Genomic DNA, 512,929 nt, shown 5'->3' with positions numbered 1-512,929 from the left:
ATAAAAAAAATATATATATATATATATATATATATATATATATATATATATATATATATATATATATATATATATATATATATATATATATATATATATATATATATATATATATATATATATATATATATATATATATATATATATATACCCACCCGGGCACCCGATATATAAGGAAAAAAATAAAAAAATCGTTTTTATCCTTTTCATCGATTATAAAGATAAAAGCGTTTCTTTATAGAAAACAACATAAAAGTACCAAATAACTAAAATTTCCTTTATATCACGTCGACCGAAATTCTACGAAAATATTGTGTTAAGAACAATCGGGAATACAATTTATTTCGAAAGTTTCCATCTCGCGCGAAGCGGTAATGGGTATTTCAATTTTATTCTATAATAAATATTTTCTTTCGATATAAAATTTAAATCGGGTTCAATATTAAAGGCGGGTGGTTGGTCAGGGCTAAATCTGGTTTCTCATACCAAATGGATTCAGCGACGCGGCGGAAAAATTTATTTCACTCGGATTCTGGTCTATCGAAAACAGAACTTCGCCTATTAGCAAATGAACAAAATTGGTTTGAAAGCATTTGAAGCGAATTATGACTCCAATTAGTTCGTAAACAACAGTGATGAGCATTTTTCATATAGAATAATTTACTGACATTCGTAATTGTTATAATTGACCAGAAACAGTTTTGATGCGGTTACATGGACATGTTTACATTAAATTGCATCATTATGAAAGCAGGAAATTTTTCATTTAGGCACTACAAATTGGTATGCATATTTTCCAGCGTTCTTTTACATGTTGCTTTTGTGGAGTTTACATCGATAACAAGTAAATTTGGTTATTTTTTTTTTCATTGTGTGTCTGTGGAAATTTTAATAACAAAGATTGTTTTTGTTAATTACGTTGGTTGCTACCACAATGGCTAGGTTTTTGCTGCTTTAGTTTTTTTTTGGAAAGCCAGAATTTGAAAACGTTCGTGGCTTTAAGTTCGAACTTTTAAGCAGCTCTTGCTTTATACGGTTATTCGCAAGTCATAAGGACTGGACTAATGGAAGGTATTTTACATGCGTTTTTTTAGACACTACACACACTGCGTAAAACAAGCTGGTGGGGAATATTCATTAGTAACACCTCGGGAGGTCAAATTATTAGTCGATATTTTTACATAATATTCATGCTCGATAAGAAAATTCCACACCAGTAGTTTTTAAACAACCACAACTGATTTTGTTGACAGAATTCTATGTTTCTATAGAAATTTCCATTATAATTCGTTGTTAGGTATCCACAAGGAAAAAAATTTCACTAAAATTCATCCGTGGCCGATTGTGGAATTTTGCCATAAATTTCCTCTATATTTCTAAGTTTATACGCCTGTCAAATTTCGTGTAATTCTTGGCAACTTCAAATTAAACTAAAAACCTCCGGTGACATTCAGGATGAGGAGAAATTCCTGCTTGCTACAAAAACTACAAATTTTGGAAAAAAACAATGTTATACCGCTCTGTAATGTGCAGATTAAAACTATTTTCTATTTGTTTTCAATTTGACAATTTTTAGCGTTCCTCGAAATGAAACATTTCCTGACCTAATTTGATTTATTTATATTATATTTACATTTATAATATATTTATAGATTCATCGACTACCAAAGTGTTGATGCGATTCAAGCCGCATTGTACAAGAAAGGTCTACTATTGTTCCTAGTTCTTGGTATTACCTTCTGGATTGATATTCGCAGTTACATTGGCAGAACTAAAAAATGATAATTATAAGGAATTTTACTACTTCGCAGTTCGATAACCCTTTGAAACTTTCTTGATAATTATCGGAAGCAGTAAGCCCCATTCTAATATATTACGACTATCATGCGATGGCTGAAACTAACCCAAAAACCTGTTGCGCAAACTAATTTGCGGTCCTTTTTATAGCTTGAAATAGTTAGCAAATGAGGGCACAAATGTGTATTCACTCCGGCTAGAAAATGAACGTTCAAACGTGCCCCACGAACGACTGATAAATTATCAAAGAGAAAAGAAGCTCGGCCAACGTATAGTTTAGCCCAGTCTCAAATTTCCCGCAGCCTTTTTTCTCGAAATTTACTAATTATCGGTGTAATTCATCTTGTAGTTGTAGCGTCCATACTTTAGAGACGTTAAGGGCATTGACGTCAGCAAAATTTGCAAGTCACGTGATGTTCGGAAGAAGCGCTATTCAAATTTATTGTTTTGTAAATTAATAAATATACGAAGATCGGTATTCGTGTAACCAATACAAAAAATATTACAATTTTTATTCAAAGGTAATTAATGGAAAGGCGAACACCTAATTATTTAAAAATATTTTTTGAGATATAAATATATTTCAATTTGCAAAAAGAATATTTTAAATTATATTTAAATAAAACATTTTATGAAGAAGAATAAGAAGAGCTACTTTTCATTTAAGTTTCTATAACAATAAAATCGTAAAAATGAGAGTATTGTTTCTTTGCTGAGAAGTAGAGAGATCTTTTAAAGCCATTTTTCATATTGTCATGGCAATAATTGGGACTCTAACACACCAATACTATCGATAAATAATACCCACTTTAACTGTTTAATATTTAACACATAACAATGCCATTAATAAAACTACATATTTGAACAGTATTAAAATTATACTCAAAAAGAAAATTAAGTGACTGTTAAGTTAAAAATGACCCAAAAAGATCTAGCCAGAAGGACTGACACAACAGTTATCTCTGAAATAACTTACATCGGTCGGAGAAAGAACTTTTATCATAGTTGACAAGTACGTGTTTCGTGGGTGTTAGGCACTCAAAGGCGCCATACACGGTGATTTTTCAAGCCCGATTACGCTTATTAAAAATGGAGCGGACACGACCAGGGAATGTTACCGCTTTTGTCATTTTCTTCTAAGACTCTTTGTAACGGTTGCATATTATGGCAACATTTTCTTGTAGCATTTTTGATGAATATGGACTCGCACCTAATTTTGCTGTAAGCTTATTTTCACATTCTCGTTAATTTAAAAGTGGTTACTCGGTCTATACCAGGGATTCGTAAAATGATATTCTCGATAAAATTGTACTTTGTCTTTAAAGCCCAGTAAGGGAATTAATAAACGGTCCTTTGTCGCGTTAAAGCTGAAGAGAATCTTTTCTAAAAGTTTAAATTTCACTTTTTGGAATATTCCCCCTTATGGCTTCAATTTGTTGCTTCAAATCGGTGGACCCTGAAAATCAATCATTGAAGTGGAAAATAGAGAATTTGCTAACTTTATGCTACGTTAAATTCCTATGAATTCAAAATAAATAAGAACTAAAAGTTCAGATTTTCACGAAATTATATATTTTTACATGACAATTGTTTCGACAACACCGTGACTTTATCAAAATTTGATAAAGACATGGTGTTGTCGAAACAATTATCATGTCATAATATATAATTTCGTGAAAATCTAAACTTTTAGTTCTTATTTATTTTGATAAATGGATTTTCATCAAGTAAAAGTCACCTCAGTTCAATTCCTATGAATTGTCTAGTAGTACTTCTACACATCAGAGAACCTGAATCTGAACCGTTTTTTTTTCAGAGCTTGCAAAATTTGCAAAATTTTGTTAAATTTTTTAAATCATTACATTCGGAATTATTTTGAAGTCGTTGGAGGCCACCCTACTAAGATAATAATCATATTGCGACACTACTATTCCAGACATATTTTATGCATTATGTCCTATGTTTACTAGTGTTTCCTACACTAAATGATCTTTAATTTAGTTAAATAACTTTGTGCAAAGTTGTTTGAAATATTTAAACTTTGCTAAATATTGCCATTTCAACATTTTCAATTAGGCGTTACTGTTTCACGTTCATTCACTCTGAGTCAACCATGATGACGCGATGTTGAAAAGTGTCCGTAAGAAATGTATTAGATTATACGCACGAAGCTTATTTGAATTTGTTTATTATTTGTGGAAGATTTAAAGGAATGCAAAAAACAGAAATCACGTGTATTATTAAAAAATTTTAAACAACCTGCATTGGATAAAAAATTCGTTTTACGATTTCAATGTTGATTTTTAGGCTTTATTTTCATTTGGTGCAATAAAATACACTTTTAAAGCACTTTTCAAAAACCAGATTGACTACTTTAGCGATTGTTAAAATTTGTCAATTAAATTAGTAATGGAAAATATTTTCCAAAGTACGTTTCCTTTACCGAAGAGTAAAAGGCTTGCAAAAATTAACATCACAATTAAAACATGTTCTATATTCCGCATTCAATTGCTTGAAAGCTAAACTTCAAAGCTTGTATATTGCTTTAGTTTACACAATAAATTAGACGTTTCATGTACGTCTACACCCACCCTTCCTCATTATCCCGTTGCCATCGAGATATAACAGAGTTTGGAGAAATATATCAAAAAAGATCGAGCGAGAATACTGAAACGATAGTCAATATTTTATGAACATTAAGTGACTTTTTTAAAGAAATTTAATACTTATATTGAAGTGAATTAATTCGACGAATTGAAATACATTGTTCTCTTGTTATATAAAAAAGACTGCTGGAAATCTTTGTCCATCGCATATGATGTGAAATAATTTTTAAGCACTCTTAAACAGCTTTTCAAAAAAATTTCCTCGTCAATATGAGGTTTTGGCATTTATCATAGCAGTAATCTATAATAGATGATAATTAGTATTGTAGAACATATTTTTGGAAATATTGCGTTGATGAGTAAGATTTTTTCACATTTTGAAACGAGATATTAATTATTAGTATCGAAAAATGGTGTTAACCACGTATGGGATTATTGTACTTAATTTATTGATCATTTGTTATCATTGATCTCAGATATGCAATTGGCAGTTACTTAGATCTTTCAACCACCCAAATTAATTTAATTGAATTTGTGTGTAGTCACGTTTTTAATACTAAAATACTTATACTTCGTGTGAATGAAACTTACCGAAGTTAAGTCGTTACCTCTTATTTTTAATTGCTAAGTAGTTTCGTATCAGCCCCAGGAGCATTGATTTTCAAAGTTTGTCGCCTGTTAATGAATGGATAGGTTCACCAAAACTTCGCTCGAGATACAAGAGGTTATCGGAGTTTATTACCTATTATACATGCTCCACTTGGGCAATTGTCATTAATTATTCAACAAGCTGACAGTAAGTTCAAAGAGTGGTCGGGTCTTCTGGCCGCGGTTGTTTAAGCTAACTTCCGACAGAAGTTCAGCCCTCAGCATCGCTTCTGTTTCGAAAATCAACGCTTTGTGCGATCATGGAGTTTCTTGCTGCTTCCGTAATTGCAACACTTTTCATAACAATGTTATGTATATATTTATTTGTATATGTATGTATGTATATATATATATATATATATATATATATATATATATATATATATATATATATATATATATATATATATATATATATATATATATATATATATATATATATATATATATATATATATATATATGTGATGACACTATATTCCGGGATATCATCCGTTCGCTCGTTGAACTCCGACTGGAATCCTGCATCCGACTGGAATCCTGCAGACGTTTCGCCAAAATCTCACTTGGCATCTTCAATGCTCGCGCTCCGAAAACACTCCGAACACTGTTTGAAGTGTTTTCGGAGCGCGAGCATTGAAGATGCCAAGTGAGATTTTGGCGAAACGTCTGCAGGATTCCAGTCGGATGCAGGATTTGCAGGATTCCAGTCGGATGCAGGATTCCAGTCGGAGTTCAACGAGCGAACGGATGATATCCCGGAATATAGTGTCATCACATTTTTCCATCCGTGAATCAATACGTGAGAATATATATATATATATATATATATATATATATATATATATATATATATATATATATATATATATATATATATATATATATATATATATATATATATATATATATTCTCACGTATTGATTCACGGATGGAAAAATGTGATGACACTATATTCCGGGATATCATCCGTTCGCTCGTTGAACTCCGACTGGAATCCTGCATCCGACTGGAATCCTGCAAATCTTGCATCCGACTGGAATCCTGCAGACGTTTCGCCAAAATCTCACTTGGCATCTTCAATGCTCGCGCTCCGAAAACACTTCGAACACTCAGTGTTCGAAGTGTTTTCGGAGCGCGAGCATTGAAGATGCCAAGTGAGATTTTGGCGAAACGTCTGCAGGATTCCAGTCGGATGCAAGATTTGCAGGATTCCAGTCGGATGCAGGATTCCAGTCGGAGTTCAACGAGCGAACGGATGATATCCCGGAATATAGTGTCATCATATATATATATATATATATATATATATATATATATATATATATATATATATATATATATATATATATATATATATAATGTTCAAAATCCTGAATCATCGAAGAAAATTCAGCTTTTCTTTGCTAATTTAGACTTCGCGTTTTTCAAAATACGATTCGCTTCTTCTGGGTTTCTTCTGCGTAAGAGCTCAATCTGCAGTAAAATAAATAAAATAAATTCAGATGAAAGTATACCCACATTTTTCAATATTGGACTTACACCCACTAATTACGCTCAGTTTTGACAAATAATGAAGAAAAAAAATCGATGAGAAAACGCTATTCATACAGGGCCTAAATTTTATAAAGCTTCTTATTGCTTTCTTCTAATCTGAAAATTGGCAGCTCTCAATGAAACTCTCGTGACAATTTTGTCAGCAGTATAAACTAAAAAGGGCACTGGCCCTAAAATGGAGCCTTGTGGGACTTCAGATAGCAAAGCAACCTGATCGGAATATGTATTATTATATTCTTTGAAACCTGTTTGATAGATATGATCTAATTAAACTGCCCGATACTGATGAGAAACTATAAAACTTTAACTTACTTGTAATCAAACTGTGATTAACGGTGCCGCGCTGCACAGTCGGATGATATTATTATTTATAAAATAATTGTACATTGGAGCATACAAAATTTTCTCAATTATTTTTGAAACTGCTAGCAGAATACTGGTAATTCGTAGATCGTTGAGACAGTTGGGATTACTTATCTTTGCCTATTGATATTTTCCATAGATCAAGAATGTAAATCTCATCTATATCATCATATATATCTATATATTTATCTATGGAACTAACATATTTTAACATTAGTGGTGAAACTTGGTCGACTGCATTGTATATCATTGAAAAAGGAGAAGTTTATGTGATTGTTAAATTAAAAATAACAAAATTGTCACGAGAGTTTTATAGAGCGCTGCCAATTTCCAGATTTAAAGAAAAGAGTGAGAAGCTTTATAAAATTTAGGCCATGGATCAATAGCCTTTTCTCATCGATTTTTTTTCGTGAACATTTCTAAAAACTGATGAAGCCCCACGGGCGTAATTAGTGGGTGTAAATCCAATATTGACAAATGTGGGTATACTCTCAACATTTATTATATTTATTTTACTGCAGATTGAGTTCTGACGCAGAAGAAAAACCTGAATTTTCTGTTTTTTTTTTTGTGAAAAATAGACCGCGAACGCATGATCTTTATTTTCTGGCACATACATTTGAGAATATGCAGGCGCCGTAAATATGGAAATAACCCTATGGATCCTCCGGGGATAGTCCCATCTCTTCATGAATAGGTTGGTTCTGATCTTTGCTCTCATTTGTTCCGCCGCTTGCGTGTCGATAACTACGTATCCAAAAAAATAAGGAATATTATTAACAAATTATATAAAATGTATGTATGTATGTATTAGCATATTCAATTAATTTCCCAGTTCTCATTGCTGCGAAAAAATCTTTAATTTAATTAACAATTCCATCACAGCGCCATGATAAAAGTACATAAGAACGGCTTTGATAATTTTAGTCCACACATTAAAATATTTAATTGGGATTCAAACAATTTAACGCTGAAATAAAGAAGCAAGTCATTAAAATTTCATTTCATTTCATAAAACTAAACGAAATGTTAACAGTTCGGTAATTTTTTGCGCGGTAATTGAAAATTTTAATTTAAATCGCTTTGCTGTTGCAAGTTTGCCTTTTTATCATAAACCCGAATGAGTTTTTAGTAAACCTAAAACGATTTTCCGTTTTATTCATTATTCGTGAGAGATTGAAATTTTTTTGATCGAATATATTTTTAGTAAAAAAGTCGCTCCGGAAGGACTAGGAAAATGTTTGGACTATAATTCCTTTTATGGTTTAAATTCTTATCACTTTACAATGTGCATCATAATTCCTTCCAGCTTGCACCCACAAAAAGATGAATGTTGTACAAAATTTGGTTCTGAAACTAAAATGTGGTAATTCAACTTAATAATATTTCTAAATGGACTTGCCCCGGAATTAGTAATCTAACTTATCAATTGACGGTTCTTACAAACCTACCCAATAATAAAATTTTAGGTTGGAATTTTTGCCCGTGCAACAAATTATTTTCGTTTGTAATATGTTCAGGATCACCCTCATCGATAAAGCATAGTTCGTTGATCAGACATTTTAGCAACTCATGGGCGTATGTTTCAATGGGTGCTGAATTGTACTTTTTAACGCATGAAGTGCTTTATTTCAAATCCGATAAACGATACTTAAGTTGCTGAAAAACATTCAAACAGAAAGAGAACTAAAAAACGAAGTAAACAACTTAAGGATAAAACTAAAAAAGGGTATGTGGAAAAAAACTCAACGTAGCTGACACAAACTCAAAAAAAAATTTGGGAAGATTTAAACGGGTTTAAACTGAGATAAATAAAAAGCATGTCTATTAAAGATGAACCTTAAAAATGACAGAAGAGTTTCGCACATACTTCTCAGAAAATGGAAAAAACTTAGATTGAAAACAACCCTCATATAAATAAATAGTTAAGAGAAGAAGAATGTAAGTATTCAATCTACCTTGAGCACACAGACCCAATAGAAATACAGGACACCTTAAAGGGACCTAAAGAACAACAGCTCACACGGAGAGGACAGCATAACAAAAACAGTTTTGTTACTAGTTTTTTATGTCATCGGAGTATATACTTTATAATAGTGCATAATATCTGCAAAATAAATTACAGAAAACTCAATACAAAGCAGTAAAAACCATACTTAAAATAATCCGTCTCACTTCAACAGAAATATTGTATGAAACAACAAAACCATTCGACATAAAAAAAGTGACCATTGAACAAGCAAAATATATATATTCCATAAAAAATAAACGTTTAAAAACTAACTTAGACATAAAGCAAGTGAAACAAATATAACACACGTAGTGCAAATGACTTTAGAACTAATTTGTCAAAAACTCTTAAAGTGCAAAGATCGCCAATATATAGCTAAATTCAGTCTTATAACTCTGTACTATAAGTGATTGGTGCAGCAAAAACAATAAAACAATTTTGTCAGAAATAAAAAGTATATTTGCAGTGACTATTTAGACTTCCTGCTTAAACTTCAGATACAAAGCTTATTATGGAATTGTTTTATTTTGATTGTAATGTAAGGCTCCGGTACCAGTTTTTAACACTGTATAAATAAATAAATAATCAATTAAAATCAATTCATTGTTATTTAAAAAAATTTTTTTCAAAGAAGCTTCCACATTCTGAAAGTTTCAGTCAAGCTCTGAAGAAGCCAAAAGGATGATTGGCGAAACGTTAGCAAGTTCGACTCAGCAAAAACTGACGCAGGAGGAATCCAGAAGTTTGGTAAAAAGTACATAAATAAAATGTTATACTCCCCCTGTTTACATAATTCAATCATTTCTGTACATATTTCATGATAACTAACATAAAACTGAACATCGAGCTACGTCCGAAACTCATTTTTACTCTATGGGGTTTTTCACGGTATTTAGGTTCATTAGAAGTTTGCGTGATTAAAAGAAGCTAAGAACTTGTGGACATTAATTTTCTATGCATTAAATTGGGATACCATATACTTATTAAAACGTAGACTAAACAAAAAAATTATAATCACTAACAGCTGAAACTATATTTGTACACACTACTATTCACTATGCATACACTAGTTTCGCGAGCTACTAGTTGGCTTCTGTGGTAAGTATATCCAACAATATTTTTCGTGTGTTGCAAGTATTCAATGAACAATATTTTTACTGTTTTGAACAAACAAGCCATTTTTACTTGTCCATTTTTACTTAAATCCTTTCGACCCGAAATTAATGTTTGTCTGGGACCCGGTGATAGCTCACATACTTAAGATGAAACTCACATTTGTCACGACTAAGGCGCTTTTCTCTATTTATTTCCTAATAAATTGATTCAATTTCGAAAATCACCAAAGTTTAACGATTAATTGCTTTCCAAACTATACGCTCCGTTAAGGTGTTGAATTAAGTAGATTGATATTGCACGTAGCTTAGATTTTTATTGATAATGCCCTAAAAGGATTTTCGAAAATTTATCTATTTTTAAAATCGCTCTCAGGTTTAGTACTAACTGCCCATAATTAAGGAGATAAAAATATATTAATTTGAAAGTCGTATTATAAGGTGCAAAAAGAAAGAAAGAAAGTGCCTCACCGAAAATTATTTATAACTTATTATTATTAGTTTTAAAAAATCATTTTAATTTTGAAATCTTTGGCGGTCGTCTCATTCCAATTAAATTCATTTTTCGTGAATAACAAGAAAGTAAAATTTTCAATTTTTGAGCTATGTAATTGAATATTTGAATCATTCACTATGAGGTATGAGCATTGGGCATTATTTAAATATTCAATATTTTAGTCCAAATAAGTAAAAAAGTTCACGGTGTTTTCATTCTTTATTGCACTGAACAGAGCTAATTGTCATATAGTCCGGATTTTTTTGGAACAATTTTTAGGGTTTTTGTTTAAAGCAGTGTCGATTACATTTCCTTTTATTGCGATTTAACTTAGAGAAGGTATACCAATATTTTTGATAGTATCCTCTTTCCTAATTTTGCTCATATTTTTTGCTTGCTCTTCTGGACCTTCTATAACAGGACAAACTGCACGCTCAATCATTTGGGACTTTAAATGTGTTGAATTTTTTGCTGTATAAAGTAAACCTTAATAATCTGGCTCAACTGTTCAACAATGGAATCGATCATCATCAGAAGTTGCTTTAAATGTATGTGTGTGTATTTAAAATGTGAATGTGATTGTATTGTCTATTTTCGACTTCGATTTAACTTTTGGAATTTGTTTTGTTTTATTATCTGTTTGTTGTATTAAGCAGTAAAGTTCGCCGTGTGATATACCGTTTTTACAACCTTTTATGGTTTTGAGTTCGGAATGAGTTTAAGACCAGCCTGTTGCAAAGCGGAAGGGACCATTCTTTTCAGCACTTGTACCACAAGCCGGGGCCGTATTTAAGATGTTAGCCGACAAGAACTGTGCTTAGCGGACTGCTGTGTTTTAAGAGTGGGAAATTTTCTTGGATTAAACTGTTAACTTAATTCAAATTAGCGTGCTCTTTATAAAACTTATTAAAAAATTAAATATTTGAGGTAGCTCGATTTCTAGTTGAATTTCTCATTAGATAGGTTGATCTCCTATATAAAAAAACACATTAGAAAGCTTAAACTTAAGGGCTTAACATAATGACACTAAAACATTTTCTTACGAAAGCAATACAAAATCTTATGTAGATAATTGATTTTTATTGAAAGTTTTCCCAGTTTGCTATTGGTTGATTTGTGGGGGGTGTGTTGGTTATTTCTATTCGGTATTGTATTTGTAATTAGTAATTACTGTTATTCAATTGTTTTTCAAAACTCAGTGTGCTATTTTTATTGAGGTACCAAATACATTTTATTACAATTTATTTCTTACCGAATACTAAAGAAAGAAAGAACAATGGGGAAAGATCATGGGGTTCCAAAAATTCTTGACATGCACCATGCCGGAATAGTGAGACCGTTGATATATGATGCGTATCAGAAGAATTTTGATCTAACAATAAAAACTTTACATGAAGAGTTACTACTTATTGAGGGTTACAAAGAGAAACACAAGCGAGGTAGGCCTACAGTTTTTAAAAAATATCAAAGTTAAATACCGGATTATGTCGTAAAAACGGTATATCATTCGGCGAACTCTACATGTATTTGTATTTGCGATTGGATGGAAACACAAAAATAAATACATTTTCTGCTGTTATGGTACCAATTTACCTGTTCGCCACCGTTCTCACTTATGAGAATTTTTTTTAATAACAAACTTAATGACTCTTTGTTTTGAAGATTTTCCCAGACCAGCGGACAATGCAAATGTCAAAGCATTAAAATCTGCGCAATTCGCATAAATTCATCAAACTTCTATACGTTTTACTTAAATGAAAAGATTTTGCTTTGCTATTGGATATATGGCGAGGCGACCTATCATCAAACAAATTAATTTCAATACCTTGCGAATTCTCTCCGGTACAGTCGCTTCGCAGCAAACGAATAAATACTGTACTTAACGTTCGTAATCAAGGGCCTTTGTATCGCGCCATTAAAGGGATCAAACCTCTTTGTAGTGTCCCCGATATGTCGCACTGTACACGAACCGGCGACCCATTCACAGTATACACGGTAAATTCTCGACACGTTCTCCTCTAAATCTTATTTAGGTCTCGGAGAGCCACATGTGTAATAAACAAAATGAACATTGAGTCGGCAAATACGAAATACTCCTCCATTTTGCAAACACATACGCAATCTCTCCATATTAATTCGTCATTTAAATCGCGCCGCGATAATTCAACAGTTTCAAAAATATTTGTTGGTTTCTTGGTACTTAGTAAGGAAGGCAACTCAGAAAATGGTCGATTTTCAAAAAAAAGCTATGCTACAAATTAGTGTCAAAGAAAGTTCCCTCATGTAAAAAGCTATGCACAAAATTAAACCTTTTGATTTTTCTTTATTCTCTCTTTTCTTAATACAGACATAGATACAAGGCTGCCCAAGATTGAACGGATAATGTTAGGTACCACTCTTGAACAAATCTATCAAATAAATAAAATTACTAAAAAAAGCAAACAATATGAAATGATTATAAATAAGAAGGAAAGAAAATTTATCCAAAGAAAGATAACTGTTGACAATTCATCAAGTAGTAATTGCTGATACATAGAGAATGAGTAGGAAGGAGAGAGATAAGGAGGGAAAGAAATATTTAAATGCTTAGAAATGAGCAAGTTGGAAGTAATGATCAATTAGAATAACATATTTATTTATTACAGTTATATGGCGAAGAGTTGAAGATGATTCAAGCTTGAAAAAAGATTATGAAGAAATTATATATTATATATTATTATAAAGAAGATATGGATTCAAATATACTATAAACGAATTTGAACAGAAAGAGAGTCCGACATATCTAGTCCCTAATTGAGAAGGATAGAAAATCTAGGGGAAGAAAGGGAGCCTGGAGAGAAAAGAAGGAGACGAGATAGGTTATAATAAAAAAGTTTAGAGATTGGGTGCGAAGAAGTGTAGATCGCCGTAGAAGTCCATGTGTATAGAGGATGTCCCATCTGTTAATGTACAAGCTTCATATCAGAAAGAGCACTGCATGATGTTTTGTAATAGGCGATATTTATTTTCATTTCTCATGATGTACCCAAAGTATTCAAGTTTACGTTTTTTAATAGTGAGTAAGAGTTCTGTCTGGCATCTCATTCTGTTCAGGACTTCATTATTTGTTGTGTGATCACTCCACTTCAGCATTCTACTGTAGATATAACTAGGCATCAATTCGTTTCTCCATAGCACTCGATATTGTTCATCTCCCCACTCCATACAGAAGCATCTGATAGATGTAGTAGTTTACTTTTCGTTTTTTCAGCTCCAAACGAAGTAAGTATTTCGTTGTAGTAAAAGTGCTTCTAGCTTTTTCTATGCAACATTTGATCTCCACAGAATGATCCCATGCTTCAGACAGAGAGAACTCACTGGTTGTTCTTGTAGCTTCTGCAGGCTGTTAACTATCAAAACAGCGTCGTCTGCGTAACGGATGTTGCATATATTTTCTTCCATTTATGTTTATTCCACTAGGAATAATATCCAAAGGTCTCCTAAACATGTCCTCAGAGTCGAGGTTGAATAGCAAAGGCTACGGTACACGTCCTTGTCTTACTCCCCGACGAATTTCTATAGGTTCGGAGTATTTTTCCTCTATAAGCACGACTGCCTCTGCCCCCAGTACAGGTTGCTGATAATTCGCACGTCCGTGGTATCAATTCTTATTGGCTCCAGAGATGTTACCGTGTTGACACCTATCGAACGTCCACAAAACATGTATATACGTGGCAGTTAACGTCGCTGCATTGTTGAAAGAGGACTTGTACAGCAAAGAGTGCCTCACGTGTTCCGAGGCCGTTACGAAACCCATATTGAGTATCACTCATGTTCGACTCGCATTTTTTGTAGATTCCGTTGTGAATAATTTTGCAAAATGTATCAATGAGTTGATTAGGAAGTACGACAAATAAGTGTTTTGTTTACTAATTCAAATTTGGAATGATCATGCTATTGTTTGACAGTGTAAAATTTTTTTTGCCCTTCTTCCTTTATATGAGTTCCCCGTTATAAGTTTTTATAAATATACCATCAAAAAATATTCTCCTTCACAGTTAGAATTCATTCTATCTAAATTAAATACACCAAGATAATAGCATTCTAATTAATACATACCGCAAGTTATAAAACAGACCGTCAGATCGTATTTCCTTACAAAGAAAATTCTGGTTTCCATCTCAATTAATAACTGCACTCGATCATAATCAAATAGTGTTCTATTTTCAACAGTTCTCATGTGTTTTTAATTATATCATTTTCCCTTTATAGTTGAAATGCGATTATTGGTAAAAGTTTTTATTCTATTTTCGAGAGTTTATGAATTTCCTTTTCGTCTCGCTTAAATCCTGTTCTTTGTTTTACATGACGAAGTTACAGGGAATCACTTTCCTGTATAAGACGGACTTTAAGAAAGAAAATTAGGAGTCTGGAACTTTTTTCAGACAAAATAAAGGGAAAAGTTTTGCTCCGGTCTCGTACGTTTTATAAAAGTTGCTTACTTATCTTTTAATTCCGCAGTGCAATTCTTTAGGGAAAACAAACAGATGATGCTGAATAGAACAAAAAGTATTTAAAAGCATTCCGAGATTAAGCAATTAAGATAAAGCATGACCCGTGGCTCGAATGTTTTCATTCAACTGCCAAGCCTCATACCCGTGATTTTGTAAAGCGAAATCGAATTTTCAGACAAAGTCGAGACTGTACGTTGGAGTGGGTAAACAGATTGAGAATGCCATTTCATATTTTGAACGCTATTACTGATATTGTATGAATTGATTTTCTAAAGTTAATTGTAATACAGACTGCGACTTGATAGTCACTTTAGCCATTAGTTACTACCACACTTTTTCTACAACCATAAGTTTAGCAAAACATGACGAATGTATTCACTTAGTGACGTGTAACCATCATAACTGACAAACGTCAAAATCCCATCAACGTTTAAAATCTACCAAAAGCATCCGGTCTTTCCCAAAACAGGTGACCACAAAGTACTGGAAACGCAAGAACAGGCTTAAAATGACACTTTGAGCATGTCTCATCAGAGCATAATTTTAAAGCAGGGAGTGGAATTTTTTTTTTCAAAAATTGGTAGTTATTTCAAGAACAGGGATAGTAAATTACTTCAAATTATTGGTCTGGACTTAAATCCGATGAAAAGCTAAGTTAAAGTTAGCAATTGGTTAATGATAACATTTGGTAAAATTCTTCTTCATCTTGCTCTCCTAATAAAATTAATATTAGCGAATCGTCCTAATCCATATTTTTTAATAAACCCCGCGAAATTTAAAATGAAAAAAGTGCCGCAGTCCGCAGTCTGCGCGGCTACAGCACCATGGAAATCGCACCTTAAAGATTTCGTTTTCCAGCTTCGCGCGGTTCCTTGATTTTAAAATGTTTACAGTTTACGTAAATATCAATATTTTGCGCTAAATTTTTTTATATTGTTTTTCAATAACAGACTCTCTTGATTTTAGTTAAAATAAAAGTCATATGAAAAATGTCGAACCGATCCGTTGGACTGGTCAGTTGCATTGAAAAAAATTAAATACGAACATCAGTATGCAAATACTGAAGATATTTCACGATTCAAGGAAAACAAAACGTGATCCACGAACCTATGGCTTAAAGAAAAAATCTTACTTCGCAATTGCATCTCAAGCTGAGGCTAATGAAGCAATTCGTGAAAGCTTGAATTGGGGATGGAAATTGCCTTGGGTATTTATCACTAAAACTTTCTGGGATTAGCACGGAAAAACTAAAAGTGATATATTTGATGGTCTTCAAATAAAACTACTAATTAAAGAGCGTCAATTCATCAGTCAACGAGAGTGAATCTAAAGTTTGATGTTTACTTGTTGAAACAGTATAAAATTTCGTTGGATATTGTAAACCAAAGATTTATTCAGAATTAGTGGAAACTATGCTTTACTGACTTACTGCTAGAGTGAGTAAGTAAGTACTAATGCATATAAATCTAGTTTTTGTAATAAATATTTAAATCTTCGTCTTTTTGTGTTTTCCAACTAACAGTTATAAAGTATATGTGTTAAAAATATAAAATGATAAATATCTCAAAACTTAGATCTAATAGATAAAATCTGAGGGCTGTTTTGTATTCTGCAATGATTAAATTATGGAAGCAGACAATAGTTTTGTGTTAGTTTGCGTTTAGTTTGTTAAGTTTTTCATTAGTCCGATGTGGCCAGCAGTTTTATTTCGCCATGGCTAACTTTTCAATGGTTTGAGGTGACTTGCAATGGCTAATGTTTCTTGAGAATCTTTTCTCGTTCCTTAAATAAAATTAAGATAACTGCCTGACTCAAATAAAAAATTCTCGATCAAAATTGCTTTGACAAAAAGCAAATTCAGGCTTTTACAATATAACGCCTTGTTTTCAAAACTAAAAGCGATTCGCTAATTAATAATCACGCCAGTTTATTAACTGCCAACAAAAGGTTTTAATTGGGTTTAAGCGACGTCAGCTGTTTGCAATTAAATACTCGAAAAGTCCGAAAATAAACAAGCATTTAACATTAACGGAGACGAACTAATTAGGGGACATATTCACATTTATTCGAAAAGAAAAAAGTTTATTATTAGAATGTCAGAGCGGTTTTGCAATTTTTTTTCCATTTTAATTAGTTAACTATTATATATGGGTAAATTAACTGTTATTTATATATGGGTAAAACTCGTTTTGTCGCAAAATTTTCGAAGACGTTTAGAATTATATTTCAATAGGTAAATAAGTGTACATACACCACTAATCATCTGTTAGACGTAGGTTTACGTAGGATTGATTTCTAGATTTTTTAATGACATTTTTAGGTGTCAAACCATGCGAAGAACATGCTGTCATCTAAAGAAATGATATTCGATTAGGAAATAATCGAATATCTGAGTGGCAAAATCAGAACATAGTTTTCCTAGTACAACTTTTGCAAAATTAATAACTAGGTTTGCATTTAGAGTTCTACTTAGTGTAAACCAGAAGAATTTTCTTTGAACAGCACAATTTTCGAATACAATTTTTACGACGTTAGGTATATATGGCAGCGCTTGTTCAAAATTGTCACATCTTATTTAGAACTACGTGACTCTCATAGCTGCCAAACGGTATCACTTATTAAATTGAAAATGTCAGCCTTTTATTACGGCAATATCAGTTCGCCAGTTCTGAAGTTCCGGCATGGTTACCTGCGAGGTAATAAATCCGGGGTCCGGGGAGACCGATTGAAAGCTCAGACTATAGAGACGAGATGCCTGCTGCATACTGGAAAGACCAGCTAAACCTTTGCATACAGATCGAGATTTAAGCCGTTGGAGTCCGCTAACGTTGCTAATACGCCCTAAATTTACGAGTTGCAGTTAATTTCGAGGTTGCTATTTTAACGCGTTTCAAATATACGGTATGTCGGAAAAGTATACGTAGGAGCGTATTATTCTTTTACCACAAAGGTGTGGAAATCAGAAGCTTTCAGCAATCAGGAACTACGGTCTAAGTGGCGTTTTTATTGTAACTGAAATGATAACATATATATATATATATATATATATATATATATATATATATATATATATATATATATATATATATATATATATATATATATATATATATATATATATATATATATATATATATATATATATATATATATATATATACATATAACGATGAACACCCGGATTACCACCAATACACATAGTTCCATCCGTGAAGGACTAAAACAAAACATGTGCACCTCTACGGGGAGAGGACTTTCAACGATTTTCGACGCTACGAAAAACTCGCGTCCAAAAAGCGACATATTTGTGCGATTTAATTTTTCTTATCAAGTGTCGCGACAGCAATGTACTACCAAAATTTACGAAACTATCCCACCACACTAATACGAGGAGAACGAAAACCATTCTCACCCGAGCCAGCCAAGCCATACTGAGGGAGACTATTCATAACACCAGAAAGAATATCGCGAGCTTAGAAAGCAATTTACTCAAGCTACACTTACAGCTAAGCAATACAATAATACCAGTCCTATGGGATATAGCAAATAACTTGGCTTTCTGGCGTTCCGAAACGGACAAACAACTGAAGAGCCAAAAACTAGAACATAAGTATCAAGCTCTTCTTAGGAAAGATAATGACCAAATGATGACAAGAGGGCTAAACGTGGAAAAAACCGTTCACAACATATCGAGGTACAACATGTCCCAGTCTGAAATAGCCGTTCTGCACAAGGGGTTCAACTTCGCAGTAGCACCCAAAACGATTCCAAAAGAAGAAATTATATCCGAGATAGAAACAGTCATCGACCACCTGGAATCGAGCACTGCTGAAGAAGTGAGACAAGATGTGGCCTGCATTCTTAGAAAAGCAAAAACACCAGCTTCAAATATCACCAAGGAGGAAGAACGAGCGCTAATCTGCCTTAGAAAGAACAAGGAAATAATGATTCTACCAGCAGACAAATGGAACGCCACCGTAGTCATGAATACAGAGGACTACAAAAGGAAAGTGCAACAGATACTGGAAGACGACTGCTACAAAAAGGTATCAAGGGACCCAACAACTTATCTGAAAAAAACCACCAAAGCAAAGATCAAGGAAGTTATCCAGGATGAGCAGCTGCAAAAGAAACTTATACCTCGAGAAAAGTCAAGCAGATGTCCCAAACATTACGGTTTACCAAAAATCCACAAGAACGACGTACCACTGAGACCAATCGTAAGCGCATTCAATTCCCCAACACAGAAGCTGGAGAAGTATCTAGCTAACATACCAACCTATCGTGGAAGCTAAGGCATCTTATGTAAAGAACTCCGAACACTTTTTACAACTGATAAAGGAAATCAACATCGATCAACAAGATGTCTTGGCTAGCTTCGATGTGAAATCTCTGTACCCGAGTATACCTATTGACGAGGCTTTGGACCTGATTGCAATGAACGAAGATATCCCATCACACGTCATACAGCTAGCGGAGCACTGCCTAAAGACCACGTATTTTAGATACGATGGTCAGCTCTATAGACAGACAGATGGCGCCCCAATGGGGTCATCACTTTCGCCAGCGATAGGAAACCTGTTCATGACCTATTTCGAAGCTCAAGCGATCCGAGAAAGTCAACTGAAGCCGAAGCTCTGGATCCGATACGTCGACAACATTTTTATCATATGGTCCCATGGGGAGGTTAAGCTAGATCATTTTCTAACTTACTTGAATTCTTTACACGATAGAATCGAGTTCACCATAGAAAAGGAGAAGGACAAACAACTACCATTTCTGGACGTCCTTTTAACACGATCAGACGGGAGAAAACTGCAACATCAATTATATCGCAAACCTACTCACACCGACAAGTACCTGAATGCACAGTCGCACCATCACCCTAGTCAAATCCAGGCCGTTGCCAATACTCTGATCTGCAGATCGGTGAGACTCACAGACGAAATCCATAACAAGCAAGAAATGGAAAAAATCACACGAACACTCCGAGACAATAACTATACGGAGTCTACTATAAGAAATGCCAAAAGAACGAACACAAGGACACGGCGAGACTCAACTAAAGAACAGGAAAGGGAAGACATACAAACCACACAAAACAGTGGGTCAACTAATAGGAAATCCAAAGGACCCTTCTCACCTAGAAAATCAAGGAGTCTATCTAATCCCGTGTAGAGACTGTCCAAAATATTACATAGGACAAACTAACAGAAAAATGTCAGCCAAAATCGAAGAACACAAACTGGCTGTAAGCAACAAACAAATGACATCAGCAATCTACCGGTACCACCTGCAGACGGGTCACAGAATGAATTTTGGAGAAAGCAAGGAGATCGCAAACATTACAAAATTCAAACAGAGAACAATAAGGGAAGCGATTGAAATTCAAAAACATGATAACATAAACAACAGAGATGATGCCTCAACCCTCCCTGCAGTTTGGAAAGTGGTACTTAACCGCACTAATAGCGTGATTGCACAGCCTATTGTTTCCACCAATAGCGAGGAAGCGTCAACCACCGCGGCGCAATCAAGTCGAACCGAGGTAGCACCGCTAGTCGCGGCAACCGTGTCCCCCACCCCGCCGCGATACAATTTACGGCGGGGGGGACCGCGATTATAAAAAGCGCCGCACCGCACATTTTCACCTCAGTTTAAGTGCGGACACGTACGAGTGACATGGACGCGCGGCCTATGAAGATGCCAAGTGATATTTTGGCGAAACGTCAGGCGAATGATCCTACTCCAGGGTCTGCCAGGTAGGATCTTGTCGAAACGTATCCAGGATTCCAGTCGGAGTTCAAGAGACGGACGGATGATATCTCGGAATATATTGTCATCACATTTTTCCATCCATGAATCAATACGTGGAATTAAAAAGATTCATTCTTGTTCATACAGACCAGACGTAGCATTTTATAAATCTAATCCTTAGGCTGGAATCGAGATCGGTATTGGTGAGCACTTTTTTGAATTTCATAAACGCACTGCGAGCATTTTCATTTCGACATCTGATCTGATGATGACAGCCACGTTTCTAAATATTTAAATTTACCTACTCGTTCTATTGATTCATTGTCATAGGTTAGGGTTGCGTTTTTAAATTCTTACGAGTAATTATCATGAATTTAGTTTTCCTGGTGTTAAGATTAAGACCCATGTTCTTACTGCAGTCACCGACAATCCCGAGCATACTTTGTAAATCTTCAATTCTATCTGCAATTCCATTCACACCATTCAACTTAACGCCCATGTTGCGTTCTTTTAGGGGTTCCTGAAATATGTTTTCAGAATTCAAATTGAAAAGGAGCGGGGTAAGAACACATCCTTGCCTGACGCCTCTATGGATAGGTTTTGCTTCCGTGAAATCGTTACAAATTTTGACTTAAGCCTTTTGATTCCAGTATAAGTTTTGAATGAAACGGATGTCTTTTTGGTCTATATCGAGTCTATTCAAAAATTTGAATGAGTTTATGATGTTGGACTCTGTCGAACGCTTTTTCGTAATCGATGAAGCACAGCATTATGTCCTTTCTCTGATCATTGCCGTTCTGAACTAGCACTTGAGTCGCAATAAAAGCTTCTCTCGTGCCTAGCCCAAGTCTGAATCTGAATTGTGTGGATCCGATATCCCTTTACTGATATTCTATACTGGATAATATTAAGTGTGTGACTCATGAAGCTCTTTGGCAAAGGGATAAAATCTGATGTTAGCGATTTATCAGGGAACTCGCCTGTATTATAGATGAGGGACATATCGCGCTAGAAATATGGTGGAAAAATTATGATTATTTTTTTTTTTTGCTAAAAACTGAAATAGGTAGAAATATAACTTATTACGGGCGTACGTGATGTACTCTCTGTATATTAGACGACCTGTGTTATTATTCTGAACTAAATGTAAAGAAAATTTATGCAATTGCATAAAAAACATATTTTTTGTATTTTATGTTTTATTTTGAAACTTTATTGTTCTGTAATTTTTCTATAATTAATTACCTCTTCCACATAAAATAATGAAATCGAAAATACGGCATAACGCCAAAATAAAAATAAAAAAATCTAGTAGGCTACTATCACAGAGAGCAAGGCAAGGATTTTCAACACTTAAAACATTGTATTTGCTTATTTGTTCTGTTTTTTTTTTTAAGTTGCATCGTTTAAATAATTTTTTTTTATAGAAATTGTTTGTTCATAGTTCACGCATAAATAAGTCAATTTGTTTCAGAAATGTTTATTAATAAATTATGTTTAAAATGTAATTGTTTAGAAGATAATTAATAAATGTTGGTACAAAATAAAATGGTTTTGATAACACCCTGGCAAAATATTTTTTTCGACCTGCAATTGTTCTACATTTTATTTTGTTATTTGAAAACTGTAAGTTTTATAAAAAAAATAAGAAAATAAAAAAGTGATGATGCCTAGAAAACAACTTAAAAAAGTACCCCACTTTCTTACAAGCATCATAATTTAGAGGGAAATTAAAGGATTGAAGGAGATTTCTTTCTGACCACAGGTTCTTATGAGACATAACTAGTGTTTTTAAGATATTGGGTGTTCAAGGTTACCTGTTACTTGCATATGTATAAAGTAATCATAACAAATTATTTCTCTCTTATCTCCAACTTGTGGGAGATTCCCGGAGGGAAGAATATGACGAGATGGCCGATCATAAACGAACCCAATAGAATAAATTAAATACAAACTTCCCAGTTGTGCCAAATACTATATCATCCACACCGATGCCGCTGGCAAATAAAGCTTAAACTATTTTGCATGCCATTAAATTCAGTTTGGAATATAAAATAAATTTCTAGTTGGAATTTCAATTCCTGACCAAAAATTGTGTGGTAGCGCTCCGAATTTAGCTAATGCCCTAGGTCCAACGTGTTAAATTCTAAAAGAGTTAAGAAAGTTTTGCGGGCAAAAAGTTCAACGAACCAGTGTCTGGATGTTTTTGGAAAGCGGGATGGATAATAACGGACGAACCAATTGTTTTGTTGTGATTGTGTGTTGTAGTCACTTTAATTTGAAGACGAAAAGTTTAACGAAATATATATTGTGAAAGTTGTTTTGCCTTAATTGAGAATTTCGAGGAAAATTTCATATTTCGAGTTAAGATAAATTGAAATAACACAACTAAATTTTAAAAAATTCGTCGAAATTTGTATATATTGCAATTCTCATTTAAGACTTTTGCTTGTAAATATATATCAACATTCAATTAAACAATAAACAAACAAACAATAAATTGAACCATATCAAGATTAAAAAAAAACATTTTATACGGTCCCAGAAACTTATTCACAATCTATTTTACATCCACAAGGTTTCTTATGCAGACGACAACTTATATTTAAATGTAACCGATTCTTAGTTTAACGTGTCTATAATTTGTAAAATTGTATATGTACATACAATACAACTTTACTTCAACAATGATATTTAATTAAATTTCTGTAGCATATTTATGTTGCTGTACAAAACAAAACTAATGTTTACTTTATATTTTATTATATATCAAATAGTTTCTTTTTCAATTTCTGTTCCTGGTGTTCTTTATACCAATATTTTCGTCATTTTACATTACTAATAAATTTTTTCTACTCCCGTCTATAAAATACCTAATTACACAGTTTCATTTCCCACAGGTCCGATCCACTTCGGACATTTCCGAGATTTTACCGCACGGGTTTGGGAACAATCGGATGTTTTCGGAGATATTTCCCACGCTTTGAATTTTGACGTTTGTCAATTCTGACGACTATGTCAGTGAATGTATGCGTGCTCTTTTGCGAAAATGTACCCAAAAACTAACGGTCGTAAAAAAAGTATATTATGCAACACGTTCGCTGAACTTTCTATATCACTCTTTTATTAAACACTCGCTCCGCTCGTATCAAATAAAACCCGTGAGTCAAATGCCGTTTACCGCACTTCTTGCATAATATACTATTACATTGCGAGTCTCAAAATTGAAAATGTTTACTGTTTTATCAATTAAGAATTTCCGAATTAAAATACTATTAAAAATACGATTTGTTATCGATCGAACCGTAACTTTATAGTGAGTAGAGCATGACGTTATAGCTCATATAGCTCAGTGCTGTGACTGCAACCTCAGACCAAAATGGGGGCACGATGCTTAGCGCATGCCGCATGGATCGGTCTGGGTATTGCATACAGATCGCGATTTCGGCTTGGGGAATCCACTTGCAGTGTTAATTTGCCTTAAATTTATGCGTTACGGTTACAGGTAATCTAGTGTTTTGACCTGAGCGAAGTCGTCGCCTGATGTGTTTACCATTAAGCGATAATTAATTTATCTTGCTGGAATAACTCGCAAGTTCCTGTAGTCAGGAATTGATTGCGATGCCTGCTGGGTTACGCTCGTAAGCAGGGGTAATGTGGCCCGTTTGCCCCATTTCGGTTAATGGGATTTGAAACCGAAATGGCGTTTATTTTTTTCCATAAGTTGGACCATGAATGTTTAGCAGTGAATGCGGTTTCGATTCGGTTTATATAGAAACGTTCAGCATTAATAAATGCGGGATACGTTATACAATGTTGACGACATCAAGTTCGCTCAGTTTCTTACTGCAAGAAAGTAATAAAACGTAAATTTGCAATGACAGGGATCATTAAACGGAGTTGACAATTTAAGAGTTATATCGTAAAGTTCAGAAAAATTGCAACAATAAATATTAGATAAATAAATAATAGTTTCGGATAAAAATAGTTTTTAAGAACAACACACCCCAAATCCCTTCCCCACTGTAATTTCCATAGAATCGAAAGACGGGCAGTTTGATAAAAAAAGTAATACGACAGCGACATAACTACAGGTAGTTTAATAGAATAATAAATATACATGATTATATTTATTCAGATATGGGTAGATAGAAGTAAATAAAATGTTATCTAGAAGTCAGAATAATATGAAAAAGATAAATTGGTGACGCGTTTATCGTCGTGCACAAGTCCATAGTGTCCAACTATAGTCATATTTGAATAAATTTAAATAAAAAACTCCCAATGTTGAGTTTTTGGTGGAAAAGAGCTGTGAGTAAAAGTACAAAGCGCAGTTTTACAAATGCATTTTAATAACTCCACCAATCATAACCAACTATAATTCTAATTTTCAATACTAAGGCGTAGGTAGGTCAACTACCGGTCCACCCACCTAATACTCTCGGGACCCTTGGCAGTCATCATAGGTAAAGTGCTGCCTATTGAGTACGACTAAGACCACTGAGCTATACATACTTCCACAATTAAAATCACTTTAAGTGGGTCAAATTACGTTTCTATTTATTTAGTTATTTATTTATCAACCCTTACATTATTTTTACAACTATTATCAAAGAAATCAATATGAGCTGTTGGATGTAATGATGAAATGCGAAGTGGATGCCTTTGTTATCAAAGTCTCATTTGTATGAGAAATATGGTTTAAATGTATGCCGAGAAGGAAAAGAGTATGAAACTTTAACTTTGGATTGACTTCTTTTTACAAGTAGATTATTAGTTACAGCACTCGGAAGTAATAGTCTATATGATAGACATAATAACTTGCTGTTGCACATGCTAGTTGAAGATCAATTCAAACTTAAGAAAACTTAAAATTGTACTGTCTACTTATTGGCCAGTGTACCTATTCAAATCGCTGTTAAAGTGATGAGACCCCTAGGTTTATAATGCCAAGCTATTTCGGGTTAGATAACTAGCTTATTAACAATCTCAAAAAGGAAACCAATGTCCATTATCCTTTTCTGCGATGTGACCAAGGTGTGTATGGGGATCTAAATGCCAAATCTCTTAGAGAAGCCTTGAATGGATGACGCTTTTTCTGAATCGCCTATATGCACTTCATAGTTAAGACTTCAGATAATAAAACAATATTCCAAAACTGAAGAAAATACAAAACATAAAGTAAAACAAAATATTGTGAAGCAATTCGTGCCTCAGGATTGAGTATCTAAGGCATAATGGTTACTGATATAACAAACCTGCAAAAACAACTTTAGTATCACAAGAGAGATGTAGACAACAAAGGCACGGGAGAAATATGTTCCTAAAAATTATTTAATAGCAATGCAAATTACGATGGCGGATTCTGAGGCAATGCTAGCTAATTCGACCACACCACAATCCTGTTGTCCAATGGAACTGTTTACAAGGTGAAAATAATGATAATTAACAAATTAACTTGGGTCAGTATAACAGAACATAACAGAAGTTAAATTTGACTGTAACATATACTACGCTAGCCCAGACTCCGTACTCTATCTCAGTTACGTTTAGGGCTTGCCTTTAGTCTCGTGCAATCTCATTCATCGATTACAGGGATGAAGACAATCCACCCATGCCTTTGTACATGCTGTGTCTCCACTTCTTTCTTTCTCCACATTTTTCTGATGGGCATTATGTTCAGCAAGTTTCAAATGCCGACTAAGAAAACTTCCAAGTCGTATAACACACTGTAACTCAATCTAGACGAGCGGAATCTGGGTTGCAAATTTGAGACCTTTTGGAATCAAATTACGTCGTTTGCAAAAATCAATCTAATTATATCAAAATTAATTTCATCATTTCAAACACCCACTATCTCTAGTGTCTCAAAGTTGGCCCTTTATAAATTCATTAAATTCTTTTGAGAACTGTTTCGTACGTAATTGGCAATTACACTTTTGAGAAAGTCTGGCGCGTCGTCGTTAAATCGAAATTAGTGTGAGTATGGCAGTAGAATTTCTTTATTAACACGTCGCATTAATTAAGGATGTGATTACGCGTCTAAAATTCTTGCGTTAATTAATCAAGGTTTGCAGATGACGGTTAAATTTTCCTCCCAGTTGACTGTATTTAATTCACTAAATAGGTTTTTGTCTCTTTGAGACCGACAACAGTCCGTCTTTGCATTGTTCTGTGTATCACATTTTATAATTTTTTTATTATTTAATTTTATAGACATTTGCTTTTAGGAACAGTAGTTGAAATTAGCAAAGGTCACCAAGAGGAGCAAATGAGCAATTTTATTGGCAAATTGATTAGAGTGATTACTCTTCAACATCATTTCGATTTCATTTATGTTGTTATCTTATTTTGAAAGTTTTGATTTAATTGCCTTTGATGGGATCATTGATCAAACTGACCAAATCTAGCTTTGGAATTACACTGCTTTTCATTTTGGTAGTCACAACCAAGTTCATTGTTACAGTTCTTATAAGTAATAGAGAAATAAGACACTGGAAAAAATTGTAGCGTAATGTAAATAACTGAAAGTTTTATTCAAGCTCCGAAAAAGTCAACAGGATGATTGGCGAAACGTTAGCTCGAGTCAAGTCAACAAAAACCGACGCCGGAGGAATTCAGAAGTTTTATTATAAAAAGTTTCTTTGAAAAATGAACAATAGTAGTTACTGACTTTTTGACAGGTAGAATTCTATTATGATATTTTAAGCTTATTTTTTCGGACTTCTACTATTTTCTATTTATTTTATTAAGTTGCATTTTTGTTAAGTCTATTGAGTATATTAAGGTAGAGGCGATTGCCAGGAAAAAAAAATTAGCCAAAATATACCAGCAGTTTCAAACAAATGGCAGTGTTTTAGTGCGAAAAAGTAGGAACCGAACGGTTTTGGTTGAAAATATGCAGCTAGATGTTCTCGCCTTCCCGCTTCAGATGTAAACGTAAGATGAACCAAACTTCAAACATGTTTAAAAATTAACAGTTACAAGCAATTTAAATTCACACCAGTACAAAAACTACAAGGAGCAAATTTTAACTTAATACTCGAATTTTGCAATATAATGATGGATGGATACCATTTAGAAATAGCATATACTACTTGTGTTCTTCAGAACGGTGGACATATTTAAAAAACTAATTAAATTAATTTTACTTGTAAGTAACATGTATTTCCAAAGAAACTTCCACAGGCTACTGTAATACTTTTAACAAAACTTCTGGATTCCCGTTGCGTCGGTGTTTGCTGAGTCGAACTTGCTGACGTTTCGCCAATCATGCTGTTGGCTTCTTCAGAGCTTGACTGAAACTTTCAGAATGTGGAAGCTTCTTTGAATTTTTTTTTTTAAATAACAATGAATTGATTTTAATTGATTATTTATTTATAGCTGATTCCAATACAGTGTTAAAAACTGGTACCGAAGCCTTAAATTACAATTAAAATAAAACAATTACATAATAAGCTTTGTATCTGAAGTTTAAGCAGGAAGTCTAGTAAAATACGAGTCAGGAGGAATCCAGAAGCTTTGTAAAAAGTAGAAATAAGTTATTTGCGAAATTTTTCAACATTATGCAAAGCTTAATATTCTGTTTTTAATTTGACGATGCTCTAAAACGGTTGTGAACTACTTGATAAGCGGCTAATTCCCAGTATCATATCTTAATAATTTAAATCTTGGACCCAGTTTTTAATTTTATCTATCATTTAAGCGAACAGGTAAGTCAGAGACCCGTACTATGTTATATAAATGAAATTGCGATTAAAGTGGCTATTCGAAAATGCAATAGTATACAGGGTGTTTCATTTAAGAAAAACAGAGCGTATTTAAATTTATTTTTGTAAAAACTAATAGATGGAAGAAAAAGTTAATAAGCAACCCAAAAGTGATGGTTTAAACATTACCCAAATTCTGAAGATGATCGCTAATAAGTTCGAAATGGTGCATCACAGATCCATACTTATATATATCGTTGAATTTGTCTTTGAAGGACTATTCAAAAATGCAATAAAATGTAGGATATTCTATTTACAAAAATAGAAATTTTGTTTTATCACCGTTTATGTAAAAAAGTGACCATTAGGAAAATTAAAAAAAAAGGTCATTTTAATAGAAACAACTTTTGAATTTATTTAGTTTTATGTATCCCCGAAGGTTTCGGGCCACCCTGTACATAAATTAAACAAATATCTCCGAACTAATTGAAAGGACTCAAAAATATACAGGCTATGACGAAACATAACATTTGCTATTATTCCTTTAAAAATATCATGCATAATTTTGCATAACTGGGTTGTGAGACATTTTTGTGTATTTGTCAAAGTAAGATAGGGGAAGGCATTCTACAAAATTCATATTTTAATACCCCTTGAAACGTCCATTATTTTTTGTATTCTTTAGTTTCAAAGAAATAAATTAGAGCGCGGTATCTGCTGCGGCCATTTTCGTGATTTTTTCGAAAAAGGTAAATGAAGCGGTACTATTTTCTGGCAGAATCATATGCATTGTAGAAACACCAAAAATTTTACGTTATTAGGGTAACTCTATCCATTTCAGATGTTATAAGTTCTAAAAGATTACTAGATAGGGCATACCGTTTGAATAATAAATTATTTCATTTGAAAATTTAAGGTCGACAAATTTATGTTTTTCTAACACGCGTCGTTCACGCACTAATATAGTATTATCGTTTTCAGTTTTTAACGTTTAAGATCCGAAAATTCTTATTAATTTGAGCCTTATGAGGTGTTGCACAACAGGACGCATTCACTAGGTGTACGAATCGTTTGCCTACAACAATTCAGATTAAATTCTTGGGGTTTTAAACAGGATCCCTGAAAATTATAGCCTCTGGCGAGCTTAACATAAACCCACAGTCAGTTTAATGCCGCACTACTAAATCAAAGCAAAGCAGATTTGTTCTTCCCCATAAATAAATATACCACGGCCGCACCCGGTTGGCTTAATTTACAAAGAGAAAACTAAAATTTCCCTTCATTATTAAAGTACTTTGTTTGGAATGTGAATAATAAATATGCAGCAGTATTATATTATTATTTTAATTAAAACTTTGTTCGTCCTCAAAGTTTTGAATGGGACGTTCATGGCGTAATTAAGGATCGTGAGGGCCTATCGTAACAGAAATGTTTTGAAAAAATTGTTGTATAACGGAAAAGGATTCAACACAGGTTATATAAAACTCATTACAGCAAAATAATGGTCCCTTAAAAATTGATTCTCACGAAATAATCCAAAACTGATTTTACCACTTATTCTTGATGGAAAATTTGACAATTAACAAATTATAATATTTGCAGTCTGCATTAAATTTTTGTTTTCTTCATTTCGCATTTTAAAATAATGATACAACATTTTTTAAAACAAATTATCAAAAAAGAAATAAATTTACATGAGAGGAAAAAAACAAGCGGATTGTGGCAAAGCTTAAGAGACACTATTTTTATGGCATAGCTTGCACGAAAAACTCCACTAAAAAATATCGGTGTTTTTGTGAGACACCAAATCAGTTCTTCTTTCAAAAAAACTTAGGTCTTTCTAAACATTTCTTGAAGGTTAACTTTAATATGTTGCCATTCACCAACTTATGTACATTAGGGTTTCGACTTCATCGGCTGTAAAGAGCAGTTTTGAAAAATGTCAATGAGAAATTCAAATGCTATTAAAAAGTCCGAAGTAAAATCAACATAGTCCCAATCGATTATTAACAATTTTATTTAATTAATTAAGTAATTAATGTCTTACTATATATTTACTAAATTTTGAAAAAAATAATATTTACCATGGGGTTAAAATAAACAGACAACTATTAAAATTTACGTTATGTTTACGAATCGTTTATTTTAAAATATGCCATTACCGTCTCGGCTGAAATTGAGATACTTATATACCAGAAAATCTCAATTACAAATATACCAGTCGTCATGATGTAATCTGGAAAATGATAAGTAGAAAATGAAAGTCCGTCTGGGCGTGAAATTATTTTTCCCACTGTCGTATAAAAGCTAAAACGGATTTCCACATTCGGTTTATCAATAAATTGCTTATACTTTTGTTGCTTAATGTTGTTATCATCTCTAGTTTATAAATTTCTGCAATAGTGACCGGCTTCTCGTAGAGTTATACTCTCTGAGAATATGTGTCCATCAAACAAAGCTGCCGTGTGTAGACCGTTGGTAGTAAAATATTGTTTCATCTTGGAGATGAAACAAGACTTTTCTTTTTTTTTCTTGGACGCCAGTTATTATTGACATACAAATTACAAATTGCAAAATAGGTACAAATCATAGTGCTCTGTAATACTGGAAACGTGATGGTCAATTTTCTTCTTGATCTGCTACTTTCACCCACTGAAATTGAACATTTATAGATGAAATCTGCCGAAAAATGCTGCATCCGAAAGAAAAAAAATTATCAGTTGCATTTTTCAATGTCAGCTCTCTAATAGTCCACTTTATAGAAATCAAACAAATCTTGTTAACAGAACAGTTTAATGTATTTTTTTTGTCAGAGACTCTACTGAGTTACAGAGTAAACAATTTGTCTGTCCAAATACCAGACTACACACTAACACGAAAAGATCGACAGTTGATTGGTGACATAAAGTTTATGGGGAGAGATGTGGGAATTTACATAAGGAGCTCGTTGAGCTTTGACATTTTAGACACTATTTCAAATGACAGCATCGAACAAATTTGAATTCAAATAATAATTAATAAAAAAATTACTGCATAGGGTCATTCTATAGACTGCATAGGGGAGAGACATTCTTGGAAACTTCGGAGGATACTATGTGACAACACATTCATTCATGGATTGGATTCTTCCTAAAAAGTTTAATGAGTTTTTTCCCAAGTGGGAACAATTGATGGAGTCTCAGACCATTCCATGGTCACATGCCAAATTAATGAAAATATACAAATTGCTCCGACCCATGTTACCTTTAGAAAGTTAAAACGTGTCGAGCAAACCGTTTTCCAAAATCTTCTTCAAAAATGTTTCAGAAATTCTGTACTGTCGAAATATTGGAACTAAAATCCAGCTTGTTAACTGGACCATATTGCATATTTTTGATTTGGCTAGTTATGAAACTTTGCTGATTAAAAACAATGACAATCTGTTTAAGGTAATGAGAATCAGTAGGAGAAGAGATATTACCTAGAATTCTGGATCCCAAACTTCTATGGAACCGGCTAAAGCATCTAGAAATTTTTCAGAGTTCTAAACAAAGCAGCGCTCTTCTAGAGAAAGTAGATAATCCATTTGAAATTAATCATTTATTTTTAAAATACTCTGGGAAAGTTGGCTAAGCTGACTCAAACCTTTTGAATTATTATAGGCATAACAGGAAAACCACTTTTTAAGAGTCTTTTAGATTGATCATTACTGTTCAGGAAACGAAAAGACACCTCTATAGCGTATCTTGCCATTTTGATCTGCTGCCCTTTAGTTCTGATGCATTCCGAATATTTTGCACTCCTGTATATTGGAAAATGCTTTTCCCTCAGAATGGAAAGTTGCAAAGGTCATGCCACTGCCGACGAACAGCAACGCAGAATAATACAATGATCTGCGACCTGTCAGTATGCATCTTTGTTTATCTAAAAAAAAAACAAATGCGCGAATATCTAGAGAGGTACCAGATTCTACCAGGACATAGACAATATGTTTCAAGCAACTGATTCTGGGAAGAACACCGCACTGATTTTTTCCTACAGTTTTCAATTATATAGGATTTTCGACGGAATCAGTTGCTTTCATGAAGAGTTACTTGGAAGGTAGATTTCAGTTTGTCGAAACAGCGCAGGGTCAGCGTCAGCGGAAACAAATTATGAATGGAATTCCTCAATTTTAGGGCCGCTGATTTTCTCCGTATATATTTGCAATATGACATGTTTACGCCATTGCGAGAGTCATCAATACACGGATGACAGCCAAATTTCGCATTCTTTTTATTTTAACCAGTGGATAGAGGCTAAATATATAATTGAAGGCGATCTGCAGCGACTGGTGTCATTATCAGAAAAATATAGATAAATCCCTCCAAATCCACTGTTCTTTTTACACTTGGGGGCAAGCACACTCTCAATAATACAATGAATCTGACTTGTATGTGTTTCGTTACCTTTGAAGATGCAAGTAAGTGTATTATTATTATTATTATTATTAATATTATTATGATTATGATTACTGTAAAGAGATTCTAAAGAACTTACTTTAAATTAGCCATTTTTTGTTCAAATCCATTTTTCAAACATTCATCGTAGTGGATTATACTAAGCAAAAATTAAGATATCTTTTTTGTGTAGCTATTTTTGAATATTTTTCATGAAATGGAAAATATGTTTTCATCCAATACTAGACAATATTGAAGGTTTCTGTGTATAGAGACGGCAAAGTGGGCGATTTTAGCTCTCCAAATTACTAGTGTTTTTTTTTGTTAATTTACGGGAACACAATTTGTAACGAGGCTTTTCCATAAGTTAACCAACAGAAAATTAAGCAAAAAAGAAAAGGCAAGTACTTGGAATTTTCGATTATCCATTATCGGAATTAATAAATCCATAATTCAACTGCCGATTTTATAAAAATCGGGAACATGCCGGGTCTGATCGCAACCTCTCCCCTCCGTGGGGGTTGACCTTTTTTCGGCCGCGCAACCCTAGCGATTCATTTAACAAAGTACTAAAATATTTGAGTTGGCCGACAAAACTTTAACTGCTAAGAAGTAACGCTGCAGAAAATTCAAAGGGAAGTTTTGAATGCCACTTGGAGAAAAAGTTATCGCATTGAACTGAGAGATGGGGATAATCGTTACTCCATTAGCGTGAGCAAAGCTTTTACATTGTTTGCGAGTTACGTTCTGGTTGAAGGGTATGATTCAATTTTAAGGGGATTATTTTGCACCACCGAGCATTAATGCGCTGACGCGGAAACCCTCTACAAACCGGCACGAAATTGTTTAAGCAAGATTCGATGGAATTTATATTTTCGACTACGTATTGCGTCTAAGGCAATTTCGTACTCAAATCTTGATTCGAAATTTGAATATAGAAAGGGACATTTTTCAGCAACAAACAAAATATAGATGAAAACTTAAACTGGTGCAAACACGTAAACATTATTTCTAACAAAAGTTTTGTTCAAATTATGTTTCAGACAAAAGTAAATTTAATATTTATCCTTCTCTCTGTGCGAGGTAAGTCTAAATGTGCTAAACGTGCTGTATAATTATAGATTCTAGATTGAACATAGAAATGAATTATTCAATTTGCAAAGCATCAAAAGTATGAAAGTATACAGCTACATTCTATTTGTTAAACATGTGCATATATACTTATATTCACTATTCTCAAAAACAGTTGAGTATGTATTTTTATGCTCTGGATTTGAGAGTTTTTCTATTATATTACTTTGTATACTTTATCTAAGTGAAATGTTTATAGCATTTCTTTGATACAATCTAATTTGACAATATGGTTCCAATTTATGAAAAATTGAGAAAAGTATATGAAAAAATTATGAGACATTTCAAAATCTGAGACATTTCAAAAGCTATACCTTCATGCGATTTAGAGTGATTTCATTTTATGACTAATTTATGGGAAAATTTAAACCACATATTTCTGGTTAGTGTAAACCAGCTACGAGAGATATAGAGGCCCTGCCTTTATGCAGTTAAACATTCAGGAAAATAGGAGTTATGTGTGTTTATGTAGCTGCTTAAAAAGCAAATGGCGCAAAGTACAGGTTAGTGGATAAAATGTAGAGACATGTGCAAAAGATCTTTTCTTCGAAAATATTATAGCCACCTGAAGCGCATCAATTTTTATCGTTATCTAATAGCTATGTGCTGTAAACTCTGAATTGCAAATTAGCACTTCTTAAAGTTCTTTATAGAAAGTTTTCCAACAAATTATTCTGTTTATGTGATCGGTATTTTAATCAATCACATTTAGGATTTGGAAAGAAATTAACTAACCAAAACTAACTTTAATGAAGCTCCTTCATGAGAATTGAATTTTTTTCTGTATAGTCTTCACTTGACGTTTTATACGTTTCTACAATTCTACATTTATAATTTCGAAAATATTGACATCCCATCATTTCCATCTTTTCCATTATTTTCTTTCCATAGACCATAATTTCATTGAACAGAAATGATAAAAGTATCTAAAAGTATCCATGTTATATGTGAAACATAAGCAGTTGGTGTACTAATTAATAAGTTTTTGATATTCTACTCATTGCGTAAAAATAATGTCGCTTCAGCCTTAACATCCTACTAAACTAATTAATAGGTTTAAACGGACCCTCCAGTGGGCTTATGAAATTACAAACCATCGTGTCATCTTACACTACTGATTGATAGTAAATAAATATTGACAGATAGTAGAGTATATCGTTGAGTCTGGAACAATAAATAAATTTTTATTGCGAGTTCCCGGAAAGTGTTGAAGTTCTCAAGCGAGTGCTAAGATAAAGTGTACATAAAAAATATATTTTTAAACTTCAATTAAAATGGAATTTGCAATTACAATGCACAAACACGCGATTCCTTTGTACCTGTAACTTCGGCTAAAAAATGTCGGCAATAAAAATTCTTTTATTTCATCTCTTTTGGGGACCGCGTTGTCATGGGTTATAGAAAATGCTTTTTTAATATTAATTTTTTTGGTTCATATTATGCTACCATCAAATATTTTTAGGAAAGAATTTTTAGAAAAGATTTTGTACAGAATGTTTGTTCTACACATGACGTATTTGCCACATATTGTTCTTCGTTTTCCTTTCGAAAATAACTAATGAAGGGAGCAATCCCAAACATATGTTTCAATTTTTATTAACGTCTCTCCAGTCTTCCTTAGGGGAATAATTAATAATCTATATTACATAAAATCTACAACTAAATTAGTTTCATGCAAGTCCAAATTAGCTCTTTTGTTCATCGCCAACAATTTGAGAATTTTAGAATATTATAATTATTTAATCGTTCACAAATTCCAAGTTAAGTGAATGTCAAGCTTAAAAAATTAGGAAATGAGATTCTTGCGACAATTAGCTTTACTCAAAGATAAACTAATAAAAGGATAAATTAATATAATCGGGAAGCAGCGAATCAATCCAGAACTATATCGCAATATTCTTATTATGTTGAGTCTTTGGCCAATGTGCTTCCTCTCTTCTTCGTGCACCCATCTATACTTTTCGAGCAGATGCTAGTTATACTTAGACCAAAATTATAGTACTTTTACAACCGACCCCATCATTAACTTTGCCTACTGTTTATTACTCCAAAACAGCAGCCCCTTATAGAACACCCTGCCGAGCAGACCCTCACCCGTAACCATTCCAGGACCGTCCTAGGAATTTATTTATACTAACTAGCGGGGTATAAGGATGTCTTCAATCTTTTTCGCAGAGCAATTCTTGAAACATGTACATAAAAAAATTAGTACAAGGTAACAATTTATTACGTTCTATGACACTTGTTTTTATTGCCGCTCCTACTTCCCCTTTTGAATTTCTTATAAAATTGTAAACATTCAAAACAATTTGTTTAGCCTCCGAAGACAAATGGATCCGTTTTTTTTATTTGCTGAGGTCGTTCGGCTTCTAAATTGTCATTAAGTTGGACTACCATCTCCACTTCGTCTTCATTCCACGGTATCCACATTTTAAAGTGTTAAAAAACGGGAACCTTCAAAAAATGTTTAATTGTAAGATTCTAATAAATATTTGTCTGAATTCTTATGACGTACTTTTTATCTACCTCGACTGTTATTGCTAACAAAACGAAGAACTATGCAGAAAACACCAAAAATACAAGAAGAAGAATGTTGTTAATCCACAGGCACACGAAACAAAAATGATTAATTTCAAACTTACCTGTAAATTAAATAGAGTACAGTATTCTTACTCTTTGAATTATCCAGAAGCTTGAGAATCAGGTACATAAATACGTACTTACTTGAAAGATCACAGTCAAATACTTCCGTAATATATACGAACATATTGCAATTTAAATTAAACTCTTAAGAATGATACCTATTACCTGATGTTAAAATAAATACTTCTACTTATTTAAAGCTGTCCATTTACGTTTCAATTAAATATTTCTAGCTTCTGCAAATATTCTTTACGGTTCATCTTACGAACCTACTTAATGCAGAATAAACATCTTTTGGGATGGGTTTTAACACGGTCCTGCGATGGTCTGCAATTAAGATGCTGTAAAATGCTTAAAACGTCAAAGCAATAAATGCACTATATTTTTGGTCGTAAAATACAATTGTAGAGTGTTACCATAGTCTGTACTAGTACTCAATATTTCAGCAATGCTGCAATGGTGCGAATGCAGCTCAAAATTTAATTTTACCCCAAAAGTTTCATCATTCTGTTTCGGTGTACCTACTTTCCTATTTACTTCCGTAGTGTTATAGTAACTAAAAACGTTAACGTTTTTAGAAATAATATTAATTGAATCAGGCGAACCACAGCTAAATGAGTTGCGATCAATTTTCTTCGTTATATCGAAAAATAAATCTGAGCGCTGTACGCTGTCAGGAATATATCTTATAGGTAGTAATGTAACACCAATCTTGTTGGCAAGCATTTTCCACACAACAATATAGAAACTTCTGATACTTTTGTTTGTCTACACGCCTTTCTCAAAAACATTGTTGATAAAAAATCTCCCCTCGCTTAAATACCTTCCAAGGCTACCCAAATATGACAATCAGAAAAAACGATTTTATTAGACTTTCGGTTATTAATACAAAAGCGAACCCACTGAAAAAATCATCTCACTTAATCGCTCCCTGGAAATGCTTTTTAAAGTAATTTTCCAATGCATGATTTGTCTAAGTTATTTTAGGGTAGTTAAATAAGAACATAGGTTGTTCAGATTTTCACATAAATATATTTAAATGACAGCTGTTTCGGCAACACGGTGCCTTTATCAAATGCGATTTAAATATATTTATGAGAAAATCTGAACAACGTTTGTTCTTATTTAACTATTTTAAATGGATTTTCATCAAGTAAAAGCCACGTCAGTACAATTATTTTAGGTTGTTTTTACACTGATAAATTGTCGATTCTAATTGTCTTCAAAAACGCGCTTTATTTGCTTGTATAAGAAACATCTGAAATGAAGTTTTTTTTGACAATATTAACTTTCTGATTGTACCCATAGTCCCCATAGCTCTTTCCATATCGACTACCGAATGAAACTGGGAGTTTTAGCTTCGAACACAATAAGACTATTTCCGCGGATACCTAAAGAAAATTGATCGCATTCCTCACAAATCCCCTTTACCCATTGATTAAATTTAAAACTTTTAGTTCCATCTATCTATTTTGTGGGCACCAAGCTGAAAGTTACATTGTCCATTGTTATCTAGTAATCTTTTTTACCATAAAGTGTCTCTCAATTAGGATTTACTTTTCCGACACAAGAAGTATTTCTCGCTGGCTTATATGGAGTAATCCAAAAATAAAACTTCAATCAAATTTGAATCTCAAAGCGATATTATTCACAGATTCTATTTTGCTCCTCCCTTGAAAAGCGACATGGAAAAGCACTTTTATTTTTCAACCCTGTGTTTATTTATTCTATGAATACCAAATAAATTATGTCCATTCGGAGACATCTGTGCGACGCTATCGGAGGATCCACTTTGCTGTAAAATACCCCGACTTATGATGTGGTTGACGAAACAAAAGAAAATATTTATTTGAGAATGCGAATATCGAAAATAGCGCCGGCAATAACCATTATCGATAAAAATGTTCTGGTCTTGAGAATTAATAAAGCGGGACAGAGTGCTTTTAAAAATTAACAAATTAGTTTTTTCAAAACTTTTTTTCTTTTGTTTATAGTTTTTTATATCATTTCATTTCATTGTAATATTCCAATATTCTTTAAAGAAGACAAGGAGTGAAAATTTTATTATATATAACAGTGCGAAAAACGACTTAAGAAAGCAAATGTGAATTGGAAAGAGGTTTGGAAAAACTGCTACTTGTGGTAGAACACTTTTACAATCCGAGTTTTCTGTCCCATTATAAGAAACAAATATCATCTTTATGGTTTTTTTCCAGATTATAGCACAACAGCATGAACAAATTAATGTGTATGCAGGAAAATAACCAGGAATAAAAGAAATCGATTACATCCTGAAATTATGTAAACAAAATTTACAGTGTTCTTTAAAAGGAGTTTCTAAGAAAACCGTGTGTTTATCTGCAAAGTAATTTTAAGAGCTACAAAAAACAATATGAAGTTGTGTAACGACTACGAAAGAAATGTATTGTGTAAAAACTGATAGCAACTTATTTCGTAGATATTCTAAGGTAACTAATACAATTCTTCTCGATTCCAAATCTCTATCATAATAATAATAAGAAGAATAATGGGTTAAAACCGTAACAAAAGCTGTTGCAAAGGTTTAGTGTAAATGTACGTGTTTGCTTTCTTACCAAATTTATATTCGCTACGTGAGCCATTAAAATTACTTTAGTTATCTACTTTTCGGGAGTTGGCTATAAATTTTATCAAAGTTTAACAATTAAATAGCACATTTAATTTGGAGGTAATAGTTTTCTTAGACAGTAGGGCGTCCCGGTGGATGTCTTTTAACGAGTTATCGTCTGAACTGTATTTTTAACGCGACAGAAAAATGAAAGTCCCTTTTAAAAACAAAACTTTACTTTTCCAATCTACAAAAAGTAATAGTTTATGGCAAGAGCCTATTCATCTGACGGACTAACAAATAATCGAAACAACACTTTTATGCGGTTAAAAGTTGACGCGGCAAAATATAGCTGAGCATTTTTTTTTATAGGCATTTTTGTCAATCGTTTCTTCTCGAATTCCGTAGAGATTTGAAAATAAAACTTCAATAAAATTTCTAGAGAGCTTAGCAAAAAAATGTACTCAAAATACTGAAGTCGAGAAAAGTAAATATTGAGGAAAAATACGCATGCAAGTGTGTAAATGGTGGCATACCGCCCATCGCATTTTCACTAGCTTATAGGGTTTATGGGGCTATACGCAAATCGACTTGGGTCGACCGGGGGGTCTAAACCCCATCTGCGATAGCAAAGCACTTAAAATAAACAGTGTATGATATAACAACAACAACAATCTTCAGCGATGATACGTAAAATAGAAAATATTGTTTAAATATCTAGATTATGGTGTTGAATCCCGATCTGCTATGTCGTGATGTGAGTTTTGTTGAGTTGAAAAATAAAATATTTTTTCTACTCCTGTCTGTAAAATGCCTAATTACACACCGATCTAGCGTGCGGAAAGCGTCACTTTACCACGTCATTTTCGTTTCCGCAAGGGTTTCAGAGTAGTCGGATATTTTGCGAGATTTTACGCCACGGCTTGAATGTTGACGTTTGTCAGTTCTGATGGTCTTGTCAGTAAATGTATTCGTGGGAAAATGTACCCAAACACTTAACGGTCGTAGAAAATGTATAGTATGCAACACGTTCGGTAAACTAACCAAAACTCGCTAATACTATTATATATTATTATTATATTATATTAATGTAAACTCTCTCTATTTTGCCAATTATATTTTTATCGACATTACCGATATAACCTTTCACTGACATGCTAAGTTGTGTATGTATCATCGAATCAGGCAGTTTTATGCGTTTGCGAATATGGCATAATGTTTAGGGTATTTTGCTAACGTAGATGGCGCTTAGAGACCACAGTCTGCCCGAGCCGATTTGCGATCACGTATGGCGGATAGAAAATTGCAACCCGGCCCACTGATTTTTGAAATGTAATATTTATACTACACGCTTCGTGTGACCAGTTGAAATAGGTCGCTACCGCAATGCCCGCAGCTCAACCCACTAGACCAATCAAAATTATTCTTCCAATGAGCACTTCTTTGCGTACATTTTAAATCATAGCAGAATTGAATTTTCCAAAGTTCGCGAGTTATCAGGTGCTTGAGCTGTCTGTATTTAGAAACGCGCAAAGTTGTTAAACAGTTTCTGATACTTCCAGTGATCAAAAGACTCATCAAGAAGTCGTCAAATAAGGGGACGCACTGGTTTGTTCAATGCAATAAATGACGAAGAATTCTGAAACTGATTTAAATGCTGTAATCCTGAGTTTCTAAATAGTTTCTAATATGATACAAATAATTGAAAACTGGATAATTGCAGTTACGTCTTGCAGACAGTTTGTTATTGTATCCAATATAACTACAATAGATAAATTGCTGCATTAACTCACTTCATTTAAATGCTTAGAAACGAAAAAAAGACTGACATAGAAAAAGAGGTAAATATAATTCCACTCTTACTTAAACAGCTTTAACTTTACCAAATAGTTTGCAAATCTTAAAAACACAGGTTTTTCAAATCCGTGGTAAATTTTAGCAGTGAAAGTACATCGCATGCGTTTGTCGTAATTGCTTGCCAAATCTTAACAAAATTACTTGTGAAGCTTAGCTTAGTTTAGTTTTCGTTGTCTTCTAACTTCTCTTTCGAACCGTGAAATATTCGAGAACATTTTAAAATTATATTATTAAATACTGTAACTCATCTATTTCTGAAACCTCATCTACCAAATATAAATTGAGATTAAGTTAAGTTTCTACGAATAACTAAGTTTGTAACAGGTTGTTTCCGCGCAGTCGCACCAAGCAGTTGAACTACTGGTTGCTGTAACCAATAATAATAGTATGGTATGCAACAAGTGCATACTATACTTTTCTACTACCACTAGTTTCTGGGTACATTTTTGCAAAAACAACTAGAATACATCTCATCTAGGTAACGAAACTGACGTCGTTCGATCGGTGAATAATTTGGTATTTTAAAGTAATGTAATAGTTTCAAAGCATTAAGCTATAAAACTTTTTGTTAAATTTTAAAATTGAACTTTAAACACAATTAAAAATCAAGGAATGAATGCTTTGAAGTTGAGCGACAACGCGCAATGGTTTCATTAATTGTGGTACGAATTCATAAATTACAAAAACACATATTCAGAAAAATATGCTGTACATTTTACCAAAGGAACGTAATAGCTTTATATTTCCAAGTTACCTTGTTTTTATATTTTCAAAATATAGAGAAATGACGCTTATGCACTTGACAGAACAGAAACTTCGTCAAAAGTTTTAATCTAGACAAAAGGCTCTTGCGCTATTTACGCTTAAAACTTATTACCATAGTTTCAAAGAGAAACACCTTCATTAATTAATATACTTGGGAATTAAGAGGCTGCAAATGGTTCCACTGGATATAAGTTTTCGCAAGAAGCGCAATAAAATTGCTTTATGAATTTTTGCTCTGTTCAATTCGGGATTATTAAATTTAGCGAGATATTATTACGCTAGCGGGAGTAGAATAACCTTTGAAGATGTACAGGGATTATACATATTTGATTTGATAGTTTTCTCTGCAAAATCCGCACAAGTAATATCAAAGCACAGACCTATAACTTCAACGCATAGTTGCAATAATAGAAACGTGCAGCACAGCAAAAGACTGTTGATGAAAAGAAATTTAATTTTGCTATACTTTGGTATGATTTTAAGTCTGTTAAATTCTTTTCAGCGACAGCGACTCGTTGTAGTAAAACGTATGTTCGGTATACATCATTTTAACAGCGGCTTCTCCCCCGCTATATAGATCAGTCCAATTTAATTCACTTTATTTCACTTTTAAATGTCACAAAATTCAAAAATTCAGTTTCAGTAACAATATAACAAAACGTCAGGTTATTCCAAAGTTTAAATTGCGCTGTGCAGTCCAAATAATTATCTTGTAACTAATATTAATACTGTTGTATTAACACAACTTATCAATGTATCTTGCGATAGTGTGGTCTGTAGGGCGTACTGTTGCTTAAGTGTAGCTATAATCAGTATTTCAGTTTTTTCAATTTTTTTAAAAATGTTTATTGTTTTAAGGTACGTATAGAATCAAATTGCTAAAACTAAAAACTGCGACATCATGTCCATTGAAACTCAATTAAAATGGACCTTTTACTTGTGGCTGAATTTCAATTAATTTTCTTAAGTCAGACAGAAATTTTTCAACCAAACTAACGTCAATGTTTTTTATTCTATTTATTCTATCCTATTCTATTCCAAACACCCTATATATCAATCAGCATATCAGAAAATACCTAACGTTTGCGCACTGTAAAGTGTACGTTGCAGAAGAAGCCCGCAAAGTTTCTGTTGAAAAACTTGAAAAAAGCAAATGAAATTTTCCTTCTCTGTAATATTGTTTGCCTGCCAAAGAAGACCGCTTTCAGAAAATAGCAAAACCCTATGCTTTCGCATGTTTTGTCCGTGTTTCATTATGTAGACGTTTAACCCGATTTTCTAGCAGTGGCATCGGTACGTGCCGAATAGACATAAAGAGGTTGAAACTCTCGGGACACCTGTCACAGCCGGGGATTCAAATACCGACAGCGTTGATTCGAGAATTGAAAATATCGAAATCACGCGAGCCAGTGCTACAATGGGAATGCGTAGTTTTGAAAAGTATGTTTTATTCATTATGCCTAAATTCGATGGCCTGAGAGGCAGATTTACTGGTTCCAGTTTTTGGTGGCTGCGATTTGAATTTTTAAATGATTTGTAATCGTAGCGTCACCAGATCAGTTCACATACTTCGTCTATAATTCCAGATTGATTTCACAATGTTATCTAATAATTAGTAGTAAACTTATGCCATTCATTAGTTGTAAGGCAGGAAAGTACTGTCCCAGTTAATTGGTTTTAACATGCACCAAGTTTTATTTTTGTTGTTATTTTTAAGAGCTTGGAGCTGTTATTCCACAGTTTGGCAATGCTAATTTTTAGCATATTATTATTTTTCTTACCATAACCTACAACTTTAATTAGGTATGTCATATCTATGATTAATACTTTGCGATTTATTTGAAAATTTCCAGTATCTAAACTAATGAGTGGATTTCACTAAAGCTGAATTAATTGATATGATTTATATACTGGGCGAGGCGGATACAAAATAAAAAAGGTTTACAAGTATTTAATAGAACGGTTTGATGCTAACGGTTGTATTGAATATGAAAAACGGAAAGTGGTAAACCGGAATGCCAGCAATGAGGAAAAAGAAATTGAAAAAAGAATTGGAAGTTTCCCTTACATATAAATCTAAACTAAGAGCTTCTAGACCGTGATTTTGAGCAAAGGGTAAACTTCTGTGCCATTATAGATAAAGCAATAGAGGCAGACCCATTTTTTTTTAAATGATATTTTCCGATGAAAGTACTTTTTGCAGTAATGGTCTAATAAATCGTCATAAGGTGCATTATTATTCAATAGTTAATCCATTCTGTGGAAGGGAAGGGCAAAACCAAAACCAATGGTCAGTTAATATGTATCGTGGAATAAAATACATTAAAGTTATTGTACCTTTTTTTTTTGTGGACCACTTAACAATCCTAGACATTTGAATGCTGAATGATTGACCCCAATGTCCAATTTGGTCAAGAAGTTGATAACATTGAAATCCAACAAATGTTCGAGATGTTCGAGAATTTTTTAATAATCATTACCTACGGAAATAGATAGGTAGAGGTGGAGCTCCTTCCATCATGACTTCACACCACAAGATTTTTTGTGGCGATTTGTTAAAGATCGTGTTTATGTGAATAACACCGTATATGCTAAGGAACGTCTAAGAAAATATACGAAAATGACTAACCATGAGTATCCAAATAGAAGAGCATATTTTTGAACAAAATAAGTTAATTTGTAGTAACAGGTATTTAATATCATTTACTTTGCAAATTGCTAAAAACTCTGTGTTGCTTTATCTCTTGCTCCTCTTCATTTTTTAATCCTGCTGGCTAATAGTTTTATCGTGGCCAACTAATATTATAGCAATAGTTTTAGACAAAAAGAAGGATAAACATTGGATAAGTTAAAATAAATAAACATTGGATAAATAAAATAAATAAATAGGTATACGACATATTTAATAATAGTTGTAGGTTTTTTTTAATATCTTTTATAAAAAATAGTAATATATATGGCGTACCATTTAAGAAAATAGATAATTTTCATTTTAAAATTATATACATATATTCTTATGTTTTGAACACTCTGTGGCATCTAATTCAAATTTCGTGGCATATCGTCAAATATCTACCTAGCAAAATAATGGAAAAATTGTAATTTTTTTCAAGCGTGCAAAGTAGCATTTTTTTTAGAAAAATTAAAATATTGAAAAAACTATTAGATTTAGGTATTTATTAACGTTCATAAAAAAGTTGAAGACTTTCAAAACGAATTGAAATTAAAATTTAATAATAATGATAATAATAATAGAGTATTCCATTTAAAAAAATGTATGTTTTATTCGTCACGCTTTTTTGAGCCACTTTGTATATTTTCAAACAATTTTAAATTATGCATCCTAATAATCTTTATAGCTTTTGTATTTACTATTTTCTCTAACTATTTAAATCAATATTATGAACTCTATTCCGTTGTTGATGCACCTTATACATAAGTCCCTATTAATTGTTGTAAATGTTAAATTTTCTAAAAAAGAATAATAACAAATTAGTTTTTCTTATACACTAGAACTGTTCGACTTTATGAAACACCAAATGTAATCTTACAACTTGCAGGCAAATTTTTTTTAACACTGCTATTGTATGTTGATATGCACTTAGATTTTTTATTTTTATTTGCTGTGTGAATTTTGTTTGTTTTTTTTTAATTCGTAGAACTAGCCAATATTTTTTTGAATATTCTTATGCTTATTCACAGACTTTTATATATTAAAAATCGTGCAATCGTTAAAATAGCTTTTTCATTCTTACTTTCTGCCGATAATTCAGATATGGAGAAATTTTGCATTAAATTCATATCCTGTATACCCATCTAGTTTGCCACATCAAAAGTTATAATGAGATTTTTTGCTTCTAAAGTAAGCTGGGTCATTTAGAGACAGTATCAAATATTTAAAAAAGGCAGTCGCGCACCAGTTTCTCCTTTAAAACGCAAGTTGATTACAAATATCATTCGTTTTGTTTTCGGAAGCAAATATTTTATACCAAGAACTGATTCAAAATAGAAATGGTCAGTCAAATTTAAGACATGCAAACCTTTGTTGGGATCTTGTGCCGCAAGGCGCGAGATCTCCTGGAACTTGAATGTAATTTGTTCCCGTCGGAACATAATCCAATCTACTACGAAATCATTGTAGCGTAATTTATCAATGCTTGCTTATTTACGCCCGATATGTAGACATGCAGACAAGTAAATCTACCAGTTTATAACAATACCAGAGTGATTTTCCTGCAACGATCGCCCTTCCGGCGACGCGCACATTATTGTCATTAGCGAAGAGATTAGCCCAAAATTGCACCATGTCAAACATGCTTGTACTGGCATAATACCGTAGGTGTTTTGTTATCCAGCGCACGGCTTGCTAATGTCATTAATCTGATTTAGGACTTTGAGTTGTTTACTTTTCCGTAATATACCTGCTTGTCTGCTACGATGCCCTGCAGTGGTCGAGCCGACCTGCATCGTGGGTGCCATGGTAAGGGAGATGTTCGGCAATAGCTCTGATGAATAATTCTAGGGGAAAAAGAAATTATCTTTTTGGAATTATACTTTTGTTCCCGTCGATATTTCAGAGTATTACAGCCATATCTTTTTTCTACTCCCTTCTAATTAAATACCTATCTAGCGTGCGGACAGCGTCGCATTACCACGTGAGTTTCAGGTCAAAGAGATTCGATCCATATCAAACATTTCCGGGATATTACTGCACGGCTTGAATTCTGACGGTCATGTCATTGAATGTATTCGTGTTGTTTTACAAAAATATACCCAAAAACTAACCATCTTAGAACAAGTACAGTATGCAACATGTTCGGTTAGTTCACCGCACGTGTATAAAATACTATTGAAACAGTGTACTCATATTGGAAAACAACTCAATTAATGTGGTATTTGGGGTTTTTATTAAATAAGTTTCTCTCGATATATATCGATTTTATATTCCTGTTCCTATTCCCGGTATACTGTGTGTAATTTTTTTATTTTTATAATATTTAAAAATGCAATTATATATCTGTGAAGCAGAGAAACAGTAATCTATGTTATTCTATATTTGTTAAAGAAATGCAGATGTTGAACAATGTCGCTTAAAAATTGATTGATTGATTGGATCCCAAAAGTTACCATTGTCAATATTTAAGTTCCACACAATCTACAATATTTTTGATTGATTATTGTTTCAGGAAGCCATTATTGTCTGAAACAATTCTTTCAAGCGTCATAAGTGAGATCTCGGCGAAACGTCTGCAGGATTGCAGTATTGCAGTTTTGTAAACGGTGTCGAGGGAGAGTTTCATTTTTCGTCTATAATACAGGGTGGGCGAGATATTTGAAAAAAAATATTTTAAATCGCAATTACTAGCACAGATTTTAACATTTAACAAAGTTTGAAGTAACTTTGAAGTTCGACGAGATGCGAAAGACACTTTATACAGGGTTCGTGTACAATTCAATTACATAGATATTGGGAAATTTTCATAGTGGTCCGCAGGAGCACGATACAAAAACATTGCGTCCCTCAAGGACAAAAACCCCGAATTGGATTCTTTTTTAAATAAAGATCTGGTCCGCGCTACGAACTTGCCCCGCCCAATCTTGTTTGGTTGGTACCGTTATATTCCAGAAGATCAATAAATCTGACTAGCATATTTGGTTTCAGATACAAGTAAATGCTACCAGTTTGAATTATGGGTCAGCTAAACGTATATATGACATGGATCAAAGGTTTTTGTCAGGTAGGCACGAAGGATGCTGGATCAACTATACGGTAATCGTGTTCAGTCTCATGAAACCTTAACATCCAGCTGGTTTTTGAACTTTAAACAATGTATCTATTTGCAACGTCCGTCGGCTAATAGAGATGTGAATTCCGCTAACAATACACTTCCCTAAAGTATGGAATTTAATACATTTACCACATAAAAGGAAAATCTACGTTGTATCCCATTCGCGTGTCGTGATTAATAAACTCGACGTTGGCGGAAGGAAAAACTATTTTCGTAAAAATAAACGAGATAGTCGTTTTGGGCCCATTGTTTTTGTCTAGATAGAAAATCGATAAAACGGGAATAAAAATATTACCATATAAATAGGCAGTTTTGAATAAAACAAACGCGGCAAAATTCGTCTAAATCCCGCTATGCGGACCAGCGGGGTCCGCATAGTATATAACTGGCGGCTAAATTATTATATTAAGTTCAAATGTGTATCGATACAGACGTAAAACTACCACAAAGAGGAATGCGTAGCTATAAAAAAATGTCATGCTTATGAGAAGCAAAAATAAATTTCCATAATCCGGTTGGCTATGCTTCTAGAGTGTACCTGCCCAATGCGTTCAATGAAAGCTGAGGTCTTGCGCAGAGCTCTCCTCATTTTGGTTACCAGATGCAAAAGCGATAAAATTTCTATACGTATTGACCAAAGTTTTGGCCATACAACATTGTCAAACGCTCTTCCGTGGTCAATAAATCAGAAGTACATAGGTAGGTAGGGTTCTCTAGCCTTTTCAATAACTATGGGAGCATTTAATATTTGTTTTTTATTAGTATTTTTGATTAATACTGCTTGATCCTGTGCGGATGATATACAGCATGATTTTGCTGGAATGTGATATTAGTGCAATAAGTCTATAGTTGCTACAAGATGTACTTCATTTTGCATGAGTTAGACCAGTCGTTTTGGCATTAACGAGTTTGCCATATTGTTTGCCAAAGTTGGTGAATAACAGACAGGAAATTTCCATAAAAACCAAGAAGTCAAAGTCTTATTGGAATGGTGTCTTGTCCTGTAGATTTGTTGTTATTTAAACTTAGATTTATTTTGATCACCTCACTATGAACTTGACTGAAAATTAATTTTGCCAAAAATAACAAAGTGACCAACTATTTACTATTCACTGCTAGACTTATAGAACGTATCGCCTTATCACGGGTCGAATGTTCCAGTCGTCTTCTCAACTGACGACATCTGTAATTATACTCAGATTCTCGAGTATCCTAGTGTCCTAAAACGCAGTCAGCCCATTCGACTCACTCGTCACACAATAAAGATATTCTTTTCTGTTCCTTTCTTATTCTGTTGTAATTTTTGCTTCTTTTTTATTTTTTGAAGCTTCACTGTATTGTATGTTGTTTTTGCCCTCTTTTCCTTTATCTATATCTATATCTCAATTGTAAGTGTAGTTTTATGGAACGTTTAATGTGTGCTTGAGCACGTAAAATTTTAGTCAAGTCACCGCGTGTCTTATAAGTTTTTTTGCTTTTGTTTGCGGCGTCATGAAAGTTCCTCATGTTGCTGCTAGTTAAACGATTCAACGTCAGCAAGTTTATCTTTCTATTGTACTATTGTCAACAACAATTAAGTTATTCGTAGACAAGCAGTGCGCCTTTTTTTAATATCTTAAGCGTTATCAATTAAAAGGAACGTTAATTTTAACGTAATTCCAAGTGCAGCTTCGTAAACCCTAAAGTGAAGGAAATGATAGGACATCCGCGGCGACGTCTACACCGCCGCTTTCGGCGTCGTCTTAATCAACATAACGCGGATTCTGCACACGTAGCAGTCGCTGCTCAATTTTGTAGGATATGATGTTGAGCTGTTTTATTATCGAGCATTCGAATCCAATATCGGGACGTAAAGTTAAAGATGATCCACCAATTTGTTCACCAATTACGTTTTCTTAGAAATCCTTTTAAGAAATATAAGGAGTATTGTGTATCTCCGGGCTATCGATTTTGTCTTTTATCCGGAGGCGATTCGCATTTTAGTCATATCTTCGCTTGCACCAGCGATAACCAAATTACACGGTAAAATTCTTTTAGCATTGTGCACTGCCGTTTTAGGAGAATTTTGCAAGAAAATGAGTTTAATGGTAATAGAAATTCTAGTGCATTGCGCCCTGCATAATTAATAATTTTAGTTTCTATATTATTTAGTGTTATCAAACAAGATTTTGATTGTTTATACATACATAGATACCATACATATATTTATATTTTTTATGTATAGCAAAATTATTGTCCCAAATTAAATTCTTGGTCTTCTTTGTTTTGTTTAGAAAAATTTTTGTTTTTACGAGCTTTGGTTAGTTTAACAAATACAACTACTGAATTTTTTTCAAAGAAACTCCCAAAGGCTACTGTAACACTATTTACAAATCTTGTGGATTCCTCCTGTCAGTTGTTGATGAATCGAACTTGCTGACGCTTCGCTGTTGGCTTCTTCTGAGCTAATCTGAATCTGACTCTCGTGTTACTCTGCACCAGCTTATATATTGTTTGAGGTGAGCAGAACTAAAGGAGGGGCATATACATAACATAGGGCATGAATAAGATTTGATGTCCCTTTTCTTTATTGTGTTCGGCAACTGCTGATGAGTCTTTTTGTCGTAGTCTTAAGGCTCTTTCATGTTCTTAGAGCCTAGTTGCTATTTTTCGTTCGGTGTTTCCAATGTATTCTTTGTCGCATGTGAGGTAATTTGCGTAATGTGTATGCGTATATGTGTGGTATGTGTGGTATGTATGTAAGAACTTTTGACATGTGGTCTGTGATGTTTTGAATATAACCGAGGACAGTGACAAGTGTGGGATTGCTTTATGATGGAGCGCTTAATATCTGTGATGTGGAAATTATTAGAGAGAGGCGTTTTAATTATAGGTGACTCGAGTTAAGATGGTTTCACAGCTCTGTAAACAAGAGAGTTGATAGCCGATATTTTTTGGACCGGATGGTGATGTGTCAATGCATTAAGGTAACTGTCTCTGTGCGTAGGATGTCTGTAAACAGAATGACCCAATGAAAGGTCTGATTTTCTATTGATTGAATATTTTAGAATGATATGTTACTATTTTAATTCATTGGTAAATCGTAGGGATTCTGAGGTCAAAAGCTTCCCAAAGGCTTCCCTATATATGAAATTTGAATAAAATTTGAAGTAAAAAAAAGGGATATCCTGCATAGTCAATGTATGTACACCCTGTAGATACATTAAGAACCCCTACACCTAATTTGTTTAATATAATATCCAAATTGTTAGCCGTCCCGGGTGGCCCAGTAGGGCAACGGAGTACGGAATATATTAATATAAACATATTCGCAATGACTGGTGATAATGGAGAACCCATAGCTGTTCCCAACATTTATTTAAACACTTGACCTTTATAAGAAGCAAGCATTTTTCAATTAAGATGAAAAGGTTTGATTCCAGATTCGTGTAGATCTAATTCTTCAATGAAATAAAAGGAATTAAGTACGAAACTATCCGTTTTCTGTGTAGGAGAATATATTGAAGAACTAATGGTGCTGAAGTAGGTAGAGTCATGAGAGGTGAATACTGATAGAGAAGAAGTCTTAATGACACTTTTAAGGATTGCGTTCCATAGAATCTTTTTTAAGTTAACGATACGATCCGTGTACGAGAGTATTTTGAATTTTTTCCTAATATTTGCTTGTGTTGATGACCACCATAGCATTTTCTGCTGTTAAAATTGCGATGTCGGGATCAAATCTTATTCGATAAAACTGGAATTCTTGCATGTAATCAATTCTCCTACCAACGGAAGCAACCAAACCATCTTAACCGCGACTCAGGTATTTACTTTTCACCAATACGGGAATTAGTTATCAGACACAATGAAGAAGTCAACAGGATCATTGGCGAAACGTCAGCAAGTGCGACCGACGCAGGAAGAATCCAGAACATTTGTAAATAGTATACCTACTGAGAATTTGATCTTACTATTTTTAAGGTAACATTTTAATACATTTTTAGCATTCTAACAACTTCAATTTTCCTGTCTCCACATTTTCCAATGGATCGTTTCTATTGTTTCTCTAAACACGAATTTATAATAGCATAATGGCACTTTTGTGGTAAGTCTTTGTGTCAGGAATACGTGCCTTAAATCAGCAGTAAAATGGGACTCAATTTAAATATGGATTTTTCAATAAACACTCCTGTATTCAAACCCATTCTTCAATAAATCTAATTTTGACTAATCCTGGATTAAACGGCAGCTCACCAAGGTTGTTGAGTGAATATTCATGGCTTGTTACACTTATTCATTGAACGGTATACAATTGACATTATCATTCACACTTTCGCAAATTTAGTTAAGTTAAACAACAAAAATTTATACTCAAAAATCTTCTTGAGGCAAAGCGACGGCAGCACCCTATACTAAAATAGTTGCACAAAAACCCGAAAAAAACTTATAAGCCTAGCCCATTACGTTATCATAAATCAGATGTAGAATTCTCCCTTTTATGTTGTAATTTAATAAATGCCTATAGAAAAGTTTTCCTGAAAGGAACCGAATTGTTCATTTTCAATTTGTCAACAAGATTTATCTGTTTCAAGTTTTTGCTGCAGAAAGGTTTCTTGTCGCTGCGCCCGTGTTATTTTTCAAATAATTTATCTTTCTCCTTCCGGAGGCTGCACATCCAATTTAGAGAAAGCTTATTATGTCGATGGCTCAACCCCGACCAATTTAAGCCTTAAGCATATGAAAACGCAGGTGCGAAATGTTGAGACTTTATTTTGTATGCCGCTCGCAGCCGTTAGATACAATAGAGCTAATAACTTTAAGAGCGTTTTTGGCCTTGCTTTTCTTGAGGGTTTTCTAAAAAGATGCGATATGAAAATTGATTACTTTTACCTAACAATTTCAAACTCTGCAAAATGCCAAAAAAAAAATTCTGGTAGTGGTAAATTTTATTTTACTATATAAGTCATTCACTTGGTTGACTGTGCAATTTTTAGGGATAATTATAAGCAAGCAATAAATAAGATAACATGTTCAGCATTTTTTAGTTTTGAAAATTAGACTTCATCACAAACTCGTCTACGTATAATACGCTATCTTCAAAATCCTTAATCTTTTTTAATTTAAGATGCTTCAGGGTAATTCCAAGTTAAATACAGTTTTAAGGATAGGCATAATTCGATGGTCCATTGTGAAATTAAATACACGAAACCAGCTATTGAGTAATTTTTAGTTTACTGTTTTTAGGTTATAACTACAACATATATTTTTAATAGAATATATTTTTTTGTTTTATCTTCTTGAATATCAAAAGACCACACAAAACACATGCAACGGTAAATGCGATAGTAAATTAAAAAAATGTTGCCACATTCCAATCAATTCCATATGAATTCTATCTTGCACGTGCAACTTGTGGGAAAATATTGAAATACAGAGTTGGGCCATTAAATGTCTCAGAAAAAAGTAGTCGAAGACTACAATAGTGGACAGCAGTGGGATACACTGTACATTGTGTCGTGAATTTGTTCGTTGTTGCTGAAGATAGGCCCTTGCGTTTTTGCACACCTTTGGTACATTTTTTTGAAACGAAAGATGGCGTTAACAAGATTTTCATGACTTGCTTAGTTTTTAAAATACAGGGAGATTTTGTAAATTTGAAGTTTTGGGCCACCCTTCGTATCTCTGGTATCCTATGAAATGTCGAAGAGGTGAAAAGCGCGCATCCGATATAGATTTTTACATAAAATTCAGTAAGTAGTCAGTTTCATCTAAATGATTTCTTGAAAAAAAAAAAGGTTTGTTTTCTTTTAATGGAACAGACTATATCTTAGAGGCCAGTTTTATTGACCTCCATTTTTTTTTATTTTCATGAAGGTATTTGCTATAGGCCCTGGAAAAGGGATTTATTAACTATCTAAAATAGTTACTACATTTATTCCTAACAATATTTACACAATAACTTTTATAATTTGCAATAAGCCAACTTAATTTAACATTAACATTATTATTATATTATTGTATATTATTAAAAAATATAAACCGAAACGAGAGCTAGACATTACAACAATAATTAAAAATGATAATTAACATAAAAATTATTAAATGTTAGTTCCTTTTGCAGATCCGAACATTTTTTTTTAATTTTTATTTTATTATTTTTTATTTTAGTATTTTAATTTTTAAAGCTCCGTTTTGGTTTTAGTGTGGCCAGTTTCATACTAGGCACTAAAATCGATGGTATTTTGACCGCCGTTGGCGCACATAAATTCCATGTTTTTTAAACAATATGGGGCACTCGCCCATAATTCTAGACGAGTAAGGCACTGTTTAGAGGACAGTTTTGGATATAATTGGATACGTACTAATGTGCCTAACCGGTGTCCCGCGAGGAAGTAAAATAAATTATCAATCGCCAAAATAATATCGGAGAGCTCCGAGCAGAAACCGAAGCATCTTTTTAAAAGCTTTGGAGGGAATTGCAATTGCGTGTAGCTCATGCGTTACAAGAAATGGTTGACATTTTGAACAGTTTTTTAGGTTTATAGATTAACCTAATTATCTTCAGATTTGTAAAACATGCTTAAATTTAATAATTTTTATGTTCCTTTTAATTTGAATTTAATTCTTATATCTAGGATCTCATTTTCATAACATATAATTTAATATAGTTTAATATTATATATACATTATACATTTTTGTTTATTTTTTCCAAAAAGACGAAACCATTAATAAAAAAACTGATTAAACCACTGAATCCTACATAAAAATCTATATCGGACGCGTTTTTCACTTTTCGGACATTTCATAGGATACCTGAGATACGAGGTGTGCCCCAAAACTGTAAATTTTCAATTTCAGCCTGCATTTTAAAAACTAAGCAAGTCATTAAAATTTTGTCTATGTCATCAGTCACGACCAAAATGGGACGCAGTGTATATATGCACGCCTAATACAAAAATTTAAATAATTCAAAACAGTTTTAGGCCATTAAAAATAATGATAAGGCAAAGTCGCTAATATTAAATTTGCAATATAAATTGAGTTGCAATATAAATTACTTTAGTAATTAATTGCTGGACGTTAATGACGTTTAGCAGGAAAAAATGTTACTCTCATAATACGAAGGGTGGCGGCAACCAGACTCTCCTTAATTAGGTAAAGTGGAAATACAATTAAATTAAAAAGGAAAATGTGCAGAATAATGTTTTTTAAATGCTGCAGCAGAACCCACATTTTTTTTTAAATGTTTATATTTACGGTGGTATTGTGATGATGAAAATATGGATTTATTTTACCTAGTTATTTATTTATATAATTTATTTAGGTATATATTTATTCATTCATTGGCGGTATTACCCATTATTTTAAGGATGCTTAAAATGTATAACAAATTAGAATTTTTGATTAAACTAGTAAAAATGATTTAAGTTCCCAAGGACACAAAAGTTGTTAATTATTTATACACGATTTCAGTCCCAAATTCAGTGCTATGGAAATCATTAAAAAATAAATTATTAATTCTTAGATTATTGTTTGGAATGGGAATTTATATTGGCTCTAGTAGTTGTGGAGAGTATATACAAATGCCAATAAATTCCAAAAATATTACTGGCACTAATTATAAATGATTTTTTTCTTCAATAAATTAGTTTTTATCGAATAAGCCTCTTGGTGTACTCCAAAGTACAATTGAAAACTAATATCCGTAAGCCGATTGACTTGAAAAATAATAATCAGCTTACTCCGGCTTGTATTGGCAAAATATCTGAAAATAATTTGCTCATTCATTTAATTCCTACAATTCTCAAAATTAAATACTGATCGGAATCTTAAAAGTTGGCCAAGCAAAAACTTTTTCGCGTAAGTTCAGAATGCAACTTTTTATTTTTAAAATTGGAAAGTCGTTTTAAACAACACGCCGACATACATTTACTACTAAGGAACTGCGTAAAGTTTTTAAATTTTGAACAAGAACGACGGTTTTGTACTCACTAGAAAATTTTTTTTTACATCTGATAACTACAATTTAGAATTATAATTTAGTAGATGTTTTTTTCTCTGTTGCCATTATATTGATAATAACATTATCACATTTATATTAATTTAATTATAGAAACATAACAAATACTAGCTAACCAAGTTAAGGCTCATTTTAAAATTGCGAATGCATGTATTTGCAAACCTATCCCATATGAAAGGACGAATCAAGTGGAAATGAACAGAAATGTAGGATATTGAATTTCTAAGCGAAGAACTCGACACTGTTTCCTATTTTGCGATATTAAAACCGTTATCAGATCAATATATCAAACTATAACATCCCTATATGAAGGAGGTTCGTAGTAATACTTGCTGACATCTCAAATTTGATATACCGGGTATTTCCATATCGACTCTCAAAACCGAAATCTCGAAAACGGAATGTGGTAGTTTATTAAGAGTCTATTATAAAATTAAATATTTATTAACAGTCTATTATAAAATAAAAAAAAATAATTGCGGGTAAATAATACAACATGGTTCAATATACATTTAAATGACCTTTCAAATTGTGTAACAAGGAGCGGTCATATAGATGATCCTTTAAAGCTTTTTGTTGGAAAGGATGGCGGCATTCAGCATAAATAGAAATGTTCAACTAGTAAAGGTTATACTAAAAGTAGTTCCTTCAATCGACATTATTAACTAGCTATATCTTCCGTAGCTAGCAAAAATGCAAGAGGAAATATTAAACTTAGATGTTTTAAGTTTTATTAAAAATTATATTAAATACTGCTTTTACTTATTGGTATTATGAATTCTTCCTTGTTTGATGGGAAAATAGGCACAGATTTTCCCCAAAATAAGTTATTGTATTTAAATTACTAATTTGATATGGAAAAATGGAAATATGTACATTGGACTGTTTATTGACGAGTAGGCTCATTTTTCTTGTAATTAATAAAAAATCAATTAAGAACGTCCAAATTATATCTTAAGAAGGTTAATATATTAAAACCTGATTACATTATCGAAACTGTAGTTGAATATGTGTTCAATTTTAGATAGCCAATTTTCCAACTGCATCTTATAAAAATCCCTTAGCGAAAACCCGAAAATTAGGTCTCGGGTTTGGCTTGCAAATATTTTATGATGGATGAGGCTATTACTGACTTTGTAATGGATATTTTAGTGCAATAAAAATAATCATTATCTTCTCGTTTATCCCAGTCATTCGGTCCATAAATCACGAGCATTGACGTTTATGAAGATACGCCACTATTCGCAAATCTTTGTTTGTAAAGTCAAGTAACTTATCATTATTCTTTCGGAAACACTTCCGAGAGCAGAATAGAAAATGGAATTATGCTGACTAACAGTGCTTCAAATACTACGTAAATATATTTTTATGGCACAGCAAAATTTCTTAAAAAAAATTTTTCGTTTTAAAAAATAGATAAACCAATGGCAGAATTTTTTTTTTATTTTGAAACTGATGTACTTGAAATTTGTAACTGTAATCGCAATGATCTAGTCATAATGCTTCGAAAAATTGTTGTGTTTCGGTCCAAATCCGCAATCGTTCACCCAAATTCAAAATAATACGCTTATTATAGGGTCAAACTATTAAGTATATTATCGTATAGATTTAAAATATCATAAAAGTTTTTAGAAACAAGAAGTAATATACACAAAATAAAAAACAAGAACAAAAAAATTGATTTTAATGTCAAATGAAAATTTTAAAAAAGGTTAAAACATAATAATTAGAATTATTGTCCCATAAAACCAAGCACCAAGCAGAGGCAGATATGTCAGCACCGCTAGGGAAAACACACCAACAGAAAACGATCAAAATACTACAAATTAACGTGGGAAGGGCATACGCAGCCCAGGACATGGCCTACGCCACCGCTATACAACTAAACATCGACATCCTAATAGTGTGTGAACCAAACAAAAAGCGTGTGAAGGGAAATGATTGGCTCAAGGATGAAAGGACTAACGTGGCGGTTCTATGTTTGTCAAAAAATATTGAAGTTCTGGACTACACAGCAGGAAAAGGATATATTATCTTGAATTTAAAGAAATGCCGCATTATATGTTACTACATCTCGCCAAATATTCCAATCAAAGAATACAAGTACGAAGTAGACAGCATAATAAACAGCATTAGCCAAATCGGAACCATTGTAGCGGGCGATATAAATGCCAAATCATCTCATTGGGGATCACCGAAAATTGATCAAAAGGGTGAGTACTGGGAAGAGTGGATGGGTACAAGAAATCTGGTGGTGCACAATACGGGGTTCAAACCTACCTTCGTCAGAGGACAGACAGAGTCTTACATTGATGTAACCTTGTCAACGGAGGAAATAGTTGACAAAATAGACTGCTGGGATGTACTTGAACTAGAAACGCTGGCAGAGCATAGATACATCTCCTTTCAATTAAAGATCACAAGTACCGGAAAAAGAAAGCAAAATAAAAAAGCCGAAGTGAACTGGGAAACTTTCAGAGACACGTTTGATATCAGCAGCCGAGGTAGATCTGAGGACAGCCACGAAGACTGTACAAAATTGATACAGCAGGCGTATAGGAATAGCATAAACACCGTTAAATCAAGCCCCAGCGTCCCATACTGGTGGAACGACACCATTGCTAAAAAAAGAGCGGAATGTAATAAGCTGAGGCGAATATTCCAGAGAAGCGCAAAAAGTACAAATCAAAAGGTCGACAGCTCTAGGGAAGAATATAAAGCATGCAAAAGGCAACTTTGTAAACTTATTAGAGACGCCAAAAAGACACACTGGACTGACTTTTGTGAAGAGCTCGATAATAATGTGTGGGGAGACGCGTACAAAATTGTAGCCAAAAGATTAAACCAGTTAACTCCTTACGAGCTTCCTGTTGAAAAGAAAAGGCAGATTGTGAGTGATCTTTTCCCACCATCAGACAACGACTGGGAGACGATAACTGCTGTGGCAAATGTCGACTTGATCACTGAAGACGAGGTGAAGGAAGCTGCCCAGAGCATGAAAAGCGGCAGGTCTCTGGGTCTGGACGGTATTCCTCCGGAAGCGATTAAGATAGTGGCAAAAACTTCTTCTGAATGGATGATAGCGATTCTAAATAAACTGTTGAGGCTCCAAGAATTCCCAGAACTGTGGAAAGTGGCTAAAATAGCTCTGATCCTAAAGGCGGGCAAAGCACCAGAACTAACAAGCTCAGACAGACCCCTCTCTATGTTAAATACGCTAAGCAAACTGTTAGAAACAATCATCAGAAATCGGCTCCCCGACAATACGGATTTACAAAAGGCAAGTCCACGCTGCAGGCGCTGGAAGACATCATCGGGACAGCGAAGGAGTATGAGAACATATGGTGCGTTCTCCTAACAATTGATGTTAAGAATGCTTTCAATTCGGCCAACCACGGACTAATTATCTAGGGAATAAAGAAAAAGAAAATATCAAAATACCTTGTGAACATCATATCAAGCTATCTGAAAGACAGAAAAATACTTGTTGATAAAAATGAAACCATGAATGCTGAGGCCGGGGTTCCACAGGGTTCTGTCTTGGGGCCGACATTGTGGAACGTCCTATATGACGGCGTATTAAACTTAGAACTCACTAGGGATGCCGTGACCATCGGATTTGCCGATGACCTGGCGCTTGTTGTCGGCGCGGACTCTGACCAGGTGCTCATGAGCAACACAAATGAGTGTCTGGAGAGAATAAGCTCTTGGATGAAAAAGCACAAACTCATTTTAGCACCAGACAAGATAGAGGCAGTCATTTTGAGGGGAAGACGTAAGCGAGATCACATAGCCTTCAACTTGGAAGGAGCGAGGGTGATCCCTTCTAAAACAGTGAAATACTTAGGCATAACCATAGACAGCAGAGGAAGTTTCAGAAAACATATTGACTGCGTAACTGTGAAAGCAGAAGCAAAAATATCCAGCTTAGCCAGAATTATGCCTAATGTAAGAGGACCCAAGAGGGGCAAAAGAGCAGTACTGTGCAGCGCTATGCATAACATTATTCTGTATGGTGCTCCCGTCTGGAGTGAAGTGCTAACAATCAAGAAATACAAATGTCAGGTAGAAAGAACACAAAGAAAAATGCTTTTGCGTGTGACATCATCTTAAAAAATTGTATCCCTAAAAGCACTGCAGGTTGTTGCAGGAGTACTACCAATTGACTTGATGGTCAATGAACGAAGGCACATCTATAAACACAAAGGCGGAGACCAACAAAACAAAAAGGCTACTGCACGCGAAAATGCACTAGACGTCTGGCAACAAAGGTGGCAAAACGAGACTCTAAAAGCCTAATGGAACTAAAAGCTCATACCGAACCTGAAAATGTGGCTAGATTGCAAACATCGTAGTACAGGTTACTACTTAACACAGGCCCTAAGCACGCACGGCTGTTTCAGAGTTTACGCTAAGAGATTTGGCAAGGACCACAAGGACCGCTGCATATACTGCTCCGAGGTTGATACCGCCTAACACACCCTGTTCGAGTGTTCGAAATGGAGAGAGCTAAGGGAGGAAACATATGGCGCAATAGGCTGTGCGCTAGATCTAGATTCCTTTGTACCGAAGATGGTGGAAAGCGCAGAAAATTGGCGGGTTGTGAAAGATATGGTAAGAAGAATTTTGAGCGACAAAGCGAGAGATGAACTTGAAAGACAAAAACAAACAAGGCAGGAACAAGGATAAACAATCACTGCTGGTTGCACCTGAAGATATGTCGACGACTGTTCCGGGTGTAACGATTGGAGCAACAGGGGGTTTTAGTGGGTAGTCCGAAACCACGGAGAGTCCCACACTACCACGACGCAAACCACCAAGCGCGTGGTATCCATAAAGCATTTCCTCCTAAAAAAAAAAAAAAACAGCACCATAAACAAGATTCATGCACAGTGGACATAATCCTATATACAAAGTTTCAGAATGAATAAGATATCTGAGAAAATATTAAAAAGAGAATATCTTGTAATTCTCGCTGGAGTTAAAAATGTTATGACCTTGACACTATTTTAAATTTTAAGCCTTTCGTGACCTTTTTAGAAGAAAAATCGAACTAAAAAACAATATGATGTGAAAAATACAGAGCGATTGGAGACAACTTTAAAGAAAGTCGATGTCCAGCACTAGTAGATTTTGATTCATTTAATTTATTTAAAAGAACTATCATGTCAATCAGTGCTGGAAGTTATTTTGTTGGCTAAATAAATGATATAATAGTAAAATTCTCTTCTTTGATCCATAGTAAACCATTTTGCGACATCCCACTTATAAAATATAGGTTGCTATTGCTGTCCTTTCTGCATATGCAGTCGACCAATACATGGCCAGTATATAACATCACAATTGTTGCAATTGCTAAGAAGCAAATAATTTGAAAGAAGGTTTTGTTTTGTAGAGATGTGACTAAGCGGATAAAGCAAATTTAGTGCTGCGTATGCTTTTCGTATGTATCAATTAATACACCTTTCGAATCACAAAAATTAAATTCGCCATAAAACCATATTGCAAGATTTATCTTTAGTTTGTGCTTGATAACTAAATTGTTTAAATCTTTTTCGACAATAAGGAAAAAATTGATCCCTTTGGGACCCCTTGCTTTATTTGTATTTGACCTTAAAATGACTTATCTAATTCTACGAGTTGCCAACGTTGGTTATGGTTGGAATAGAAGAGTCAGAAAAACTTTCATGCTGTTGAAAAATCCAATAAAGTAAAATATTGTATTCACATCCTGAATTGTTCTCTCTGAATTTTGTTTTTCCTTTTTTATCATATCAATATTAAACAAATGCGGTTCTGGAAGAGTGTTCAATTTAGTAAACATATTTAATTCCTTGACAATAAATACTCAAGAACGGAGTAACACTTAAAGGATGTAACACTATCCTTCGGGACTTCGCAACTCCTTCATTAATTCTCCAAAAAACAGGCCCTGTATCAAGGAGATTAAAATAAACACTTCATAAAACTACCCACTTTGTTAATGGAAACGAAATCGCCTGAGCACTAACCGGATTAAAATTTCGTGCAAATGACCCCGGCTTGGAGCGCCAACACAATGATAAATTGAATGGCTTTAATAAAGTAGAAACTCAGTTACAAATTATAATGTAATAACTAAATTACAATTTAAACTTTAATATGCTGATTACGTTTAATGCATCGTAGATTCAGATGAAAATTTTGTTTTGTTAGATGGCTAACGCCAGCAGGAGGAACTTTAACAACATTTCAGGCGATAAATACTCGCACTTGTCCGAATAACATGTTTACTTTGAACACAGAAAATACTTGTGATAAACGACACATGATGGCGAATGCTATTGTTACATCATCGCGAACTCAATTTGCTTGAAAAAATTCACTGCTGGCTTTTAAAGCAAATCTACAAAATCAAAAAGAAATTACTGCAATTTCACTTTGTTTACTGGTTAGTGTGTAATAATGTTTAAATAGCACTTTATTCTTACATTTATTCAAATATATTTGTTCATTCTACCAATACCTAAGTAATACTGCCAACTCCATAAAGTTGTCCTATGTAATATACTTCACAAGAACGGGAAAAATATTCCATTCTAATCTGGTACGGAAGTCACTAGAAAATATAAAAAAAAACATTTTGCATCAACAAATTTGAAAGCAATGTTCTCAATTACAAGGAGGCAGTAGTATGCAAATTATTATAACGAAAATAGTTTTTTCTTAGATATTTAACACCGGGTATCTTAGAAGAGAAGCGGTTCCGATCATATATTCATATAGGAAATTTATTTTCAATGCAAAATATACAACAAACATTTGATGCAATGATTTAGAAACACCCTGTATATGCCAACAAGGAACTAGACCACCCCACAATGTAGACAAACTAAAACTTCGCTGATGGAAACAAACAAAGCTATTTGAATGAGTTTGATTAAGAGTTTGAAGATGTTATTAGAGGTCATCAAAATGATGACGCTGCTAAAAAGGATAAAAGGCAAAGCAAAAAAATGCAAAAATAAGTATTTTGCCAGAAATAAACAAGAGTATATAAGCTTTTTAGAAAGAAAAAATGATTGACGTATTTTATATAATATGTATTTATTGGTGGTGATTATATAAATTTCTAACATGTTAAATATAATATTCCTAAACTTAAATATATAAATCGACAATGTGAACGAGGACGTTGTTACATGGTAGCGTAATACAAAAATTGAATATAAGTAAATAAATGTAAACGAGATTTTGATTTTCACTAATAATCATGACATTTTAAGGAAGCAGCGCAAATATTTGTGTTTATAGATAAATAATGTTAATAATGTTATTGTTCGACTGTTCAAGCGTAAGCTGGCAGTGAAATAATAAGCGACACAAATTATAACCACAGTGAAACTCTTAAGATTTGACACAAACCGTTTTACGACGTCATGTCTGGTGATAAATTTTATATAAGCTCGAGTTAAAATCGCCTTCTTTATTTTAAGTTTATTTAACGAGTTGTTTCGGCGTAGGCAAATAATAAGAAAATGCTTGAGAGTGTTAATTACTTTCGAGAAGTTTCATGTTACTCGTACAATTTATCAAGCTCCTCAGAAATCAGAATAATCGTGGTAATCGTTGCCTCCATTTGCGGTCGCCCTAGTGAATCTGAAATTCGCTTTAAATTATTTCATGGCAGCGTGAAGTGAACATGAATTCGCAAATCAAAAAACACCAGCGGATATTCTAAAAATGCAAACTTGAAAATTAAAAATTACTTATGAGATGTTGTCAATATGGTGTTTACACAAGATTGTTCACCAGTGTTACGCTTTCCATGGAGGCAAATAAATTTTATTTATAAGGATACTCGTCAATCATATGTACAGATTCCTCGTTTCATTTTTTCTTCATTATCAGTATACGCTACGTATGCTGAGTTCTCAATATATCAGGACAGCGTAATTTTTCTTTTCCTGTTAAATTACCTTTTGCATGAATTTTTCGCTGACTGCAAACATTTTTTTCTGTCAGACGGGGAAACAAAAAGCGGTTTAAATTTAAGCCCTCGAGTTGTTTAGTGGATATTTTATTCATGGGAATTCTACTATATTTCAAAAGGAGGAACACACCGTATACACTTTTAATAATGTAGAATTTGCATGGAGTGCATTTTGATGTTTTTCGACTATTATATTTAGAAATATTTTCCAACTGAGAGAATAAATTCAAATCACTATACTTTTAAAAAGATTTAAAAACATAATTTTTTAGTGACTCTTCATTGTATTTAATTTGTGCTTCAGTGGAAAACTAAATATCATAAGTATATTTAAATTTAGTGCCCAAGAGTGTTATAAAATGTTTGCCTTTTCAGTTTTTAAAAATTCGAATTGTACTTTGAAATTTATGATTATTTTTTCAGAAAACTGGGAAAATTTAGGTTACAGCGCAAATAGCAAGTACGCCCATCTTTCTTGGCGAAATCATTCGCTTGATGACAAAGTAGAACGTAGGACGGCAACGGCAGGACGAAAACCGTAATCTCCCATCTCTAATAATTACCGGGAGAGATAACCTGGAAAAGGTGTTGCAAAATGGAAATCTATGCTTGAAGTGCTTCGGAAATTTCAACAAAATGAAATTAAGTTGAGTTTGTTCTTTACATATTCATGTTTCAAAATGCCTTCCTCTAATTCCCGGGGAAAATAAAATATTTAAATATAACGACAATTTGGTTAGTTTAAGCGGCTTCAACAAATCTTTCTGTTTGAAATTATGGCTGAAGTGAAATTAGAACTATTTTTTTCTAAATTTTATTGCTTTTAAAATTTACAGCTTAAAAAATTTATATTTGCTCTCGATCCTAGGAATAGCTATTTATTATTTAAATTCAGCGATATTTACTCATACCCGAAGTGATCCTCGAAGCACAGATTTTTTGCTTTAGACAAGTGCCCTCTTTAGCATATTATTTTTGTCTAATAAATTAAAACATCCCCTTAAAAAAGTATTGTGGCAAGGTAAGTGTCTGATGTCATCAAGGTATCTTAAATCGTTTCAGAAACAATTAAAAATAAACAATTTTTGGTTGTTAACAAGAGGGGGACACATATTTATTTATTAATCACTAAACTAAAATTAGAGTTTATCAAATTTCTGGATTCCTGCTGTTTCTGTTATTGTTGAGTAGATCTTACTAATGTTTCGCCAATTATCCTGTTGGCTTCTTCAGAACTTAATCGAAACAGTTTCAGTTCAGAAAGATTAAAATTGAAACAATTTCAGTTAAGCTCTGAAGAAGCCAACAGGATGATTGGCGAAAGGTTAGCAAGTTCGACTCAACAACCGACCCGGAAGGAGGAATCCAGAAGTTTTGTAAATAGTATAATAGTAGATTGTGGAAGTTTCATTGAAAAATTAACAAAATAAAACTATTTCTTATTTGTCTATATACCGTAGAAATTAGAGGAAATTTTTATGCCATGCAATTTAATACGCTAGTGTAAATTTGGATCAACGCTTTTTTTTTATTTACCATAATTTCCTATATATCCACAATTAAATTTCAAAAACATCCTGAGCGGAATATTTTAATTTAATCATCGAAAAATATTAAAGTAAATAGAAGTTGTGCTACTCTCAAGCGCAAATTTAATTTTGATCCTTCTGGGTATTGCGCAACGTATGTTTTTCACAAAATTGTACCAACCCAAAAGTTTTAGACACGCGTTGTACATAATAATATGCACGTGCTCGGAAAGAATCGAATGCCGAATTAAGAAACCTCGAGACCACTCACCGTTCATTCACAGTTCATCAAGTCTCTTTTCAAAAGGGCGCAGATAGCTTACAGCCACTGATCACAGTATTCATTTTCGAACAGCGGGAATTGTCGAAACTACTTCGGCTGAAGCGAACCCTAATGACTGATTGGGCTCCTAGGGAAAACTACAAAAAACTCCAATAAAACTTTTACTATGAGGGGAAACATTTTTGCTCATGATGCCCGATATATAACTTCCAGGAAAGTTAAAAATTGTTTTAGCTAGGAGCTGGGGAGTTTTACATTGATAAGTTGCGCGGAAAAATTTGCACTTAGTAACGGAAATATCCGAAGTTCGGAATAGTTGCGCATTTATTTTAGACAGGTATTGAACCCGGAAGTGGAGAATATTCTACGTCAGAAAGTTAATGTTTTTGTTTCATGATTGAAAATCTGTCCAATATGGTTATAGTGTGATTCTTATCCTCCAAAAATTCAGCTTACTATACAGATACTTTGATCCTTGCTCTTCTGTTCCATACAAATTGCGATGCTAATGTATACACTCTGTCTAATTTTTTTTAAAAATCCTTTTGAAATAAAGGGTCCGGAGATTTTTAAAAACTGCAAACGCAACAAATACAATGCCGCTTCATGCATATAATATAGAAGTAAAATGCAATTCAGGTGCGAGAAAGAGAGTGTAAGACTTTATGGCGTTGTATTTACGACTATTGATATGGCAACTAATGTGCAGGATGGGACACTAGTTGGGATATACGTTAAATACAAAAGTTAATTACAAAACTTTATTTTATTTTAATTTGGTATATACAGGGTGTTTCATTTTCAGTAGGCAAGTATTAGTTTCTTATTTTAAATCGAATACCTGGTATATTACTTCATTTTTGAATTCTATATAAAATTCTAGACATATTTTGCGCATAATGTCAAATACCTAAGTCTAACCGTTTTTGACAATTTTAATTTGTTACGCGAAAAATGACGTTTGCAAGACGTAAAATATCTGCCAACTTCTTCATTCGGAAGCACTTATTGTTTCACTTAAGTAAGTTTTGTTAGATACAAAAGACTCGAATAATGGATATCATAAGAAATTTCGATACATACATACACACAGCGAATTTTCAATATTGCATATAAGTTCCGGAATTGGCATATCATTACTATTTTTTGTAGGTGGAGCGACATTCGGCCCGAGACTATGGCATATTTTGGAATTGTGATCGATCCACTGTTCGTTAGTTGGTTGATTGTTAATGTTTGTATTAGAAAGTAAAGAGTTGATTTTATTTTAATTTTTTTCGTTTGTTTTGAGAAAATGACTTTCGTATTTCCGCTTCTCTTGCCTTACAAAATCTGCAAAAATTTCGCCTGGTAACATGTTATTTAATAAGTTTAAAGTATTAGATATGTTCTTATAAAGCGTATTTATACTTTTAACTGTGTCTGTGATGAGTAATTGTAGAATGGATGTGATAAATCTTCTTAAAACAAGGTTTTGGAATTTTGTTTTGAGATTTCCACACGTGAACGTGATATGGTCTGTTTTGATGTTCATAAATTTTGGTTTAAATGGATCATCCTTTATATTACTTCATTTTTGGCTCTGCCCTCGTATATATAGCTGTCCATAGTTATTGATTAGTATCAGCCGAGGATGGCATGAGGGCAGGCCATAAGTTCCACACCTTCGCCACTTCACCCTGCCCAAATTCGCAACACTTAATGCACAAGGACAATGGAGTGAACATAACCTGTTTATTTTTTTGAGAAATTTGGTGATTTGTAAACAGACTGCTAAAAAAATATTAGTGTATTTTACTGGGTATGGCGATGGCTATGTCTGTGTTTATTAAACAGTGTATAAAAATTCTGAATAGATCTAGCATCCCATATTCAATTTAGTGGGAAAAGAACGAAAATTGTTGTAGCTAGGAGCTTAACATTGATTCATTAAGCGCTATAAAGTTGCTCTTGGAAACGCAAATATTCAATCACAGTGAGAACGGATCTTCAGACCTACGGTCAAGGTTTGAGTTCAAAATAAACTCAATTCCCCAATGAACATGTTTCTTCGTTTGATGCAAATTAAGCTCGTCCGAATTGATCATGAGTTCCGTTTAACAAGTTAATTGATATTTACACTTTGCTCCCGCTTGGGTTCGCTTTTAACGGGACTTAATTCGCTGCCCGATTCAATATTTTAGGACAAGTGTTTATGTTGTTTATTTAACTCGAACATCAATTATGTTTAATTTAGCGTGACTTCGTCAGCTTTACGTATTAAGATGTTCAAGTTTAATCTGAAACATCCGACTGCATCCCCAAAGCAATTGTAAAGTTAGAATGTGCGATGTATTTGATGCCTCTTCCGGGCCTTCAAAATGACGATTGCCAAAGTGTTTTATGCGGTTTTTCCACGCACAACCGCTTCCTTTCAAAATGTGCCACCGATAAATTTTCATATGAATGCTTCATCGATCATACTTCCCCATGACTTTCCCCATTGACGACTTTTCAAACTTAGCCTTGTGTGAATTTTGCAATCTACAGCTTTCCCATTACGGGTCATAATAAAGGAATATAATCACGAGTGCATGGTATGTGTTTTTACTAATTCGAAGCACCCATACGATTTTTTTTTCATTACCATAAAAGCGAGGGGGTCGTAACACATTCTCAGTTTATTTAATTAGTTACTCGTCTATTATTTCTTGGTTTAAATGGCAAGCGTACCAGAAGTGAATGTTGTGAATCACAATACTATGGCACAAATAGTTTTTTTCTACCTTATGCAATATAACGGTCCAGCTAATTTCGAGAAGTAGGAAAAATAAGTCTGATATCTGTGGATTAGGAAATGAGGTTCATAAACGTTTATTGGAGGTTAGGTTAAGAGATTTCCTTTGCAGTTATTTTAGCTAAACATGACTAATATCAACCTACACGGTGTGCCAAATAAAAGGATTCACTATACGATCTGGAAACCCGAAAATTTCTTTAAAAAATTTCTTTTACTCTTCTGAAGATTTAAAATATTATAATTCTGTTGATACAGGGTGGCCCAAAATTGTTCCCCCAACATCAACTTTGTTATTTTAAAAAGAACATTGGTTAAAATAAGTAAAGAAATTCCTATTCGAATTTGGCATAGTTTAGGCAGAAATTGACGTCATGTATTTTTTTTTTCATATTTTGATTGCTCCATATAAAATTGTGTTGTGTCGCTAATGATCTAGGTATTGCAATGAAATTTAACCACGTAAAAAGGAAATAATGCACTACTCAATCAGTTGAAGAGATGCGCCTCAACTTCTACAGTATGTCCCACATAAGTGGTGCCGTTTTGATGAATTCAATTAACAAAATCTGAAGATTTTCAAATGAAACACACTATATTTTAATTCAGTTAAGTTTGAAATTTACCTTATATTTAAATTTTTCTTACTTTTTGGGATATTCGAGGTTTAAGATTACACCCGCATAAATTCTTGTTGAATTTAAAGCTGTCCGCATTCGGCGAAGGGGGGGGGACACTTTTGAGACACCTTGTATCAACAAAATTATAATATTTTAAATCTTCAGGAGAGTCCAAGAAACTTTTGTAAGAATTTTTTTTTGTGTCTCCAATGGGTTTCCAGATCGAATAGTGGATCGTGTTATTTGGCACACGGTGTACGTGCGAACGTACAAGTTGTGACAGGTTCATAAACGTTTATTGGAGGATAGGTTAAGGAATGTCCTTTGTTAATGTACGTGCGAATGTAAAAGTTTCTTTTTAAAAACAGAGTTTTTTGGTTTTGTAATTTTATAAGATCCTAGTTTCTGACACATAATTTGTAATGATGAATATTTTCCAATACCTTATTACCGATTTCTAAGAAAACATAAAAATTAGAACCTCGAATTATATATCGCATCACATTAGTATACGGCATTTTGGGCTAAAACCACTTCAAATGGCCTATATTGACATGTCCTGTAAAATTTACGGTGAAGATCCAGTCGCCTTGTATTAATTTGAAACATCCACTCGTAGGTGCACGTCTTCTGGATTTCTCCTGCGTCGGGCGTTGGTTCTGTCTCTTTGGAGAGCAATCACCAAATGAGCTTCAGACAGCGCTCTGACGTAACCAGCAGCATATTTAGCAAAACGTCAGCGAGACAGATTTAAAACCCGACGCAGGAGAATCCAGAAGTGCTTAAAACTTATTTGCAGTTTTCGTAAGATATGTTAATATTTAATTGCATTGCAGCCTAAAGAATAAGAGGAACTTGTTTGCTTTTAAGTACCTATATTTTAATCAGTTGTGGATAAACTAAATGAAGAAATGTATCATTGATATAAAAAAAAGATATGAGAGCCAGGTGTGAGACATATTTGCGAGTGTGTTCTAATGTTCTTTGCAGATATTACCTAAACTGACGTCCTATGCTGCCAAGTAAATTCTTTCGATTTTTATTCAAAGGCTCCATATGTATGTCTTACAAAGGAACAGCAAAATAGGCTGTTCATAACAACCTGGAGGCGACAAACTTGATATTTCTGTGGAAGGATAATTATTCTTCAACGAATAAGGCCGATGCCGCCAACTCAGAGAGATCACGAAAACCCAAATTGCTGCCTGAAAAACATTTATCAAAAAATCAAATATGCAGAGAAATATTTTCTTTCATTTTAACGCGAAAATAGCTCCGCTTTTCATGGCGGCTTATATATATCGAAAGAACGAGCTACCCACAAAAATATAGCTTTCGATAGGATAGGGGCGTATTTCGGAAGTCGTTCTTGGGATGGCGTTATTAACTTGCGCCCCGGCGCCATCAAAAAGAGGCAGCGAGACGCCACTTTGGTATTTGTATTCCGTTCATTCGTAAAACCCACAAGAAACTTTGTATCTAATTCCGCATTGTTTAGTATTTTCTCTAGCGGTTTATCATTTTTCTTTTGAACTTAAATTCCGCAGGATGTTATATAAATTTTTAAGTCGCCTTCTTGGATTGAAATTATTATTATTATTATTATTATTATTATCATTATTATTATCATTATTATTGTGTGCGCCGTGCCTAACCTCTATTGTGCATTTCTATCGTCTCTAAAAACAATCTCTGTTTGTCTATTTGAAGTCAAATTAATTTATTAAAAACGGTTCATCGTGCGATTTAGTGTGTGTAGTACGTAATAAACTGTTATCAGCATCTTTCGTTTCGTATAAAGTGTAATCTCACGTGCAACACGTGTTCACGTTAGAATTTAGACAATATTTTTTTTGCTTCACGTAGTGACACTGTGCGACCGGGAAGCGACGGCGTGCACGGTCGGTTAATAGTAGTCAATTTTTATTGAGATGAATATCGTTTTACAAAGTAAAAATCTAGCCGACTGTGCGGTTGAAGGCTCTTTTGGTATAGTTAAAATTATGGCTGATCAAAGCAATGCTAAACCTTGTAAAAGGTGTAAGAGCGTGGCAGGTACTGGTCTATTGTGTATCAAGTGCGGCACGATATCGCATAGATCGTGCGTGAAAATCATGAAAAACACGAAAATTTTAGGAGGCGACAAGATTGATTGCTGTTCCTACGGAGGCGAATCCTTGGAATCAGGTCCAATTCTTGATGATTCGGGAGAGCAAATCATGTATTTAAAAGAACTTTTGAAGCAAAAAGATCTTATTATCGAGAATCAAGCCATAGCCATTACCGCTCTAAAAGAACAGTGAGCCTACTAAAAAGCAGCAGACTCCTTGAAGGGCAAACTCTGGATTCTGCAAATAGGGCTAAATCATCACAGACAGGTCCAATTAAGCAAAACGCCCCCAAGTCGGAGCACCTGAATAAAATTACAAATAAAGAACTATCTAGTGCAGTCAGTGAGGCTGTGTCACGTCAGATATGCTCTGAAATAATAGAACTGGATGGTGGGTCCAAACGCAAAAGTTCCAGAGTCCTAAACGATAGGGTCAAACCGCTTAAAGGATCTCTTAGCGATAACTCTAAATGTGCACTTCGAGTTGCTGAACGTAAAATCAGTTTTCATATTACTAAACTGCATCCGAATACCAAAGCTGAGGAGGTCCGACAATATCTAGCACCGATAGTTAGTGGAGTAGAAGTGTTCCAGGTCCCATCAATGTATCCTGAGAGTTACTCCTCATTTAGGGTATCGGCCATGGATCACGAAGCGCAAAAAATTCTGGATACTTCCATCTGGCCCACGGGTGTGTTGATAAATCATTTTTTCCCCAGGCGTCTGACAAGAGAAAAAACCGATCCAATTCCAGTATCAACAGAGAGACGTCTAGTGAGGGAGAATCCCGACCCAAGACTACCGATGGAGGTAGGAACAGCATTAATATCTTGAGCTACAATGTGCAGGGTCTCCTAAGTAAACTCGATGTGGTTACTGAATATCTAAATTCTATTGGTTTTGACATTGTATGTTTCTGTGAACATTTTGTAAATGGTGAGGAGTTGCTTAATATTATTAAGGTTCACAATTATAAATTAGTTGGATATTATTGTCGTCTCAGTACCTCCAGAGGAGGAACTGCTATATATGTTAAAAATAATATTGCCTGTAGCAGTCTTAATCTGAGTAAATATTGTCTGGATCTTCACGCAGAGTTTTGTGGTGTGGAGATACCAGTGCTTAATCTTATTTTAATCAATGTTTATCGCTCTGGCTCTAGAGGCATTTTTTCTATATTTGTAGAAAAACTTGAACTCTTGCTCGCTGAAATTTATTCAACTAAGAAACGCATTATTATTGCTGGCGATTTTAATGTTAAGTTTAATTTGAGTGATGACGTTGATCGAAATGACTTATTGAACATGTTATCCTCTTTTGGAATGCATGGGACCATTTCAGAAAACACTAGAATTACTTACCATTCAGCAAATTGCATTGATAACATTATGGTAAATTTTTGTGATACCTTTTACAGCGCTGGTAATGTTGAGCCTGGTTTTTCCGACCATGAAGGTGTTTTCATTAATGTGAAAACTGATTTTACGTTGAAAGAAGATAGATTTTCAATTAAAACCGTGTCAGCGCGGGGTCTCAATCAGTTTTCTCAGACTCTTGAGGTAACAGTTTGGGATAATTACTATTTCTTGACAGTAAGCCCATCTGATATGGTGGAATATCTGTTAAATTTTCTAACAAGCAATGTCAATTATCACCAGTTTATTAAAACGAAACAAGTTAACTCTACAAGTTCGAGACTAATTCACTGGTACAATAGAGATCTAAGTTGCCTGCATGATAAGCTCTTACATGTAAAGGCCATGGCCAAAGCGTCTGGCAGTCTGGATCATTGGCAGGAGTATAGAAATTTAAATAAACGCTATAAAAAAGAAGTTCAGTCGACAAAAGCTTCAGCTTATGGTCAGTTTGTAAACAACTCTGACAATCTTGGTCGGAGCTGCTGGAAACTTATTAACAGTGAGAAAAACCATAATCGCGGTTATAGCAATTGTAGTATTACTCCCAATGATTTCAACTTATATTTTTCTCAGGTGGCATCGAGCATTACTGCCGAAATAAAAAAAATAAATGATCCAATGCTCTATATGAGCAGGCAATCAAGTTCCACGAGGTCGTTTTTCCTGGATCCGGTTTCCAGTGAATTAGTCTATAGCACAATTCTGCATTTGAGTAATTCTAATTCTTTAGACGTCTACAACCTAAATTCAAAAATTCTTAAACATACCGCAACTTTTTTAGCTGACCCCATAGCTCATCTAATTAACCAGATGTTTGAAACTGGAATATTTCCAGAACAGTTAAAAATAAGCAGGGTTGTGAATCATGGACTGCTGATGCAGAAGCTCGAGTGGTATGGCATCAGGGGCATGCCTCACAGATTATTGCGCTCTTACCTTAGCGGTAGACTTCAATGTGTCGAGGTGAATGGAAAATTCAGTAGTTCTAGCTTGCCGGTATCGTTTGGAGTGCCGCAGGGCTCGGTGCTCGGGCCCCTGCTGTTTATAGTTTACATCAACGATTTGCCTTCTCACATGCCATGTAGAACTACGCTTTACGCGGATGATACAATTCTTTTATCCCGATCTAGAAACCCATATGAACTTAGTATTAACAGTGTGACCAATAAGACTAGAGCGCGTGAATGGTTCGGGTCGAACTCCTTACAATTAAACGAAAATAAAACGAACAATCTTATTTTCTCTTGTAGCAAGGCGCACAATTTAAACAATGCTCTGGTTAAGGTACTTGGAGTCTGGATCGATCGTACTCTTTCTTGGAAGGATCACATTGAACACCTTTGCCACAGACTGTCAAGTCAATTGTTTCTAGTTAGATACTTAAACAAGTCACTCATTCCTATCATGTCAAGACTTGCTTATTTCGGATTGTTCCATTCTCATTTAGCGTACGCTATTGTTTTATGGGGTGGTTCCGTGCATGCCCGCAAGGCTTTTCTTATGCAAAAAAGAGCGATACGTGTGATTGCGAATGCAAAGCCTCGTGATCACTGCCGCCCGCTCTTCTCAAAGCTTAATATTTTGACCTTACCATCACTATTTATTTACTATACAGTCACTCTCATACATGAGCTAAAGAACGATATGCCTAAGCACTGTGATCGCCACAATCACTACACCAGGGGATCTGAATTAATTGTCCAGGGCCATTCTAGGCTGCGCACATCCGAGTTAAATAAATTGTACATTAATTACTACAATGTTCTACCAACCGTTGTCAAGGATCTGCCATTCACTAAATTTTGTAATATAATAAAACAATTTCTATTGGAGAACGCATTCTATACTGCAGATGAGTACATCCGTGTTGCGTCACGAGTGTCTCCATAATACTAATTGGGAATTTATTTATTTACTTTTTTTTTTTTACCTAATTTTTGTTTGTCTATCTGATAATTATGTTGCTCTCTATGAATGTTATTAGAATGTGTTTGATACTGTGACTTGCCATTTGTTGTTCTTGTAATGTATTTAATGGCCAATAAAGTCTAAAGGAAAGTAAAGTATTATTATTATTATTATTATTATTATTACTATTATTATTATTATTATTATTATTATTATTATTGTTATCATTATTATAATTATGGTTATTATTATTTACTTAAAGCTTAAATCTTTGGTCGGATTTAAATAAACGCAATTTGCTATAGAAGTTTTTATAAACTACTTCACAGACTGTTCTGGGTTTAAAGACCTGACGTCAGGTTTAGTAAATATTTTTGTATACCTGTATAATAAATGAAATAAGATTTGGTACAGTTATTAAATTTTCTACTCTACATTTAACGAATTGAAACTTATCAATGGGACATCTTCATGGGAGGGTAACAGCAAATGGAAACTCCACTTTATAAAAGAGATAGGCGAAAACTAGTGTCGGTGTCTGACGCTCATTCTGTATAAAACATAGTAGTTAAAACCGCACTTAACGCTTAAAGAATGCCTCTGAAACATTGCCAAAATGTAATGATAAAAAAAAAGTTTACTACTTATCAACAGAGAAATCGATTTTTGATTTTTAAAAGCATGTTGCATATCAAAGTTTTTAGTGTTTTAATATATTTTTGAGAAACAGCATACATTCACTGTGTGACGTGCGACATGATCGTCAATTGAAAATTGACAAACCTCAATATACCATCATACCGAGCATATACGATCGCTCCCAACCGTTACTAAAGTATCCTGAAATCGAGATATAAATACATACAAATGAGTCCGTTTTCATGAAAAATATTCAAAATTTTTAGGTTATTAAAAATGGCCGTCATAATGAAAATAGCAGTGAGCGGGTTCAGATTTTGAGTTTTGTGTTGAACATATTTAAAACTATTGTTTGAACTGAGTAGCTATCAATACTGGTGTTTGAGATCTGAAAAAACGAAAACTTCAATGCTGTACTTTCAATAGCGATTTTGTCGAAACTACCACCTTCAGATTAATACGTTTTTTACTCGGATGGTAGTATATATAGCGATGCCATTGGCTAGGCTTCAGGATTCAGAATTTGTTACATACCCGTGTTTAAAATTTATTTTTTGTTTCTATTATTTATTTTAGCATTAGCTAGTTACAACAAATATTTTAGATAAATTAGATATATAATTTAAAGTTTATGAAATATAGGTTCTTCGAAACTTTCTTTAAAACGAGAACATCAGTTAAAGTTTTTAGTCCTTCTGGTATGTCATTAAATAGCCTAGATACAAGATGTTTCTGTAATGCCGTATATACAACAAATTCGATGTTGCAGTTTCCCTTGTGTCGCACATTAGTCATCTGTGGTATCGAAATAACAATTTTTTTCTCATCGAAATTATTGGTTTATATAGATTACAACCTGAATCAATTCGCATATTCTTTTGTTCTAAAATAATTGCAACTTATTACTCTCTTGGGCATAAACTAACCAAACCAGAATTGCAGTATTGAATTAATAACCCACACCAATGGTTTAAGTAACCAGATATTCCTGCGAGAAATAAATTGTTTTAACCATTTTTTTTGCACTGATGGTTTAAGTGATCCGAAAAGTTCAATGGTTAATCCAAAATTACACACAAGTATGTATGTTATTGGCATATTCGATTGCCTCTTTATTTATTTTTTGTATTGTATTTTGTATTTGTAAATCCGTCACCTTGGGAATACTAGTTTTGGATTTCATCTCATTAACATAAATAGTAACGGCATATAATGACATACTGTGTCTATCCTTGTCATTTAAAGTAAAAGTCAATTTCTTCTTATTATTATTTATCTTTGGGGATAACTTATGAGCGTTAAACAAATTTGTAACTACTAATTTATTCTGGATATGAGTGACACCAATTTGACTTTTCACTCAAAATGGTGATTGTCATTAGCTGTACCTTGATTGGAAAATTCGCATTGCTTAACTTTCATCGCTGTTTTCAAATTTCCGCTCCGACCGAAAAAAAGAAAGTCGCCATTTCAGTTTTCAATTTGTTTGTCAATCTACTTCGCTCGGCGCGTTTTGCATTTCACCCGGGAGTGCGATTCGGGGCCGAAATCGACAATCGAACAAAGGCTAACTACGGTATTTATTTTTTTAATTTCCCTACGTGGAAATTTTCGCAAAATAAAGCGACGCAATTGGACTGGTTTTAATGTTCGAGGCCCGGACGACCTGTATTCGACTTTATTAGAACGTATTTTTCTGATACCACGTCCACTTAAGCGGGTTCTCCCCGTTTCGCTTTTAGGTCCAAGAAAATCGCAGCAGAATAAAGCTTTTGTGACACTTTTGAACTTATTCAGTGAAAAGTTCGCTTTATTGCCCCGGTTCATTTACGCGCCATTATTTCCGTTTAGTTTTATTTTGAAACACTTTTGCTTTAACTCCGTTATTCAACGCAAGTGCAAATAAGTCACTCACTTAATTTTAGAATGGTAAAACACAAGATCATAAGGTATGTTTATGTTCTTAATGATCGATAGGAAGGAAGAATGTAATGCAACAGAATATTTGTTAGTAATGCTGCTGGTTAATTACTGTTGGCCGAATGACTAGTGATAGGTAAGATGATCAGTATTTGCCTTTTTAATTTTTCAAAGAAACTTCCACAAGCTACTGTTTTACTTTTTATAAAACTTCTAGATTCCTTCTGCGTCGATTTTTGTTGACTCGACTTCCTAACGTTTCGCCAATCATCCTGTTGGCTTCTTCAGGGCTGTAACTGGCTATATATTATTTGAGGGGGCGTGTCGTATGACTGATTCCCATATTGGTAACAGGTAAAGACCTGAGTCGCGGTTAAGATTGTTAGGTTGCTTATAGATTTCTATAGACTCTCGGATTTTTCGTTGGTAGAAGAATTGGTTTCTTCTTCTTCTTCTTCAGCCTCTAGACATCCACTCCTGGACATAGGCCTCTTCCAGCGATTTCGATGCCAACCTTTGCTGTGCGGTTTGCATCCAGTTTTTCCCGGCATGTCGTTGAATGTCATCTATCCATCTCGCTTGAGGACGCCCCACACTTCTTTTCGTTCTCCTTGGACGCCACTGCATTAGTGTTTTGGTCCATTTCAAATTGTTTCTAGCAACGTGTCCTGCCCAACGCCACCTGTGACTTACTGTCCGCTCTACAACGTCACAGACCCTTGTTAGAATTGGTTACATGGAAGAATTTTAATTTTATCGAATAAAATTTTATGTCCGGTTTCGTGATTATGTTCGGCAACTGAGTTTATTTGGTTTATGGTTGACATTTCACGTCCAGTCTCGCCAATGTACACTTTGTCGCATCTGCGTGGAATGCTGTAAACTAAAGATGTTGAGAAATTTTTGAAGAAGTGGTAAATCTGGTTTAGACGTTATATTTCTTTAAAACATTTGATATCTCACCGGTGATGCTTTGAATGTAAGGAAGGACAACAGTGGCAAGTGTGGGATTGCAATAGCAATAGCCGAAAGCAATTTTGTTTAGTTAGCTGTGACACAATAACATTTGTCTCTAGATATTGAATTCTATCGTCTAAATAGTTTTTAATTCATTTAATCGAACTAAGGTGAAAACCAAGATAATTCAAAATTGCTATTAGTAATTCATGATTTTGTCGATCAAATGCTTTGCTGAAGTCTAATAAAATTAACGCTGAGGCTGTGCCTTTATCGGCTGTATTAATGATATCGTCAGTTATACTTAGGAGAGCAGTGGTACAGCTGAATCATGGTCTGGCACGTTGGTAAAATGTAAAATCGGTCAATACGTTTCCTCAGTTGACGATTCATAATTTTTTCTATTACTTTCGAAAGTATCGGTAATATACTTATCGGTCTTAAATCATTAAAATTGTCAACATTTTTTTGTTACACAGAAATTTTCCATTAATTTTAAAACTTATTTTCTAGGAAACAAGAGTTAATAATATTGGTAAGAAATGGGAGGATTCTGTTTACGCATACTAAAATCGTTTCCAGATTAATTTGATCTGACCCGGCAGCATTAGATTTTATTTAAAAAATGTACTCCCTTACAGTGTCCTCGAAAAGTGTGTGGAATAGAAATTGGAAACTTACTTGTAGCGGCGTATGGTTTTGGTAAAAGTTTAAGATGTCTGGCTCTATCGAGTTATTTCTGTGGGATTTTAAAAAGTGTTTATTTAAAGCTATGGGTTTGTTTAACTGCCCGGTATTTTATTTTACTGTTTTTTGCAATGTATGTTGAGATTCTTAAGTCTATTCCAAAAGTTGTTCAATCTTTGACAATGTGCTAAAGATATGGTTTGTTTTCTTGGCTGATAGCTATGTTCGATTTTTATTTATTTATAATAATTCCAATTCGAGTCGTTAAGCTAGTTTTGATATTTTTTATAGGCTTTACTTTTTAGGAATATCATATTTTTAATAGTATACGTTAACCGGGGCGTTTTTTTATTTTTTTATTTTATTTCTAAAACGAGAGCCAAGCTATCAAAGATATTTATCATTTGAGTGATTAATGTCATTTATACTTTTTATATAGATGATGTCGTCCAAAGTAATGATCGTCAAGAGATTGTTTAGGTCCTTGCCGATATTTTTGATATTTCTTCCCTTTCTAATGTTGTCATCACTAATCGGTATGTTTTCTAGATTTCTGGATGACGGCGGAATCTTGCAAAAAAAAAAAATTGGACACTAGAGTAATAGCATCTACTATTTGATATAGTTTGACAATTTTTCCATAAATATTATGAATCAAGTCCGGTAATTAACTTACTAACAAAATAGTTATTTAAATAACATGTTTAATTTCTAAGAATGGAACAAATGTTTTCAAAAACAGTTTAACATTTGCTGAAAAATATCCGCATGGACAAAAGTATACAAGAAATAGTGTTAAACGAATAATAGAAAAATTTAACACTATTGGGGCCGCTGTACATTTTAATTTAATTTGCTTTATTCAAAATTAGTATTACTGTTATTTATTTAGTACTAGAATTTTGTTCATTATTTAGGTTTCTTTTTTAGGGAGGCAATTTTACACCGAGTTTTAAATGCTAAACGCGAATAAATTATTAAAATGGGATATTTCTTCTCGAAAAAAAAACCTTTAACCATTTTTCATATACGTTTTGAATGTTAATTGAAAATCACCATGTATTTATTTATTGTTAGACTACCAATGCAGACCACTAAACTAGATCCCATTCTATCTAAATGGAAATGACCCCACCTATATAACATAAACTTTGCAGTCTACGGAAGAAGGACTACATCAGCTCGTCGGAGGAAGTTTCTAATACCCGCAGCAGTATGTGATCTGCGATTGCCTTGCATTCACTCATGTGCGATTGTACTTGTTGACGTTTTTCGCAATCACTACTTATTGCCCCATCCTACCGTAAGTGTTGTAGCAATCCTGGTTCCAATTTTCCGGATGGTTAAAACAGCTTCTGATCGGCCCACTATGACGTAAGATCATTCAAATTGACTAAATTGACATCTTCATTGCAAGAATGAAACTTTCAGTAATGTTGGTGTCATAACTTTAATAACACAAGACAGTATCGAGACATTGTACTTGTAACACCACTTGGACATCTGGAAAAGAGCTTGTCGAGAAGAATAGATTGAATTTTTCTACTCCCGTCTGTAAAATGTCTAATCTAAGCCACTTCGGACATTTCCGGGAGCAATCGGATGTTTTCGGAGATATTACCTTGAATTTTAACGTTTGTCAATTCTGGTAGTTTTGGTATAATGTACCCAAAAACTAACGGTCGTAGAAGAAATATAATCTGCAGCACGATCGGTAAACTTTTTAAGTAACTCGTTTATTAAACTCGTGAGTCAAATACCGTTTACCGCACTTGTTGCATGATATATTATAAATGAAATAAAATGTTTAAAATTCCTCATAGCGGATTAAATATTTGGAATTATTTAAGTAACTACTCGTACTGGAGGAAAAGGAAAATAATGCAAGAGCCAGTTAAGGAAATTAATTCGAAATACCCGAATTTACTTGCGTTGGTTGAGCTAAATCCAGAACAATCACGAATCAATTCTCTCGTTGGAAATTTTGTCGGGCTAGGTGCTTATTCAACGCGAAACTTCCTTTGATTTAAATTGCGTAATGCAAATTCGTCCTCCGAAACATTAATTAATGTCCTTTAACTCTTATTAAAGCAACTTTAAAACACACCTGGCGCAAACAATTAAAAACATCATCAAAATTTGCGGCGCAAAGCCAGAAAACAAAGAAAAAGATGTCCTCCAAATGCCTGACATGAATGTTAAAAAATTATTTGCATAAAATTATGAAATCCCGGGAAAGTAATTTCACTTTCTTTTTCCTGTTTTATTAGGGTTTTTACGGCGCGCTTCAAATAACAACTCGTTTCTTTAATAATCTTTTCCAAATTTAAGAGAAAGTTTAATTCTCGGAAAAACTTTTGGTGGTGATAACGGAGTATCATTTTCCGCTATATCTATATTCAATTTCATTAATTTGCTCTTCTTCATTTCTTAGAATATGTTTCTTTTCTTTGTTATAGACTCATTTTATTTTTAGCAGGGTTATGGTTAGTGAAAAAATACAAAATACAACAAGACAACCAAAATTCTGGAAAAACTTAAGTTATCATAATTGTGTTCATGCATAAGAAGTTTTAGAAAAAAATTACATGACTTTGAACATAATTGAAATCTTCGATCATTTTAAACAGCTTTTATGGCAGTATTTATGACAAGTTTAGTTGTCATAAATGCTATTCATTTATTGAATCGGATGCCACGAGCATCGACAAACCCTTTGAAACTTTTTCCGTGAGAATTTCGAAATGTCTTTATTTGTTACCACACAACAATATTTTTGCGAGCAACTAGCTAAAAACCGTTTATTAAGAACAAACCAAATTCCATTCTGGCGTAAGATGACACGTCGTTATTTCATTTCATTTTTTACACAAACCAGTACTTCCCAAATAACTAGAAAAGAGTTGCACAACTTATTTTAACAATTTTTAACACAATTCCTACTAAATTTGAACGATTTCCGAGCATTTTAGGTCATAGCCTAGAGTAACCAAAGACCAACATTTTTCTATTAACATACGTCGCACAGTGGAAGAGAGTCACAAAAAAGTTAGAAAAATTATTTGAAGGCTGTTGTGTGTCGGATATCATGTGATACAGCAAGTAAAGGCTAAACTAATTAGAATATACTAAATTGGTAAAATTAGAGTACCTGCGATGTGAGGATATTTTATGAAGTTCGTGAATAGCTTTATTGTTTTTGTGAAGCATTTATTTAGAGAATAGAAGATCTAAAATTCGTTCTGTTATAAATATTTGCACCGGAAATTAGAGTATCTGCCTTTGGATGAGTAAATAATGTTGAAAAATATCACCTTGCGTTCTTTATTCTGAGATAATGGCAATTCTGTAGTTTTTGTAGGAACCAATTTGAAAAAAAAAGAAAATATTTCAAAATAAAACTTACCAGTATCAACTTTAATTTAATAATAATAATAATAATAATAATAATAATAATAATAATAATATAACAAATTTAATTTTAAAGCAACGCTTAATCAGAGTGGCTACGTTCGTCTGATAGCCTCAGAATTGTAATATTTTCTTTGAAAGGCTGTAGCAAATCTAAAGCATCTGGACTAAATGTGTTTTTATTTAAAGCTTTACGTAAATTTTCGATTTTTGGATCAGACGGATTATGAAATAAATTCAAATTTGTTCAAGGCTGTTGCATTTTCTGGCATTATGTTCTCTATATTTTCGCTACTTTTTATTGAGGGCTTCTTGGCCCTGTTCGGAAATTTGTGCGATTGGCACTGGACTGGACTTCAAGATCTTTTTTCCGTGTACCAATATTTTATGGATAGTGTATCAAGGATACAGGGAAACAAATAATAAAGCAGTTTCCGTCAAATGTATTTTAAAATCATCATATATAGCTAAAACTTGTAACAACATAAAAACTGAGTTTTGAGTTTTTCACTTTGCCTTGCCTTGTCTGGTCTACAATCATCTCTTTTTATAAATTTACAGGCACCTTAATATGTTTTTGTAAAATAGGCAGGCAGAGATGGGCAGAATTTTATTTTTTAACGCCGGTTTACAAGACAATGAGCATTCATATAAAAAAAACTGTGTTACCGTTTTGCTCGATTTTTAAGACATCCCGAAGCAAAATTAATGAATTACTTTAGCTAATAGAAGAACACAGATTCAATTAAATAACACTTGGAATGCGAAAATCAAAATTAATATGTCCTTATTGATATAAGTAGTCTAAACTTACCTCTATTAACTACATCTATTGAAAATTGAAAATCTATTGAAGTTTTTAGATAGATACATCAAAGCCTGCTTGTTTAATGCTGCGAAAAATATCTTGGAAAAAACGTAAAATTTGGAATTTTTAAAACTTTTGGGGTCATCCTGGCCCACCGTGTGTCGTTCCCAGCAAACTTAATACTCACTTTATGGTTCATTTTGAAAAATAGAACTGCGCGGAAGCACTTCTCGATTTTACTTCGTTGTCCAATTTCGTAATTTACAACGAGGATCCGTGATTTAATTAAAGTTAATTCGTTTCCGCAAAACTAATGAGAGCAAAAATAAATCCAGGGGCGATAAAACTGTTTTAATTTAAACCTGCGTTTACTTTCCGCATAAAAACGTCACATTTAATCTACAAGTTGCCGCGCAGCGGATCGCAACTACGTAAAAAGGAAAATAACCAAAGTGACATTATTAACATTTTATACCTTCACCGGGGAAACCGGGATTAAGAGGATCAAACAGGGCTCCGGTGTTCATTAGACTAGTGTCATTTTTGTAACCCATTTAAGTTTACCTAATTTTCGGCGAGATTTCCGTTACAGGAATTTACTAAACAAATTTTAAAATTGATTTTAGGTTTAATTTTGAATTCACTTTTTTATTTACTTGTTTAAATATGGAATGCTGTGTTTTATGTTTAAACATTTTATAATATATCTGTTTTTCCGAATTAACGGGGATGCAGGTTTCAACTTTTATTTACGTACATTCTCTTAATTTTTCAAAGAAACTTTCACAGACTACTAAAGTTCTGGATTCCTCCTGCGTTGGTTGTTGTTGAATTGAACTTGCTGACGTTTTATCAAGCATCCCCTTGACTTCTTCAGAGCTTGACTGAAACTGGCTCGCGTTTTCACTCTGAACCTGCTGATAAATTATTTTTTGGTTGGAGGAGCTATAGGAGTGATTCTCATATTGGAGACAAGTAATGACCTGAGATTGTTTGCTTATAGATTTCTACAGTTTCTCGGATTATTCGTTGGTAGAAGAACTGATTACATGCAAGAATTTTAGTTGTATCGAATAAAATTTGATGTCCGGTTTTCATTAGCCGTTTGAGATGGCACTTTGTTTAGGATAGACTCTACATTTGAAATGGTTTCCTCTTTTGGAAAAATACGTGCGGCCTGGACGAGGTTAGAATATTTTGCAGAGGTGATTTTCCGTGTCAAAGAGTTGGTGCCTATTTGGCAGTAAACAAGTGTTAGTTTTTTAAATTTTTGAATGTGATTCTGGGTAGAGGATATACGAAGATTTTCAGCTTTGCCGTGAATTGTGTTTGAAGGTGTATCGAACTCGAATGGGGAAAACACGGAAGCAATTTCAAGATGTAGTGACAGAAGAGTCTGGATTTGGTTTATTTTTTTAGCACAACTAGACGTAACAACCAAACAATCTTAATCGCTACTCAGGGCTTGACCTTTCACCAATGGTCATACCCCTCCTTTAGCTCCTGCACCCTCAAACAATATATAATCAGGTACAGAGTAGAATGCGAGCCAGTCTCCGTTAAGCTCTGAAGAAGCCAACAGGATAGTTTCGGAAACGTCAGCAAGTTTAATTTTACAATAACCGACGCAGGAGGAATACTGAAGTTTTGTAAATAGTTCGTACATTCTCTTTTCGTATCTTATAATTTTTGACTGATGTTCCATTTATTATTTGTAGAATAGAGACCTTTTCAGATGCCAACATTTCAAAATAATAATATAATAACTTTTAATAAAAGAACAAAGAAAATTGGAGTGGGCATGGTCATTTAAAATTTAACATTCATTTTTTTGGAAAGGAAAAACTAGATACGTTTACTAAATAAAGTTATGATTGAAACAATGAGCTAAAAATACCAAACCAATCACGTGCTATACCTTTGGATAATGTATTTTCTGGAGGATTTCGTAACAGCACTTACCTATCCTAATGGATGGGATTAAATTACTAATTTCCACTGAAACAATTTTATAAAGGCAAGAGTGGGAACAGATATTCGTAATACGATATATCAGCATGTGAAATATCTGACTTACACCTTTTTTAATTTAGAACAAAATTGTGATCGACTCAATAAATGACTGTCAAAATATTATTTTTACAACATTTTGCTTGATGAAGTTATTACTAACTTAATGACTGAAAGATAGTTTTGCTTTATTAAAATCCTAAATAATTTCATCTAGTTCTTGTCACTTTTTTTTTCGCAACCCCGACCATTATTAATGGTCCTGTTTTTAATATGGTATGTAATGTTTGTGTGCATATAAAAACTGGTAGTTTTCAAGAGCTGTTTTGCACAAACAGAAAACAAATACCCTGCTATTCATCACGTTCACATGAGAAACCCGGAACCTAGTAGAGAGCTAAGTTGAAAAATTAAAAGACATTCCTTACAGGATGCTGTAAATAAAGTTTTTCAGCGAAGCGGCTCCATAGAGAGGAAGTCGTTTATTTTGAGATTCAGGATAATTTAAAATAGGAACGACAATTCTAAAATAAAATGCATTTCTTGACGTCGATAAAGCGGGTTCTCTATTTTGAGACGCTCCCGCATTAGAAAATCCAAACGACATTAAATTCATGAACGGCATCTTTGCGAAAAATCGCAGATGACGGCATCGTTTAAAAACGAATTTAATTTGCTAAATCGTAGCGCGAAAAGCAACATTTCAACTACACTCGATTTCTGACAATTAAAACGGATCGTCTTGAACATTAAAAGAGTTTTCGTGTAAAATAAAATTCTACGAAAATGACAGTGATCTTCCGGAACAATAATCATTTCTTGGATATGTTCTCGTATCCTATTGATAGTTTTTGATATTCCTATATGGATTTTATTTGACGTTTAATGAAGGATCTCGTAAAATCGTGTAGTTATCGCATGAATTAACAAATTTTAATTTTGATTGCAATCCGGAATTGTAGTTGTAGTAGTAGTACCAGAATTGGTACCTTATGTTTTATTACTTTTTATAATTTTTGACCCCATCTTTTATATTTGTAACTACCATAATGTCTTGCTCAACTTTGCTATCTCCAGTGTAAACTAAACCTATTTTTTATTGTTATTTTTGTTGAGTCAGTTGTCAGTATATTTGCGTTAGGACAAAAAATGGAATAGTTTCAACGATTTTCTTTTGTAAAATTTAAATTCTACTCTTCAGGTCTTATTTTTCTTTTATGCTTTTATTAAACTAACTAAAACTATGGCGAATTTCTTTTTTGAAGACATATAAATATTTTATTTATTGTTGCATTGATACGCGAAAAATGTTTGACAATTGATACCTGTCTTATGACGTCAATGCATTCGTAGTTGCTTCGGACTTCTTACTTGGTGTTTGTTTACCTTCATCTGAGAAAAGTGCATTACAGGAATTGCCAGTAGATTGTGATTCGATTTCAAAAAATCATATTTTCGAATGTTTTTCAGCAGAAGATTTTCATATTTAATTAAACTTTACTTTTATTATATAAATAGTTTTGTTTTTATCTCCTTTTTTATGTTTAATTTTTCTTTTAAAATACCCCAATATTGAATTAGCTTTTTTTAAGAGCATGGTTACTTTGAGAGTTATTAAAATTATAAGTCACCAGTAATGAACCACCAGAATTATAATATTACTAAGGTTGTACTCACGACTGACAATTAATAGATAGCGTTTTCGCAGCATTTTTAAAAGGATTTTTTACAGAAGTAAATAAAGAGAATTCGAACATTCTGTGGTTTCTATGGTTTCACGAAAACTGTCAATCTGTTGGCTGGGAAGTGCATATGGAGAAAATTCAAGTTCAATTCGTCTCGAAACGACTAGAAGTCACGTCGCAAAATGGTAAAACTCGAACAGCAAAACAAGGAAAATGATGTAGGACCGGTAATCAATAACGCGGTTATCAGGGAAAGCGACAAATCCGGCAAATTTATCATTTTGATTAAGTGGGCAATATATTTGAGTAATTAAAATATTAAATTAAATTTAGCGCACATTATAACATATTCATTTCATTAATCCGCAAGAAATATGAGAGCCATTTTTTTATTTGTGATAATTAAATTCGTCCGTTAATATCATAGAGACCAGTTGAAGGTAAATTTAAATTAATTTAAATTTTTTTGTTAGTTAAGCTCCTCATCTAGCCTTAACGAAACAGTCATCTAATTTCACTAGTTTTTGTTTATTACATTTTCACTTTCGCATTGAATCAAAGCAATTATTATTATAGCGTTTATCAATATTTCATTATCTTCGGATAGCTATTACAAATTTGTAAAGATGTAAATAGAAAATCGGTTTAAAAAATCGATCTTGCTATTTGATTGCTCCTTTAAATAATTTTCTTTTTGTTGCAATTAAGTAAAATTAAGTAAAAAAGTAACACAAAATATGGTTATATTTCGGATTAAAAATTTATATCTACCTACAAAAATGTTCCTGTCTATGTCGCGAAAATGTAATATACGAGGCGATCTTACCTAACAGCAGTATTATATAAAATAGAAACTTTTGATTTGATCTGTGCTAACTAACAATAAATGTCATAATATAATACCGAAGATCTTGGTGTTTTTTAACTTAAATATATGACTTCATATAGCGACAATTTTTATCTTTTGGCAGTGGTATACTCAGCTGGAGAAAAACAAAAACCGGGAGTAAATGCAAATTTAATCTCCTGGAGAAAAGGATTAGACTGGAAAAGAAGTATAAATTCACAAATCACAAATTTCTTCGAAAATATAGAAAATTCAAAATCCGTACAACACAAATTTTCACAGACAGTGTTTTTGCCTATAATTAGTAGTGTATTAAAGGTACTAAAACAAATTAAATTCATTAGCATAGCGATAAAAGTTTTGTGATTAAGGGAAAGGTAAAAATGCTGATTGTTTATCATTTGTCATTTAATTTTTTCGATTTTTTTGACATGACCGTATCTTGAATAATTTTGACCACGCCGGATTAGTATCTTCAATGCTCTGTTAGAAAATATGGCATCTACCATAGATTTAAATTGTTCTCATTTTGTATTCATCCTTAATGTGTTCTTCAGTTATTTGAGTCAACGTAATTCATATTACACTTTAACTGCTGTAAATTTTTCAGAAATTGTAATATAATCTGCGAATTTGGTTTATTATATTTGGTTTTATATATTTGGTTGGTTATTTAATTCTGTTCAACTTTTTTAATTCCCTATGTTACTTTTTTAGTTATCTGCTGCGTTCAAGAATGACTGAATTTAGCCACTTACGATCCATCGCAATATTACCGATACTCTACTACTACTAAATTTTAGAGAAAGTAATGGAGTCTCAAATTCTTCCTCTTCCTCTAGAAGAGGTTACAGCTGCGTCACGGCTATGACTGATATTATGGATGAAGTAGTAAAAGCACGAGATGGGAATAGTGCTAGGGTTCTAGTTATGCTTGATTACACTAAAGCCTTTAGTAAGATTCATCTGGCACCTTAATATCTATCTTAATACCTAACCAAAGCTAACCAATATACCTCGGTTTTGATGAGGCTGCCTAGTATTGTCATTTTTGACAGACAGATATAAGAGGGTCATTTACGGAGGCTGAGATATAGTTAAGGTTAGAATAGGAGTTCCTCAAAGAAGTATTCTCGGCCCTCTCCATTATACTTTAACTTGGTAAATTCTCTTCAGTATTGTAATTATCATTTATACTCCGACGATACCCAGATTTACCCACGGATAATACTGTTAATGAGTTTCTAAACTCTGACTTGGACAAAATTTGTGATAGACACAATCTTGAGATGAACCCATTTGACTCTGAATCTGTAGCCCTGTTATTCTGAAATAACATTTGAGACGAGTCAATGGAACGTATAAAACTCAGATTGGGTAATAGTACAATCTCATTTAAAAATTGATGCAAAAACATTAGGTCTTGTTATTGATGTGAAGCTAAAATTTAAAGAACACAACTTTACGTGAAACACTTCTGTATGAAACTTTAATACCATGACATTTTAATTTGGATTGGATTGGATATGTCTGGAGTTTGTTAACATTAAAAGAATGCAAAAAGTCCAAAATTCTTGTAAAAGACTAATATTGGGAATTCGATTTAGGCAAAGAGTTTCCTATAAGCTTGAAGAATTCGGATGACTTTCCATGGTTCGGTGACATGCTTTGCGTTCGGCATGTCTGTATTACAAAGTAATTAAGTAAAAAAATGTACTCCCTATCTTCATGAAAAACTAACATATCGTATAGATGTTCACAACATAAATATTTGTAGACAACATTTATGTTCATAAAAAAGAATTTTTCAAAAAGTACTTCGATTTATAATAATAAATAAGTTGACACATTCGATTGGTTCATTCAAAAGGCACATGAAATTTTAACAATGGTTGTTCACTAATTAACGAAACATTTTGCCTTTTTCCTGTAGCCCTGCCTTCTTTCTTTCCTTTTTCTTTGTATCCAGTCATTCTTATATAGCGTTCTAGTACATAAGGTAAACTTCAATTATTGTATTTAAAACGAATTTGAAATGTTGTAATGTGTATTATTTCTTCTTTTGGGAAGGAAGCTGTGTCAAGCCACATTATTCCTTTGCCTCGCTTTATATAACTTGGTATGTACAAACTATAATTTGGAATAATAAACATTAATATCATTATTATATCCCCCTTCCATGCAACTTTTATTTAACTTAACTAGACGGGATCTCATAGTCAAATTAAGCACATCTTACATAGAACACAACTCCATTAATCCCCCTCTTTCTTTCTAATTTAATTTATAATTATATATTATAAAATGTCATACTAATTTCCTACAGTTCACTGTTATATAAACCACCTACAAGAGTTAACCTAATCGAAAAATTTTGAACATTGATAAACACTGTGACAATTAACCCGAATATCGATGATTTAAGGAATACTCGCAAAGAAGACGCTAGTTATCTTTATTATTGTTTTACTATATTCATTAGAAAATGATGTAATAGTCAGAGTATAATAGTTTATTTATTCATTAATTTGGTATGTTATTCTCTCAGCACAAAATTTCAAATGTGACTAAATAAGCAGCCACCAAAACTGGCGGGGACCTTATTGGCGGGGACGAGATAAAAAATTTCAATTAAAAGAGGAAGGAAAAAAGAAGAATTAAAAAAAATACTTTCAGCAAATTGTATTCCCTATCTAATAAGCAACCAGATTGGAGTGTTTGAGACAATAATCACACCGTGTACTTCATTTTTGAACGCAGGAAACGTTGAATCTAAATCAGTATTGCTTGTTAGAAGAGTAGATGTTTTTTAACAATTTAAAGTGGGTAATTGGGTGCGTCCTTACAAAACTGACGGCTTAATTTTATAGAAAGCAGACGACCCATAAACGTTAACTTTTTAAGGGTATCGCGGTGCATTAATAAAAACGATCCCGTGTTGTAATTAATGAAATTCTGTCTCCGAAATTCGAAATATGAAACCCCTTACAAAACTTTGTTTATTCGCCTGTTTCATATATTTTGTAGATTATTACTCTGGCGGTGTGTTTGGCAGGGCAGCGGAATTTTCCACGAAGTTACGGATAAAAAAGCAACAATTTTGTTTGTTTTTTGAGTTCGATTATTCGGAAGTGTATGGGATGCAGAAAAAATTTGCATTGCAAATTGAACATTCTTCCCTAAACGCTTTGAATTTCAAATTTTACTCGAATCCATCACCTCAAGTCCTTAATTATATTTAATGTAATTTTCGTTAAATTTAAAATCGAAACGTTTTTAGCCTTAAGATTTAAATTGTTCAAAGAACCAAAAAATATCTAGCCAACGTATGATATTTATTTTCAGGAATAGTTTATTCTCTCTTTGTAATCGTAGAAATTGTAAAAATTGATCAACATTTTATTTAAAAAATGCGAAAAAGTGTCTGTACTGCAAGAATCAACTAAGGCACGTTTTAGAAATATTACATAGCATTGTATCTTTAAGTTCACACCAATATCTCGTAGCGAATGGAACATATGGTCGAGGTAATATTTTTTGCGTCTGGTGCCTAAAACGTATATGCGCCGGCATGTTCAGCCAAAACAAAAGCATCATAACGAGAGCAAAACGTGTCGTGAATATCCGAAAACCGCAAACTGTCAGCGCCAGCGTATTGATACAGCCGCTACACGCGATGGCTAATAATCTATATAAGCTTATGAAAATGGTAATTTAATATTTTATAAACAGGCAACTTGCCATATTGATGTTGTAGGTAGTTCGCCTGCCTATTGTAGGATATTGGGAAGCCGTTGTTTAATTATTAAGTATTTCTCAATATCTTTAATTAATGACATTATGTTTAGTAAGTATAAAAATAAGTATAATACGACCAAAAATATAGTGCATTTATTGCTTTGATATTTAAGCAGACCTTCGCAGGACTGTGGTTAAACCCATCCGAACAGAAGTTCATTCTGCATTAAGTAGCTAACCTTGTCTGAGATGGACAGTAATGAATATTTGTAGAAATTTGAAATTTTTATTGATTAATGCTGCAGGGTATTTTCGAATAAGTAGAAGCGTTTGTTTGAACATGAGGTGATGTGTATCGTTTTAAGAGTTTAATCTAAATTGCAATATGTTCTTATAAATTACGGAGGTATTTGACTGTGATCCTTCCAGTAAGTACTTATTTATGTACCTGATTCTCGAGCGTTGACCCTGCGAGGCTGTTTTCACTGGATAGTTCAAAGGCTACTCTGTACTCTATTTATCTTACAGGTGAGTTTGAAAATAGTCATTTTTGTCTTGTATACCTGTCGATTAACAACATTCTTCTTCTTGTAGTTTTTCGATTTGTAAACAACATCAGTATTTTTTAAGACTATACATTATATTCGCTGTAGACAAAGGTACGTCATAAGAATAGAGATAGATATTTATTAGATTCTTACAATTAAACATTTTTTGAAGGTTCCTGTTTTTTAACACTTTAAAATGTGGAAACCGTGGAATGAAGCAGAAGACATGGAAAACAACGCAGCACGTGAAGACGAAGCGGAGGTGGTAGTCGAACCTAACGACAATTTAGAAGACGAACTACCTCAGAAAATAGAAAAACGGATCCATTTGTTTTGAATGAGATAGTCAAGAGCAAAGTGAGAGAAGGTACAAGTATTTCGGGAGATTTTAAAAAGCAACACGCAGATCTAATTAGACGTATAATCTTCGACGCTTATAAAGTGAATACTGTTTATAAAAAAGTACTGAAAGACATAAACGTTAGTTGTGCCAAGGAGAAGGAAATGGATTTTCAGTTCCGAACACAAAGGTCAAGTGTTAATGGAATCTCGATGAATTTCGCAATCGAGGGTGAATTAATTAAATACAATTGAAAAATTTCGAGAGCAAAATAGTGTATTTAGACGAAACTTGGTTCAACACTCACGACCAATTATAAAAAGGATGGTTTCATAACAGTAACAGTAACTAGACATGCCGCACATGGAAAACGCATAATAATTCTTCACGCTGGGTCTAAAATTAGTTGGGTAGAAGATGCCTTATTTTTGTAAAGATTCAAGTGTGGGTTACCATGAAAATATGACTGCTGAAATATTTGAGGACTGGCTTGAAAATAAATTGTTGCCAAAACTACTGCCAAATACTGTTCTCGTGTTGGATAATGCCTGGTATCATTCAGCCCAAATTAGAAAGATTCGAAATACTTCTTCAAATAAAGAAAAAATTAAAGAATATCTGTAAAAAAATGATTTATATTTTGAAGAGAGCTAAACGTCTTCTGTCTGTCTTCTGGAATTATTAAAAATAAAACATTTTAATGTAGACTACAAAATCGATTCGGTAGCACAACAAAACGGACATGAAATCTTGAGATGATTTGGTCTGAGTCGAAACCGCATATAAGAAGAAATGACACTGCATCAAAATTTAGTGATAGTACCTTTAACGTAATTCGCCAAGAGGTAGCTCAAATATTAATACAAAGCTGGTCTAACTGTGAAATACGAGTAATAAAAAAAGAAAATATTTATCAAGAACGATTAGTGGGGGAGTTGATCATTGAGCTAGGTGACGACAGTAGCGATAGTGGCGAGTTTTTAAGTGACAAACACTTTATTATTATTATGTAAAAATGTAAAGAAATAGAACGTAATATATAGTTACTTTGTACTAACTTCTTCCAAGGACGGTCCTGGAATGGTTACGAGTAAGGGTTTGCTCGGCAGGGTGTTCTATAATGGGCTGCGGTATTGGAGTAATAAACATTACGCAAAGTTAATCATGGAGTCAGTTTGTAAAAGCCATATATTTCTGGTAGAAGTATATAGGTGCTTATTACTTAAAATAAATAGACGAATACGATTTTTGGTTTCTTCATATACGTTAGCGAAATAATGTATAGGGTGGCACAATAGTGTGGCAAAGTAATACAAATTCCTTATTTGTCTTTATTTTAAAAAAAATGTTTTGAAAAGCATTTTATAAAATGGTAAACCAAACAAAAATGTAGAAATAAATAATTTTAATAATAATATAATATATTTTTTCATATGAATGAAAGCAACGAGAATGAAGTATCTTATTTATTCAGCTAGTTCAAGTACATTTTTCAATAAAATATTATTTATAGATTAAGATCTAGTGCTTTGTAGTGAACGTTTATATGAATGTTTGTTGCCATAGATAATTTAGGAAACAGTCTTATATATTATTTACAGCAGACAGTTCAAATTTTCCCTCCGCTCTGACGGAATTACTAATTTTCCTAACTTCGCATATTGTGAAAAAATTAGTTTCAGATATTTTTTACTCAAAACAGGCAGAATTTTTAAAAATAAAATCATTGCCTGATTCTAAAATAGTTTTCCGATGGATTTGACATTGAAGATCTGAGTCTAACGTATTACAGATTCTATATTTTTGGTATCCTCGAAGAATATGTCACTCCGACTATAAATATATCTCAAAATAGCTAATTGTACAAAAGCATATATTTTAATTAGAACCACTTCCCCCATTCTAAGACAGAGAAGATAGCGACTTCCCATAAGTTTCCCAAGAATAGTTACATTGTCTTGTAATATTTTCGGTTTAAACCTTCAAAAGGCTGAATTATTTGATCCACTTCTATAAAAATATCGCGTGAAACTTATTTCGAAGTGGTAGGTTCAAGTAAAACTCCTTATTACTCTTTAATCCAGCCAAGCCATTTTACTAGGAGTATTTATTTCATATATTTTGCTCACTCTCGAAGAAATAAATTCACTTTGCTCACTTCTGATTCGCCAGACCACTTGTAATAAATTCTGATAGCGGTCGTGCAAAAAAATCATTTTAAGTTTTAGACAGGTCTCGGTGTCGTTCGCTATGACCGCAGATAGTTGCAGGATATCGAAGACCAAAATGACCGAACCCTAATGCTTCCGCCCACTTTTTATCCGCTAACCGTCGTATATCTCACGCTTATACATTTTACCGCGGCTGTGGTTTTACTCCCCGCATTTCGGCTGTGTGTATCTGGAGTTTCGGATTTGGCTGAGTCTTTAATCCAATTAACAAAATTCCCCACCATAAAATGATTATATTTGGAGAGACGAAAATCGCTTTACTGCTTACTATGGCGCGGTTAGAAGAGTTAGCGACGCGACTCACAAATTTCTGGTATTTTACGGATACTTTAATAAATACGTGTACCCAAAGTTTCGTAATTGTTTCACGTTGGTATATTTAACGCGCTTAATTTAATTGTATTCAGTAGGAGTTTCCGAGATTTAAATCTTCCTTTGTGCTATATTTTTGAAAAAATTAGTCCCCGTTCAACCCAGTTACTTTTTTTCCAACTTTCTCGATGTTTTTTATTCTCTTTATAATGTTTATTTGGCACACTGCTTATTGCATATTAACGTTATATCTAAACACCAGCGCTTTGGTCCAAGATGTTCCAAATGTTCAGCGTCGACTTGATCACAGTGAGAAATAAATACGACTCAACAAACAAGGCTTCACGTTTAGATAAAAAACTATTTAGCTTATAGGCTTTTGGTGGTAGGAGGAGATTTTCTTAATATAGCACCATATTTTGCATAGAGATTATCAGTGATACAGTGTAGAAATTGTTTTCATGTAAAGAGTACTAATCCCAAGACTGACTCAGAAAACACATCTTAGAAAAAAATGTTTTCTAACAAATTACAAATTACGGAATACTTATTTGGTATTTAAGTAAAAAACTGTGAAAACAGTTTTTTACTTAAATACCAAAGGCTTTTGATAAGTTACACTATCAGCTGTTCTGCCAAATAGCTATATAGCACAATGATTGATCTAAGTTGATTATTGTCCATCTTCTATTAATCATTTCTACTGCCGATTTGTTTGATACCGACATAAGTTATGTCGACAAGCCTATGTAAATCACATTTTCCTGGCATTTCACATAGAAACAAATGTCACAGAGGAAAATGTTAACCGAGACCGATAACTAATGCCACAAAAACTGTTGCAAGTCTAGTCTCAAATAATAATAAAAGAAGTTCTAATATGTATTATTTAAATTTAAAATTTTGCTTTTGGAAAATCCTTTAACTATACATCATGCAAATCTTCAAAATACCTTATTGAATGGATCCAATTTGTAAATAATGATTTTTCAATATAATTATGTGAATTCTTATTATTACTATTATTATAAATTCATCTTACTTATTTGGATTTTGACTACGAGTCTAAATTTCCTAAACTTTTCCACCTAATCAAGCAAGGTTTTGTACGCGAACTAAAGTAACCAAGTTGTGTCCTAAAATCTGAAAAAATCCTGAATTTGATAAAGAGGAGGAAGGTAAAATTATTGAGGCAAATAAAAATTTGCGTTTTAATTATTTAAACATTTAGTTTATTCTCTTAATTAGCAAAATCATGTAGATCTATAGTACTTCAGTTAAATTCGCCACTTAAATTGTGATGCGAGGTTCTCGTCCCTCATTATAACTTTTAATCATCCTAACCGAATTCGTGCAGGTAATGGCGTGCTGTAAATAACGATTTAAAATGAAGTTGAGAATTCAAGAAATTTTTAAAATTTAGATAATTTCTGAACATCACTGAATACTGAGAAAAATGTCGAAAACAATTACCGTATATGTGTAGGGGGGAAGACCTCATTCCAAAATTATTTATATGAATTGCCTCCGATACAAGCAAAAGCATGTACTTCAGTTATCAACAATCAAATTGTCTAAGCTGCTTTTCATTTTGCTATGATATCTAAAAATTTGCTAGCGTGATTTATTGTTCTGTGGCTTGAGGGTTGTAAAAACCCAGTAACTGTTTTAGACCCCTTAAGTTCATTTGCTGAAAACTGTAGATTTCGATCTACATTTCAGTCTCGTGGCATAATTTAACTGTAAAATTATATAGAGCTCAAAGCCAAACATTCAGTTTACAGCGATTTGGGCTGATATACGTTGAGTACTAAATAAATTTTGACAATTTTTAGTGGTAGGTCCAATAAATTATTAAAAAATGTTAAATAAAATCCAAAACGTGAGTCATTAAAGCTATTCTATGTTGTAATCAATTCCGTCACAAATTACGATTTAAAGGTTTGTTTTGTACAAATAACTACGAATTGTAATAGATGCTGCAAATTTGTTAGCACTGCAAAATATTCTTACTCACATATACTCCAACCAATCCAAAACTAAGAAAGCAGTAAATTGTGCTCGTTTGCACTACTCCAAAGTATGTGAATTTTTGGACAATGACCCGAGGGAGATATACAGCTATATACATTAATCTAGCGCTCCGATTGTACTGCCAACTATGGAATACATTGACTGAAGGAATAATCATTTCCAGGAACAGGAGTTTTTGCAACGTTCTTCTCTTCTCTTCTCTCTTCTACCAGCACAAATTAAAGATTTTTCTCTCAAACATTTTAAGGTGGGACATATATTCTGCTTTTTTATTTGTTGTTATTATTGTTCTGTTTTTCTCAATACTTCATTGTATTTAATTTATGTATTTGAATTTGAATTTATTAATAACAAATAATTCAAATGCCGAATGCGGATATTCAATAATAATTTTTGTTGTGGTGTAGTTCAGTCACACTATTGATGGATTAAATCATATCTATACAATGTCACTAACTTGACTAACAAAAACGGGATCCTGACTTCAATTTATGAGCACTACAAATGGTGCAGGTCATAAAGAATAACTCCGATATTTTTGCGAAAGGTACTGAACGAAAATAACGACAATTCGCCGGCCGAAGACTCTTAAATTTCATCGTTCTTATCGTTTTCTGTATCTTTCGCGTGAGAAAATGAAATGGCGCTCGAAGTGCAAATAAAACAAAGTAAAAGGTAAATCAATAGGGAGATTTAGAGTCGGCCTATAGCCATAAATAAACTACTAACAGCGGATAGTTGCCGGTTGGCCGCTACTGTATACCCTTTTTTGGGGTATAAAAATTCAGACGTCCTTTGGGCGATAAATTTTGCGACATGTTTTTTCTCCAAATGTCTTTTCCTCGCGACTTCCCGTTAAGAAATACAGGTCAGGCAACAGAAATTTATGATCTCGCTGCACTTACTTTCATTTTGTAAAGTAAAACTAGCTTAATACATCCGTTTTGAATTATAGATAGTAGTGTTTACATAAGATAGTATAAACTTCAAACCCATTGAACTCAAGCATTAAGTTGTAAGTACCGCGAACTAAGATTTTTTTAAAAATATTGTTATTTGCTTTGAAATTAATAAGTCCAGAACATTATTTTTAATTCAAAATTAACAAGAAATCGCACAAAAGATTTAAAGTTAGATAATTAAGACGTCCGCCAATATGTGTACCCCAGTTTTGTACATAAATTATATACGAATGAACATTGAATGAAACAAACACTTCATTTAGAAGCGGGGGTTATATCAATAGTTTTAAATATGTCAAGAAGTCCTATAATCTCGTCATTTTGCAATATTTCCTATACATTACGCCGACAGTGTTACTCTCACTTGTTGACCACCTGTTATTTCACAAAATGTTCAAGTTTATGATTTAGCCACTTACTGACTTAAAAAATAAACACAACCAAGATCAATCAAGTGCTTTAATTTTCGAGAAGTTGATGTGTTTTAGGAATTAGTTGCTTACCTTCGTCTTCAGAATATAAGCGATACTTATAATAAAATTTACTATCATTCCGTTTTGTGGCACCGCGGGTTCTGTGTTTTTTAATAGGAATGCGAATATTATGGTGAGTTTTATATTTACGGAAAATTCCATAATAATCTAAAAATGTTGCTAAAAATTGAACTGAACTGATGTCTTCAATGAAAATGGAAAAGGGATTTACATGGTTTAGTTTCCTTGTGTGAAATTCTTATCTGGTTTCACATACTATCTTCTATTATTGTGAACATTATATTCGCTATTAATAAAAAAATGTGCTTCTTGTATTATACAATTCTCTTAAGAGTTCCCACTTATTTTCCCTCCTCTTAGTATCAAATTCTTTAAAATATACAGTGTGTCCAAGATAAGGATGCACAGCATGGGGATCTCGGAAACTATAAGAGATACAGTGTCGGTTAAATTAGACAAAAGTTGCGCATTTTGATACCGAACAAGATCCCGTTTTACAAATTTGAAAATTCCAAGCCGTTCCGGAAATATCCAAGAAAAACCGAAATATTGCGATTTCGTTTTTATTATTTTTTAAAGCTATTTGAAAAGATATCAAAAAAACGGAAAACACTTTTCCATTGGCACTTTTTAATCTCTCCAAATTGACGTTAACAAATTTTCATTACAGCGTTTCGATTCCATGGAACCACCATCAACTTTGATTTTTCTTATGGGACGGAAAAAAAGTACACACAGTATTAGGTTGTGCTTTTCATTGCGAATTCAACGATGTACGATACAATACGGTTACTTATGTTTTTATCCAGAAAAATGGCTTTTTAATACATTTCCAGTATTTTATTGTAGTAGGCCATGAGATCCGAACGATGAAAGGCAAAAGAAAATGGTTGACAAGTGTTCGAGTTAATGTGTTTATTTATTTACTAACTCTAACTGTTCATTTAACATAACAACTAAATCCAACAAGTTAATGAAAAACAAATTCTATAACAAATGTTCGAATAAATGACCTCCATTTTCTAGGCATAAGTACGCCCGTCTCACGGTAGACTCCAAAACACGACTTAACATTTCAGGAGTAATTTTATTAAACGCTGCTCGTACTGATTGACGTAATTGTTCCTCGTTGTCAAAACATTCTTTGAATACCTCATTTTTTATGTAACCCCATAAGAAAAAGTCCAAGGGAGTTAAGTCCGGGGACCTTGGAGGCCAAGGTGTTTCACTGTAAGTCCCAATGTATTTTCCATCAAACCGTTCAGTTAAATATTGGCGAACTTCTCTGGAGTTATGGGCTGGGGCACCATCTTGTTGGAACCAGCAGCCTTGCACAGCGCCTAGCGGTAAATCATCTAAGGCATCTTCGAAATCGTGCCTCAAGATGTCAAGGTACCGCTCGGAAGTTAAGGAATTATTATAGAAAATAGGGCCTATAATCTTGCTACCAAAAATCCCACACCAAATATTAAACCCAAAGCGAACTTGATGTCTGGATAGTCTATTAACACGTGGATTTTGTTGCGACCAATAGTGTGTATTGCGCCTGTTATAAATACCGTTATTGGTCACCATACTTTCATCAGACCAAATCACTTTATATGGAAAATTAAAACTCTCATCACACATCCTGGTATACCACTCACAAAAATGTCTACGTCGTTCGTCGTCACCCGGTTTTAATCCTTGACATATTCTGAATTTGTAAGGCTTAAATTCATTTTTCCTTAAAATAAACTGAGCTGTAGATTTAGCTACCCCATTCTGGTCTTCAATTTCTCTGGTAGAAGTTTGTGGATTTTCCATAACAGATTGTAGAACAATGAATTGGTTTTCTTCATTGGAAGGTTTTTGTCGGGATAATGCAGGCTTCTTAAATGATCCATATTCTTTCAGATTAAATAACAAACGCCGAAAAATACTCTTGTCAGGTTGTCTCCGCTCTGGGTATTTGTTAGAATACATACGCTCGGCTTCCACACAATTTCTTTGGCATCAGATGTAGCAAGACAGCATATCACATTTTTCTTCGTTTGTAAAATTACCTCCCTCCATTGTAGAACAAAATAAATTAGAAAAAGACAACAACAATAAAAATACAAAAACAATAACTAAAGGAATAAACTTATGATCGACTGATAACAAAGACAAATAACATTAATATGTCATTGAAATTGACTGGATGTCATTTTGTCATGGCCTACTCCATTTAAATGCTGAAATGTATTAAAAATCCATTTTTCTGGATAAAAACATAAGTAACCATATTGTATCGTACATCATTGAATTCGCAATGAAAAGCACAACCTAATACTGTGTGTACTTTTTTTCCGTCCCATAAGAAAAATCAAAGTTGATGGTGGTTCCATGGAATCGAAACGCTGTAATGAAAATTTGTTAACGTCAATTTGGAGAGATTAAAAAGTGCCAATGGAAAAGTGTTTTCCGTTTTTTCATATCTTTTCAAATAGCTTTAAAAAATAATAAAAACGAAATCGCAATATTTCGGTTTTTCTCGGATATTTCCGGAACGGCTTGGAATTTTCAAATTTGTAAAACGGGATCTTGTTCGGTATCAAAATGCGCAACTTTTGTCTAATTTAACCGACACTGTATCTCTTATAGTTTCCGAGATCCCCATGCTGTGCATCCTTATCTTGGACACACTGTAGTGCTTCTAAATATTTCTTTTTGTTAGTTAATTCTATCACGAACAATTATTGTTCATACGTATTTTCATTTCCTGTGGTGCATTTTGAGTCTGTGATTTGAAATACAATTCTTAACATTCCATACGTAATTTTGATTATAATTTCCACACAAAGCACGCTTTAACATTTACTTATTTAGGGAAAATTCATTCTATGCACATATAATTGCTACAAGTAAAGTTTATTATCTTGAATATTGTTCAATATTATTAGGTCAACATTTCGTTAAAATATAAACAAATGTGTGGCAAGAAATAGATAACAACGACCTTAAATTTCAAATGGAAACATTTTATGCGTTAGACATCCTTTATTGCATGGTTATGCAAATCGTCCCAATAAAAATTTGATTTTAATATTTGGTCATTAAAACACAATCTTTCTGATTTGCATACAAATTTTTAATGGGCCATAGTAACCTCGACACGCAAAATATGTCACATTTCTTCTATTCAAATGAGTTGCATTATATACGCAGAAAAAAAATTGTTTTGCTTTTCAGAAATTGAACAATATCACCGTTGTCGTAGTACTTGTGATCGTCTGGCAATGCATCGCAGAGCACACAGAAAGTACCACCTATGGAGAGTTAATTAGAAAATCCTTATCAAAGAAAAAAGCAACATCCGCTGGGTATATCGTACCGTTTCATGACGAACAAATATTAGCCACAAGCAACCCTTCAGAATTATCGCAGCAATATGGTTACGAAGAAACAATATTACAAGATAGATTAACAAATACAACTATAAAATCGAAAGCTAACCCGGTTGATAAATCTCCGCTACCGTTGCAGCCGTTCCGTGAAGATTTTGATGGTGTTGATTCAAGTAAACCAAAGCAAATAAAACGAAATACACAAACATCAGAATTCAAGCTTTTAGTATTACAAGACAACTTAGACAAACCATTTGCACATTCAAAACAAACTACATCAGGAAAAATTTCGAGCAACTTCAGAATTGCTAGAGAATCATCTAGATTCAATACTCCATATTCTTTTATACCAAGTAAACAGCATTTGCCATTGAGCAAAATAAATTCTAAGTTACCGCTACCTGTTAAAACTAAGTCCACACAAGCAAAAAACGTTTCTCAAATACAGGGATTCAGCTCACCAATTATCGCCCCGCTAGGGTTGCTAACGCCAGCTAGAAGTTACTTAGCTCCTAATTTTACTACTAAGCTCCCAAATGTGTTATATACTTCTACACAAAGTCGAGCATATTTGCCACCAAGAATCCCTCAGAAACAAAAACACACTTCTAAACCTTCACTCCTATCTCCAACGCCATTTTATTCAGCTTCTAGTAAAGTGCACTCACCCCCACTAAATTTATCGACTTATAAATCGTCACCAGTACCGAGTAGAAGTGAATATACAAATACACTACCAAAATTTGTAACCAAGCCAACACCAATTTTATTGTCGAGAACATTAAATTTAAATATTAGTTCAGCATCAATTCCTAAACGCCCGACGATACCGCAACCTTTAGAGTCAAAATCAGCAAACCTAAACTCTATATCAACAACTGCCACAAATTTTACTTTGCCGTTATCTGTAATTTCTCGAATTTCTTCGACTCCTGGTAATTTGCATTTACCACCCCTAAATTTTTCAACCTCAAAGGTTCCCAAAAAACAGTCCACTTTCCCGCCGAAATTAACTACCTCAAGACCGATAACATCAACTCCTAAAACTAGTAATGCATTTTTACCACTACTTAAGTTGCCAACTCCTAAACCGCAAACAATATTTATTAGAAGCAAACAGACAACCTCACCAGCATCCTCTAAAAGTTCAACTTTATTGCCTGGCTTCTATTCTACTCCTAGTAATGCGTATTTACCCCCAGTGAAGTGGTTAGCTCCAAAATCGTTAACAATATTTACTACAAGCGAACACCCCACTACACCTTCACCTCTTATAAATCCCATAGTTTCAACCATACTGCCAAGTGCGTTATATTCTACTCCTGGTAATGAATATTTACCACCACTGAAGTTGTCAACTCATAAATCTGCAACGATATTTACCACAACCGAACGTACAACTACCGTCACACCTTCTACAACTTCCAAAGCTTCAACTCTACATCCCACTGCATTATACTCTATTCCTGGTAAGACATATATACCACCATTAAACTTGTCATTCGGTAAATCGTCATCCGGATTGGTAACTACAAGAAAACACACAGCTCATACAACCCCTACATTTACCACATCCAAAAGTTCACATTTATTGCCTGGCATCTATTCTACTCCTGGTAATACATATTTACCACCACTGAAGTTGTCAAATCGCAAATCGTCCACGATAGTTACTACAAACGAACACACAACTACACCCGCAACTTTTACAAATTCCAAAGCTTCAACCAAATTGTCAACTGCGTTATATTCTCCTTCTGGTAAGGTATATTTACCACCTTTAAATTTATCATCCCTTAAATCGTCGTTCATGTTGGCAACTACAAGAAAACACACAACTTCTACAACACCTACACCTACCACCTCAAAAAATTCAACTCTATTTCCTGGCTTCTATTCTACTCCCGGTAAAGCTTATTTACCACCACTGATGTGGTCAACTCCAAAATCGTCAACGATATTTACTACAAGCCAACACCCAACTACACCTGAACCTTTCACAAATTCCAAAGCTTCAACCATACTGCCAAATGTGTTATATTCTACTCCTGGCAGTGAATATTTACCACCACTGATGTTGTCCACTCCTAAATCCTCAACGATATTTACTTCAAGCGAACGCACAACTACCGCCGCACCTTCCGCAACTTCCAAAGCTTCAACTCTTCTGCCAACTACGTTATATTCTACTTCTGGTAAGGTATATTTACCACCATTAAACTTATCATTCCCTAAATCATCATCCGTATTGATACCTACAAGAAAATACACAGCTCATACAACACCTACATCTAACACCTCTAAAAGTTCTTTATTGCCTGGCTTCTATTCTACTTCTGGTAATGCATATTTACCACCAGTTAAGTGTTCAACTCCTAAATCGTCAACGATATTTACTACAAGCCAACACTCAACAACACCCGAACCTTTCACAAATTCCAGTAAGGTATCTTTACCACCATTAAATTCATCATCCCCTAAATCGTCGTCCTTGTTGGCAACTACAAGAAAACATACAACTCCTTCAAGACCTACACCTACCACGTCAAAAAGTTCAACCTTATTGCCTGCCTTCTATTCTACTCCTGGTAAAGCATATTTACCACCACTGAAGTTGTCGATTACTAAATCCTCAACGATATTTACTACAAGCGAACACACAACTACTCCCACAACTTTTACAAATTCCAAGACTTCAACCATACTGCCAACTGCTTTATATTCTACTTTTGGTAAGACACCTTTACCGCCATAAAACTTATCATTCCCTAAATCGCCATCCCTGTTGGTAACTGCAAGAAAATACACAACCCTTACAACACCTACATATATCGCATCTAAGAGTTCAACTTTATTGCCTGCTTTCTATTCCACTCCTGGGAAAGCGTATTTCCCATCATTAAAGTTGTCAACCCTCAAATCTCCAACAAGAAGCGAATACGCAACTACACTAGCACCTTTAACAACTTCTACTCTGACGTCAACAACCCTGCCACGGATGTCGACAATTCCTAGAGCTTCAATTTTAGTTTCTGTACCTTCTATAATTTCTTCTACTTCTGGTAATATGTATTTGCCACCACTTGAGTTGTCTACCCCCAAATCGCCTAAGATATTGAATAAAACCGAACACACAACTACACCGATACCTGAATTTACAATTTCCGAAAATACAACTTTATCGACATTTTATTCTACCCCTGGTACGGAGTATTTACCACCTCTAAACTTATCAATCCCCAAATTCTTAAACATACTGCCAACTTCCGAGACACACCCAACCTTAGGGTCAGAATATTCAACTTTGCCAACAGCAGAGATAACTAAAACTGTTCCGACTACACTACCAGATACCACTATAGCATCGGTAGAAACTGATTCAAATTTTTCAACCGTTGACATTGATAGTTCAAGTTCTAATTCCGATTCTACCTATCTATCACCGTTTAGGTCACCTTCTCTCAGGGCAGTGCAGGAACTTTCGCTTGGTTCATTGCACGAACCCATCGAAGCATCAAATTATTTTAATCTTTCGTCCACCGCATTAAATTTGACAAATGTTCTGCTTCCTCCTCGATAAATCCAATTGCTCTAGGGCATATGGATATGTTAACAATAATCTTTTTGAATGGTTGGTCAGATAATAATGTTGGTTACATGGGTGGGCATTTTTTTGCGATTATTTTTGTACAATTAAAATTAACGTAGTGTTGACCAACTTGAAAATGTGATTTTTTGTGATTAGAGTTAACTATTTTGGCGGTTGCCATAATAATAATATAAATTAGGTCTAATAATTCTTGATGATTGAGAAGGAGCTTTATATTTTAATTGGTTGCGCGCAAATATATTAAATTTTAGGTAATATCGTAATATAATAATATAATATAGTATCGTAATATCGAACGTAAGTAATTTTAGCTATATCGTTGATGTTTTATCAAATTTAATAAATGACAAAAAAATACAATGACAATAAAAAACTAGAAATATACATTTATATTTTATTTGTATCCGTATTTTATGCGTACCTTATTAAAAGTATAACTTATTACTTGTTATTCAAAAATGCTGTCGGCTGTTTAAAAATATATTGTTTTCTTTAACGTATCGGCAACATCATAAAGATGAGTAAGTTTTTCTAATATAACTAAACAGAAAAATGCTCCAAAGATTTCGGTTTAAATACTTGTGCGATTGAGCGTTCTTATTATTTTGTGTATTAACAATGTGATAGCCCCAATATCTTGTTCGAATTACTACTTGGTCTAAAGTGTCAGACGTTAAGTAGATGAATTTTGACTGTGGGAAAGCGATGAACTGTTGTAAAAAGATTAAAGTGGCCCCAATGTAAAAATGCAATTTTTGGATTGAAATAGATGGTTCGACAAATGAGGTTATTCATTATCAAATGACAGCCACGGCCTTACATTTAATTAAATTGTTCATTTCTAAACAATTCACGAGTCTCCCGACAGCTATATAATTAAGTCAAGCGTAGGTCGATATCCATAAAACTGCATACTACTTGTTTAATATTAATAATTCTTGTAACATAATGGTACCCCATACTTTTATTTGATGATTTTGTTGTTATTGAAAACCAATTGGTGCTCATTTATTAGATTGTTTATGGGGTAATGAGTGCGAAATTACCGATGCCTTTAAGTGATATTTGAAGGGATACATTATAAAATTACATGGGGTGGGTTGTAAATTAATTTGGAACCAGCGTATCTTGTTTAGCGTCCAATCTAATGAGCATCTAAAATTTGTTTTTCTTATTAACAATTAATTTAAATTAATGTACGACAATAATGTGTTATATACCAAATACATATAAGCTATAAGATAATATTGTGGCCCTACTACGGTAAATATGAATGCGCCGCAGGTGGCTATGACATTTTCGTACAGCTGAGAATGTCCTTTCGCGCACGCCACGCCCCCCCAACTGAGTTGCGATATGATATTATAAAAACGCGGTATTAATCTCTGAAATTCGGATATTATTGGCAACACCGAGTCAAGCTATGGCTGTCGTCATAGAATAATAACTTCCGAACCTTTTTTGAGTGTTGGCAACACAAATATTTTCCCATTGCAACAATTTCTGTGTTTGCGGTCAAAACTATAAGGAAAAGAATGTGCCTACATACGAGTAAGTGTTGTCTTTTGTACATAATTTATAGGATTAAATGGTGATATATAAACGGTCCACGACTCACAAACTACTTCTGCTTTTAAAAAAATGCAGTACTTTTATCAACAACACCTTAGCTCATTTTTGCCTAAAAATTAGATAGGATCAGGGTATATTTTGAGAAAATACTGGCACAAAATGCCATATTCAAAATTATTTACGTCAGCTGCCATGTTGATTGGTAAATCACGAAATGTTTTCAGTCATCGAAAGTCAGAATTTGCAATTACAGGTGTCATTAGTTAGTTTAGTTAGGTTAGTCACTTATTAGTTCTTAGGTAAAAACGCACGTGATGTGTAAAGTGTCATTTTATATTACCCAACCAATTACTTTATATACTTTGTATTACCCCGTAAATAGAAAAGCCATTAAAACCATCCTAACAAAAATGTAATTTTACTGCTCATGCCTGAAAGCGAGCTGTTCATGTTTGTGTCCTTCTTTGGTTGCGTCTATAGTCCTTTCTATTATAGCTTAATATTATTATTTGCATCCTAGGTTTGATAATGAAAATAAGTGGTAACCAATATTTCATTCATACTTGCATTGTACGAATATCTACTTATTTGGCAAAACTGTTTAAGTCAAGAGTTATACTGATGATTCTTGTAGAAAAGTTCTGTTTGTAAACGTAGATTTTGATCCTATCTCTCTCCCTTTCTTTTTGAGCCTTTGAATATTTGATGATCCCATGAGAGGTCAGACTTGTTTTAATGCAAATTAAATTCAGTGGCACTAAAAACTACCTAGTCCCGCCATTCCAATTTTATTAATCAAAAATCACGAACGTCTCGTTTGGATACGCATAAATCAATCTACAACGTCTTCAATATCCCATAAATCCCGAATATTAAAACCAAAACCCGATTCCGCTCAATTCGCTACAATTTGTAGTCGATCCATAAAATACACTTCCGGATTTATGCGAAGCATTACTGTCGCGGTGATTTAGTTCCAACGATCCACTCGGATAAAATTCTAATGAAAGCTTACACAATTTTTACTCAGCATTTTATTGGTATCTGCATATCCGTTCGATATGTGTTGCTCCCTGGCGCTATCTTGGTCGTGTGGTCCAAAATGCCAGAGATTTACTGCTTGCAACGTACACTATTATAAAGAATGATCCGACACATAAAGAGATAAGAAATAAATTACAAACAAGATAATCGACGGGCGTTGTTTTAGTACGTGTTTTTTTTTACCCTGGATTTTACAGTTTCTCATTAATTTGAAGCAATGTTTTAAAAAGTGTTGCATTAAATTAAATTGAATATTCTCAATTATACAGATACCAACAGATACAGGGCCTTCAATTTTAAACTTTATTTTGAAGTGGCAGTTTTTAGATCTTGTGAAATGGCAATTACGATTTTGTCGCTGTTATCTGAGTTAGGGTTGAAACATGGATGAAAATCTGAAAAAAAAATTCTTTTTTAGACCGTCTATCTGTAGATTTTTGACTTTTTCTATTAAAAAAGCTTAAGGTATATAACAATTTTGGTAATATTACTAATAAAAAAAACTATCTCCATACATTTTACAATATTTCAGCGTATACCAAATCAATGAAGTATGACCATATTGAAAAGTCAAGAGAGTTTAAGTCTCCACTGCTCTAGCCTCGCCGTTAAAAAGAGTGAGTGATAATCTTTTTTTTTAAATACGACACCTTATATAATTTTGCATGTTAAATTCAGCCAGAAATGTTTACACCACTGTCTCTTTTAAATTTTTTATTTCCAACTTATTCAGTAGGATTATTTCACAAATTTTAGTTAAAATGATTTTATTTCAATTTAACCAAGAAACACACAGAACAGCTTCACTGCAGCATTTGATATGGCTAACGGAATTTGAACAAAGAAACCTTTTGTACGGAATTGAAAATAAAGCACGAACGGAATGTGTTTGAGTTTTTATGCATTTGTGATGTGAGTTTTTGTTGTTGATTGATTGAAGCGTGAGTTTTCGCAATGATTGCAGATTTTATTCTTTGATATATTGTAAATATTTTATATTATGGAGGTGCCTTATCCCCCTATAAAAAGGGTTTCTTAAAGATGATTTTTTAAGACTTTCAACTTTTTTTTTTCAACACTAGTTTTAAAAATGACTTTCTTTGAACTTCATTAAAATGGTATAATATGCAGCAAGTTTGGCAAACGCCATTTTAACCTCGAGTGACTGAAGAAATGTATCAATATGCCAACACTACTAAACTTTTTCGACGACCGTTAGGTATTGGGTATATTTTTGCAAAAAAATATGTCTACATTAAGTGACTGGTTAAAATCTTCCAAAAACATCCGATGGAAATGAAAAAAATCTCTTATTTGTGCCTATACTTACTTATGTCTATAATCACCCGAGTTTCTAGTACTTCAGATTCAATTACTCTAATCAGAAAGAAAACCCATTTACCGGGCTCATTATTCTGCCCCAAAGCACGTAATTCATATAAACGTTGGTCTACTGTGAAATTCGAAATTCTTTTTGCTCGGTTAGCTACGTGTAGTAATCGTAATTAAATTATTTCGTTTATTTGAATCGGTATAGTTAAATTATTGTTTATATTTACCTCTAACGGCCATGTCTTTCGCAGCAGATATTTAATGAGATTTTATTATTTTCGCTATTGTTTACGTGCGCGTGAAATTTAAATTAAAATTCATTCGCTTGTCAATTAAAGGTTTGTTAAAGATTGAGTCTGAACGAAAATTGTATGAAAACATATATTTGCTGAAATTGAAATTCAAACGGTTTTGTGTGTAAGGCAGACCATATGTCATGTTAGGTAATATTAGAAAGTCAATCTGTCAATAATTAACAGTAAGCGAAACAACACAAAAATATTAATTTAATATTTTATGTTATCTTGAACGTACAGGAATACCCAAATGCTTGAACGAAATAAATCATTACAACGCAAAATATTTAACTGCCGAAAGGCAATTAAATTTGCGATTTCAACCGTGAAAATATACATTCATCTATAACATGTAAATTGTTCAAACACGTTCACTGAATTACCGACATATTTGAAGCAGAACCGACATCAGCAAAATTTTGTGTTTAAATAAAATACCGCCATTTATTAGCGTCGCCTTCTCCCTCGTTGATGACTTCGTATTTGTCATCAAAATATAATATATAGAAATTTTAAATATTTGATTTAATATGTACGAAAACCATTGAAACAAACAATGCCAAATTTTTCATTTATTCAATATATTTGATCCCTATTCTAAAAAAAGGGATAGCAACCACTTTATTTGCAGTTCCTTTTATATATATATATATATATATATATATATATATATATATATATATATATATATATATATATATATATATATATATATATATATATATATATATATATATATGATGACATATATATATATATATATATATATATATATATATATATATATATATATATATATATATATATATATATATATATATATATATATATATATATATATATATATATATATATATATATATATATATATATATATATATATATATATATATATATATATATATATATGATGACACTATACTCCGGGATATCATCCGTTCGCTCGTTGAACTCCGACTGGAATCCTGCATCCGACTGGAATCCTGCAAATCCTGCATCCGACACTTCGAAGTGTTTTCGGAGCGCGAGCATTGAAGATGCCAAGTGAGATTTTGGCGAAACGTCTGCAGGATTCCAGTCGGATGCAGGATTTGCAGGATTCGAGTCAGATGCAGGATTCCAGTCGGAGTTCAACGAGCGAACGGATGATATCCCGGAGTATAGTGTCATCACATTTTTCCATCCGTGAATCAATACGTGAGAATATATATATATATATATATATATATATATATATATATATATATATATATATATATATATATATATATATATATATATATATATATATAGGGTTTTTTACAGCTGTTGCTGTCTCCCTTCTCTCAACCTACGCCTCCATCCATCTCTGTCTTGCCATTCATCTCCGATACCTCTTTTTTCCATAGATTCATCTACTTCATCCCTCCAAGATCTTCTGGGTCTACCCCTTTTCCTTCTACCTATGGGGTTCCATTCTGTTATCTTGTGTATCCACCTATTTCTGTCCGTTCTTCTTACATGCCCATACCATACCAATCTCTTTTCTTCGATCAATGTTAAGGTATCTTTCTTGACACCCATTCGCTGCCTGATCTCCTCATTTCTTACTTTGTCTATTCTCTAAATTCTACAACTTCTCCTCCAGTATTCCATTTTAGTGACCTGTATTTTACTTTTGTATTTTTTGTTGATCACCCAGTTTTCCGCGCCGTATGTCATTACGCTCTGTACTATGGTGTTAAATATATGTGATTTGGTGTGTCGAGTGATGTGTCTATCCCAAAGTATTGGATTTAGTTGTCTGATACAGTTTCGCGTCTGGCCTAGTCTACTGTTCATTTCTTCCTCTGTTGTCCCTTTTTGAGATATTATGAAACCTAAGTATTTGAAATTTTTTGTTCTCTTTATTTGATGATTTTCATCGACTTGTAGGTAGTTTTCTCCATCTTCTGTTGTTGCCAGGTATTCCGTTTTCGAAAATTTATTTCCATTCCATTTTTTTTATTCTTCCTTCAGTGTTCGTAACATGTAATTTAGGTCTTCTTCGTCTTGTGCGAGTACAACTTGGTCGTCCGCGAAATTTAACGTGTAAAGACAGTCGCCTCTGATTGGAATTCCTATTTGTTCACATTTTTTCTTCCATGGTTTTAAGATCTCCTCTAGAAATATTTTAAACAATGTTGGTGATGTGGAGCATCCTTGTAGCAGTCCTTTTGTTGTTTTAAAGCTTTTTGAGAGTCTATCTTCGATTTTTATAGATATTTGGTTTCCTTCAAACATTTTTTTAACGGTCTCTATTAATTTTTGTGGCAATCCGATGGTCTTCATTGCCTTCCATAGTATCCCCCTGGGTATGGTGTCGTATGCTTTTTTTAGGTCTATAAAGGCTAGGTGAACCACTCTATTTTTTGCCATTTTCTTCTCTATCACTTGTTGTAATGTATATATGTGGTCTATACAAGATCGACCCGCCGTAAAAGCTGTTTGTTCTTCTCCAATTTTGCCTTTTATTTCTATTTCTAGTTTTGCCTTTACGAGTTTTCCATATAGTCTTCCCATAGATGATATTATGCTAATTCCTAATTTCCGCAATTTTTACGGTCGCCTTTTTTGAATATCGATGTCATATATGCAGTTGTCCACTCTTTTGGTAGTTGTTCTCCAGTTATTGCTCTTAGAAACATTTGGTGTATCATTCGGTATAGTTTTTCTGATCCGTATTTTATTAGTTCAGGAACAATGCCTCCTGGGCCGGCAGCTTTATTATTCTTCATATTTTTAATGGCCATTTTTACTTCTTCTAAGCTAAGATCTATATCCTTTTGTTCGTCTGATGTTGTCTCCGAGTTTTCTCCAATAAAAGTAGGTCTATCCTCTGTTAGCAGTTTTTTGTAGTATATTTCCCACATAGTATCTGGTATGTATTCTATATGTACTTTTTCTTTCCTATTGGTTCTAAGAGATTTAATTAGACGCCAGGGTTCTGAATTACGCGTTCCTCCTATATATTGTTCCACATTTTTGCAGGCCTCTTCCCATTTGTTGTTCTTTTCTTTCTGTACTATTCTTTTGACCTCTCGATTTTTCTCTCGGTATATCTCTCTATCTTCATCTGTTTTTGTATTTAACCACTTCATATAAAGTTTCTTCTTTTCATTTATGATTTCCCTTAGGTCTTTATTAATGTCTATTTTATGTTGGTTTTGTGATTCTTCCTTCTCTCCGAGAGCTTCAGTAGCTGCTTCTTTGATGCATGTTTTTATGTGCTCGTATGTTGTCCCTAGGTCGTCGAGGCTGAATTCTTCCAGTTTTTGGTCTATTCTTCGCTGATATAAGTACCGTATTGACTCACCGTGTAAAAGCTGTATATTGAACTTTTGTTCTTTTTGTTTATGTTCAAATGCTATTTCTTTTTTTGGTTCACGTTTGTTCCATGACCAGGGGAACTCCATTTTCGCGATCAATTCAGTTCAGTTCCTTTTAATAAGGCTAATTAAGCAGAAATCGTAATAACTAATATAACAATTAAGAATGAAGATACAGAAAATACAACAAAGCATGTTTTTCCGCTGTTTTAAATCAAGCTTATTTATGGCACAGATTAAAAAATTAGAAGGGAAAAAATATGCCTAAAACATAAAGCTCCTAGACCTATTGGAAAAAATATTATACTAATTATCCAAGAACTTTCATTTCTATACAATTATTTATTCTATTATATTCGGCAAAACAATTATTATTATTGGCAAAAAATTAGTATTTTATTGTAATAAACTCTGGTCTAGATAGAGAGATTTTACATTTTATGCTTAAACAACTTGATTCGATTTTTGAACGCTACAGCAAATAATTCTACGGAGCATTTTATAATATTTATCTCATAACAAGAAAAAATAAATAAAAACATTAAAATTCTACAAATTACACAACAAATATATTTAAAATATTCAGATTCAATAGTGTATGTATTTTATTCCAGATTCGGCTTAGTCTGAAACTTACACATACAAAATTTTAGTATATGTTTTTATATAAATATAAATATTTCAGTCTACTAAGTTCCACTGGAATAGTGCAGCATTTCGTTTTAGCTGTTCCACACAGTTATTCGACATTAATAGAAAGAATAATTTTGGTTTTTAGAGAAAATAGAATTATCTAAAAACGACGATAAGCTTTTTTTTAAACGCAGCATAAAGTTAAACACACTATACAGTTTAATATTCGTTAAAACGCAAACAATTCCTGAATTTTATTGCGTTCTGTGTTTACCGAAGTTTATCCGTATTTCATATATATATGGAGTACATAAAATAAAATTTTACTTGTTAAGCAGTTTTAAATTTTACACGATTTCATGAAATCGGTGGGCAAATATGACATTTGGCAGACATTTTCCCCGGAGAAAGATCGTAACAAAGAAAATTATATCCAAAGTCGAGGCGAACACTTCAAGATGTGCGAAGTGAGTTTTTCTTTTCTCAACGCGCTGCATAACAATCCAAATGTTATTGTTGAACTTCGCAATACGATTTTATACGAATCGAAGTTTGCTTTTCCGTTAACGGGTCTTTTCGCCAATAAAATATGAAATTACAATTCGTCTTTCCTTTCTGATGGTTTTCCGAAACGATTTAGTTTTCTTTGTTTAATTAATGATTTAGTTTCCAGGGGTGGTTTTTCGAGAGGAGCACAATGAGACTATAAGGTATGTCTTGTAACGACAGCCTTCTAGGTTACGTTTATTTCAATGGGCACGTATTTAACATGCATATTCTAAGAAAAAAACGTCTTCTTCTTCTTCATGTACATGGTGTGCCAAATAAAACGACCCACTATACGATCTGGAAACCCATGGGAAATACGAAAATAAAATTCTTACAAAAGTTTCTTGGACTCTTCTGAAGGTTTCAAATATTATAACTTTGTTGATACAGGCTGTCTCAAGAGTGTCTCTTCCGTATTGTTAACAATAGGTTTGATTCGTAAATCTGGAGTATTGGTATTGGTATTGGTATTAAAGGGGGGCGCCCTCGCGGACGTCCAAGCACTTAGGCCGCCAGATGGGCCCGTTGTGCCCCCAGGCCGCTCTAGAGGGCGTCCATAACCCCGCCCCTTCTATAGAAGGTCAGCAACTCCTTTAGCCCAATACCGTGCACTGAGTCCGGATCGATCAGGGCCGTTCCGAAGACTTCCAATCTTGCCCATGTCAAGGCAGGGCACTCGGTGAACAGATGATACGGGGTCTCCTCCCCTTCCATGCACCACCTAAACTCCGGGTCGTCTCCAATGCCTAGCAAGCAAAGATGCCTCTTAAGCCTGCATTGTCCTGTCTAGGCCCCTGTTAGTGCTCTACACTCCCTTCTGGTCAGTCTAAGCAGCTCCCTGGTCCGAGGAAGGGCGGGCCCATCCATCATAAGCCTCGCCTGCCTCATTCCCGGAGCAACTCTCCAGCCCCCCGCGGCCCGGTCTCTCGCCCAGGCTTCGAGAGCTCCCCGCCTAACTCACGGGGCGATCCCCAAGCGGGGCTCTGGCCCTATATGCCTATGCGAGGAGCCCTCTCTGGCTAAGGCGTCCGCTGCCTTATTGCCCCGGATACCGGTGTGACCCGGGACCCAGACCAACGTGACCTTTCTCTCCTCAGCCACCCTCCTCAGTACCCCTTTGCACTCCTTTATCAACAAGGAGCGCGTACGCACTGACTTCAGCGCCATGAGTGCAGCCCTACTATCCGAGCAGAAGAAGACTCTCCTGCTTCCGTGGTTGAGCCGAAGCACCTCTCTGGATGCCATCAATCTGGAGTATTATATCACTAAAAGGAGTAGGATCAAAAATACCTAATATTGACAACAAGTGAACTAATGTGGGCAGCTTTAAATTCAACAACAATTTATACGGCTGTTATCTTAAACCTCGAATATCTCAAAAAGTAAGAAAAATTTAAATATAAGATAAGTTACAACCAAAAAATGAAAAAAAAAACACATAACCTCAATTCCTACCTAAACTATACAAAAATCGAATAGGAATTTCTTAAGAAAGTAACATTTAATTTAAAGGATTCAAAAAATGTCGATGTGCTCCAACAAAGTTGATGTCGGAAGGGACACTTTTGGGACACCCTGTATCAACAAAATTATAATATTTTAAAGCTTCACGAGAGTCCAAGAAACTTTTGTACCAAACTTTTTGCGTATCTCTTATGGGTCTCCAGATCGTATAGTGGGTCGTTTTATTTGGCACACGGTGTACCTCTTCTCACCGAAGATTGACGATAACTACAGCAAATTCTTTTCGTGTTCCTGATATTGTGACAAGTGTTTGAACGTTCATTTAAGTCCATTCTCGGATATTTTTCATCCAATACATCTGTCTTCTGGTCTAACCTCGCTTTCCTTGCATTTTATCTTTGATGCACATTTGTGGTAGTATTTACCATTATTATTTTACCATTCTTAATATGGTATGATCAAATGATGTCGATTTCCACATGCTTTGTGCACGATGTGCTTAAAGTACGACGTAATATCCACATTACTCTGTCACTTTCTGGGTCCAGGATTTCTTTTCATGTGAGCATACAAAATAAAAGTTTCAACTAGCTATATGATCTCGGGTATTTAGTGTTAAATCTCTGCTACTAAGAACTACTGGACCTGTTTTATTTTGGCTTTAACCTCTACATTCTGGTCTAAATTTGCAGCAATACAACACTCACGATACTTAAATCTAGCTACTTGTTGTATCACTTCGTTATTAACTCATATTCGTTCCAGGCTGTTGCAACTCTATTTAGTAATTATTGAAGTCCAGTTTTGAAGTTCCTCGCAAAATGCAACCCTGTATCACCCTTTTTCTTATTGATACAGGCCTTTGTTCTCCATTCCATGCTTACATTGACTACTTATATTCTATATAGGTTTTCAATGATTTTTATGACATTTAAGTCTGGGTCCTTTCGCTTCAAGAGAACAATTAATATAGAATATTAGATATTGTCGAATGCTTTCCCATAGTACCTGAAGCATAAATATGTCCTATGACTTTTCTAAAACCCAATTGTTCATCCCCCATATCCTCTTCATATTTACGGTAAATTCGAAGCTGAATCAACGTCTAAAGACAATAAATCTTAGTAAAATTTTATTACAATATTTAATAAAGTTAAAATCCTGAACGGATGTCTCCTTGGATTGATATCGTTAGGAAAGTCAGCAGAAAAAATGTTTAAAACATAGCTTGGGGCAATGCTGTCACCTGAACATGCTAGGATGGGAACTCAAGTGATACTCGACAGATTTCATTCAATGCTAGTGAAATAAAATGACAGACGGCGTGACAGAAAATTGTGGGATATTTATAACGCAAAAGGACTAGTAACCTATCTTTCTTTTGGTAATTTATATAAAATAGAGAATTGGGTGCTGTTTAATTATGTTTCTACTGCTTTCTGTTGAATACTTAATACACCCATCTGGCGTGCGAAAAGTGTCATTTTACTACACCAGTCTCATTACCCATGGAACCAAATCACCAATTACTGCACGGGTTTGGGAGCAATCGGATGTTTTCGGAGATATTACCCCATAGTCAAAAGTCAAAGTCAGCCACCACTTGTCCAAAAATCTCTCAACATATTAGACCCGTCAAAGACAAAATTCGGAAATGATTCGCTGGATACAAAGTGGTTGTACGAGAAAAAAGGCAACACCCAATCGATATGGGACATATGACGATATTTGTCTGTGCTATGACTGATTGCCCTGTAAGGCGATGTAATGCAATAATGTTTTGACGATATCGGAACTTAAGGGAATTGATTGATAGAGCGATTTGATTAAACGGGTGACGGTCGGCGACGTGGACAAATGTCTTTCGTTCCCCGTAGTCCATCTGATGTCGGGAACGATATTGTGAATTCGTGTTGGGTTTGCGGTTAGTTTAGCGTCCGGACTTCCCGATCGGCCTTGAAACCGGACCTCCAATTTCATTATCGATGCACGTCCTGGTTTTATAATTTCGATCCTGTTCGGAGAAGTCGTCCATCTAATTGAATTCGGTTAACCGTGTTCTATAGGACTCAAATAAGAACAGAATTATCCTTTTAAAATGTTGGATTATATTAAGAAATATAAGGGGGACTTGTGCCAAGATTTAAACTAAATTTAAGAATAAGTAGGTACTCCGGTCAACGACGGGATTTCGATGGAAGATAATTAAAAATACAGGGTGTTAAGTTTCTCTTTTTAAAGATCTTACAGCTTATGATCTTAAAAAAGGAAGTACGTTCATCGAATGCCATTTTTATAGTATCTCAAGAACAAAAAAAAATAATGTCATTTATTACTTTGAATTACTTATTAGCATAGCATGATTTGAATGACTACATGTTCTCAAACTTAGTGCAAGAGGCACAGACACTGGAAACAACTGAAAATAGCTACTATCACTCACAAAACATGTGAATGAGAGACAAAGATTTAAATTTCGTTGAAAATTACACAACACTCCAACACAAGAAAAATTTGTGGTCAGGTCCCCTAAAATCACGGTCAAATCCAGAGGAAAGTTCAGTTGTACTATTATAATTCACGACACCTACAAGTTTTAATATCACTAACGCATTTTATTATTGCCGCAAGTTGGTGTAACTCTAGAAAACTGTCTCGTGCCAACACTGTGGCCATGGCAGCTTACTTTCGAAAAATCGATGAAATCGAATTTCTCGAAAGTATCGATAACGTCGAAAAAAATTTCTTTTTGTCTGTCCGTTCTCGTCTTTTGGTTTTTCTTGAATAACGTTCGAATCGTTGGAGCTACGAAATTGAAATTGTCACCCTTTTTAACCTTCTATGCACGTATCTATATAAGCCTATATGAAATAGCCCCGGCGATGGCTTCCATCTTTTTTTTTTTTCGAGTTTCGACTGTCCGAAAATTTGACTTCAAATTTGACTAGTTTCGTTTAGTCCCCTGACGGAATCTATTGAAATTTTGATTCCTGTGGGGAAGGGAAGTATTTTTCAAAAATTAAAAATCACGTTTGCATGGGTCTAACAAAAAAATCAATTCTCAACACGTGTTCATGCGATCCAAAAAAAATTTTGAACGGGATGATCCGCGAGATCACATTCTGTAAACCCTTATTCTTCGTAATTTTCAAAAATGAACACGGCGTGGGCGGTATTCGCAAAATATAGAAAATTGGGGTTCCTTTATAAAGGTAATTGACGATAACTAGAAGGCTAGGCTGTGCTTCAGTTGTCAGTTTCTTTCACATGGTCATGGGGACAATTAACACTTTTGCATTTAAGTTTTTCACCTTTTGTACAGGGTGTTCAAGATATTCCGTAATATATTAAGAATTGTAACAAGTGCCTTGAATTTTCAGCTATCGACATGTTTAAACTTTTGAGTCTGGGCGCGATCAAGTATGGCGAAGTTTTTAATTTGGTTCGCAGAAAAAAATATTTTCTTCAAATCTATTTCCCCGATTGGCAAATTTCTTCAACCAAGAATCAGTGCTACAACATTTATTTCAAGCATTATTTTGATTGTATACAATTATGAACAAAACCCTAAAAGACCCTGATAATTGTTCTTTTCCAGAGTTGATTAGACGTAATTCAAAATTTGTAAAAAATATAGCCGATTGGTTTAAACATTATTATGGGCCACATCGAGGGCTACAATTTTTGTATTACCGGTTTTCATCTATTACATACGATGCTCGAGATATTTGAAAAAAAAAATATATGAAAATCACTATTCCTCAGGCTCAGTCTAGACGCGATGACGTCATGGACTATTACGGCGTAATGCGTAGCATCAGAAAAAACCATTTACTCTATTAAAAAAAATTGCTGGACCATAAAACATAGGAGATCCAGAGGTCATACAGGGTGCGAGAAATATTTCAGGAAATATCTCTGGAAATCGCTATTATTTTTACACATTTTTATATTTATGAAAGTTTGACGTGATATTGAAGTACGGCGAGACGTGAAAGTCACTTTATAAGGGGACATGCACGATAGCATTACATCTATTTTACGAAAGTTTTTGACAAGAAACCGCAAAGCTACTTCTTTTGGAAATACAAAGCTGCTTCGAGCTATGCACTACGGACTTGCCCCGTCCAGTGACGATGTTCCCGGAACCTCTTCCAAAACGTACAGTTATCTATCGCTTTATGCAAACAATTTTATTTTATTTCTGACCTGACCCCAGTTGTATATAATTCCAGTTTTTGTTATTGTACCCTTCAAGGAAAGAAATATTATGTGTAAATTTGGTAGAATGTGGGGGTTCCCTTTTGTTCTCCTTTAGTCCGGCCTACACACATGCTAATATACTTTGTGTAACGTAATGAAGACAAATGACTCGGTTTGCTAAACTCAATTAACAATTACAACTAAGAATTAACACCTAAGAGTGGCCCAACACTTAATTTAATTGAACATGGAAGTGATTTGAAAATGGCGCCGTTTCAGTTGGACGCTCTGGAACGCAATTTTCAGGAAACACGACAAGAAATCTTTAAATCACAAATGACAATAGTTAAATATCCAAGTCGTATCAATTCTCATGCTACGAACGTTATTAGAACGCTACCCAATGAACAAATGCGTGAATTTATCAGTCGGAAATTGGTTATTCTTACTTTACCTCCAAAAAAGAAAACACCTTTGAAATGGAATCGACACCTTTTAAGAAGATTCAAAATTATGCTTTTTTGGTTTTATGTGTCTATGGGTCAGTAGTAGCCATATAATAATTATCATTTGCATCAAATGGAAAAATTATTAACTACTAACTTTTATTTAAAGAATATATACTGGGAGGCGGGACCAACTATTAACTGTCAAAAGCAATATTCTTGGGATTAGCTGAGCCTGTATCTTAAGAGGTCTTCTATTTAGCGTCAACGAAATGAAATTTATGATAAACCTTTTTTGATCATGCGAATCAAAAGCTAAGATCTGAAAAAGTGACGAGAAAAAAGAACAGTGGAAAACTCTAAAAATCCACATGCTCATTAACTTACCAAAATGCATAAACATTTTTTGCAAGGAGGACCTGAACTAATGCGAAGAGACTGCACTACGGTGAGCTAATATTCCATAACTAAACTGAATTAAAGCAAAACCACTAGACGCAAATAATTCGAAATAAATTAAATGTAGCATATTTACCCCACGTTCAGCCAGAATGCAATTTTGTAACTATAATTCAAAATGAAACTGGAATTATACTAATAAATCAAATTGTGGTTAGATCCAATTCTGGTGGTCATTGCAATAATTCGGACAATTGCAATATTCGACTGGATTATGGTGTATATACTACAGCTAGATGATGTGGATACATATATACAGTATATTGCTCAAAGTTTTGGGTGGTGTATAAAATGGTAAGAAGAAACCAATGCTCAAAATAACTTGTTTAACATTCAACCTATTAGACCCAGCATTTTATGAGTAAAATCATTATCGCTATCAGTAACAAGCTATGATAAGTAAAAATGTGATTTTATATTTTTCACACCCTTGCAATTATGATGTTGATCAGCACATACATGTTTTCGCAACAGGTTTTCTATTTTGGAGGGTACGATCCAGAAGTAAGGAAAATTAAAATTACACTTACCAACTTGGACTAACTGAACGCACACATAATTATTAGACAAACAACGTTTTTGCCTGTTTTAGAATGTTTAATACTATATTATTTTAATTCTGATTTTTATTTGGGAATAACCTTTCGTTAAATCAACTTAGCTGGCTTTTACTTGATAAAAATCTATTTAACACAACTAAATTAGAACACAATATGTTCAGATTTTCACAGTTATTTATTACTTTATGACACCTGTTTCGAAAATACCGCTCCTTTATCAAATACAAAATATGACAATATTCCGACATCTGTATATATAGTCATGGGGTTATAAATTTTAATTTAACAAGGGAGACGCATTTAAATCCAATTGATCATTAAGTAATAGATTCGAATACCTCATTTTATTAATCTCCATAGCTTCCAACAAATTATGTTTTTTGCTTTTTCTGTCATTATCTAAAATACGAAAATTATCGCCAAACTTGAGCGTCTCTGAATTTAAATGAATGGCATAGTTAGAATCAGAACTTTTATTTTTCTACGCTGTTTTATGTTCGTTAATTCGTTTCTTAAATGTTCTACCTGTTTGTCGTGAGCCGTTTTATAACTTGTAGACTTCTGAATTTTTCGTAATTTAGATTTATTGTTTTTTTAAATTTTTCCAATGGTGTTCTCAGTTTTAAAAGCAAGTCAGAAATGCAAAAGATTGACAAAAATTTTGATATTTTACATAATGAAACAAAAAGCAAAAAACCAAATTGGTTGGAAGCTTTGGAGATTAAAAAAATGAGATAGTCGAATCTATTACTGAATGACAATTTGGATTTAAATGCGTCTCAGTTGTTATATTTAAATTAAGTGATTATGTATATATATAGATGTCGCAATATTGTCATATTGTATTTGATAAAGGCACGGTGTTGCCGAAACAGATATCGTAAAGTAATAAATAACTAAATCTAAACATATTTTGTTCTAATTTAATTCTAACCTTTGCTTATATTCACGTTATGCTTGCTAAGAGTTCGATATAACATAAATAAAGGGATTTAAGAAAATAACGTTTTGCTTTCACCACAATACAGTGTACAGGAGGCATTAAGGCTATAATATTGTCCAGACAACGGCTTCTTGGGATGGTCCCACTCTGGTGTTTACCCAAAGTGGTAGAAAGTAAGTATATCCTACAATTAGACACTGTAATACATATCAGACGGCAGTGTTATCTTTGGTAATCACTCTGAGTGGTAACTGGTGGGTAACTTAAATACATTAACGATTTGCTCATCAAGATGGACTTCAACCAAAAAAGGAGAATGCTTGAATTTCTTTAAAATGCTTTTTGTCTAGTGAAGATGGATTTCTTGCTAAAACGATGAGATGTTCGAAAAATGTTCTACATGGTGTGTAAAATTATAATAAAATTAATATGTCAACAACACTAATTATCAAATAAATTATTATCATGTTTTATGTTCGTAGAATCTTTACTCCATATTATTATTATTAATGTTACTGTGAACCATGTTCCCCGCAAATTTTTGCAGGGAAGAAACCGCGATTCGAACAAAGCGTGTGATGAACAATGCTTTCCAAAGACTTTGTTTCGAAACTTTAAGTCAAGGGCGTTATTCGGTTAAAATTGGAATTTATATTTGTAGCAGGTAGCAAATATATCGGAATATACTGGAAACTAATAATTTTTGCTGTTAACTTTTTATCGAAAAATTAACTGGTGCACTTAAAGGTTGTACAATAGTAATTTCTAACATAAATAAAAGTAAGCGTCTAATTTTGTAAGAATCTTAAGCTTAGGAATAATTAAAATTTCACCCTTTTGAGTTTCGTGAGCTCTTTATTCAGATAATTGTAAAATCCCTGGACTAATTTTGATTTCGACCCTTGTTGCATATTTTGATAAGGGAAAAAAGTTAGTTTACCAGTAAGAACAAATATGTGGAGAGTAGTTAATTATAAGCTCACTATCAAAAAAAAAAGAAAGAAAAGAAGAAAAAAAAAACTTGGATGATCAATTGCTCACTAGGCAAAATGGAAACGAAAAACTGGAAGCTCAATTTTTAAAATTGATATAAAGATGAGCTGCGTTGTAGTTGTTTCGAGAGTAATCGATTACCAATAGGCGTGAAGTGAAAACAGCTTAGGGCATTATAAATCTTTTATTTAAACAACCCAATCAACTTGCGTGCTGAAAAACAACAGTCGAAATTTATACCATAGAGTAACGAGCATCTCAGAAATTTCATCTCAAAATCTAACCATTCATTTTGGCTCCACCGGAAAACGAAGTCAATTTGTAGCAAGCCGTCGAAAAGGCATCTCCAGTTATCTTTTGTATCAATGAAGAATTTGTTCTTGAGAGTTCGTTATGGATTGTTCCTTTAAGTTTCCCGAGTCGGAAGTTATCTAATATCCACATGTTTCTGTGGCACAAATCGCCCCGGTCTAGTGCCAAAAACGTGCTCGTCCGGAAAAGTAATTTAAAGTATACTTTAGACGGCGATTCATTTTTATCCGAACTTAATGGAAGTTTCTAATCACTCGCGCAGATAACTCATAACCGGTACCGACAAACCAGCTTTCTATTCGCTAATTGTTTCGGTTCTCCTTTTTGACCTGCTTAAATATTCTTATGGTATTATTTTATTATCATTTGGGTTATAATGAAAAAGAAAATGAAAATGACAGGAAAGTTCGGAAAGAAAAATAGCCACACTAGCTGTTACGTTGCTTATTTCAATATATTATTACAATATAGTTTTTGTTGTCGTCTGTTGTTTTGTCATGTAGATGGAAAAGGCAGTGAACGGCATGGGAAAGTATAAGATGGGTTAGAAGCAAAAGCATAAAAATTATTGTGTAATTAAATATTTATATGATGATCCATTATTATATTATTTGGAGTAGGTTATTTGATCATTTTTATTATATAAGGGGAGGTGGCCAATATTGGCCCAGATTTTACTTTTTAAATTACAGGATCTAGGGTCCATTTGCATATCGATATACCTTGATATGTTACACACCTACTATAACTTATATGCTTTTCTCTGACTGGGTACTTTTAGTTGACAATAAAAATTTGAAACCTTTGCAAGTGGTACAATATAGGGAATCGGTATTTTAAATTGAACTCAAAAAAAAGCACACAACGAAGAAAATACATCGGGTAGACATTTTAAAAACGTATTTTATTATAGAAAAATTTAAAAAGGAAAATATATTTAGTTAGCCATACAAAATTCACACATACATTGGTGTTTTCATTGAATTTTAGCAGATGATTCACGACATTTAAGGCACTATATCACTCTTCCACGACTACCTCAGAACAAAGCTTGCAACACCGTTCGCTGGCCTTAACTTTCTTCTTCGATGGTCTTCCCAAATCTAAACTAACATTGTGCTTAACGGTTTCCTTTTTGTTTGACAGGTGTTTGTTTAGCGTCTAACTCCCCGCTGTATGAATTAGTTGTGACAACAGCAGACAGTCTGTTTAATTTTGTTCTGATTAACTTGTTGGCTACTTTTCAGCTTAGAAAATTCTATAAAGTTCAAATAATTATTTTGGTATGATTTAATTCAACAGTGCAACACGATACATATAAAGCTAACAACTAATCAGTCCATTTTGAGCTGGTCCAATGGAGGAAACCATGTTTCTTATTTTTTTTCCTTATCGTTTAATCAACTGGTTAATGAAATCTTTCCAAATGTTTAGCCAAACTTACCTGCCACCAGCGTGCTTTTCTCTTTGAAATTTTACAATAGGGACCTCTATTTAATCATTTTTCATATGTTGACATGTCCGACTTCTCTTGCAGTGTGATCGTTCTGCGTTTATCTTTATTCTGTTTTTTTTCTACATCTATTGGAAAAAAAAATTACGAAACATTTTCACCAACTCAAATAAAAAATTTTGTCCTAAGAGCAGAATATTTAGAAGTAACGGAGCATTTTATTAAGATTGTTTTAAAAAAATTGCAAACTTTGCCAACAACGCACAGAGAAAATCTATCGTGCATAAGTTTTCCGAAAGGAAAATTTTAAGTGTTCGTATATCGCGGAGACTGTAATTCCAATGTTACAAAACATCTAAATATATTCGACGTCTCCAGACTAATAAATATATCCAATAGGAGCCAGAGGCCTTTTTGTTTGTACAGATGACTTCCCCCTTTATAGTCTATACGACATTTGAATTTATTTCTACGATCCGGTTGTTTGTCCGACGACTACCCTTTTGCTTTTTAGTTTAGCGGAAATGCTGTTTTAATGGAAAATGAAAAATTTTTAAATGGGAGGTAAAATAATATGTATTTGCAGGCAAATAACAGGCATCCGCATTTATGAAAATATCGGATTGATGAACAAAAGAGCCCGTTATTTAAAATAAATTTATTAATTTTCTCGTTTAATTGGCTAGGCTAGCGAAAAAATAAAATAAATTATTATACTTGTAAAACTGTTAATATATTCTATAAATTGAATTTCAGATGTATCATTTCATTTCATAATTTGAATTTTTTTTTTAAAGGTATATGAGGAAAACTATTTAAATTAATTAAATCATAGTTCGCAGCAATATTTTCAATATATTTTTCATTCACAAAAAACCCAGATTGGTAATTTATAAAACCGAATCAATTTCTTGTTGAAAAGATAGTTTTCGGACAAATGGATAATTATCAAGTGTAAACTAAGCTAATTATGAAGACTACTGCACTGAGTCTCCCTAGATCTTAATGTATCGCCCCTCCGTGTTCGTTTTTTGTTTTCTTTGCGTCGTAGATTTAAAGGACGTTTGAACATATATATACATACATTTAGTTTTATGACCTACATTTCCAGTTACCTACAAATTTGATGAAAACTTGATGATTATGCCATGACAATTGTTGTCAACAATATCTGTTACCATATCTTGAAATCACTATGATTGTTATCAAAGTTTGGTATAATTCTGAAATGTTAATAGTATAAGAAGTTTTGGGTTAATTAATCTTTTGAGTTTCTGGACGTCATGGCGCTTGCCGCTTCACGTAGCCTTTACACTAATAACTGAAACCTTAAAAAATGATTAGAAACGTACGTCTTTCTATTGGGGCAGGTACGTCTTGAATTAAGCCAATTCTAGAGCGTCCCCACTTTTTAGGTCGCGTACCCATTACAGTCAAAACGATCCCAACCCAAAGGCAGATGTAATAAAATGTAAAAGTCATATGTCCAAGATAAACATTAAATAAAAGGCAATTTCAACGTTATCCCACTTTATTTATACCTACGCCTGGAAACATAAATGATAATATAAAGCAAAAAGATGTGTTGTGTTGCCTTTATTCGCAAATATTGGAAAATGTTTCTGCGTTTGGAAGGCGGAACGGTATAAGGGGGTCGTTTTTTGCCGTTACGTTTTGCAATATCTTCAAGTCGTATAATATCTGCTGAAATGCTTGTCCGCGCACACCTAAAAGACACTCATAAAGTTGAGTTTACAAAGTAGGAAGCCGGTGAACGCGATAAACGGGAAATAGACTATTTAAATCGCTCCATTATGTAATTAAGCAATTTTGAAGAGAAATGCTGCACTATCCATTTAAGAAAGTTCGTTTTTTCTCATTGTATTCAAATTTAGAAGATACCCTTGTTCGTAAAATACTTACATAAATTAATGGTCTTCATAATTCCATTGTTTGGATTGTTTTTATGTCGTGAATAAAGTAGGTTGAATATTATCTAACCTACTTTCTCTATATCTACTCGTTACACTAACCAACGAAGGGTTCAAAATAAAACCATTTTGTAAATCAGCATGTAATATTGAAATTTGTTTTTTTTTAACAAGTTGCTCTTATCGCATATTAGTCGAATATTTCATTAATTTGTGGTGAGTCGATTGTATCTTCTTCAATATTATGAAATTTTCTCACGCGTAGCTTGTTTTGAACTAATTTCACATTTTTTATAAATTTACTAACACATTTATACAGTGGTTTTCGACCTTTCCGTACCTTTAAAAAAAGATTGTTGCTGCCCCTTATTTTTTTAACTCGTGAATACTCAACGGATATTATAATTGATTTATTGGGCTACAAAATAATATCCAATATTATGTAAAAATATACACAAAAAAATATTAATTATGAGAAATAATAATTTTAAATGTCATGGAAACAAATCTTATAAACATTCAAAAACAAAATTATATTCCAAAAACAGCTGCATGACTCCGTTGCAACAGTCTCGCGCCCCCTAAGGGGGAGTGCCACATTGATTGGAAACCACTGCATTAATATATAATGAAAAAAGTAAGATTTTACGGACAAGCATAAGTTAGATTTATATTGATCAAGAAACCACGAAAGTTTCTGCAACAGACACATAGAGTATAAAGAAATTTTCGTCAATTTTCCAAACTGCTGACTCAAAACTATAGCATACCTCACCTTAATTAAAATCGGCAACTATTGCTGGTCAAGGTGTTAATTTCATACTTCTGAATAAAAAGAACAAAACCCATTTGGTCGTAAGTACACCATTTTTTATAGCCCCCACACTTTCTATAAATTTCTAAATAACTTTATGGAGAAACTTTCCGAACTTTGAAAGCACGCACCGACGATCGTTCAACCAAAGGAGCTAACACTGTAACCTTCGCAAATGGCGTTATAGTAGTAAATTTTTATTCTTGCTACAGTAACCAACACAACATACACATTACTAGGAGGATCTGCTCATTGAGTTATAGAAAAAAGTACTGATTGTGTAGAGAAAAAAATCGAAAAATATAGTTTAATTTGATGTCCAACGAACTGGAATTTTTGCTTCCAAACAAACTTACTAGGTTTACGATAACATAATTCTATATGAATATCTTATTACCAGCAATTTTTTATTTTTTGATTCTTTACATTATATCTTTAAATGCTATATGAATAACTTGAAGCTCGAAAATACGTTTTCAAATGCGGAAAACTTTTTTAAGCGCTGAGTCGATTAGGGCTTTTATAGACCAGATTATCCGACCACATGTGCTGAAATTTACAATTCAAAGCGAGAAAAAAATCGAATTTGCGTATTATTTTGTATTTGTTGCGTTTCGAGCGTGGATCGCTTTCGCAGATTTGCAATTCTATCAATAAATCAGTCGAATAACTTTAGAGAGCGACTTTTTTATGTTGAACACACCAAATTCAAATCAACAACATTAATGGGGTTTTTGCTGCGTTATTGTGCATTTAATGTAAAATATTTATGATGTTTCTGTAATATAGCGTTTAGTTTTTTTACACATTTTCATTGATTAATTACAATTTCCTAGAGGACGTGATTGAAAAATTACCGTCTTTAGATCCTTTTTATATTGTGTTGCTACTGCAACTTCAAAAACGGTTCTTCGAAGTTTTTTGCGTTTTCTTTTTGCATATTATCTATTTAATCTTTTTTTCCTTTTTATTTAAGTAGCGTCTTTATTAATGGTTTCTGGGTGCATATATGTTAATGATTTTTTGTTATTTAATTTAGGAATTGCTTTGGTTTCGGGATATAATTCAAATATTGCTGAAATATTACTCGCGTATAAAGATGTCTTGACAATGTGATAAAAACTCAATTGTACTTTGTTTCTTTATTTTTACCTGCATACACCTCTTAGTGATCGGTGGTTGTTGTGACCTAAAGTATACGTCGCGAATCAAATATTTTCTACTACTACTATTCCGCAAATTGGTGAAGCCGTGCTTTGCAGTCCTTGCAATTCGTTACATTATTCACAAGGAATACAGTTTCGACGGACAAATTTATAAAAAAATTTGTTGCGTAACCGAACACCATAGTTAAATTAAATTTTTAATACGATATTAAAATTAGAAGACAAAAAATGGCGGAATAATTGTATTGTTAAAATATTGCATTTTATTATATCTACAACTTAAGTCTTAACTTTACTAAGTGTGATAAAATCTTTTGTAAACTTGTGAGATGTCACTGGACTGGAAATTTTAGGCTCTAAGAAAAAAATTAACGAGTCATTTTATCCGTTTTCGATGTACTGACGAAAATTTACTGTTTTTTTTTGCCGATATTTCCCAAGCCAATTGACCGATTGTTAATTTGAAGCCGGTTATCAAATACAGTTTCTCTAAAGCTTTATAGATTATAGATTGCGTGCGGAGAACTCTAAATCAATAGGCAACATCTATCTATTATAAAACAAATTTTTTATTCCTCGAAAAAAAAAATAAAAACATATGTAACAAACTAGGCAAACCGTAACGGGCTGGTAATGGTAAATTGAATTAAATTGCTACTTAAACTATCCCTATTCGCTGTAATTCGAAAGGAAATAAAATTACATGTATGAATGCTTGAAGGATTTCACGTCATGTGCACCCAATTTAAATGCAAAAGGGAAATGAAGAAAATTGAATTTAACGTTATTTAAGTGAAAACTTGAGGCCGAATTCTATAAACGAACGGATGAGTAAACAAAAAGTCCAATGAAAAAGGAAATTATGGCTTTACTGACGAAACTAGGGCGTGGATGGGGCAAAAGTTATTGAAATTTCGAACCAACAAGGAGATGAGTTTATTAACGCCAGAAGAAGTTTATCATTAATTGACCGAGGTGAGGAAAATATGAGGAACTCTACACGCTATTTTTAACGGTACGAATATTTAATTAAATTTCTCATTTTCTCAAAGCGATATAGGTTATAATTTTGAAAAACAGAACAAAAAAGTGTTTGCTACTGTAATTTGACATTCCGGGTTCAATAAAAAAAATTGCTCTAACTAACTAACTAACTAAATAAATAAATATTAAGAATGGAAATGAAAAGAAGAAGAAAAAAGGGCGAGAACAGGTGAAAAATATGGTAATATTCGCTAGGAATACTCAGCCCAAGTCAAAGACTGTTGCTAGAAATGCAAATTACTGCCAAGAATGCTAACATAATTTGTTTATGTTATTCCCATATTTATGTTATTAGGTACTTTGTAAATTGTGCTACAGCAAAGCCTCGGCTGCTAAGTTCAAAAGCTATTGAGTAAATGCAGTGTTTTTTTTGAAAAAAAAATCGACTTGAAAAGAATCTATTCACATATCAAACAAAGGCACTTCGGAATTACGTCGTTTCGGACAAAAACGAGACGATACTCAACGGAATTCAAAATCAGTTTACAATCAAGTTGGAAGTAAACAGTGCTAACCTGTTCTAGTTTTGTTAATTATTCATTGACGAGATTTTCATCAGGAAGTGCAATCTGCCGTTAGGCAAATAACTTAGTTTAGCCATTCATCGATTATTTAAATTGTGGATTATACTGCACTGTTCGACTATTCGGGACGAACACGTGTGACAATATAATTGCTTATGAATTACCATTTTAGTAATTGTTTAAGCGATGTTACTTCATGAAGCATAAAGTAAAAAATCAAATCATATAACAAATAGAAGATTAATACAATAAATTTCCTATGTAAAAGTCTAAGTAAGGAACAGCTACTAAATACAGTATTTTGATTTTGTATTTCACTGTGATTTTCCGTGTCAAATCTGTTTTTGTTGCATATGAGAAAAAATGTAGGCATCCAAACAAAATAATTAATTACCTAAACTAACTAAAATCAGTAACAATTAATTTTCTAGAAACAATGTATTTATTGATATGCTATACACACCATGAATTCGTGATAATGAATGCTGCAAATGCGGACCCAATTTATGTGATGTTGCAAACGAGTTTCTATAGGCACAAATTCAGAATGATAATGACTGAGTGACATTTATAAAGTCAAACTCCCTCTTGGTAACAACATGAGAATATTTTCTGAGGCCATATAGAACCTAGAACAATAGTTTTGTCCATTTTGTAATTGTTTGTGTTTGGTGGTGTGGTCTAAATTATAGACCAAGAACATAACGCAACGGTAGGCCGGAATTGGTGGTTTCGTAAAGTTTGATGCTTTGTGGGGAAATTTGATGTATACCAAAGTACATATTAGGAACAATTTCGTAATATTTAGGTAGGCTACAGAATTTACTTAGTAACCTATAATAATAAATTTTGTTTTAAAGTTGTCTCGAATTATATTCCTATAACTTTTAAAGTAACCCTTCTTTTTTTATTACAGTTTGTGTCATTAAGCCTGGTGAAAATTCGTATTTTTCTTTGCTTTAGTTCGATTTTTGTGGTTTTAATCCATGACGATTGACTAATTCATATGGTATAACCGCGGTTGGTCCAGTTGAAGGCACTCGAACCAATTTTGAATAGAATGTGTTAGCCGAATGCCTAAATATTCATAGTGTTAATACGAGTTATGCTGTCGGACGTTAATGAATTTGTGATTAAACCAAAGCTTATGCGAAATTACCGAACAAACGTTTGGGTAAATAATTGAGCAAATATGTCACATATTCTCGACGCTCGCAATTAACGAATTAGAAAATGTTTTTGTGATGATAATTGGCACAAAACGTGTGTCCGAATTGACTCGATTCTCGTAATGTATGATAACTCCTGTTATACGTAAAGTAGAGATAGATCAATCAACAAATTAGAATATAGCATAAACATTTGACAGCTATGTGAACTGCATTGGGTATAATCCAAAAAGCTCTTTTATTTTCTAAGTTGTTTAAAAACATTGTTTATAGATGGGACGAAAAGCTATAAACTAAGACAAGAAATATGGCGAGTTGAATGAAGGAACGGTATACCTCTAGGTATTGATCAAACTGTATGATACTCATTGCAGAAAGTTAAATATCATATCACTAATTTTCGGTAAGTTTTTTTTGTGTTGTGCATGTCTTGTCCACTTTTAAAAACGTATTTTCTATTAAAAACCATTAAAGGATTGATTTCAAATCTTAGTGAAACTTCAAAATAAATAGGAACATTACAAAAATTTAATTTTTACTGACACTTAGAGAAACTCAACAGTTACAATTACAAACTTTATATTTCCGTCTGAAATTAAGATTTGATTACACAGTGTAAACGCAAATATTGAAGGTGAAAAGGAAAACGGGACAAAACCATATAGAGATTATTACTAATACTTTTGATTAGCAGTGCAGTGTCCCTCTTAAATTTGTATCCTATTCTTTTGTGTTTGGTGCTCTGGGAGAGGAAATGAGAAGTTTTAAAACATAACAACTTTATTACATTATCACAGTTACGTTATTATACACTAATTTTTACAAAAATGTCTTACCTTAACTTAGGTTATAATTATAGGTACTTGTCTAAGCATAATTCAATTATATGATTTGCTGGCAATGGGAAACAGTTAACACATTTTTATGTTCATCAAAGAATACTTACATTACTGTTACGGCTATGAGCTTACTTCTTATTTAGAAGTTTTAAATATAAGAGGCGTTTATAACAATTTTTACAATTTTACGAATACGTTCTCGGAATTTGAGCCCCATAACTCCAAATCTATCGCTTTTCATAGTAATGCGTCATGTATGCATTTAATAAAACTAATTACCATTTTTTTTATAAAAACAAGTAAATTTTTATTATATGATCGTTTAGTCATCTAAAAATATAAAAAAAAGTTAAGATAAATTTTAGCCAATGAATTCTGTCGATGAAAAAGTTATATTAAAGCTAACCTTAAATTCACAATACATTTTCCCTGGAATGGGGTTTGCTTCTAAAGTTTGACGTTTAGAATGCAAGCGTTATACAACCTGGTTCTGCTGTCGATGTATTGCCGTACACAAGCAAAGGGATACACCGAATAATTTTAAATTGAATTCAATTGATTCTGTAATTATTAAATATAGCTGTAATCAACTTAGGCCTTTCTATATGATGGTTGTAATCACCATATTCTGTTTGTTCAGTACTAACCATGCGATATGTGCAGTAAATAAAGCATTGCCAAATCCATTTGTTTAACAATTACAGTTGCTTACATTTGCTTGCTTCTGTCAATAACTATTTCATGTTACATTCAAAAAATATTTTTTGTTCCGAGAATAGCTAAAAATTTACAGAAAATACAGACAGATGCAACTTGCTTATAGAAATAAACAATTGTTTTTTGCTGGGATCATTGCTATCAGCATTCTATTGTTAATGCACAACACCGAATGTATCCTTAACGTTATTTACCTGCGTAAGACTAAAATTTTGTTTCATCTCAAAGTCTTGTGTCGTTTTTAAACAAAATTTCTAACAGATAAAAAGTAATTGCAGTTTTTTTACCGACATATAACGCTTGATTTGAGACTACCAAACAGCATTGTTTCATTGTCAGATTGATGAAAATCCCTTGAGGGTATTATCGGAGATAATATATGAGCAGATATCTGTAGCAAAATAATGAAGAAGTTCAATAAATTATCAGGATTGATCAGTTTTTAATACCAAATTTCTTGGACTTGCTTCAGTTTTTTCTTTATGTTGTTGTCAATTATAATTGTCATATTATATCTTGAACCATGAAAACAAACTCATTATATTTATACAGAACAATTTAATTTAATAATTAATAATGTTAATAATCTGACAGCAGTGTCAATTCTAGCACAGCTCTCTTGTGCAACAAACGGTACCAAATGTCTGTATTATTATACTAATATATATATATATATATATATATATATATATATATATATATATATATATATATATACTTTATTAATCGAGATGCTGAAAATAATTTATTTAAGGACACTTTAGAGAAGGTTTGACGATAAATAATAATATATAGACTTATTATTCTGAAGCAAAAAAGATTAAGAAAATTTTGCAACTGCAGATACTGTATGCGAAACATTTGATCCCGTTTTGAAATAAACGCGAAAACATCCGAGTAGTGTTATCTGGAGCAAAATTCAGAAAACCATTAAGGCATCCAGCAAAAGTAACAATGGGGACGATCGGGCTTTCACAAAAGTTCATTTCAAAAATGTAACGATGATGCAATAAAGCCCCACAACAAAAAACAATAATTTCCTCTTTATATATAATGGTTCCTTTCTTGAAACAAATGCTATCACCAGGAAATTATTAGAATGAAAAAATATCGATCCCACAATACTATCCTTCTTTAGGAACAAATGGTAAGGAAAAGGAGATTGCTGTACCTTAGTATACATATATTAATTTCTAAATTATGGTACGTTAAAATGGAAATATGCCACAAGTGCAATTTGTCTTTATCGAGACAGAATACCGTCTGATTCTGGTTATGGTGAAACAGAATCGGTGCGATTGTATCTGCAATAAAATATTGTTCTATCTTTTACGATGAGTGCCTCCCAAAAAAACCTGTCAATTGAGCTCGAAATATTTGATACGAATCCGAAAAATATTTCAATTTCAACACCAACTGTATTTTAAAGAAAACAACCTCTATTTCCTTACCTTATTGCCTTACATTGACGTGTCCCAAACTTATATAACTTCTTCCTTGACTTTTTTCTAAAAGGAGATTAAACAAATGAAAAACGATCTCATATTCCCTAAACTCTGCGGCTCGCCCGGCAACTTCGCCAAACTGGAAATCTTGTCTTGAATGCTAATATTTACGAGATCTTAGGCCGCACTGTGCAAACTAGTTTGCGCTAGCCCAAACACCCTTTATACTGAGTGGATCCCTATTTATTCGTGTCTCTAATCAGAAACAGTATTATCTTTTAACTTACCAGTTTTTGTGCACTGCTTGGAACATGGTTTGGTCACAATTTATTACATCTGTACCATTCTAACGTTTCAGTCATCTGAAGGCTATTTACACATCAATTAGAAGTAATTTTCATGCGTATCGAACACGCACACAGTTATGTCTCGCTATTTAGTCACTATACTTAACGAAAACTATGCACAATTGTTTTTATACATATTTTACAATATCTCAATTTAAAAATGTTTTCACTTTCTGCTTGGAATATACCATCAGTTATACAACTTAAATCTAAATTATCGCAAAATCTTATAAATTATTTAAAATTAAATTAACCTAGACAAAACACTACTAAAAAAAAGTTATGGAACAATAATAACAATTCAGATCTTGTTCTTAATAGCGTTCTAACACTGTGAGTGGTCAACGAAAGTCGCGCCCAAAGGATGACAAAAGATATTAATTAATCTTAATTACTTATCCTCTACCAAGTCAGAAAAACATTTTTAATTGCCAAACAAACAAATACCTATAAAAATCCACAAAAGTAACTTATTTCCCCTTATCTTGTTTTTATGTACAATCCGGCCAAATGGACAATTAAAACCGGAGGAATAAGACGTAACAAAGTAAGATATATTGCAGCTTTGTTTGTGCCGTCATTTTCTTGACCCCATTCAGACCTCGAACTAAAAAAAAAGGACACAAGAATAAAGAAAAACACCGAATTAAGGGGACGAAACATATTTAGAGAACGTCGACTCGTTACGCTGACGACTTTAATGACTTCTTTTTCTCTGATTATTTATGAAAAACGTTACTGTCATTTTGCATTAAAACGCAGAAAACGATCCCATTTCTGACCTACTTTCCTTGAAATTAGGTGAAGATTTTGGCATTGAGAGAATAATGCGATATATGTATTTTACCAATAATTTCTTTTATTTAGTTATTAACTACCTGTGGATATGCAACCATATGAAACGCATTTGTTTAAGCATTTTTACGATTTTTTTATCAATAAAGGCAAAAACTTATTTGACTACGCCACTGGATTGAAAACCGTTGTAAAATAATATTTTACAAAAAATGAAGTTCTGATGATGTTTTGGCGAATGTTGTTTATACCTGCTTATCAAATCTAATTTGGTTTTCATAATGAAATTTGAATTTTATTGTTGCGCTTAAACTTTTTCCTAGATAAATCTTAAAAGAAAAACTTGAATAACGCCCATTGTGTCAAAGACCTTCTTTCATAAAGTTGGCTTTCTGTGACAGAAAACTACTATCTATAAAATGATATGTGTAAATAGGAGTAATATTATTTATATCAAAGGATATTTTTTAATTGAAGAAGATTCCAACTCAAGTAAAAAAAGTCACTTCCGGTTTAAAGAAATAACGAAAACTTATATTATTTTGTCTCGCGATTTTGTTACTTAAGAATTTCTTTTCAGTAATTATTATCTAATCTTATGTTATATATACGTGCAGAATGAACAGATAAATTCTTCTTTTTATATATTGTAATGGTATATTTTTTAATTGAATGAAAATGAAGTACTTCTTAAAATTAAGTGGAAACTGTAAAATGTACTCTTATTTGTCTCTCTTTTGTAATTAAAATTAATACTAAACTAAATTTCTGTTTTTTTTTTGCAATCCATCAAATCACATTATATTGCATCTCTGTCAAACTATCATTTTGTTAGGAAATTTGATACCATCCACACATATGGAGTATGACTATGTAACGAAGTCTATTCAAACTGGGGGTTTTAGGGTTGGAAAGTATTTTTAAAAATTTAAAAACCGTATTTGCAGGGTATCGAGAAAAAATCATTTATCTAAAAGTCTTAAAACAAAATTATTAAACCAAACCACGCGCAAGATCCTGACCAAGAACTGTTATTCTAGATGATTTCTGAAAAATGTACAGGGTGAGCCGGTAATTTGGAAAAAACTGAAAATTGTGCTCCCTTTATAATGATAATTGACTAACCAAAACTAGGAAGCTGTGATTCAGTTGTCCGTTTCTTACTATATGACCATATAGCCAGTATGGAAAGCTCAAACTTTTGTATTTAAGGATTTCACATATTGTTCCGAATGTTCGGGATATTCTGTGCTATATTCAAAAACGTCATAGATGTCTTAAATATGTAGCTATCGACTTCAAATTTGGCAAGGAAGTAAAAGTCCATCAATTCGACAAGATTTTTTTTTTATTTGGATTTTTTTATTGGGTTATTCTGGCTTCCAGACCAAAATTATTTTCTCGAAATGTCCAATAGGCAAAATTCTTTACCTAGGAGACATGGAAGATTCGGTATTATGACTCCTATTTCAATCATTTCTTCAATTATATCTGGAGTTTTTCAATTTTTAATTTTTTCCTCCATAAGCGTGCATCCGATTGGCAAAATTCTCGCAGAGCATCCAGTGCAATAACATTTTTTTCGGTCATTTTTTCGATTGTACACAGAGTTTTCAAATTATAGGTAAAAATCTAAAAGAAAAAAGAAAATTGTGCTTTTACCGAGTCAATTATTAGCAGCAAATCAAAAATGGTAAAAAATATGGCTAATTGGTTCAAACTGCCGTATCAAGTGCTACAATTTTTGTATTTGCGGTTTTCACATACGCTGCTCGGGATATTTGAAAAAATCCATATTGAAATCGTTATTTCGGGGGCTGTCAAGACGCGATGAGGTCATTGATTATTACGGCGCACTGCATGGTTTCACTGCGCACTGCATGTGTGTATATGATGCATTGTTCGAAGTAGAGGTTATAGCCCTGGATTTTCCACTCGTACTGGTTCAAGAATTTTTTGAAAATAGTAAATGGTTTTCTAGAAAATAAGTTTTTTTCTGAAACCATGCACTGCGCCGCAATAATCAATAAATTTCCGTTTTTGTGGGTAAAATATTGGCGATCAATTGAAAACCGTTAAGGATGGGATAATTTTTTTTGAACAGGATCGTAAGCCGTGTCGTGAGAGAGTCCAGGTTTCGTCAATTATACAGGGCGAGAGATATTTGAAAAAATATCATTCGAAAACGCTATTATTTGTGCAAATTTTAATATTTACCGATATTTGCTGCAACCTGGAAGTTCGACGAGATGTGAAGGACTTTTTATACAGGGTGCATGCACAATTAAATTACATCGATTTTGCGAAAGTTCCATAGTGGTCCGCAGGAGCACGATAGAAAAACAATGTGTCCCTTTACCACATGAAACCGCGAAGTTCTTTCTTTTTATAATAAAAACCTGCTTCGAGCTTCGCACTACGAACGTGTCACGCCCAGTGAAGCCAAAATAAAGATTTATTGCTCTATATAAAGACTACTGAGTGATTGGTTGGTTTTAATTAGTTGGAAAATAACAATAAACCCTATATTTCAGATTTCAATGAAAGATTCATAATTGCGAGTCAAGCAGGCACTCTGATGAATTATTGTTGACTATCGCGGCATCCGTAAATTGCTCGGCAAACCGCAAACATATCATTGACTATAGTACATCCTTAAATCCGACCAAACAGCAAATCTAAATAGTACGAAGCGCGACTTTCCGTATTTCCCGGATAATCGTCAGAATCGTTGCAAACAAACCAAATATTTATTCGAAATACAACGGATTAACGAGATATCGAGTGCGGCGCTACCAAATTTCCTTTTCGAAACGTTGCGGATTTAAGTGTATTACAAATAGAACGAAAACTGCTCGTACACGAATTAAACCAATCTAACTTTGCTTACAGAGAAAACTTTGCCAGTAATCGATATATTAGTTTACGAAAGTAACTCCGGGTCTGTTGGACCGGAAAGACATCAGCGCGTTAAATTACAACACACTCTGGTTACTTTCGACCCCTGCGCCGAAATAAATATCAAGCAGTTGCCCCTATCTTTTGCCGCCGGTATACTATTTAGGGCCCACGCGATATTTGACAGAGATACGGTATTTATTGTTAATAAAAGTTCTGCAGAAGCGTATATTATGGAAACTCAAAACAAGGAGTAAAATTTATGCAGCCAGCGTCAAAATTAACTCATCACTTAATTGATGAAAGGTATGGAAGCGAAAAAATCAACAAATACGTCATCGCTTTCATCAGCTTACCCTACTAACCAATCAACTGACGGGTATGTACAAAACAGCGTAAATACATTGTTCCATTATACAGGGTTTTTCACTTAAAACTCCGCACGCCAATAAGTCCAAAACGAAAAGAAATATTTAATTTATGTAAAAAGTAGTCAAAGTGTGGGGTCAAGTAGATATTTCCTAAAGTTTAAAAAATTCGACGCCTGCAAAGAGCTGGGCGTCGCGACGCGTCGAAAAATTATTCGATTGCAGAGACTTTGAAAATACGCGCATACAAAAGTACATATTATTTAAAAACTTTTTTGTTATTTACTCAAACTTATTTACTTTACCCGTTTCTAAGTTATACCGATTTAAAGTAAACATTTCTTGATTAATAAAAAATGTGATTAACGCTTATTTTTACAAGTATGCCATGAATGTTAGTTACTATGGCAACCATTGTTATCGCAGTTGTTTTAAGTGCAATTACAAACGTAAGTTGTTATTGCTGTATCAAAAAATTGTCACATTTTGTCACAAGAAATATCCAAATTTGTTCGGTTAAAAAAAAACTAAGAATTATTATGTGAAAATGGTGCAATTTAGCAATGAGGAAAAAGTAGACATGTTACTGGTGTTTGGAGAATGCAGATGCAATTGTAGAGAAGCAAAAAGAGTTTACGCACGGCGTTATCCGCATAGAAGAGTCCCCGATGCAAAAACCTTTTCAACTTTATGTAAAAACTTAAGAGAATATGACAGCTTCATAAAACCTAAAAGAGATAGGAACAGGACGGCTACAAATGATGAAAATATTGTACAAAAAATACGTACAAAAGTAAACTAGTTCGTAAACTATAACCAGGCGATTATGCTAGAAGAATGTATTTCTTAGCGACATTGTCCGATTTGTATAGCCAAGATGCACATTTTCTCTCGAAAATTTTATGGAGCGACGAAAGTCGATTTCTAAATAATGGAATCGTTAATAGACACAACTGTCGTTTTTGGTCCGAAAACCATCCTCGTTGGATTACAGAAAGAGGTAACCAACGAATTTTTAGTATCAATGTTTGGTGCGGCATATTAAATGGATTCCTTATTGGACCTTACTTTTACGAAGGAACTTTAAATGCAGATCGCTATTTAAGATTTCTTCAAACTACACTTCCGGAACTATTAGAAGAAGTGCCTCTTGACACTAGAATGAATATGTGGCTACAGCAGGATGGAGCGCCTGCACATAATGCCCAAATAGTAACGAGGTATTTGAACCGAGAATATCCCAATAGATGGTTTGGTACTAATGGACCGGTAAGGTGGCCGGCGAGGTCCCCGGACATTACACCACCAGATTATTTTCTTTAGGGCTACCTAAAAAACGTTATCTATGAAGAACCTATCGAAGATATGGCTGATCTCATTAACAAAATTAATGCAGCGTGTGCCGCTATCACAAGAAGGACTCTCCTACCAGTGACCCAAGCTCATCTGTTAAAAGTTTTTGATAATTGTGTTCGAGCAGATGGACATAATTTTGAACAAAATTTTTGAAATGTCTTATTATGTAGTTAATTGCAATAATAATTTTGGTTATTAACTTGTAGGTATTTTAATGTTTTTTCATTTATTTATCATGTTATCAGAACGAAATCGATAAAAAATAATAAATAAAATCATACTAAAATCGTTGAAATCTATTGTTTGTAATTGCACGTAAAGCAACTGCGATAACAATGGTTGCCATAGTAACTAACATTCATGACATACTTGTAAAAATAAGCGTTAATCACATTTTTTATTAATCAAGAAATGTTTACTTTAAATCGGTATAACTTAGAAACGGGTAAAGTAAATAAGTTTTAGTAAATAACAAAAAAGTTTTTAAATAATATGTACTTTTGTATGCGCGTATTTCCAAAGTCTCTGCAATCGAATAATTTTTCGACGCGTCGCGACGCCCAGCTCTTTGCAGGCGTCGAATTTTTTAAACTTTAGGAAATATCTACTTGACCCCACACTTTGACTACTTTTTACATAAATTAAATATTTCTTTTCGTTTTGGGCTTATTGGCGTACGGAGTTTTAAGTGAAAAACCCTGTATATACAGGGTGTCCCACTTAAGGACACACTTGCAAAATCTTCCTTTATGGTTTGATATTAATATATATTTTTTTGTTGGACAGGTCTCGTCTTTTGCTTATTGCTTCAACATAATGTCATGGCCAACTCAAACTATGTAATAAAAGAGAGAGAAGAGAGAAATATTAGAGATATTTTTAAAAATAAATTGGTAACGAATCCTTATTCAGGAGTACTTAGAACCCAACTATACCAATTTTCTTTGAAACATCGTTGTAAAACGGTTTGATTTTAATAATTTTATTTTTAAAAACGAACTAAAACCTCAGATTCTTATTACATTAACCTGAAATCATGGCTAACTATTAGGGATTTCTTTAAGAATAAAGTGACAACGAATTCTTATTCAGGACCGCATAAAACCCAACGAAACTAATTTCCATGAAGTGGTCGAAATACCGCCGGCGTCTCGCTTAAGCATTACTGCTGTAGAATGTTTGTTTAGGACTCAATTTTGATAATTTTTTTTGGTTGGATAAATTTCACTGAAAGACGCTAACGATTTTCTTAAAACTGTTTTCTTAAACTAGACATACTTCACAATGCTGTATTTTTTTAATTAAAAGGGATTTTTGATTCCCATCTAATAATGAAAATAACAGAAATATCAAAATTGTTTGACGTCGGCATACTGTTTCCTTTGTAAAGTCAAGTTTGCCATGGAGAAGCGAATATTCGACTGTCAAGTTCGTTCGTTAACTTATATTTTAATTTTGTTTACATCTTTCGAATTCTAAGATTTATTAATGCTGTTGTTTTAAGATGATACTAAAAAATTAATTTTCGTTAAAAAAACTTTTTTATCATTATTTTCGAAATTTGTGTAATTAAAATTTGTAAGATCATAAAATCACGTACAAAATAATCGTTATTTACAAAGTTTAATATATATTTTTTTTGGTGTAGTTACTTTTAGGTAGTCCTGAAAACGAATCTGTTGTCTTTTTCAATTTGAAAAATCTATAAAAGTACTTCTCGATTTTCCAGTTCAAAAAACGGTGTCATTTCTCCTTAGTAAGATCTATCCAACAAAAATGAATTATCGAAATTGAGCCATATAGATTTTACAAGGGTATGCAGTTCCTAACTGTATAAGTATCTACTGTAACAATTTGAAACCCAAATTTCTTATCTAAAAATATTGAAGATTCCAACGCATTGGACCGTCATGACGATGAAACATTTCACCGAAATTTAGATTTGGTCGTAGCAATGTAAAAAGCAATGTTAGCAATTTCAGATTGTACTAATGGAAAAGGAGATTTGCATTTACTCATTCCTCAATGTAAATTATTATTAAACAATTTTATACCTGACATTAGTACTGGTGTGTTTCTAAAGGTATTTTTCCACAAAAGGAGTAATCGTTGTATTTGAATATATTGTCACATAATAAACGCGTAAATATTCTCGACACTTTCACAGGCTACTGTAAGGCTTTTTACAATACTTCTGGATTCCTCCTGCGTCGGTTTTTGCTTAGTCGAAATTGCTGACGTTTCGCCAATCATCCTGTTGGCTTCTTCAGAGCTTGACTGACTGAACCAGTTTCAATTTCGACTAAGCAAAAACTGACGCAGGAGGAAACCACAAGTTTTGTAAAAAGCATTATGATTCTCTATTATTAGAAAATTTATTCTCTGTTACTTTGCCTACCCAACACAGTTGCATTGTTTTGAACTTTATTATAATGGAAATATTAATATAAAAGTAAGTAAAATAAACATAAGTATTAACTTCAGGAGTTAAGTTGTATTTTAAAAATAAAATATTTATGATGAGTCGAAGATTTCGAAATTAATTAAATTAATTAATACATTTGAGAGCATGAGAACTGTGCAAAAATATAACTTGATAGAACCACTTTATCCCCCCCCTCCCAATACGATTTTATTGCAAAGCAACTTGTTGATCCATTCATAATAGTGGGCTTGTGTTATTTGTTCTATCTAGAAATGTTATCACTCCATATTTACCATTTTGTTTTTTTTTTGTAAAATGCAAAAAGCGATTTTAATTTGACTTCAACACCTATAATACTTCGATTTCAATTATTAATAAATTCATACAAATTTGTTAGTTGGTATTCGTCCCAGGCAAACGGCAATTTTCTCTTAAATTCCAATTAAATGTTTTGAAAATGTGATCCGAAAAAATTGAGCGAACCACCACAATTTGATTTACTATTTTATTAAAATAATTTTTGCCGCGCGTTGCAACTAAATGCGGTGCCATTATACCCAAAAATTAAACGAATTAAATGATTTGACAAATTCGACGTAATGTTTACGGTATGATGTTTTCAATATATTTTTGCTCTGACGCGGAATTCGCAGAAAATATTTATTTGGTAGTTGTCAGTTTGGAGGAAATGCGACATGCTCGTTTTCCACTCACTGATTTAAAATGGCTACACTTATAAAGATTCAACAAACCTTATAATTTTTCTGACAAATTCTATATCTCCCTCAACAATACTACGAAATTCTGGAATCGAACAAGTGTATTTTTCTAAAGTTTAATTTACGTTTCCTTTTAAATTGTTTATGGATGAAATCATCAGGAATGTTTTGTTTCCTAATGTTAATCCACATTTATATAATTTATTAAATACGGTCCATTTTATTTGCATCAATCGCGTTCAGTAAAATTTTTCCTAATTTTGTGTAAAAGTAAATAATAGAAAAAAATCTGGAATGTCTGAATTAAATCCGAATCGATTGCCCTATGAAACACTGTTTGATGGACAAAATAAAGTTACTCGCATTGGAAGGCAAATGAAATTATGCTTTCACTATGATATATTCGTAAAAGCAACTTTTTTTTATTAATCTAATAAATATTTGAAAACAAATCAAGCAGTGCGTGTACATCGGGAAACTGGATCTGGTTTAACCAACAGTGTGCAACTTAATCCTGGTGCAATATTCGATATACGACGGTTACGATCTAGATTATGTTTAGATCAAATCGGTCTAAGACAATCTGATATTGTGAGCAATTAGATTGCGTATGAGAATCGAATATTCTTAGTAAAAAAATTGAGCTAAAGATTTTATTCGTGCTAGGGCAACAAATCAGACGGAACATGACAAAAAACTAAATGAACCAAATATTGTATAAAAATATAGAGAAATGTAGATCGATAACTATAATAAAAATAAATAACCCTCTATTTTCAACTAATATTAATAACGACCTCGTTATCACAGTATACCCGAACCCGTTATTATAATAAAGGTCATACCGTACTAGTTGTAAAACATTACAAGGTACGCTTTTTATGTTATATCAAAATACTGATTGAAAATCCTGAAGGAAGTATGTGACAGAGTTTCGGTATTTGAAAGTAATCGCCTTTCTACGAGCGATAGTTTGAAACTAGTATGATGGGCTTCCAGCCTTGAACAGTTTATGTAAAAACATTCCAAAACGTGGTATCCAAGTCTAAGGAAGGTTCGTAAACAAAGTAATTTTTATGCCATAGAACTAGAGATGCACCAAACATTTTTTTCAATCTAAAATTCAAAATATATAAATGTTACACAAATGATACTAGATTTATCCATGTAAACTTTTCGTGAAAAAACCTTTGACAACATTGATTTTTACTCTGGCGATCGATATTTTGGTTATTAATTCACTACAAAAGCTTTCCTTAAAATGATTGATTAGGTCATATTTCTTCATACGTTAATACTTTGTCCTCATTTTCTTTGACTTTACACTCATAGAAGTTGCCAGATCTATTGTGTGGATCTGGAGAATCGTATTATGATTCTTTATCACGTCGTTAATAAAATTGCGTTCAAATATATCATAGCTTTCCAAGTCAGTGAATGTCAGAAATGGGATCGAGTCGACGGCGGATGATGCTTCAAGTCGTTTATTAATGACTGTCGCGCTTTGCATTTTCCGATGCGCGCCGATTCGACTTTGATCTAGAAGATCAAAAGTAGAAATCCTGTATACGATCCCCGTTTAGTTTGGGGATAATTAGCGCATAAACGCGACTACAGTTATATAGGAACGTTTATGGAGAAGGATTTAAAACACAAGCAAGTCACAGAAGTAATACGGGGTTAGCCAATAGAAATAACAATTTATTAAGTCCGTAATTTAATCAGCCTTACCCCTTTCAGGAACTGGATTCCGAGCGCTTTCCAATTCAAGTTCCACTTCGTCGTGGTAAACATCCGGCAGACGGGCAATGCATCTGAGTATTAACCTCCCATTGTCAAAGTGCGTATCAGTCAGGAGAAGCTCCATCGAAAGGTCGCTCCATGCACGTTCCTGTTTTCTTCTTGCTAGTTTTGGATCCGTTTCGGCTACCTGTAAAAAATATGAAACTAATTCTTGTTAAAAATATTTAATCAAATATTAAAAATGTTATATGCTATAAATAAATATAATAAAAAATTCACATCTCCACACTTCAGTGAAAGAATTGGTGTTATTTTGCGAAAATGTGCTCCAAAACTAACGATCGCAGAAAAAGTAGAGCATGCGACACGGGTGGTATACTTTTTAAGTCGCTAGTTCATTAAACAATAGTTGGCGCTAGCGGAGCATAACCCAAATGCCGTTTACCGCCCTTGTTGCATAATACAGTATAACACACAGTGTTAAAAAAGAATATGTTTGCTTTATTTGTATTCAGATCTAACTTGTTTGGCATGCCAAACTAATTCCAAGGTACATGTTTCTCAATTCCAAAATTAGGATTTTGGATATGTCAAGAGTGTTATTTTCCACCTGTGATTCACATTATCCCGAAATTCGAAATTATTATTATATTGCAACTTCTGTTGCGAATATGCCACTTGTCGAAGAAGGATTATTAAAAATTTAGTTAGTTAGTATTTTGTTATTATTGTCTCCGAAAGGCAATTATGGTAGCTTTCAATGTCATGTCAATTTCAGAACATATGAAGATAATGATAATCGTTGTTATACTGATCGCGATGATTAGTCAATACTGTGTGCTTTTATATTTAAGTGTTTACATATATGCAGTTTTTTTTTGTTGTTTCTTTTTTTTTACATTATTATTTAATTAAGGGGTGAGTAGCTTTAGAGCTAGCGCTTATAAAATACTATCGAAAGATGAAGATTTTTAATGTTTTAATTGTGGTTCCTGTGCTATATTGTTTTCACCATTTTAACCATTTTTTTAATGGTTTTAACCATTTTGAGACTTAGTGGCCCAAATATTGTCGAACACCTCATGTAGGAATTGTTTCGTATCTTTAGGTATAATTGACATTGACGCTTCACATTCTTTCACTTTTTGCTATACATAATATGTATACATATACATATTATGGGCACTAAATGTGTTTTAATAAAATTGTGAGCCTGGCCAACACGTAAGATTTAAAGCTCACCTGCTTTTTGAATTTAAAGCAAAATTGACGGTATTTCTTGTTAAAATAAATAAAAAGGAGAACTTCAGATTTTCATGAAATTATACATTTTTAAATGACAATTGTTTCGACAACACCGTGTCTTAATCAAATGTTGAATTTCTTTTTAAAAAATACTGCTAACCTCGGTATGATTTGTGATGGAATAGTGGGTGATAAAACCAAGAGAGGAATTGGAAGCAGGTATTTTACCTGTGAAAGTGAAAGCGTACCAATTGCATCGCCAGACAAGAAAAGGAGAAATTATTCATTGGTGGCGCAATAAGCGGATTAATTATATAAATTATTACCTAAATATTCGCATATCGTTAAGGAACACCCTGATCTATTATTACAGAGAAAATACATGAATTCATCTCTGAAGATGATCAGATAGAGATTTAGGGCGGAACAACACTCGTTAAAGTCTAAGTGGAAGCAAGATATACAATCTATTTTATTCCGTATGGCATTTTATTGCTGACTATGCCATCACAAATCGTACCGACTATACATAAGATCCCCTAATAGATATTAGGAAACAAATCTGTGCCTTATTAAGAAACTTCCATAGACATTTACATATCTTCTTTTTTCCTCCTGCATCGGTTGTTCATAAATAAAACTTGCTTACGTTGGCTTCTTCTGAGCTAAAATGAAACTGGCTCGCATTTTACCATGTATTATACTGTTGGAGGGGAGCGGAGCTAAATGAAGGACATAAACATTGTCCCGGATGACTAATTCTCATTTTGGTGAAAGATCGCGGTACTGTGCGTTATTTGTTTTATATTATTTGTTTTTTGCTGTAAACTATGCATTTATACTGCGATTGTTACATATCAATTTAATTAAAAATTTATTGTTTTGTTAGCAGCCTCTAGTAGATGTATAGTGCCGATATAAGCAACAGAAACCGTACATAACCTCAATTTCCTAACCCCCCCGCAGCGGGGGCCCCCCGCGCGTGGCGTCCTAGTGTCCCCCCTGTCTCCCAGAGTGCGCTCCGCCCCCCACCCAGCTTGTGTAGCGTCCTGTTTTGCCCCGGTTCCGCCCGTCGCTGCTAGATGTCGCCAGCTTGTGTAGCGTCCTGTTTTGCCCCGGTTCCGCCCGTCGCTGCTAGATGTCGCGCGCTCCGACCGTCGTAGGCCCCCCCGGTAGAGGGCGGTGACGGTGCGGCGCGGTGACGCGGTGGATCGGGAGGATAATTAAATAAACTTGAATTTTAATACATTTTATTTTATTTTATTTATAAAATTGGTCTGGCGAGGAGTTTCTTCTTCTTTTTATGTCGATTCAGTCGACCATCCCATTGTTCCTGTTCCTTGCGTTGTTCTTCTTCCCGTTCCCGGAGGAAATCTAAATACGAAGTGCACTCCTCGCCGTCCCACTCCGTCGACCACCCACCCGGGTACTCCTGCTGCTCCTTTGTTTCTTTTGATCCACCGGGTTGCTCCTGCTGCTGGTGATGTTCCCTTGTCGTTTCATGTCGTACCGGGAATTCTAACCCCCGGTACTCTTTGTGTGATTTGAATATGTGACGCCCTAAGCGATGCGCCAACATAATATGCGACTTGTCATACGGACAAACCGCGATTTTTTCTAGAACAAAACAAAGTATGATATGTAGCGTTTCCTATAAAACACACATTTTTTTTTTAAACAAAACTTCCAAAAAGGGGGGTTATCAAATAATTTTAAAAATTGTTTTTTAAGTTATACGCGCATACCAAAATTCACGTTTCAATTCACTGTCAAAAGGGCAAACTGCAATTTTTTAGTACAAAAAATAAACAAAAATATGTATATATTTCGCGTTTTCCCCATAAAACGCACATTTTTGAAACAAAACTTTCAGTAATTTTAAAAATTGTTTATTTTTTAAAAGCCAAAATTCCCTATTCACTGTCATTTAAAAGATATTAAAAACGCTCAATTTAATTCGATTATTATTGTCAAAAAGGCAAACTGCAATTTTTTAGTACAAAAAATAAAACATTTTTGAAACAAATTTAAAAATTGTTTATTTTTTAAAAGCCAAAATTCCCTTTTCCATTCACTGTCATTTAAAAGCTATTAAAAACACTCAATTTAAATCGGTTATTATGCAACGTAAAAAAGATGAGTATCATATTTTAAAAACAGGTAGAAACTAACCAAAAAAGTGATAACCCAAACTGAAACCCACAAGAAAAGACGCGCACTGTATAAAGGTAATTAAAATATAAAACTTACCAGTTGTAGGATCGTAGGGAAATGGACATCGCACTTCTGTATTCATTGCACTGAATATAGTCTATAATACACATGCAACGTATTTATACACATGCACTCCCTTCCATGGTTGAATTAAAAGTCGAAAGGTCTTCTACCCACAAGCACCAACGCCGATTTGAATAGACGCGATGTTGTCGCCAGACAACCGTGCAGGTAGAAGTCTCAAGGTCAACACGCTTTCACACGGGAACGCAACCGCTTCGGACGTTGGACGAACGTATGTTGCCGCAAAAGATCAAGGCCAACTTGCTTTCATTTTTTACAATCTCCGTATGGGATGTGGAATTTCATAACGCGCCGAGTCTAAATGTCGAGTTGTTTTGCTTGTTGAGAATAATAATTAATTGCCCCCTTTATATTTGCTCCGTGGGATTAACGTAATGGGAAAAATTTGTTGCAACGCATGTGGAGGTGTCTTCGTTTGTTAACTTTTAGAAAGTATTCTCGCACCGTATAAATACATCTCATTTTTCTCTGTTTTGTCAGTAGTTGTTTTTGGTATTATTCGTGCAACGTGGAAGCTAACTTAGTGGTTTGGTGTTCGTACAAAAAAGCAGTAAGTACCTTTTTTATTGTCTTATTTTAATTCTTTAACATTTGTTATTATTTTATAAAGGTCTTAAAGATCATCTTAGTACTCTCAACCCGTAACCGCAAATAGAATAGCAGCAATCTTAAGCGTAAGTTTTTTTTATTTTTTTAATTTTGAGATAAAATAATTAATAATAATTTATAGATGGACTTAAGTCAACTGAATCAAACCTGTCTTGCAGAAGGTGATTTTGAGCAGCCGATTGTCAAACTGCATGAATTGCCGATAGGCGTTCCGTTTAAAATTACTAGAGCCAAAATTGTTAATACAAAATTTGGCAATTCCGTGTTGCTGCAATTAGAAAATTCCGTAGTATTTCTTCCTACTCGCGTGACAGAAGCTTTCCGTCCGAGACTAGAACACTTTGCGTCGGGGCAGTACAAACTGGTCTACGAGGGATCCAAAGATATTGGAAAGCCCAACTCTTTAAAGAAATTCAAAATAATTCAAAATTAATCAACATATTATACAGGGTAAGTCTTATTTACTGTTATATATTTAATAAACCACGATGCGCGTAAAGCAGATCATTCATAGAGCGCAAATCTTAATTTTAACCTTACAAAAATTAAAAAAGCATATTTCCGACAAGTTCACTCTTAGAGATAGTGATGTGTGGCTTAGGAGACTAAATAAAAATATTGAATCTTGCAACCAAATCGTTTCTAACGAAAAGGATTTATCTATTGGGTTAAAAAGAAAATTACAAACTACAATTCAACATCTGAAAGCTATTAGAAAAATTATTCTTAATTATCAACATAAGCATTTTGGATTGGGATTACAAAGTAGTAGCCGCGAGACAAACACAAATGAAATGGTTGTATGGGAATCGGTAGCGTCGTGTTTCCAGGGAAGAGTTCAGACTGGTGTCATAATTAATTTACTTCATAAAGATTTAATTCAATTTTTAAACGATTCTCGTCCAATATTTCAACAAAAAATTAGTCAAATTTTAAAGAAATTTTTATTGCTGAAAGTAAATACCACATTTTGCGGTGAATTTATTAAGGCAAAAAATGATGTCCAAGGCGAAGTTGATGTTAAATATCTGAGTACCGGAAATGCTGTAGTTGATTTAGGAACAGAATTGAATGATTGGTTTGTTGAAAATGTGCAAGATAAAATTTTAAATCAAATGTCAGAGTTTCAGGAACGTGATTCCGGGTGGGCTTTAAATAATATTATTTATTTAGAGATTAACATTAATAAATTTGAAATGGGTAACGGGTCATCCTTCGTTGAGTTGCCTAAAGAAATTGCGAATAAAAGGGCTTGTATTAACATTAGAAATGACGATCAAGCGTGTTTTTATTGGTCAGTTGTATGCGGACTCTTTCCAGCACGTTTTCGTCAGTATTTACCCTCTTCATATCCATACTACAAAAGTGTTTTGAAAACTGAAAATTTACAAACACCTATGGAAATGAATAAAATAAGCAAATTTGAAAAAGACAATGATATTTCCATCAATGTTTATATCTTAGAGCTTAATAAAAATGAAAAAACTAGTTTTTATTCCGTGTTACCTGCACGATTAACAAAAGAAAAACGCGAAAAACATTCAAATTTGTTGTTAATACAAAATAAATATTATCCAAAAGTTAATGATTTTGATCCTGATCCGCAAGATAATGATTATGAAGAAATAAAATATCACTATTGTTACATTAAAAATTTGTCTCGATTAGTTTCCTCACAGCTCAGTAAATATAATCACAAGAAATACATTTGCGATAGGTGTTTGAATTATTTCAATAACGAAACTCGTCTACATGACCACGAAACAATATGTTCCAGTTTCAATGAGTATAAAGTGTCTTTTCCCAAATATGATTACGTTGAATTTCGAAACCATATATATAAACAAAGGACTCCGTTTGTAATTTACGCCGATTTTGAGAGTCAATTGAGAAAAGTAAATTTGAAAATTTCAGATAAAACCTCGAAATACCAAAAGCACGAAGCTTACAGTGCTGCATATTACTTTAAATGTTCTTATGATGATTCAATATCATTTTTCAAAAGTTATCGTGGTCTAGATTGTATTGATTGGTTCGTGGAGGAAATATCTAATTTATCAAAATTTGTTCGTTCAAAATTTAAGGATATTATACCAATGGATAGTGAAATTAGTCTAGATCAAAGGTCGAGTCATTGTCATATTTGTGAAAAACCTTTTTTAAAAGAAGATGTTATTGTTCGTGACCATGATCATTTTACTGGTAAATTTAGAGGTTTTGCCCATCAGGCTTGTAATTTAAATTTTAAAAAAATATTTGTAGTGCCCGTAGTATTCCAGAACCTTTCTGGATACGATAGCCACTTCCTGCTTCCGGTTTTAGCAAAAAAAAGCTATGTATCCATAGTTCCGGTTAATAAGGAAAAATACATCTCTTTTACATATTTCGAACCTGATTATAACATAAAATTTAGATTTATAGATTCGTTTAGATTTTTGGGAGCATCTCTGGATAATTTAGTTTCCAGTATGGATAAAAATGAACTATATATTTTAAGAAAAGAATTTTCCGATCTCGACGAATCAAAATTAAATTTACTGTCGCAAAAAGGTATTTTTTGTTACGATTACATCGACCATATAGACAAATTAAATGAAACAACTTTACCCCCGATTGAAGAATTCTATAATAAATTAAGTGAAAGCAATATTAGTGAAGAAAAATATTCCCACGCACAAAGTGTTTGGCAGTCGTTTGAAATAAAAAATTTAGGCGAGTATTCAGATTTGTATTTAAAAACCGACGTTATTCTTCTGGCAGATATATTCGAAAATTTTCGAAAAACTTGTATGGCAACACACGTTTTGGATCCGGCGTGGTATTTCAGTATGCCCGGGTATACATGGGATTGCATGCTTAGATTCACAAAATGTCGTTTAGAACTTTTGCGCGACATTGACCAAATTATGTTTATCGAGCGGGCTATACGAGGTGGAATTTCGGTGTGTGTTGGTAGATATGCGGAGGCCAACAATAAATATATGCCCAACTACGATTCATCCAGGGATGATTCCTATATCATGTACTTTGACGTCAATAACCTCTATGGCAAGGCCATGTGCGAGCCTCTTCCTTACGGAGGATTCGACTGGATGTCTCATCAAGAGATTGATTCATTTAATGTCATGAACATTCCAGATGAATCTTCCCAAGGATATATCCTAGAGGTAGACCTGGAATACCCGCAGAAATTACATGACACACATAGAGATTTTCCATTTTGTGCCGAACATCGAGTGCCCCCCAATTCAAAGTTACCAAAACTAATGACTACTTTGTATAATAAAGAAAAATACGTCATACACTATCGCAATTTAAAACAGGCTCTCAAAAACGGTCTCGTACTAAAGAAAATTCACAAAATATTAAAATTTAACCAATCTCGTTGGTTGAAATGTTATATCGATCATAATAATAAATTAAGAACCCAAGCAAAGACAAAATTTGGTATAAATTTATACAAATTGTTTAATAATGCCGCTTACGGTAAAACAATGGAAAACATTCGCAAGCATCGTATTGTTAAATTTGTTAAAGCGTGGGATGGTCGCTACGGTGCGAAAAATTTAATTTCTAGTCCTAGATTTCACAGTAGAACCATACTTGATAACAATTTGTTGCTTATAGAATTAAAAAAATCGGAACTTTGCTTTAATAAGCCACTTTATATTGGAATGTCCATATTGGATTTGTCGAAAACGACCATGTACGAGTTTCATTATAATTACATGCTTCCAAATTTGGGTCCCGAAAAATGTAAAATTCAATACATGGATACGGACAGTTTCATTTATAATATCAAATGTTATGACGCATATGAAAGCGTTATTAAGGCCGATTTAACAAAATTTGACACGTCTGATTATCCTAATGACAATCCCTATAATATACCGCAAATCAACAAAAAGGTTTTGGGGTTGATGAAGGATGAGACTAATGGCACCATCATTAGTCATTATGCGGGGTTAAGGTCGAAAATGTATACTTTCAAAATTTTAACGGGTTCGGTAGTTAAAAAGTCAAAGGGTATTCAGTACAATATTGTAAAAAATAAAATTTCATTTGATGACTACGTAGAATGCTTAACAAATTTTAGGGAAAAGTACGCCACTCAACGAACCATTCGTTCATACACTCACAATGTATTTAGCATCGAACAAACAAAAGTTGCCTTGAGTCCTTTAGACGATAAACGTTATCTTTTGCCGAATTCATATGAAACGCTTCCGTGGGGACATTATAAAGTGCCGTAATTATTTTTTAATATATTTTTGTTACAGATTATGGTCAAACAACTTACATTAGAAAGCCTTTGTATTATAACAATTTGCGAAAATATTAGGTGTAGTGCTGATTTTTTGCTTGAGTCACCTTTGCCTTGGAAACTAACGATACTAATATTTAAATATTATTCGAAATATAGATGGAAGTACCTTAAACAATTAGCGCTCCAGTCTGATGGCAATTCTTTATTAAATTTAGAATTCATTCTGTTGAATAAGAGATTTGGATCGTCTTACAGAAATAGCATTTTGGCAACTCCAACCATTGATTTTGACGGAGAATCCGCTTACTGTTTATGGGTCAGTTATTACAGGATAAAATATTCGGAAATTTTAGTTTGTAAATCTTGTCACTTTATATTTCAAGTAGTTAAAAAATTTAAAAAGAAAAATTTTAGACTTTTATTGGATCACTATCATTTACAGCTGGATATAAATAATTTGAATGATGTATATCACGATAAACAATTTTGGTGTCAAAGCTGCTTTGAAGAAGTTTTGTTCACTGTAGAAACTGAAGATGAATGTAATTTAATGCTTCACGATGAGAGGAAATATGGAAAAAAGTTACGCTTTTCTGATAGTCCATTGAACTATTAATACTGTGGTTTTATTATAACATATGTAACTGTAGATAAGACTTTTATGTATTGATTGTATTCCATTGTATTGCAACAAGAATAAACATGTATATATTTAGACGCTATTTTCTTTTTTACCACCACCACAACACCGCATAATAATTACACAGAAGTTTGTAATTGTATAATTTATTTATTATATACATTATTACTATTTTACAATTTCGTTAAATGCTAAATTATTAAATTGTTCTAGTTTTCTTTTGCACTCTTGAGCTTGCATCCGCGCCACTTGCAAGTCTGTATTAAAAAGCGCAATTTGTGTTTCAATTTCGTTGATATTGCACTCTAATCCCGACAACTGAGACGCCAAGTTTCTTTTTAAATTGAATGCCTCACAAATGACACTTTTTTCTCTACCGTCCGTGAACACTTCGAGCCAATCAGCGGATGACGTTGGAGCTGCAAACGCTTCACTTGTGGTAGTTTTCTTCTTCTTCTTGCGGGATACGACCGACGCACTTTGTTTTCGTTTGGTCGCAGATATTTTGGTTTGTTGCTCTACAGGAACGAAGCTGGACGGGAGCACTTCTGATGAAGGAAATTGCAACTCGAAATTTTCCAATAAATTATACAATTCGTTGGATGTCACAATTTTCTCTTGAGCCATCATATACACGTATTTATGTCAGAACTTCTAAATCGAGACTAAATTTATTTCAAAACGTCTACGTTGTCTACCCACGAATCGTGCGACTTATCCAATCCCAACCAGCGCACGAGAACCATATTGCCTCGTCTGCGCAACACCTTTTCGACGAGATATAAGTCCGGGTTAACTGTCTTCTGCAATTCTTCTTCATAAAATCCGCCCATTATGGGTTTACCCTGCATATCTTGAAGCAAATACGTTACGGGGTTAGTAACCCGTACTTTAACAATTTTAAACAATTCCGTGGTCCAATTCGGTGTATAACCTTTGTTGAAAACGTGCTTGACTTTGCTGATTCTAACGATGTCGCCGACTTTAAGTTTACGAGGACCGAATATTTTTATGCTACTATACGCGGTTTTCAAAATTCTCTTTTCGTTGCTCTTACTCACATCGATGGGTTTCGTACCCGTCGTTCTATGTTTTGTGTTATTGTATTCACCAACGATAGAGGCGAGCACATCGATCCATTTGTACGTCCCGCGTAAAGAAAAATGTCGAAACAATTTCTCTTTGAGGGTACGTATCACCCGTTCGACAATTGAGGCCTTTTTTATGCTATACGTACTATAGTGGTTAATTTTATGCTTATCCACAAGTTTCAGAAACGTGTCGTTGTAAAATTCTTTACCGAGATCCGTTTGCAAGTTTTGAGGGTGCCGTCCGTCCTTGAGAATTTTGGAAAACGCCTTGGCGACTTCGACCCCGGTTTTGGTTTTCAACGGGCGACACCATACATATTTTGAGAAACAGTCTATCACAACCAGCACGAATTTAAAATTTCTGTTTTGTTTGCTGTAGCGATCTAATTGGGCCAGATCCGCTTGCCACAGGTCATCCATCCCTCGTATTATAGTCCGGCGGCGAGCATAATTTCTGCGTGCCGGCTTGTGCAGTTCTCGAACCAGTTGTACCTTCTCTTTATTCATAATGTGTGTTCGGTTGCGATGGAGGATTTAAAACCCTTTGTTTCAATACCTTCATTATATTCTCATTTTCGTTCGTAAGTCGCTCCATTTTGGTTACAATATCACGAAATTGCTGTGACAAAACGGCGACTTTTGTCATGTGCTTTTCCAAATCTTTCTTTGCGCTCATTTCGCTTAGCTTTTGGTGGAAAACTTCGCGAAACTGCATAATTTCATTTTCGAGTGTAGTGCTACTCATTTTCAGTTGTTCTTCAAGACGCGAGAATTTAGTTTTGTCTTCAATTTGTAATCTTTTCGTGTACGCTTCGAGTTTCTGTCCAATAATCTTTCTCAATGCAATTTTTAATAAATTACTTGTCTCATCCACATATTTTTTGTTAGCCACGTCACCGTCATCGCTAGGCGTTTGGACATTGCAAATTTTTAAATTGTTCATATTGACGTTTCCGTCTGGCATATAGTCGAGGGCGCTTCTAATCACAGTATTAGTGAAGGGTCGTTTAGAGCGCAGCGCGCTAGAACGTCCAAACTTGTCCAGACTCATCGTTAAACTAACGTATAAAACCTGATTCTTTTAGCTCTTCAACGATTGAAACTATTTCGTTATCATGAGACGTGTTGCCTGCGTGTTTCGACGCGATTAGTAATTTCAGACGCTCTACGAGTTCATTGACGTCGTCCCAGTATACATATTCAGTAGGAGCGTCATTATAACGCATATTATAACCTTGACCGCTGTACGAGTACGAACGCGACTGAGATTTTATTAAGGGTCGGATGACCTTGGTATATTTTGGTACAGTCGATGCGCCTTTCAGACGTCCGATCGCGTCCCTGTGCACCTGGGTAGCCTCCATTATTTTTTTATATTGTGCCAAATCGTCTTTTGTGTATGCTATGGGATCTTTCAAAAACACCAAATTATACAAGCCGCGGGTACCGGAATATCTCTCGCCGTCTACAATAATATCGCCAGATCCTTGATGAAAATCCAGCGATTTATTGCCGAGAAACCATTTGGATGATATTTTGTCGTAAACGGGTCCGTAAACAATATCGGTGTCGGGCGATTTTACCCATAAATTTTGAATATATGAATGGGAAATTTCTGGATATTGTTCCAGGTATGATTGAAGGGATGCGTTGGCCACGCTCGATGTGTCAAACACATCATCTTCCTCCTCATCGATATTTTGCATCTCAACGCTCTTATTGGGATCCGGCGTTTCCTGAATTTCTTCCATAGGCAAAAATGATACGTTAACCTTATTTTTTGTTTCTTCGTTCGGTTCCTTTTTGTGTTCCCGCTTGACACCTCGACGTTCAGTTTTTATTTCTGCCGGTGACGGTGATAGCTTTATTTTTGCTATACGTTCTAGCGGCTCGCTGACGGGTTTGAAAAGCTTCCGAATTGACGCATCCTCTTCGCTCTTACCCAATTTTAATGTTAAATACTTCTTTCGAATAGATCTAGACAACTCGTTTACTTTTTTTTTTAGCGCCGCGTCGGCGATGTCGGCGGACGTCGCCTTCATGACTGTTTCTATCGACAATTAAATATCGACTTTTATATATTTGTCGAAACCCTTGCGGTAGCGTCCGTTTTTTACGTCGAAATCTTTGACAATTATCAAACAGCCGTACTTTTCTTTCCAGCACTCGGAACAAATTTGTTTAAACGTGTCGTATGAAACGTCGGGTGAGACATGTTCATCATAAACGTGACGTAAATTCATGTCATCCTGTTTAAACAACGCGACAATATTGCAATTGTCACGTATCAATTGCTTGGGTACCTTGGAGTATGTCTGACAGAGATAAATAGCGTCGATGGCCTTGTGTCGGCACATCGAAAAATACTCGCGAATTTTATCTTGCTTGTCGCACGCCACGTCGTCGAAAATAAACAGAGAATTCTCTTTCGCGTCGCTGGGGTCGATTATCGAGTCTCTTTCACTGTAGGGATAATATCCAACTCCTTTGACATTGCTCAATACGCGAGATAACAGTTGATATTTTGGTTGATACAACGACTTTGAGTAGACGTAAACATTTTCGAAACTTGCCCCGTTGGGGTTAAAGAGTAGCGCTAACATGGTGTTGGTTTTGCCGCAACCGCTAGGTCCGCAAAACACCGCCCTAAATGAATTGGGTAGCAGTTGACCGTGTTTGCTTTTGTTAAAGAAACCATCTCCGCAAACCAAATCTAAATTATCGATGGGGAGCTTGAGTTTCTGCTGCACCACCCGCATGACTACAATGTTTATTCGAGACACCTCGTATATATATATACGACACAAGCAATTTCCTTTAATTAGTATGTTATGCTTCGCGTCCGGAAGTGGTCTCGTTAACACGCTTATTAACAAGTTACCTTTTGAAGTACACATTCCGGGTTACCAGTTTTGCGGTCCCGGTACAAAATTGGAAAAACGCTTGAACCGAGGCGATAGCGGGGTGAATCCTTTGGACGCTGCGTGTAAGGTACACGACATTGCCTATTCGCAAAACAAATCGTTAGACGAACGTCATAAAGCGGATAAAGAATTGGAAACGCGTGCGTGGCAGCGAGTAAAATCTAAAGACGCAAAGTTTGGTGAAAAAGCTGCCGCATTCTTTGTCACCGCGACTATGAAAACTAAACGTAAGCTCGGTATGGGTCAACAACGGCGTCCCTCTGTTTCGTTTCGACAGGGTGTCGTGAAAAAGGTTCGCAATGCATTAAAGAAGAAACAATTGTTTCATATCGATAACCCTAAAATGCTTAGAAGATCGGCACTGGAAGCGCTTCGAGCTGGCAGAGCCGCTGTAAGAAAAGCGGGAGGACGTAAAAAAATTAGGGTACCTAGAATTATACCGTTCGAATCAAAATCGGGCGGTATTTTACCACTTTTACCGTTATTAGGAGCGCTAGGGGCTTTAGGTTCGCTCTCGGGCGGAGCCGCTGCTATCGCTAAAACTGTCATCGATGCGAAAAACGCACGAAAGAAACTCGAAGAGGACAACCGCCATAACCGAGCTATGGAAGAGATTGGAAAAAAGGGATCGGGTCTATTCTTGAAAAAGAGTCCGCGCGGCGGATTCGGTCTTTATCTGAAGAAACAAAAAAACTCCCAATAAAGCTACCCAGAAGGGCTCTATACGACGTCGATTTAATATCTCTGGCGCGCAAATTAAAAATTCCTCACTTCAGGGGTGTTTTTATGCGAGATAGTTTACCCCGTCGAATCAGATCGCAAGAATGCGGAATCGTAAATTTGGATGTTCGTCGAAATAGAGGAACCCACTGGGTAGCATACAAAAAGAGGAAGGGAAACGATGTTGAGTATTTTGACAGTTTCGGTAACCTTAAACCACCCGCAGAACTTGTTAAATATTTCGGCAACAGCGCCAATATCTACTATAATCACGATAGATATCAAAAGTTTACGCAATACAATTGCGGTCATTTGTGTTTGCAATTTCTCTATAAAAAGGACTGAAATCGCGGACCTATAAGCAGTCAACATGTCGATCATATTTACGTTAAAAGGGAACACGTCGACATTATCCATCGACTTTGTCAATCCGCTGCAGTTGGATGAAGATGTAGAGTACGGTTTAGCGCTGATTGGATTCCACTCTTACAACAACATTCCCAACATAGATAAGGGTTCGAATAAATTTTACTACTTCGATGGTAACAATAAAGAAAACGTAATTGAAATTCCGACCGGGTCCTATGAAATTAGCGACATTGAAACCTACATTAACGAACATCTGCCAAAAAATAAGGAAGAGAAGAATACGATCCCAAAGTTAATAGAGGAGATATCAATCAAACCCAACAATAATACGATAAAGTGTGAAATCTACAGCCCCGTATACGGGGTAAACTTTAAACAACACTCGGACAGTATCGGAAAATTATTGGGGTTTTCACAGAAAATTTTGGAGCCCAATATTATGCATTCCTCAGATTTACCCGTGGATATAATAAAAGTGCGAACGATACATGTAGATAGTAACATAACGTCTGGAGCGTTCTACAACGACAGACCTTCGCACACAATTTACGAGTTTGCCTTGTCCGTCGATCCGGGGTACGCCATCGACGAAACTCCTAAATATCTAACGTACTTGCCAGTAGACAAACGACAAATCTACAACATTACCCTACAGGTTCTGGATCAAAACTTTGAGTTGGTTAATTTCCGAGGTGAAGAAATCATCATTAGATTGGAACTTAAAAAATTAACGTAATGTTGATTTTCAACTCAATCGGAGACGCTGGTGAATATAAAAAAGCGAACATCCAAACGGTAGGGTTAGTAACAAAACCGAGGCGTATCCGTAAAGGTCGTCTTACATTGAGCAACAAACAATTTCTCCGATCACTGGGCTACGATGTTATCGAATCAAATATTCGACATACACAGAAAGCCAAAATTTGATGAATCTATCCAGCGCGTGGAGACCCGCACCTATCATCCCTTTGTGAAATCTTTTTTGAACAACGACACCATTGAGATCACGATCAATCAAGGAGATGCCTGGCTGCTTATGTACGACGCTGCTATTTGCATTAAGGGATCGCTGAAACGTCTCACGGGAACCGACCAAGTGCAATTTGTAAACAATGCAGGAGCATTTTTTTTTGAAACTATATCGTACGAGCTGAATGGGAAAGAAGTGGATAGCGTGCGTGATCCGGGTATAGTTAGTACGATTAGAGGTTATCTATGTTACTCGAAAGATGACTCATCGCATCTAGATATTTCCGGCTGGAATTTCCCTGAAAATGCGATTCACGATACAGAAAATGGCCATTTTAGCATGCGAATCCCGTTACGACACTTTTTAAACATATTTAATGATTATAATATGATAACTTGTGGAAAACAAACCATAAGATTGGTAAGAGCCAGACATGACAAAAATTGTATGATAATTAAACCAATGGGCGGTGTTGCGGCCAGTGCAATTAAAACAACGGCGGAATTAAAAATTGATAGTGTCGATCTTAGGGTCAAGCACATATTTCCAAACGACGAAATCAAATTGGCTCTGCTGAAATCGATTAGATTAGATCAACCCATATTGATACCCTATAGACGATGGGAACTTCATGAATATCCTGCCCTAACCGCGGGCTCTACCAAAGAAATTTGGTCTGTCAAGACGTGCGCGGCTATCGAAAGCCCCCGATACGTAATAGTCGCTTTTCAAACAAATCGCAAAGACAACGAAGCGAAAAATGCGACGCTTTTCGATCACGTCGACGTAACGGATATAAGATTAACACTAAACGGAGAATATTACCCTCACGAACGTTTACGATTAGATTTTGAAAAGAATGACTTCGTGGAAGCGCATCACAATTACACGGATTTCTACCCCAGTTATAAGGGATGTGAGGAAAAAACTGCGTTGCTTGACTATATGGCTTTCAAAAACTGCGCGATTTTCGTCATTGACTGTTCTCGAAGAAACGACAGTGTAAAATCCAGCACTGTCGACGTAAAGTTAGACATCGAAGCAAAAAAGGGATTTCCCGCGAATACACGTGCCTATTGCATCATCATTCACGATTGTATCGTGGAACAACTACCGCTCAGCGAGATTGTTCGAAATCTAACATAAATACCGCCGGAGGAACCTAATCTTAACCAGTCATATTAAAAATGCGCATCGTTGCGGTAGATATTCAAGGCTTCCAGTTAGAAGATGGATTTGTCGTTAAAGAAATGGCTGTCTACAATGGATGTCAAATTAGTCATTACGTTTTGAAACCGCCGCGTGAATATTGCACGTTGACCGGTGCAGAAAAAAGAACGGTACGCTGGCTCGAACAATATCATCACGGTCTCAAATACAGTTCTGGTTTTGTTCAATATTCCGACATTGATACGTTGATCGGACTACTGATAGAAAATGCTGACTTGATATACGTGAGAGGAAGATCAAAAATGGAATTTTTAATGTCGAAAATGGATCAGGAGGATGTCGCATGCAGAGTCATTAACGTGGAGAAATTCGATGATGATAATTGGTTGAATCCGCCGAAATTTCAACCGGATCACGCCCATTGCATGTTTCACTCCGGAGGAAGACTGCGCATGTGCGCGTTGAGAAATTCTGCCCTTTTATATAATTGGTTGTATTCAAGGATCCCTGTATGAAATAAAACTTTCTTTATTTAAATAAGACTTTTTATTTCAATCCAAAAAAATTAATAATACATTTACACGTAAAAATAAAGCACGCTAATGCTATGATATGAATACAAACTGCGAAACTGTAATCTATTGAAGTATAATTCTTTTTTCGTTCCATTTCTCGAGTAATATTCTGCGTCATCTCACGCAAAATAGCGACTAAAAGCGTTTGGTTCATCACTTCTGTTTGTTATTTTACCTATAAAAGATTAGCTAGGAACCGAATACATTTTAGTATTTTACTGACCTTGAACGAGATGAGAGTCTTGTTGCTATGCTACGCTGTCTTTACTACCTGTTCGGACGTGTCGACGATAGTCGCCGCGCTGCCCGAGGAAGGTGTGATTGAATATTTACAAAAATTCGGATTCCTTTCACCTAACGACAACGAATCTTTAACGCAGATCAATGCGTCGAGTTTGCAACGTGCCCTAATGGATTTTCAGGATTTCTATAATTTACCGGTGGATGGTACTCTTAATAACGAAACCGTCGAACTAATAAATAAACCCCGATGTGGTGTAATAGAAAATGCCTTCACGACTGTTTCGCGATGGCAGAAAACGGATTTAAATTGGTATATTCAAGTACCGCCCAGTCACTATCAAGAGTTAAAAGTGCTGGCAACCGAGGTTTTTAAAATATGGAGTGATGAATCAAATTTAAATTTTTTCTTAAATTACTCAGAGCCGGATATAATGATTTTGATGTCTGACAAATATACTACCCACAGACAAAGCATAAGATGTAAAGGGAACGAATCCTGTCCTTTTGCTTTTGACGGAAGGGGTAACATATTAGGACATGCATTTTTTCCAAATCAACAACAAGAGTGCGTGGAAGTTCATTTGGATAAATCCGAAGATTGGTACTACGGTTTAGAAGTGCCTGCGCCCGGAGGAAAAACGAGCTTGTTTACTGTGTTGTTCCACGAAATTGGACATACGTTGGGTTTGGCGCACAGTAACGATCGCAATGCCATTATGTACCCTTGGTATAGCTTAAATTCTAAGACATTGTCATACGACGATGTTGCAGGTCTTCAACGTTTATATGGTAAAAAAACCACAACCACCGCCCGCGTAACAACTCCGACCACAACAACATCAACTACCACTACTACCACAACTACGAAACCTCCGATAGGGAAAAACGAAACAAAAGTACCAGATTTGTGTCACGTAAATCCATCCATATTTTTGGTTACGTCTAACCATCATATGTATCTATTTTACGACAAATGGGTTTGGATAATAAGATTAGGTGATAAAGTCTACATGGAACCTAAAATGATATCAGATTATGTCCCTATTTACGCTCCTATTTCGCATATCTACCAGAGACCCAACGGACAACTTTTGGTAGTCACCGGTGATTCGTTTTATTTACTTCACTTCCCGAGTTTCACGGTAGTGGGCGACCGACAAAGCGTCCAGCGACTGGGTGTGCCTGCGGGTAAAACAGTGAACGCTATTTTTAATACGTATGGCGGTCGAACGTATATATTTTACGGTAAACGCTACTATGCAGAAATAGACGAGTGTTCTTTGAGTGCGAGTGAACACGGTTTTACTACGGAACTGTTTCCGGGTCTGCCCGACGATTTGTCGGGCGCGTTTCGATACACCAACGGACATTTGTATTTTTTCAAAGAGAAAACGTATTACGAATACAACGAATTTTTGAATAAATTAACGAGAGTCGGTGAAATAGACTTGAGTCTTGTCGCAATTAATTGTCCCACAGAGAGTGTCTTTAAACAAATTAGGGATTTGTTAAGAAAGTTATCGATCTTTCACAACAATGAATAAGAAGTTAGTTTTCTTCGACGATTTTAGAAGCTTGGATACCGAACAACTTGAATTGATTCCTGTGCAACATTTCTTGGAGCATGTGAGACCGCACGATTTGTTAAATATGTGGCATAAGTTACCAGTACGACATCGCAACAATTTTGAATTGCAAACTCATTTGCCCTGCTTTGTTCACTATAACAGACCGGACAGCAAAATGCATATCGACGGCCCGGCACCTCCCCAGAATAAATGTCATTATTGTTTGAGTGTTATAAAAGCAGTTACCGAGATCTAGGATAGATTCATTCGGGCTAGAAACATGGTTTTGTTAAGTGCTCACTTTGTTTTGTTGTCGGCTGTGGTACAAAACGTTTTCTATATACATAAACCTAAGGATGTGATTGAAGCGTTCGTTTGTTTCAAAAATCATAATAATCGGTGCATTTGGCCCGATACGTGGACGCGTATGCAACTCGCTCAGGTCAACGGAATCGACAAGCTACAAACTTTTAGCGTGACATTGTCGAATAACACTACCGCAGATAAGCCGTATTTAAATTACAAGGTACGTTTCGTTTTCGCGAACCGGAGCTACGAAGACCACGGCGAATGGCAAACGATCGCTATCAAGAATTCCAATAACACCAGCGGCGGCGTTAACGACATTTGCGGTAACGAATACAACATCTCGGCAGATCGAAAAACTATTTTAATCCCGCTATATGTAACTACGTGCGCTTGTTTGCTTCTTTTGGCAAAATGCTTATTCAAATTGACTAAATGTAAATATCTCTCTTAATTACACCGATAGTGGGGGGTTGTTGATATATAAGTACATTTGAATTTGATACCGAAGTCAGTCTGTTTGTCACAATGTGTAACAAAGTGGTCACTATCGATGAAAACACGATTTTCGAAATAAAGAATTCAGGTGTCCGTTTCATCTTCAAGAACAAGCACATAGATTTTCAAGTCCAGGATTTTTGGGATTTTTTGTTCTTTCTGGAGGACGAGGTGGGAGAAATCATGTTCTGGAACGACATAACAGTCTACATCGGGAGCAGTATCGAGGTGACCTATTCGAACGAAGAAGAGAGCTGTGAGTTGATACTGAAACAGGATCATGGCGACGAAATTATCCTCGTCCGCGATGAAGTAGAAAATCTCATGGACCAGAAACACCGCTTGTACGAAGCATTACGTTGTCTACATATGAGCTAATAAATATTTACTATTGTATCTATAGTTTTTCTTTTATTAAACCGTGATTATTGAGACACTCTGTATAAGTCACTCGACTTGTTTACCGACGACCCGATCCACCGCGTCACCGCGCCACACCGTCTCCGCGCCGCACCGTCACCGCCCTCTACCGGGGGGGCCTACGACGGTCGGAGCGCGCGACATCTAGCAGCGACGGGCGGAACCGGGGCAAAACAGGACGCTACACAAGCTGGCGACATCTAGCAGCGACGGGCGGAACCGGGGCAAAACAGGACGCTACACAAGCTGGGTGGGGGGCGGAGCGCACTCTGGTAGACAGGGGGGACACTAGGACGCCACGCGCGGGGGGCCCCCGCTGCGGGGGGGTTAGGAAATTGAGGTTATGTACGGTTTCTGTTGCTTATATCGGCACTATACATCTACTGCCTCTCATCAAATACCGACATTATTTCTCACTTGTCGAAAAATATTGTATTATTCACTAGAACAAAGATGTTTTCACCAAAAACGCACTTCCAACTACCAAACGTTTAAGTGAAAAATAGTTCTTAGCATTTTAATGTAATAATAATTATACGTCTTTAGGTACATACTAATGAGTCTCCACACAGTAGAGGTTAATTTATTAGAGTTTTTTACGACTAAGGGTGTCATTTAACCCTGGAACGCTAGGGGTCTGTTCTCGTACGTTAATATAGTAACGACACTTCAAGTTTATGAACTGATTATGGCTGATAATTTCAGCAACAAAATTGAACAAAAACGCGGCAACGGGAACAAACTCCACTTTGAACCCTTTGAACTTAATCCAAAACGTAAAATTACGATAGCGCGCATATTTTTTGCAGTCGACTAAACAATTTCAATAACGCTGAAACGCATTTGAGGTTCGAAATGTTTCGCTCGAGACGGTAATGCCTTTGTCAACGTCTTAAGAATTGTTTCGGGAAATAAACAGGCGCCGAGCGCAGCCCTGCTGCAAAGGTGGCTGTTTGTCGTGAGTCGCGACATTCCTAATTCTTTTGGAACCGTCAGAGCAAACGTAACATTGTTAGGAGTTTCTTTGGAGTAACCTACGTCTGCAGTTTCGCTTGGGCGGCAGTTGTTACACCTGCTTGTAATTTTATATAGAAAACTGTCAGATTGCTATGCCGTTTTGTAGGAAGGTTTGGTTTTTTCCTTTCTAAATTGGAACTTTTCACATATAAAGTATGTTTATATAGACTTGCCTAATGTCGTCTCGGTATCCAAAACACATTTGATAGATAGATAACGCAGGCTAATAATTTTTAAACTTTTGAAAGTTCATTTCGATCTGCTAAGCATTTTCCTTTATCACGCACGGTTTTTTGTCTACATTAAAAGAATTAATAAATGATCATTTCGATTGATTTAAACATTATCTTTATTGGTACAAGAACAAAAACGCAATTAAAATACTAAATTAAATTACAAAGTCTCAAACAATAGTTCAGTCCATTTATTCTCGGAAGATTTTTCCTTCTTAGCAGAAAAACTTCGTTTAGTGGACTTTTTTGTAAATTCCATGGTCGGATTTTTCCTTTTTAATGACCAGCAGCAATCTTTCATCTTTGCAACGTTTCATGGACCTTGATATCTGCGTTTCATTTCTTTTATATCTTGAAGTCCCTTAATTTTTAAGTGACTCCAAATCATAGAACTTTAGTTTTGTTATTTTATTTTCTCAAGCAGTAGTTCGAGATTTTCGTAGTATTCTTTACAGAAATAAACAAAAGAACCACATATATAGCAAAATATAAGTGGATTATTTTTACAAAGTCATTTTAAAAAGAAATTTAACTGCACAATGCTCACTAACCTCACGAAACGACATGGTACAACAAACGCAATTACGCGACAAACGGGCTTTTCTCAAGACATGTTGCCATGACCCCACGCGGCAATATTTTGACTATAAATTTGAAAATCACTCAAACTACATTTTACTTTCAGGGATTCCCCGTTATTTTTAGAATGTTATGGAATGTATTAATCCACTCTGTATATCGAATTTCCCACTCTCTATACCGGAAGAAAAAAGGACATACTCAGTGAATATGGCGGGCATAGTGGGTACGCGAAAAATTTTATCTCTAGATGAAAAAGTTGCTTTAATTCGGGAGATAGAACGGGGAGAGAAGAAAAATGATGTGGGGCGTCGATACGGACTTACACCGTCGACTGCATCCAAGATTTGAAAGTGCAAAAAAAAAGGATTCTAAGAAAGCCAAAATTTGAAGATGCCCCTTTTGAAGAAATGGTGAAAATACAAGCCAAAGTACGAGATGCGTACTGGCATACTAAAAAAATTAAAAAGAAAATGATTATTTGAAGCATTCAATTTAGTTCTTATATCAGATGTTCCTAAGTAGATGTTAAAATATGTATATAAAATAATTAAACATTACAGAACACAAGTGCACAACAGAACACAACAAGTGCCTATGACTTTTTATAACGAAAAAGGCAGTCCCTTCAATTTCGCTATATAGAGTTTCGTATGCAAAAAGAATAAGTAAACCTCACAGTATTAGATTGAAATCATCCAGTGTTTAAACGCTTGGCATGTAGAAAATCTAGTTCAAATCATTTTAAAAAGAAAAAAATATAGTGTAATACTATACAATGAAGTAATTCTTCCTAACGCCCAGTCCACATAAACCGATAGACAAATCTCTCCCGTCTATCTATCTCCTATCTGTATCTATCCTATTCTTTTATTTTTATACAACTCTAAGATATTAAAATCTAAGAAGGGTAGTTAGTTATAATTCAGCCAGAATTATAGCGCTTTTACAACTGACTCCGTCATAAACTTTGCCTACTGTTTATTACTCCAAAACCGCAGCCCCTTATAGAACACCCTGTCGAGCAGTAACCATTCCAGGATCGTCCTAGGAATTAATCTACGTACACTAACACGCGTGATATAAGTATGTTTTCAATCTTTTTCACCTAACAATTCTTGAAACATGTACATAAAAAAAATTAGGACTAAGTAACAATTACGTTCTATGTCACTTGTTTTTATGGCTGCTCCTGATACGTTCTTTTATTTGCTGAGGTAGTTCGTCTTCTAAATTGTTATTAGGTTCGACTACCATCTTCACTTCGTCTTCAAATTCTGCGTTGTTTTCCATGTCTTCTTCTAACAGGAGAACATGTGCTTCATTCACAGTCTCCACATTTTATAGTGTTAAAAAACAGGAACCGCCAAAAAATGTTTAATTGTAAAATTCAAATAAATATTTATCTGTATTCTAATGACGTACCTTTACATACCGCGAATATAATCTATAGAAGACGGGTGTTCACAAATCGAAGAACTGTGTAGAAGACACAAAAATATAAGAAGAATGTTTTTCATCGACAGGAACGCAGGACAAAAATGATTATTTTCAAACTTATCTGTACGATCAACAGAGCACCGGTACTTACTCTTACCCTTTGAACTATACATTGAAAACAGCCTCGCAGGTTCAAAGCTCGAGAATCAGGGACATAAATACGTACTTACTGGAAGGATCACAGTCAAATACCTCCGTAATAAGAACGATACATATCACCCGATATTAAAATAAACGCTTCTACTTATTCGAAAATACTCCGCCGCATTAATGCTTAATCAATTTTAAAACGGTACATTTACATTTCAAATAAAAATTTCACGTTTCTACTAATTTTCGTTACTGTCCATCTCAGGGAAGAATTACTTAATCCAGAATAAACATCTGGTGGGATGGGTTTTACGACTGTCCTGCGAAGGTCTGCGGTTAAAGTACTGTTAAATACTTAAAAAGTCAAATGAACTGTATTTTTGGTTTTACAATATCTACACTATAATGTAAATAGGTTCCCACATGATTACCGTTCGGTTTGGTTAAGGTTAACACAGGTTAAGTTAGAAAACTAAGCTTGAGCTTTGTCTCTTGTGATTTTAATACAATAAAGTCATTGTTATTATTAATATTTCATTAATTTTACGTCTTGAGAAAGTAGTGAGTGAGTAGCAAAAATAATCGTTGTCTTCTATTGCCTCCAATGGTTAAAAACTCTTCTGACCAATTTGCAGGTGGCGAACATAACGAACATCTCCAGTATGTGCCGGATTGAAATTCTGACAGCCGGCCGATGCTATCTCATGTAAGTGTTCTATTTACAAATTTTCTGGATTCCTCCTGGGTGAATGGTTGATAAATCGAACTTTCTGACATTTCGTGAATCATCCTCCAAAGCTTAACTGAAAGTGAGCTTCAGTGGCCGGTTCTTTGAAGAAAAAAGGGATATCTTATATCTAGCTCTTTCTGTTTCGCTCAATATACTGTCTGTTCCTGAAGTGCGTTTGGAGAGTATTGTTGATATTGTATTGTCTGTCCATCGCAACTTCAGTCGGTACGTTCCGTATAAATCGAAACTAAGCCTGGTCCACGTTTTATTCACGTGCTAGAACTATTCTGCGCTGCACATTGATAGAATGAATGACAGCTATTTGGGCTAGGTATATTTTTTAATTATTTACTATTACTTTTATTATAAGTTAAGATAGTCGAGTAACGAGGATTTTGTATATTACTTTTAGAAAGCAACTTTAGTTCGGGCAGACTGGAAAGGACGTTTCTTTTTGACGTCTTGGGTTGCATTGCATAGTGTGGTGAAGCTGCATAAATCAGTTATTGTCATGTGTCAGTTGTCAAAATGCATCCAAACATACCAAAACAATCTGTTCCCGGTAAAAGTCTGATGAAACATGAACATGAAAAATAAAATTAGATTTATTCTGGACATAAAAAATTCTTGAGTAATTGGAAATCACCAGAGCTAAAAAGGACCCTGCCAAGTTGATATTGATTTTTAATCTAAATGAACCTATATGCGGCCAGCATTTCGACATTTCAGATATAGCTATACCAAATTTTTGAAATTGTAACTAGTTTTTAAAATCTTTCTATTACTTCCAGATGCAACGCCCTGTCCACTGCATTTCACCAGTTATGTTGCGAAGCTTATTTAAATAGCACGGAAATATAAGGTTTCATAGAAATAAATCTACACTAGTCGAAGAATAAATGGCCCGATATTTCAAAATCGGAAATACCTAAAGAATATTTGTATCGAAATAATCGTAGGCCTAAAATTTTCCGATTGCATTTCGGCATTTCAGATGTAGTTATACTAAATTCTAAAATTCTACCTAGTTTTGCGTTCTATCTATTACTTTTTGGTGAGAAAAACCGTACCTTGTATATCACTGGATGTAGTGAACGTTTATTCATGTATTTTGTGTTGATGCCAGGCCTGAAAACTTATTAATTATTCTAACCTCATTAATAATGCGAAGGTATTTACGTTACGTAAGCTAGTTCGAGGGTTGAATGAATGTTTTTATACCTCTAAACCTTATTCTCATCATATCTTAGCTGGCCCCGGTGCATCGTTTGATCCGAAGCCGCAGAAATTTCTAGCTAACTGAATTTTCGTATTGAGTTCGAGCGTAAGTTAAATGTTGGACCTTTATGTAAACCGTAAACTTCTAATCGAATTAGTACCAAGCCGCTTGACTTAAATCATTTCCTGAAATTTAGCAAAATGTTATGTGTTGAAAGCGATGCCGTAACGGCAAAAGCAATCTCTCGGTAATGAAACATGTCTATCAAAAATGCACAAATGGACTAATACAGTATGAAAAAGAGATGATTCCAAACAATTCTACCATCCTACCGAGCTCAGTAAAGCTAGAAGTACACTTACCCTGTGGTAATAAACGATATTTTCAAATGTAAGAATTATCTCATATTTTTTTGTTGTAAGTATGTTCTTATTTCCTTAATATCTGTTATTTACTTAAAATGTGCTTTTTTCTTTTATGATTTATTTCGCATTTGAACTTTTATTTACATATATTAAATTTATCTTTATTTTTTTATAGGATGCTTTCTCCGGTGATTTTGGATAAGCCTTTCCATAAGGGAACCTATTAGGACATTCTTATTAGCTGAAAAGGAGACTTTTTGTTATGTAGTCAAAAATCTTTTTATCTGCATTGAATGGTAATACTTAAATTTTCTATGCAAAGTGTGCTATATTTTCCCCACGAAATTCACGAAGTAGCGTGTGAAATGACCATAAGTTCTGACAAATCTTTGAATACCATATTTATTTGCTAACGTTTACATAAAAAACGCGTAGCTATATCACTTTCACGTGCTGATTTTAGGTTTTTTAACCCATCACTGAAGCCAAAATAAATAAGAACTAAAAGTTCAGATTTTCACGAAATTATATATTATGACATGACAATTGTTCCGGCAACACCGTGTCTTTGTCAAACAATTGTCATGTCATAATATATAATTTCGTGAAAATCTGAACTTTTAGTTCTTATTTATTTTGATAAATGGATTTTCATCAAGTAAAAGCCACCTTAGTTCAACATCACTGAAGCCCTTGAGCCTTTTTAACCCACACAAAAATTATTTTTATCCAAGTTTATAAAGCCAATAAACCTTCTGAATAAGTTTTGTGACCTATGCCATAAATAGTATGTTCGTCTATAGGGTTTCAACTATACTTTTTCCAACATTTTGACTATCCATGGCATCAAGAGCAATTCCTAGTCATAATCCATTACATCTCACGTAAAAGGGTCCTTTATTTATTCTTTGGGATTTTTTTATCAGATGCGGGTCGATAGCGGCAAGACAAGTGTGCTCCAACCTTAACGCTTTAAACAGAATGCCGGCGGGATCGAACGGGGAAAAACCATCCGTTCGGTCTCTAAACATGGCAGGATATTTTATAATGGTCGTGAGTGATAAATATTCAAGCTCGGGCTAATAATGAATGGCGTTACATTGTGTCGACAGCGAAGTTCGGGGCAATAGTGGCGCCTTTTACGTAAAATATGATTCCGGGTGTCAGGTACTTAGATCTAATCTTGATGGCAAATCTAGCGTACAGCCGCCACGGTTAAAATTTGGGTTAGAAACTGCCACTTAAACCTTGGAATAATTTATAACGAAAGCTGAAGCAGCGCTTTGGGGTGCCGTTTACCATCTGTAATTTGAACCGGATTAAACTGCGACCAAAGTTGACTCTTGAAGAGAATTGACTTGGTTAATATTTTTCAGATCATTTTGGTAGCAAAGTTCATAGGATCGCGTGATAAAATATAAGCAGAAATTTTGGGATGCTACTTTTGGGTAGGTAGATAGGATTGAAGGATAAAGCACCACAGACCTTCCTGTAAATTGATGCAGTTTATATTAAAGATTCGTAGTTAACTGAAAAGCAAATAAATTACAAATAAAACCCGCGAATATATATGCAAAAAAGAATTTTTGTTACACATTTCAAGTACCTTCTAGATAACAACATTTAAACAGTAGAATGTATTTTATGTCCAGTATTGAAGAGGTACAAGTAAAATCTGGTTTCCTTATCTGAGTTACAGGTTTAGCAGGAGCCTGATTGGTGGCAGCTATGAACACGGTCTTGGCCAATGTAAGTTGAATAAGTTATTTGGGATATGATTTGTTTCCAAGGCAATTTTGTTTAAAACTTTAAACAATGCACTATCAATCTGGACTTATATTTTGCTTTGTAATTACATTTGTAATAATAACTTTGCAAAAAAATCGCCCATCTACAGGATGCAAGAAACTTATTAAACTTATTTTAGAAAAATGGATTTGTTTAATATTCCCTTGAGGGCACTCAAACGTTTGACATATGAATTTTATAAATATTTCAATGTTAGTAAGTTAAAGTTTTGTTGTTACAGTGCTACATCGTCGTTGTAGAAACTACTATTTCTCTGTGTTGCACCATACATTGCAAAATAAAAAAAACTTATGTTTTGGTGTTCATATAATTTAGTTATTTTGAGTCAGTTTTGTATAGGTAAAGCTTTCCATTACAATAGCATTGATCTCATACTGTTATTTGTTTATAGTACCTCTTATAGAAACCTTTGAAATCAGTAAATACTGGCTCATGGTAGTCATTACCGAAGGTACAACATATTTAAGTTCCAATATTCTGTGATTGGTTTAATAAATAATTTTGTTCTAATTAACTTCTTTTAAAGTGTGCATTTTTGTTGCTTTTTGTGACATGCAACTTGAATTTAAACTGTAATAAACATTGCTTTCGACATAAAACTTTTTTGGAACTTTATTATACTTTAATTGCCAATTAGGAATCGTGGATTGTGTAAGATGAACGCCTCAGTGATAAATATAATTAGTACAATATAGTGCAAATACAGTCGCAATCAAACGAATTAAAATCAATGGTTATGGGTACCGGGCTTTGTGGCCAATGGGTAAAGTATGATTTCGAAGCTATCCTAATTGGCCTTATTAGCCAGAATCTTAGACGCAAACACGGCAATCGACTAGATGTACCTAATTAGTAGAGAAGCAACGTAAACATTATAATTGTTTTTGCTTACGAAGGTTAGACGATAACAGTAGATAGTCATACGCGATCTTAACAGCAAAATAATCTGAATTTATTTGTGTTAAATTGGTAAATATTTTTCCATTCGTGCTCAACTCACCGTAACGTTGTTGAGCACAAACTGTAAAAGTACCGGAGGCCTCGAAGGTGGAGAGGAGCAATTGGCCCTCAAAACATCCCCATAATCCAATATATCTCGCCCTACACTAATTTTTGGCGACGAATCTGGCAACTCTGCAACAAAGAGAACTAAATTAATCATCAAACCCACAACCTTTGTTAAAACTGATAAGGAAATTCTCTTGATGAATTTCCATTATTAAAATATCTCTTGAACTTGTCTCACTGTAGCGAATTCATTTTCTCTCGGCTGGAAGAAAAATCTTTCAAAGTCGATTTTCTAATAAAACCGGGCAAAATTGAATTAAAAAGTTTGTCGAAAACACTCCCGCGAGACGAAAACGAACTGCAGAAATGGCGATCAATAACCTGCAGTAATTCCTGCTAGAGTGACACATAAGTTTGGTAATTGAAGATCAAAAGTATAACGGACGACGAGAAAGTCGCATCTGTTCTTAAATTATTTGCAGTTTTAACAGGCACTTTGCCGAGCTAATAAATTGTTCCTATCACGCACACCAAAAGCGGAAAGAAAGATTCCTTTACAAATTGACTCTAAATTTTACGGTATTTGAGTTTGGGATTTACGGTAATATGGATGAAACGAGTCGATATGTTCGCCGTTCCGTAACTTCTGATATAATTTCAACTTTAATTAACTTTGGAGTAGTAAAGTTTACTCTTTTAGTAAGCTGAGGAACACGATTTCTTAATTAGTGGCAAAATCTGACAAGACTACGAGTATACGAGTATACTTGGCATTGATATTTATAACGAAAAACGCAGTAAGGTCGACTTTGACATTTCTTTTGATACAGGTCAATTACTTTTTACAATCCTAATAGTCTATTTATATTGTGATATCATTTTTCATGAAAAAAGAGTTCTTGGCTGACTGCGTTGTTGATTATAATAAGAGTTTTGGTTAGTTTTGACAAAATTAACCATTAATCAATGTAACCACATTTTATTTCTTTAATAACAAATGTTTTTTTTAAGTGAGTATGTATAATATTAATAAAAATTTTCGCAATTTTCTGTGGTTAGGTACCAATCAATTTATAGAAAATAATAAACTATTTTATGCAACATAAAAAAATAAATTATGCAATTTGGGGTTAGAGAAGCCAGGCGTTTGAGATTTTCATGGGGAACAATGATTATATCAGGTGACTCCCTATACATACATACAGAATACGAGGAATCTTATAGCTTATTCCGCTTTCTGCGTCTAGTCTGAGAATTGCAGATTATGGTAACTATACAGGAACCAGGAGTATGTAAAAAATTTATTCAAGAAGGTAGAACTCAGAAAATCCATGACCAACATTTATTCAAAAATCTCGAACATTGTTGATCTTTAGTAAAGGGATAAAATCCATAATACGAAAAAAAAATTCATGCAATCGAGAGTCTTGTGATATAAATTAATATAAAGTGAAGAATTGTCAAGAAAAAGTTCTAAAACTATTGATCTGGCCTCAGACAATTATAATAGCATCTTCCTATCTTTATTTGAGCCCCATAACATGGAGTGCCTTATAGTTGGCGCATCAATAAAATTAAATTAAATTAATTACAGACCCGTTGAAGTGTAATTGAAAAAGCTAAATCCTCGATTTCGGCTCAACTGCTCAATCAAACTGTTTCGTATAAAGCGAATTTCTGCACTCTATTGATCGCTTCGTTTTCTCTCCGATAACTTTTTCATTTCGTCATTGTCCTGTGTTTCGGAATGGGGTATATGTCACATAATTGATTTTTCGTATTTATATTCGTTAACTGTGGACCGACGAATACAACAGCAATAATCTTGTATATACAAGAAACAAGATACACGTTTTGGGTTGAATTGAGTTGAGGGCTAAAAGCATCAAATGACGGACGATCAGCTGAGTTATATATATACTGTGCCTCATAGAAATTGTAATACCCAGTATACTAGGCTTAGCTATATTCAGTTGATTGCCTGCGTGAAGTAAATGATAAAATTTTTGCACCAGTCTGTTTGCATATATCTAGACCTTTTTTTACGGGTTTTGAAAACAATTGAACTCCATTCTACAAATTTGTTATACATATTATATTGTTTTTACTAAGTAATAGAATTCCTGTATCATACAGTATATAACATTAAATTTGAAAAAATAATTATGCATAGAAATAACAAATAATATATACACGGTGTAGATGAAACCCAATAACAACATCTAAAAAAATTTTAAAATCTTCCTGGTATTGACTATTTCAGTAGCTCTTCGTAAATTGGATCAAAAAAATGCTTAAAATCACTTATTATAAAGCAGAATGCTTTAACAAACAAACTTAAAATCCATTTATCAAAATAAATAAGAACTAAATGTTCAAATTATATATTTTGACATGACAATTGTTTCGACAACACCGTGTCTTTATCATTTGATATAGACACGGTGTTGTCTTTATCATTTGATAAAGACACGGTGTTGTCGAAACAATTGTCACGTCAAAATATATAATTTCGTAAAAATCTGAACTTTTAGTTCTTATTTATTATGATTATTTTGCTTCCTAGGAAGGTTTTCGTAATTTTTTTACGTACGAACCGACTTTGGAGCAAACTATGTTATATAAGTCTAATCCCATTTCTGCTATACGATGTATAAAGGATTAAGCCTGTTTGGTGAGCTTATTGATATCTTTTTTACGTTTTCAAATAGGCGGGCTGCATGGTGCAAAAGCGCTATTCAAAGACCGTTCTTTAGTGTAAATAAATGGAAGGCAACTTTCATTAGAAAACTCCCATTTGAAAACGAGTAAATATTTCATAAAAAAGTCGTCAATTAATTTATACCTATGCTCTATAGACATAATACTTATCTATTTTCTCTTTTTTACTTCCAAATTCTATCGATCTGTGTTTTATGCAACTTTTCGTGAATTAAGAAGATTTCTAGACTTTATTATCAAAGTGCTTTTAACTTTTTAAAATTTCTAGAAATTATGTTCCTCTTTGTCTTATACTTTTATCTATTGGTTATTCGTTTCCTCGCAAATATACTCCAAGTCTACCTCAAATAAAGAAGTTTCTATTTAATTTTTGATTCATCACCTTTACCTCGATCAATCAAAATGATATTTAAAAACTTTAATTACTTTAACTCCGGAAATTGTGACATATCAAAGGAAAATTGCGTACCTACTAAACTGCCGTTCAACTATTGCTATCCTTACACCCAAACACATTAAAATCTACGAGTTTTATTGTAAATAATACATAACGGATTGAGTTCGAAATCCAATTACTTTAACATTTGGAATAATAATGAGATTTGCTTTTCTCCGATGCAATATTTACTCGATTCAACTCTGAAGAAACTTGAGGAGATCTCCGCAAAAGTTTTCCCTATGCAGCCCTTGAATCTTTTATGTGGAAAGTTCAAGTACGCAAAATGTATTAAAAATGCACTAAATTATTTCTTCTGAAAAATCACATTTGTGCAAATAATTCGGAACTGGAAATTTTAGGTTGAAATTTGAACTCAACTGTTATGTCTCATAAATGTGTGCACAAATGACATCTATTTTTTACAGATCAACAGATTAACGTTTATTTGAAGACATTCTAAAAACAAATTTAATACTCAGAAAATGTCAAATAATTGATCAAATTAAGTTAATATAGCAAAAAAAAAATTACATCGCGAGTAAAATTAAGAATTTAATTAAGTTTAAGTTGTATTTTAATTGTTAAATGAGAATATTATTCATGTTTCTAAAGTAATAAATAACACAGTTAATAACTTTTCGAAGATTTTAGGTCCTAGAAATTAAATTTTCAGAGGAAATCATTAATTATCGTAAGAGCTGAACCCCCAACAAGCTCGAAGCGAAAGAATTTATTGACGAAGGTGTCAACGAACTCCTTTTGTAACCTACACATGTTAAAGTCCTAACAATAAACTGATATGCCTTGTATGATGACTTCATGAAATGGCTAACGTATATAACTACTTGATATCCTTGTTGCAACAGGTGTAGAATAACTTTCATTAGAAATTAAAAAATAAATGAACGAATGAATTCCAATTGAAAAGGGAGAAAAAAGATAGTAAAAGTGGCACACAAATCAATGATATATGAAATTTCTACTACTACTATGCAGAAAATCTATACTTTTTTAGTGGCGGTGGTTCTCCTTTCAAGTAATTTTATATGGTTACCTTCGAGTTACCTAAAATTCTTATTATAAACGGGAAGAATTGGGAATATTATAAAAAAATAATTTATTCAGATAACTGTTCTTACGGGAACTGACTTTTGAAAAAATATTTCTTTTTTTCAAATAGACAATTTTTTTGGTTATTATATTTTACAATTACAAGTTGGTGCTAATTAACCAAAACTCTTATATCAGTGCTTAGTAGCTCTGGAAATAAGAGTAAAAAAATACAACAGTCAACAACACTGAGCACCACAAATTTAACAAATATTAAATAAAATATCAAAATTAATAAATTATTTTTGGAGTCGCACTGTTATTAGAAGTAAATTTTTACATGCTTTTCAAATAGGCTGTAGCTAGGCATACTTTTTTGGTTATGGCAACTTTTATACGTTTGTAATCGACACTGACAGATCTGGAATAAATCTGATAAATGATATTATTAGCCTTTGTTTCATAGCTATGTAGGTACTTGGTTAGAACTAAAACTTTTGTGTTACATCTTTTTTTTTGTGAATAATCTTGACCACGAGTTTGCAAAGCTTCTCCGGGATCCATAAAATTTGTAAATAGTATTCCAGGAGCCTGTGGAAGTTTCTTTGAAAAATTGTACTTTGTGTTTGTCTTTCATAGTTCTGCAACACATTTAACAATTATTTTTTCAAAATTTGCATTCAATTAAAATTTCTAGAAGAGTGCAGTAGAAGTTAAGTGACCAAAAAGAAAGCAATATAGATTCCATTTTTTTGTTTAACCAACATGTATCCTATCTACATTAATTAATGTCAATATTAATTTTTATTTTATTAGATAGTAATTACTGCATATAGACACAAAGATCATCACCGATTTGTATTTTGTACTGAGAAAAATATAAAAGGAAGTTTTTGTAACAACATCTATAACACTCACAAAACAGACAATATAAATAAAATAAACATCTGCAAAATCGTTGAAACTTCTTCAAAACCACAACACTATAAATTATAACAGAACTTTTTTGAATTGTTGTTATTAGAAACTCCTGGCAATATAGCGATACGCATGCAAAAAACGTGAAATTCATTAAAAGCACTCGCAGAAGTTACGCGCCCAGTCCTTTTATTTTCATTCATTTTCACCAGCACTCTTATACATTATAACGAACCGGTTAAATCACGTCTCACGCACTTGTGTACCACGCCCGAACGTCTACCTTTTGTGAAACTCAACAGCTGCGTGTTCCTTCGGCTTAAATAAATGAATGCGCTGAAACTTTTTAGCTTTAGTTCTATTCTGATGGCTCACAAAGGGAGGGTCGTTTTCGTGCTAAACGCTGAAGTCCGAAACGGAGATATAATATTATAGCCATTAAGATGAAAAACTGCAAAGAATAATTATAAACATATTTACAAGCAAGGAATAGTTGCCAGTGGCACAAATACTACAACCTGTTTACCCAGTAGAGTGAAAATGAAAACACAGTAGTTAACGAAATTGAAGCTACAACCGTTACTCAAAATAAACTGACGTATTAGGGGTAGTTATCGCCGTTATGAGAAAAATAGTAAAGGAAAAATTATAAACATATTTACAAGAGTGGAAAGACAACTGGTATTCAACTGAACTGATCAATAACTGAGATCAACCCCCAACTAGAGAAACAGGCTTTCATTTGATGAGTTTTAAATTAATGTTTTTTTTAGCACTAATCTTTGTAATCTTCTGGCATAATTTTGTTTCAATAATATTTTTCTATGATTGGGCAAAACCTTGACTTTAAAATAACAATCGTTGAATACGAGCTTTAACAGCTTTTTGGAGCTCTACCTTTCTGTGCTTTGGGGTTGATCTCAGTTATTGGTCAGTTAGTTCCAAGCAAGGAAGTGCAAAGGTAAAAACTTGCATGTTTGGCAGTTATTAAAATTGAAGCTGCAAAGGTTAGTGAGCATGAGCAGAAAATAACCTACTTCTTTAAATACTAAAATTAAATTTCGGTTAGTCTGAAAAAGTCTTTACTCACAAAAGGAAGTTTTCCGACTTCACTGCGATCGGGTTTAAATCTTTTTTGTTCTTGAAAATTTTGACAAGGACACCGACCAGTTTTAACTTCTTTACAAAGGGAAGAGCACAGAGCCAGGATTATATCATGTTCCCTTTGCGATATCGGGGTGGGGGACTTTTAGAGGAACGCCATAAGGTTTTTCTACTCTCGTCTGTGAAATGCCTAATTACATACCAATCTAACGTGCGGGAAGCGACACTTTACCATTTCAGTTTCATTTCCCACGGATCTGAGCCACTTCGGACATTTCCGAGATTTTACCGCATGGGTTCGGGAGCAAGCGGATGTTTTCGGAGATATTTCCGACGCCCAAAAATTAACGGTTGTAGAAAAAGTATGCAACACGTTCGGTAAACTTTTTAAGTCACTCGTGTATGAAACACTCGCTCCGCTGCGCTCCGCTCGTGAGTCAAATGCCGGTTACCGCACTTGTTGCATAATATACTATTATTTGAGATGGATGTAAATCAGTATCTTGGATGGAATTCTTAAGCGATTGTTTTTTTTATGGTGTGAAAGTATATATTTCGACGGGGATAAGAAGAACAACAATAGAATTAGAATTGATGAATGATGATGAGGATTCATTAATATTTCAAAAATAAAAAGCAGAATGCTTTTATCTGTTAAACTGTTTTATAATATATAATTTTAAATTAAATAAAATAATAATAAACGACACATGTTCCATAACCAAATGTTTTCAATTATTTACCATAGCAGCAGATTGTTATAAGTTTCCGAGACTTTAGCGTCCCAAATTTTTAAAGTCTGCTTCATTTAAATTTTCAATCACATCACATTATATCAGTATTCGCTGTTAACTGCCTAATTATATTTTTAATAAGCATTTCAGATATTTTAATTCCGAACCCAGGGTTGAAATACTCCTTGTCAATAGTCTCTTATTTATGTCTTATGTATTAATTTATTTTTAAGTGAATAACCAAAATTTGGATATTTGACTCAAATTGCATCTATTTTTATCAAAATTATCAAGTATCAAGCGAAAGGAAATATAACCTTATTATAATTAATGCCTATGAGTTTACGTATTTTTCATCGTCTTGAAAAAAGACAACAATCGCTTATTATCTCAGTCACGTGAAATTTCGATGCTTTTTAACTTTTTACCAACTCGATCATGATATGCATTAACTTCGTTAGTAACGACAATTTCATCTTTACGATCCGTTTCCTTTTATAGAAATGCACCCGTACCGAACTGAGTTTAATCAGGTAACCGCTTCAGTTAACGTTACAAGATGCTCTTGGAGAGAAGTCGAGAGAAATAAAATTTGACGCAAAGCATTACTAACGATTCCACGAACAACATTGTATATTGAATACAAGATTGTGAAATGTCGAATCCGCTTATAGCTAGCTGTTTTTCAATGGAATTCTATTTGTATGAAGGAATTGTAATTAACATACTTCAATAATACCCAAAATTAAATAATATACTTAAATTCGAATTTTCATCTACTCTAAATACTGTCGCTGTTCAATAGTATTTTATATTCTTATAAAATTTTGATCCCAAAAATGTGTCAAGAGTTTTTGAAAATTTAAGTTATTGGTACTTTAATTTTTCAAATATTCTTGGCGACATTCTTAAAATATTTATTAGATTTTTTAGATATTTATCTGGTACATGGTACAAAACGAATTAAAACAAACCGACAATACTGTTTATGTTTGCTTATCAAACTAACAAATAAGAGTGTGGACCACACTAATAATAATAAATAAGTAGAAAGCATTTTTGAGTACATTGGCCAATACTTGACCTAACTACATAGCGCTCGGTACAGTCATAATTTTTGATTACCTTAAATCCGTCTAACGAAGCAAATTAAACAATCCTTGGTAACATTATATAAAAATATAAAATTTAATTTAATCTTACTTAATAACGGCATAACAATACGCATAAGTGTAAAAGTACGATTAGCTTTCAGTGAACAAGTAAAGTCTAGATACGTATAATTATTCAGAAAGTTACTTTCCGCCCATGTATCCGCGAATCATGAGAACAGAGCCCCAAACACCGCCATCTGAGATCATTGCAGTTAGCTAATACGCATGCGCAGATTGACACCGGTCGAGAAATACTTGTTTAGATAGACATCCATTGTACTTTATTTTCTAGTTGCAAATAAAAATTATGACATATAAAATTAATTTGCCAAGTTTACTTGGGACTATCTTTCTATTTTTAATGACATTTTTGGTGGCAAAGAAAAACAGAACTTCACAATTAAATTGGAGATGTTATTCGAAACTACCGCGGAATGACTAAATAACAAAAATTTTACTTATTTCAAGTGTGTAGAATGTGTTTTTTTTTAATACTGAGTCCTCGCGTGAGTTAGTGATTTTGTTAAAAACAAGAATCCTTTGCGGTGCTGAAAGAAAAAAAGTTGCACGGGTGAGTCACTTTTCTTTGTAAATTGGATCGATTACTGTTGAATTTCGAAAATTAGCAATGTTTGTCCCAAAAATGAATTGCGATACTTTTGTCATGTTATTGGAGAAAGTAAAATCAGTTTTATTTCTATTATTCGGTATTGAAAAGCTAATAATGGGACAAATAAATTTTTGGATACTAAATTTATGTGATTAGCAATGTTCATGCTAAAAAATAATCCTTGGATTGTTACTGGACAAATAATATCGCTTAATCTTTTTTTGTTTTTCATATTTTAATTTATTAAATTCGAGGGTCAACCCGCAACCCGCCAAGCAACCAAGCCAACTTGAACTAACCTAATCTTTGGAGCAATTTTTGTGGAATTGTTTCCCAACCCTGAGATTTATTTCAATAACTCCTTGCATTGGCATATTTTTGCAGTATTACACGAGGCAATATTTTCATTAAAGCCGAGATTAAGAAACAGAAACAAATGTGAGATTTTTTGCCGCCTAGAATGAAGGAAATAAATCGGATTAATTTATAAAAAAAATATTAAATTCTTTGTTTCAAGACACGTCGTCACTGTAAGTCAGATGTAAGTCGTAATCAAGTATGCTTGCAAATGCAAATAAATATCTGGCAATGGAACCGAACACACGTATTGCAATATTCGTACATGACATGGTTATCAAATCTGCATAATTCCAGTCAAGATTAACGCGATGTTCGATGTTAAGCACAATGAGCCTATTGAACCAATTATTGTATGCAAATTTTTCGCCGGATAAATTTTCAAAATTGGTTTACTACATATGTTTAATAGTTTTATTTTTGAACCATCTAATCATTTTACATTTGTGTAATATATGCCATCCACAGTCCTTTTTTTTTCTCTGATGATGCCCGTGCAGGCAAAACATGTTTAATTGTTAATAATTGTTAATAATAAGAATCCCTAGTTTTGTGAACTCAGGTCTGTTCGATTATGGACCACAGTTTTATCATCACAATATAATCAAAAAGGGTACCCCAAACTTAAATGTTGGGACATATTGGCCCGTTTTAAAGTTGGTGTTAATTTTCTGAATCTGTGAAAGTGTATTTAAGTAAGTGTTATTAAATGTGTTCATAAAATTGACCTTAGGTGGCTTTTACTTGATGAAAATCCATTTATCAAAATAAATAAGAACTAAAAGTTCAGATTTTCACGAAATTATATATTATGACATGACAATTGTTTCGACAACACCGTGTTTTTATCAAATGTAAAAGACACGGTGTTGTCCAAACAATTATCATGTCAAAATATATAATTTCGTGAAAATCTGAACTTTTAGATCTTATTTATTTTGATAAATGGATTTTCATCAAGTAAAAGCCACCTCAGTTCAAATTTTAAACTACGTAGTTTACAAAACCAGAATACAGAATATTAAACACAGGTAGGTATAAATATATTTTCTATTACATTATTTACACTAAAGAACGGTCTTTGAATAGCGCTTTTGCACCATGCAGCCCGCCTATTTGAAAACGTAAAAAAGATATCAAGAAGCTCACCAAACAGCAGAAATGGGATTAGACCTATATAACATAGTTTGCTCTAAAGTCGGTTCGTACCTAAAAAAATTACGAAAACCTTCCTAGGAAGAAAAATAATCATAATAAATAAGAACTAAAAGTTCAGATTTTCACGAAATTATATATTTTGACACAACTGTTTCGACAACACCGTGTCTATATCAAATGATAAAGACACGGTGTTGTCGAAACAATTGTCATGTCAAAATATATAATTTCGTGAAAATCTGATATGTACACTACAAATAATGGGTGTTTCTTTTCGATGTATAGAACTTTAAGTTGGCATTACTGTTCAAGATGGCGACCGATTTACCACCTGTCAAGTGATTTATTCTCAGTTTGGTTTGGCAATTAATCATAAATAGACTGAGCAACGCTTGCAAATAGTGCAATTTTATTTCTAAAATAATGGTTCTGTGCGGAATACGTATCAGTAGTTATTCTAACGCGGGACTGTGACGATTCAAGGTCACCGATGGCATTTTCCATCAGCTGTATACCAAAGCCAGTTCTTCGTAAGGGGGGTCATGTAAAAGAAGTAAAGGTCACGCCGAAGAAGTGGAAACTGTCACCATTAGGGTGTAGACAGGTGTACGGGGACCCCTGGGGGTGGGTAAGGTAATTACACCTGTGTCGAAGTGTGACGTCATAGTGCCTTTTTGGCGCCTCCCCTTGGGGAAAAAGTGGTGTCACTGATTAAAAACATTTTATGACGTCATAGTCGCTAGTGCCTTTTTGGCAATTGCACCCCGGTAAAAAAAGGGGTTCGTAGAAAAAAAATAAATTTCGTAGTGCCGAAAAGGCACTACGTCCATTTTATCGTCGACAAAACAGTTAATTCGATTAACCATGGAACGTTTTCGCACCACGTTTACTCTCATTGATAACTCGCATCCCCAGAGACGCCGTACGGTGCGTACAGAAGAAGCTATTGCTGCTGAGCAGAGGAATTGAATCTGTGTCCATCCACTTTATGGAAGATTTTGCGGAATTATCTTGGTTTACGTGCTTACAAAATCCAACTCGTGCAAGAATTGAAGTTAAACGATCATCAAGTAAGGCGTAGATTCGTCAAATGGGCCCAAAACGAGATTGCCGTTGTTCCCGATTTTCATAAGCGAATTTGGTTTAGCGATGAAGCGCACTTCTGGTTGAATGGCTACGTCAACAAACAAAACTGCCGCATTTGGAGCGAAGCTAGTCCTCAAGTGTATGTCGAAACACCGTTACATCCAGAAAAACTGACTGATGATGGCCAAAACGTTACAGTCAATGGTGATCGGTATAGAGCTATGATTACTAACTCTTTCATTCCTGATTTGAATAGCCATGTCCAGGAGATGTGGTTTCAACTAGACGGCGCAACATGTCACACAGCTCGTACCACAATCGATTTATTAAAAGACACGTTTGGTGACCGCCTAATTTCACGTTTTGGACCTGTGAATTGGCCTCCAAGATCTTGTGATTTAACACCGCTAGACTAATTTCTGTGGGGCTATGTAAAGTCATTGGTCTATGCGGTTAAGCCACAAACGCTTGAAAATTCGGAAGCCAATATTCGCCGTGTTATTGTCGATATATGGCCACAAATGTTGGAAAAAGTAATCGAAAATTGGACGTCCAGATTGGACTACATCCGCAGCAGCCGTGGCGGTCATATACCAGAAAGCATATTAAAAATGTAATGCCACAAGATTATCTTTCGGATAAATAAAATTCATGGCAATCGAATAATCCATCGTTGTTTTATTGCAACTTAAAGTTCCATACATCGAAAAAAAACACCCCTTATATATTAGCGTTAATGGTAAAAACTTTAACGAGAGTGTCCCATAAGTTCGTTATTGTCACATTGCGTACGGCCGAGGAAAACGTTACAAAAGAAAACAGGAAATAATTGTCAGCATGGTGAAAAAAATTGCTCTACGTTCTTTCAAACCTATCTGTTGCTATCACGAGCAACAAAAGCGGAGAAAATCGGGATGTAAATCATGAGTTTGAAAACAATCCTCTGGAAGTGATTTATCCGGCGATGGATGCATTATTTCGTGAGTCCCGTACGTTTTACATAACGACTCTTTCGGTTGGTATTGCTTTTCTGACAAAGTTTATTTATCGTCTACAGCGAATCTACCTACTGTCGAAATTAGAATTTTCCGAAAACTTTGATTCTTACTACTATATTACTATATAATATAACAACCTCTTACGAAAATATTATTTTTTAGTTTTTGTTAATTTTGTAATCGTATTTGTATAGATCTCTTATTTTTTCATATATTAAATGAACGCACAGATGGTGATATTCATATAATTCGGTCTTCCTAAAAGAGATAAAAAGAAGGAAGACAGACACTGCAGAAAACAGTAAAAATCAAATCAGCTGGACTATGGTATTATGGAATCGTGCTCATAGGAATAACCACAAAATATGTATTTGACCGATGATAATTATTTAGTGTAGGATCACAACTAATTAGTGCACGATACTATACTTAAACAATGAATGACTAAAATATGGAAAAAAACTAATTTTCATTTTTTACAATAAATAGAAAATATTTAGAAGGAATAAAAAATGTCAAACAAAAAGTTGAAAATGCTCAATATTAATTTCTTCACAATATGCCAATCGGTTTAACACACGTTCCAAAACATTCTTCTTCTTCTCCTGTTTCAGATGTTGGCGATCATCATCGTTATTCGAACTTTATTGCAGCACATCTGAATAGCTCGGTGGAGGTAGCACCATACCATTTGCGAAGGTTTGCCAACCAGGAGATTCCTTCTACCCTGGCCTCTTTTTCCTTCTACTTTTATTTTCATTTCTCATGACGTGCCCAAAATATTCAAGTTTACGTTTTTTAATTGTCAGTAAGTTGTGGCTGGCATCTCATTCTGTTCAGGACTTTATTATTTGTTATGTGATCTGTCCAAGTTATATTCAGGATTCTTCTGTAAATCCAGATCTCAAAATCATTAATTTCTTTCTTCAAGCACCGCATAGATAATGCATATGTGCGGCAGGTTTTTCATTGTAGTGAAAGTACTTCGAGCTTTTTCTATGCGACAGACGGAGTCCTTCCTAAATAAGTGAATTTCTCAATCCTTCCGATGACTTCGTTATTGATGAGCAGTTGGAGTTTTGCTGATTACCACGTACTTTGCCTTTCTGGCATTAAGTTCTAGACCAAAATCGTTGCTGGTATTAATTAAGAGACCTCACTAGTTCTTGTAGGTTCTCCAGAGTGTTAGGTATCAAAACAGCGTCGTGGCATAACGGATGTTACTTATTTTTTCTCTATTTATTTTTATGCCACTCCGAATTCCATCCAACGCTCTCCTAAAGATGTCCGCAGAGTAGACGTCGAATAGCAGTGACGACAGTACACATCCCTGTCTTACTCCCCGACGAATTTCTACAGGTTCGGGGTATTTTTCCTCTATACGCACGACTGCCTTCTGTCTCCGGTACAGGTTGATGATAATCAGCATGTCCTTGGTATCAATTCCTATTAGCTCCAGAGACTCCATGATTTTACCGTGTTGTGTGAATGTTCTGAGCCAATCTTCTTCAATGGCTTTTAACAATTCCACTGGTATGTTGTCTACTTTTTGCCGTCTTGATAGTGTATTGGACGTCTGAAATGGTTATATTTGGGCCTTCTGCATTTAGGAATACTACCACACTTTGAATTTTTCTTCCACTTCATAAACTAGGGTGCTTTTTATATTTCCCGGTGTTCTTTTGCTTTATCTACCAGTCGCTTCATTTATCTTTGGTGCCAGGAGCAAGGGCTCCAAAACATTACCCATGATATTTTCACTACATTTCCTATACATCTAAATTTGGTGATTTTTTCTTATACAGTTTTGATTTTGAATATCCCAAGAGGAAAAAATCCAGTGTCATTCTCTTGATCCCTTCTACCAAGCCATTGTCGAGCAAAACGGGGCGGAGCGCCAAATATGACTGTCTGGAATATCAGACCGATTTGGATTTAGGAAAGAAACTGCGAGAATAGAAACGCAGTCATTTTGAAGATATTTAAAATGTCGGGCTTCTTTAGTTATTCAAAATCCCTGCCCAAACATTTTTTTTTTGTGGATGTTGTGTATGATTTTCTTTCATCCATCGGGGAATATTTGTATTCCAATATCTACAATTTTATTTATTTATCGTACCATTTAAACTAAATATAACCTCATTACTAGACACTATCTGAGATTGAAAAAAACAAATACATAGAACTGAAAAACCATTCGTTAGCTAACATCATTTTTTGATGCTACTTAAGAAGATGCACGATAGGGACCATCCCCAACTTTCTTAAATTTTTAATATTGTTTCCTCAAATTTTCTCTCAATTTTACTGACGGTGGATCTTGTAATAGTTTTTTTTTAAATCCAAAAACTGATTTTTGAATGGATTTGTTCCATATTTTATGGATATCAAACACAATATTGTGCCTCCTATTTATTTTATTGCTATATGGTGGAACGACAAATAAGTAGACGATTTTTATGAAACTGTTATTAAATATATTCGTGACGCTCTGGTTTGAATTGCGAGAGATCCAAAAAAACATTTAAAAAAGAGGGTTTGACAAAAAATTCAATACTACTACTCCAACAACGGTATTAGGCATATATCGGTGCTCTATTTATATTTGATTTGATATCTTTGTACAATACTTACGTATGACAATCATCGACTGACTGTCTGTTCCAGTATCAATATGAGGTAAATCTGTCGTCACCTCACAACTAAATCTTCCGGACAAATGGAAGTCTATGTCTTTCAAAACAACTTGCGTTTGATTGGAGCGCTCTACCTGTAAGAAAAAAGAGAAACGTAAAAGAACATTTTTTACGTAACCCCGATGCCGAAGAACAATTGCCGGTTTAAGCGAAATAAATCGGGACGTAACCTTGAAAACATTTCAATTTTTACCCTCGGACTTCTATAAACAACGGTGTTACTTGGACTTTATTTCGAGTCTGAGTAGGGAAAAATTGCAGCAATTTGCGAAAAGAACAACAGTTTCGAAAAAATATATTTCTCCCGGGCTGCAATTTTCTCCTAACTTTACAGCTTAGACGAACTGATGAGACTTGTATCCGGCAATTTAGAGGTCGAAAAAGAATCCGGAACTTTAAAAACAATTGCAATTTTCTGAAGTAAAACGGATCCGCTAAAGTTCTTTCAATGCCTTTGTACGGTTCGAAGTTTTACTAAGGAAAATTTAAAAGTAATAAAATGCATATTGTCGGTATTATTTTCTTTTGATAGTTCTCAAATTTAAAATTGTTGTTACAACTTTTGGTGTGATAGGATAGTTAACATTCACCGGGCGTTTGGTTCAGTAACGAAGATGAAAGTCAAGACGGCAGCTCACAAATGATTGCTTTTCCTAAACTCCATTATGTATTCACCATGGAAAGATAATAAAAAATCTTCTAAAACCAAAGCCACTTTGCTTTACACTGACAAAATGGCTAGGATATTTGATTAAAGTTCTTCAGATAAAAGAAAGCTTGATTTGCAGAAAATGAAAGCTTCAAAAACCTGCCCACAATCTTCACTTGGTAGTTTCATATTTGACGTAACAATTTCCTTTGTAACAAAGTTACACTTCATCGTGAAATCTTAGTAAACCTCCTCCCCCTGTTTTTAAATTATTATGTTCAAGGTTTGACTATAGAAAACAGTACAAAAAAGCAAATATCAAAAACTCGCTGGAATAAAATTGTGGGAGCTCGAGAGTATTGTCTGATGCGTTTAAAATGTGCAGTAGTCTACAGCACACTTATTTTGGCCAAAATTATTTCTTAGTATTTTTTATTGTGAATCAACTTCAGAAACGTGTTTTGCTTGTTACTGTTATTCCAAGGATACTTTTTATAGACGCATCAACACATGTATTCCAGAATGGTACACGGACTCATCTAAACAAATCTCTGTTAAGAGACAGAACTTGCATAAAAAAATAAACTAATATGATACCTATCTGTAAATCTAGTAGGACATGCATTATTGTGTATCATCACTTGTGCACGTTCCCCTTTGACTTGACTTGAGAAGAAAATATTGTGTAACACTTTTATAAAATTGCGGCTTTTTACACTAGCATTTCTTATTTCCTTTGCTTGCGTTATAAAAATTATTCGGGCACAAGAACACTAATTTTGACAGAAACGCCAGATATATATGTATTTACAATTTTACCTACTTCATAAATGTTAACTGTCCAACTCTAAGTTATCCAATTCTAAGGAATCCAAAAAATTGTCTATTTTCGACGACTCTCCATCTAAATCTTCTATATCCTCACCAAGATTGTATTTATAGGGATTCAATTTTCAATTTTGATTATTTTGTTTTAAGGGACAACGAAGATATAAACGGGTCTGAGGTATCCGTTGCTCGATTGAATATGTCGGTGAAATTATTAATTCTGCTGCCTTTTGTGGCATGAAAATCCCTATCCTGCTTATATATCTTTTATATATTTATACACTCCGAAGCTTCCTCACCAAAAAAACCTATCCGCAACACATGGTTTTTACTGATTTGTTTACTATGTACAATAATTTTGTGAATTGCAAACTATGGATATATTTCCATGAAAAATCTTAAATAAGTTTATTGGAAGCTGACACACCTGTTATCTCTGCAAATTCTTGAGCATTGGAATAAGTTTTCCTGGTCGTGTTGCCGTCGTTAACCACTGGATTTTGGCTTATCAACGTGCAAGTCTAAACGAGACAAAAATAGAATTTGGATGAGCAGTTTTCGCATCACGAAAAATTGTGTCATTTCATTATTCCAGACGATAACGCCATTTGAGCTAGTTAGCATGATGGTAGCGAAAATACGCGTATCTTGTGTACCTCCAAAAGATATTTTTTGTTTGTATTGAGCCTGCCCTGAGCTTCCATCAAAACCATAACTCACAATTAACGTAGCTGATATCTGGCTTCTAGAAACGTTGAGAAAGACCTCTTCCTACGTAAGTAATATTCTTTGTGTGGTATGGTTAATAACATCTTGCAGGGGGACTTTTGCATTCGTCTCAGTAACAATGATATTCGATGGTCGACAGTCCTTTTGGCCTCCAAAATATTATTAGAGGTTGGATATATGTCGTGATTTCGGGCCTGTGCACCCAATTAGATAGCCAAGTATTGTTGTTTTTTGGTTTTGGTAGCAAATAATTCTTTTTTGATTATTGATGCACGTGTCGGACTTCGTGTGGCCTCTTTCAGAACAAACGACAAATCATTGTCTCCACCCACTCTTGCATCAACCGCTGCCGCATTTACTATTAACTGAGTATCGTGATTTATTTCCAGAGAAAATTGTAGTCCATCTCTTCTCTGCGATCGAGCACTCTGTTCAAAAACAGGTAACTTTGGACGCTCCACTGACACTTGTTCACGCTGTATTGACGATTCAGTTTTAGGTTCAGCCCACTTTTCCACAACTATTAACCGCTGTATTGTATTTTCAATCGAACAAAGAGTTGTTGCGCCGCACTTTCTTCCATTTGGAGGCCAGATTAACGCAAAAAATACCAGTTTTTTTGCGAACATAGTTCTTATATTTCAATTTCATATATTATTCAATTCATTTTCATATATTGTTATCTATCATTTATTATCTAAAACAGATTTGGCAACAATGCTTTGCCAATGTTTTTTCTTCGATACACCGAACATTGTAAATTTCCTGATTCTTGAGCCTGTAATGACCTAAAAAAATGTTTTTTTCTCTGATGTTTGCACTTGATAGCAAAAAAAGTACTCAGCCACAAAGTCAATATATAAGAGTACCAAAAAACATTAACCTCAGAGTTATCACTCTTAATCATTTTTTTGTAGCCCCAACACAACTTCATACACCTAGTTTTTTTAATGAAAAACAAACTGCGTCATATTTATATCTATTACTAATTAAAACCAGCAAATAATTTACAGCCTCTTTTAAAAGTTTTCATAACCTCTATCTGAGTTTGTAATTTCCATTACGAAAAAACATCTGGATTATAACTATCATCAAATATCGCCGTCGAAATTCGAATGAAGCTTTTATTAAAAGAAGCGAAAACTTGACTTTCAAAGTCAAAGCCAACTTTGTGACATCGTCGCACAGCCGCCAATGCATTTTTTATCTAAACTTTCGTATTTCGTAATACCCTTAAATTTTGTTTGTTTGTTTGTGGTACCAGCCATAAGTTTGCTTTCCAGGACTGACTTTTAGATATTTTAGTCAAAATCAGAGGACTATATACTAACGTGCACTGCCTTGGTTCAAACCACATTTCGAAAAATATGGCAAATACCATTTTATGTATATATATATATATATATATATATATATATATATATATATATATATATATATATATATATATATATATATATATATATATTGTAAATATTTGGTTTAAATGTGATACTTACATCGACTATGATGCCCACAAACGGAAATGTTTTGGTGGGTGGGTGTTCGCTGGGCGTATATCTATAAAATTCGTGCAATCCTCTGTACCATTTCACAGAATATAGAACGTCTTTCTCCAGATCATAGGAACACCTTAAGGTCGAGTCGCTCATGTACTGGACAATTCTCGGCTCGATGGTAAGGACTACGTTTTTCAAACCGAGTACATCTGTAAAGAAAACAAAAATTGGCTTCGCAGTAGCGATTCAATGATGCGAGTAATGATCGTGTTTTTGAAGCGATACATTTTTGCTACGACACGGAATCTGAATTTTAAATTTCCAATACGTACGGCGGTGAATGCGTCTCGGAATTTAGATGTATTGGCTCAACTGTACAGAGATTTTTGTTCGATGAAATAATGTGAAAACTGGATATCGGTAGAGATGTTTCGGAGGCAATATTTGTCGGCGATATATTAAATTATCTGACCGAATTGCATGTAAACGTGGGTATGCCACATATACTTTGCTTTATTATAACGGCGATAATAGTATATCTTATGCACCATATGATTTGCAAAATTATTTTAACTTGCAGGTAAGATATAGTATTAATAAGTAAAAGTGTATCCAATCTTTAGTTGAGTCATACTTCATTCATGGGAGCTTTGGTTGGTTTGGGGTTTCAGCAGAATGTCGTTTCTGCCTTTAAAACTGTATAGCCAAAAACAGTAAATGTAAAGAAAATATTAAATTAAACGCAATATACTTCACTAACTAAATATCTGATAAATATAAATTATATGAGGTAAAATAAAGAACATAATAAAACTGACCGACCACAATAAGTGGTATAATAAATATTATATATAATGTAATAATAATAATAATAATAATAATAATAAGAATGAAATAATGATTACTTAATTTAAGTAGATCGTATTATAAACTTCCTTTTGTGAACTTCCTTATTATTAGATAAAACTCCAAATTAGATATTAATCCTAGTTGTGACTTTTAATTAGAAAATTACTAAGTTTATGATATTAATAATAAATAGTTATTATTATATTATATTATAACTTGCAAAACTTAGGCCATTATGTATGCAATAGGTCCGTCCCCATCGTCAATCAGAAATATCAAAGAAAATTCAAATTTAAATAATTTATAATAATAATTTATAGAATAATTTAAATATTTTTTCCATTTTTTTGTAAAATAACAAATAAAGAAATGCAACTAATTAAAAAGTACCCCCTAATTGAATCCAAAAATAAATCACAAAAGGTAATTTGATTCTGATAAACCCTGATTATCTATTTTCCTTATGTTTATGATTATTGAACCCCAAGCTAACCTGATATTATGTTAAGCAACTAAAGTTTTGTGCTAAGTGCCGCATAAAGTATGGATGTTATTATAGATAATTAAGGGCTAACTGATATTATTAACTATATTCACTTGACATTGCAGTTATCTGCAAAGAGGGATTAACTAGTGACGTTCGTGTATTTTTATAAATCAAAGTATAATAATTACAAGTTCTATGCTTAGGGAATGTTATGTCGAATTTGTACAAAAAGCAACGACTTCATATTTTTGCTTTCATTGTGTTGAACCTTACGAAAACAAGAATGAACCAAATAAAAACTACTTTGAATATGTGTTGTGAGTTTGGGATCTTAAATTCGCGTGTCAGGTGTGGGCATATCATTTTAGTAATATTGTCTAACAACAAATCTAGTCTTTAAAAAGTTGCGGCATTTTAAAGTGTCTTTTCAGGGCTTTGAACATTATAGTAAATTGCAATTAAGTTTATTCAAGCAACGTCTTTAAAACTGAATAGCCAACAACAATAAATATTGGTCGGGCAAACGCTGTTTTCAGAGTTCGAAGGACCACTTATGAATCTTTTGGATTCCCGATAGGTTCAGCGGAGTAACAACCACTTAACTTTGTTTTTAACTACTTTAATAAATATACTGTACTCTGCAAGTCAAACCGAAAGAAACAAATAAACATTTGTATTGCATATCAAAATTAATTAAAATTAGGAAGCATTCGAGGAGCGTCTCGATCCACGCCCGTTCCACGCGTGAATCCCGTCGGAACCCGTCTTTTTCATCCTTTTCCTAGTGCAATGTTTGCCGGGTTGCGTCAAAGCTTGGAATTAATATTTAGTCTTTCGCCTGAACAAATATAAAGAAAAAAATTGTACCAACGGAATGCTTTAACAGGTATCTGGGTATAAAGCAATTCAGTTTAACAAAATTCAAGAACTAATGATTTTTTAAACATAAATTATTTAATATGTATAATATAAATTTGCTTTTATGGGCCGAATACCATGCTGCAAACAAACGTATTTATTATTTTTCATATCCACGTATATGCATCGTTATGCTGGTAGTGATCCAGTAGAGTTTCGATTTATTAATTAATTACTTCAACTATGTATTCAATAAATTTCTTTAACTTAGATCCTTATGTATGCAAAAAGTACCAATCGCCAACAATTTAAATTTAAATACTTTCTAACAATAATTAAAATTATTATTTTAATAACTTTCATCAGAGACTTAATATTTCTGTATTCAATGGCTTGCTACTTTAGCAAGTTGAGGATTTAAAATTCTGGTGTCAGGTGTGGGCACCCGATGTTGTGGCAAGTTATTCAATAATGGATAATTAAAACACTAAACAAAATACCCTTAAAATACCACCCTATCATTTCAGATGCAGCAGCATATTAACCTGAATAACAAATACAGCCATCAGGACATTATTCTGGAAGTAAAATTTCCAAACTCCATCATTACTATGGAGTTTGGCGTTTAGCGCCGCAACGAAGTGAAATTTGGCCCCATAAAAAGACATTTAAAACCGCAGTAAATGGTTAACAAGCAGTAAAAACCAACTACCCATCCATTTCATTACAGTTTAATCCCGCAATTTTAGATTACGGGATATAACGCCGCTTTCAAAATCGCTTAAGCCATTAAAGATCATTATTCAATGCACATTTTTTTTATTTTTTCGATAAAAATCCCGGAAAACACATGGATGAATGAATGAATTTCGAGCACGCAGCTTAATCTCCGCTACAACACAATATAAAGGTTTTGTTTATTTTTCTTTTTTTTTTTAATTGCTTTGTCGTAACTATCATCCCGATAAGCGTATTGACTTCTCATCGTGTTATGTTGAGTCATTTCATTTCTTGTGAATCGAATTATGACTTTTTACATGTGACTACGGCTGTTTACGCGTTCCCATAACGTAATGGAAAAACAAGCAGGAATTAATGATAGTTGACTCATAAAGCTCAATAATAACTACAGCCCTTCTTAAGTAATGATAATATCAATTCAATTTATAAGTGGAATTTATTTTTTTAAAGCATTTATCGACTACGAAAATACCATTGTTTCTATAACTCAAAAATAACATTGATAATGATCTAAGTAAAAATTGAATTTGCTATCTACTTATATAATTTTTCAACGTTAATTAATAAGTAAAAGCTATTTTTGTCGCTATTTCAAATGTTCAAATTGGTGGTGCAGAAATCTGTTGCAGCTTTGAGATTGTAGAGCTCTTTCTTGAAAAGTTTGATTGACGTCCTTGAATTTGACAGCCGCCATATCTATGGTTCGTATTCTAATCAGATCCCAAGTCCACACTCATGAAGAGCAGTCCGATCCGTGTTTGTCTGTAATAGTCCGCGACACCATCGAACATTTACTTAGTGCTTGTATTTTGTTGTATTTTCGGATACAACTATCCATTCCAGGCTAAACAAAACATAGTTATAGCGACTCCCTTTATTTTGAGAGTAAAAAAATTACTGCATTGCAAAAAATAACTATTATAACAACAATAACTAGCTTAATCGAAAGACCGACTTCTGCCCTAGTTCGTTCTTCAAGCGTAGCTGATGGTTTCCAAGTTGTAAGAAATTTTTCTTCTTATCTTTCACTAGAAAGCGGTTACCTATTAGCCAGCGAGTCGTCTTGAACGAGACTAATATGTCAATCTTATAACATAACGTATACAAGAATAAAGTAAAGAATAACGTTTCTCACAAAGAAAATCTTGGAGGATCACAATGGCGTTTGATATTCTTTTATTGTATAACACTTTGAATGAATATGAAATAACACTTAATGTAGCATCCCGACAGTTTTGAACTAAGCCTTTTATAAAGTGCAACATTTTCGGCAAAGTATATAGCAAGCTAAATTGCAGATATTTGCTCTAAAAATTCGGTTACGTTTGCAAGTTATCTTAATGAAGTATCCGCCTTTGGTATTCTCAACTTATTATCTGCAAGGGTTTCACAAGGGAGAACTGCGAATATAATATTATTAAAGTTGCTTTAGCAATTTCGGTTCTGCGGCGGCGGAAGAGAGAGAACGAAAGTGCGAGAAGGAGACAGAACACAGAGATAATAAAATTCATAGGCCTTCGAATATTCAAGAGCGCTACTGAAACATATTTTGTTAGATTAATAGTTCTCCGAGGACTAATATAATCATTCCAGTTGCGCTCATAGGACAGGAATGTAGGATATTGTGTCGAGTTATATTAACAATCTGCAAATAAAAGTTCTATTTTTCATGATTTACGCCGAGATAGACATATATAGTATTTTAGTCGGGGGTTCATGATCTCTCCAATAAATTTGCATTACTATACTGTCTATTTATTTATTTTGTTTCTAGGAAGACTATATTTCTCAGCTAGACGTTGCTATTTTAAATTCTCTGTATAGTGTTATTGTGTATTATAAAGTATCCTGTAGAGTTTCGTTACTAACTATAATTTAACTTTGAACTAAATTTTATTAAAAATCATTCCTTCTCTGTATTTTGTTTTAAGGTGTATGTGCTTAAATTCTTAGGTTCTTTTATAACATATGCTACACAGAAAGTTTCATAATTTTCCACAGAGTTTTTAAACTTATTAATAGTTCTTTTCTCAACTAGTTACACAATAACTATTTTCTAATATTAACCTTAGGGTTGACATTTTTAAAAACTTAGTTTTGACAACCAGTTTTGTTTAATATCAGTTTCATCACCAGTTGTGTAGAAATATCAACTGTTTAAAGGACGTTGGGAAACAATGTTTTTTGTAACTCTTTCTATTCCATCGTTTTTGTGAGCTACAAAATTTTAGAAAGTTTTCTGTTATGAAAAAAAACACTTGAATGGGAGATAAACTTTCAATATAAAGCAGATCTCCAGAGTTTTAAGTACACTAAACAATGCAAAACCGAGATCCGACATTGATTTGACGCAAAAGCTCTATTACGCTAGAAATATTTTTAGTAAAATTTGTTATTTCAGCTAAAATGTCGGTAAAAATTTTATCTGCTTGGTGAAACTTGATTTCAACGGTAATAAAATTAATATATTTTTTATGCAAATCTGAACGAACCTTACAAAGCTTTAAAAAATAATTAGAGAGAATACACACTGCAACAAAATGAAAAAAAATTGTACCGGATATCCAACAACTGACTTTAGATGGTCCTAACGCGTTGATTCCAAAAATGCCAACGGATTTTTTTCTATCGACTCTAGTTTTTATGATACAGGTTAATTGATATTAATTCTGATAAAGGACAAAAATCAGCAAAGGAATATATTCCAGGGAAATGAAAACGTGACCAACAAACCAAATTGCGAAGGCTTAAAGTCGAAATAGCAATTGTTTTTGGTACTTGTCACCTTCCCGGGATCAGAACGGCAAAAATAAGAGCTGGTTATTTGATAGTCCTCAAATAACTCGAGCAAGTTGTTAAAGATCCAAGATTCATCACATCAATGAACGAGACTGACCCTAACTTTTGTTCATTTATTCAAGTACTACCTAGAGCGCTTTCCAGAAAACTTAGGTGATTCTAGTGAAGAACAGGGGGAAAGATTTCATCAGGACATTAAAACTATTGACGACTGTTATCAAGGGCAATGAAATAGCTATATGATGGCCGACTACTACTGGAGCCTTCAGCGAAACTTCCCTAGTAAACTCCAGTCTAGAAAGTCGTATAAAAGAAAGTTTTTTAGGGATAAATGTCCAATCTATTTAATTCTATTTCTTGTAAGAAATACCTAAATCCATGTATTCTTTAACTGGTGATAGTAATATAAGAGTTCTAACGTATAATTAACGCAAGTTAGGAACATAAAATGGTAATTATAGCCTATCCAAAATCTGATGGCTCCTTTGTATTCTACACCCAAAAATTACCCGGTTGAAACAGTTGAAAAATCGAAAGCATCAAAACGTCTGTTTTCTGGTAAATAAATGGTAAGAATCTTAATACCTGGGACGTAGAAAACAAAATTATCGAGATAATGTTCACGAGCAATTCCTCAAAAGACCACAAAAATGTCGTTGAAGGACGCCATACGCAGTGATACTCGATTTGATTGTGAGGTTCACTGTCATCTAATTTCTTAGGTAATTAAAATCTTCGGAATGGTTTCGGTTGGATCAAAAGTTGCCTTAATTATCGCAAAATTGGAATTTAATCCGACAAAGACCTAATTTCCTAAACGAAATACAAGTTTTCCCCGCTGAACTCGGCGCGTTTAGGTATTTTGTAATTGCGAATTCAAATTAATTTGTTGTGTAGCGGAATTTTAACATGACGCGCTACAACGAATGTAATTTAGAGGCTCGTATTTGCAGCGGCGAGGCTAACTTTTATCTTTATATTTGTTTTTGTCTTTGCGTGAACAAAATGTCAACCGCGAAATTTATGTTTGCTACGATGTTGGAGTCACTATTCTCTAGGTCGTTCTTTGTGCGGATATACGATAACAAGAACTAAATTCTCAGCGATTTTCTTAAATAATAGGATATTATTCTGTTAAAACAGGGTGGTAAATGATAATAATTTATTTTCATGTATTCGACCATTAACGAATCGTTTCAAGAAATTCCAAACTAAATCTAGTTCAGTAATATTAACTGAGTCTCAACACTTTCGGTTAGACATTGATTTTTTATTAAATCTTCCAAAAATAATTCGATGGATCGTAAGGCACTAAAATCGTATTCTACTCATAGATTTTGTTTTTTAAAAAGTTATCCTGAAAAAGCCTATATCCATAGCACTTCAAAATAAAAGCGAATTTTTATTAGACAATGCAGATAATATACAAGAAGCAAATTTATTAACTGTTTCCGAAAATGATTTGTATATTTTTATATCGAAATTCTTTGGTATAATAAAATATTCTCATATTCAATAATCCAAAATAAATTTTATTTAAGATCACAAAACAGAATTGGATAAAAAAATATTTACAGACAAATAATATTTTATATTTTTTCAATTAGATACTTAAAGTTTAATGTTAAAATGAAAATCTAAACGCTCTTTATTCGTTTTTGCATTAAATAGATCAAATAATACGAATATTTTGATGTGTCATACAAAGATTAAATTTATAATGAGTCAAAAAATAGCACTTTAATATTAACGCAGCAACTAAATTGCTGTTTTCCAAAACTCTCAATATCTTGCGTGTGTGATGACAATAAAACAATTTTTTAAATAGTTGGCATTAATTTAACTGAAATAAAGGTAAAAGTTTAAAAAAGTACAGTAATAATAAGAAAAGTTACGCAGGTCTAAAAAAAACCCGAAACCTAATTTAACTAAAACCGGTAAGCCACAACGGCATTCCAGTTTGCAAACAGAATATTTTTAGGGTCTATCTGGTTAAATCCAATTTAAGTTTTAACGCTTTTATGATTCTTTTAAAGCTCAACTTTTGATTTTGTTCGTTAAATTGCCGAAATTAAGGCATACACCGGAACATCAAACTTTTTATATCGCCCAGACGCAGGCAAACGAATTTATGTTCGGTTCGGACTGAAAGTTAAATTATTTTGGGGAAAGCAACAAAGAATATTATGATATAAAATAGATGAATTTGATAGGTTGATCTATATTGTTTCTCAGGGTTTTAATTTATAGGTTATTTCGGACCGAATTTCGATATTTCCGGTATACATTTTACATTTGACCTATTTGTTATGATAAAAATGGCAGAATTATAATTATAAATTAGTGTTAGACGGTCCACTCGACTGTGAAACACCAGAAAACTAAGCTGAAAATTTTTATATAAATATTTTTGTGTATGCTACTACGAAATTTTGATTATCTACAGGGTGTTTTTTCTTGTGGTGTTTAAAATATTAGTAACTGCTACAGTGTGACAAAAAAACATCATACGAATACAGTAAACTTAGTATGTGCAAAGTGGTCATAATATAAAATTATTGTCATTTAGCTAAAGTTGAACAAGACAGTTGAAATTCTATTTTTATTTCTATTTTTGTCTTTCGATATTACTGAAAACTCGTCCAGAAAAGTTTCTAATACAAAACAAGAATAGTACGATGTTTTATTTTGAAATTTACTGTATAAAAATCAACCTTAATACTGATACCCGTGTAAAATATAAATCTATAATATCGAACAATTTTCGGTCATACTTAATTTCTCTTAACGACAAATGTTTTAATAACCAGTATAGATGCGTTCAGGCATATTTTTTAAAAGTAAAATCCACTGAAGTTAAATAAAAGTCTAGAAAACACCCTATTTCAGTCATTAACTTTCTATTCAAAACCTTCTTTGAAGATTCATTTCTTCAAAGGAAATTGGAACCGAATTTCGACACAGTCGTTAATTCTGCTGTGTTTTCTACCTTTTAAAATCGCGGAAAACGACTTATTTTTTGAAAACACAAATCATGTTTCCAGGTCTAAATAAAACTCAATTACTATTTTGCTTGAACAAATCGCGATTGTGTTTTCGCGTGCAATTAGGAGCCGTAGCAAACGATTTGAATTGAAAATATTTATTGTGCGAAACGTTCTTGCATTGTTCCTCCTGCTTTAATTACACGGGTGTAATAAAAGGAACTGCAAAACAAATTTAATTTACCGATTTCCATTAACTTTGTTTTCGGAATGTTGTGCGCTTGCCAGTTCGTTACCGACATAGTACGCAAGCTAAAATTTTCATTTTAATCATAATTTTGTCTAAACGGCTTCTCCATGACAAATTTGTATATAATTATCGGTGGTTTTTATCCCATACAAATTCATGCATTCATCCTTGGTGGTCAGGGCAGTTGCATTCGGACCAATATACCCTTACATCTTCACTCGCTCCCCTAGGAGAGCACTATATAGTACAGGAAGTACAATTCCTATTTCATTGGAAGTTAATCATGCTCCATAAATTGAACTTCTTTGAATCGTATTGTTGTAATTTGGAAAATATTTAAATAATTTTAAGAGATAAGGTATCTAGAAGCGTGATGCGTTACTTGCTCTTCTTTGCTTTGAAACGAATCCATAGATGTTCAATACTTCTAATAGGGCATCCACTACGAACACACTGTACATTACTATCCGTCTTAAGGCATTCAGACCTTGAATTTTTTTAACCCATTTTAATAACGCATACGCATATGTTTGAATAGAAATAAAAAATCATATTTTTACTACATTTAAACATTCAAGGTCGTCAAAGACAGACTGAAGGAATCTTCTGACTTTTGCTTCTCTAAAATTTAAAAGTAAATTCGATGAACTATTTTTATTTTCTAGTAAAAAAAAAAATGATTTGTTAGAATTTATTTCTTTCCAATGCGGAATAAAATATGTATATGGAACAAAATTTTCTTGTTGAATATCGGGTTTGAAAAGTAATAATTTCGTTTACTACAAAATACAAAATTCATTTGCGGCGTACATATTTCTGATTTACATTGCATCTGCATTATGTGAATGTTTGCTTATCTAAAAGAGGTACGGTCACCTTACTAATCTCTGAGAGCAGATGCCAACTTAATTCACCCAGTGCTATACGATCTTTTTACGTGAACACAATCAAAATCGATCTATTACCCGACATTAAAACAACATCCACGTAGGGACTAACTACCCAAATTCATTTTCCCGTAACTTTGTACGTTCAGGAAGATTCGGCGAAGTCACGCAACAAGCTTTGTTACTAGAAAGCTTTTGGATGTACCTTTTTATTTTCTGCCTGAGTTCTCGTAAGAAGCTTTTGCGTGACAGCTTACATAAATTATAAGCCCTGGCGGCACTCTACAAAACAATATTCGATGCAGCGAATAAAACAATCTGTAATACAAGTTTTCATCTATTTTCGTTATATATATTATATAAAAGATTACTCATGCTGTGGGTTTCATTTCCATATTGTCTAGATTGTCCCAAACCATTAGTTTAGATATAATCTGCCTCGGTTTCATATTTGAATTTATGATAAAATTAAGTATTTAAAAGGGCTAGTTTTGCGTCGATTTAAGTATGCGAAGTTTGCTGAGTGTGTTTAGATGACATTAAACTTAGTGCCTTACGCAGATAGTACCAAAGAACAATTCGAGAAATGCGAACTACCAGATTTCTATTGGATCGGATACTTTAAGTAACTGGGATATACTGTTATGTGTTTTAGCTCAGTGAAGCAGTGAGACGTCATCAAATAATTTTAGAAACTCAGTAACTGCGAAAACTGTGTTTAGCTTTTTTCTGGAAATTTAAGAAAAATACTATTATTACAATACTACAATAATTATGATACAACTTATTCAGAAGCTAGATATATATTTTTAAGAGTTGGAACATTAGACAACGAGGCACGCAGTATGGGTGGGTTTCTTTAAATTGATAGAAAATCCTCAACCCAATGACAGGTTCAGTTTCCATAATTTTCGAAAACAAATAATAAACAATGTATTTTTCAAAGAAACTTCTACAGGCTACTTTAATACTTTTTATAAAACTTCTGGGTTCCTCCTGCGTCGGTAAGCAAGTTCGACTCAGCAAAAACCAACGCAGGAGGAATTCAGAAGTTTTATAAAAAGAATATACAATGTATGTATTTATCTACTTGGACCACGTAAAGTTAAGGCTTTATTAGCAAAAAACTAGGTCTGGCTAATATTTGAAAACAAATTATGAAATAGCGAATAATAATCGAAACAATGAAATCAATAAAAAAATATATTCCAACACAAAACATATACAACAACCTCTTTTTGGCACTTTTGTTTTCATAAGCTAAGGAAGAGTCTAGAATTTCAATTTAATGATTTAAATGATTTTCTGATTCCGCAAATTTCGAAGCTAAATTCTCGTTTTCTCCCTATAACAAAACAACTAAAAGAAACAAAACAAAAAAAAGAACAAAGGAAAGTCACGATTTCAATTTTTTTTATTTCCTAATATTATATTTTTAAACACGAAATAAAATCAGTTAAGATAACAAAGAGAAAATAGGTAATCCCCTAGACAAACCGTTATTGCGAGTTATCCAAATACCTATAAAATTCCTACCACATATTGGCTCTTTTACGAAAACATTCCCATCAATATATACTTTAACAAGACATTGTTATTGTTAACAATCGATTCTATATAAACCAGGAAACAATGTATATTTCGATAGAATATCCATGTTGAATGACAAATACCGGCATAAATTTAATTGATTGTTTGGAATTTATAGGTAATAGATTGTATTTCACATATACAAAATATTATAGTTTGTGCGGAGTAATCAATTTATGTGTACATTCAAATTCGGAGAAAATATTGCATAGGGTTAATTTGCTTGTTTCACCGGATTTTTAATTTTCGCATTGGTAAATTAATAAAAATCTGAATATTTTATTGCAATATATCACGCGAATGCTTCGGATAGGAAAATTTGAAATTGGCACAAATTTCAAATCGCAGCGGACAACTTTCAAATTATCTTCAACAATGGGGCTTTGAAACTTTACCTACAGGTATTGTTCATTGCATCGACCAGTATAATTATCAGCGAAGCATTAATCTCAAGTTTGTTTGGTACTTTGCAGAGAAAAACAATATTCCGCTAGACAAAGCAACTTTGATAATTATCTTGTGGTGGCGCCACCCGTGTTTTGTCCCTAAGTTTGCTAGTTACTTCGCCACGTTACACAACTGCAAGTGGTGCACTGCATAACTGACATTTACTTTTCATTTGATAATAGTTTAACGCTACATTGATGTTGGCTCATTTCTACAAACCTACCAACACTCCTCTGCCTTGAAAATAAAGGAAATAGTAATAACAAGTGCATACATAATTTTGGTGGTTTCATAACATTTTTGCTGTTATTTAATGATGTTTCTCCTTCTAAGGCATACATTTTTTTAATTTGTTTATAACAAATAACCAAATCTAAATCTTTACACATCCAAAATTTGCTGTTTTTTGAGCGAGAATAATATAATTACTATTTATTAGTATATTACATTTTGTTTGATATTTTAAAAGTGATAGATACGAAAAGATACGACGCAAAAGTAGAAAAAACTAAGCTTCCTTAATGGCTTCTTAATCCCATTAAAGAAGGCATATTTTCTTTCTTAATGAAACTTACTTCATTTTGATTTTTCATCACAATAGTTTATGTTCATTATCCTCAATTTTATATAAAGGCATTATTCTCTTGCTGACGGAATATCTCTGATATTCGAAGTCAATTCTGTGTTAATTTAGGTTAATTTTTGAAGCAACTATGAACAAAAATAGTACCCCACTATATTATCTATATTCTCTTTTCAGAACTTGTTCATTTTAAGAGCTCTATTCGGTTTACCTTTTTTAGGTTTTAGTGCCCACGTGTTTTTACTCCTTCGTCACGTCGCAGTACGATTAGATGGGAAATTCGAAACTCCGTTTGAATTCCAAGGTGAAATTCCCAGAATGAAATTCTAATTCAGGCACAATTCATCAAAGACAAATATAGTATTCGCTTTGTTTACGCAGTTAGGAGCTAAAATTATCGATCATAAGGGTATATGGAAATCAATTTGCCCTTAACTTTAAGGGTAAACTTATTCTTCAATTTGGCTTGCTAGTGCATTAGAAGCAAAAAGCATCGCAACAATTTCCTAGCAGTCAGTTTCATTCAGTTTTTAGACTCCTTTCAAACATCAGTATATCTTCTTTTTCATCGATAAATCCCCGCATATAAATTCAAATTAAAATAGACTCCGACGTACTTGCATATCTAAAACTCCTTTTTTTAGATATTGTGAAAATAAATATCGCATACATTTAATCCAATATTTATGGCGACTATCCATATTGTTATAACCATCTAGTGCAAGACAGTTGACAGGTTCACTAAATTAAATCATAATATCTTAAAGGCGTTTAGAAATCATCTTTATTCTTCGGCTATACTCCACCAAAATCAAAGTCTATGTGAGTAGAAAGTTATGTATCATAGATGTTCTAATAACTTTACATAATTTAAAATAAATAAGAACGTTCAACTCAGAATTATTGTAAACCCTAAAGGAAAGAAAATGTTTTTGCGCTGCCAAATAACAGTCAAGCGGCGTTTATATTATATTAATTTCTAATTTACGAAATGAAATTTCGTCAGCTATTATCAAGTATCAAGCCTGATGCGGTGCTATAAGCTGAAAAGACCTTAATCTGCTCCTAATTTAAAGGTCGGAATTTGCATCACCAGTCTTTATTCCATAAGATTATAAAATAAAGGATTAAAAATGAATCTGTCCAGAGCAGGTTCGTTATCCAATGTCGTGAAACTAAACCGACCAACGAGGACCGATGATAATTTCGTAGCGTTTAGAAGTAAATCTTATTCGAAGATATTTTTTATTAAGGGAGGTTGGATGATTACAATTGCGGATTAATAGATAAAGGCTACCTTTTCATTTTAACATAAACAATATGAAACGTTTTTGTACTGTTAAAATTTCTCTCATGTTTACCTTAAGAAGTTGACAAAAAAAAATTAGTAGGTAATTGGAACTGTATTAGAATATGCCAATATAAATTCAGTGTACAAAAATCACTGAACCGTTCAAGCAACGGGATGTTCATCCCCTTTTCTCTACCGTACACCTACTAATAAAATCTAAAATGATTGTTGAGATAGAGAGAAGCTATAGGTGGTTCTAGATGGAAAATCCGTATCAGAAAATTAAATTCTTTTTGAACCCCTCGTATTACAAAAACGAAAAAATAACGACAGTATAGAATATTTCAATTGCATGGTTTTTCTTAAATATGCTTAATACAATTCATATCAAACCATCCATAAAAGTTGAGGTCTTTATTGGCCAATCTAATTTCTTTATATTCTGTACAAGGTGTATCAAAAACCATGCTCTAATGCTGGAGTGGAAATTCACCATCCAAAACAAAAAAAAAAGATCATAAAAATGTAGGTTTAGATATGCTTATTTTCCAATGAACAAACTTTCAATATTTTTGGCCAGATTTTTTTTATACTGATGAAGGGTCAATTTTGCTTTAATTAGATTTAAATGGTGAACTGCAGTGCCGCCCAGGTGGTATCTTAATTATTATCATTGTAGGCGGCAATACTTAATATTTACAAATTATAATTTGCAAGTATCACTTTTTTGACTCTTCAGTTGTCGCCTCATTTTCCACCGAAAAACAAAAATACTGAAAATAGACGACATCTATTTTTATGAACATTTATTTTTTCTTCCTTTAGTGTACAATAAACTTACTTCTAAAAAATTTGCACTCAAAATAACCACCATCCGCGTCACTGCCAAAAAGAAGTCTACGACAATAGAAGTATTTTTTAAACTTTTAAACTAAGAATTTCAGAACCTAAGTTTATGTGAACCCCCTATATGTGTATCACTTCTATTGTTTGATATCAATATTTTAATAATTTTCGTTCATCCCTTACCATTCAGATCCGAAAGTAAAACTCCAATCACAACACAAATCTTCCACAGACAGAACATGCTAACGAAGTTTTTCACATCACTTGACGTTTAACCACGACATGCTAGAACAGTTATTTGATTTCAATTTTCCCGCCGGTTCGCAAGAGCGAACTAATTACAAAACAATACCAGGACTAGGAGAAGAGGACGTCGGACGATTTCCAAAAGGGGCGCTAAGGACGCGCGTGTGTCCGCGGATAGTTTTAGGGCACAAATAAAGCGGTCTGCAACTGAAGCCTCCACCGGAGTTTTCGGCAATCGTTGTGCGCAAGCCTCGTCTTTTCTTCTGCGAATGGTAATGCTGGATTGCGAAATAATTTGAAATTTATATTTGGTACCATTTGGTTAGGGGTACAATGAAAAATGACACAGGAATGATATTTTTTTGATAAGAAGTGTCATATACTGTCTTTGAATTTTGAACAAGTTCTGTGCACTTCGCTCGACAAGATGTAGACTTCTAAAATTACAGATTTAAGTAGAGTCAAGCAGAATACAAGTAGGGGTAAATGACAGTCATATAGGGATAATTCTTAAAAGTCATATCATAGCTTAAGAGATATCACAATGCAAAACTCCTAACTAATGAAAACTCTATTACAGCTTCTCCATATAGTTTTATGAGTGATTATTTTCCACACCCAATTATCCACGGATGAAGCGAACTTCAACACGTGGGTTTTGTTACCCAGAGTCGTCAGGGGTGGGAATCTGTAATTCGTTTCACGTGAAGAAGGAGAGATTATTTCGGTAGTGGAGCATTTTTTAACTCTGTAAGCGCTTTCGGCGTACGGTGGAGCCGAACGTGTTTCCGAACTTCAAGGCAAAAGATCGCTAAGAGGTTCTCTCTGAAACACGCGTCGGTTGCACATATTTATATATTTGGTTTGTTTTGACCGTCGATTAATTTACTAGTTTATTCGAATATGTCAAACATAAGAAAGAAAGACATAATGATTTGTTTTCACAATTGAAGAGGTTCGAGTCAAAATAATTTTTTTAATTTAAAAGTGTCTGCACATATTATTATGCAATGGTTATGTGTTATGTAAATCGTTAAATTAGTTCCTGTTCCTGCAATATTGTAGTTTTATTTTCTGTGTTAATATTTGTTTTTTTATGTTTCCTTGTGAATGTTTTTTTTTGTGGGCAATGAAAAAATAATAATAAAATTGCTACAACGTACCATGAGTTCACATTATTCTATTGTTATTATATTATGTTATTGTCTAAAATATCTATTAACAATTTCTGACCTAACATAGTTTGCGCTCCCCATTATGCATCTAATGAATGAAATGAAACTTTTTTATCATATTCATTCGAAAACAGTGATGGATCTATCACATACTATACATAGTGAAGAGCAGAAAATAAAAATATGTATAGCTTAGAGCATTTTCATGCGGTGTGATGATTGCTATATGAGTCCTATCTATACAGCCAATAATTCCTAGTAATCCACCTTTTTCCATAAAAGCTCTTTTAATTTGAGCATTTTCTTGAATTCTTGAATTCCTTTTACAAATTTGAGAGCTGAGAACTACCTCCTTATTTAGAAGAAACAATTCACAACAACGAAACAAGATACATCTGTAATTTAAGTTGGAGATTATGAACACAAATTTTTAAAATTTTTAAGTCCTAAGAGGATTCAGGATAGAATACGAACATAATAAATACCTACCTGTAATGCCGTTATTGCAAAAATTTAATTTAATTTATCTTGTAATTTAAAAAATTCCTACTCCTACAAAAGCAATAAATTTCGATATAAAATTCTGAGTTTCTCGTAACTAAAGCACATGCGATACTTTTCGAAAGATCTGTGATATCAACAAGTTTTTGTAGATTGAAACGAACTTATTCGTCAATAATTTTCATGACTAGATACTCGCCAAACCCGTCAGTTTTCTCCTACAAATAAAATCTTCAGTGTCTTCCAGTAATACCGGTTGCTTGCTTTTAAATATAATATTATATTTGGTCTTCTTGGTTGTAATAAGTTGCCAGATTGGGCGATTTTGCAACTTCAATATTTAAATTGCTAGTAGAAATATTTACTTCCGATTTGCGTATTCGCAAATATGTGAATGATTTCAAATCCTGACCCCCTGTTTTATTTGTATAGGTTGCTTCCATTGTAGCCCTGCAAACTAATCTCTGAAATATGCTATCCACTTCAATTAGTTGAGTGATATTCGGGCTAAAATTCACATCGCAAAACTACCATTAACGTCCCACCTCATTAAATAAATGAGCGAATAGAGCGATAATAACTCAACACCGAGATGGCAACGGATATGGGATTATTACAGCGCATCACTCTAACTGTGCATCAATTTGACTAGAATCGGTTATCGAGTAATTTGCGAAGGCAATAGAACGGACATATTTAGTACGTTGAGAATGTCGGTATATTTTCCCGTACACAGTAAAAATAATAAGAATAATGTTTATTCTAAAAAAAGGCTTGCGAACTGAAAAGGCACTAAAAAAATCCCAACTTTGCTAATAGTAATTATGAAAACCGCTGGATATACTGGTGGTCTTTTATGGTTTTCTGTCTCTACTTACTTTTTTGTCAAAAATTTTAATTCATTTCGCATATTTTATTTTATTTGTTGACCTATTTATTTTTAACTATATTAAACTGCTGGAGTCTATATCTATATCTTAAAAATACAAATAACCTCTGGTTATTCGTTATATATTTACAATTATTTAAAAATATTTTCATATAGCACTAACGATGGAATTTTAGAATAGGGTGTAGAAAATTGTATAATATACAATATTATACAATATATTATACAAATCAAAGCATTTTTCTTTCTTTTTTTCCTAAAGAAGTATCTATTGTCACAGGACTATGCTGTAACAATGCTGATACAATAAACATTACAGTTATCGGTTAATCGTTATCGTTAAGAGCTTGCTGTCAAGAGCAGATCAATTTTATAAGCGTGCGATTTCACTGATATAATTATTTGAATGGAATGTCTTTATTAGTTTCCGAAAGGGCACTCGTTCCTCGCTTAATGGCGGACATAATTAGAAGCTGGAATGAATTGGATTGCGTTTTACGTTTTAAAATTTATGTCTCGAGCGAAGCAGTTTTTAAATTTTAATTATCCCTTCCCGAATCGAAACAATTTTTATGCTTTAAAAAAGGCGGTTATGCCGCTTCGCTTTAAATGTTACGAGTAATGCAAGTCAGAGGAAAAAGTGAACGATCCTTTGCAGATAAAGTAAGTTGCAGTTAAGTAGAAATGTTGGAAAACATCTAACGATTACGTGAGGTTGATTTTGAAATTTGTAATTATTTTCTTAAACCGAATCACACAAAGAAAATTGTAGTACCTATCGTTTCATAGTGAGCATGATGATTAAGTCTAAGTCTAAAAGGAAAACAACTAGTTGGGGTGCTAAATAAAATAATCTATTAATAATAATAAATAATAAAGGTTCTTAAACTAAAGCCTACAATTAGAAAAAAAACAAATGAGAACTATATTGTTATACAAAAACTCACGCTACTTTAGTCACGTGTATGTTTTAGAGTGAGCATCAGTTTTTGGGTACATTTTAGAAAAACAGCACGAATGCTTTCACTCAGCGACGTTTGACATGAAGTGCCATCAAATAGCACCACAAACTACCAAGCACATCCGAAAGATTTACAAAACCATCACCTTTAAAGAACCTAAACAATTTTTACCTTGAAATTTTGAAAACAATAAACAGCGACCAAACCAAACAAATTATTTTAGAATTGATATTTTGATTAAATTGAATTAATATTAAAACATCCAAACTGTATAAATTTCAGAACAGAGATTGATATAACTGCGAGATTGTCGTATTTTGTAAAAGTTCCTAGAGATCTTCTTCCGGGAATAATTCGGAAAGGAATGATTTTTCCAGTTAATTTAGTCTGCTATATATATATCATTTTGTTTAAATGTCTCGGTAAATTTTAAAATGGTGAACTTGCAAAATAAATGACATGGATTTCAGTTTATTCAACGAGGAAATTGTGATACGGTCACTCATTTTCTCCTTAATTTAACTATTGGCTAATAATGCCTAGCATTCTTCTTTTTTAACGTTTTCTAAGTCAACTTTTGAACATGCGCCTCTTCAAGTTCCTTCCTTCATTTTCTTCTGCTGTAGGCTGTTTGTATCCAATTTCTGCCGACGATTAGTCTTTCGCTGGATTTTTGAAATTCGTATGGTCTCCAAACCAGGACTGATTTTTGCCATTTGTTAGTTTCTCCCCTTTCAACATGTCCTACATATTTCCATTTCAGTCTTAGAGCACTATGTCGGTTACCCTTGTTCTTTGTTTTATCCATATATTTGTCCTCTTATCTTAAGGAGACAGGCTAAATGATAAAAAAATTAAAATCAACGAAGGAAAAACTAAAATTATGATTACGTCCAAAACAAATGGAATTAAATAAGAAACGAATAGAACAAGATGTTTTTAAATACCTGGGGGTACAACTAAGCAGCAACGGCTGTCACCAAACAGAACTAAATGCGAGAATGGAGAGTCCCTCAAGACTATTTCACACTTTAAAATCAAGCTTCATAGGAAAAGGGGGAAATGTCAACTAAAACCAAAATAACAATATACAAAACAATATTCATTCCAATTTTACCATTTGGATATGAAAGCTGGGTACTGAACCAAAAGGTAAAAAATAGGATTCAAAGCATGGAGATGAAGTACCTACGAAAGGTCCTAGGTATCACAATTAGAGACAGAATCCGAAATAACTCGATTCGAGAGAGATTGAAGGAACAACCAGTTCTCAAACATATTGAGAAATGCCGGACACCCATAACCAAACTGATCTGGGAAGCGAGAACATTCAGCCGAAGAAATAAAGGAAGACCGCAACTAACATAGCGAATATACTAAAAGATAATGGAAGCAGCTAAAATGGTGCTAGAGAAGAAAAGATGGAGGAAATTCTTATTCGACTTGTAAACATTTATTCAACCTTACACCTTAGGAAAGATAGGTTTAGGATTATATATATATATATATATATATATATATATATATATATATATATATATATATATATATATATATATATATATATATATATATATATATATATATATATATATATATATATATATATATATATATATATATATATATATATATATATATATATATATATATATATATATATATATATATATATATATATATATATATATATATATATATATATATATATATATATATATATATATATATATATATATATATATATATATATATATATATATATATATATATATATATATATATATATATATATATAGCTTTAAGAGATATTCCCAGCATTGCCCTTACATGTTGATGTTCTTTCTGATGGTTCATGTTTGTGTTGCGTATGTAAGTATTGGTAAGATGCATGCGTCAGAAATTTAGTTCTTAGATGTAGTTGAATTTGTTGGTTCTTCAGTATACAGCTTAGTGTTCCAAAAGCTTCCCGAGCTAGCGTTTGCCTTCTTTTTATTTCTTCCGTTTGGATATCTCCATTCAGACCCATTTTTTGGTCCCGGTATATATTAATTTTCTCCATTACCTTCGTTTTTTCAATATTCATCTTCAAACCAACCTTGTCGGACTCGGTGGTCAACTCTGTTAGCATTTTCTTGCAATTCACTTACATTATTAGCTATTAGAATTATATCGTCGGCTAATTTAAGTTGTTGAGGCGTTTGAAGTTGATGTTTACGCCTTTGTTCGACCAGTTCAGTTTGTTGATTATATCTTCTAGGACCAAAGTTAAGGTGACAGGGTGTCGCGTTGTTTAACACCCCTTTCTATATTTACTGTTTTTGTCTGTTCGTTCTTTTTGAGATAGTATGTAGCTACAGACTGATTCATGGTACTTTGTATCAGGCTAATGTATCTACTGTCAATCCTGCAATTCCGAAGGACTGTCAGTACCGCGCTATATTCCACTATGTCGAATGATTTTTGGTAATCTACGAATACCAAATACAGTGAAAAATTGTACTCGTTGTATAGTATAGTTTCTATCAGTATTCTCATGATAAATAAGCTATCTGATGTTGAATAGCCCTTTCCGAAGGTAGCTTGTTCGTATGGTTGGTATTATTTTTTTTTTATTAGCCTATTAGTAATGATCTTATATAGGTGTGGTAGTAGGTTTATTGGTCTGTAGTTTTGTCATTTTTGTGTACCGCCCTTCTTGTGTAATAATACTATTTTAAAGTTATTCCATGCACTGGCTATTTTTCCTTGGTGAAAACAACTCTTTACTAGTTTTATTACTATCCTAATCAACCTTTTCCCACCCTCAAGGATCATATGCGTAGTGATTCCGTCAATTCCTGGTGCTTTGTTTCTTTTCATTGCCTTTGTAATTTCTTCTATGGATACTTCTGGCATCACTTCTGATGCCACATTTCTTATTAATGGGGGGGCTACTTTTACGTTGACCCCTACATAATTGTGAATAGAATTCTGCAAGAATCTTTTCTTGATCATAAATTATCCCTACAAATAAAGCCTAGTAAACTGATTATAAGATAACGTTGGCAATGTTTATACGTTTAATTGACTTGTCGACTTCGAGTTTCTTACTAACCAATGAACGTCAGAATTCAGAGGAACATTTGTAATTTATATTTTAATTTTGTTCGGAGAAAGGTTCACATTGTTATCGCTCTCAATTGCCTGGAAATTGTTTTCGTTAAGATCTACGGCTCTACACTTACGTATGGGATGATTAGCTTTCAAGTTGCATTCAAAGCGCCTTATCCAATTTTCATTAAAAAATCAAAAAATATTTTACACTGCTCTTATATTTTTGCCATTGCTTGATCATATCTTTCCTCGAGATATGATACTTGAGAAAATAATTCATTCTGAGGGGGCTGAGGGGTTTTTCTCAATTTGAACATATGATGACCCGCATGAGAAATATTTCAGAAAAAAAAATTCAATTTCTCGTATATTTCACCATCAAACGTCAGAACGACTCATATTTTTGCTACCCAAATTTGCGTCAGAATATTATAGTGGAATGACGTGCCAACATCATGTCGCTGTTAGAGACGTCGGGCGGCATTCAATTATTGTCTGGGTTATGAGAATACGCCCTCCAATTAGTAACTGCGGCATCAAAGGGTGTTTTTTCAAAATCTATTTCCATTTTAAATATATTTAAAAATTTAATTTTTTTAGCTATTATGTAATACAATTTTCGTTTTAATTCAATCCATAATACACTGTCCATTTCATTCCATTCCATAAATTAAAGGTAGGTAAACATATGAAAAATTAAAATGGAAACAATTTAAATTTACAATATTAATTTAATATATGACACTACTTTTCCATAGTGCCCCATTTACAAAGGCAGTTTGCCTTAATGTATAATAAATAAAAACTAAAATAATGATAATAATAATAATAGTATACACATAACCATACATGAATTTGCAGTTGGAAATAGGTTGGTTGGTTGGTCAGTTGAAGGAGAATAAGAATTTGGGAATTGCATTTTTTACAGTAATAAATTTGCAGTTGGAAATAGGTTGGTTGATTGGTCTGTTGAGGGAAAATAAGAATTTGGGAATTGTATTTTTTACAGTAAGGAGTAGAAGAAATTTATGGAACGATATAAATTCATTGTTTGCTTTATTGTTGTTTTTATACTTCGAATCTGGTCATTTGTTTTTAAATCGTCCATGTAAAGAATCTTTCATTTAGCGATTTTTAGCATTGCCCTCCTGATCACAATAGTCTCCCCATATCTTGCTAGATCCCGAGCTGCATACATATACTTTTTATTTTATTTATTTTTTTTTAACATTTAACATTTTTTAACCATTGTACTTTTGTACTATTTTGGAGTTTTGGCTATGTTTAATATTAATTTAGCTGTTGTCAATTATTTTTGTACCTTCTTGAGGTTATCCAGAATACCATTTTATATTTACCTTTACAATAAATGTATATTTTATAAAATAAGAAAAAGTAATAATTGTTGTCTCTATAATATGACACTAGGAATATCGAATAAATGCATACACATACTGTTCAATTTATTTTCCTTATAATTGAAGTACCGATCAATGTAGACACCAATTTTCTAAGAATTTTTGAACAATTTTATGTTAAATAGGTCATTGTACTTTATGTCTGGATATTTTAAAAAGCTATACATGAGTTTTGGCTATATTTAATATCAACTTAGCTATTATAAATTATTTTTGCACGTTCTTGAAGTTGTTCAGAATACCATTTTATATTTACATTTACAATACATGTATATTTTATAAAAGAAGAAAAAGGAATAATTGATGTTACTACAATATGACACTAGGAATTTTAAAGTGAGAATCGCATACAAGTATCTATTTAAATTAAAGATGTATATTATAGTAATATGAGGGATAGTTTTACTACAACCCAGGCAGTTAGACATCATGTCCAGAAGGCATAATGGCGTCCCTAGAGACCATTTATCCCATAACTTGGTTACATTATGAACTATAATCATACCGCCGTCTAGGAACTAATACATATATACCTGACTGTGCTGTTTGCATTTCATTTTAAAGACCAAATAATTAAAAAACATGAAAACCATTACACAAAAATTGAAAATGCACACATACTGTTTATATATAGAATATTACAGAAATCAAAAAAGGATTACCGTGATATCAAACAACTCTTATGTTGGGCCTCTAGAGGCGCATACATTTTCCACACACAGTTCCCAACCAGCTGTTTGCGCCGAAAAATGTTGTCGTCATGACAATTTTAATTTATTTATTAAATTAATTTTAAACTATAGAAAAAATGAATAAATATATTCGTTTCACTTCATTTACGAAATAAATGAATTATCTGTGCCTTTTGTCCTTGCCCACAAAGGAAATAGTGCCTTTCAGGAAATATGATCGAGTTTTACTTGCTGGGCGAAAAGGAAAAAAGAAATCTAATAAAGGCGGCTGTTCCAACTCACACCTTGATATTTTCTTGGTTATTTTTTTCGCCTGGCTCAGGCTTCCTTCACGCCGAATATACGATACCGGTCTGCAAAAGCAACACAGTCCCGCGGGAGTGGAACAAGAAACGTGATCGAAATTTTTATAACAACCAAACCGGGAAAAATACAAGCTCTGATCTATCAATATTCCCAACATCATCATTCATATAGTAAGAGTGGTTTTAAAATGAATTGCCACCGATTCGATTCCGGAAAGAATATTTATAGGATAGTTTTTCCTTTCCTTATATTTTTTCATCTTACCGACTCATGTATAGGGTGGTTGGTACTTACGTAAATTGGACAAACATAATAATCAAATTCTAAAGACCACCGCTTAATTTTGAGCCTCCGGGTTTGTTGTTTCTCTTCAGTTCTATTTATGCTTTGGACTAGAAGAAATACATTATAACGTACAGTGTTTGGTATGCTCTATGGTCCTGGTACGCATTTTGCATTAATTGTTGAACGTTCAACAATTATATTTTACAAATAGTTTGTTTTGTACGGTTCCATTTAGTACAGAGTTTTTTGTGATATACGAAGGCTAACTTTTATGTTTCTCGATTTGTAAAAACAAACTATAAGCCGCCAACAAATACGAATTTATTGTTTCTCAAAATATTCACCCTGACGATCAATACATTCGATAAAACCAATCATCAAAGCACTTTACCCACATTTATTCTGGCACCTCCAAAATATGTTTTGTAAACGCATCAGTCGCTTGTTCTGGTGTTAAAAATCGTTGCCCACGTAATTTATTCTTAATGTATAAGAAAGAAAAAGAAGTCATGAGTGGTGAAGGGCTCATCAAATCAACGTTTTTAATACTCAAAAAATTCTTTGTTTACACTGATTGGTGAGAGCTAGCATTGTCGTCGTGGAGAGTGATTCGTCTTCGACGGTTTTTTTTTTCTAATTTCTTCGAAGACTTTCGGCAGAAAAATGGTTGTGTACTATTCATAATTGACTGCTTCGCGCACAAACAAGCGCGCTTTGTCTCATTTTGAACGACCCACACAGTCGACTGCTGCTTACTTTCAGGTTCATATGCATAGATCCATTCATCACAATATCATAGACTTATTTGGAATTTTTGAATCGTATTTTCTTAGTATTTCCTTCGACCAATCAACACGAACCTTTTTTTGAGCTGATATCAAATTGTGTGGAATCCAACGCGAACAAATATTTTCAGCGGCCAAATGTTCCCACTAATGTCCAAAGATACCTCAATCTGATGGTAAGTCACATGACGATCCTGCAAAATCAGTTTCCGTACTGCATCAAATGTTTTCTTGGACAACCACCGATTTTGGACGACCTTCACTAGAGCCCAATTTCAAATAAAGGGTCTTATATTTTTAAAGATCTTTCCTAACTTATACCTATGTTATGTTCTGTATTTAATACAGGATTAGGTTTAAATGTATTTTTAATTTACCACGATGGATCAATGTATGAGTTTTTTATTTTTTAATAGGCAAGACAACCGCTTTATCTATGTTTCATCAGCGAAAATTCTTTTCAAAAATGAATGTCAATGGTGAAATTCTAATATAAAATAAAAGCATTATAAAGATTAGTGTATCGGGCTTAATTCCGGAGACCTGTTTATTTTGTTAACGTTGGCCTGTGACTCCGGTTTATCGAAAGTTAAGATTAATTGACTTAATCGAATTTTCCGTTTCCTTTGATTAAGAAATATTATCCTATTTTGCCCTTAATTACAAGTTGTCATTCGATATCTAATAAATGGTCCAACAGGATTTTTCTTTTTAATCGGGTTGTTTTCGCTACATTTAATAGGTGAACGGTCTAAAAGGGACCTTATTTTTACTTAATCCTAATACAGAGTGACGCAATACTGTGATAAAGTACAATATCGGTCTTATTCAGCAAAATTTGTACCGAGGTTTCCGTAATACCACGATTTTACAAATATATGCATTTTTAAACGGAACCCTTTTGCATATTATGATTCCTCCGTTTTACTTTATATGATACATGAACAAATGGAAAACTGAAAGCCCAAGCCTAAGCACTAATTGTATACTTGGCATTTTCCATAGTCTTGTCAACTCTACCAACTTTAAACTAATTTTTTTCTTAAGGTCCTTTAGTGATTTCGACATGTGACATAAATATTTTTTGCTGTGAGAGACTGAAGCGACTATTGACATATGTTGAAATATTCTAAATATTTATATAAACAGAAATAACTTCCTCAAGAGGCTACCTAAAACCTAAATGGCAGTATCGACTGGTATTGAGAACAATACCAATAATTACAAAATCACAAGAGAAAATTGTGGCATTCAGGAGCCTACTAATGATCCGCCACTGGGAGCAAATGGCCGATATTTCTTTTGCACATATAGGAAAAATTATATATATATATATATATATATATATATATATATATATATATATATATATATATATATATATATATATATATATATAATTATGTATAAGAAAGAGTATTTGTGGACAAAAGATATATAGTATTTCATTGTTTTTAATACATAACCTAACTTTTACTGTCGTTTTTATGAATAATCTGTTTTATTTGACTATTTTCCAAAATATTTTATGTGTTTGTATATTCTATATAATTTATAATAAATTTAAAACATTAAATCAAAAATGTTTTCAGATTTTCTGAAATTATGCTAAATTTATACTTAAAACTAGTCGCTGAAAACGCCCATAAATTTAGTACATACGCTATACAATGTTTCCACACCACCTTATAATTTTACTTTAATAAGTTGTGGATAGTCACTTTTTTTACGAGGCTCTTTACGAGGCATTTTGATAGTTAAAATTCAATTTTGAGCGTGGATTTATTTCGACTTTTGAAATCAGTGACTACTTAGCAATATTATATTATAGAGTATGTACTGGGCCAATACCTGATTCTAACTGAACGGTAGACCGCAAGATATATTTTTTTGTTAACTTCAACGAAATTTTCTTTTTTCTTTTCTCGTAACTGACGCCATATTATTTACAAAACTTCTGGAATTCTCCAGCGTCGGTTGTTGTTGAGTCGAACTGCCGACGTTTCGCCAATCATCCTGTTGGCTTCTTCAGAGCCCAACTGAAACTGATAATAAGCTCTGAAGAAGCCAACAGGATGATTGACGAAACCTCAGCAGAGAAAAAGAGGAATCGAAAAGTTTTGTATATAGTATTACAGTAGCCTGTGGAAGTTTCTTTGAAAAATTGACGCCACATTTCTTACTACACTAAAGTTTGGATGCCCTTTAAGATAGTGAGTTTCTTACTTTTAAATATTATACGGCTTCAGACCGATCTATAACGTTTTATACGGCAAACTTTAAGTTGCAAAGCACATTTTCCGTAAAGCACAACACTCGACCACACATGCCACATAAATCACCGGAGAATAAAGCACTTGGCGACAACAGCAGATTTTCGCGAAACAAACTATCCCTATATATATGTTATATAGGAAAAACACTCGAAAAGCATGGAATAATTTAGAACCCGTATATATTCCCACGTCTACGTCTTGAAAAAAATAATCGATCCTTGCCGGTGAGTTAGGTTTTGAAATTTGCCGATAGAAAAGGGCGCATTAACACTTCTTTCAGTGATCTTTACGTGTCACGCAGTTGATCGACATGCGGACTTAAGAATGTAACACAGTACATTTAACCTGTCGTATCTTTCAACAATATATTTTTTTAATGGGGCCTTGTTTTGCTTTTTTAAAATAGACCTCGGCCTGTTCAATTACAATTTTTAAAGTTACCACTACCAGAAAAAGGTATATTTAATCATCTTTAAACCATGGTCAAGGGTCGATAAATTCAAATAAAATCAGTTTCCTTTTAAATAACAATTTCAATTGATCCAAGTTCCAACTTAACTTCTAATCTATGTACAGACCACTTCAACTGTAACATCTAATGGTAAAATTCAGGGGGTGTTATTAATTACCAAAGCACTTGATTGTAGTTGGTAGATACCAAAACCGATAAATATTCAATGATAATTCACTAAAATATATTTTATTAGTCCCAATAGACAAGAAGAAATTGGTAAATGTTATTGAATAATCTTTAATATAAAACATATTCAACGTATCAATTTAGTGTTAAAAGACACAGTTCATATGATCATAAGTGCGTCAAAACTTTGAGATACAAGTTAAACTATCATTTTTTGTTTTTTCTAAATAGGTTGCTTTGGCCTTTGGAACCCCAATTTGTACTATATTAATTACAAAAATACATTAAAAAAATAGTTTCTTTTTAAATTGCTAAAAAAAATAAAATTCTGTAACATGAAATTTCATATGTACACTTGTACATCGTTTATTATTTCAAAACCAAATATCTCAAGAAAGGCGTGTGACTGCTTCTACCAATAAAAAATTGTGATTTTTTCATTTATAGTAACAAAAATAAATTTAATAATAATTTTCTGAATTGCTGAATTTTCTTTTTCATTTTCCCATATAAAAAAAATATCTCAAGAATCGGCTGTTTCTACGATTTCCACCATTAAATTAATTGCCTTTTTTTCACTTCAAGCAAGCAGAGACATGTAATTGGCGTCCTTTGTAAGATGAATTAATGGTAAAATTCATAAAACCACCAAATACCAAAACCGTCTTCGGAAACAATTGAACGATAACAGATTGGTTTCTTTTTCTTATTTCAAAATTGCCATACATTTCGTAAACGGATTTTATTGTTATGATTGTGCCTAGGATATTAAACTTTTTAAATGTGTGCCTCCTACCTTTGAAGTATTTTTTTAGTTTAATGTGAAAGTATTTTAATACTTCCAAGATTCGGATTTTTTTTTTAAATTTAAATTTCACATTTTTTGAATTTTTAATCAAATTGAATATAAGATTACATTTTTCTTTGCTAAGTTTTGAAAATGTTTTATAATCAAATACATCAAGAATCAAATATGAAAAATAAAAGCACCAACTTTAAACAGTGAGAAATTTTAAAAAAATATATTTATGTAAATATATGTATATGTATATGTAATATATGATTTTTATCTAAATTACCTCCTCTTTTCGCCAGTTTACTGTTTGAGAGTCGCGTTTTGGGACATCCTGTGTAAATCTTGCAATAAAATTGGGTATAATTTTCTTATACTGAATAGACATTTTTCAGTTTACAATTTTTTGATTCTGCTACGCATACCAAAGTCAAATATTACCGGATATATAATACAAATAAAATGGTAGACCTGATGTTAAATGTAAACCAGGTATATACGTTTATTCGCTGTGGATGTTAGATGCACTTTCGTTAATGGATAGGAAGTATGATGAAAGATGATTGAAGTTTTCTTCCTGAGATGTGTGTTCGCCCTTTTCCGTCACGACTTATGTATGAGGAATTTATGATATATTAGCTCCAAGATTTTAACGTACACGTAATGCACTATATATACCACATAAAATTCGAGGGCCTGAAGTTGATTTAAGTACTTTTGTAAGTTTCGTAGTATATAACGTTAATAAACCATTCGGAAAATATGATTTTTGTATTCACGACGTCTGTGTAACATTTTTGCTGAATAGAAATATCGGAAGTATTGCAGAACATTTTGGAAATTCTATTTATTTTTTATCTTACAACCTCCAGAACATGTCGAAAGTGTTTTCTAAGTTGTGGTTTTCCTGGTAATATTACTTAGAATTTAAAATATTTGTCCAGTTTTCAAACACTTAATAACAAAGTGACCACAAAATACAAAATGTTGCAAAATTTAAAGCACGTATTGTAATAGTTATTACAGACCTATGGATTTTTAGTTGGGTTTTGGTGTTTGGACGCTGGTTTTTGAGAAGGATACATTTTTATAATTTTCCATATTATCTTGTCGATCATATAAAAGATTTGGTATATTAATGACATAGAGAGTTTGCATTAATAAGGATAATCCGAATTAAAAACCGAAATTTGAATTGCATTGCTTCTTGCCTTGCTTTATAATTCTGAATCTCAATATCGTCGTCACTGAGAAAATAAAAATATTCAATTGACTATTTAAAATGTTTCAAAAAAAATTATATGATTTGTTTTTCAAAATTCTCCCTAAAGCAATTGAAGAGAGGACTCAGTTTCCAAGAAAAAATAAATTCTAAAACTTTGTGTTTTGTATGAAGGACAAACCGAACTCTATAATCCTGAATAACTTAAAATATTAATAAATATCATTATACTAAACTGTAAGTAACATTGCGAGCATTCGTATTACGCAATATTCATGTCAATTACGATGTCAACGGATATTTCAAATTCTATGTCCCAAGTAATTTAACGATCATATTTGTTTTCGTTTCCGCCAAACGGATTCATTTCCCAAGCTCCGTAACCAATCCATTCGCATTCACGAAGCACCTCGTGGAGACAATAATAACTATCATCGTCAGTATTCGATTTTCATAATTTCGTCGGTTTCCTGCGTTACCAGGAAAACAAAGAAACAGAACATCCCCCGATTTCAACGCGATATGCTATTTTATGAGCTACATCGTTCCCGTGTGATCGATAATGCTGACGAAAAATTGAGATTGCACATGCAATTTAGGAAATTATTTGAGTTCGATTTTGTTGAATAATTTGCAATAGGTAAGCATTCTTAAACCTGTTACTTTAAAAGCTTTAAAAGCATTTAAAAAATTTATAATTCTAAAACGACTGCTGGCGGGAGAGCAAAAATTGGGGAGTGTTTTATTTTTACAGTTCCCATACACATCTCCAAAAAAAATTAATGTACCAAAATAAACATAATTTTGTTGTTTTTCTTTGTCAATTAGTTTTTACCTTCATATCTATTGGAAAGCTCGTGGTTTTCTGGTGTTGTTTTTTTTTTTAATAAAACCAATGGTTATCATATCCGAAAAACGGACTTGTTTCACAAAAATTAAACAGACTAAATTGTGCAGTAGTGCAAAGCGGCATCTTAGGCAGCAACGTTCTGTGTATGAGTCTGAAAAATAAAAGGAAAGGGAGTCGTGCAAAGTTATTTGTATTGTCGGTCAAAGTGTCGAAATATGGGACTTTTATAAAATTTCGTTTTTTAAATTGATATTACAACAAAGCATAACATTAGATCAAGGAATAGTAAATAAGGGAAAATGGTCTAAAAACAAAAGCGTTATTATTTAAAATGGATTTATTCTATATAAAATTTGAGTTTGATTTTGTCCTTGAGCTGCAACAAAATGTAAAACGGGAGTACATTAAATATCTAACTTTAATAGAATGGTTTCAGCCCTCTTCTGACTTTCCCCCACTTCAACTTCCTTTCGCAAACCTCTGATTTTGACCATTTCCTTTATAACTACATCTATTAAAATGTACCGGAACGCTCAAATACGAGGTGGGCTCAAAAAATAAGGTGATTATTGTAATTCGGTGGGCTACGTCCATCTTAGATATATATTTTTCATACAATTCATGGATTTTCCATCACGATAATGCACCTGCTCACTCATTGTTGATTGCGTTTAACTTTTTGGCAAAAAACAAAATCACAATCATTCTTCCGAAACCATATTCCCTGGATATGACCCCCATGACTTTTTCCTCTTCCCAAAACGCAAGATACCCGTGAAAGGAAGGAGATTCGGAACGACTGTGGAGATAAGGGAAAAAATCGCTGGAAAAACTCAACGGTTTATCAGAAGTGCTTCGGTGATGCAAAAAAACGTTGGCACAAGTGTATTATATCTGGGGAGGATTACCTTCAAGGGGACAACATTAATGAATAAATATATAACATGTAATATATAATATATAATATATAATATATATAATAAAACTTAAAAATCACCCTACTTTTTGAACACGCCTCGTATCTCCAGAACTGCATAAGTAGGAAGGATAAAATTCAAGTCCTGGAGGTTCTGGAACATGCAGAATTCCAAAATGCTAACAGGGATGTTGTACCACTTTTACGTCACACGTCATAATTTTTTAATTTAAAATTGAATGCCCTATTAACTTCCGTTGTAATGAATTGCTCATATCGAATTTAGTAAGGTCTCACAATTTCAATATTTCGTTTCTATTACTAAGCTACGGCGACATCGTTTTTTTCAGTAAAAAGTACCATCATCATCATCGCGTGCCGTCTTCAGTGAAGGTTGGCGATCACATTGGCAAATGCTTGTCTATCCTGTGCCGTTCTTATTACTTGTTCAAAGTTCAGGCCGGTCCAGTTTCTGATGTTTCGCATCCAGGACAGTCGCTTTCTTCCTAAACCCCTCCTTCCTTCCAGCTTTCCCTCAACTATCAGTCGTGGCAACTCATACTCTTCGTGCCTGAGTAGGTGGCCTAAGTATGATGTTTTCTTTACTTTTATGATATGTAGTAGCTCTCGCTCACCACCCACTCTTTGAAGTACTTCATCGTTCGTAATTCTGTCTGTCCAAGGGATCCTCAACATTCGTCTGTAGCACCAGAGTTCAAACGCCTCCAATCTATTCATCATGGCCGCCTTCAGCGTCCATGATTCAACGCCGTACAACAGGATAGGCCAGACGTAACATCGTACCAGTCTCAGACGTAGGCCCAGGTCCAAATATGAACCAGAGAGGAGCCGCCTATATCGCATAAATCCCTGGCGCGCTTGCTCAATTCTAGTCCTTATTTCGTAATCGGGATTTGTGTCTCTTTCAATCCAGGAACCCAAATATTTAAAATGATTTACCATTTCTAGAACTTCGCCGTCGATTTGCAATGGAATCGGGATATTCTGATTTTTGCTAATTACCATTGTTTTTGTTTTCTTAATGTTGATCTTCATCCCATATTGTGAGCATGCTCTTTGAACGCTATCAATAATATTCCGGAGCCCGATGTCTGTGTCGGCCATCAGAACCGTGTCATCAGCATATCTTATGTTGTTGACAGTTTCCCCATTTACTTTGATTCCATCTGAGATATTCTCTAATGCGAATTTAAACAGCTCCTCCGAGAAAAAAGTACCGGAACACTTAAATATCTCCAAAACTGCTGACGCTGGAATGATAAAATTGAGTACCTCAGGGTTTTTGAACAGCAATGTTGTCAAATTTGGCGACGATAACAATAATTTTGGTTTCGCTGATTTTTGGCTGCCTTACATTTACATTACTTATAACGTTACGGGATTATAAAAAAAAATCCGACATCGCTATTGCAGAGACCAAGGAGAGCGCTTTGCACCACTGGCTGAAAATTCAATATTCAAAAAGAAGTATCGGGGTCAGAATTTTGTCAGTTTAATTTTTCTGAAACAAGTCTCTTCTTCAGATATGATAATCCTCAGTATTATATTAAAAAAAGAAAAAAGGAAACCAGAAAATGACGTACAAAGAAATATCAAAGTTATGCCTGCTCACAATGAAGCTACTTCTTGGGTTCCCACTTCATCTACCGTTCAGTGTATTCTAGTAACGGTTCCTCAATTCCTCGAAGCATTCCGCTTTTTTTTTTGCAGGTAATTATAAGTTTTATTATTAGTTAAATATAAGCTCTCTGAAAACGCGCCGTATCTACGCATTGAAAATACGATAAACCCTACAAACTCTAATTTAAATTCCAGACGACGTGGTAAAGTTCTCAGCGACGAATCGCACCATAAATTGACCAAAAGTCCCGAGCGACGCTTTTATAAACTAACAATGCAATGATCCAAACATCCTTTTCAGAAACTTGATATCGTCATTCCGTAGATTTATACCTCGAACAGCGCAAACAGAACGAAAGTTTCGGAACGGTCCTATTCATGCCTTCCACGACAAATAGAAACAGATCGCCGCGGTCGAGAACTTTCTGTGTGTCGGTTTTGCTCTTTTGATTGCTTATAGTTTATTCTTGGCACGGCAACAGAAACAAGAAACTTCAATTGGAACATGGCAAACGAGCCATACCAATTTATATATCGTATGGTATTACACACACACGCTACCGGTCGCATACTACGTCCGTCGAAAACTTTTGAAATTTCTAACCGGGCCAAAATTCCGGCAAGAATTTCCTTCATTTTGAATTGCAGATGTTGTGTTTTTAACATTTTTTTGTTCTACCGAACTCCTCCAAGGCAGACACATCTTTCGTTGAAAATTAAGGTCGTGCAGATGACAAATGCGATGCGCATCGTGTTTTGAAGCTCGTTGATGAAACGAGAAATTTTGGACAGATGGATGCTAAGTAAACTTTATGCTTGCAACCTATGTATATTATGCGTAAGTAAATGATCGTGTAGACGTTGAAGCAGAAAGTGTATTTCTTGTTCACCTGAGAACAGTTCGAGATACATGAATAGTTTAAACTTGTATTAGTATCGTATTTATTACCATTAAAAAAGTCAGTAATAAAGACAATGAAATTCCAAAATATCCGTCTTCATCATTTATCATTATATATGAGCTTCAAACAAATAGGATTTATATTATGTCCATGTCAAAAGTCCCTTACGACGTTTCGTTTTTATCAAACCATCATCAACTTTATTTTTTCTGATGGCCGCCGTATTTAATTTTTGCAGTGTTGAATAGAATCTTCTTTTTATTGCTGTATCACAAGTTGAATTTGTGTCCCTCAAATTCTAAATATTGAACAAAAACTTTTATGAAGAAAGAAGAGGTATGGTAAAACATCATCATGAAAACAATAGAAATGGTGTCAGGACATCCGCAATGTGTTTGAACATTTATGTTGAAAGTCGACAACCTCATCGAATTTAAATTTTTTCGTAGAAATCTCGCCGGGTTTGCTTCATTTGATAAACTAGGACAAAAATATGCAAACAGAATGGGTGAGGAAACTCAAGAAAAAAAAAATGTAATGCCAAGATTGACGTGAAATTATTTTATTGCTTTCGATAAATTTTGGCATTTTGAACATAAATATGAACCCAGGAAAACCCACACGCCAAGTTTACTTCGATGTAGATGCTTCTTCTCATACGAGTGCTGGAGACAGCTAAAAAAGTGGTTTCAAATGCTACGAAATTCATATTTCCCAAAAATTACATCCAGGTGATCCCGAAAGGCGATTACAATTTTGTAATTGGCTACAAAGGAGACCCAAATTTCCAGCCTTCCTAGAAAATGTTATTTACACAGCTGAAAGCACTTTTACAAATTGTAGAACTTTCATTCGTAACAATGAAAATATCTAGAGCATTAACAACCCTAGGCAACTTAGAGAAATTCGACCGCAAGTTCGATTTAGTCTTAATATGTGGGCAGGTATTTATAAAGCCAAAATTTTGGGTCCTCATTTTTTTAACAGCTCTCCGAATGGAGAATTGTATGATCAGTTTTTGACGTCAACACTTGCAGACTATTTGGATGATTTACAGCCTCACAATATAATACAGATTATCTTTCAAGGATTGGTGACAGATGAGGTGAATACCAAATTATCCAAATCAATATCAATAGAGAGTTTCGGCGATTACGCAGATAGGAAATACGTCGTGCATCCAGAGAAGAATAGAACTGTCATTGTCATCACCGACATTTTAAGCATTTTTTGTAATTTATTTATTATCTTTACGTATAGCCATTATTATATTTAGCTTTTTTAAAATATCCGGAAATTTATCATTAGTTGTACGTTCCTGATTTTATCTTAGATTTTCAAGCGAATTAGACTCAGCGAGATTTTGATGAGGTTTTTATAATAATGTTTTACCATATCACGTTGTTCTTCATTGATAAAGTCCTTCTTCAAGGACACAGTGATGCACTGGAGATTAAAATGTCTTCGACAGATTTGAAAATTCATAACATCCTATGGTGTAAATCTTTTGATACATCAATAAAAAGATAAAAAGATAAGATAACTAACACTGCAAAAATACAATATGATGACCATAAGAAAAAATAAAGTTGATGATGGTTTCAGAAAAGCGAAACATCATAAACGATTTTTGACCTGGCCATAAGATGAAACTTAAAAAGTTGCAATGAGAATGTATTTACAGTTTTAAAATAAAGACATAAAAAAAAAGAACCAAAAGCGTAAGTTACAGATTTTCCGCCGTATATCCGGATTTAACAATAATTACTTTAATTTCAAAACGCAACATTATTGAACTCACCGATGCACCACTTTGCATTTATTTAAGTCACCCTGTATCTCTTACTGTTACCGAGTTCCTAATGGTTACAGTCGAATTTGAAACACCGAGACAGTTTTGTTTTTCCTAAAATTATATGAAATATAACATTCCTAATTTGTACGTTTGACAAATTCGACATGTACCATTACGATCTTGGCATAGAAAAAGGGTGCAATAATATAGGGTTTATTAATGCTTAGCGAAATTCCACTTCAAAATCATATTTTTTCCAAAATGCTTAGTGCCAATATTCAAGATAAAAAAAATATTTTGTTAAAAACTCAAAGATCATTTGCGGATACTTTTCTGTCATAAGAATTCATAAGTGTTCCGTTAACGTCTTTATAAAATTTCAACAAAAAAGGAGCGTTGAGTTATTATTACAACAATTTTATAAATATCGGAAAAATTAAAAGTCACTTTAAAGTGAAGTATTTTATTGTAAACAATTTTTGCATTTCTTTTTCGCTGCCTGCAACAATTTTGCAAAATTTTATGTTTAAAACTTTTTGATGTACATTGACTATCCTGATTAAAATTACTGATTCTGTCAAAAAACATTTGTTTTTTGTTATAGGCAATTGATAAAGGATAATTTTATCAAATTTCGCATTAAATAGAAGGAGATCAAAAACGAGAAAGTTCAATTCTTTTTTTAAGCCGCTGAATGAACAAAAAAAAAACGGAAGGAGGAATTTAAATATTCAAAAGTCAGAAGTGGATTCCTTGATTTTCAAATCACCCTAAGCTCTTTCGATACGCCACCGCGAAAGCTCTCAAAAAGATGCTCGGTTTTCCGGGACCGTCGAATTATTTAGGCGATTCAAAAATTCGAGTGTTTCTCCTCCGCAGATGTCGATGGCGCCTCGTTGAAATGAAAACGACTCAAGTAATTTGGCTACTTTTTTCTTTTGCTGACGTCAATGGTCTTATAATCACCTTAGTGAATTTGGAAAAGAAACGCGTAGCCAAGGAATACTTTTACATTATAATAACGAAATTACGAATTATAATATACTTTATTATTATTATTTCTGGTATTTAATTTTTAAAGTACATGGTGTCAATGATCGATAGACGATTAAAAGTCAAACATTTTAAAATGCCAAAAAAATAACCACAAAAACCGGTTTCAAAAAGCTTAAATCATAAAAAAACACTTTCATGAGTTTTTTTATAAACTGAACTGTACTATTCAAATATAAATTAAATGGTAATTTGAAATCAGGTAGATATTTTTACACAACATTTTTAATATTATTTTCCTTTTTTTATTATTTTTATTCAGCCTAACTTTTTAATTTACTTTAGTTATTTTAAATTAGTTTAGCCAGTTTTGAACTGATTAGAGATAAGGATTTATGCATAAAAATAACAAGCTAGAATCTAAATAAACAATAAAATCGCAGTTCAGATATTTTGAAATTTAATTAAGCGTTCTTTACTACTTTGGGGCTAGATATATTTTCTACAAGAAAATTATGTTTTAGGAATAAAGCGAAATAACTAAATGCTAACAATAAGTGCTCCGCCAGTTTGGATATTTTGAAGTCTAATGTTGCCGTTTTATATAGATTGTATTCCAGAACGAGCCCCATTTTAAACCTAGCGGCCGGAGGTGGCCAACGTAAAAAATCAATAATGTTATTCGTCCCTGGGAAGTTTTCTCCAGGATGCTAACCAATATGGATTTTTGGATCTTTTAGACCTTTTTCTGCAACAGAACTCTGAATTCGCGCTTTAGTCGATAGATGGCGCCAAAATTGTTCACATACACGTTGATAGATGGCGAGAGAAGTAGATTTTGCCTCAGTAAGCAAGGGAGCGTTTTCACCGGATAAAACATTTAGCAACTTTTGTATTTCTATTGCTTGTTTCCATAAATGTTTAGGATCAAAAACGTGACAGTTAAAATAGTAATAAGAACAGCTACAGAACTATGCCAAGTGGACAAATGAGATAGTTATGAAACATATTGACAGCAAAATAAGAAAACAGTGAGTGTGTTATGAGAATTGCAAAACATTCATCAAAAGTGCTGATATATAAAAAGTGAAAGGTGGGCAAAAGTGACGAAAAAATATTAAGAAGTATAGAAGTGGAAAGAAAAATTAAGATTGGTTTTGGGAAATTTTACAAAAAGCGAGAGACAAGACGCATGTTGAAAATGCTTTCTTTGGTAGAACCATGCCTTAAGAGATTGAGTTGGTGCTTAAATTGTACATATTTCGTCGGTTTCATGGGATAAGCCGTGGGAATTTAAATCCGACCAACGCCATGGTGGATAAATATAAAAGTTATACAGTTTATGTCAAAATTTCCATTTCAGTGCCTAACAATATGCCGCTTAGAAACTTTTAAGAATTCCGGACAATACCAAAAGTGCACTTGGGCTGAAGTTTTTTTTAAGCCACAGGATTACGCTTTCAGATTTGCCAATACGAGGTTGCATCTGTTACTTTCAAACAACCTCAAATATAAAAAAAATAACATCACCTTAGTTGTATTGCCTTGATTAAAAGTTTTTATTCTATAAACATTCCATTACAGCTTTATTGAAAATGTATATATATATATAAATAAAAACAAGATATGAGCGTTAAAATCTGGCACCAATTTTGGAGAAATATTACAAAAGCAGCAATTCCATTTTAAAATGTAACCAGCTGAAATTTTTGTATTGCCCCTTTATATTTATTATATATTATATATTTATTTTTTTATATTTATATTTAAAATAAAAAAGGTCGGTTATAGTGACCGCAAATGTGCTTTTGATTTTCTTCTTACCTCTGTTATTGAAAATAACAAAATTATGAAATAAAATTATAAAATAAAATAATAAATACATAAAATAATAGCTCATTTGTATGAGTACCAGTACCGCGTAATTATCCCTAACTACATCGGTCAAATTAGAATTGGCCGATTCATCAATGTTCACAACCAAATAAAAGCTGCACCGTATATTTTTCTTTAATTTATGCTCACGCTGGACTCTGAACTTAGGTATAAACTTCTGCGAAAGTTCAAGTGTAACCTTGTTTGCTTTAACCGAACAACCACACCACCGAAGATATTTACTGTTATGGATTCGGCGGTCTTAAACAACAGTCGTAACCGCTGATACTGGCATGTTTTACAGTCTTCTCAGACTTTTCTTGTTCTTTTCGTTCGAGCAAACTTCTGGTAAACTGGAAGTACGATCGCTTAGTGGGAACGAATGGCAGAAATTAGAAGAGCATTTAATTCGGGGCAAACGAATTTTTACGAACTTGTTTCGAAACCGGGATTTTGCTCGGAAAATTGAAATTGTAAAATTGTTACCGCGGAAAATTAATGAAATATTGGAGTTCCTGTAATTCGGATTACCGAATTTGCATAAAACACACTGCTATAGCAACAACAATATTTTTAGTTTAATTTCCGAAGTAAGATCGAAAGATGGCGTATAATAAGAAAACTTTCATTACACTAGTTAACTGAACTGTAAACACAAAAGCTTGCTATTTATTACCAGATTAAATTTTTTCCTTTCGACCAGAGTAAAATTAATTAAATCGAAATAGTTTTCATCTACTAATAAAAAAATGATATTGCAAATCCAAATGCCACAATTGGATCTGATTGTCCATTTAGCGACGAAATTGTTTTTCGTTATTATAGTTTTGGGTTTATTATAACATATTCCGAAAATTATGAAACTAGAGGGGTGGATTGCGTGCGTCCATCAATTTTTCAACAAGTCGCTCCTCAAAGAATAACTATTTTTAATACAGGAACCCAGCTGACAACATAACGTTAATAAGACGTCGATTATATGATTATATATATGTACATGATTAAAAAATGACGTGAAAATATTACAGCCCATTTACGTTTGTTAGGAAACATTAAATAACGTCATATTAAAACGGAAATTTTACGTCATTCTTTGTTGTTAGTCCGTATCGCTTGACGAATGGCGCAAGCGCGACACATGGCGGTTAAATTTAATTTGATAATTGATTATTTTTCTCGTTTCCAGTACATTTCAAAAGATTTGAAACCAAAAATAAAATAACTCGTCACGTAAATACAAATTATTACCTGATTTTCATTGTTAATTTTAAAATCGATGAATAGCAATTATAAACAATATGAAAAAATATCAATAAATATCTTATCTTATATATCTCAATCAGTATTATATACCAGAGAGATCTTATTTACTCGAAAAATAAATATACTATTCTATATATTATACATTTAGGATCATAGGTCACAGAACGTATAATATTCCAGATCTTGGCGACGTCGATAATAGGACTTCGACCCCGATGTCGAACAATTACCAATTATCGACGACTATACGACGCGATCTTGTCAGCTGGGAAGTGAGGAAAGTGTGTACTTTTCTGACGTATCCGGCAACTTCTGCCAAAGGACAGCACAGAAATAAGAAGTAGAAAAGTTCTGTGCCTATTATTTAGGTGGTATAATTCTATGAACACATTGCACCTACTCCGAGTAAGTATACAATTAATTATATATGGCTTTGCTCTCTTGTGAAGAAATGATCAACTTTCCTCATTTGCGACCACTTTGCTTCACACAATTGTAATTAATTTTGCCTACCTACAAAATTACTTCATCGAATTTAAATTAATATCAAGCCATAGCCAATTTACAATTTACACAACAAAAGTACATTTATAGTGCCGTAATACCATGCATCAAGTGGGGTAAAGTCTGCCAAACGTGTTGCATACTATGCTTTTTCGACGACCGTTGGTTTTTGGGTACATTTTTACAAAACAACACTAATACACTCACTGACATGATTTTTTTTTTCGATTTTGCTAATTTTTTGGACGTTCAAAAATGAATTTTAACAAACGTCATTATTAAATTTTGGTTTATTCTCTCTCCTTACTCACAAACAATTATTGAATCGGTTAAGGCTTTCGCGGCCCGTTGATAAGCTATTATCTTGGTTCGGGTTTAAAGGCCGTCGTCGATTGGAATTACTTCCTAACGTTTCGCTAGCACGAGTTGCGAGCTTCTTCAGAGGTCCTTCCATCTCCGATGTTGGACGTAGACTGACGTCCAACATCGGAGATGGAAGGACCTCTGAAGAAGCTCGCCACTCGTGCTAGCGAAACGTTAGGAAGTAATTCCAATCGACGACGGCCTTTAAACCCGAACCAAGATAATAGCTAATTATTGAATCATCAAACAGCGCATATGATTGAAAAACTGCAATCTCAATTTTTCAAAGAAACTTCTACAGGCTACTGCAATATTATTTACAAATCTTCTGGATTCTTTCCGCATTTGTTGTTCATAAATCAACCTTGGGAACATTTCAACAATCATTCTGTTGCCTTCTTCAGTTTCAGTTTCAGAGGACGAATGACAAAACGTCAGCAAATTTAATCTTTATATCACCAACTCTGGAAAAATGCAGAAGTATTGTAAATTGCAGTCTCAATTTATTGCAGACTTTTTATCAAATTGGAAGTCTTTGATTACTAAAAAGAAATAGTAATACATAAAAAGGAGATAATATATTAAATAAAATTATTAAGTGTAAATTAAAAGTTTAACGAAAATTTAACTGAAAAGTCGAGTACGAGTTATATATCTAATTGCTCTATTACTTAGTCATTAAATGTTCTGCTAATTTGCTTAATTTGTTTGGTGATTTGGACTTTTAAATTATAAAACTTAAATCGTATCGTATATTTTTATTCGAGCAGTTACCTAAAATAAGAATATACTTGATACTTACCAACAGTTCAAAAATAAGTTCTCTTACGGTTGGTTCATAGTACTAGCAAAATTACATAATTTTTTTTGAATAATTCCAGAATTAATTGATTGGTTTGTCAATGTAGCTTTGTACGTATAAAACATAACAACAGTTTTACTGTAAAAAATTGCTATTAACATTTTGAAGAATAATAAATCTAATCCCATTAGATATTAGCGAAAATACATACAAGAATTCGTTAAGATGTTCGCATACATTATCAGAAAACGAGAATAGAACTTTTTTAACAAGTTTATTATCCAAAGGAATCCAATTAACAAGAAAGTTTTGCGGGGCATTACTGGGAGAACTTTTTAAATAGTTTTCACTTAAATCTTCTGCACCAGGTTCTCTTCGGCTAGAGAAGAGGAACTGGCGGATATTTGCTTATATCCTTTTAAAATCAGTTATACGGAAAGATGATGTGCTATTCAATTTTATTTATCTAACTGTATACGTTTTCGGAAAGGCTGAAATTTTTATCTCTCTATTTACTTACTGCCTATTGAACTTGCCGCTGTGGAAAACATATAATAATGTTTAATAATATTTATAAAAAATACCTCGGGACACATACCATTTTTTATTTTGGGTATTTTTGTTTGTCAGTTCTTTTTAGTTGCATTTTGGCAATCGTGCTAAATTTTAGACGCTATGTTGGTAGGAGCACTAGAGTTGCCTGTGCGGAAAATTTCAATAGTTAATTAAATGCCGGGGAAAATTCGTGTTCCTGTTCCTAGTTCGGAATGCTTAATCGCTTATGTTAAATAGATCTTTCCTAAACTTTGAGAAGGGTTAGACAGTTTTTACCCCCTCGCCGAATAAGTTCTTTAATAAACGTACGATTGATAAAGTGGAGAACAAATCAACTCGACTGGTACTTTATTTAAGGACTTCTAAACTACCGCAATTTAAGTTTAAAGCCACGGTTCGGGTGGTAGTAGAAACGACAAAAATTTTAACGACTATTACCAGAATTCATTTATATAAAACTATTCCGGTTCGCAGGCTGGTATTTGTCCACAACGAAAACAGATCGTCCAAAACGAAACGATTGGAGTAACTTTTTCGGCTTTCTTTTTCATTTTCATTAACATTTCATTAACATTTTCCTGTAATATTTACCATTTCTCTTAGCCCCCCTAGGCACAAATGGAGTTTGTTTATTTTAATTCACAGTATTTGCGCCTAGTTGCGAATACCCACCGTTAATTAGGCAAAATAGGGGGCAATCAATCGCGACTTTTCTCCTTTCTGGGCACTACTGATAAATTTTAATCATGTGTTGTGTTTGCAGTGATAACTTTCAACACTGACCCAAGGTGAGCATCATTGATACGGTTTCTAATAGGCGACTTATTACCTTTCATGACTGAAAATAACTGCCCGCACCGATAAGTACTACCAAACATGGAAATAATTTCATATGCGAATTTTCGAGTATTTTCAAATCTGGCTGCTAAAAATTTGTAGAATTCAGGCACGCCCACTTGAATGAATTTTTCTTTCAAATTTCTCACCTCCATTTGCATATGGCTTGGTACTGAGTCTATACTTATTGAGAAAATCGAAGAAAACAATAAAAATTTGTCTTCGAGGGAACTAAAATCTTTAAACCTCAATTCAAATTCAGCTATTAAATTTGCAATTTTTTCTGCGTATTTTTGATAAGAACAAGTATCATCTAAACTCGTTTTGTTCATGCTGCACGTCGGGAAGTGTGTAAAATCTTCATTTTTGTGTTGTTTTTCCCAAAGAACTAATTTACGTCTTGATTTTTCATTTTTTAAAATTGACATATTTCTTCTTTCAAATCCCAGAATTGTTTGAGAATCTTGGAGCAAGATAACCAACGTACCTCGGTATAGTAGGACAAACCCGAATATTCACTATCTAAGTCGCTTAAGAAAGCAGTGAATTGACGCTGATTTAAGCCTCGAGATCTTATAAAATTTATAACTTTTTTTATATATGACAAAACATTCTCCATGTTTATTACCTTCGTGCATAGAACTTCTTCATGTATAATACAATGCGTATGATGAATGTTTGAACCGTGAATTTCACTAATATTTTTTCTTAGTAATGCGACGAAGCCCTTGTTTTTCCCGGTCATTGATGGAGCGCCATCTGTAGCGACAGAATTTAATTTTGCCAAAGGTAGCTCGTATTTCTGCAGAAGTTCAAAAACACAAGTAAATATATCTTGTCCTGTGGTAGCACCCGGCATCGGTATTAATTCCAGTAATTCCTCAAAAATGTTAAAATTCTTGTCACAAGAACGAAGAAACACTGCTAATTGAGCTTTGCCACTAATGTCCGTGCTCTCGTCACAGGCAATGGAGAAACTTTCGAAATTAGATGCTTTTGCTTTAATCTGATCACTTAAATTAGCGGCTAAATCAGTAATTCTTTCCGCAACTGTATTTCGAGACAATGAAATTGATCGAAAAGCCTTCACATTTCCAGGACAAACAATTTCTCCAGCTTTTATTAGGCATTCCTTGATGAAATCACCGTCAGTAAAAGGCTTCGAGTGTTTAGCCATCAACTCGGAAACGACGTAACTTGCATGTACCGCCGCTTCACTTTCTTGCAATACTTTACTAAACATCAACTGTTGCTTTTTCAGTCCTAATTTGAGTTCTTTCAACTTTTCTTCTCTCATTAATCCTTCATAATTGTTATATTTTGACTGGTGTTGTTCGTAATGACGTTTAATATTATATAACTTTGGTACATTAATAGTATTTTTACATATCAAGCAGATTATTTTATCTTTTATTTCACAGCAAAAGTATTCTAATTCCCATTTTACTTGGGATATCCTATGTTCGTCAATGATTTTTCGTTTAATTTTACTAGCACTTGGTTTTAATACAGACATACTGAATACAATGGGCTGGAATAAATACGCTGTTGTTAAGAAAAAATTATACATTTTAATAAAATGTATAAAAAAAAACATTTTAATAAAATATTAATGTTAACATTAACTTACCAGAGAAACGGGATAACTGTATAAATAAATGAGAGTACTATGAATTAAGCTATAATTAATATTAAAACAAAATTATTCCTATTACCTGCACTAATTCATGTATATCGTACGAAACTATGTTCAGAGAACTGAGACCATGTGTTTGGCTACATTCGGCTATCGTCGGCTATCGTCGGACGCTACTCACACGTATTATTATTATTTGCGGATATATTGGCCGGGCCGCAAAAATGTTCGTAGTGGGCCGCGAGTTTGACATCCCTGCTTTAAGACGTCAATTTCCTTAAACACTGTCGTCAAGTACACCGAGCGTTTTTTGTACTTGAGTCTCGGGTTTGTAGTAACTAAAGTGTCATTTATCATAATATAGGGTCTGGCAATATTTGATTTAGGAGTACTATTGTCACGATTCTTTCAGGCTGAAGGACTCACTGACAAAATCATTATTCTATTTAGATGTAATTGTTAAAACGAGTACTTTTGCTATTTGTCCATCGAAACGCAGATTCCTTCATTAAATTATGTGATGTGAATTCCGTAACACCCTGTATGTAATACAGATATATTTCTTTAGTCAATGGCAGACAAAACATTTATGACAAACGAAAATTAGACGACTTGAGAAATTAATTGTTTTGCTTGAATTATATGAAAAACATATCCCATATTAAATATTGATGACTGCTGTGTTTACTAGATTCCCCGACATCCCACTATTTATTTTTATATGATGAAAGTTCAACGAAAAGAAAATGCATATTTGGGGAGAGTATAATCAAAACCAGGCTCTCCACTTTTCACTGACATTAAATTTAATGTGAATAGGTTTAAAATATGTTTCTAAGATTTTTGCGATTTGTCGTATATGAATCGTTTTAAATCATCCAAAATGATTTAGAAAATTTTGCTAGAGCCATGAGTTTTTCGTGTTTTTCCGTGTTAGTGTTAGCGCTATTCATTTGCACGATGAAATTCTGCAGAATTCCTTTTTTTCTATGCTTTCTGGTTGCCCGATATATTTTCTGTGGGTCGGTCAAACTGCACAAAACACTCAGCGCGCATGTCGACTAAGACTTTCGCTAATTAACTACGAGTGACGCGGCGATATTTTCTTGCTAAAATGTATAATTAATCGCAAACTGCAGATTTTCCACGTTTGCGTAATCCACCGAGCCTAAAGCAACATTTTCCTATTGTTCCCACACATTCAAATGTAAGGGACGTAGCGAAGTTAATTTAAAGTTGCGAAAAACGGAAAGGCGGCAGCTTAATTAACCGAGCTCAACGCCACGGATTGCCCAGTGTTTTGTTTTAAATTCTAAACCTACGTGCTGGCTTACGAGTCTGAAGGCGACATTGTAATTTCTTCGCTTTAAAAAATGCGAATTATATTTTGTTTGCCATTGAATCATGTACTTCGGGTAAAGCTTATTCCTGAAATAATTCATTTAAAAGAAATCAACACGAGATTATTATAAAAATAATTTAAATGCATAACTATTTGCGTCATCAAAACTACTAATATTTTGAGCTTTCAAGTAAACGACTTTTGCTTCAAATTATAATGTCAATTGAACTGATGAGTGTAGTAAATTTTGCCTCATAAGAATTTGTAAAAATATACTTCGTGACTCACAATGGAGGCCCTGAAGAACGATTAATTTGTTTTCTACTCCCGTCTGTAAAAAACCTAATTACCCAATGATCTAGCGTGCGGGAAACGTCACTTTACCACGTCAGTTTCATTTCTCATGAATGCGAGCCACTTCGAACATTTCCGGAAATTTACCGCACGGATTTGGGAGCAATCGGATGTTTTCGGAGACATTTCCCACGCTTTGAATTTAGACGTTTGTCAATTCTGACAGTCAAAAACTAATGGTGTTAGAAAATGTAAAAAAAAAACATTTTACCTCACTCGTTTATTAAAAACTTATTATTAAAAACAATAACAAAAAAAGGGGAAAATGTCTAAAAGAAAAAGAATTACATGCGAGGTTTGCTTGTTTTCAATATCAAAGTTCAAATAATATTTTTATTATATTATTTATATTATGTAGGTTAGAGTTTGTGTTTATGTGGCAGGGAAAATTTATGATATGTGATGCCGCACAGCTTAAGGATTTTAGGGAAGATTTTCATGTGTTTATTTTGTGGATATACAAAATGTGATGTACTATTTTTAATTTAAATTTGTCTTTGTCTACAGAAAAAGCATATTATTATTTTATCACTTCATTTCTGGAGTGCACCCTAAAGAAAAGTTCATATTCGTCATCAAGGTCATCACAATGAGGTGAAGTGTGCAGCACAAATTACATTTTCACTTTTGAAAAACTACGCCCTACGTATCGAAATAGTCATTCAAGGCATACGTCCCAACTTCAATAGTCCGGTTAAAAGTGTCAAAAGTCGATGGACAAATATTGAACTTTATTTATATATTTTTTTAATTTACTTCATCAATGTGCTCTATAGACGAAATAATTTTTTAAAATGGATGACCCACCTTAAAGCATTTTCTGTATAAGAGTTGTTAATAGCAAACTTTAATAGATTGGTCAAAAATGTAAAAAATTGATGGGGCCAGAGAGGTTTTTTATGTGTTCCGGAGTAACGGTTTTTGCTGAGTCGAACTTGCTAACGTTTGGAAACCCAGTCAAGCTCTGAAGAAGCCAACATGATGATTGGCGAAACATTAGCATGTTCGATTCAACAAAAACCGACGCAGGAGGAATTCAGAAGTTTTTTAAAAAGTATTACAATAGCCTGTGAAAGTTTCTTTGAAAAAGGTATATTGTAATCAGGATCTTCTTCAGAGCATGACGTACTGGACGAGCTTGATTCATTATCACTTTCAACAGCGAAGTATCCGTCATCAATTGAATTCTCTGAAAATCCTTTATGCTCATATTCAGAAATGATTGAGTCATTGTCCCAAATATTATCCAGCTCCCTAATCAGTTCTTCCTCTTTCAAAAACTTTTTAGGAATCACATTTGAAAAAAGGGGAAAAATATAATCAAAGGTCACTAAGAAACACACTAAGATTTATTAAAGTCAATTATTACAAACAACAAACAAAATATAAATTTGGTAAAGTCTGTCCATAGATATAAGAAAGCACTAACTGATACGAATTAAGGAAAAACCCGGGCAAGCTGTCAGAATGAAATATGCCAGAACCGGTCCGTACTTGGCTTAGAATTTAATTATTTGGGGTGTTGTTAGGAAAGATACTAAACAATATTTATTTATTTATCTATGTATTTATATTTAAATCTGAAATAAAATTGCAAATTATTTTGATTACCTACTTAAATTACTTAAAATTATTCACATAATATATCAGTATCACCATCGCTATCAGCGCCTGTTCTAATTATTATTTGTTCTATATTATTTGCAATATGGATATACGATTGTTCTGCTTTTTCTATATGTTAAATAGAATTTGCCTAACTTTTTGGAGGGATGTTAAAAACTTCGGTTTCTATAAGTTTGAGGACATTGGAGTTAACACGGGGAAAACATTGTTACGACGAATGGAAGATTTCAGTTGGAGCCAAACATGTTCATTAAATATACAGTGGCCTTAAAATTGTATGCCCTAGATTTTTTGCATAATTATCACAGACGTATTGCTTTTGTAGGTTCAAGCTTTGTAGAACCTCCCTTAATTGCTTTTTGGTATAATCTTCGTGAAAATAAATTTCGTTATTATACATGTAGTTTTGGATTGTTGCTTTTGTGTCAAATAAGGAAGGGGTTTTAGTCAACTGTCTACTGAAACTGGTATTGTCCATTACAATGACGCTTTTAGAAGGAATGTTTGGAACTAGTTTGTTTTTAAACCAACTTTCAAATAAATCAGCGGTGGTGTCTTCATGGTAATCCAGAGACGAATCTTTAATATTTTTCGCAGACAGAGAAACTCCATTTGGAATCCAACCATCTTTAGAGCCAGCATGCAGAATAGTTATTCTTTTACCTCTTTTTGATGCCGCGTTTGTTTTACACTTATCAGTTGAGTCAAACCAACCCGTTTCCAGGGAATCATAAGTGTCGAACCATGTTTCATCCAAGTAAATAATTGACCTTTGTTGTTCTCTGTAATTCCTAATTTTTTCTAGACATTCGAGTCGCCATTTCCGAATTCTAAAAGATTCCATTAAAACTTGCCTTTCGTCAATTTTTTTAAATCTAAAACCCATGTGTTGAATACACTTCCATAAGGTAGTTCGATCACATTTAACACCGGTTTCATCTTTTTCATGCCTCCTAATTAAGATATCTAATGTAGGTACGCTTTGTTCTTCGTATATCTACGACGAGAAAATGTCAGCATCGTTTCTTCTAAAAATGCTTGCTTGCTGGCACCACGTTCAATGAAAGTCAAATAACTTCCTTAGTCTCAATAGAATAGTGTTTTCTACGTTTGGGCGGGAGCATCTCCTGAGATACAGTAGACTCGCACATATTTTGCATAATTCGCACACGATTCAACACACGCTGTATTACACACGAAATAAGAATGATTACTAATAAACTTAAACTAAGTAGTATACCAAACCAAAAAATATTAAACACAGGTAGGTATAAAATTATTTTCTATTACGGACCACAATTTTACCTGAATTTAAATTCCGAAACTTTAGGCAATAATCTTGTGGCATTGTATGTTAATGACCACCCTTGGATAATCCCATTCAAAAGCAATTGGTCACTTTCTTATATCTATGAACACACCATACCGAGGAGAAATGTAGAAATGCCCACCGGTGGGCACGGGAGCCTCAACGTATTAAAGACGTGGTCCTTAATAACTATTATTATGGGTATTATCTAAATTATGAGCTGAATTAAATATTAGCTTGTCGATAGTAAACAAGCTATTAGGTCTAAAATATCCTAAGCAAAAACTCCAAAAGAGAATTGCGGTGAACGGATACGATGAAACTGTGTAGACTCAGAAATGTATGAGATGTACCGAGGGAAAATGACTATAAATATTTCACAATTATTCCGTTCTTTATGCGTTGAGATAATCGGATTTCTAATTATCTTCCAACCCCGGAAATTTATATGTGGACCCTATTTTAACACCGTCGCTTATAAATTTGGCTACTGCTACGTAGTTGCGGACATTAGAAAACGCTATCGGTCGGGGTTAAAGTTCCTCGGTCCTGTTTCGGAAGTGCAAATTTAAGTCCGCGCAGCTGCTAATGATTCGGGTTTCGTAACCGCATCCTGAAAATATTTCTAAAATGGCCGCTCCGATAACACCGACCGATACGGGGTTTATTTAAGCTGCTATTTCAATTTCCCTCGGTAACGCTTTCCGTGGTTTTCCGCCGCGATTACTCTCCCGAATTATAGGACGATAAGAATAGTCTAATTTTTGATTGCAGTGTGAACTCCCTAAAGCTATATTTATATAGACTGCAGTTCATAAAGAGAAAGAAAATAGTTTTAATGATAAATTTGATAATTTTATTGCTGGATTCTTTTAAATCACTTTTTTAATTAACTTTTTCAGATAAAACCCGAATATTCTAATAAAATTGCTTTGAATTTTAGTTAGCTAATGATTCCTAGAAAATATCTGACAATTTGATTAAAACCCCAACTCGAGGCGTAAGGAACGTTGAAAGTTGCCTAAGAAATGTTCTCTGACGATACGATGCTTCTCCAATACTTACTTCCTAACTTATTTTACTTAACTTTCAATCGAACATCCTCCTGTGTACTGCAGAAACCTCAAAGGCTTTATAAACGCAACTTCTCTTAATTAGAAAACTCCTCCTTTAACTTGAAGGTATCTAGGGTACTTTTTTTGGTATAATGCCTTCGGTGGCGATGATAAAAAGTTTCGGCAATGAAAATAAAGCAAATTACCAAATTATCAAAAGTCATGCGATCGACTGCAAAAAATTGTACCCTGTAACTGGGACCTTAAATAATCCCAAGGTGAAAATGGGTAAAATAAAAATCCTTTGTGATTTTTTGCGCTAGAGTGTTTTTAATAGTTGCCCACAAAAATCTATAAATCTTTTAGATTATTTTTCTCGAAAGGCTTTTGCGCCAAAGCTTAACTCATTTATCATATTCCGGAGTGGTGGTGGAAAGACGGGCTTGTGAATCAGAGTTATAAAACTTTTTTCGTATTCAAAACCCTCGAGATTCCGTTAGGCAACGAGGCAAAATTAATTGCCCGATCTAATAATTATCGTGGGTTTCCTTGCTAGGTTTTTGCCTGTAAGCGAATTTAAGTCAGTGTTTATTTACGACGTAACAAGATTATAAAAATAAAAGAACTTGCTGCTCAGCGATAAGTTGAGTGAATTAATTACCAATAATTTGCAAATGAAATGGTACCCTATTTTTCATTTTATTATCGGAAACTAGGCCATGAGCACATGAGATATATTTACATCAATTGATAACTGAATAGTTGCGAGTTTCATAGCTCCGACCTATAGCAATTTTCTATTGTGTAATTTTCATATAAGTAATATCTTTAGTATGCTTTTTAAAAAGTCAACTGTGACAGCCTGCAGCCAAATGGGATGTACTATAACAAAGTTCACATTAGGTACATTTTTGCACTAACTCGTATAAATTTAGTTAAGCACTATTGTAATTATAATGTTGTTGATAGTGTTGGGCAAATTTTGATTTTTGTTAAATGTTTTTTTTTATTTTTTTAGTTTTATTTATTTTATTTTTAATTTCATAAGAATATATTTTTTCCGCTTTTTTGTAGCAATTACAAAATATTTTAAAGACACTGTAAACAATTTAGTAGAATATAGACACTAACTATTCGTCAGAACGCGCTTTTTGAAAGAAAAATTTTGTCGCGACCTGTTGCAAATAGTTAGGTGAAAACATTTAAATGGCTGGAAGAAAAGAAAATAGCATATGGCGGTTTTTCATTAAACAACAGATCCGAATAAATCTGAGTGCAGAGCGATTTGTAAAATCTCGAAAAAGTTCAAAGACTTAAAACACACCATGGTGTTTGTGATAATAAGCAGAAAGAAACGAATACAGGTAGATAAATAATACTTTGTTTTATTATTATTCATTTAATTTTTATTTAACTTTCCATCTTGTAAACGGTGGAGGTATGGTATACACGGCACTTATTATTGACAAAATATCATGTCCTTTTTGTCATGTCTTGAAAAAATTACATAAAAAAAGTATTTCGTATTGATATCGTATCGTAAGAACCTACACGCATTTAAAAAAAGGTAACCTTATAAACTTAATAAAATTTAATAAACCCTTTACTAATTTTTTAAAGGAAAATCGATCACGTATTTGGTTAATCATTTATTAACAATGGCGCAAATTAATAAATTATGTTTTTACAATTTATATTCTCTTTCTAAGCACTCGAATTTCACTTGACAGTTCTGTAGATCTTGCTACTACATCTTCTCCCTCGAGTTCTACAACACCCACGACAGATTGATGAAATCTTTTGAAATCTCCTTAAAGTCCAAACAAAGAAAAAGGAAAAAACTGAAAATCAAGAAAATTTGAGTACTTTCGTAATGCGAATATTAACAGCTGAAAAATAAATGTTTGACAGACAAATAGCAAAGGCAATTTTTGCTACTAATTCGAGCTTTTGATGCATTGAAATGTCTGAAGTAAAAAAAGCTATCAAGAAAAACGTTATCAACAAGCCTTTTAGATGACATCGAAGAGGAGGAAAAGTTTAAATGTTTTTCTTCTCTGTATATCAACTGAAGGTGGACGAGAGCTTGTTTACGAAACTATTGATACTTAGACAAAATCTCATACTTCATAATATTTGACTGAAGTAAATTGTGGTCTAATTTCGTCATGTACATCACAATATGACTGCGAAGTAAAATCTTTTAACGCTGCAAATATTTCCTCTATTCAGAAAAACTTTTGAAGAAAAGACAGGCTCAAAAGTTGCAACTTATGGTTGCTCTGCACATATTTTGAATTTACTGTGCAGAGACTTACAAAAAAAGTGTTAAGCATTTTCTGGACAATTATCTGGCTAGAGCAAAATTCAATCAAGGAGGAGGCTTGCAAGTGATGTGCGATGGATAGTTCCTGATGATATTTTCCAGAGAAAACATCTCACCTGCTGTAGAGCAGCGGAAACATTTACGATATATACTCGAGAATGTTGTAGAAGCGCCTTTATCAAAAATACAAAAAAATAATGATGGATGTAAGCAGGTACTCACGCCATATCATTTTTTAATCTATATGTTAAACAATTAATCGCAGAAATATGAGTTAACACCCCAAGAAAAAATATTGCTTTAGAAACAATTAATAATTTATATTGCCATTAGTAACAAACTTGAATGCCCTCAGTTGCCCATCTAAAAAAAATACGCTTTCGGATGAAATAAGAATGGAATGCAGTGGTGGAAATCATACAAGCATGAACCAGAAATTGTGAAACCATATACTAATAATAAAACTCTCAGCGTCAGCAGAACGAATTTTCAGCACTTTTGCTTATAAGAAACAGGACGAGGAATGGAAAAGGAGGAAAATTAGTATTTTTGTTCAAATTATATATGACTATATATATAACCGACGCAGGAGGAATCCAGAAGTTTTATAAAAAGTATTACAGTAGCCTGTGGAAGTTAATAATAATAATAATAATAATAATAATATCCATCAATGCTGAAAGCTCTTTCATTATTTCTGGTTTAAAATAATTTAGATTAATTTCAGTGAAATGTAGTAAAGCCAGTATCTCTACTCTTATATTGTTTAGGCAGCTTTACAGCTTTTCCTCTCTTTTTTCTCTAAGCAGTGTTCAAATGTCCTTGCTCAAGTTTGGAAGCAATTAATTAAGAAGAAAAAGATACCTTACTCAAATATTAGACTGATCGAATTATTTAAATTAAATCCATTGATTAATTGGTTATTTCTAGTAGTATATGTTTGCTATAAGTCGACTTATAAAATCTATAAATTGTAATCGAGATATATGGCTAAACTCTAAGAGGCAGCTCACGGCATAAATATTCGAACCACCTTTAAAGGCCGCAAGCTTTCGGAGTACGTGACTCATAAAGAAAACATTCGGTTCGGGTAAGCCTTCTATTAGAGTTCGAAATCACGTTTTTCGGTAATTTCATCCATTATTGGTAAGAACGACCGAACACTGTCCCACGAAAATATGAGACAGGAAACTAACTGCAAAAAGATTTTGCCCTTTATCCGTCGTAAACTAACCTAAATTTTACTTGGTACAAATACGGGATCGACTTTTAGACGAAGCGGTTTGCCAACTTTCGCCTATGTATATAAACGCTGCCCGAAACATGTTTACTTTACTCGTTTCCTAACAATTATTGCTGGGCTAAATCTATGAGAAACTGGTAAATTGGTTTTCAAACATTCCGCTGCTTCAGATACGTTAGTGTGTGGTGAAAACTGTTTTTGTCATTTACATTTACAGATTTGACTTCTCTTTTAATTGTGAATTAACAGCTGACAACTGATAAATTTTTTACCTAGTACTTTTTACCACTTACTTTTTCTACTAGTTTAACATTTTGCAGTCAAAATATTACGTGTATATTTCTTCGTTTTTTTTATACCTATTCGTTGCTAACGTTCTTGGATGTTTCTAGCTTTTTTAATATTTTTGTCATAATCTTAAAGTGGTGTTTTACTAATTACAATGTTGGGTACTTTTGAACAGCTTGAATTGTTTCTCTTTCTTCCCAAAAGCAAATTGAAAATGATAGACCAAATTCGTAGGTCCTGTATGTAAAAGGGCTCCGTTTGAACACTTTATTTTTGTAAAGTTTTTGTTCAATTTTAAGGCTATTCAGACAAAACCTTGTGTGAAACGTTCAATTTGGATCGCGCTTAAATGTAATTATTGACCTGGAAAGAAATAGACTAAATTGATCCTGACCTAAGCTTAGGCAAAAGTCAAAATTTTGTCTATTATATTTTTTATTTGGAAGTACATATTTCATATTACTAGCTGTCGTGATTATGATAGTTCTGGGCTAATATGTTTTGGAAATCAAGGTTAGGAGGAGGGTGGCTTTTCTACAGAGGTAGCGGTAAATATTAGTGGTTATAGCATTATTGTTATCCAGCAATAATTTTATATGTCTTAAGATTAAGATGTTGCTTCTCATTTTGTCACGTCTCCTTTAAATCAGCGAAAGTATTAAAACGCACGTGATGTTAGTTATAATATATATAAAACGTTGACGAAATTAACCGGAGATACAAAAAATATGATATTCCAACAGCAGAGCCAATAATTTTTCATTTTCCCGTTTCGGTAAGTATTAAGTATAAGCTTCAGCTCTGTAGTTTTATTGCTTTCAATCCATTTACCGGCCTTCTATAAAAAAGGTTAATCGACTTCTGAAAACCAATAAGTTTCGGAAATAACAAACTGCTTACGTGACTGTGTTTATTGGGTTTCAAGTTAAAATGAAACTACAGAAGGCGACGGGAGATAAATCACCATGGCTGATAAAAAAAGGTAGTAGATATTGAGAATGATAGATTCTTTAGTTTGCTATTTTTACTTTTGCTATTCGCGATATATTCTATGCTAGGAATTGCAATATGTAACAAAAATGTCTTTCTCAAGTTAATATCTATATAGAAGTGATTTCAGTTTAGGATGGATGAATAACTACTATTGAATAAGATGTGAATAATAATAGTGGGTCACTGAGATAAATGTCTGCAAAACAGAAGAAATTTTTCTATTTAAGAAACGGTGGGAGGTGGGGGACGTATGAACAAATTTTATACACGTGCTAGTAACCCAGCTTGGTTGAATGCTTAATTTTTTTTTAACAAAATAAATAAGTATTAACACGTAATAAAATCATTTTGATAGTATTCTAGATTTCTCGTCAACAGCAATGTTGAATTGAGGAAAATACATGAAAAACGTAAATTTTTTGGAGGCATATTTAACGTTACGCATCACATGCAATAATGTAAACGTTTTGTATCTCTTGTAAAAATTTACCGTTATTACTTTATTGGTTATTTATTAAATATATTATATATGTTTTTCTTTATCTTTCGAAAAATTTGTGTTTATCGCATTGGTAAATTGGTAAAGCTTTAAGACGTAGAAGAGCACATGGTGTGAATCACAACCTTAAAAGAAAAATTATTTTGCAGTATTTGTTTAATGATCAATGATCAATGAACTTGTAGATGGAATAGTCAAATCTGCATTTTATTTAAGCAATAATTGGGGATCTTGAATTACATCTCATATACTGGGATGTAAAAAGACATTTAGGCCAAGAAATTCCTGTAGCAGCACCATATCGTTGAATACACCAAAAATAAACTAATAACATTTAAGCGATAGCAGTTCTAGTTGTGAATGAATCTTTATAAATATTTACTATTTTAGAAACTTATCGTACTATTACTGACAACACTAGGTCGATGTGCTTTGAACTTTACGGTTAATCTTATACCGCCACAGGGTGGTGTTGAACTTAATCGATTTTTTAGGGAAAATGTTATTTCCTATATGTGCGCATGCTTCAAATAAGGGATAATAGTATATTATGCAACATGTGCGGTAAACGGCATTTGACTCACGAGTTTATTTGACACGAGCGGAGCGAGTGTTTAAGAAACGAGTGACTTAAAAAGTTTATTGAATGTGTTGCATACTATACTTTTTACATTTTCGCAAAGCAACACGAATACATTCACTGACATGGCCGTCAGAATTGACAGACGTCAAATTCAAGGCATGGGACATGTCTCCAGGATCATCCGATTGCTCCCAAATTCGTGCGGTAAAATCGCGGAAATATCCGAAGTGGCTCAGTGATGCTTCCCGCAAGCTAGATCGGTGTGTAATTAGCGGATTTAAAGACTTTAACAGAAGTCCACCCACGGCAACTTTAAAGAACTCGATGTTTTGAATATAAATATCATTAGCTTTAACATTTAAAGTATTTTAAATGTTCCGACTCAATAAACCCGTCCGTCGTGCGTCGTTTGGCGTCCCCGAGAAACAGCCAGGATTTTTCGTTGCCATTAAGACAGTGTCTTTTCCATCAAATAAATGTTTCCATCCTTATTTAATTTTTTTGCAAAGACTGAAGCAAAAACTTTCAAAGAAGTTAAAATTATGTTTAAGCTCATGAAGGAGCCGTGCCCTTAGCAAACTTTTTTATTTAACTGGCAGAAATTGGTTGAACAATTTTGTTTTGTGTATGAAAATAGAGAAACGTTTTATTAATGTAGTATACAGTTTTATTTTTTCTTTTGACTAGTTTTTGGTAGCTAGTGTACAAAATTGCTGGGCAATATTATATGAAAGTGAACAAATTTTCTCATTCGCTGGAGAAAGTTAAGCTGTTGATAATTAAAAAAAACATTAACTTATTTCTAGGTTTTTTTTTTGAAACACTCATTATATTCGTGATGCATTGTTTGAGCACCTCACTTGTAAGGCAAAGTTTGCTCTAATAAAGGGTTATTATATAACTAACCAAAAAATTAATTGTTCCAACTGCTTCGGTGGAAATATATTTCAAATTTTAAGAATTTTTGTCCCTATTTCAAGAAAAGAAGGTTTTTTTAACTTTTTTTTTCTAATATGGCCAATCTTCTCTTAAAGGTGGTTGCAACTCTTTGAACCTTCATATATTTTTTACGATGGTCCACAACTCATTATTTCTGATTTCTAACAAAAAGGGAACTAGGCTCAACTTTTTTAATAGCAACTTGCAGGGGACGAACAATTTGCTTGGTTGAAATATTAAATTACTTTCGAATAAGTGCGAAACTGCTGCACTAATTTACTGCTTATTTATGTTATCGAGGATATCTTTGTTACAGTCGGAGAACCCTGGAAATGATTTTTATGAAAGCGCCACACAGCCACAAGAGCCGAACGTACTTTTTAAACTGTTGAAGTTGGTATCTGTGGTTTATATTAGTCAAGGTAGGCGAAAGAGTTTATATGAATAGAAACCAGTGCACGTCGAAAGCGTACTTACTCGTTGCATAGTAAGCGAGTCGGGAAAATTTAGTTTTCAAGAGCATAAAAGCACTGAACCATTAAATAATCTCACCTTTAGCTAAGGAACGAAGTTTTAAGCAACGCATAAGAGTTCGTTAAATAAATTTTAAAGCAAAAACAAGTGTTTTTGGTGCATCACAGCGAATAATTGTCTAAGTAGTTTTTTTGATATATAATAGTATTTGAAACGAATTAACGTTTAACAACCAAGAGTACCTCAACAATTAAGAGCAAGTAGAAAATGCAACTGCGCACTAGTAATTGGTGCTGTTTTAGCAGTCAGCTGTAGATTTAGGTAAAGAGCGCAATATTTAAGAAAAAAAAGTGAAGGAATGTTTAAGTGACAATTGACAAGTTTACCAAAGTTTATTAAAATACTGTCTTCAACTTCAACAGTAATTAAATTTCTAAATTTTGTTTAAATAAGCGATATTTCAAGACATTTTTCTTCAATCAACGGATCCTGAGTAACATGGGACGTAACGATCAGAACTGACAAAGGTCCAAATACCATTACAAAAAAAGCCGAATCCGTATTAAAGGACCGGAAATCTTCTATCCAAAATTAACCAAGCTGGTTAGTTAAAGTGACACTTTCTGCCCGCTTGATCTGTGCATAACTGAGTATTTTAGAGTAGGCAATAGACAAAAATATTTCGCAGTTTGGCCTTTCAAAAAGGAAACAGAGGTAAGAAAAATAACCTTGATGCAGATCTTTTGAATTTGAGTGCTCCTTACTCGTCACAGTGACCAACAATGAACTGATATGTTGCAAGTTTCTTTAAAAAGTGAGGCCTGTCGATATATTCCACGAAATTATGTATCGACTGTCTTAAACAAAATGGAGGGTAGTTTGAACACTTGTTATAATGATTCGGTGGTTTCCACTTCCTTTTCGACTTTCCAAAACTAATTTTGTTGTCTGTTCGGCCTCAGATTTCCATTATTTTACATCATTAAGGTGAGCATTGATTATTGATGTCACTTACTTTCTTCTATGGATCAATGTACACAATGGGGGTTTTCCTACACCTTTGTAAATGAGGGAATATTTAGTACTTGAGACACATGATTCAAAAACTTTTCTAAAACACCAAATCTTCAATATTTTTAAAACAAGACACTATCACGGCTACTATGAAAATATTTCGATTTCTTGGTATCCAATTTTGAATAAAAACCGTGATTGTTCGGAAAATGTCATTTTACATTTCACTATACATTATAAGCAAGAAAATGCAACAGTTAATGGCAGGAACAATCCGTCGAACCAAGAACAGACAAGAAACAGGTTCTAATGCGAAAATTTGTCCAAGATTACCATTCTGGGTAGTTAAAGCCCTACACTGAACCTTAATTAACAGTGTGAAATCAATCTTCAAAATAGTAGGAATAGTAGAAGGAAAATTTGGTATTTGACAATAAAACTTGAAACAACATGAAATAAAACTACTGGAGATTGAAAAAGTGCCTTGGTGCGAACCAAACTTTCATTTCCGTCCACCCCAGATTCTTTTATTATTGTCTTAAATTTTAAATCGAGACCGCAAAAATTAAGCCGTTTGGGTCGTTACAATACCAAACCAAGCCCGTACAATGTCCAAAAGTTGCCATTCACGAGCCGTGACATTCTTAATGATTCGCGTTCATTAATCATATTTCCCCAAAAACGAAAATTCGTCGTGCCCCGTAGAATTTCCAAACAACAAAAGTATCCTTTAAAGCGCAAAAACCTGCCGAACAATTCCGCACAATGGAGTCTGTCTAATTCACTAGCCAGTTCACGTCAAAGGAAAAAAGGGAAAGCGAAAAAGACGGAAATGGAAAAAACCACGATATGGCCGATTTTTTGAACAATTTCAATTATGTGACTTCCATTTCCTGAGAAAATGCAATGAAATCTAAGAGCTATAGGCGATCAACTACAATGCCACGTTCCACGGTCCCAGCGGAGAAAAACATAATGGATTGAGGTTCGCGACGAGCGGCTTTGCTAAAAGCGTTTCATTCATCTTTAGACTTTAATTCGTCTCGCTGTAATATTACATTTTATTGTTTACTCCTCCGCTCGAGAGGTACATTAAAACTCTCATTCGAACGTTTATTGGAACTGCTTAACCTAAATCTTTCCGGGATGGAATTTAAATTTGAAAATGTAATTGTTTTCGTAGGCGGAATTATACCAGAGGTATTTACTCAGTTAATAAAACGAGAGTGTTTATTTGAAATTTATTTTCTAACTTTTGTCTGCTAAAATCTTATTTAAAACCTATAGTTACAAAATACGTTTATTTCCTTCGACAAAGGACTTCTTAATACTAACCTAAAAAAAAACAAAAATCACCTACTCGGTAGAAAGTTTTTCATATTAAAGATTTGCACGTCTTTATCTTATTAAATTTGGTATATTAAATAGTAAGGGCCCTAAATTTAGAGAAGACCGGAAAGCCAATTTCGATTTGTAAATATTCGTGCGGAAGTTAAAACAACTTCTGGTATATAATCTACATTCAATGTAACTTTTTTTGGGTTTTTCAGCAAGAGATGTTTTTTAAAACAATAAAAACATCTGCAGCGAGAAATAGACACCACATGGTAGCCTTACGTCAGCTATTCGATTTTTAGAACTGATTCTAATTGTCTGCAAAACATAGCTTTTAGGGTTTACTCTTGATATGAGCAATTCACAATGCATTTTCCAGTTAAGACTTTTATTAATATATATATATATATATATATATATATATATATATATATATATATATATATATATATATATATGTATATATATATATATATATATATATATATATATATATATATATATATATATATATATATATATATATATATATATATATATATATATATATATATATATATATATATATATATATATATATATATATATATATATATATATATATATATAATTTATATTGTCGCTAAAAGGTTTCTTTTCATTGTCTAACTCATTTCATTTATTTGCACTGTTTTGCTTGTATGCCTGTGTGCCTATTGAACTATACATTAATTTCCATTAATCAATTGATAACCAAATGAAGGAACCCTTGTTATAGGCGGTCGTACATTAGCAAGGATGTTTCTCAAACGTTCATAACAACTTTTACTTACTTTACCTACCAATGTTTGACAAGAACCTTTTCAAACGCTCTGTATGAATAAGAGCTAAGCACTGGTTTACTAAAAATAGCTTAACCCTTAACGAAGGGAAAACATTTTCTTTAATCCCCTCTCAAAGGCAAATCATCGAAGTAAATAATGGACAAAGTGCAAAATTCTTGGAAATTCATATACACCCATGGTCTGAGACCAGGCTGCATATTCGCCACATTCGCCTACAACGTAAGGTAATTAGGGAAATATTATGTTGTGAAATTGTTATTCCATGTTATATTTTATTGCTATGACTGATTGTATATATTTTGTATGTTTGTAACATGCTAATAAATGCAATAAAAAAAAATCTAGGTGCTTGGTTGGGACTCTGTAATGAAGATTTCCTCGCTAACATAACTGTCTAAAAGTTAATATCGTACAGACTGTTCAAGAAAATTCTTAGACATTTGTTTATCCGTAGACGTGGAAAAAGACTATAGTTTTCCCAAGAAACGATTTATTTAGGAGTAACATTTGATCACAATTTAGTATATGACGGCTCAAAAACTAAAAAAGAAAGGAATAGTAGCTGAATATATGAACCCAACAACAGAGTTCTAATCGTAGATCACCGCACCAGAACACTACGGAATAAAACAATCGCGATTTTCTTACCTTTAATGCGACGATTACAAAAATTAATGGGTTGGTACCGTTTAGAATGAAATTTAATGAAATTGTATTACTTGAACTTCTGGTATAGTTAAAAATGACATTCGTGTAAATTTAGTCCAATTCCCATATAAATAAAATCAAGTCAAATATATGCAATTTCGCAGTTGATATCAGTTCTTGGAAAAATAGGAAAATATATTGCTCACATGTGGTGTTCATGACTCTTTCCATTATAGTTGAATTCAGCTACATCAAGAAAGAAAGGTTGCAGGCGACGTTGTAAATAATAAAATATAAACATATCGGAAGTCCAAGTGAAGTAAGTCATTTCAATATTATGGGCCTCTAATTTTTTGTTTCAAAAACCAATTTATTTAATGTATAAGGAAACGGTTTTATACCTTCACAGACATAACTAGTAATTGGACCTGTGATAATAGTATATTATGCAACGAGTGCGGTAAACGGCATTTGACTCACGAGTTTATTTGACGCGAGCGGAGCGCAGCGGAGCGAGTTTTTAATAAACGATTGAGTTCAAAAGTTTACCGAACGTGTTGCATACTATACTTTTTCTACGACCGTTACTTTTTAGGTAAATTTTCGCAAAACAACAGGAATACATTCACTGACATGACCGTCAGAATTGACAAACGTCAAAATTCAAAGCGTGGGAAATATCTCCGAAAACATCCGATTGCTTATAAATCCGTGCGGTAAAATCCCGGAAATGTCAGAAGTGGCCCGGAATCATGGGAAAGGAAACTGACCTGGTAAAGTGACACTTAACGCACGCTAGATCGATAGGTAATTAGGTATTTTACAGGCGGGAGTAGAAAAATATTTTATACTTACCTTTGTACGTAGGTGCCCAAACAACGGCGACAAAACAATGGAGAGTTGATTGATTCCAAAACAAAGATTAAATTTTTCCAGAATCTCGGTTGTGCCTTTGACAACGTGTACGCCGCTGTCTGTTTAAAGTATTCTTCGCTCGGACGGATAGACAAAATCAGCCTAAGGGAAGAATATTAATTATAGTGGTTTTAAGGACGCTTACTTGCTTTACAATAAACGACAACCTATTAATTTCGTCGGCTAAATTCCAGCACTTTTCCGTCATTTTCATTTTATCCAATTAACGCGATTTGGGGTAGATTTTTATAGTACATTTTAATTACGGAGCACGCCAACGCTTTTGTTGTTAAATTTTTATCTGGATATTTATTAATGGTGCATGGAAGTATATAAGTCAAGTGAATTTATTGTGGTACCATTAAACTAAAAGGTGAATGATTCCCATTATTATACTAGTAAAAAAATAGAAAATAAAAATGACAATTTCAATATTTTTTGCAATAATGCTACAACTACCAAAGATACTCACTCAAATGGACTTTATTATTATTTTGTTATACCTACGATTTCCGTAATAACTAAATAAATAATAAAAAAAATGATAAAATTCAACCACTATAAAAAAATTGAGAAAGAAAATATTTGTCGTCGATCTTTTAGTGGAGATATACTCGGTTCAGACATATTTTTAATGCATATTGCATATTGATCATCATCATTTGGAACTATAACTTCAGCTTTGTTATCCTCTACAATACACTGCCACACTAAACGGTTTGCATCAATGACCTGTCCTAGGCGTCAACTTTTCCTACTACCAAATGGTTTCTTAAACTCAGTTCTTCATGTGACCCAAAATAGGAATGCATTTACTTTACGAGTATTTGGTTTTCAATCATTCATCTTAGGGTCTTGCCCAGCAGATATTATATATTTACTTTTATCATGCTTACGAAAACTAATGACATAAATAATTGACACACTTTAGGAGTAATTGCATCACCCGCATTGCGCGATAAATAATTAAACTTCTTTGAGATTGGTTTAAGCCGCACTAAAAACCAGAGACTCCTTCTTTAGAAAGGCTATTAGTTGATTTTGAGCCACGAAGGATAGAAAAGCATCCTTTTAAAAGGAAATTTTAACAAGAAGCACTAGCGAAAAATGCCGATAAAGGAGTTTTGAAGATTCTGTGCTCGCTCGGGTTCGACAAACGCAACGGTAAAATTAAAAAGTCACTACTGATAACTTATATAACGTCTTGATTATTTACATTTGCGCACTTCAGCTTCTGCTTGCGACTGACCCTGGCGGGCTTTAATAGAAAGCAGCGTCTGCTCGCGATTAGGGTCTAGAGAAGCGGCGTCTGTGATCTCGCTCCGATCCACATTTTCAATGTAAAATTCTATATTTACTCCTTACTATAAGAACCTTAATTATGCACTGATCAAAATGGAACTTTAGCCCGCCAGCTTGTGAATGCGACTATATTAGTGCTCTTTTAAAAAAAAAAAAAAAACTAAAATGTGCAACGCAGTGATGAACTTCTTCACTCACCCGTTTATTAAACAGTAGATCCGCTAGTGTCAAATCAGTCGTTACTAAAGTGGACTTTATCAAACTTGTGGCATAATAATATAATGTAGCAGAATTATATGGTGATATATACTATTGCAAACAAGAAAACTAGCACCTAATATCTTCATAACCTTCTCAGACAAATTTGTGTAGTATTGTTGTTTTGCTTGTTGTTTCGGTTTACGAAAAATCTCATCTCTCTCAACATTACGGATTTACATAACGTGCTTTATTTTTAGCGCAATTTCAGAATTAATACTTTCGGTGCCATATCGTTAATTTGTAACTCGCTAAGTATTAGTCACGCAACGCTAGGTTGCTCTCATGGTTCGTTTAGCAATTACCTATTATTTCGTATTCCAAGTGTCGTCTCCGGTAAATATTTTATTTCCACCAGCCGTTTATCCCAGTTTTTGCTTTTCGATAAAATTTTCCAAGGTTAAAATAAAAATGCTAACAATATTTATTAATTGGAATTTTTTGTTTTTTTTTAATTGTTCGATTTATAAAATGTGTGAAACTTCACACCATTCGCTTTTACAGAGACCTACACTGTGTACATAACAATTGACGTTAAATTATAGCTTTAAATTAGTGGTGCTAATTTTGATAAAGTTTTTTGAAATTACAAGGATCTTCTAATTTGAAGTCACTTAATAAAAGACTTGCAATACCATGTCCTGCGTTATCACATCATTTTTGCTCTTTTTTTTTAATTATTTTTTATTTTGCCACCTTTCGTAACGTAATAACAAACGTTATATTTTTTGTGATAGTGTTTTCCTTACGAAAAATTCCATTAACTCGAATATCAAATCTCAAACAAAGTCAGATAATCTTTTACTTATTTTTTTACTTAATTTGTATTTTCTGGTTTCATTGCTACATTTGGCATATGTCTTTTCGTGCTTATTTTATTTTGTTTTCCTATTTTGTTCGGTAGTCACCTATATCATTATTTGAGGCACTTTAACGGCTCAGTACACTACGTACTTAGTTATTTATTGCTCCCAAATCACAAAAAGTGTTAGAACGGGAGAGGGTTTTATCATATTTTACAGCTACACTCATGGTGGTGAAAGAGACTACATTACACTTGGTTGTATTAAGTTGCAATTATGTCGTTCGCATATATTAAAAAACTGACGTCAAGGTCTTTACCAATGTCATTAATGGAAATGTTGAATAATTATTTCTCCAATATTGAGCAATGAGGAAGGAAGTGTGACACAGATATAATCGTATTGAGTGCGGTTAGACAAATATGAATTAGTAGATTAGAATTTTGCGATCTAGGCGATCAAACGCTTTGGATATGACGTCCATTTGAGAACCTTCACCATTTCATTAAAACGAATATATATTTATCCTACTCACGAGAGAGAATATGTGGACATATTTTCTTGCTTAATGTTACGGTTGTGTCATAATTTCTAAAATTTAACCAATTGCCTATTATTCTCATCCACTTAATATCTTAACATAATTTGTTTAACTGCTTTTATTAGTACTAGTGGTTGTGAGTATATTTTTTAAAAGGCACTTGGTTCTTTTCAATCGGTAGTTCAAGCAACTTACCACGATCTAAAAAACTTTATTCCACTTATATTTTGTTACCTTTGTTTCAAAATTCTGTAACTAAATATTGTAAAATTGTAATGAACTAAAACACTTAATGGAAATGAATTATCTATCGCAATAAAAAAACAACATAGTAACGTGTTGTTATTGCAACAGAAAATTTTGGAGACGTTCTCTGTACAATGCCTTCCTTGTCGTTTTTGCAGTGCGGTTGGCCGGTGAAGGAGCTGGTAATTCCATTTTCATTTAGCTAATAGTTCACAGCAGACGTTTGTTTACTAGTTTTTCATAATACCAAGCAGGATGATTTCGATAACATCTACAAAAAAAGGAAATTTGCAATCTGGACCTTTACTCTCGTATATTGCAAATTACCATATTTCGCACGTTTCCTTTCTTTTATTGTAGCGGTGGATGCCTTACGACTTGCATGTATAATATATCTGCAACACCGGGAACTTGGTGACTAAGTGTGATCAATCTCTTCGGTGATCGATTATTAAATGGTCCCATCCATTTCAGTTGAATAACTGACGCGATTTAATTATAACTTTAATCAAACAAAGACAATGGAATAGCGAAAGCTATTTTCATCGGCACACTACGTATTATTTACATAAATTTTGAAACGCGGTAAACTAAAGTACGATCAAATCTACACCGTGACAGCGATATCAAAGCAATTTAAATTTAATTTAATGTTTGAATGCAAATCAAATTCTCTAATGATTTTCCAATTTGCGGTTAGTGAGGTTGCATTCGGGGAACAGGTTTATTTAATGAAAATCTAATGCCTGTATCGCGGGCAATAAATGTCGGATAACAGCTTAAGGTGCAAACAAACTACATTTCAAAATTTAATTTAAATATTTAACATCGTCACGTATTTTTCGATTCCAAAGCAGGAATATGTGCTTATCAACACATTGTAGATAGAGTTCCTGGTTTATTTGAATTTCTAGCAAAACAACAGGTTATTGCTACAATTTTTTTTTGATATTGTTTAATTTAGGCAAACATGCATATTTTTGGGACTTCCTGAATAAGGTATAAACATAAATTCGATTTTAACGACATAGAATCATAATCGTAATATTGAATACATAATTTATTTCTACTCCCGTCTGTAAAATACCTAATTACACACCGATCTAGTGTGCGGGGAGCGTCACTTTACCACGCCAATGTCGATTCCCACGGATCCGTGCCACTTCGGACATTTCCGGGAATTTACCGCACGGGTTTCGGAGCAATCGGATGTTTTCGGAGATATTACACACGCCTTGAATGTTGACATTTGTCAATTCTGACGGTCATGTCAGTGATTGTATTCATATTGTTTTGCGAAAATGTACCCAAAAACTAACAGTCGTAGAAAAAGTATAGTATGTAACACGTTCGGTAAACTTATTAAGTCACCCGCTCCGTTGCGCCCGCTATAAACTCGTGAGTCAAATGGCATAAAAAATTGTTGCATAATATACTATTTCCTTATTGTCTTTTCTCCTTTTGGATAATAATTTATCCAACTTGCAAGAAAATTGATTGTCCCTTTACACCCAGTTTTTATCAGGTTTTTACAGAAATTCCCTTTTTGTTTTTTCGTTACGTCGGCTTAGCCTCAACGTTCTTGAAGAATCCATTAACTTCCCTTTTATATGCTGAAAAGGGCCGTCAAAATAAAAACATAATAAACAATTTATGTATAAAATTGATGGAGTATGTTACGAGGGTTGTTGCCTGTGCGACGTTGATATTGGCGGTGCATTATTTTCAAAACAGTGACGTGGTTAGGGGAACGGTGTTTTATTGTCGCGTTACATTAAGCGGCATCATCGTAAGTGCCGAAGAACGGCCGGGAAATTCCTTAAAATTACGAACATGCAGGTCTCTATTTAAGCCACGTTAATGCGCGAATTAGACGTACAATAGTGCGACATCCAAAGGCAGCACGAAAAACTTTGCCTCCTTTGCATTTACGACGTGGGACCTCTAATGCTTTACTGCGTACAAAAGGCACGTTTTCCAGTAAGAATTAATTAGAAGCAAGATACGGCCCTGCGATAATAAAGGTCTGGAAGCGAGTTTAACAAGTTCTTGTTAACTTAATCAATATCATGAATATGCATCGATTTTTAATTCTTTGATTACATGCCTGACATAGCAAGCTTGTTAAGCAATGCAGATCGGAGAAGTACTCGATAAGCGAAAAATTGGAAAATTCAGTTTTGATGTTTGCTTGCTTGTTTTTTAACTAAAGATGGAATTTTTATATAAATGATTTCTAAACGCCTTTCCTTTTATATCTTTTTAGATACGTTTTCGGATATATCAAGGAGAATCTCCGAACTTTTTTGGGGAAATAGGATAGAGATAATATTAATCGCGCTATTCTCTTTGGTTCGAAAATTTATAAAATGTTTATTTGTGATTTCGTAATTTATGTAATAAACTGCTATTAATTTTTGTCACACGGGGCATCCACCAGCTCGTCAAGGTCGTAATAAAGACCTTTTTTAATATAATTTTATAATCATAACTCAATAAATAGATATAGAAATTCGATTTATATTTTGAGCGACTCGGGACTGTATCTCGTAAAAAATATATAAATATATAAATTAATTTAATGAAAATAATATAGCCTGCAGATCCAATGCTATGTATGTATTACAATTTTTAATAACTGATGAAGACTTCACTGCATTTTCATCTAACTAATGAACTAAATAGAACCATAATTTCTCTGTTTATATACGATATTACCGATACGTGATTGTAATTGCATGATAATTTCGGGTAGCAAGATATGCCATAAAATGTGCGCAATGAATTCATATTTATAATTTTTATTTTTTTGTAAGATTTTGTTAAATTCAAGTAATAGTAGTGCGCAGAGTCCATATCTGTAAAGCTTATATTTTTTCGATTTTTGCCTTCAAATATTTTTACAAATATACGAATTGTTTGATCGAATAAATTCATATTTCAAAAGGCTGACTTGAAATGAGCGCTGCAGTTTTAGTGTATCAAAGCTGCGAATTTGAAAACTTGCAAAAAAAATCGCGGCCTTAGCTTATTCAATGTCCACTTAGGAAATTTTAATTACATTAACCAATTAAAATTTTAAACACTGCCGTATATTTAAAACGAAGCTCGGGCGTTATCATCCCAATTAACGAAGTTTTCCAATTATTTTATTTTTTAATAAGCTTTCGTTGATACAGATCAAATTTCACAAAAAGAGGACAGGAATTAACTGTTATTTTTCACCCTCAACGGACTCGAAGTCTTTTAATTAATTGTGAATGGTGTTATCCGAAACAAAATTTGCGAGAAAATCTGATCTGATTGCTTGGTAAATTACGAGCTTGTTAATGCGTGTCGCGTATACTTAATGATCATACTTCAAAAATTAATAAGCGCCTTGATTATTTGCAAAGTTTGTTTGTTAATATTTGTGCCCCTTTAACCTCTATTATCGTTTTAATGGTTTCCCCAATTTAAAATGGTTCACTGCTCAAATCTCAAAAACTTGTCAACCTAGATAACAAAAATGATATGTCCACCTGTCTCGTGTTTTGTCTTGATTTTCTGAATTAAATGAAAACAGATTGTGCGAAGAATATAGAAAGCAAAACGCTTTACTTGAAAACGGATTAATTTTTGTTGTGTGTTTATTAATAATATATTCTAAAAAAATATTTTTTACGATTTTTACTAATTTTAGAATTTGGGATTTTCTCTTCCTTAATGAAAAAAAAGCAGATTTTTTTACATTTGCGAAAACCACTTTTGGGTCTACCACCGTCCAAAGTCCTCATTAAGACAAATATTTGAGCTGAAGTACTTTAACAAGTTCCAATCATGCTTGGTTCACGGTTTTAAACAATTTGAAAATATTTTTGAACTACTGCTGGCATCTTATCGAGATTGCGAAACGAGAATGCGTTAGTACGTGCTCTCCAAACGAATAAACTAAATGAACAATCGCACCTCCAGAATACCGGCTGGTTGAAAAAATTTGACACACAACCAAAAATTCTTCAGCATAAACGGAAATAATTAAAAATATTTTTGTAAATATAAAATTTAACTATCACTCGTTTAGTAGTGGTGCTATGTAACCGATATAAATTTGGTGTATAAATGTTACTGGGCAGCAAATGTGCAACAGAGTTTAGCGCAAAAAAAAAAACATATAAAAAACACGGAGAAAAGAAAAAAAAGGAATGGTTTATATTTTAACAAATTTATTGGATATAATTTACATTTAACAAATATACTTAACATGCCACATATTACTCAATATTTTTGATTGCAAAATTTATTTACACTATCAACTACCAGTCTATAATTTATACAGTAGAATATGTACATTCATGACGATAAACTTTAAACCATCTTCCATAGTAACCCTGTCTGCAACAAGGTCGGTTAGCTTAAAATGATATTTATACTTTCGTTTGGCGTTAACTAGCATTTAACTTATTATAAATCTTGGACCTATTTTACATCAACTGTAAGAAAGTTGTTGCTTGTACCACTTCTCATTAGGAAAAAGGGACTGAAATGTTTCTGCATGCAAAATGTTTTACGTATCAGCATATATTTGTGTTACTAGCCAGTGTTCTGCTAAACAAATATGCATTTTTGCCGATAGCTAGGAAAACTAACACTGGTCAGTTGGATGGAGAAACACATAGTTTAGACCGAAATATTTTTCTAGGTAGTTGAATAATTGCTTCATATCCATTTTGTGAAAATGAAACATTAGGCATTTTATCAAGCAGTTACCTGCTAGATAAATAGGTGAAAATGATACCGAATATGTAATTTGCTAGAACAGTAGTTAGGCTTGTCTTTTTATGGAATTACATTTTTCGTGTTTTCGTAAAATAGGACCCAGATACCTTAGGAAGACCTAATGACTGGCACGCCAACATCTATTTTCGTTATAACACAAACATATTGTTCGAATATGCTACATTACTATTCCCTAAACAGCAGTATGAGCACAAATGTTACTTTTTTACTTCAAAATTTTAACTTAAAAAAAAACTAGTTTAGAACCATGCAACAATGTTCACCCTATCCATGTCGATTTGAATAAAGTGGTACAATTAACCTTCAACGCGTATCGCAACGCAAAATGAATGGCAATCAGTAATGTCAATAAGTTAACAGACACGACGCGCCCTTTATTTCGAAATACTGTTAAAAAAATTAAACAATCCCGACAAACGTATTTATGTACCGACTGCGACATTAATACAATCAAAAATGTTTTATACTCATTTCATGTAAATAAACCTCTATGCAGACAAACCATTTGATTACCATCGCCATTGCGTGGCCTGCATTTTAGAACGCACTAATGTAAGCGTAGCAAAAGTTTCAAAATATATCTTAAAATGTGAAGTGATACATTTTGAACTTAAATATATCAAACATAGGACTAATTTTAAACCCTTAACGCTCACAAAATTCCAGGACAAGTTTTAGTCGGCGGTACTCCAAAATCTCTTTATCCAGAAAACAAATTTTAGAGTAAACTTGCCATGTATAGTATGGAAATACAAATATGCAAAATAACAGAAAACATTCTGACGTTGGTGTCACGAGACCCCTCTTGTTTAAATGGGTTATTTACCTGAGAACTAATATAATATTTACGCATTTAAATTTGTTAACAGGGACCAGCGGTCATTATACTGTTAAAAAACGAGTAGAACCAAACGTATTTATGTACCGGCTGTGATCAAAATATTTTATAATTATTTCACGTATATACACACCATATTTAGTTGCCATCACCATTGTGTACATGCATTTCAGAATGCAAACAGTAATATGTGGAATCTTAACTGAAATTGGTAAAATGTGAATATGACTTTAGAAAAATTAACCGGACTAATTTTAAGGTTTCAACCCTAGTCGACAGGACACCCAAACAAGAAGTTTTTTATTAGACGTCAAATACACAGTTTCGTAGCGATTTAATGAAAATCTTCCCACAAAAACTCAGAAAATGACAGCTTCCATAACAAAATGGAGATGCAAAAAATGTTTCTGACGCGCTGCACCTCACGAAGCGTTTAATTAAAGATTAACCTCTTCAAATTTGTTTATACAGAGTATAAACTCCGCATCTATCACGGGATTTAATATAATACAGCTGGTGCAGTATTAGAGGTAGGGACAGACTATATTGTTAGCCTTGCTATGTTTGCCGTGTCATCAATACCCTTAAGTCATTAATTGGTTCATTGTGACGCACCAAACGGTAACAGAGATTTGGTAAATACGGTTTATATCGGCATTCATTATCAGATTGTTCACTATTTTGCCACAAAAAGTATTCAGGAGGTTTCGAAATCGAGAGTTCAGTGGGGGTTGAGTACTGTACGAACATAAACAACATTTGTATTTAGAACACTTTCAATGAGAAAGCAAAGTATTTTTTCTTTATACATAAAATATTTTACTGTGTAAGTGGACGTGATAGGTGCCTCAGAAAATATATAATTAAAACCATGGCCCGAATTTACCATTATAACTAATCCATGAGGATAACCGGGATGAAATGTTAACGTCTAATTAAAAGCACTTGGAGCAATCGAAAAAAATTATTTTTCCCCTCTTTTCTTTATGAATTCCCTATAAACGACATCTTTTGAAAAATGGGAATTTCCTACCGCACAATGGCAAATCCAATTTTTGAGGAAATGCCCTTTTAATACACAAAAAGCGAATAAAAAAATATTTCTCCCGGATAATGAGTTTTTTAATGGAGAATAAAGATCGCTTTGCTGAACCTAAAAAAAAGTGGTTAAACTCGCCACCCCTTTAGCAATTTTTAGGGGCATTCAAACATTTTCCCGCTTAAATATCCTGAATCAATTTGAAGCGTCTGCACTTTAACTCCCCATGTTCCATTTAAAAGGCATCAAGAAATGATATGGCGCAGGTAAATAATTCCCAGAAAAATCTATTACACCGCTCTCAAAAATCTTCGACAAAATCAATAATACAAAGCAATAAGAAAAGGTAGAATTGGCACTGCGAAAGAATTTTCTTATTATTAATCCAAAACCTAATACAATTTTTTTGCCACTACGCCGTCAGACATCTCAACAGCGAATCCGAAACGTTAAGGACACGTGTCAGTAATACTTACAAGGGTCCAACAAAGAAACTTTCCATTTTTTTGGATAAAAAAAACTATATACCGAAAAACAAAAGTTTTAAAATGAGTTTTAGTTTAATACACTTCAAAATTCTATACAATTCAGCCGCTAAAACGCTTCTGGTGTCGTTTTAAGTTAAAGCTGCGGCCTTTCGAAGTTTAAACGTTAAACTAACACATTCATTAAACCGCACGGCCGTTAATCGACGTTGTTTGCGGGTAAACACAATGGTTTTCAATAATGGCTTGTTCACTGCGCACGTACGGTTAATAGTGTTTTTAATTATTCACCTGCGCATATTTCGTCGCTCTATAACTAAACACATCGCTTTAATATCTAACCGTATCCATTTTGACACCGGGAAAGGGTTTTTAAATTCTTGCGACAAAAAATTACTTTTTTATATAAATAATAAAATAGTTTTAGGCAAAAAACAAAATTGGATTTTTGAAACATTTGCAAAGCATGTGCTTTTAAAAATTCTGCCATTTAAGTAAATGCAGGATTTACCTCAGACAGGATACAAGGTTATATTAGAAACTGCCACAGTAAGCACCAAATTATTGCAAAAAAATAAAATTTACATGCAAACTTCTGCGGCTCATAATTTACTGTGTACATTTTGCGTTAATCAATTGATTACACTTCCCCTCACCTTTTAAAGACAATTCCCTTGAAACTTTCTTTTTAAGACTTCCTCACTGCCATGCATATGATTTTGGAAGCGCAAAACTACAAATTTCCTAAAAAATATATATCTGCTAGTTGATTAAAAGTTTGTGTTGAGTTACGAGAAATATTTTTATTTAATGCGTCTCGAAGGTTGTTCCTGAACGAACGTTCCCTCTAGCTTCCATTGAGAATTTTAATCATGAATCATTTTTTGTTCTGGAATGCAGCAGAATTTGCTAACGAAGAATGTCCTGTGATACAATTTCCCAAAGGTTCCTAGAACTGGGGGAATACTATACGAGTTACTTAAAATAATACAGAAATATAGTTTTGCCTTGAGTTTTGGGTACTCGGTTAAAAAAAATAGTTAGGTAAATCGCGGTTAGAACAGTATGTTATATGTTTTTCAAACAAATATTACAGGGTGGATTTGACGTAGCTTAACGTGAAGTAAAGCAAACAATTTTCACTACTGCTCTAATAATTAAAAGGGATGTTTGGAAACTAGTTTGAATTTGTACAACTGATGGTACGAAAAATTGAAAATGGTAAAGTCAATTTAATAACTGGAGTTTAAACAATATTGAATTTCGAAAAAATATTGAAATGGCCATGGACTTTTATTTTTACAATGCCTAAATGGAAAGCCTTTACTAGCAGACATGGCTTCATAAGAATTAGTGATATCCACAAGCGATGGCCGAATTTATGCTCATTTGTGAGCGTAAGGTGTTTAAGATTCGTAGGGAATCAAGGGAAGTAGACTATTGGTCTAGTAGTAGAGTTAATGATCAGTGGATAACTAACCATTTTTTGGAGATACTGAATAATATGGCTGCGAATCGTTGAATAATGAGGAAAGAATGACCGGTTTCTACGTTATGTTGTGATCTTCATAAATCGATGGTATCCCGAACGGTTACCAACCTCAGAGCACGTATCATGCAGAAATGTAATGTTTGGATCAAATTTCCTTCCTTCAATTTCTTTCATCTATTGGTGTTATCGACTGGTACTGGCACTGATACTATACTGAAACCGTTTATTCACGGGGACAAATGTATTAACAGAAAAAACTTTGCTACCATAAATGTGCAGGCAACGTGCATGAAGAGTTCACAAGTGTGGATGTCTTTTGGCCAGGATCTCTACATAGACAAATTTGGATATGCACAACGTCGTGCAATGGAACAGGGCTGATGCTCTTTAGCTGGGAGATTCTGGGTATGGTATAGCTCTCTGCTCATGACTCCTTTTAGGGTTTTAGATAATCCCGAACAAAGGTCATACAATACGTTGTTAACAAAAAGTATCTTCTCTTATCAGGAGTTGCTTCATCTCGGACAACGTGGTTAAACGTGAAGACTTTCATGATGATGTTCCAAAAGAGGGCGAACAAGAAGTGATTGAAAAGCGCGTCGTTTATTTTCTAACTTCGGTATGTTAGATTTCTCTAACGAAACAGGATATGTGCGTCCTTGGAGACAGGTGTTAACACAAGTCAAAACCGGCAAATGAAAGTGCAGACTCGAGAATTTCATTTTAGTTGAGTACGGTCTCTTTTTTTCGTTGTAACTTTTATGCATACTAAAATGGATTACACTCTCACATATAGGAACAGTTACTCACTAAGATGTGGAATCGCTACTTCTGAGAGTCCACTCAATTTTATGCATTGACTACTTTAACTGCTTAGCAGTCTCTTTTCAGATGTATTAATATATTTGAAAAATTTACACAGAGGAGTTTTTTTAATATTTTTATTACTCAGTAATTTAACTTATAAAGTAAAATAACTCAAGTAGTAACCAAATAGGAATGCAGACAAAAAAATTAACCAGGATGTTAACTTTGAAATAATATTATAACCCATATATGGCAAGTCCTTAAATTGAAGTAAATATACTGAAAAAATTAAAAAGAAAAAAATTGCTTTCGGTATAAAAAAACATATCGAGTTGAGGCGGAGTTGTTCATACCGTTTTTGCCAAATCCTTAGAAAATTAAACGCAAATTCCAACCAAGTTATATAGGAAAACTTTGAACAAGTTCAGTATATACACTCTGCAAAAGGGGTAACTGACGCACGGGCTGAGTAAATCAATGACACAGATCTACAGTGATTTTGATGTTGAAAGCTGTTTGCTTATTTGTATATTTTTGGGGGCCCTTTTTAAAAAAAAAACCGCTCTATCACGTCATATTTTTTATAGCTCTTTTGATCTTAAACATTTTATTTTAATAATATACATTCCGACAACATGAATATGTTTGTTACATGTTAGGAATGATTTTTAAATTAATGGATTTTTATGAAATTAGATGTGATAATATTAGATTTACCTGCAAAGCAACAAAGTTGGGGCAGAAGCGTCAATACAGCGTTTTGTTGTCGTCGTGTTCGCGGCTGTTGTATTCGTTGTGCGTATTTCTAGTGTTCGAGAAGGTATAAATATGGCAAGAAGATATTATGTGGTTAATCCAAATAACTTTGGTAGTCATGTCGTAATGTAGCAAAGGCAAATTACAACTTCTTTTGTTAAAATGTATACCACGCTTATTTTGGTATATCGGCGACCGAACAAGTCCTGGGCTCCTCATAATGTTCGCCCCATTTGTGTTGAATCATTAAGAAACTGGCAAAATGGTAGGAAGCAATGTTTAAGATTTGTGTTCCCTGTGGTATGGCGAAAGCCTAGGAATCACAGTGATGATTCTTATTTTTGTTCGTGTAATATTCAAGGATTCAAGAGAAAAAAGACGAAACACTAGAGCTAATTAAATGATTTAATTAGAGATTTGCACCTTTCAAAGGATACTGGCACCTGGCGTCACATCAAGCTTTTACCGGGATCCCGAAAAATATTTTACTCAGGATGAACCGTTAGTGTATTGTAACAATATTCCTGACTTAGTTAAAAATTAGAAAATGTGCCGTATATTAAAGAAAAATGGCGGCTGTTTATTGACTTAAATAAGCGTAGTTGAAAATGGGTTTTATTGCACAATGGGAACGAACCGACCTCGGTTCCCGTTGCGCAATCGGTACATTTAAAAGAACCTTATGAAAATTTAGGACTTCTTTTGAAGAAAATAAACTACCAAGATATTTTGTGGTGACCTGAATGTGGCTGTGCATGCTCCAAGAATAACAGGGGGTTATAAAAAATTTCAATGCATTATTTGTGAGTGGTATAGTCTACAACAAGACTTACACCCATTAGCAAAAATGTATTAAGAGATAGCTTAGTTGCCCCACCGAAGTTTTACTTTCTCTTCTTCATATCACACTTCGCTTAATGAGGCATTAGACAAAACAGGCCAGGGAGAAATTTCCAGCCATATTTGATGCCGAGATAAAAGAAGGTATTTTTGTTGGGCCACAGATAAGAACGTTATGCAAAGACAAGGATTTTTAAAACATAATGACCAATGTAGAGAAAAACGCCTGAGTTTCATTTAAAGAAATAATTTAAATGTTTCTTAGACTCTGAAGGATGAAAACTATGAAAGTATTGTTAAAAATATGTTGCAACACTTTCATATTCTAAGTTATAATATGAGTTTGAGTGCATGTCCTGTTTTCTTGGAGAGGTTAGCGAAGAACGGGGAGAGAGCTTTCACCAGGATATTTCCAAGGCAGATGGAGCATAACGATGATGGCGGACTACTGCTGGATGTTAAAATGGGATATGCCGTCAAAAACACACAGAATGTCAGAATAGCGCTGGCAAGAAGACGAAGATATAACTTAAAAAAGCATGAGTACAGTTTTTTTCGACTAATATTCCACCTTTTGCCGAATAAAAAAATGATTTATTTTAGGAATATTGTTTTTTTTTTTCAAAAAAAAACCATACCAAAATTATAAAAAATAAAAACATCTGTCAAAAAGCTTACTTTTGTAGACTTGTGTTATCAATGATCGTCATGAGTTGCAGAATTTCATTTTCGTTTCTTTCAAACGTGTCAAATGTCATAACAAAATATTGAGTTCGAAGGCGTGTTAGATTTATTTAGAGCTGACGTCTTCCAATTAAATCGTAATATAATTTAAATTTCGCTTTCGGTAAACATTAAACAACGGCGCCATTCAAAATAAAGCCTTAATACGATAAACTTAACACAACGTCTTATGCGAGGTACTTTTATTCCCTCGGAATCCAGGAGAACATCTCCAAAGGGGGAATAGATTGTTGTCCTTTTCCTAATTCGTAATATACTTACTCCATTTACGTTCATTTTCTTTATGCTCGCTGCCCCCAAAATACCCAAGCACAATGGAGAAATCTTGTTTGTGTTAGTGACAGACCGGAGAATCCGTCGAGGTCGTGGCAATGTACTATACATACAAATTGCCATAATGAAAATATTATGAAAAGCGGCGCGAGAGCTTCGGGTTGTGTGGAAGTATCCACAATCAATATTCCAGTTTCGACTTTGTATTCAATAGAAGTTTTGAATTATAAAAAGTTTACCGATAAAAAAACCGTCGCGTCTGAGACGTGACGTCTTCTCTCTGAAAATCTTAACAAGACCTAACCGAAAGATGAATAAACGAAAGATTTGGCTGAGGGAATGAAAATTATTTTTTTTTTATGACACGAACCCGGAAAGCTTCTTCGAATTTTATTTTACGTGTTTTTCTTCTTTTCTTCTTTGGGTCAATAATTATAGAGGTTTCATTTTTTTTTAATTCGCAATAAGACGAAGTTTAGCAACACTACAGACGAACTTCAAAGTTATTGGTTTCCTTCCAATGTGGTTTTGCAAAAGCTCAGAAAAATTTTGTCCGCATCTCACTGGCAATAGCATCATGAATTGCTCACATAAATCAATTAAATGAAATCACAACATCACCGATAAATTCTAAACTCAGAAAGGAAATTGAATTTAAATTTCAACACCACAAAGGTAGAAATATCAGCTAACAATTTCAACAGTCATCTTTAAAACATAATCAATAGAATCAGAATTTAACTTCATAAATCATAATTTAGGTGATTCTCAACGCAATCTGAAAAATTATTTGTATAAAAATTATCCACATATCAATACGCTCCATATATTTCTGCCACAGTTTTGTTCCGTAGTTGGATTAGGTCACAAATAATTTGCATGAGCATGATGAAATCACAAAATCTGCTGCAAGTCAACCTACAGCGAAAAAACATGAAAACATATAGATATCAAAAATCAGTACAGTGTTCATGTGTACAACAGCTTATATGATCGGTTGTGAATAACTAACCAAGACTAACGTATTCAATGTGGTTTAACGAAAATATTGTATTTAGCTCTGCTCTAAGAACCCATCCCAACTAAATTAAGAGATATATTGTCAGATCATCGTTAACTGGCTCATAATGCTGAATAGTATTAGTTGTTGGTTTTTGACTAACAAATTAATGGTCAATTGCTAGAACAACGAAGCTAGAAAATGATATCAATTGGGTAGCGATCTGAGACTTCGACAAAAGTCCTTAACATTTTTATAACAAAATCAGGCATGATCAAGCATGAGCAGGTTATGTTTAGCATTGTAATTATTGTGATGATTGTAGCTTTCAGATCCGGTCTCAATATCCGCGGTATTCGCGAACTTACCCTGCATTTTTACGCATTTATTTATTGATTTGTTTTATATAAATTATTAAGCCTACCATATCCCGTATTTTGATTATACTTATAACAAAGTCTATCGATTTTACAGCTAGACATATATTCCTAATAGAAATATACTCACATAACAACTTCAATGGTAACCTTCGTTCCTTTCGAGATCTTAAACGCAAAACACACACACACACCATATAAAAGATAACTAACATCTTATCCGTCAAACAATATAGTTAAAACGTTAATATATTATTTGTCTCGCACCATCTTCAGAAAATCTGAAATGTCGACTCAAACCTTTGAAACATTCGCACAAGATATTATATCACATCGCTTTTGAACTACAAGAAAGGTTTCACCTTCTAGACTAGAACTGGCATTATTTCCCCTCCTTAATTAGTTAAAATAATATACAAAAATATATTATACAGTATTTACCCTAAAAGATATACAGTATTTACAGGTTCAATTAGAAGCCGAATAATGTTTGTTAATTTCCTGCTGCGATGTTTAGGAAAATTGTTTCTGTCAACTCAGGTAATACGCCACAAGCAGGAGGACGAGCTTTTGCAAATGACAAGTTCTGGCAACGGAGCCGTCTGAAACAAAAAATTGGATTTAGAAATAAGTTAATTTTCTTTCATCATATATTAATCAGAATAGAAGAAAGAAAACAGCGTCAACGATGGTCAAAATTTTCAGGAATTTATTTAGATTGGCTTGTATTACCTCATATCTATGCTATATAGCTGTGAATTTAAAATTATATGTACAGAAAAAAGAATAAATGTATTAAAAAATATTTATATATAAGATTTTATATTTTCTGTATATAACAATAATAATATAATAATAACAAACTTGAATTATTAATAATACATAATATATACAAATCATATTTTGCGAACTATTCAAAATTAACTACTATGGAGTTTTATCTATCTAGTAAAATTAATGTAAAGTTTATTTATAGATCATTTTATTTTTTAATATGGATCAAATAATATGGATAAATATTATGAATAGTTTTACCTTTTGCTGCTTTCAAATTATGTATCTAAAATCCTCGCATTTTTGTTGTTAAGTTATCATGTAAATATAAACTTAAAAGCTGAAACAAAGCTTCTTACGAATTAGAATTGTCAGTTATCAAAATGAAGAAGTTTCTATTTATACCTACTATTTGAAAATCATTTTTTCCGCTCTTTACATTTTCATGCTATTTTTGAAAATTTAAACTGAATTCCTATTTCGAAAAAACGTGACGAAGTCTTAAGTTTATATTTATTTACTTATAGTTTTTATAATATAAATTAATAAAAACTGCTTTGCGAAATTACTAATTTTGAATTATAATTCCTATCTGCATTTTTCGTTAAGATAGTTATACCTATTAAACAAATTATCAAACTTTTGTAATTCAACAGAAGTAGGTATATTTTTGTCACTATTGCAACGGTAGTTAATTTTGTCTGTGTATGTAGGCTTGTGTTGGAAAGGTAATACTTTTGACCAAGGATGGTCGCCCTCAACGACCTAGCCAGTGAGTGGTCGGCGATGACTGGTTAGCGCAAAACACTCAATTCAAAGCAATCAAATCTAAATTTTTCTTAGCAGATTGCCATCTGCATAACTAAAATACCCCAGACGAGTAAAAGAAGGTCTTCAGAATATCGCATAGGAAGTAGAGATCCTAAAAAGCATAGTCTCTGTCTATGTCCAACTGTCCAATGTACCATGACTATTGTCAGAAGAACGCTTAATTGAACTCGACTATGAATTGGAAAATATAAAATGGGATATAGTTGGCTCAGCGAAGTTAGGAAGCGTCAAATCTGGCGACAAGCCGTGTTACGCAGGAGAAGAGGACAACTCGGAGAGAAGAAAGAAGAACCGGATTTCTAATACATGAAGGAGTAATAGGCCTTGTACTCAGTTTAAACACAAGATAAAAATTATTCAGGTATATGCACTGAGAACATAGCACACGGATGAAGAGTATGTTTTATGGGGATTTTGAATCAAGCACCAGGGCAACATTGCTGGGATACTTGCCAAAAAACAACCTGATAAATTAAATGAATAGTTTCTTCTAGAAGAAACTGAACGGAAGATGGACGTGGATGAAAAGTCCAGATGGTAGTACGAGAAACGAAATAGATATTATAATTACTGGCAAAACACTCATAAACAGAGACGTATCAGTCTTAAACTGGATAAGTGCTAAAAGTGATCTCAGAATGGTGAGAGCCAAGCTATGGCAAAGAACGACACCGCAAGATAAAAAAAAAACCGACAACAGCGTCCCAAGGACGAATCCAATAGACAATGTTTACAACAGTGTATCACCGAAAGGCTAACCGGGAGCGAATCGGAAGAAACTATAAACAGCTTAAATTAGATAAAAAAAGTTTTGGTCCAAGTGAACGAAAAAAGAAAAACTCTGCCAAGCTACTAAACAGCTAATTGAAAGGAAGATTATGAAAGCAGAGAACTGACTACTGATGAAGAGCTAAAAGCTAGCTAGCATCCAAAGGCAGGAGGCGATCCTTGAATCAACTAACAGTAAAAAAGAAAGAGAAATCTCCAAAGCGGAAAAAGACAAATGGTCAAAATGAAAGATCGACGGGGACGGATTACAAAAAATAGAGAAGGGATATTTTAATTAGTTGAGCGAATTATACAAGTCAGAAGTCAACATGGAGTCAGAGAAAAAAGGGCATAATCAACCAGGGATCAAAAGCGCTGTTAAAATTGGTGAGAGAGATTGGTTTCTGCCTTCGTAGATTTTAAGAAGGTTTTTGAAACAGTTGTAGTTTGCCGATATACTAGACTGAAATTTAATATAAGCAAAAACGCAACTATTAAGGTAAAACTGCATGAGAATACTAACACCACTTCAAACGGTAGATGAGTGCGGTAGGGTGATAGAATGTCGCGACAACTATTTAATGTCGTATAAGGATATGCGTCAAAAAATCCAAATATTGAGGGCAAGGGAAAGCGCTTAACAAATCTGCATTTTGCGTTCGACATAATATTAGAGCGTATTCAGACAATGTTCTGAGAACTCCAGGTAGTGTATTGTGGTGGACTGAAACATCAACTTCTTCAAAACCAAACAAACCTGTGGAAATATGACTGTCAGTGTTCATAAGATAGAATGACAAGGGCCCACTAAACCTGCGAACTGAAAAGAAGTATAACACTTTCCTGGGTTGCTTATGGAAAATAGGTATTTAAATCAGAAGTGTCAATAGCAATGAAACGGAAGGTTTTTTATCGGCGTGTGCCGCCAGTCATGATTTATGGTGCAAAAACTCCGACTGTTACAACGTCATCGGCTAAAAAACTGATATCAATTCAGCGAAAAATGGAAAAATCAGCTACGTCATTATTTAGCTAAAGTGGAACTGGGCTGGTCATGTTGCCCCATTGACAGATGGAAAATGGGCGAGGAGACTACTCGAATGGATACCAACAGCGAACAGGAGAAGTAAAGGAAAACTTCCCACTTCTTGGATCGACGTTATCAAAAAATTAATGACAATTGGATGTAGAGCTCTTTGAACAGTATTCAGTGGAAAATAATGGGAGACGCCTACATCCAGCCATGGATGCAAAGAAGTAATAATACAAAGGCAGTAATAAGCAGGTAAAACGAACTGTAGTACGAGTAAACCATATATTCCATAATAATAAACAATGAAAGACAATGAAATGGTATAATTTTTTATAATTTTGGGAAAGGCTATTTTGTACTTTGCTATTTGTTAAACTAACTACAGGGTAATTGATTCTGAAAATGTTGTTTATCACAATGGAATTCCTGTGTAACGGAAAAAAAACTAAACCACTGTCCGAAGACCACAGTTGTTAGTTTTTCTAAGAAATCTTTTCTTGCTGCTTTGCTCTCATATACGCGTAGGTGGAAAAGAAAAGAGTAAGTAAAAATTGAAAATACGCTATCGCGTTTCATCAAATGACTCAACAAAAGGAGACCATATTGACCTCCGCCTGACGCTTCGTGAAATCCGGCAATCCAATTAAATTCTTGCGATCTAATATTTCCACACACTATTAACTGCTCGATGTTGTTCCAGGTCTAATGTGCAACACACGCAGCCATAACTTTAAATAGGTAATGTACTTAATTTACTGATGATCGGGTTCGTAAATGACTGCGGCTTAAATAACATTATCAATTCCCTTGTTGCCCAATCGACGGTTATGCATTCGTTCATTAGATGAATTATCTTTGAATCGATTTTATTTGCCGATAATTCCGGTTCCCTCATGCGAATATATGTTCATATATATGTTTATTAGATGAGTGGATGGGGTAGTAAGCACGTCAGGTAATCCAGGAAGATCCTTGACAATGACTACTGGCCTGCGCGCACTGAGCAGTATCGGTTTGTTCTTTGTCAGCCATATTAGAAAGAAACAACAATTTCAAGTAGATTTGGAACATTGGCTGTTTGCATTTAATAAAGTTTGACATTGCTTTCGGTTAAACCGGAAGTTTTATGTCTTTCTTATACTATATTAAAAAATTAAACCAAGTAGAAGGGTACCTACATCTTGTGTCACAATATGAAGGAATATAGAAGAAATGGCAAATAATTGCGAATTGAGTATGTGAATTTGAATAGCTCTTTATTTGTATTCAAACTGTAATTTCTTGTTGAGTGTTGAGTGAAAATATAAAAAAAATAGTTCTCACTTAATAATAATCTTCTTTTTAGAAAGGTTAAGACGCAGGGGATTTTTATTAAGCCAATTAAAATTTTCGTTGTACACATTAATAACAAAACTACGGGCGCACAAATCTCTTAAAGTGGCAACGAAATTGGTTGAATTGAAGGTGTTTATATTTAGTAACTTTTATTTAGTTTAGTTAAATTTGACGCAATAAAGATATTTAGTTGGCTCCAAATTGCACAGTATTAACATTTTTAACTAAACTAACAAAAAACTGTTTGCAACTGGGTCCACATATTGCAATCTGTTGTCAATTATTATATCTTTTTGTAACATATACTTATATATACATATCATCAATGTACCTATCCTTTTTAAGGCTTTGTGTTGTGTGTTGTGTTCTCGCTATAATGGTTATGAAATAGGCTAACGAAAACTTACCAAAATTAACCAAAAATGGTCGGAAATTCAAAAATCCTTTTTGAGAGATTGAGAAAATCTTATTGCTCGTATTTTCGGGGGAATTATAACTCGCGGATGATTTTCAGTCATTCCAACGAATCGGTTAGAAGATACGTGGCTTTATAAGTGTAATAAAATGTCATATACGCATAAGAACCTCATAGTTGGCTATAACAGCGTATTAAATTTTATCTAGATTAGGCTGTCAGTTCATACTTTAACGTACGCGACGTTGTCAGAACTTTGTAATTAAAGTCGGTTTCTAAATCCCCGCTTTTCAAATTTTTATTAAATCTGGGGCTTTGCTGTAGATGATGCATCCCCGTTTCTTTATGAAAACTAGTGAATGTGACGTTATGAGTAGCGCATAGCCCAGCCTATAATGACGACAGTCTAATCAGAATATTTGGATTGACATTTAACCGTCACTTTCATTATAGCACACGTATAATACAGATGATCTATTTCATCTGTGGTGGTCTTTTATGCGTAACATTGTAATCAACCAGTGAACTCGACCTAAACTAGAATAAATCCAAATTTATAGAAAATCGATTTGCGAAGCCAATTTTAATGGAAAATGATTGAACTGAGGTGGATTTTACTTGATGAAAATCCATTTATCAAAATAAATAAGAACTAAAAGTTCAGATTTTCACGAAATTATATATTTTCACATGACAATTGTTTCGACAACACCGTGTCTTTATCAAATGACATTTGATAAAGACACGGTGTTGTCGAAACAATTGTCATGTCATAATACAGGGTGCTTCAAAAAAATGTATACACACTTTGAACTTCCATAGAAAATTTATTTACCGTTCTACAAAGTTAAATTTCAGGAAAATAGAAAGCTGAAAGTCCAATGTAAATGAAACATAAATAACAAATGTTAATACTGTTCAAATTGGTGACCTGCAGCATCAATACAATTCTGAGTACGAGTCACCACTGATTCTGTACATCGTATCAAAACGTCCAATGAGATTTCTCTACACACTGCTTGAATCTCATTCCAAAGAATGTCTAGGTTACGTAGTTTACGTTTGTACACCTAATCTTTTACTGTGCCCCACAAGAAGAAATCCAGTGGTGTAAGGTCTGGAGAGCGTGCTGGAAACTCGATTGGCCCCCTGCGTCCTATCCACCGGCACAACAAATTTTGATCCAGGTAAGCTCGTACGTCTCTGTGATAGTGCGGCGGAGCACCATCTTGTTGAAAATAAAAATCATCATTACCGTATAATGCACGAATGGCAGGAAATATGCAATCAGCAAGCATTGTTAGGTAATTAATACCAGTTACAGTGCCTTCAAATCGAAAAGGTCCAATGAGTCCTCTTGAAGACAAACCGCACCACACACTTACAGCTTTTTCAATTGTAATGTGAGGATTTTCTTCACCCCAGTAAACACAATTGTGCCTATTGACAGTTCCATTAAGTTTGAATTGGGCTTCACGTATCACCAACTCCTGAATCCATTCACAAAATTGCAACCTTCGATCTGGATCGTCGTCATTTAGCTGTTGCACCTGCCTTGGATACTTGCCTCTCTTCAGAATGCGTAGCACGCTGCTAGCACTTACATCACTTTCACGTGCCCCTTGCCTTGAAGATTTGTTAGGAGAGCGTTGAAACAGTTCCAAGACTGCCGTTGATGACTCATCACTTGTAGCTGTTCGAGGCCGACCTGAATGACCTATATGCACATCACACACTGTTCCATGAACTTCGAATTTGTCTCGTATGCGTGGAATTGTTAATCTTGAAGGTGGTTCTGTATCCTACTACCTTCTCCACTGTCTTTGAACTTCATTTACATTCTCAAACTTCCAGTACCACTTAATAACCTGCTTACGTTCTTCAAAACTCAAACGTACGTTCCCCATGTTGATATTACAAATTCCATCTGATAATATAACATAGAGGGACGATTATGCTGGCACCTGGCGAAGAAATATAACATTAGCCTTGTAGAGCGGGAAAACTACAATAGTTTAAAGTGTGTATACATTTTTTTTGAAGCACCCTGTATATAATTTTGTGAAAATCTTAACTTTTAGTTCTTATTTATTTTGAAAAATGATTTCATTAAGGGATGCCCCATATTATTTTCCTGACTGTTTGGGAATTTTCGAGGGCAAATGTTTTCCAAGGGGTATTTTTAAATTTAAATTTAAAGCAGCTCTGATATAAAAAATATATAATATAATATCCAAAAATCCAAAATTAATCTTCAGTTTGGTATTCTTTCATTATTGATTTAGTAATCACAAAAATAAAAAAAAGGATAAAACATTTTGGTTAACATTTAGGTACATATGTCTGTAGTCTTTTTTGAAATTATACTACTGAAAAAGACATACTGCTATTTTCTGACTGATATTTTTTTTAAAACATAGCAAAGATTTACATATTTTAAATTCCGTATATCAATTTATAACCCCGTTTTTCTAAGAAGTCATGTTGTGTAACTATTGTTAGATAATGAAATATTTCATTTCAATGAGCAAAAAAAACAAGCATCCCCATTCCTATTGTAAAATTCGTCTCGCTTTTCTATCACGCTGAGGCTATTCCAGTTTACATCGAGTATCCAGCATTAATACAATGTCAAAAAGATTGGCAGGTATTAAAACACAATTCTTCCCACTTTTAAGTCAAAAGAATCTGTCTCAGCCAATGCATTTATAATTTATTTCACAGTTGAAAATGATTGCGTCTTTCACTAGTTCATTTCGATTCCATCAACCGCAGTTTTTTTTTAATTTTTATATTTAAGAGGTTTTTTATATGTAAGTTACAAGAAGAAAATAATCTAAACATTTACCGGACGTATTACCTGATGACTGGCCAGGCGTTCCCAAAACAGAAGAAGGTCGAGGCTTGGGTCTATCGTCCTCTATATACTTGACTTCTTCCCGTCGATATAGATTAAACAATTTCGCAATACACTGCAGTCTCGCTATTCCCGACTGAAACAGGAAAATCAGGTACCAATTAAGCTAAATAATTATCGCAGTATAAAGCGGATATAATGCCTTACCTGGAACACGGTGTCATCTATTTCAGTCTCTATATAGGAAACAGTTGATAGTGGCACCCGTCTAATTTTCGAGTATGACGATGTCCGGTCGCTACTAACGCGTTTGAAAGCACTTGCGTTAATCTGAAATTAAAGCACAGCCTCAGAAAAAGGTTCAACTAATCTTCAAAAGTCGCACACAAAATGGTACAATAATTTTATACTGTTAATTTCGGTTAGTATAGTTATATTATATTCTGTTTTAAAAAAAGACTCTGAACCATCTGGATTTTTCTTTCCCTGTAAAAAAGACAAAAATTTTGAAAACCCAAAACTTGATAACAAAAGTTATAATGTTGTGACAAATTTATATTTAACATAAAATAGAGACAAATTGATTACTTGGAATCAGTAAATAATAAGAATAAAACTATAAGGACTCAATTCAACTCCGAAGTCGATGTTTCAAAAATTATTATTTGTATAATGTTAGATGTGCATCGCCCACACGGGCATCATCAAACCAATAAAAGCAATTTTCTGAAATGATAAAATAACTTACAGCATACAGACATAAATTGGAATGAGACCCAATCCGTTCGATTTTAACGAGATATAAAAAATGAAATAACAAATGTTGCGATTAAGAAGTAAAAAATATAAAAAATATAACAGAATTACACCGAAGACCTGCAGCTTATATTATTAAACCTTAAAGTAGACTCAAAATTAAAAACTTCATTCACGCAATCAAGAATATGACTCTTTTTGGCTTTGGTGATATCTAATTTCTCCAGAAGATCAAGCAATAGGCACCAGTACTTGTTTTTGAATATTTAAACACTTCAAAGTTTTAAGATATTATGTACGGGATTATAATTTTGATAGGTGGCAAGGAGCAGCATCATAGTAAATTGTATCAAATTCGATTGGAATGTACACTAAAGACCCAAAAAGTGGTTATCTGAATCACACATTGTAGTTGATGACGCAAGGTAAAACATGCCACGGATGGAATACATATTCCAAAAATAAAATGAAGTGCAGTGTTAGCAAAAGCAGCTTACGATTACGGTATCCTATGAAACCCAAAAAATACTGAACCATTCATTTTGTCCAGTGCTAGCGATCATTTTACCAGGTTATGGTACGATAATACTGTTTCCTGTCGTTAATAAACAAAAACACCCGAGTCCACAAAGGTATGTCAGCAAACCAAAGATTTTATGGGAAATCATTAAGCAAGCAACCTCTGTTTTTTTTTTTTAGTTTGCCGCGACGGTTATTTCGACAAATCCGGAAGAGGTAACAACGTGTGCGTGTTTCCCTCGAATTTCAGCCCGACGTTAATGAAACAATAGCTTAATGAAATTGCTAAAGGTGCAATTTCATTAGAAGCTTAATCAATTACGGAAAAAAGCGCTTCCGCCGGCGGGAAAACTGTTGATTTTTCATTTAACCGAGGAAACTAAACGAAATCTAATTGAGGCAAGATATAAATTTGCCATAAACTCACTGCGACTTTCATTTTCTAGCTGTTTTCTGAATTTGATAACTGGTCGAGATAAATAATTGGAAAAGGTATTTAATAGTATATTGCGCAACAAGTTTAATAAGCGCCATTTTAGTCACGAGCTTGTTGTGGCACGAGATGGGCGAGGGCTTATTAAACGAGTCACTGAAGAAGTTTATCTACATGTCCCATTCTACGAGCGTTGGTTTTTGTGACGTAACCGTCAGAATTAACAAACGTCAAAATTACACGGCTAAATTACCAACAATGTTCAAAGTGGCTCACCACCGTGGGTAACAAAGTGAAAGTATCAATTACTGAACGCTTGATATGGGCATAATTGGTATTTTAGAGCAGGGAGTAAAATAATAATTTAAGTTGAGTTTTTGTTTACCTTCGAATCATCTGTTAAGTAAAAGCAAAACATTCGACGAGTATACCACAGAGGGAAGAGTGAATATGTATATATTAATTTAATTACTAATATATTCCATTGATTCCATAGAAATTGAAAGAATACAGAATATTATGGTAATTTTTCGAATAAGATGGAGCCGGGTAGTCGGATAGCAAATTAAAAGATTTCGGTTGGTTGAATATATTTTGTCTCTAAAATTATTAAATTTAAAATGCCCTCATATTTACATAATCGACTTGCACACAGACGTTCATGGAATAGAATTAAGAAGGTGGCATATTTTGACCAATTCAAAACAGTAAAGAAATATTTAAGATGAGTTTGTGATATTGCGTATCTTGTTTCAATTGTTCAATTTTAAGATATCACCCTAAGCATGTAACAATTATATAGAATCTGTTGTTATTGTTCGTCAGTACATTTTATCTCTCTCGGTGTCATCTTTTCGTTTTTTTGAAATTTTTATGTTTTATTTTAGATTAAAAATTGAAAACTTTTTATTTTGTGATGTAAAATCAACCCATAGAAAGTTTCTGTCGCCCCAACCACAGATGCTGCTACCCCTGCAGGTTGTTCTATTTGTTGAAATGTTTTGTAAATTTGCTGAAGGGAATAATCTATCTCATGTTATTGTTAATATTATTATTATTGTTACTATTCCTGTGAATCCCTTGTAATTCTTCTGCATTTCCTGCGAGTTGTTCAGAATTTCTTCATACTGGCACACGAGAATTCCTTTTCCAGTTTATTCCCTGAAAATATCCAAAGAAAAATCCGAAGATAATCCGTCGAGATTTTTTTTTCTCCTTCCTACTCCAAAATTAGTTAAATTAACATTTACTCTGAGAATTCATTCATCAAAAACTGACTTGTGACTAAAGCGTCGTTTAACAAACTTTGTTGTTGTTTACTAATTAGTTATTAACTGAGGTTGCAATAACGCACATTTTTTTAATTCGTTAATTGATTAAAATATATAATTTACCTCATTGATTAAATATGTGGGTACAAGTTTTAGAAATAAGTAAATTTCATTTCAAAGAATATTTTTAAGGAAATTCATTTTTTTTTTTCAAAAATTTGGTAATTACTATCGCTAATGGCAGGCGGACTGGTACCGCTAAGGTGTAATATGAACTTTTTAATTGAGCAGGAAATCGCAAGTTTCATAAGTAGTCCTTTTCTAAACGACATACGCTCATTCTCATAGAGTTCGCGCTTGCTACTCAACGTACACTTATTCGTAATGCCTAAAGAAGCCGGAGCTAACGTATAAAGGTTATAAATCATAACGTAAACTTCCAAACAGATTATCTAGGAGCATATTCCCCGAAGCAAGTTTGTATAGTTCGTTTAAGAAAGCAGGTGAAAATTCCCAATGGAGAGTTATTTCTAGAATCCATTGGACTGTGCGCTAATAATTTTCCTTCCACTGCGGGGAATATCATTTTTCTTCCTAGAACGTAAATTTTAATTATAAATTCAACGAATTCCCGGATGGGGAGTTTTTCCCGAGTTTATTCTATTCAATTGTAGTCAAATATTGCATTTCATGCCGCAATTCAACAAGTTGACCCGACTTTTGGAAATTGTGTGCATTTATATGCGCACAACGCAAACGTAACAAGGCAAAAAAATGCGTGGTACCGTTTTATCATTATGCCATTTAGCTCATTTTCAAGTTGTTTGCGCAAAAAAATAAAATATCAAAAGATAACGGGAAAGTTAAACGCAATTAAAGGAAAGCTTACGTTGCATTGTTTGTTATTTTAATATCGTTGTGTACGCCCTTGGTAGATTAAACTTAACCAGTTTAAAAGGTTGAATAAATTTGGGATTTAAATGAGAAGCGAGCTACCACTCTATAAATGTGCAAATCTTTAAAGATTTATTTGACAAAACCAAGATTTTCCAACAATCCTTCGTTGTCCTGATACCGATAAGTTTGAAATGAAACAATCCGAATAAAAAATATCTGCCATATGTTGGTTTTTTTAATATAGATGAACCATACTAAAAACTTTGCATATTCACTTTCAACTGACCAATAATAGAAAACAATAAACTCAAACACTTTAAGTTACTGTCCTATTACTTAGTACTGTAGTAGATTACAATGTTCGTATGTTCCTGGTAGCATATTTTTTCTTGACACAAATATTACAAATATTTGTGTAATGTGCGGTAAATCCCAAATTATTTTTCCTATTTTTTACTACGCTTGTTTTCATGAGAAAAATATGTATTTATTTTCATACCACATTACAAAAAGGAGTTTGGAGTGCACTTTTGTTAAACTATCTACTGCAGCAACGTTACATCTATAGACAAATGCTAAAAACTATCGTCGTAATTGAATGTGGAGGGTGTCTCGGAAAATGTGATAAATATTTAGTATTCAGATACAATACGAAAAAGTTACATGACAAGTCCTTTTTTATTCCAACAGAGCCCGTACTTTTAATAATAGCACATAGTAGTAGTCATAAAACAGTTATCTCGAAACATATTTATTTCATCAGTAGTGGATTAGGTTGTATACTGGAACAGATAATATTTTAATACTCTGTATGATAAAGACCAGAAAAATTATTTTGAGGCAATGGGGTTTAATTAAACCTTCAATTGGGTACTGGTTAATATCGATAAGGTGGTGGGGAAAGGAAATAACGAATTAAAGTTCCATTTGTTAATAGTATATTATGCAACAAGTGCGGTAAACGACATTTGACTCACGAGTATATTTGACACGAACGAAGCGAGTGTTTCATAAACGAGGGACTTAAAAAGTTTATCAAACGTGTTGCATACTGTACTTTTTCTACGACCGGAAAATTCTGGAAATATCCGAAGTGGCTCGGATCCGGGGGAAACGACACTGATGTGGTAAAGTAATGCTTCCCGCATGCTCGATCGGCGTGTAATTAGGTATTTTAGAGAGGGGAGTAGAAAAATGGCATTTGACTCACGAGTTCATTTGGTACGAGCGGAGCGAGTGTTTAATAAACGAGTGATTATAGTATATTATGCAACAAGTGCGTTCAACGGCATTTGACTTACGAGTCCATTTGGCACGAGCGGAGCGAGCATTTAATAAACCAATGATTTATAGTATATTATGCAACAAGTGCAGTAAATGGCATTTAACGAAACTGGCGCTTCGCGCACGTTAGATCGGTATGTAATTAAGCATTTTACAGAGGGGAGTAGAAAAAATTAATTTATGAAAAGTTGAGGAAACTTTTTCATTAACAGACAAAATACTAATATGTTGATATATTGGCAAAAAGAAGGTTAAAAATGGTGTTAAAAAATGTTCATCTCCCTGTTAAAAATATCAAGAAAATTTACACCACAGTTGAACATGAGCCCATAATAGTATTATAAGTTTAATTTTGTAGAAATTGTGGATGGTCACTGAGTATCATTTTATTTTTGTTTGATTAGAACTAGAACTAGGAAGTACGTGAACTAATGCGGATAACGCCATGCCAAAAAATGAAAGTTATAGAAAAATGTGTGTTTTCTGGGAGTTCGCGGTGGTTAGCCTACTTGTTCAGAGAGACAGTTTTTCCCCTCAATCTTATTTGTTTGACTCACTCTGAACTGACCCCGATTTTGACTTTTATTAAATCAATTATTGATTCGCTCAATCTGCGATTAAGAGTCCTAATAAAACGCAAACAATTCAAGTCTCACGGGGCCAATATGATCGACTACAAAAGCCGCGAAATTAAATTAAATCGCTTGTTCAGTTTCCCGGGGAAATAATCGACGAACCCTTCAGTTTAGCCCTCAAATAACACCGGTGACAGATCCTTTTCATCGAGGCATAACATTGGAAGTGCATTTGTCACACCGACACAGGTATCTCTGTCGTTTCATCTAACTCGACGATCATGCCAAACACTGATTTTCGCTTAATGATTACTACGACTGATTTACACAAACGGAGGGTACTCGTCAATAAAGGGAAGGTCATCGACAATCCGACCCCGGTAAACGTCTACCTACTTGTTATGCATTAAAGTACCATATGTCCTGCAAAATAACGCCCGAAGGGAATTTTGCCAGGCCCGGATCCGGAGGTTTAAATTTATTGAGTGACGTGATTGGATTTAAAAGGTTCAGATCTCTTTAATATTCATGACCATATGTGCCGATTAAAAATGCGGGCAAGCAATTTGTAGTAATATGGCAGTGCGATGGCACTACTTTATTACAAATCCCGAATCAGGTTCTACAACGATGTTCCAGCCATAAGTACGACATCCTTTCCAATTCAATAACTACTACTTACAAAAGCTACCACACAAGCTGCTAGGTGTTAGGTGTAACATGCAAAAACATGATGGTTCCTTTCCATTTCCACATGTCTGCACTCTTATTTACTTAATTCTTGCTAGGATGCTCGAGTGCGTCTACCAAATATTTTATGGTCTCGCTATAATTAATTTATACAGGCTTTAAACGCTATCGTTTGTTTTAAGAGTGTCTACATTTACTACATCGTGATTGCCTTAACCACTGAACATTTACGCTCACTAAGAAGGGCTACGAAATATTTTATGCTCGGTCAGTAATAATATAAAAGTTCTTATATATAGTTTCCTTATTAGTTCATTTGCTTAAAAGATTATAGCATACCTTGGCTTTGAAAGCTTTGCTGTTTTGTTTGTTTATTAATGTACTGAATAGAACCATATTCTGGGAAATTGATTTAGTGAAACAGCATCAGAGCCCATTATTTTGCTCACTAAACTCTCCAACTTGTTCTCATATTAGCTAATTTGCTTTGCATATTACAGCTTTGTTCTTCTTTGTGGAACTTTGGAATTAGTGTAACAACATAAGTGCTTAATACTCTAGCTTTTTATTACCATCGATAATCAGAAAGCAGACTAAAGTAATTTCGCTAATTTTTAATAGAAGTAATGAAAAAGATTACAATTAAAGCGTCCAACGGAAATGGACGGAAATAGTATATTATGCATCAAATACGGAAAACGAAATTTGATTCACGAGTTTATTTGACACGAGCGTAGCGAGAGTTTAATAAACGAATGATTTAAAACCGTATGACCGTTAGTTTTTTTGCTACATTTTCGGAAAACAACACGAATACATTCGCTGACATGACCGTCAGAATTGACTAACTTCAAAATTGAAGGTGTGGGAAATATCTCCGAAAACATCCGATTGCTCCCAAACCCGTGCGGTAAAATCCCATAAATGTTCGAAGTGGGTCGGATTGGTGGAAAATGAAACTGACGTGGTAAAGTGACGCTTTTCGAATCATACACACTTAGGTAATTTAATGATTTCGTTTGGGGCCTACAACTTGAAGTTGTATTTAAAATATTTACATATATATGTATATATATATATATATATATATATATATATATATATATATATATATATATATATATATATATATATATATATATATATATATATATATATATATATATATATATATATATATATATATATATATATATATATATATATACATATACATATATACATATATATATATATATATATATATATATATATATATATATATATATATATATATATATATATATATATATATATATATATATACATGATGACACTATACTCCGGGATATCATCCGTTCGCTCGTTGAACTCCGACTGGAATCCTGCATCCGACTGGAATCCTGCAGACGTTTCCCCAAAATCTCACTTGGCATCTTCAATGCTCGCGCTCCGAAAACACTTCGAACACTCGTGTGAATCAATACGTGAGAATATATATATATATATATATATATATATATATATATATATATATATATATATATATATATATATATATATATATATATATATATATATATATATATTAAATATTTACATATATTGTAAAGAGCTGGCCGAATGGGCTGAACGCGGGTCTGGCTCGCCCCCATCTGCGTTCTGAGAACACGGGTGCACGCAGGAAGAGGCATGACGGATCTATAGCGAGAATGCTCTGCGTGTTATAAAAGTACAGCGCCGCGTCCTGGCCGGGCAGTCAGGTCAAAACGTGAGATCATGCAGCGCAACGGATATAAATGGGCGATATATTAATCACTGATAGGATTTTTGGTAAATATTATTGTGTAAATAGAAAGTGAATTTGTTATTCTGGACAAAATAAATTTTAAGTTCTGTTAAGTTTTAAGCAGAATGACTTATTCACGGTCACGTTTGTCGAACCCGGTTATAATCTGGTCAAAAATTTTTTAAACAAATTATTTGTTTCATCAGTTGCAATTCATTATTATTCAAATTACTAACAAAACTTGTTGTATAGAAAGTTACAAGGTAACAAACGCCAAAACTTATATATTATACATTAATTTATGATGCGTGTTTCTGATATTTTCCGAGTAATTGAAAAAATCATGGATATATAGAATGTTTTATTTAAAATAAACAACCCGACACTCACACAAAATTGTCTCAGCTAGATTTCTTCAAGTTATAGTGTCCACATAACAGATCGACGAAGGTCCCACTAGAGCAAATTGTATATTAGTGTAGTAAACGGCATTTTTCTACTCCCGTCTGTAAAATTCCTAATTACGCACCGATCTAGCGTGCGGGAAGCGTCACGTTACCACGTCAGTTTCGTTTCCCATGAATCCGAGCCACTTCGGACATTTCCGGAATTTTATCGCACGGATTTGGGAGCAATCGGATGTTCTCGGAGATATTTCCCACGCTTTGAATTTTGACGTTTGCCAATTCTGACAGTCATGTCAGCGAATGTATTCGTGTTTGGCGAAAATGTACGTAAAAACTAGCGGTCGTAGAAAGTATAGTATGCAACACGTTCGGTAAACTTTTTAAGTCACTCGTTTATTAAACACTCGCTCCGCTCGTATCAAATAAACTTGTGAGTCAAATGCCGTTAACTGCACTTGTTGCATAATATACTATTGAGTCGCGAGTGGTAAAGTGACGCTTCCCGCACGCTAGATCGGTGTGTAATTAGGAATTTTACAGACATTTTCCGTGGGCTAGATTGATGTATAATTCAGTATTTTACAGAAGGGCGTAGAAAAAAAAATTCAAAAAAAGAAACTGGTGGTTGAAACTCGTTATCGTTTGGTATCTCCAAATCGATGGTAACACTTAATACATCATCCTTATGGTAGTCACATACCAGAGACTCACAGGAAATATTATTATTTAGATAGGTGCAAGTAGATTCAAATAACCGGAGGCATTTGGCGAGTTATATCTCAATGAAAATATATTCACCTCACGATGCATGTACTTATTTCTCATACGTAAGTTTCTTCCAATTCCAGTTAATGTTTCTGTTAGGCTAGTATCGAGTTTGTATTTATCGTAAATGTAAATATGCTACTATTTATCGAATGGTGCGTTTGTGATAGAGCAGCCCTGTCGCTGCAACACCCACGAAGCTGCATAAAAATCATAAATAGAGCATTAGACAAAAGTAGGATAGTCCTTCACAATCGCAGTTACCTCTTCATTGCGGATACATTAATGACTGTTGTTGCTGTAAAACTCCCTTATAAAATGTGTTTAACGGCATCCAATGTGAAATCTCATTAGCCCGGAATTAGCACGCACCATGTTACAATTTGTAAAATTTAACCCTTTTCGTCTCCCATTAAATCGCAAGTAATATATTCGTACGATATTATGTATCTTGAAGGGGCAAAATCACCCATTTTTCCATTTCTGTCTGATTCTGCACTACGAAGTTGATGGAGCATCAGCAGCTCGCAACGTTTCGCCAAAGCAGTTTATTTAAATACGTAAATTAATTATATCCTACTTGAATCCAACAACGCAAGCAAGTATGTAACACTATAAATGACAAATGCAATTACCGCTATAAATTTTAATTTAATAACGCAACAACAACGACACATGATATAGTGTTCTCGTGCTCGATACAAACATTAATTAATAAAATTTTGTATACCCTGTGTATTTTTGTTGGAAACGCACACTCCGAGTGATAAATTAACCCGTGAAGTTGTCACATCGCCGGGGGTGGTTTATTGCGCTCCGTTCGGCTACGCTGTCTGCTGTCTGTTTCAAGTAAAACCGTTGAGGGGGATGAAGTTTTGCATTCACTCGTCTAGTAGATAGAACCGTTGAGGGTCCGGGCGGTTTAATTATTAATTACCAGTCATTGTAAATAGTGTAAATAGCGTTCTTTTATTCAAGCAGTGTTTTTGAATGTTCAGATATATTCGCGCAGACTTTAATGTGACTGTGTTGGATTTGTACTACTTGTCAGTTCGGGGTTTTCGTTTTGTTGTTGCTTTTTGTATTTTATTTATCCCAAGATATGAATATTAATAACTATGAATTTTTATATTATAAACTTCGTAAACAATTTTTTACACACTACAAAGTATAGGAATGCATATTTATAATAATGAATATCAATTAATTTAATTAATGCGACCCATAAAATGTCAGATGCAAAGCTGAAATCTTACTTTTCAAAAATCACAAAAAATCGCAAATTTTTCGTGGACCGTAGCCCAATGATAATTAAACTAATTAATTATGATTGTGCGCTGTAAATTAATAATATATGTACAGTATGCTCAATTCAGTCGGCTCCATGGGGAAAAGGTTTTAATTATTAATTTTATGAATATATTTATTTTTTATATCAGTATCAGTCAAAACAATTAATTTATAAAATTGGTGACATGTTTCGCATAAACCGGCGTCATCCGACCTATAAAAATGTCAGATACAAATCTCAAAAAAGAAAACTTGCTAATACTCCGAAAATCACAAATATGTCTAAGAACTATGGATAATTAACGGTTAACTGTAGGGGATATCTATTTACTACCGGAAAAACAAATCAATTACAGATTTAAAAAAAATTACTGAAACCAATTAAATTTTATTGAAATTTCAATAATGTTCAATAAAATGAATTTTGCTTTTCAGTAAAATAACTTTTCCCACCCCCGTCTGTAAAATATTTAATTACACACCGATCTAGCGTGCGGGAAGCGTCACTTTACCACGTCAGTTTTGTTTCCCACGGATTTGAGCCACTTCGGACATTTACGAGATTTTACCGCACGAATTTGGGAGCAATCGGATGTTTTCGAAGATTTTACTTCACGGCTTCTATTTTGACGTTTGTTAATTCTGACATGTCAGAGAATGTATTCGTGTTGTTTTGGGGAAATGTACCCAAAAACTAACGGTCGTAGAAAAAGTATAGTATGCAACACGTTCGGTAAATTTTTTAAGTCACTCGTTTATTAAACACTCGCTCCGCTCGTATCAAATAAACTTGTGAGTCAAATGCCGTTAACGGCACTTGTTGCATAATATAGTATATTATTTATTTAGAACAATTAATTAAATTAAGTTGTGATATAGTGCCGGCGGTCTTGAAAATTACTGAAGACGTGTTTTGGATAATATTGGATATTTAAAAGTAGTTTCCAATTGCAATCAAATTTGTCAATAAGAATTTTGGATTTGTATACTTGTAACTTTAGGTTCTAGACCATGCAATACATTTTATAAAAAGGAGATATTAATATTAATAAATTTTTATAGAAATATAACTCTAAACAAATATCAATAACATCAAAAAGTAATTTTTGTTGCATATAGTTGTAACTAGATATCTAAAAGTAGTTTTCAACTTTTAGCAACTTTGTCTAATGACATCTTTCGATTTTTTTATTATTATTATTATTTTAATTTTTTGTATATGACTCAAATTTGATATCTGATGGTTGTATGCTCTAAATTTTAGTGGACAACTTTATATAGCAAAATTAATAACAATAAAATTAACGTTTTATTATTGTATTTTCTATTGATATTACGTAATTTCTAGGCATTTTCAGAGTTTTTTGAGACTTATTGACTTATCATCATGTCACTTCTTTTGTTTATATTGTTATTATTGATTCACTTATATATTGGTTTCTAGATGTGGGCAGCTCTTAGCTGCTCAGTATTATTTGTAATTAAATCTGATAGGGCGCCCACATTGACCAGCCGCATGTATTTGCCTCCTTGTCTGATGCGGTTTTATCTGGCGGCAAGGTTTACTAACGCTTAGCATTTCAATGCCTGTGAGGGCCTTTATTGATCGTTTCGACGTTATAGTCTTGTGGGAGTTATACGGGGCGATAATTAATAATATGATAATAATAAACAATAAAAAATTTTAATCGATCACGTGCACTTTTAGGTGCACAAATATACCAGCTGATTCTAATGAATTCAAAGTTTTGGAGAACTTACTACGAAATCTATATAGTGATCTATATTTTAAAAACTCTATTCCTTTATTGAACCAAGAACGAGCAAATATGTGGGTTCATTAGAATTACAACGACTAAACAACAAATAATATATTTTGATAGTTTGGATTGTTATTTTTAGGTTAGTGTTATAAGAACAGAATCGATGATACTTTTAAGGCTGCAAATTTTGAACTGGTCAGGAGAAAACTGTGATATATACTGTATATGTTGTTGAAAAAGATAAATTTAGAAGTTCATATAGAATTCAGTTCTTATTAATATTTAACTTAGGTCTACCACTTATTTACTGAATAAATTATATCAATATGTATAACTCAAGATTCAATTATATCACCTTTCTTCTGAATGTCGCAGTTGTACAGAGCAAAATAAAAATTTCGTTTGCTAACGATTTCATCAGCAAGCATTGACTCAAGTGTGGATGAAGGTAGACGCTGTTTTAAGCAAAAAGAAATAAAAATTATCCATTTTAAAATTCAAATTAATATAGTTTAAAATTTCCTTTTATTGTTCATTGGCTTCTAAAATCTGAAGAAGACTTTTTAACATCTCCTACAAAGGCGCAGAAACATGCGTCTCGTTTTAGACATAAACCGGCAATTAACGTATGAATTTCATGAAATAGGACTAGATAACAGTAGTCCAAAGGAGGCCCTAGAATGTCAAGCGTTTCCCCTCGAACGCAGAGCAAAATCCTTGTCTTTGTAATCCCTAATTACAGTTGACTGTAGTAAGACTAATGAGAAATACGGATTTTGTCTCACACGCGTCCCTCCATACAGAGCATATCAAAGTTAAGATAGCTTTTGGCTAATCTGTCTAAGAATTTATACCCAAGTCTTGCCATCTTTCTAACGAATTGGGGTAATTGTCCTCTTCTTCCATTTAACTGAACTGAAATTACGAAATTTTGAATGTTATTCAATGAAAAGATAGTTAACACTAAATTTTACATTTGTTTATTCCTTTATTCGATTTTAGTTTACAGATGTTCAAAAATCAGTAAACATACTTTTTATAGAAATTTATATTATTTAACCGGTGCAGTTACACAATTAAAAACCTAGACAGAAGTGAAGTATCCTTTAGAAAAGGAGAGAATGGAAGAGCTATGCAAGCAGAAGCGTCATTATTATACCATTATTTTCTTGGTAATATGACAACTTTTTTGAGAGAAAAAATTGTGAGGGAAACTGTTTAAAAATTAGTTAAAAAATATTATTCTTTTTCTTTTTTGCTTTGCAGGCCGTTTGCGCTATCCACGTATATGTGTTATTGCATTATATGGGGTTTTATTTACAAAAAAACTATTCCTTCGAGTTAAGACCCATTAAGCATCAATTTTAGTGGAGTTAGTGGGACTGTCTACGACGCCGCAGAGGAAATAATGTCGTTCATCAGTTCTCCCGCGGGAGGAAACTCGCACGCTGTCCACGCGATTATAAGGAGGGTTCCAATATAAGAGAATTTCTAGGAAATATTTGACAATGAAAAGTTTTTTGATACTTGACCAAAATTCGGAAGGGGACTATTTGACTGAACCTAAAACTTTTCTTGATACTCCTATTTTGCTGTCTCCTTGTGTTTCCGATATACGTGGTGTGTTCCAAAAGTAAGGTGACTTCTGTAATTGGGCGGGCTACGTACATTTGATCCTCGATATTTTTTTATGTTAGGTTGGTACACACGTCCTTAACATATGTTCACAGTTTCAGCCCGTTTGCACGTTTACTTTTTTTTGTGAGGCAGAAGTGTTAGACGTGTTTTGTATGCATAAAACACTTGAAATGTTTACAACGGCATATAGTGAATCTACTTTGAGCAAAAAAAAAAATGTTTATAAGTAGTACAAGCTGTTCCAAGATGGCCGAGAAGACGCCGATGATGAACCTCGCTCTGGAGGCCCCAGCACGTCAGTAGCTGATGAAAGTGTTGGAAGAAGTGAAACAACGTGTAGCAGAAAAAATTGATCCGAAACTGCCTTATTTTGAACAAAAGGACCGTCGAGGGAACATCGCTCAAGCACTCTTAAAGTACTTCAATAATGAACCTGATATGCTCACAAAGGTCATAACTGGTGATGAATCATGGGTTATGGCGTCGAAACGAAAGCCCAGTCGTCCCAGTGGAATACCGCAGAATCTCCAAGGTTTTCCTTACTGTTTTCTTTGATTATCGAGGCGTAGTACTTCAAGAGTTCTTACAGCAAGGTCGTAATGCACCTGCTCACTCATCGTTGTTTGTGTCAAACTTTCTGACCAAAAACAAAACCACAAACATGCCTCAGCTCCCATATTCACCGGATATCGCCCCTACGACTTTTTCTTATTCCCAAAACTCAAGAAACCCATGAAGGGAATGAAGTTCGTAGGATTGAGGAGATAAAGAACAAATTTGGTGGAAAAACTCAAGGTTATACCAGAGGGGCTTCGAAGATTGGAAAAAACGGTTGCACAAGAGTATTATTTCTGGACGGTGGAGGGGGGGAGTTACTTTGAAGGGAGCAACATTAATTTTGATGAATAAATAAATACTTTTTGACAAAACTTAAAAGTCGCCGTACTTTTTGAACACTCCTCGTAAAATCCATAAGAGCGAAAAAACTAAAGAGAAACTAATTATATTTTCATTTGCTTAATGGTATATGAGGTTATATTTTTCGACATTTTTGTATAGCATATAGATGTCCGGCATTAATACACACCTCGTAATATCCATAAGAACGAAGAAAACTCAAGAGAACCTAATTATATTTTCATTTGCTTAGTCGTATAAGAGGCTATTTTTCGACATTTTTGTATAGTAATATTAGTGATTGCGGAATCTCATAACTATAACTATAAAACTAAAAAATACCCAATGTCTCTTTAAGACGTCAGCTTCGTTAGCCACGGTCGTAAGCTACTTTCGACGTTTCCGGAACTTTAGTCACGAGTTTGGGAGCGATCGAATGTAGCTACTGTTTGTATTTTGGCGTTTGTCAATTCTAAAGGTCACGTTACACATCTTCAATGGATGTATTTATGATATTTTGCAAAAATGTACCCTAAAAGTAATGTAATCTAGAAGGTGGTAAATTTTTAATTCGTTTATGATGCTCGCTGTGCTGTGCTGCGTTTGTACCACATCAAATTCGTGACAAAAATGGTATTTGTCAAACTCGTAGTATAATATTCTATTGTGTATAGACAATTGAAATTCAAAAAGTTTTATTCAATAGAAGTTTCTGGTATTTTGATTCTACTATCCACTTTCCAAAATCCAATTTTTCTTCCAACGCAAAGAAAATACTGAATATTTCTCACCGCAGGTGTTTATAAGGCTAGCCATCCAAAACACCTAATTATTTGGTATATCAAAAATATAATATCAGTTGTCCTGGCGACGCATTTCCATAATTTTTACATACCGCGCCGCTTTGACTAGATTTAGCATCAAATAGAGTCACAAAGGCTAATTGAAACGATAAAATTTATTTTCCCAGAATATCACATTTGCCGAAAAACATTTAAAAATATTTCTGTTTTAGTTTTTCATTTTTATTTTTGGCATGTAGTTTTTTTTTAACAAACGGAACGAATACCATGTAAATACCATAGAACAACGAAACTACGGTCAAACGTAAAATACAAAACACGAGGAAGGGCAGAGGTATCAGATTTTTTCTAATAGAACGAGAAAAAGGTAAAGTAATTTAATAAATTGTTTGCATGGCGTATAAATTATAAAAACAGCCGTCCCAGTGTCGACCCTTAGGGGTTTTCATTTGCACGAGAAACGGGGTTTTATTAATATCTACCCTCGGCGCGACCGTCGTCGAATCGAATGTGACAAAAACGCAAACTACCCGCGTACGGAAAAACTAAAGTATTTTATTGTTGCACATTGAAGCCGACGGAGAAGATAAATGGCCAAAGTAATGGAAAAAATCGTGAGAAAACTCCCGTTTCATACTGAATACAGAACAGAAGGAATAATGGACAACGTGCGGAGTGGATTTTTTCCATTGTTGCGGGTTTTAATTAGAAACTTTGCATTACGCTTTTGATTGCATTATTCACGAGCCTCTTTTGAACGGGGATTATTTTTTGATGGTATTCTGGAATACAGGCTGTTTAATTCTCATGTTTGCTTGAAGTCTAGAAACAAATTAAACTTTGATTTGTTAAATGCCGCTTGCTTGTTGTGCACCTTTAGAAACTGTAGGTGATGTGTCTTGATTTTGGCTAGTCGAATGATGGGTCACTTCCTTGAAAGTCTAACCTTTGTTTCAGGAAGTTTCTTATTTACAAAACTTACTAACGTTTTGTTTGAGGGCTGCAGAGCTAAAGGAACATTGTCTCGGAGGACTGCTTTCAATATTGGTGAAACGTAAAGTAAAGTCGCCGTTAAGACTGTTTGGTTGTTTATAGATTGATGTAGATTGATTACTCAATAATTTGAGTTTTATCCAAGAAAATTTTATGCACGGTTTCGCGATTCGGCAACTGCAGATGAGTTTATTTGTCGTACTCTTAAGACTCCTGGCATCTCAATTAATTAATAATTAATGTAATCTTTACCTTTCCACAATATGGGAATCAGTTATCTGAGATAATGTTCACGCTCCTCTTCTAGCTCCGCCCTCTTTAAGCAATATATAAGCAGATACAGAGTAGAATGCTAGCCAGTTTCAGTTAAGTTCTAAAGAAGTCAATAGGATGATTGGCGTAACGCAGCAAGTTTGAATCTTCAACAATCAATGCAGGAGGAATCCGGAAGATTTGTAAATAGTATTACAATAGTCCGTGGAAGTTTCTTGGCAAAAAAAATAAAAATTCCTTAATTTTATTAATTATTAAACCTGCAAAGGACAACATAATGTAAAAGACTTGTCTTAAAAACGTGCATTGTGGTATCATCTTAATATTAAGGGCTTAAAATTGATAATTAGACATACCTCTGAAACTATATTTAAATAATATTTACTAAAGAGTTATTAAGAGAATATAACCACTATCTACAAAAGCACGACAAACTTCACCCTTAATTGCGCTTTAATAATAACCTGCTGACGTTAATTTTTTTATTTAATAATTTATATTATATATATTTAAATCCTTTAAACGAATTTTGTAGAGGTTGTCTTGAAATATAAGACGTTTTTGTTTGATTGGATTGATATTCTGTTCTGTAAAATTCATGGCATTCAAATTCCGATGCTATTATTGAAATATATTGCTCAAGTAATTCTCAACAAAGTTGTACTGCTACAGTTTTGTCTATGTAACTTTTGTAGAAAAAAATTAGAAGGGAATTTATTACGCAGTTACATTAAAAATCACAAATTCGAATTCGCTAAAACTATTAATGTTAAAATTAAAATACAGTGTTGACTGAAATTTTTTTTTAAATTAAACTTTTGTAATCTTTTTCAATGATGCAGTTGTTTCCAATTTCACACATTTACTTACGTTTAAAAGATATAAACAAACGATTTTTACAGTTTGCTGGGCATATGAGAATATTCTCGTACACATGAACAGCATTTAAAATATCAAATTCTCAATTTAACAAAGGCACAAAAACATACGAAATTCTAGGTAACGTAAAGTCTGCTGCTAAATGCTGTACTCGAGATCTTGAGATATCCATATGAGACCCCGACACGAGGTCTCATCAAAAGAATTCACAAAACCGCTGCAGAAATCTATTCAAATAAGTTTAAAGAAAGACGTGCCCTATCGGTTACGCAGTACGCAGATATGTCAGAGTTAGAGGCATTAAGTAAAAACCGGTGTCTGGGTATGTCCACTTCATTGCAATGAAAAAATCACTCATGAAATCTTTTTATTATCTACACCCACTCATTGCGTGGAAAGTTTCTTCTCAAATATTTGCGCTAATCAGCGATGGTGAATACTAGCAAACATAATGAAATATTTTTACCTTAACTCCGTTGAGAAACCAAGTCACATTCATGGCCGGAAATGAAACAGGTGTTGTGCAGGTTGCTCTAATTAGGTAACCGTATTCTAAGTTTTCTTTTTCCATTTTAAGGTGAGGATCTTCCTCCGGGACCTCTGCAAAATAAAACGAAAACCAATGTTTACTTCAGTCTAAACGGAGAAGGTATTTATTAAATGGTAACCAAATTTTTACAAAATCACTATACTCAATTCTGAATGGTAAATATATTCATAAAGCAATATGTCATTTCTTTGCACCAAAAATGTCTGGTGTCTAAATGCAAGATAATCATTATCGGCAAATATTCAGAAATAATAAAATATCACTTTCTCTCACATTCAGACTAACCAAAACTACTCAAAATTTTAGTTAATCGTTATAATATGAAACTTGTATAAAAAGTAGAATTACACGAAGTCTCCCTTTAAAATTCAGATCAACAATTGTATTGGAAGAAATGGATTTCAAAATTGACCCCAAACATTATCAGACTAAAATTCACCACACTGCTTTCTTTCTTTTCCCAATGAATTTCACGCAGTGATTAATCTATCGAAAACTATGATAAAAAATATTCAGTTAATAAATTTTTCCGGAATACTTTTTTATCAAAAATAAATTGTCTATAATGTCTTCAACAGGACCAAACAATATGAAAAATACCTTGCAATATATACTATATAAAATATGTGTTTATAAATACATATTTTGCTTAGGTTTTATATCACCTTTAATTAGTTTGGATTAGCCCTTATAACCTGTTTATTAAAAGTAGCGGTTACTGGTAATTTAATTAATCTCAGGTCTTAATAAACTGTAAGAGAAAGAAATAGAAAATCAATGCAGCCTAAATTCTATCTAATAAATGAATTTCATATCAAAAGTTTCAAAAACGTACTGCCTATATCAAATTTCCTATTACACAATCCGAAAATAAAGTGAAGACACTTGATACTTTTGTGGCATACCGAATAAAAATCCAGCATATAACAAAATCAAGTTTTTGAAAGTCATATATTTTCGTAACAATATTATTAACCCTGTACAAATGTTTTTTTTTAAATAAATACCGTTTTTTGGAAAATTTTATAGGGTTGGAGAGATTAGGTAAGGGTTGTCTCCTCGGACGAAAAAACATTAACCAAAACCAAGAATGTGATTGCTCACAGCCAGCATTTCCAGACGAAGTTTTGCTTGGAAACTTACCTTTCCGTAACATTATGGAGTTGCGTGTTCGCGCAAAGCTTATTGGTCAATTTGAATAACAAATGAAAATCGGGCGTAAAACTATGAGAGTGTGGTTCGTGTGCAGCGAATGGCCGCATAAATATTTTGGCCAGGTCGTATATTAGTACTTGCAGACGCCATTTATGGCAAGTTAGGCGTTTCTAACACGATTAAAGCAGTTAGAATTTAAAGTGCAAATTGCATTGTGCACTCGTGAATCGACTATTTAATGACAAAGTAATTAAAGTCCATATTATAAATTTGGGTTTGGAATATAATAATCGACGTTTTAACGGTACCGGCTCCCTATTGTTAGTTTTCACAATATTGTCTTGGCAAATTGAAAACTGGCATCGCTTCGTGTCTATTAAAATATTTCTCACCAGATAACTTTGTTGGTGATAGTGAAATATTTCTTTTTGTCCCAAAATTAAAACGGTCGTTACGATAACAGCATAAAGTAAAAAATGAGTTACCAATTTGAATACTTCAATTTACTTTAAGAAAAGTTGGCAGCAATAATTAGAATTAAATTATGATGCATATCAAGATGCTCAATTTAAAAAGAAATATTTCGAGATATTCTAAAATATAGGCTTTGTATAGGGTTGTGTATATAATAAATTGTCCCATCTGAACATCTCAGTGTCCCCAAAATATGGGAGAAATAGATATTTCTGCGTAAATAAAAATTTATATATATATTTACTGTCAACGAATCGTTTTATTAACGGAGTGCTTGATTATTTTTTTTCAAAAACAGGATATTTCTGATTTTGAATAATTGTGTAATAATTTAAATAAAATAATACATAAAAAATATGTAAAATACGTCATTTCTGGGGTGGGAGCTCTTAACAGTTGTTGTTTGGTTCTCTCTCGGTTTGCTTTTGGGTATTATTTTCATAAAAGGAGGAAATTGTGCATCATGCATTCCCGTATTTTAATATTGTTTCCCGTCAAACACATAAGTTGACGTAAAAAAAAGTATAATAATTAACTAGTTAATTAAACTAAAATCAATTAATCAATTCAATTCAGATATTTAGATAATATTTCTTTTTGTTTTATAACATAATTTTTTTTTAATTGATTCACAAGGGTAACTAAAATATTTAAAGGAGATTTCACAAATTGTTTACAGTAATGGACAGCATCTACTTCAATCTATGACGACAATTCCTCGTAGTAGAGTGCTAAAAAACGGTCAATACGTGATCCAGAACATGGAAGAAAAGTAAAAGTTCGTTCGAAATGGAATTTTCAATTGACCGACTATTTCACTAAAGTACTAATAAAGAATATTTTGATTCTTAGCACTAGATCATTTTAAATATGAAGTGCTTAATTTGTTGACAATATTTGCCTGTTATAGTTTAACCGTAAGAATTTTGACGCACGAATTCATTTGATACGAGCGAAGCGAGTGTTTAATAAAAGAGTGACTTAAAATGTTTAGCGTACGTATTACATACTATACTTTTTCTACGACCGGTAGTTTTTGGGTACGCAAAATAACAAGAATACATTCACCGACATGACCGCTAGAATTGGCAAACGTCAAAATTCAAAGCGTGGGAAATATCCCCGAAAACATCCGATTGCTCCCAAACCCGTGCGGTAAAATCCCGAAAATATCCGAAGTAGTTCGGATTCGTGGGAAATGAAACTCGCGTGGTAAAGTGACGCTTTCCGCACGCTAGATTGGTGTGTATTAGATATTTTACACATGAAAGTAGAAAAAAAAGTTTCGTTAGCTTCGCAGAGATTAAATACGTAACTTTAGTTTTTTTGTTAACTATGGGACAATATGAGAATCTATAACTTGCAGAATATTATGAAGTGTTTTTTATGAGAATCACCCGTTCAATTTAGTTAAGTTTACAGCCAGGTCTATGCTAGTTACAAGTTTGCCATTACAGATTACGTAACACCGTATATGCAGTGAATAGAATTAAACACCCTTGTAACATCTTTGTTTATGGTTCGATTTTGATAATTTTTCTTTTGTTGAATAGATCTTTAAAAAATACACTAAAGCCTTCTTTTGCTTATTGTTTCAACTTAAATTCATGGCTAACTGAAACGATTTAACAAAAGAGAGAGACTGGAGAAGTGCTATTAGGAATTAATAAATAGGAAATAAATAAATTGGCAACGAATTCTTATTCAGGAGTATTTAGAACGGAACTATACCAATTTTTATAATGTTTCAATATAGGGTGTTTAAAATGTCGGTTGATTACGGTTTGATTTTGATTATTTTTTGTTGGATAGATCTCTCAAAAACGCACTAAAACCTTATATTTCTTCTTAAATTAACCTGAAGTCATGGTTATCTGGGACTAATTTTCAACGAATTATTATTCAGGACTACGTAAAATCTAACTATACTAATTTCCATGAAGTTCGAATACAGGGTGCTCGAAATATCGCGGGAGTCTCGCTTAAGCATTACTCCTGTGGAATATTTGTTTATGACTCAATTTTGATAATTCTTTTTCGCTGAATAGATCTTACTAAAGAGAAATGAAACGGTTTTTTTTTTGTATAGCATCGACTAAAGTCATGGCTAATTGGTTAGTTTTGGTTGGTTTCTGTTATTTTCATTATTAGATGAGAATTGAAAATCCTTATTAATTAAATAAAATACAGCATTGTTTAGTTCATATCGAATCCTCTTTAATTAGTGTCTTTCAGTGAGCCTTAAACAAACATTCTAAGCGAACTTCATTGAAAATAGTATAGTTAGGTTAATTGTAGTCCTGAATAAGAATTCGTTGACACTTTATTCTTAAAGAAATCCCTAATAGCCATTCTCGATATTTGACATCAAAAATTAGTCCATGACGTTTTTTATTAAGGTTTTAGTGTGTTTTCGACATATCGATCCAACAAAAAAAAATCAATATCAAACCGTAATCAAAAATTTTACAACGATGTACAGCGCCAAGTGGGGCGCACACTATATTTCAAATACCCTCTATTGAAACATGATAGTAATTGGTATAGTTGGATTCTAAGCACTCCTGAATAAGAATTCGTTGATAATTTATTTGTTAAAAGTGGAAGCAATTAGCAAAACAAGGTTTTAGTGCATTTTTCGGAGACCTATTCAACAAAATAAAATTATCAAAATCGAACGGTAAACAAAAATTTTACAAGGGTGTACACTTCATAAGTAGGACACACTGTATAAATATTTTTGTAGGTATCCATGACGTTAGCACGGAATGTTCAACGAACGAAGTGGATTCTACGCGAAACTCGAAATGATCGATAAGGGTTGATACCATAAGGGTCAGATTCGAACCGAACCCAATTTAAAAATAAAACCGGCAACTCACCATCCGCAATTTAAGTTTAAAACTGACAAACCGGATTGCGTCGGGGTTAAAGTAAATGTACCACAAGAAACAGTGCGATGGGGATTTATCCCAAAACGGTCGGCGTTGTAACCCATCCATCCATGCTTGATTAGTCGGTTTTGGACGCCCAGGATCGTTAGAGGGATTCTTAATAGAGATTCGCCCTTAGCACAACCGCGATAGTACGTACGTAGATTGGCTTAGGGGATAGAGCGTCCGGATTATGGGGATGGAAATTGCAACATATAACAGAGCCCGGAGACGAGTAGACGCGTATAAAAAGAACATAAAACAGAACGCGGTGTACGTTCAGGAAATTAATTCAATCAGGTTGATGTCAGCTTGTATTTTTGTCTGATGAAATGCTCAATCTGGAGGGATCGCTGGTTAAAATTGCTCTCACGTATTTTTGTATCAAAAATTACTTCGCGAGGTGCAATCTGAAATTGCGGAACTAAAGGTTCGACCCTGTTTAGAGCGGGGTATTTCCGTTACAACAGCGTGTTATGAAGGATGGGTAATTTATAAGACAATAAATAGACAGTTTCGTTTTTTTTTTACTTTGTAGCTATCAATAATTTTTCAAGAAAACACTAAATTTTCCTAGTTTTTGTCGGCTTTATCAGATCGAATTGAATCGGTTCTCTACCATTCGTCTTTTAGGTATTGATTCAACAGTTTTTGTCACATATAAAAAAGAAAAATATGTAGATTTTTGTAGCAAGAATAGTAAAATATTATTAGGGAGTTCTTGCTGATGATGGCACCACCGGTATCCAGAGAGTATTTTTGGGACAAAACCTTTTACATTCGTCTTTTTCAGTGCCAAGTTGTTTTTGTGGTTAATTTTTTATAAAAGCTCATAATCAATTTATTTTTATAATAAAAAATAAGTCAATGCGGTTGATCTAAATATTGTGGAGAATAGACAGATGTGAAGGAAACGTATCACAAAAAGGATTTTTTGTAACTTATACTCTAGACCACGCCAATGCGAGAAGAATGGATTCATTCGCCACTGTATCCTTCACGAGTAAGATACAATTTTTTTAAATGGTTGAGTAATAAAAACAATAACTTAGAATTATCAAATAATGTTAACAAATCAACTTGAATGAAATTTGAATTTTAATAAAAAAAGTAAAGGCTAACGAAAACCCATACCTCTCTGTAGTATGCTTGCTAGTTTCTTGGAAAATTAATTTTCTTGCCGTTTGCCATGATACAAATATTTTAATTTTACATACAAAATAGACTTTAATAAGTTGTTGCTTTAGTAATATCGAAATAGCTCTCTCTTGCTGAGTAATACGTTTTTATAAATTTTTGAGGGTTTCCATTGGTTACGATTATGGATCCAGAATGCAATTTGAAAAAAGACGCCTGGATCTTCAGTCTTTAGTGTTGTTCTGTGAAAATGAATATAATCCAATAAAAAGCAAAGAATTACAAAAACAATGTCTCCATCATACAAGTAAAACTGTGTTGATTTTCCCGATTCATTGAGTAAAGTATCGAATTTTGTTTGCAAATATTTTGTCTATGCGTGTTATGTCGCAGTTTGAACGACTAATCTAAGTAAAAAAATCGGTGGTTCTGCAATATCCGGCAACCAAAAACTCGCATCAATCTGCTGGAGTTAGACAATGTGAAATATAAATCCGACCCAAAGGGCAAATTGTTACCTGTTTAAATGGGATTGCTTTGAACTAGTTTGAAACGAGGTTGAGGAATATTAGACTGATGTCGGATGTTATATGTCTGGGAAATGCATATTACCGTACTCCAAATGGAGAATAAAATTTATAACACACTGACTTTAGGCGCTCATAAAGCAATTCAAATTAAAAGCGTAGGTATGATATGGAACCGTTTGGTATAAAAACTGTGAATTGTCTCCACGCCCTGTACAGATCGCAGAATTAAGGTTTCAATAAAAAGGCAAATTTAATATCTCGGCAAAACATGTTTACTCGGCATTTTTATTCAATGCGAAAACCGTTCAAATCGCTTGGGTTCACAACTTGGTGGGATAAAAATATTATCAAGTCTATACAAAGACAGATTTGAAAAGGAGAAACATCCCTAAAAGGAAAATTGATTCGACGATCCCTTTTTGCCCGAGTCCGATTTTTTTTCGAATGTGTTATTATTCCCAATATCTGCGTTTATTTCACAAATGCGCATAGTATTTCGTTATTTGGATATATTTTTTGCCGAAATTTAATCATGTCATAATTAAACCTTAGTTTACGGAATTTTAATTTTAATTTGGTGTTTGTCAAACGTTGTATATATGTATGTGTCTCTTATTTCTTCATTGCAGTTCCTTTATACCATTCCTCTTTCATTACAAATCGCAAAGAACTTTTACTTATTCCTTATTTCTTATAAATTAATGATCCCATAAAATAATACGTTCCAACCAGATCAAACGCAAGGAAATAACAAATATTTCGACTGAATTACTGAATCACTATTAAGGAACTGTAACATCAAGAAATCTTAAACATAGTTGACGAAAAACGATATACTACTCTATTATACAACAAGTTCGATAAACGACATTAATAAAAAAGTGTATGAAGAAGTTTATCATCGCTTCTACTCTTATAAACTACCCTTTTATGCACTTATTATGCATGTGTCATTTTAAGTTCTCAGCTTCGTCAAACGCCAGTCACTTCAAGCGTTTCCGGCACTTTAATCACGGTTTTAGGAGTAATCGGATGTTTTCGGCAAATCTAAAACACTAATGGTTTTTCACTTAAGCACTTCGCGCTTTACCATTAGGAATAATTTTACCCAATAACTAATAGCCGCAAACAAATGTAGTATGTAAAATGCAACAGTCACACAACAATTTTGGAACATAATTTTGTGAATATAAAATATACATAAAGCATAATGGGTAAAACATAAAGCGCTCTGTGAGGATCTGGACATACATTAAAACTGAATCAAGGTTATCACGGACACTTATCACCGAAAGCGGGGAGTCGACTCTCATCTGACTAGATATGGTTATTGATATCTTGAATAAAGATAAACTCCTCCAAGCTGTAAAAGGATTGTAATTTGAACCTAGCCTACTCGCATTAAGAAGGAAGAAATCAGATGTGAGGTTGACCCTATTTCGTGTTTTCTAGGGGTAAACTAGGCACTTAAGTGTATAAGCACTTGGCAGTGCAAGAATTTTAAGCTCCGAAAATGCATATCTAACATCGTCTCCGTGTTTGAGGTTTGTGAGGTATCGTTGAACATCTCAAAAAGGGAAAATTGTCACAAGGAACTAGAAATAAAAATTATATTGTATGTCTAAACCAATTTAATTTGCACTCAAATTCTCGGCTTGCTTTATTCCGGCACACGAGTTATGGTTTCCTTAAATACAAGAAATCGGTTTTAAATGAAGCAGTGCGGCAAACGTGAAATGGATATCCTCTTTGTACAAAATATGAAATGCTTTTCGACATTTCAGGGTATATTATTCTTTCTAGAGGGAATTGTTTTAAAAAGATTTTCACGCTTTAACACACTTTCTGCAAACACGTCATGTCGATTTTGATAGGATGACGTGAAATGAATACTTTCTTTTAAATATAAACGTTGCAGGTTGTTGTTGGGCAATAGGGTAAAATTCCCACAGTCGTTCACCGACTTGGCAAGAGAAAAAAAAAAGATTTCGAGGGAGGAATTATTCAGCTTGAACGCAGTGAAGACTTATATTGTCAAGTTTAGTTTAATAAAACATCAACAAAAACTTTAAGATTTCTAATATCTAAAGTGCCACAATACTGTCTGTCTAAATTTATGAAATAAGGTATATTTTAACCCCCAAAATAAACACTGGGTACTGGATACCCATTGCATTTATATAATTAGAATCCTACAATAACTGTTTCAAAGTAATCCTGATAAATTTTGAGAGAGAGAATCTAAGTTGAAATGTTGCTGATCGTGGCATAGTTTGTCATAAGAAAAATGATACTATACTATATTTCCTATAGCACTTTAATATTAGAAAATTTGATTTCTAATTGTTTTAACATTTATTGATAGGTTTCCTTTATTCTTAATTTAGCTCAAAATGAATACTTAAACTGAAGAAAAATATAAACGTTGTGGATATGGTCCTAGTTCATTAGACCGGAAAACATGTTATAAGTGTTTAAAATGTGATCATCCTATGTGCAACGTAGCGCGAAACGATCTTAATATTTTGTAGCATTAATACATTTGTAATGTAATATAAGAGTTTATATTAATAAAAAATAAATATTGTTAATTATGCGTTATCGTTTTAAAAACCCCGAACTTTATCTAACTAAATAAATATATATTTTTCACTTCAAGGTAAGTGGCATAATCGTTATCTAAAAGTACATTCAATTCCTTCTAAATGTCGTTGTGATACTTTCGTCTAATTATATTTTCAATAAAATACTATATTTAATTTTTTTAAAAGTTTTTGTTGACTTTTTCTATAATATTAAGAATACCATTTTTTAAAAAAAACATTCTATACTTTGTCTACATTGTCTGAGGTTTAAATTGAAAAAAAGGTATTATTAATAAAAGACAGGCGGGTATAGCAGACCTATGAGCTTCTGAATCACGCAATCGCTAAAGTGCTTCTCTTGAGGGTTAATACAACATATCAACCGTACGCAAAAAGAAAAATTCAGAAATGATGCATTTCTTCTTACAAAGCACCTCTTGGTCCAATAAACTATTGCAGGCACTAATGCAAAAAGTGCATCTAATTATATGGGATTGTCTAAAAACACACGTCCAACAAGATCTGAAAATAAACAATTTTAAAAATGTGTGCGAAAGCTAAATTAATCCATGACAATATACAAATTTTGCCCTCCAATTTTGACATAAGCTCGAAATTTTATTCAACTCAGATAATTAATTTTTTTACAGGATATATAACTCCATCGACACGTGGAGAATGTGCCTCCAAACGGAATGCCTCTCAGATAATGAAAAATACGTTATTTTAAGATCTCCACTAAACGTATAGCTGTAGAAAGTTTTCCCCATTTTTTCTATGCGCTGTTCGAACTTCAGTTTTGAAAGAATTTTCAGACAGTTTCATCTTGGTAGATTGCAAAATGGCTATGTGCCCAAATAAAAGTCCATTTTTATAAGAAGATAAATGTATTAGTGTAATAAGGAAACGAGGCAATTTAACTTTAAGCTTCTTTTAGAGCAACTTACAATAGAAGTTATATTGGTATCCAAAGATGTTGCATGCCCAGTTGTTAAATAACAATATCATTGTAGATCTAAAGTTATATTTCTGTACATTCAGATAGATTGGATTTTGCAATCGATAAATGTTATCATCATTAGAAGTAGTTTAAAAAGTCATGTGAAAGCGTTTACCTTCAACTTTTTTTATCCTGTTTTTTTTTATAAGTTTTAATAAAATAACTTATCAACTAACGAGTAAAGTCAGAACCTTTGAAAATATGCTTTTCCTAGTTCCTAAACTTTGTGCGGTCTTGAAGTTGACAGTAAGCTTTTTAGCCGCGAAGTTTCGGTGAGTCAATCCCTCCAAAGGATTTAAAAGAAACTTTCCGACGACTAAGTTAAATTTAACAAAGTCCCTATAAAATACAAACAGCGCGTAGGAATTGGTCTATGAAAGAACTAATCGCAGAATACCTCAACTTCCGACTGGTGCCTTCGAGCATTAGAAGAGCCGCTTTTGAAGTATGTCGTGGAAGATACGGCTCGTTTTAACAATACTTTTCCGTAGACAATAGCCCCGGTCGGTATTTGTAAACAACGTTAAAACAATTACCCGGGAAATTTTCGATCACAATCATGTGTATTTGTATGACCGCTGGCTTTGTCCTCATCTCTGCAATTACTCCTGTAAATAATCATTTGCCATTGTTACGACCGAGCTGCAATCAGTAATATGGTATTGTTCGGGGTGCACGAACAAGAATGTACACTATTAATCTGTTGCGTGAAAATCCGTATCTATTTGCTCAGTCTAGTTTCATGAACAGCTTCACATTGATTCACGATAAGTTCATAAAATCCAGTAACATTACTCATTTTTCGCCCAATTTCTCCCCTTTAAACACTGACAATCACCATACTTCAAAAAAAGATAAACATTGACCTATGTTCAAACCGTATTTTCTCAAAAGTTATAATAATTGGTTTATTTCTCATAAGAATAGGAAAAAGTCTTTACGGAAAATAATTTAAATTGCTGACAATCTGCAAGATATTGGGATATATTTGAAAATATAACATAAAACTAGTAACTAAACTAGTAAGAACTAAAGACATCATTTATTATTATGAACACAAGCGTTAATTGCGAGGTTATATTTTAACTTTTAATTATTTCCAGTTAGAATCAAGGTACTAAACACCTAAACTGTGTTATCAGTTTTTAGAAAATAAAAAAATGTAAGTCATGCGTAGAATGATATTGTTGATAATAACCAATAGATTCTCGATTCGAAGGACAGAAAAAACAGCATCAAGATATATAATATACCATATTAAGACAGATATATAAAAGATAGAAGAAAAGCAAAAGAGCACAAAAGCTTCGAATTCAGGAGGTATTGGATTTTCCTTCTTGTGCACAATGTGGATATTTCCCGATATATGTCACATTTATCCAAGGTGATTAAATATTTATAAATGTGTGATCTATATATAGTTTTTTTTAAAAAAACGAATATATTTTATTATTATCAGATTACACCACGTGTAAGAAAATTCAACATTTAAGAAGTCAATATTACAAGAAATGGATAAGTTCTATTTTAGTGTACATAATCTTATGAAGCACTGATATATATTTTGTTGTTACTACTTTAATAAATGTTGAAGTAGGAATGTCAAATTATTATTTGCTGAACTTTAAACTATTTATGAATCACAATGTGCCATTCTCTATGCTTATATTTGCAACCATTATTTTCCGAAATAATCGTACCTACAATGTGCAAATAGTTTTATTTTAATAAAATTAGAAAGAGGGATTTACAAAATCTCTGGTTTATCAAGGACTAATGGAATCTTAATCGTTAAGTTTGACATCGGACCCTCTCATTTTTTCAGCCCAGAAAGCATCAACCGCTAACTCTTGGTAACCACTGAACCCTCCAATTGGACAACAGCCTCAATTAGAATAATACTGCATTTATTCCGCTTATTTATTTAAAATTACAATTTTAAAATATTATTTATAAATTGGCGCTAAAAAGTGTCATTTTTGATAAACGTGCTTAATTCACCAGCAAACAAAACGAATGCTAAAATGATATCGTGGTGAATTATGAACTATTTCAGTCAATAAACAATGAAGCAGATATTTACATTATTGTAAAATCAATAAAATGCTTAGTAATTTCGACATTGTATTTGATGAAAACCACAAAGGAAATTACTTGCGTACGCTGGACTGTTTAATTTAATTTTAGCATCCGCGCAACAGAATTTACTGCGTATTATTTATTAATCAACCGCCGGTCGCATTTTTTCATACCGCCTTGCTGTTTTATAAATCGAAAATGTCAAACTTCGATACGCCATGCTGCATAAGGGGAAGCCAAAATATTTAATTTTCTCGGAAAACTTCTAGTACGCTTTTGACGTTATTGGTATTTTCACCACAACCCCGAGTTGAAGATATTGTCAACAAATATGTTTCGAGGCTGGAAATATCTACGGAATGCTATTAACTTCTTACTCACACGTAGACGATAAAAACAAGCGGTTTAGGTCAAATCGGCTTCCCTTCTATCAGTTGCGGTTCCCCCATATACCTTAAAGTACTTTGCGTCCTGCTCCACCCCCCGGATGTTTAGGCTTCAGCTTTGCGGTGCTCCCAACCCGATTGGTGTATGTCCTCTGCGCTTTACCGTGTTCTCGGTTTAATCCAGGGGTATTTGCACAACTGACGAGATACAACCGATATCTTTCGGTTTATGTACATAGATAGACAAATAATCAACATGTGTTTTTTATTGAAAGCCGGCCAGGGTAAATCAATTATTGCTCCTGCTAACGTTAAGCTAAACACTGCGTTCTTGCTCAACTAGATTATTTAACACTGCATCGAGCAACTGTATATATGACATATCAGTGCTCTTAAAATTCTATTTTAATAATACTCAAGACACGTAAGGGAACGTCATCTGCTACTGACGTTGTGGTGCTCATATAAATCAGCAAATCTTATATCACTTTTGGAAATTTTCCTTAAACACGTTTAAAGTAAAATATGAATACATAAAACACACGTCACAAACTAAATTTGACTTTAGTATATTTTTTTCTAGAAACTACTCATTTGACCCAAAAAATAAACATTTGGAAGACAATTTAATATGCTTTAGTATGAGTTTAAAGTTGTCAAGAGTGCTGGTTTTTTATATGAGCAGCTACGGTTAAAGAAATTAAACTTGTTTACGCAGTACAGACTTTTTATACTACACCGCAAAAAGCAGCTCAAGTTATCGCGTTAATCGAAAGTGGACTTCGCCAGTGAGCTGTTGCTTGACAACTGGACGAGACACGCGCAACAGTTCAAAGATTATCCAACAGTATGAGGAGCCTAGATCCTTTGCTAGACGGCCTGGAACAGGCAGAAGGCGAATTACAACCGTTTGTGACGATCGCTTTATTGTGTCAACAATAATAAGAAATCGTCACCTTAATGTGGTTCAAGTGCATTAACGGCTCCATGAAGTTCGAAGAGTGGCAATTAGTCAGAGGATAATGAAAAGAAGACTGAAGGAAAATAAACTGACCTCAAACAACTGCAATGGAAATTTTACCAAAGGGGGTCTGTTTTGTTCTCAGATGAGACCAGAATATGTCTTTATATATATATATATATATATATATATATATATATATATATATATATATATATATATATATATATATATATATATATATATATATATATATATATTCTCACGTATTGATTCACGGATGGAAAAATGTGATGACACTATATTCCGGGATATCATCCGTTCGCTCGTTGAACTCCGACTGGAATCCTGCATCCGACTGGAATCCTGCAAATCCTGCATCCGACTGGAATCCTGCAGACGTTTCGCCAAAATCTCAATTGGCATCTTCAATGCTCGCGCTTCGAAAACACTTCGAACACTGCTTCGAAGTGTTTATATATATATATATATATATATATATATATATATATATATATATATATATATATATATATATATATATATATATATATATATATATATATATATATATATATATTGTTTTTTATTATAGTTAAACCATTTTAGTTGTGCATAATGAATAACGATAATAATAATTCGTAGAGTGAAAAGATAGCTTAAAGCTGACTATTGCGATGTCAATGTCATCTCTATTCAAACATCTTAGTGGCAGCTGGTTCGAACAAAATTTCGCTGCACTCAGTATATTGATTATGCACATGTTAATTGGGGTATCACACTACTGATGCATCCACAATAGAACAAAGAGCGTTATAGTTTTATAAGTAACGTGGAAACTGAAAGAAAAAGTTAAGTCCCAAAAGCCGCCGTATAATTTTACTTATAATCATAATCAGTAAACTAACTAAAATATATACAGGGTTATTCAAAAAGAAGGAGCAGATTTCAAACATTAAATTCTTTCAAAATACGTTGTCTGCACATGAAGCCATACAATTGGCAGTTATTGGAAGCATTGCCTCCTGACGACCATAACAAAAGGTAGGAATTTTGCAGTAGCGTGTTAGAATGAGAGAAAACAATTTCGCTGAACGATTAATTTTTTCCGATGAATCGACTTTTCATCTTTCTGGGAAAGTTAATCGCCATTACGTTATTGAACATGAAAGAGATTCACCAAAGACGAACGTCTTCCATGCGATATATGTAACCAAAATGTATGGGCTCTGCTTCTTTTTCATGGAGAAAACTGTGACAGGAATAACGTAAAATTGGTTATTTCACCAAACTCAAGATGATTCAGATAATTTCATCTTCATGCAAGATGATGCCCCGTCTCATTTCTCTCTAGACGTTCGACGTTATTTGAATAATCCCATTCCAGGAGGTTGGATAGGAAGAAGACGAGCAGAAGATCAACTTTATCGACGATATTCTCCCAGGTCTCCAAATTTCACGTCTAGCGATTTTTATCTTTGTGATTACGTAAAAGAGCGTGTTTTTATCCCTCATATGCCCTTGAACATTAACGACATCGAATTAATGAAGCAGTGAATATCATAAGCAAAGGGCTGATTCGTATCTGCTCCTTCTTTTTGAGTACCCCGTATTTTACCAGGCCTAAATAACTAAATTTCCAAATTATTGGAAACGCTAATCCAAATTTATTTTTAGCATATTTTTAGACAACTGGACACAGCAAAGCCTAATATTCGAAATTGAACAAAAGCGCCACTCAGGCCAATCTCTAGCGTTTCGTTTATTCTTGCGATTTCAGAATCAAAATGCAAATTTTTAGAACTCGACTGAATTGTCTTTTAATTACCTGATAAAATTCCAGTAGTTTCGGTTGCTTTCGTGCCTCACGAACCGATTATTTAATTACGTTCTGATCAAGATAGGGGTCTAGATTAAACCTGCAATATCGTACCGGGGCATAAATCCGATGGGAATCTCATTTAGAGCTAATATTTGTTCAATTTCGTATTCGTCTGTCCGCAAACATTTCCTGATTTCAATTCGCCTGCATTTAATATATTAAGGTCCAGTTCGATGCTGTCTTGCATCGCTTCACATTGGCTACCGAATATATATTTTGATGTGATAACATCCCATGGCGTGTGAACGGAACCTTTCATTGAATGCAATTATTTATAATTGACATTTGGAATTTGGTTCTCCGTAACATAGCCGTGTCTTGCTCACAAATTAGAATAAAAAGCATCTAAAATAAATTCTCTATTTCGCTACAAAACTTGGCGTATGTTAACGGTGCCGACCAATCAGAACTCCGCGGCTAGTTCCGATCGTGGCACCAAATTTAAGCTGAATGGGTGACTCGATACTGGTATACCATGTGTGTTCAGAAATTAAGGTGACTTTTAAGTTTGATCAAAAAGTATTTATTTATATATCAAAATTAATGTTGTCCCCTTCAAAGTAATTGCCCCCCCCCATACATAATATACTTGTGCCAACGTTTTTTCTGGCATTTCTGGTAAGAACTCTTGATGTACTAGGCCACGATAATAATCAGAGAAAACAGTAAACAAAACCTTTACATTTGATCGAACTTCACATGCTTTTTTCGGTTTTGCTGATTCTGGGTTCCTTTATTGGGACGACTGGGCTTTGGTTTCGAGGTCATAGTCATATACTCATGATTCTTCACCATCTTTTTGATCATATCAGGATTATCATTGACGTTGCTTAACAGCTGTTGAACGATGCTCCTTCGACAGTCCTTTTGTTCAAAATTAAGCAATTTTGAAACATTTTTGCTGCTACACGTTTCATGCCCAAAACTTCGGTCACGAGCCCATAAAGATACCGACGTCCTCAGCCACTTCTCTAATAGTGATTCAACGTTAACACCATTTGTTTCACTTCTTCAACGCTATCATAAGTTATTGACGTGCTGGGGTGTCCAAAGCGCGAATCATCATCGACCATCTTGTAGCTGCTTGTACTGCTTAAAAACAGTTTTTTTTTATCAAACTAGATTTACTATATGACATTGTCAACAGCTTCTGTCCCACAAAAAAAAGTAAACGTGCAAGCTGTCTGAAACTGTGAACATATGTTAGGAACATGTGTACCAACATAACAAAAGAAAATATCGAAAATCAAATGTATGTAGCCTGCCAAATAATAAAATTAAATTTACTTTTTGAACACACCTCGTATCGGAAATCGACATATTATAATTAAAGAACTTGTTATGGTCATCGTTTATTGTGCTTATTTGTAATGAATAAACAATAATGTATTATGAGTATTATAAGTTGCATTTATAGGGTTTAAAATAAATCTGACAATGTATTTATACTACTTTTATTTGTTTTTTATTTTTTGAATGAATAGCGATATAAATAAATAATATTATGCATATTATATTTTAAAATTTACATTTATAAATGTTAAAAATAATACGAATATGTTTGTTCCTCAATTTTTCTGTATTTTAGAATTTTCTTCGGCGTCTCGTTATTCTGTGTCCTTTTTTCGGTTTTTGATAATCTCTTGGTCCATAGTTCATCAGTGTGCCTTACAATAATAGATCCTAAAAAAATGAATATATATTTTACAATAATGACTCTACCTAGTGAAAAAATATTTACCCTCGCTAACAAATCCTAAAATGTAAAAACATATTTTTTCTGCACCGTGTGGCTACTTTTTTCTCGTAAGATAATCATAGTATTCTCCTGGGCCTTCCAAGCTGAAAACTCTTCAGAATTCGTAAAATAAAAATATGAAGTCCATTCCTTTGTAGTTAAGCTATTTTACGTATTTAAATGTTTAATTAAGAATATAATATGAAATGGAAAACAAGACTTTTTCACGCATATTGGGCAGATGATATAGTGTGTCGTTTTGGAATCTTTAGAAGTAGACACTGACTATCTTGACTGTTTTGTATTTATATGTGGGTGATTAGTTGAGAAACTTAAAAAATTCCAAATTACAAAAAAATCAAAATCCAAATCTATAAACATCAAATAGACGAAATAAACTTACATATATATTAGAGGCTTAAGAGCCTGAAATAAATAACAAAATCGCAAGGCACATATCAATAAATATCCAGAAGTCCAGAAGAAGTTTTTAAGGTGGGGCAACACAAAATGATGATTTATCAAGGACGGCGACTTAATTAAAAACTTGTCGCAAAATTACTACAAAATTCGTTAATAAATTACCTTATAATCGCAGTAACCGTTTAGAGAGACTTACCTACAAATTACTTTTTCGTTAGGTCTGTTATAATAAAGTTTAAAAATTTAAAACAAATAGTTATCTGCACTCCCCCATAATAGATCTTTCAAATACCCAATTTTCAAAAAATCGCAATTAACGCCTAGTATAATGAATAAAAATAAATAGGTATATGCAAAAATCGTCAAGCAACCGAAATCGTTCGGGTTTAGGAACGCTAAGGGCAAAAAGAAGGTTTTTAAAGCTTTGACCGCAAGTTTCCGCTTGCCTTTGAGCTATAGTGCGGCCGGCATCATACTTGCCGCTGTTTGCAAAGCTGTATAATCATGGTTTTATGCTTGGATAAACATTAAACACGCGGTTTGCTTTGCCGTTCCTGATTCGATAAGTACCATCGGGAAATAAAATTGCTATTAAAAATTACGCCGCCAAGAAAAAGCAAGAAGAAATTTCGCATGTCTTTGATCTACGGTTTAAGTCTTTAAACTAGCGAAAACGAAATTCTACCAATTTCCATAATTTCGCTTACGTTGAAATAGAAAATTTGAAAATGTTTCAAGTTTCTCCGTCGCAAACATGGATGTTTGTACCTTTTAATAATGTCAATCTGGTGGGAAATTTTGTATCAATTAGTACCTAGTATAAGTAACTATGTTAACACTTCATTATTTTAAAGATGTAAAATATAAATAACGAATTATATTCGATGAAACCTAAATACCAAAACCGACAACTCTGAATATGATTAGAAAATGTTTGAATTATTCTACAATCAAAACTAAAACTACAAACGCATTTTTAACTCAGTCTCTGTAATGGCTAATAACGATTTTACAACGATAATTGAAAGACAAAAAGTTGATGATTGCATCCTCAGTTCTAAGGGACATCCACCCATTAGATAATAATATACATTTAATATTTTTTCCTGTTTAACCGATTCAATCTGTCCCAAACGAGTCAAAAAGATCAACCCCTATCGATGTACTCAAAGGCCTGAATATAAATTAAACCGACATCTTGTGCGATGTTCTCCTAACTTGGCCAAACTTTGAGATTAAACGCAACACAAAGTGTTTGATAGTCTAAGGAGAGCACTTTGCAGTTAAAGCTGTAACCTCGAGTTTACTGCGTTCACAATGTAATTACATTTGTTGATGATCTTTCCAACAACATCTACATATTTGTTATCCAATTTTATTAAGAATAATACAGGCTTTGCGCAATTTTATTGAATATCAAATATACAAAATAATCTGAACCAAGTGTGGCGAGAAGAATTGCAGCATTACAATAATGTTTTTGTTGGATTTATATTATTATATTCATTATTTTTTTTTTAACAAACCAAAACTCACCAAAACTAACTAAAATTTCTAGTATCCCAAGATGATAAATAGGTAAACAGATTATAGTGAAAAAGTAAATCTATTTTAACGGGTTTTTCATCAGATATTACGTACCATACCCACTACGGTTATAAAGTACATTATTTTCACTATTGTTCTGTTAAGTACGAGTGTACGCTAAAACCGGATTATTGAGTGGTAGTTCCCCGAAAAAATCGGGGATTTTTCGTCAATCATTTGCGAGGTTTTCTCTGAAACATGCGTGTCCGGCAGACAGTTTCTACTTTATTTTTTTATGAAAAGGTGCGATAGCACGATTGTTTGAGTTTATGGTTAATAGCGAAAACATCAAAAAAGCAAGTGACTATAAAGAAATTAGAAATACTGTACGTTCAGATGTAGATAAAGTTCGTTCGAAAGATTCGAAGATTCGAAAATATTGCAATAGGTGCTCCAGTTCTGAAATCGAAAGCCGAAGAATTGGCCAGGGGATTACAGGGTGACGATTTTAGTTGTTCTACAGGTTGCCTCGAATATTTTAAAGTTCGTCAGAACATAAACGTCGGAAAAATTTGTGGTGAAGCAGGAAATGTTAACAAACAAGCTGTGCAGAACTGGTTAAAGGTGGCCCTGTATTGCACAAAATTGCAGGTCTGGAAGATATTTTCAGCGGTAACGAAATGGGCTATTTTGCAAGATGACCCTTAAATTTAGATGATAAAAGTGTTTGGGTGGGAAGCAAGGATAACCAAAACTAAATGGTCAGAATAGAAAAGTATTGCTTCTGGTTGACAATTGTGCAGGACATACAAAAAATCTAATCTTTTCAAATATCAGATTAAAGTTCTTTCCTCCAAATAGCACCTCATCACTATCCTAGACTCCATAAAATTACTTGCACAATGTTGTAATGATGTTAGTTCAACCACTATTTGAAATTGCTTTCGACGTGCAGGTTTGATAAAATCGGAAGATGAATTTCAATTAGACGATGACTTATCTCTGGTTCAGTGGTTCGAGAAGTACAAAACTAATGACGACGATGACTGGGAGGTTCCCCTAAGTAATCTAACCAACATTGAAATGTATCTTCCTGAGCTGAATAGCTTCCCAACTGTTGATGATAATTTAATAACAACGGAGTTATTAACGGATAATGATATTATTACTAAAGTTTTACAGCCAAATAATCCTCAAATGATGTTCAATAGGTCAAAGTTACTCTGAGGCGCTTTGTGCCGCTAAATTTTTTTTAGAATCTACTGATAATGTAACTGATGGTATCATGCAAGCGTCGTGGAAGGTAGAGAAGCACATTAAAAATATTAAATTTGTATAGAGAAAAAATAAGGATTTTTTTTACTCAAAAAGATTAAAGCATGTATTTTTATAAGTACGTTGTAAAGTTTATATAAATAGATAAGTTTTTAGTTTAGGTAGTTTAGTTTCTTTCGTTTTTTAGTACCTATATTTGTGTTAATTAGTTTTTTATTTTTATATCAAATAAAAATATGTATATGTATTATAGCGTACTTCTTCTTATTCCTCATTTTCTGGTCCCTAGAGAGTACTTTATAATCGGAGTTCACTGTTTTATAGACTGGACGCTAAAGAGTTGATGAAAAATTTTACCATTAGTGTGTATTTTAAAAGAATTTAAGAGTTAGGGACCCTAGTATATAATAATTTTAATAGGTGGTTATGATCACGGTGTCTAATGTTGGGGTATAATTCATACGAATATGAGGTGCAACGTAGCTTTCCAAACACCTGACTGACTATTCATCGGGTCGATATGATATGTGGTTCAGTATATTCAAAATAAATTTTAAAGGGACGAATTACGGATAAATATTAATCAATGTCACAAAAAAAAGAGCCTTTTCTTCTATGGATGGAAAACCAACAATGTTAAAGGATACTCATTCAAGTTACAGCTTCATTTATTTCGGGAAAAATAAATCGTTGTATTTTTTCAGCGTAGCCAGCAAATTATCATTGGATCTGGCAAAGATTTACTTAGACTCGGGAATAGCAAACGATAATATCCATTAAGGGGTGCTTTAACGGGATTGACTGAAACCGGGCAGTTTACAAATCGAAGATCAAGTTTGTTCTGCTCTTTCCCGTCATTCATTAGACGAAGTGTTTATATATAATTGTAACAGAACTCTTCGACTTTCTACATAGGCTTCTGGATATTATCTGAGGTTAACGATTCAATTTTTTTATGTGCTTTGAAAGGAATATGAAATTCCAAAAGTAAGTTATCATTTTTATGTTTATTGTTATGCACAAACTGAAAATGACACGTCAAAAGCGCTCAAGTTGAATAGTTAAAGAAATTGAGCTATTTTATAATTTTATAAATTTCTGGATTAGAAACTTGATTTTTTTCTATGCATTCCATTAAGATTCGACATTATGCAAGAAGTTGCACCAAACGAAACTTTAAATAAGAATTTGTTGAGGCTTGAGCGGAGCAAAATTGATTGATTGATTGAATTCACTTGAGCCGGTCGCTCAGCTTGTTGTGCCATTGTGCCCTAGCCCTGTGAAGGACAATTCGTGGATTAGGAGGGAGTGTAGAGGAGACGGACTGCCGAGGCATGCCGAATCTGATTTACAACACCCATTTCCAGAATATTGATGCTATTTCCTGTGTCCACTCCTAGAATTTCCTTTCGCAGATCTCTGCTTGGACATAACACATCTTGTATGATGCCAATGTTCTTAAGATACTTTCTTGTTGACCAGTGTCCAGTTATCAACCTCAGAGTTGACTCCGATAAGGCTGGAAGCAAGAGTCCTGGACGGCCCCTGAACGAGAACTTTAGTATGTTTCATACCTTCAGCTTCAAGCCACATATCCAGATCTCTAGCTAGAGCAGGATCTCTGGTCAAATATACTTTTAATCAAGCTGTCGGGTACTGGGGTAGCACAGATAGGTAGTGTAATTGTGTGTTAAGCGTCACTTTTTGCTAGCCTATCTGTCCTTTTGTTCCCTGGAATTCCATAGTGTCCTGGGACCCAGACCAGTTTGACGTGATTTGCATTAGCAATCCAGGTGAGGTGATTTCGATTGACATGAGCGACCTCAGTTCTCTGCTGAATCCTGTCTATTTGGGAAGATTACTCTGAAGTGGATTTTGAAGTGGTAGCTCCTGGATCTACGGTCAGCACCCATTGTCAAAACCTGCTCCAGATCTTTGTCCATAAGTATGTCTGCATGTCCATAATCCTCATGGCAGTTTTTCCGCCGAAGCTTTAGCATATAAAGTTGGGGGCTTAACATTTAGTGTAGCTCCCATAGCCAGGGTGGGTGTAGTTTTCATAACCCCTGTTATACCCAGCATCGCAAGTCTATAGACCCTGTTTAATACTTTGATGTTGGTTTACTTGCCTGTTCATGGCTATCCACCAAAGGATGGAAGAGTAAGTAATTTGTGGGAACGAGCATAATGAGAAAATTACTTTTGCATTCCTACCTTAATATTTATACGCGTTTACCCGCCAAGATATAAATTTACAAAATACGTAAATATATAGAAAGAATAATTCAACACTTAACAAACGAGCTGTTTGACATAGTTTATTTTAGAAACTCAAACAAATCCCAACGAAACAAAGGGAAGCATATCATCTGACCACATTTCACCGAAAAAGTCCACCCTGCTTAACCCGGTTACGGCAAAAACTGCCGCCTGACGCGATAAAATTTGCCTTTGTCCGACCTATTACTTAGGTTCAGCTCGCCATAAAATATATTGCGGAGTAACGCATTAAGCTGCCTAGAAAATTTCATAAAACTTATGGAAACTTTTTATCTAATGCACCAAAGTGTCAAAAGCCTGTTTTAACGAGCTTTTAGCAACAGAATAATGATCCGAGGCTTAGAAAAATAGGTCTGTAAAACATTGAACTGCTTTCCGGCCATTAACGAATAAACGAATTCCAAAATATCGGTGCCAATTTCATACAATATAATCGGACCCTTCTACATTACAAAATTTTTAGTTCGTTCTAGGATTGAATAACCCTGGTTGATGCTGAAAACATGATAATTAAAAGATAAGACGCTTTTTGGTGAGTCTTTACATAATATGGACGTCATCTCTCTAGGAAATAAGTGTTCCTTCGTGTATCTTCAAATACAGAGGATCGAATAAGCTCGGTGAATAGAAAAATATACTCAATTTAGCATCTGTACTGCTCACCACTACCGCAACATTGTGCCTCACCTGACCATACCGATGGCACTATTGTTTAATAAATCTTATAATCGTGTTAGTCCGCAAACGGTGTAAACTAAGCTTGCCTTAATGACACACTAGCTTAACGGGAAATATGTATTGCTACATCCCCGTATTCGACATCAATAACATTAGCTTACATTGTATACGTATATTATGTTATCACCCACTGCGTTAATGTCAAAGAATTGAAATTGCTGCCATCAATTGGCTAATGATGCGTTATCTATTTATTTTGCTCTACATACCGATAACATTTTTCTACGTTAAATATATTTGTGTAGTATTCGAAAAAAAATCTATAACTCACAGGTCTGCTACGGCGCATTTGTTTTTTCTTTCTTTTTCGATAATAATAATATTAATGGTAATAATAATAATAGGCCTTTATTTTTATTTCTATAAACAATAAGAAATAAAACAGATTAAGATAGGAGGGTGGCGAGATCTAGAAAAGCTACTCACCTAACCAGCCTAACTCAAGACATTAACTTGATTGTGTCTCTGTGAAAGAGAAGTTAGAAAAATAGATTTATACATCTTTTAACATAAAAAACTCAAATGCATTTTTATAGTTAGTCACTTCAATAGAACGGAGGCGCTGCAAGGAACGGAAGGAAATAAGCAAAATAAAAAGAAAAAAAAGGTTGATTAGTTTTAAGGCGCTTTCTAAAGTCGGAAGCGGTTGAGTAGCTCTTAATATCATCTGAAATGAAGTTGAAATATTTAGTGGTTATAGCTGAAAGAACACTGATAGAGGGCACTACGGTACCGCGTACCGTGTACAGAAAATTATGACCGGTGGAGTGCTGATGAATATCAAATCCCATGACAAGTTTTTCAAAAAGATACTTTCTCTTCCGGCTGCGCAATTTTAAAGATTAATGTACGTAAGTGGAGAAACAATCTTTGGTCTAATTTAACCCATCTGGATCCGAGATAATACGGCGAAATGTCATCAAATTTTCTGACATTATAACAACTGTTTTGCAGCCTCTGTAGTCTTATCTAATCCTGGTTAAAAAGCACAGTATACTATATTTCAGTAAAATGAAAGGGAAAGAATAAGAGAGTAACTTAACCTTAGTTTGATGTCTATGTTTAGCATATCTTTGAATATATAGATAGAGAGTTCTTAGTTTCCCATAACTTCTCTGAAGTAAGTAAAACACGTGCGATTCGAAAAGATTGCTGTTAAAGAACACACCCAGATTCTTGCAAGTATCGGTAATATTAATGTTATTTACGACAAACTTAAAACCAATATTCTTGAACGAGCCAGCGTTTTTTTTTGCAAAAAATAATACCTTAGTTTGCGTTTCATTTATGGAAAGAGCATGGGTACAAGAAATTTTTTAAGCAACTCCCAAATCAGAATTAATTTACCTGTTGGTCAGCAGAGAGTTTTCCAACTTAAACGAAGCAAGAAACACGGTGTAGACAGAAAACAATAATATGCGGAACCCCAGTGTAATATTAGAAAATGGTGAAAATGAGTCGCAGTCTTTGACTTTGTTCACTTACATAGCTTTGGATGAGACATTTGACCAACTTGGTAAGACTGAAGCAATGGAGTTTAGCGCAAAGAACCTCGTGATTCAAGGTGTCAGAAGCCTTGCTGTAGTCTAGGAGTATAAGGCAGCTTTCCTCTCCTTCATCGCTACTCTTAAAAATATCATCGCTTATCTGTACTATGCATTTCACGAAATCCAGGGGGATAACTTCGAAATGTAAGAAATATTCATTAAGCTGTTCATGCATTACCTTATCGGCAGAAAACTTGATAGTTCACTTGGGCTATTGGAATGAGAATCATATTGACGCGCTTCCAGAGGTAAGGGAAACTTATTAGAAATTATGCAGCTATTGATCAAAAAAGTTATGTATCCTTTCAAATGGGGAGTTATATAATTTGTTAATTTAACATTAATTCCATCACTACCCATCACTACCCCTTGTCCAAATATATATTAATGCTTTTATCAATGTCAACATTCGGAATTGCATATTTTTTCACATTGACTATTAGGAGAACCGTTGATATTAAGTAATTTTAAAGTGGATCAAAATCCACGTGGATCGATTTTAAACTGATGCTGGAAATACGCTGTCTTTTCATTTCTCACGGACATAGTTACTAAGTTTCTAAGTGCTTGTACGCATTCCATGCGACATCAGTATTAGTTTATTTGTAGCGCGAGTCTGCACAGAGCTGGAGATTTTGACATACGTGCAGTTCTGGCAGTTGCATGTTTATCAAATAGACTAGTACTTTTTTTGGTAAACAAATCGACCATTTCATAAATGTCACCTGATACGTAAATTTCATCAAAGCAGTAATTAGTTAGACCATTAAAAAAATCGTAATTGAAACGTTTATAGTCGCGAAAAGTTTTGTATTTAATTACTTTATATTCACTACAGTTAGCCGAACCTTTTACTAGTATGTGGTCGAAGATTTCGTAAATTCGAATAACTTCTGCGTTACGCACGATATCAAGAGGAGACGCCACAAGAATGTCAAGAAGAGTGCTAATGTGTTCAGTGAAACGGCAATTTGATGAAGTGTTAAAGAAAACAGGAGGACACGTTTTCCGTTATTGACGGAATTAAAATCAATGTTGAAGTCACTACCAAAGACCACGATATCGTGGCAACGAATTTTTGCAGACAAAACAGTCTCTAGATCGTCAAAACATCCATTAACTTTCTCAGTAGGGGGACGATACAAAGATCTCAAACACAACGACTTTCCCCCGATATCTGACACAGATCCATAGCTGCTCGAAACCACTTGCACAAGATGGAATGTCCAACACATTGTATTTCAAGGAGATATCGATATAAAACGAGACTCCGTTTTTTATAAATCAGTGGCTTGAGCCTACCTACAATCGAATGTAAGCAAACAATAGATTATCTAAATATCATATTTGTCTTTTACCATAACTGAAGTGAAATCTTTTTGACGTTAAGTTTTTGAGTGACAAAATCGTAAAAACTAGCTTAGTTATTTGCTCATTTTCGCTTTCCTCTATCCCGGCAATCCGTACAGAGAGCTTTTTTCTATCTTGATAGAAGTAGTCAATTTTGTCTCCGCATTTTCTGGTTGTTGCTTTGGAAATTCCAGTTTTTGTAGTGGTTTAGTTAGACCTAATCAATCGTTTATTGGAAGTTTTAAAGTTTTAATTTCCAAACAACCTAATAGACTCGATATTATTTAAATTACCTTTTCCACTCAATCAGAAAAGGAATATAGAGGTAGGAAATATAACCTATATTTATCCGTCAGTTTTCCTGGCTGATTTAATGGAAAAAGGCGAATGAATCGAAGGCAGTTAGAGAGAGCACATTCAAAATTCGGAAACTGCCATTTTGCTAAGTTACCATGGTGCCTTATGTTTGCACATTTATTTAATCACCTTCCGTAAGCAACTCCCACGAGGAAATAAATACATAAACAGTGTGTCGGGGCATATTCATTGCTCTAACGAGATGTAATAAGAATTAAACATTTGCATAACTACAATAAAAGCGTTTCGTCTAATTCGGAGAGTGTCGCTTTTTGGTCCCAGGGCAACCGGTAACAATGTCTCCCGAGTAAAACAGCCCCGAAGCGTGTGAGGAAGTAAGGCGCTAAATATTTACTTAAATTTTAAGTGTAACTTGCTTAAATATTAAAAATTTGCATTTCAATTTCGCGGAGCATTAGCAAGTAAAATTTAATAAAATAAACGTCAGAATTTTTGCTCCTAAGTTGTTTCTCCCCCTACAATGTCGCAAACAATAAAAAAAGTATACATCGTAAACAGAATTTCTGTTATTAGTTGTTGATGTTGATACGAAAATTAATAAAATTCCTCGGTAAGTGTTAAATTTTTTTCTAAAGCTTGCGAATTTCGGAAGACTATGAGGTGACAGCTTTTCTAATTGTGACTTAGAAATTGCAACATTCAGTAGGTTTAATTACATTTTATTAACATTTTGGGAACTAGTTGGAAAGTTTCACACAGTTTTATTCAAAGGAATTCTCAAAATGATTGACATTTTGAAACTCAGTGGCATGCTCTAGCTCCCGAGATAATCTCTCACGACTTGGTCTTCGTACATGGAGTCCAAGTTGTGGCAACTGACTCAGTCTACTGTCTAGCTGCCAAGTTTGGTTACCTTGGAAGAACGAAGAACTGCAACGGCATCACCTCGCAGCAAAATTGCAAGTAGACAGGTTGTAACACGCTGTTAATGAAGGGTTGATCGTTGCTATTCCTATCCAAAAAACTGAGGTGACCTGCTGGTGAACTGTTATGGCATCCTAAATCACTACGCTCATAATAAGTGCAGTCTCTACGACTATCGTGAGTCAACAAACAATAACATGGTTTATCACTGAAAACGACCCCATTTCGTTTCTGATTACAATGAGTCAGTCCTTGACACCATTTCAAAATACCAACTGAGGACGATATGACATACAGCACATATGCATCCATTTTTGAATGGACTAGTTGAGTTGAAATGGTTCCAAGGCATAGCCAAGGTCTTGGGAACTGCTGTTTGCGATTATCGAAATTGGGCATGTAATATTCAAGCGAACCTAAAAAATCATTTATGGAGATAATTCTATTTTATTATATTTTTTAAATTACCCAATTCAAAGTGATAAACCAACCAACCATAAAATTGATGTGATATCGAAGAATATTCCACTAATATCACTTTGTGTCAATGATGTGAATTGATTTATAACGAACTTCCCATAAAAATCTAGATAGTTTATACATTTTCATATAATTTTGTTTGAATATTGCTATTTACTTTTAGCTCGATCTACGCTGCTCGTAATTTCACATTTTATTATTCTACACTTCATGGAAACAGGGCAATAAAAGCAAGTATCTTAATGGGTACTACATACGGAGCTTTTACACCAAATTTCGTACTTGACTTCCTTTGTGGAAAGCGCGTTGTTTTTATGTCGCGTAAATCCAGCATATTTTTAACAAAAACTTGGCGAAAACAGCGGAATTTAACGCCTGTGGCTGTTAGTCGCATCTAATCTGCGTGAAGTTACTTTAAATTCAGTTCACTGATTTAAAAGCCAACGTTTCAACGTGTTTAAATTGCTTGCCATGCTCCGTTCGAAAAAATTAACATAAACAAACAGGAACATAATGCCCTTTCAGATAAAGCTTGTTTTGACGCGGAGGTGGATGAAAATATTTTGCCTTAATATTTGTACTCAATTTTATTAAATGGTTGTCATTTAAGCGGTCCTTAACATCTTTATCTTCTGTTTTTGCTCCCAGTTTCTGAAAGGTATAGTAGGATTCCAGTCGGAGTTCAACAAACGAATGGATGATATCCCGGAATACATTGTCATCACATTTTTCCATCCGTGCATTAATACGTAAAAAAAAAAGATGGATGAAATATAGTAGAATACAAATTTCGGCTCCTACACCGAAGAGACTCTAAATAATATTTTAAGAATCTAATATTTTGAATATTCGAATTTAGTGACTAAATACACACCTCAGAACAATTTTTTAACCATCAACAATTGGATAAAGACATACAAGTTTTTTTTATTTTAAATGACCTCCCTTTTCCCCTTCCCAAGGAGGCCAAATCAGTTAACAATTTCCATATGATGTCTGTACGATTTTCTTGCCTTTAATTCGGGCAAAAATAACGTACACACATTTGCAATTGATAATTCCGGGGCATTTTTCAGTTGCGGAAAGGGCGTCACTCATTCGTCTCTAACTCGAGTTCATAACCATTCAAGCGTTGGAACGTAAAATTCGCGATATATATTTATTGATTGGTTTATTTATTTTTCCCGTTCGCGAAATTCGCATGCTTGATATATATTTTGAAGTCTCGTTTTGGATTGGGAAGTTTAAAGGGCATTCAAAAGGACGCGCGAAAAGAATTTTGTGCACGCTACACGCCACATACATTTATTTTCGTCATGCAAAAGTACTTCAGGAAATTAAAATTATAATGCACTTGCATTTTTTTTCCTAGTTCGATGGAGCCTTTAGGATCAAAAATGTACGAAAGAAGCCCACCATTGGAATGGGAAATAAAATGAGGAAAAATGTACTGCCAGGGAAATGCTTGGTGAGTTGTTGAGGATTTCAAAAAAAGAAATTAAATTTTAGGTAGTTAAAGAAAATGCAAATGGTTCTCGAAAGTTACATTTCGAAATTGCTTTGTAATTAATTGGAATACTCTGGGAGTTCCATGATACTCTTACCGTCATAATGTTATCAATTGTACTAGTTGGAATTCCAAACTACAGAGGAATTGCCAAAAATTCCAGAAGAATTAAGAGTTCCAAAAAAATCCGAGGTAGAAGCAACAATGTACAGTAATGAATTTGATAAGCTTCGTCAAAATCGTAGAGTAATTGATCATTTTATCAACTATCAACCAACCAAAACTGACAAACCGTTATTTCATATATTGAGCCTCTAACTTAGAAAAATTCAGTAAATCAAAGAAAGTTTTTTTTCGGAAATATTTATTAATTTTTTGAGAGGCAATTCCAACTAACCAAATCTATTGTCAAAGGGTAAGTCAAATATTTGTCGGGATATTTGAACAGAGGCACACTATTTGCCCGTTCATCTTTTAAACATTTGGAATCTCTATTTTAAAAAACAACCGATGTCTAGAATTTGGGATGCGCCGTTAAAAATTTTCATTTCAAATACAAGTCGTCGTGTCAGAGCATATTTTTGAAAAAAAATATTTATTTTAAATTTATACTTAGATTCACATTTTTAGAGTCTTGTTTCAAAACTTTATGACGCTTTTCATTGTCAGAACTTTCGGTTTTTTAGGCAAATAATTATTTTCAAATATTCTAAACAAAATATATAAGCAATTCGTCTGAAAATTGATTCTACTTAACAACTGTGGAATTCAAAATTGCCAAACTCATCAAAACTCAACTTTTTTTAACTTGGTATGTAACATATGCTATTGTGTGTGATTTTGTAACGAAATATGTGGGACATCTCTACCGCTAGAGTGGCTTTACTTTATCAATAATACGGATTTGGTGGGCAAGAATGTTTCAGAATTAAATGTTTTTCCAAAACTTTTGTTCGAACTAAAATTATCAATACTTTATTTACGTAGCGCAGTCTAAACTTCCCGGTTCAGGCGACTGCCCAAAACCGTAATACATTCGGAAACAATTTGCCCGAGAGAAACCAAACTAATCAACACCATGCTTTAAGGCTGCTCAATTAAGCCTTAAACTTTAGATTTATATTCGTCGGTGGTGGTGTTAAAACGCCAGCTGAGGCACTGGTAGTAGGAGATCAAGCTGCCATGCGTTTTCCTTTGTAAAACTGGCGGAAATTTATTGTTATCCACTAAACTATCGCAGCGAAGTAGTCGATTATGGCTAATAATGACTTCGGTAGCGAATAAATTCAGACTGAAGGTTATGCTATCGCTGTTTAACCGATGAACATCATGTTACCCCTATTTCATTTTTTTAAAGAGATTTGGCAATGGCATAATGCTGATCAAAACAGAAACGGGAAATCATCTCTGTTGCTGTTTGCCAAGGGAATTCTATTATTTTTTAAAATTTTTACTTAGTTTATACAGTGTGTCCCACTTAAGAACTGAAGACCCCTGTAAAATCTTTGTTTATGGGTCGATTTTTTGTGGGATAGATCTCTAAAAACTGAGACAATTGAACAAAAGAGAGAGAAGTACTAACAGGGATTTTTTTAAAAATAAATCGGCAACGAATTCTTATTCAGGAGTACTGAGAACCCAACTATACCAATTTTTATAATGTTTCAATATCTCTTTGCGCCCCGTGATTTTTTGTTGTTGGATCTCTCAAAAACGTGCCAAAAGTTTATCTTTTTTATTACATCAACCTGAAGTCATAACTAACTGGCACTAATTTTTGATGTCAATTATTCAGGACAACATAAAATCCTATGCCTATGTTTATATGAAGTTGTTAGAGAAAAGTTTTGCTGTGCCGTGCGAGCCGACTGTTCCCCTGTTCGAGCCGCGCCGGAAAATTCGCCCAGTCCCGATCTACATCCTGTAGAGAAATACCGCCGCGAAGTACAACAACGCAAGTTGCACTTAGTACTTTTTGATTCTCTTTCCGTTTATCCATTTTTGTTAATTGTATTCTGTGAATCGTGATTTATTTTCATTAAAGTTCTTAATCAGAACTTCCGGTTTGATTTCACTGCCGTTTAAGCTCCGTCGACAGAAGAATCAAGAAAAATTCTACAACTATGAATTGATATACCGTATATAATGAAGGTGTTCCATTTGAAAATCGGCGTGTTCAGTTGCCTAAAAATTTACAACTTCGCCAAGGTCGAATAAAAACAATTTTTTTACTGAAAATCTGCATGCTATTCAGCAACTTTTTAAAACATCTTTAGGTGCAGAGTGACGTTAAATTTTCTTTACTACATTTCGTAATACCCTTTACGCAAATGTGCTTCTATATGACTAACAATCAGTATGACCAATTAAAAACAAAATATTTTAAACATGCTTTAAATTGACGTTCAAATTACGAGAGATCATTGTCACTGTGGAAAACCCATATGCAATAAAATGTCGCCCTGCGACTTCACGGGTGCAAATTATAACTACTCATCGCTGGGAAAATAAGCATCAGCATAATAAAATTACTAAATCTAAATCTTTGAGACAGGGTTAAGCCAAATTTCATTAATCTTTCGAATTTTGCATACTCCTTCCAAACTCTGAAAATCGCTAGAACTTGAGAAGGCGCCGTTATTGTTAGAATATTCATTTTCGTTCTTAGTTTCCACGCCCGGGAAGTTATCTTGATAAATTTGAATTTAGTGTAGTTCAATCACGTGATTAATTTCGGCGCGCTTGCACTGTGAATTGGATTTGTCGCGTTATTACGGCTCTTAACCTACTTTTCGATCTTCCTTTCAATCTTTTGCGACTAACAAAGCACATTTTTTTGTCGGTATAAATAAGTTCGATGGACTGGAATTATGAATCGGTGTAAGTTAGTTCTGTTAACAAATTTTAGAAATTTGTGAGAAAACCCAAGCAAAGAATTGACTGAGATTTCAAAACTTGACAGGGCACATTTTAATTAAATTCGTCGGCGCTGCACTTCTTTTAAATATATTGTACAATTTTAATATTCCCTGCGAATGGGCAATTTTATTTTATGAGGGACGGGCATTTTTTTATGTGCGGTTTAAGGGGAATTTGACATCGGTGACGTGATCACTGCCATGCCAACGAATTCAAACTGAAAACGCGAAAGGTGCGTTAGGTGAAATATATGGAAAAAAGATATTTGAAAAATGTGTTTGAAATGGCATTTTATAGCTGCGTGCCATACATGATGCATCCATTGATATCTTTCCCGAATGTTGAATTGAGCTGCGTCCACATTTTCCATGCACTATCTATGCTATCATCCTCAGATACCAGCACTGTGAGTCTTGGTTTAATTGGGTTTCTCATATCTAACAGTATGTCGTTATCTTAGGGGATATTCGGGGATATTAGGGGACCTTGGTTTCCATTTAACTATGCTGAATTAATATAGAAGGACCTATTGATAATTCCGCCGAGATTTGAGCAGCAGCCTTTTTCAAGGTGCTGTTCGACCTGACATACACGGCATATGAAGTCGTGAAGGAACCTCCTCGACATCTCGGATGATTTTTAATGAATAGTAAGAGCTAATTCAAGTCAAGACGCGTCGGATTGTAAAGAACAGGATTACCAATTTGCTTTTAGTTAAACAGACCCATTTTTATGTGTTGAACTCAGTATATGCAAAGGAGACACGCCAATTCATTCCTTGGTTCAGCCAATCACGTTCTATGCATGGAAATGTTAGTTTATGCTCTATGATGTGTCCATAATGTAACTGAAGTCAGGATAATCGTGACTAGCTAGTTCGATGTACTCATTAACACGAGACTATTTAAATTAACTGTGTGATTAATATTTAGAAATAAAAACCGTCTCAAATCGCAAGATGCTTGCAAATAACCAGAAATCTAGAACATACAGAATCTAATTACTTTAAATTGCATATCTGTTGTAACACCATTGGTATATGCAAGTTTGTACACTATATATCCAGAGCGGTTCACCCCTCAGTTGATGATACTATTTATTGACGTTTTGAAAGTAATAATCCCTCGTTTTCAAACGATGCAACTTCTCGTTTTTAAATACGCCTGCCAAACTCCCCGGCAATGATTGATTTTTTTGATTAACCACCCCAATCGAACAAATGTTTTGCGACAAAGTTTTCCCTCGCGCCGAATGCACTGCGCGAAGTTATTAAATTTCAGATTTTACAGAGAGCAATTAAAGTTTTGGCAGTGCAGAACTTAAATTAATAGCGAACATAAATTTTTCCATTGAGTGAAATTAAAAATTTTATTGCGTCATATTTTACGGATATGGTAAAATTAGTTCCATAAACCGATATTCATCGCCGTACATTATGCATTTTTTTCCCAAAAAATTGCCGCAGTTAGCGCGCCAATTAAAAAATTGTTTATGTAATTTGTGTTTCGAAGGGCTCGAAACCAAGCTCATCTAGCGGCAAGTATCGTTGAGAAGTAGTTTCACGGTAAAATGTCTAAATTGTAAAAGTTTAAAACTCTCCGCGTAGTTTGGGGAAGGAATCTCGTAAACTTGCTTCAAAATATTTTCGTGATGGAAAATATCTTAAATGTTCTTGATGGAAAATGTTTTAAATGTTACAATATCGAGGCAAACCATATTTCTTGTGTACCGTACACAATGAAGCAGTTTTTATAGACTATATATTATTAAGAATTATTATTTTGTAATAGGTTACTATCTCAGAAATGAGAAAAAAACAAAACAAAACAAACAAAATATATTTTTGTATCAAACAAACAAATTTGTATTTTACCAAGCATTTAAGTAAAGAAAATGTTTATCTAATGCAAAACCAATTTAATAAATTAATGAAATACAAAGCAAATTGGACTGGTTCTCCATCCAATGTCGGATATTTTTCCGAAATGAATATTTACTTCATGGAAAGTTTATGGAACTGAAAATCTTTAAATCTGCATTTTATCCATACACAATACAGTATACAAAAATAAACAAACTGAACAAAAAAACTGGAAAACTTGAACGAATAAATTAAAATGGCAACAAATTGTTATAAAATGAAAATCTACCAAATAAGGAATTTTTATGAAAAATATCATATTATTTATCATATGTCCACATAAAAATACGGTGTATATTTTTTGAACTATATATATATTGCACATTATTTTTTTGTTTTTATTTTTATAGATGTCTCCAGAAATATTCAGATATTATAAGATACAAAACAAACATTGTCCTCGGATTGGATGAGAAACATGATGCATATATAAGGTTTAAACGTAGAGTAAAGCTTGTTCAAAGAAAGAGACAAAATTTGCTGAAAATACTAAAATTACATTTCGATATGAACTTCGCATTTATTTCCAACATAGGGGGCCAAAATTTTTCGATTGTTTCACTGATAAATATTCGAGAGCCATTATCTGCGTTTAACCAGGTGTTATTAAACTCTGGGGAGAGAAATATGGGCAATTCGTTGTCTATCGGGATAGTTCTGTACGTTACGTTTCCAGAAAAGTTTCAAAGTGACTTACTTATCTTCCCGGAAACTTTATTAAACTCAACTTTAAATGCTACAGGGCTTAAAATTCATGGGAATTAGATATAAGGAATACTACAGTCGGCATGCTATGAGGTAAGAACAAAAAAAATCATTCAACTCCATAAAAAATTTCAATATTAATCCTGGATTGTCGGACTTGCTATTTTGGCTACCACAAGTAATTGGCTATGTGTGTGTGGCTATCCAAATAGGATGATTTAATGGAATATCTATTTTTTGTAAAAAATCGCTAACCCACTGCAAACGCATTTGTCTTCACTGACGTTCAAAATCTCTGGGTACAAAATAAAGGTTTTGAGATTAGGAAAGAGCGTTTATTGTGACTTCGTTTCCCATCCGCTAAGGTAATTCGATTTTCTCAAAAGATTTGTAGCTATCGCAATTTTACATTGTAAACGCCTTTCGTACCATTAAGTCGTTCGAAACGTAGGAATCAATAATCATCCAATCAATCTTCAAAAGGGACACAATTGAAGCGGAAAACCGAACGAACTGTAGCAACTAATAATAAATGAAATTTGCCAAGCATACCTGATTGATACGTTAGGAAAATGTCTCGATTCTTTTTGATTGCGAATTGGATTTTATTAAATCGAAATAAATGGATCGGACGTTTTTGCCAACAATGCAAAATAGCTTCGGGATAGCTAAGCGGAGCCATTTAATCGGAAAAATGTTTATTTCGCAATTTTATTGACTGGAGAAAATATTACGACCCTCGCTTTTAAAAAAGCATTCGACTCAACATGCGCAGACAGTGGAATGTTATTGCTAAATTATTACTAAATAAAATTAAGAAATATCAAGTTTTAATCATAAACATCTTTATCTCCATTTAGTACTAAATAAGAACTAAGAAGGAAAAAAGAATGAATTGTCGTTAAATAAATTTTTATTTTTAGACGAATGTAACTGGAACATTTTCCAATTGGGAAAAGAAATTTCTAGAATGTTTCCGAAGGTCGGCGAACAAAATTATTAACAGCCCACATTTGCCTCATTACATCAGCAGAGGTCCCAAATTGACATTCCTCTATCGACGTATTTAAAAGTGCCCGAAAAGACGATTAAAACGGAAATTATCCTTGGGACCGCGCTGATTTCCGGGATCATTGCACAACATCCGTCTTGGTTAGTTGCCCTTTAAGCATTACATTCCACTTGAAAATTGGATTTACCGTCTGCTCGGAAGAACATGAGAGGTATAAAGTGTGCATCAGATTGAAGTTGCAGGTATTAGAATCGAGGTGTTATTGCGGATCGACTCACATTTTCTCGACGAGGAAAATGAACAATGGACGATGCCTTTTATTTAACAAGCAAGAATTCTGCTGTCCTTATAATTTGCCTGGGTATAATATTAGCTAAAATCCGTAACTTGCAACAAAACTGCAACTGTTTTTGCAATTCTCAAAATGTTTCCGTCATCTTCCACCTAACCCGCATTTTGCATTTGTTGTAATTGCTCTTTGTTTTGTTTTAAATTAGTTGATGTTGAAGCAAAATCATTCAATTGTGATTTATTCCAAGGCTTTCCTATGGGGATAAAATGTACTGAATTTCGAAAGTTAAGTCTAAACAATAAGCAGGTTATCAACTAGGTATTCCTGGTATATCTGGTATAACAAAAAACTAAACAAGCAAATATTTTTACTGTTGTCTACTGTTTGCATCCTGATATAAACTTTGATACAGTCGTCGTACAAACCACTTAAGTTGAAAATACTATAGATGTTATTATAAAATGCCAATCCCTTCCTAATTGAAAAATGCAAATTCAATTTTACGTCGTGGGCGCTGATCGCTTGAACAAATTTAGGTAGATAATTTAAAACTCCATCATGGACGCGGTGTCGCGTCCCGGAAAATTGGTTTTCACAGAGCACATTTTTAAAGAAATCGACAGCCGTATGTTTTCTTTATGTTAATGATGTATACTCATGGTTTAAGGTGGATTTCAAGTTGCGCTTCGTAGAGCGGAACGGTGTATAGTTTGCAAATTAAAGCGAATTTAATAGAATTTGGTGTTCCGCAAGGAACCATGCTTGGTCCTGACAGTCGTCCTTGTTTTATACATGGAATCAGATGCCCAATAGAAGTCGCCAAAAGTTCTAACACCCCACACAATCCTTTTTCCCAGAACTATAAAACTAAATAACGATAGTTTTACTAAAAATGATATATATAAAACGAGCCCTGAAGTATATAATGTACTTTTTCTACTCCCGTCTGTAAAATACCTAATCACGATCTAGCGTGCGGGAAGCGTCACTTTACCACGTCAGTTTCGTTTTTACCGCACGGATTTGGGAGCAATCGGATGTTTTCGGATATTTCCCACGCTTTGAATTTTGACGTTTGTCAATTCTGACGGTCATGTCAGTGAATGTATTCGTGTTGTTTTGCTAAAATGTACCCAAAAACTAACGGCCGTAGAAAAAGTATAGTATGCAACACGTTCGGCAAACGTTTTAACTCACTCGTTTATTAAAAACTCGCTCCGCTCGTGTCAAATAAACTCGTGAGTCAAATGCCGTTTACCGCATTTGTTGTATAATATACTATTATCAACTGGAATAAAGATGTAAGAGAATTTTATTCATTTCAATCAAAATCACAACTAACAAAGCAACTAAATTTTTTACCTTATAACTTATGTCACCTTTTAAATTGCTCTAAAACTAAGAAACACCCCCTCATTGTAGATGAATATGCAAATTCCGCACATACAGAATTCACTTGAGTAATTACACCGAATTGCAATTAGAGAAAATAACAATTCACGCTACTAACGTATGCGAGCAACTTGAAACAGCTTATCATTGTTTGGGGGCGAAGCCAATTTGCATTTGTTTTCGGTTATGACGGCAGCAATAACCACTTTTAAATTTAAATTGACTGCATAGAAACTTGTTGAAACTCACTAACATAGTTTTTTGTGGGGCATTTTAAATCGTTTCTGATCTTATTGCTCACAGTCGTTCCTATTTGTTGTGCAAATTCTTGTGAACATCATAGGACCTGAGTATTTTCAGTTCAATGCATAAATTTACAAATTATACAAACTGCAAATTCACTAGCTGTTTTAAATAATTAATCTGTATATTGTTTTAAGAATTCAAAATGTTTTAGTGGAACAGGGGCCTATGCACTAAATCGATTTTTATAATTTGGATTATAGCTATATAATAACAATAACTATTCCTTATAGATTGTTTTTTCTTGATCTATTGTTAAATTATTTTGTACATAGTTTAGTTATGGTTAGATAGTAAAACCAAAACATTACATGTCCACAGTTATCATAGTGCAGATAAAAATATTTACTTTAGGTATCAATTCATGTTATAAGAATCAGTGTCGCGACATTTACTTAATTTGTCAGACTGAAATTTCCTTTCTAACATTTTCTTCTTCGTTTTTTTTTCCATCGAGCCTCCTTTCGTATCTGACAATAAAATTCGACTATTGCAGTTTTGGTTAGATAGTAAAACCAAAACTTTACATGTCCACAGTTATCATAGTGCAGATAAAAATATTTACTTTAGGTATCAATTCATGTTATAAGAATCAGTGTCGCGACATTTATTTAATTTGTCAGACTGCAATTTCCTTTCTAAAATTTTCTGTTCGGTTTCTTTTTTCATCTAGCCTCCTTTCGTATCTGACAATAAAATTCTACAATAGTCAATTATACATTGATCAGGAATGCGCAAAGTGTCACTTTGAAATGTTAGCTTTAACAAACACCAGTCACCAGTAACCAGTCAAGTCGGTATTTTCATAAACTACGCGTTTTTGAGCATAGATGTCATCATCATGATCAATACCCTATATGAGAGAGCACACAATAAGCTGATTGTCTCTTGTTTTCGGTGGTGGTTAGTATTTTGGCATAGCAACATGTGCGATTATTGTTATTTTTTGTGGAATCTTTAAAGCGTTCTAAAAAAAAGACATATGGCATATACAAATATTTTTTTTCTTAGGGGTTCGACACCAGATGATCTTATGCAGCCGAAGTTTAGATCGCTCTCCAACCACCTGTAAATGAATATAAGGACGTGACGGACGAAGACTCAGGAGACAAATATATCGTGAATGTCAACAATTTCCCAGGTCGCCAACTGCAAGTCAAAGCTGAACTTGACTATTTAGAAAATGATAATGAAGAAGACCCTACAGAACCCTTTATACTCAAGACGTTTGAAGCTGTATGCCCATCGCGTACAAACTTTTCTCCATAACAGTTATTTTTGCAGTTTTTTTATATCGCCGTTTTAAGAACTTTTTCTATTTACCAATTAATACATTGCAAAAAAAAATCCAATCTAACGAAAACAAAGCAATTTTTGGTGATCTACTGTTGATGTATGTGTGGCGAAGAGTTAAGATACTCGCAACGAACTGGTAGCTGCGCAATTTCGAGAGACAAACTTCCATTGCTGTGACAATGATAACATTTCAAAAAACTTCAAATTTGCCAAAGGTCATCTGCTGAATACGATGCTGAACAAAAAATGTCAATTGTTTTGCCAAATCCGACAGCATCACAGTATTGGCGAGTCAATAGTATCCTATTTTAGACGTCACGGGTGTAAACAATTTATCAAAGGGAAGCCCGCTGGTTATGGGTTCAAGTTTTGGGTGGGAACAATATCTAGTGCCGACTGTAATGGCTACTGCGTAAGGAACAAATACAGAAATGCCTGATACATATAAGCCTTTTATCACCACCACGCGATTATTGCAAGAACTGTCTACACGAAATTCACGAGCAACCGGAACTCCCAGCAAAAATCGTTTGACTGATTGCAATCTGATAAAAAAAATAAAGGAGCATACGATCCACTAAAAATAAAGTTTTGATCGTAAAGTGGAATAACATCGTAAACGTTGCTACAAATAGTTCAGGACTAACCAGAAAAAAGAAAATCAAACTGGACCGGCCACATTGCATTTTTACTAGCTATTACAGAACAGCGAAACAAGTGGTATTTTTCTATTATATCTTATTTGCCCCAACTAGCAGTATAAAATGGCTTCAAGAGGGCACTTGTGATCTGTTTCTCTGATCGCAAGTTCCCTCTAGGAGACCAGCAGAAAACAGCGAATCGTGTTTTGACACCAACCAAGACTACCTGATCCAACAACCAACCCAAACGCGCCGTAGATAGTCTCATAAAAGAGTTCAAAGTTCAAAACTTTGTTGTTTATCACCAATAGAAGTAGGCAGTTTCCCAATTTATGTAATTACTTCTTATTCTTAAAAAAGGTCGCTTTCAAAATACAAATTTTGTTTTGCTCTAGTAAATAAAACGGCGTTGTGGTCTATTTTAACCCTTCATTTTTAATTTTTGAGGAATCGGGTGTTTTCTTTAGATTTTAGCCATCCTTTACCATCATCGATTTGAAATTTCATATGCAATAAAATAGTATTTATTTTATATATATATGTACTTTTACGATATTCAGCAGGAAATTCTTTTAATTCTTTTTGTTACGTTCTTTGTATCCGAAGCATATCTGGCTCGGGAGATATTAAATACTATGTAATGAAAAATAAGGGCCTTGTCATAGGGACGCCATATTTCTGAGTCCCGACCACGTACCCGAGAGCAAACCCGACAACGCAATTTATGCTCGATCACGTCTTTAGAATTTATTATTTTGACGTTTTCTTCTAAAATTCATTTACTTATGTACAGACTTCGAATGGGTACAATAATTCATTTAGGTTTTTGTCCATGATTTACAGTCGCTCGTCCAGTGGTCACATATGTCTTGCCGACCGCAAACCCGCAAACATAAATCAGGAAATCCCTGGTCGGACTTTCTGGAATTAAATTTTGTTTTATGTAAAAATTTTTCTTGCCTAACGTCGTCCCTGGCAAATTACTCATGTGATAATACCGAAGTTTTTGTTCGGAGCAGGAATTGTCTGCCGCATTTGTTTAATTCAAAATCCTTTGGACACAGTCATCTGCAAATAATATTATTTCAAGTACTTTTCACCTAAATGCATTCACATGTTTTGATTTAATGGTTGTTCAAATCAATAACCTTAACAATACCGCCACGAATACAAGTGGTTACACTAAAATGCAAAAATTATTTAATGGGCGTATCCTATAGATAACCATGCCATTTTTTAATTCCATTTTACATAAAAAATGATACTCCATTGTTGCTCTTTTTCCTCATACCCATGCTTGTTCTCTCAAGTGTTCCTCACTCGTCAAATAATACAAGTAATATTAGAATCTAAAATTTTCTGATGTATTTCCTCTTTCATTCGTTATCTTCAAAAATCCTTCATGATTCCCACTTTAATTGTCGGCGACCATTTATAAAGTTTTCTAATTCTTTAATAATAATGTACATTTCAAATAAATGATTTACTTACATCTTGGTTTATTTATTTGATTGCTAATTTTCAATTCAATTCAATAATTTTAGTTGTTAGATGTTGTAAATAAATGAGTAAACGTAATTACAACAGAAATCAGTAAATATATTTTTACAGAAATGAGGTGGGTATTTCTCGATTTCTTTCGAAAGCGGAGCGTTTTATATTGGACATCGCGTATCGATTTCGTTCGGCAAAAAAAACTCCCTATGGGTTCGAAACATATTAGGCGATTTTCCGACACGAGAATATAAATGTTGGAAACATGTCCAGGTTATAAAGAATGCAAAACAAATAACGTATTGAATTTGTTTAGGAGCGAGAAAGGTTCTCAAAATAAACAAGGGATGAAGTTCAATATCTTTCGGGAACTATTTTTAGAAACTCGTCCTGACGGCAAATTTACCCGGCGTAGACAATATTTTCCCGGATATAATGCCTCACTCCCACAGAATCTCAGTCTAATAAGTTTTGGATGGTCCAACATTTGCTGTGAAAAATTTCAATCGACATTCTTCTCGTTGCCCGCGATTTATTCCTTAGTTAGTCAGTAATAACGGCCTCGATCTAGATACCGATTGTCGCCGTAGTATTGTTGTCCACTCACTATTCACGAGTAACGCAAAATTTCATAATAAATTTATATTTTTCGTTATACCTAAGTGTTCAAATAATTGTTTTGTCTACTACTTCCAAAGTTCTGGAAGCGTGTTTTACCGGTTGATTATATCATTATATATAGTCTATTAAAGGTTTTAATGTTAGAGTTCCAAAGGACTTTTTGCAAATACATTTTATATTGTGATTATACGCAGCTCCCATTTCCCTTTGCACCATAGGCATGAATAAACAGCGACGTCTTCTTTTTTTGGAACAAAAAACCTAACTAAAATTGTTTCACTACAATTTTTCATCTACGTTAAGGGTGTTTTGGAACTTTGAAATTGAGCTCACAATTCATTTTGAGAGTGACCTGAGTGATTCGTGTATAAATTTGTGACGAAATCTATTATCTGTGTGTCGTAAATTAAACTGCAGAAGCATAAAATAGAACTTTTTAAAAGATGCCTTTACTATGTATGTACGGATTGTATGTATTCTTTTTATTCTCCTCGGGTTTTAGGAAAAGACTGAACATTGCTGTGATTTTTGTCATATAATGTATTTATGATATGTTCTTTTTGTAGAGTTGTGTTAAAAAAAAAAATAAATTCTGTGGTAATATCAGGATGCATTTTTGTAGTTAAAATCGGTAGATGCAAAAGAGCGCAAACAATGCGGACAATGCAATGCATTATTCGCAAATAAAACTGAGTCCCGAAGAGAATGCAGTTATTGGTTAATCAAAAATGACAATAACAAAACGATAACAAATGGAAATGCGTTAACTCAATCCAATCGGTAAAGTGTTTAGGGTAACAGAATTTTCAATAAAAAGTAGCGTCGAATAATGGAGAATTTGCATCCAATAGAACGAAGGTCCGAATTATTTTATAACATAATCATAATAATTTACTTCATACTTTGGAAGCTGTGAATTTATTTCCTTGATGCTCCTGGAGGAACTGGAAAAACGTTCTTAATTTCATTGCTTTTTACAAGGATCAGATCGCGAAATGATGTTGCTCTAGCGTTGGTTTCAACTGGAATAGCGCAACATCGCAAAAATTAGCGCAATGCCCAAGGTCCTATAAGTATGCGAATTAATTGTTTAATGACCGATAAGAGATCACTGGAGACACTGGACAGAACGTTGAAAGATCTTCATGACAACCAAGATATTTTTGGTAGGTCAGACTCTTCCAGTTATTCGAATTTGTTACAGTATGCAAAGATACTCCAATTAACAACTAACATGTAAGTATTTTTGCAACAAGATGAAACTGCAAATATGTTTGGAAAGCAGTTGTTAGACATTGGAAATAATACAGTTTCAGAGGACACCTCGACCGGATTCATCACATTACAACAGATTTCTGTCACATCACAGACTCAAAAGGGAATCTTATTCAACAACCATAATTGGCTGGGTAACGAGCAATATGGGGGGGCGAAAAATAAAGAGGTCGAGGATCCCAATGCTACTATTCAGAATTTTCATCCAGGACAGTTGGTTTCCTTCAAATCAGTCGACACCGTTATGAATCAGGATGACGTAGACAACTATCCCACGGAGTTTTTAAATTCACTGAAATTGTAAGTAAGAGGGATCAGTTGTCATCATGCTGCGTAACTTTAATCAGCCTCCACTATGCAATAGGACAAGACTCGCTGCGAAAGGGCCGATGAATAACGTCATTGAGGCGACAATCATAAAAGGAAAATACAAAGGAGATGATAAATATCATAAATAAATGAATAAATCACAAGGACAGTCCTTCGAAGTTTGCGGAATCGAGTTGGAGTTTCCCTGGACATATATAGGTCGCGTGTTCGCAAGTCGGAAAACCGTCTTCTTTGTTTATTTACTCACCATAAAACAAAAAATATATATAGTTTATGAGAAAGCTTTAAATTGAATAACTGTGTATCATAACAGTGCCTGCCTGTCAATATCAAATTAATACCTTATAAATAGCCAGTATTTCAGGAAAACTCTGTTTTGTAAGTAAGCAACATGATGTGTCGAAAATAATAATAAAACTTCATGCTTCATTCAATAAGAGCTTTTTTATTAAATATGGATTCATTTTGTTTGTTTTAAGATTATTCTATGCAAAAGTTTAGGTCTTTTATTTATTGATTGAGGCAGTACGAAATCTGCTTGGTTACCTAGTTATTAAATAATTATGGGTAACAATTGCAAGAGTTTATTTAAAACGTTTTTTGACAATTCAATTAAGGAGTGGTTAATTGACAAGTCCCAACACTATAGAAGGTACACAAATTTGGAGGTTTCAAAGATACGAGTGACTATAAGAGTTATAGGGAAATAGATGTTACATTCTCGATTGCTGCATTTTGCAAAACAGTAAGCGAAACTGCCCGTTAAATAACTAAAATGTTTCAAGTTAGAAGATAAAAAATGCAAATTTTGATGTATATATTTTCATAATTTTAGCATATTTTCTGCAAAATAATAACAATTTTGGCTCGTATTCAGAGATTTTAATTACGCACCGATCTAGCGTGTGGGTAGCGTCACTTTACCCCGTCAGTTTCGTTTCCCACAAATCCGAGCCACTTCGGACATTTTCGAGATTTTCCGCACGGATTTGGGAGCAATCTGATGTTTTCGGAGATATTTCCCACGCTTTGAATTTTGACGTTTGTCAATTCTGAAGGTCATGTCAGTGAATGTATTCGTGTTGTTTTGCGAAAATGAACCCAAAACTAACGGTCGTAGAAAAAGTATAGTATGCAACAGGTTCGGTAAACTTTTTAACTCACTCGTTTATTAAACACTCGCTCCGCTAAAACTCTATTTTTGTTACGTTTTTCCTCCACTTAATTCGATCTTGCAATTTCAATTTTATCGCATTGTCGCTGTGGTAAAGAACATGCCTTGGTCTGTATGTCGTCTAAAGTCGATGTTCATTAATTAAATAAAAATTTAAACCAAGAATTTAGGAATATTTAATAAACCTAATGGAGTTTTACTGCACCAGCCATAGTCCATTAAGTAAACCAGCTCGTTACAAACTAAATATTTTTCTAATAATAATAATAGTCTTTAGTAAGAATTAAGATATATTTATAAATGTACGCCATGCAGTACAAGGGCGAAATCTAGCTGAAGCATTTGTTTTATATAAAATCTTAATAGAAACATTTCTGAATAATGTTCCACAACAATGGATTCAGGGTTTAACTAAAATTTTGTAATCTAAAATTATAAATGAACTCAAATACACGAATGCCCGACTATCTGATAACAACCAAAATAATTTTTCCTTTCCAGACAATTATTTTTCGACTAGCAACAATGAATTCGATGAAACATAAATTTCATATTTCTAAAATTCTTTACATTTAATCTATAGCGGTCTACTTAAAAATTAATTTAATTTAAGGTGTTCATCCATTTGCAAAATCACCCGATCTTAATAATGGCAATCATCATAATAAAGAACGTCTGTTCGATTTTCTGCAAAACAGGACTCAAAGAAAACGCTTAGGAAAAATTCTTAAATGATCTTAATTCTTCGACTTAAACGTCGACGAAAATTTCATAGTTGAAACCGTACTCGAGAATATGAATGAAAAGAACTTTCGTAAAATTCCTAAATCTTCTGGGTTTAATAGATCAATTTTGATCACTCGAGACAAAACCCACCTATAATTATTTTAAATTAAAATTTACCAACAATTGGGAAGTTACAAAATTGCTTCAATTTGTAGCAATTCCGCAAATTATAGCAAGTCAAGAGGGTACAAACGTAGAGAATTTTAATAGAGACAGTCTATTACACAGAGTGCAATTTAAAAAATTAGAAATAGACTTTGATATTCTAGGTATCGGGATAGCGATTCCTAAAATTATAAGAGTGATTATTACTTGTCCATGGTTTTGATGAATTTAGAATAAAATAAACAAAAAAGCACGGCAAATGCATAATTGCATTGGAAAAAGATGGTCTGTGGTACAATATTGGAACTGCATACGATATTTTTGGGTTTAGTAATTCTAAGTTTTGTGTAACATCAAAGTATTCTTATCAAAAATATCAAAAGCTTTAGAGAGTTTATCGGTATAGTGTGCACGCAATTTGTCATCTATAACATTACACTCTTCCCTACCGCTAACCTCGAGTTAGGCGGTATTTTTTAAGATTGGGTTTTATCTTGGTTGAAAAGAAGATTATCGGCATTAATATCTTTCAGCTAGATCTAGCATTAGCAGTATCAGACAAAAAGTCCACACATACGAGAAACGACAGCGGACACAAAATGGAGCCTTGCGGTACTCCATATTTTAGTTATTTAGCATTTGAAACTTCATTATTAAAAAAACCAGTTGAGACCTACATTTCAGATAACTTTCGAGAAGTTTCAAAGGCACGCCCTCCATGGCATAGTGATATAATTGTTTCAAAAAAATATCGTGAGATACGCGGTGGAAGGTCTTCGCTATTTTCAGAAAACCATAGAAACTCAAAATATCTGGAGAGCAACGCTTTCAAAATAATGTTTGGTAAATATTAAAATAACATTATTTCGTAACAAAAAGGACGTGTTTCTTTGCGAATCAGGATCAAACAATTTTCAGAGCAAAAAAACACTCCCTATATAATCGTTAGGAGATAAAAAAAAACCTATTAGGATGGGACACCACTGCCGTCAACAAATACGCAAATAAAAGCGCTACTGAAAAAATTATATTACGATTTTGTTGGCTTCTCATCACTTGTAAGGATTTTGGTTTAACTAGGCTTATCCATTAATTGTTTATTAATTAAATGATACAAAATTACAGAGGAAATAACTTGTTTACAAGTTCTCTAACTAACCAAAACTAAGTAACGTGTCTAACGTTATATTTTAAATACAAATGTATCAATTTGCTAATTATTAGTTATCAGTAATTGGGCTGTATAAAGCTAGCTGTTTTCATGAAATATCCTTTTTTTTGCAACAATTTATTTTTATTGAATAATAAATGAATCAATTAATTCAGCTATATCTATAGCCACTACATAAATTAATATCATCAACAATCTAAGACGAAATGGCCGTCGGTCCAACTAGCTTCTGTAACTGCGAAAACAATAACTAAACGACTGGGTGCCTAGTTAGTTATGCCCGTGAGCTCACGAAGAAATTCGCATTCGCATACGGATAGTTTTCACCCTACTTAGCGCGGGCTGATTGCCAGCGGTTGTGCGATATTGGAAATTGGACTCGTGTAATGCGAATTTGCACTTCGGAACTTTGTTAGCAAAAACCACCGCCTCAAATATTCGGTGTTACGTTCGGGTGGCGAACTCGACCGAGAAATATCCGTGAAAGTTTATTTTACGTACAACTTGGGAGTTTGGTTTTATTATATTTTAGCGATATGCGAATATAGTTGCCCTGCAACAGAACTTTATATCGAACTAAGCGCAATACAGTAAATTTTAAAAATAACAAGACCCGGAGCTCCGTCCTTTACAGAGAAACAGTAGTGATCAAAATTTACAAGCTTAGGAAGCAGAAAAAACACAAAAAATATATAAAGAAGCTTGGTACCATACAAACCAATACGAAATAAAACTGCTGGTAAATAAAGCAAAGTACATTCAATTGAGTATAAGTATAGATTTAACGTCAATCTATACAGTGGCTGCTCTTTAGTTAACAAGAATTTTCAGTATCATACTTTTTCCTAGATATATATCTAAATTTTGAACTTACCGACGACATACATATAACTGGAATCAATTTGAGTGTCGAACACTGGAGCGTCTGTGGACACTTCGCATTTAAACCTGCCGGTCACCTCTGGTTGAACAGAACGTAGAACAACCTCGTTAGAGGTACTTTTACTTAGCTGAAACAAAAAAAAATTACCAATTCCATATAACTAACTCATTCCAGCTTGAAAGAACTCAGTATATCAATGCGAGAGCTCGTAATAGTACCTAATTATTAACCGCTAATTATGGAGCTTCAATGTAAATGTATCTTAATTGGACGTATGCTGGAAATTAATAAAGGCTAGAATATTATAACCAACCAGCTTTCTACAGATTCACCGGTTCGCGTTTTGCGCCCATTGCATTATACTGAGTTATTAAATGGCAACATAACTTAATACATTATTACCTTGTCAATTCCGATGGTCATGTCAGCGAACGTATTCATGTTGTTTTGCAAAAATGTACCCAAAAACTAATACACACAAAAATGTTATGCAATATATCAGACAATTTATATACCACGTGCTATAAGCTACAATTAAAATCTAGAGTCAGTAAGTAAAGTGACATTTATAATTTAAGTTTCCCACAGAAATTTTGCTTATAGTTTACATGGACTTTAGTGGTTTTTTACAGTTGTGTTGTTTTACAATGTCTCATCAGTACAAAAAAAAACAAAATTGAAGGTTAGGACCTGCATTTTCTTGCTTTTATACCATCTTAAAAATTTAATCCTCTTAAATCTCTATCCTTGGATGATTTTTCTTCCAATTACAGTCTTTTTCTTTAAATAAACTTAATAATAAATCGGAAAAGTTAAATAAACAACATAACGTTTTAAAATTGTGTTTATTCCTTTGTTTATATGACATATCCAATGATATATCTTCCTCTCTGTCCAACATTCACAGTTAAAAAATGACAACAATGGCAGAACCGATCTCGCATGCAACAAAATGAGAGGTACAAAAAGAAAACACTCTTTCCTATTATGTTTACTAACATACCCTTCCTATAGGGTTAAACTGAAAACAGAGAAGACAACTTCTAAACTAGATCTTCTCTCCTATTCATTAAACACACATGTGGCATTAAAATAATGCATGAATCGAGTATAATATAGTATAAATTGTAAATGTATAAATAGTATAAAATGTAGTATAAATTGAAAAGGAAAAGAAATAGGGTAACTAGATGAAAAATATAGGAAGTTTCTTAATTCAAAAACTGCTTAAAGAGCAATAAAGTACAACGCGGACTTAAAAGTAATTTTCAAAATATTTGTTGTGGCAACAAAGACTGATTATATACAAGATTTTAGAATCTACTAGTACAAACTAACTAAAACTATTCTATAGTGAGAAATAAATAATCTTTTTCGTTCATTCCACTTTTTGTTTTCTACACAACCTAACAAGCGATTTGTGCTCATTTTTAAATTTTTAAACTTAGCCGCCATCATTCTCTTTTCCTAACCTTTTCTTCTTCTTTCCATGTCAGCAATTCCAACATAAAATTTGAATTTTTGGTGCGAAATACACTAATGTTCCATCATTAGGCAGGCAGGCAGAGGTACTGTGCAATTGTTACTTATTATATATTATTATTATTATTACTATTATTATTATTATTATTATTACCTATACCACGTTAATTTTGCCAACTCGCTGGATAAAAACCTTTTATAACTTTAGTTTTAATTAAAATTAAAACTTGAGAGAAACTAAACAATAATTGCGCTAAACGTTTCCCTATAATTTTGTCAAGTCGTTCCCACTTCTGACAATGAAAATTTTTCACCCGCCACGTTATCGAGTTCCATAACTACAAGAAGATAGGTTGTTAACTTACATCCACGTCAATTCCAGGCAGCGGGAAGATTTGTGTGCTCGGCAGTTCCTTGGGGATATATCTGTAAAATTCCTGCTGTCCTTTGTACCATTTCACTGTGTATAACGGTTCCCCTTCGAGATCGTATTTACACTGCAGAGTTACTGTGTCGAATTTTTTAACCGCGCCTGGCACTGTCACGGACACATTTTTCAACGTTTTGGCACCTGCAACAAACGGATGGGGTGAATATTATTTGAAACGGTGATGGAATTGCTTTGGCGAACTGAAATATAATTTTAATTATCATTTTGTCGCTTTATATGCGCAATTTTCGATTTTCAAAATTTAATAATGGTTTTATCAATGCACCAAAAAATTTTGATTATATTTCTATTTATATTTTGGCGCCGTTTTTCCTTGCTATAAATAAAATTCACTTTTCTGTATAAATTTTTAATTGCTACTAACTATAAGATAGCTTAAATAGATTAAACTATTTTTCAAATAGAGATACAGAATTAAATTGATAAAGTATTACAGAACCTTACAAAAAATTAAAATACGAAAAGTCCTGCTGATTTGAGGTTATTTAATATACTATTCGTCGAGATTCATTCAATATTCACAAAAAATAACGGGATCACCGCATGCTAGTGATGGCATCTTCCTTATTATTTATTGAAACTAACGCCCCAAATAAATCACGGTAAACATTTCAGTGGGTTAAGAATTTCAACAAGGCTTTGAGCCGGTGCCCCAACCAGTTGTAACTCAATTCATAATAGATATGATACTTTTATTAGTCTAAAATATTCAATTATATGCACTGATCAGGAATGAGTAAGGTATCACTTTAAAATGTCAGCTTCACTAAATACTGTCACAGGTTTGGGAGCGACCGAATAGAATATTTCGGTGGATATCTAATATACTGAAAGTATTTTAGCGTTTGTCAGTTCTGATGGCCCTGCATTCACGCCACTCAGTAAATTATTATTATTAAAACTTTTTTTTTTCGCAACGCTCGTAGAAATATTAATAAAACATTCGCTCCGGTAGTGACTAAAGTGTCGGTTATAAGACTTGTTGCATAAGTTACTATATATGGTATATATAGCATATTAAAATATATATATATATATATATATATATATATATATATATATATATATATATATATATATATATATATATATATATATATATATATATATATACATATACACAAACAAACTGTTAATTATTGGGATCACCCCAACTTCGATGGATCGCCGTAAAGGGAGCAATAAAAGATGTTGAAGCTCAAAGCAAAGTGGCAATTTATTGTAATATCTAGCTTTCGCCCATGGATACAGGCTTCATCAGGACACTAAGTCATATAGAGAACAAAAAAACACTTCATCAGAGTTAACAATCTAACAAAAAAATAGTGAAAAACTTACACAACACGCCTCTTTCAACCTCTACATATAGAGAGATGACATTGGTATATAAAATAAAGTGTTTCGCCCGTTCTAACTATCAACATAACACTCGATGGATGAAATTAATGGGAGAAATTTACAACTATAAAAAAAATATTAACATCCACCACAACGTTACAAAACAATCCCACTAACATAAAACGTTAAGGTCAATAAAATATCCGGATTGATAAAATATTAAAAGATGAAAAAAAACAGCCGATTTGTTACAAATGACACTCCATATTGTCGAGAAGGAAAATTAAATGTGCGGGAACTTATTAACAATTCGCAATAACCTAAAAAAGCCACAACCAAGAAACCAGTCAATGATACCAACTGTACAGCCAACCATAACATATGTAAAACACCAAACACCAAATTTAGCAACCCACTACAACCTGACCGTATCAAAAAACTCAGGTAGCTTATGCTTCGCAGTACGACTCTGATTAAGAAGATAGGTGTAGATGCTACTAAGACCCTCAACATTCTTCTTTCTGTTGAGGCTATTACTACAACAGTTAATATAACACATCTCTAAAAACTTACGTTTGAAGAGGTTCTTTTCACTCTTTAATACTACCGCTTCATCGTACATGACACTATGTCCGGTATCATTGACATGAGCACTTAAACTAGTAATATTTGGTTTTAACTTACAATCACTTTTATGAAGTGTTAGCCGTTTTTTTAACTTCTGTGAAGTATGACCAATGTAAATTAAATTGCAAGAGCATTTAATGCAATATACAACGTCTGATTTATGTAACGATGGGGTAATGTCTTTAAGATTGGAATAGAAAGATTTGGCAATTTTTATATTGGCAATTTTTATATTAGTATCTTTAAAGATCCTAATCAGAGCCGGGGACAATCTATCTATATACTGTAGTTTGCCAAAACTAGGCAACTCATTATTAACATTAAGCTGTGGTTGTAAAGCATTAGGCAGGTCTGCAGTGGCACTATTACAGGAGAGAATTTTATTTATTAACGATGGTGGGTATTTATTATTAATTAGTAGGTTCCTTAATAACATTAAGTTTTTATTTAACAGACTATGGTGACAAATTTTTTTAATGCGATCAGTCAATGCTACAATCATATTGATCTTTTGTTTTTTAGGGTGATACGATGTGAAGGGAATGTATCTACCGGAACTAGTAACTTTTCTATGCCAATCAAGAATAACTAAATTTTCACTAGTGCGAATGACCTTTGTGTCAAGGAAAGGGACTGAACGATCTGTCTCCGTCTCCACCGTATATATATATATATATATATATATATATATATATATATATATATATATATATATATATATATATATATATATATATATATATATATATATATATATATATATATATATATATATGCGCAGCGTGCCTCCTCCTTTCAAAAATTCGTTGTGGATATTAAAGCCATTAATATGAAAACTGTTAAGCTATATATATATATATATATATATATATATATATATATATATATATATATATATATATATATATATATATATATATATATATATATATATATATATATATATATATATATATATATATATATATATATATATATATATATATATATATATATATATATATATATATATATATATATATATATATATATATATAGCTTAACAGTTTTCATATTAATGGCTTTAATATCCACAACGAATTTTTGAAAGGAGGAGGCACGCTGCGCATAGCATGTCGGTAGCATAAATTTTGCATTTTCCGAATTAAACCGAGGATATAGATTTAAGAGGGTTAAATGAGATTAATTTAATTTGGGGCGTTCGGAAATCGGAACCTAACGAATCCTCAACACTAACGACCCCTGCCGCGGATTTATATCCCCAACATAAAATCCAAAACTGCAAACGGAGCTGTATTTTTCACTGAAATGTACGGCGCACAACACATAACTTTAATTTATCCGACTATAGACAGGAAAATTATTAACCCCCGTTTTCTGTAATAGCTCTCGCCCGGGTTGTTTCGAACGTGTTAGTTACTCCATGCGTGATAGGAACCCGGCTTCGCGAAGTTAAGAAGCTTAAACGCTAAACTTCCTAAACATCTTATTGCATAAACCCGGGCTCACTCCGATGGTTGTTTCACCTGATACACAATTCTGAATAATGAAAGTTATGACACCGCAATCTCGAGTTTGATGCAAGCTTAGCCGGGAGCTTATGTTCAGCTGCTGCAGCTGAGATATTAGTTTGTAATTCAATTTTGAAGTTTATTGTTTCATTGCGAATGACGTTTGCGCAAAAGAAGATAAAAAGTTTCCAAAATAATAACGCAAAAGCATATTGACTGCCTTGTACAAAGGAAAGCCAGAAAAAGATCGCAACGTCGATGTCACAGGTGGATCGAATAATCCGGCTGCTGTCAGTCAGTTCGGAAAATACTCAACCAAGACTAGACAAAATAAACAATAGTCACGTATTCAGGGAGAGTTTATTTTGTGGGTTTTTTACAATTATAATTTTGGTGTATCCGAGGACCCCCCGTTTTTTGCTTGATTCATAAAAAATAATAATAATTAAAATAATAAAGTTTATTCATTCAAATTTAATATAACAATGTGCAGAAGGAATAATAAAAAAAGAAGCTTAAAAAAATAATTTTATCTAATTCTAATATCTAAAAACAAAAAAGATATGAAAAAGAAAAATAAAAAGGTGAAGAAACTGTACATACTAATTGGAATGAGAACTACAGGTATAGATGTTATTAAATATAATTTGCTTTTCAAATAAAAACTGATCGTTAACGCATCTGGCATCAGGACTGTTTTATTTGTTGAGACCCAAACTAGTTTATGACGCTTGTATTGTCTTGTATGTAAGATATACCGAAATTTTAATTTAGTTGAGTGTGCATTTGTTGATTTGTAGGTCGATTTTGATCTAACACATAACAGATACTGAATATTTTGATTTTTTTTGTTTTGAAAAACATCTACTAATAAAATGTGTGATGTAGTCAAATTGTCCAAAATTCTAATTTTTTTTGCTTTGATTTTGTGTCAAATAAAGCACACTTATAATATAAACCTATGATAATGATATGTTAAAAATGCCAAAGCACGCTTATTAATTGAATGATGTGGAATAAGGATCCGTATAGGGAAAAGGCAAATTGACTAGAAAATGTAAAGAGGGGAATGGATGTACCTATGCATGGGAAGAAATCGGACAAAAGAATTCAACAAAAAAATAGAATTCAACAGTAAATTCACTCTATATTTCCAGTTTTGGTTTTTATGAAGCATATTTTCTCCATATATATCAACATCACCGATATTGAAACCCAAATTATGTTTTTAATAAACATTCGAGGACAGTATAGATTTAAACAAATCATTTAAAAACTTACATTATTACTTTTACGATTTTAATTACAAGTTTTGGTAGGTTAAGGTATACATTTATCGGCTTTAATGAACAATTTTAATTTTCACTGTTGGCTGGCAGTTATCACGAACGATAAATAAAAAAATTCCCCATCGTAATTCATCGAATTGGAAATTGATGTCGTCTAAATTGTACGAAATAGTTCGCAAAAACGAAATACATATTTCCGGATAATTTGCAATTATCGTTCAATAAGCAGACTCAAAAAAATGATCATCGAAACAATATTCTGCGAAACTCGTTGCAGGCAGCTTGATTGAATTGTAAACAAAAGCGACCCAAAATTACAATTTTGTCCATTTTTCTGTATGCTTTGACAGATAAAGCTGACGATACTTGACATGATTTTAGCAATATGTCGAGTGACTGATATCACATCACAAAGACAAAAATTACGCCAATTTGGTTTAAAAACTGTTTGCAGCAAATATTGACGCATGTACCATGTATTGAATGAATATATAAAATTGAACTAAAACTAATGTAACAAATAATTAACTTAAATAAATGAAACATCCAATTGCCGCTAGATTTACCTTATTTAAATGCTTCAATAAAAAGTCATAAATTTAAACTTGAAAAAAGCTTGCTGATATATATACAGTATTTTAATGACATTGCAAGTTCTAAAATTTTAAGTTGGTGTTTTCAAAGAATTAGTAGTGAAGGTAATTTATTTATTAAATAAATATGACAGATATGAGTATGTATTCATATGTACTGGTTTGATTCTGCAAACCAATTTTTTTTTAGGATAAACTCTTCGAAATTTGTAACCGCCAGCAGCTGCTTTTTTTTATTATAAACCAAAACACGCAAGCTCATCTAATTTTACAGGTATATTAAGAGTCAATGGTATAACACACAAAAATTGTTATTTTATGATATGAAGCGTGTATTGGAGATATTACTTTGAGCTGGTTACACTTACTGCTTTAATTCAAATAGTTAGAAATAGTTAAAACGAGGCAGTGTCATCCTTAGTTTGTTAAGTAGTGCTTGGAGTTGAGTTTCTTTTTTTAAGTTAGTGTATGCCAGAGTTCAAGCCTAGAAAGAGTTTTAATCATTTTTTTTTCCTATTTGTCTGTATCAGTTCTTTTAAAATCTATAACAATTAGAAATAGATATTGTTCAATGCACATGCTTTAACAAAATATGTAACATTTCCTTTATAATCGTGCACAGTGTTGTATAGCGGAAAGCTGTAGACTCGATTTCAGTTGAATATTTTAGACCAGAACAGACTAGTTTCTCTTATCCTTCTTAATTCTGTCACCAAACATACGCATACCATTAAGAATCTAGACACATAGTGAGATATAAAATACAGTTTGTCATGAACGTCAATAACAAACTCGTCGTCCGTGGTCGGAATCAACTTAAATTTTGCCATTCTAAACGGCAATATATTTAAATAAGTGTAAAATACGGCGAATAGAAATGGAAACCCCGACACTGATAACAACAAATACGGCCGTTACCTTCGAAATATCTGAAAGACGATCGAAAATGCATTTATTCTCCACATAAAAGCTAAAACTGGAGGATGAAAGTTTACTGCTATCCGTATTTTCACTCTGCGCACGTGTTATAAAATATAACTGCAGTCGAACTGCATATAGACGCAGAATTACCAAAAGTCATTTATTTGCATTTAAATCGTTCTCAAGTCAATGTGTTTTAATATTTCAACGGAAATCCAAGATCGTATCTTGACGAGCTGTTGGCAGTGCATATCGTCTTCTATTTTAAAAAATTTTGATCAAAAGTTGCAAAATCTATTTTTCCTCTACCAAATTAATTAGGCCGCTTAAAGCTGATATCACATTTTGAAAATTCGGAATAACAAAAATAGAGCAGACGAACCACATTCAGTTGATGTACTATATCACTATTATATCAAAACGCAGTTCCTGAACTAATTAATTAGGGCTGCCATTGGCGTCCACACGTCGATTGCGGCTTTCATCACCCCCGTTTCTAAGCCACAACGTGACAGCAACAGGACAGCGTCGTAACGATTGCATGAGGTTTCCGGATTCAGCTCGGCGTTTGAGACGATCTTCTGATTGATTAAAAGTGGTCAAACATTGCGTTGATTCCCCATTTGCCAAAGGGAATTTAGATTGAGATTTTATCAACATGAGCAAACTTTATGGAAGGACAATTACGGCGCACGGTTTGCGAGAATGACCCAAAACGTTTGAAAAATTCCACATTTTACTTTTCGTTTTTTCCAAGATATTTTCCGCAGCATTAAACAAGCAGGCTTTGAATCATCTAAAACAGTTAAATTGAGGGGTAAACATCTTCATGCCAACCGTAAACAGCGTCCGAATATGTGCAATCATGTTACGCTTCCGCTTTCTTGCAGAAATATTTAAAAAACTGTTCTGCTTCCTGTTTTGTGGCCACGATAAGTAAATATCTTTTTCCAGTAGATGAACTTAACAAAATTAAGTTTAGGCTACTTATATTAACACGGACATCTTAATTTTGTTTTTTGAATTCCAGGCGACAGTTATTTAATTGCAGCTGTCTCCTTCTTCTATTATCTACCAAATTTTTTAATTTTACTTAGAAATATCTCAATAATTGAGCAATACGGTATCACAGTTTTTTTTATATGAATTGTCTCGAAAATCTTCTCTCAGCCTCCCTATTTTATGAAAATATATTAAGGAACCTATGTAATAGTAACATTGTTGGTTTGTTTATTCGTCTCATCCCAGTTTCATGGCGAGTTTTTGATTTACCGATTTCTCCATGTTTGTATATATTTAGTCCTTGCTACTCAAGTGAAATTTGAAAATACAATTTTGAACCAAATAGAACATATTTTGATGAGGCCGATAAATGAGGAATACCTGGTATGGCATTTCCTCAATTCATGCGTGGATTAGGTGCTTAGAATGTTTTCTAAAAATTACTTATAGGATACAATTGCGAAAACGGCAAGCACGTGGCACGGATATGTTAGTCGTTAAAGAAAAAAAATCAAGAATTCAGAATGAATTTCGATGTCCTTTGGGGATCATTGTATACAAGACAAGGCAAGGCACAGGTACCACAAATGATGGAAACATTGCGCGTGCATTAGCAAATTAAATGAAGAATTCATTTTCAGTTTTTATGTTATTTTATCAAGTTTTAGCTAGTGGATTTAGTATTAGACATGATGATTTTTCCTGTATCCTTGGTACAAAATGGTAGAAACTACCCATAAAGAAAAATCGCCCAGTGCCAGTCGGACAACTATCCGAAGAGGTTCGCAATAAAGAGTAGCGACGATACAGGCAACACAATGCCAAAAAATGCAGCAGGCTTGCAACAAATTTGCTTTACTTTCGTCTGATCCAAAAATGCAAATTTACGCAAAACCAAAGCTTTAAATAAAAACAGATTTAGTCCCGAAGCTTTAAATTAAAATAAAAAGAAATTATTAAAATTCTGAGGGAATCAGACGAAAATAGAGGCTCTGATTAAACTTTAATTTAAAATTAAACTTTTTATATTATTGTTATTCTTATTATTATTAAATCAATGTTGATACTGTATAGTTTTATTTTGAAATATATATTTTTTAAACTCGGTTGCCAGAAAAACTACAGATTTGCAATTATCTCAGAAAAAATAATACCAGGTGATATTTTTCTACATTATTTACTCATCCAAAGGCGGGTACTATAATTTCTGGTGCAAATATTTATAGCAGAATGAATTTTAGGTACCGTATCTTCTATTTTCTAAATAAGTGCCTCATAAATTCAATGAGGCATTAAGGTATTTCACACATTTTACACGAACTTAGTTTGGCCTTTTCTTGCTATACCACGTGATTTCCGACAAATAACAGCCTTTAATTAATTTTTCTTTTTGGGCCATTCTGGCCCACTGTGCGGCGTCCATTGTAGTGAGAAGAATTTTAGGGTTCAAACACGAGTTGAATCAAGTCAATCAATTGAATCAAGTTTCAAATTCAATCACTTTTATTTTATTCCATCTACTCAATCTTGTATTTTTATGAAGAAAGTATAATACATTTTAACTAAAACAACGTTTAGAAGGCAAGTTTAAAGAACAAATTGAAATTTGTATAACTTTCAAAATATGCTGCGTGTATTTTAAAAAAAAGCATTATTTTATAAGACCATTCAACTAAGCAAAAACCTATGACAGCTGAGCTGTTGACTTAACCGAGTATGGACCAAGACAATGCAAAGTTAATTTAGTATACCAATTTTACATACAAAGGTATGAATCAAGCAACAAATAAAAAAAGCAAAACAATATAAAAAATAAATAAAGAGGACGGATTAACAATCTAGGTAGTTTCCAGTAGGATATATTTTTTTAAATGAAATTTAAAAACGCAATGAAAGACATTCTGTGATTGGCTAATCTGAAGATATTTATGAAGTAGTCTAACAGATGCGCATGAGAAACAGCTTTTAGTTATGGACGTCTTCATTTTAGGTATTTCATATTGATGATTGAAGCGTGTTCCACGGAAGTGAATGCGATTTCTGCAAGTCATTTTTTCCAACAAATATGAGGGCCATCCAGTATTAATTACTTTGTCAAGAAAACAAGAAAAATGTAATTCTTCTCGGCTCGATATATTTAACCATTCTAAATCGTGAAGTTTATGACTTATATGATTTCTTCGTTTAAGATTATAAATAAATTGAACACAGGAATTCTGTATTTTTTGTCATTTATATTTAGACAAAATTAAAGTAATTCAGAGTGACTCAAAACCAGTGCTTCAAAGAGTGCTATTGATATATTAATGCAGACTTATTCGGATTTCATTTCAAGCCATGATGACTTGAGTATTTAAAGGCCGATTCCGAGCATTTGTTTAGTCTCCTTGCCTCTCTGGTGCTATAGCATTATTGTATATGTCCCCCTCGCCTCCTTCAAGTTGTATATGGGGTGTCAACTTCAGAATCTGATATAATATATAACATAACATTAATAATATAGCGGGTGCGTCGTTAAATCTTGCATCGGATACAGTAAGACCAGCCCTTTTTCATATAAGAAAATGGAAAATCTCATTTATCTTTAAGCATGAATGAATGTTCCATATCGCACCTGTATCATACAGAAAATGTTTTCTCTCAACAAGCAATCTAATTTTCTGGAAATGAAAATGACGTTACAAAAGTTTCCGTGCTAGATGCGATATTCTTTCTAATTTATTGTAATTTTAAAGTTGAACCAATTGTTACATATCAAGAGGTTGCAGATTCGTGGCAATAATCTACCTTTTTTTTTCATACATATGCCAGTCTCTCTCAATGAGTGATTTTTATTTTGGAGATTTTAGGTTAATTGACTCACTAAAAATACATAACTCTGACAGTCATTCTACCTACGATATTTTGTTGCGGGGTCATCCAATTCACCAGTTTTCTCATTCTATGTAGAGCTTTCAGACTAATTTATCACTTGGATTATAAGGTAAATGTGTGAGGTAGGTTTACGCTGTTAATAAGCTCTTTGAGGCGCGATTGCTGTATATCTGTCATTACTGTATGGCACAGAAATTGCAATGAAGAGTAAATGCAAATTAGATATGAAGAAATTAATTGATCACATGACAAACTGATTAAGGGAGATTCATAAAAATGTAATCGTGAGTTGCGGATCCACCAACTTGTTGTGATATACTGCGAATCGAATTGGCCGAGTAAAACGTGTTTTTAATAAGAATGCACTTAAATTATCATTTGTAATTGAACGAAAGGGACTTAAGGAAAGGCAAAAATACTCAGGGAGAAGTAGAAGTCTGATTTTTTTGAGTTATGGAAAACTGAATCTGAAAATCGATTGAAATGCGACAAACAGGTAAAATTGACCAATTGATAAAGAGTAAATTGAAATATTATTTCGTCGAAGACACAAATAGTAATCTAAAAATGTTCTTTTAACAGTTACATGAAATTTGAATAATTTCCGTAAGCTAGAAAACCTGCCCGAGCAAATTTTAGACTGCTCCGAGTAATTTTCTAATCTATTTTGATATGCCGAAATGAGCTTCCAAGGTTGATGTCAAATTATGTTGTGGGTCGAATGTGGGATTGTCTGTGTAGCGTTTCGGGATATTTTCCGCAGGAAGGTTATTACTTTAAAAGTTATCGGGATCAGTGGCGTCGTCGGCTCGTCTCTTCGCCGTTTACGATAGCGAAATTGTCTCAAAACGCGAATTGAATTATCCCTGTCGCGCTTTATTTTGTTCCGTCAAATGAGTCGTCTTTCGCGTGACACTATTATTTCGCAAAAGCGAAATTCCGCGGCATTACGACGCATTAACGTTTTAACGGCTTCGTTTTAATGCATTTCCACCATTTTCTTGAACGCCTTTTGCAGAGTATGCAAAATGCTTTCCTTTGACGGAAATTTTTAATTTCTTTGAAAAGGCCCTTTAAATATAGATTTGCTCGAAGTGATGCACTAAACGCCAAGATTTTTTCTTTTATATTTTCATTTCTCCAATAAAATTAACGCGGACGTCCGACGACATCTATCGCTTCCTTTTGTAGGTACGTTATCGTAGATGGGATTCAGTCACAAGAGTGTATAAAGTACGAAGTTAATTTTTTAGCCCCTTCATGACACAAATTGCTTTGAACATTGACAGTAAATAATAAAAAAAAATCAAACTCAACATGTGGCTGAAGTTAGATTTGGATTTGGATTCGGATTTGCTAATATTATATTACTATAACTATTTGGCAATCTCAAAAAAATCTGACGTCCCAATTAGACCATTAAAAAGCCGCTTAGAGCACCTTGAAACCATCATCAAGACATTAAGCGACCCCCAATAATGAAATATCCAAAAATTCGTTATATTTGACCATTGAAGAGCCAACAAATTTTAGGGCATTTCATTATTGGGGGTAGTTTTTATACTTTCCCGACGGTCTCAGGGTGGATCTTCAAAGGTCTAATTGAATATCTGGGACGTCAGAATTTTTTGAGATTCCGAAATAAATAAAACGGATTTTAGGGTTTCTCGTTATTATTCTCATAGTGCTGTCTGTCGCCGTCGCCGAATTTGTGTCCTGATAATTACACCAGTTTCCGTAGTTCTAACACATTTTAAATGCGCTAAAAACATACCAGCCATCATTACTGGTTCTTCGGCAGACGTGAAACAAATAATCGATCAAAAACAGTGCTCACACAATAGTATTTGTAGGGTTTTAGTTGCGTTCCGCGTGGTCAGGCTTAGTCGTGTTTATATATTTTTTTCTAAGAGTGAGTTTGGCCGCGGACGGACTGCACGGATGGCGCCGAATATCAACAAGCAGCTTTAATATCATGTAGTGCCTGTCTGCCGTGGTTCCACAAGGGTTGTTCGGGTCTCACTAATCATGAGTTTAACAAGCAGGCAACTATGTGGAATAAAACCAAAGAAACAACTTGGGCATGCAATCCCTGCTTAGATACTGCACAGTCTCAGTCAGGGAGCAAGCAAACCTCGAATAGCAACCCTCGGCGCTCAATTGGACCGGGTGCTGCGTTGCTCCAAGATATCTCTGGTGGTGATGTCTCCAACCCAGCAATAACCCATAACCAAGTATCTTTGAACGACATAATGGAGAAATTAATAGTCATCGAGGCTCAGTATGTCAACCTGCTGGCGAGATACGAAGATCAAATCAAAATTAATGCTGATCTTAGATCTGAGATTGCAGAATTAAGGAATCAAATTGCTAATAACAATCGCAGTGACAGCACTACAGCCGCCGAACAAAGTCATGAAAACGGCATTCTGCAAGAAGTGCTGCAGAGACAGGCACGCATTAACAGTTTGATGATTTTTAATCTTCGCCGAGACGAGAGCATTCCTGAATCACTTCAAATCTCTTCACTGCTCTCCAGCAGTGGGTCTACGCAGATTGAAGTCACCAACGTTGTTTCCGTCGGTAAACCAAACTGTAATGGCTACAAGCCAGGTAAAGTGACGCTGTCTAAACCCAGCGACGTGTCACTTGTGTTGAAGAGTAGGAGAACACTCGCTGAGAATCACCAAATTTACGTCGAGGCAGATCTTTCTCCGGCGCAACGTAAGCATATTCGGGATATTAAAGAAGAACTGCAACATCGTCGCTCGAATGGTGAAAACAATCTGATTCTAAAATACATCCATGGTGTTCCCACTATCGCTACAAAAAACCCAGCTCTACCGCCACCCCAGCCAAAGAAGTGACCTGCATGTCCCAGAACGTCCGGGGTCTCAGAACTAGGACCCATGTCTTTTACAGTGGCTTAACTTCCTCAGGGTATGATATCGTTGCTGTTACTGAATCCTGGCTTCAACCAGATTTTCGGGACACTGAACTCTTTTCTGATTCTTATCTGGTCTACCGCTCAGACAGAAGGCAAGATCTAGCCGGAGTCTTCAGAGGCGGTGGTGTCATGCTCGGTGTTCGTGACAGTTTTGAGTCCGCACTTCTGGATACCTCCGGCATCAACAAAAGTGCTCCAAGCATAGACTTTTTACGCTGTAAGATCTCTTTAGATTACTTTGTATTTTATGTATTTTTAGTATAGATTCCTCCCACTGCTGTCAACTTCGAAGTTAAGAACTTTTTTGAATCTTTGTCGTCGCAGGACTTGTTGTTTGGCGGACCTGTCTCGCTATTGGGTGACTTCAATATTCCTTCTTTCACTGTATCAGCTCCTATCAATGTCCGAAATAGATCCCTACTCAACCTCAGCGCCATATCGAATCTTAAACAGCATAACTTTGTAACTAACCTGAATCACCGTTGGTTAGATCTCGTTTTTGCCAATTTCGACGTTGCGATAGTGAGAAACGCAGTACCACTTATCAACGAGGATCCACGCCATCCCTCGTTAATAGTTTCTCTCCAAGTCTCTTTTCCCCAGGTCTCTAATTTTCCAATCAATAGGAACGATCAAACCGAATTTAATTTTAGGAAGGCCAACTATCCTCATATGTATGAACTGATGCAGCATGCAGATTGGAATAGTGTTATGGAGTTCTCGGATGTCGACAGTGCTCTAACATTTTTTTACGACATGCTAAACAATATTTTTGCCATTTGCACGCCCACCAAAAAAAACCGAGACGAAGGCGATTTCTATCATGGTTCACTAAAGAAATGATCGCAACTATATTTGAGAAGAAGAAAGCTTTCCGCAATTTCAAGCAACACAAATGTGCTTATTATTTTGGCAGATATGACGCAAGTCAAATAAGTCCCAGTCACGCATTGCCTATACTGATTTTCTTCGTCGTGCTGAGTTAAGTTTATATGATAGTCATACCAATTTCTGGTCATTTATTCAGCGGAAGAAGGCAGATTCGCGAATCCCAGCGTCGATGTCCTATTCTAGTCAGCCATGCCAAGGGCCTAATATGGTTGTTGCAGCTTTTGCTAAGTACTTTGGTAGCGTTTACACCATATCCCAGCCAGATCCATGTTCATCTTCAAGCGTGTCCTCTAATCCGGAACTAGTGAATATGTCTAAGCTTACTATCCAGGATGTCTTGTCAGCAAGAATAGCACTCAAGAACAAAATTACCGCTGGTCCTGATGGCATACCAAGTTTTATCGTGAGAGACGCACTGTGTGCTCCTTTATGTCACGTTTTTAACCTGATACTTGAGACGGGTGTTCATCCAGAGCCTTGAAAATATGTCAAAGTTTCTCCTATTCTCAAAAGAGGTGATCCCTCTGTTGTTGAAGACTACCAGCCTATTTCGATCTTGTGCAATTTTTCTAAAATATTCGAGATTATATTAAATAAATTTATCTTTGCTCAAATTAGAAATAAACTATCTACGCAACAACATGGTTTTTATGCGAAAAGATCATGTATCACTAACTTATGCTCCCTATCTTCGTATGTCTGTGGCTCTCTAAACAAGCAAGGTCAAGTTGACGTTATATACACTGACTTCCACAAAGCATTTGACCAGATAGATCATCACTTACTGATTGAAAAAGTATCTCATAAATTTGGTCTCTCTGATTCGCTGATTACAGTATTGAGGTCATATTTGGTGAATCGTCGACAGTTTGTTGAGATTGAGGGGTTTAGATCAGTTCCTTTTGTTCCAACCAACTTCTGGACCTCTGCTTTTCAATATATTTATAGATGATCTCGTACCTTCGATCATCTGCAACAAGCTTGCCTATTCGGATGACCTAAAGCTATACGAGAGTATTGAAACTGGCATGGACTGCATGACTCTCCAGGACAACATCAATATTGTCAGTCAGTGGTGTACTAAAAATAAACTGCAATTTAACATCAGCAAGTGTAATGTGGTTTCTTACCACCGCACAAAAACTCCTATAGTCTTTAATTACAATATGGATGGTACTGTTCTGACTAGACTTGCTACTGTGAAGGATCTGGGGATTTTATTTGACCAGTCGTTCTCTTTTGTACCTTACATTACTAAAACGGTTTCCAGTGCAATGCAAATTTCAGGATTCGTTTTGTTATTGTTATTACTATTTAACTGTTACGTTAGGTCCAAGCTTAACTATGGCTCGCTGATATGGTCACCAATTTATAACTGCCACACTCAGTCCATTGAGAGTGTGCAGAGAAGGTTACTAAAGTATCTAATGTTCAGGGAGGACGGTTCCTATCCTGAGAGGGGAGTTGATCACGATCTTCTACTAAGAAGGTTCGCTATACTGCCCTGAGCTTGCGCAGAGACTTGCAATCTGTTTCATTTCTCTATAAGTTAGTTCATTACGGAGTCGATTGTCCGTTCCTTCTGGAACAATTACGTTTTCATGTGCCGCGGCTGGAAGGGAGACATCAATCAACTTTCTTACCGCAGTTACCCAGGTCCAATATCCATTTTCAAAACCCTATTTACAATATGTGTGCTACCTTCAACAAACTATCATCGTACTGCGATTTATATTATGATGGTCTCCAGGCCATACTTCAGCAACTTCGAATGGCGTCGGGTTATGCGTACCGATAAGTCTTATCCTTTTCTTTCTCTTTCTCATTCTATCCTTCTTCATTTTTTTTAGTTATAAGATTAGTATATTTAAGATTAGTTTCTAAGTCCCGTAGTATATATATTGGATGATTTATATTTAATATTTCCTGTAATTGAGTCATGTTACCTGTTGGAAATAAAGTGCTATTATTATTATTATTATTGGGGGTAGTTTTTTATCTTCCCGACGGTTTCGAGGTGGTTGAGCAATACATCATTTTGAAGCGCTCCTAAGTGGCTCTTTCATGGTCAAATTGAAGACCTGAAACATCAGTTTTTTTTTGTGATTCCGAAATAAATTGGACGAATTTAAAGGTTTCTCATTATTGGGGAGTATTATATCTTCGCGGTGGTCGAGCAATACTTCGTCAGATGTTTTCGAGATTGCGAAATAAATATAACTAACTTTGGGGTTTTTCATTATTAGGGGTAGTTTTATATCTTCCCGACGGTTTCAAGGTTGTTGAGTTATACATCATTTTGAAGCTCTCCTAAGTGGCCCTTCAATACTCTATTTCAATATCTGGTACAACATCAGAATTTTTTCAGATTCCGAAGTAAATAAAACGAATTTTAGGGCATTTTATGATTGTCGGTAGTTTTTTTTATCTTAGCGACGGTTTTATGGTCGTCGATTAATATCACTTTGAATCTCTACTAAGTGGCTCTTCAATGGCCTGATTGAATGTCTGCGAAATATAACGAATTTTTAGATATTTCATTATTGGGGTAGTTTTATAATTTTCCGATGACTTCAAGATGGTTGAGCAATACACCAAATTAAAACGCTCTTTTAAGTGGCTCTTTAAGTCAGATTTTTTGGAGATTGCGAAATAGTAATTAAATTAATTTATTTTTTGAGATGATGCGAGGGGAAAAACGGTTATTTTCTGTATATAACATTGGATATGATTTTTGGGAGTTGCCTTACAATATTTCCGTGCTTAAATTCCCAGCATATCCACAGGAATATGATTTTTTAATTTTTTTATTTCGTACTTTTGTAATACACTGTGCTTTGAAAAACACTCCCACAAATCAACAGGAAAACGACAAAAAGAAGCAATAGAGTGTTGCTTTGAATCAACTGGATAATTTGCAATCAGACAGACTCAAAATTAAAGTAAGTTGAACAAATTTTATTAATTCTGTATTAATAATTTGTTTCCTTTTTGTTCTCCAAATTTCATTTTTTTATTATTTTTAGATCATTGCGTCTATGCTCTATTATTTGTACTGTTTATTCTTTTTAGTTCATTGCGTCATACTTGTGATATCTCATGACAATATTTTATTAATTAAACTTGAATACTTAATCTTTCTTAATATAAGAATGACCTTTTTGTAAACATGAAATTGAAAAAAGCTCCACAAACGAGATTTAGAAGAAAAAGTTGCAAATATGTGTGCCCATTTTAACCGACATAGAAACCCTTATTTCGGGATGTCAAAGAAAATGTATGGTTTTTAATGAAATTAATATGCGTCTATAATGAGCGCTAGACAGATTAGTATGCTTGATGTCTTGAAAATTGTTGACCTGAAGTAGATATTGGAAAGGCACACCTATGCTTCAATTTGAATTGTCTTGAACTTTTGCTCTCAGACAGACTTTTTATTTTTTGATGGGAAAAAGAATCAGTTTTACGCACTGCCGCATATATATCACGTAAATTTCGAAAAAAATACGAATACGAAACACAAAACAGGCAAAAATACGATAACGATAGCCAAACCAATATGCTGCCCTGGTTTGTAAACGAAACCAAATTACGGAGTGTATTAGATTCGCTCACCGCCTCTGCAACCCTAAGGACTATTTTTATAACAACTGTACAATACACAACGGTGGACTTTCAGCTGCCAAAACGGAAACGTCAACTGGCCCGACACGATTGCCTTTCAATAAATAAACCATAGTAAATCATCGGGCGAGGTGACAAGTAGTAGGAATGTTTAAATCGATAGCGACATTTTCTGGCTTTTGTCGATATCGTCGTAATAGAATTTACGAATACTGGCGTTTCGACAACGAATTTTTACACCAATAAATAAAGATAATCGGGAATGGTCCAGCAACGGCAAACTCTTTTTATTAGATATGTGGGGGATGTGCTAGTTTTATAGCGGCGGTCGTTTTTTTCTTGGATCATATATTACCCGAAAATTGATACAACCCGCAATGATTTGCAAAGACGCAGGTCGGACCTGTAGCGAAACAAGTTATAACGGGTAGCTTTTTCTATATTTCTATTTGCTACTGCGAGTTGAATTACAATTTGATAGAGGGCGCCCCACGATTAAACGATTGTATTATCGAGCTGCAGCCGGTAACGCCGGACAAGGACATAGTTATGGCCGGCATATCACCGAATTGTTCTTATTTTTCTAGATCTTTTGTAATTTGAGATATTTTTCATATCGGGAGAGCCTGTGGCCTGTTATATGGCCGTAGTACCTGGTCTTTTATTAAGGTAGGTCGGATATTTTTTGTGTGGCAAATGCCACTAGGCGTTTTTTTCAGTTGTTGTCTTATTGCCGTAGTGCCTGATCTTTTATTAAGGTAGGTCGGATATTTTTTGTGTGGCAAATGCCACTTAGCGTTTTTTAAACTTATTGACTTATTGCCGTAGTGTCGGGTCTTTTATTAAGGTAGGTCGGATATTTTTTGTGTGGCAAATGCCACTAGGCGTTTTTTTCAGTTGTTGTCTTATTGCCGTAGTGCCTGATCTTTTATTAAGGTAGGTCGGATATTTTTTGTGTGGCAAATGCCACTTAACGTCTTTTTAACTTATTGTCTGTTGTTAAGGAATTATCTCAACCCGTTTCATTGTAAACCAAATAAAGTTTCCCAACGCTGATTGCGAGTTTTTGTGCCGGCCAACCTACATACGCAGACTGCTGCAGACCAGCCAACAGACAATAATGTTTCCTCGAAATGAAAATGTTTCTAAGTTATGTATTAAAAATCGTTGGAGCTGTAGAAATAACTTATGTTCTATGCATTTGTTAGAGAGTGATGCACTGTTTTTATAAAAGTATTGAAAAATTTCTACAAATTGTACTGCGTTTGATATTCCAAAAAAGGTTCCTATGCTTTAGGGTTTCTTTTTCTACTTCTCTATCCAATTATACAGCGATCTAGCGTGCGAAAAGTGTTATTGTGTCATGTCAGTTCCTACAGCTGCGAGCTTGGGAACTTCAATTTTGGCGTTTATCAATTCTGACGGTCAGTGACTGTATTCCTGTTGTTTTCAAAAATGTACCTAAAACTAATGATTGTAGAAAACGTACAGTATGCAACACGTTTGGTAAGCTTTTTAAATCACTTGTTTATTAATTTAGTAAATTCGTGACTCAAATTCCGTTTACCACACTTGTTCCATTATGCACTGTAAACAATTAATTTCATGACAAATCGACATCTGCATGACCAGTTTTCTACTATACTCTACTCCATATTTGAATTCTGTTCGAAGGTTCATAATCAGCATCTTTTTTTAGCTAAATATTCGACTTTTTTATTTTAACTTTGAAACTATTGAAAAGTAGTAGTATTGGACCTAACGGTTTTCGGAATTCGACTCAAATGTATGTGAAAACCTTAAAGAGCCACCACCCAACTTACGTTTAATACAATAAAACAAAAATGTTCATTTTCTAGAACAAAACTAAGGAATTAAAATTTTAAAAATTGTTGAACATCGTTTCGAAATAAATGTAGATGTAATTGGCAGTCAGCTTTACCATTCGCCATAATTCCTCTGGCGAATTAACAGCTACTTTATAATCTGTCTTTCATCGGAGACCTAATCGCAAAATCTGGAGAATTTAAATCCGGGTAACGGGAGAATATCAGTGGAAATAATATTTGACCATCTAGCATAAAGCACTTTCCTTTTATAATGTTATTGGGCGATATATAGAGCGTATGTAACCATATTAGTGAAATCAAATTATAAAAAATGAGAGCGTATTGCGGTGGTTTAAAACAGGAATATTTAAAGGAGTGCCCAGTAGAATAATTATCGTGTATTTTAATTTAAAGAAAGTGATTGTGACGCATGTTATTATTAATTCAACAAACAAATCAAATATAATGCAGTAGATTCGGGACCACAATGTGTAGTTTTCGGCTGTAATTACAGAGGCAAGTTGGTTTATTTGCTGCCTCAGTTTATCCGAATAAACTTTCCAGTGGAAACTTTATAAACTGCGGTTAAAGTGGGAATGGAGAGCGGTTTTGTGCACCTGTATATACAGTTAATTGATTTTAAACAGGCGTTAACAACACAAATTGTTGGATATTTTAACGCGGTTAGTTCAATCGCAATTTTGAAATAGAGATTCCCTTCAGCGACATCCAAAAAAATGAAATTAAGAATATGGTTAAGTGGAAGCAAAAGAAAGCGGATGCCGCCTTCATAAAGTACCTGAACGGAGGGCTCAAAAATCTGTGTTTCGAGAATTCTTTGTTAGATTTATTATCAAACTGTATTCTTCGACAATGTCTTCGTTTCAGTTTTGATTTCATAGGAATTTATATCAAGCAATAGCTGCTTCTGAAAATAAAATATACCAAAATAACAAAACAACAAAATTTTTATCAATGCTGTAGATAGATAATAATAGAATGTCTTGTTACTATCGACTTTTTTCCATATTTCAAGTTATCTAAATACCAGTTATTGAGAAAAGTTTTTCATCGGGAAGGTCCTTTTAAAACCAGTGCCGTGAAGGAAGAAGTTCATTCATTGCGACAAATAGGTGCCCGTCTCCTAAAAATATGGTTGAAAATTCATTCGATCGGGAACATTATATAGAAAAAGACCTTTTTTGGATTTTTTCCGCCTATAAAAATTACAATTGTTCTTAACAAAAAACTGAAAAAAATAGGCGTTCATCTTTTTGACAAAATCTCGAAAACTATAGCTCATATATTCTGAATTCTGAAAGAGCAAGAAATTTTAGTAAGGAACTTCTTGAATCCCAAAATTGTAGGCCCAATTATAATAATTTTTATTTAACGTTGATTTTCAATTTTTCTCCCGTCTCGTGGGGGTACACCCCAACAAGTAGCTGGGACTCCTTCGTGTGGTCGTGGGGCCCTCCGTATATTTACGGAGAACGTGCAGGGCCGGCGAGGCAAGATCGATTGTTGTCTCTGTTCCTTATGGATAATCACTTCGATGTGGTATGTATGTCTGAGCATCATGTATGTCTGACCATCATGTAGACGTTCTAAAAAGTGTAAATCTTGAAAATTTCATCCTGCAGAGTTACTACTGTAGGAAAAACACCACCAGAGGTGGCTGTGCAATATATGTAAAACAAAATATTAAGTGTGAAGCATTAGATCTTGATAAATATTGTGTAAAATTGCATGCCGAATTCTGCGGTATTGTGTTCCCTACGATCGATGCAGTGGTTATAAGTGTTTATCGTTCTGGTTTAAAGGGTGTTTTTAAAACCTTTTACAACATACACCCCTCGGCCAAACACGAATTTTAGATCAACATATGTTTTATTGTCTATCTATCTACATTTACGGTTTCTATTAAATTTTAGATTCCATCGTTTTTACACTTTATAATTTATGTATTATACTTTTATAGTGTATGTCTATTGTATAGTTTGTCATATTGCTTCCACGCATGGAATTTCTCTATTTTTCTATCTTAAGACTCTGTTTATAAGATTTATTTATCCACAACCACAAGTTAATAAAAAATTATAAAATATAAATAAAATATAAAATAAAATATATAAATGTTTATAAAAAATTGTTAAACGAATAAATGAATGCAAATAATTAATTTAAAAAAAATTTGAAAAGCGATTATAAGCAATAATATATTGTCATTAAAAAAAAATTCTTTCCTTATGTTGACAATATTGTAAAAAAAAATCTTTTAAATAGTAAATTAATCCATTTGTTTATAAACAATATTTAAGCAAAGCGCAAGAAAAAATTAAAAAAAAATGATGCCTAACACTAAGATGGAACTAGCAATAGTTTAAAATTAATAAAAAGGGCTTCAAGAAAGGAAAAATCTATAGAAAAATTATTTAAATTGTTATTCGGTCTTTTATGACAACAGAAACCCCAAAGAAAAAACGATGATTAACAATTAAATAACTTTTTGAAAAACAATGATACAACTTTTACTACCGCGAAATCATTTTCTTTCAAGTCTGTAGATAGCACCTGAATTTTTTCAGGAAATAAACTTGTCGACTTGACTATGTCGAAAGGTAGGACAGTTAATATTACTGATAACACTTAACACTTGTTACACTGCCATTAATATTCCCAGCAATATTAATATATTTGTTTTAATTGTATTATTAACATTAACAAGTGATTTTTCAATTTGATGCGTTATTATTCATCCGAATAGTATGTCACTTATATAACGCCTGCGGAAAAATAAGGTTATGTAACACGATCCAAAAGTTCTGGACCCGCAGGACTCATCCCGTAATATATCGTTCTCAGAACGTGTTACGTTAGAAAGCGAGTCATCCAGAAAAACAAAATATTTATTAGTTTTAGCCATAAAGTGCGTCACACTTTTAATTAAAATTGATATCATTTGAGTGACCCGTTGACACGAACAGAGCTTCTTGTTCGCTGTTTTCGGAAAAGAGGGTTTCAGTGCCGTAATTGTAGGGCTCTAGACGAGCGTGCAATTGTTATCTCAAACCTGGTAACTATCGAGATAGGGTCACAATAGGCTGTTAATAAGTTAATACGCGAAACATAATTCGGATTATGGGTCAAGTGTCATGTCGTAGAAAATGGAGCGTGATGTGAGTCCATAATGGACGCATATGTTCTAATTGTTGATCTGCTTGTTTTGTCTCCGTCATGCCGTATAGACTCGATAGCCAACTAAAATTAAACCTGATGCTTTGTTTCCTTCATGAACGTTACAGAAACAGAGGGATGTCATTGCTATTACCAAAATTGGTAAGAAATCAACTGAAAACAAATAGCACATTGGCCTAAATAGTATTGATGGAAGTTAGATTATCCATTACATAAAGTATCGGTTTAAAGATAGTGGATTTGAGATGTTTCATTTTTTTTCTGACGAATATATTGTTAAAATCGAATTTAGTTCCCAGTTTGCCAAAAAAAAAAAAGATTACGTTTTTTGCATTCTTACATATTTAAAGTCTGTCACAATTACCACTAGAATTTCCAACCCGGTGAGAAAATCTTGTTGTTATCTCAATTCCGAAGCAATTTATCGTCAACGCCTTACGCAGGATACGAAGTTGTCAGTGTTGAAGATTCAAATTACCCATTATAAAGTTACACGTTGAAGTTGCAATGTGTCACTTTATGTCCTAATAGAGCTAATTCCAATCTTGTTAAAACTTCTCGAAAGTTTGGAACATAAATTCAGCGAGCTGCAGATTACTATTCTCGTTGTTTATAGACAATATTCGAAGGTAATTTTTGAAGCAACTTTTGCGAATTTTGAACATTTATTTCCTGATGTTTGTTGCCTTGCATGCAATGAAAAGGTTATTCAAACATTTTTATATTTACAGATATTTTCTTGTAATACCAATTAATAATCATCTACTTTCGTGTATTATATTCTCGACTATACACATGTTTGTGACATTCCTCAATCAAGATTTAATAGAGATTTTTTAAAGACAATTTTGCACTAATGTGAATAATAAGGGGTGTTTTTTTCGATGTATAGAACTTTAAGTTGCAATAAAACAACGATGGATTATTCGATTGACATGAATTTTATTTATCCGAAAGATAATCTTGTGGCCATTATATTTTAAATATGATTTCTGGCATATGACCGCCATGGCTGGCGCGGACGTAGTCCAATCTGGACGTCCAATTTTCGATGACTTTTTCCAACATTTGTGGCCGTATATCGGCAATAACACGGCGAATGTTGTCTTCCTTCCAAATATTCTAGCGTTTGTGGCTTATCCGCATAGACCAATCAATGACTTTACATAGCCCCACAGAAAGTAGTATAGCGGTGTTAAATCACAAGATCTTGGAGGCCAATTCGCAGGTCCAAAACGTGAAATTAGGCGGTCACCAAACGTGTCTTTCAATAAATGGTTATTCAATTCAGGAATGAAAGAGTTAGTAATCATAGCTCTATACCGATCACCATTGACTGTAACGTTCTGGACATCATCATTTTTGAAGAAGTACGGACCAGCCCATAAAGCGCACCAATCAGTCAGTTTTTCTGGATGTAACGGTGTTTCGACATACACTTGAGGATTAGCTTCGCTCCAAATGCGGCAGTTTTGTTTGTTGACGTAGCCATTCAACCAGAAGTGCGCTTCATCGCTAAACAAAATTCGCTTATGAAAATCGGGAACAACGGCAATCTCGTTTTGGGCCCATTCGACGAATCTACGCCTTATTTGATGATCGTTTGGCTTCAATTCTTGCACGAGTTGGATTTTGTAAGCACGTAAACCAAGGTCCTTCCGCAAAATCTTCCATAAAGTGGATGGACCCACATCCAATTCCTGTGCTCGATGGCGGATGGACTCATACGAGTCTTCCTCAATGCTACGCTCTACAGCAGCTTCTTCTATACGCACCGTACGGCGTGTCTGGGGATGCGAGCAATCAATAAGAGTAATCGTCGTGCGAAAACGTTGCATGGTTAATCGAATTAACTGCTTGAGGACGATTTTCTAGACGATAAAATGGACGTAGCGCGCAATACGTATTCTGCACAGAACCATTATTTTCGAAATAAAATTGCACTATTTGCAAGCGTTGTTCAGGCGTGAGTCTATTCATGATGAATTGCCAAACCAAACTGAGAATAAATCACTTGACAGCTGTTAAATCGGTCGCCATCTTGAACAGTAATGCCAACTTAAAGTTCTATACATCGAAAAAAAACACCCATTATATAAGATCTCAAAGTCTCATTTATATTAGTGAGATTTCAGCATAAAGTGCATTCTATTGTAATACTTTACTAACATTAAATTTAGGCGTAGTTTTGAAAAAACTATATTAATCCATTCGGATCATAAAATCAAGCTCAATATAAAAATGCAAACAACCGTGAAAATATTTTCAGAGGCTTGCCAATTTCAAGTTCCAAGAATCGAATCAAATTTCATTATATCATAACATATTCGTATTTTTCGCTCAAATTCGTTTCACTTTTTTTCTACGAAACAAAGCCGTGGTGCACCAGTCGTAATCATCATATGCCCTTTCAAAATTACATACTCCGAACTAATTAATATCGGGAAATGGCGTCCCTTTCGCTTATCGCATACCCCTTTGTAACGGTTTTCCAATAGTTAATTATAAATTTAACTATAAACTAGTGCAGGAGTTTGGAGATCCTTTTGCTTACAGTTGATACACTGCTTTGCTTTAATTTAAAGCTAATATTGCCTTATTCTCAATAAAATTGATTGATAAAAATATTAGGTACGTTATAAGTAGATAAACTGGATAAATTTAAAATCAACAAATTTCACACTTAATTAACATATTAAATAGAGAAATAAATACAATTATTAAAAAAAACACCTGAACTTTGGTATGGATTTTATCATTTCTTCACAGACGAAATTAAATAGTAGAAGTGTGTTACTAAGCATTCATTAACAGTGTATAAAGTTGAAGCCTTGGGAACTTCTTCATAAAACCATTTTTACGTTTATTTATATGCCAAGCAAGTCTGTTACTAAACATTTATTGTAAAAGTTTCCAGCCCTGAGGTGCACTGGGTAAAGTGAATTTTTATAAAATTTAATGTGAGTTTATTCATTTGTTCGCAGAAAAAATTAACCAGTAAAAGTGTTTGTTTCCTTCACTTAATAATAAAATTAAGTTTAAGGGTAGTAACAATAAACTGCTAAGCAAGTGTTATTCAGTGGCAGTGTATAAGTTTCAAGCTCTGGGAACACTTTTCTCAATAAACCCAGCTGAAAGTGTGTCAAACAAAAGTATGCATTAGGTACGTTCAATTTGTAATGTAATATTACAGTGTCCACAAATTTTATTCTATTTTAAAAACTAACTTTAACAATAAATAATATAAGATGGGTCAGTAAAATTAGAGTGACGCTTATAAAGAACTATGGATCAATTTCCCTTCTTCGAATTTCATAAAAAAATATAACAGTTGTCGCATTAAAGATTTATTTACTTATTTATTAGTAATTTCGCTAAGAAACCTCATTTTCTAATTCCTGTTAGGCTAATTTAAAATGTAATGCCAAGGTAAACCCTACCACTAAATGCCTGCAGATATTCAGTTGTGAGAAATTAAAGTATGGAACGTGAAGATTCCTTAAAGGCTCGCACTCTACCCACAGGATTTTGGTTGCAAATAATTATCTATTTCTTTATTCGTTAGAATTCATGTTGCTCCTTGTTTTGTTTTATTTTTATTTTTGTGTGTGTTTTGTCAGATTATACCTATTATCTCCAGGACCAATACCTTCACCTTTATCACGTAAACTCTTTAGCATCAAATCCACTCTTTCAAATCCAACTTTCTTTTTGATCAGGTCGCAGCGCACTCATAAAATGTGGGTGAGCTAAAATATCATTTTGAAAATTTTTGTGGTATCAGAGTCATTTTGTATTATTTTTATTAAATAGTCGCCGTCATCGCCCTTAACCCAGTGACTTATATCTCTTACCCGTACGGTAACGTACAGTCTCATAATGAACGTGCACTGTTTGAAATTCAATTAGAACTTGAGCTGACGGGAGCCGAATTCGCGTATAAACGTTAGGGGTCCTGCAAATAGTTAGACAATTCGGTTACTTTCCGGCTGTTGGAGCCAACTTGTCCTTGGAGGCATCTGTCATTTATTTCCAGTGACAGCTTAATAAAACTTAATGAAGCGGCAAGAAAATCCCCTGCGCGAAACTCGGCCTTTAGTCAAGCGGAAAATGACGATTTTTGGATTTTTCCCCGAGAAGAATTTCTAAAAAAATCGATAACGCTCGTTTAAAACGTCTTTTAGAGGGCAAACGTTGGATGTTGAAAGTATTATTGCTTTAGGCTGTTACAGTTTCGGTCAAATTGTTTTGTTTAGGAGCGAATATTAGAAGACTGAGGTTCCATCCCGGTGTTGTTGTGTTTTGATGCTGTTCCGGTTATTTTTTTGCACCGCGCTGTAAAACAAAATATTTAAAATGTGGACGCTCAAACTTCCGATAAAAAAAATGTTATCCCAAAAATGTAGTAAGAGGCCAACAAAATTATCATTGGCAGACCCTTTGAAATTTACTAGTAATTGATGTATCGAATTTTGTTAATCTTTACTTCTTCGCCAACCTTTGAAAAATAATTTTGCAGAATTTCATATGGACCTACTTAAACACGAGTTTGGAAATAATATTTCGCAGTTGGTGTGCACAACAAAAATTGAAGCATATAAACAAAATAGAAATTTTAGGTTTATGTCTTTATGAACATCTGAACTGGTCTACTACTCAAGTTTAATGAAGTCTATAGTTTTAGGATAGTTGCTACATATATGTACTAAACCATATTTAGAGTACTATGGATGAGTACACAAAAAGGTAAATAGAACAATTAAAAATCGTACAGAAATTATTTTTATTCAAAGACATGCGAGTGTTGAAGATAAATATTTCAATGTCTTATGTTCCTGTAGAGGAATAAAAAATTATTTCGAAACCTGTACACCTAAACACGTACTCCTGAGTTCGTTGATTGCCCAAAAAGATCCTGTGCCCAAAAGATATGTGGGTGAAATTGTTTTTCTTCTGCGTACTCTAAGCGCGTGCGATCATCACCTCATTAAAATATTACCTGCTTAATCATAAGATCGCAGCAAACTTTTTTTTTAAAGAATATTATAGAACTCAGTTCATAAATTAGAATGATTTTTTTTTTTTTTTTAAGAGATTTTGGTAAACATCGGTCCGGATTTTATATCTTCCCATTCAATATACAAAATAACACTCTGTGCAAAGGAGTTGAACTTAGGCTACTTGATAGTTGTATAGAAGCTTGCATATTGTAGTGCAGGTTTTAGGTCGGCCCGGCTTCAAATTGATTAAAGTAGCTTACAAAATGTTCGAGAGTCATTAATGTGTTTCAATTAGTCAACTTGCTTTTATCTCTGTGAAAAAATTCAGATTGGGTGCTTAGTATGTAAAGTTAATTACACCTGCAATCCTAAATATTTGTCGCATAAACTGATTGGAGCTTGGCACCGTCCATATAGAGCACCTAAACACTGAACCTCCCCATTTGAGAGATCCTTTACCTACAATTAGCGCTTAAACGTTTAACAAAACCTCGATTGTATCTCTGTTGTACTGCTTTCTTACTCTCTTTTTATTTTTTATTTTTTTCCTTTTATAAATGTAATTTTCTTTATGTGTTTTCAAAATTGCGCCTATCGAGGCAAGATGTGTTAAAATATGTCTCTCGTGTACTTACTTTTTGTGGTAACTTTTTAATGAGAACGAATTTTACGAATATTGTCATCTTTGTTCTTCCTGTAATATATTATTATTATTATTATTAAATAAAATAAAATAGATAAATAGTATTAAATTAATGGTGCATTTTTAATGGGTATTTTACATTTAGCAAGAAAAAGTGCTAAAAAAACTAAGCATTACTATCAAATGATATTTTTTGAAATCTGATAAAGCAAGGACGTAATACGGTCATTAAATATAATAATAAAATATATTAAATTCTTCATCTGTACTACTTCTAAATTCATCGAGACCTGAATGTTTCCATATATAAATTAAAGATTACTGGAGTTTCTCTCCTTCATACAGAATTGCTATCCGGTAGCTTTATAATGAAGTATCTCGGCAGGTAAGCATTTTTTTTCGAGAGAGCGTCAATAATTATCCATGCAGTTTCCTCGTATTCCTCGAACTGCAAAGCTCGATAATTCGGAAAGTAAATAGATTAAACTTTGCAAATACTTTACTCGTGTAACAAAAATTTAATTACGGCGTCGTTGAAAATCTCCACGGTCTTTAAATTTTAAATGATGTAGAGAATTATTCGGATCTCGAAACGCAATTAAAAGTTATAGGAATGTTTGATGCTACGGAGGCTCTGCCGATGCACTTAAAACTTTAAAAAGTGTTGTCATCGTCGTCGTCGTCCACTCGGGGGAAATTCCAAGTGGAAATACCGGCTCCTGTTTTTAAGGCCGTTATGATTTATAGAGATAATCTTAAGTCTATCGAATGATGCATCGTTGTTTACGCTAAAGGGTTTGCCGCACCTTGAAAGCTGAGTTACTTCCTATCGCTCTTCGTATAACGGGTGGACCATTGAAAATATATACCCATAGCGTAATTTTTACTTCAAACAAAAAGGGGGATTCAAGCCCAATTCTCTTTTCAAATGCGACTGGGGGGAAGCAAAGATATATATAAATTATTCTCATAAATTTACACTATTAATAAGTTAACAATTCACTCAAGTTTTGGAAAATGGACTAGCAAGTGATGGTTCTGTCGCCCTCTTTTACCTGACTCATATCCTATCAATTTATACGTTAGCAATACGTTAAATGATAGAAGTGCTTTAGTTTCGGTAAAAATATTTGTACCTTTTTTCCGTCAGCTATTGTACAATTACTTGGCCGTGATATTACTTTAATATTGACTAAACAACCAACTATAACCTTGCATGCCACAATTCGGTGCCGTTATGGATTCTTTCAAGCTTTGAACATTGAAGGAAAAGTCCTACTGATCCGAAATACGAATATGTACAACATTAATTGCTATGTTATAGATATAACTTAAGGAAAGGTTTTTATGCGGTCTCAAATAAGGGCAGTGCAAAATCCTCAAGGCTTATTCACCCAACGACCACTTAGACATCCTGTATATTTTATGGAAACTTGAAACTTTTAATCTGAAAAAGCTAGAAACGAGTTTCATACACAGTTATATTGTACAAAGAGCAACGTCTTAAATTTAAAAAAATAATAATTTACTTTACATGATTTAAACCATATACAGCGCAACCAAACCCAAATATAGTGAGTTTTACAAAAACCTATTTTTTATATGCATATAACTTTGCTTAAATATTATCTAAGAAGGAGCTTTCAATTTTATTATAAAAACATATTTTTTTATAAAAGAGTAAAAAAACTAGACAGGATGCTCAACAAAAATGAGTCTGACCATTGCTCTTTACTCGAATATTTTTGTAGAATTTTCATAATTTTAGGCATTTTTGAAAAAGATAGTAGGTAATTCATCATTAAACAATTGTCACTTCCGACATTTCATGAACAATTAAGATGGCTGACAACTTCTCCAGTTACATCTGGAATAAAATTATATTGATATTTTGTCAATTTTGGGATAATTAGAATATTTATTGCTTCTTTCCAACTAATGCACTGTTATTTGGGCTTCTCTAAGCTTTCACAAAATCGGTTTATACTATTAGCATGTTCGGTATGGTTTCCTAAGAAGTCTACGACAAACTGAGCAACTTTAGATTTAAATTGTTTTCCTGCAGCAAAACGTGTATGTTCTTCTGGAAAATGTCGGTATAAAAAATAAAATTGCAAAAAGACATCCAATCCAATGAAACCTAACCAAACTAATTCAAATTACTAAAAAGCATTTCCACAGAAAAAATACTACTATAATAGAATAAATCATAAATATGTAATACTATAAAATAATAATAGTAAATATATAAATCTTTTCCATAACTGATCTCAGCTAAACGAAAGTTGAGCCTAATTATATAGGGTGTCCTAATTGCCATGGGCCACTATGGCTATCTTGGTAACTATAAGAACTACAAAGTTGTTAAAATTAAAAAATCAAAAAATACCAAATCGGAAAACGTCAAAAATACGAAAAAAAGTTCCCCTACAAGTTTTTTGTAAAAATTATACATTTTCAGATTTTGAAAAACCCATGGCATGGCAATTCCGACACCCCATATAATACAGTGCCCGCGATAAATTTTGCGCCATATGGCAACTATGTCTACTTTAAGATAATTTTGTGAAAAAAAATGGTAAAATTGCTTTGAATCTAAAAAAAATATATCCACTCAACTTTTGTTAATTCCTTCACTATCTTGGTGGCAAATCGTAGCAGATAAATGTTATATTTTCGTGATCATAATACTCCAGCAATTATATGAGATTATTGGTAAAGCGAATCCTGTCGAATATCAAATTTTTTAAATACAAAAACTTAGATGATGATACATTTCTACCAAATGTGTTCATTTTATTATTATATTTCTGATAGAAAAGACAACTTATTTGTGTAAAAATTTCAAAAAACCATTAATCAATATTAGCCAATCATATAACAAAAATATTTATTAAACTCAACATTTCATACTAGATTTTTTTATATTTGCTTTTCGCTGGCATTTCACTTAAATGATAGTAAAATTTGTAATCAAAATTTATCGCATAAAGATATCTATCACCTAAAATAAATGAACTTCTTTCTAAATAATTGTGTGAATTTAATTCTAAAAATATAAAAAAAAAATTCTTGGTGTATATCGACTAAAAGAGTCGACTGAAAAACAGATTTGAAAGCAACAAACTGATTTGTTCTCTACCCAAATTACCGCAGATTATTAAAAGTGTTCACAATCCGAAGGCATCAATAGCGCTCAAGTTAAAACTTTTCGCAGCCAGAAAGCATGACATGAATTCAAGCAAAAACTTTGCGCAGTCAGACAAACTATAGTATATCTATCCCAGATTAGTCAGGATAGACCGATCTGATTGGGTCGAGAGTCTCCTGGTGTCATGATTATCCACTGATACATTTCTATTCTGATTGTTCTTTCAACCTGTAATGGCGGTATAATCTTTTCAAATAAAAATAGGTAATACCATTTTTAATATTAATTTTTGGCCTAACCGAGCAAAATGTTATAGCAGACAGACAGAAATACATGGGATTCAAACTCATAAGAATAGAACAGTGTAAAAAAAAAATATTTTAGTTCAGACAACAAAGTAAACCAACTTTACAAGCATTTTTAATAAGCAGCTTTCAACTTCGCGTGAAGTCTTTAATTTCAAGTTTAACTGAAATCTGTTATAGTTAACTTTTTAAATCGACTTGGGCGTTCTTGTTATCAATGAATAAAAACAATCGGATATATGACTCTTAAAATGTCGAATTGCTTACGTTTACGTAAGTTTATCCAGTTCCGGGAGTACCTTCCAAAACCAAAAAATTGAGAGAAAGTTCATTTTATGGAATGCAAAGTTCATTTGCATGGGTAACCATTCATTGAACATTTCGGCTGTAGAAGTAAACAAGCTGAACTTTTGTAAGATTTCCTTAAATTGATAAAAAATATTTTATTCATTTATTCAGTATTCAATATTTACAAGGTAGAATGGAAAATTGAATCCAAAATATATAAAAAATGTTCTGGTTATTCCATGGGAGTAAAGTGAGTTAAAGTCAAACCGAGTTTCATTAAACTGCTAAATAGTGCAAGAGCATGTTTGCCTTTCTATTGAATGATGTCAGAGTTAAGTCTATAAACAAAACGTTCAGTATCATCATTTACCACCAAGTAAATAGAAAAAACTTCGACCACTTTTATATTAGGGAATAAACTGAGGGTTAAAACGAGATGATTTCCTATTCATCCCACGCCGAAAACGCGATAACCTAAGCCTTGTTTGTATAACGTCCTCCCTTCTTAGATAAATCTCCCGCAAAATTGAAAAAGAACCAACAATTCAGCACGTTAAAACGAAACAATAACCGAGCCAAACGTCAGCCATTCTTCACCAGACCGAAAAAGGTTCATGAATAAGATTTACTATTACGACCCTCGCTCTATTCCCCACTTGAATTACGCTTGTTAACTTGCCGATCTGTTAAACAATGGTCACTAGACGGTAACAATAAACTTCCAAGGCTGATACTCAGATAACAACTCAGTTGCGGTTAAGATTTATCCAGGGACTACTTCAAAATCCTTTATCAAGTCTGACCAACGTTGCTTTAATAAACATTCATCCTCGTTTATGAGTATTTGCTTTCCACCTGACAAAGAGGAAAGATATGACTTCTCGTAATAGGGACTTGTTTCGAAATCGTGTTTAATTAAAACTGTTAGTTAAATGTTACAAATAGACGGGGTCGGTTTTTAATAGCTGCGACCGCGGTTTTAATGTCTTTGAACTTTACATTGCATCAAATTAAGTGCCTATTAAAATAAAAAGTCTCCATCCAGATTTTATTAACGTTTTGGGGTTTTCAGAGTCACCAGCGGTTAAGCTTTCGACATCTTAGGAATTGTTCTGCAAAACGTTTACACTCATTTTTTCAGGACGTGTGGCAAGAAAGGCCTGTATATTATTAAATACCAAAAAATTTATGATTCTTGAATTCAATGTTGGAGTGTTGATAAAATTAAGCAAAACTATTACGACTGATTCACGTAAGACTATAAGAGGTGATAATTTATGTTTCAGAAATATAATGCAAAATGCTAGGTTGGTAGACTTCGGACAGAACACCATATATTATATTACCGACTCGGATTATTGGCTAGTGTTCTTGTGTTACTCTAAAATTCCATGATCTTTGACACCATTAATCATAATTCAATATTAATGAATTTGATGAATTGGACTTAATAACTTCTCATTTGAGCGAACGAAGTCAGAGGATATTTCTTCAAAGTGCTTTCCCTTCAAATGTTGAAAATTTGCCGCAGGGTTCAATTTTGGGTCTTCTGTTTTTCTATATACATCTCTTGATCATATAATACGTAAATATACTACTAGTTTCCGGTAAACATGTATGATAAGGCATTGCTGCATATTAATGATGACCTGGATTTAATTAAACAGCTTTCTGTTGAGCATAATTTGCTACTAAATATAGATCAGTTAAAACTTTCATGTTTTGGTAACAAAAACTACAAACTGTTCCTCCAAGAGAATTTTGATATAAAAATAAAAATATAAAAAAATCGGTACTAATTTATATTTTAGGGAACATCTGAAATATTTAGTTAAAAAGGTACATTCCAATTTAAGACTACTTTATTACGACAGGCAGGATGTTGCAGCATCAAAAATTGTTTCAGATCCATCGGCAAGGCAAGACAAGGCTAACTAGGATTGGCTATAAATTTATATTACCCCCACATGCTTCATTCACTTACCACGTAGAATAAACTTCTATAAAATTTCAAAATTTTAAATACAAATTGAAAGAGTTGCTATTGCGCAAGCAATAACAATGTCAATAAAATTTTATACGCATTGTTAATCAATTTTAAAATATAATTTTGTTGTAATTGAGTAAATAATAAAAAAAATAATTACTTAGGATGTTTGCTTGTTTTGTTTTTCTGGGAAACAATAGTTAATGTTATTATTTAAGAGAATCACAACATAAATAATCTTCACAGTTGTTATTTGTTTCGGATGAGTTTGGCAACTATCAAGAAAATATAGATTATCATCACCCATTATCTTGGTATACTAAAATTTGAAAAAAAACTCGAAATACCAGCTAGTCTTTGCACCTAATATAAATTTTATTGATATGACTGTAAAGAATTTAACCAATGCAAAGAACGTATTATTAGAAACTAAAAATTCTATGATCTTCGACACTCCTTTGCGGGTACATGTAATATAATAAGGGAAAACAAAAATTCAAATATTATGAAGGTTGTTATTAATAAGTTTAGTTGGTATTAATAAAATTTATTTATAAAGATGATAACGAAATTATTAAAAAAAAAGAGAACGATTCGACATCTCAATTTTCATGCTGCTGTATATAAAAAAATATATATAGCTTTTTAGACAAGATACATTTTTTATATTTTAATTACAGGAACACAATAAAAATCAGTGCTCTAATTAGAAGCGCGCTTATATAGTTTGCGAAAATTAAATTTTTCCATGCAGGAGTATAAAACAGTTGCCAGTGTGAGTACGTAACTTTGATTACGCATCTCCACTATTTCCTGCTGGACAACCCAGTCTGTCGTTAACATCGGAGAGCTTACCGCCATTTGGATTCCCGAGACTGAGAAAATGCGTTTCTGATTGCCCATTAATTTGAAAGTATAGGGCGGTGTAATTAATTATTGATGCTTTGTTTCGTGATTCATATTAAACTCCTCTATGCTCGTTGCTCAGTACTAAATTATGCAAAGCAACAAAGGGGGTATCAAATTATTGCCTGATTCAATGGCCTTTAACAATTATTAGTTGAAGCCTGTTTTTCATAATAGGTTTATTTTTTAGGTTAGGTGAGGTTTAGGTTGGCTAGTTCAAAATAAAAATTATTTTGATTCAAAACTAAAAGTATAAATAACGGAATCGTTAGTTTTAATTATAACGTAAGCCCAAATGCTAAATGTGGAGTATGATAATTATTAATAATTTGATTATTCTAACTACATAATACCTTTGCCAAAAACAACAATAATTAGTATATGCTTTATGAAGTTGAGATGTATTTTTCAGAAGAATATTTCGGAAGCTCATCTTGTTCAACGGAGCTAATAACAGTTAACAGAAGTTTAAAAGCACATACAATTACTGTAAACAGTTTTGGTTAGTGGCCTGTACATAAATATCTAATGAGTTCCACAGGAATTCCAAAGAACTCTAAAAAAGAAAGAACACTTATTGTATTTTGCAGTATTCGTTTTCTTACTTCATTTTGGTAAAATATTTAGAACTTTACCTGACAAATTTTGATTTTAGCAAATAGTTTCAAGTTTCAAAAAACAAGATTACAACATTAATCACTTTAAAGGGGGAATAAGAAAATTTACAATTTTTCCAAAAATTATAGATTTCCCACAATTTAGAAAAACATGGTTTTACTTCAGATTGAACTTACTTTTATAGTTTCGAAAAAACATATTTTTTTGTTAAGGATTTGATCTAGGATATTCGCCGGGATGAAACTAAAAAGTAATAGAAGATAATAATCTAATTGGAAGCAATTCTTTTTTGCGACTTAAGGTTTTATTTATTCCCCTCAAAGATTTCAGTTATATCTGCCGTACCCTGCTTGCAATAACTGTAGTACAATAATCCAAAAAATTACTTCAATAATAATGCTACACACAAATATATTGTGTTTCGTTGACATCAGAAAGAGACGTCATCTTATTTGTGAGTTGCATTTTTTGAAATATCGACAGGAACTTTCAATGCATCTTTTCACACAATACACTCACAGATAATCATTCTTCGTCTAGAATAAAGGGACCAAAACAAAACTCGCAAAAACTTTTTAACGTGTTTTCATCCATGGCGAATCAAAAATTTCACAATTTCTACGAGGGCGAGATTAGAAAACGAAAATGGACCGACGGGACATTTTATCAGAAACTGCCGTTGTCACGCAAACTTCCTGTCGATTACAAATCGAGATATAAAGTTTTGTCGTCCAAATATGTAGTTGCGAAACTTCTATCGCTTCATATCTGTTGAGTTTGTAAGAGTTCTATAGGTAAAGTTTCGAACAAGTCAGCGTGTTTTTTCGTTTAACACGCGTCGACTTCCGATTCGGATTTTCGATTAAAATGGGCGTTTGTGTTGCAAAAAAAAATTAGTTCTAGTAATAATATATATATATATATATATATATATATATATATATATATATATATATATATATATATATATATATATATATATATATATAATATAAGTTTCTGTTCTTTACTCGGTAGGTTATTTCTTTCGGAAAGCAGCAAGCTGGTTTTACGGAAGCAATTTTCGATGGTTAAACTGTAACCAAACCAGTCAGAATCTAAAGCTTTGTTGTCACCTGAAAACCCAACCATTGCCTTCTGTTCTATTTTTATTTTTCTTTATTTTGTCTTATAGAATTTAATTTAGAGACGGAGAGACGTAACCCGACACTTGACCACCACCAATTCTAATTTCCATTTTGTTTTGGTTAGTTTAGGTGATATGAAGCTACGTGTCCTTTATCTGTTACACTGGCCTGCAAATTTTTATTACCTCCATAATTATTTAACAATTCTCTGAGAGTCACACCAGTTATTTTGATTTGTAGAATATGCGAAATCTTCAAAGATCTGCACTGCAAATTCGAACGTAGTCAATTGCTTTCGTTTCTAAAACTTTTCTCTGAGATGACAGACTTCGGTGCCTGTTAGGTACACCGACAAAAGTTTTCCGTAGTTTAGTCAAATCAAAGGGTGGCCTCTGGTTGATTCGAATATCGAAAGATTTGATTTATGCATAAATCTTTTGTGGTTAAAGTTTCCGTTTGCATTTTAAAAGTATCCAGAAATCCGACTGCTACACTCTGTCAATGGAAAGATATCATACATCAAGAATAATGTGCGCCAACCGACTTCTACCTACCACATTCTGTATATTTTCATCAGGCGATAACTCTGGTGACCTTACGGGGTAGGAAGAGGCTTGTCGGAGAAAATTGTTTTGGTTTGCTCAAGATAGGTCAGCGCGGCAGGTTATAACTAAGCTAGTAAGCTAGAACTCATGATACAACAAACAAAGATATGACAGATCGCCGTTTTAAATTTGACGCAGAGTACTTCTGGGATATGAAACTTATTTACAGTGCAATTGTTAAAGTTTGTTAATTATAATTCTTTAGGATCAAACGCAAGTTGCTATATATTTGTGGAAACCGAATTTACAGAAGTATATCAAAATATCGTAACATTTTGCTTCATAAAATTTGATTAATGGCATTTGCACTTATCAAACCAAGATTTTTGGAATATATATTTAAAATGATATTATAATAATGGATTAGATATCATTTAACTATTAATAAAAAATCTAAGTTCTTTTAAGACGATCTGTGAATGTTAAGGAAATTTGTTTTCTTTTAGATATGCTTTTTAAAATAATTTTTGTATAAATCACTATATTTTCTGTTATATTTTGTAGATTAATTATAAATGTACAGTTTGAAAAGGAAATAAAATGGGAATTATTAAGAGTCTTTAAGGTAACCGCTTTTTTTGTTAGAATAGACAATTTATGGGCTAAAAATAAATTGCAATATACCATGATATGCAAGAAACATGTATCATAATTACGACTGGGGCGGAAACCAAACGATTTTATGGCATTTGCATTAACGAGAATGTATTTCTCACATTTCATTGTTGAAACTTCAAAAGAGGAGGATTAGTAATCTCAGTTGCAATAACAAAATATTCTCAAATTTTCAATTAATTAATAAAGGAAAATAACTTTTCATAACTAAGCTATTTCTGGCTTTTGAGTTAGATATATTTAACTTATATTATCTTTGAAATACTTTTTTCTCTAAAATTTAAAAATGGAGGTGTTAAATAAGCCTGAAAATCAAATACTTCTATATAAAACGAAAAAAAATCAAACATGATATGAAGCAACTATTTACTGTACTACTAATATTCACTACTAGTACTCACATCGAGTAAAGCTTTGGAAAATTTTACAAATTTAATATATCGAGGGTGGAAAGGCAGGACCTCGTAACTGACACAGACCAAATTTGCCAGATCAAAAAAACTAGTTAGTTATTTTAGAATTATATTTGAAATCATTTTTTATCTGAAATTAATAGTTCAAATACTGGACAAATACTCGTTTTTATACTTACAGCCCAAGAGTTCGAAACGCAGGTTACGTTACATTAGGGAACCGAAACAGCATCAAATCACTCGGAAAATGAACGCCGAATTTTGATAAAAAATAATTAATAGAAACAACAAAAAATCACTGAAATTCTACGAAGGACGAAAGAATACGTACAATGCATCTTGCAATGCAATCTTCGTATGTTTTATCCCAAACCATAAAACTCTATGCAAAATTGACATATGTCTTTTGCTTTTAAGGCATGAATGACGATTTTCGTTTAAGTGTTCAACAGAATCCTGCTAGCACTTTCCCGAAAAGATATTCTAGCCTTTCAAATTCGCTTAACCTACAATATAGATACTTCTTCCCTCTAAGAATACTCATTGCTAAGGGATGAAGTCAAAACTTCAAAAAAAAACATTGCTCTAAGCAAATTCTTCAAATTGAAAAGGTATGGCCACTCTCAACAGAAAATTACAACAAAGAACTTAATATCATTAAACAAATAGCACTGAACAACGGCTACAATCCGTCCATTATAGATAAAATTATAAATAAAAAACAAATACAGACAACAGTAAACTCTATTTATCCGAAACCAAATACAAAACACGAACAATTTAAAATAAATTACATACATAGGAGAACCTAGCGAAAAAGTATCAAAGCATTTGTCGAAATGTGGTTTAAAAATAGCTTTCAGAACTAACAACACAATAGGAAAATTTTTAAAAAACAATAAATCGAAATATCCAAAATCCTAAAAATTAGGTGCCTACAGGTTGAAATGTGGATCTTGTCCTAAAATTTATATTGGACAAAGAAGTAGATCCTTCAAGAAACGCATTAACGAACATATAAGAGCGTTTAAAAACAATAGTACACACTTAAACAGAGAAAAACACATTTTTGACGACAATTTTGATATTTTACACACAGCCACAAAAAGTAGAAAATTAAATTTATTGGAAGCCATGGAGACTAACAAAATGAGACATTCAAATGTACTGCTTAACGATCAATTAGATTTAAATACCTCTCCTTTATTGAACTTAAATTCTCGCAACAACATTAATTAAGGTTTAATGGTCATATTTCGGTATATATAGTAGCAGGTAGTTTGTAAATATTACATTTGATAAAGACACGGTGTTGTCGGAACAATTGTCATGTCATAATATATAATTTCGTGAAAATCTGAACTTTTAGTTCTTATTTACTTTGATAAATGGATTTTCATCAAGTAAAAGCCACCTCAGTTCAATGTATGGCATTTTGTAAACGGATTGGAACAAAAACGTTTACTAACGCATAAAAATAAATAACAATGTGCTGAGTCCAATTTCTATGGACCACAGTATAGACTTATTACTTAAACAACTCCCATCATGAGTCTACCATTAAGAAATTGTGGAATACATTTGTACAGTATGAAAAAACGTTTTGAGAATGCTCTGCAGTATATTATACTTTGTAATAATTAAAAAATCGCAATATACTATTATGTCGATCATTTTTATAGCATATATCAAGCATTAATGTGCTGAAACAGTTTCGTGGCGCCGTCAAATAGCTTCTTCCGTGGAAGTAATTAAAGAAAAACCTCCCCGGATCCCAAGTGAAAAATTAGGATCTCAAATCCTTGTGCCAAATAAAAACAAAAATAATTCTCCTTCCGTACTTTGGACAATCTATCTTTTCACAATCAATCAATTGGTGTCAGCGTGCAATTTATAGTATAAAACCGACCAATTCCATTAATCAGTGTCCCTTTATTTTAAGAGATTCGATTCCTATCCGCGCCACGGCTCGGTAATGTTCAAAAGATGCTATTCCACACTCGGCTAATTTCGCACTCGAATTTCTAAAAAACTTTAATATTCTTTCTCCTCTCGAATTAAATTTATTGCATGGAAAAAGGCGAATATATTATTAAGGGCGGAAAAGAAATTCCGACGAGAATTAATAAATCCCGAATAAAAAATTCCTTTACGCTTTATTTATTTCCTCAAAACACAGGAGTCCCCTCTACATATAACGAATAGTTTTCATTCGGCATAGTTTCAATAATGGGCTTATGAAGCGCTGGGAAACCCTCCACATTCGCGACGATCTTTAAAACAATGGAATAATATTTTTTTTATCTAGGTAATAAATAGAAATTATTTTCAATATTTATATTCGTTGCTGCAATTTCTGAGTATGCTTCCCAGTTTGTTTATTAAACTGGGTCAAAATGCACGTTCCGCTTACATCTTTATTTCCTTTATTAAAACTTACACTATCACAAGAAGATTTAATTTAATACACAAGTAACATTTTTAAGTATTAATAATGCAAAAACTAAAAGAAAACTAAAAAAGGAAGCTTGTCTACTAACAGCACCAACCAATTAGCCAAACCATTATTTTCAATGAACAAAAGTGATAAATAAAATAATAATAGACAAAAAGAAGAAAGTAGTGTAAAAATGAAGTCGAAAGGAGACTCGCATTTATAGGAATTCTATTAAAACGTTAATTAAATTTTTAATTTTTTAATTAATTCAAATTGCCCAAGAGTTAAAAATTTTTGTTGGTGACATATAGGAACAACTTTAGAGTGCAATCTATGGCATTAACGAGGTTAGTGGGATGCATTAAGTTCATAAAATTTGATACTTGAAAAAAGGGGAATTATTTGATATCTAATATATAATCCTCTTTTATAAGAACAGATAAGACGTAGAACTGGATGAAAAATAATGTCGGTCCTATTTTTCTCAGAAATAGTAAGTGGAAAATCTAAAACGCACATTCATCCAGTTGCAGATGTTTTGTTTATACAAATATGCGCAAGTAGCTTCCTTTCAGCGTGTATTTTTTCACAGAATTTATAGAAATAAAACAAGTTTACTGGGCCTTTGTGTCTACGAAGACACACGTGCAATAATAAATACTTGAATCACATTAATCTATCCAAATATTAAACGTTAACCTTAGAATGCGGTTTCCTTCAGAAGAAATAAAGCTTGATTTATGCTAAGTAACCCAATTTTTAAGAAAATATTATTCTTCCTCATTTTTTACGTGCTCCTTGTATACAGATATTCACAAATTAGCTAAATTAGTTTCGTATATCTATTGAATTTAAAATTATGAATTTTATGCAGTGTGATTTTTAATTTTTAATTATTTTATTGCTGCAACAACTGAGAAAAACGATTTATAAATTTTATTTAGAGAAGAGCCATACTTATTATTGTCAACGAATTTCTTTATAGTAGCATAAAAGATGAAACTGGTTTCTATGTACGATTGTTAATTAAATTTAAAATGTATTAACGCTTTGCTAGGCACTTGAGGCATGGCGCGCAAAATTACACTGGATTCAAGACCAAAAGTGTTTTAAAATCTAAAAAACCATTGGGATACACTTAAGCCTTACTAATAAGCTCGTTTATATCATGATTAATTTTTCCACTGGCAAAATGAAATCACGCTACTTTTTCTTATCATTCTGTGACATTGTACAATGATCTGCCAGAAACATTTAACTCATTAAATTCAAAGTTATTTGTCTCTGGTTGGTCAGGCATATTTATATTGTACAAACGATACCTTCTTACTTAGCTATTTTTATAATACAATTAAGCACGTAATTGTTTTTTTTCCCTTTAACACTGCAATACTATATTAATATATGCAAAAATGCAGGTTGTATTAATTTAATTTTAAGAATGGCTATGTTAAAACATTACTATATATAATGTAATTATGGTCAAAGTAAAAAAAAACATTGTGGCAATTATTCTCCTTTGACTGACTGACTGAATTTGAACAGAATATGTGCTGGACTCCATTAGCATGCATCCCTTTCAGTTTTCTAAACGGCATAAAATAGGATACGGAGGGAATATCCGACGTTAGTACCTTATTTTCAACTGAGCGGCATTCGGTTTAACGTCTAGTAACAACCACAACAGGAAAATATAGAAGCAGCATAAAATTATACTGCAGCTAATATAAAGGCGCCGTAACGCAAGAAACCGGAGCTTACACGGCTGCAAATGAATTGGCCAATTGCGCTTCTCGTATCCTCACTATCAGCAAACTGTGTAACACTTTACGACAACTCATTTGATTTCCTACGAGGCTTCGGAATACCAAAATCCCTTTCGTATAACTTATCTGGTCGACCGGTCATTATTTATCTAACGCTGAATTGTAAGCCAGTATCGTGATTTATTTGGCGCGATATTAAACTTGCAGTTGATTAATCTGTTTTTCTTTTTACTTTTTTATGGCGGCCGAATAAGAAAATGTCGGTGGCGTTAAGTTGTGATTGAGAAAGACGGCTTGCGAAAGTTTTTTCACACATTTTAATAACAAAGAAGCAAATTATATATATATATATATATATATATATATATATATATATATATATATATATATATATATATATATATATATATATATATATATATATATATATATATATATACATATATATCACTTGTTGAATTCCGAGTGGAATCCTGCAGACGTTTCGCCAAAATCTCATTTGGCACCTTCAATGCTCGCGCTCCGAAAACACATTTTTCCATCCGTGAATCAATACGTGAAAAAAAAAAAAAAAAAAAAAAATATATATATATATATATATATATATATATATATATATATATATATATATATATATATATATATATATATATATATATATATATATATATGTGTTCGAAGTGTTTTCGGAGCGCGAGCATTGAAGATGCCAAGTGGGATTTTGGCGAAACGTCTGCAGGATTCCAGTCGGATGCAAGATTTGCAGGATTCCAGTCGGATGCAGGATTCCAGTCGGAGTTCAACGAGCGAACGGATGATATCCCGGAATATAGTGTCATCATATATATATATATATATATATATATATATATATATATATATATATATATATATATATATATATATATATATATATATATATATATATATATATATATATATATAATTTATAATATATATATAATTTAAATTGAATTTAAATATTTTCAAAATTTGCTATTTACTGCTTTCCTAGGTCGGCATGGTTAAGTGTAACAGATTACTTAAGTAATGGTATATAATTAACTCTTGAACTCTAAATCAGGTAGAATTATCAAAAATGGTAGTTTCTACTAAAATTAAAATATTTTCGAAGGTTTTTTGATATACATGTTTATTTTTTCAACTTTTTTTTTCAAAAGTTCCAATTTTTTGCTAATAAAGGGTTCGCGCATAGTCTTTGCTATATTTCTTTCAATATGATGCTTTAATTAAATTAATCGTTATGAAAGAAACAAAGTAAATTCCTGTGTATTTTGTTTTTATATAGTTTTTTGTTCTTGTAACGCTAAAAACACGTAAATATTAAAATAATTTGAAAATAAAGCAGGTGCAAAAATGTTAATTAATATAAAATGAAATCACTAATCTATAGCTACCTGCCGTAGATATAGCTATTTAAAGTTGAAATACATAAATGGTATTTTGATGATACTGTTGGTACTTTTTAGTCAGTAAATTGGAATAATGGCGAGATTATCAGGAAAAGAAAACTGGAAATTTATCAGATATTAAAGTATCTCTTAAATAAATAACCATAAAGCAATAGTTCCCAAGTTGCGATAGAAATCAATAAAAACAAAATGACCTGGGTGCAATGGAAAGAAATAACTAAGCGCATGGCACAAAAATCCACTGCTCAAAATTTTCTACAAATCGTTATCAGCTTCATCGAAATTCACCCTCGACGCTGAGCGTAGTTATCAAAACTGCAAGCGGCAAGGGTTTGAGTTGCCTCGAAAGGGGTTTTCACGAGTGAAAATCAATTACTACCCTCAGGGTAAACATTATTTTAAATTTGATGTTTGCAAATTCATAAATGATGAACTCGCAGTTTATATTCGATTCAAAATTTTGTATATGTCGATAATAATAAAACGTTTGCGAGATATAATAAGCGTAATAATATAATCATCCGCGAGTGAAGGCAGATCGATCACTTTTGTTAATTTTGGCTAAACATATATAGCCTCAATTTTTGTTTTTTATAACCTCAACTTTTGTGAAAAATGTTTGTTTTTGTTTGTTTTGCTTGTCAGCAGTAAGCTATAGACTTTTGTATTTCGGAAGAACTTACATGAAGCAGTTATTAATGCTAGTTAGAGCAGAAGAAAATCGATCGGATATTGAAATCTGTATATTGAGTAGGTGAGAATAAGTTGCTTTTTAGAAGAATTTGTCTACCGGACCAACATTATAAGCATGTGTAGCCCATGTTCTATTGGGTTATAATGCTGACGAAAAACTGTATTCGGGATGTCCTGGTGACGCTAGAGTCTCGCTGTTAACTAAATGAAAAAGTTTTAAAAGTAGTTGGAATCTTTTCCTGGAAAACATGTTGGAAAACCACGGAATATGACTTAAATTTTTAATTTAGTAAGAAGAAATAGTAGGCATTTCCAAGATTACTGCTCCAAATGCTTTCATCTACGGTATTGTGTAAAGCGTCCAATATTCCGCGCTCAAATGAGGTTTCAAATTTAGATGCGACTCAAAAAATTACAAAGTATACCGATTAATTTCGATAACCATTTTGTTGTACAAAAGCTCTATGAAAAATAAATTTACTTACTTCACATACTTTAAGAAATGCACGCTGAGTTTGTTTTGTACAAGTGGAATTTTATGGTAGTTCCACAAATTGCGTATTTGATTGGGTCGTATTGTCAAGGTCATCCTCACTGGCACTAATAACACGCAACCTCCTGACAGGAACCACAATATCACTTCCGTTATCACTCTCACAATTACTAACGCATTTTTCAAATTGTTCTATCATTTCAGTTTCAAAAAATAATAATCGCGATGTTTATATAAAAAGGAGCGCTAGCGCGACTCTGGCATTTTTCACAACTAGCCAGAGCAGCACGACGGCACTCCTTTGCACTGACTAAAACGGTTAAATCATACTTTAATGACTCTTTTCTCAATTGCATTTTACTCGAACGTGCAAAATGCAAGGGCTTTTGAAGTAAACAGTCAACAATCCAAAATATTCATGTAGTGCAAGTATAAAGAATACGTCATGAAAATCCAAAATCAGAAACTCAAAAAGTTCAATAGTGGGAAAATTGGTAGCCCACCCAACAGGACTTAAGCTTCCTCCTGGACAAAACCCTCAGTTTCACTTAAAGACTACAGCCTACAGATGAAAAATGACATCTCCTAGAGTAGTCTTTTTGATTACCCTAGCGGGATGAATATTAGCACAGAATGTATTCAACTGCTTCGTCTTCCTATTCGCACCCCCAGCACGTGGGGGAGCTAGTCAAAACCAACCTGAATTGGTGATGCGTAGGATTTTTCTATACGTAGTCATGCATTGTATGGCTGTTGCTTCGTTTGGATAGCTCAATAGCTTCCTAGCCAATGATCAGTTTTCTGTTTAAATAAAAGTGTTATATTTCATAAACCAATTTAACGTAATCTGGTTATTGCGTACCTGCAAAAACATAAATCCCGGAAAAACTTTGCCAACTGGTTGATTTGTTGATGTGTTGACATGTTTACTTCTATATCTACTATCTATTTACGGCAGTAGCGGTATACGTCTCTTTAAGATTTTGTCCTCAGTCTTCTGCAATAATGATGACCGTTTAATTCCATCGTGAAAAGTCGAGTAAAAGCAGCCAATTCAGCGGATCACCAATGTTCAACATAGCCAGGGGACAAAATCAACAATATCGGCGACGAAAACAACTTCAAAGTTGCGGCCCACAAAGGCGTGGGATCGCCAGGAAACAAATTAGCACTTCGTAAACTAAAACTGATCTCGTAAAGCCAAACAACGATTTTTGAGCGGACCGCAACTCGAGCGCTGACACTTGTGATTTAGTTAGCATTTATAATTTTCTAGGCGTGTTCCAACGTACTAAAAGCTGAATGAAATATGTGAAAGTCTGAGCAAGTTTGCCCGGGTCAGATTACATTGTCGCATAGAATTGTTCCAGTTTGTATTTATCCGAGAACGTCGATGTTCCTCGCCATGCATCATTGTTGGTGTCCCAGTTGCCATTTTTTAGAATAATACTTTGATATTTAGGTGATTTATTCGAAGCGTCTCCGAACTTAAGGGTCGAGATTGAGCTCCAATTGGGAATATGAGACAGAGAGATTGGAGTTCCATTTTGTAAAAAGACTGGCCATTAAAATGACACAAATATTTGTTATTCGATTTAGGAGAATTGCTTTGATAAATTTTTTTAAAAACCATTTTTGGTGGTAGGAGATTCTCAGTGCAAAGAATTATGTTTCTTGCCATTTAGTGAGTGTTTGTCCGTAGCTTTCTGAAGTTGATATATAGGGCGTTTGGAGAGGTTTCCAGATTTGAGATAATTTCTGCAGAACACCTTAGCTCAAATGATCCCTTTTTTAAATTATCAAGTAAATAATGTTTTCGGAGGAAATAAGTTTTTTTGAATACTTCTTTTATTTTGCCACCTCTGTAAGCTGGAAATCGACATGGTTGCCATGGAACTGTAGAAAAAAAACAAGTGTTCATTGTATATTTTATACGTGGCCATGACATCAAGTAACAAAAACATTAAGAGCCGATGATGTCTGGAGTGAAGTTAATTTAATTTGGATTTAGATATATCATCATATTTAATATAGAAACTGTTTAACAGTTTGCAAAAACAAATAAAACACAAAGTGTAGAATTCATGTTTGCGACTAATATACGGTATTAGACGCCGAGAGAGAATATCGCATAAACTAGTAGAGACTAAATGGTTGAACATGGAGAGCAGAAGAAAACTACATGAAGCCTGTTTTTATTACAAAGTTCTATACTACAAAAGTCCTCAATATCTGTACAGAAGGATTGTGTTCAGATCTCATGTTCATAATTTAAATATTAGATTTAAAGATGCCATAACTCCTCCTCTACATAAAACAACACTATTTGAGCGTGATTTTTCCTTTAATAACTTCAAAACCCTGACTCCAAGTAGATTTAAATTTTATGCTTTCAGATATTTTTTCGAAAAGTAAAGTTTTAAAAAAAAAGGACAAAAAAAACGTCTATAATTGTATGAAAACAATTCATGGATTTTACATTACGATAATGTACGTGCTCACTCAAGAAACCCTTGAAAGGAAGGTTTTGAACGATTGAGGAGATAAAGAAAAAATCGCTGGAGAAATACAAGGTTATACCAGAAAAAGGATTTATTTTTCATTCCCATTTAAAACAAATTTAATTTTTCTGTTTCTCATTATGATATTTGTATTATGTAGCCGAATATATACTCGTAACAATGTGCGGAAGGATGAACTTTTACATTATTGTTTTGTTTTGTTTTGTTTTATTATTATTTATTATTTTTGCACTTTTAATTGATTAAGCACACTACGGAAATTAAATAAAAACCGCCCTTGCTGAAAAATTCTTCCTGTATTCACGAAAAACCTCAGAATGAACTCTCAGATGAATAAAAATTCTTAGGCCAAAGCGGGTTCGAACAAGGGTTTTGCAATATGGCGAGATCCCCGCTGCAGTGATTTGGCAACAATCCTGAGAAGAGACACCTGACGTTCGAAGCCGCAGAATAATGATGTGATGAGAATACATTAAGTTGGATACGAATAGGGTCATGAAAGATAGACAAATCCAGACAGGATCGTAATAGAGGTCTGCAACACCTCAAAGGGGAAATTTAAGACGGGAGGAGCTTAAAATGTCACTTCAAAAATATTTGATAATCGTCTAAAAATCACAAAATCAAATATTCTCATTTATAAAACAATATAATATAAACCTTTCTTAATTTTTTTTCAACATTTAAGATTCAAAAATATTGTTCTCTAATCCTAATATATAATTTCAATTTAACAGGATGCTTCAAGAAACACCTTACTTTTTTATTAGCCTCACTGTAGGTGTAATTATTTATTTTCGAATTATATCAAAATGGGTAGTCTCAGTTTACCTATTACTTAGTTTTTCTTACCTATTTTGAAATAAAAAATAAATGGCTACTATTTTTTCAGATTTCAAAAAACAATTCTAACTTAAATAATAAAAGAAACAAAACATTGTCTTCTTTATTAATAAGCTAGATAATAATAAAAACATAATTTAATAGATACACTGAAAAAGGATAGCACAAATTAATTTATGCATTTTTTTACTGAATAAACATGTTTTAAATTTTATCACGGATTTCTTTAATAAAATAATATAATTCTACTTACAAGTCATTTCATGGTTATTTATGAAAGTTCTTTACGCTTAACTCCATGATTCCCGATCAGCTTTTGAAGACTGACAAGCCTTTTGAATTTTTTTATCAAATAACATAATTTCCGGCCTATTCTGCTGTAGAGTTTTGTTAGTTATTAGCATTAGCATTAGCATTTTCTTTGGATTTGGCATCTATTGAGAGTATAACTTTCGTAGCTTTAAATTGCGGTATTCGCGATGTGGTAAAATCTTTGCCGCTGCCAGTCTGCCTCTCCTTCATTTTATATTATTTACATTCTGGACTATAAGCTTAAACGTCTTCCATGAAGGATTTCTGATAGGTTGAAAATTAGCCGTTCTAACAGTCTTTGCAGATCCTCAGACCTAGGCCGAAAAAATAAAAATAATTTAACAAAGACCGTTTTGTATTATAATTATCATCAATTTATTGAGCCATTTGGAGTTAGTGAGGAGGCCGCAGCTGAAATCGAAGGAAACAGATTTGATATAACTATATGCTCTTCACAGCCACAAACAAACAGCCCTTGAACTTTAATTACCAGAAGTCTATGGCGTTTTTTATTGAAAATTAAAATTGAGGTTATTTTGAAAATTTTCAAAAAAACCTGGCGTGGCGTATATACGGTGTGATTACACGAGCTGTACAAGATTCCAGCAAGAAGCTCACAACTTGTTTGTGACCGATCATTTCGAACTTGCGCAGTAAAACTAGTTGTGGGTCCATCGGGGACTCCTCAGTGTCTTCTTTGTAAGATCAAATCTACTTTTTACAAAACTTCTAGATTCCTCCTGCATCGGTTTTTGTTGAGTCGAACTTACTGACGTTGCGCCAATCATCCGGTTTCTTTCTTTTACCAACGACAAATCCGGAAGTCCATAGAAATCTATAAGCAACCTAACAATCTTAACCGCGACTCAGGTCTCTACCTGTCACCAATATGGAAATCAGTCACCCGAGACTATTACCTCGGCCCCTCAACAATATATAACCAGGTACAGAGTAAAATGTGAGCCAGTTTCAGTCAAGCTCTGAAGAAGCCAAGGGGATGATTGGCGAAACATTAGCAAGTTCGACTCAACAAAAACCAATGCATGAGGAATCCAAAAGTTTTGTAAAAAGTATTACAGTAGCCTGTGGAAGTTTCTTTGAAAAAAGAATAAACCTAATTAATTCTTTGACCCGACAATCTGATCTTGCAGAGCAATTAATCTCAGTTTCGTTGTGCCAATTTGACTGTTACCATTTACGGATAGGTTCCCGGGTGTTTGTGGTGTTTGAAGTTGAATTTTTAGTCCTGCTTTTGAGGTTGAGAGTGCTTGTTACCTGCTTGTATAATTTTAAGATGCGATTTTAGGTTCATCCTTGATTAGAAAAATTTTCGTATGTGGTGGCTGTAGATCTCTTTGAGGATGCTATAACCATTAATTTTTTTTTGCATTAGCTTAATATAAGTACTTAATCCCAATAATCCAGAATTATTATCGAAACGAATTGCGCAATAGGATAATTCGATTTTCGTGTGGGACAGAAAATGTCGAACGAGTTTTCAATAAATTATTGCTAGGCACTCGCCACCCATATTAATAAAGTTTTCCGAGAACCGCCGGCGCATAAAATAATTTCGAGTAATAAACGTATTGTTATTTAGTTGTATATTAAATCCGATTCATATACCAATATTTAAAATAAATGGCCTCGTTTACTAAATGCAATTATTAAATTTTCGGTTTCGTATTGGGTCGAAAAACGCGCAATTTATTTTTTAAAAGTGAGCGTTTCGGAGCCGACCAATAACAGATGAATCGGGAAAGGTAAATTTTCCCTAATCAATATTCGATTTCGGGTTACACTATCCGAGAAATTGGCCCTACACCCGAAATTATTTTGCATTTTGTGTTTATTCGAATTTAATGGGTTTCTTGTCGACATGAAGCTCATTTTTAGTGCAATGGATCTAATTGAAATTCAAAAAGCATTGCACCAAAATTTTTTATTTATAATATTTAATTTGCGGCAAGTTGGCAAGGTGTACCAAGGACTAAGCCACCAGCACCAAATTCAGATTTACTTGAATCATAAGAGAACAAAATTAGAAATTAAGAAAATTGTGGTATTTGTAAATTGCTTATTTTGCACGGCACTGCAAAAGAAGAATTTGATTTAATTTCATTTTATAACGTACTGTGACATAATTGCAGTAAATATATTGTGCCCCACTGAACATTTATAACTGAAAACCTTCTCCCTCTACCTGTTCAACATAGTGATATAGTACATGCTGACAAGGCATGGCGGGATGACGTCCCGAATACGAAGGGTTAAATCAGGCGTGAAATCTGTGTGATTCATAAAATATTTCTAAAATTTTGTTAATGACTATTGTTAGCGTACATGCGACAAAGTAAAAGAAATTATTGTCATCTATATTTAAAACACACAACAGTGATCCTACGTGCAGGGTACCATACTGCGATTGCTAGAAAAGTTTGAGTACGACCTGATATCGCCGAAATTTTTGAACGCTCACTTGCCTTTTCAACACCTTGCGAAGAACATTAAATCTTATAGAGTTCGAGAAGTGAACTCAGTGGTTAATTCCTTTAGTTTTGGAGACCTGGGGCCCCAGAAATAGAACGCCAGCATCTACCGGTGAGTACCCTGTTTCGGTTATCGCCGTTGTGTGTTGCGCAATTGTACCTATTAGTCTAAGAGCCAGTAGGCGGCTACCTGCATGTATTTGGGCAGACCTGGGTTTTTGTACATTGAGGCCCCTATATCTACTATACATGAGGTGGAGACCCACCAAGCCGAAAGCGGTGGACCCAGGTACTGCGCAGGTGAGCCAGGTATTGATTTTCGGCGAATTTTAAATATATTTGACCATGGCTGCCGTTTTTAAATCTTAAAATATATTATTATCATTATCGAAAAATAATAGTGGCAGATCATTAGCATGTGGATGTTGGAAATGTTCAAAACATTAAAATTTTGAAAGTATTTGATCAGATCTGCCATTGAGATATATTATTCGTTATAGTGCTAAAACTTATATTAATAACGGCAGACGTTTTTATTGAGTACACTCCTCAGTAGTTAACAAAATCTTTACTACTACCCGGACAGATGTATTCACTGCATATAGCTATCTTTTTTCTTTCTCCTATGTATTACTATTCTACTCATTCCAGCTTATAGTATTTTATTTTGTAGCTACTACCACTTAAATAATTTAGGGTTTATACCTGTTATAATCCCAACCTAACGGTTTTTGTCATATGTTTTCAGTATCTCTATACAGATGCCTCGTGTTTAGTGAATTTAATAAAACACACAGCGTTGCTTCATGTTATTTTCCTTTAATTAGATTAGTGAAGTGTGTTTTTTGTGCCACAGCAAAGACTGAGAAATAATCGACATTTTCAAAAGAGACAGAGATGGAAAAATGTCGACAAATTTTGAGGTTAAGAAAACATTATAAATTAAAACACAATGAAATAATTGTACTGATCGAAATTTTTGATTCTGTATATCACAGTAGTTGTTACAAAGCATTTACGGCTTTAAAAAAAATGCAACCAATCTCAACAAAGAAGCTGTATTACAACCCACTACGTCGTCGTCTGCAACTAAGCAACCATCAACATTAGCTGATATCTCAATAACTGATGATACAATAGTACTTGATAATCTTGTAAAAGACGTAAAGGTTTCTGAGACAGATGAAGTCGTAGAAAAAGATATTGGCGCTGAATTCGATCCGTCGTTGGAGGCTGGACCCTCTGTAGTACCGTGAGTAGTTACAAAGCTTTGGATGTGAATGAAAATTTTAGTAAAAAAATACAAAATTTGAACGCAACCTGAATACCACCATGTAAGAGTGAACCCTAGCAACAACTTCTGAGAGCCCATTACATTTCAACTATTTGGAAAAACGCTTACAAAAAGCAATCTTCAACCTTGGACCCATTGGACCTATGATTGGCTGGAGCAGGGCAACACCTTTGGTTGGTTGGTAAATGGTTCGATGGAGATATCAACTTCCATCTTTTGTTATCGACTTAATTACCAATGTCCCTGGTAAGTTGATAAAAATTAATTCTTTATCAAATATATTCGGATCAATTTACTAATTATCTATATTTTACATACCATTTATTTTTACAGAGTCCGATTCAATGGAAGATGAAGAATAGTTAACCTATTACAAACATGACTCTGACACCTTTCAAATTTTGTCTTAAATAAATAAAAAAAAATTGAAATACAGATTTGAATTGTTTTTTGTTACTTGCATTATGCCCCAAGATTTCAGATTATTTCGTAATATATCTACTTCATTTATCGTCAATCTTATAAAGTTTAGTATATAAAGTACATAAAAAGTATTAATTTCTATACATATAGTGATAAAATTAATTTTAAATGAGTTAAATTTATGTAAAACAGCAATCGTAATACATATACAGGGTAATAGTAAAGATTTTGTTATCTACTGAGGAGTGTACTCAATAAAAACGTCTGCCGTTATTTATATAAGCTTTTAAGACTATAACGAATAATATATCTCATTGGCAGATCTGGACAAATACTTTCAAAATTCTATTTTTTTGAGGATTTCCAAAACTGTTTGCCATAATGTTAACCGTATGCTAATGGTCTGCCACTATTATTTTTCGATAATAATAATAATATATTTTAAGATATCAAAACGGCAGCCGTGGTCAAATATATTTAAAATTCGCCAAAAATGAATACCTGTCTCACCTGCGCAGTACCTGGGTCCACCGCTTTCGGCTTAGTGGGTCCCCACCTCATGTATAGTACGTATAGGGGCCTCAATGTACAAAAGCCCAGGTCTGGTCAAATACATGCAGGTAGCCGCCCACTGGCTCTTAGACTATATGGAATTATCTTTTCGGCCATAATCTTGTACACAGGCAATAATTAAATTCCAGCAAGCTTACAGTCCTCTTATAAATAAACTTTATCAGTAAGATGTTTCATTTGGATTGTTTGAAGTATTCACTCAACTAATGATTCATAAGATATGAAGTATAAGATAAGATCAGCAAAAATAGGTGGTTTCATTAAAAAACATTTACGGTGCTTGTTCTATTTCGCTTTAATTGTAATCAGTCCATAGCAATAATTATCGAAATTTTTAACTAAAATCTATGAAAAGAGTAATCTAACTAAAGCTAAAGAGAAAATAAAGAAAAATAAAATTTTGTTTAAAGAATTTAAGCAGTTTATTAAATTTATTAATTTAACACTTTTTGATATTTTTGAAAAGTTTCATTTTTATTTTTTACATTAATACTTTTTTAAAATTACGATAGAATCCACTGAATCTAAAAGTTTTTAAAATCGGTGAAATCCGTAAAAATCATGAAAAAATATGTCAAATCATTACAAAATCCGCGATTTCTGAAATCCGTGAAACCCGTGAAATTTTTTGGTTGTGTAAAATCCGGTGTACCAATTTTGCGAATCATCCTAATTCAAAACTTTTATCTCTTACATTTTACCAGAGGTTATCCCGAAATTTTGCAACACTTTCCCTTACATATGCTTGGTAGGTTTCAAAATAACGCCTATGACTATGCACCATACGTGCCATATTTTGTTTGGATTCAACCACAGGCAAATTTAGCTTAAATAGATTGATAGGTATTAGCAAAGCAAAAAAATACCAATACCAATGTGGGGATTTACTGAAAAAGACAATACTGTACAGACATACAAAAAAAAAGTTAATTACAAACTTAACGTATTTCTTCAGAATGGCATTTCGTTTAATGGTACGCCCAAGTTCAATTGCTTTCCAGTTGTCATTCAAAAGCGTAAATTTTCATTCCTGTTTTCCACTCTAAAGGCAGCAAGAAAATTCAATATATCCTGGCAGTGTTGTTTTCAATTTTGTTTCCAATTTCGCTTTATTGGTTACTTTGACTCAACGTCTAAATTTTTAATTATTTTTTGTTCAATTTTCCTTAGATAACGTCGGATGCAATTAAACCTTAAGACCCAAAAACCATTTTTAAATCAATTACGGGAAAACAATATAATTTCTTAAAATTAGCCGGTTCCAAAATATGCACGGAAACCAACGAAGAATTCCATCATATGCTGTTAATTAGTTTTCAACAATCGGTCTTTAGCATTTATATAGAGTTTGCAAACAAAATAAAAGTTCCAGCACTAGTCTAACTCAGATTTTAATTCCATTTTAATTATTTTCCGTTTGTAACTTGGAAATTATCTTTCTGGGTAAACTTGGAAAACAATTTAGTCCGCGCATTGAAAGTTGACAACTGACGTTAAAGCGGAGCTCACTGTTTTTCGGTTGAGTTTGGCGAACTGTTTCGCGGACAATTTTATACAACCCAGAAATTGTTGCAGATTAAACTAGACTCGAAATTGTAATATTTGTGATTTTATTAACATTTTAGGGGAACAGCGGGTAATATGGAAAGGTTAACTTAGTCAATGATTTAAAGTGTACTAAAATATTATACCGACAAAATATTTATTAAGTACTAAAGTTTAACTAACAGAAAATGTGTTAAACACTTCATTTAAACAAACTCTTAATTTAAGAAAGAGATCTTGACTTCATAAGGAAGGTAAAATGGGTCCATTTCACCGAAATACATGACGTCAACACTCACTCAGCACATAAATTGAAGCACACCTGTTAATGATATAGGACGACGACAAACAGCAACATTCTTACAAAAATCTCTTATTAAATCAACAATTCTTTACTAGGGTTGTGGAATTGAGTGGTCAATTGATCGAAATAATTTTTAAAAAACCATGAAATTTGTCAAAGAAACTTCCACAGGCTACTGTAATGCTTTTTACAAAACTTCTGGATTCGTCCTGCGTCGGTTTTTGCTTAGTCGAAAAAGCAAAAGCAAAAACCGACCCAGGAGGAATCCAGACATTTTGTAAAAACCATATTTATTTATTTATATTGTGCGTTACGTCGCCGTCGCGTTGTTATGGTAACCAAATGGAGTCGATATTATTATTGGGATTCCCTGAATCGTTAAGGTTGGTATTGGGATGTTTCTTGAAAAGGGTTTGGACAACACAAACGCATAATAATTTATTGTAAAATACATATTATCATTAAATAATGATAGATAACACTCTACAATTGCAACATGTTATTTAAAACATTTTTTCTCAATGGACTCATTAACAAGTGGTCAACTGACCGGTCAATTAAGAAGTACACAATTCATTAACCACAGTCAATTGACTAAAACGGTCCTGACAAGTAAGGCAAAGGGCCTCACTTTCCGGATATCTTTGAGAATTTCGTTTATATTTTTCTTTTGTCGGTGCTTTGATTCTTTTTTTTTTAATTTTTAAAAAGATCTTGATTATTATTATTATTTAACTAAAAACAATAAACAAACATAAGTAAAATCTGTCCTGTAACGATATTCCCGAATTAAGTAGAAATAATTGCAATTGCAGTTAAAACTGCTTCTTAATTAGGTACGCATTATTGGAAAGATAAACTGCCGGAAAACACTCAATAATATAAATAAAAAATGAACATAATGCATAAATGCATAACTGTGAAGTTTTTGTTTGAAAAGAGTTAGTTAAGTGCCATTTTCTTGGCAAATAATGTTAAAATAAAAAATGGATTCTAAGTGTTTATTATATAATATGTAAAGTAAGTCTTTCCTTCGTTTATCATTAAATGTTATGAACTATTGGATATGCCATTTTGTAAAATGTATTTGATAAACGGAATTAGGATGATTCGGAAAACACGTTGTAATTAATTAAGTCGGGACGCTATTTTTAAATTATTTAAAATATTCACAAAACATTTTTATTGTCAAAATAACATTTTTCAGAAAATAATTAAGTCAATTGAATCTTGAATCACACCGTATCGATATCAATATCAATTTTCAGCAATTTTTTTAATTCCATTTGAAAAATCGACTTGCATTGTTCAATATTTTACAACCAAATCTCATGAAAACGACGAAATTAAACTGGCAGTATATGAAAGTTCCCAAAATATCGCGCCCAGAGCGCTGATCAGAAATAGATCTTAGTGGTTATTATTTTATACACACCGACTTCAAAGTCACATAAAAAAAAACATCTTATAATTAACACAAAATGGAGGTACATTTTTTAAGTTTAGCTGTGTTTGAATAATTGAAAACCACGTGGGAAAACGGGGAAATGTCGATTTTTAGATATAGTCAAGTGTCATTCTTAGTAATTTGTTCCTTATGTTATCGAGTTAATGTAAATGCAATGTAAATGTAATGTAAGTCATTTTTTATTTCAGAAAGACATAATACAATTCTCACACTACATATTGCGTACGTATTTTCCCCAGTAATGTAAATTTCACTTTGTGTTTTTGTAAATTTTTTGATTTCGACACATATGTAGATCAGGGTACTACTGGGAACCAAATGGAGTCGATATTATTATTGGGATTCCCCGAATCGCTAAGCATCGTATTCGGATATTCCTTGAAGAGGGTTATAGGTAAATTGAACATCACAAACCCATAATAATTTATTATAAAATGCATATTATTCTTAAATAATCATATATAACACTCTACAATTTCAAGATGTTATTTTAAACATTTTTGAACCGGTCAATTAAGAAGTGGTCAGTTGTTTTTCTGTGACCATGATAAATCAAGGAGTGGTTAAATTTTTCATAAAAATTTGGACCTATTCTGGGCCGTATTTTTGAACGTCTTCTATATAGATTTTTCGCTTTTTTTAAAAATACACAAAGCAAGACAAGTTAAGCATTTGAGTTTACCTCTGCTTCTAATTGCGATTAACATAACAATAAAAATTGACCAGAGTGTTGCGATGTGAAGGTCTTAAGTCAACCTTGTTCTTCCGAAGCTAAAAGACTCTCGGACATAAAAGCTCTGCAAAATTAACGCCACGTAACGCACAACGTTTGCCCACCAACGTTAACGATTTCGCGTTGGTGGCGAAACTTGTCAAGTTTACAACGCTACGATCAAAGGCGCAAATTTCCTCTCCGAAATGGCGCAAAAAACGTTTTCTAAAAAATCCACCTCAGCAAATCAGATTTTAGTTGCCGCTCCATTTGTTCCGCGCGCGCTGCAAATTGGCTGCAATTAGGTCCTCGCATATGCTTGTTTTGAAATTTACGCCTCTCCGCACACCCAATCGCATTTCCATAATTTACTTTTCGAACTGAAAAACAGAAGCTTTTAGAGCGTTTGCCGTGTCATCATTAGGGACGGACTTTGTGTCGCGCGAAAATTATAATTTATAAAATTAGGAAAAAATTTAAATGCGCGTCCCGGAGCAATATTTAGATAACGCGAGAAAATATGGACGCGTTTTCCGAAATTTTACTTGCAAATAAAGGAAACGTTTCAACTGAAAGGATAGCGATACGGAAAGCTACCTGCCACAAAATTCTGATTTAATAGTAGGGAGTATTTTTGTGAATGGTGTTATTTTTACATATCCCTTTGTTTAGAACGAATTAAACCCTAAATCAAAAAATGTAAGTGCACATTAAAATAGATACAACTTGCTGATGCTCGGTGTGTTACTAGTTACGGTGCTGTTTTCATATTACTTTGCAAAATCTTTTTTAAATCACAACTGCTTTTGAGAAATAAATACGGCAAATACTAATTAGATGAATGTTGCAATTATGAAGAAATTACCAACGAAACCAACTATAATTTCCTTAAAATCTTATACTAAAATATATTTCAGCTATAAAGTAAAGTAAACTATAAAGTCGATCATATTTTTCTAGAAAGAAAAAATAAAAAAACTTAGTGACTGACGTCCCAAAGAATGATGCTACTTATCAGATCAAACCTATCAATTTCTAAGCAAATAATTATAGTGAGAATGATGAAGTGATATGAACTACACTTTAGTCATGAATTTGTAAAGGCGCGGGCTGAAGGCAGTAAATCCAGTGTCTGAAGAAATTTATAGACACGTTGCCTATTATACTTTTAGGGGGCCTTCTTCCATAAGCAGGACGAATGCATTGAGCATTCAAAATACTATCAGTGTCTTAAGTCTACCGAAAACATCAGATTCCTCTCAGACCCATGACTAAAGTACCGAAAGCGCGCGAAAATATTCGCGACAGTGTTTAATGAATCGCTTGATCAAGGGATATTTGGGAGTAGGGAGTAGAAAAACAAAATTAGCTTCACATTATAGCTAGAGCAACATTTTTAAAAAAGAAAATGTATAAATATCTCTCGACTTGTGTTTACGAGGAAAATTGAGTTATCTATATATTGCAATAACCTTTTTGGTTATTTAAATGAGCAACTTTGGTATAATACAATTTTTAAGGAGTTAAATTATTAATCTTAATCATTACTTATATACTCCTAATCGTGCGATTTTTCCTTCTCTCTTTTTAAATTTTTGTAGTTTCAAATTTGAATAGAAATGTGTCGTCTGAAGAATTAAAAATTTTCCATAACACTGATTTTTCTTTTGTAAAAGCCCGATTGAAAGCGAAAGTATCTTTTTCGCGATCCCAATGCCAAGTTTATAAATCGAGGCTGAAACGCGGTTACGTTAATCTCTGAGATTTTTCGTACACATCAAGATACATCCCCCGAAAAGGGAAATAGATATCTGGAAACCACCGCCATAATGAGGGCTTACAAATGACGAACGTTCGGAGAGCCTTCCTTTCAAGATTTTACGTTAATGGGGTTTCAAGCCCGGGTCAGTCGAAAGCCATTCCCAAGGGGCACCGTTTTTAAATTGAAGTGGCACAAATCGATAAGAGATATACTCTAACCAGGAGGATGGTTTTGATATATCGTGGAATGATTCACCTGCTGATGCACTATTTACATTCACGTCGTCACACAGTACGATTTTATTGTTAAATAAGTGGACGCAAATCAGCCTTGAATACATTAATTTATGAGCAGAGATTTTTTTTGGAAAATGCACAACTACTTGGCAACTACTGCAAAGTGAAATTGAGGTTGTTACCAAATTTGCGTTTACCATGTAGTGTCCGTTTCAGAGAATTATTTTTTCAAACCCTTTTTCAGAAATTACTTTTTTCCATAGTTATCGGGATATTTGTCATAGAAAATATTATTGAAGTGCCCATTGAATACTGGAAAGCCTCACTACCAGTGAAACATAAAATTTCTGAAAATCGTGATCGTTAAAATAGTTCAAGTTATATAAATCCAATCTATACAACACTTTTCTTCACTCATTTTATAAGTATTATCGATCTCCTTTTTTCTTATAACCCTTGGTAAGCTTATCAATGTACCGATTCAGCAAGTTTTGGAGGAATCCAAAATTCTGTAGATTTTGATTATGTAACTAAGGATAATATATTAGATACAGTTGCACAGATTAGATTAGATTAAGATTAAGATTAATAACAGTTGGGAGAGCTAGCAGTCGCCTGTCCGTCACTGCGACCCAGAGGATCTATTGTGACTCTCTCCATAGCTATAGAGCTTTATCCAGGTTCGTCTCTCTAACCAGACTCCACAACTTCGATAATGGCTCCCTCGTATAGCTCTCTGCCTCCGGTTTGGTATCGCCCAGCAGATGGAAACGCACTCTCGCTAGGCCTTCGCAGTGGCACAGTACGTGTGCGGCTGTTTCCTCCTCTTCCTGACAGAATCTACATTCTGTGTTTTCTTCCGTTTCCATCAGCCTTGGATGTCTCTTAAGCCTGCAGTGGCCCGTCAGCAGACCTATCATTATTCTTACGGTTTTCGTATTGTAGCTTAGTAGGTCCGCTGTAAAATTGGCCGATGGGCCCCTTAGGAATTCCTTGGCTTGTCTTTGTCCCGGCATGTCCCTCCATCATCGTCGGGATTCTTGGTCCATCCAATCCCTGATGGCTGTTTTTGCAACTGGTTTGGCCACCCCACAAAAGGGTTCTGGTTCAATCAGGCGCATTGACGACCCTTCGCGGGCTGCGTCGTCTGCACTTCCATTACCTTTATGCCCTCCGTGCCCCGGTACCCATGATAGAGTAACTTTGTTCTGGCTTGCTATCTCGTTTAATGCCTTATGGCAGTCCAGAACTAACTTGGATGTTATTTTATTAGATTGCAGGGCCTTTATAGCCGCTTGACTATCGGTGTAAATTGCAATTGATTTGTGACGGATCTTCCTCGTCGTCTGCACTTCCATTACCTTTATGCCCTCCGTGCCCCGGTACCTATGATAGAGTAACTTTGTTCTGGCTTGCTATCTCGTTTAATGCCTTATGGCAGTCCAGAACTAACTTGGATGTTATTTTATTAGATTGCAGGGCCTTTATAGCCGCTTGACTATCGGTGTAAATTGCAATTGATTTGTGACGGATCTTCCTCGCTTTTATTTCTCTTGCACAGTGTTCTAGTGCAGTGATCTCTGCTTGGAATACTGTTGCTAGCTTACCCATTGGAATAGAGATTTTCCTTTTCGTCCTGGGTTCATATATTCCGGCTCGTACTCCTTCTTGAGTTTTTGAGTCATCAGCATAGGTTATTTCTGACTTGATTGGTGGCCCGTTTTTCCAGTCTTCTCTGGCAGTCCTGTAGTGGTTAACGAAGCAATACTTAGGTGTTGTGCTGTCCGTAGGCAGCCCTAGGACATTGTCCGCCCTTACCTCCAAGTAAACCTTGTTATGTTTCGTGCTATGTCCACCAATTATTGGGGACTGGCCTTGCAGTAATCTATATACTATAGATCTTGCTTCCCCTTATATATAGATCTGTATTGGTGGGATGTTCAGTAGGACCTCCAGCGCTGCAGTGGGCGTTGTGCTCATGGCCCCCGTAGCGCACAAACTCGCTAGTCTTTGCACGCTACTCAGCCGCCTTATCGCCTCCCCCTGCATGGTTCTTGTTCACCAGACCATCGCCCCATACGCTAACATTGGTCTCACTACTGCTAGATACAACCAAAGTGTCATTTTTGGGTTTAAGCCCCAGTTCTTTCCACACATCTTTTGATCTTGATCTTTTGAATGTGCGCTCTCCAGGTAAGTTTATTATATATATATATATATATATATATATATATATATATATATATATATATATATATATATATATATATATATATATATATATATATATATATATATATATATATATATATATATATATATATATATATATATATATATATATATATATATATATATATATATATATATTCTCACGTATTGATTCACGGATGGAAAAATGTGATGACACTATATTCCGAGCGAACGGATGATATCCCGGAATATAGTGTCATCATATATATATATATATATATATATATATATATATATATATATATATATATATATATATATATATATTTGTGTTCACACAGTGTTCGAAGTGTTTTCGGAGCGCCAGCATTGAAGATGCCAAGTGAGATTTCGCGAAACATCTGCAGGATCCCAGTCGGAGTTCAACAAGCGAACGGATGATATCCCGGAATATAGTGTCATCACATTTTTCCATCCGTGAATCAATACGTGAATATATATATATATATATATATATATATATATATATATATATATATATATATATATATATATATATATATATATATATATATATATATATATATATATATATATATATATATATATATATATATATATATATATATATATATATATATATATATATATATATATATATATATATATATATATATATATATATATATATATATATATATATATATATATATATATATATATATATATATATATATATATATATATATATATATATATATATATATATATATATATATATATATATATATATATATATATATATATATATATATATATATATATATATATATATATATATATATATATATATATATATATATATATATATATATATATATATATATATATATATATATATATATATATATATATATATATATAAATGTATATTAGAATTAGAATGTTTGAATATAGTAATTAATTCTTTATTAATTCTAATTTCTTTTTTATTTTTTTCTGAATTAATAGTGTGTGCCGTACAGATAAATGAATAAATAAATAAATTTCCTACAATACTTCTTATTTATAAAATGTTTATATCGGCGTCAATTGCCTATTTGAATAAGTATTTCTGATTAAATCTATCGATAAGTTTTCTCCGCTCCTGAAATTTGGAATGCGTTTGGAAATACCGTAAAAAAAAATCCCATAAAATAATACCCTCGATGGGTTTATCGAGTTCCTGAATCTGTAAAGGGAATGCGTGGGTTGCATTTTTTAGTGGAATATATATTCCTCGTAAATTTTATATAACTAATAAATTTCGCCGGAGTTGGAGTGGCGCTTCGTTGTAGCGCGGCATCGGAAACTTTCCTCCGAAATCAATGAAGGTGCATTCTCATAAAAAACTCTCCGCGCCAAAGTGATATACGGTGGCCCCTAAATTCTACTTTACACCTTTATGTACGCAATTTTACGGTCACAGAACTCTATCTAAACACAAATTCCGAAGTTATATGGGGGTTTATTTAGAGGGGCGTCATCGACATCAGAAATAAAACTTTAAGAAGAACGAGAGGGTTGCGAAATAATTTCCGCGGGGAGAGCTTTACTACGTTTTTTAATGGAGAAAGCTTTTCGGAAAATCAACCGGGAGCAATTTGGTGTTTTTCATTGCTACGACGGGATAAGTTTAAGAGTGAAATATCGCGATATGTGCTTTAAGCTGGCGTTACCCCTTATAGTGAGTTATTAGCTCACGGAAACATAAAATACAAATTCCTTAACAGGTTACTCTAGTTCCTTTGGTAAAGTTCGGTGCGCTAGCTCCACAAATTCTAGTGAAAAGTTACTTTTTATGATCCTTCATTAATCGACGTAAATTACTACATTTATCTTGAACATGAACTTTATTTTCATATTGCTGTCCTAATTTCCATTTTCAGTGGCTTTAATAATTATAATCAATCATTTGAATATTATCATTTCGAATATTTTTTCTCATTGTAATAGTTATATCCATATTCCATATTATTTTCTTAATTTTACAAAAAAAGGATGATGAACATTTTCAACGCACTTTTTGTAAAACTTCGGGATTCCTCTTGCTTCGGTTTTTGTTCACTCGCTAAAGTTTCGCCGATCATCCCATTGGTTTCTTCAGAGCTTGACTGAGGGGGGCGAAGCTAAATGAGGGAGATAAACACCGTCTCGGCTGACTGTTCCCATATTGGCCACATGTAAAGATCTTTGTCGCGGTTAAGATTATTAGGTTGCTTATAGATTTCTATAGACTCTCGGATTTTTCGTTGGTAGAAGGATAAAATTTAATCTCCGGTTTCGTGATTGTCTTCGGCAACTACTGATGAGTTTATTTGTCTTAGTCTTAAGGCTCTTTCACGTTATTGGAGCCTAGTTGATATTTTACGACCCTTCTCTCCAATGTATTGTTCGCACCGTATACATGGAATAGCATTACAGCAGTAATCTCCTGGCATGTTAAATGGAATTTTTGACTGATCGAAGATTTTGACAGATTTTTCAATTTCTTCTTTCTGACGATTCAATGATACATAAAAATAATCACATCACGCGGACCTTGAGCTTCTCTTAAAAGATTTTGTGTGAAAGTGTTGTTATTTCTTTGAATTCATCTGTCATCTTTCTACAGTTGTTTCATGAATATAAATGACATTTAGTTGAGTTTTATCTCAGTAAAGATACCTCCGCAGGACCAATGTTCATACTGTCGTCCCGAACGGAACATTTCCACACAGAAGAAAAGGCATGTGAATCAGTCTTCAAAATCAAGAAATAAATCTACTTTTTGATAAAATATTGAACAAAAAAGTTTATAACACTGAATCTTCTAACTATAAATATCTCGTCACGTTAATCATAAGGGGTTTCGTCCAAGTTCACAATTGTGTGTAAATGAGAACAATATGAACCAAAAATATTAATGAACGTAGTTTTCAAAATATTGATGCTGACACCAATATAATAAAATCAAAACTACCGAATGCAAAATAACATTAGTAAAGTGGTTAATAGATTGACTACTTTTAGCACACAAGAAGCGAAATAATTTCTAATGTGCATATCTACTATATTCATTTTTTTTCCTATAGAGCAATGACGTTCTAGAGTAATGTAGATTTGCAGAATCACTGTGAATTATTAATTATTATTGATCATGACACACACATCCCCATTCAGTTGTATATAATTTAGTAAATATTTTGCAATCTACCTGAAAAAACTTAATGGGTAGGCCGCTCGTCAACAAAGTTGTCTCTTTCGAAATTACTTAAATAAAATTGGACACACTCTTATTTATAAATCATTGTCACACTCGTTTTAGAGTTCAAGTTCTTTGAAAATAAACTTTGAAAAAGATTATTAAGAAACCGGTATATGGCCACTGACTTTCTAAACCCCCCTCACGAGCAACTTCTAAAAAAAAAATTATATTTCTCACTACTTAAATATTACGTTATTTGAACTTACAAGGAAAAGTGTTTGAATTGAAATAAATAAATGAAAACCAACTATACTGAGTTTTTTATGAATTAAGAACTTGATCTAAATATGCCAAAAGTTATGAGATATATATGCAAACAATTAACTTCAGGAAAGATAAAATAAAAGAGACATAAAATACTTTGCTAAACGACTTAAAATTAAGAGTTATAATATATAACAGGATATAGTTGATGCATAGTTTAAAAGTATAAAAGATAAAAAAATGAAGCATTTTAAAACCTGGAGATTTAAATTTGAAAAATGTATTATTTAATATAATTTTTTGAGCACTCTTCATAAACGGTTGTGAAACTATTGTAAAAAAGCAAAGCAAAATGATAAAAGCTAATGGTTACTTTAAGCGCTGCAGACATCATAAAATGTTTTGCAAACGCTAAAGATGGTTATAGGATAACATTCATGAAATATACCTAGAAAACGAAATATACACTAACGTATTTATAAAATAAAATAATTTCTTTTAGGTTTTTACAAAATATGCTGTAATAAAATAAATATAAAAAAATAAAAGATGAGGCAGCGTCTGAAGACAAACCCTAATCCCACTCTTTTATTTAACTCACGGGTTTTAATTATAAATTTGTGATAGCAGGTTTGGAATTTTCCTCCAGCAAATATCCCAGCAAACAAATTTTAAAGTCCTGTATGTAACATATTTGCACTAGAACTCGATAGCTTTTTAGGAGTACGTCGCTTTACATTTTTAAATGGAGTGTTCTCTATGATCTCCGCTGTAATAATCCAGCACGATATAATAGAAAATTCCTTTGAATTGCGAATTTCAACGTAACATATCTCAACATAAAAAGCGTTGTGACCTAAATAAAATGCAAGCAACAGTTTTAATTTTAATTAGAACTTGCCACAAACAGTTAGAGCCCGTTTTGTTTTGTAAGTTAATGAGCGCTTCCAGTTTATGCATTTTTAAATTATGCTTGCACCGCGAAATATAAATTTTCCAAAGCTGCGTCTGGCTGAAAGGAAACTCTATATTCCACCAAAAAGAGGTTCAACAGTTTATTCGATAAAGACTAACTTCACAAAGTCAATTAAAAAAGGCGAACCTCAAAACTAAGTTCGTTTAAAATAGATACAAAAATTTTGTTTAAAGATATTGTCTTACATTTTTAACAAACGCGAAGGCTGCAGGTAAAAACTCACATAATAACAGTGTGGTGTATCCAATATCTAGAGAAAACTGATCAAGACTAATCAAAAACAAGCAATGTTCGAAGCTGCATATTGTTCGCTTGTCATCAGTTTTTTATTTAGTAGAGAAGTCACAGCATAAAACGTTATATATTTATATGTTCTGTAGTTCTGATTAGTACTTCAAATGCTTCAAATTTAATAATAGGGACAACATGTTTTGGGTAATTTAGTAGATTAGCCAATTAATTTCGTTTGTGCGCCTCCATTTACAGAAAGGGTATTTTTGCGCATGTAGTGCGAAGATGTGTCCCTCTAAGGGTAATTTTCGGACCTTGGTGTGGGTTATTAGCTGTTTTGTTTAATTTTTTCTTTTTATATTCCTGATAAATTATTAAAGAATAAAAAAAGCTACTACGACGGAGCGCTCCATATTTTATATTGCTTCTTGTTAATAACATTTTCCTAGTTATAAAGCTAGCTGTCAATTAACTGCCCTTTTTAGAATTGGAATTTTGTCAAAACAATATAAGTACCAAACGAACTTTCCCTTCGAAGCGGTGATCCGTGACCCATTAAATTAGAGAACAACCATATAGCAGAACAACGGCACAGTTCATTCTATTTAGAGTTTGATTATTCTATTTTTCGTCCTGTTTCTACTATCGACTAATACCCAACCCAGTTTGAACTAATTCATTTAACGCATGCAAATAAGTCAGTCACGTCTTCGTGCAAAGGGTTCGAACAAGAAACTCTTAATAATCTCGACACAAAAGTAAATCTTTCGCGGAATATGCGGACTGAACTGAAAACAAATGCTTACGATGCAATTGGTTCTGGAATATATGTTATTCGAACGTGCGAACAGTTTATTTGAGTGATCTATATCAAACAAAATCAACATAAAGCCTTTCCAATTCTCGGTACATGTAAGATTCTGCCTGACACATTACTGTTCCGCCAGGACGTGACCTATATGTTAAAACCGCCAGAGGTTGGCACTCGAACGGGAAGTGATGCCGAAAGTTTTTTTTTACCGTTGTTCAAAATCAACAGTGCTCAACGGGATTATTTAAAACCTTTTAACAGGGCTCCGTTGACTTTAGATGAATCCATTTAATGACAAGAAGTAATACGAAATTAATTTTTGGTCATATCATTATTAAATTGTAAACAGTTATGCACATTTTTTTAAAAATGAGCGTTTCGCAATACCATCAGGCTCAGATCTGTTTTGAAAAATACATAAAAATGTAAATACTACATTTAAAAAATAAATACTATAATACTACAGAATTAAATACAATTTGACTTTTAATAAAAATGTATTAAAATGACACCTCAATAAGCTAATGAAACGTGTATATCGATTATTCCTTGCCTATAATATCATAGAAAATGTAGGTTTCGAAAAATTTTTAAAAGAGGTAATTACGTCGCTATTTATTGTTATTTATTGGTCTTTTTTGAAGATACAATTATAAAATCTATTTACAAAACTTCTGGATTCCTTCTGCATCGGTTGTTATGGAGTCGAACTTGCTAACGAGTCGTCAGTTATCCTTGGCTTCGTCAGAGCTTAACCTGCTTACAACAAAATACACTTCACCACAACCTTCCAATAGGAATTGCCTTTCCAATAGGAATTGGAAAGGGATCCCACACTTGGCACTGTTGTTCTTCCTTACATTCAAAACATCACAGACCACATAGCAAAAGTTCTTAAGAAATATAAGATCAAAATCAGATTTACCACTTGCCCAAATATGTCTCAACATCTTCGATCCGTCAAAGACAAAACTCCATTTGAGATGCCAGAAGTTTACAGCATTCCATGCATATGCGGTAAAGAATACATCGGAGAGACCTGATGAAAAATATCAACTAAGCTCAAAGAGCATGAAAGAGTCTTAAGACTAAAACGAATAAACTCATCAGCAGTTGCCGAACACAGTTACGAAATCGAACAAATTTTATTCGATAAAATCACAATTTTTGCATGTAATCAATTCTGCTATCAACGAAAAATCCGGGAATCCGGGAATCCGAGACGATGTTGATACCTCTCATTTAACTCCGCTCCATCCAACAATATATAAGCAGGTACAGAGTAAAATGGGAGTAGGCCGTGACAATATTATAGAAACAATATCGCTAATAAAAAGCAAAATTATATTGAGTCTTGTTACGAACTTCTAATTATAAATTGTTTATTTGGTATTTCGACCAGCGAAGGCTTCAAATTCTTGCTTGCCGATGTCAAATGTTTAACAACTCTGCTTCTTGAATAAACACAAATAAAAAGTGAAAACGGTATCAATGTTCTAGGAGATATTTCTAATTCAATGACTACAATTTCCTCCGACGAAATCCGCCGAAACTTTTCGTTATTTCTATATAATAATAACTCTCGGCGCTATATTTCTAAATTAAAATTTTATTACAACGCGTTTTTTTACTGCTTGAAAGTTGAGCCAGGTAATTAATGTATACGAGCGTCGGGTGGGACATTTCTACAAATGAAGTGTAAACGTTAAAAATACTGTGCTCTGTGCCGAGTAAAAATAAAATGCTCGCTGCAATTTTAAATGTGAAAATACTCTTAGCGTGATTGTTCCAATCATTTTGCCGGTTTCGAATTAAATGAAATGGACACACATCACAGGATGGACAAGAATGCGCATATTTGAAAAAGTAATTAAGCTAAAATAATTTAACAAGTTATGTCCTCCCTTTGCCAATTTAGAAGTACTTCAGTTCTCAATTCCATATCTTTTGAAGTTTTGCAAAGTTATTAAGGGATATAGGGTATTCCCAAGTAAACTATTCACCTCTAAACGAAAACAAATAGTCTAGCTCGTATAAAAAAGGCTCGGTATAAAATATTTAGATTTGAATATTGATGTCGTCAACCAAGTAAACTATAAAAAAGATTTTTATTGAATTTGATATGAATTAAAAGTTTCTAAAAACTTTTTTTTTATTTATATATTGTTTTATCACATAGAAAAATTGAAATGAACTTATGAAACGCGATCGATATTTCATTTCATTTTGAATAAATAAAAATTTTACATTTACTATATTTAATTTTTGAATTTGTTCCAGCTACAAAATGTTGAAGCGTATGCAAGGTGCATGTTTTTTAGAAATAAAAAAATGTTCTTGAATGCGTACCAGAAATAAAAACCTTTTCCTATTTTTATTAATTAATCTTCCAGCGTTTCACGCCTCTGTCGGAAATTTACATCAGGTCGAGTTTGAGAAAAATAAAGAAATAAAAAAGGAATTCATATGCTGCATATATATTTTCAACCTTTATTTATTTTGCTTTTCTGTTTTGTAATTTGGAACAATTCAGTTTTCTTGAAAAGCGACTTTCGGTTTCCCGTTAGAAAATTCATGCTATCGTTTCATCGTGATCGACTTCGAAGTTGAGGAATTATCAATCGCGCTACAAATTGCAACGGAAGTAACGATTTATTGGAATTTTACACAAACCATAATACCCATAAATACCTCATCGATAAAATTCACTACATTATATTGTAGTCAAATTGATTAGGCTATTTTGCAAAACGCAATTACTAATTAAAGCCTATCGTAAAATATGCTCGCTATATCATTGCGACAATCGGCGACAAAATTATTCTGCCATATATCTCCATTTTGGCGTAGGGGCAGTGAACATGCATGTCGGTTTTATTTGATGCCTGCACTCGTATCAAAATAGAGTGTTCTTGAATGGATCAGGTCGAAAATATTTCCGCTAAAACGTTCTTCTATGATTTCGTGCCAAGAAAACAAATTATGAATGACTCTTCCCGTTCTCCAGGTGTCCCGTCTCTATAAATATAACGCATATCCAAATAAAATTACATGAATGGGTAAAGGACCGACAGAGTCGGTTTCAGGTAAACTTCACTGCCATGATGCAGAGTTTACCTTTATAAACAAATTTAATATCGATGTAATGCTCCCCTTTAGCAGTCTGAGATAGAAAGTCGCAAGCTGGCTGAACAATTTTTCTTTAAGACGGCAGAAGTTTTCTCTAAAATAAATAATCAATATTAAAAACTATGATCACTATGAATTAACAAATAAATTCATATAAATCCAACACAATTTACAAGCTTCACTGTGCTGTAGTTATTAAACTGAATATAATAATATATTTGTTATTAAATGTTATTATATTATATGTTATTAAAGGCAAAAAATAATAATTCACTTGCGGTATTTAGATTCAGTTGCTATACGTAACCGTTATATCGCATGTGGTATGCTGTTACTGCTCTGCATTTCTCTTTGAAAATATGAAATGATGCAAGTGCGGAAATAATAACTGTTAAATTCTGTTTCTGTCAGCGCAGCCTCTGCTAGATAATTACGACACGTTTAAAATATATGTCGGGTTTCCGAAAAAGTTGTATATGGTTGGAATGTTACACATGAAACCAGTTGCATGTAGATTTCCACAAAAATACTTATGAGGTACTCTAAAATAAAAAGGGCACACAAGAAGGGATCCAAGACCTTAGGATAATACAGAGGATACGCATCTTTTTGTCGGGTCGTACCCAGTTGGTATGGACAATTCTATTTCCAGTGAAATTAAAGTTTTTCCCGGGGTTTCTCAAGAATCAGGAGGTGGCTCCTCCCTTTTCAATTTACTTGTAAATGATATTTTTGAGGTAATTTTGGGGTTCGCATTGTCTATTATTTACTGACGATTTAGTCGTATATTATGCAACAAGCATGATAAACGGCATTTGAGTCACGAGTTTATTTGACACGAGTGGAGCAAGTGTTTAATGAACGAGTGACTAAAAAAGTTTACCATACTTGTTGCATGCTATACTTTTTCTTCGACCGTTAACACGAATACATTCATTGACAAACTTCAAAGTTCAAGCCGTGCGGTAAAATCTCCGAAAATATCCGATTTCTCCCAAACTCGTGCGGTAATATCCCGGAAATGTCTGAAGTAGCCCGGTTCTGTGGGACAAGAAACAAGAACAACAACAACAAGAAAAATTAGTCGAGTAATATAATAATGATGAATGAACTGTATCTATGTGGTATTTAAATTAACGTTAAAGTTCAAAAGTTTCGCATTCCTTTTCATCATGCTAACTACGGAATGTACTCGCCTCTCACATCTTCTTCTTAAAATTCCATCTTCTATCGAAGGTTGGAAACCATCATGGCAATGCGGACCCTTTTGACAGCCGCTCTAAACAGCTCGGTGCTGCTACATCCGAACCAATCCCTCAGATTTCTCAGCCAGTATATTTTTCGCCTTCCGACACTTCTTTTCCCTCGGATTTTTCCCTGAATAATTAGTTGTAGCAAGCCATATCTCGAGCCCCTCATTAGATGTAGTTTTCGTTTTTTGATTGTCACCAGAATTTCCGGTTCACATCCCATCCTTCTGTGCACCTCAGCATTTGAGACCCTTTCCAGAGCTTAAATGCGACCAGTTTATTTATATGCACCTGCTTCAGCGTCCATGATTCCATACCATATAAAAGGACGGAAAACACATAACACCCGAGAATTCTTAGCCGTAGAGTCAAACTTAGGTCTCTATTGGAGAAGAACTTTCCAAGCCTGACAAACGGCGTTCGTTCCTCACTAGAAGCTTATAATTAAGTATAATTAATGCTTGATCCGTTCGTCTACAACTTTTGCTCACTTACAAGCAATGTGATTAAAGTAAAAGTTCTTGTATAGTTAGATTGTTTATTGTTATTTGATCCATTGCGATAATTTTGCTAGTAGTTCCATCTCGTTCGTTTATTTATTTATTACATTTATTACTTGTAAACTAGTTAATCCATCACTTAATAAAAATAATAATAATAATATTGGAATGTTTGAACAAATACACGTACTAACTACTAATGATCTTGATCACCGACCTAGGATATCTTCAGGATTTAGATATTTATTGCAGTAAAAGTTACGAATTACCGACAATTAAAAAATCACACAAAAGTTTCACTAAATTACTCGCCAACAACAATCTTTTGAGATAAATTTATCTAAGTAATAGTATTAAGTAATCTATGGCACCTGCTTGAAGAAATTTCAGGCGAACTTAAGCGACAAGTAATGCACTACTCTCCGATAACACATCGTACGGTTCAAACTAAAATTATGCTGCGCTAATGTTTTGCCAAACAAACAAAGGTACATTAAAATTATGAAGTGCCGACGTTGCAGATTATAGGAACTAAACTTTCTGAGCGCAGGTACTTTAACAAATTTTTGAACCACTTAATGCCAGGAGGAAATATATTATGCCAGCGCCCAAACAAAATAAAGAAAATTTGGTCCAGGGAATCTTCCGGTAATTTGAACCCGCAGACGCGGTAACACTCTGGAAAGTTTGTTTCATAATTCAGAGGGGCCACTCGAGTTTTCTAACTTTGATTCGAACTTATGAACTGCTTGTCAAATTTAAGGAACTGCTACGTACTTTTGAATCCCTATTTAACCAACCAAACATCTCAACTTAATTTTTTCCAGTAGAATAGTGTATAAAAGTGATGTCTTGTTTGGACAAATATATACCAAGCCATAAGTTCAATTGTGATTAGACAACCATTTTGGTTAGCCAAAGTAATTATCAAAAGTAACTAAGCTGATAAATTACTTGTTTCAATGTTTATACGAATACACTGAGGACCTAAGCGTCATGTTTCCTTATTTTCAGGAAGGGTAAAGTGGTTGAAATCTATATATTTTTTATTTTCATAGACTATTTTTTATTGTTCTTGAATTGTATTTTAAGCTCATTTTTTACATTTACAGTTTGACATTTGGTGGTTAAGCCCTTTCGCTAGAATCGGTTGGCGTACTCCTTTTTAAAAGGTTTAATATGTGCATCTTAATTTTAGTATTTAATTTTTTTAATTTTTGTGATAAGTATAAACATCTCATATTACAAACCTTAAAACAATTATCAAAACATTCCAAAATTTAAAAAAAAATCCTTTTTAAATATGTCACACCAGTTTAAACTCTAACAAAAAGGTAAAAACTGAACCTGAATATCAAAAATCGAACTACAAATGTGTAGTTTTATTGTTTCGTCTGCAGTTGATAAATACGAAAATTTACATACATTCGCAACGTAATTCATATTCTCCGTTAGTAGAAAAGACTAAGTCTAAGTCTAAGTCTTCTTAATAAGAGGCGTTTTTTTTCGATGTATAGAACTTTCAGTTGCAATAAAACAACGATGGATTATTCGATTGACATGAATTTTATTTATCCGAAAGATAATATTGTGGCACTACATTACACTACACTACATCGATTATGGCACGAGCTGTGTGACATGTTGCTCTGTCTTGTTGAATCCACATCTCCTGGGCATCATGTTTATTCAATTCAGGAATGAAAAAGTTAGTAATCATAGCTCTATACCGATCACCATTGACTGTAACATTCTGGCCATCATCGTTTTTGAAGAAGTACGGACCAATGATTCCACCAGCCCATAAAGCGCACCAAACAGTCAGTTTTTCTGGGTGTAACGGTGTTTCGACGTACACTTGAGGATTAGCTTTGCTTCAAATGCGGCAGTTTTATTTGTAGCCATTCAACCAGAAGTGCGCTTCATCGCTAAACAAAATTCGCTTATGAAAATCGGGAACAACGGCAATCTCGTTTTGGGCCCATTCGACGAATCTACGCCTTATTTGATGATCGTTTGGCTTCAATTCTTGCACGAGTTGGATTTTGTAAGCACGTAAACCAAGGTCCTTCCGCAAAATCTTTCATAAAGTGGATGGACACACATCCAATTCCTGTGCTCGATGGCGGATGGACTCATACGGGTCTTCCTCAATGCTACGCTCTACAGCAGAAATAGCTTCTTCTGTACGCACCGTACGGCGTCTCTGGGGATGCGAGTTATCAATAAGAGTAAACGTGGTGTGAAAACGTTCCATGGTTAATCGAATTAACTGCTCTGATGGACGATTTTGTCGACGATAAAATGGACGTAGTGCGCGATACGTATTCCGCACAGAACCATTATTTTCGAAATAAAAGTGCACTATTTGCAAGCGTTGTCCAGGCGTGAGTCTTTTCATGGTGAATTGCCAAACCAAACTGAGATAAATCACTCGACAGCTGTTAAATCGGTCGCCATCTTGAACCGTAATGCCAACTTAAAGTTCTATACATCGAAAAAAAACACCCATACTTCCATCAACAGGTCATTTTCAATTACATTCATTATTATATTTCATTTGATTCTCTAATTTTGAAGCAATAAAGGGCGTAAGTGACGTACATATTATTACGTACGTATTATTATGGTCAAAGGAAAGTATTTTAACTTGGGCAAAGTTGGCAAAATGGCATATAGAATTTAGCTAGTTTATGGCTTTTTGGGATAGCATGAGTGTTAACGTCAATAAAATACTCCATTATTTTCATATAGTAAATTAACCAACTACAATTAACAAAACATGTTAATAATCCAAACCGACAATGACAATTAATGTGAGTTTTTACTATGTAAGTAAGTGAATTTATAGAATTAACAATTAGTTTTCTTCTGTCCAGGATGTGACCCACCTATCAACAGGGCTCAATGGTAGATACTGAATTCTGCGCCCAGTCTGATTCATAACCGGCTTGGCGGTTAAAATGGGCGAAGTTATGTGCATTTACTATTACAATAGCTTTACCATAAAAAATCGCATTTTTCACCAATTTGGCGCTTAAGGTCTTTTGTCGAACGGCGTCGACTTACCTTGTGACGGATTCTTGACTGTCATTCAGACCTTATTGGCGTGTATTTAATTAAAAAATATATTTGAAATTGGTGTTGTTTCTTATAAAATGCTAATAATATCCTATGCTTTTATGAATCAATATGGAAATAATTGTTCTGTATTGTATTTTACCGTAAACTTCTCTTAATAGCAAAAGGACAGCCAATATTTTTAATATTATTAGGTATGTATAATAATGTTATATACTTACTTAAAATTTTGAGGAGCTACTCACAGTAAGTGAAGACTCCATCTGCTCCAATCACTAAAAATTCTGGAGATTAAATTCATATGCCGGCAGCTAATTAAAAAATATGTGTGCAGTAAACAAACTGTTCACAGAATTAATTTACAACATAAAATATACATTCTATATTAAAAAAAAAAAAAAAAAATTAGACCCCACGGTGTTTTCAGCCACTAATTGGTCAAGCACCGAAACTAACGCACCGGTTCGGAACCGAAAAAAGAAAATAAATTTTATAAAACGACTGCGAAATATACCAGTTAATTAATATTTCATCGCGGATTGTGACATGAATGCAAAATTGCAAATTTAATGGATTCCATTCCATGTAAAAATATTATATCAAATAAATTCGCACGCCTGTTATTTTTCCGGGTAGGTACATCCTTTTTATTTTGCGATTTGCGAATATATACCCATTCGGGCGTGGAGGTAATGGACTGGTTATTACATTTTCAAAATAAAAATCCCGGTAATTCAATTTTACTGTTAATGCGAAGGCAATTTTTTTGTTACGACGCGCCGCGTCGTCGGTTTAGTTTTTACACGCTTTGGGCATGGGTATGCAGAAAATTTCTACATAAAAATCATAAAATTATGTACCATCATTCACTTCAACATTTAGAATAAATAAAATATTACAGTAGAAACTCTATATAACGAAATTGAAGGGACTGCTTTTTTTGTTTCGTTATAAAGAGATTTAGGCACTTGAAAAATAACAATATGCACATGTGTTCTGTAATATTTAATTACTTTATATACATATTTTAAGGAACATTTTATAAAAATATTTAAGAACTACATGTAATGTTTCAAATAATAGGTCATTTTCTTTTGAATTTTTTTAGTATGCCAATACGCATCTCGCACTTTATTTATTTTTATTTATTGGTTTATTGGTGGTGGTGGTGGTCCCAACTTCTTCATCTTCTTTTTTCTCTTGGTGCTCTCCTTCGCCCTTTCTTGCTTGTTGTAATATGGCTTTCTCTGTCAAGTCTGCTGTTGTAGTCAAATCTTGATCTATCACCGTAAAATATTGCAACTCCTCACTTGTGAACGTAATTGTTGTTTGAAACTGCTTTATCCACTCGCTTAGTGGCTGATCATTTTCCAAGTCCTGCTTGCATTCTGTCGCGGTAATACGTCCTGTATGACGAATTCTTTTTGCTGTCACCTCTTTCCAAGATAAACTTATGAAGTTGACTGCATCTAGCATATTAATGGAAAATTTGTCTTCGGACTCGATCATTTCCATTAAAATGTTTTTCCTGTATCGACTCTTAAGACTTTTTATTACGCTCTGGTCCATCGGCTGTAATACACTTGTTGTTTTAGTTGGAAGAAATACCAATTCAATATTCCGTACATTTGGAATATGGGAATGTGCAAGGCAGTTATCTAAGAGATGTAACATTTTCCTCCCCTTTAATTCTGCATACCATTTCCGTATCTCCTCTTCAACAATTTGCGATATCATCCATGCAGACTTGTTTGCCTTGTAAGTGATCGGCAAATGATTGATGTTTTTAAAAAATCTTGGGTTAGTTGATTTTCCAATCTCGAATAGCTTTTTTTTTTCTCTACCACTCAGATTGGCAGCTTTTCGCATCGATTTTTATCTGGCGTCATTTTGTAAAAAATACCAGTTTCGTCAGCATTAAATCGTTAGCCGACATCACGGGCTTCGCCACTTATCTGTCCATAATTTATATCATGTCTCTGTTTGAACTTCCCCAACCATACTTCCGAAGCCTTGAAATCGATAATGCCAAGCTGTGCAGCAAACTTTTCTGCTTTTAGTTTCAAATAGGTCCAGAGAGTGGTACTTTTTGAAGACGTTGCTGTTGGAACCATTGCAACATTGGTCCATCCAAATCTTCAAATTTTAGCTTTCTTAGTTTTTTACTAGAACTGCCTCTTCAGCCTGAATGATATTTTCTTTGCACTTCCAAATCGTGAGTACAGTTGAAGGTGTAAGTCCGTATCAACGTCCCACATCACTTTTCTCTTCTCCCCGTTCTATCTCCCGAATTGAAGCAACTTTATCATCTAGAGATAAAATTTTTCGCCATATTCACTAAGTCAAATTAGAACTGATTGAAACAATGGTATGCTATTATACATACCGATAAAGGCATTGACATAAACGCTTATTACGAGAAAAACACTTACGACGGTTCTCGGTAATTAGATGATTAGGGTAAGGAATTCTGAGAGGGTAAGAGACTCTATTAATTACAAGTCGGCCTACATTCCTTTCTTTGTTACCTGATGTGCCCTTTTTTCTTTCGGTATAAAGAGTGAGAAATTCGTTATACTGAATGGATTAATACATAGCTTTGTATGGAAACCTAATAGTACAACAAATTTTGTTCGTAATACGTTTTACGTTATACAGAGTTTCGCTATAGGGAGATTTCACTGTACTTAAAACCTAAAACAAATCTTACACAAACTAAAAGTGTCATGCGCTCTCAAAACCAACAACGCGATACAATGTACTTGCTTCCATTTTTTTCGTTTAACTCTGCTTTCTATGGATTAGTAAAATATTACAGACGGCAAACTGTTTATTTGTGGTAATGTTCACTGTGTCATTCAAATTTATCCCGGTCATGCCATTTATTTGCAGCTTAGCTAAATAAAAAGAGCGTTTAGTGGAGTACGTAATTCAGAAAAATGAGTATTCTGGCGTAAATTACTGACAACTCCAAAATCTCTGGGACCTCCAATGTCATTAGAGAAATTGGGCTGAGAACACTACAGTGCATCAGTCATTTGGAACGAATCTCTGCTGATCGTTGATGGCAGAGCAATGAACGTAGATAAGATGGATCTTATGATGGACCGGGCAAAATCGGGGCGATTTTTCCATTTATATTTACAAATTTTCTAGAATCCTGGAGTCAAACTTGCTTTCGTTTCGCCAATCATCAGCATCTTCAGTGCTTCACTGAAACTGGCTCGCGGTCTACCTTGTACTTGCTTATATATTCTTTGAGGGGGGCGGAGCTAAAGGAGGGACATGAACGTTGTTCTGAAGGACAAGTGGAAAATCTGGTTTTGACGTTATATTTCTTAAGGAAAAGCAACAGTGGCAAGATATAATTTTGAATTGAAATAACAACCACTGCAGGGATTACGGCGCAAATTGATTATCATGCGTTGAGAAACAAAACAGGGTTGTTTGATATCCGATTCATTCAGCATTTGTCTGAAATTTATCGAACGGTATCCAAGAAACCACGAACACTGACCAATGTTTCGCCTTATATATCACCGACGTATAACCCAAGTAAGTGACTGTTCGCTAGTAACGTGATTAAATAATGATTTTGATAATCGCAGGTGGGAAATATTTAAATGCTGAAAGTCAGACAAAGAAGATAAAAATTCGGAAACGGAAAAAAGTTTTCAGATTTCAAAGTTCGGTGTTAATGCTTGTTTTAAGAGACACCAATTGTTTTGAAAAAAGTTGTTTTGAAAAAAGTTTTCATTGTAAGAGTGTCGCATAATTCCCGGTTTGTTTACAAAAATTGAAAACAAGCAATTATGGTATCTAAATAACAAGATGCGATATGAATAGTTCTGAATATGTGTGTTAAAAAACTACAAAAGCCCTGACTCATGCGCATAGCGCTTAATACAATTCTGGATAGAAAATTTGCCGAAACCAAATACATAGATGAATGAATCTGGAAAATGGCCAAAAATGGCTTCATTTGTGCCTTGCTAGAATGAATTGAAATAGCGTAGTGAAAGCTATCGAATGTATCCGCTAATTTAATTGAAACATACAAGCACTTCGAAGAGATTGGAGAGAACATTACAGGAAAAAAAGGGGATTACGGAGTGAAACTCCCAGGGAAAGTTTGTTGAGATTTTTGGAATCTTTGCTAAATGAGAAAAGGTTGAGGAGGGAAATGATTTACGTAGTATATTGGCAATATTAATCATCCAATTTAAACTTTTTTTTTCTATACGCCACTTTTAAAAGAGCAAATGTTCTGTCGATAGTGGGCAGACATCTAATGTGAAAAGTCTTAGACCCTTATTAGATTCCAAAAATCTCCATCAGCCTAGCATCAAATTATTGTGACTTGTTTTATGTTTCAAGACTAAATAAACATCATATATAATATACATATAAAATGTGAAAGCGTTCAAATAGAATAATTTTAAATTCCAATATTACACTAAATATTTCTTCACGTTCTGGAATTTGTCATTTACTAACGATTAAATTTTAGAATCAGCTGCCATTTGAGAAAATAATTAAGTCCTGTTCCAAACTTAAATGCATTCGCACATTCGTTACGAAGTTAATTAGTTTATGTTTTCAAGGTATGAAAAGGTCGATTTCCGAATAAATGTCTTATGTGGAAAATCTTGAAAGTTTTTAAATTCAAAAATTGCATACTTCCGGTGCACACATCACACAAATAGCTTGAATTTTGGAAAAAGACGCCCACGCGACAAAAGAAATACCAGCGATTATTAAAAAATACGTTGTTAGGTGTTTAAGGCATGTAATTTTCGTGGGTAGTAAATAGCAGTACTTGAAACGCCAGACCTAAATAGCCTTTATTAGTCGAGCACCAATTTATTAGTATAATCACTATGCTAAATTAAAGATAATTTTGTTTATTACTGTTGCAACGTGCCGACAAGCTCGGGTTGGTTGCAGGAGGAAACGTACAGTGACCCCTCGGAATAAAACAATGAAGGATAGCTCCGAATTTAATGGTTCGAGAAACAAGTGCGATTGGGTTATTGCGCAGATTAGAATGAAATATAAATAGACAAATATCATCAAATCGTCAAACATGCAAAAATTGTTACTACACTCGTGTCACATATAATATTTATTTGTTTGTTCTGCTAAAATTAACCGATAACCAGAAGTAGTTAAGGAACAAAAATTATTGCCAAGAAATATGATTATAAAAAAAAATACTATTTTCATACTTTCATTTGTAAATTTTAGTCATCAGGTTCCGAACATTGAGATCAATTGTAATCGTTAGGGTACAGAGAAATAATAAGAGGGTCTATAGTGTTTTCAAGCATGTTATCAATTTCGTACAATCTTTGATCCGTTTTGCCCCATTTCCTCTTGCAAAAGGGGTTCAATATTATTCATTTTAAGAGTGGTGTTATGCCTTGATACAAACCATTTTACTTGCGCCCATATCAATTGGATGGGGTTTCATTTAGAGTAATGTGGCGCAAGGCGAAGTTTTTGCAAAGACATTTGCAATCTCCACTACCTTCTTTTTCAGCAAATCTGTTTGAAATTGCCTCTTATTTAAAGTAAGCAAATGAATAATGTCATTTTTTACAAGAAGATTTTTTGCGGATTTTCTTAAATGGTAGCTGGCATTATCCATAACTATAACAGATCCAAGAGGAATAAGATTTGCCATTTTCAAGAACGAACTTTGCCAACAATTGCCGGAAAGTAATTTTAATTTCAATTTTAAACACTAAGGCATTTACTGCGTAGTGTTTGTCACCTGCCACTCTCTCACCACTGTCTTTATATTTGCTTTATCTTTTCTTGCAAATATTGTCAAAATCGTTAGCTTACTTTTAAAGATGAATAATGTGATATCAACCAAACTGGGGGATTCTATTTTTTCAATATATTCATTTGCTTTCTTTTTCATTTTCAATTGCTTAAATTCTGCATACATTCTCGACTTCGCCTTGTCGTCATATTAAAACTAAATCTTTAATTATTTTTAAAATTCATCAATTTGAGCAAAGATAATTGTACCAGGTTTTCCATTTTCTAGTCTAAAATGTACAATCATACACTCTCATATATTCTCATACAATCTGACATTTCAAATCAAAAAAGACTTTTTTGTTTAACGTTGAATACGAACGTATATGGTGTACTTAGTGGTGGTGCTTGAGTAAAATGAAACTACTGTATGATTTTTTTTTTCATATCTGTCCTTCTAATGAAGTTATGAAGGAAATACCCTGTGGTGGGGCATTCACGCTCTAACAGCAAATTACCTGTTTAAAAACTAGGTCGATGGCGGATTAGCATCTGAAACATCTCGAAAACTTCGTTGACGAGCAGCCAGATTTACCTAATTGCAATTTTGTTTCCAGTGTCATAGCTACGCTATAAAATCAGTCACAACTTAAATCCACCGCTATATTTATATCAATAAAGGAGTTTTATTATGATCAGTACAATTTTACGATGATTGCATTGTCCTATTTATTTTTATTCGTCAATATCCACAATTTGAAAAATTTTATGTTTCCCATTAAATAAAGGATCAATCACTAATAAAGATAATTCTAGGGAATATATACTGGGTGATTCTGAATGAATGAATGTAATAAACATTTTACTAGGGCAGATCCTACTACCTCAAAACTCAGGTTTTCTCATGATTACGAGGGATGTTAACAAAGTGTTTTAATTTTGTTAATTTTGGCCATTAATACATTGTCGTTTTTCAACGTAATCAACAATAAACTAATTTTCTTAAACCGTTCTCAAAGAACTTTCACATATCAATTAATTTTCGCAGTCGAACACGCCATAAGGGTTGTTTCAAATCTGGGACCCAATGATAATCACTGGGTGGAAGATCCGGGGCTGCATAAGAAAATGATTCCCATAATAAATCGTATATTTGAAGAGAGAAATTTTAGGAATACGCATGTGTTCTTTTAGTAGGTCGAGGGCAGTGTTTTTTTTTTATTTACCGACGTGCTTTTTCACTCACTGCGTACTTCTGGATCCTGCAGATTCACAAAATACTACTTGCAAACGTTGAAGAGTTTCTGAGGTTTCACATTTTTCCATAAAAAGAAAATTATTGCCATTTGAGATTTTACGATGTGTTCCATAGTTTCAAAAACAGTGCTATGAAAATGCCACCCGAATACCTAAATCAGACTGAACATTATTGCACAAGATAGTTGCATAAACAGATCAAGGCATCTCTCGTATAACGTTATAAGGTTATAACTCCCAGATCGAATTGAAAAAACCAAGAGCTATTTACAGAGGAGATTTCGCTCGTGCTTTGGCATAAAACGTTTAAATTCATCTTCGAGATAAATATTAAACCATCGACAGCTACGTTGTCCTCCCGATCCATTTGGCGAGGGATTTTAGATTTTACTTTTTAAACGTCTCGTCTACCCAAAAAAGTTCGCCGAATTTCGAAAAAAAATCTAGAAAAAAGTTGTCCGAAATAATGAATTTATTTCACTCAAACTCCGTACGGAAATTAACAAGCATTCGAGGGTTTCGTTTTGTTTCAGAAGAGTATACAACGCGTTATGTAAAGTTCCTTTTAATTTAACTCCAACCTGGCGTGCATATTGACACATGCAGTGGGCACGGATATTGTTGCTTCAGTAATAAGTTGCGAATATAACTTAATTTTGCACTTTCGCACGCCTCTAACTCCGCAGCGAAACACTATCCCGACGCGAATGTAATAATTATAATGGATGTAATTATGAACGAGAGAATTCGCCTGCGGCAAAATACCGAGCAGGTAATTGTTGTGGTTTGGTTTTCTGTTTAATTGTAAGTTCTCGGCTTATTGTTCGAAAGACATGAATATGCAGCAAACCAATGTTTATTTTATTCCGGTTCCTATCGCGTTTTGTTAACAACATTTTTACATTTTTAATATTAGTCTATAAATTTTAGATGTTTTAAGTGGTTTATAAATTATTGCGATTTGCTTACTGAAATCTAAATTTTCTTTTTAGCTTGGCTTGGTTCTTCCAAATTTAATTCAAATAATAAAATGTACGATTCATATATTGACACTAGAACCGCAGGAAGAATGCAGGTTGTTCTGTGTGGATTATTATTATTATTATTATTGTTTCGGATTTCTATGTTTTTATTTTTCCTATTTACAAGTTTACTTTAATTATTAAAATTTTATACACCACTTAATCATTTTTTTTTAATTTTAAAAGTGTCCCTAAGTATGTCGTACTTTGATTTTTATTCATTATGTATCATAATTAAATTTAAATTTATAAAGTCGGAATTAAAAGAAAAATAGGAAAGAAATAAAAGTAAATTAGGTTTTAATTGTTTATTTAATTTGTTTAATGTTATATAATTTTATTCATACTTAGGTTTGTCTGTGTATCTACTCTGGTATCTTTTTATTAGGAAAGGTGGTGAAAGAGATTGGGAAAATAGAAAAAGTAATATTAATTACTTTTGCTTTTTATTGATATCTTTTTTATTTATTTATTAATTTCAGTTTCTTGAAAGTAATGTAAGTATTAATTAATGCAATAATTTATATTATTCTTCCCATACTTTTTTCCAAAACGACTTTATATTACTAAACAATCTCAATTTTTAGCATTACTAATTTAAATGTAACACTATATGGCATGTTTCCAAAATAATAAAAATAAACCGCTCTTTTATCAATTAAAAAAAAAATCAAATTCGCAACTTAAGAATTTATAATAAAATTATTGTTCTGAAATACACCGGTTAAAAAAAATAGTTTTGTTCTTTGGCCATAGTTATAGTTCTAGTTAATAAATATTTGTGAAGAGCTATGGCGTGGAACAAATTAAGGAAAAATTACTTATTGGAATTTTTTTTGCAAGTTTATGTTAAAGTTAAAAGAAACTAATACCGAATTTCCGAATCTATTTAAGTTTCATCTTTTTCCGCTGTAAAAAATTGAAGTAAAACATCATCAACTTTAATTTTTCTTATTTACAGTCAGTTTTAGATACAGTCAGGTCACTCAATTCCTGAATAAAAATTTTATGAAAGTCAAATAGTAGGTAAGATTATTTTTAGGTTACGTTTTTCTTAAAACATAAAATTTGTCTTCGGGAAGTAATTCATTAGTTCTTTGTATGTTAAAAAATTCCCTTCAGATTATCATATTCAATAAAGCTCTAAGAGTAGGTTACCTGATTATAATACTTTAGTAATATTTGTAATAATATTATATTTAGTGGGATTCATTGAGAAAATTCACTAATTTTGCGAATTCGTTTAAATGCAAAAAAAATCAATAAGGGAGAAAATTAGAATGTTTTTCTATATATGTACCTTCCATTGATGTTTTAAAAAGAAACAAACTTGACATTATACCGAATAAATCAAATGTAATGGGGGGAATAACTCGTAAATAGCGTAGACGTGGACGTATAAATCATATCCGAAAAAATGGCCCGAATAAAAGGGGACCATTAAAAAATATTTGGTCGAGCTACACAACCTCAGTCATATCTGGAGTAGAGCAGTGTCGTAGATAAAATGTCCAAAAAACGGCAATATTTGTTAGAGTACACCAAAACTAACCCAAACCGATTGCACAGAAATGTAAATTTGATGAATAATGTGTATCATTGGAAAATACAACATAACGTTATGAATAATTTTATAAGATCAACTTTGGCGGCATTGAAAAGCGACAAAAAAATGCCTAAAAGTACCGCAATATTTCAATAAATTTTAAAGGTAGACACAAAATTCTTGTGCATTCAGTTATACAAACAAGATCATTGTTTCAACTTTAAGGGTTTATATATGACTCCATTAGCGAACTTAAAAAGGCGTTGAGGACTACTAAGAAATAAACATAAAGAAATTGTTCGTGCCGTTATATGAGCAAAACCCACTAGGAACTTGATAACTGTGCGATAATACGCGAGTAAATTGCATTTCCTAACGCAAACCACGCTTCTGAGATCATAATAAAAAGTAGATGCCAGCATTATTCTCAGCAGCGGAAGCCGGCTTACCATGCAAACATAAGATTAGAAGATTAGGGAGCATTTGCTATTGTAATTAGATTGAATATACGGTGACCCAATTTAATTTGAATCAAGTTTATGTAAATAAATTATGAAATAAAGACGTTTGCTACTGATTTATTGTTTTAATTGAAAATTTCGGTTAATCATTTTGAATTCAATGCATATAATGGACTATAATTGAAACACTGAAAGTTTTGTTTGCGCTAAAGATCAAAGGTCTAATACACTAATACACTAATATGTTAATATTAGCGTGTAATAATGTTGCATATAAAAAATGGATTTTATTTTTTCCAAAAGATGTTTAGTAAAATTTTATAATCCTTTACAAAATGCGCTTGGTTTTGGCCGTTGCTATTTGCGAATTTTGGTTTTAGCAATGGTAATAATTATTTGAGTTTAATTAGTTATATATATATATATATATATATATATATATATATATATATATATATATATATATATATATATATATATATATATATATATATATATATATAGGGTTTTTTACAGCTGTCGCTGTCTCCCTTCTCTAAACCTACGCCTCCATCCATCCATCCATCTCTGTCTTGCCATTCATCTCCGATACCTCTTTTTTCCATAGATTCATCTACTTCATCCCTCCAAGATCTTCTGGGTCTACCCCTTTTCCTTCTACCTATGGGGCTCCATTCTGTTATCTTGTGGATCCACCTATTTCTGTCCGTTCTTCTTACATGCCCATACCATACCAATCTCTTTTCTTCAATCAATGTTAAGGTATCTTTCTTGACACCCATTCGCTGCCTGATCTCCTCGTTTCTTAATTTGACTATTCTCGAAATTCTACAACTTCTCCTCCACTATTCCATTTCAGTGGCCTGTATTTTACTTTTGTATTTTTTGTTGATCACCCAGTTTTCCGCGCCGTATGTCATTACGCTCTGTACTATGGTGTTAAATATATGTGATTTGGTGTGTCGAGTGATGTGTCTATCCCAGAGTATTGGATTTAGTTGTCTGATACAGTTTCGCGTCTGGCCTAGTCTACTGTTCATTTCTTCCTCTGTTGTCCCTTTTTGAGATATTATGAAACCTAAGTAGTATTTAAAATTTTTGGTTCTCTTTATTTGATGATTTTCATCGACTTGTAGGTAGTTTTCTCCATCTTCTGTTGTTGCCAGGTATTCCGTTTTCAAAAAATTTATTTCAATTCCATTTTTGTCATATTCTTCCTTCAGTTTTCGTAACATGTAACTTAGTTCTTCTTCGTCTTGTGCGAATACAACTTGGTCGTCCGCGAAATTTAACGTGTAAAGACAGTCGCCTCTGATTGGAATTCCCATTTGTTCACATTTTTTCTTCCATGGTTTGAAGATCTCCTCTAGAAATATTTTAAACAATGTTGGTGATGTGGAGCATCCTTGTAGCAGCCCTTTTGTTGTTTTAAAGCTTTTTGAGAGTCTATCTTCGATTTTCATAGATATTTGGTTTATTTCAAATATTTTTTTAACGGTCTCTATTAATTTTTGTAGCAATCCGATGGTCTTCATTGCCTTCCATAGTATCCCCCTGGGTATGGTGTCGTATGCTTTTTTTAGGTCTATAAAGGCTAAGTGAACCGCTCTATTTTTAGCAATTTTCTTCTCTATCACTTGTTGTAATGTATATATGTGGTCTATACAAGATCGACCCGCCGTAAAACCTGTTTGTTCTTCTCCAATTTTGCCTTTTATTTCTATTTCTAGTTTTGCCTTTACGAGTTTTCCATATAGTCTTCCCATAGATGATGTTACGCTAATTCCTCTGTAATTTTCGCAATTTTTACGGTCGCCTTTTTTGAATATCGATGTCATATATGCAGTTGTCCACTCTTTTGGTAGTTGTTCTCCATTTATTGCTCTTAGAAACATTTGGTGTATCATTCGGTATAGTTTTTCTGATCCGTATTTTATTAGTTCAGGAACAATGCCTCCTGGGCCGGCAGCTTTATTATTCTTCATATTTGAAGAATAATTAGTTATAACAAGGTACATTTGGGAATATAAGACCAGCAGTCATGTACGCCTGGGTGACATAGAAGACGACAGTGGCAAATGCAGAACGTCTGCGAATCTGGGAGAGTATATTCCTTCGAAAAATCAATGGACCGACTCATGATGGAAGACTTATTCAGAAATATTGACATGACAAAGGAAGAAAAGACCGCACTAATGGGAAGGCTACGATAGAACAATCCCAAACGATAGACCACAACAAGCATCAAATGGAAAAAAAAACTGAAGGCGGGAGGCATCGGATGTTGCCCGAGAAATACATGAATGCATGTTGCCAAGTCGGGTAAAGCCCACACACGTACAACACTAATAGACATGCTTGCAAGTACAACTATTGCAAGCATGTCTATTAGTGGCATTTTTTTTAATAGAGACACCCACAGCTAAACCCATTTTCTGTTAATCATTCTCGAGAAAAATATTTTTTTTAATTTTAATTTTAAAATTTTAAAATTTTACTTCTACTCTACTTTCCGACTGTACCAGAGCAGGACATCTTCACCAAAACTTAATAGACTGGCTTTGCCAGTATTTATTTAATATAACGATTAAAGTTTACGTTAAGTAACCCCAATATTTTTTATTACCGGCCAAAAGGTGTATTCACGAAAATGAACCTGATGATTTTATTGGTTTGACTGTTAGACTTTTACGGAGAACCTAATTTTTTTTTTCTTAAATTTGGAAACATAGGTTCTAAAGTTTGTTTCTGCTATTGACAATGAAATATAAAAATAAACCTTTTCTACTCCCGTCTGTAAAATGCCTAATTACAAGCCGATCTAGCGTGCGGGAAGCGTCACTTTACCACGTCAGTTTCGTTGCCCACGGATCCCAGATTGGATGTTTTCGGAGATATTTCCCACGCCTTGAATTTTGATGTTTGTCAGTTCTGACTGTCATGTCAGTGAATGTATTCGTTGTTCTGCAAAAATATACCCAAAAACTAACGGTCGTAGAAAAACTATAATATGCAACACGTTCGGTAAACTTTTTAAGTCACTCATTTATTAAACACTCGCTCCGCTCATGTCAAATAATCTCGTTGCATAATATACTATTACCTTAAACATATGTTATTTATACCTGATTTTTTAGCTTTTTTCTGATTTTATTTTTCGAAATATTAATTTCAATTTCTCACTTCAATTTTGGTTGCAATTTACAGAACGACATAATTTTTTGTACTGGCTTTTCCGGCAACTGAAGTATTTTACACATTAAACGTCAATTACATTTTATTTTAAAATTCTTTTACTACATCGGAGTAGAAGATATCTCTCGCGAAATACATCAGACGGAAACGAATCGTACATCCGTTCATTTCTTGTTAAAACTTTTTATTTTATGGGGTACAAGTTTCCCCAAATTGAATCCGGATAAAGGAATCTAATTTTTACTTTTCCGAGGTTTCATAAAATTTTAATAAAAGGGGCGTCGCATCGGGCGAAAATGCGAAAAGAAAGCGACGGTTCCCGAATACGGCAATTTCCACGTTTCAGTCATACATTATTCGTCTTTGTATTGTCGAAAACAAACGTAAAATTTCAAATAACCGTATTTCGCTGATAGGCATGTAGCACCGTCGCGTCGGGTTGTTTTCTGGTTTTATTAAAGACGAGAGCGTTTATTTCCAACGGAAACGCAATAAGAAATGCAATACGTCCGAGCTTTAAGAAAATATAAACACAGAACCTGACGTTTCCGCATTTTTCTTTGATACATTATTATTCCCGCATACCACACAATATCGAACTATATCACTTTCGGATATCCGTATTTTTCCAGAGTTCCAGGTTATTTATGTAAGACGATTTTACCTATATATTTCCTTTATTCCATAGGTTTCCGCTTACTGCGAGACGACGAGGAATCGTTTAACGTTATTGTGATTTCGATACAACATTTTTGTGATTTTTAACGGCGGAACAAAATCGAATAGCTCTTACAAAAGATATACGCTTCGGCGACACGAAACTTTTGATCTTTGCGAAGCAAGCAGCCTCGAACACGAGAGAGAATCCTCTCAACGGACCAAGAAGCGAGCGATCACTTCGCTTCTACTTTTATATTAACCTCGTAATACACCTCGTGCAAGTCAAAAACAATATCTCAAGAATGCGGTCCAATCAGAATATATCTAAAGAAACGGAAACATTTGATCGCAATTTTAGGTTGTTTGAGATATCGATGAGAGAAACCAATGATATTCTATCCGTAGCAGAAGAGAAAAGCTCTTCGCTGCCAAGCCAACATTCAGCTCACATTGTAAAGGTATCGCATGCACATTATATGACGGCAACATTTCCGGAATATCGATAAGCGAAACAAAGTTCTTTTTTGTCGATTTTGAAATCTCAGTCAAAAACACTCGTAAACATCGGACTGAGCTATTGAAACATTTTTAGATATTTTCAACAATGCAGTATCCTCAATAATAATAATAATAATTAACTTTTCAGACAAGTTTTTTTCCAAGTGACGTATAAAACAAAAAACTATCAATTTTCTGACATACATTAGTACATAATATTTTTTAAAATGGAACACCCTGTATATTATATATGTGTTTAATAGAATATCTTATTCCATTACAATAATGTAGCACACATATTTTAGTAGACCCATTTTTGACAAATCGGCAAAAATCGGAAATTTTTGTATAATTTAAAAGGGTGTCCTGAGTGGCAAATAAAAATATTTTTATGTTTGAAATATTAGTAAACAACATTGATGGTTGAATTATTGTCCAATTCATTATTGCGAAAATTGTTCTTGGCGAATTTACCATCCGTGAAAGGAGTGATATGCGTCATAATGTGCTGAATAATAAAAGTGCTACCGCAGCTCGTCGTTAGTTTATTAGACTTTGTCCAGAGCGCCGAGCTCCTTCAAATCAGATATTTCCAAAGCTGGCAAAGACATTTGCAGGAAACGGTAACGTATTAAATGCGAAAAAGGTATGCCGGAATCATAATGTTTTAAATGAAGAACATAAGGCAAACATATTAGGATTCTATGAAGTAGGTCTAGTTTACTCTATTGCTAGAGTATATGAAGAGACAGGTATTTCTCGGGGATCAATGCACTCAATTTTGAAAGAATATAAATATAATGCATTTAAATTTCGTAAAACGCAAAAACTAAGTGCAGATCAATGGAGGGTGCCGTTTCGTTTGGATTTTTTAAATAGACATAATGAGAAAAATAATTTTTTGAAAAATATTTTATGGACTTATGAAAGTTCGTTCACTACAAGACAAAATAGACAAAATTCGCGATATTGGTCTTTAAATAATCCTAGACAAATACACGAAATAAAAACCCAGCCATATCAATCTAATTGAACCATACCACACCATATATTAATATGTATGGTGTGGTGTCATGGATGGGCATATTTTGGATGCGATATTTGTATATCAAAAGTTAACTGGAGATCATTTCATCATATCAGCGCTGATTATATGGCAGCAAGTCGATGCCTCTCCTCGCAATGGTTCGATAGTGAAAGGCGAAACTGTGGATTAGCCAGCCAACAGCCACGACTTAAGTTTAATGGATTTTTTCTTTTGGGGACACATAAAAAATCACTGGCACAGAACTCCTTGCAATAATTTGAGCATTTGAGCCATTTCAATGCAGTATAATAGAATTAAACATAGTACTTCTTCTTCCAGTCTCTGTCCGGTTCGAAGCTTAATCTGGCTATAACAATTTTGTTGGGCTCAGCTCGAAAAAGTCCTGTTGTTGAAGAGAACGAAGTTCTGTAGTTCTTCAATCAAGAAATTCTTCTTCTGCCAAGTCCTCGTTTTTCTGGAAATTTTCATTGTAATATTTCATGCACTAATCTTTTGGTAATTTGCCAAGCATTTCTTCATTTGTAACCACGGGATTCTCTGTATTCTACAGCAAAGCCACATCTCGAATGCGTTAATTTTTTCAAGGTTTGAGATTTTATACCGTAAAGCAGAACATAAAAAAGAGCAGGGAAGGACTCTGATTTCCTGTAATTGATCCCACTGGTCATTAACTATTGTGCCCAGGTAAGTGTACTTATTAAGTGTTTCTATGCGGCGTTAATCTATTATAAGATGAAAATAAATAAGAACTAAAAGTTCAGATTTTCACGAAATTATATATTATGACATGACAATTGTTTCGACAACACCATGTCCTTATCAAAAAAAAGGTCAAAACCATTGTCATGTCATAATATATAATTTCGTGAAAATCTGAACTTTTAGTTCTTATTTATTTTGATAAATGGATTTTCATCAAGCAATAGCCACCTCAGTTCAATATTATAAGATGACCATCTGGCGCAGGTTCCTTGCTGGTCAGCATATATTTAGTTTTATTTATATTTAAATTTAAAGCCAAATTCGATGCTGGCTTCTGTTATCCTATTCATAAGTAGTTGTAGTTCTTAAAAACTGCTGGCAATCATAATGGTATCATCTGCGTAATACCGGTATTAATAATTTATATTTATTTATAATAATAAAATTTATATTACACCAGGAAAACTGTATTTTTGAGCTACACCATTCGTAGTGAATGTCTTTAGTATTTTTGTTCGCAATTTTTTTTTCTATTAGAAAATTCATAAAAAAATACGTATACTTGAACATTCACTAATTTCACCGACGCTTGTAGTAAACTGCAGATGCGGTTTGCCGGTGCCGCTTAATAATGCAGGACGTGTTGTCTCTTCCATATAATAACGAATTATAATGCCGGAAATTGAATCTCCCTACTTCCGCGGCGTGGCCCTATTGTTCGGGAATTTGTATTTAATTTTAATGGTAATTAAAGGATTATAATATTAAAGCTTTTGTTTGGGTATAAAATTAATTAAAACTTTGACCATGTGTTGGGTCCACGTATTTAAAATTTAAGTTCGGGTTATAAAGCGAAGCCGCTGGATTACGACTAAATGGCAAATTACGTGGATATTTAATACGATTTTGGGTGAATTTGGATTTGTGATATCAATGGGCGATAACAAGTGTATTTATTGTGTGACCAAAAATATAGTGCATTTATTGCTTTGACGTGTTAAGTATTTTACAGTATCTTACCCGCAGTCCTTCGCTTTACCGTGGTAAAACCTATTCCAACAGATATTTGGGACTCCCAGAAACTATACATATATATTCGTATTTTAAAAACAATAAATATGACATCCCAAAAACTATTACAAAAATGTTGCGTGAGAGAAACAAAAAAACATTGTTTGTCTAGTAGTTTAGTCCCCATAACTCCAAATTACAAAACCTTTGTTGGCCTGTGATAATCATCCTCATTTTGTATCAAAAACATTTAAAACTGGCAATCCCTGATAATTTGCCACGTTACATACTCAATTAAAATTAACAAATTAATTCTCCTAATTCTAAATTCCTCTCCAATATAAGTTTAACGAAGAATTGGATACGCAAAATCTTTTTCACTTCAATTCAAGAAAAATTTGACAATGTGTGCACTTCAGAAATTATATCAAAACTATTTGGGCACGGCGTCATTTTGTGAATTATATTCCTTAATGCTTAAACGGCTAAAATATGGAACAAATTCATTTAAAAATCAGGTATTGGATTTCAAGGAAAATGCTGGCACACGTTCATCATCATTTTTTCTTGCTCATTTTTGGCAGCAAACCGAAAATATACAGGGCGGGTCAAGAAACAGCAAGTCGATAGCAAGTTCCTTTTTTTTAATGGAACACCGCTGTCCAATATTCTGTCCAATTAAATTTTGAAATGAACAGATAAGTGGCTATTACCATAAAAGTTTTTAAATTGTTATGGAGACCAAATGAGAACCCAAGAATAAGTTTGTAATTTTTTTAACACAAAATGTCCAGAGAATGCCATTGCAGGATCTATAGTGAATAAAATTGAGTGACAATGTATGGAAACAGGGATAGAAAAACTAATAATTATATTAGAAGTTGGGGATAATCACACTACATCTTTTGAAGTAGCTTCAAACAATTACATTAGACAACCAACAGCTTTGCCTACATTAAAAGAAGAAAAGTAACACCGATATAAGACTACATTACTACAGGAGCTGAACGAAAATGATCTTGGTCGCACATTACAGTTTGGGCAGGGATCAAATCTTACTGGAGCCCAATATTTACAATTTCTTTAAAATACATCAATTCCTACTCTAGCAGTTTCTTTCTCGAACCTAAATTAACCTGATATGCCAGATTTATTTGGTAACAGGATGGTGCTAAATAATTTTCTTTTATCTTGTAATCTTGTAATGGGCCTTTGTAGTTATTTCGTGCTAAACAAATTACTTCCTCTTGAGTTCTCATATCTAATAAAAATTTAAATTTCAATTCTCTGGGTCTCATTTTTTAAGATATTTTGCTCATAAAAGTACGAGATAGGTTTAGGGTATGTTACATGAATTTTACGTGAAATTTGACGAAAAATTCGATTATGGATTAATAATTCTGCTCCATTTAAAATAAGCAACTTGGTACTACGATGACATATACTTTCTGACCTAACCTGTATATTTTTGGTTTGCTCCTAAAAATGCCCAAGAAAAATTATGATTACGTGTCAGAGCATTCTTCTTGAAATCCAATACCTGACGTTTAAATGAACTTGTTCCATATTTTTGCCGTTCACTGTATTTATTAAATATATTAGGAGCATCACAAGAAAAAAGAGTTTATTTGAATTAAGCTGTTATTCTTGGGGCCTGACTGCGAAAGAACAATCAAAATTTCTCGTAAAACGCATATAAAATGTCACCGTAAAAGCTTTAATGAAAATATTTTCATTTCCGCAAACTATATTTTTAACGCGTACACCTTTGTTAAACTCTTCTTACCTTTAGTCTGGCTTTATTATGTTAAATAAATCTCTTTAATATATCAAGTGGGCTTTGGCAATGGCTGTAATATTGCGGTCTCCGCAGGGCCGGGTTTATAACTTTTTTCACGTCACGATGTTAAGCGTTATTTTACGTCGATTCGTTGGCTTTTCGGTTAAGTTTTCTTGAAGCGTTTTAAGTCTTTATCGTAACATTGTAATTAATCGATATATTGCACAATTCTCATAAAAATAAATAAATTACAAAATTTAGAAAGCTTATTTTTTTCAATTTGAAATTAAGTCCTTTGAAGTTTGTCCTAGAATCATGAAAAAACCAAACAAATTATATAACGGCCGTTCCTATAAGTTAAATGAATACTCAAAATAAAAGTTTTCCGCTTACTCCGACTCTGCAACGGACTATTTTTTGTCTCAAAGCAAAGAAACTTTAGCCGAGACATAATGTAATAGGGCAAGGAACGGGAGAGAACAAAGAAATTTAAAAGCTCGCCGCTTTCTGTATTTTTGCGGTAAAAATGTGACACCTACCTGAGCATAAATAAAAAATTCCGCACGTACTTACATAATTCATGGCAGTGAGGCTCTAACGGTTTCAAAGGATTAGGTTTGTATGAACGCGTGTGTATTTAGCGTCTCCATTTGTATTCTTTTAAAAAGAAATTTGCTGGGATGAGAGTAAGCTGAACGTTTCATTATTGCATTGTAATTTTGAATATGTAATTGGTAAGTTTGATTTTTATTGTTTAGCAATATCGGTTGAGATTGCAAAATCTTCAAAAGCAAGTCGAGTAAAGGGTGGAAAAATTGTTGAAGATTGTACGATTTTTAATTCATTGAAGACATTTTCCAAACTAGTGAGCGTAATCATTGATGTACCGTGCGTTCAATTTATCTTGATAACATTTTAGAGATATCAAGATAAACAAACAAAAAGGTAAACAAACAAACAAAATGTAGAGTTTGTAGCGAAGTTTTTTTCCTAGTGACTTATAAAACAAAACTATCAATTTTCCGACATACATACATACATCATATTTTTTTAAATGTATATTATAAATGTTTTTAATAGAGTAACTTATTGCGATTACAACGATGCGACACACTTGGCCAAATAGGAAATTTTTACATAATTTCAAAAAGTGCCGTGACTGACTGCAACAACATTAATTATTTACAAATTAAAGTAAAACACATTTCTCATAGATGTTAAATGTATTGGATTTAGAAACGTTTCCCGATAGTCTCTTAACTGATTGATTACCTCACATGACAATTGTTTCGACAACACCGTGTCTTTATCAAATATAATATTTACAAACTACCTGCTACTATTTATACCGAAAAATGACAATAAAACTTTAATTAATGTTGTTGTGAGAATTTATGTATTTAAATCTAATTGATCGTTAAGCAATAATTTGTATGTCTCATTGTGTTAATCTCCATGGCTTCCAATAAATTTAATTTTCTACTTTTTGTGGCTGTATGTAAAATATCAAAATTGTCGTCGAAAATGTGTTTTTCTGTGTTTAAGTGTGTAGCATAATTAGAATCTAGACCACCACATTTTGACAAATGTTTTGAAACTTTTTCACCGGGTCTCCTTTGTTTTAAACTATTCGACTGAACCAGTTTCAGTCAAGCTCTGAAGAAACAAACAGGATGATTGGCGAAACGTCAGCAAGTTCGACTCAACAAAAACCGACGCAGGAGGAATCCAGAAGTTTTGTAAAAAGTATTACAGTAGCCTGTGGAAGTTTCTTTGAAAAATTAGTCTCAAATTGTTGTTAAATACTATTTTTGGTATTTAACAGGGACAACCTAATTTGGATGGTCTCAAATAATAACTTCAGGAAGTACAATTTTTCATCCTTTGAATTTTTTAAAACATGCTATGCTACAAAATATTTCATACGTTATTCAAAAACTGTACTATTGTTGGCTCAGTATTATCAGTACGTTCGCTTAAGCAACTATTCAACTGATATTCCTCGGCAAGGTCTCTATTGCGACTTAAGATGCATTCCGCACATGTAACATAAAGTCAAGGCAGATTACAGCTCAACGTAATTTCAGTTATTTGACAAAGCATTCCGTAACTATGGTCCATTGTGCGGAGAGAGATTCTCAGTCTGATATTCTAGGGCCTTCATATAGAAGGCGGTCTAAATTGCGATGCAATATTATAGCGAAACTTTTATTCGCAAATGCACTCTGTGACTCCAAGAGCTTACCATTCAGTTCACTCGGCGATTGTCTACGTTAAAGGGCATTATTGTGTCTCTCAGATATAAATTTTAGTTAATGGTAAACCTATAATAGCGATTGTAGATTGGTTTACGTTTATTTATCCGTAAGAACGTAAATCAAGAAAAATGGAAGCGCCATATAATCAGGCCAGATTTGAAATACCAGATGAATAAGAACAGCTCCTCACTAAAGCTATAATAACATATATAACAGTCATAACAAAAGCTTTAATTACAAAAAAAAAACGAGCATAAATAAGAAAATAATTGCATTATCGTCAAAAATAATTTTGATGTGAACGTGCGTTATGCTTGTTATGTTTTGGAATAATAACAAACTTACATAAGACGTCAACTGAAACGCACACAGATAAAAATTGGAATGAGATCGAATGAAGAAGTAAAAAATATGTTTTAAAAAATATAAAAAACACCTAACAGGGTTACACAGGAGACCTGCGGTTTATATTATTAAGAATTAATGTCGGTACAAAATTAAAAACGTCATTGACACAATGTTTTTCGCTTTAGTGATTTATAATTTCTCCAGAAGATCAAATATTTTCCTTTTTGGCTGCTCATGTAAAACAACGACTTTTTATTCGGAGAAAAGTTATGCCCCGTGGACAAAAAGTGAATAGAAAAGGCAAATTTGGTCTCTGTCACCTCAGTGTCCTTGTACTTTTTCACCAAAACTGAGATGTTCGTCAATGTTGATGGAGATCACGGTTCAAAGAATATGCTCCTGTTCTAGAAAAATATTGTATTGGATTTTTATCTTTTATTGATTTAATATATTGTTTGTTTTAAACGCTCTCGAACAATTTAGCTAGGTGTAACGAAATATTACCTAAATAGTTCAAGTATTGGAATTTACGTTCTGGAAGATTTAATTTTATTGTCTAATACGATAACTGGTATTTGTTTGCGAATTTGTAAAATAATTCTTTGGTTGATGAAACTGGATAACCGTTATTGAATGCAATTTGTTTAATCATCCTCAATTCCTTATGAATTGCTTCCTTTGACTGTGGAATGTTAACAAGCCTGTAGAATAAAGAATTAAAAGAGGCAAATTTATGAGAATACGTAATAACCTGAACGGTTATCACTAAACTATTCTTCCATCATTAATATGAATAATTATTAACACTTTCATGTGACAAAATTTAGTCACTTTTCACCTCAATAAATGTAAATATTTATGAGGCAAGCATTACCTGCTAGAATCGTTATATTGTTTTAAAATAAAAATAAAATTTAAATTAAAAAAAATAAAGCAAAACTTTTGAAACGTGTAAATGATATAGATACATGTCGGCGCCCTTAGTTTTGAGTGGTCGATATTCTCCCAAAGTTTCGTTTTGGGTGACTGGCATTATTTATCGGTCTAATCTAAACAATTATAATTCTGACGTTCGTAATATTGTGAATCCATGGGAGCCCAGATAGTCTGGGCTTTATAAAAGCACTGGATAGGTCGGATTTTTTAAGTAGCTCTCATAGTTTATTTTTAATTGTAGTTTTAAAGTAGTTGAAATAGCAGGTCGCTGATAAAAAAAATTCCTTTAAAAATTAATTAAGTGATTGAATTATTCATTTATTTAAGTACTGTGTTGTGCATTCTTTTAATACGTTCGAGAAGTCTAAACTTATGTCGCCTCGATCAGAACGCGCCCCACCGGTTTTCTATTTACTATTTTTATTATATTATTTTTATTATTTCTAAGGATCTCCGACTTACATGATACAAGAAAGGAACACTTATTGAAACAATAGCATTTCCTGAGTTTGAAATAAATCAATTTTTGAAAATACAGTGGAGTTTGGATATAGTAAACCCGTTTATGGTTTACACTTGGTTATAATGAACACTTTTTGAAATACACTCAAAACGTCTCATAAAACAAATCTGAATTTTTACTGTTGATAGTAATTAATGAACTGTTTCGAGGGTTCACCCGGTAATTCCCGGGAGAATAAAATGAACATTTTCAAGGGTTAAAAACATAGCACATTTGTTTTGTTATTGATTTGATCTCAGCTGTGATTTAGATTTCGTCGAGAATATTGTTGACAGACCCTCAAATGGAGAAGCAAAAACGAAAAGGATTCACTTTGAAAGAAAAATACGATGTTATACAATAAATTAAAACATAGGATTCTCTCGTCCTATGGTCAAGTGAATACAAGTTGTAAAAAGCTCAGAAAATTAGCTGATGAAGGCGTCAATAATGGAAAAGAAAATATTCCCATAAGTGGGCAAGTTCTTGACGAAAAAGCAAGTGAAATGGGAAGTAGGATAATAGGAAGAGATTTTGTGTGTTGCAGAAGTTGGACTGAACGTTTTTAGAAGAGAAGTTGTATTTCTGGAGGAAAAATTCTTGGTAAGTCTGCATCAGTTGATATGAATTTTGTTAATAATTGGCCTGATGAGACATTGAAATTCCAAGGAGAAAGGTGAACAGGTGGAAAATTGTCCAAGGTTCGAATAACAGTTCTGGTTACTGCAAACATGTCTGGGACAGAAAAGAGAAAGAAAAAGACCCCATCAGTCAAGTACAGGTCAAACAGCAAAAGCGTGGATAACATCTGACATTATTTACCGAAGAGCTGCTCCAATGTGGATACAGAATTGAAGAAGAAGAACAGAAAAATTATTCTTTTATTAGATAATTTTACAGCACACCCCAATGTTCCGTTGAACCAAATCAAACTGGTTTTTATGCCACCCAATAAAAGTTCAAAACTGCGGTCTATGAATCAAGGCATAATCCATTCCCTGAAGGAAAATTTTGCTGATAAAGATGATAGAAGTAATTGATGATGGACAAGAGTTTTCAGTGAGGTTACTGGATGCTGTAAATGTTATTCACAGTGCTTGGCAGGAAGTTGGCAAAATCACTATTGCAAACTGTTATAAACATGCAGGATTCTTTGAAGCAGAAGATGATTTTGGATTTAGGAGATCCCGAAAATATCGATCAAAATAACGACATCCAGAAAGCCCTTGAAGCAGAGATTAGGAATTTTATTGAACATTTCGACTTCAAAAGTTACGTTTCAATAGACGATCAAATTATTATAACCGAATTTTTGACAGAAGACGAAATTATCCAGCGTTAACAGGTATCTATAACATGAAATGTAACAATCAAATAATGACTGATTTACGTGTTTTTTTCCAGAAATAAATGCAGAATTGAGGAGTTATTGAGGAAACGGCCATGATCAATGTTCCTTTAGTAAAAGATATGACGGAAAAAATAATAGAGATTCGCACGTCCGTGTGTACAAAAGTTCATTTATTGCTTATGATAAATCTCGGATATATGGGATCAATTTTGGAAGGTAAACTTTCGGAAACGGCTTTTTGTGGCAACATATTTCAGTTAATTAGCCTGCTTTATTTAGAGCTGAAGTAATCTACGTTCGGGTGATATTCGGCTCACATAGGCATAGGATTCAAAAATTTTGACAGGAAACCACCGGTATCCCCATTGGTTTGACAGTACAATGTCAATAGGATAAGGATGGTACCAGAAAATATGTTCCTTAAGCAAAGTGAATAGCCTAAAATCATTGCAAAATATTTAGTAACATGTCGACGTCGAAGTGCCATCCATGTAAGTTTAGAACATAATTTTTCTTCTAAAATCTTCTACTAACTAGCCGGCATATTAAAAAATATAGCAATTAACTCTTAGTAATTGGATGAATAAAACCCCAAAAGGAAAGGACGGCGAACAGCGTACATATGTCTCAAAGATAAAAAGACTTAATTTAAAATTATTTCCGGGAATGGTCAAATGCTGACAAATGCCCTTCAAGGGATTCGAGGCCGTAATTATGGGGTAAGTGTTAATTTTACTTCCACCTCCATTTCGGGCGCCTGTAATTGGAAGGACCGTAATAATAATAACGGACAACTGCAGACAATACGCTGTTGTTAATTATTGCTCCGCTCTGGTGTATGAAAATTCGTTCATCGAGAGACGGGGGTAGAGAGAGACAGAATAACGTTCGCTGAAAGAAGATTTCCAATTTCGTGGAATTTGGATGTTCGTTAATAACGTGTTACCAAATACTGGACGCCAAATGTGCACTTGCTTTCCATAGCTCTGGGGGTCTCCATTTAAAATCGTTCGCATATTTGCTCATACGCAAAATACGGACCGCCAGATAAATTTGCAAGTTAAAATGGACAGTGCCATGTTCACAAATTTCTAGTCGCAATTTATATTTAAAAGTAATCAAGATAAATCGTCTATTCTGGCAACGGTGTCGCAAAAGTTATGGGAAAGTTGTCCCTATAATTTTTAGTTAAATGTTGTCTACAGTTGCATATTTGTGAAGTGTGATCCTCAATATTTCTAAAAAATCTAATTCTTGTCATTAAATAGCACCCTAAATTTTAAGTAGTTTTTGAGAAAAATAGACTTTCCCTTTTTTTGCGGAAAAAGAGGTCTTAAAAATTAAAATTAGGAATTTCTATGTCGAAAGTATATTATAATAAAATATTAAAAAAAAAACATTTTTTTTAAATGGAACGAACCCTCTTATTGGATTCGGGATTTAAGTCTAATAAATAAGTTCTCTTTAATTGAGTGAGGCACACTTCTAAACTACCCATTTTTGTAATAAAAGCTATATATATATATATGAAACGGTACAGAATTAAATCCCAAACTCAATAAAAGTGCAAAATATAGGGTCTTTGATTAAAAAAAAAGAGTTTTTATAATGAGAAAAAACATTTTGGTCATTTGTGATCATCCTGTATAATATATAGACAGTTCAAAGCGTTAAATATTAACTAATCCATAATTAAAACTCCCAATTTTAGTTTTCAAGTGTAAAAAAACACATTTTTTCCGCCAAAAATAGAAAAGTTTTCGTATGTCATGTAATCATGAAAAATACTCAAAATCAAGCGAATAATTAGAATTTTTGAAAATATTCATATTCTTCCATTTAAAAAAATATCTTCGCACAGCGGAACACCCTGTATACAGAAAAATACCATGAAAAAACGCATATTTAGGGTCAAACACTTTTTCTATTTAACTTAACTTAACTCGCAGTGTCGTACTTATTGACATAAGGTATAGGAGCATCTTAAATGGACCACCCTGTACTTAACTGCGTTGTGTCAAACTAAAACCTAGGTCTCAAAAAAATACAGACACGGTGTCAAAATTAAAACGAGATCCATCAGGCTCTATCATTCCTGTATCATTGCCGTTTTCAACCGGGGTAGTATAGTCAGGTGTTAACTATGTAGAAAACTTCCTCGCAAAATTAATTTTAATAATCAAAAACAATATTATTAAAAAAGGATCCTTATTTAATCCACAACTATTTCTAATACTAGACTCTAGTAGGTAAGGTATTAAAACCCTAAAAAAACACATCAAATTTTTATACGAATACGAATCGATTGTATTAAAAAAAAATTATACCATATTCTCGTCAGAAAATTAAACTCAGTGATTTTGGAAACCATCTTGGATTTAGGCTCTTATGTTTTAAAAGTACTACTACAAAACTGCAATTTGACAACAGAATGTAGTCGAGTTCGCACTACTTAAAGGTATACGAAAACAATTTTGTCGGTAAACTTCTATTTGTATTTCTGCGGTGCCATAATCGTCTTCTTAAACTAAAATCACGTTCATTATTGATTAACACAAACATTTGCCCATGGTCAAATGACTTGTTTTAGACAAACTCAGAAGTTGTGGCGATTATTCTTAGCGTCCTCGGTATCCTTTAATGTAAAGTTTTTTTGGCAGCCACATTTCATGCAAATTAGGTTTATACGTCGAAAGACATAAAATTTGCAAATAATTGATTCTTTCGAATTGTACAAAAAAATTTGGCTTCCAATTTTTAAATTAGATATAATAATTTGCTTCTTCTTTTTCTTCTTTGACTAGGGCTATATTTAATCGACCTACCTCTTATGAGAGAGACTTCCAGCTATCTCGCCATCGTTGTAGGGTCTGCCTCGTGGTCGTCTTGTGCAGGGATTTTAATCTCTTGTATTCCCCAGTATTCTCATTTCTGAGGTCTAGAGCATTCTTTTTGTTGTTGAGTTGTCGGCTCTTGTCTCCGATAGCACAGGTCTGACACATGTTTTGTATATGCGGACTTTACTGTCAGCTGACATATATTTCTTTTTCCAGATCACATGTCTCAGAGATCGTGTCACTATATTAATTTGTGCTCGAACTTGTTCTATCACATCCCTGGAGGTGGATACGCTGACCCTTAAGTAATTAAAGGGTCCCGAGAGTAACTGGTAGATGGACAGGTAGTTGACATACTTGTGGCTTAGTATTTAAAATTAGTTAGTTAGTTTTTGGCAAAACTCGTTCAAATTGGCCAGTGTTTTTGAATTTTTGACCTGGTTTACAACTAAGTTGCACCAGAGTGGTTCTTCGCTAATCACCATAGCTTGTGTATTTTCAGTGGAGATGATCATGTTATATCTATTTGCAGTTTCCTCGGGTTTATATAGTAGTCTTTGCAGGTCATCTTCATTCTCCGCTACAAGAACTTCATCGTCCGCATAGAGAATCTTCAGAGAGCTATTTTCCATTCGATAACCGCCATTCATTAGTTTCACGCTATTGATTGTCTTATCCATCCCGATGTTCTAGAGGGTAAGGCTTGAGCTGTCACCTTATCTGATACAGCTCTTTAATAAAAATTCTTGGTTTTCCGTTTTAATCAGTGTTTTATTGCTAACATTTAGTCCTCTGATTATTGCTATATATTTCTATATTGCTATTATTTTCAACTAGAATGTCAATCACATCTTGCAGATTTGTTCTATCGAATGCCTTCGTCAAATCTACAAATATGGCGTTCACTGTGGATCGGTTTTTTCTAAAAAAAAATTTTTTTATCTGTCAAAGTGACGGTATTTTATGTTACAACTAGCAACGTGCAATCTTATCTGCACTGCAGGTTGCATCAAAATCGTAAAAATATTTACCCTAAAATGTGGAAAAATAAAGAGTCACCCTAGTATCCAGAAAAATTATCAACATGTGAAAAATTAATTTCGCCAAATCTATCCTAAATTCAACCAAGTCGGATATTACGTCAGATTAACAACCATTTAAGTCGAAAAAGCTTTATTAACGTTTTCAGTTAGACGAAAATCTTTTGCTTTCTCGGCTTTCTCGCTTAAAGGAAACAGAACATTCCGATCGACTTTCGCGCGGCGTTTAATGAAAGGCTTTTGCCAGTTAATGGAAAATGCCACGAAAGTTGAGTAGTCGATGACGTATCGTTTTTGATCTCTCTCGGCAGGATGAAAGTTCTGTTTGTACAAAACGTCGATATGGACGCAAAAGTGCATGGTTGGTGTTTGCTTTGGGATTAGGCCCGGAATGACTCATAGTTTTCGTCCCTTTTCAGAATTTATCCAAGTGGACAGTTTAATTTGTTGTAACGACGTCTACGAGGCCCGAATGAAATTTTCCAGATGTTCGCAAAGTGCGGGGAAAGTTATTTATCGAGCAGGGGATCCCCGCCCTTATAGTTCTGGCTTCGCAGATAATTGGTAATTGGTTACTTTTCCCTCGCTCGATACGGATCCTTGCGAGACCTTACAAAAATGTTCCGTACTGAAATTTTGCAGTCTATTCTCCGCTCGCTTCTTTGCTATAAAATTAGCGTGTTACCTTCAGCAGTTGCCAATGAATAAATGTAATATAACATGGAGAAAAAACAAATTTCGTACGTTGTTCTTCAAATTTAATTATGACCTGTTTCTTAGTTCATAGGCATAGCATGATGATTGTGAAGGGTCCCGAGAGTAACAGGAACGACGAATAGCAGATTTCAATTGGTGCCAAACATGTTCAATGGGATTAAATATACAGTGGTAAGGTGGAAGCCTTAAAACTGTATGCCCTAGATTTTTTGCATAATTATCACAGACGTATTCCTTTTGTAGGTTCAAACTTTGTAGAACCTCAATTAATTGCTTTTTGGTGTAATCTTCGTGAAAATAAATGTCGTTATTTTACATGTACTTTTGGATTGTTGCTTTTGTGTCGCATGAGGAAGGGGTTTTAGTCACCTGTATACTGTGACAACTTGCATTGTCCATTACGATTACGCTATTAGGAGGAATATTTGGAACTAGTTTGTTTTTAAACCAACTTTCAAATAAATCTAATCTAATATTTTTCGCAGACAGAGAAGTCCATTTGGAATCCAACCATCTTTAGAGCCAGCATGCAAAATAGTTATTCTTTTACCTCTTTTTGATGGCGCGTTTGTTTTACACTTATCAGTTGAGTCAATCCAACCCATTTCCGAGGTATCATAAGTGTCGAACCAGGTTTCATCCAAGTAAATAATTGGCCTTTGTTGTTCTCTGTGAATCCTAATTTTTTCTAGATATTCCAGTCGCCATTTCCGAATTCTAAAAGATTCCATTAAAGCTTGCCTTTTGTCAATTTTTTAAAATCTAAAACCCATGTGTTGAATACACTTCCATAAGGTAGCTCTGCCACATTTAAAACCGGTTTCATCTTTTTCAAGCCTCCTAATTAAAATATCTAATGTAGGCACGCTTTGTTCCTCGTATAACTGGTAAATTTTACACCGTATTATATCTTGATCACTTTCATCTACACTCGAAAAAATGTCAGCATCGCTTCTTTTTTTCCTCGCTGAAATGGAATTATTCACAATTTTCCATACAGTTGATGTTGGAATTTTCGTCAATGTGGCCGTTTCTTCTAAAGATGCTTGCTTGTTGGCACCACGTTCAATGAGAGTCAAATAAACATTGTTTATAACTTCCTCAGTCTCAATAGAATAGTGTTTTCTACAATTGGGCGGGAGCATCTCTTGAGATACACTAGACTCGCACACATTTTGCATAATTCGCACACGATTCAACACACGAAATAAGAATGATTAATGACCACCCTTGGATAATCCCATTCAAAAGCAATTGATCACTTTCTTATATCTATGAACAGACCATAGTTGACCTACTAGTGCCTTAGTATCTAAAATTGGTTGTGTTCAACAACTAACCAAAATCAACATTCGGAGTTGCAAAAGAGCTGATGTGGGTGTATTGGAAAATAGTACGTCGACCAACTGAAATAGAAAAATGAATGTGGGAAGCTGATAACACCCAAAAAAACAGTCAACTCGGAACATAAAGTGTAAATTTAAAAATAAAATTGTATTGCACAAAGCAGATTTTTTAAAAATATTAATATCTGTTAAAAATTTCTCCATTTGCATGCTAATGTCTAATTATTCTTAGAAAGTGACGTGTGCTTTTATAATAGTAATACGCAAGTAAATTCTGTTTTCGTTCGTTGTTCAGATGAAAAATGAAACTCTATTTTTTCTCCATATTTGTAGTGTGATTTTTTTGCTTTCTTTTAAATAATTTCTACTTTTCTACTCTTTTGTGTAATATAGAGCATCTTATTATTTCTCTGGACTACAACGACTACTCGGGACATAATGACTAAAATTTTCAAATGAAATTGTATTGCAGAGACCAGATTTTTTTAAAAAATACTAATGTCTATTAACCATTTCTCCATTTGCACGTTAATATCTAATTATTCTTAGAAAGTGAAAATATATGCAGGACGTATGCTTTTATAATACTAATGCGTCACTAAATTCTGTTCTGTTCGTCCGTTGTTTAGATGAAAAATGGAAACTTTATTTTTGCTCCAAATATGTAGTGCGATTTCTTTCCTTTCTTTTAAATATTTTCTGCTTTTCTACTCTTTTATATAATAAACTACCTTTTTTCTTACAGAAATCACCCTCTTAAGTTTATTCTATTTATTTTGAAACACCCGTGGTGGTTTATCGGGTTTATCGTCCCACATGGGGAAAAATTATAAAAGTACGTTGCTTGGCACACGGTTATTCATTTTGCGAAGCGTAGCAGATTGTACAGTGAATGAAAGAATGAAAGACGTTCAATATTTTCACCTTTGTGGAACTGCTACGGTTCACTAGAGAGAGAGGAAATGTTCAGTTATAGGCGAATTTCTCCTACCATTTGAATGGTTGTATTTCCATCAGTTGGTTCAATAAATTAATAAGATAAAGTCGTAATATCATTGGCAAGACTAGTGGATGAGTAGAGATTGCTAGATGATTATTTTTTCTAAAGTGCAACGGACTATCAAACAATTCATCTCGCAAGCCCTTAGTCAAAATAAATCGCCCCAGATTTTTAACATATTGCGGCGTAATTTCCCGAGAAGTCCTCTTAAAGAAATACCTAAGAGACGTTAGTATTGATCTTTGAACCCTCCCAGCCCGATTGATATGTAGTCTGATCATTTCCCCGGGGCTTCGCATACGTTAACCCCTAGGATTCATTTATTACGTTTCTTAAATCAAATCGGGGAAGAACCATTTGAAATGAGATGGCGGTATAATAAGGGACATTTGTCGTCGCAGTAATGCATATAGGCAAAAACGGAACTTGAAAATCGGTTTGGTCGGGAATGCCGGAAGGGTACGGTTTTTTGCTACGGTCGCACATGGAAATAAACCGTTAGGATCTTGTCTTCACTGGGAAGATGTTTTGCCTAAGTTTGCGTAAATTAGATTCGTTGTGCTGTTTTTACGATCCATGGGGTATGATACAAAAAGGTGGAAGTGCGCCCAAAAGGGTAATAATTCCGCCATATTAGCTTTGGTGGTGGCTCACACGTTTATTTTTATTATTTCAAAACACATTCGTTAATAAAATATAAGTTGTCATTGTTATTAACAGTTATAAATTGTAGGTCTTTTTTTACCATCTCCGACCAACATTATTTAATTTAATTTTGTGCTGGTTCTCGATAATTCATCACTTTTTGACCAAAATTCCAATGCAGATTTAATTTTAGCCGATAAATAGCAAAAATAGGTTTAAATACAGTTCTACGCAATATATGCTTATCAAGTTATTGGTCGAACAATAATAAAATCAAAGACATGATTCGACCTCTAAAGTTTCTACACTCTCTAGGCAGGTTTCTACAGAGTTGCCTCACTTTTTTGTTAAATTGCTTGCTTAAATTGCTTCTTTGATAGATTTTTTACTTCCACTTTCACTTCCATTATATTTCATACCTCGATACTAGCTTCTTCTTCAAATATATTATCTTATAAGTACACACGAAGAGTCAAACTATAATAACTTAATAACATAAGGAAAGAAAACAAAAATAATCTAAAATATTTAATAACAATACAAAATAATTGTTTTCTAGTCAGAAATATATATTTGGATATTGTTGATACATTTTAAATGTATTATGGGTAGGATGTATGGGTATGATGCAAAAATGTAGGAAGGGAAATAATTCCGCCATATTAGTTTGGTCGTAGCTCAAAATTTTATTTTTATTTCAAGAAACATTCGTTAATAAAATATAAGTTGTCATTGTTATTTACATTTAAAAATTGCAGATTTTAATTTGTCCCCGACCAACATTAGTTTATTTTTTCCCTCGTTTTCCACAATTCATTAATTTTTAACCAAAATTCTAATGCAGATTTAACTTTAGTCGATAAGCAAGAATAGGTCTAAGATGCTGTCCTACGTAATACATGCTTATAAATAATAAAATCAAAAAAATGATTCGACCTCTAAAGTTTCTGCACTCTCTAGACAGGCTTCTACAGATTTTCTTAGTTTTATGTTAAATTCCTTGCCTAAATTGCTTCCCTGATAGATTTATTGCTTCCAGCAATATTATATATAATCATATGAGAACATACAAAAAGTCAAACAATAATACTAAGACAAAAATACAATTTTTGGTAGATTTTAGACACTGATGGTGTATTAACGTTTCTAAGTTCTAATAGTCACGTTATTCAGTGAATTCATACTGTTTGGCAAAAATGTGTAGTAAGCAACACGTTTATAAACTTAATAGCAAAAAAGAAATGCAGACTCGTTATTAAGGAGTCGTTTATAATTGTTTCATTTTTCATTATATACTGTGAACAAAACCGAAATAATATTTGTGCAAAATATTTAAAAGTTACGTTACTTTCTATGCTAATTAATAACAAATAATAAATAGAACTAATAAACTTCTTTTGTAAATTTTATAAAAATGGTAACTACTGCAATAGCGAACGTGACAAAATATTACGAGTATTTCGAACCTACTATATATTCCATAGTATCCAGAATAAAATGGAATGCCCTATGCCGGAAATTTTCCGGAAAGATTTTCTTCCCAAATGCCGCAATTTTTTCAACCAAATTAAAATTCGAACTGACGCGGCCGGGATCAGTAAAACATTAAAGCCGCACCAAAAAATGATTTATGGAATTCATAATTCGTCATAATTTCCAAGTGATATGAAACACGTTTTAATTATTCGAACGCGGCGACTCGAAATCGCGGCCCCGCTGATTAAAATTTCTGACTGAGATTTTTAATTTGGGAAATATTGGAATATCTTTTTAACCAGCAACGCCAAACTCAATTTCCGATTTTCGTTCTTTTCATGAAAGTCGCTTCATTTTTTTAGCTTAAACACAAATTCTTCATGCTGCATGCAGAATTTGGTAAATATTGAATGTCGCACTAGTACCCAACGCTTTTTATGTTTTATAATTTTTTACACATATTAAATGTACTCTTGTTTCTAAATTCCATCTAAAATTATTTTGTCATTTAGCTTCAAATATTACTTCATTCAATATTTTGTTTATTGATGTTTGTTCGTCTAAAGGTGGGTCAATAATGATGTTATTACTTTTGCAATTAAACTTGATACAAACCAGTACGACATTCTTTGGCCTTATTTCTGAATTCTAACAATCTAAGAATTTCCAAATGTGTTATATAGTTTTTGACAAACTTCAAGATGATTACTATAAAACGTAGGCTTTACAGCACAAAAACAGCCAATTCAAACAACCGTGAATAATGCAACACGACGACCATATAATGGGTGTTTTTTTCGATGTATAAAACTTTAAGTTGGCATTACTGTTCAAGATGGCGACCGATTTAACAGCTGTCAAGTGATTTATTCTCAGTTTGGTTTGGCAATTCATCATGAATAGACTCGCGCCTGAACAACGTTTGCGAATAGTGCAATTTTATTTGGAAAAAAGTCGTCCATCAGAGCAGTTAATTCGATTAACCATGGAACGTTTTCACACCACGTTTACTTTTATTGATAACTCGCATTCCCAGTGACGCCGTAAGGTGCGTACAGAAGAAGCTATTGCTGCTGTAGAGCGTAGCATTGAGGAAGATCCGAATGAGTCCATCCGCCATCGAGCACAGGAATTGGATCTGTGTCCATCCACTTTATGGAAGATTTTGCGGAAGGATCTTGGTTTACGTGCTTACAAAATCTAACTCGTGCAAGAATTGAAGCCAAACGATCATCAAGTAAGACGTAGATTCGTCGAATAGGCCCAAAACGAGATTGCCGTTGTTCCCGATTTTCATAAGTGAGTTTTGTTTGGCGATGAAGCGCACTTCTGGTTGAATGGCTACGTCAACAAACAAAACTGCCGCATTTGGAGCGAAGCTAATCCTCAAGTGTATGTCGAAACACCGTTACATCCAGAAAAACTGACTGTTTGGTGCTCTTTATGGGCTGGTGGAATCATTAGTTTTAGTCCGTACTTCTTTAAAAACGATGATGGCCAGAACGTTACAGTCAATGGTGATCGGTATAGAGCTATGATTACTAACTCTTCCATTCCTGAATTGAATAAACATGATGTCCAGGAGATGTGGTTTCAACAAGACGGCGCAACATGTCACACAGCTCGTGCCACAATCGATTTATTGAAAGACACGTTTGGTGACCGCCTAATTTCACGTTTTGGACCTGTGAATTGGTCTCCAAGATCTTTTGATTTAACACCGCTAGACTACTTTCTGCGGGGCTATGTAAAGTCATTGGTCTATGCGGATAAGCCACAAAAGCTTGACCATTTGGAAGACAACATTCGCCGTGTTATTGCCGATATACGGCCACAAATGTTGGAAAAAGTAATCGAAAATTGGACGTCCAGATTGGACTACATCCGCGCCAGCCTTGGCGGTCATATGCCAGAAATCATATTAAAAAAAAACACCCCTTATATTAAAATTTATTGGAGACTTCATTTTCAACAAAATTTAAGTTCATAATACATTTTTTGGAAACTTCGAGTAAAGAAAAAACAAGAAGAAATTATTAGGTGGAAATAACGCTGATTTAAAACGTCAGTAAAGTAATCTCGGGTTAGAATTTTTCAGTAGGAACACAACAGCAATTTTGAAAAACGATCCTTATTTCATTAGCCAACTAGCCTTTTATTAAAAAATATTTGAGCCAGTATCATTTTAGTTTCATATTTAATTAAAAATTACATTTTTGTTAATTCGTAATGTATTCTAGCAGAAGGTACAAATACTAAAATTTTTAATGAAACATTATTTACTAAATATAGACAGACAAAAGGCAACGGTTCGATTCTGTATGAATTAATTAATCAATAAGAATATAGGAAAACCGCCATAAAACACAGATCGCTTATATCCCGCAATTATTCATAGCTCCCTTAAATTAAAGGGCACAGAGTACCCTTAGACCTCGACAATGTATATTCCTAAATGTGTTATCAAAAGTTGCCACTAAAAGAAATAGGACCGTACTATGTTTACGTCGGACTTAATGGCCCGGACGTAATTCGTACTAAAAGCGTTCTCAACATTTCGGAGCTCTGGAGAGAGACTATAAATTTCCTACTAATTCTTAATAAAATATCACTTTACCCTTAACAAATATAAACTGTAACGCTGAAATGTATACACGAACGCCTTTAGTTTATTCGAAAACCAGCATTTGCGCTCGATGAAATTTGCCAACGGAGAATTGTGAATTCGTTCGTGTTTCAGTGTTCTGTTACAGTGCAAAACACACTCTCTAATTATTTATTTATTTATTGACGTTAACAACCCTACGGTTTTACACTTTTTCGGTATGTGAGGAGTGACCCGAAACCAAAATTGCTTAGCTAAATAATCCCTGAAAGAGTGAAAAATACACCATTCTGACTATACTTTGAGAGACCTCGCCGACCAAACCGCGCAATAAGTACACCACCCTGAAGAGCTTCTCACAATGACCAATATACTGCTCGAACGTTAATTTTCTTGTGTTTTTGATTCATCGAGGTTAAGTTTGTTAGCACGAAACCAATCACTAGCCCCAGACTATGCCCCCTCCATTCTGTGCACTAAGTCGTTCTCAGAATGACTTCGACAAGAAAAGGTAGTTTCATCGGCGGACAATGTCAAACTATGTCAGCAACATACTCAGGAGATCGTTTATATAGATCAAGAATAGAAGAGGGCCCCTCATAGATCCTTGAGGTACTAATTTGTAATGATTTTCCATTCAGGACCACGATCTGCCTCCTGTTGAAAAGATAACTTTAAAGGAATCCAACCGATGAGAGATCAACACCATACCACTGCAATTTACTCAGAAGAACAGGATGCCGGCTACAGTCAAACGCTTTCGAAAGATCGCATAGGACTGTGCCGGAGTACTCTCTGCTTTCAAAAGCTGCGTAAACCTGATCAAGAACTCTACTATTCGCTCCACAAGTCAATTTACCACGTCTAAACCCAAACTGGGCTGGAGACAACAAACGGTTGTACTCGAAGTAAGCTGCTAATTGAGAATATAGAATATTTTCAATAATTTTACAGATTGTGGGGATAATAAATATTGGACGATAATTATTTATCATTTACATTGCCCTTCTTCAAAAACTGGAATCACTTTGGACAACTTCAAGGAGTTGGGAAAAATACCCTCGGATATACACCTCTTCGTCAGCTTAGTCAATGGAATAATTATTAAGTTTTTAATGTATTGAATAATATTAATATTTATATCATACTTTACTATCATAACACTTAAAACTGGTCAAGATGTTTCTCATTTCAATATATGAGACTTCGCGGAAAGAAAAACGCTTCTCCGTATGCGCCCTCATAGATTCAGCTGAATCTAAGTATTAGCAATATTTGAAATTAATTTATTTGCTACGTTTGAAAAATATCCATTAAAATTGTCAGGAGTGATACCCAGTGAATGAAAATTTGATCCACTCTTGTGTTTCCTATTGATGACCGACCTCCCTTGCTGCCTTAGAAGTGTTATTGCTTTTATTTATGAGAACGAGGGAAGTCAATAAAATTTGAAATTTTTGTTCTACTTACTGCTTTCATACTCTAGCCACAGTTTGCTACATAATTTTAGATATTCTGCTTTTTGCCATTTGCCTGGATCCTAAAGAAATAGCCCCAAATGCCTTAATCTCGACAAACTGACTCAGTGAGAGAATTTCAATATCGCTATATTACGAAATTCTTTCTGTGCAGCCTAAAGGATGTCAGGAGAGCGTCGGGTTTGCACCACCAAATTTAGCGGTGGCCTCCATCGCAGCTGAAGGTATCGTAGCTGATGCTTATAGAAGCGAATCTATGAAGTTGGTCTAGTGCGGATTGACTTAAGTTGATGAATAGTGAATGAGAGTGATAATGATGATGAATATTCAATGCATAACGACTTCAGTCTGAACTCCCATGTTTTTTGCAGATCCACTAGATTTTATAACTAACTAATTTAATAAGTTTCCTCTATAATTTAAAAGGGTCTATGCAGGTTCAGAAGTTAGAAATTCCTTAAGCCCTTTGACATTTCATCTCAAAAAGTAACAAAAGTTTCAACCAAATTTGAAAAATGGATCCATTCAAATTTGAATGAACATTCACGAAAATATATTAATTTTGAAATTTGGAAATTTTAAAAAATTGACACAAACAAATACGAGCATTAAGCGGAAAGTCTCTGTTATAAAGTTTTGTTCCACAAGAATCTGAACTCCTGTTTTTGTATAAAACAGTAACAGTCATTGTCGCATTCTACTGAAATTGGTAAAGTTACATATCTTTTTTTGGGAGGCAGAACCAGTTATGGAAGGAATGACCTTTTAATGTGTGTACATAGTCCTCATTAATCGAATCTAAGGACTCAAAGAGATCGCCTTGTAATAAATAAACTGTTTTCTACAATTTAACTGATTAAAATATAAAATTTTATGTACGCTTTTAAATATTTTGATATTGATTTGTTTATAAATTATTAGTTTAGTCACTTTAAAATATGAACCATTTTCTTTTTTTCCTATATTTGATGTGTTTGTTTAAAGAATAATTGTATTTAAAACAAATTATTACTCGCTTGTTACAAAAGGACGTTTTTCCGTTCTTTTATAATAATAAGATAACTATATTCATCAAACTGGAACTTTTGAATTTTAAGGGTAGTCGGTTGTTACTTCTCAAAGATTTCCTAACATTTTAAAAAGAAAAGAGGGTCTTTGGTTGTGTGGGTTTTACTAGCCAATGGTGGTAGTCCACTTGTATTGACAGGCAGCGGTCGCCGTTTGCATTTTCAGTTTTTGTAAACAAGCAAATGCCCATTTAGTCGGTAATTAATTGCCAAGGCATTTTTTTGTAGATTCTTCTGTTTCATTTAAATGTAGCGTATATATTAGATACAATCAGAAAAAAATGGAAAAAAAAATGAGTGAAAAATTACACATTCTAAGTAATTTTTTTTTATTTTATTACCAAAACTTAAGTAAAAGCTATGAGTTTTTAGTTTGTTTTTTCATGTATGAATTTCATTTGATTAGTTTGCTAGGTTGGCAAATAAATAATTGTTTTATTTTCTAATTCTATTATCTAAACATCATTTTCATATTCAAAGGATCTTTCACTAAACCGTAAACCTATACTGAAATCACTAATTTAAAATCGGGGTAAATTTAATTCCAATAAAAACATGTTGTAAATAAGAAAACTTGTTACATTAATATTCCATAAACTTGAAACTAAAAAATAGAACTTTCTTCCCCAACGATATGTTTAAAATGTCATTTTTTGTTATTTTATTTTCAATTCAAATGCAGACAATACTTTGCTTTAACAGGACTATGTAATCAAAATTATCATGCTTTTATTAATTTCCAAAAGATATTATATTATTGTTGATTTATTAAGATGCACCAATGAAGCAAAAACATATTTAATTTTAAATAAATTGTTAGCGTTTTTTTTTAATTGTACAACGTTTTTTCTCTGAGTGTGGTTCTGTAGAAATTTCTGTTATCAGTGTTTTATCATACGTAAACTAAAGCAGAAATTCAGACATTTTTTCGTTTGACAAAATAAGCGCATATTGGAGACAAACGTCGCCGAGTTTTCTGCGTTTTCCCTTACTTTCGAATTTAATTTTCTTTAAAGCGAGGCGAGCAGAATATGAAACATTAGTGACAAGCCGTGGCACATATCTGTTCGAGTAAAAACATTTGCGTTGATGTGCGGGCGCGGTTCGAAAATCCATTATTTTACAAATATCCATCCCGAACGGGATTGGGAACGGCGAAAATGACTTATTGATACGAGCCGATGTTTTTTCATCGTTTTGTCGTAGACGAGATTTAGCTAAAATCAGATTGAAATTTACATAAAACTGATATGGCGCACCTACGTTTCTCTAAATTCCCCTTACGGTTAAGAGAAAGTTTACGAGGTAGCATATTAGCCAAAATGATTGGAGGCAACGAAAGAATAAGAACGAATGCGAGAACTGTATCAAAATTAATGTTATAAACAAATTATTTTACTAAAAAACGTTTCTTCTGCTTGCCTTCGGTCCCAGAACGTTTATTAAGTTGTTATGATCTTATCTGTCTACTACCACAGAAACCTGTCCATATGTTCTAATTGTAGAACACCATAGAACAACTCCATTTGAGGAATGAACCGCACCGCAGGTTGATCTACAGACGATTGGTGTAAGAGACCCACATGCTAATAATACACACGCATAGTGAGGAAGAGTGGAGCGCGAGTGGGTGGAGGTCATTGTTTAGAAAGAAAAGGACATAAAGTTCAGCTTCCTTCTGCATAAAAATGCAGCTGGCTGAGTCGCATCAATAGGGAGCCCTAGCCTTCCTATTTGTGAACTAGCAATAATAAAAACTAGGAACAGATAATGGATGAACTAAAGTACGGACCAGATTCTCTATTGCATAATCGAGTTTGATTAACTCATGACTGAAAGATCTGTATGGTATGGTCTCTCAACAAGGTCAATAAAATCTTGGTAGCGAACTTGAATACCAACTTCCGAAAAAGGATAGGTCACCTTAAGAAAAAGATTTTAGATAGGCAATGGCTCGAAAGGATTGCAGCAGAGGACCGACAGATTAGACTAATAGCATACTTAATTTTTGAAACCTAAACTTGGTACCCGAGTACTGGAAGAAGATGCAACTCATGACTGAAATAAGTAAGGCTGTCGTATGGGTTATCACTTTTTAAGACAGCCGTCAATAAATTGATGGTAGTGAACAAGATTACCAATGTCTTATAAAGGATACGTCACCGTAAGAAGATAATCTTAGATGGGTTTTGCAATAGATCAAAGGGATCGCAGGGAGAGAGGGAGATAGGGAGAGTAGATGGGGTTTATTTGTTTCAATTTACGGATGACAGATTTTTTCCAAAAAGTTTTACTTATTTTCATCTTTAATTGTTTCTGTCTTTGCATTTGAATGTTTAGTTTTTAGCTAGGTTATAGGCTTTATAAAACTACTATCTAATTCTACAATAACATGCGAGAGTAACCTTAAGATTAATACAATAATTGTTGTATCCCGCAGATGGGGACTGGAAAAATACATTAACAACTAATTTTAATTTAAATCAGAGCGACGTCGCTGTTAAGCAATACGTTTCTAAAGTCCGACTTGACTGTAGTTTTTTTATTTCGATGGCTAACAAAGCCCCTCTAATTTCTCAAATAATTTAAATACCAAAAAAATATAACGCATTAATGTTCATTAAAAGCAATATTGTCGACCGAATGAGTCGGCGTAATTTATATTAATTCAATTATGAAATATTCGAAACACGAATTATATTAAATTATATTTTCGGTTTAATAACATTTCAAAATTAATACGTTGCCAAACGAACTAAACAAACGCCTACTTATAGCGTATGCCCTATTAAAACAGTCAACAGTGGGACGACCGCCGACACTGAAGGTTTCGGCTTGTCTCTGACTCTCATCACATTGGATATCCCTCTTCCATCTAAGTAGCAAACTTGTGGAACTGAGTCTCATCTCCAGTTATGCCGGTAAGACTCGTATCCATGAGCGCTGCTGTGTAAATGTCGTTAAATTAATGTTTAACATATTTGAGGGCTTTCTTATTTAGGCCGTGATATTTTGGAAAAATTAAATCATATACTTCTTATATTTGGGAATTTAATTCCATTAACTGTAAACTAGAAAATCGCCGCTCCTTTTAGGGACTCATCAGCACATAAAATGTAAAAAACATAATGAGACAAATAAATATTTCTTTTGAGATTCGGGTAAATTCCAGCGGGAGCGGAGGAAAAAATTAAATTGCCTTTTTAATCATGAGTCTTTTGCAATATTACTGGAAAATTCGCTTTTTCGCTTATTGGTTTTTCAGTTTTTATAAGGATTGAATTTCTTATGACTACCCACGTTCAGATGTGATGCTTCAAAAATTCTATGGTAAGCAGTAGAAATTAAGTTTAATTAATTATAATGAAAAAATACACCGTGGATAATTACAGACTTATTAATTAATTAATTTTATCATTATCCAAGCTATATTCTAACCCCTGCTGGATTAACTTCAAGAATTTGTTAAAGTTCTATTAAATTATACTCCATCAAACAAAAAAATGATTAAATAGAATGATGTCTGACTAAATAAACCCCTTGATAAATGCCATTTACATAAAGCTACGATCAAGGAAAAACTATTATCATTTTTATAAAAGAACTAGTTGTAATATTCTTAAAAGTTTGACGGTAAATCCAAAAAACTTTTCCCCATGCCCAAAAACCGACGATTGAACCGGGATAAACACATAAATTGTAATTAAAAATTTGATTCTATCCACGCGCTGACAGACTCGACGAAAACAGTGTGGGTTAAATGTTCCCGAACGACGCGTACTTTATCACCAACATCTTTTATCAACAGGGTTCTACGACAATGCGATATTACGGCAGAGAAAACATTTTTATTAATTATATTTTTCCCTGCCCAGACGTAATGGCTTTCGCCCACTAATAATTCTTAATAAAAACAGTGGGAACATTCTTTATTGCAGTTTTGAATAGCACCTCCATAAATCCAACTAAAACAATAGGGACAAAGAAGTTTGGTTAAGAGTGTTTTTCAATAGCCTACAATATATCTTCATTATCGATGGCGTTTTATTACCCTCGGCGAAAAATCTCCCCTGTTGCGATACCATTCAATATTTTAAGAAGGACACTTCTTCACACCATTAATTTTCTATTAAAGGCGGACCTACATTTGGAGAGGTTTTCGTGATCGTTTGTGTTTTGTTTTGTGTAATAACGAAAAGTATTGAAAAATTGAACTAATCAAAAATAGACAAACACAAAGATAAATAAAAATATAATAACCACTGTTTAACAAAAAAATTATGACAATGAAAAAATAAATTCCCTTTTACATATTTTTTTTTATCATGTCGATCATGACATGTCAACGAAATGCAATAACTATTCTATTCTAAATTAACTTAAATTTGATTGAAGCGAGTGAAAATAGTCTTCTTCAAATTAGAAAAAATGAAATGCAAATGCAGCAATTCATTGAAACAGTTTTGAAACTTTTGATTTTATTTATTTAGTATTTACATTCTAATAATTCTATGAAATGAAAAAAATGTGGTTACTGAAAATGAACAGGTAATTTTATATGTCATACTAATTGAGAGAAGTTCTTGAAATGAGGCTCAGCTTCAAAAAATTTTAAGATTATTAAATGTTAGCAAAAATGATTTAAGAAGTATTTATATTTTTGATATTTTAGTGCATTTATCAAAATCGAGCTACAGAAAACAAATAAGTAATTTTATATGCCAAATTAATTGGTTAATTGAATACGCCCTTTAGAATAATGCTAAGCTTCAAAAAAGGTAAAATTATTGAATATTTTATAAAATCAACTGAGCACCCGCGAGAACCCCAATTTTTGAAAAAAGATTAAAACGGGAAAGAAAATTTAAAACAATTTCAAGACCTCCACAAATGAGGTGAGCCAAGCCTTCATATGCCGGAAACCCTGTCCAAATATCTCTCCACAACTCATTTTTTTTTCAAGGGTCTACTAGTTTATTTGAGTTACTTTATTTATAGCTGAATATATTTTATAATTGTTTAGAAGTATCTGGTGGAGGGATCATCAGAATATCAATACAACGGGAACCTAACCTGACAAGCATCAGAAAAAGTTGAGAGTTCGAATTTGTAACCCTTTTTCACTGCCACAAAACGTGCCTAGTGGTATTCCCCAGGCATCGGTGCTGGGACCAGTGCTATTCTTAGTGTACACCGTGGATATGCTCTCCAGCATTGATTCTCATGTGAGCGCTGACACTAACACATGCGGACGTATTGCAGGGAGACTTGAATACTATTTCCAAGTGGTGTTCAACTTGGCTACTGCCGCTGAATGCTCAAAAGTGCTCTGTGCTGCATATTGGCAAGAACAATCCCGGTTTGAATTATTATATCAATGGAAACTTTGTGTCAAGTGTCGATTCTCAGATGGACCTAGGTGTGACAGTAACTAATGATCTTGCGTGGTCTGCAATATTGCAAAGAAAGCAAACTGCGCGTTATTTTTGTTAAAAAAGACTTTTAAAAATCCTAGTCCTCGCATCGCTTGCAGACTTTTCACCACTTACATTCGCCCCATGCTGGAAATTGCTTCCCCAGTCTGGAACCCATGGCTATTGCATGACTGTGGTGTTCTGGAAAGAGTGCAACTGGCCGCTACGCACTGGTCACTTCAGCTTAGACATACACCATACGATGACCGTCTCAAAATACTTAGTCTGCCAACATTAAGTCAGCGTCGACTGCGAGGGGATCTCATTCAAATGTGTAGGTTTGCGCATGATCAATTTCCATCTGACGTGCCCCTTCTGGTCTTAAGCAATGATGAACGCCTATGTGGTCATCCATTTAAAATAGGGAAGGAACAATTCAGGAGTACACATTTTATTGCATTTTATAAGTAACAGGACTTTCGATTATTGGAACAGTTTACCCCCAGATGTTGTGTGAGCCGAACTTGACTGTATTCAAACGTCGCTTGGACAATGTACTGTTTCACAGCAATAACTAAATATTTATTATATGTATTATGTTACTAACTATCAATGTGCATAATAAGTTTTCCTCTGCACTTTATTCTTTGCAATAATAATAATAATAATAATAATAATAATAATAATAATAATAATAATAATAATAATAATAATAATAATAATAATAATAATAATAATAATAATAATAATAATAATAATAATAATAATAATAATAATAATAATAACAATAATAAATAGAATCTACGGCGACTGAACAACAAAAGGATAGAAATAGTGAATACGGAAGTGTCGGCGCCCTTTATATACCACGAGCTACAATTTTTTTTAATTCAACATCCATCTTCCCACCATGAGCAAAAATATGTCTGGTTCATCGGTCCATACTCATACATATTAATAAGACCTGCTTTGCCAAGTAATTAAATTTGGACCTCTCACCTGATTCGTCATTAATCATAGACAAGAAGACAAGATGATTAACATTTGCCTTTGGCTCTTATCCAATACACTTGGGAAAATGGAATTTCACAGCGCACCCCCTGTGCAAGGTCAAATAGATGAAACGATGTGTTTGACCCACATAAAACGCAAACTGATCTAAGGCAACTCAGTGTACCTGCTGATAATATGCAAATTTCGTATCGTAATTACAGCGGGTAATGAATAATTATCGTGTGCCTCAATACTCTAAGACAGGAAGCTCCCTTAGGGGATAAATATTTTTAGAATATATATTTAAGTTCAAGTCCCTTAAAAATGAATAGTGTTTTCCATATCGATATAGAACAAGCTTGTTGCGGACAATACTAATTATCGAAATGGTATATATATTTTTCAAGTATTAGTTTTGAAATTACTATTTTAAATGACATAAGCGGTTTATTTTATACTGAGTTTTTAATGATAACTTTAGATATTTGAAATAACAATGTTAATTTTCATGCCAAATATGTTATTCACAAACTTTTTTATAGCACTAAAACCTAAGACACCAAAAACAATTTACGGTCCATCTCTTTGTTAATTGTAATAGGTTCATTATGCAGTTTTAAAATATTTAGTGCCCCTAATAGTTGTTCCCAACGACGTCTAAAATTTATTACTTTAAATTTGTCCTTACTTTTTAGAGATTGTTTATACAATTACGTGTCCATTGCAAGTCTTTACAAGAAATTCCACCGCTTTCAGAAAAATTTGTGATCAGTGGATTGTATGGACAAGTAATTTTGAAAAAGAAAAAACATGCCACTATAGAACATGGCATACAAAAACTGTTACTTCCAAATCGCGCGCGCGCGCGCGCGCGCACACACACACACAGAAGTACCTATACCTGACCTATATAATATTCTATTTGTAAAGGAATAATATTTTCTTTTTCAAGGACATATTTACAAGTTTAAAATATTACATGTTGTTCAGCCACATTTAAAATCAAAAAGATGAGAGTAATTAAGTTAACAGATAAAATAATTATGACAAAGAAAAAAAAGTGTTTTTGTAACTTACTTGTCGCGCTTTAATGCCTATTGCACAGAGAAAAAAAAATGCTACTTTTTACAAAACTTCTGGATTACTCCTGCGTCCGTTTTTGCTGATTGCTAATTCAGCAATTCCGATTCAGCAAAAATCGAGGAATCCAGAAGTTTAGTAAAAAATATTACAGTAGCCTGTGGAAGTTTCTTTGAAAAATTAAAAAAATATGTGACGTTTTCTACTCATTATTACGAAAATTACTTAATATACAATTTAAAACACAAAATACTGACATTTATTGTCAAAACATATGGACTAATAAACTTTACTATAACCAAAAAATAAAAACGGGCATGAGAACGTTAATAAAGAGATATGTACAATGCATTTCCCCAGGCATGCATGACTAATCCGATAAGTCGACTTATCGGCATTTTAACAAACACACTTATTTGCTTACTCACTTGATGGGCATTAACATTAAGTGTATATTATTAATATATTAATTAACATTAATATGAATATTCACCGATGCCAGAGAATTATCAACTCTATCCTGATGATTAGTTTCATACAAATAATTTAGAAGAAGGAAAAAAGATAAACGGATGAAAAAAGAAAAAAGCATCGAAACCAGAAAAAAGGCAGGCGAAATTGTTATTCTAAATATTCAAAATTATTACTTTCTTTTACGCTACTCTCCTCTTCCAAGGGTATAACAAGATGAAAAATTAGACATATTTTTCAGGAGCCAGGAAGTAAGGCTTTTTAAATACGTGCTAGCATAATTTAGTGGATTCGCCACGAACAAAGTTTCTAATAATATAGAGAGGCGTTCCCAAATTAATATTTGTCAACAAATTATTTATTCGACAAGACATATATCATAGTTAAAATTCGGGCATAGAGATGTTCTCTTAAACTGCAAAGTTTATAAACATTGTTGGAATTTATTTAGAGATGTGTAATTAAAATATGGATCGTTTCGAAAAAGCAGTTTATTTGATCAACTCAATTTATCTATTTTAATGTTTGTAGATCCAGTTGTTAGTTTGGTTGTTTTGATTAAAGTTAATACTTTCCAACCATCATTTAGCACAACTTATACCATCCATTATTTTACCCTTAAGGTCCTCTCATGAGATATCCACCGTCCAACGCCATACGTATATTAGTTTATTATATATTAGTATACCTTTAGCAACAGTTAATAATGTTGGATATTGGATATTGTGTTGAAATAAATATACTTACAACTATGACTATAAGGTAGCAACAGATTCAACGTACCTGAAACAAAGTACGAATATATTAGAGAGCTAAATAAAACTATGTTTATCAAAGACCAAACAATTTTAGATGTCATAAGGAAAAAAAGACTACGCGTCGCATCGACGTAGCGCGTACGCCAATGATTGGTCACCATACTTTTGAGAGGAAATTGACAAGCTCGAAAATGTCCGTTCGTTTGCTGTTTCCGATATCCGGCATTTATAAATCACATGAATAAGGTAACCTGTGCGCAGCATATTTTGATACGTCGTTTATTATGCGCATGTATGGTAATAGTAAATAACAGTTATTGTTTACTATTATAACGTGTGAGCGTTATATTAGGATTTATCGTTTGGGGAAATAACAAATCGGGTTTGTATTGCAGTGTGCGGCCTGTTTATTGAAAAATAAATTACGAATATGATGCAGCAGCAACTCCATTTTAATCGGTTGGTATAATACGACCAAAAATGTAGTGCATTTATTTCCGTGAATTTTTAAGTATTTTACGGAACCCTCTAACCACAGACCTTCGTAATGAATATTTGTAGAAACTTGAAAACATCTGGTGATATGTATCGTTCTTAAGAGTTTAATTTAAATTGCAATATGTTCGTATATATTGCGGAGTTATTTGACTGTGATCCTTCCAGTAAGTATGCATTTATGTACCTGATTCTCGAGCTTTGACCCTGCGAGGCTGTTCATTTTTGTGTGCCTGTCGTTTAACAACATTCTTCTTCTTGTATTATTCTATAGGTTATATTCGCGGTAGATAAAGGTACGTCATAAGAATACACGTAAATATTTATTAAAATTTTAGAATTAAACATATTTTTAGGTTCCTGTTTTTTTACACTGTAAAATGTGAAGAATGTGAATGTGAACGAAGCAGATGTCCCTCTGTTAGATGAAGTCATGGAAAACAATGCAGAATTTGAAGACGAAGTGGAGATGGTAGTGGAACCTAATGACAATTCAAACGATGAACTACCTCAGCAAATAAAAAAAAAAACGGATCCATTTGTCTTCGGATGCAAACAAGATGTTTTGAATGTTTTCAATTTTATAAAAAATTTGGAACGGGAAATATGAGCAGCAAGCGATATGACCAAAGTTCCGAAGTCAACTGTAAGGAAAAAGAAGAAAATATTAGCTATTGTGACGATTTTTTAAGTGACTGATACTTTATTATTTTTATATTTAATAATTTGTATATTAAATGTAATGCAGGAATGTAATGAAATAGAACGTAATAAGTTGTTACTATGTACTAATTTTTTTATGTACATGTGGCAAGAATTCCTCGGCGAAAAAGATTGAAAACGTACTTATATCCCGCTTCTTAGTGTAGATAGATAAATTCCTAAGTGTCGGCTCGGCAGGGTGTTCTATAAGGGACTGCAGTTTTGAAGTAATAAACAGTAGGCAAAGATAATCACGGGGTCGGGGTCGCAACTTCTGATTGGTTAAAAAATAACATTTAATAAGCACGGCACATCCGAATTTTAACTAATTATATATTTCAATCTAATCTAGAACCTTCCAAACTCTTTAGAAATTTTTCAAATAAAGAGATAAAACCCATGCACTGATATGTCTCTAATTATCTATATGACGGTTTTTTTGTAGTATCTATGTAATGAGTTAACATAATATGATTAGGAAAAGAATTATTTCTTTTAACGCGAATATTTTTTTACAAATAATTTACGAGAACTGATGCATATATCATTATTTCTTTCCAAGACAAAGGGCCGGTCCGTTTTTCTACTAAAACTAACCCCTACGGAAAGCTATAACTTTTATCCCCTAAGCAACGAACCCACCAATAAATTATTATTGCGGAGAATATAATGTAACAGCTGCTGAAAACAACAGACAGTTTGGTAAAATAAATTTTCCTATTTCATTAATCATTCAATTCACTAGTGCTGTTTATACGGGAAATCGAGTATTAATTTAAACAATTGGAATAATTAAATTTTTGAAATACGATGAGCACTGGATAATTAAATCGCATAAGAAGATTTAAATTATAAATAAAAATGTAGGGGAGCTAATTGAAGGATAATTGAAATATATAAATTATATTCGGCCTACTACAATATAAAAATGGGTAGGTTTCAAGTTTCAAAGTAGCTCAAAGTGACTTGTACCACTAGCGTCAAACTTATATTAATTATCGGAAAAAATAATTAAACGCTTTATTAAAGTATCTATTGTTACACTTTCCTATATGAATCTCGACACAGCTCACCTAAGTACATATCGATTTTTATCAGAAAGTTTTAAGTGAAACAGTCGTTGTTAAAACACACACTCTGCACGTACAGTGTGTCCCATTTTAAACAATGCATGATGCGCAGTTCGTATTGGATGTTGGATTTTTAGATAGAGGGTGATTTTGCATTTTTTTGCGAGAGATTTAAAAAAAAACATTTTTTAACCAATCACCTCACGGCTTTCAACAACCAACATGACCGTTGCGGCATTTTTACGTCAGTATTATCTTAAAATATGCTTAGATCTTGTTTAGGAAAACGATGTTTTAAAAGAAAATGGAGTCAGGAAAATCATTACCTTCTACAGTATTTTATTAAAATGGTTTTAAAAACGAAGCATAATATGGATAATGTAGTTTAAAGTAAGACAGATTAAAGTATATATTTCATAATATAATACGAAATAAAATTTATCGCCCTTGTCGTTGAAAATTGTCAAATTGCTCAAGGGAAAACCCGCAATGCAAATAGAAAAATTAGTCCAAAAATCAATCCCGACGAAGCGAATATGGCATCGTTAAATTTGAAAACCATTTGCGGAGAGCAGCCCGCACCTACGGACTTAATACCGTATATTAGATTTTTATTTGACAGTAAATCCTAAACCCGTCACGAGAGAATCGGGAATTGAATATTTCAGGAATAAACGACACTTGTCCCTCTAAGGATTCGTGATTCCGCACTACGTGTCTGTCTATAATCCCAACGGAACTGGTTCCTGGTTGAACTGGACCGGTAAACCCGGGATGTCACATAAAATAATATTGATATCCAATGATTTTAATCAGCTGCTGGGCGTTAGGACATCAGACCAGGCCGTGCGTCATAATATCGGATTTACATTTATATCGGAAGACATGCCTGCACGGAGGGCGTTTTGATGATGAAATGAAAATTTGTATCGTTCTGGCTCGGAATTTGCGGTAGCCGAAGAGTCTAAAACTGAAGGGAGACGTGTATTTTTTAATAAATACTGTTGTTAGCTAAGGAAGTTCTGATAAGTGAAAACTTCGTCTTCGTAGGCATTTAGGATTCTTTGATATTTTAAATAACAAACAGCACAAAAACGTATTGTCGAAATAATATAATAGAGAAATTCTATTGAAGATTGTATTGTCATAATAACAGTGAAAAGCTTATTAACATTTTTTGCTAGTACGCCGTTATATCTTGATAAAATGAAAAAAATCCATGCCAGGAGATACAGCCCCAAATTTTATCCTAAAAGTACTGAAATGGAAAAAAGAAGGCAACGAAAATGTTAGCCATTGCAACGCAAGCCAAGTTGGTATTATAGGCAGAACATTATTATTAAGTGCCGTTTTAACGAATTCAGACCATATTTTCTAATATTTTCTATATTAAAACTATTAACCCTTCGACAACTAATTGTATATAGAAATAATCCACATTGGCTTTTATCTTGTTACATTTTTGATAACAACTCAATATAAAAATTTAATGGGAATTAAAAATCTGGTGTTGATTATAATTGTAATATGTTTTATTATATTATGCCCACAAGCAGCAACTCAGTAAAAGAATACAACAAAATGTTAAAGTCCGCTTGCGAAAGAGGTAGTTACATAAAAAATATTTCCAGCAATTTCGCCTCTGACAATTTTCTTCTTTTCCCAAACTCTTACGACTATTAGTCCCTGGGATATACAACTTCGTCACTACTAATGAATTACTCTGTATAGTCTAGCCCCACATTTTCTACCTTTTAGCATAAAAGCATATACAGCGTAGAGAATATATATTAATTACTTTTACTTACTTAACTTTTGATATATATTAAAACCTATCAATAGCAAACTGATTTTCGTGTTAATTTTGCTTGGCAGGTATGTAACTGGTTTTCTGACAATTGAGTTCTATCAGTATCTATTTTATGACCAGTGATATATTGTCATTATATCGATGTACGAACATTTTTTTAATGAATTATTCTTTTAACCTTTTAACAACTTATCCATTTATTTAATGCTATTAATAATCCTTTAAAATGCTATATAAGTTTTAACTTTCTAGCTCTCCGAATCTGATTCTTGAATCTTAATCATTTAAGAACTGCAGTTACTGCTATTGACTGCCGCTCTGTAATAGACACAAAAGTTTCTTAAAATATGGAAGGGAAGAGTCAATAACTTTTATTGGCTTGACTAGCGGAATGTTTTAAAATAATCTTATTTGTTTTGCCTTCTTGCCAAATTGAGACTAAAAAATTGTTATTTTATTATTGTTGTTATTAAGTACTTTGACACATTCCAATTCAGAAAAAATACCTATTTTTTACAACGACATAAAAAAGTTTTAGAAGCATTTTATTTTAATGCAATCTCCACCGAAGAAGCGAACAAAAGCAAAAAAATATATTGCGCTTTATTAAAACAAAAGACGAAACCCTCAAGGTAACTTTTCCAAAGTTGTTTGAAGACTTATGCCCTCATCTCCTTAAAGTCTTTTGTGGAGAGCAACGATATTTTTCATATATATTTATCTTTTAGAGAATGAACCGTAATTTTAAAAAATAAAATATATCTCCGGGTGGTGACAAAGGTTTAATTAAAATTAAGGGCCACAAGTCAGCGGCAGCGACGCGAAGTTTTTATAAAACACCGACAGAATTTAACAACATTTAAAGGGATTTCTGGCTAACTGAAAAGTGCCTTTTATTCTTCGGTTCCGGATACTTTTAGAAATGACTTTTAAGTCGACCCTTAATAACGAAGAAGGTAATGAAACTGGCGTTGAACAATAATTGAATTGCTTAAATGAAAAATTCTTGAGTTTTGCGATTGTGGGATCAAGCGACGTGGTTTTATACTACGAAAATAGGTTGTGGATATGTTTAGGCGGAAGCTTCAAAGCTACTCGCTCCGATGCAAATGGAATATCTGATATCGAGCATCGTGTAGTAAGCAGTATTGTATGGCCGCAAAATTCACGCGATTTGCGCTCGCCGAACGTTTTATGACTTTTTATCAGCCGCATACTTTTCGTAGGTGCATGTAAATTTATTTCTCTTCATATCCTTCGCGAGTGGATATCGAACGTTATTGGGTTTAAGGCTAAGTTTTGGCACATGTCTAGATTAGAAGAAATATTAGTGTATAACATTGGGTAGTCTAAAGTAATAATAACAATACATAATTAATATCAGATCCTTGTGGAAGGCAACAACATAATTAATTGAATTGAAAAGTTTATTTCAATAATTTAATCAACGGCAATGGCTAAGTGAAAGGGGAAAATATCGTGAGAAAGAAAAATAAATCAATTGGTAAACAGCAGAGGGAGGAGGGTACACCGTAATTCCTCTTCTTAATTATCATTCCTTGGAATTCCTCTGAAATTCCAAGAAATTCTTCGTGGAATCCATCAGAATTCTTCTAAGGTTTACCCCACGAAATTAGTCATTGTCATTCTGATGACAAATAATATATGAAAATGATTTTAAAAAGAATATCAGTTCGAAAAGTCATTTTGCCTTTAATAATCTTTTGAAATAAAAGAATGGATTGCAATTTTCTTCTATTGACAAATTAAGTCATTTTTTTGAAATTCTATAAGATGTTCGATCATCTACGTAAGATCAGTACAATGTGGTAAAGTAAAAGATATGCGTAGCTCTTTATGGATAAAGGTTTATAAAGCACAATAAGTTCTTTTAAAAATATGTGCTTTTGGCTTGAGAACTTGAGAACAACCAACATAATACTTGCTGAAAAAATAATTTTGGTTTTCGTAAACAATGACGACAGATTTTGCAGTATTAAGTTTTAGCATGTTTAATGAATTATACAAAACAAGTAAATAAATAAAAAATTTTACAACATTTTGTGAGGTCAGTTCAACTGGCTGGAATGTACAAGGGAATACAGTATATTTAATTCGGTGTTGAATGATAATAAAAATAATTACTATTACCGATATTGCAATAAAAAGCTTTTATCATACTTGACATTCATTTATTTCAACCCGACAAAAAATAAATAACCAATCATTTACCCACATTCACAAGAAGATTGACAATATAAAATGGGGATAGTAAACGGTTACCAAGTAACAAGAATTTTTATCGTTTAAAATTACAGGGTTAGTAAAAAATATATATAAGTATTTACATTTTTTTATATGGGACCGGTAAAAATTTTGTTTGAATTTGGGACTTTCGATCCAGGTAATGTCAAACCTGGAAAATCCTTTAAAACATACCAAGTCACATCAACATTGATTCATGCAAAAACAACAAAATCTTTTGCCATATCCTTGGATCCCTGCACACACTACTGTTCACCACGCACATAGCTAATAACTTATATCCGCAGACTATTTATATTTGTGCGTTCCGGCTTCTCTTTTCAACTCACCGCCGTGTTCCAAAGTCTGCTATCTCGCTCCGATTGCTGCGTACATCTGAGTTCTTGGAACGCAGACGGGGCAGGACCAGGGACTCAACGAATTGGGCTCGCTCGACACAATATGAACGGAAATATTTAGATTTTGCCGGGTCTCTTGGATACTCTAAAAACTTTCAAAATTTCTACCGAATATCCCGTAACTGATAATTTCTGTACTCCGAGAATCTGGACACCAGCCAACCCTATCAAAGTATATATCCTAAAGAAATTCAATTTTTAATATTTATTTTCCCTAAATAACTAAAATAAACTGACAATTAATAATGATAACTTAATAGAAAACAAAGAAATGCCAGAACATTAGTTTTATTTCATTCATAGCTTTTCTATACAGTAATGTTTATTGCAATTTATATATTGTATACATATTTATGTATTGTAATTTATACGTTAAGTTCTTGTATTGTTGGTTAGTAACAACTTGCTAATATTACTCTGAAAATAGCCATAGCAATGAAAATATAAATGGAAGCTAGTTGGAGTTGCTTTTTTGAGAATCTAACTTTTTAAGTTTAGGACACTCCTATACACGTTTTTTGTCAACAGTTAATTGAACTCAATGCATTTTAATTATATCAATTATGTAGAGAGTATTTTAAATTTTATGTAATTATTATTCTTACTGTTAGCAGAACATTTTGAAAAGATTTATCTCATTCAAATAGCCGCACGAATTAAAATTAATATTAAAAAATAACTAAATCCATAAAATTTTTGCTGCTTCGTGTGTTCTTGAAAATTGATTGAGACAAACTATTACTTCTGCGCTTTCGGCTTTTCTATCGCAATCTGCATAATTTTACAAAACGTCATATTACTTTCGCAAAATATAAATTTCATCTAAAATTTTAATAATACCGTAAAATGCAAAGTGGCCGGTTTAAAAACGTGCAAAGGCAGGCGGACATTGCGAAGAAATGTTTGTTTTCGTTTTAGTGAATTTTATAATGGAGAGAAAGAGCTTGGGATGCGGAATATAGTAACTTCCGTCTGCAGCCTCGGGCTACTGAAGCAGCAAGATGAACAACATCCTTGTCGTCGCAAACTTAGCAAACTTCCTCCCCTCTAGAGATGCATGCTTATTACCGCTGAATGGATATTCCCGTGGAAAATAATGCTCTGCCACTTTCGCCAGATATATATAAAAATTCTTTATGTTGCCGAGGACTATCGCGACTAGTGAATTTTCTGACAGTTTCTCCACAATTTCTCGGACGAATAATGAGTTGTTCGCTTTCTAGGAAACGGTGACAGCTACGGCTCTTGTTACGGGACTTCTCTCTTATTTGAGAGAAAATAAATTTTAAATGAGAGAAGAGTTTACAGGACCAAACCTAAAAATTTATTTAAAACCGAAAAAATAATTATATACGATATACGCCTTGCAATTATAGAATATCCTATTCAGTAAAAGTTACTAGGTTGATCGAGCTAAAGCCATTAAGAAGATCAATTCTTTTGAACAGCTAACTGTTAGGAAGGTAGAGAGGTTCTCTAAATTCGACCCATCATGAAAGTTTACCACTAAAAATTAGAAAAAACATTATCTACTACGCAAGCATGTCTAGAAAAGGTCTTATGTTGAACTTCGAAACATGCCCTTACATGTGAATCATAGTGAAAAAATAAGGCCTCCTTAATAGAGCCTCGAAATCTTTAAAATACTTGATTCTAAACTTTACGCAAACTAGTTTAAGTACACTGTGTGAAACCTCGTACTACATTGGAATATGGATAGCCTCCAAAAATTGTAAAATGCACGCATTCGCCATCTACTGTGTCACATCGCAGAAATATGCGAAATCAAAATCTATTACATGTTCCAAACCATGCTACGGCTCTATTTTAAAGATACTTTTGCTGCAATAGCGATAAAGCTTTTTACAAAACTTCTGCGTCGGTTTTTGCTGAGTCGAACTTGCTGATGTTTCGCCAATCATCCTGTTGATTTCTTCAGAGCTTTACTGAAAACTCAATGATTGGTGAAACGTTAGTTAGTTCGACTCAGCAAAAACCGATGCAGGAGAAATCCAGAAGTTTTGTAAAAAATACAAAAAATAGCGATAAAATATATAACCAGATCCCCGATTGAATCAATTCTCTAACCAGTTCTGATGTCTTTAAGAAAACTCTTAATAATTATGCTTTTTTATTGTGACTAGCTAAAATAGGTAGATAATACTGTAATAGAGCGTACTATGTACTATTGTACTATTTCCTTAAATTTTTTTCTCTAAAACGCTTCGATAAAAAATACAGGGTGTGAAAATCTATTTTAACTATTTCAACACATATTTTAGAAAGAGGGAGAAAAAAAATGGACACGTAGTCTTATGCAAACGTTGTCCACGTTGCTTGCCTAAAATTTAGATTATTTAGATAATTTTCTCAAAATAAAATAATATACTTATTTTACCAGTAAATGATATTTGTTCATTTGTCTTTCAATTTTCCACAAATCATTAATCTTGTATATTTTTCCTGGAAATATTTTATTTGATTGTTTCGACCATGTCCTTTAGCAAAAGTTAAAATTTTGTCAACTAAAATGTACAATTTCGAACATCGGCATTTCAATGAAAAAAATTTCTTTTATTACAATTTTCTCACACTTTATGATCATTATTTTTTATTGTTCTCATGTTAGGAAGAATAATTATTTACTGGTCTCAACCAGACTCCATCAAGGGCAAAAATTAGGCATTTCGTCAACTTAAAAAAATAACGTTTCAACAAAAGGCCCCGATAAAATAATTTTCCAGCTGACATTAAATTTTGAACAAAAGGGGCCCCTTGTCACCGTTTGGTAACTGCCACATGGGTTTAATATATGCAGAACTTTATATTGCAATTGATTGTAATCAATGCATATGCGAATACATTCGAAAAATTTTGCACCATCGGTATCGTCAATAATCGACCAAGTAATGTATTAACCGCAGGGGTCAAGTCAGCTGACCTACGAGACTACCGTCATATTTTTTAATTTAGTGTTTTAATGATCTTGCCTGTGCTTTCAGAGGTAGCGCTCTATTATGCTCCATTAAATTTATATCGTGGAACGACCCTTTCCAAAATTTTGAAATCATCCTCATCCAATTTTCGAGGCGTCTTCTCTGACGGATATTTTATTCACAACGTATCTAAAATTAAATAGAAGAAGGTCAAAATTAATGCCATCTTTTTTATCGTTGGAAAAGGCATAATTTTGCAAAAAAAATAAGATGTACAACTTAGGAGATTTGATTTTGGAGAAAATAGAGTAATACTTACAGGAACAATTTTCGCAAGGGAATATGTACAAAATAGCATATCTCCGTTATTTATCACGAGCATCATCCATAAAATCGAAGAATAAACATTTCAAAAATATTCTCAGTTATATAACAGCATGTCAATACAATAGTGTCTATATTATTAAATGGAAGAATACCCTCTACATTTTAGTATATCACAAGTCTTTCGAGAAGATTTTTTAAGAACACTGCGATTATTTCGTTATTTATTTATCTAATAATTTTAAAATCTCTTGATTTTATGCAACTTCTATTCAAACAATTTAATGATAAATAGTTTTCATTAAAATGTCATCGGTTAAAAATATTCAGAAGCTACAACCAAATATTGGCAGTATTGACTATATTATGTATTTTAGCGTAAAAAAGGCTCAGGTTTTTAAATTGGAAACAGATTAAAGAATTCTAAAACATAAATGTAATCGTCAAATAATGAAGCAATTATTAACAACTTTCTCTATTCGCAATAATAAACATTTAATAATAACATTTAAAATAGAAATGCTTCGATGACTAAACTAACCAAAACGAAAACATCTTTTGTTTTAAAAAAAAACGAGTCACTCCTGTTTTTGGGTTATTTGCATTTTGTCGTACAGGAAAACGATACTAAGCGATTTTTCAGCAAAATATAAACGATGATGTCGTTCAATGTTTACCAATACTGCCTCTGGCTACAAAAACATTTTTCATTGGAAACGAAACGCGCAATTGTTTCGATTCGCTTAGCAGTCAGTCGCATTCTTACGATCAAATAAACGTTTTGGTTTAACACAATTCAAATCAAACGAAATGAGTGAGCCAGGATTGGCGCAATATCCTTCGCATTACGTTCCGTTGGCCAATTTTATAATGATGCTGTTTTCAACGCGTATAATTAACTTTATAAATGTTTTCCGAGACTTTCTGACAGGGAAATTCTTTTAACTTTCTCGGAGAACTTATGAAAATGAAATGATTAATGACATCTCAGGATTAAGGAACGTTTAAACTTGATTTTATCTAGCAGAAAGCGTGTTACTAAAACTCAATTCTTTACGGCTTCAGCAGTGGAATTTGACGTGAGACATATTAAATTGAATTATATTGTCGCTTGCCGTCTTATTGGCCTTATATTAGTAAATAATCATATTACATGTGTTGTATACAATACATCAAATACATAAAAAAGTATTTGAAGTATTCTAGTGACAAAAGAGTAAAGGAAACTGCCGCACAAAAGTTTAATGTTCTGGGTTATCACCAAAGTTACGTTCTATGTCGTAGATTTGACCTTCAGTCCCTGGTAGGTAATTTCATATTATCGGCAACCCCAAGTGCCGTATTATTCCGAAGAGACCGAAAGTTGTCTGATGCTAGTCAAAACTTGCTCGGCGTGAATTTCCTGAAACCGAGGGATCAAGGAACCTACCCCGACTTATTTTTTCCCCTTTTTCCTTGTTACATTGATAACGTAAGTCTCGAGGTTTCTAACTAAATTTCTTTGATGCAACGCTTTAGAGCAAAGTTTTCTTTAAGTATAATTCTGAAGACGGAGGAGAGGAGAGAGTTATTCTCGTGGGGAATAAGAAAGCACGTCGGAAGTTAAGTCAAAATACTGTTACGACAAATAAAAAAATGAAAAACAATATTTTTTTATTACTTAACGTAAAAATTATCAAGTTGATAGTAATTAATTTTAGTACTGATATTGACTGGAATCTACATGCCGAAACGTTGATTGGTGAGTTTTCTTTCCAAAAAATACTGTTGATTATTTTATTGTGTTTATTTTCTGCTCTACACAATGAACGACGATCAACTAACGTACTAGCAAAAAGACAAGTGACATTTTAATTATAGAAACTAAAGTTATAAAAAAGGGTATTAGAAATAATAAATAAATATATAAATTTGTGTTAAGCATTAACCAGGCGCAACATCGGCCCAATTGAAGTTTTTCAACTCAATTTCTTAGCTTAGAGAAAACGGAGACCAAAATTATAATAACAAGGCAAAGAAAAAAAAGATGCGTAGAAAGAACTGTTAAAAAAACAATGACGTACTAAAGTGCCTTAATAATTCATATATTTTATTTTTTAAATATTTTTTCTTTAAAATTGGTAGATATGTCAAAGTAGCCCAACTGCTGCAATATTCTCCGAAAGTAACCATCAAAAACCCGATGCTTTTTATTGAGGCAGATATTCGACATAGAACAAAATGTTAATTTCGACCAAATTTTCAATTTAAATCGTCCAAAGGACAATTTAAGAATGAAAACTTTTATTAAGAAAAACGTTATTTTGTCTCCGGAAAATTTAATAACTGATATTAATTCAAGGGGCGACATAATTACTTTTCTGTGAAAATTAATTGAAGACCAGAAGGAAAGAGAAATTTAATCGTGGAAAATTAGGTTGCGTGAAATTCTTTGATTTACAAATACCCATGAAACAATTTACGCTAACCAACACGAGAAAAGTAAGCATTAATGATGGATGTACACGGAGTCCAACTCAAACTGCAAATAGAAGCTAGCTGTCATTATTCTAGGTCTAATCTAATTTATAATTAAAGGGTCCTAAAATTAAAATTAACTATTAACCCAGTTAAATTAAACACAGTTAATATGAATGGAGAAAATTTTGATTTAATTCACTGCTCAAGTTTGAACATATCTTTATAACACTTTTTATCAAGTTCTTGCGATGGGCAATAGAAGAAGGACAAAAGAGGGAATTCTCAAAATTATCTAAAAAGGGCAGAATTTAATAAATTTAATATTAAAAATAACTTAATTTGATTCTTTGTCAAAAACCCTGTGAGTGTTATACAAATCACAGCTAATATTTCGTGAAAAGTCTTGAAAACTTTTTGATTGGATGATGTTTCTAATTTTATTACTAACCTTTAGGTATTAGTTTAAACCTATAGATTTTTCAATTTTATGATAACTATTACATTATATTATTATATTAATAAAGAATGAGATCGTTAATTTTGAAATTTGACTGAATGACAGCCAAAGTTGTAGATAGGCAATGGTCTATTGAATTTTCTTTGGTCCACAACACTCTACACAGCTATACACAGAAAGAAATTAGCCAATTATGGATATCAGGCCCTTCCCTTGATCCGGTTGACAAATTCTCTGTGGAAGGACTCACGTTTTTAAATACTTATTTCCACGTTACCTTGAGATGTAAACAAGGATTTAATGCTTACTAATAAATTTTGAAAAATCATCCGATAGGGACGCTCTCCAACCCAGATAGCACACAATATCCCCAGTATACCCGGTCCCATTTAAGTCACATGTCCCGGGACATTATTAGGATATATGTTAGAATATATACTAAGGATGTACTATAAAATACATCCCAGGCATATCCTCTGAATGGATAGCAACGGATAGCAATATACCACAGATATCCTCTAAATAGATGGCCTGAGGATATCCCCTTGTGCCATAATAGGGACATTAGAATAGAAATAAAGGAAAAAATTGAAAAACCGGAAAACAAAATGAAACCTAAAAAGTTCAATTTTAAACAACTGAGAAGGAAAATACTTAGTTTTGTTAGATATGTGGTGTTTTGGCAAGTCCTAAAAAACAGAATCAAACCATTAAAATCAACTTGTTTTTATTATTTTTGGACACGAACGAGACAAGAAAAGCTTTTTTAATACAAATACTACAGAAAATACGGATTCATTTAAGTAAAAAAATTACAAAAACGTAAAAATAATATATTTGTTTATAAGAACCCAAAGAACTGACAACATTGTTCGGCTGCAATCAATGACGCAACTACTCGCAGTCGTGTCGTCCTGGACTCGCCTTGAGTCTCGTCGGCTTCTCCTCCGTCTCTTCGTCCACCATCTTTTCAGCCTTATTTTTGTTTGGCGGTATACGGTATACGGCGACTTGGCGTCTATTTTGAGTATTTTGTGTGTTATGCCTACTGCTTTCAGTGCTTTTATTTCAGTTATTTTTTGTGGCATTGTTATTACTGAAGAACTCATAATTCATGTAAGTAAAGCTTTATGGCAACATATAAGATAAGATTTGATAAATTTTAAGCAGAACTAATCATTTTTGTGCAGTCTACCAACATCATGCCTTGTTTTATTTTCCAGTAGTTCTGAGTTTGTAAAACAAGCTTTGAAAATTGAAATTGACCAAATTAATACTTGGTCAGTAGGTATTATGTTTTTTAAAAAACAAATAAAATGTAATATAAATAAAGTATAAGAAATATAATTTAATAAAATATATATTATAAATTCATGTTATTGAGCAGTTAAATTTAGGCATGCAAAACTAAACTCATTTTTATTTAAGCAACGTTAGAGAAAATTTCCCATAATTATATTTTTCGTTATATAGTATAGTTAGTATATTTTTTTCTTAAAATGTATGCAAGAATCGCCCCCCAAAACCAAAGTATAATTTTAGGAATCAACCTGCATAAAGTACAATTTTCACATTAAAATGTTTGTTGGGTTAATTCATCAAAACGTTTTTCCTATTTTTTAAGGCTTGTTTTCATGGTGATAGTAACTTCCATGACGAGCAAAAAAAACAAAGAAAATTTTTATGTTAATAAAAAAGATTCCACGGAAATAGGCCTTTACTGTCAAACTGAAAAGTTATATATGTTCTAGTTTTTTTTTTTCGCGCGAACTATCGCGTACTAACCTACTCCCCTAAGCATCTAAGATCACTTTCATGAAAGTACCTTCAGTGTCAAATCAAGCCTTTACTTAAAAGGCGGATGTAGGGATTTTTTAAATCTGTTTTTTAAACATATAAGATAACATTCTCGTTCTTTTTTTTTACAGTACAGTACAGTACAGATATATAAAACCTGTCATTTTCAGATGCGGATAAGAAGGCAATCACATCGCAAACATCAAAAGAATGTGATAATTCAATAGCTGCTTGGCTGAAAAGAACTACTTTCACCAAAGAATGGCAGAAAACCTGTAAAATATTAGTTATTCTTTTAGAGTTTAGTTCAACATATAGTATCTTACTCTATATTTAAGATACTTTATGTTAGTTTGTTCTATATTTTTGCTATATTATATACCTACATTTTTTTCATATCTACAATATAAAAAAATCAAATGTGTATAAAATGTGTTTTATTTTTTACTTTTATTTTTATTATTTACCATCACAAGCAAAATCAAAGATTAAATATTATTTGTAAAAAACTTGTCAGTTTCAAATATCATCTGCTATTCCAGTGATGATTTCACCGACCTTACCCAATAGATTAATTCCACACGCGAGTACCAAATACTAGGATAGAACTGTTGTAGTTGTACAACCAATTGAACTACTGCACATTACCTTTCCAGTATTTTTCATAGGCTGTTGGAAATAACCTAATAAGTAAGGTCCACTGGTATGTCTATATAATATCCTATATCATCACAGTCGGACATACTAACGATGTATCAACTAGTATAACGGGATATCCTTAGGACGTTCTAACAAACATCCTACGGACATACTATCTGATATACTGTGTACGTTTCAATTAGTAACATCGTATATCCCTGAAACGTCTTAAGGACCCCCCTTAGCTGAAACAGTATATCCCTAGGATATACGCTACGTCCCGTCAGATATCCCGAGAATGTTGTACGGATGTCCTTGTGCTATTTGGGAACTAGCCAAGGCTTGTGACTAACCGTTTGTGAAAACATTGTGAGTTTCGGAAGACTAATGTTGTATTTGTCTTTTAATATGCAGGTTAATTGTTTGTTAATTAAAACGAACAATTTTAAAATTCAAATTTAAAATAGGAATTATATAGAAGATGAAAAGTTTTAGGGCACAAGAATCTTATGGCCATTCAAAGATGTTAGAACAAAAAATCAATTTCGGAAGGTGCGTAAGTTATAATTGACCAAAGAATAATTGAATGAAGTACTGCTAATAGCACGTAACTATTTAATAGCTGTGGTCTCTAAAAGCGAGAAAAGAAATTTGCCGGCAACGCTAAGTTTGTTGAAAATCATTTCCATTATTTTGTAATTTAAAATTAATTCTCTATAAAGCCATCTATCTATAAGTACTCAATGCGAAGGAGAACTGAACTATAAGTAATATAAACAATCTCAAAATTAAATTTTTGTAATTATTAATTTTCGACATTAATGCAAGGACTCGTTCAATTGTAGCAGAAGCCTAGACATCTAGTGAAAACTTTCGCAAACTTTCGAAATTCCACTCGAATCGGAATCATTGTTCCATTGTTTTAAAACGCGCGTCGGAGGAAACAAACCAATTACTCTGCCGAAACAAATATTCTAAAAGCTTCATTTTCCAATACAACCGTTTTCGCAATTAACAGTGGAATTTATCCGTTTTAATATTCCGTTTCCTCGGAATCCCTTTATCGATTTTTTAGTTAATTGCTAATTCCTGGCAAAACGACGAAATATTTAACTAAAAGTTCTTAGAAGCATTAGCCTTCAGGGATAGAGTCAATTTTAATTCAGACGTTTTTATTTCAGGCTCCGACGAAACGAATCGAAGAAATTGAGGTGGAAAGGAAACCTAAATATTGAAGTAATTTTCAATGGACCGCATTAAATGAGACGTTAAAGTAACCGTTGACTTTATGACTTGCGATTATTACTTTCGTAAGTAATGCCAATATATAAGTTTATCCAAAAGTTGGTCGCGTACTGCAAAACAATACTTTGCGACTTCTAAAAAAGGAAAAAATAATATATATTGTTACATTTACGAAAATGTACGAGTTTTAGTGATTAGCTCTAATTATGTAATAATAATAAAAATAAAATATGTTTAACAAGAAATGCTCAGGATCATTATAACAGATTATTTTTTTGATACGAACAAAATGTTATAAATTTGAAGCCTATAAGAAACTGATTAAGTTCCGAATTAATTTTTGGCTCAAACATTGCCGATTGGAATGAATTCGAGCTCCAAAAAATGTTTATTCTATTAATAATGTTAAAAAGGTTGCGAATTCAGTTTTGGTATAGTCTGTCTCAATCTTCATCGTGCTGGCTTTTGTCGACAATTATGGAAGTTACCAGCCGGCGGCAGTAAAGCTAGGGTCCCATAGGTATTAGCGGACAGACCATTACGGACAGACTCTCATAGGTTTTGATAATATTATAATTTTTTTTGTTTATTTAATTTTAATTTTAATAATAAATTTTTATAATGTGCTGTACTGAATTTTTGCAGCTCTCAATCGGTATGTTTTAATTACATTTTTTATCAAATTTGTAACACTGGGATTTAAAGTAAGAGTAACATTTTCTGCTCTGACCTTTAATTTTATTTGGTTCCACAAAACACCTATGGGGTTAAACATGCAATGATATGAAATTTTGTGTGTTTGTTTTTTAATTTCATAAAAATTTAGGACTTCAAAAGTGGCGCTTTTTTGTAACTGAATGCAAAATAAATATCATTTTCTAGCAAATATTTCCGGATTTCAGTTTTTGAACTTGATGAGGCCGGTGCTTTGCGTAGCAGACGTCTGTTGTAGATTGCGTTATTCATGACAATAACATTGTTAGTTTTCACTTCCGAGCGAGAATCTTTAACATTCTTTGCAAAAAACTGCAAGCAGTTTAGGACAAATCCGGCTTCTGACCCAGTGTGTCTTATGGTGATGCGTTGCTTTATTTGCAGATGCTTTCGTCAGACAGTTTTGGCTTAAATTAACCCATCATTTAGATCCAGTGTCGTGTGTATCGAGCCATGTTTCATCAAGGTAAATCATGGATCTGCTGTCTAATCTATATCTTTTCATTTCATTCATCTTTTCAAAGATAATTAAATTTCCCAGTACGTGATCTGTGTGAATACATTACTACTTGTCCTTTGTCTATTTTACGATACGTAAATCCAATTTAGGTTAATTTTCCTCTAGCTTCCTTTTCAGTTCATCCAAGGTAGGAACAACTTCGCTTTGATAAAGACAGTGTGTTTTCCTTCTTTTTAGGTCCTGATCACTACTGTCTATACGGTGAGTTTGAAAATCACTACGTTTATTCCGTTTCTTGCATTCTACACTATTAATAATATCCCTTATCGACGATATTGGCGTTTTTGTAAGTAGTAGACAGATTTCTTCTAAAGCTTCATGTCGAATAAGTCCTTTACTGATTAAAATTTCGTACATTTTTTTTGCACAACCTGTTTTGTATCAAACGACAAATGTTTTCAACTCGACATTGTTATGTTCTCGTAAAATAACTTTTTCGGAACGCACAGTACAAATGATTATTCTACACTGCCAAAAATGGTCAACATTCAGAAAGAAAGAAATATACCTGGCCCACCCTGCCTTGTCGCTCAAGTAAGAATAATTTTTTTGTTAATCGCTTTACCCAATAACAATAGGTAATAACATCGTTAAAGTTTTCTTGGAGAGGGTCCGTCGAAAACCAACACAATGAAGATTGAAACTGACTATACGAACATTGCCAATGAAATTAATTTGAACCTAAAGCTCATCTTGAGCATTTCTTGAACACTCACACAGAGTGTCTAAAAGATATGGGAAAAATGAATGTACTTCTCATTTCGTTTCAAATGGAATATACTCGAGAATACGCCATAAATTTTTATTTATGCCCATTGATTATAACTGCCATCCCGAACGTCGCACTTTTCGGGAAATTTACATTTTAGTTCTATCATGGAAGTATTCTGTTTTTAATCGAATAAAATACACCTTAAATACTGGTTTGTAATCAGTTTGTTGTTACATAAAAAAATCATCTTGTGTGTATAAATGTAATTTACAAATAAGTCCTATCTGTAAAATATTGATGAGTCACACCTACCGAAAAGCTACAACTCCGCCGTTGAGTTTATTAAATCATTAATCGCAAAACAATTGGGACAACAAATATGGTGAAGTTAATAGCCAAATGAAATTTAACTATTAAACTCAACTATAATGTAACTGTTATGGGTCAATATTTGCGTCTGTTAAATACATATTTGATAGCCATCATCGTACACAATGAACATGGGCACAAAATGGACCAAATAATGCGATCGCAAAATAGCAGAACCTCTGTTTGATCTAGCAGTTTGATTGAATTCACTACATGGTGCGTAAAATAAAGTATTATCTCTTGATTGCGTATTATCCTAAATTCACGTGGTTCAATTAGCATCCGTGTATGCGTTTATTAGATGATGGTTACTAATTTATGCATATTATACTACCTATTATTTGTTTAATTGTCTAATGCATCCCATCGTAATGGATTGGGGCACGTTTACGCCATTAAGGGTGCACAGGTGAGAAGCCACTGTATAATTGAAGGCAGCAAACAAGTTTTGAAGTTTAACGCGTAACAAACCAAAATTTCGTACTATTTTGAAAAATATAGGAAAGCTAGAAATAAAAAAGATATTTATATGGACTTGGATTTCGGTGTAAGTCTCATTTTCTCCACTATAACAGTTTGGTAGAAATAAGGCTTTTATTACATCAAAAACTTTTTTGCATATTTCAATGCAGACAACATCTTAATAAAAGTAAAAAAAAAATGTTTCTTGATATCCTTTCCACTTTTCTAAAGGTTTTCTGAAAAATCTTTTAAGTGCTAATTTTATTTTTTGAATCCTTTTTATTATCTTTATATATTATTAATATATAGTTTTTCGAAATGTTTTTAAATTTGGATAATTTAGTTTTTATACAAATATATATACCAAGCCGAAGGAAGCACAAATTCAAAGCAAGAGATTAATGTTTGAGAAGTGAGATTTAAAAGAGTTGGAAAAATTTAGCACCATTCAAGAATCGCTTTCTGTTTCTTGGCTTTGTTGCTATCCACATTTCTTGTATTTAAAAAATAATTCACGAATTCAAAAGTTATTGTCAGTATATGCAAGGTAATTAGCTATATGGATGCAACACACAAAATGTTGGATATATTTGGAAGTAAAATTGAAACGGGTATAAATTATTTTTGTGTACACGATGATTGGATTTGGCAATACAGAACTTTCGTTCGGGTTAATCCTCGCATAGGTTGCACACTTTATACAACAATGCAACGGACAAGAAATTAACTTAACTAATTTGAGTTGTTATCAATTAATTTTTAAAGGATTAATGGGAATGTTTTTGAGTAACTTTCAATGAGTGAGCATCAATGAGAAATCGGTTTAAAGATGCTCAAAGCAGTACATTTATATCTTTTGAAAAAAATGACATTTGTATTTTTATTTGCTTTAAATTATTATTAATTATTAAGAAATAGACATCTTCTTAAAATTCTAAACATAAACCAATCTTTACAAAAAAGCAAAATTCAAATACACACGCCACAAACGGTAATATTTAACAAATAACAATGATATAAAAACCATCAAATCAACAGTACTTTGTTTCCCTTTAGTGAAAGTGAAATCACAGATCTCAGAATGGTTCTGTTTAAACTGGAACAACACAACAACACTTTTAGTTGAGCAAGCTAGTACAAGACTTATCAAATCTTGCAATTAAGGACGTTTTCAAAGAAACTTCCACAGGCTACTGTAATACTATTTACAAATCTTCTGGATTCCTCCTCCGTCGGTTTTTGTTGTGTCGAACTTGCTGACATTTCGCCGATTATCCTGTTGGCTTCTTCGTAGCTTAAATGAAACTGCCAGGGCATACTACGCTAAACATTGATATGTAGCAGGCGCCATTGATATTTTCGTAGAGAAAGGAATGATTTTTCCTGCGTGCCTCAAAATTTCACCCATTCACCTACTTTGCGCAATTTTAACGAGGCTTATTTTGAGGAAATACTGACTGAGAACTTACTGACAATCTATCAGTTGCCATTTTGGTTGAATGCTGGAAGGTCGCTGGTTAAAAATGAGATTATCAATCTGGAGCATGCGCATCTTTAATAAACCTTCTCGATTTTTTTCAGGGTGGCTTCCTGTACTGTCAAAATAGACAGGGGATCCATATCTGTGAAGGCAATATGTATTTACCCAATGTAATGTATTTGCTTAAATTATTTTACAATTATTAAACAATAATGCAGGCAGCTACATCCAGCTACATCCACTCTAAAATTGCATACAGGAAAAGTCAACCAATGTGGTTGAAGTTATGCCGCCCGATAGCCACGTATTGTCAACGTTTTATTGGCTAATCTGCACTTGGCTTTTACTGGAAAAGCAGAGTAAATAGCTCAAATAATTAATTTTTTTAATTGGTAATTTACACTTTAATGTAAAAAATGAACGATAGGGATATCATAAACTAAAAGCGAAATGCCCGAAACAAAAGAATTTTATTTAAATTTTCGTGAATTATTGACGTTTTCGCTTCGGAAACAAAACAATTTTATAAATAATGAAGGCCCAGCAATTTATTTAATCGGGAAGTTTTGTCGAAATCCAATTAAAACAATATAAATATGAATTTCGGTTCGATATTTACATGCAAAAATAACTGGCTTTTGTAGGTTTGTCACGAACCAGTCCAGTTTCTGCGTTTCAATAAACAAACTGCTGATACGCCAGTCAATATGTCTTCTAATATTTCAGTTATTATATTTCATTAGTCATATGACAATATTTGAAATCGAAATGGTGTATAAGAACAATAACAAAAAATGAGTCTTGCAGATGCTTTGAAAAATCAATTTAACAGCAGTGGCCCACCAAGAAAAATATTCATTTGATAGTGTTATGTATGTAAATCAATTAAAAGCGTTAGAGTTCGTCAAGCGTCACGATCAAGTGATCAAGGTCGGTGATAAATTTTAACGTCTATATAGATTGATTATTTATATTTGCCCACGCAACGGCTTAACTTTTCAACTAACTAGCCCGGAGCGGCGCTTCGCTTTTATAGAACGCAGAGCCCTCTCGCGATGAGGATTGAATATTCCCATCGTCTTCGCTGTATTCATGCTAAGATATCCGCGTACTCGAGTTTTCTGGAACGCAGACAGAGCCGGTTTCAGCCCATTTGACTGACTCGTCTCTCATTTTCCGCTGTTTATTGGATTATAATTTCTAGTTTTTAATGAAACACCTTAATTCCTGTCAAACGGAATATTGATTGAAAATTGATTTTATTACAACAACCAAACGATTTATTTATAGGGACAGGCTACATCAATCGAAAGGGAATTTAATTTGCTCTTAGAGTATGTGATAATATTCAGGGGATAATGCTCATATACTCTTCATCTAGAAAAACAGATAAATTGCTCACTAAGTTATATTTTCTAGAAACAGTGAAAAATAACCGAAAAAAAATTGGCAAGAGTTCGCTGGCAACGTTCGCGTTGCTTGTGAATTGTAAAGTTCAAGCAAGGTAATTACGAATACTAGTAACTCAGAACCTAAGTTATTGTTGAAAGTCTATAGAAATATGGGAGCTTTCGAAACAATATTCTGTGCAAATTTAATGCAATCCCGGCGTGAGTAATTCGGATCTGGCTTGTAAAACACGCAGGCCCACGGTTAAGGTTACACATAAAATATCAAGCCGCACAATCAGTTTTGGGTTCTGCCCAGGGTTAAATCCCCCTGTCTTCCGGAATATTAATTCGGTTATCCCCTGAAGGGAGTTTTCTCTTCCTTATTGTCACGTTATAATACTGGTCGACTACATTTGGATTTTTTCGTTGCTCTAGGGATTTATACGGAAAAACGGTCCACCCTCGTAAGATTAATTAAATTATTTAACCGCACCCATTAATAACTACATTTTTATGCTTAATAATAAAGAAAAATGAATATTTCTATTTTAATTCGTATATTTGTTCAAATATTTTGTATGGTCAAAAAATACTTTAAGATACCTTATTGAGATGACTGCCTCTTCTTCGACGTAGTTTGTAGTACACCTACAGGTTTTGGTGTTTAATATTTAAAAAATTTCACTATAAATCCACTTGTTATTTTTATTACTATTACAGCGTGATGAATTTCACTCAGAAATTGACACTCTCACTCATAAAATACTCTCAATAACTACCACAAAATACCACGTATATTACAACCAATTTCAAGAAGTTGCCGCTGCTGTTATGGTCTGTTCATAGAAATAAGAAAGTGAGCAATTGCTTTTGAATGGGATTACCCAAGGGTGGTCATTAACATACAATGCAACAAGATTATTACCTAAAGTTTCGGAATTTAAATTCAGGTAAAATTGTGGTCTGTAATAAAAAATAATTTTATACCTACCTGTGTTTAATATTCTTTGGTTTGGTATACTACTTCCTTTAAGTTTATTAGTAATCATCCCTATTTGGTGTGTAATAGAGCGTGGGCGAATTACGCACAATATGTGCGAGTCTAGTGTATCTCAAGAGATGCTCCCACCCAAATGTAGAAAGCACTATTCTATTGAGACTAAGGAAGTTATAAACAATGTATATTTGACTGTCATTGAACGTGATGCCAGCAAGCAAGCATCTTTAGTAGAAACGGCCACATTGACGAAAATTACAACATCAACTGTATGGAAAATTGTGAATAATCCCATTTCAGCGAGGAAAAAAAGAAGCGATGCTGACATTTTCTCGAGTGTAGTTGAAAGTGATCAAGATATAATACGGTGTAAAATTTACCAGTTATACGAGGAACAAAGCGTGCCTACATTAGATATCTTAATTAGGAGGCTTGAAAAAGATGAAACCGGTTTTAAATGTGGCAGAGCTACCTTATGGAAGTGTATTCAACACATGGGTTTTAGATTTAAAAAAATTGACAAAAGGCAAGCTTTAATGGAATCTTTTAGAATTCGGAAATGGCGACTGGAATATCTAAATTTACACCTTATGTTCCGAGTTAAGTGTTTTTTTTGGGTGTTATCAGCTTCCCACATTCCTTTAGCTATTTCAGTTGGTCGACGCACTATTTTCCAATAGACCCATTTCAGCTCTTTTGCAACTCCGAATGTTTAAACACAACACAAGTAGGTCAACTATGGTCTGTTCATAGATATAACAAAGTGATCAATTGCTTTTGAATGGGATTATCCAAGGGTGGTCATTAATCATTCTTATTTCGTGTGTAATACAGCGTGTGTTGAATCGTGTGCGAATTATGCAAAATGTGTGCGAGTCTAGTGTATCTCAGGAGATGCTCCCGCCCAATTGTAGAAAACATTATTCTATTGAGACTGAGTAAGTTATAAACAATGTTTATTTGACTCTCATTGAACGTGGTGCCAACAAGCAAGCATCTTTAGAAGAAACGGCCACATTGACGAAAATTCCAACATGAACTGTATGGAAAATTGTGAATAATTCCATTTTAGCGAGGAAAAAAAGAAGCGATGCTGACATTTTCTCGAGTGTAGATGTAAGTGATCAAGATATAACACGGCGTAAAATTTACCAGTTATACGAAGAACAAAGCGTGCCTACTTAGATATCTTAATTAGGCAGCTTTAGAAAGATGAAACCGGTGTTAAATGTGGCAGAACTACCTTATGGAAGTAAGTGTATTCAACACATGCGTTTTAGATTTAAAAAAATTGACAAAAGGCAAGTTTTAATTGAATCTTTTAGAATTCGGAAATGGCGACTGGAATATTTAGAAAAAAATTTGGATTTACAGAGAACAAAAAAGGCCAATTATTAAATTAAACAATTAAATTCTAAGCAAAGTACGACCTGTTCGGCCATATTTCATTCTTACAGCTTGCCCGGGTCTTTCCTTAATTCGTATCAGTTAGTCACTTTCTTATATCTATGAACAGATTTTACCATTGTAATGTCCTTGCTTCAATTAAATAAATAACGGCAGAAATACTTTAAAAATACAAATTCTTAACAAAATAAAAAATAACACGCATATATTTTAAAATTAATCTTTAGTCAAATTTGACAAAAAGACAAACATATGGTATATAATAGGATCAAGAGTAGAAGACTCGGTAGAATACAACTTCAACAAAAAAATGTTAAAATAAATAAGAACTAAAAGTTCAGATTTTCATGAAATTTCGTGAAAATCTGAACTTTTAGTTCTTATTTATTTTGATAAATGAATTTTCATCAAGTAAAAGCCACCTCAGTTCAATTTTTAAAAAATGTTACTTATCTGTAAAAAAGTATATTAATTTTTACTTAGGTGAGTCACAAAATAAGTAATACCCTTACAGATTCTTATAGGGATTCTTTCAGTGCTCCTCGTCTTCATTTTCTGTCCAATCAAAAGGTCCATAAAAACACTACTGCTGAATTAATATTTCATTATTATAAATTTTTCCAATATTACATCTTATAGCACAACATATTTCTTCAGTTTCGGATGTTTCTCAGAATTAAACGTACGTCAAACGACTTATAACCACAAAATTTTTCCTAATTACATCCAAAATTTCCTTAAACCCCCTACTATCACTATAATTCCACTAATTATCACTGATAACAACTATACTTCCAAAAATTACCAGTAATTAGCACGACTGTGTACATTGATTTGAATAAAACTAAACTAACCAAATTTAACAATCTTGTCTCTTTACAACAAAAACTGCGGATATAGAAAATATATCCCTTCCGGTTTATCGGTCACCACCAGATTTTATATCATTACATTAACTTCTTCCCAAGAGAGTTCACCTTATATGACATTTTTACGTGGAAGGGATTTATCACTTCGTTCTGGTTTCATACCTTTTTCATGGAACTTATTCATAACGGGAATGTTCGCAAATCTGCGATTCGAAGTTTCCAATCTCGATTTCTGTTGACAAAACGGACGACGCGAAGAAATTTCTCACTTCGAGTGATCACGCCTGATTTTTATTTTGTAAACTATAGAAAGACTTCGGGCGGGAATGAGATAAACAAATAGAACAGATTGAAAAATATTGATAAATGGATGGGAGCCCATTCCCCGGAGAAAATATTTATTTTCGCTGACGTACGTTGATGCAAAACGGTTAAAGAATACTGTCGCCCAACAAAATGTCCTGAATATTTCATTGTTTAATGACGAAACAAAATTTGACCCAGAGAGCATAAAAGCACCACATAATAAATTTATATTATTACATTTACGAATTTATTATGACCAGGTAGAATTAAGCAAGTTATAGTTGATTTTCATAGTTTTGGTTACGAAATATTTATATATACATTAAGGGTGGCACTTTTTGTAACATAATATAACTGAATAATGGAAATAGCAATTAATTCAATATATGTGAAGTACCAATTTTACAGCCAACTCTAAGTAAGTTGCAGAACCTACAAAGGTAAATGTGTTTTTTCTACTCCCGTCTGTAAAATACCTAATTACCCACCGATCAAGCGTGCGGAAAGCATCACTTTACCACGTCAGTTTCGTTTCCCATGAATCCGAGCCACTTCGGACATTTCCGGGATTTTGCCGCACGGATTTGGGAGCAATCGGATGTTTTCGGAGATATTTCCCTCGCTTTCAATTTTGACGTTTGTCAATTCTGACGGTCATGTCAGTGAATGTATTCGTGTTGTTGTGCGAAAATGTACCCAAGAACTAACGGTCGTAGAAAAACTATAGCATGCAACACGTTCGGTAAAATTTTTAACTCACTCGTTTAATAAAAACTCGCTCCGCTCGTGCCAAATAAAATCGTGAGTCAAATGACGTTTACCGCACTTGTTGCATAATATACTATTATCTTAAATTTGAGGTTATTTGTTGGACAGAATTAAATACGCCCAATTAAATGAAGGCTAAATTTTATTGTGCTTTGATATTACCGCTCAATTATCTCATAATTTAAAAGGGAAGTACCTGATCCAATGACTTAAACGTTATATCACTAAGTTATGTAAGGATCAAAATTATTTCCGATATAAAAGTAAAGTTTATTGAAAAATGGAAGGAAAGCGGTGGGCAACTGCCTCCGTCTCCGTTTCTTGCCAATTTATTCATGGGAAATTTTTAAACTAAACTTGAGGAGGAATTAGAGTATATCCCCAAAGTACGTTCACGATGTTTTTGTGATAAGAAATAATCTATAAACTCTAACCAGAAAATTCCCGAACATCAATTTTATTTATTAGTAATTAATTAACTTATTGTGAAGTATTAAGTAAAACAAACTTAGGTAAGTATACGAATGCGCTATCATCCATACAAATTTTTATGGCCATTCACTTCCTGGTCATATCGGTTAATCAGTTTTTCATTAACTAATAAAAACTTGTCCAAGAAGTAAATCGGATAAAAACTGTAGTTACAATTAATTGAGGAAATGATTCGTCGGCACGTACCAAACTGTGGAGAAATCATCGATATTAGACTTACCAGAACTTTTACGGCGCACATATCGTTTAAACTAAATTTTATGTGGATTTATTTTTTAGCAGCTGCTTCAATATGCAAGTGAAAATATAAAAAATTGAGCCCTCGGGTCCCTCAAATCTCTCAGGCTCTTCACATTCTCGAGCTAGTTGCTGACTTTATAATAACATGGAAATTTTATGAGCGGCCCCTGAAAGGACGCGTAGCTCCTAATAATCTTGCACGGGGTTGGTAATGTATGCCACGTAAATATTTAAGTCTGTAGTGCTCCTCTAGACAGAAAAAAATCATTCTAAATATAAAGTCAAATACCAAGTGCCAAAGTTTGTAATTCTTTTCCGATAAGTTCGTATCTCTGTGTGTTTGTCAATTTCAGTGCTTAATGTGAGGTTTGATATCAAGCAAGTCACACGTGACACCTAATGCCTAATATTTTTGGTCGTCTCCCGAAGAACTGTTTTACGCAGTTGTGACCACACCTTTGACATGAATTTTACTTTGATTAAATCAGTAAGAAACTCTACAGTGGACATCGCAAACTGCGATACGCATTTAGAACCCTTTGATGATTTCCCAACTGTTAAGTCCGTTCCTTAATATGCTTATCTGGCCGGAAAATTGGCATCCCGGTTGTCTGGTGTGTTGAATAACTATAAAGTAATTTTCATAGGATTATCTGGATAAGTTTATATATATATATATATATATATATATATATATATATATATATATATATATATATATATATATATATATATATATATATATATATATATATATATATATATATATATTCTCACGTATTGATTCACGGATGGAAAAATGTGATGACACTATATTCCGGGATATCATCCGTTCGCTCGTTGAACTCCGACTGGAATCCTGCATCCGACTGGAATCCTGCAAATCTTGCATCCGACTGGAATCCTGCAGACGTTTCGCCAAAATCTCACTTGGCATCTTCAATGCTCGCGCTCCGAAAACACTTCGAACACTGGTGTTCGAAGTGTTTTCGGAGCGCGAGCATTGAAGATGCCAAGTGAGATTTTGGCGAAACGTCTGCAGGATTCCAGTCGGATGCAAGATTTGCAGGATTCCAGTCGGATGCAGGATTCCAGTCGGAGTTCAACGAGCGAACGGATGATATCCCGGAATATAGTGTCATCATATATATATATATATATATATATATATATATATATATATATATATATATATATATATATATATATATATATATATATATATATATATATATATATATATATATATATCTTGATTTGTGCCGCGTGACTTTCTCAAGCAAATTGTGATTGAAATTCATCACTTTTTTCATTCACCATGATTTTTTTCTTATACCCCAGAAAAGTCCAATCAATATTATGCTGGACATCTTAATCTTAAAAACTTACCTGTTAATAAAAACAACTCAGCGAAAGTGGAAACACTTATTTCATCGGAATAAAGATATAACTTATTGAAAATCGCACGTTTACGTAATATTGCAAATAAACAGCTATTGTTTTACTAGTAAATGGTTATAAATGCTAAATCTTCAAAAAATTTTCAAAGCACTTGATGCTTCTTATCGAGGATCCGGAAAAAATATTTTTTCTTATGAAATACAAATATTCCAAAAAATTATTTAAAAATTTCCTGTACTTGCATACTTTACGTAGAGTCTTGTTTACAAAGGCAAGTTTTTTTGCTGCTTTTTTCTATCTAGAGGTAGGTACTTGGCAAAACTATAATTCTTAATTTAAACCATGGTGACACATGTCCTTTGTTATTTATGAGGCTGAAATCAGCAAACACATCTGGGCATTGGACTCTTGCCTGTTCTTGTAATTTGCCTTTTTTCGAAATGACCTGAATGTCATATTTATTATTATTATATTATATAGCTTATTTGACTTTTTTTAACATATAAAAAATTCTGGATTCCTCCTGTATCAGTTTTTCGAACTTCTTGACTGAAACTTCAGTTAGGGGTTGAAAAGCCAACAGGATAATTGACAAAACATCCGCCAGTTCTCAGGATGATCCAGAAAAAGTTGCAAATTGTAAATTGTTAGAGCTATTGTTTTACTAGTAAATGGTTATAAATGCTAAATCTTCAAAAAATTTTCAAAGCACTTGATGCTTCTTATCGAGGATCCGGAAAAAATATTTTTTCTTATGAAATATAAATATTCCAAAAAATTATTTAAAAATTTCCTGTACTTGCATACTTTACGTAGAGTCTTGTTTACAAAGGCAAGTTTTTTTGCTGCTTTTTTCTATCTAGAGGTAGGTACTTGGCAAAACTATAATTCTTAATTTAAACCATGGTGAGACATGTCCTTTGTTATTTATGAGGCTGAAATCAGCAAACACATCTGGGCATTGGACTCTTGCCTGTTCTTGTAATTTGCCTTTTTTCGAAATGACCTGAATGTCATATTTATTATTATTATATTATATAGCTTATTTGACTTTTTTTAACATATAAAAAATTCTGGATTCCTCCTGTATCAGTTTTTCGAACTTCTTGACTGAAACTTCAGTTAGGGGTTGAAAAGCCAACAGGATAATTGACAAAACATCCGCCAGTTCTCAGGATGATCCAGAAAAAGTTGCAAATTGTAAATTGTTAGAGTTTTCGTTAAGGAGTGTGAGCATATTATTTATTAGTAGTACTTAGTTATAGAAAAATCTTTATTACGGAACCTCGTTTCTAACTTGCAGATATTATGTTTGAGTCTAGTCTGTTTCTATGCGAATTAATTAATAAAGTAAGAGAAACTGCATTTTGAAATAACGGATATAAAATTTATCACTAAATTTTATTGAATCGGAGCAACAATATAACATCGATAAAATCTGTACGATTTTGCTCTCTACTCGGAGAGCTAACTACAGTGAGCACGTAAAATTGGAGCCCTTCTCAAGTTTATTGCCTTTTTCGTGTTTTCGCTTGCGTACTTCGGATTCCCGCGATACATCTGTCGAGTTAAATTGAATAACATCTTGGAAAATGTTAAGTTTCTACGTCGTTGGCCTGAATTTGGAAGCCAAAGTAGGATATCTCGGATACGGAAAAAGTATCGTCTCCTTACGCAAGGCAGATGTAAATAAATTCTATCATACTTAAAAATAAAACGATAATGTTGCCCCCGAGTTTGTATTAAAGAAATAAATCATAAAACCATCTCTCAGTGCTAAAACATAGAAAATTTTAAATGTTAAATTCATTTATTATCAATTATAAATTACTGCGAGCCGTTTGTTTATGGATTACAATTTTGGAGCATATTACATTATGCAACAAATAAATAAAAAGCCGCTGAGCCTCGCGTTTGGCTTGACGCTATAATTCCATATGTTAAAAAAAATCAGCGTAATGGAATTGTTCAGAATTATATCAATATTTGTTACTACAAACTATGGACCAAACGCATTATGGAAACCTAACCTTTTTGACGTTTCCATTTTGTTTCAAATATGCGCGAATTGATCCCATTAACCTCCCGTTTTAATTTAAAGTAAAGTTTTAAATCCTTTTGTAATTTTCAAATAAATTTGGTAGTTAGGAATTTATGAAAATTATTTCCTATGCCTATTGGCTAGCAAAATACAAGAGTTAACACTTCCAGCTTCGGGGTAATAAAACAATTCCGATTTACTGAGTGACCAAAGGCCAAGAACGAGACACCCTTTATCTTATTGCACTTTATCAGTTTATCAATACAGAAAAACTGTTGAATTATTTCTTTTCATGTTTTACAAAAAATATAAAAGAAACGATCTTTTGACTCTCTACAAAACATGTGAGCTTAGTCTAGAAAATGTGAAAAAGCTTTTTCATCATCTACACTCTCCGCACCAAACATCCCATTGAAGAAATGCGCTTCCTTGAGAGCGCATCTTCTAGAGGAAGGAGGGAACATGTGAACTATAATGAGATCGAAAATTTTAAATGCAGCGCACTGGCTACCAAAGATAGATAGTAAGCTTTGGGATAGGGTGACAAAAATCGAAAAAAGTCTAAAAAAGCTAAAAGCACTTGAAAGCAATTTTCTCAAGTTCTTCAAATTGAAATTCTCTAACTAGAAATTTTTTTTTATTATTATTAAACTGTCCATTAGGTCCAATTACTCTGCGAAGCTGATAAGTGGGATTTTCCTTCTCTTCTAATACCATATGCTGTCGTCGACAACCCCCATTAGATGGCAGCATCCTACCAGCGTTCATCGTCGCATTAATAAGAAATTCCTATATCTAAGAAGTGTAATTTTTGGGTCCGCCCGAGATTTTACGTGGAAAATAAAAACGTTTCGAAATAATAGGGTTTAAAACAATTTGCGCTGTTTTATCGGGTGCGAAACATGTGTTATTCAATAACTCCTGTTCCCGCGCTGGCCCCTGCCGGCATAAAAAATGTATAACACACTTTCCGTTTTTGTTTCCCCGAAGAAGGATTCAAATTAAGTGGAGCGGCAAAGTGCGATATTGCTTTCGGAATGTGTTAACTTCTTCGGAGGATATTTGTAGGGAGTGCTCTGAATTTCAAGTTTTAAGTTTCCATTGCAGCGCGAAACTAGTTTCGTACTTTTTAGGATCGCGAAATTTTTTATTAACGATTCTGGCTAAAATACAAGTATTCTGGTTTGTCGAGAGTAGCCTTTTATGATCCCGAATAATCACTTTCCTCCGTATGTAGATATTTGTTCTATGTGCTGTCCACGATATCCTTAACATTTCCCTCTTAGTAAACAATTGAAAACGTTCCTTTTTTAGCACAATAATTTAATCCCTGTTGTGCAAAACTTATTGGCGGGGTTAACAGTTGATAACCTGTACATAGTTTAATTTCGTGTCAACAAATTTGAGACAGACCGAGAATTAACACTAAGGGAACAGTGAAATTTGTTGGAGGCAGTGAAAATTGGTTCGTCGTATAGTTTAGCATGCCTAAACTTGCAAGGGTTTATGGTATTACATATTACGCATAATTTTTTATTTATTCAGAATATGCTAAAATTGCTATGCTAAAAAAACCATCACCCAAGTCAAAAGTATGGGGTTATCAGAACCCTAACAGAACGAGCCCGAAGGATTTGCGAACCGGAGAACCTCCAGATGGAACCTGAACACCTGAAAACTGCGTTCGAGGCAAATGGCTATAACAAGAGGGAGATCGAGAGATCAATGAACTCAAGATCATCAAGATCACGGGATACCAAACAACGACCCTCCACCTCCCACGCATATCTGCCGTATATTCCGAGTGTCACCGACAGGATTGGCAGAGTATTGAAGAGACACGACATCGAAACAATCTTTAAGCCTACAAAGAAGATCCAGCAGGTCAGCGAAGGACAAGAGGGACTCACTCTCAGCTGCAGGAGTCTACCGCATGCCGTGTTCATGCGGAAAGGTCTACATCGGAACTACCAAGAGATCAATGGGAACGAGACTTAAGGAGCATAAAGCAAGCTGCAGGCTAGGACAGACAGAGAAGTCTGCAGTAGCTGAACACGCACTGGGCAGCGGGGAACACAGGATACACTTTGAGAGCTGTAAGTTACTAGCATCGGTCAACGGTTATCACAACAGACTAGTCAGGGAAGCCATTGAGATACAAAAACACCCACACAATTTCAACAGAAAGGAGGAGAACCTTAGACTCAACCAAATCTGGAACCCGATCCTTAGGAACGCCCGAGCAGTACCGATCGATATCCCGAGACCAACCGAAGCGGAACAAGCCCCGCCCACCACCAATCGGCCATAATACAACCTGCGCAGGAGAAATCGTCAGTCTACGTCCAACATCGGAGATGGAAGGACCTCTGAAGAAGCTCGCCACTCGTGCTAGCGAAACGTTAGGAAGTAATTCCAACCGAACGCGGCCTTTAAACCCGAATCAAGATAATAGCTTAATTTTGAGCAAGTTTGAAATATTAATCGAAAAAAGAAAAGCGTCAATGCATCAATCACAAAACAATTTATTTCTTAACAAACCGATTTGGAAGGCAGAAGCCCAAAATTAATATTTCCTAGACCCACCTTGATTGGACATTCGATATTCATAGAGCGATATTGAGCTCGGTGCACGAGACACCAAAATTTTAATCCGGAACAATATAAACAGTCTTCATCTCCGCGAGGATATCACACCGAACTTGATTGGCTAATTTGGTTTTCGTGTTCCACGTACCTAATAAGTTTTGAAAGGCAAACTGGAATACTCTGTTTTATTAAATAAGGCCATATCGGAAACACATAACTCGTAGATGAATACATTTCGAAAACCATTCACTTGTATTCCTCGATTCCCAGGATAAAGTTATTCTTTCTTCGTGCTGTGTGCTAATGCGTGGGAGGAACCAAAAGAGTCTTACAATCACAGTTTCGATTAATGAAGCTTATTTTTCAGTTTCTATTGTTGGGGAATTTTGTATCATGCAACGAGATTTATAAATCCGACTTTAATCACGAGTTTGGTTTTGCAAATCTAATTTTGACGACAATTTTTGTAAAACAAGTGATTGACGTATCACGAGACGGCTTTTTTCCTGGATTCCCCTGCGTCGCTTGATGCTGAATCGAACTTGGTGACGTTGGCTTCTTCAGAGCTTATCTGCAACTGGCTTGCATTCTATACTGTGCCTGCTTACATGTTGTGGGAATGGGAAGGAGAGGCATGAATATTGTTTCTGGTGACTAATTCCTATATTGGTAACAGGTAGAAATGACCTGAGTCGCAGTTAAAATTGTATGGTTACCTATAGATTTCTTTAATTCCCGAATATTTCATCAGTCGAAAAATTGATTACATGCAAGAATTTTAGTTTTATTGAATAAAATTTTATGTCCGGTTTCGTGAATGTAATCGGCAACTGCTGGTGAGTGAGTGTTTTTTTAGTCTTAAGGCTCTTTCATATTCTTTAAGCCCAGTCTGTCCGGTCCCTCAAATGTATTCTTAACATCATACGCATGGAATGTCGTAAATTGCTGGTGTGTCAAACGGAATTTTTTCCTTGACGGATCCAACATTTTAAGAGATTTTTGGACAAATGGTAAATCTTTTTTTGACGTTATATCTTTCCAAGGAATATGAATGAATATAAGGAAGGACAATAGTTGTGATGAAGTATATTTTGGGACGGAACGCTTAATATCTCTAATATGGAAATTATAAGAGAGAAGAACAGATGTAAGATGCGAAACCGCAAAAATCTTTATAAAATCGAAACCTCTCAAATCTAATACTCCAAAGCCCGAACACGTTGCTGTAAAATCTCTAAAATCAAATCGTAATTATATAAGCACATGAAGGAAATGCTACGGTGGTCATGATCACAAATGAATTTCAGGAAAATATTCAAGATATTCTTGCTGACGCATCCTATCGTCAACTTAAAAAAGATACTATGGAAATCACCATTCTGTTTTTAAGGCTTCTTCTCTCTTTCTTCCCTAAAATTCTTCTTCTGTACAGATTCTCTAAAATTAACAAACCAGGATTATCCCTTCGACCTATTGTCATATCAGTGTCATGTTATTCGTTGTCCAATATATTCTCTAGCAAAATGTCTAGCTACTATATCAAAAACCTATACAGAGAAAACTGATTGTTTCGTACCTAATCCCTTTTATTTCACTGATAACTTAGAAAGCATTACATTAGATCCACGGAATATTCAGATTAGTTTCCGTAGAATTCCTCTTTAATAAAGCCCCTACTCCTGAAACTCTCTATTTTAGATATATTTATATCCGACAATCTGGAACCAAACCGGACCCAAAAATCATCAGTAATCAACTAACAACAACGTAAAACTATCTCAGTCACCCAGAATTAAAACGCCTTACGTCTGCTATTCTCTCTAATAATTTGGACATTAGAGATATGAATCGTTTCATCATAAAATACACCACGACATTCCAAAGACAATGAGTCCGAAAGCAACCTAACACTTGCCACTGTTGTCATTACTTATATTCAAAACATCACTGATCATATATCAAAAGTTCTAACAAAATATAAGGAACAAAATTCCTTAATGGGAATTTACAGCATTCCATACATATGCGCCAAAAACTAAAATTCGTACATGTAATCAATTCTTCTACCAATAAAAAGTCCGATAATCTATAAAAATCTGGGGACCAGTCAATCCAGAAGTTTTGTAAATAATATCCAAGTAGCTTGTGAAAGTTCCTTTGAAAAATATTTTTGCTTTCCTTCTGCGATCACTTAGAAAATGAAGAAAATTTATGGATAGATCAAAATTTTGCCAAAAATATTTGCTCGTCAATCTGATGAAGGGTTTCAATTAAACCAAGCATTTTTCCTAAACATCTGAGATCGCCACCACAGCAGTTTACATACGACTGAACTGAAGACTATACAGATTGATGCCAACGGGTTGCTGATAGTGCTAAGATTTCCTATCTCTCTCCTAACGGTTTTTTTTGGGTGGTCCACAAATAGAAAAATTACAAAGTAAATTTTTTTGTTCTGCTACAGACCACTTAATGTTTTTATTATTTTGACAAACGTTTTATTTGGATTCCTTGGCAATATATGCTCAACATATGTTGCCTTTTGCTTTTTTATTTAACGAGGTAACATTGCTCGCAACTGATTTTTTACATATTTTCCATTCTAAAGCACATTGTTCGTTCCTTTTCAGTTCGTCCTCCGTTCCCACGGTTCAAAATGAAATTTAACCTGATTAGAAGGAAATAAAGATTGGTGGAGAAGAACAATCGACTAAAACTAGAGGATGGACCAGATAATTAATGAACTAAGATTTGTTGATGAACTAGGTAACTGGTGTTTGAATCTTTTAGAAAAAATATTTATTTTGACCTGTGTGAAGAAGGACCCTTCTGAAAAACGGCTAGCGCTCATCATGGGAATTTGCTTATGTACGACAATTTAGAAACCAGCCTCAATAAAGAGCAAATAAAATGTTCGGGAGTAGCTGGACTACCCGATGTAAATGGCATATTTTCATATGACCACACTTAACATAATAAAAATGCTTCATCCCGATTACAGTTTACATTTATATACCTACATTACGCTTTAATTGGTTCAAGTTAATAGAAGTGGGTTAACATTCTCGATTAATTTAATATTTTGAGTATGGCTTCAAGAACCGGTCTTTCTGTTAAAGATAAAAATGTGGTTTGAGCACTTGAGCAATTGGTAGAAAAGTTTTATTTTGCGGGGAAGAGTAAAGTTACCGTGTTGTTACAAATGGACAGAAGAAGTTAAATATTTGTACCGACAAAGTAACATTTGCGATCCAAAATTTCTTGAAATCGAAGTACTGAGGGCAGACAGTTTTCATTTGGTTTTGTAACGATCGAAACGAGTACCAATATCGGGAATCATAATTAACGCAAAAGCCCTTGAAGAACCTAGGATTAAGTGCTTCAAAGCTTCAAATGGATGGTTAGATAGATGTCGTCGTCGGCACGATATTACCTGTAAAGCAATCTGTCTAGAATGTGCGGATGTTAATATCGCAGATGTGGATACTTTTAAGAAAAAGTTGTTGACAATATCAAAAATGTAAGCTTGAAAAATATTTACAATACAGATGGGACTGGACTCTACTATGGCAGACAAAGACATATGCTTTGAAATATGGTAAGAGTTTTGAAAAAACAACTGGTAGACTCGAAAACACATTTACTTTATGTGGAAACCATGTGTAAAAGCAAAAATCTTTAATGTTATCAAAGAGCGTACTTCGATAAGTCACCTCTTCACTGGAATGGAGGAGATATCACGCGATTTTGATTATAACATGGAGAGGGAAAATAGGAAAGTCGTATTGTTTTTAGATAAAAAAACATAGCATTCTAAAATTGCACGGGATAATATGAAACTCATTTTTCTTCGGCCAAACACCATATCACGCTGCCAACTTTTAGACCAAAGCATTATTCACAAATTCAAGATGCTCTACAGAAGTGTCTTTTACTTTTAATATATGTAGATAGTGGTTATTCACTACACCGAGTCGAAAAGCTATTACTCTAACCAACGTTCTAATATGGATTTCGAAAGCATGTCGAAATTGATCACGGAAAACCAATAAAGAAATGCTTTTTTTAAGGCTGAATTTCAGTGCAATATAGGATGAAAAAGATAATATCCCCTTGCCCAATTTTTTCCTACCTTAAATAATATTGTTTGGGCCTGAATTAATTTTCATTAATCGACAGCAATGTAGAAACAGAGATTGAAGAACTCACCATAATCGACTGTATTGAACGGCTACTACAAGCAAATCTATATACTGCGGATTCTGAAAACCAGGCTGAAGAACCTGAGATTGGAGGGTCCAATATAAAAACCTCTCGAAAGCCTGTGCAAGTTTGAGAAACTTATATAGAAACCATTTTTCTCATTGTAAACAACTGTATAGCCATAGATGTATTTAAACCGTTACTAAAATGTAAATCTGAATTTATAAAAATCAATTAACATGCATGAACGTTGACCTCTGAGTTTCTGAAAAACTAACAACTGTATTTTATATTATTTACTCGTATGTATGCAAATGTTGACATATTGCAATATAGTATGTACATAAAAAGTCCTTGTTTGATATTAATGGATATGTTATGATATTTTGTTAAATTTATTTTTAATAAGTTGTAATTAAAATTATGAATATGAAATGCTTTGATTTCGTTTTAATTTTTGTTTATTTCCCCAAAGGTATGTGTGTATATTTTTCAAAAATTTTAAAACAGAAGTTTCAATTTTAAAATGCCAAAGATCAGCGAGACAACGGCAAGGAACAGAACTAATTAACATCATATGTTCACTGCATGTAGTTTGAAGTTTTCCAACTTTATGCTTCAAATCGATTAAAATCCCACCACTTACAAAAGCTTTAAGTTAACCAATTGGAACTTGGGGCGGATGCAAAGAAGGATAAAACAGAAATCCAGGAAAATATTGGTCAACACTCACATTACATTGAGGAAAAAACTAATATAAATAAGAAAAACTTCTGTTTAGAACTGAAAAAAAGGACAAATGGAAGAAAGTAAATATGATAATAAATAAATGAAATATATAAACTCACATTATAATAAGGAACCAACTAATATAAATTTCGAACGAATTTCTTTTTAAAACTGAAGAAAATTACAATAGCAAAAGTTCCCTGCCGGTGAAAAAGTCAACCATATAATCCAATAGGAAGAAATTTACAATAAAGCGGATATAAAAAGGCGAAGTAATCTGTAGCAGCAGTTGTAGCCGGCGCGGATCATTAGATAAAAGGAATTTATCATTCCCTTCCATTGAGATTTAATCGCACGCCCTAATAAAGGATATTCACAACCTGGGCGAGTTAATTTTAGAAGGAAAATTTTAATTTATCATAATTACGCACCCCTAGATTAACTCTGTTCGGGACATTTTGTTTTATTAACTTTCGATGCAATATATTTTGATTGCGATTATTTTTTCAACACCTCTTAAATAACCAATTATACACTAAACGGTTTTACACAAATGTACTGAAAACTAATGGATGTAGGACATATTATCCAACAACTTTTTAGTCATGAGATTGATTTGACAAGAATGGACTATCCTTTTAATACGACCGTTTTTTTTGGAAACATTTGTGGAAAACAGCACGAATACATCTACTGAGTGATGTGTAACGAGATGTCAGAACTCACAAACGTCGACTCATGCACCAAAAAATAGAAAAAAATACAGGGTGCAACACATTGATAATGTTCTTCAGTCATTAATCAAATTTATTGCGTAACATATTATTTTTTACTACCTAATAAAATTCCTTTATTAAACAAAAAAACTAACTATGGTTTTACAAGGATACTAAAACGTCTGCTGATAAAAAATCATACCTGCACTTTTAACATTGACATATCAACAATCCATTCGATTATGAGAACAATAGTTATGGCTGTATGACAACGATATCAATGTAACTAAGAATTTTCAAATCAAACATAGATTTTTAGCATTTAATTAGCAATTAGAAACTGCACAAGTTCAAATATTTCAAGAAGCACGCGTATAACGACGGAACATCTAACTTCATCTATTAAGGAAGTTTATCATTTCAAATGCATATTGCATATCCGAGTACAGACCCCTATATCCTGAAAACGAAACTTTTTCTTCGTAGTATAATATCAATAAGATCAATATTTGATATAAAATACAATGTGGCATATCCGTTGTTAGCACAAAGCAAATAGTAAGTATTTGCTTACTCAAATTCGGACATGCAAATGAACTGGCAGAAATTGCGTTAAACTTACGATGGTTACATTTATCTGCGAAAAATCCAAATCGAAAGAAATTAAATTTTAGAGATGGTTAACGTTTCCGTCTCATATATTCCGCTCATTATAGCATCTGAGCGCATCTCGAGAGTTGCTCACGTTTTGAAAGTTTTGAAATGAGCGTTTTCATCAATCATCCTCATGAAAAATGATAGGAAATTTTATCACTTCCAGATATTTTCTCACCCACCTCGATATAAATTCGATTAGAAAGGCATAATCGATTTTTATTTGCCTTTGGGTTTGCGTTCTACAGCAATCCGATAAACTCAGTATAATTATGTTAATTGTTTTAAAGCTCTGTGCGTTTTTCTAGAACTATAATCAAAGAAGCAAAACCTAAGATACGAGAAATATTTTATTTGAATAACTTGAATAAAAATCATTAATGCACATTGGAAAATAACAGATAAGTACTCTTTAAAGCTGTAATAGTAGTAACAGAAACTTAAAGTTGCAAGAGATGTCCAACAAAATTATCGGTTAATATTCAATTTCTTCGATGTCTATTTGAAACAAAAAAGTAAAACATGCAGGTTGAAAAAACAAGACACTTTAAAAGTACTAAATTTTTTGACACCTTTATATTAAGTGTATTTTTCCAAACCAAAACAGGATTTTTCAATACCAGTTACAATAAAAGTTACCAAATTTAATATAACCCAATAAAATTGCAAGAATGAGCTTAATATTGATGATGATATCTCAGAGTACATACAGCCATCTCCAAATTGCGACGTTAAAACTAAATTATTTCTAGAATGTACTATGTAGTAGTTAATAAATACTATTTTCTTGAAAACCACTTAGATAACCAGGCTCAGGAAGCAAAATTATATCATCCCTAATCAGCGGCTTAAAAGTTTATCTCTCCTTCCTATCGAATTGATATATTCACAATGTATAAGACAAGATAATTTTCCAAGTTTTCAAATTTGCGATGAAGTAAGCTTACTAGATCAATCTTTTCAGCTCTTTAAAAACTTAACTCTCCTTTCTATAGAATGAAGCAATTGATCCACAATGTGTATACAAGTTTTCCAAGTTTTCAAGTTTATACTGAAGTACGCTTACTAGGTCTAACGACGCCTGTGCTATAATGTCTTAGTTTTAGTGAGTTATAAGGCTAGATTAAATAGGCAAATCTCTGGAGTAACCTCTATAGTTAAGTTCTCAAAATCCATTTAACAAAAATCTCTGGCATAATATATGTAATATACCTCCACAGGAAATATAAAAAGCAATTGTCATATATATTATATATAGTCACAGATATCGGTCGTCTCAGTAAAACGGAATTCAACAACAAAACAGTAATAACGGCAATTCGCGACCTTACAGATCTAATTAGACGATTGCGAATTAGGGAGGTATAAAAAAGTTAACGAACCAGAAACGATCAGCAGCAACAGCATGATCCCGCGACATATGCCATTAAATTGCTCCATGTCTGAATACGCTCAGTTTTTGACACTTTTCGAATCACAAATCAATCAGCGTAACGCACTGATAACGTCCCGATCCCCCTTTCAGTCCGTATTTTCGTAACACATATTCCTGACGGCGTCGTGACAGGACGTCAGCATTCGTGTATTTCAAATTAAATCCGCGGCTCACTCGATTTCGCGCTCCTATTTCACCGCCGAAACCAGTGACATCCGGTCATCGGCTATCATATGACGTCCTCTTGTTTAGAGCCTCGCGTGGAAACTGGAGAGGGAGAGCGCGATTATGCGAGGTTGCGTCGCGTCGCCAGACGACGCGATATACCGACGCCACTCCCACTCTGTGGCTACCGCAACTGAAATTCAACCGAAGTGGCTATCATTAAGGTGGCTCTTTTCTTTTTTATTAACACTTTCGCACTGTTTGCAACCGGGAGGGAGGAGAATAAAGGAGAATAATGCTTTGTCGTTATCATATAATAACGGTTCCGTTACATCGCGTTGCATTGCTCTGTTGTCAATTGAAGAGACGACAGGATGAACGATGAAACTCGAGTCTCTTTAAGTTTCAAACCGAGGTAGAAGTAAAAGTCTTAGAAAACAAACTTTTCATTTGCACTATGATAATATTTAATTAATTAAATTTAAAAAATTAAATTAAATAATTAAATATTATTTTGTGACAAAGAACAGTTCTGTTTTTTGTATACAAGGAGTCATTGAAATGACAGTAAAAGGGCAAACGACAAAAATGGTCGTTATAATGATTATAATGATTATAATTTAGTAGAAAATGCTTGTGCCCCTGGATCTTTCGAGATAATGAGAATGATAAGCAAGGTAATATGGTTTACCATATTACCGGCCTGTCAAATCCTATAACCTCGCGTTTAATAAGTTTCAGTGAATTTATTATTTTGTTCACTAACGATGCAAGACAACATTGCTAATCACCCAAATTTAATCTCCAAAAATTAATTTATTTCATCATTGGTGTTAAAAACTTTGAGTACCATAGTGGCAAATACGAAAAAAATGATTCAGCGGTCTTATCTGATAACACGATAAAAGGTTCTCTATTGGTAGATAGAGGCATTGCTAATTTCACAAATTCAACGCCATTAGTTCAATAAAGCCAAATTACAAAAGAAATTGGCCCTCCAGTACAACTATTTTTTTCTCTCAAATCACCAAGGCTACATTCAAAACTTCAACACACATTATTATTCCGCGGTATTTGAATCGAATAACTACACCAACTACGAGAATTTCTAGTTCATGCTACATTCTAACTATTCTTTTCTAAATAGGATCATCAGAAATATATAGTAACATAATACTCACTCATTCTAAAGCTTGCCAACATAATTCCACCGGAACGTAAAAGTGGGCAATCCTGGTGGCTCTTATGGCAGATCTTGGATCGGGGTTGGGAGAGTATCATAGTTTCCACTATGCCCGTTTTACTATTTAACACCAGTCGTTTAAATACCATTAATTTACCGTATCCTTGAGCAAGTATTGCCAATAAATTTGACCGGATTCGGCTCTATCGGCCATCTCTCCGCCCGATTTCCCCATGCAAACTGCATTATAATTGTCACAGCTCAAAGAGTATGCCTTTGATTTATTTCATTTCGGTTTAAATGTTTCCTATTAGATGGACTGATCTAAACCTGTTTTGTATTTGGGTCTAATAACATTCATCAACTTTTTTATTATTATTATCCGCGAGACTAAAATGCAATTCTCCCACAAGAAGTTTCAAAATATAAGTACCTACAGTACGCTAGCCCTTTCGATGTCTGCTTGAATACAATGATTCTGAAGATTTTTCCAAAACAACATTTTTTTCCCGTGCAAAATTCTAACTTTCGGACTGCATGGCATAATTATATTTAGGATTGTCTTTGGTTTATCTGTGGGCAATATTTTTTGGTTTTCTGATATTGTTTAGGCATGCTCCAGCAATTGCAGAAGCTCAAAATGGTAGGTAAGGGTTGATGTAAACTCCATGAAGCTAGTGCCAGTACGGAACCAGCTGAGTTTAAAAAAATTTGTTATTTACTAGTGGCTCACGATTTTCTATACAGAGTTTTAAGGAGGTGTTTTT

The 512,929-nt window shown here is 33.5% G+C and overlaps 5 protein-coding genes across 7 annotated transcripts; 2 read left to right on the top strand and 3 right to left on the bottom strand.

The window, feature by feature from the left end:
* Positions 1–16,135: 16,135 nt before the first annotated feature.
* LOC132697146 (uncharacterized) lies at positions 16,136–20,262 on the top strand. Its single transcript, XM_060662437.1, has 3 exons — positions 16,136–16,291; positions 18,417–19,304; positions 19,351–20,262. The coding sequence occupies exons 1-3, from the start codon at positions 16,136–16,138 to the stop codon at positions 20,260–20,262; spliced, it is 1,956 nt and encodes a 651-aa protein (XP_060518420.1).
* Positions 20,263–98,055: 77,793 nt separating this feature from the next.
* On the top strand, positions 98,056–105,186 carry LOC132696615 (mucin-2-like). Its single transcript, XM_060661543.1, has 2 exons — positions 98,056–98,094; positions 101,196–105,186. Exons 1-2 carry the CDS (start codon positions 98,092–98,094, stop codon positions 104,103–104,105), a joined length of 2,913 nt encoding a protein of 970 aa, XP_060517526.1. The 5' UTR covers positions 98,056–98,091; the 3' UTR covers positions 104,106–105,186.
* A 28,343-nt stretch (positions 105,187–133,529) lies between these two features.
* On the bottom strand, positions 133,530–256,321 carry LOC132696032 (uncharacterized). Of its 2 annotated transcripts, XM_060660568.1 has the most exons (7): positions 256,157–256,321; positions 254,597–254,758; positions 192,060–192,268; positions 188,293–188,428; positions 173,322–173,455; positions 144,855–145,053; positions 133,530–135,169 (listed from the first exon to the last, which is right to left on the bottom strand). In XM_060660568.1, the coding sequence occupies exons 3-7, from the start codon at positions 192,210–192,212 to the stop codon at positions 135,081–135,083; spliced, it is 711 nt and encodes a 236-aa protein (XP_060516551.1). In that variant the 5' UTR covers positions 192,213–192,268; positions 254,597–254,758; positions 256,157–256,321; the 3' UTR covers positions 133,530–135,080. The 2 variants fall into 2 exon arrangements, with proteins under 2 accessions (XP_060516551.1, XP_060516550.1); XM_060660567.1 differs by lacking the exons at positions 254,597–254,758; positions 256,157–256,321 and adding an exon at positions 206,855–207,083.
* Positions 147,154–148,577, bottom strand: LOC132696034 (uncharacterized). Its single transcript, XM_060660569.1, has 2 exons — positions 148,362–148,577; positions 147,154–147,728 (listed from the first exon to the last, which is right to left on the bottom strand). Exons 1-2 carry the CDS (start codon positions 148,405–148,407, stop codon positions 147,376–147,378), a joined length of 399 nt encoding a protein of 132 aa, XP_060516552.1. The 5' UTR covers positions 148,408–148,577; the 3' UTR covers positions 147,154–147,375.
* Positions 256,322–262,019: 5,698 nt separating the features above from the next.
* On the bottom strand, positions 262,020–511,154 carry LOC132696031 (uncharacterized). 2 transcript variants are annotated; one of them, XM_060660565.1, is made up of 7 exons: positions 510,762–511,154; positions 347,097–347,302; positions 345,241–345,376; positions 297,617–297,750; positions 279,457–279,579; positions 279,241–279,385; positions 262,020–271,838 (listed from the first exon to the last, which is right to left on the bottom strand). In XM_060660565.1, the coding sequence occupies exons 1-7, from the start codon at positions 510,817–510,819 to the stop codon at positions 271,768–271,770; spliced, it is 873 nt and encodes a 290-aa protein (XP_060516548.1). In that variant the 5' UTR covers positions 510,820–511,154; the 3' UTR covers positions 262,020–271,767. The 2 variants fall into 2 exon arrangements, with proteins under 2 accessions (XP_060516548.1, XP_060516549.1); XM_060660566.1 differs by having other exon boundaries at positions 279,253–279,385; positions 510,762–511,153.
* Between the last annotated feature and the right edge of the window lie 1,775 nt (positions 511,155–512,929).

The sequence above is a fragment of the Cylas formicarius genome, unplaced genomic scaffold, assembly GCF_029955315.1.
Source record: "Cylas formicarius isolate icCylForm1 unplaced genomic scaffold, icCylForm1.1 PGA_scaffold_1__22_contigs__length_36826433, whole genome shotgun sequence".
Classification (NCBI taxonomy): Eukaryota; Metazoa; Arthropoda; class Insecta; order Coleoptera; family Brentidae; genus Cylas; species Cylas formicarius.
Note: the sequence above shows the minus strand (reverse complement) of the source record. Positions and strands in the feature narration are given on the sequence as shown.

Bases quoted from the DNA above. Each gene is read 5' to 3' on its own strand.
- LOC132696031 (XM_060660565.1), bottom strand. From the start codon at position 510,819: ATGGAGCAATTTAATGGCATATGTCGCGGGATCATGCTGTTGCTGCTG. The intron at 347,303-510,761 runs GTTCGTTAACTT...CGTTTGTTGCAG, and splicing joins GTTGCTGCTGATCGTTTCTG to GTGCCAAAACGTTGAAAAAT. The intron at 271,839-279,240 runs GTAAATGTTTAG...TTTTTGTTTCAG, and splicing joins GTCATCAGGTAATACGTCCG to ACGGCTCCGTTGCCAGAACT.
- LOC132696034 (XM_060660569.1), bottom strand. From the start codon at position 148,407: ATGAATACAGAAGTGCGATGTCCATTTCCCTACGATCCTACAACTG. The intron at 147,729-148,361 runs GTAAGTTTTATA...GTTTTGTTCTAG, and splicing joins TCCCTACGATCCTACAACTG to AAAAAATCGCGGTTTGTCCG.
- LOC132697146 (XM_060662437.1), top strand. From the start codon at position 16,136: ATGCAAATACTGAAGATATTTCACGATTCAAGGAAAACAAAACGTGAT. The intron at 16,292-18,416 runs GTATTTATCACT...TTTCTTATCAAG, and splicing joins GGGGATGGAAATTGCCTTGG to TGTCGCGACAGCAATGTACT. The intron at 19,305-19,350 runs GTAAGCGCATTC...AGAAGTATCTAG, and splicing joins ACGTACCACTGAGACCAATC to CTAACATACCAACCTATCGT.
- LOC132696032 (XM_060660567.1), bottom strand. From the start codon at position 206,912: ATGTTCTGTCTGTGGAAGATTTGTGTTGTGATTGGAGTTTTACTTTCG. The intron at 173,456-188,292 runs GTAAGTATTGTA...TCTTTGTTGCAG, and splicing joins TCAGTCGATGATTGTCATAC to AGTTGCCAGATTCGTCGCCA. The intron at 145,054-173,321 runs GTGAGTTGAGCA...TATTTTTTACAG, and splicing joins TTGTGCTCAACAACGTTACG to GTAGCCGAAACGGATCCAAA.